Source organism: Doryrhamphus excisus, chromosome 4 (assembly GCF_030265055.1).
Source record: "Doryrhamphus excisus isolate RoL2022-K1 chromosome 4, RoL_Dexc_1.0, whole genome shotgun sequence".
In the NCBI taxonomy this organism is placed as follows: domain Eukaryota; kingdom Metazoa; phylum Chordata; class Actinopteri; order Syngnathiformes; family Syngnathidae; genus Doryrhamphus; species Doryrhamphus excisus.
The window spans coordinates 5,236,994-5,750,672 of NC_080469.1; the positions used below are offsets into that span (position 1 = coordinate 5,236,994).

Consider the following 513,679-nt stretch of genomic DNA (forward strand, 5'->3'; position numbering starts at 1 on the left):
TCCTCCGTGTTCCCAATGACAACAGGGTGATGAAGAACAAAATCCAAGACCCACAGGCACCTTACAACCAAGAAAGCAAGCCTGTGCCACAGTGACCATCCTGACAAAGAAGGCATCATCCACCGAGACTAAACAAGCCATCGATGAGCTGTACTGGCGGGGCTACAAGGGTTTCAAAACCAGTTACAAGAGCAAACAAAAGTCTGAGATTACTGACACACAAGTCTGGTCCAACAGAAAATTGACACCCGATCCACTTCCATCCTTGTCGCTTGACCTTTGCAAAACGAGCCACCACAGCAAGTGCAAGAGTTCCTGGAAGCAGGAGTTCCTATCAACCACAACCTTGACTACATTGCCTATAACAGGGATATTGACAAGTGGAGCTATTTCCGGAAGTGCACACAAAACTCGTATTTTCCCTGTGTAGAGCTGTGGTAGTTCGAAGTAATGCCATTTTGAATTTTCTTGCCACCTTTGAACGCTTGATAAAGAGAGTCCTTTCCGCCACCACCACTGCATCATCTACCTTGACAACCTCCTGGTCAGCAAGCAGCAAGATTCTAGAATATTTTCGACAACCTACAGGAGGTCTTAAATGCCATCCAACAAGCTGCGCTTCGTTTCCACACTAAGGCAAGAGATATCATTTTTGGGGCATGTCATCAAGGATCAGTGGGTGGCATTGATGCAGCAAAAACAGCACCATAAGGGACTGGGCAGTGCCAAACAACATCAGCAAAGACCTGCAGATTCTTGGCCCTTGCCATGACTTTGCTATGAAAGGTCATATATTATATATTATATATATCACAACTAAGAGACCAGGGTTCAATTCCACCCTCGGCCATCTCTGCGCACAGTGTTCTTCTTCAACCGAGTGCTTCTCAAATAGTTGGGCAGGTCCCCCTGGGGGAGACAGTGAACTGTGAAGGGTTGCGCGAAATGCTTTCAATGTGAGTGTATACCTGCCAACATGTACATATTTATAGTACTCAACATGCAATTTGACTCTTGAATACGCTTGCATGCTCTCTATTTTGTTGCATTTTCCCAGTTTCAGTTTCAAGTAAAGAACAGATAAATAAATATATACTATAAGATGAAGGGCGGCACAGCGATCAAGTGGAGACCAGGGTTCAATTCCACCCTCTGCCATCTCTGTGTGGAGTTTGCATCTTGTCCCCGTGCATGCGTGGGTTTTCTCCGGGTACTCCGGTTTTCTCCCACATTCCAAAAACACGCTAGGTTAATTGGCGACTCCAAATTGTCCATAGGTATGAATGTGAGTGTGAATGGTTGTTTGTCTATATGTGCCCTGTGATTGGCTGGCGACCAGTCCAGGGTGTACTGTAAAGACAGCTGGGATAGGCTCCAGCACCCCATGACCCTCGTGAGGAAAAGCGGTAGAAAATGAATGAATGAATGGTCATATATTAGCATGCTAATGGTAAAAATAACATGATGTGTTTAGTATATAACAAACAACAATTAATGAAAGTGACGTCACTTAATTACAGCGTCACATAACAGAGAGCAAAGCCAGCTTGTGCATTACATTGTCAGTATCCACAGCTTATCAGCATTGTCAGTAAAGCCTGTGGGCAGAATATGGCATGTAAAAGACTCCTTTTCTCTCCTGCTTTCCTTTGATGGATATACAACATCAGATGCACATTTCCCCCTCTTTATCTCCCACCCAGCATTGTGACACACACTAAGAGGTGGCTCATGATGCAAACCATATTTACCGCAAGACAGTCCCCTTCTTACATTGACATGGCTGCTTGGGACTGGACATTGTGTTGCAACCTAAAATCAAGTCCCGAATTTAGGCTTCCGGGATTTTCAAGTATTTGCAAGCCACTCTGCCCTAAATATCCATACATCAGGCCACTAATCCTCGCTTAAATATGAAAGAAAAGGAAGGATTATGATTATGTTGAATATGCTAACCATTTTGACAGAAATGCCCATGGTAAGATGAAATACATTCTTGTGTCAAATTTGAAGGAGTTACAATAATTGTCGATACATACGAAAAGCCCCTCTTAAAGAGGACCTATGATGCTTTTTCCACTTTTCTGACCTATAAATGTAGTTAGAATGTTGTATTCTCATGTTAAACGATACCAAAGTTTCAGATAATGAGGTTTGTGCATTTGGAAGTGAGCCCTAAAAAAGGTTTGGGATGACTCTGAACGCTTGGCTTCAGCGAGTTTTTTCTAACACTGGCTCATTGTGAGGTCACAGGTAGTTGGACTTCCTTATATGGGCATGCCGGGGTATGCCTGCCCTCCTCCCCGCTCTGCTGAACTCTTTTGTGGAAGATTTCACTGTGTTAGCATTGTGTTTATTTTGTGTAAGTAAGCGATTGTCATGTAGCATTGTAGAGCGTGCATAAGGGACGTCTTACCTGTATGTATGCAAATTAGCTCACCGATGTCTGGAACATTGGTAGTCCCACAAAAGGTGTAATGACCACATTTCCGCTACCAATGTTGTGCCAAGATTGTCTGCAACCTCACGTCCAGCTTCTGAACTCTACAAAGTGTGTCCGAAAATGAGTGCTCCTCCTCGGGCAGGCATGGTGAATGCAGCGCCCTTACGTCCCAGTTCTCCTGAGCTCCACCGCACCAGCAGTGCCTACGTTACCTACGTCGATCTTGAGCTACCAGTAGCTCCTAACTACTTTTCATGCATTCATTTATTATCAACTCCTATACCGACAAAATTAGAAAGTGGGGTTCAACAGTAGTCCAGAAGTAGTCGCAAGAAGTAGCTTGGGAGAGTGACCAAGTGGAGTGGGCGTGCCCGGAGGCACAAATTAAAACAAATTAAAACAGACAGTTTTGGAAAAACAAGGTAATACAGCTGAATAGGTGCAGATTCTGAAAGATCTAGAAAGTTTTCTGTGTGTGTTATTGTGTGTAGCTGCTCTATGGGAGTACATAACTCAATAAAAAGGGCTGAAAATGAGCATAATAGGTCCCCTTTAATATTATTTCATCAAATTATTGGGCACTGATTGTGTAAATTAACAGTAATTACAGGTGAATCAATTATTTTTTGCAGTTTCAATGTACTGTATAACAGTAGAACCCTCCCCTTCTCTCTTCAACTGCCATTGTTCACTCGCTGCTCATTCTAAATGTAAGCCTAACACACTTACAAAAACATTTAAAGTATTAAATATATAGGTACTCACCAGTATTGAACGATGATGTAAGATGATCGATTTGGATTCACTGTGTTGTTTTTAACCCCGATCGTCAGGCTAGCAATAGAGCCCAGCAGGCGAGACAAGGTGTTTGTTCGAGCCCATTCATCCATCCCTCCACAACCAAGGTTGAGTCACTGGGGCAGCATTCTAAGCATGGCATTCCAGATTTTCTTCTCCCGGCTCCTCCCGGAGGATCCCATGGCCGGATATGACCTGAAAAATCTCAGTAGGGTACACATATTATAAATGAAAGGACATTTAATGTTGCTGCATATATTGTTTTTCACACCACACAGAGAACTGGGGGGCCCGCAAAAAGTGCTTGGTTTTGGGAGATTTTGTACTTGCACAATATTGAGATTTAAACCCTGCCTCTCTGGCTCCAAATGTTTGTTGACGATATATTGTACTGTTTTGATGCTACACACATTTGTTAGTAAACCAACAAAGAATGGTGTCATTACTATCAACTCAGGATGCAGACAATTGAATTTCTCTCAAAATAAATCTGCAGTCCTCTTTTGCTTCACCGGTTCCTCCATGTGATTCCTTTCATTATCTTTTCTCTGAGCATGTACGAGTCAAGTAGGATTACACCTTCCTGCTGCACTGACGGCATTTATTGAGGTCAAGTAAGTTTTCTCCTCTTGTCAGAGGTTTTGAAATGCACTCCTGCACAGTTGAAAGTGCAACGAAGATCATACGTCCTCCTTCTTCCTCTTAATGTCTGTGCACTGCAGTGCAGTTTCATCAAGAAACCAGCAGATAGCTGTCCCCCAGACTATGAATCAAATATTCAGCTGCAAACAAACAAAAGAATATGAGTGTTTCTTTGGGTAAACAGTCTGTAAAGGCTTTAAATAAGGCTTCAAGTGTGTTTTTGTCAGAATGATGACAAACTTTTTAAGAAAATACTAATCTTAACCAAATGAATGCAGGACTGGATTGATAGTGGAAATGTGGTCATTACACCTTTTGTGGGACTACCAGTGTTCCAGACATCGGTGAGCTAATTTGCATACATACAGGTAAGACGTCCCTTATGCACGCTCTACAATGCTACGCCGCGCACCCACGCCTCTGTCCCTCCCACCGGCGCAAGTGGCAAAGAGGCGAGAGAAGCTGAGTGTAATCTTAACCAAATGAACGCAGGACTGGCCTCAGGAGCTCAGGAGAACTGAGACGTAAGGGCGCTGCATTCACCACGCCTGCCAGAGGAGCAGCACTCATTGTCGGAGACACTTTGTAGAGTTCAGAAGCTGGACGTGAGGTTGTAGACAAACTTGGCCCAACATTGGTAGTGGAAATGTGGTCATTACACCTTTTGTGGGACTACCAATGTTCCAGACATCGGTGAGCTAATTTGCATACATACAGGTAAGACGTCCCTTATGCACGCTCTACAATGCTACATGACAACCGCTTACTTACACAAAATAAACACAATGCTAACACGGTGAAATCACTATGTCCACTAAGTCCTCAATTACGGTCCACTAATTTATTATTATCATTATTATTATTTTAAAAGGGATTGTTTAAGTAGATGTCGACATACGTATATGGTCGACCACTTTTCCACGCCAGCGGGGTGTGGCCAACGCACTCTGCAATTTTTGTGAGCAGCGCAATCAAGTGCAACGCCGCGCACCCACGCCTCTGTCCCTCCCACCGGCGCAAGTGGCAAAGAGGTGAGAGAAGCCGAGTGTAATCTTAACCAAATGAACGCAGGACTGGCCTGCGCATTAAATGCCAGCGTCATGCACCACGTACACCACCTCGTGGGACACGTCATCTGTTCCTGACAGTTACATTAAACACAGCATCACGCTATTCCAGGCATATTGCTTGTTTTCCACCAGCACTCCTGCATGTTGCCACTTTGGGAACATGGGTTCCAGTACAGGGGTACTCACACTTTTTCAGCCTGCGAGATACCTTCACAGTTTCACAGGTAATCAAATTATCATTCACATATAATTCACAATTGAATTCAATATGGCAATAATGATAATTACACATAATAGCTACGTAGCGTTCATTAGATATAAATTTCATGTATTATGTCGTTAGCGAACTGCAAATGCTCGCATTCATCAACCATTAGATGAGAAAATGAAAATGACAATGCATCTGAACATATTAAATGTTTCTGCAATAGGCACATTTTGTAATTATTCATCAAATAATAGGATGAAATGTTGAAAACACATTGGCAGCATGGATCAGATGGGATGAGTTGTTATCTCCCAACCTGGAGGTTGCGGGTTCCATCCTCCAGCTTCCCTTGATCATGTCCAAGTATCCAAGAGCGAATCAGGAGAGGAGTTTAATGTCAGCTGACTAGTCATATGACTACAAAGATCTACAAAGTGAAGTTCAGGGGACCCAAACTATGTTTGCTATCCACCGGTAGCTCCCGATTCACGTAATGGGCACCCCTACTCTAGTAGAGTATAAAGAGAGAAGAGTATAAAATATTGTATTGTTAGCGCTGTGACATTGTGTCAGGATGACAAATCGGGCCTTTTATTGGGGTCTAAAAAAAGCGCTGTGTACCATACAGCAAGACGTGGCTCGGCAACCCTTCTCTCTTGACCTGCCTCTAACTAACAGGCTCCACTGTCCTTTATTACCTAACCACTGAATCACAGCTCAGGACCATTCACAATACACACAACATAGCTTATGAACACGGACGAATTAAAATAAAAATACAAAGACAAATTCTAAATCATTTTCTCATTACGGCTCTGGCATAAATGAGCAAGCAATGGTTAGTTTCAGTTTTGATTTCAGCTACTGCCTATGGCAGGGGTCTCAAACACGCGGCCCGCGGGCCAAATGTGGCCCGCAGGACACTAGTTTGAGGCCCCCGCCTTGATATGAAAGTTTAAGTTTGATATGGATGCTGTATGGTATCATGTACCCGGAAAAAATTATTACGTTTGATTAATGTTCATGTTAAAGGTTAAATAACTGTTAATAGTTATCCTCCCTATCCGTGTGGAAGTGGTAAGTTTTTGGCTATTTAAGTATAAAGGAAATAACTTGAAGGCTACCGTTTAGGTCGCTAGCTCTCTAGTTTGCGAGTTAGCATGTGTCTCAAGACCCTGCAGTTGCGCAATATGTTGTAAATAAAAAGAGTATAAATGTGACTATAGTCGTGTTTTGTCATGTCTACAGGGCTCTAATAATGCTTTGTTAATTTTAATCTGAAAATAATAATTTGTCTACCCACCAACTATATGTGGTTTCTTAAGTTTTTATTATTTGCCGTTTTATTATTATTATTATATTTATGTATTTATTACTGATTGATTGATTTTCTTTATTCTTAATTTGTTTATTTTTCATCTTATTTTGTGTAGAAAAATAAAAAGTAAGATATTTAGTGGAATGTTTTATCAGAGCTTTTCTTGTAGAAAATTGGAACCAAAGTGAAGTTTTTTAAATTTTTTTGTTTTTAATAAATGCATTTTTTTTTTTTGGAAAACCTGATGCGGCCCAGTCTCACCCAGACGCAAGCTCCAGTGGCCCCCAAGTAAATTGAGTTTGAGACCCCTGGCCCTAGGGGGTGTTGAAATTAGGTTCCACTATATAAACAAATCTGGTTTAAGATAAATACAAGCCCATATAAGGTTAATTCATATCAAAAAAGGATGCAGCCTTGATGGATTTTCTGCAGTTTGAATATGAGAAAAAAAATGTGAGGATTTACCATTATGAGCATGTGTGTCTTTATTTACAAAAGTAATAGATGTAATTCCACTGAGTATTTAAACAGGCCAATCACAGAGCAGTTGTATATACACTTGACAAAGCTTGAAAAAGAGCTGCTGATTACAAAAAGATAGAGTCACATATGTTTCGGAGGAAATGTGCAGTAAGTAAAGTCGAGGTAGAATCAGCACACACTGTTTGATTGGCAGCCTGTGACACACATTTTTGCACAAGCCGTCAAAGAGTTGTAACGGTTGATCACTTCTCATCTCAAAAGAACGATAGAGATACTTGTTGACTACCAGTGTGAAGCAGCCTCTGGAACACATTATCCTTTAAAGTGTTTTTAAAGTTTTCTTGCTGTATCATCAAGGTTAGCAAGCCGGCTGCAGTGTGAATAAACAACAGTCGTGAAAATAACTCATTCAAGTGCATGACTGTGTGAAACATGGAACACTTATGGTAATAGCTACGGTACCGTTCACTATTCAGAGTCTAAAAATATCTGTTTCAGGCAACATATCGTTTTCTTTATAAGAATAAAAACTGAGGTTTTCACGAGAATAATATCTTCAACCCAAGTTGTCACCTGTCAATTATTTATCCCCACATTGTGAACATTTGTTTTGTTTCGGTGACAGGACTACTTTAAAACTATGACTTGTGTGTGATCTGATGCAAATGATACGTAAGTGTACAGCAAAATACAACATTAATATGCAGTGAGGTTCAAATTCTGACTCAAATTCTTCTTAACCCCATTTATTAATTTTTTTCATGAAAACTATATTATTTATTTAATGTATTTATTTGGATTTTCTTGTTTATTTACTTCATTATGACTTTTGGAGACCTGCTGGAAATGTGTATTTAGCTGTACTACTATGATGTAAAAGTGCTCCTTATTTTCTCTTCGCTGATCGGCCGCCCTTGTAAAAAGGTGGCAGCGACAAGCACCAGGTCATGTATACTCCTTCCATGGTTAGGCAGTGCACCTCACAGTCCACCTGTCTGTTTCACAAAAATAGTGTTGTAAGACGTACAATACAGTCAAAACACAAGAATGCATGGTGTATAATAAAAGGGTAGGCTAAGCTAACATAGCCTACTCCGTATATCGGAAAATGTTAAAATTCTGACTCAAATTCTTCTTAATCCCATTTATTTTTTTTTTTAATGAAAACCATGTTATTTATTTAATGTATTTATTTGGATTTTATTATCTTCTCTTCTTATTCCGGCTGTCTCGCCTTGTTTGTTTACTTTATTATGACTTTTGGAGACCTGCTGGAAATGTGTATTTAGCTGTACTACTATGATGTAAAAGTGCTCCTTATTTTCTCTTAGCTGATCGGCCTCCCTTGTAAAAAGATGGCAGCGACAAGCACCAGCTCACGTATACTCCTTCCACGGCGAGGCAGTGCACCTCACCAGTCTGTTTCACAAAAATAGTGACGTACAATACAGTCAAAACACAAGAATGCATGGTGTATAATAAAAGGGTAGGCTAAGCTAACATAGCCTACTCCGTGTATCAGAAAATGTTCAAATTGAGCGCTTTTTACTTAAGAAAATGTAAAAAAAAAAAAAAAGTGATTGGACAGCTCATACAGAATCACATTCATATACAGAATCAATACATACATTTAAAAATAAATAAATTTTTAACGATGGTGTCACCTCCCCTGCCTCCCCTGATATGGTTAGCATAAGATGCTAAAATGCATTGTCCTCGAGGGCAATCGCTCTTTTTTTGTAGTATACACAAATTGTCTGGCTTCCATTGTCTTTATCTGGATGTGTCCATGATATATGGTGTGATAACCCAACAACAAATGCACAAAAGCAGTGTCAACTTGGATATTTCAGTTCTCTACCATTTTGTTTCTAAAAATAGCTAACAACTGAGTCCCTCTCTCTCTCACACACACACACACACACACACTAAAGTGATCAGAGAGCTTCCAACAGTGACCCCCATTCTGTCAGAATGTTTCTTATCTACATGCCCGCTGCGTTCACACCACAATCCACGAGGTACACGAGAACAAGTGCGAGGCCACCATGTTGCACTCTGTGAGTCAGTATATGCTGGCAAAACCTTCCTTAAACCCTGAGGGCTTCGTGCACACCCACCGCTGACAGACGGCGGTTGATGTTGCGATATCGACAACGAAGAAGGTCGCGATAAGTGGAGCGCAGGTCTCGGTTGAAGAAGGCATAGATGAAGGGGTTCATTAGGGAGTTGGCGTAACCTAACCACAGCAGCGTGCGCTCCAGCCAGATGGGCACGCAGCTGCACTCGACCCCACAGATAAAGGGCCTGGCGGTGGACAGGATGAAAAACGGCAGCCAGCACACAGCAAAGACCCCCACGATAACCCCCAATGTCGTGGCTGCTTTCTGCTCTCGTTTGAAAATGGAGATGTTTCTGCGTTCACGGTTCAGCAGTCGGGACAATGCGGCGCACTCCTCCGCCACACCAGGAGGCTTTAGGCCCTGCATTCGTAGCGCCTCATTAGCCACTGTTTCGAGGCGCTCACGGCGGGAAAGGTCAGTGAAGCGGTGCTTGGCCCCACTCTTGCGGGCCGCCCGGAAGATTTTGTAGTACATGACCAGCATGACCAGCATAGGGATGTAGAAGGCTACGGCTGTGGAATAGATGGTGTAGCCAAAGTCTTGGCTGATGAGGCACACGCCGGCTGTGTGGACATTTTTGGCCCAGCCGCAGAATGGGGGCAAAGTGATGGAGGCAGACACCAGCCACACGCCCAAGATCATCTTTGCCATCAGCTGACCATTCTGTCGGGCCGGGTAGGTAAGAGGCCGTGTGATCCCGAGATACCTATGGGTGGGACACAAAAACAGCATTAAAAATTGGTGACTCTCAAAGCTACTGTTTTGTACCCTTGACCAGTGGAAACGACACCAGGGTCCGTTTTCTATACCGCTTGTTAGGGAATGACAATGTTAGGCCAATTGCATAATAAGTCATTATTACTATTAACTGTAACGTTAATGGTGTCCATTCATTCATTTTCTACCGCTTTTCCTCACGAGGGTCGCGGGGATGCTGGAGCCTATCCCAGCTGTCTTCGGGCGTGAGGCGGGGTACATCCTGGACTGGTGGCCAGCCAATCACAGGGCACATATAGACAAACAACCATTCACACTCACATTCATAACTATGGACAATTTGGAGTCGCCAATTAACCTAGCATGTTTTTGGAATGTGGGAGGAAACCGGAGTACCCGGAGAAAGCCCACGCATGCACGGGGAGAACATGCAAACTCCACACAGAGATAGCCGAGAGTGGAATTGAACCCTGGTCTCCTAGCTGTGAGGTCTGCACGCTAACCACTAGATCGCCGTGCCGCCCCGTTAATGGCGTTTTCATTCATTCTTTCATTTTCTACCGCTTTTCCTCACGAGGGTCGCGGGGATGCTGTAGCCTATCCCAGCTGTCTTCAGGCGTGAGGCGGGGTACACCCTGGACTGGTCGCCAGCCAATCACGGGGCACATATAGACAAACAACCATTCACACTCACATTCATACCTATGGACAATTTGGAGTCGCCAATTAACCTAGCATGTTTTTGGAATGTGGGAGGAAACCGGAGTACCCGGAGAAAACCCACGCATGCACGGGGAGAACATGCAAACTCCACACAGAGATAGCCGAGAGTGGAATTGAACCCTGGTCTCCTAGCTGTGAGGTCTGCGCGCTAACCACTAGACCGCCGTGCCGCCCCGTTAATGGTGTTTTCATTCATTCTTTCATTTTCTACCGCTTTTCCTCACGAGGGTCGCGGGGGTGCTGGAGCCTATCCCAGCTGTCTTCGGGCGTGAGGCGGGGTACACCCTGGACTGGTCGCCAGCCAATCACGGGGCACATACAGACAAACAACCATTCACACTCACATTCATACCTATGGACAATTTGGAGTCGCCAATTAACCTAGCATGTTTTTGGAATGTGGGAGGAAACCGGAGTACCTGGAGAAAACCCATGCATGCACGGGGAGAACATGCAAACTCCACACAGAGATAGCCGAGGGTGGAATTGAACCCTGGTCTCCTAGCTGTTAGGTCTGCGCGCTAACCACTAGACCACCGTGCCGCCCCGTTAATGGTGTTTTAATGATTGAAATTGTAATTTTATTAGATTACGCTGTTATTTCTAATGCCATTATTCCCAACACTAATCGCGGGTGAGCTATACTAGGGGCGGGAGGCGGGGTACACCATAGATTAGTAAACAGGCCAGTAGTGGAGCCTTAGTTATAGACTCATTGATTCATTCCACAATGTCCAACTCTAACCAAAATGGACGCTAACCAAATCATTCATTTATTCATTCATTTTCTATAGCTTATCCTCACGAGGGTCGCGGGGCGGTGCTGGAGCCTATCCCAGCTGTCTTCGGGCGAGAGGCGGCGTTTGGTCCAGGGCGGCACAGCGGTCTAGTGGTTAGCGCGCAGACCTCACAGCTAGGAGACCAGGGTTCAATTCCACCCTCGGCCATCTCTGTGTGGAGTTTGCATGTTCTCCCCGTGCATGCGTGGGTTTTCTCCGGGTACTCCGGTTTCCTCCCACATTCCAAAAACATGCTAGGTTAATGGTGACTCCAAATTGTCCATAGGTATGAATGTGAGTGTGAATGGTTGTTTGTCTATATGTGCCCTGTGATTGGCTGGCGACCAGTCCAGGGTGTACCCCGCCTTTCACCCAAAGACAGCTGGGATAGGCTCCAGCACCTCCTGCGACCCTCGTGAGGAAAAAGCGGTAGAAAATTAATGAATGAATGTTTGGTCCAGAGACTGGAACTGGAGGTAGCAGAGATGAGGATGCTGAGGTTCTCATTGGGTGTGACCAGGATGGATAGGATCAGGAACGAGTTCATCGGAGGTACATTACATATGAGAGGCCAGACTGACATGGTTTGTCATGTCCAGAGGAGAGTGATGGAACAAGTTGTATTAATTTATTTAAACAGTTTTGTACCTTCATGTAGTAGTGTTTCTCTTAGTTGTACTGCTTCCAGTAGTGTATGTTTATGTTTATTTTATTATTCATATCATATTTCAGCTTCTATGTGTGGCCATTTTTGATCTGTGCAGGGCCTTCAGAATCAAGAGTGCTGGCCCATTTCATTTCAAAACTATTATCAATGGGGATGTTTTTGCCTCATGAAGCCAACTAGCCGGCCCACAATAGCGCCACAATTTTTCCATCTTCTGATTTGTTGATGAAGGCAAAACTGAACAAGAAGCCAAGTGAGGCCCCCAAAGGCTGATGGCGAGGCAGAAATGGACAGCTCTGCTGAGTTTGTATTATTTTAAGTCAGGGTGATTGGCAGTATACATTAAGGTTATCATTATTTTTCAAACGATACTTAACCTCACAAAAAAAAAATTACGGCCAGCAAAGTCGCCACTGAAGGCCCAGGTACACATGGTACATTCAGGTAGAGCATCTGTCTATGACTATGTATCTATGGTTATTCTGACAGTGTAGTACTTTATCTAGAACACTCTCACTTTGCCCTAAGCTCCTTGATAGCTAACTTGCTCACTACATTAGTGTCAACATCAAGTGGGTCAAATCAATCTGCCACATTTTGTTCTTTAAAAAGCTGAAATTTCAGGTGATGTCAAACATGTGTCATGTCCCTTCAAAGAAAGACATTACAATAAGAGGTCGTATAAACCATAATTGCCAGGAGGTGACTGACTTTAAAGGAACGTTGCAGCAAAAGAGGGAGCCATCAATCAAACAAAGCAGCAAGAGTGCAAAAAATAAAGAAAATGTGGTGTTGGAAAGAAGAGCTGTTTTTCTCACAAAATGCAAAGGTTGTGTATGTTGCAGTGTAGTATTTTGGCAGTATGCCGTAAGCGTTCTGCATTCAGCATCAAATGCGTCATTAATTAAAGCTGTATATTTCAGTCTCTAGGCTGTTTTGTCTGGTTTCTGCTCTGGTTTATCAGAAGATAAAACGCTTTAAGGAGCACAAGCCAATCCTCGCCCATGTCCACAAGAGATGCTATCGGCAGTGTGGAAATCAAATTTAGCTCGGTCAGCCTGGTCAGCTTCACCACTTGCAAAATTGCAGACACTTTAAAAAAGGAGGTATTGAATATATTACATATACCTGCCAATGCACCCTTATGGAAAAAAATATATTGCAGTATATTGGCAAATATAATGCAATGTATTAGGAAATATATGTCCATATATGGGATCTTATGTTTATATTTTCCAATATAGTGCAATATATGCATAGATCATATATGTGTATATATTGATACATATAAAAAATATCCAAAAATGGACTATATTTTTACATATATAAAATTGCATATAATTTGGGATATATAAACTCATATATTATATATTTGGATTTAATATATTTCAATATATTGAAAGCGGCAATCATTTGTATATTCTGCAATATATTGCCATATATTACATGAATATATAATATATTGTATAATATATGTACAAAAATATATTATTCCATGTATTTATAATATATAATGTATTGGAAAATATAATGGAAAAATAATATATGATAATATAATACAATATATTTAAAGTAATATATTGATAAATATATTTTCTTTTCGTAAGGGCAACTACATTTGATCTAACTGTAAATTATTTCAGAGTTTTTTTAGGATGATGCAAGTTGTAAAATGTGCTAAGTAATTCAAATAAACTGAACAATGGCAATTTTATTGGATTATGGAAAACAGCACTAATCCATCTTGTCTGTTTAATATGCCAGCCTTAAAACATTAGATGCAGTCCAGCACATTAAATATATGACAGCTGAAAGCACCCAATTTAATTTACCCATGCATGTCTCACAGCTGATGTAAAATGATCACTTTAAAAAAAAATGCACCAAAAACGGCAAAGTAACTTAACCACAACTTAACCAGCATGCCTTGCAGCAGGAATATACCGTGTGTTTTTTTTTTACATAGGTATTCAGCATAGATATTTATTTGTATGTAGGCACTTCATGTGTCTTCACGTGTTGTGTTGTTTAGATGGCTTTTTAGATAACTATTTTAGTGACTAGGTGCTAGCTACACTTATTTTATTTGTAAATGTCCTGTGGGCCGTATTAAGACGCTTGGCAGGCCTGATGTGGCCCGCAGGCCGCAGTTTGCCCACCCTTGGTATAGACAGATTCTGGACAGAGAATCCTTTATTATCTATATTATATATTTTATTATGTGTGTGGGTGGATTATTTGTCCAAAGAACACACAGAACGATGAACAACTTGTATCGGTCTCCTTTGTTCACCGAATAAGCACAGTGGGCCGTAAGCTAGGTCATGATCTGTACTCTGTTTTGGTCTGCAGCCCTTTGCTGGACTCCGCCCCACTTGCCTGGACTTCACACCTGCAACTAATCAGTCATTAGATCTTCTTAAGCCAAGCCACCTTGATATATGCATATATATATATGCACGGTTTGTTTGCTCCTGACATTTTTGCTTTGTGGTTTTGTATTCCTTGCTGCGTACTTTTCCTGTAAGTAACTGAGATATCTAGTATTTCCTTGTTTGTTACTTTGCACCTTTTGTTTGTAATTGTAGCTTCCCAGTGACCTTCTGTCACCGCCGTATGTTGTTGTACTTTGTTTTTCCTGCTTTCCGCCTTTTGTTATCATTAAATACTATTTTCACCATTTTTGCCTTTGTCTCTGCTGCAGTGTTCACAAAACCTGGCACACGTGCCAGCCACTGTAACATGCTAACAAGTATCAAGAGCATAGGCATCCCGTCAGCCACCAGTTCCAGCCGCAACGAAATCACCATCGCTCACTTGTGAGGAAGACACCAAGCCAAATAGAGTTTGCTCAAAGAGTTGACACTAGACACCAGACCCTAATGAAGATCCAGAAGTATGGGTGCCCAAAGGGTGGCCCAGGGGCTATGCGTAGCCTATGGCTCATTTTTCATTCACCCTAGGCACATTGCAGAAACAAAATTAAACAACAAAACCCAATAAAAATGGTACAAACAGAGCAAAAGGTTGAATTGGAGAAAGCTGAAAAGCTACCAATAACAATTAATAACAAAAAGCTTTAGCTTAAGACTTGTCTAGCTAAGTTAAACACGTATAGCTTTTTAAATTCTAAAAACAAAAAATATATAAATTTTTACTGTACAGTGTTACCTCGCCCTCACTTACCTCACCTTTTGCTGACTTGTTGATCTTAGTGCAAATTTAGTGCTTTTTGCAGCATATGAATGCTGAGTCTAGCCCTATGAGAAGAACTGCATTGTGGGACAAAACAACACAATGTTGACGAAACATTCCGTGCCCAAAAGTCAGAGGTGGATGCTAACCATCGCACAAAAGGACTTCTGGACAACTTCTGCAACAAGAGGAGTTCTGCAACAATATGTTATAACCAGGATACAAAAATGCTACAGTACAGCGGCACCATGATGGAAAGGAACTGTGAAATACGAGTGAGTTACTTAATAATTTCTTGTGTCCAACCTGATCATTAAAAATCAAACAAACAAAGGAAGAAATGTGAGAAAATATTAATGCATGTCTGAAAAAAGCGTATAAAGTGTAGGGTGAGGGGTTTTGCAGCCGTGTAATAAACTCTGTATATCCAAATATCACAGGAGGTGAGTGTGTCAGGGGGAGGGGTTATTTCTTAGGTAGGTTCATGGCCGAGACCAAGGATTATGGGCTCAAAAAGGTTGGTGGCCATTGCAATAAACACACAATTACCTTCCATCCATCCATTTTCTATGCTCCTTATTAAGCTACCTATGGACAATTTGGAGTCACCGATTAACCTAGCATGCATGTTTTTGGAATGTGGGAGGAAATCTAATTACCCGGAGAAAACCCACGCACGCACAGGGAGAACATGCAAACTCCACACAGAGATGCCAAGCGGAGAATCGAACACAATTAACTTGTCCTCTAAAAAGATTTCTCTCTTCACAGGAAAGAGCAAGATGGCTCAGCTCATCTCACCTAACATTCAATGCACTTCCAAGTCTCCTTTGAAGACTACTTAAACTTATCAGAGGGATCAGTGAGCAATGTCAAATAGAAACATGACAGATCCCAAGATGGGAAGATCTTATGCAGTGGGAATTCCTGGAGATTTATAATGGATTCCAAGTAAATCAATATTTCTCTTTGCATGCATTATTCAGTAATGATGGTGGTTATTTAGTGTTTGTGTGTCTGTGGGCATCTCTAAGACCATCTATGACTCATCTTTACCCAACTGTTTTCAGAAGCACCGAAAATGTCAAACATTTGTTTTGTTTATGAAGGCATACAATCAGCAGTGACTTGTATGGTTTCCATATAAATGCTAAAGATGTTGTCAAACAACTTAATGTGCTGTGTTATGTGTTTATACTGTAATGACTATAAAAGAGGAGGAAATGATAATGTAGTCATCATCCTCACCAAACCGAGTGTCCCAAGGTGAACCCACAGTGCTTGGAAAAATCCTCCTTATATATCACACTGTCCTCCCACAAGGCAAGGGAAAGACGAAGAAAAAGTAACACATAATGAATGTTTATAAATTTTCAACAACAATTTGCAAAAAGGCGGCACGGTGGTTGAGTGGTTAGTGCGCAGACCTCACAGCTAGGAGACCAGGGTTCAATTCCACCCTCGGGCGTCTTTGTGTGGAGTTTGCATGTTCTCCCCGTGCATGCGTGGGTTTTCTCCGGGTACTCCGGTTTCCTCCCACATTCCAAAAACATGCTAGGTTAATTGGAGACTCCAAATTGTCCATAGGTATGAATGTGAGTGTGAATGGTTGTTTGTCTATATGTGCCCTGTGATTGGCTGGCGACCAGTCCAGGGTGTACCCCGCCTCTCGCCCAAAGACAACTGGGATAGGCTTCAGCACCCCCTGCGACCCTCGTGAGGAAAAAGCGGTAGAAAATGAATGAATGAATTTGCAGAAAGGCGGCACGGCGGTCGAGTGGTTAGCGCGCAGACCTCACAGCTGGGAGACCAGGGTTCAAGTCCACCCTCGGCCATCTCTGTGTGGAGTTTGCATGTTCTCCCCGTGCATGCGTGGGTTTTCTCCGGGTACTCCGGTTTCCTCCCACATTCCAAAAACATGCTAGGTTAATTGGCGTTAATTGGCGACTCCAAATGAATGTGAGTGTGAATGGTTGTTTGTCTATATGTGCCCTGTGGTTGGCTGGTGATGTGCTCGTTGGTCATACCACAATTTCTGTTTCTTCTGGGCCTCCTAGGTTCTCTCTGTCTTCCCCTTGATACCTGGCCAAGCTGTCCCTCATGTGGAGCATGTATTGCACTCCCAGCTCACTTGTCTGGGTTGTTGCGGCTTCCGAGGTCTGAGTAGATCTCGTGGGCCTTGAACATCCCAGCCATACAAAGTTCAAAAGGCCAAAATCCTGTTGAGGATTGGGGGAACTTCACGGGAAGTCTCAACCAAACTTTTGTACCATTCTTTGGTTCAATGTTTCCAACCGTCCATTCATTTGAGGAGGTAATGGTGTGGTCTTGATGGAGGTGATTCCTAGCTGTTTATGGAACAACTGCATCAGTTAAGAAGGGAAATTGGTCCCCTGGTTAGTCCGCATCGCATCCGGGAAGTGGTGCATGCAGAAAGTGGGAAGTCTTCGGGAAATCTGGTGTCATAATCGCACACAACCAATGGACCCACAATGTTATCATATCATATCCTATCATATCCATACAAACAGATTTTAGTACATGTTTTGATTGTGCTGCGTGCTTTGAATGTGGTGGCAAAAAAAATATTATTTCAAATACAGCAGCTTGCAATTTAAAAAGCTGTTAACAATGTCATAGAATGATTAATGGATTATTTTGTTGAGGAAGTGAGTGAGTCTGATGACATGGTACATATATTGCTCAAGGGCATGACAACAAGGATGGAACATCTGCAGTGTTTCCCATACTTCAATTTATTTCTGACGGCCTGTCACAAATAAATTTGGACTGCCACAGATACATTTTATGCTATCTTTTCTTTCTTTTTATTAAGATTGTTGTGAGTGATCGTATCCCAACTTGACGTTTTCTGATTCGAACCTCTGTACGGTTGATGGCATCATAATTTAACGCTACACAACTGACTTGGATGCGCATTATAACACATCTGTTGATCAGTATAGTGAGATATTAGATATACAATGACGTGTACATTATTTTCAAAATCAGCACCTATCTGAATGGAACCCAGGAAACAACATGAATGCTTTTTTTTCATGGCACGCAAATTCGACAAAATAAAATCAACTTCAACGTTCTGTTGTCAAATAAGGTAAAAATAAATGAGAGAATAATATCCACAAACCAAAAACCTGTTTCACCCGTTTACATACAAACACTGAGTCGGTCTATTTGAAAATCCCAAATGCAAATGAGATGATGTCATCATATACCCACATGTCAATAATACACAATGCTGCAACCAGTTAAAAAAGTACATGATTTTTTTAATATATATCATATTCATTGCTGCACCCTGTCACAGACTAACAGTGTGGTCAAACTAATGGAGAATTCCATTACTTCCACTGGGCTACCAGCTAGGTCACTGTGAACGGTATTATTTTTTGAAACACTGTAACCGGCCATAGTGGGCAACAGCCGTCTGTCTCCTGGGCTATCTCTCAAACCTTTTATGTCTGAGAGGGAATACACGGTGAAATATTTACCGAGCTGTGGTTGGGTTTGGGTGGCAGAGTGGTAAATTTAGAATACTAAAAAGAGGAACAGGACAGTGGGGAAGTCAATTTACTTTTTGCCACAGAAACTTTCCACTCATTCACTCATCCTTTCATTTTTTCCGACTTCCAAGGCCATTGACGGAGTTCTAAGGAGGTAAGGTTGTGAAAAAAAGTGAAGTGGGACACATTTTAGAGCGAGAGCTCACGCTTAGTTTTTTTTTTAAATATTATTTGAGACTGCTGAAAAGGAAATAATACAAAAACTCCCCATTGTTCGCAGAATGCTGATTTCTGTCACATATTTTTTTGTTAGAAGATTCTTATGATAGCTGTGTTCAAAGTTTTATTCGATGCTTGACTAAGTCCCAATGTAATATTGCCCTTAAAATAAATTTGTCAACTTCCTGTACTGTGCATATATTGTAAACTTAAGAGCCCTTGGGTATCACCGCAGCTCTTCTGTTCAGTCTAATAATGAAATACACCACATCCATATCACATGTAACTATCTACCCAATAACAAATCATATAAATTTTAAGAATGGGAGAAAAAAAAAACGTCAATGACAACCACTTGTTTACTGGAAAGAAGAAGTGCAGATTTTTTATGGCCGTTGCTGTGCAGCTCACCACCTGTCCTGTCAACTATCCTATCAGCCTTTTTACTGGCTCCCACAGCAATAGAGATGATAGGCAACTATTAGTGTCACAGTGATAAATACGTTCTAAGCGCCTGTGTGCCCATCGCTGTCAGAGCAGGGTGTCCTTGGAAAACAAAGCAAACACTTTCGCATCTCAGCCTGCACAGAATAGCGTCAAATGCAAAAAATAATGTACAGGGAAAACTGAAATGCTATAAATGAACACAAAGTGGTTGAAGTTAAGAAGGTCAGGATGATAAAGGTATGCCTCCATTTAAGCCAACTGTTCCATATTTTGAGTCAAAAATTCCAGAAACAGTGACAGGTGATATCATGCGGCATCAGTTTGAAACAAGAAACAATTGTTAAAACAAAGTTATTCCTGTATGAGCAAAGATCCAACACAGCAACAAGTCATAGTATTTTTGGGCGTTTTGGATGCATTCCTGATAAAAATTTTAAAGGGGATCTATTATGCTTTTTTCCTCTTTTCTGACCAATAAATGTTCTTAAACGATGCCAACATGTCACATAATGTGTATGTGCATTTAGAAATCAGTCTTGAATGGCTCTGCGTACTGTTTTAGATTTTTTTTTTAACACTGAGTTCTACTGACGGGCGGCACGGTGGTCGAGTGGTTAGCGCGCAGACCTCACAGCTAAGAGACCAGGGTTCAATTGCACCCTCGGCCATCTCTGTGTGGAGTTTGCATGTTCTCCCCGTGCATGCGTGGGTTTTCTCCGGGTACTCCGGTTTCCTCCCACATTCCAAAAACATGCTAGGTTAATTGGCGACTCTAAATTGTCCATGGGTATGAATGTGAGTGTGAATGGTTGTTTGTCTATATGTGCCCTGTGGTTGGCTGGCCACCAATCCAGTGTGTACCCCGCCTCTCGCCCGAAGACAGCTGGGATAGGCTCCATCACCCCCCGCGACCCTCATGAGGAAAAAGCGGTAGAAAATGAATGAATGAATGAGTTCTACTGACATCACTGCAACCCAGACGTCCATATATGGACATGCACAGTTGAGTAATGGCTACCATGAAATTGTTTTTATCTGGTGTGAGGCAAAGCTAATTTTGTTTAGCTTAGGCAAGCATCAGGCAGAAGTGACTGGAGTTTCTGATTCCTGGCTAGCAAAAGTCAAAATATGGAATTGCGACAAAAAAAAAAATAGTAAGCAATTTATTCCAAACCATTTAATTTGTTTAAGAACCCGACCTTGAAAAGCCAAAAAAAATGTATTTCAATGTCATTTTCAAGGTATGTCATGATCTCTTGATGGCAAAGGCAAAAAAACTTTCTCTCTTTAAATGCAGTCAGATTGTTGAGCTGCATAAGCAAGGCCTCTTGTAGTGTGTAGGTTGACTGCTCCTATTAAACTTCTTAAAAGATGCTGAGGGTTGTGGGGCAAAAAAGTCAAGGGTTAGACCCAAAAAATCTCCCAATAGAAAGTTATCAAATCCAACCCGATTCCAATATTGCAGCTTTGAATATTGGTCAATATGTTATACATTTGTTTGCATGAAATGTTAGGAAAGGCTTGATCAAGTGATATTACTCAATTAGAGAATAATAGTCAGCAACAGTAGCTATGACAAAACGTCTACAATGTATAGTTTTTATCAAAAATAGCCACGTGTAGCAAGGCTCAATGAACCTGTTACAGCCAATGACTTGCAAAAATCCTTCTTCAAATGTGCGTCGAGGTTGGTCAGATTAGATCAGACTGTGCAACCACCGGAAACTTGTGCATGACAAGTTCTGAGGTTTTTTTCAGACTTTAACGAAAAACAAAGCCACACACTGACCATGTACCGTTCTGAATGCTGAAGTGCTTTTTCCTTTAGTGAAACAATGGAGCATTTTGATGCTCTACTTAGAACAGCGTTAATAACCAACAATGTAAAATTCTAATGTCTTGCTGTTTTTCAACTCAGGAGTGTCAATGCAAATTGTGATAAATAATGGACCTTTAAAAGCAGAGTGTTAAAGGTAGGACAAAATGCTAAATGTTCAGTTGGTGGTTTCAAAATGTTGATTGTCTCATCTAATTTGTAGAAAAAAAAATTAGCATTAACTGAGTTGCGTGCATTTATTCACATTTCCCTTTTCAGGTCCCACTTTGCATGCCCTGGGTCTAATTTGAATAAGTCTTGCAGTGGACAAGGTTTTACAAGTGATTCAGATTTTCCAAAATAAAACCAAGTGAAACGTTTTTTTATGAGATTTCATATTGTATCTACAGTATATAGTACATTTCAGACGAATGTTGAGATCCTTCCGTTTTAATGTAGGCTGTAAAGCCTTACTTTTTTTGACTATTACAGCGATAAAACCCTAAAATAAAACTAAAAAAATGCCAACAGTGTTCAATGTACATAACTGACCAGTCTATTAGCCAAGCTACAGCAATTCTTGTATCAGCTCTCATGAGAAAGTATATTTATCTGGCAGAGTAACGATGCTATGCTCGTCTCTATATCTCAATCACAATGACTCAAGCCACTCCCACGGGACATACGGAAGAGTGCATACTGCTAGTTTTCAATTTCGCTATGAAGACTCAACAACATGCTGTTTTGCTGTCAGCATTTTTTAAGTCATGTGCTGGAAGACACAGCCATCCCAATGAGGGCGAACATTGTAAGTGTTGTTGCTGTTTCTATGCTGCTGGTGTTAAGGGAAGTAATGTTATCTAATTTTTCCTGTGTGAAATCAATGTACTTTCGAAATACATTCCGGTAATGTTTTAAATCATCAAAATAAAGATAAAAGATAAAACATTGTTAGATTGGTTTTATAGTTGAAATAGGTGCCTCCTATAATGTGCCCCGGTTTCTCTTATTAGAACACAGAAAAATGAAAGAATTGTGTTAATGACTGACATGAGGATTGGGATTGAAGGGCAAAATTCCCGAAAAAGTGCACAGTATGCATGTAAATTTTATACCAATTTGAAAAGGAAAGTTTAATAAAATAAGGTAGAAGTATAAAAATACTGTATATGTACATCTGTGTAATACTTCCTTTTATAGTCAGTATAGTTACTCCAGACTCCATTCACTGTGCAATATCTGATCAACCTCCATGTGCAATATTAAGGGCTTTAAATGCAATATATATATATAAGTTCTATGTGAAGTATTTCCATAATGCCTCATATTAACTCTCTAACAGGATCTCAGTGTATAGACTGGTTATATATCTCATCTCGTTTCATATTATCTACATACTGTATTGTATATAACTGTTGATTTTTGTTAATACTTGGGTTGTTTATATTGTTTATTTTTCTATATTGTGTATTTTGTACTGCTTAACTGATTCTGTACTCTTGCTGCTGTGCAATACAAATTTCCCCACTGAGGGACGAATAAAGGCATATCTTAATCTTAATCTTAATCTCTTAATACAACCAGTGATAAAGCCTAATTTTTAAGGCAATTCCCACTCTCTTGACACTGTTTTTGTGTAACAAAAAAAACACTCAAATAACATGTTGAAACACACATTAATGTACAGTACCAAATAAAAATAACCCATCCATGCATTTTACTACGCTGCTTTTGCAGAAAAAGAACTGAAAAACAACTATCACACACATTGTGCTCTTCCCTTTTTGGTCAGTCGTCACAATTCCTATCCCGGAGGACTCAGACAACATCATCTGGCCTTGATACTTCACTGGAGTCTTGATGCCTTCAGTCTCATGATGGCAGCCTGAGAGAGCATCTCTGAACTCTTCCAGGCATTTTGATATTTTGAATGCACTCGTACAAATCTCATGATCAGTGATCCATGGAATATTGGTCAAGCTACCCTACATCTGAAGTATGTATGAAATATGAACTGCTCTGGGTTTGATTATATCCATTCTATAACCAGAGGCTGTAATGTGAAAGTTCACAACACAGTTAATAATCTGGTAATCTTGGCGGCTTCATTCACTGATATTGGACATGTCTAAGTTCCATGTATGGGCTGTGTGTTGAGCGCCGTATCTCATAGAATCGTTTTTTTAGTCAGTAAATCTGTGATTTCGCCTTTCAGGTCTTCAGCACTGTCTGTTGAATCTGGGTCAGAATGTATTTTAGTGCATTTGAAACGAGCAAGAGGGCGTGTTTTCTGCTTCACTGAAGTCTGCATTAAGAAAGCAATCTACCTCATCACATTCACTTTAACTTTCTGAAGGACTGTTATGCCTTCAGACATCTAGTGCAGCAATTCAATTCTATACTGGACATAAAAACAGGCCCCCATAGAGATCGAGAGCTACAGATGTAGCCAAAGCCCTGTTTCCAAAGAACAGTATGGTTCTGATTGTTGTCAAAATATTCGTTGTTAAAAGTCGTCCTTTTGTGGCAGTAGCGGCACATGGTATGGTCATGTAGCTTGGAGCTAGACCCGTGGTTCTCAATTATTTTCAGTCATGCCCCCACTCCCCCCCGATAATATCTATCTATGTATTTATCTGTACTGTACAGACTGAACTTGACTGAAACTGAAACCAGGTAAAAGGACGCAAAATGGAGAGCATATAAGCATATTCATTCATATTCTACTGCTTTTTCCTCACAAGGGTCGCAGGGGGTGCTGGAGCCTACCCCAGCTGTCTTCGGGTGAGAGGCGGGGTACACCCTGGACTGGTCGCCAGCCAATCACTGGGCACATATAGACAAACAACCATTCACACTCACATTCATACCTATGGACAATTTGGAGTCGCCAATTAACCTAGCATGTTTTTGGAATGTGGGAGGAAACTGGAGTACCCGGAGAAAAGTCATGCATGCACGAACATGCAAACTCCACACAGAGATGGCCGAGGGTGGAATTGAACCCTGTTTTTTTAGCATATAAGCATATTCAAGAGTAAAATTGCACATTGAGTACCATAAATTTGTATATGTTGGCAGGTCTGCACAAACATTGAAAGTACTACCAGCCTCAAGTTGCCTCAAGCCCCCCCCAAAAAAAAACATATTTTGAAGGTCGTGAATAGGGTTTCTATTTCATTTAAGAATAAGGAATCCTACTTTATAAAAATGTACTTATCATGGTCACGTCTAGAACCTATGATGATGATGGCTTTTTTTCCGTACAGATTCATTGGTGGATTAATGAAAAAAACATTGGTAAATTTCATCGTAATTATTATTATTTTATTTTCATTTTATTTCATTAAAAAACTTGTGGGTGGGGGAATTTTACTCAAATACAAATACGTTTCCAACTTCAACAAATACAAATGTGAATACCGGCTGGGTTGCACAACCCTGGTGTTACGCTATTAGTTGTTTCTTGAATTCAATAGTGTTTATCACCGCTTGTTTCTGCTTATTTTTTTATTATCATACCCGCAAAATAACGAAAAAAATGACTTCAAGGAAGCCGCTAGTGGCAGCATTTTGATGAAGAACATTAGAAACACTCATTGCAAAAGGTGATGTCCGTGTTGATTTCCTGCCATATTGTGTTTTTGTCTCTTCTTGAAGGTAAAATAACCTTAAATGTTCATTTATCATCCATATGTTACATTCATTCATTCATTCATTTTCTACCGCTTTTCCTCACAAGGGTCGCGGGGATGCTGGAGCCTATCCCAGCTGTCTTCAGGCGAGAGGCGGAGAGGGGTCCATATGTTACATATTTTATGTTATTTATATGTTTTATGCATTTAAAAATAATAATTTAATGTACATTTTCAAGACTTATGGAGTAACTGCACTAGTTAGCAAAGAACTACAGAGTCAACCAGCTGATGACATCATAGGCAGGCAATGAAGCTCTCTTCCGAGTCCTGTTTCCATGTACTGCCAAGCAGCCAACAAGGATGTTTTGTGCTAAAAATACACAATAATTAATAAATAAATACTATAATTAATAAATACCTATTATACGATGAGCCAATGTAGGAAAAAAACTCAGTGAAAACGAGAATTCAGAGTTTGTTTCAGGGCGTATAATCTGAAATTTTGGTTTCGTTTAACACGAGAATACAACATTCTATAACTACATTTATAGGTCATAAAAGTGGAAAAAGCAGAATAGGCCCTCTTTAGGAAAACATCTGAACTCTGGTAGTGTATTAATATAGTGACAATATGCGTGGAATATATATATATATATATATATATATACCAAGGCAAAATTTTGGTGTGAATTTTTGACTAAAAATTAATCGTAAAACAGAAACACTTTATCTGTATATTTTAATGTGTACCATGTGGGAATTTGGTGCCGAGTTATGATGCATACCACCACCTACCAGGTATCACCAAATCTATCTGTGGCGGTCCGAATGTATTTGTTGCGGGCCGCCACAAAGCAGCAGGGGATAAGCAAACACACACGGCCTCTAAATGGTATTCAGCTTACCATCTTCATGTCCTTTCTGCTTATCCAGTGTGTCAGGGACAAGCAGGCGAAAATATTTTGCGAAGTTCTTCTCTGGAGAGACAGTGCAGCTGGGGAATATGTACCCGCAGCAACACACACACACACATGACCTGACACAGCTGACGCATCCTCAGGTAATGTGATGTGACGCCTAAGCTCTGCTCTCTCAGGCACTTTTCCCTTCTAACTTCCACCTTGACGAAATGTGAAGGATTGGACATTTCCAGAAAGGCCAGCACGATTGGATCAAAGTCACGTCATGCTTGTAAATGAATTCTTAGCAAACAGAAAGTGTGTTCTGGTAGGAAATATACAGTAATATTACCGGGAATTCCCAAATCCAAGATCACAAGCATGGTTAATGCGACAAACCTTTACAGCTATTTCATGCTGAGTACAAACACTTTTCATCTTCAAAGAAAAAGACGACATAAAAATCCAGCATGTGAGCTGGCGGCAATGACTGTTAAAACTTCTGTCAGTGAATATATTTTAGAATATCATGAAATAAAATGCTGGGAGGTTGCATTTGGCTGGTTAATCATTGATAAGTGCAGCTTGTTCTGCCAACTGCAGCTGTTTCTGTCCTGTTTGACTACCGGTTTGACTTTTATTATAACACAACCTCAAGTCAATTGTCCATGCATCATGTGCTTGGTTAGGGCGTGTGTGGGAATTGGTTTCAAAATAGAGAAGGAAAATGGTGCAACATAGTCAAATCTTTCCAGGATTCTGTTTGACCCATTATTTGTGGAAAGGAATATTGAAATATTAAAAAGGAATTTAATGAAATATTAATGGAAATAGAAATAACCTGTTCAAGGGCCAAATTCTCACCATAATAAAATCTTTTGTCAACTGTCTATTGAAAAAGTGTAAAAATAAGTTAAACTATTAATACAATATTAATATACATATATATATAACTTGTAAGACAACTACTGTAAAATATGAAAATAAAAAAAAACAATAAACCAGGTCCTCCGGTTTCCTCCCACATTCCAAAAACATGCTAGGTTAATTGGCGACTCCAAATTGTCCATAGGTATGAATGTGAGTGTGAATGGTTGTTTGTCTATATGTGCCCTGTGATTGGCTGGCGACCATTCCAGGGTGTACCCCGCCTCTCGCCGGAAGACAGCTGGGATAGGCTCCAGCACCCCCCGCGAACCTCGTGAGGAAAAAGCAGTAGAAAATGAATGAATGAATAAACTTATGGACTGCATGGCGGTTGAGTGGTTAGCACGCAGGCCTCATAGCTCGGAGACTTGAGTTCAATTCCACCCTCGGCCATCTCTGTGTGGAGTTTGCATGTTCTCCCCATGCATGCGTTTGTTTTCTCCGGGTACTCCGGTTTCCTCCCACATTCCAAAAACATGCTAGGTTTAATTGGCGACTCCAAATTGTCCATAGGTATGAATGTGAGTGTGAATGGTTGTTTGTCTATATGTGCCCTGTGATTGGCTGGCCACCAGTCCAGGGTGTACCCCACCTCTTGTCCGAAGACAGCTGGGATAGGCTCTAGCACCCCCGCGACCTTCGTGGGATAAGCGGTAGAAAATGAATGAATGAATAAACTTATGACTGTCACTTCTTTGTTCACCTACTTGTGTTGTCCTCGGATTTTGGATCAACATTTGCAATAAAAATGACTGATGTTCTAGCTGCACTCACTTCTCTCTGTAATTACTAGGGATGAGCCGGATACTCGTTATAAACGAGTATCCTAGTATAAACTGTGCGGGATATAGGAGCCCAACAACTCAATACAAAGGGTTGAAACATGAGCATAATAGGTCCCCTTTAAGAGCAGTGCAATGCTCCGACTTAAGGAACAAGCATGCTGGCTGAACTCAAGATAAGAAACAAAAATTAGCGGCATGAGCATGAGAACATCAAATTAGAGCATGCAGCAAACAGAGCAGGTCAAAACTGAAAATAATACAAAAATACGAGCAAAACAAATGAACTAAGGCATGAAAGTGAACATAAACAAAACTGTCACACGGGCTGAACTCACAGCATGACATCATAGTCAACCACAAAGCAGTGATCACTTATTCATTTTTGAAAAACCACGTTAGTGAGGGTGAGATATTTAAACCACAAAGTGGAAAGAGATGACTGTATCACTTTTCCAAAAAACATCACAATGACCCACCCAGTCTTTAATTTTTCAAGTTGGCGAGAGTGGGGGAGTAAACTTCTTCAAGGTTGACAAGTCTGGGAGCCTGAATGTGAATGGTTCAGTAGGAGAATATGAATGATTATACTTCATATTTCCCTGTACTAGTCATATACTTACAGAGTCGCATCAGGATTTCTAATCTCACAGAACACTATGATTGCTATGAAATGAATCTTGCACTGTGGCCACTATGATTTGCCTCATATTAATTCATCCCTCATTTATTGGGCAGGTAGGTTGCAATTCATTCAAATCCAATGAAGAAAATGATTTATCACTAACAGATGGCAAAGAACACGGTGAACTGCAAAATGTCCCCTCACTTAGATGTGCTGATGGTGTGTTCCTTCTCGTTTATTGTTCATGTGACCGTTCAAATTTAACGCTCACTCAACATCAGATGTGTAAAAAATGCGGATGTGAAGCAGCTCTACATCCTTATGTTACATTAGCCACGTATACATGGACCCAAATATTCCGACTCCATTCGGGTTATTTGCTCAAACGGAAAGAATGTAGCCTTTGTATACATCTCATTCCGAAAGAAAAGGGCCAATCCGAATAAATATACAGTAAACCTCGGATATATCGGACTCGGATATATTGGAAATTTGCTCACAACGGACAGATAAAAAAGAACCGATTTTTCTGTAATGCATTTCCAATAAAAATTCATTGCATATATCAGATTTTTTATAACGGATTTCGCCTATTTCGGACAAAATCTCCAGTCCCATTCCAATGCATTTCCATTAAATTTCCCTCGGATATATCACTCCGATTCGCCGAATCGTGACAGGCCGCTATACGACGTCATTTGCAGCGTTTGCGCGTCCAGGTACATTGGAAACATAGTCAAGAAAGTGCCTTTTTATAACGGATAAAATCCGATTTACGCATATACCGGATATAAATCTCCAGACGTTCTTCCATTTTAAAAATATGGAGGCGAGCAATCGGCACTGGACTGCTGCAGAAAGTTTGTTTTTGATTCAAACTAAATTTCAAGACTGGACGAAGGAAAAACTGGCAATACGGAGTTATTCCAACAAATGAAAGAAAAACTCCAGGAAGTCGGTATCACGTGATGTTGGTGTTTACGCTTTACTGCGAATGCCCCATTGACTATTCTGGTTGATTATAGCGGCGCATGTAGACACGCCATTGGAATATTCCTTTCCATGTATACCATTGCTTTCGGCACATATAGGGCACATATAGACAAACAACCATTCACACTCACATTCATACCTATGGACAATTTGGAGTCACCAATTATTTCTAAGAAAATAAAAATATAAAAGAAGCTGAACCAAAGCACATCAGCAAAAATTGGAATGTTAGTGAACTCGACATGAGGATGACGGACTATTAATAACCAGACAGCTGATAGTGAAGTGTACTATTGTTTGCTTGTCATCCTATTTATTCAACAATCTCCGGGGCCAGGAAGAAGAAAAGGGCAAAGTAGAGAGTGACTTTAATGTGGCATAAATCAAACTTCAAGTTTGGCATAACAATGACGGGGCCCATTATTCATCGACGGCAAACAAGAAGCCAACGAACAGATACAAATCATAGAGATAATAGGTTTCTTCTTGCTCTTGTGAGACTCAAAATGCCAGCATACATGATTGGATTTTACTTTGACGTGGTGCACTTGTCATATGTATTTGAATTTAATATGCTTTCTATATATAAGAGGGTGTTATGATTACAGATTTGGTGTATGGTGTAATTTAAATTTCAACATTTTTCTAATATGACAAATGCAGTGGGCATGTTTTTTTTCTGCGTGGGTCCTGAGAAGTCAGTGATTCACCATTTGGCATTGAACATATTTTTTTTCTTTTGGGACAATAGAAAATTGAGTTATGTTGTCTGCATCTTTGGTGAACAGCCCTTGTCTATCTCAAAAATGGTAATATTTCAATGCATCACATAATCAGTTCCCAGTTCCACATGTCCAAAAGGAGTAGGAAGAAGCAAAGCTTATTAAATCCTACCCCTCCATCTGGTACTTTTACAATCAGTAACTGTTACATTTGTTCACTTCCTGCTTTCCTAATATAGTTTGTTTGGTTTTTTGGGTTGTTTTTTTTTGTCACGTACCAAAGTACGAGGTGATATGACCATACAATGACATAATGGGTACCATACCCATTGGTTTGTCTTGGACAGGATTGTTCAAAGTGGCCATTTGCAGCCCACAGCTCATATTTTGTATTGGTTTGCAGAACATTGTAAAAATTAAAATGGAAAAAATAAAGCAAAAAGCCATAATGTGAAGACAATAAGCTGAAATATTGACAATAACTACTAATTACTAATAATGACCAGGTCTGTCAAATTATTCTGTGATTACAGAATAATCAGAGCAAAGCACTCTTGGAAGTAGGAGTGTGTATTGGTCAGAATCTGGCGATACGATACGTATCACGATACTAGGCTCACAATACGATATATCACGATACTTTTAACAAGGCGATATTTTTTTGTTTTTCTTGTAGTTTTGTTTTTCTTGTAGTATTCAGAAAAACTGAATTACACCAGCAATATGCACTTACTAAACACATTTTTATTCGATTAGAACAGTATGTTATGCTGTATCACAAACTTTCCTCTGTAAAAACTTTTGGATAAGCATTTGGATAAATAAAGCTTTAACATCCAGCTTTAAATTTCCCCCCCAAAAAAACATAAAAAACAAATAAATTAAATTATTCCTCAGGATCCTGCTCAAATGTTCACATTCTATTAGCTGTGAGTATACAGTCCCTGACTTATCCACCATCAGAAGAGTATTTTTGTGGAACAAAGTAACTAACATCAGTAAAAAGTCCTTTTAGGATGCTTGAAATAACCATTATTTAATAAAAAGGTGATATCATTTTGAAAAGCAAAATACCTGCAATATCACAGTACTACTTTTGTAGTATACAAACGGACCTTTGCATTGCTTGCTAGCAGCAGGTCCTCATGGTGTCTCGCTAAGTGGACTCGCAGATTTGTCGTGTTTCCCAAATACTTTATTTGGGCACGACACATTTTACAAACGGCATCCAAAATGTGTCCACACTTCAGCCTTGTACGCCGCAGGGGCCGCTGTTATGTGCTGGCATTCTGCCATGTTGAACTGTGTTTATGTGTGAGGACGTTTCACTCGTCAATCTCGTTCAACGTTCTTGCCTAATCGACTACGTAAGTGCTGCCACCTAACGATCGGAGGTTTAAATTAAAATTGCCATGTCTGCACTTGAATAAATACCATATACAGTCTATGATAAATGCCTAAAAATATCCATATCATGCTTTTTAATATCGATACAGTATCGTGGAACGAAGTATCACGATATATCGCCGAAACGATATTTTCTTACACCCCTACTTGGAAGTACTCCAGGAAGTACTCCCAGGGATGCTCCATTATAAAGAAAAAAAAACACTTCAATAAAAGTTATGTAGTGTGCTGTCATACAACTTCATGTCAAAATATCCAAACTGTCCCTTGAATAACACATTTGGATTCATGCAGTGTACTAATAAGTCAATATGATTTATATTGTACATATATGTATATGGTGCCCTGTGATTGGCTGGCAACCAGTCCAGGGTGTACCCCGCCTCTCGCCCAAAGACAGCTGGGATAGGCTCCAGCACCCCCGTGACCCTCATGAGGAAAAAGCGGTAGAAAATGAATTAATGAATATATGTATATGAACCAAGGCAAAATTTTGACAAAATTTCTACAATAACTATAAAACATGTTAACGTTCCATTGTATTTGGATCTATTAAAAGCTCCAAATGAACTGAAAATTTAAATCAAGCTAAAAGTTACCACACGTCTGAACATTTGCCTAACTCTATTTGCCTCTCTAACAGGAGAACATTTGAATCATATTTTTTTAACCATGTTATTCTGATCCATGGCTGCACGGTGAGGGCGTGTTTAGCATGCAGGCCACACAGCCACCGAGTTCGATTCCCTGCTAATAAAACTTTGTATTCAAATAAAAAAACAATAACATTTGTGTAAAGGTTTTTTTTCATCTTTTTATGAATTGTAAATTGCATCCTTTGATTTTTCAGTGCAGCATTTAATAGAGGAGTTTGGACACCCCTGGTGTCACAATGTAAGTAAAAATAAATAATTCAGTGTGGTATGCATTCACTGGACAGTTGTGCAATCGCATTTTCACAAACTGGGGCAACTGGAGAAAACCCACACTGTGAGGCAACAGTGCTAACTTCCACCATGCAACATGCATTTCATAAACACTACTTGAAGATAAGGATATGTCAATAAAAATATGCTTCATCTTGAATTATACTATTTGATGTGAACAAAAGTGTGCATAATATGCTCATTGTATGATTATAATCTGCTTACCAATCATTATGTGCACTGCCTGGGCCGGATGACCTTTATTTCCCTGGATCGGTATCATCAGTGTTCTTGCACTGTTGTCACAGCTGTGTTTATTTATCTGTAATGCTATGCTATTTTGTTAGTCTTTTCAAACCGGTGTACTTTACATGGAGATTGATCTGTGGATGGTACAAATATGATTTGTAATATGATTAAATGTGTGTTGCAAGCTGAGTAACTGAGGGTTTATTTCTCATTGTTCATAGCGGTGTACCAGCAATAAAACACATCTCTCGTAATGAATAATCGTGTCATCAGTCATAGTTTGTTTAGTGTGAGCGCATTGTGCTCAGACTGGAACATAGATTACACTTCCACATTTAATGTACTGATTTATGACATGTGGTGCAAAATCAAAGTATGTTTAATTAAATTTGTGTCTCAAAGTATTTTCTTTGTGTCTTGATTAACTTCATCAATTCCTTTCAATGTTTTTTCCCAGCATCCAACTGATTATAGGACGTATTGTAATTGATGATGCAGGGCAGCTCTGTGCCACAGCAGTACAAATAACACAAGACGACACTTCGGTTAATACCTCTCAACAGTGTATCAAAACTCGACATTATGACCAAAACAAATCAGAACTATATACGCTGTTAGACCTGACAGTTCTTCAAGGTTGGTGAGAAACTGTGATATATTTTTCCATTTTGTAAAAGGGCTAAAAAAAAAAAAAAGTTATGTATATATGTTTAAAGACAAAGGTTTGTGTCATGATTTGTTATGTTAACATTTCATCTTTTTCTCATTCAAGTATGCCTTGTGCCCTATTCTTCCCATTTTGGTGGGTTTTATTCTTTAATTGTATTTCTACAAGCGTGCAGACCTCACAGCTAGGAGACCAGGGTTCAATTCCACCCTCGGCCATCTCTGTGTGCCGTTTGCATGTTCTCCCCGTGCATGCGTGGGTTTTTTCCGGGTACTCCGGCTTCCTCCCACATTCCAAAAACATGCTAGGTTAATTGGTGACTCCAAATTGTCCATAGGTATGAATGTGAGTGTGAATGGTTGTTTGACTATATGTGCCCTGTGATTGGCTGGCCACCAGTTCAGGGTGTACCCCGCCTCTCGCCCGAAGACAGCTGGGATAGGCTCCAGCACCCCCCGCGACCCTCGTGAGGAAAAGTGGTAGAAAATGAATGAATGTATTTCTACAAGCGTGCAGACCTCACAGCTAGGAGACCAGGGTTCAATTCCACCCTCGGCCATCTCTGTGTGGAGTTTGCATGTTCTCCCCGTGCATGCGTGGGTTTTCTCCGGGTACTCCGGTTTCCTCCCACATTCCAAAAACATGCTAGGTTAATTGGTGACTCCAAATTGTCCATAGGTATGAATGTGAGTGTGAATGGTTGTTTGACTATATGTGCCCTGTGATTGGCTGGCCACCAGTCCAGGGTGTACCCCGCCTCTCACCCGAAGACAGCTGGGATAGGCTCCAGCACCCGTGACCCTCGTGAGGAAAAGCGGTAGAAAGTGAATGAATGAATGAATGAATGTATTTCTACAATGCGCCACAAGCCACAAATAACAAACGATTTAGAGGCTGCAATAGGCTCTTTGTCAGGGGGATTGAGTGCATTATGAACATCAACTTTGGGAGCAACCACAACACTTAATGACGAATGACCGAACTATGGTAATTAAAAAGAGAAGCAAAGAGGGCGGAGGCTAGAACTAATCAATGTGTTACTACAGCCATTGTGAATGGTTGTTTGTCTATATGTGCCCTGTAATTGGATGGTGACCAGTCCAGGGTGTACAGCTGGGATAGGCTCCAGCATGCCCGTGACCCTCGTGAGGATAAACGGTAGAAAATGAATGAATGAACAACCCTTCTCAAACAGAGTCTGATGGTTATTAGACTGTTCTCTGCACCAGTAACAACCTTCAAAGGTCTTTGCGTGTCAGTCGGATGCTCTGCTTCAGGGCCGGTGAAATTTGTTTGGGTCTCCTACTTGGCTTATTTGTTCCATAACCCTCAGGATCTTGTAAGAAGTTTAAAATGTCTTACTGTGTCCAGCCTGCGAGACGCCTTGCCTATGCAGTTCAAAGAGAGACAGCTTTTTTTACTTTGCCATCAAAAGATTATGACAGTGTGAATAGAAAAAAACAGAAAATTACACTGAATCCACATTTAAAGGCTGTGGTTTGATCAGCTGATGAATAGCCTATTTCAGTTTAGTGGTTGTTTGTTTAGTGAATTGCTTATTCATTTTTTTTTGTCTCACTCTCATTTCTTCTTTTTGCATTTAGATGCTCTACTTAGAACTTCTGTAAGATCCAACAGTGCAAAATGCAAATTCTTTTGATCAGGAGTGTATATGCACATCTATTTCATTAGTTCAGTCTTTTGCAGGACATGGATTTCCAGCCTGTATCATCCACAGTCCTGTGATTTAAAAAAAAAAGGTCCGTGAAACAATAGGACACAAAAACAACCGACCTCTGTATTTGCTGTTATTTCTTGACAGACTCACTGTTCCAATCCTCTGTGTCCTTTTCCATTTGAGGTGCCACCAAGTGATGACTTGTAAAAGGCTATACAACTCTTTCCTGGCCAGCTGCCTCTCCCATCTTTTCTTCAACGTTTTTTTTCTTAAAGGTCAGGAGTAAATTGGGTAGACATGAAGAGTTCCTTTAAGCTTATTTATTTAAAGTTTTTTTCTTTGAGAAACTGTGTGACAGAACCAAAGGCAAGGTGACAAAGATGGAGGGCTTCTTCATACACCCACTTTCACATCATCATGACAGGGAAACAGAGGAGATGGACTTGCTGGCTCCTGCTTTATTTGCCTGTGGCACAAATACTTTATTCAAAGGCGAGTCACTGTTCTGCAATAATGTGACCGTCCTTAATGTATTTGGGGTTTTAGTGTCAGTTTCCAATTTGGTGCTGTAGAGGGATTCTGCCCCTTGCAGGAAAATGAATGCAGAATTAATGGATGAATCAACATTTACATTTAGTCTTTGCATTTTCAACTAAGGCAGTGTCATGAACATGCATATTTAAATTTAATTTAGGCTCTGTTCAGGCACATTTCCATCAAGTGTTGCAAACAAGTGACAATAGTACAATTTGCATTATTTGACCATTATCCGACATGTGTTTGCACTGTGTAGACATGCTTTATTTATTATTTATTTGCTTTGGACATGCTGATCAAGCTACGTTAAGAAATATCATGTTTGTATTTGCACAATTCAATATTACTAGCTTATTTAATCCTACACTTTCATATCGACTCATAATTAATTCACAATATGTGGTGAGGGGAACTGCACTTTTTTTGCCCATCTTTCCCTTTTCTGCGAAAAATAGTTAATATGAGCTAGCCAACAACGGATGTCATGGGATATACGTATATTGACGCTATAGCCCTCACAAAAAAAACTCAAAAAAACAGTAAACCCAGATAAACAAGGGGCGACAGTAATTGTATTTTACTTCACTTAGTCACTTTTATGCTTGAAAATGCTTAATTTAGGCCAAAAATTTATGAGCCAAAAAGATTTGGGGCAAATAATAAGCCGTCAACAATGAAACAATCCATCCATTTTCTATATCCAGTGGTATGCTGGAGCCTATCCCAGCTGTCTTCAGGCGAGAGGCGGGGTACACCCTGGACTGGTCGCCAGCCAATCACAGGGCACATATAGACAAACAACCATTCACACTCACATTCATACCTATGGACAATTTAGAATCGCCAATTTAGTCGTCGATTAATCTAATGTCGAGTACCCAGTTAAAACCCACGCATGCATGGGGAGAACGTGCAAACTCCACACAGAGATGCCCAATTAAGTGGAGATACAAACCCATGCCATCCCGATCTCCCGAATGCACATGCTCCAAGGACAATTATGCAAATTAGTAAATGACGTCATCTAGACCCCCCCCACCCCAACCCTCATCCTTCTATGTTACTTTTCTTAGATTTCCAAGGAACTACAAAAAAAGGACCCTCACTCCCAACCGTTTTGAATAAATCATTCATGTTGAACTTTTGAATTATTGAATATGTAACATATTACTCACAAGGAAGGTAAAAGTGACTCAAGCCAAAACAGATTTTAACTTTTTAAAGGAGATTTGCCCATCATCCTCAATCCTTATGTGAGGCATGAACACATACAGTATGTCTTTCTCTTTTCTGTGTGTTGTAAAGATATAAAAACAGCTAAAAAAAAACATTCAGAAAGAAAAAGACGAAGTGCATGATTGACACACATTATTTCCACTATTTTGTGGGTCACATCTAGACCCCAGGCCTTGAGTATGACACATGTGCTCTAAACAGTCTTACTATGGGGTCCATTAGTAAGCTGTCATATCACACAACTGTCCTGACCTGGGAAACTCCTAGACACTCGATACTATTGTGCTGTTTGTTGCAGTTTGGAAAATAGCTGTATGCAAAACATGATGATAAAGATTTTTTTTAATTTTCTACAAATTTTCTACAAATGTTTTATAATTATTATACTTTTTTTTTACAATTTTTTACACCTTTTTATATTTTCTTTACAGATTTTTTTACAGATTTTGTTACAGATTTTTTTACAGATTTTTAGATATTTTTACAGATTTTTTACAGATTTTTTACAGATTTTTTACAGATTTTTTACAGATTTCTTTACTTTTTTACAATTCTTTTTTTTTACAATTTTTTTACGTGACTGTATATGGTTCTTACTGATTATTCTTTCTCGAGAATGGACAACAGGCTTTTGGAGTTGCGTCACAAACAAACACTGCCATTTTACACAAGGATCCACACCACACTGCTTTTAGCATGGCAGCCAACACTTCCTCCTCACTCTCCCCATCCCCCGTTGCGCCTCGCCGGCCAGGGCGACTTGGCTCCACTGCCCTGGCTTGGCTGTCATTCATCAGCTCACAGGAGAAAGCGTATTAATTAATAGACTTTTCTTTATTACATTGCATGAATGTATTGTGGCGTGAGTGTGCGTGCCATGGATTTGACTTGATGGATTATTTAGCAACTCGGTGAACTATCCTTCTGGGTTCTCCTATGAAAACGAACTTGTCATCTTGTAGGAATTAGTGACCAGTTCATCATGCGTTACTGTTAATAATGCATGCTTAGGGATGTGGGAGAAAGTACTGGAAACAACTCAAGCAAAACATGCAAACAATCCCAACGAAAATTCGAACCTGAGATCTCCTGACTGTGAAGCTCACCTGCTAACCACATGATGACTGGTAATAAAGTCAAAAGATTTGATTTTTGTGAATTACCTGAAACCCTTTAAGAACTTCATTTCTCATTCTTTTACTTTGATATGCTAACAAAGTGTTTTAAAATGTCAGGCAATTCTTGAAATATATGAGTCACCGCAACATTGCTGGTAAAAAACAAGAGGACATGAACATTACAAGGCCTACAGCAGGCTCTTCTCTCAAGACATCAGTGGTGATATCTGTATACTGCACAGGTTAGAGATGCTGAATTCCATCAGAGTGGTCTCTCAAAGGAACATCCTTGGAAGTCTGTGAGATCAAAAATTCATTGGTCCTATACACAAGGGGGGGTCACTCTCCTGGCCGCGTGATGTCCATAGTGTTACTTACTAGATTCTGAGAGACACTCAACTTACATCTCTCGAATCCGTACCAACCCATTTGTCCAATCCCGAGTCACATAGTGCATACACATTCCCATCACAGCAACAGCTCATCTTGTAATCGGCACAATCCATCCCAGTGATTTTGACTTTCCCAAGTTAGAATTTAGGACTTTATTGACTTTCCATACTTTACACTGGAATAAGCTCACTACACACCAACAAGCGTTTTTTTTTTTTGTTTGTTTGTTTCGGCTTTTTTCCTGATTTCTGAGTCACCATAGCAAATCCGCATACTGGTTTTGGCTTAAGCACTTCATATTCCGGATGCCCTTCCTGATGAATACCAGTGGAGATTCAAACCCAGGGCGTTTGCGTCAAAGTCCAGAATGCTAACACTAACACGACTTAATCTGTTGTATGAATGGCAACAGGTGGCTACACAAGTTAATTATGCATATTCCGCAATCTAGTGGAGGAGAACTGAATTTGTCCGCCTCCCATTCCTGTGCGTTCCCGCATACAGTCATCCCTCGCCACATCGTAGACGTGATATGTAATGTAATTTAAGGAGCGGGGCCTAGGATGTGATGTGTGATATAGAATAGCGAGATGGACTTGAAGGTGTTTGGATGAGTGGAGCAAGCAGTGATTGGCGTGATGCGGCCTACAGCAGCTCTTTCTCTGCTTATTATAAAGTGAATGAATGAAGCCCATCATTAGTCTCTCCTTAACTACAAACAGCAGTATTAGCATGTCAGTAATATTACATTGATGAGACAATAGCCACCACAGGAAGTATGCTGTCAGTATGAAAACATGTGAGTCTAGTTTATGTCTTATTGTTATGTCTACTACATTGGATAATAATAATACAAGGTAAACATAGTTATAGGGGTGTTAATTAATGTCGAACAATGCTAAAAAAAAAAAAAAACCTATTGAGTTCGTAAACCGGTTTTTAATGCTGTAACTATGAAAATATTCAATTTATGAAGAAGAAATCGTACAGTGCAGTCAGTTCTGGGACCAATCAAGTTGTGATTTTCCCCTTCATCTCTGTTCCATTCAGTTTGAATGGGAAAAGTACTATAAATTCCTTAACAACTGATTAGTCTTCATAGAACATGCACCACAACAGATTAAATATGTTTGGGTTGTTCATTATGAATTACATTGGGGCGGGGGGGCATCCTCCTCGTTCGTTAAAAGCAGAGGCTTTCATTCTGAGCAAGTGAATTTAAAGCTTGAGGAAGCTGCATTTACAAATAATGTAGGTCAGGGGTGTCAAACACGCGGCCCACGGGCCAAATGTGGCCCGCAGGACACTAGTTTGAGGCCCCCGCCTTGATATGAAAGTTTAATGTTAGTGCGGCCCGCGCAAGTTTGATATGGATGCTGTATGGTATCATGTACCCGGAAAAAATTATTACGTTTGATTAATGTTCATGTTAAAGGTTAAATAACTGTTAATAGTTATCCTCCCTATCCGTGTGGAAGTGGTAAGTTTTTGGCTATTTAAGTTTAAAGGAAATAACTTGAAGGCTACCGTTTAGGTCGCTAGCTCTCTAGTTTGCGAGTTAGCATGTGTCTCAAGACCCTGCAGTTGCGCAATATGTTGTAAATAAAAAGAGTATAAATGTGACTATAGTCGTGTTTTGTCATGTCTACAGGGCTCTAATAATGCTTTGTTCATTTTAATCTGAAAAAAAAAATTGTCTACCCACCAACTATATGTGGTTTCTTAAGTTTTTATTATTTGCCGTTTTATTATTATTATTATAATATTCATTTATTACTAATTGATTGATTTATTTTTCATCTTATTTTGTGCAGAGAAAATAAAAATTAAGATATTTGAGAACAGTGGAATGTTTTATCAGAGCTTTTCTTGTAGAAAATCGGAACCAAAGCACTGAAAAAGTTTGTATATTTTTCTGTTTTTAATAAATGCGTTTTTTTGTTTTTTTTTTGAAAACCTGATGCGGCCCAGCCTTGCCCAGACCCTAGCTCCAGTGGCCCCCAGGTAAATTGAGTTTGAGAGCCCTGATGTAGGTCTTTTTTGGAGGAAGGTTGTGCTGACATATGTGTATGAGGGGAAATAGTTTTATCAACTTTGCGGCACTATTACAAATCTAAAAGGCAAACTCCACTCTATGAATGTAAAAAGGCATGCAGGGTATATGCCCAGAGTTCAAATATAGGACAGTGATAAAACACGTCTTGGCATCTGATCCCAAATGCCTGATTGAACATTTTCCTTGATCTGGTCGAGCAGATTAATTAACTGTGCCGTAAATTAATCACAGTCTGCGTGCGCATTTGCTGCTCCAGTGACTGCAACCACAAGTACAATATCAGCTGATCTGGAATTAGGCATTCCCTGGAGTAAAAATGCCCTGCTATTTGATTCGTTTCACCCACGGCTCATTATCTGATATGGCAGCGCATGCAGCGCACTGAGGTCATCTATTTGTCTCTTTATGCGTGATTTTGGGTTCCACTGTGAACAAATAAGCTTTAGGTGTTTCATTTAAGGACATACCTGTCCACGCTGATGACACACAGGGTCATTATGGAGGCAGTGCAGCACATTACATCCATGCCGATGAATATGTTGCAAAAGACTTCTCCAAAAAGCCACTTGCCGCCGGTGAGGTCCGTCACGATCACAAACGGCATCACCGCTATGGCCACAGACAGGTCAGCCACAGCTAAAGACACCAAAAGGTAGTTTGAAGGCTGCCTTAATTTCTTCACCACGCACACAGCGATCACGACCAGCGTATTTCCCATGACGGTGACTGCCGTGATGATGGCCAGCATCACCCCGATTATGATCTTCTCCGGGCGTCCAAAATCCTGTAGCTGCTCCCCGCACGACTCGTTCCACATGGTTGTAGGAGCGATGGTGACAGGAGCGTTGTAAAGAAGCTGCAAAGTGCCATTGATAACTTCGGAAATATCCTCCTTCTTGTTCAAAGGGAGCGCAATGCCGGACGTGTTGAACATCACGACAACGCTACCCTGGAATGAAGAAAAGGGACGCCTCGCCAGCGCACTCCAACGCGCATATTTGGATGTGTGTGCCCTGCTTTCCAGTCCGGTTCGCTGCTTTCACTTTGATGATCGCTTCTTGGTTTAAAGATGGTCCAGCTGCTGGAAGGCGAGACTTTTCTAAACAGGGCCACTTAAGCTCCAAACGCAAGAAAAAAAAAGAGAATGAGCGCGTCACTTCGATTGGCGCACCAAAGCGCACGTCTCTCTCTCTCTCTCTCTCTCTCTCTCTCTCTCTCTCTCATGATGACGGTCCATCTACTGAGGGATTTTCATTTTCATGCATAAAATGTTTATAACTTTACTCAGTTATTGATTCATGAATTTATTTAGTCCTACAACAACTTTACCATCACAGTCATTATGTTTTTTTTCTTTTATTCAGAAACAAATTACTACACACTGAACACAGAAAGTGAACAAACTTCAAAGTTCATCCCAGGGGTCATCTACTGCCTGATTATCTTTTTTTTTTATTGGCCCGCAGCACATTTTTAGAAATTACAAAGGTGTAAAGAAAAAATGCAAGAATGCATAATGGCATAAGAAAAGGGTTGAAAGTTGGTCCTCAGTTTAAGGGGTTTTGCGGTTGGGAACGAGGTCCACAGTTATACAGTTGGCCCTCGGTTAAGGCGTCTTACATTCATTCATTTTCTACCGCTTATCCTCACGAGGGTCGCGGGGGTGCTGGAGCCTATCCCAGCTGTCTTCGTTCCACATGGAAATACTTACATTGTAAGTATGTTCTCTGTCAGTTGGCTTCCAAGTCGCCACCGAGGGGAAAATTTAAGGTGGAACGGACATATGAGCAGTGCATGTGTCCTGACAGTCTGTTTTTGTGACACATCTTAAAGCAGACCTATTATGCTTATTTTTCGTCCCTTTGTATTGAGTTGTTTTTATTTTATACTTTTTTTTGTCCCGTACTGAAGTACGTGGTGATATGACCATCCAATGACATAATGGGTACCATAGTAAGTGTCAATATAGTGATATATATAGCACATCATGACTGGTTCAAGACTCTTCATCCTTGTATTTAGCAAACAACAACTGCTATTCAGACCCCAAAGCATGATAAAAACTTTGTGAAACTTTTATTAGATTTGTGAAAAATATGGGACTGTTTTGTAAGCATGTGTGAAGCATGAATGAAATCCGCTGAAATCCAATGCCTTTCCAGCGTTGGCCATGTTTAAGAGTCAGAAGCTGTATGTAACAATTTGTCCTAACTGTAGCAATGACAACGTTGTCACAAAGTTCCATTCTTGGTCTGTGAAGGTAGTTCTTCTTTCATTATTGAAATAATTTTAATCCCTCTGCTTGTGGGAGAGGGCTGCACTCCGACTGAGTGGTTAACGTGCAGGCCTCACGGCTAGGAGACCCGAGTTCAATTTCACCCTCGGCCATCTCTGTGTGAAGTTTGCATGTTCTCCTCGTACATGCATGGGTTTTCTCCGGGTACTCCCGTTTCCTCCCACATTCCAAAAACATGCTAGGTTAATTGGTGACTCCAAATTATCCATAGGTATGAATGTGAGTGTGAATGGTTGTTTGCGTATATGTGCCCTGTGATTGTATATAACAGTATAGTGTATAAAAATATTGTATATAACAATATAGCAGTCACTAAAGTCATCATACAGCAACTTCATACTCAAATATAACATGTACCAATATGAGTATAAAAAAAACCAACTCCTTAAAAGTTTTCCCATACTGTATTGCATCTGAGCAATGCATCCATTGGGGTGCTGCAATGACGTTAGCCCCTCTCTGGGCTCCTCAAATAAAAACACACATCATCAAAAGTATAAGATGCAGATGTATTTACTACACTAAAATGGTCTGAAAGTTTAATGAATATTAAGGAATGTTTAATTTTAAATTTTAATTAGGTTAATTGGTGAATCCAAATTGTCAATAGGTATGAATGTGAGTGTGAATGGTTGTTTGTGTAAGCAAGAAGTTGTCTGTGTAGCATTTACAGAGTGTGTTTGCAGGGAATGGGGTGAAAATTGCAAGCTCACCGCTTTTAAAACTAGAAAACTAGCTAATCAAAAGTTTAAGACTAAAGCCTTTCAAAAATGTATATTCAATATAATTTTCTGTCACACTGTCATGATCGCTTGATGGCAAAGGCAAAAAAGCTTTGTCTGGCAGTTGGATTGATCCAATTGAAGCCTTTTGAGCCTTGGTGGTTCCTGGGTTATTCCTGAGCATCCAAATCAATATCCAGTGTTTCTCAATTATTTTCTGTCATTCCCCCTAAAGGACAGATTTATTTCCTCAACCCCCGATTATATTTAGTCATTTATCTGTACTGAACAGACTGAGCTTGAAACTAAAACCGGGAAAATGTAACAAAACGGAGCACATATAAGCATATTCAAGAGTCAAATTGAATGTTGAGTACTATAAATTTGTACATGTTGGCAGGTCTGTATTGAAATGAAAGCCTCTGATATGATGCAGCATGATGAGAGCAGTCTACCGAGTAATCACTCAACTGATGACAAATGCTAAAGCTAGGGGACATTAAGGCCAGATGGGAAAGCTTGGGAATTTGGCTGTTTGCATCATCATTATCATCCAGGCAGAAACAGTAGTGTATTTTGCCTCCCGGCTCTGGGAAAGTTTTTCTTCCACAATCCACCACAGCTTGTCATCCCTGTTCAACCATCTAAAGATGCAGGCCACCACATCCTCGGTTTGCTGACTCCAAATTATCTACTGTGCAGTCTGACAGGCAGGTCTGTAATGAATGTCACATCAGATGAATGCCACTTTTTCCCAGGCCTCCTGCTGTCAAGAAAATTTGGTTCATTTTCACTAGGACGATTACTAATCTGTATATGTAAGGAAGAAGGAGGGGTCAGATTTCCACAGTGAAAAGCCTCTCACTGCTTAAGCACAGCAACCATTCTGTATGTGATTCTTCCAGTGCTTTACGTAGATGATCCCAGAATCATCAATCCATCTATTTTCTCTGCCGCTTATCTTCTCTAGGGGGTCGAGGGTATGCTGCCTGTGATGCCAACATGCTAACCACTCGTCCACTGTGTAGCGTCCCACAAGCATTCATTCATTCATTCTCTATGGCTTATCCTCACAAGGGTGCTGTAGTCTATTCCAGCTGTTTTTGGAGCGAGAGGCGGGGTACACCCTGGACTTGTCACCAGCCAATCACAGGGCACATATAGACAAACAACCATTCACACTCACATTCATACCTATGGACAATTTGGAGTCGCCAATTAACCTAGCATGTTTTTGGAATGTGGGAGGAAACCGGAGTCTCACACAGAGATAACTCCACACAGAGATAGCCGAGGGTGGGATTGAACTCGGGTCTCCTTGCTGTGTGGCCTGCGCACTAACCACTCAGTCGGACTGCAGCCCTCTCCCACAAGGGCTTAAAATTATTTCAATAATGAAAGAAGAACTACAGGCGGCACGGCGGATGAGTGGTTAGAGCGCAGACCTCACAGCTAGGAGACCAGGGTTCAATTCCACCCTCGGCCATCTCTGTGTGGAGTTTGCATGTTCTCCCCGTGCATGCGTGGGTTTTCTCCGGGTACTCCGGTTTCCTCCCACATTCCAAAAACACACTCACATTCATACCTATGGATGTGAGTGTGAATGGTTGTTTGTCTATATGTGCCCTGTGATTGGCTGGCCACCAGTCCACGGTGTAACCCGCCTCTTGCTCAAAGACAGCTGGGTTAGGCTCCAGCACCCCCCGCAACCCTCGTGAGGAAAAAGCGGTAGAAAATGAATGAATGAAGAAGAACTACCTTCACAGACCAAGAATGGAATCCGTGCACCTTTTGTGACAACGTTGTCATTGCTGCATGTCTGTTCTCAAGTCTATGCCAAAATACTGGTGGTGGATCAGATTTGTACTTGTAGCTTGTTGTTCTTGTCAAGTATTAACATTTTTTATTTTACTGTATAGCTTTAATAATGCATTAGATTTCAGTGTAACTTAGCAAAAACATGTGTAAGGAATTATTGATGATGACATTCTAAAATAGGGGTGTCAAACGTAATGGAGGGGCCGAGACACTTTACACTTTACTTATCTTTACAGCCGATAGCTAACACCTCCTTCAATTTGAGGGAAGGTCCTCATTGATTAAATCACCTACTGGACAAACCAGTTGGAGAGAAAACCCGCAGTGTCTCTGGTCTCCATTGATACATATTCTAAGTAGTGCAATTTGCAACATAATGTGTGTATGTGTGTGATTTGTGATAACAGGATACATAACGTGTGGGAAATGTACACTAAACGCCTTGAGTGTGTGTTTGTTTTCCGCCTCAATTGACGTTGCAGTTATTTTTATGTGTCAGTAGATGGCAACACATACCCAGCCAGAGTTTGTATGGTAGAACAATGCCATTTAATTTAATACGTCATTATCAATCATGTATCAAATGTATTTGCGTTTGAAAGCATTGATAACATCAGCAATGTTGATAGTCATTAAATGTGTGTCTATATGTGGAAGAGGAATGTATATACTTTATATATATCATGTAGATTAGATGTGACGCATTCAATTGAATGTGGCCACTAATTAAGACTTAATTTGTTACTACTTGTGTCCGCTAGAGAGCGACCAATGCCCATACTCCACTTTAAATTTAAATTTACAAGAACGTGATTGACAGGTTGAGTAAACCAATGACCGACCGACCTGTTGATTGTCTAACACAAAGGGCGGATACAACCAGAAGAGCATTGACGTGGTAGGTTGGTGAACCTTGGCGCATATTTTCCTACACGTCAGGAACCTGTTTGGAGCATCTAAATCTGAGTATGTATACGTGTGTGTGTTTTATTCGGGTTCGTATCGTTATTTTTACTTTACTGACCGGGGAGAAATTACATTGCTGTGTGTATTAACTTCACTAATTGCCTGACCTTGTCATCAGCAGCAGCACCTAGCTATCTTAAGTGTTCGTTTTAGTTCATGCTAATGCCGAAACGTGCCAGTTGTCTTTATTAATTATCTAATTCAACTAATTAAACGTATCAGAAACTAATTGTCTATGTACTTGGCATAATTGAGACTGTACATGTGGGTTTTGTCACGTTTTACATTAAAAGAAATCCCGCAAAATGGCGCCATCTAGCCTTTCTGACATTACATTAAAAAGGAAGCTAGTAGATTGATGAAAGAAAAAGATGTCTACTTCTGGCTATAAAGACTAACTCCAATTTTACTGGAGAAGATTTTACATGGGAAAATAGTGCCTTTGGTCCCCATTGAGTCAAGACAAAAGCTGTGATCTAGTTGTGTGTCGGCCATGAACGAACGAGTCAAAAGAACTAGTTCTTTTTTGTGAACAGAATGAACGAGGTCACCGCCCCTAAAATACCCGTTCAGTCCGTTTGTTTGCAAATGCTTTTTTTGGCTGGAGAGTCAGTTCACAGTTCCTTTTGCAGGGCGGGACTCTGCGTGCTTGATTGTCTTATCCTATCGTCGAAATGAACGGATCTTTTTGACTGAATTAACCGGAATTATCCGGTTCACTGAAATGAACGGTTTTGCCCACCACTACTTTGATTGACCCATGGACCTTGGCGATTACAACCGTCCAAGATCAAGACCTGACCAAGGAGGTGCATAACGCTGGTAAAGAGAAAGTTCAGAGTTTACTGTTTGGACGGTGAAAGTAAACACGAAACAAGTGACAACAACTTTCCTTTTAGTAAGAAAGCCAAAGGAATATCATTATGAACACAGATGCCTATATTTATACGGACAGGCAGGAGCATGAATTGATACGAGAAAATAATAGTAATATTGCTCCTTTCCCCCCCACCTCCCAGGTGTTGCAGTTAACTAGAATTATTGAGTTGACAAAATGGATCCAAACAGGCCACCTGACTTGAGTGATATGGCAGGCATTCCTTTGCGTGGACGCAGTAGAGGACTTGGTGCAGGACGAGCTTTAGGTTTTATCGCTCCTTGGGGTACCCAACAAAGTCAAGCACCCACTACTCTAGCTGGACGGGGTAGAGGGCTGCACCCTGATGATGGAGGACGCGGTCGGGCCAGAGGGTGGCTCTTTTCCACAACAGAGCCAAACAAAGGTGCATCAAGAGGAACAACCCTCCCTAGCAGGGAGCTACACTATGCAGAAACACCCAGTCATGAAACTATGCTGCAAGACCTTACGCAAAATGTCCCGACCATGAAAGAGGTAATTGGAGCCTGAATGCATCTCTGTTCAGTGCAAGTGTTTTTTTGTTTTTAAAGTTTTTACTTTGTTTACAGGATAATTTCCCGACACACGGTCAAGGATCTACACTGGTTTCCATGTTCAGGGGAATGGGCTTGGAGCCAGCACAGGGAAGAGTAACGTTACCCATAGGTGTGTGTCTAAAAAAAAAAAACCCTACCTCTCCTTTTTTTAGTGTGTAGTTACTGTGAAAATGTTTCAACACATGTCAATTTATCTTCAGACTTGATAATCCAACCACTGACTATTTTGTAGAAAAATGATTTTGTCTGCAACGTAGCAACTGTGAATTGAATTATGTTATGGGAAAAGTGGTGGTCCAAGAGGAGGCAAGAATGCCCCACCAATTCTGAAAGAGATGGGTTGGCTATGATCATATTATCAAACAGACTTGCATCAACGCTTTCTACTTTTAATGTGGTGTGTTGTGGTAAGCATGCTGTAAACACCAAACACTGCCCCCATATCGTTTGGGGAAAATGGGGGGGGCTAACAGCGGCAACATGACACACTGACTATAAATGCTGTTGTCTCTGACTGATACATGCGTCAAGCATAACCCAAGCTTAAATCTAAAATTTCACATGACCGAAAACAATAAGGAGCCATAGCAATTGCCCTATGGTGTTGCATATTGATACAGACTTGATCAAAGTCTTTCCAGAATATGCATTTTGCACATTTAAGGTTTTAAGTAGTGCGACTCAAAATGCAAAAGCACAAAGAGAGAGTGAGACAAAACTTGTAATTTAAAATAATAAACTGAAAAGGGTTGTTTTTCACCTGATTAAAAGTATAAGACAACAGGCTACAAAAGCCCAAATCTGCTCAAAATTCTTTGTCATGCAATCACACAGTCATGCCTTCCTGATGGCCAAACCTAAGACGCTTTCTCTTCTTGAACGTGATCAGATCATCGAGCTGCATAAGCAAAGCCTCTGGCAGCGTGCCATTGCTGCTGAGGTTGGAGGCAGTAAGATAAGACATTTTACATTTTTTGAAAGGGCTTGAGCATTACGGAACAAAAAAGTCAAGTGACCTGCGCTGAGCCGGAGGATCCGATTGGCTTTCCGCAAGGACACAGGGTCACATATGAAGGCCCTTACTGGTGCCGACTGCAGTGCAATAACCGTCAGATCACAACTGCGGGAAAAGGCTTTCAAAAACAAATTCAAAGACCTCGTCTCCTTCAATGCCACAAAACTGCCCGTCCATGTGTAGCACTGTTTAAAAATATAGAATAACATATAAAATCTAAAACAAAAATAGGCACATTAGGTTACTTATGACAAGAAGATTCCACTTGATGTTTTCTACCTGGCTCTGTGGGGGGTCCATCATGACCCTTCAGGTGGTGCAGGGTTGTCAAATGACAGCTGGTTACATGGAGATTACCGTGGGCATCCCTTATGACTGAGGGCCCTCGTCCGTATGGTAACAGCTGGGTTTTTCTACAGACATCTCTGCAGCTCACAATGCAAAGGACATAAAATGGTTTGTAGGTCAATCAGAATGACATGCTGTTGCTGACTTACAGTATTGTTCAACCTGTGGAGTTGTTAGTCATTTGTCAGTAAGAAATGCTGTGTAATGCGATGTCAGATGTCTGGTATGAAAACATCATCCTGCCAATACAGTATCGCTATTCTCATGTCAACTGTGAAGCTGAGTTGCCATTTTTGCAGGAAGAGGAGCAGTTGGAGAAACAGAGGAGTTGAAGAAGCCAAGTACAGATGTATGTGTGGCAGCCAGTAGGCTACAGATGAGGGGTGCCACGCAAGACGTGATGGGCAGAGGAAGCAGGTAGGACTGGCAAGATCACATGCTCACTTCTAATAAGATTTGTAATTTCTAATTTTTGTATATACAGTATTTCTCATCAGTTTACACCATTTACGCCAATTGCAAACAAACATTTTAAAACCTTAATATCACATGAATGAATATGATTGGAACTAGTAAAATTACTTTTGATGTTTTAGTCCTGAATGTGCTACGTAAATGGGCTCCTGTCATTAATTGGGAGAGGTTATTGTGATATGTCCACACATGTAGTAGACTAGCATGTTCTTTGTTTGACTTTTGGATTATTTTGTCCAAAGTCTTAGTAGTTTTCTATGGTAAAATGTGTCATGAATTCTATTGTGCATTTCTGAGTCTGTTGAGTAGACCCTGACTAATATATCGGTGGCCCGATATGACGTGACTGATTAATCAATATATGTGAAAAATATACCCAATATTATCGATATATAGCTTTTTTCAGTGCGTCTCTCAGTCCCCCTTGGAGATGAGGCAAAATAAACTTTTTTTTTTTACACCATGTATAGCTGTGACTTTGTAAAACAATATAACACCACAGTTTAGTGCCACGCTGTCAAGAATTTACGTTTACGTTTTAGAGAGCGTTTTAAAGTGAAGATACTGCATATGCAGCTATACACAGCCTACCTGTGAATCAGTTCACACATCCACGCATTAGTTTTGTTTAATTCCCTTTTGTATTAAGTCTGGTTATGTGATACAGCTTTTATTTTTATTTTTTTTTCACTGTTGTTTTCATCACCATTTGTTATCAGCAGCTGTTTGCAAATAGTGGCTTCAGATGGAACTTTTCACTAGCTCGTAAATATATCAATGATATTGGTAACGGGATGAGTAAAGTGTGGGGGTGTTACGTTAGATGCAGTGGTTAGCCAGGGCCAGGGAACACTACAATTTATGGCAACGCCTAAAAGTAAATGGCAGAGGCATGTTTTCATGCCTTATTTTCATTTGGTAGTCTTCTGCTTATTTGCGTTGAAATAGTATTTTGGGTATTATAAGAATTTATCTTCATGTACAGTATATCAATGCTCTTTTCACATACAGTATATTGGCCAATATACCGTCTGTATTGGCTTTTTTCAGCCCTCAATATCAGCTCCAAAAGTTCCATATCGGTCGGGCTCCAGTTGAGACTACAGGTTGTGACATCAGTGGTGTCAGAAAAAATCAGTTTAAAAAGTAAAAATTGTGAAAACACTGTTGATGAACTGTAATTTTTACACTGAACTGTAGTTTTTAAAATCATGAATCAAAAGTAATTTGCACTCAGAACTGAATGAATATGGTCTGTCTTTTACAGCTTTCTTGGTCAAGAAATCCCCCCAAAAATGATGGGGCTCGGAATAGCAGCAATGCCCCTGCTTGGAATGGCACGAGGAAGTCCTTTACGTTCTTCTCCGTTTCCTCTTGATACTGGTTCTACTAGCTCTGACCCTGCAGTACATGCTCGCTGTCAGATTGCTGACACAGGTAATCTGCCTCAAAGTGTGTGCACGTCTGTCACACATTGTCTAGTCTTCATGTGTACTGGATGAGAGAACATCAGAATTGATTCCCTGCTGATTTTTTTTTGACATGAAGTCAGTTTTTGTTAGCCTTATTTTAACAGAGAGCGATAACATTTTTTTAAATGCCAATTTTGTTTAGGAATTGGGCCCCCACTGTCCACTGCGCAGGTAGTACCAGACCCCACTGAACCAGGAAAGAAAGAGTTTAAAATAGAGACACTCCGGTAAGAGGATTTGTTATATTTTTTTGGTTGTTGCCTTCTTAATGTTAAACTACAACTATGTTTTACCGCATTATATAGTCTGAGTTATTTAATTAGCAATATTACAGTACTGTATTGTTTACATAGCAATATCAAAGTTGCTAGCCTACGGTTGTGGGCACCATCACTTTATGTTGGCTTGTAGATCAGTTTATTTTCAATTAAGGCAGTAGAATGAAATGGTTTGTAATGTTATGGCTGAAATTGAATGCCAATATTCATGTACTGCTGTGCCAAAATATGTTGGTTTGTGTGTTTTAATGGTCAGTGCACCGCTCAACAAGGCTGGATCCAAAGGAACTCCGATAACTATTGGCTCCAATCACATTTCAATCCACTGCAAGAACAAAGCTGTTTATCAGTACCATGTGACATTTATGTAAGTATCACTCACTATGGCCTTTGTTTTTCAGCAGACTTTTAAACACAAGTGCAACAAAGTTATTTGTGTACTGTGTTTAGATGTACTTTGCTGTATTGTGCATATTAAAATTATGCCAACAATTAAGGTTACCAGATACGGTGCAGATCGTATGACAATACGGTGTGTGTCTTTGAAGTTTCTTTTCAGTGCTTCACCTTCTGCATGCTACATGCCATGCTTTTCCACTCTCTGCTGTGGAGCCATTTAACACATGGGAACGATGCAGGCCGAGCGCTGATCAAATGCACCTCTGCCACCTTGTGGCCATTTTTACAGCTTAAAACTCCACTAAACATGATCTATTCTATTTACTTGCGTCATCACCTCTGCTTGCCTCTTGTGCAACAACACAAAGACATATTTATATGTATTTTGGTAGCAAATGAAAAGATTTGAGAATTTTATTTTTAAAGCTTGTGTTTTAAAGTTTGTCATTGAAGGGTAATTGTGGGTCCCACAGCCAAACCATTTCAGAACTGTTTTAAAGTATAAAAGTGTGTATATACATAAAGCATATCTCCTGCATTTATTTCTACATGGAGGAATTAACAGAGTAAAGAATCAAAATCATCCACACACTTAACCTGTATGGTTGTCATAGGACACTTTATATATTTTACTGAATATTTGAAAATGTCCAATTTCAGACCAAATATTGAATCCATGTCAATGCGATTTGGCATGATGAAGGATCACTCTTCAACCACTGGGGAGGTCATGGCATTTGATGGCTCTATACTCTACCTTCCTCTACAACTGAAGAATGTAAGTATACAAAAGGTTTCACACCTGTGGCCATACATTTATATGCACGCACAATTCTGTGGCCCCAAGCATGTACAGCATAACCCACAAATCCATGTTATGGTAGAGAAGTACATTATTATTTTAATAATCGAGTTTAGTAATGAAGTATTCCACCCAAAATGTTTGTTGATTAATCGGATAAAACAAAGACAAATAATAAGAAAAAATAAAACATTTGACTAAGTAATGAAAGGCCAATTGGTTGAATTATTTAGTGTTTTATTTCTTAAGTTGACATAGTACATAGTGTAAGTGGTGGTTATGTTTAGAGCTATATATACGATATGCAATTTGCACACAGAAGAAAGAGATGTCTAACTGGTGTGAATGAAGCAGGCAAACCGATTAAGTAAATGCTATAAAATGCTAGATTTTAAATGTTTTTTTTTACCTTGTTCCGAACTCACAAGAGACTGTTGCATTGAACTGAGTCGTGTCCAAGTTCCTTTTTATTGCGTGATCTAGACTTCTTTAGTTGAAAAGGTTGTTTCTCGGTTCAGTGGCAGTGTACCTACATATTCATGTTCAATATTGGGCTTCCAAGATGGTCACCTGTGGCTCATACTATGTGCAGTGTGGTGTCTTGCCCTAACGTCTTGGGTAGCGTCCTCCGTCCACTTACCTTCATACTGCGCAGGAGTACAGCGGCAGCATAAATCCCTGATGCTCTGTATCCCTACAACCAACCATTCTATCGGTCCACTCCTGTGTGTTAAAGTGATATAAAATATTCAAATATTAATTCTATTTTTGAATGGATTTAATCTAAAATAATAGCCTTATAGCCTTTGATGTGGCTTTGACACAGGGATGCTCATGTTTTATAGTTTTTTTGTTCTGTTAGAAACTCTGTGGTAATGTCCTAAAGGTAGCATGTGGTTAATGCACAGGAGGTGGTTCTCAAGAGTTTCAGAAGAACTGACAATGAGGAAATCCAAATAAAAATTCAGCTGACAAAGATTTTGCCACCCAGCTCTGATCTATGCATCCCTCTCTACAATGTTGTACTCAGGAGGTAAGCTTTTTAATTATCATTTTAGAAAAAACTATTTTTTTTAAGTACATTTACTTTGAACGTCCGCCCCCCTCCCCTTCTCACAAGGATCATGAAAATACTTGGACTGAAGCTGGTAGGGAGGAATCATTATGATCCAGAAAGTGCAATAGTTCTTGGAAAACATCGGTAAGTAACATGTTAAATTGTTGTCATAGGGGAATCATTCAAATTATCCTGTGTCATTTGTTTTCGTAGCCTGCAGGTGTGGCCAGGCTATTCAACCAGTATCAAACATACAGACGGCGGTCTGTACTTGTGTGTGGATGTCTCTCACAAAGTCTTGCGTAATGACTCTGTACTGGATGTCATGTGAGTTAATGCTACAACAACCATTCACACCCACATTCATACAAATGGACAATTTAGAGTCTCCGATTAACCCTGTGATTCCCAAACCTTTTTTTTGCAGCACCTCCCTTTTTGGAGATGAAAAGCTTTCAATAAATACGCTTAGCTTGCAAACATTATTCCTCTGAATCAACATGAACAACAAAGATGATGTCAATCACTTTCACAGTTCAAAATTAACAATGGCGAGTTTAACAAGAATAAACAAAAACCCTAAGTTTTTGTTTTTTAAAGGAGAAATTGTCACAGCTGCGGGAGAATGCGGTATGCACTTGTACACGCTTATACGCAGAATACACTTCTAATAGTAAAAAAAAAGCAATAGTAATGGTGGTCAATATACCGCTGTAGATGATGATGATGATGATGGCCGTGTGTAAGAGTCAAGTTTATTTATATAGACTTAATCACAATAGTGTCTCAAAGGGCTTTAACAAGCTGGCAAGTAACGACATTCCCTGATCTGGACCCCCAACCAGGCAACGAATAACTCATAACTAATTTGAGGGGTCACGTGTCATGACCCCATTAGACCTTACCGATGCTATAGAACACTAAAATGCTAACCCTGCTTATGAGAGACATCTTGAAGTAACCTCTTTTCGGACTTTGGACTGTCCAGTCTCTAATCCTCGGATTTGGGATCCAACACATGGCTGTATGTTAAAAGCGGACTTTTTAAAAACATAAACTACAGTTTATTATCAACTCCTTTAAAGTTGAGTTTGCAGCTTGCTGCACAACACCGAAAGTCTTTCTAAGCACTGGTAATGTGGCCAACCACAGTGGAGTAGCCGTGCCTGGAGGCAGCTGTGGGTGGAATACATTTAAATAAACCGTTTTCACTGGAAGCATGAAATCTAAAGAAATAAAGCTGGAATAGGTTCTGATTCTGGAAGAACTAGAAAGCTTTCTGTGCTGGTTATGTGTAGGTGCTTTAAAGGAGTCCACATCTAAAAATAAAATGAGCAAAATACGTCTCCTTTTAAAGTAATTTTGAACCGTGAAACACAAAAGCATTAACTTTTATACATTTCCTTGATATTTTAGCTTGACTTCAGAATTGTTTGACTGCTGAACTGTTCAAGTTCTGAGGTTATACTGCATATTTTGAATGCCATAGTATGTGTGTAGTAGGGATCGACCGATGTGGGTTTTTTTTTCAGGCTGATGCTAATACCGATTTTTTTTTCCAATGTGTAGCAAACTACAAAGTGGTAGTTTATCCACTTGATGGATCTTCTGGACTCTTTGTATTGACACAACGTCCCATGCAAACACATTCTGATACCTGACTTTTTTTTGTATTGAAATCTTACCCCATATACACAAAGGAAATATTTGGTATGTAAATTTAAAAGGATTTCCATTGAATTGTTTTCTTTTTGCCAGGAACATTCTCTACCAGCAAAGCAAAGAGAAATTCAGAGATGAATGTACCAAGGAACTAGTTGGTAGTATTATCATCACCCGATACAATAACCATACCTATCGCGTCGATGCCATTGAATGGGACAAATCACCCAAAGACACCTTCACGCTGATGGATGGTACAAAAACTACATTTGTGGACTACTACAGGTACTTTTGAGGTTATCAAAAGGAGTGTCAGTTTTTTTAAGTTTCAAATAAGACCTTTTTTCAACATTTATTGTGGAATGCACTACAGCAAGAACTATGGGATTACCATCAAAGAGATGGACCAACCTCTTCTCATGCACCAACCAAAGCAGCGGTCCAAGCCAGGAGGAAAGGTTATTTTTTCAGTCTATTTTATGTACAACATAATCTACAACATGGAATATCATAATATAATCATATGGATTACCTTTTATCCATACTTTAATTGTCTTTTTAACCGGAATAAGATCCTTAACACATTGCCATATTGTTGCCACATGTAGTAATTTAATAACACTTACTAATTGCAGCAAGTCATTACTGGAGAGATCCTCATAGTACCTGAGCTTTCTTACATGACTGGAATCCCAGAAAATATGAGGAAGGATTTCAGAGCAATGAAGGTAAATTTGATCAGCATGTTTAGAATTGTTTTTTAAGAATGAACAAATTGATAAATGAATGCACAAGTATGTGTATCAATGCGCCCTAGGAAAGATACTGTTTTAAACCATCAAAATACGGCAAGATACTGCAACTATTACGTATTATCACTATACGTGTTAATGCATTATCACAGCATGTATATCAATATTTTATTTATTTATCAATAATTTTTTTTAGGTCTTCATAGTTTGAAATAGGTGTATCCCAATGACGTCATTGTTAGCTAGCTCATATTAACTCGTTTTCATGTGTTATAATGTACAGAAAAGGGAAAGAAATGTACGTTCATGTTTCACAAAAGCATTGTGAATGATGGGCAAAATTCCAAATTTGATGAGAATGTTCTAGATTACATACCTGTATTTTTCCATGTTTGTTATGCATAATATCTTTGTGTTTGATTTATGTACATGTTTTAGGACCTGACAATGCACATCAATGTAAATGGTGAGCAGCACACACATTCAATAAAGCAACTTCTGAAGAACATAAGCACCAACCCTGACAGTCTGAAGGAAGTCACCCAATGGGGCTTGGAGTTTGTCTCAGAAATTCTTCTGGTAAGGCCATACTATTGGCAGATGATATTCAGCTTATTTTGCACTAAAACGTGTAAACGGTGAAGGCCAGCTTGGTTAAGTTGAATTTCATTACGTTTCAGGTGAGGGGTAGAACACTGCCTATTGAAACCATTTGCGTTCAGACTTCATCATTTACCACTGGTGCTGATGGGTCTTGGTCCAGAGAGGTTGTCAGGCTTTCTTCAATCAGCTCTGTAAGTGACAGGCATGAGTAAAGAAATGAAACCTCGAACAGATAAATATCTCCTGTGGAAGTTTGACTCTGCTGTCTCATTAGCAATATGCTCACCTGCAAAACAGCGGCATGTGTTACTTAACGTGTTGTTAATTGATTGGCAGGGTAAGGTGGGTAAGTCAGTTGATGCACTAGACTGCTTTTGGGGATGTCATACAACATGTAAAAAAAAAACACAACTATCCCTTTTAAAGGGCACCTATTATGCTCAGTTTTGGTTTTCGGAATAGGTGCATATTCTGGAAGTATCTAGAGCTGATTATTTTGTGTGGCTGCTCTATAGGAGTCCACAACTTAATATAAAGGGTTGAAAAAAGAGCATAAAAGGTTCCCTTTAAGTATAACAACATAGTAGTGGGTATTCCACAGGTGGCTAATAGATCTAATGTCTGCTACATCTTTTCACAGTTTCATCTTGGTGTTTGTCTTGTATTTATTTTTTCACTTATTGACAAATTATTCTTTAAGATCCCCCTAAAAATGTGGGCCATCTTCTACCCTCGTCGCTGTGCAGACCAGGCTGAAGAGTTGATTTTGACCTTCAACAAGGTGGGTGGCCCTCTTGGTGTGCAAGTGGATCGTCCTATGTGTGTGGAGCTGAGGGATGATCGCACAGAAACATATGTCAAGAGCATCCACTCTCGGCTCACTAGTGAGGTAAGATGTTATACAAGAAATGTTTAAAAAAAAAGAACTGCTTAATGTATAATTCAACCCAACCCATTCATGTTTTAACAGCCTAATTTGCAGCTTATAGTGTGCATCTTAGTCGGGAACAGAAATGATCTCTACAGTGCCATCAAGAAGCTTTGCTGTGTTACAAGTCCCATCCCATCACAGGTAAAAGGAAAAAATTAGAAGCAAAAAATTGACTTTGCCTGTCACGTTATAAAAGTTTGCTGCAAAGTATCATCCATTTTGGCTCCATTTTTCATTCAGTTTGAACCACTAGTGTATCTGTGTGAGACATTAGCTCAAAACAGAAGTTACCTGTATGTGTGTATGTTTTTGCAATGTACCCAGCGACACACAGTCACCTCTGGGTGCACAGAATTTCATTTATATATGCTGACCAAAAGCTTCATTAAGCACGGACTGTCGGGAAGGCATATATAAAGCTTTCACACATGTTATTGTAGTCAGCCATTTTCATCTATTTATTCTTCCTATAACTTCTTATTCCGTCGAAGTTTTTGACTAGTCCATTTCTTAACCAATTCAAACAAATCCAAACCACAACTGAGCTACGTTTTCAGACTTTTGAAAATATTCCCATATTGTGTAATTTCATATTTTCTGTGAAAATGTTCCAATTGAAAATGAATGGGCATAATCATAGTGATGGTGTCAGATTAACAAATTATACACCACCAACACCAAGGAAATGAATACAGGACATCTACTGATACTAATAATAATTAATCACCATCAGCAACTATCTCAAATATGCCCATTTATACTGTATTTTAATGAATAGAAAGGTCATATGTATTTGTATGTATTAAGAGCTCCAAATGAACTGAATGTCAGTCAAGCTGAAATACACCACAAAGAAAATTGTACATCTGAATTACCTCTTTAGGCGCCAGTTTTTTCAAGAAAATATTAAGTTTTGATATTAACATTTCACTGTACATTATCTTTTGGGAGAAACACAAATCCTCTGGGATTCCCATTCCCACTGAGAATGTGAAAGACAGAAAGGAATTATAAAACAGTGTCAGGCTCTGTGGGACTGTGAGAACGCTCCACTGTGTTCCACTGTGCTATGACCACAGAACCGTCGGACCCGAGGTGTTCTTACTCCAGTGCGCATGTGTTAATAATGCTTAAAAATGTTAACGTAATTCATGAAATAAATTAGTTAACACATTTTTACAGCCCTAGTGTATATATATATATATATATATATATATATATATATATATATATATATATATATATATATATATATATATATTCTTGACTAATTTGTGTTTTCTGGTTAGGCCATCAACGTCCGTACAATTTCCCAGCAGCAGAAGTTGAAGAGCATTGCTCAAAAAATACTCCTGCAGATGAACAGCAAATTAGGAGGAGAACTTTGGACTGTCAATGTCCCCCTGGTGAGTCCCATGCTTTGCACCAACACCTCTTTACAGTAATTTCAGTACAGCGCTGAAATTAGTAGAATTACCTTGTTTTTCAAAGAATACTGTGAGGTTTCAGCATTTTATTGCATGTTATTAGAAACAGAATGTTGGTTACCTGTGACCTAATGATTTGGGAAGACAATTTTGTCCCTCCTATATTGTCATTGCAATTTAAATTATTCCATTTAAGATTATCCTGTTGTTTTTTATGAACACAAAGCATGGGGGGGGGGGGGGGGTTACTTTTTGAGTTATTCCCCTCCTCCTCGGCGTCACTCTTCACAATGCCTTCAGCTCCTACTGCTGCTGGTATGTTTCACATGAGGATTCGGAATGATGGGCAAAATTAAAAGAAAAAAATGCAGTTGCCCTTAAACTTTGACAGCCCTACTTATAATGTACAAAGCTGTAATAACAAGCCTCACAGACAAATTGTCTTTTGTGCAGTTAATGGTTGTGCCGTAGTGAAACATGCTTTTCACTTCCAATAGAAAAATTTGATGGTGGTGGGAGTTGATGTCCACCATGACACCAGCAAGGCTCACCAATCTGTCATGGGCTTTGTCGCAAGCATGAACAGGTAAATAATTTGCCCCTTTGTTCGGTTTTGCATGTTCTGTATATTCTGTCCTTCTGTGTATGATTGGTATTGTTTATGAATAGTAGTTACTTGGGTATCTTGAAGGTCTAAGTTTTTTTTTTCGTTTGTTTGTTTTTTATAGCGCACTGACTCGTTGGTACTCCAGAGTAACCTTTCAGAGACCCAGTGAGGAACTCATCAATGGCTTCACTGTTTGCTTATTGGCTGCACTGCACAAGTACCATGAGGTATACATCAATATTGATTGATGATTTTTTTTTCTAATCTAATGTAAGTTACGTCGCAATGACAATGGCCTCTCCTTGTCACTTGTATGGAGGTACAAACAAAATTGTACAATCCGCACATATAGAATATATACTGGACGATAAAAGGGGTATTGGAAAGGGAAGAACAAGAGTAGAGCGGAGGAGGAAAAAACTAGGCTTTGCCTGCAGAGGGGTTCCAACTCTCTTCCATCTTGAGCTGGACTCAACTGCTGTAGCTTTCTTCAGCTGTTTGGGTTCCAGCCCAACCCGCTGGAGGAAGTAACGCAATAATTTTGCCAGGAACCCACAGCAGCCCACTTCAACAGTGGTGGTTGCGTGCCACCCTTTTGAAACCACTTCATCGCTTAGGTCTTGGTACTTGACTTTCTTCAGTTTGTGGAACTTGGCTGGCCTGTCTTCCCAGGGCACCGTATTCTCAGCGACCTATAATGGTTTTCGTGCTCCTCGATATCAGGACCATGTCTGGTCGGAGCAGGGTCACTGCCACGTCCTGTGTGAAGACAAGCTTCCTTTTCGGGTCCACGGTCGGCTCCCAATTAGAGGCAAGGGAAAAGGGCAGGTTCTTGGCCGAGGTAATGGTCCATGATTCAAGGTCATTAAATATGGACGCCACATTCATAAGCAACTTAGCATTGACCATTCATGGTGAAGTGGAGAGAGCATGGTATGGGGTGTTGTTGCATATGCATGTTTAGAGAGCAGATTAAGCACAAAAGGTGTGAATGTGTGGGTATGTCACTTTTTATAGGTCAGTATATTTTTGGTCTGTACGCACAGTTTGGGTTTCTGGCGTTCAAAGACTTTTAGTCAAATTCCCATGCAGTTTTTTGTCAGGTTTGGGCCCAGGGCAATGCCTAATCCCAATCAGCAAAAGACTTGTTATGATTCCGAATAGGTAGGTGTTTTCGATGTCTTCAAAGGAAAGAATCGCCATAACCCTTCACTTCCCCCGACTGCCCATCATGTAACTATCAGTGAATATTCCGTCAAGGCAAACAGTTTCCCCGAACCTTAGGTTCTCGTTGAGAAGATTTTGTCAATTGCATGAAGAGACCACTTAATCAATTTAATGATTTAGAGAACAATGTATTGTAGTAACAATTTGTATTCTATTAATATTTTTCTCTATAGATGAACCACAATTTGCCAGAAAGGATTGTGGTATATCGGGATGGAGTGTCTGACGGACAGCTTAAGATGGTTGAGCAATACGAGATTCCACAGCTGATCAAATGCTTTGAGACATTCCCCAGCTATGAGCCGAAGCTTGTCTTTATTGTTGTCCAAAAGCGAATCAGCACCACCCTTTATTCCTGGGTTGGAAACAGCTTTGGCACACCTTCACCTGGAACTGTTCTGGATCACACACTCACTCAGAAAGACTGGTCAGTAATTAAGTCTTTTACATAAAAGTCTAAAATTGCAGCAAGATTGTTTTAAAAATATGGCTGCCATCAACAACGCATGGGGCTTGAATCTATACACATTGCAGTGAATAATTTTTTTCATTCTTTTTTTTTTTTTTTTAGACCTTTTTATTTTTCTTTTTAGTTTTGCCAACACCGGGGCAGCTAATGTCCACCAAAGTAGAAAAGAAACTGCATGTCATAATAGTGACATCCCAACAGAAAAGTACTTCACAAGCCATTAAAGTGGCTGAGTAATGGAATTCCTTTCTTTAATTTTTTTTACACTTATTTTATAAGCATAGTCTGTGCTTTTTGGGTTAGTAAATAAAATGACCATTAAATGCCATTAAATTTCTGAAATTAAATTTTGTCTACTAATTGAGAAAGTGATGTAGCCTGGCTTACTTTTCAAATGGGATGTCAACATCTGCACACATTGCTACAAAATCTTCAACAAACAATGCCCATGCTTGTAATTTAAGAAAGATGTCACCAATGTAATTTAATTCAGTCAGTCATGTCAGTATAATATATTATTTACACCCTTATAGTTTGTTTAGAGAACGTGGAATGAAGTGTCCTTTTAACAGAACCTGCATGCATGTTAGCGGCTTACATTAAAGCGGTAAACAGTCACACACACAGTCGCACTAGTATGCTCTGCTATACTCATGTAATCCCACTAGGTTGCATTCACGCTCCCTAGGAGGACCTTTTTGCCGTCATTTTGACATGTTTATTTCAGTAGAGCATTCCTTCGACAAAATACTTCTCTATACAAAACGTTTCTTCTTGGCGCTCCTGTTGATGCGAAAGTCATAGGTTCCTATTTCAAACCATTAAACTAAAGTGCAGCTGTTAAAAGTTTGTCTTCCTTTTCCCCACACAGGGTGGACTTCTATCTTCTGGCACATCAAATTCGTCAGGGTTGTGGACTTCCTACCCACTACATTACCCTATACAACACAGCAAACCTCATGCCAGACCATTTGCAAAGGTATCTGGAACCTGTTTACCCTAATATGATTCAAAATACTTTTAAAATTTGTTGATTTTGAGTGTGTGTGTGTATGTATGCATGCAGAAAACAAGAGGAAAGGCTATGTACACGTATGTGTCTGTGAAAAAAAATGTTACCAAAATGAGTAGCTCTTGGCCATTTCCATTTTGTAGCTCTCACAAGAAAAAAACTTTGTGAACGCTAATAAAGACAGTAGTACATTTACACTGCATGTATGTGATCGGTATTGGTATCGGCCGATTTCACACATTAATTATCGGGATCGTTATTAGCAGCATAAAATCCTGATCGGAACATCCCCAGTACATACTGTCCCAAAATGCAAAATGATTTCAAAATTGTGCACCCAAGTCATACACATTCCTGGATGTTTGACAGCCATTGTGGCCAGTGATGCATATTTTGTTGCTTTAATTAAACAACCAAAGGTCGGCATACATTTTTGTCAATATACCAGTATCTAAGCATTCTTTATTAACTGACTTTTTTTTTTTTTTTTACCACCGCAGGTTGACATTCAAGATGTGCCATTTGTACTGGAACTGGCCAGGCACTATTCGTGTTCCAGCACCGTGCAAATACGCACACAAACTAGCATACCTCTCAGGCGAGTACCTGCACTCTGAACCAGCCATCCAGCTGGCAGACAAGTTGTTTTTTCTTTGAATATTATACTCTGACTGTTATACTTGTTCTACTGTTTTAAAAGAAATACTTCTGTTAAATTGTGTTGTATGTTTAAAAGAAAAGTTAACTACTAAGGTTAAATACTAAAGTTAGTGCTATTGTACTTTGTTGTTTTATTATGTATGTTTAATAAAAAATTGTTAAAGGGACTTGGTCTTTTTTTTTTTTTACTATGTTGGATAAAAAATATTAAATTTTTCAAAAAAAGACCAATCCATACACATCTTAGTCAAACAACAACTATGGTGAAGCTGCATTGAGATACAGTGGGGGGAATAATTATTTGATCTCTTTTACCAAAACATAAGTAAACAACTCTTCATTTTGTAACATTCCCATTTGAGTATGCCTTACAGGATACCGCAGTATAAATGTACTGTATAAACCAAGTATAATATAGCAAGATTAACTGTCTCATCTGCACCGTAGGTATTGAAAAACCAAGGTTCCACTGTAGTCACCAGAAGGAATTTTGATCCATTGATCTTTTTTTGGTGCATATAAAGTTTTAGTGGAGAAACTCTTGTTGGCAAGCACAGAGGTAAGATGTCTCTTTAGTTAGTTACCAGTATTGCACATGAATCAGGAGGCATTTTGGCCCACTCTGACAGCTTTTAAGAGATCTCTGGTGCTTTGGATGTGCTCTCTGGACTTTTTCTGTAGTGACATAACATAATAGGAAAATTCAACAAAAATAGCTCAAGTTGAGACAGAGTTGATCAAGGTAAAAGTAATGGTTACATTGGAACATATCACATAGTAACACCCCCACCCATACGTTTCATATCAATTGCAATACATTTGTGTCTCCCAACAGCGTCAATGTTGTGTACTACACTAAGGCGCTCTGTGTTGCTAAACCTCTAATTAACCAGAAGCCAAGGAAAGGAGTGTTCCCACCTTCAGCAAGAACTATTGTCAAACCACATTGATTAGTTAAGAGACAGACTATCTGAACAAAACAATCTAATCCTCATCCCTTGCAAGAACACAATTAAACTCAGCTAATCTTAAACGTGCTGTACTCCATGTCTTGTTAGACATGGCTTGACAAAAACACAGCCAATGCTGTCCTGATTGAGTCTAGTCCTCATTTCATCTTTGAAACATGACAAAACCAGAGGGGTGGGTGTACCATATTCGGGGACAACATACTCATCCATAAATTGACATTTGGGCTTTTTTCTTTTGAGTATATGTTACTCAAAATGGTGTTACAACAGACTTTCATATTTTATATTACCAGTTACCTCCACCACAGCACTGAGACAGATCTGGTCAAGGTGAGAAATGATATCTGTCTGAATAAAGATGAAGGCAAAGTCTCACTAAGTTGTGGTAGATCTGAGCGCTGCCTTTGACGCAGTTGACCATGTGATCTTATTACGGAAGTTAGAAAACTGGGTGGAAATTTGTAATACTGCTCTACACTGGTTCAAGTCCTATCTGGAGGACAGGAAGTACTTTGTTGGAATTGGTAACTATGTCTCAGTTGCCAGGCTATGACCTGTGGGGTTCCCCATGGGTCAATCCTCGGACCCGTATTGTTCGTTCTGTACATGCTTCCTCTAGGACAGCTAATACGCAGCGACAAGACTATGCAGACAAAACTCAGATCTAAGTGTAACTAATGGCTGGTGAACATTGTCCTGCAGATTTACTTTGTCACTGCAAAAAGCAGATCGGCGGGTGGATGCAAAACAACTTTCTCCAGCTAAACTCGGGTAAAACTGAAATCATTGCCCATAGAAACAAAAGAAGTTGGAGTCTTATTGCAGACTGACAGATGAGGCAAATGCACTTCGAAAATGACATTGTAAAAATCAGCATGGTAGTGGTAGGTCTTCGGCTTTTTACTTGGTCCGGCTTTTCCACTCATTTTTATCCCTCTTACTCTTACTCTCCTGTTTAGTTTAAAATGTCCATACTTTCCGCATAATATGACAGTAATTTTATCTTAATACTTGATTTAACAAAATTCTATCCAGTAGGCCTACCGCATACGATGGTTATGTAGCCTTTGTGTATTCACTGTAAATGCGTTTCACCTGATTCGACTGGCTAGCTACACAAAATTAATTGTTTGGATTTTATCCATTTGTATGTGAAGAAGCTACTTGAACGTCACGAGAAAAAAACATTGCTGTACCATATGACCAACAATTATTTTAACTATGCCGGCTATTTGGACGTATAAAAAACAACTGGACAATTACAAAACGATGTTTCTAGCATTGACTTTTTTACTAACTGCAACGTCTGTGAAAAAAATCTTCCATCCGGGTATTAGGCAAGGCCAACAGGAAGTACGACCACTTTCACCGGAAAGGCGGAGCAGCGTTTATTGTTGCTCGTGAGCTGCTGTAATGGCGGTGTCTCGTCGCTCCGCGCAGCAGCAACAGCAACAGACTAGCATACAGTCACCGCCAAGGAACAGCTCGCTTTCAGGTGGTCCTTCGGCAATTGCGCCGATGGCGTTGGTCAACTCACCGCCAGAAACCGAACGGGAATGCAGCGGAGGAATCGAAGCGTCTGCGGCATCCCCAGACTTCCCTGCCCCAGCAGTACTAGCGAGCAGTGCCAGCTCAAGTACGACAACCTCCGGGGGCAGCAGCGGCTCAAGCCCCGGATCTGGGGCCACAAGCCCCACGGACGGAATGAGCGGAATCGGCGGCGCGTTCAGGGAGTTGTTCGAGGCCTGTCGCAATGGGGATGTGTCGAGAGTAAAGAGGCTCGTCGACTCTGTGAACGTGAACGCTAAAGACATGGCTGGTCGAAAATCGACTCCTCTCCATTTCGCTGCGGGTAATGTCAAGCTAAGCTATGCTAATTTGGAAACGCTACATCAGCTGTTTGCTAACTAGCCAATTGATGGTATTGGACCAACGTTTATGTGCTGTCACTTGTCTATGTGACACAATATGAAGCGATTTTTTGAGTAATTGTTAAATAGCTAACGTGACGTTTCGTTAGAGCAGCTGTCAACAAAGTTATATAGGTCGTTTTCTTAACAGTCATCTATTTAAAAACAACAAATTGGCTAGCTTTACCGTCAGTAACATTGATTTTCAATTTATGGTTAGTTGTGGCATAACCCCCTGACTATGATGTCAAATTAATAATTGTCATCCCTTCAGGTTTTGGCAGGAAAGATGTTGTGGAGCATCTCCTGCAGACGGGAGCCAATGTCCACGCCAGGGATGACGGAGGACTAATCCCCCTGCACAATGCATGCTCTTTCGGCCATGCTGAGGTTGTGGGCCTCCTCCTGTGTCAGGGCGCAGACCCCAATGCCAGAGATAACTGGAACTACACCCCTCTGCATGAGGCCGCCATCAAGGGAAAGATTGATGTGTGCATAGGTAAAGATGACATTTTAATTTGTGTCCACTGTTTGGGATTGAAATACATGAGTTGGTTGCTGTGTAGGCCAACACTAACTGTTTCACCAACTTTGAAAATATTTTGAAAAAAAATAATAATAACTTCACAGAGTTCTTGGTTTCTCTGCTAGTGTTACTCCAGCATGGTGCCGATCCTAACATACGCAACACTGATGGAAAATCAGCTCTGGATCTTGCCGACCCTTCTGCCAAGGCCGTACTAACTGGTCAGTCTACCTTCAATTGTTATTATTGCTGCATTTGGAAATATTTTAATAATTACTTACGCACTAATTATTACTCCTAATCGTTATGATAAATATTGATTGTAATTAATTAAGTGAATTCATTTCTTGTCTACACCTGACATAGTCCTGTAAAATTTGCTATGTAGTATTAACACAGCCATTTTTCAAAACACAACCCCTTCAGTACCATCGGCCATTTTAGACGGTTTTGACTGATCTTTCATGTAATCAGCAGTAGAACAGGTAAGTGTCAGGAAAATAGCAGTTCCCGATTAGAAAAGGAGAAAAGATACATTTCACTTGGACAGAAATATTTTTGGATTTTGTGACGGCTCATTTTGTGTCAGCACAAAAATGAGTTGTTTTACATCACAATAACAATTTATATTAATTTAATTTATAGTGACTTCATAAAAAAGAGTCGCTGAGAGGCTGAAGCGGGGCCTTTACTTTGTCTGACGCGCCGCACATAAAAAATCTCTGAGATACTTATACTTATTGAAGAAAATTAATGATCAACTTATGATACCGTGCACAAACTCATAATCAAAGTAATCACAGAGATTAAAGGAATTAGCGGTCAACAAAAAATACGGCAACCCTGCTCACCCTCTCTCTTTCTCTCTCTCTGGCTACACAGGTGAACAGGTGCCTATATTAACGAAACGTCACCGCTCATAACCATTTGACCTACTTCCCTTGTCCATGTGATCACAACGAATCTAAATAATATCATAAACAATAACAAACACCACTATTCAAATTTAAACTATCATGCACCTACAAAATCAATCCAAATTCATTCATGGCTCCTACATAATTAATATAACGCCATGAAGTATTTACAATTTTGACATTTGCAACTGAACTATGTGTGCGTGCATGTGTATGAATGCCTTAAAATTTCTCTACAATGCCTAACCTTCTGCAGGCTACACTCCTCCAGCTTTCTGGAATGTAGTTTTTCTGTTCACGTGATCTCTGCATCACCACGTGGCCATTTTATGGATTACAATTGCTTTGATGTAAAATCATTAGTAAAGAGTTGTCTCATCACCTGTGTTTTGCGTCTCATGCTCTTTGTTATTGAACAAGTTGACGAGTAACATTTTTGTCTGAATAAGTAGCTCATTTATTTTGAACACCATCTAACAAATGTTGCAAGATCAAATACGTATTGCTGTGTCAAGTCTTAGTCATGTGATTCATTATAATGAATTATGGAATTTCTTCATTGTAGTTGATTTTTTTATCTAGTTCTTCAGTTCTCTCATTGCAATGTCCTTGCAGAGTCAGAACACCTGCTGAAATTTAGCAAGGATTACATCATGCCAGCACCTAATCTGTTCATGTGTCCCAAACAGGTGAATACAAGAAAGATGAACTCCTAGAAGCAGCGAGGTGAGTATCTTCTCCCCTTTCATCAATTCTTTTTTGTGAAACAGTGTGTGATTGGGCCGCATGGTAGAGGAGTGGGTAGCATGTTGGCCACACAGTCAGGGGATAGGGAAGACCTGGGTCTCTGATTCTGTGTTTGCATGTTCTCCCCTTGCGTGCATGGGTTTTCTCCGGATACTCCGGTTTCCTCCCACATTCCAAAAACATGCATGACCCAAGCGGGGTACACCCTGAACTGGTTGCCAGCCAATCACAGGGCACATATAGACAAGCAACCATTCACACTCACATTCATGCCTATGGACAATTTGGAGTCACCAATTAAACTAACATGAATGTTAGTTTGACATGCAATGTGGGAGGAAGCCGGAGTACTCGGAGAAAACCCACACAGTGAGAACATGCAAACTCCACAGAGCGATGGCTGGAATTGAACTAGGGTCTCCTAGCTCTGTGGCCTGCACGCCAACTTTTCGGTCATATTTATTATTATTGCGCTATATATGTATGTGTGTAAATGTAATAATTTCTTTCATGATCTGTGTAAAGTTGGTAATTGACCTTTCCTGGTGAGAGACAAGCTGTGATCCAGCCTGTAATGTCTTTAGTGTCCCTCTTGAGCTGCCATACCTTGTGCAGTGACGTTACGCAGTGTTGTATTCAAGCACATGTTGTGGCGTAAAAGGATGGCTACCATCTAAACTCATGCAAGTCATGCAGTTTGTCATATCCATTTTACACAGCTTTACCTCCCTACAATACCAATAAACTACATGACTAGGTTTTAATGACGTGTTTTTTATTAACAGAGACTATTTATATAGAGTTTTGCTGGTTTTTGTTTCTTTTTTTAATGGCTGGAAAGCACATAGTTAGAGCTCACATATGTAGTATTTGGTTAATATTCTGTATTATACGTTGGTAGTGTCTAGTCTGCTTTATATCCTCCTCTTGTGTTGCTGTTTTGACACCACGAGTTGGAAGGTTGTGTGAGCTGGTGACACCCCTCAATACACTACTAAACTTGAATACCATGTAGTGACTCAAATGTGACATGACACAATGATCCTTGAATTATAATCTCAATGATAACTTTTTTTGATTTAAAAAAAAATGTCAAAATTATTGACGGTCGATAACAATTCTTGACCAGCAAAATTTATCGTGATAAACCTCCTTAAGGGGAAAAATGCATTCGCTGAGTGTTTGTTTACGAATGAATGACTATTAATGAAATTGATATTTTGTTTATAATTTCAGGAGTGGAAATGAAGAAAAACTGATGGCTTTACTGACTCCATTAAATGTCAACTGTCATGCCAGTGATGGGCGAAAGGTAAATCAAATCTCGAACAAGCCTAAAAAGAGATCTCATGACACTCTGATACAATATGGTGTTGGGGTTGCAGCTTTTTATTCAACTTGTTGGGGGGGGGAGTAGGAAAAGGCTTGTGACACATTAGGGGTTTACAGGTATACTCATAATGTAAGCTGGTTAGTTTTATATTTATTGAAAATGTTTAATACTTTGCAAGTGATCTTCTCATATACGATTTTCTCATGCAATAACTTTTGTCCTTTTAGCTGTTCAGACTTTTCTCGTTTCATCCGTCCTCTGTGTTGTTGCATCGGTTGAATTTTGTTCACATTGTGGACAACAGTTTTTAAGTGGTTCTCATGATGTTTCATCCCCATACCACATGTCTCAACAGAGATATTATAATCTCCATGATGATCTTTCCATACTATTGGCACATCAAACCGTTTAGCATACCGTATGCTTGCCGTTTTTTCCCTTAAATGTTCTTTCTCCCTCTGAAAATGTAGTGAAAGATCAAAAAAGCATAATACATGGCTTATGTTGTCTTTTCATTTTCTTTTCATTGCCAGAACGTTTTACTTCTTGGAGCTCCACTGTAGAAGGACAATTTTATTGTGCGTTCATGTGCATACTCACAAAATGCAGTACAGTGTTCCCTTTTCCATTGCAAGGGTTATGTTCCAAAAGCACCAGCAATAGGTGAAAATCCACAAAATAGCTACCACCCACTTTAAACACTAGTTTAAGCCTTTAGAATCCCTCCCAAACTATTCAAATGCATTTAAACCATTAAAAAATGTTTTAAGCATATTTCAAATTCACAATAGCATATGCAAAAATTAAAATACATACATACAACAATATGGGTTCTCGTCGGTAAAGATATGGTAGTGTCATGATAGACACAGTGTAATGCTTTTTTTAAATAACTGCATTGGCAACGTTAACACACCAACAACGCTGCTGACTTCCATCACAATAATCTCACAAGCTCACACATGCACGTTTCTCCGTCACTTTTCACACTAATAGCAACTTCCTCATTATCCGACCATTACACTCACACCAAGGTGCGTTCACAAACATCTGGATTCTGAATACCTATATTACCACACAGGTACTGAGTGTTTTCCACAAAACTGCAATCAATAGTTGGTGTAATTGCGCAATCGTCATGACACATTAGCAAAAAGAAAACAAACAACATTGATAGCAAAACAAAAGAAAATGTTTCAAACTACAAATTAACTTTAAGACAGACTTGCCTGTGTTTTTAGATGAGTATGTGTATTAATGGAGATGGGTCCACAGCAGCCCTTGCTGCTCAGTGCAGTGACAAGCGCTTCCATGTTAGTCGGTAGAACTCTCTTCACAAGACGAGTCACTTTTTTGGAAAAACCCTGTCTAGAGGGGTCTGATTACTCACTGAATATTTCGACAAGGTCGCTATATTGGCAACACTTCCTGCTTTGTCTTATTCTCAGGCACACCAATGCATTATAATGTTTTTATGAGGAGGACAAACAGCTAGCACAAAATCCTATTTGTGGCTGGCGAACACAAATAAATGAATGTTTGGGAAAACCACGCTAACTCGTCTGTGAAATGTACAAGAGGTGGAAAAGTCTTGTGAACTAGTGAATTATTTCGTGATATTAGAAAATCTTCCACTCAGCCAGTCTGCGGTCATTGAAGCTGCGATGGAAGAGGTAACACTATATACTAAATCATCACAAGCTTGTTTCATTCACTTATACTTTTCCTCTGCTTCTCTTTACTCTGACTTTTGCTGTAGTTTATTTTTATGATCGCATGAATTAAATCCAACCTAGATTTGCTCTGGGATTTAAGCACCGTGTACCACTGGAATGCTGAATACTATGGTGGACTCGCTCACCCTCAAGCTGTTTAGACCGAATTTAACACTCCGTTTGACAAATCAAACAATGATTATGCCCAGGCCTTGTGTTTAGTACTTCTCTAGAGGGGAGAATAGAGTTATCTGTGACTCCGATGCTGTCATTCTGTAATTTATTTTTTCGTTTTGTTTTCCGTGTGACTCTGGCAACATTTGTCGATCAGTCAACATCTCAAAAAATGCTGGTAAGTTGACCTTGATAACAGCCACTTGATTGATGCACTGTTGTGATCTTTTTTTTTTTTTTCCTTTTTAATCCATTGTTTTATTTGACCAATAAGCTGGCTGTCACTTGTTAAATTGCACATCATGGGTGTGTGGGTCACTCATGTATCCCACCCTGATGCTCCTCTGTATGTGTGGGCGTGCGGGTTTGTGTGCGTGTGTGGCATGTGAGTGAGTTTTGTTTGTGTTAATGATGACAACTCCATCTTTTGGATTTGGAGAGGAGCTCAGTTTGTTTCACTGCCTGCTTTCTCCAGCGTCCGTCTTCTCCTCTTTACACTCACCCACACTTTCATTCACTTAGCCTTCACACAGTAGCTGATCTTTTTTTTGTAATTGTATTGACATGATTTTTGATGATTACTCATGCATGCCCAAAGGCTCACCCCTCTCTGCATTTTGTCAAGCAATTATGTCTGGTGAATTTTGTGTCTATTTCTCACCTCCTGATGAATTGGTTGGTATGCAGGAATGACTTTTACTTGTCCTTGAGTCTGTTCTTCACTTCATCTCAAGGACTTTTGATTGCTTAATGCCATTGCACCGCTGATTTTCACCTAGGATATGCAGTTTCATTTATTTTCTTTCTTTCCTCCCTCTTAATATCCCTGCATGGAAATTGGATTGAGAATGCTAATATATTTGATTGCAGGCTTCATCTTTGCAACATTTTTTAAATGACAGCAATGTCTCTTGCTTTGAATAACATTTTATTTTCTTGGCTGAAAATTTTAATTCTTTAGCTCGCAGAAATGCTATCTGAAACACTTAAAACCTTGCATGCTTTTACGGTTGGGATTTGATAGCATTTGATCAAATCCAAATTAGAATTGGCCAATTGATTGCTTGATCTGTTTTTTTTTAATTTTGAAAAGATGAGAATATAGTGATATAATTGATCAATTTCTTTTATTCATGGTTTCTGGGTAGCAGAAAGGAAACGGCCATCGTGCCCCAACCGTAACATCTACCAATACATTTTTGATTTCATACTGGTATTGTCTTTCCTGTCAGCACACTACTAAATTTTCAGCTTCATATATCACTTACATTTACAATTAAGACAAATGAATGAGATTATTGTCACTAATTTCTGACAAAATATTGACGGCATATCAAGATTGTTTTGCCCACCCCTCTGACTTTTTCGCCGTTAAATTCACCATTCATCTGCAGCTCGCCTAGCATAGCCGGTAGGGGTGTCCCGATGCATCTTTTTCACTTCCGATCCGATACCGATATCAGCATGAATCATGCGTACTTGTATTATTTCAAAGTGCGGAATGTTATAAATTGCTTGATCAAGTGATATTACTGAAGAATAACAATTAACCATAATAAGCAACAGTATGTATGAGCATCGGGGTATAGTTTTATCCACAATGATGTGCCGTCCAGGCATAAAACAGCAAGCTTCAAGGTGCTCAATTAAGTGTATAAATCACCGACAGGGGCTGATCATCTTTTCTCTTAATAGCTTACGACTTCAGGTCGTCCCATGGGAGTATCCTCTGTAACGCTGTTTCGAATGAGTGATGAGTTAGGTTGTATTAAACTTCCCCCTTTCTCTTCGACCACGGGAAACTTGTGCATGACAAGTGTTCCACTCAGCTGCAACATCTTTTTCGGACTTAAACGAAAAATTCACATAACTGACCTCACCCCTACTCCATGCTGAACTGCTGCGATCACGTGAGCTCTATCCGGCTGTTGGTATTGACTGCTTATATTGGAGATTGTAGATACAGGCAGATATCATTTGAAACTCGTTTTTTTGCTGATATCGGCCCGATATCACTATCTGATCGAGACACCCCTAACAGTCGGCCCAATCACACTGGCTCTGGCCCTAATCAGCCGCTTGCTCTTTTGGCCATCGAAGGCAGCACACAGTCAAGCAGCTAACCAGCCATGTTTTCCTTCCCATGTGTGTTAATGAGTTGTGCTCTCTTCCAGTCAACTCCACTCCACTTGGCTGCCGGCTACAACCGAGTCCGCATTGTTCAACTTCTCCTCCAGCATGGAGCTGATGTTCATGCTAAGGACAAGGGGTGAGAGTTACAATGCAGACCTTTTTGAACACTTGAACATTTGTATTCAAATCTAACCTCTAATTTTACTACTTCAGCGGCCTGGTTCCTCTTCACAATGCTTGTTCCTACGGTCACTTTGAGGTTACTGAGCTTCTGCTTAAGGTACATTTTATTTTATGAGCCAATGTGCATTTAAAATGTGTAAATATATGTAAATTTTGGCCTCTGTGCTTCTATTTTGTCCACTCTTCCTTCCCCTTAGCATGGCGCCTGTGTCAATGCTATGGACTTGTGGCAGTTCACTCCTCTCCACGAGGCAGCATCCAAGAACCGTGTCGAGGTTTGCTCTTTGCTCCTGAGCCATGGGGCTGATCCCACTCTGCTCAACTGTCACAGCAAGAGTGCTGTGGACATGGCCCCCACTCCAGAGTTGAAAGAGAGGCTGACATGTGAGTCCTATTAAGCAGTCTCCAAAACCAGAAAGACCATTGTCTGTTGTTGATCACTTAACACTGTCTTTCTCGTCCGTGTAGATGAGTTCAAAGGTCATTCACTGCTGCAAGCGGCACGTGAGGCAGACATGGCCAAAGTGAAGAAGACCCTGGCTTTGGAAATCATCAGCTTTAAGCATCCTCAAACCAATGAGACAGCCCTGGTCAGAACCAATGAAGCTCCGCATTTCCAACCATAATGCTGATTTTCCTTTTCAGTAGACATACTAAAATAATCTGTCAGTTAAATTATACCAACAAATTACCCAAATCAGCACTAAAACTTGGGCTGACATGTATGCTTGTAACATATAGACTTATTTCTTTTTTTTGTTGTTCATTTTAGCATTGTGCTGTGGCGTCCCCCCACCCCAAAAGGAAACAAGTGACTGAGTTGCTGCTGCGTAAAGGTGCCAACATTAATGAGAAGAACAAGGAGTAAGTCTATACAATTTTTTTTATTTTATCTTTTTTTAACAGCTATGCCATATATGACATTACAAAGTACTCGCAACCACAGATGTAAAATGTCTTCAATTCCCGTCTGTTTTATCTCGTAGCTTTATGACTCCTTTGCATGTTGCTGCTGAGAGAGCTCATAATGATATTCTGGAGGTGTTGCAGAAACACGCAGCAAAGGTTTGAGTTGGACCACCTTCAGTCTTTTTCTCTAAACCTTTCAGACTCTTGAAAGCATGTTTTCATTCTTTCACCTCCTCCCACGTTAGATAAACGCTGTGGACACACTCGGACAGACAGCTCTGCATCGGGCTGCACTGGCTGGTCACATTCAAACCTGCAAGCTGTTGCTAAGCTATGGGGCCGATCCATCCATCGTGTCCCTGCAGGGTTTCACTGCTGCCCAGATGGGTAATGAAGCTGTTCAACAGATTCTCAATGGTAATCATGCTTTTTATCTTTTATGTCAATATGGTTGCCTTTCGACAAATGTAGTTTTGGATATTAAAAGCAGCATTTGAATCAATTTTGATTTTTTTCAGACAATGTGCCCACACGTAACTCTGACGTGGACTACAGGTTTCTTGAGGCAGCCAAAGCAGGAGATCTTGACACAGTGCAGGTGAGTTGGTACATCATTGCTTTTTTTCCCTGCAGAATAAAGTCATCTTGGACTCTGAATATAAGACCTATTTGAAGTCTCGCTTAACCCAGCAGCCACAACTTATTGTCTCCTTCAAATTATCACATAGATTATATTATCAGATTTTAATTGTATGTTGTCTCTTTGTGGTAGCAACTGTGCACCCCTCAAAATGTAAACTGTCGGGATTTGGAGGGCCGCCACTCAACTCCACTCCACTTTGCTGCTGGTTACAACCGAGTGGCTGTAGTCGAATATCTACTTCACCACGGAGCTGATGTCCATGCCAAGGACAAGGGGTGTGTTTTTTTGCACCTGTCTTGAAAAATACCCAATACACCGTTTTTCTAGTAAGCCGGTGCTTACTGCTGTTTCTTCTCCCATCAGCGGCCTGGTTCCACTGCACAATGCATGCTCGTACGGCCACTATGAAGTTGCTGAGTTGTTGGTCAGACACGGAGCTTCAGTCAATGTTGCTGACTTGTGGAAGTTTACACCGCTTCACGAAGCAGCAGCCAAGGGCAAATATGAGATCTGCAAGCTGCTGCTCAAAGTGAGAATCCTTCTGTTCTGTTGTTAGAATTAGGAGAATTGATCATGGTTTTCTTGCTGAACTTAAATGTAAAAAAAAATGTTTTTAATCTTAACGCAGCATGGAGCGGATCCCTCCAAGAAGAACCGTGACGGCAACATGCCACTGGACATGGTGAAAGATGGAGACACTGACATCCAGGATCTCCTTAGGGGTGATGCGGCCCTGCTGGATGCAGCGAAAAAAGGTTGCCTGGCCCGTGTCCAGAAACTTTGCTCCCCAGAGAACATCAACTGCAGAGACACTCAGGGCCGCAACTCCACACCCCTCCACCTTGCAGGTATATAAACTGCTTTGTTGTTGCCGCACTTTATTCAGCATTTTTACAGTTTTTGCTGGATAGTTATCCTACAATTATCGAGAATCAATATTGACATTTGTGAAGACCGTTTTTCATTAATTATATGGCATCATTATGTGAGTACAGCATATCAAAAGCAATAAACTTTAATTTCTTGAATATTTAACATTGTAATTGGAATGCCAAGCACTTTTAACTCTAACAAAAAAAAAACACTCCGATAAAGAGCACACACAACAATAAATAAATTGGACTTTCAAGTTTCTGTAAATAAAATTGCACTTGTATCAATAATGAACATTGGGAAAGACAGCATATAGCGAACGACACTGTGAGTGTGCACCATTTTGCGCAGATTTGTACGCATTTGCTTTTCCGACCAAACGCCTCAGTAAGCTGTTTTTTTTTTCACATTTGAGAAAACTGGACACAGGATGGTTGACGTGTGCAAACAAATTGGTCTCCTTTTGAATAATGCAACATATCGGTTCGTCTCGGTTAATGCACTAATCTTTTTCATTCTGCTTAAAACCAAAATATTCCCACACAGGGAAACCCTTGCTTTTGTGTCTTTATTTATGTTGGCATATGGTTGCTCATGAGGCTAACTTGCTGCTAGGACTCTATGTAGCCATTCATTAGTAGCCCTGCCTCCACGTACTGGACAAAGCGGCGGAATGGCTGAGAGGAAAGTTCACTCTGTCCGTTCATTCCACTATAGCACCAACGCGCTGTAGCACAAACTGTGAGCTAATTTAGCTACACTTGTGATGGTGTCAATCAAAATGATTATCTTTGTAAAAGCAGGATATTTAGCTCATGCTACCAATTTATGTTCTTGATCGGTCGGTCTTCTTGTTGTGAATGTTCACTGAATTCCCATGTCTTCTCTTCAGCGGGTTACAACAATCTTGAAGTGGCTGAGTACCTGCTGGAGCATGGGGCTGACGTCAATGCACAGGACAAGGGAGGCCTTATTCCTCTCCATAATGCTGCCTCCTATGGCGTGAGTGTCACTCCCAAATCCCAAAAGACACAACACCAAATAAGTGCCTCCTTTCATTCATTTTAAAATCTGACTTTGGTTGTTTTTCCTTCCTTTCTTCCCTCCCTGACAGCATGTTGACATTGCAGCTCTGCTTATCAAGTACAACACATGTGTGAATGCCACAGACAAATGGGCATTCACACCCCTCCACGAGGCAGCCCAGAAGGGTCGCACACAGCTCTGTGCGCTCCTGCTAGCTCATGGGGCTGATCCAACCATGAAGAACCAAGAGGGCCAAACAGCCCTGGATCTGGCCACGGTAACATTAACATATGACCACTTTCTCTCTTCCATGTAATTTTATGAAGGGTTATTGATGTACCTAACAGCCATATATAATCACAAAAAAAAAGATTTTGTTTTACTGATCAGATGTTTCATGTTATAAGTAGGGCTGGGAATCTCAGGGCACCTCACTATATGATTTGCGATACATGGCTGATGATAATGATAATATCTTGACTCAGTGATAGGGTGAAACAACAAAAAATATTTAATAGTCCATATTTTGCAGCCTTCGACTGGGACAGGCTCCAGCTTACCTGTGACTCTGAGGACAAGTTGTATAGAAAATATTTTGCAACATATTTTAACCAGAATACACCTTGCAATGGTGCAAAAACAAAGACTGTTTTAATGCAACATAACTGTAAAACAGTTTATTTAAAACTAAGTTTAAGTTTATTAATATTTATTATAAGTTTATTTTAAACTTATTCAGAAAACCCAACCTGACTAGAACACCTTCTGTTGCTTCCCTAATAGGCTGATGACATCCGAGCCCTCCTCATGGACGCCATGCCCCCAGACTCTCTCCCCAGTTGCTTCAAGCCACAGGCCACAGTGGTCAGCGCCGCTGTCATCTCCCCGGCCTCCACACCATCCTGCTTATCTGCTGCCAGCAGCATAGACAACCTGGCTGGACCTCTGACAGAGCTGGCCAGTGGTGCTGCTGCTGGGAATTCCGGAGTAGCAGATGGAGCAACAGGCACTGACCGCAAGGAAGGAGAGAGTAAGAGTTTACAAACTTATATTTGGTCCTTTGGTACAAAATGTTGTAAAATGTAAAAAGAAAGGGTTGTAAACATTCAACATGTTTCCTTCAATAGTGACAATGGTGGACATGAACATCAGTCAATTCTTGAAGAGTCTTGGTCTGGAGCACTTGAGGGACATTTTTGAAAGAGAGCAGGTGAGTAATGCGCGATGCATTATTGAACCGAGACAATTATATGTATCACACAATTTTGTCATTACATAATTAATCATCTTCCTTAAGGGATGTTGTGTTTATTATATAGCACCATTTTGTTATGGTCATAATAGTACTACGGTCATTATTGTTATGGTTGACATCACCATTATGTCACAATATGGTTACATTGCCTTGTACTTCTGTATGTGTAAAAAAAAAAAAAAAAATCATAATTTCAATTCAATTAATTTCACAATTTCATGTGATGCATTCCATTGTGATCTGATGTTCAAATAAAATGAAACCATTACCATTGTTCACCAGCTGTTGCATTCGACACACTTGAGTTTTGGAGAAACCTTACTTAAACTCTTGTTAAACTCATCAAGTCATTAATAAGAAAAGATTTAGCTGATTTTACTTGCCGTTTCTTTTCATTGTAGATCACTTTGGATGTCCTTGTTGACATGGGCCATGAGGAGCTGAAAGAGATTGGCATCAATGCTTACGGTCACAGACACAAACTTATCAAGGGTGTAGAGAGACTGCTGGGTGGCCAGCAAGGTTGGAACGCATCTTCAAGGTCATGGCCACTTGTGAATTCTTCTCTTCAGCAACTTTCTTGTTGTTTTTCCTCAGGTGCAAATCCATATCTGACATTCCACTGTGCCAACCAGGGCACTATCCTCATAGACCTCGCTCCAGATGACAAGGAGTATCAGTCTGTGGAGGAGGAGGTAAGTCGCTGTTGGATGGCGTGCCACAGTTTGATATACTCATTTGACACCTGCATGGTCAAAGAGCTGTATCCAATATTCCACCTTTACACAAAGTTAATTTCAGTGACACATTGCTGACCAATATTATTTTGGATCGGCACCAAATAATACACCTGGACACTCATGTCTTGCATATGTATTAACTTTATCATCTTTTTGTGTTTCGGTAAAAAGGTGCCTTTAAATTTTTTCATGGTTGTTCAAACCAATTAAACATTTTGTCTTTTTCCCAGATGCAAAGCACCATCAGAGAGCACAGAGATGGAGGCAATGCAGGCGGTGTCTTCAGCCGATACAACATCATCAAGGTGTGGATTGTTGAACTGTACACATATTTTTTATTAACGGTTGTGTTGTTCTGCAGACAGGAGCTTAATTTAATTGTGATTTGAATCTCACCATCACATGATATAAATTGAGTTTTTAACTGTTAATTCAGATCCAAAAAGTGGTGAACAAGAAGTTGAGGGAACGTTACACACACAGGCAGAAGGAGATCGCAGATGAGAATCACAACCACCACAATGAGCGCATGTTGTTTCACGGTACGCACACCTGCTTTTATTCCTTTCTTTTTTCCCCTCTCTGGGCCATTAAATACTTGATTGTTTTATTACTTAATGACAGTTTCTTTTTTTAGAGCCCTCTATGAAGACATAATGTTCTCACTCGTCTATGGGTTATCAGCTAGAAATGTGTCTTCTCTCAGGTTCCCCATTTATCAACGCCATCATCCACAAAGGCTTTGATGAACGTCACGCCTACATCGGTGGAATGTTCGGAGCAGGTATTTACTTTGCTGAGAACTCCTCCAAGAGCAATCAGTACGTTTACGGCATCGGCGGAGGCACAGGTTGTCCGACACACAAAGATCGGTCCTGCTACCTGTGCCACAGGTGAGTTTGGCTAATCTTGAAGGGGATTTAAAAAATGTTTTGGTTACACTCTTCTTTTAGTGGACCGTTATCTAACTCTTGCTTTTGCTTGCTACTTGCAGGCAGATGTTGTTCTGCAGGGTGACCCTAGGAAAGTCCTTCTTACAGTTCAGTGCTATGAAAATGGCCCATGCTCCACCGGGACACCACTCTGTGATTGGGAGGCCCAGCGTAAATGGCTTGGCTTATGCAGAATATGTTATCTACAGAGGAGAGCAGGTACATTTGGAATTCAAAAATTTGAATCACAGAAAATGTATGCTATCCCAATTCATGTTTTTTCTCTCTCTGTAATTCCCTCAGGCTTACCCCGAGTACCTCATAACCTACCAGATCTTAAAACCAGAGAGTGCGGCCCAGTCTGCTGCAGGAGCTGAACAGAAGTCATAGTTGCACACTCACACACCCAGACTGAATGCTTTTTTCCCCCCCGTTTGTACTGACAATGCATAAAAGGTGTTTTTTTTTTCAGTTTTCCCCCCAGTGGGCTCCATGGTGACCAGTGCTTTGTGAGCAGATATGCTGTATAATTATCTTCTATTTGTCTCTTTTCACTTTGTGTGCATTAGCTGCATGTTAACACATGAGCATGTGTGGCCCAGTAGTGTGTGTGGGTTACTTATCTCGGTAGTTTGCCACCCTTTTAGCCTCATGCCTAATGATGGTGGAGAATTACCAATGTCTCATATCTCTTTACACACACACACACACACTCTTTGAAATATGACGATGAATACAGCCATATCTGGGTTCATGCTGTATAGGTAGGATTCAAGGTGAACACTACAAAAGGTCATTGACAGTTATCCTGGAATGTTGACTGTGAACTTTCAGGACAACTGCTGACTGTTTTCAGTGCTTTTTAGTTAGGTTGCACACGCTGTGTGGAAGGTTGAGATACATTTATTGGTCTGTGAGAGTACGCTCAGTAACGCAGCTTGTTTGCAATATAAAACCTCCTAATAGGTTGAGGTATATGCTACACATATGGATGCTCTACATTCAAAGCATTATGTATGACAGAATATCTTTAGTGTTGAAACATGCTTGTGATGTTTTAAAAACCGATAGCCAGTGAACTCATCGAAGCATCTTGCTCTCACCGTCTTTGCAAAGACATCCCAGGATTTGCACTTTTACATAGATATCTATTTAAGTTATTTTGAATTTAAATACATTTTCAGGAAAAATAATATTTGTACAGGTTGTGTAAATGGTTGTTTATAACAGTTGCTGTTTAACAGTGTCTTAAGTTGAACATGAAATGTGGATTTTTTTTTCCTTTCATGTCTTGATTTCCTTTTTTTTTTTAATAAATGTCACATGAAAAGCTTCTTGTATTTGTCATTTAATGTTTTTATTCCATTCCGTGAAGTTTGATTTTAAATCATTAGTTGGACTCGAGTGTAAATTGTCCGTAGGTGAGAATGTGAATGTCTGGGATAGGCGCCAGTTTGCACGTGACCTTGATGAGGCCGCGAGGTAGATGGATGGTAAGTCAATAAATCTGAAAAGGAATTGCTTTTGGATCTGCCACTAGTTGAAACTGTTCTGAAATAACTTTCACCGACGTTTTTAATAGTCCGCAGTCTGTGTATTAATGTTTTGTATTAATATAATAAAACATTTTTTTTACAAAATAAAAAATTGAAGAGTTAAAAAAAAAAAACAAGCGCGTCGCGGGCAATATACGTCATCACTTTCAGCTGACTCCAACTGCTTCGCATTACACTGCAATGAAGTTTTGTTTGGGTCCTTTGTTAAAACCTACAAACTTTTTATTTATTTACAAACTTTAGTAACACTCTTCGAGTGGACTATTGAAAGGCTCTTAAAATGTATTTTTAATTTGGGCGTTTGATAGAGCTTTCAATGCTCCTTCCCAGAAATGCAGCGGAAAACACTGCTTGTCTGTGCTTTTCTAATATGCATCACGGATTACTCTTCCGCGTCCTTTGTCATCACCGTTGACCTCGGAAGACCGATAGCACAACTGAAACACTTCTGGAGAAGCACAGGTTTCTGGTAAACATATATTTATATATGTATAAATATCTTAGTATTCATCCCAGCAACACCAATATTGGAAAAAAAGAATTGTCTGAGTCATTCTAACAGAGGTGTTATTATATTGTATATTGATTTTTTTACTTGACTACAAATATGAAAATTTGTATTATGATGTATTGTAGTGTAATTATTGTTTAAAGATAATTTAACTCTAAAATATCAGAAACTAATCAAGTGCTATGTTGTTAATTAAACGTCATGTGTTGTGTGCAGTCCTCCTCTCCCTCACACTCAGGCTCACCAATATGACCTGAGCATTGACCAGCAACAGAACCTGGCCTACGTGGGCTCTGTCCCCCATGGAGGGATCCAGCAGATTCGAATACATTGGATGTTGGAACTGGTCACTGGACAGTAAGTGAAACAGCAGCTGCTAATCCATGCTTGCTTATTATGAGTTGTTAGTGTCAGTGTCTACTTTGTCCTTTCAGAGATATTGGAGGACAACCCCATTACAATTTTACAAAACTGGACCAGCTGATTAGTCTCTTATGGATTAATGGACTCCAACCAGGTACTGTATGTACTCAGCAGGCTGAAGAACTTACTGTCACATCTGTAATTTATCTCTAGGAAAAGCCTAGAGATGAATTACAGATGAGACATTTGTTTTGTATGTACAGTAGATCCCACCTATTTGTGATTCTGAATTCACAACCTCGTATAATCACATATTTCCATCCGGGTTGCAGACGTTGTTTATGGGTGTGTTCATTATTTAGGTTCTTTTGCTATTTGTGGGGGGTCTTGTAACGTAACCACTGCCAATAGCGGGGATCTACTTTATTATGTCTTTGTTCCTTTTACTTGCATGTTCAACACACAACTAGAGGTGACTAATGTTGGTAAAAACTGATGAGCATAAACACAATTTGTGACCCCCCCCCCCCCCCCCACCGCTTTCAGGATTTGAACTGATGGGCAGCGTCTCAAACTACTTCAACAACTTTGAAGACAAAGCTCAAGTATTCAAATGGAAAAATCTGGTTTATCTCATAGCCAAGAGGTACATTGGTGAGTGAGTGATTATTATTATTGTGTACTGCACAAAATTTAGCATTGGATAGCCCATCACTTTGTGGAAATGTTGACTGTGATTTGCAGACAGATACGGTCTCGGAAGTGTTTCTCAGTGGAACTTTGAAACATGGAACGAGCCCAACAACCACGACTTTGATAATGTCAGTATGTCAATTCAAGGTAAGTACATTTTTTAATTACATTATATTGTCATCATTCATAAAATATCCATATACAGTATGTGAATGTGAGTGTTAATAGGTGTTTGTGTATAAGTCCAGTATGTACACTGCCTCTCACTCACCCGTAACCTTAATTAGGACAAACAGTGTTGAAAATTGATACCAAAATATGGTAAATAATTGTCAGTATGATGTATCACTAATCTACACCACTTACCTAAGGATTCCTAAATTACTACGATGCCTGTTCGGAGGGTCTGTGGGCTGCCAGCAACCTACTGAGGCTTGGAGGTCCAGGAGACTCCTGTCACTCGCCCCCACACTCACCTTACTGTTGGGCAATGCTTCAACACTGCTACAATGGCACCAACTACTTCACTGGAGAGACAGGGGTCCGGATTGATTACATAGCTCTGCATAAGAAGGTGCGCTTCTCTTTTCTGTAATAAAAATATTGTGCACTCAAGAATTTTGTATTCTTCTGTCCTCCAGGGAGGAGGTTACTCCATGCCCATTCTTCAGCAGGAGATTCAGACAATGGAGGAGATAAATCAGCGTTTTCCTCTATTCTCCAACCTGCCTGTGTACAATGATGAGGCTGATCCACTGGTGGGCTGGTCCAGGCCTCAGGAATGGAGAGCAGATGTGACCTACGCTGCTATGGCGGTCAAGGTGAGGCGTAAAGTGGGCCCAGGGTAACAATCATTTAACTAAGAAGATGTTAACTTATCATTATCATCATAAATCATCATAAATTCTGCCTGAGCTCTACATTGTTATTAGAGTTTGGGACTATTTGATGCTTTTTCAGACCACAAATGTTGGCCTAATTATAAAAACAGATGGATAAAGTATTAGACAAGAATAAAAATAACATTAGGACAACATGGGGCACATACACATGGGATGGAAATGGCTATATATCAAATGGCTATATATACACGCAATATTGTATAGATGAAAATAATGAATGCCTTGTTTATTGTGGTTAATTGGTTCTATACTCAGTTGTGATAAAGGAATTTTTGGGAGTAGGATTTCTTCTTAATAAGTGGAATATATTTGTTGCATAGAAAACCTGTTTATTCATTCATTCATTTTCTACCGCTTTTTTCTCACGAGGGTCGGGGGGGTGCTGGAGCCTATCCCAGCTGTCTTCGGGCGAGAGGCGGGGTACACCCTGAACTGGTCGCCAGCCAATCACAGGGCACATATAGACAAACAACCATTCACACTCACATAGAAAACCTGTTTATCATCTTTTAAATATGTTTTTAACATTATTAGAGCCCTCCGGAATTCAAATAACTCACCTGTGGTCACCTCTACACCGATTTCACCCAATATAGTACATATAATCAGAGAAAATAAGCCATTTAAGAATTTAAATTAAAAAAAAAAATTGTGTTGCAGTAAATGTGTTCCAGATGTGTGGAGAACAGGAAGTCACATAGAGGATTCAGAGTTGAGTTTTAGCTTGACGTGGGTTACAGACACAACAGGGGCCTTTGTTATTATTATTATTATAATTATGCTACTGTTATTGTGCCTGTTGTGAGATAATTTTTATAAAAGTAAGTTGTTACTCTGATCTCAGCATACGTAAGTGTATGTTGTGGAAGTGCATCATGACTCTTCCTTTCAACAGGTGATCAGCCAGCACCAGAATCTGAAAATAGCAAACAGCACCATGAACTACACCCTTCTGAGCAATGACAACGCCTTTCTCAGCTATCACCCACACCCCTTCACTCAGCGTACACTGACCGCTCGCTTTCAAGTGAACAACACCCAGCCTCCTCACGTTCAGCTCATCAGGAAGCCCATCCTCACTGTCATGGGCCTCCTGGCTCTTCTAGGTGACCGGCCGGGCTTAATTATTGCATAGCTCTGGTTCTTCCAGGTTTTCACAGTAAAGTATATCATGTTCCTGTTGTGATTCCTCCTCTAGGTGAGACACAGGTCCTGACACAGGTTTTGAACTCCTTAGGAGCCAATGACAGCACAGTGGGAGTTCTTGCAAGCAGTCACCAGCCCCAATTTCCATGGGGCCCAGACAGCTGGCAAGCGACTGTGCTGGTTTACAACAGTGACGACAACCGCACCTCCACCAACACTGATGATGTCACTGTGTCACTGAGAGGACTGGAGCCATACACAGGTTTGTTTGCGTGCACTTTTTGTTTATACATCACCACTTCACTAGAATATATCCTTAGGCGAGGATAATAAGACGCTTTACACATGGAGCCAGCCTTGGACTACTCTAATCACTCATTAAAGAACACCAACTCAACCCCACATGAGCTGAAGGATGAAGGCAGAACCTTCAAATAGAACCACTACACTGCTACAACGGAGTACTTTTACATGATGCATATATCTCTTTTTTTTGGTGCTCAGGTCTTGTGTATGTCACCTATCTTATGGACAATAATGTCAGCAACCCATATCATCAATGGCAGAGCATGGGAAGTCCCAGCTACCCCACAGTAGACCAGTTCAGACAGCTCAGGAACACCCAGGTTTGTACATTTCCTGTACATTATGTAACACACACACACACAAAAAAAGTTTTTTTTCTATTTTTACAAAACAATTGATGTACTGTATGTGTTTGTGTTTTTAATAGCAACACGACTATTACTTTGAGACATTGCATTAGAACACTGACCTCTGCCTTTGCCAAACAATCCTAATTTGGATGACACACACACTGTACGATTAAATTGATATTTATAGCTCCATCAACCTGAACCACTATCTCATTCAAGGCGTTATCAACATAAACACAGCAAGGTAAACTCAACTGTGAATCACTGATGTCACTTCATGTGTTGCCCACCACTCAGTTCCCCTTGGGAACACATGTAGCAACACACATAAGTCTTATTTATGTCTTAAATGGTTTATTTTCTCTTATTATGTCCACTATATTGAGTAACCCGAGTGTAGTAAACGTGTGGGATGTGTTCATGTGAATATCGAATACAGTACTTGTATTATAATGTTAAAACGGCCACAAACTATGAAAATATTCCATTTATAAATAAGAACTCCTACTTTATGGTAATTCACTTACCATCGTTGAGTCTAGACTCAATTAACCGCAAGACAAGGGATTACTGCACATGCGTTTTTTTGTCATTCACCTGTGGTCTCGGAATAGTAGGGATATTGTAACTCGATGTTATCATAAATATAGTAATTAGGTAGTAATTAAGGTTATATGTGTGTTGCTAACATGTCAGGACCCTCTTGTTGACGGACCCTGGCTAGTGCCTGCAGGCGACACTCTGACTTTAAAGGCAAGACTGTGTGTTCCCTCCGTGCTCCTGATACACATATGTGCACGTCCGAAAGCAGTTCCAAACCAGGTTAGTAGTACTGAAAGATAACAGTGATGCTGTGACATGTTCTGTAATACTTACAAAATGTTCCCTTCCAGGTCAATGGCTTACGCTTCATCAAGATCACCAAAGGTCAAGTCCTCATTATCTGGTCTGATGGCTGTGTAGATTCCAAGTAGGCGCACAGACTGAATGCTTAATTCATCCATGGAGGATTTGTTGTGCAATTCTTAAAATGTTCAATCTTGTGCAGGTGCATTCTGACGTTTGAAGTGGAGTTCTCTGCAGGTCAAAATGAGTTCAGCAGGATTAATAGCCACAACACAATTTTTACATCCTATGTCTATTCACCTGGTAAGATGTTTTTTTTTTATATTTTCAAGTACCAATATGTTGTCATTTGAGTTGCCAATAGCAAATGTGGGGTGGTAGGTGCCAGAAGACTTCAGAGGAGGTGCAGTGGCTTGAGAAAAATACATTTTTTGTTTGAAAACATTTTTCAAACATACTAAGCTACTTTAATCTATTCTAATGGCAATATAATTTACCTACGCTGTCTGTTAGAGAGTTCAGTGCTTTTGAAAAAGTTTGACAAAAACTATATGAATTAGAGTCCAGTGTTTCCCACAGGACTGTAATCTATTTGTGATGGAGGTGCTCTTGATGACTTCATTGCCTAATTTGCATAAATGGCCATGACTGGTGCGTGCAATTTTTATGCTTTATTCCATGGGAGACAAAAATGAAGCAGAAAAACTTGAACACAAAACAATTATATTCAGAAATACAAATTAACTTTTTTCTGTCACTTCTTTTGTTACGTATGTATTTGTGGTAGGGTGCAACAAATATACATTTATAGATATAGATCGTTCTGCAATGTTTGAAGTTGTTTTTATTTTTACAGTTGCTTCTTCCTTCCATAAAAGGATCAAATGAAGACTTTTCAATCAAATAATGAATGAATTAGCCCTATTAATACTGACCTACTTGTTGTGCTCCATAGTGGACCAGGAAGTGTGCGGCTGGTACAGAGTTCGAGCTGTGGACTACTGGGGCAGGCCTGGCATGTACTCGCTGCCTGAGAGGTACTCGGGGGAGATTTAGACATGGCTCACTTTTTGGAGACGTACATAAAACATCAATTTTATAATGAATTACGAAAATATTAAGAACCCTCAGTTCTTTTCTTGTCATTGAATGGACATGGCTCACTTTTTGGAGACGTACATTAAACATCAATTTTATAATGAATAATGAAAATATTAAGAACCTTTAGTTCTTTTCTTGTCATTGAATTGATTTTGTGTTTTAATAAACTAAAAAGCTTCTTTCAAGTAGAATTCCAGACGCCATTTTAAACATACACAAGGACAACTGCATGTTTCCTTACAAAATTTATTGCCACTTGTCCAGAATGAATAAACAATACAGATGTTGCCCATCAACGTGACAATGATAATGCTGTTTAGAAGGGGATTTTTCTACATTTAAAACATTCATTCTAGTCAGAGTAGATAAATAACTGGTAGTAGTAGAATTGGCCTTGAAATGCTGTAGCATTTACACCTTGGCAAACATGAAATTAATGCATGGTCTGTCATAAAACAGAATTTTAGGTGTTACAGTTGAATCTGGAGTGTTGACTTCCTCCCTGCTATGAGCCTGGTTGGAGTTTAGCAAGCTCCTGATAAAATTGAAGAAGAGAAGCAAAATTAATTGTTATATTACAACATGTAAAATGGAACAACAAAAAAGGGAACACATACCGGACTGCAGCACAGGCTGGAACTGTCCTGCCATGCAGATTTCCTCCTGTTTTTGGCGCACGATTCTCTGAATAGGAGGTGACAGGCCACGGGGGTTACGTGAGAAGACCAGGGCATAGCCGTCTTCGCAGCTTCCGTCCTCCTTCAGGGTGCGGCAGGCATAAGTGATGGCGTAGTTGTCGTAGTCTGTGTCGATGACCCAGTAGTTGTCACCTGGGAGACCACAGAGTAGAAAGAGCAGCCTGCATTCATTGATTACATTGAAAAATGTGAACATATGTGTAAACACTATAGGACTGGGGTGTCCAAACTTTTCCACCAACAGCCACATACTGAAAAATCAAGGATGCAGTGGGCACTTTGATATATTTGTATATGTTTTTTTATTCTGTAAAACAGCTAACAAATCATTAAACATACTAGTGTATAAACATTTAAATACAAAGCACTATTCTGTTATTAATATCAACATTTCAGCCTTTTCTGTTTACATTGTGACTTTGTGCCACTATTTTTATTCTCCACCCTGCTGCTTACTAGTTTGATTATTTCATTCATTTTTGATACAGTAAAACAGTACAAAATGGGGACACATGCCTTAAGTAATGACATGAATTAGGGTTCAATTCCATTTAGATTTTAGATAGATTACAAATTCTTACAACTGTATACTGTGGTGCAGTGTTGCCTGAATTTTGATGTATTTTAGATTTATTTAAGTTGACGCTGTCATGTACAGTCTGAGCTGCATGCTAAATAAGTATGGAAGAGTAGTGCAGTTGATATAGGCTTTTTGCAGGGGTTGCATTCAAAAAAATGAGTAATAATAGTCACTAAAGTAAAAATAAATGTGTGTTTTTGACACACAGCTAGCTTTATGTTGATGTTAATCAATAAAATCAACAATAAATGTGAGTATTGCAATTATATATTATAATTTATATATTGATATAATATATATTATTACGGACTCCGGATAAATGAGATGTTTCAACAGAAAACATGGCTTTTTTTTTTTATCTTTGTTTTTTTTGCCTTAAAATCAGTGAATTGCAGGGCGGTAAATGTTGAATTGTTACTGTGAAGTGATTCACGCTTTTAGAGGAGGTCACACTTAACACAGTAGTTTTTCTTTATACTTTTTTACATCAATATATCTACTTTGTGGTAATATTGTCATAAAAATATTCAGCGAAAAATGGCCAACAATAACAATCTAGTGATGGAGTAAAACATTTGCACATATTGCAGATGAAGTAGAACTATAGGTTATAGTGGAACTATTGACCTTACCTCCACTGGACAGATAGCTGGCCAGTCCCTGGTAGTTCATGAACATCTTTCCTGGGTTTCCGGGGTCAGGCACTGTGTACTGAGCTGCCATGTCAGCACACACCACCCAGAAACTGGTACAGAAGGAAAGAAAAAGTTCCCATTTCCATGTAGGAATCTCTCAGTGCTTTAAACCCATGCAACAACAACAACAATCAGTGCTCACCCAAACAGAGTGACTCTGCCCCTGGATGAAGCCACCATAGCGCCATCATCTCCAACAGTGTACTCAGCAGAGATGTTGTCCTGCAGGAACAAGCCCTCAGGATCCTTCTTCTGCAGGGCGTACCACTTCCCTGCATACTGTTGAGAGGAAAATAAAGAATGCTGTTTTCTGATGCAGTAGAAGTGGGAATCGAACTAGAACAAGTTGTATTTATCCATGACCATCAATTGCTGAATGTGTCTTTCCCTGAAAGAAAGAATGTGGACTTACTCTTTGGGGGTCAAAGTCTTGCTTGACCGTGAAGCTGTCCACCACACAGTCGGCCAGGCTCTGCTCCACACTAGCGAGGAGCAACATTACCAGGGCAAACATTTGGAAGTCCATTCTAGACGAGAATGAAGTGAACACATTAATTTAGTTTGCTCTTTGTTGTCATTATAAGATTAATATCTACTCCATATTTGCTTGTCTGCCTCTCCCCCCCCCAGGCCCCAAACCCCATCATCCTACCTTAGGTATAAAGTGAAGCTGAAGCAGGAAGGTCCGGTTCAGAGTTGTGATCGACAAAGAAACATTGCAGCTTTTTATACCCGACGCAGACTGTGACGCATAGTTTATTTTCATGTCTTCAACCTAAATACAGAGTGTAAATCTACCGTTAATCCATTTAACAAAATCCCCCGACATAAGCTGGTGAACCCTCACATTCAGCAGTGTATACATAGGCTTTATGTAATTGTTTGCAGGGCTACATAAGAACATACAGTACATAATGACAGATGCGCTGGAGGGAAGAATCAGTCTGAGCCTCAAGGCACATGGGCAATCTGTTTTTCCACGTGGTGTGGTGTTTTCTTATGCCTCCATGTAATGAAGTCATATCAGTGTTGGCAATGGTTTAATTTACATTGAATTACATCACAATTGTACATGTCCATAAAGGAGTGGGAAGAAGCTAAGTTTATTTAATACTACATTTGTTGACTTCCTATGTTCCAAATGTATTCTTTGTCAGTTTCACATACATAGGAAAACAATGAGGTGGTATAACAATAGGAGTCATAGTTGTAGTCATTGTAAATAAATTATCTAGCAGTCATGATAAATGATAATATTGTGACTATCAGTGACTAAATCCAAAGAGACAAAACCATCACATGTTAATTATAGTTAATTGTTGGTGTACTTAGATACATTAATGCCCTCATCACCGCAACTGCAACACTTCCCCAACAGGAAGTTACTCAGCATGCCTTGTGGGTTGTAAATTAAGTATAAAGTATTTATTGTTTTATAAGTACATTAGTGGGTAAGCATCTATGTATATACCTGCATAGTCTGTGTGGTACAATTACATTGTGTGTTTTTCAACCAATCTTGCTCAAATTGTACATAGATGCTGGTCCGCCTCCCAAAAATATGTACCAAATTTTATGGCAATCTGGCATGATACTATTTTCAGGAAGCATATGTTTGAAATATTCAAGGATTTTTTTAAAGTATTAATATTATGAGAAACAAACAAAACAACAAATAAAATTGTATTTTTTTGAAGATTACTTTGCAGAAAAAAGGGAATATTTTGGGAATAAAGTCAAAATATTTAAGGGGACTTAATATGTTCATTTTTCGACCCTTTGTATTGAGCTCCTGTTGGTTTGTGATGTGTGAGTAAAGGTCTAAAAATCAAGCTGATTCGCTGCATACAAAGTTCGCCTCCTCAAGCAAGTTGAAATTTGCGTCTTGACTACTTTCCGTGCAAAACAAGTGTTACCATCATTGTCACGTTTTTCATCAAGGTAGTGAATTCTGAATTGTGAATATGTGAAAATCCATTGTATATTCTTCCAGAATTTGAGTATTATCACTGGTTTAAATCTCTCACTTCGTAAAGCCGTATTGATATACCACACTGATACATATGTATTTACGATCAAAGGCAGCAAACACGCTTTGTCGAGATATGGACACGTTTTTAAGGTGATGAAGCAGAGGCTCAGGCGTACCTGTTGGCTATGGCTTGTTCTGTTAAGTAATTTGTCTATAAATACCGAGGGACTTGATGTGCGGTTACATGAATAACCCTTTGACTGTGTTGATTATAATAGTTTTATAGTGCAGGTGTACCTCATGGTGTGGTTAGGAATCAAGGTTATCCTACTGTACATAACTTATTTAAAAAATGAATCCCATTGTAAAAAAATGTTCTCATAAGCTATTTTTGACGACAGTAGGTACAGGTGCTAAATGTAGACAGCTTGGCGTGTGTGCAAAGCTATTATTAACTTGGGACAGGTTCATGTGAGGTAAGATTAGTCTGCCGTTTGGGTCTGTGAGAAACAGACATGTGATGTTAAGCAGTATTAACTCATCTTTGTCACTATGAGCACTAGTTATGCTTACCTAGCATGTTGTCATCCACAGACCAAATGTCTAGTAGCTCACCAGCAACATATCTACTGTATATACAAAAGGCATACACCATCTAAACCACTTTAAATGACTATATCAAATATATATACAGAATAATTGGAACAAGTTTCTAACCAACCATTGTTGGTCAGAACATTTCTCAAGCAACTCTTACTCAGTGGGATGTTATTTTATTAAAATGCTATACCCATCCATCCTACATCTATCAAATGTCACTATGAGCACTAGTTATGCTTACCTAGCATGTTGTCATCCACAGACCAAATGTCTAGTACAGGGGTCAGCAACCCGCGGCTCCAGAGCCGCATGTGGCTCTCCAGCCTCTTTGTTGCGGCTCCCTTTGCAATGCTTGAATATTTTTTAGCACCCGTGTGGTGAAAATGCACGTCTTTGTTATGAGTTTACAAAAATCCAACTTTGTGTGAGACCATGAATGCATCCTGACTGAGTTCTGACTGGTGACTGAATGAGCAGACAGGATGCTATCCAGTTCTCTCTGACAGGTTAACATGAAGGGAAATGAGTGATACTTTGAGTTATTTGAGTTATTAATTATTATTAATGAGTTATTTGACGATTCTAAAAAATAAATTAGAGCTCATTTAAAAACAAAAGTTTATCTCCAGTACTAGCAAGAGTACTCCAACTCGTCTTTTTTTTTCCCTCCAATGTTGTTTTAAACATACAACGTTTTGCGGCTCCAGGCTATTTTTCTTTAGTGGTCAAGTGGGTGAAATGGCTCTTTTCATAGTAAAGGTTGCCGACCCCTGGTCTAGTAGCTCACCAGCAACATATCTACTGTATATACAAAAGGCATACACCATCTAAACCACTTTAAATGACTATATCAAATATATATACAGAATAATTGGAACAAGTTTCTAACCAACCATTGTTGGTCAGAACATTTCTCAAGCAACTCTTACTCAGTGGGATGTTATTTTATTAAAATGCTATACCCATCCATCCTACATCTATCAAATTTATTTTTATTTGCAAATTCAGGAGATATTAGGCTGCTATACTTCCATCCGTCTTCTTAAATGAAATCTATATGTTCCAATATTTTCACCAAACATTTGTGAATAGCATTCTTAGTTGAATAATTATGCTACACATGCAGAAAGTGGTTGGGTGAGTAGTTAGCATGCATATTAAAAAGACTACAATGAGTGTTTGTGACATGGTTTATTAACAAATCTGAACTTAATATTTAGAGGGTGCAGCTTCCGTTGCAATCAGTTTGGAGTTCAGGAGCCATTAACTAACAGAGGGTTTTCCTAATTAGAATGAAAGGGAGTACAGAAAATTGTCCAGGGAAGTAAGTGAAGGTCTACTTCAGAATGGTGTCTTCATTCGCTGCGGAGAGAGAAAATTGTACATTAGTGCCCATGTGAAAACAAACATGTTTAATAATGAAAACGGTACCTTCTGCTATTTGCTTGGCAATGCGCTCCTGCTCCTCACGGACCTTCTTCTCCTCCTCTTCGATCCTCCTCTCCTCAGCTGCAATAGGCTTCAGGTTTTCTGAGCAGAGCAACATATATTAATGAACAATTCCATGAAAATTAAGTATTGCAGTGGCTTCCTTTAGGACAACTTACCATATCTCCTTTTGCCATAGAAGATACCAACAATCAAAGCCGAATACCTGGCAGTCTGGAATAGAAAGGTGAATGACACAGGTGACAACACTGACAGATTATGAGGACTTATCCGCAATTTGGTGGTCATATTAAAATGTAATTCATAAAGTTGCAGTGAGCACCAACGAGGACAGGTGTCATCTCAAGCATTAGGTCTGGAGCCGCTTGCAGCTCTTCAGTCTGTTATACTTTTTAATATACCAAGTGGGGAAAATGCACATGATTTAGTTTTTGTTTTTTAAGGAGACTTTTTGAGATTGTGACTACATCCTGGCTGAGCACGAAAAATGGAGAGGGAAGTGGGTGTTTGGCTGCCCGCTTCAATTGAGACGTGACAGACACGTCTTCTCCCCCAACATTGTAAAGTAACCATCAATATATCCCCCCAATAAGAAATAGAGTTGATAATTCTGCACAGACACATGCCTTTCTTTGTCTTCTCTGCTCCACTGACTTACATTTGTGCCTCATACGTGGCGAGAAACAAACCATTGAAAGACATTTTCAATACATTCTGAAAATTTGTCATTTCAACGTACATCTACATATGTTAACAGTGGTTCAGCCCTGCGCACAACTAGCGACCACATCTCACTGATGTGCGCCACAAACGGACGGTGACGTCGCCTCTCGTCCATTTATTTTCGAATGGGAACTACGTGACAGGACGATTATTGAAAGTCTCTGCAAACAACACGCGAAATATGTGCGTGTTCAATTATATGCTTGTGTACGTCGTCATGCACACGTTGGCTTGCGAATCACGACGCGATCCCAGAAATGTGAGAAATGTTGCGCCCAGAAAGGACCAATCAGCAGGAGTTTTATTGACACATCAATGAGCGGACAGGATGCTAGGTTCTCCCAGGTAAACATGGAGACAGAGAAAATAATACTTATATTTGTTGTTTTCTGTCGTTACAACTGGTTCAATTCACAAAAGGTACACACTTTTAAATGTTTATAGATGTTTGAGCTGTTTGAAAATGGCTCTTTTGATAGTAAAGGTTGCCGACCCCTGTACTAGGTTAAGCTACTATACATTCACACACGCTAGTTAACTGCAATGACAACTGAGTCTTATCCAGCATCTTCATTGAAACAAGTCGAGATTAAATCATAGCATTTACACAAGTGGTCAAGCTTTAACATTGCCACCGTTTCAGGGGGAAGCAACACAAATGTTACTATGTGACTTTGATAGTCATTGTGCTGGAATACCTTGCTCAGTGACAGCTAACGTTAGCTACTGACTCTGTGCGACTGCTGAACAACGGAAAAATATAATATATATATCAACAAAATACAAATAGTATACTGTACAAAATGTTAAAGAACACTAACCTTAATCAATGGAGACACGGCAACCGGGGGAGCCATTGCTTAATCGGGCTAGCAGCAGAGGTCACTTTACCACCGCAGAGGATTGTGGGAAGAAGGTCTGCTACTGCTTCTTCTTGTTGTGTTTATGGCAGTTGGCATCTATTACTTTGGTGAATTAGCGCCCCCCTTCAGGTGTGTCTTAGCTCTGCAGGCACGAGCTCACCAGTGCCACAGGGGAAACATACGAATAGTTCCTAATATGATACCTTGATTCTTCATCCTAAATACACATTTATATATGTGTATATTTTTTTTAAATGTATATATATATATATATATATATATATATATATATATTCCTTATATTATTCCTATATATAAATAAATCCGATTCTCATCAGTTCCCTTCTCATCACAACTTGTCTGCCCTTTCATTTCCTTGCACCCTAACCCTCACTGACTTGCCCCCCCCCCCCCATGTTGTTTATCTATGATATAGGATGTCCGGTTTGCTGTCTGAGTGAAATGATGAGATACCTTCAAGAACTGATGCTGAATGTGAGCATCAAGTGTGTGGGAAGAATGTGACTTCTTCTTGAGCTCTTCTGTCATTGTTGTAATGCTGCCCTCGTGTGGACATTAAGAAGAATGTTTGCACAACCTTTCACTCAAAGTCAACGGCGGTTTGTTTACCATTGAACTGGTTAAAAAAAACAGCTGAATGTACACATATTAAAAACAAACAGGTTTATTACACTGGACATTTACATGCTGCTTAGGATCATAGAATGCTCTTTTCTTGTGATCATCCATCAAAACCCAGGACATATACCTGTATGTTCTTATTCTCTTGTCATGCCGTGTCATCCTAATTGAAACCAGACTATTTATGCTGCAAGAAAGAAACCCAGGATGCTACAATTGTTGACTGCTACCGCTGTAGTAATGTAGTAACACAATAACATTGGGCTCCCATACTGTAGTCTCTGCCATGTGTATATTTGATTAAGAAGTCATGATGGATTCAGTGGTCCAGGGTAATATAAGACTAAGCTCATTAATGTAAATCTATTGTACTGAGAACAATATAAAAATATAACTTCTGGTTGCAAAAGTTCAGTCTTTAATATAATGAAGTTTCTTTTCCAGCCTGCCTTGTCAGGTTCATTCAGGCAGCCTAGTAGAGGATCTCACTGTACCTCCACACAGTTCTCCAAGCCAATTCCAGTTTAGTTTGCATGACAGTGGCCGTTTCCAAAGCAGTGGTTGAGTTTCTGTGCGGTCCGCTTAGCAAACCTTATTTTCCCTCGATTCTTCAAGGAGGCCGTGTACTGATTGGACTTGAGTTTGGAGTAGTAGTCTGAGAACTTGTTGAAGAGGATGGATATGGGCAAACCGTTGAGGATGATTCCAAAAGCGATGCAGATGAAAGCGAAAAGGCGGCCCAGGATGGTTTCTGGGTAGATGTCGCCGTATCCCACCGTGGAAATGCTGACCTGTGAGAAGCATCAGAAGCATCTTCATGTCAGGCAGAAATGCTAAATGTTTAGTTTTTTAGCAACTGGCTTTTCATTATTTTAAATGGGAACTATTATGCTAATTTTGTGATTCTTTGTATTGAGTTGTAGTGTCCTATAGAGCAGCTACACACAATAACCCGCACAGAAAACTTTTTAGATTTTCCAGAATCTGCACCTATTCCAGCTGTTTCCTTTGATGTGCTTCTTGCCAAAACGATTTTAATTTATGGCCCGCCTCCAAGCATGCCCACTCCACTGTGATTGGTCACATGCCCAAAGTGCTTCCTAACTATGAAGCATATTCATAAGGTAGTTTGCCCCTCTGTGATGGCAAAAGTAACTTCTACATTGTGACTCTGATTCCATATGTTATCAATCATCTTACATTATCATTAATACGTAAACCTATACATTTTATATTTAAAATGCATTTAATAAGTGTGTGAGGCCCCTCGGCAATCTCTGTGTGGAGTTTGCATGTTCTCCCGTGCATGCGTGGGTTTTCTCCGGGTACTCCGGTTTCCTCCCACATTCCAAAAACATGCTAGGTTAATTGGTGACTCCAAATTGTCCATAGGTATGAATGTGAGTGTGAATGGTTGTTTGTTTATATGTGCCCTGTGATTGGCTGGCGACCAGTCCAGGGTGTACCCCGCCTCTCGACCGAAGACAGCTGGGATAGGCTCCAGCACCCCCTGCAACCCTCATGAGAATAAGTGGTAGAAAATGAATGAATGAAGTGTGTGAGGCATATTGAAGAGAGAAGAGGAGAGTTCTAGAGTCACTTTTATAGCAAATGTTGATCTGAATTCAGTTTGAAGAAGGTGGAGGAGTCATCCATGTGTCAAAAATAGACATATAAATTTGACTTTTGATCTTTTGTTGGTGGTCCCGGACGATAACCCCTACAAAAAGCTTAGTTGGACTGTAAAAAAAACCTTGACTCTCAATCATCAGGGAAGAGAAGGAAGAAACAAGTCGCACAATATTTTGTGCATTAGGGTAAATAGCCAGGCGTATGTGTGTGTTATTTCACCAATGTACACTGTGATTGACTGGTAACCAGTCCAGGCTGTATAGGTTGTGATGGGTGACCCTGAACAGGATAAGCGGCATCGAAAACGGACAAATTTGTGCACTTCCAGTGGAACATTCATTCATTCATTTTCTACCGCTTTTTCTCACGAGGGTCGCGGGGGGTGCTGGAGCCTATCCCAGCTGTCTTTGGGCGAGAGGCGGGGTACACCCTGGACTGGTCGCCAGCCAATCACAGGGCACATATAGACAAACAACCATTCACACTCACATTCATACCTATGGACAATTTGGAGTGGCCAATTAACCTAGCATGTTTTTGGAATGTGGGAGGAAACATTCCTTAACATTCATTAAACTTTCAGACCGTTTTAGTGTAGTAAATACATCTGCATCTTATACTTTTGATGATGTGTGTTTTTATTTGAGGAGCCCAGAGAGGGGCTAACGTCATTGCAGCACCCCAATGAATACATTGCTCAGATGCAATACAGTATGGGAAAACTTTTAAGAGTTGTTTTTTTATACTCATATTGGTACATGTTTATATATTTGAGTATGAAGTTGCTGTATGATGACTTTAGTGACTGTTATATTGTTATATACAATATTTTTATACTGTTATATACAATCACTGGGCACATATAGACAAACAACCATTCACACTCACATTCATACCTATGGACAATTTGGAGTCGTCAATTAACCTAGCATGTTTTTGGAATGTGAAACCGGAGTACCCGGAGAAAACCCACTCATGCACGGGGAGAACATGCAAACTCCACACAGAGATGGCAGAGTGTGGAGTTGAACCCTGGTCTCCCCGCTGTGAGGTCGTCGCGCTAACCCCAGTGGAACATTACATTTGATGAAGACATCCAGTACTCACAGATGCCCACCACCATGCGTGAGGAATGCTGGTGAAGTTGGTATGAGGCATGTCGTGCTCCACGGTATAAACCATGGCAGAGAAGCTGAAGATCCCCATGGCAATGAAAAGGAACAGGCAGCCCACTTGTTGATAACACTGGCGCAGAGTGAAACCGAACGCCCGCAGGCCCGTGGAGTGTCGTGCCAGCTTCAAGATGCGAAAGATCCGCATCAGTCTCATGATCCGCAGGACTTGACCAAGCTTTCCCACCTGCCCCACCGCTTGCATGTCGGCCTCGTGCTTCATATAGTTTTCTTCGTTGTCAAAGAACTCCAGAATGCCCTGCAGGTACTGAGGCAGGATGGCGATCAGGTCCACGGTGTTGAGAACGCTTCTGCTGAAGGCTCTGAGGTCAGGGGTGGACATCAGGCGTAGGAGATACTCCATAGTGAAGAAAGCAATGCACATTGACTCCACGTACTCCCAGTAGGTCTTTCCACTGAGCTGCCCCATTGGAGTCCTGTACTGCATCTCCTCCACCGTGTTCAATGTCATGGCCACCAAGGAGATAAGCACAAAGAGACTGGACGCCACCGCCATCAGCTTGGCTTTAATTGAAGAAAATGGCTTCTCCATCAAGTTCCAAATGGCTCGTCGCTTCTGGCCCATGAACATATCTTGAAAGAGCTCCTCGTTCTCCTCAATCTCCACTTCAGCCTCCAGCTCCCTTTGGATCTTCAGTTGCTCGTTAAGCTCGTCCTGACGTTCCTCGAAGGAGATGCGGCAGCAGCGGTGAGTGTTCTTTATCCTCACCCCCCAGTAGTTGATCTCCTCCAGAAAGTTTCGGGGGCAAAGCTCATCCTTGATCCACAGCACGCCTGTCCGGTAGAAATTGAAGATGCTGTGAAAGACGTCGGGATCTCTGTCGAAGAAGAATTCATTGTTGTTGACGATGTAGTCATCGCACAGATCCAGCTTCATGTTGTGGTCGGTGTAGGTTGCCAGACGCCCTATTCTGGTTTTAGGGTACCGGGCCGCCATCTTGTAGGCAATCTGAAAAGGTTTCCCACCTACATTGATGTTGATCATGTAATTCTTGGATGGGCATATTTGTCTGGAAGAAACAGGCTGAGCATCATCATCTTCATCTTCATACTCAGTGTAGATGTCGTAGATGTCTTTGCTCAGTTCTTGCATGGAGTTCCATGTCCGCACGCACTTCTCCGTTGATGACGGATAAACAGTCTCGGATGATCTTCGATTGATGTCGGAATTTGTGACTTTGTAGTTTGGGAAAAGACTCTGTCTTCTGTTGAAGAACTGGACCACCTTGCTGGTGCTCCCCATGTCAGTTTCCAGGCAGGAGAGCAGACAGAGGACTCAAACCTGCCACCATTACTTCAGTCTAATACCCTTTTACCTAAGCATGGAGGACATGAGCAGGATGCCTCATGCCCCCATTAATGTTGCTGACTGAGAGGATCCATGTGCTTACAGGACATCTAAATACCATTATCCCCTGCTGATCCCCAAGGCTGACATCACGTTGGTTAGGTGGCATATCTCAATAAATGCACATCAGACCCCATTTTTTTTTCATAAAAAAACATAATTTATGACCGAATGCTAGCGACCGGTGTTCATAAAAATGGGTGATTTAAGCACAATGTTGCTGATGTGTTTACATTTGTTAAAGTGTGTTATGTATTATATAATCTGTTTGAAATCCTCTCAGATTACTCAAAGGAATCATATTGAAAAGCTAGTATTGGAACATTCCACAGTTGTTTCATGTGTAGGAGTAAGCGATACTGCGAATTTTGGTATTAATCTGATACCAAGTGAATACAGAACCAGTGTTGCCTATATTGATACTTTTTACTTGAAATTCACAAATATCACAATTTTATGGGACTATAGCGACAGTGCTAAAATTTGTTATTTTGATATATTTTGATTGGAAAAAAGAAAAAAAAGTGATAATTTTAAAACCATATGCAGTGTGTGTGTTTGCCCACTTCCTGATTATTTTTTTGCACACTTAAATGTTGCAGATCATCTAACAAATGTAAATATTAGTCAATGACAACACAACTGAATACAAAAAAAATTATTCTATTAAGGGAGAAAAAAAATCCAAACCCCACCCTCGGCCATCTCTGTGTGGAGTTTGCATGTTCTCCCCGTGCATGCGTGGGTTTTCTCCGGGTACTCCGGCTCCCTCCCACATTCCAAAAACATGCTAGGTTAATTGGCGACTCCAAATTGTCCATAGGTATGAATGTGAGTGTGAATGGTTGTTTGTCTATATGTGCCCTGTGATTGTATATAACAGTATAGTGTATAAAAAATATTGTATATAACAATATAGCAGTCACTAAAGTCATCATACAGCAACTTCATATTCAAATATATAAACATGTACCAATATGAGTATAAAAAACCAACTCCTTAAAAGCTGTTTGTCTATATGTGCCCTGTGATTGGCTGGCGACCAGTCCAGGGTATACCCCGCCTCTCGCCCGAAGAGAGCTGGGATAGGCTCCAGCATCCCCAGTGACCCTTGTGAGGAAAAAGCGGTTGAAAATGAATGAAAAAAATCCAAACCGACATGGCTCTGTATAAAAAAAGTGATTTTCATGACTTAACTGAGATGAATTGAGATCTGGAATGTCTAGAAAAGTTTTAAAAGCCATTTCTAGAGTTGGGGACTCCAGAGAAACACAATGGCAGCCCTTATCCACAAATAGTGGAAAAAATTGAACAGTGATGAACCGTCCCAAGAATGGCCAGCCAACCAAAATGACCCAGAAAGTGCATCAACGACTCATCCAAGAGGTCACAAAAGACCCCACAACGACATCCAAAGAACTACAGGTCTCACTTGCATCGGTTTATGACTCCACCATAAGAAAGATATTGGACAAAAACGTCTTGCATGGCAGACTTCCAAGACCAAAACGACTTCTGAACAAAAAGAACATTAAGGGTTGTGTGAATTTTGCTAGAAAACATGTTGACCTTTGTGAAAATACTTGGTCGGACACACAACAAACTAAGTAAGCGTGTGTCATCTGGCGTTGAAGTAATGCCACATTCCAGGAAAAGAACCTCATACCAACAGAAAAGTATGGTAGTGGTGGTAGTGTGATGGTCTGGGGATGTTTTGCTGCTTCAGGACCTGGAACACTTGCTGTGATAAACAGAACCATGAATTCTGAATGTTCGGCCATCCCGTTTGTGACCTCAAACTGAAACCACCTTGGGACAATGATCCAAAACACAAGTCCACCTCTGAAAGGCTGAAGAAAAACAAAACAAAAACTTTGGACTTAGTCAAAGTCCTGACCTCCATACTGTTGTGGCATGACATTAATAAGTCGGTTCATTCTTAAAAACCCTCCAATGTGGCTGAATTACAACAATTCTGTAGAGATGATCCAAAATTCATCCATTGCAAGTTATAGCAAAAGCTTGCTTGCAGTTGTTGCTGCTAAGAGTGACCCAACCAGTTATTCAGTTTGGGGGAAATCACTTCTTCAAACAGAGCCATGTAGGTTTGCATTTTTCTCCCTTAATAATAAAAAACTTTCATTTAAAAACAATATTTTGTGTTGTCATTGATTGACTAATATTGAAATGTATTTGATCATCTGAAACATTTAAATAAAGGAGAAATCACATCACTCTATACTTGGATGGATCGTCCGACCCATGGTGTTAAGTACGTACCCTTGTCTTGAGCGAGGAAAGACGGTGGATGCATAAAAGAGGATCAAGGCATTAAGCCAAAGTCTTCACTTCCTAATTGGGGATGCGGGTGCTGCATTGTTACCGCTAAGGTGGGCAAAGGTCACACAGTCTCTCAGACGTGATGTATCGTTTTTTTTGTCTGTAATGCTTCAAAGTAACAACGTGTCTGAGCTCTTTTACTTAACTTGCGCCTGTTTTTACCTAATTAGATGTCAAGCATCAAATGTAATTTTACAACCTAACAAATCCTCTTATTGGACACCAGATTATTGTCCTGCTGTTTACTAGAGTGTGGTACTCTCCAAATGAAAACCAACAACTTTATTCACCATGTCGGTGCCGGAGTACACTAACCATGTAAAACAATGAAGGATTTGTTCAAGCTGTGATACCAGACTTAAAAAGGGATAGTTTGGATTTTTGACATGAAGTAGTGAAGTCCATCAACAGAGACTGACTCCCCACTTTTCAGTGCTGAGGAAAGTAGTTCCAGCTCGTTGCTGGGAACAGCTAAGTCAAGAGTTTGGCTTCTCAAAACAAAATATGCGTTCAAAATCATAATACATTTGCATCACAAAAATACCTACTAGAAAAAAATCTGTCCAAAAGTCCATTGTGATTCCACCTGTCCATTGTTACGCACTTTTCACCTGCTGGGATAAGTGAAAGTAAACATGTCTGACTGCAAAGTAGTCTTGTAGGCATTTTTGTGATGCAAATGTACTATGCTTTATTGTTTGAGAACTCAAACTAGAGCTGGGTGTCATCAGCAAAGCAGTGAAACTGGATATTGAATCTTCTAAAGGAGATGGAAGTGGAAGGAGGTAAATTATGAAAAGTAGGGGACCGAGGATAGAGCCCTGAGGCACACCTGTCATGACTGTGGAGAGATTGAAGGACATGAGCTGTATGAACTGAGTGCGGCCTGTGAAATATGAGTGGAACCAGTCTATTACAGTATAAAAAACTGTAAATATGTAATACCATCACTGTAATACTTCCATTGTTGTAGTATTAATGAAGTGATGGCTTTCTTCACTTGTGTTCTATTAGGATTCATATCATCTGCTCGAGATTCCTGGCTGTCATTAAGTCTGAAAGACTTACGGATCAAATGGTAGTCCTTTTAAAGCTGCTTAGAAACACAAGAATGTGGATTATAATCCTTCCTTTGTCATATACCAACCAGTCGTGTTTATTTACTGCAGGAGACCGCAAACAGCAACATCCCATAATATAACAATTGTTCTTTGACTACATCCTTAAATTGAACCACTCAAAATACTATAGAATCTCTGTGGCTTTTCTTGTAATTATGTTGTTTAAATCATTTTTCATCATATTGTGTAGCATACAGTCAATTATGTGTCAATAATTCTCATTTTTGCCTGAGGGAGAAATCAAATTACATTTTACATACCTTATAATGATATTATACATGCTTTTACATACTTTTGTTCCATCGGTTAAGTTATACTAACCAGCATTTATTAAGTTTTTGAAAATAAAAGTTGAATGTTTGGCATGTTCTAAGATAGAATGAATACAGTAACATTAAAGGTTAAATGGATCTATATATATATATATATATATATATATATATATATATATATATATATATATATATATATATATATATATATATATATATATATATATATATATATATATATATATATATATATATATATATATATATATATATATATATATTACAAGAGTATCAAATACTATATGTGCCATTATGTTTTGTATTGTGTTGAATACAAACTACTACAAAACAACTACAAGCTCGTGAAGAGGTACTTTCCTAAATGCATCATTCATCATTTTTTTTCTTCAAATTAGAAAAAAAGTCAACAAACTCATGTCTTATTTTGAAAGGACAAAAGCGGAAGCTACTTATTGCCAACTTGATTAGCAAAGAAAGCGCTATTTTGTGAAGGGAAACCAAGGTTGTTGGTGCGCGGTGAGGGTCTTGCCAGCTGGAGGTAGGTCCAAATGAATCGGTAAACAACGAATCCCACGCTCTTCTCGTTTGCCTCGATGAGAAGCTTATCACAAAGGTTAAACGGAAATCGAAATGTGAGCGTTCGTCATGAACAGCCGGTAAAGTGCACGCTAACTAGCAACGTCGAGGCTAACGCTGCTAGCGGTTCCGTTACGCGGTTCATTCGAGCAATGGATTGGAAAATTCGTTCAAATTGTTCAGTGGCTTTATTTATGTTTGAGCGCTATTAAGTTGTGTCTTGTCAGTGTATTGTCGGAAATATTTAGCCGAGTTGTACTGTTGTGTTTAATGATGGCCCCAATAGAAACAGGAAGAGATCCGGTGGTGGTGCGTTCATGTTCACCTCTTCTGCAGAGACCATCATGTAACGGTTGTCATCCAGAAGCAGTAACTAGATAATTTAAAATCCTAAAAAGTGGCTAATAAAACGCTATATACTATTTACAGCCATGCTATTTGTAGACATCATCTTTGGTTTGTTGTGTAGAGCTATATTGTATTATGAGAAGTGTGTTTTCTCGTAAATTAAAATCCTAAATCAGTCTGACAGCTGTCTGTCATAAACTTTGGTGCTAAGTGTTTTATTGCAGCTTTTGATTGATCCTGTTTAGACTGTACAAGTGAATGTAATGTAAGGTGGCCCACAATGTCACCATAATGTCACCATTGTTTATTAACACCATAAAAAAACCCAATGGAACAGGGAAATGATGCAAATTAAAAATACTACAATTACAAAAACACTCAAAAGAAAAATGCTACAAATGCCAAAAATGCACAAACCACAAAAGCAACTGCATGAGAGAAATTCTGCAATTTAGCAGTGGGCTGTAATGTTTTACAGTATTGTAGAGCTGTCAAATTTGCCGAATAGGCCGTAACTACGGGGGGCGGGGGTATATAACGCCGCAAAACAAATGTGGTTAAAAGTACTTGTAAACTTGCTTTTATCGCTTTTTTGTCATTTTCTTTTTGTCGTTTTCACAATGTTGGTCTCCAGAAGTGTCCAATAGCACCAGAGATGTCTCTAGAGTTGTAACTATTAGCTTTATTTTTATTTTTTTGGGAGGGGGGGGGGGGGGGGTTGACTAGAGTAACAACAAGCTGCACAGTCCCATCATAATGTGTGAGGGTGAACAAGTAGTGCCAAATATGTGTTGCGGCCCACCGTATATAAATGAATGTATGGGAAATTGACACTGACACTAAATTAAGAGGAAATTGTCAAAGCAAAGCGAGGATAAACGTCTCCAGAAAAGGATATTAAAGGGGACGTATTATGCTTTTTCCACTTTTCTGACCTATAAATGTAGTTAGAATGTTGTATTCTTGTGTTAAATGATGCAAAAGTTTCAGATAATGAAGTTTGTGCATTTGGAAGTGAGCACTGAAAGAAGTTTGGGATGGCTGAAAGCGCTCTGTTTCAAAAGGCGTGGTAAAACTGCCGCTTTGTGATGTCACAGAGGGATGGACTTCCTTATATGGTTCATAGGTAGGAAACACTTTGGACATGTAACCAATCAGAGTGAAGTGGGTATGCCCGGAAGTGGGCCGTGGGTGGAATAAATTAAAACAGGCAGGAAGCACAAATCAAAGCAAAATCTGAAATGTTTTCTGTGCAGGTTATTGTGTGTAGCTGCTCTATAGAGACCACAACTCAATACAAATGGTTGAAAAAATGAGCACAATAGGTCCCCTTTAAAGATTATTCATTATATAGGATTAGTCTTATCTGTCAGTGAAACATTTCCTTAGGAACGAAAGGCCCATTCTCCATGGATATGGTCAAGACAAATTGCACCAAATCCCCTTTCGGCAAAGGTCCGTCATACGTGTTAGTGTATACTGTGTAAAATGAGACATCCTGTGTGATCCCCTACGCAACATGACTGACCTTGTCTCAGTCCTCATCCTCACCAAGTTATCATGGCTGTAGTGAGGCTTGCTGGCTTTCATTCAGCTCACAGGAGAAGTGATCACATGAATTCAGTTTTTTTTTACGTTATTACATGCATTAATATATTGTGGATCAATGTAAACAAAACAATTACAAAAAAAATCCCTTTATTGTTTCTTCAACCAGGTTGTGGCTGGTTGCAGGGTTTCTGGAGCAGAAGAGTCGTGTCATTCCCCCTTCTGTCCTCTCGTACCCCCCCTCCCCCTCCTTGTGTGTTCCCCTGTGTGTTAGTGACCCCGCAACCCCACCCGCTCCCATCTGAACCCCAGTGTCGTGTCGCTACTCCAATCCGAAGCCGCCCTCTCACCCCATGCTTGGGACAAAGCCAGCTCACTGCCAGCCCAATGACTGCCTGGATCGTCCTGCCTGTCAGCCTGTCTGCCTTCTCCATCACAGGAATATGGATAGTGTGAGTGGTGCACTCTTTTATATTGAAACATCACATGTCTTGTGATATGGCTTTTTATATACTGTTTCATATTAGCAATGATTTCTGTTTGAGGTTAACTGGTCTCAGAAACCTACTATAGAAACGCTATATACACCAAAGATACACATCTTAAAGGGGAACTGCACTTTTTGGGGGGAAGCGATATGTAAAGCTAGGAGAACACACATCTGCAAGTTTAAATACTACATGTGGAGTACCCCTGGGGTCAATACTGGGACCAAAACTGTTCAACTTCAATGACACCAGACATCATTAAAAAGGTCAGAGATGAAATGTTAATATTAAAATGATGGTTTGATCATCATCATTGAACTTAAGTAAAACTAAAATCATGCTATTTGGTAATAGTAGAAAGGACATGTACGAGCAAATACAAATAGATGTTGTCGGGGTGAAGGAAAATATATTTCTGGGGATTATAATAGATGAACAGGCATTACAGTTTGTCGAAGATTTAGTAGCAATGTGTACTGACGCATCTGATTAGAAAAGTTAGCCATTTTGTTGCCAATAAATAAATGTGATTTACAATCTGTCCTAATTTACTGGCTTGCCTTGCTCCTCAAAAGGCTTTGCTGTGTGTATGTATGCTAGCAGCCCCGCCTCCTCCACAGAGACAAAGCGACTATATGGCTGACGAGAGGTTTCATTCTGTTCATCATTGTAATATGACGCGTGTAGGTGCTGAACAGAGTGAACTCTCTTCCTGTCTGTTTTGGATGCGAGAGATAATGAAAACAGACACGCATGCACATGGCAAGATATGGAGACCGGCAAAACTATTTTGTTCATTTTCATTTATCATGTAATTTATTTTATTAACGAGAAATCTTTATTCTAAGTTACAGGATCTACATTGCTGTGATGCGTGACGTACTACCACTACTGTGTCATGATATATGAATGTTTCTGTAGATACGCAATGGCTGTGATGAATCACCATGTTTGTCCAGTGGAGAACTGGTGAGCATTTCACATCTCTTTCTTTTCCCCTAACACGAGACAGTGATGCAGAATGATCTGCCCTGACCTTGTTGTTTCATGGTTGCAGGTCTTACAACGTAACGTGCACAGAGGAGCTGCTCCGACCAGGGTTTCCCAAGACCTGTTGCACCATCCAGGACATCCCCCTCATCAGGTCTCTTGTCTAACCTTCCTTCCATTCTTCAATGCACAAGTACATTATTCACCATAAGGCCCACAGGCATTGATTAGCATGCTATGGTTCTGTGGTCCTTTATACAGGCAGTTCTCCTATAATGCAGTGAGAGCTGTTATAGTAAAAAAACAAAAAGTGTATGTGATGAAACTGTGTTGTTAATTCTCTGTTTTGTTTTCATCTATTCCAGTAAATGTGGTTCTTACCCTCCTGAAAGCTGCCTGTTCAGCCTCATTGGCAACGTTGGAGCCTTCATGGGTAAGACCTTCACATTTTGTCCTGAAAATGTGTGATGGTGATAAGCCATTGTGTGTATGTAAATGTGGTGCTGACCAGTTTCAATTTTATATTCTAGTGAATAAGCTACTACTTTTTTTTTCTTGTATAAAGTTGCGGCTAATATGTGGTGAAAAACGAAATTTCTCACGATGCTTGGAGTGGTCATGTTCTAATCACCTGACATCGCTTACACTTCAGAACTACTAATCGTTTGAATATGTAATTCGGATAACGCTACTACCAAGATAGACAATCATAAGTGCAGCAGACTACCAAAACATGCCGCAAAGCCATCATTCTCTGCGTCTGTTAACTCTGTTGCTAGCGTTGCAAACAATTGAATGAGCAACATCAATCATATTTTATATGATAACCAAATGTAAACATTAGCTGGACTTGGAACACCACAAATATACCACAAAGATTGCAGAGTCTGTTATGACCACTCATCTTCCGTGCAGCCCACATAAAATCTGTCTGTCCATGGACGCACAGTGGTATAGAGTCCGACATTAATGCACCTTTCTCGGTCCTCCATGGACGCAGGGCAGCATAGGCTATGACATTTATGCACCTTGCATGGCCGCACTGGGCAACTTGTTTGGGGAAAAAACATTGAAGTTTATGAAGTTATTAATCTTTATGTGTAACATCTTTGTGTACTAAATATCACTTTTTGATGACATAACATCGGTTAGCTTATATGAGAACAAATCCGGACAGGCTGCAGTATGTCCAAACGTTGCATCACAGCACTCCCACCTTAATGCACCTTCACAGGCTCCCAGTCAAGTTCGGTATAGCATACAGATGTTGCAAATCCCTCCATGCCTTGCCCTCAGCATACATTACCAACTTTCCCGAAAGATGTGGTCTGATGCTGGTGCGTAATACTGTCATCACACGGTGACGCAACTTTCAGAGTCACAGCCCCCTTTTTACATCGCCTACATATGATGTCATCAGTGGTGGACTCTCAAAAGTGTTTGAGTTAGTTTTGTGTGCATAAAACAAACACATAAGGAACACACTTAGGTTAGATAGAAGTTGCCCTCCCAAGGCGCTTGTATTTTGGGGAAACTTCTTCCCTCACATCCCCTTTGAAAAGATATGGAATGAACACAATCGTTTTTTTATTCCAAACAAAGTGAAAGAACTTCACATTGAAACAATCCACAATTTTTACCCTTGCATGTCACGTCTTGCCAAATTCATGGAGGGGTCTAGTCACAATGCTCATTTTGCAAAATAGAAGAGGAATCGATAAGGCATTTATTCTATGAATGTCCCATTTGGACCGAAATTTCTATTTTAGTTTTTATGTCTTTTCAATACACTCATTGACATCAAAATGGAAATGGTCTTATTTCTACAATGTAACCTTCATAAAGATTTGCGGAATGCTGTGAAATTTCTTTGTGTATTGGGAAAATTCCATATTCATAAATGCAGCCAAATATTAAATAAGCCAAATATTCACCAGTTTTCTTCTGAACTGAAAATATTATAGCTGATAATCAAAAACAGAAAAGCAGTGAAAACCTTTCATACATTGGAGAACGTTCTAAAAACAATTCATATGAAGAACAACCTTAAGTGACATGTTTTCTATTGTTTTTATTTTGTTGTTCTTATTTTCAAGCAATATTTTACTGTTTTGTACAATTGCAGTTTATCATAAAATATAAATAAATACATAAAATGAAAAATGTTGTGTGCATAAAACAATTGTAAATGCATATAAATGACAAATTAAAGGCCTAAATGAGCATTCAAGGTTATTCAAGGTACCATGTGGTATTTCTGGAGTTATTTCTTATCTTCTTTGAATTGAAGAAACAGGGTCCGTTTCAGTTAGTCTGACCTTCTGGGAACAAATGAATGACACTAACCAAAGTTCCATTGTCTATTCCACCCCTGGTATGCTGGTATGCTGGTATACACATGCCCACAAACACCAATGCCGTGTGGTGTCCATGTCAGCCTTCAGAGCCATGGAGGGGCTTGAAATAGCCTGAGCGCTCTTAAATCAATAATTAATGCGGTTTCCTTCCACCCTCCCACCCCCAGCCCCCCGGCCCTCTCCCCTACATGATCCCTCCATGGCCTTCCTCCATTCCTCCTCTTCTTCCTGTCAGGTTGAATCACTACTCATTTTTGCCCCATTTTCCCAGTGCTGCCTTTCATTTTGGTGCTTTGCTTCAGTGTTCACCTTTTCAGCAAATTTCTTCTGGAATGATTTACTCACTTCCTGTTTGTATGTTTTGGGGAAAAATGACATTTATTGTATGCTGTAAAACTCTCTTAGCATCTCCAGTGATCTTGTGTTGTCGTCCACAGTGGTGATGGTGTGCCTTCTGCGCTACGCCCAGGTGATCGAACACAGCCACAGATGTTGGGTGAACACCAGTGCTCTGGTGTCAGGCTGCACCAACGCAGTGGGTCTGGTCATGGTGGGCAACTTCCAGGTAAAGTCCCTGCCTCCTGATCCTGATATTTAGAGCCACAATAGAGCACACAGGACTGTTTGTGTTTATCGGCTTGACAGGTTGACCACGCCAAATCTCTTCACTATGTCGGCGCCGGCGTGGCCTTTCCAGCAGGGCTTCTCTTTGTGTGCTTACAGTGTGTGCTCACCTATCGGGTGGCAGTAACCGCCCTCGACTACTGGATGGCTCACTTCCGTGTGGCTCTGGCACTCGGCGCCATGGTCTCCCTCGTTCTCAGTATCCTTTAATACATAAGAACTTTACTAGCGTTATCCACCCATGGCCAGATGTTTGGGAATGGCCTTAACCACTCCTTCCTAGGCGGCATCTTCTTTGTACACGAGAGCTTCACGCTCCAGCACGCCGCCGCCATCTGTGAGTGGGTCTTCACCGTGGACATCTTGGTCTTCTACGGCACCTTCACGTACGAGTTCGGCACCGTCACGGGCGAGACCATGATGGCGGGCCTGCAGCAATGCCTCCACCACGGCTCAGGGGTGATCTTGGGCCCCAGGGCTCGGGACTCCACGCTGGGAAGCGGCGCTACCACCAAGGGCCTCAAGTCGCCCGGTGGAAGCAGCACATCCACACATCTCAACTGTACCCCCGAGAGTATAGCCATGTTGTAGCTCTGGCGCTGCTGAGGAGCTTCCTGGACGGTCAGCACATGCAAAGATGATGAAAAGCGGCATGCGAAGGAAGAGACTAAGTCCTGTTTTCATAACCAATCCAAGCAACTCCTGTCTGTAATGCTGTAATATCCTCTTTTATCCCCATGAGGTGCAAGACGGCTTGTTTGGAGCTTCGGTCTGCCGTCGTCATGGGACGTGTTCTCACAACATATAAGCAGGAAATCATATGGAAAGTTAACTACAGGTGAGGTTCCAACTCCAAAGGTTCTGCTGCAATACCGCCATTATTACTTTCACGAGTCATTCATTCAAAAGCTATACGCCCTTTTCTACCAATTGCTTGTGTTAAGTTTTTCTTACTAAGTTGTAGTCGAGACTGATTTGTGTAGTGATGCTAAAGGAATGTGTCGTTTGAGCACTGAATGTTTCCAAATGGATGCGCACTACCTCTTAACATGGAGGTCATGTGTTTTTTTTTTAAGTGTGCTTGTGTCTGTTAGCAGGATGATGCTAAACTAAAAGATGGAAGGTATGTAGATCTTCAGAGAACTAGGATGCCTTGGTGGAGGTTTTCTTCTCCCACATTGTCTTTTGTTGGCTGATGTGGCCTTTTCCACTTTTCATCACCGATTCATGGATCTGACGTTTGCTTATCTCTGCACGGACGGCACTTTCTGAATGACGAGAATATTCCGGTAGTTTGTGTCGTAGGCTAGAGGATTTCAAATGCCTTTTTTTTTATTCCTTCAAAAATTGTCTTTGTAATTTCTGACGAAGATCCCGACGTCGGTTTTGATTCTTTGAATTTTAAACACATTGAAACACTGCATCCATGTATCTTCTAGGCGCCGGGGGCATGCTGGAGCCTATCCCAGTTGATAATGTAGAGGCACCAATTATTTGGAATGTTATATTTAAAAGTGTTTAGGATAAGGCTGGTCCCTGGGTCCCCCCGTATGCCAGTTTGAGGAGCTGAATGGTGTTTTGAGTCAGACAACGGACAAAGCTGCGGAGTACATCGGTCCTTTCATGGCGTCACAGTGCCAATTCCTCTATCATGATTTCCCTATATCCCACACTCCAGGCAAGCACTCACATGTTAATTGTTCACATGTATGTGTCCCAATAACAGGCTAGACCCTCACAGTATTCTGCATGAAGCCATCAGTTTTCCCACATTTTTTTCTGGTCTTGAACAGCAGGCCGCAGATGAAAGTGCTTGTTTCTGTTGTTTTGCACCTCATGCCAAAAAACTTGTTTCAACTTGCTGTATGGATTTGTATGCATTAATGATTTTTAGCCTTATCCCTCATTATGTGCCAGGGGAAATCCATGTCGTTTATTTGACTCGTTTGTGTTCCGCCTTAGCCCACCTCTCACCCTTCTGAAAACAAAAGGTGTGATACTTCTACTGGCAGCTTGTATGAGCCATCATGTCAGGTTGGACTTCTTATTCTGCATCAATACAATCTGCCATGTGGCCAAATTCAACACTGGATTTTTTCAATCTTTTATGTATTTTTCAGTAGAAAATGTGCACATCAGTACAAAAGGTCCTGATGGAGAACTTTTCATGTTGTCAACTCGGACCAATTTTTTTTTTCCCCCTCTACATTCTGTAAATATGTAGGATCTGTTTGTCATCTAGGTATTTTGATTTGACAGAGATTTATATTCAAATATGAAATAAAAACTTAAATTATGACTGTGTTTGTAGGCAAAGGAGTTGGAAGTAGAAGTCAGCTGCACAACTGGTGCATTGCAGTATGGGAATCAAGGAAATCATCCATTTTCTATACCGCTTATCCTCATTTGGGTTGGGGTGTATGCTGGAGCCTATCCCAGCTGACTTTCGGCAGGAGGTGGGGTCACCCTGGACTGATAGCCAGCCAATCACAGGGCACATATAGACACATGTGGTGGGAAACTGCAGTACCTGTAGAAAAGCCAAGCGGAGATTCTAACACAATCTCTGGACTGTATGGCTAGCATGCTAACCACGCGGCCACCGTGTGGCACTCAAAGGAACTCACGGCAGGAAAGTATTTTTTTTTTTTATTAAAAAACAAAAAACGAATGGTCCTCATTTTGGCTTTACACACACACACATATTGACTTAGTTCATCGAGATCAGCGGTGGGCAAACTTTGGTGGCAGAGCCATCCTTATAAAAGGTGGCATCAAACAGAATGACACTTGCTCACGGTGCAACAAAATGCAAACTCATCCACAGCAAGTTAACACATCACATAAATAAACTAAGCATGTCATTTAAAACCTATGTCCACAAGGCATGCTGGGTAATCCAGCTGCGACAACAATATAAACTATGAACGATAAACATGAACTTTGAATCTCAAGAGTATGTTAACTCCTTGTTTACTTCCAACATTTTACCGTCTTAGCAATGGCGGGATTTGGCCCGATGGCTGCAGTTTGCTCACCCCTGATCTAGATCGTACAAACACTAAAGCACCAGCCCTGTGATTAAACCCCTCGTGAGGCTTATAAAAGGTATTTTAAAATGGAGTTCCACATCTAACAGCATACACTTCACACGAGCCATTAAGAAAAAACTACACATTAAATACTAAACCTGGAAATAAACAACAAAAGACTAAAAGGTTTCCACAGGTATGAATCTTTTTCGAAATGACAAACCTTTAACTACTTCAGTGTGTCATTTCCAGCTAAAAGAGACACATTCGCCTAATAAAAGTTAACTCAAAATACAACCAGAGTACGATTATATAGATTTTTTGGCTTAAGTGTATATTTTCGTAAAATTGTGGGTTATATTGGACATTAAATCCAGCATGGTCTCCACTGATGGAACTATAGCCTGTCGTTTATAAAAGAAAATATATATTTCTGTAGGAAAGTATAGAAACATGACTTGAGGTGAGTCGTTACTGCATATCGAAAGCGGTCAAGGATGTCTTTTTCCAGCATTCAGGTGTGAAATGTCACTGACCGTTTTGAAGTACCTGAATGTTTCATGGTGGTGAAACATCACCGTCATGTGTACATGGCTCCATGGAGGTCCTCCAGTCTGTGCTCCCTCTGTTTCCGTCTCTCCTGTTAACACACATGCACATTAGCCATTTTAACATCCTTGTCAATCAAGAGAATGCTGTGGTGTGTTCAGGGCACTCACTTTGTCTTTCTTGAACTCTTCATACTCTTGATTGTCGGTGGGTAGTTCAAGTCGACACAGCGGGCAAGAGTTGGTCTACGTGGGAGGAAGAAACTTATGTTAAAGAATGAATCTTAGCAACTCATTCGTCACCGAGGTGTGTGTTTTTACCTTGCCCAACCACGGCAGTATACAACCAGCGTGGAAAAGATGCTTACAAGGCATTTCTCGAACAGTTTCCTGCTCTTCAAACTCCAGCAAACACACAGGACACTTCATGCATTTGTCTGAAACAACAATATAGTATAGCAGACACTGGTAAGTAAGACATTGGTTTTGTAAGAATTGGAGATATTTATTATTAGATATTTACCTGCTTGCTGTGGAGAAATAACCACCACACTAAGAGTCTGTACGGCTACTTTGGCAGCTGGCGGAGGAAGACGCTGGTCCCAGTCTGACGAATCAAAATGTCCTGAGTCCATTAAGTCCAAACCCTGCATTAGAGACCTTCAAATACAAATACACATTAACATAACATAATATTAACAACAATAAACACACAATTAGCAATGTCTGACAACCTGGCCAGTTCAAGGAGTGCATTCTGGCGGTACTGTTCTTCGGGGTTGGTCGGCTCACAGTCGTGTTCGTCAAAGTAGGATGCCATGTTGCTCTTTAGTGGAAACATCAAAGATAAACATGCTAACAAGCTAACGCTCACGAGCTGTCAATAAAATCCAAATACCAAACTAGATTTACTACTGGCGACTATGACACTTTAGCTACCGTTATTACCCCTTTTATTTGTACGAATAAACAAACAATATTCAATAATGAGCCAGAAGTATTATTATATGTAGTTCGTTTCTACTTGCCTTAAAATCTAGACGGCTGGCGACAATAAGCAACTTGTCATTCTTCCGGGTAGGTCCTCAATCACGTGGTATGGCACGTGGTTCGGAAGTGACTGTCAGGTGGTATCTTTCTGTCCAATCATCGCCTCGCCTTTTTTTCTCACACCGAGCAGTTCAACAATATCTAAAGGAAATGGGGTTATATTGTAAAATGTAGATTGCTTTTAAATTAAAATTGTATTACTTTTTAAATTGCTAATGTGGGTTCCACAGTTAATATACATACATACTCCGATACGGTGGGTGGCGGTATGCACTTTTAAGTCATTGGTTCAAACCGCCATTATACGGGTTAAGAAGAGTTTTTTTCTTCCTGTTCTTCTTAATTAATAGTGCTATTTATTCATGTGAAGATCCAGGGAAGGGTTCCTAATATTTGGTTACGTGTGGCTATATGTGGAAAACAATACATGTTTACTTTTAGGCTCCCCTAACTTTTTCAGATAAGGGAAAAGTAATGCGGCCCTCAAAGGAAAAAGCCACCCCTGATTTACAGTACAGGAAGAAATAAAACCATAGGCAATGATTTTGATACCAAAAGGGAATTTATTCCTGTACTCGGCCTATAGGTGAGGGATCTTACTAAAGACACACTTTTAACGTTCAAAAACAAGACAGAGAAATGATATATATGAAACACAAACATATGAAGGGTACATGGTTTTGGTTAAATAACTTAAAATCGTTTGACAGCTAGTGCATTAACTCCTATGAGACAGAAAAAGACTTTCAAGAACTCCGTGCACATTCAGCCTGGTGGTTATCTTATTTTTGGTCTTTAAATACCACCAGGTATCAACGCCAACGTACATGCTGACTGACAGCCATACCACAGATTGACAACACACACAAGCCAACTAGTATTAAATATCTCTGTCATATTCATACCAAGTATTTCAGCTGCAGATGTACAAAAAGGCACCTCTGATTCATTGCAGTACAGTGTATCAGTAGGAGATATATCAATATCAATATCTGTGAAAAGTTACACTTGTTTGAATGAAGAATGAATAAACAATGACTGTTTATTCTCTGTGAAAATAAGGAATGATATTGCAGTGGAATAGAAAAAACAAGATTGTTGCTTGGAACAGCTCAAACAATTGTGTAATTTCTGACAGACATACAAGTACTTGAATGATACGCATTGTTGTGTTGTTCTTCTCGCTGATATTTATGATTGGCGTACATCAAATGACGGTATTAACAAATGTGTCCACAAAGATAAAAACGCACAAATCAAATTTCCATTCAAACCACGATTCAGGTTAATTAATGCACTTTGTCAAACGTTCGATACAATGAACACTAATTTTGTAATAATGTAACAGGTCACCTGCTCCCTGCTAATGCTGTGATTTGCACTTGTTTTCATTCCTAAAAAGGACACACTCAACCAGTGAGAATGTTAAATAGGCACATTTCAGGATTGCTTCAGTCGTCGTAACACTTTCCCCATCTGAAATACAACAAACTCATTAAAGAAAGTAAAAAATAAAGAAACGAGGGTTGCGTGACAACGCTGATATGGAGTACAAACACGCAACCTCGATGATTTTGGGTGTTCTTAAATGTAACTATATCTGTATCTACACCACAGTCTAAAGTTTAGACACTGCATAAAGTAAATCCGTACATCTTCTCTGATACAAATGAACAGGTTTACACCTTACTTTGCTTTTTCTAGACCCAAAAGTAAGAAGTGTGCAATACCACAAGTATAGTTGGTGCTGCCCTCCTTAACTAAACAGCTTGACAAAGCAGCCATGGCAGTAGGGTTTGTCGTTTTGTTCCTTAAAGGTGCCTTTGTTGAGTTGCTTGAGGCAGAAAGCACAGACAAAGTGTTCAGGGTGGAACTTCTTGGCCATGGCTGTGATACAACGACCTGTGATGGGTTTCTGACAGCCGGAGCACAGCGAACCGCGGCGCTCGTGGTAGTGGACTTCACAGTAGGGCTGGCCGTCGTGTTCGAAGAAACTTCCATTCACAAACGGCGTGAAACACTCCTGTAGAGATACCATAGATAACAGATGGAGATATAGTGTATAGTCAATAGTCACAATGTTGTTATTGTGATACTATATATTGCGTGCACATTCGCGATTCTGCGTTGCAGCCCTGCAAATTTGCAGATTTTTGGTCAAAATATATTTTTATTTAAACCAAATCTTCTGCAGAAAACTATAAATTGGCAACTATTTATAAATACATGACATATATAAAATATACAGCATACTGTACACCGTTAGAAGGCCCACCGTTTTGACATGTTTGTCTTTATGCTTCACTGACCGTGTTTTTTTTCCTCAAGTATTGAGATTTCACACATTGTTTGGCAGTCCTTGAACACACCACAGTTGTGAGATGCAAAAGTCTGAAGCGACGTGAACATAAGTTAATAAATGATCGCAAGTCATCACCGGAATTACAACAGGCAAGCGGTGTTGATTATGTAGACATGGCATGGAGAAACGCCTTCTCTAGCGCCCTAAGCTAACTTTGTGCTATAGCCTGATGACCACGATAGAGCCTCCAATTCCAATCATCTTACATTATCATTCATTCGTTGAAATGCAAACTCATCCACAGCAAGTTAACGCATCACATAAATAAACTAAGCATGTCCTTTAAAACTTATGTCCACAAGGCATGCTGGGTAATCCAGCTGCAACAACGATATAAACTTTGAACAATAAACATGAGTATGTTAACTCCTTGTTTACTTCCAACATATTTTGCCGTCTAGCAATGGCGGGATTAATATGTTTGGCGGCCCTGATTTTGCCCGATGGCTGCAGTTTGCTCACCCCTGATCTAGATCGTACAAACACTAAAGCACCAGCCCTGCTTTTATAAGCCCCTCGTGAGGCTTATAAAAGATATTTTAAAACAGCATACACTTCACATAAGCCATTAAGAAAAAACTACACATTAAATACTAAACCTGGAAATAAACAAGAAAAGACTAAAAGGTTTCCACAGGTATGAATCTTTTTAGAAATGACAAACCTTTAACTACTTCAGTGTGTCATTTCCAGCTAAAAGAGACACATTTGCCTAATAAAAGTTAACTCAAAATACAACCACAGTATGATTATATAGATTTTTGGCTTAAGTGTATATTTTAGTAAAATCGTGGGTTATATTGGACATTAAATCCAGCATGGTCTCCACTGATGGAACTATAGCCTGTCGTTTATAAAAGAAAATATATATTTCTGTAGGAAAGTATAGAAACCAAATATAATGCCAAATAAGCCCCTCTACCTGCCCACACGCACACGCAAAACATTAAATTATTATTATTTATTCAAAATGATTTAAATTATTTGTGCAATTTACTGTTTTTCGCTGTACATTGTTGATCATATTTGATGTCATCTATTTATTCTCCACATTATTATTATTTATTATTATATGGGAGCCAGGCAACAACATTTCGTTGGCAATTTCACTGCTGTGTTATTGTGCAATGACAATAAAGGAAGTCTAAGTCTAAGTCTAAACATGACTTGAGGTGAGTCGTTACTGAGTACTTATACATTTTATACTATATATATTATTATAATGTCTTTAATAAGTGTGTGAGGCATATTTAGGGCTTAAACCTGGATTGTGTCACGAGTGAACAATGGCAATTGAAGAGAGAATGTGGATTTTTCCTTGCTAAGAAATTAGATCTACTGTAGTCTGACATTGCTAATATAACTCGTATCACCATAAGGTACATACCCTGCAAACAAAACACTCTGGATGCCAAAGGGAGTTGAGCGCTGAGATGTAGTTCTCCACAATGGCTCTGGCACAACCACCGCACTTTGGCGCAAACATGTCAAAGTAGTCCTTCCTGCAGTAGGCCTTTCCATCTTTCTCATGAAAACCTTCACAGGGAGGACAAGACCACAAGTCACAGACCAGCTCTCCAAGTAAGGGAGACACATTTGAAGAAAATACCGTCTGGGTCGAAGAAGCATCCACACTGAGCGCAGAAGAAGTGTTCAGGGTGCCATGTTTTATCCAGTGCAGTTACAACTTGCTGTAAAGACATGACAACACATTGTGTCAGTGTCGTATAAAGAAACAGAGGATTAAAAAAAAGATGGATTCACATTGAGTATGGGCCCGTTGCAGTAGTGGCATCGTGGGGAGCATAGGTTATGGTAATCTCTTTCACAGTACGGCTGTCCTTCTCGCTCAAAGAAGTTTCTGGAGCCGATCTCCTCTTGACAGTGCGTGCACACAAAGTGTTCAGGGTGCCATGTGCGTCCCATGGCGATCACCACCTACACAAACGAGCAAATAGACAAGCCGCTGTTGACGTTACCTTCCTCGGGATGCTGCTGGCTGCTACCGGCATCTCACCTGTCCCACGATTGGCTTCAAGCAGGCGCCACACACTCCTTTAGCGACCGTCTGCACACCCAGTTTGTTGAGGTCCGACTGCAGGCTGCCAAGCATGTTGTCCAGCTTATTGACCTGAGTCTTGGCACCGCCGGGAGCACCACCTTTGCCTTGAGTCATCTGAAGGAGGGGTTATTTTGAAAGTGTTGAAAATAGCTTATTATGTCACAGACAACACTCACTGCAAGTATTTGAAAGGTAGAAGAGATGGGAAAAAGAGACGAGGGTTCATGCCTGCACTGGGAAGAATAGTGGGTCATAGTCAGTTTGGCAGCCTACAGACACTAGGACTTTGGGTGCAACTGGTGGAACACTTTCCACTGGTGGCTGTGTTGGGATTTTACGAACAGAAGGAGCGGGCTCTGGTTTGGGGGTAGGTGCTTCCTGAACGGGTGTTGGTGGTGGTGGTGGTTGCAGTGCTCTTATCTGCTGAGGAGGAGCTGTGACTTGTTCCTGGCTGTGTGGAGGCTGAGAAAGGGGAGCCGAGGGTAAAGGTGGTGGAGGCATAGGAGCAGGAGCCTGCTGCACTGGCAGCATGTGCTTAGGTTCTTCTGTGATTGGTGTGTTACGAGGAGTGGGAGGTGACGGAGGCGGGAGAACCTTCCTCTCGGGAACGGGGTTAATTTTGAGCTAAAGTAGAGGAGACACACAAAAGGGAGCAAACAACAAGACACAGTGTAGACAGTGAAGGCGAATAAACTGAAAAATCTGAAGCCAACCTTGTCAACCTCACTGCCGGCTCCATCAGCACGGAAGCGCTGAGGCTTGGATGTGACAATGACCCCATCGGTCAGCCAATCATCTGCCTGCTTACGGCGCCGCTCTGAGCGGCTGATACCAAACTTGCCCTGAAGCTCTTCGATGAGACGATCCTGGGAAGTGTTCTTGTTGACAATGATGGGTCCCATTTTCCTGCGCAGGAGACCGTCTCGATACATAGGATGCACGTTGGGGGTCTCCTTAGTGCGCCTAATTACGGATTTGATCTAGATGGGAATGTTGAGCAGTTTCATCAGCAATCCACAGAACTCATCCTTCAGTGTTATCAATGGGAACAGCACTCCAAGCAGGTGAGTCACACCATGAGTATTCCCAATCACAAAGCAGGGATGCAATGGTTGGACGAGGGGTCATGTACGCCTCACTCTGTAGTGACTAATATCTTTCTAGTAGTAAATAAAACGACAAAAGGAATAACTGTTAACAACCAGACCTTCAGAACTCAGCTTTAGTGGGTTTAGTCAAATTTAGGGGTCTCAAACTCGCAGCCAGCTCAATCCTCAATGACATTGTCACATCGTGAAAGCAATGGAGGGGGTGGTGGTTACGAGACAGACCGCTTACTATAATCACGATGCAAGTACAAAAATAATACCACAACATGTAACAGGTACGTAAACACACAGGGCCGCTACTACAACAGGGAATAATAAAAAAAAACACAGTAATACACCTAACTTTAACAAGCTTTTAAACAACCAACCAACCAACGACGACGCTGTGTAAGAGCAAGTAAACAGACTAGGCAAGAGAACTGAAGAACCTGTTCATGTTCTGAACTGTTATTACTGGAGATTGAAAAGACAATTTGCCTTGTTCTAATGAGAACATGGTACCATGTTAAAATGAATTATATGAAAAAATATGTTATGTTACGTAAACAACCGCAGCAGCTGATTCATGACAGAAAGACATCAATGTCTTTTTTGAAAGGGGTTTTCATTTGTTGTGTTTCAGTCTCAAGTCAAGCAGGCACTAGATGAAGCACTCCGATTAGCAAACACACGTTATCTGTGAGGAACACAAGGACAACCTGCATCGAGCAAGAGAGGAAATGCCTACGTGACCCGATGCAGAGACTCTGTCCATATTGGGCGGCTGGAACAAAGGCAAGTCCAGGGCAACGTCAGGTGTCCCGGGGCAAGTGGACGGCGTCATAGACTCGTCCATCCAGCTAGCTTCCGTCAGTGGTGTCATGCTGCCATCTGTGTATAGTCTCTCGGTATAAGGCGTCATTGTGCCGTCATGGAAGGACATGGACAGCTCTTCATCAGCCCAGTCCAGCTCTCCATTGGCATCGGTGCCTCCATCCACTGACTCATCCGTGATGGTGTTGGTGGTGCAAGTGAACGTGTCAGGGTGCGCACAGTTTCTGTCCATGGGCAGGAGGAGGTCCTCCTGCACCTCTGGGGCATCGCTTCCAAGACAATGTGCCTCCATTTTCAGCTGCAGGTCAGCTGAGTGATTTGGTGAAAAACTCATAGCTAGCAGCTTGTCCAGCGCTTCATCCAGGGAAGCTTCTTCTAAAGGGAGTTGGGGCATGGCTGTTGGCTCCAGCAGATGTCCGCTGGGGATTGAAGAGGCCAGGAAGGTCACAGGGGAGGAGACGTTTGCCACAGAGACTGGGGAGGAGGTCAGGCGGGAAAAACTGGTGCGGGGTGGGGTTACAGAGGAAGTAGCAGGGAGAGGTGAAGGTGAAGAGATAGGAGGGCTGAGCAGGTTATGGGGTGGAGCGAAGAGATTCAGACTAGGATCATGAATGACAAAAGAGCCATTGGTCATTATGTCTGGTGAACAGGATTGTTTACAAGCAACAGCCGAGTGTGAAACACACTCTACTGATGGACTAGGTGATTTGGAGGTCTTGTCCAGGACCGTGTTTACCGAGGTCAGTGAGGGAGTAGTGGATGGGCTTAAACTGTTTCTCTGTGGGTTGGAGATAAAAGAGGCAGACTGTGAGATGACTCGCAGTGAATTGTTTGGGGAGGAGGGCACGGGGGCAAACACATCAGCTACAGAGTCATGGTTGCTGGCTGAAGAAAGGGAGGATATAGGACTGTAACAAGGGAAAGGATTCAGATGAGGCACTGATAAGCCTCTGTCTCCTCCATCCTCGTCTATGTGCAGCTCTAGACCAGCAGGCAAGGAAAACATGGGAGAGGCACAGGCAGATGAGTGGGACAGACTGAGGAAAGGGGAATCCACTGGGGTGACGAAAGTGACTGGAGAGACTGGAAGATGAGAAGAGGCGGAAGTTGCTCCTGCTGGGTCCAGCAAAGAGCCTAAAGAGCTGGGCTAGAAACACAGAAATGAGAGTAAGCCAGAACACAAGAAGGGAGGATCCATCAAGAATATGACAGAAAGAAAGCTTGAAAAGAGCCTTGAGTTAGTTTGTGAAGCAGTCTGACAATTAATTACTCTTCATTTGTACCTTGAAGTCAGACAAGGAGGCCATCAGTTCATCTAACTCTCTTGTGGCACATGAAGCTGAAATCCGTGCTTGCTGCTGAGAGGAGCTATCCAAATCGCTGTGGCGAGGGGAGGGGCTGGAAAATACAATATACCAATTACTAGGGGTGAAACGATCCATCGGGTACCGATCACTATTGACAGATTTCCATTTAAAAAAAAAATGTGCAAATACCTTGAAAGGTGACACTGAAAACAACTACTGTCCTAAATGGTTTCCTTGCCTTAGCATGTAGCTCATACCAACCTGGTGGAAGGCACTGAACCCTCTAGCTCATCCAAAAGACTCTCCACTGTAGACCGAGCTTCATCCGGCTTCGTTCCATTTCTATTGGGCTCCTCCTGAGGAGGTGGACTCACTCTGATTTCAGGGGCATTGCCGTTTTCATAGTGGGTGATGCTGGTGGATGGCAAGGGGGGTGCCCTCTCCTCTGTGGAAGCACGAACGCTACTCATCTGCAGCTCATCAGCATTGACAGGCCTGACAAAGAAGGTCTTGATTCTACCTGTAGTGGGGAATGAAGGGGAGCTCTGTTGAACCGCATTGAGCTCCAGCAGTAGCCTGTCAAGCTCTGACAAGTTGCTGCCCAGGGCAGAGGTCATGGCTGCTGTCGATGAGTCAGATGATTTCTGTTTGTTGGGAAAGCTGAGAAAGGGAAACGCGTGTTAATAACAGCCACAAGGACAAACAGTGACGACAGAGTGTAAGTCGCATGTAAACCTGTAGACGTGGTCTTCTTCGATGTGAGAATTTGGAGAGCTGCTACTGTCCCGTGACCATGAGTTCTTTTGGCCTGAACCTAGAGACTGCGTCCATTTAACAGTCAGTCACTTTGAAAACACTCACTGTTTTTCATCTCATGACAAGCATTAGTAGAATGGGGCACAAATTAAAGAGAACCAAATACAACACAAGTTCAGGTTCCAAATTTCACATGACTGATTTTATCCATCTTAGTTTATTCATTAAGTCAGTTAGTTTCAATAAGCATGTCTAGCATTGGAGGTGCATTCATGTTGTTATGCTTAGCAACAATACTCCCAATGAGTGATGTTAAAAGAATAGAAGAGGACCGAAGAAATATCACAAAGGGCAAGTGGCAAGCGTTTGCATAAAAAAAAACTACATATCATACGTGTTACTCATTTATTAGTGTCTAAAAGTTCCACATTTCCAGTTGTTAAATTGTCACACTTGTCACATGTGTACCTGCTGAGAGGAGTGGCAAGAATCTTTGTGGTCTTGCAGTGAACCGTTGAGAGCTTCTGTTGTTGGTGGAGGTGGGACTGGAGGTGGAACTGATACATCCTGGTAGTAGTGTCCGCTGGTGGGGATGGAGTAGGGGGTCTCATCTGGCAAAAACACTGGTCGCTTTGAAATGTGGGATGTCGTCGATTCCAGGTCAGCTAGTAAGGCATCTGAAATGTAAAGTTTGACGTCAGCGTCAGCACAGGAAGACACTCATGGATGCGTTCATATTTGGTTTTAAGGGTCTGCTGGGATTTTGTTAGCAGCTGATCTGTCTCGGTCTCTGATTCCATCCGCACACCAAAAAGCAATCCGCCTTTTAATACATCATGATGACATCATAATGTTTGAGCCTTTGTGAAACATCTCCTTTACTATAAACGCAACCCTATTGCTGATCAGTTGCTATCAATCCTCCAGTTTCCTGGTTTTTATTCTGAACAAAGAAGCCGAAGTATATCTGAACACTGTCTAAGACAGGAGGTATGCTACAAAGCTGAGTGGCCAGTGGAACGCAAGAGTAAAATACACTCTTACATCACACAAGCCTGGCAGGAATAGGTCACAATCACTGGCTGCATACTTTAACACTGCAGACACTTGGAACACAGTGGCTCATAATCCTAATATGAAATGAAATACAGGAATAGAGAATAATTGATGTATGGATTGGAATACTATGTTCATACAAAGTGTGCAGTGTTTCCCACAAAACACATTCACAGGCTGGCAAGCGCATTTTGGCCAATCAGAAGCCTGATAAAACATGTTTGTTTATCAATATAGTTAGACATTAATAGTACATGACATGCTAATTGGCATGTGTGTGTTATAAACGCATACGTACTATCTGCATCCGGTGCATGAAATTAAAGTAAACTTTGTATTCTGCTGCTAAAAACAAGATCTAAGAGTCATGGCCAATTATGCAAATCAAACTATGACATCACACCACATCTCACTGCCCAAATGCCACAGATAGATTATAGTCCTTTGGGAAACATTGGTGTGAAATTTGGGATCTGTGTAAAGATGCAATGGCTTTGTTTCGCCAAGAAAAATTGTAAATGTATATGTTTTTTAATGCTATTCTCATGTCATCTCAGTCCATACAATGTGTAAAAATGACAAAACTTTAGCAATTCAGAAAGACAACAACAGAAACTGTAAGTAAATGATGGACACAAAGCTATTTTAAACTAAAGAGGCAAGATTACAGGCAAGTATCCATACATTTATTTAAAAAAAAAAAACAACCCAAAATTTCCCAGATTCAATTAAAGGCCAGTATCTGTACTCACATTCTTGCCGCACCTGTTGTATGTGTTCAGCCACAGTAATGTGTGCTGTGAAGCAGACGGACAAAGATAGTCAGGGAACAAGAGCATGATTTACTGCTACTGGGGGAGTGGTCTGCTTGGCACAATCGCTTCACTTGCCAAAGTGCCCCAAATAGTTACCAATATCACTGAATTTCTTACAAACTAACAGTCAATGTGATTATACAGTAATCTTATATTTGATTTCAACATGTGTAACAGACTAGATGTATATGAGTCTTCTCTCATCTTCTAATGAATGTATCCAGCTTCTACATATGAGACATTATGCCCAAAGGTTACATGTTGTGTTGGTCAAGTTTACCATAAACCACATGGGACACGCTGCCTATTTAAAGCAGTAAGCTCAGCGAGTAGCTCATGTCTGTGCAAATGAGCTGAAATATCACGGCCTTCTCAAAATAATCTGCACCTGGTGCTGACGTGCTGAACAAGTCTTACTGAAGTTGACTTTGTCACTCATAAAACAAAGCCTGAAGGAAGGAAAAAAATTCCAGCGCTGGCTTTCGGTATGCAATTCATACATAAACTCATGCCTCTCATATATCCATTTTTGGCACTTTGGAAATAAACAATGAAATAGTCCTGTTCCTAGAAAGCCTTATACTGCATTGGCAAACAAAGCCTACTGCCTGCGGTCTTTCAAAGTACTTGGAGGCAATGCCAATTCTTGAAACCACATTCATCCCCAAAATGGGGAGTAGCAGTGACTGCCACCAAACCAAAATACAATATACCAAAGTCGTTTTGAAACTGTATCACAGTTTCATAATGATCGTTTGAAATGTTACTAAAATTAAACGTGTCAAAGTGTTCTTTATAAGACTCCATGGAAGATAATACTGAACTTTTAAAAATCATCCTTTTACGTGTGTCTGGAAAAGTGTTAAGAGGAAGTAAAATATGGAATTATCCCTGTGGAGGGCAGCATTGAGTGTTACACGGTGATGACGGAGGGCGTTTGCATGTCTCACACCAATGTGGCTCACAAAGAGTCAGAAGCAGACAGATTGCAAACATGCACTGTAAGTTGAGCAACAGGCTAATCTTTTCCATTCCAAAGAGGGGCTAAGAGCCAGAAGACAAAGTCCAATTCTACTCCACATACTGTGTACTGACTCAATCGTGCAATTGTGTAGTCTCCGGAGGAAACGTGTCATCCAAAGATTTATGACTGATGCTGATCATTTCAGTTGAACACATCAGTCAAACATCTAATAAAAAGCTGATCCCCAGTTAGTTATATGAAGCATCTGCGTCTCATTTGGTTAACCAATGTCAGTCCGCAACAGCTCATATGGATACAGTACACATTCTTGTGGCAGTGGGTACTTGTCCAGTCTTGTCACTGCGCCCACAACAGGCTCCACCACGGCCTTTATCAGATGGATGTGAAGGTGGATGTGGAATTCCACACATTCCTCTGTCTAATGTGCCAAAGCAAAGACATCGGGCTTGGAAGGCAATGTATTATTGCCCTTGCCCGTCGTTTAAAATGTAAAATTTAAAAAAAAAAGCTGATTGAAAAAAATGAAAAGACAATGACAAATATGTTGACAATGACAGGGCCAAATCCACTAACTGGTACATGCTTTGAATTCCAAAATAAAGTTGATACTGACACTGTGCATTTCCGACAGAGAGCAGTGTGCAATACAGGCGGGCAACTGCGGCTGTTTAATCTTTTCTATTAACAGGCATGCAATGGTGTTGATTCGCCAGGGTGCATCAAATGGTGAGATGTCTGGGGGGGGGGGGGGGGGGGGGGGGGGGGGGGGGAGGCAGCCTGGGCCATAAGCCTTAGTTTAGTGCAGCCAGACACTTAAACTGGAACAGCTAGTGAAAAAGTTGAAAATAAAATCTTCATACAACATAAAGTCACATACACAATGAGTGTCACTACATACTGATATAATGTAAATAAATACACCTAATAATACTATGCAAATACCATGTCTGAAACAAGACACCCCCTTTGTGAGTGTAGAGCTAACATAAATGCACTTCTCTGCAGAGCATTGATTACAAAGGTCTGTCATGTCTGTTAGAGGTTTTTTTTAGATCACAAACAGGGGCCACATGAAAACACTGACAGTTCCATGAAAATGATTCATCCGTAGTAATGTATTTGTCTGTATGGAATTAATTTGCCAACTGCTCAGTCCTACAATGTCATATTTAAAAAGCTGATGCAACTATACCCCCCCCCCAAAAAAAAAAAAAAAACTGTCCAAAACATACCATGCAAATCAAATGGAACTGGACCACCTGGTGGAAATGTGGTTTATTTAACATTCCCAGAGAGGATAGGCAATCTGAAAAGGATTTGTCTATGTGTTTTCAACCATATTTGCCAATTATTTATTCTGTTGGCTCACTGGAACATAATGCTGTCATTGGCTGGCCCTGGCCTGGCATTAGTTGCTCAGTTGAACTGAAACAGCCACAACTATTTCTTGACGGGTTCAGTGATTTCAGTCCTCAGCTTTTTACCGCCTCACAATTAAAGTAAAATACTCCCAAATATTTGAGTCCTTATCAGGATTTAAAAACGTGGATGATCTGAATAGGCTGAGAAAGGATTTGGCAATGTAATTTTATTTATTGTTGGACATGTTTGAGTCCTCTTTAAATGTGACAACACTGCCCCCCCCCAAAAAAAAAATCAATATATCAAATCTAAATCCACAAAGTTAAAAAAGGCTCTTTGAAGCAATATCATTAAAAATCATAAAGGTTCTGACAAAAAAAAAAACTTTAAAATGTCAGGCAAGTCAACCACTAAACCATCAGTGACCCATCACCCAGACACAGTGCCACCCAATAAAACTGACCTGTATCCACGCCGGCACGCAGTCATCATCTCAGCTTGTATACGTTTTATCATCTATACCGGTATAAGTCATTTTCTTCATTCATTCATTCATTCATTTTCTACCACTTATCCTCACGAGGGTCGCGGGGGGTGCTGGAGCCTATCCCAGCTGTCTGTGGGTGTGAGGCGGGGTACACCCGGATCTGGTCGCCAGCCAATCACAGGGCACATACGTATAGTCAAACAACCATTCACACTCACATTCATACCGATGGACAATTTGGAGTTATCATTGGAAAAATCTAAACCTGTTCTTGGAAAAATATGTTGAAAATGTTGACTGTTTTTTTTACAGGATGATATGATCGAATATCTTTGATAATAAAAAAGCATAATTATGAATCAGCAAAATTTGTTATTGTTCCAGGCTTTAACACAATGGACCAATCCCATCATAATAATGCTTTGTGTGAGGACTACAAACTCATCAAAGAACCAAAGAACTAGGAAGATGCATGAATGAGTAAAGAAAGAAAATGGTAACTATATAGTGAGTAAGATGTCCTCAATAACAATAATACTAGACTATACTAGGCCAAGAGCAATTACCACCTACAAGCAGTGTTTCTAACAGTGGCCTTCAGTGCTGACTCTGCTTGTTGTTTTTCTGCTGTTTCCTCAGGATGTAGGGCAGGGTCTGTTGCCTAAGCGATTAAGTCAGCCATGCGGCTCTCTGTTCCCCAGATCCAGAACAGGATGGGTGGGGAGTTCGGTAACAAAAATGATTTACAGCCAGGAGACTTCCCACTTGCATAGAAAGCAAGCCCCCTGGTTTGGACCCGCGGTGCACAAACCCTGCAGCCATCATGGGGTGATGATAGCTAGTTGGGTTACACTAACTGTGCTGTTGAATAACCGGGTCACAGAAACCGCTTGAAGACCTTTTGGTATGCTGTTTGAACACACAACATTTAAGAGTGTGTTGGCCTTACCTCAGCGCTCTCTCAGGAAAACCCTGAGTGCTACAAGATGAGTAGTGCTGCAGGTTGCAAAGGGCATCTAGCTGATGTTTTCTATGTGCAATCACAATAACAGTAAATACTATAACAGAGGTGGGAGAAAGTCAATGTTTTGCCATTCTCGAGAAAGTCTCAAGTCTTCAGTCAAATCTCAAGTAAAAACATGCAAGTCCAATTGAGGTCCTGAGTCAAGTCCCAAGTCACAGGCTTGAAATTTGTGAGTCATAAGCACTGTTTAGTGTTGTGCATGTACGTCTCTATCATACTCCAGCAGTCTGGTGCAACAATACATGTATCGGAAACAATATGCAGTTATGTTTATTTATTTTATCAACCTCTGATGGCGCTCTGTGCTGAAAGCTCAGTGTATCTGCAATCGACTCCTGTGGCTTAGATTGCAAGAGATAAGAAACATGCAAACATAGATCAGGATCTTCACAGCCCTGTGAGATCAGTCTGTCACACAATCCTGAGGAATTCAAAAGACAGATGTACGGTGGCTTCCATCCCCAACAGACGCAAAGTGAGAATAGCCTGAAGGCCCACTGGACAGTTTTATGTCTAAGTTAAATAACATCTGTAGAAGCGGCTACCGTATCTGGTATACAGTAAGATGCACCCAGGAACGTGTCACCGGAGTTACTGATTCATTCAGTATGGCTGCCATCTGATCTAGACTCTGACGGACTGTTCAGAAAAAAAGCTCTGTCTAATTCCTGGAGGGCTCGCTTTCAGAGGGAATTCCCTTCATTGAGAGGTGAGCACTATCGAGACTGATCCGATTTCCAAACAACTCCATTGATACCAGACACTCATCGCTGATCCTTGGAGCTAAAGATGTGGTTGTTGGCCATGAAATACTGCATGTACATGTTAAATACAGAGTTTGTCTTTGCAGATTTAGTGTGAACAACTGACATAAGTGAAGAGTACTGCAGTTAAATAAATACTATATATATTCTATATGCAATTTCAAAGCAAATGCAATTATCAAGGGATGCATATGTGAGAGGATAATCCCTCTTGGGGCTACATGCATGTAGCTCAGAGTAGAGATAGAGAGCGGGGTCATGACCCAGAGAGTATTTGGCCTTGGAGCGTTCATCTGAGCGATGTTTGACATTCTTCTGTTGCCTCACCCCGCCTTCAGCCTTTGGCTACGGCTTCTTCAGTGAGAATCCAGGCTTCCTCTCAAACAACAATCATCCCTTTCACTGCCGCAAAGCGGCTACCACTCCAAATGTATCCTGGAGGTATTCGCACAACAGGGGACACTAAAAACACGCCTCTGTGTCTTGACACGTAAACCCCCTGAAAAACGTTAAACTGCTATGGGATACTAAGGACTGTGGAAAGAGACCTACATCAAGTTAAAAAACACAGGCGAATACAGCAGACAGACCAGCTCGCGAAAATAGATCACAACTAAATTAGAAGTTCAGGGGTTCAGTGCAAAAGGTCAAGGGGTTACAGATTGATTTAGTGAATAGTGAATACTCAGGACTACATCCTCACATACATTTGGACATATTTAATTGATAACACAAGTTTACTTCAGTAACAAGTGGTTGACCCATTAGAAATATAAGCCAAAAATGTATTGTTTTTTTTTTAATTGAAGGAAATTATATTCTTGTCTCAAATTTCCATATAAATTAAAGATAGAGTCAATATTGGGTTCCGATACCAGTCTAATTTGATTATCTGAAATTTCCGATACCACCTGTAAAGATTGCTAATAATTGAGCCATGTCTGTGCTTTAATTTCGTCAGTGAATTTTTTAGAAGAATATCAGCAAACATATCGTCATGCTCCTCACTCGAGCTCGAGCACACGCATGCACACAAGCCGTCTGTTCACATCACAAACTTCACTGCACAAAACGTCTGTGTTGCTATGTTACAACAACATACTTGAATGTAGAGATAAGCTTATTACAGTTTCATATAGAATCATCAATGATGATAATGTAGCAACCTGGAAGTTATGCCAGGCTGGGCGCTTGTGTGTGTGTGTGTGTGTGTGTGTGTGTGTGTGTGTGGAGACACTGGCGTTTGCTGATATTCTTTTACAATGGTTGCAACAAAATTTTTTTTATTAAATTAAATTATGTTTGTTTGGGCCACCTGTACTGTATTTCCGCTTCTCGGCTTACATTTATCTCGTATTTTGATTATTTTTTATCAGTTTTAAACTCTTTTTTTGTTGGATTTTGCTAACCAACGCCTGGTTTTGCTTATATTTACTGACATCATATCCTGTATTTTGGTGCTGCTGGTGTTCACTTTTGCCTCACTCAGGACTAGACTCCACCAGGCACATCTCTCAGGCGGTCTCGGGCCACCTGTTTGGCCCGGTCCTGGGTTCAGTGGACTTCAGTTGACAGAGAAAACAGATGACGCTTCGTTTAAACCTGACCAAAAACACACCCCAAATTGTCCATAGGTGTAATAGAATGTGAGCGGGAATGGTTGCCTACAGTATATGTGCTCTGTTATTGACTGGTGACCAGTCCATGGTGTAGCCTGCTTCTTGCCCAAAGTCAGCTGGGATCGACTCCAGCTCACCTGTGACCCAAATGAGTATAAGACGTATTAAAAATGGATGGGTAGATACTAATTTTGTAATTTCATTAACATATGGTCTCTGTGCCTCATCCCACTGTGTTGAAGCTCATCAATAATAAAATGCATTTTGGCTCACTTACTGTGTGTTACATTTGACTAATTAATGATTTAGATATTGACCGTCTTTTATTCAATATACATAAAGCGATGTTATTGAGGTATTGGTGTGTGTGTGTGTGTGTGTGTGTGTGTGTGTGTGTGTGTGTGTGTGTGTGTGTGTATGTTTATGTATGTCCAGTCAGGCCCGCTGGCAGCAGTTTGGGGGCAAAAGTTGAGGGGGCAAAGTTGAAACTCGAAGAGAGTAAATTAACTATAATATCTCACCGTCACACTGCAGTTCAATTTAAATGCTCATATTTAAATGTAAAGTATAGACGGTGTTCAAATCCTGACGTGAGGCGTTAAAGGGGGGTTGAAGGTAAAATGCTAGCGAGGTCCAGCCTTCAGGCTACCACTAGTTCTTGCTGAAAAAACGAGACTAAACTAAGCTAATATGAGATAAGATGAAATGTAAAAAAAAAAACAACACACATTTTGGGTGAATTTCAACACGGGAATGCGCCTCAAGTGAACGAGAAACCCCACGAAGAAATGTTCACGTTACGTTGCCTCCTCCACCCTGCTACCACCCGTTACTTTCGCAACGGCAACATTACTGTAGTACTCACCCAGGTCGTCCATGGTGCTTGGTTGTTTTAGCGTCACTGAACGTTCCACAGTCCCCCCCAACACAGTGAACCAAGTGCGGCTTTCCTTGTCCAAACTTCACCGTGGATTCTCCTGGAAGTTTAGTCAGGGTCGTTCACGTGAACGCGCAATCTGTGCACCGTGTACTTCACCAGAGCGCGCGACTAAGTACCCAGCTGTCAGGCGTCTTTAAGTGACATCTAGTGGCCAAAATAGGATACTACTAGATGGATAGACTTGGGAGGAGGTCAATGAAACTCTAGTACAGGGGTGGGCAAACTACGGCCCGGGGGCCACATGCGGCCCACCAAGCGTCTGAATCCGGCCCGCCAGTTGCTTTCTAAGTATTTCAACTTTTAACATACAAGCTGGCAACATGACTTGCAATGTCGGATTAAAAAAAAAAAAAACACACAAAAAATGTAAAATTCAATTTTGTAATTTTTGTAATGTGGTCTGATGTTTAAAGTGCTCCTGAAAAAAGGGGCACAAGAACATACAGCTGATAGTATGACACTTTTACAAATAAATTAGACAACTAATTCAATGCAGAATGTTAGAATAGAATTATAAACGTAAAATATTGTGTGTGTTAAATATAATTTCCGGCCCCCCGGACAGTTTTGTAAACTCAACGCGGCCCACATGTCAAAAAGTTTGCCCACCCCTGCTCTAGTAGTACTGTACAAATATTTTGGGTTATGTGGTATGCTGCCAAAACTCAGTATGGTTCAAAAAGAACATTGAAAATAACTCCAGATAGGGTTTCTTTCATAAAAGATTGGATTTATTGAATTATAGTTTGAAAAAAAAATATTTGAGAACCAATTGTACTCACTGCTACAATGTGTACTGCAAATGCAAAAATATTTGTGGCATGGTTCAAATAGCATACAATAACTTAAAATAGGTTTATTTCATAAAATACTGGATTTATTGAATTATAGTTTTAAAAAAAAAGCAGCAAAGGCAAATGAAGAAATAGGCTGTTTCTCAATGCACGCAAATCCATTTCATATTTTCAGTACATTTCATTAAAAAGTACATCAAAATGAAGCACTGTCAGTACCATGATGTTGCACTCATCATACCCCACATGGTGAGTGTGCAGGGACGGGACCCTGACCACCCAAAATCATAGCCATCTTGGCTGCAAAAAGAGAAAGCAGATAAATATTGTGTACATGAAGTGTGGAAGTGCACAATTTGAAACAACCATAATCATGTACTACATCAAATTGTTTCAATAAAAGAATATTAAGTTTAATTACTCATTTATCAAATGTCAACCACTTTTAACTTTCTCTCCTCCTTCTCAGTAAGGGGCTGATTGGAGACAATCTTCTCATGCAAACGGTGGTGTTTTCCAATGCCAAGCTTCGGCAAGCCTCTATTCAGGCCCTCCAGCAGCACACATGACTTACACAACGTTTGACTGGAGATATAGCCACACTTGATACAGGTCCCCTGCACGGGCATCTTCACCCCCTCTCGTATGGAGAGGTTCTCCCCTGAATGGATGATATCAATGATGGAGCTGGGCCTTATGCTCTCCAGATCTTTTAAAAAGGTTCTCGCGTAGCCGCGATAAGCATTGGGAGAGTAGATGCACTCTGTGGAAAAGTAGTCCAACTTCTTGAAATAGGCATACATCACAATCTCCTTTTCGTATGCATATTTGAGAGGTTTGCAGCGTGGTACGACCCCATCGCCTTCGCTGGATGTGGAGATAGCAGTGCAACGCCGCAGACGGGCTATGTCACCTCGCAAGACGTTCATCAGTACCGTTTCCGCTATATCGTCAGCATTATGACCTGCAGCAAAACACACGGTGAAAAAACAATTACTTTGGTCCTAAAAAATGCAAATTAGTACACCCCTAATTGACAGATTGTTTTGTTCCTCATTCAAATCATGTAAAATGATTGTATTGTGATCACAGTACCAACCTAATCCAATGGATTTAATTAGACCAGAGGTCTCAAACTCATGGCCCGCGGGCCAAATGCAGCCCGTGAGACGCTAGTTTGAGGCCCCCACCTTGATACCAAAGTTTAATGTTGAAATGACAGCTTAAAGCTGTGTGCACACTGGACACAATTAACATGATTTTGCCCCGCTCATACCGTTACCCTACCCTGTTTTGCTTTGGATTAGCAATGAAGCTAAAGGCATATGACACTGGGTACAAATAAATGCAGGAAATGATTTGGAATAAAACGGAAAATACACGTCAAGATAAAGCATCTCATCAAACATGTTGTTAAAGTTACGATGCTGCTCCCAGATGGAACTGAGTACGATGCTAACTTGCTAATTGGGTCAAATTATTAAGTTTCATTAATGTTCATGTTAAAGGTTAAATGATTGTTAATACTGTACATTTGAATCTGAAAAAAATAATATCTCTACCAACTGTATGTGGTTTCTTATGTTTTTCTTATTTGCTGTTATATTATTGTTTTACTTATTTATTACTGATTGATTGATTTATTGACTTTATTCTTAATTTTGAGAATAAAGTGTGTATAGAAAAATAAAAATTAAGATATTTGAGAACAGTGGAATGTTTTATCAGATATTTTGGTGTGGAAAACCGGAACCAAAGTACTGAAAAAGTGTAGGGTATAGCAGAAGCAAAAGCATTGAAGAGTTTTTTTTATTGATTTTTTTCCAGTTTTTAATAAATGCATTTTAGTTTTTTTTTGAAAACCTGATGCGGCCCGCCTTCACCCAGAACCTAGCTCCGGTGGCCCCCAGGTAAATTGAGTTTGAGACCCCTGCATTAGACAGTGAAGTTATCTAATGTTGTGCTTGCTGGGTGTTCACGTAGATACAGTTGGTTAGTTACCTGTGCAGATCCTGTCCACTTTCAGCATGACAGCTCCTCTATCTAGCGCCTGCCGTCTGAACACGCCACAGAAGGTGCAGTTATTTTTCAGTCCCACTTGCTTCACGATGGCATCCATTGTCCATCCGTAGAGCTCCTCATATGACACAATTTTCAAAGGCAGTTCATACTGTTGCTGGTTCCTCTTCACCGTCTCCAAAGAGTCATCTCGATAACCAGTGATACCCTCATCCACAGAGAGAAGCATCAGCTCCAGACCGTAGCTGTACCGCTCATTGAGGAGCTTCATGACATGTGCAAGCACCGTGGAGTCTTTTCCACCTGAAGCAGCAATGCCAACGGTCTCGCCATGTTTGAATAGGTTTGCTGCCACAATGGTCTGATGCACCTCCTCCTCAAAAGCCCAGAAGAAGCACTCCTTACATATAGAGTGGCCTGTTTTTGGACGTTTTAGCACAGCTCGATTCACAGTGCATGTGCTGCACAGGACAGGCATATTTGCTGTTGGAAAAAAGATTATTATTAATTGGATGCAATACTCAAAACATCTTTACACTTATGACACGTTACCCCTCATTTCTAAGATTTTTGGCAATACATTAATTTACCATATTTGTCAGTCTGCTACCTGTTTGCCCTCTCTCATAAACACATTATAATGGGACTATTTATGGCCGTTGCTTGCTGTTACAACTCTGTATAGTAGGTAGAGTAGGCATCGTAACTCTGCTTCTTAACACACCACATTCTCACATGGTCAAGATGTAGGAGGGAAAATCAAGGTTGCAAACTTAGTCGCCACAATTAACAGAAATTCAGACTCCTATAGATTATAGATTTTTTGTTTTCAAAAAGCAACTACCGTTAAATCCAGCAACTTTTGGAGACGGAAACATGAAAGCACATATTGCTCCTCTCAATCAGCAGCTAAAAGTGCTGTGTTTCACCCATAAAGAAGCAGCACAGGTGGCTCCATCTTGCTTGTGACATTTCTAAACACATTTCATTTGCTTTTCATGTGTTCTGCTCACTTTCAAAAATCACAAATACTTAAACTTGCTGATATAGTTAATCTTCAAACAGCTAAAATAATGCATAAGGCTAAAAATAACCAACTAGCTAAAAATGTCATCCAATACTTCTCTACAAGAGAGGAGAAATATGATCTCAGGGAAGAACTACATTTGAAACACGTATATGCTAGGACTACGTTAAAAAGCCATAGCATTTCAGTATCTGGAATCAAACTATGGAATGGAGTAAGGAACTCAAACAATGCACAACGATGAGCCAATTCAAGAAACAATACAAGCAGTTAATGTTTGCACTTTGTGTTGATTTGTACTTAGGGGAGATGTTTTTAATTAAATCAAAAACATCTTGCTAGCAACAACAGCCTAACGGCGAAAGTGTCGTTTGAAGAAAAGTTTACATACCGAATGCGTGATGTCAAACCTTGAGGATGAACGACAGAAAATACTAAAAAGAAAATAATAAAATATGTGAGTTAAAATATGTATTTAATCTAAACAATATCTTAGAAAACTGCTACATTTGTAGTCGCATGCTATGTCGCTGTGCCTTCATCTCTTCTTCGGCTACAAATAGGAAGTGACGTCTGCAAATGTCCCCACTGAGGGACGAATAAAGGCATATCATTCATAATAGCGTCCCCTGTCGGTGCCGCCGGGAAAGACCCAACTAATCGTTGAAAAACATGACAATGTACAGTATTTAGACATTAAATTTCATTTTCAGTGGTACAACAATTACATTCTCTTACAGAACAGACTCACATGGCTTGGAGACATGTAAGCAAGAAAGATTTATTTAATTGCTTTAAGGATATCACGTCTGCAACAGTTGCAATATGTTGGCCTATCGCTGCAGATTGCAACTAATGAGGGAAAACTGTATGAGAGTGAGTCGGCAGGGGTTAAGTATCATACTAGGAAAGAATCACAAGCTTAGTTGACAGGGTGAAAAGCACCCCTCTGATGCCACTGCATGTCTCTGATGCGCCGAACTGACTGGATCTGCGGGATCTGGGCCCCAAACTCCATGTTGTCCTTATATTCACCCTTTTCAAACAGGTATTGGTAGCCTCTGTAGCCTGGGTACTGATAGCCCACCCAGCTGGTGTGGCAGGGGCACCGAGAAGGGAAATAGATGAGGATTAGTCATGAATCTATGAGGTGGGACTCACTGAATCGACAGGATGGACTCACGTGCCACTTTGAACCCGAACGGAAGAAACCCTTTCTTGGTAACCATGTGCATGGAAGCTTGGGACGTCATCATCAATGATTTCTATCTTCTTTCCTGCAAAGCTGGGATTTTCGTAAAGGACAATCTTGTGCTCCTGGCTGTCCTGGGGATGGACACAAAGCACAAATACAGTGACAGAATTCTTTGTTTTAAAAAGTGTTAAAAGTCTGCTTTCTCACCACTTTAATTGGTCGAAATGCAACAATGGTGTCACTGCGCCTGCTGTTGGTCCAGGAATCCCAGCGAGGATACTCCCCCTTCTCAAACACATACTGCTCGCCCTTGCAGTCTGCCTGCTCGTATCCCACCCATCTGAGATCAAGATTGAGAGGAGATACATGGGTTGGAGTTGGTGTAGAAAATATAACAAATATTTAAACACCCTTGTGCTAAGAAGCTACCTGCACAAAACATCCATATCTTAGCTTTGTATTATACCTAAAAATCAAAATAATATTGCTCCAAATAAATAAAACTCCATAAACCATAAACCTGAATGTTCAAAGTACTTAAATAAATAAAGTTATGCATACTCAAAGTTCTTAAAAAAAGTTCTAATAACTTAATTATGTCAAGTTCATTTAACATGTTGTACCATTTTTGAGTACTTTTAACTAATATGTTTTGATTAAATTGAACTATGGCTATATTAAATTAGATTAACTTAAAAATATAGTTCACATACAACTTAAGACACTGTATATCTGAATGATCAAAATAATTAATTGGTATAAGTATAGTTAACGGGCTGCACAGCGGTCTAGTGGTTAGCGCGCAGACCTCACAGCTAGGAGACCAGGGTTCAATTCCACCATCGGCCATCTCTGTGTGGAGTTTGCATGTTCTCCCCGGGTTTTCTCCGGGTACTCCGGTTTCCTCCCACATTCCAAAAACATGCTAGGTTAATTGGCGACTCCAAATTGTCCATAGGTATGAATGTGAGTGTGAATGGTTGTTTGTCTATATGTGCCCTGTGAATGGCTGGCGACCAGTCCAGGGTGTATCCCGCCTCTCGCCTGAAGACAACTGGAATAGGCTCCAGCACCCCCGTGACCCTCGTGAGGATAAGCAGGAAGGAATGAATGTATAGTTAACTTAAAATTTTCTTAAAAGTTCTACCTAAATGTTGATTGCCAGTTGCATTATCTGTCTTTTCAGTTTATTTAACTTGCCATTTTTGATTAATATGAACTTTTTGCAGATTTGTGTAACCTACTTAAAATAATTAACTTGTAGTTAATTAAAAAGTAAAAAAAAAAGTATTTATTCAACACAAATAAATCAAACCAAGAATCAATTAAGAATAAATCCATTGCATCAGATAGATTTGTACTGTGTAGGTTACACATGCACATGCTTCTTCCTAAAAAAAAATGTAATTAAATTTTTTTTATTAAAAACTAAATTAAATATGAAAGCTATTTCTCTTTTCACCCCAAAATTAAAAAAAATATATCTAATATCAACTCCAAATATTTAAGCACTGATATACCCAAATGTTTGAGTTTATGAACTCAAAAAAAAATGTGGCAACTGATTGCCTTACTTTTTTTGAGTTCTGCTATCTTATTGGGGTTTACAGTATGTTGGCCGTTATAAATGTAACTAATAAATCTGTATTCCGATTACTTTTTCAAGGTGGCAACAAGCTTTTAGGGTGTAAACCACAACTTTGAATCACTTCCATGCTCACTTTTCCTTTTAATTTTTAAAATATGTACCCCGCCTCTCATTCAAAGTCAGCTGAGATAGACTCCAGCATACCTGTGACCCTATAGTGAGGACAAGCGGCATAGAAAATAGATGGATTTTAGAATTAGCCTAAAAACCCACACTCACGGTCCACAAAGCACCAATATGGAGCCCACTTTCTCCACGCCTGCTTCCTCAAGGTTGTTGCAGGGACCAGTCAGCTCATGGCAGCGTCCCTGGAAGTTTTCCTGCTCATAGATAACCAGCTGTGTGGAAACAGACCAAAATTGTTGGTTCTCAATTGTAAGAAAGTTCATCTTTGATAAAAAAAAAAATGTCACCTTAAGTGCACTGGAGCCTGGCTGCTGCTGCTTGGATGCAGGGTTCTGGTGGTCTGTGGCCATAATAAATAGATAGGCAAAGATGAAACTGAAAAGAAACATGAAATATTTGATTACTGCAGGATGACACATTGAAAACATGAGTTTATATAACTATTATATTGATGAAACATAATATTATTTTACATTACTTTCACATTGCACGAAGGCATCCATGTCATGTTAAAAAAACAGTGAAAAAAAATTCTCCCCCCATTCAGTGTGGAAGTGGTATTTTTAAACTTTCTTAAGTTTTAAAAAAAATCAATTGGAGGCTAAACAATAGCTTGCTAGCATGCTATGTTTAAAGCTGTAGCCATTTCTTATGTTCCTGCAGCAATCCCATCGCCTGCATATTAGCAATGTGGTGTAAACAAAGAATAATAGGATTGTACAGGTGACTATAGAGGTGTTATTCATGTCTACAGGACACTAATAATGTCAAAAAAAATATTTAGAAACTCATAAACAGGTTTGCTATACTCTAAACACAAAAAATATGAAAACATTAATGCGTCTGATTTAGGACCAATTAACGAGAAATATTAACGAGCAATGACTGCATAAGGTATACAGTGGACACATACATTTGCAATTCAACATGCACAACCCTGCTTTGGCACAGATTTTTCATCAAAAGTATTTTGCCAAAATTGGCTGTTTTCTCTCTGTTCACCATAAGTCCATAAGAATTTATAAATACTTCATATCACAGATAAATTCTGAATTTCAAATTTCTCTTCATCTATCTATCCATCTATAAAATGTACAGCACACACATGTATGTACCACTGTATGAAAGCCCATCATTTGTACATGTTTAGATGTCTTTGAATGCACCATAGTTGTGTGGGGCCTGCTGTGTGTTAAAAAAATAGACATTTTTTGGGTGTATCAAATAATTACAGCTTTTCACGGTGGTCCCAGAAAGTAACCCTGGGTAAAAGCATGGATCTACTATATATAAATACTGTAAAGAGAATGTATTTGAACAAAATATTTAAAAACAAATATTTGTCAGAAAAAAGTAAAAAAAATAAAATTTTAATGTGTGATAGCGTGATGAGAACTTGTAATATTTTTTGTAGTATTGCTACAACATCCCAGCTACCCTAGTATCAATAATACCCAATTAATCAACCTAATTGATTTATCTCAATCAGGGGTATCCCATGTGCATCCAGGGGACTGTTTATGGCCCACGGTTTGTTTTTATTGGCAAGAGACACCAATAGCTTAATATTTTGTGAAAATTAAAAAATACTAATACAGCAAACTAGTAGATAATCTGATTTCGGATCAACATTTGCAATAAAAGTAACAATGTAATTTAACTGATTGATGTAATCCAAGCCCTAAATATGCCTCACAAAATATAAAATGTATAGGTACAAGGCGGCATGGCGGTCGAGTGGTTAGCGCTCAGACCTCACAGCTAGGAGACCAGGGTTCAATTCCACCCTCGGCCATCTTTGTGTGGAGTTTGCATGTTCTCCCCGTGCATGTGTGGGTTTTCTCCGGTTTCCTCCCACATTCCAAAAACAGGCTAGGTTAATTGGCGACTCTAAATTGTCCATAGGTATGAATGTGAGTGTGAATGGTTGTTTGTCTATATGTGCCCTGTGATTGGCTGGCGACCAGTCCAGGGTGTACACCGCCTCTCGCCCGAAGACAGCTGGGATAGGCTCCAGCACCCCCGCAACCCTTGTGAGGAAAAGCGGTAGAAAATGAATGAATGAATGTATAGGTACTCACCACTCATGAATGATAATGTAAGATGATCAATAAACGGATGGAATCAGCGTCACACAACAATGGTGCCTTCAAGGAGTGCAAAATCTTAACGCTTGACATAAAGACATAATCATGTAAAAATTGTGGGCTTTCTAGGAGTGGTACATGTATGCTGTACATTACATTTTGTTAATTTCAACTGATTTTTTTTAGTCTGATAACAAAATAAAAAATATAAATTAATTTTTCCCTATTTCTGCTCGAGAGAAACCAGTTTTACCAAGTCATGTTTATATAAAGCCAAACGTTTTGCAACAGCTATTACCAGAAACAAATCAGAACATTAAAAAAAATCACATAAAAGTTATAAATGTGAAGTGCTTACCAGTGCCAGTCTGTGCCAGTCTGGTAGCGACGGCGTTGTGCGTTCAATATATACGGAAAACCCAGGGGTGGTAACTCTGCCAACAGTACCCGCTGTGACCATGCCAGCCTGCACAGCGGCCTGCCATAGGCCAGGCAGACTGAAATGAGGGGTCACGGCGTAGCTTCCCTCCCACACACACCCACGCAGTTATTTCATTAGTTGTCACTTTTATCCAGCCTGTCATTGTTCGATATCCCCATGATTCAGCACAAACAGTGCCAAGAGTACCCCCACCCACAATGAGAGAGGGAGTCGAGTGAGCATTCCTGTGTTGGAGCTCAATATATATTGACTTTGTCAAAAGTTATTTTTCATAACTAAATAATGCCAGATTGACTCTGTGTTGTGATTGGCTGGTTAATTTTTTGGTGATTTTTCTGATGCTGTTAACCGTTATTTTGTACCTTGTGTCTCAAATGGGTGCAGGAGTTAAGTAGCAAGACATTCATCTACAAATTGCACTCCTTCTGAATGCAGTAGTATTGTAGTAGTGTTCCGTATGCAGGACTAAAGAGTGTTTTCAGATGATGGGGTGAGCGGACTTGTCAGATACACCCTGGACTGGTCACCTGTCAATCACAAGGTACATACTGTACAGTCAAATATTCAAGTAAGCTAAGCATGGCATGGCTCGGCTTGGATTGGCCATAATTCATAATTCTTATTCTGCATCCTTAAGGTGGCTTCTTGGAACCAGCCAATCACAACAATAGCTATAAACTTCATTCATTGATTATTATCAATAGGTTATTATTATTGTTTAATTTCCTTATTTCATTTTCTTTTATTTTTTCATGTAATTTTTTTGACACCGTTTTTCTTTATTGTGTTTGTGTATACTCCCATTTGATTATTTTGTATTTTCATTCATTCATTTTCCATAGAGCCCACGCCAACTGACTGTGATCATTTTTATTCCAATACCGTCTTCCCTCGTGCTTCCTTTTCTTTCCTTCATCACCGCATAAAATACCAATCTATCGCTACACAAGCTCTATTTTGTTAAATGAAAATAGAATGACATTTAAAAACAGGAAGTGTATGCAAAACAAAATGTAAACACATGAATCGGACTGTGCAAATTGAATATAGCGACAACTGATTGAAATAAAAATGTACATTGAGCTTAAAAAAATGTCTGATTTCATCTTGTTCTTGGGTTGTAGTTTTTTTTAATGTAGTATTTCTCGCCCCTAAATACCTCTTAATATGCTAGTGTTACATTTGACTGTATTCTGTGCTGCTGCGATGAAGAAGATGAACGGCAAAAGAGAGCCAATGGAAATGTGGAGAATGTGGTGCATTTAGTTTTAATAGAAAGCTCACATTACAATTGACTTGAACTCATCACACATGAACAAAAGACAGTCAAAGAGGAAGAATATAGCGCACAGTAGATGTTTGATTTCTAAGGAGTGTTTAGCTACACTTTGGTTTATTACATAATCAATAAACACCAATTCCATGTCAAATAGGTTTTATTGGCGACTGAAACGTACATGGCACTCCTTTGTGGGCACAAGCGGCATCTGTCATGGTTAGTGAAGGCAGCGGGTCGGCTCTGCATGGAGCAAGGGAGAGGATGAATAGGAAGCTGGTTGGGATTCTGCTCAGCTGGCTTTGGCAGTCGGAGCAGGGGGCACCGGAGCGGGGTCTGGGTCCGGAGCGGGAGCCGGAGCTGGAGTCGGGTCCGCAGCGGAGAAGCAGCCCCTCTTGTGCCACTGCATATCCCGCACACGTCGAACAGACTGGATCTGCGGTACGGGGGCGTCCCAGTCATTCCAGTGCTTGAAATCCCCTTGTTCAAATATAAACTGGCGCCCCCTATAGCCGGGGTACATGTATCCGACCCACCTGGTGGAGTGGAGCACATACAGAATGTGATTTACATTTACTGCGATCTGATTATTCGGGTTGGGCTTACGTTCCGTTAAGAGCTTTGACGCTTGCGACACGATCCTGAAAACCGTGGCCCCACAAACTGGGGACGTCATCATCGATAATCTCCATTTTTTTTCCGGTAAATCCAGGATTCTCAAAGAGGTGCAGCTTGTGGTCTGTTCCATCCTATAGATGGGAGATAGACACTGTGATGCTCAGGTGTTGACATGCAAAAAAAAAAACAGATCAAGAGTTGATACTTTGGTGGTCAAAGGGTCCTGCGTTGTCTTGTCTTGAGACGGGTTCACAACCACCTTGAGTGGTCTGAGAGACAAAAGGGAGTAGCTGTTCTGACTGTTGGTCCACGTATCCCAGCGAGGGTACTGGCCTTTCTCCAGGATGAATTGTTCCCCTGTGAAGCCATGGCGATCATAACCCACCCAACTGCCAACAAAGACGAAGATGATGAGCTCCACATATTTCCACACCTTTTTGTCCAATTTGTTTTAATTTTCGATGACTTACGGTCCAGATTCAACGATCACCGAGCCAACTTTCTTGAGGCCTTTGTCTAGTACATCTTTACATTCTGCCGAAAATTCAGCCTTGCTTCCTTGGAAGTTCTCAAATTCAAAAAGCACCACCTGGACCACAGAGAAAGGTCATGTAAAATGTTTACAGCCCCCCCCCGCGTCCCCTTCGCTCCTCAGACTCAAACCTCCTGGTACTCCCCTGTAAGACCAAGCTCCGAACCTGGGGAGACAGAGCCTTCTCCATCGCTGCCCCCCACCCACTGGAACTCTTTGCCCCATTCACTCCGTGCTTGTCCTGACTTTCCCACCTTCAAAAAACAACTAAAAAACCACCTCTTTAAATCTGTTTTTAATGTCTAACTTTTTATATGTGACTGCTGTGCCCCGCCCCTCCCCGCTTTTACTCATGTTTTAACTGTGTATTAACCAATCAATGTTGTATTTTGGTGTGTCTTCTACTCTGTTTACTTGCTTTATTCAACTTCATTCTTCTGTAAAGTGTCTTTGAGTATTTTGAAAAGCGCTATACAAATAAAATGTATTATTATTATTATTACTAAAGTTTACAAAAAGAATACATTCAAGTACTGCTGATACCTTATATGTGGCTCCAGCTCCACCTTGGCTCTTCCCAGCAGCCAGCTGCTCTGGAGCACTTTGTTGGTCTGACATCCTCCCAAACGCTCCTCTATTTTAAACATGTTAAAATGTCATATTTGCATTTAAATTAAACATTAAATGAGTAGAATTTAACATAAAAGTAGTGAACTTTATGCTTCTCATCAATTCCTATCATTTATCGTGCATCCCGATAAGAGACGTTACCTGGGGTACGCCTGCTAAGAAGTGGTGGCGTCCTTCGTTTTCAGTACCACTTGGTGTTTTGATGGGGTTGAGCCATTGGAGGGCAGGGACAAGGGGGGTATTTATGGTTTATTTCTGACCACAACAGCAGAAAAGGTTGGAGCTGTTGATACAGCAAGTCTGTCACTCACATTGTGTCTGTAACGCTGCTTCTCAATAGGCAGCTGTGTTGGCACGGGGCTGTGCTGCCTGTCCGCCTGTCTGCCAACCAACACTGTGTGCAGGCACAGGGGGGGAGAGTGCCAAGAGGATTGCACAAACAGCCTCACTCAGCATAAACACACGAGGATGTGACCGCACTTAACTGGATCATAGTTCCTCCTTAAATTAGACATTTTCTATATTTAGTTTTTGCATATCATTATTGCATAGTATAAATGTAGTGTCATATATTGGTCACTCGATATCCATTGCAGCCTGATATTCCTGGAATCTGCAGTCCCTTCTCAAGGTCCCCCCCCCCCCAAATGGGAATTTGAGTTTTTACTTGCCTGGACCAAATCCGGGGATGTCATCGATTGTTGCACGGTGAGCAAGTGGTTAGCACAGAGGCCTCACAGCTAGAAGACCCGAGTTCAATTCCACCTTTAGCCATCTCTGTGTGGAGTTTGCATGTTCTCCCTGTGTTCTCCGGGTACTCCGGTTTCCTCCCACATTCCAAAAACATGCTAGGTTAATTGGCGACTCCAAATTGTCCATAGGTATGAATGTGAGTGTGAATGGTTGTTTGTCTATATGTGCCCTGTGATTGGCTGGAGACCAGTCCAGGGTGTACCCTGCCTCTTGCCTGAAGACAGCTGGGATAGGCTCCAGCTGCCCTCGTGAGGATAAGCAGTAGAAAATAAATGAATTAATGTTATTTTTATTATTTATTCACAAGCTTTTAATTTTGAGGTAGAGATATTTATATTGTATAGCTGCAACAATACTGTAAATCAATCATTCATTCATTCATTCATTTTCTACCGCTTTTTCCTCACGAGGGTCGCGGGGGTGCTGGAGCCTATCCCAGCAGTCTTCGGGCGAGAGGCGGGGTACACCTTGGACTGGTCGCCAGCCAATCACAGGGCACATATAGACAAACAACCATTCACACTCATATTCATACCTATGGACAATTTGGAGGTCTGCGCACTAACCACTCGACCACCGTGCCGCCCTCAAGGATTAATTGATTATCCAATTAATTGAATAAGGGTATTAGAATTAAAAATGAAATTATCATCTGATTCCAGACCCTCAAATGTGAATATTTATTTCCTTAGTCATCCATGAAAGCAGACCTATTATATTTGCGTTTTTAGTAAAAAAAAGATATTGACACACATCTGCGATATATCAATGCAAGATGACACATCAGGGCAAGTCAAATAGATTTTTTATTAAGAATTGATTCACTTTAGGACACAGGCCAGAACAACACCAAAAAATGAACAAAAGAAATTACAAAAATGAAACCCTCAAATGTATTTTACACATGTACAAAAAAAAAAACAGGGATAATCCACACAGTCATTCTTTCTTTGTATGAATATTCTAATTCTCACCCGCATACAGGAGACCAAAACGAGGGTCAGTGCTGTTGTGCATCAAGTGACAAAGTGCTTTAGAGAAGCTCAGGTGGGGGATGGGTCAATGGCAAACATGATGAGGCAGACACACATGTATTATGGAGTCATTTAACAATCGAGGCGATAAAGTTGTGTGAGTCAAAATCATCCCCTTGACTCTGGGCAGCGAAGATTGTGCATCATGCACTTGTTGCACATGAGGGGAGGGTGGCACATTGCCAGAGCACGATGGGAGTGTGTGACAACAGTAAGGTGCTGTATGGCTTTTATGGTGCGAAAAGAGGGAGAAGACATGATTAATGCCGCATTTGTGCTGTTAAGGAGTGTTCAAGATGCAAAGTCACTTAGCCAAAAGTCCCCATCCATCTACCATAAAGGAAAAATACATATTTAAAAAAAAAAAAAGACCCTCAATATTGAGAAATAAAAACTCCCCAAAACTCGTTATCATTGTGAAAGCATACAAAATATAACATCTCATGATTACTTACATGATATACATCCCAACTAATGATGTGGTCAGCAGCTTTCAAAGTTCAACAAGGAACCATTACTGTCTGAAATGTTGTCCTATGGCAATGCTTGTGTGACTCCCATCAATGACTGAGAACATGAAGACAACACACATACCACCACTGACGTGTACATATTAGTCTAGTAAGGAAACTCAGTATAAACATTCTGTATTGTATTGTACTAGCTGGCTATCCAGCATGCTGTGAATTGTGCAGTGGTCCCTCAAGTTAACCATTTCCTGACAGGAAATGAATCCCCTTCACTACTACCCCCCAATTCTTCTGGTCCCGATCAAAGTGTTCTCAAGAGGTCACTCCCCTATAAGCAGAGCAGCTGGGTGTGTTTGCTTTTTTTTGCTGTTGTTGTTTTATAGATCCTCTAAAAAAAGGCACCATGCATGATCAACCCAGACAGTAAGAGAACCAAAAGGAATGAGAAAAAAAAAATCTATACATCAGCAGCAGATTCCACCCTCCTACTCTCTGAGTCGAACATTAAGGCCTCAGTTTCTTATGGATCCATCTCAGAAGGCAACCTTGAAGAGAGAATCACTTGTCAAAATGGACGCCAAAATACATTTGGGTTGTTAAATGAGCAAAATAACAGTCTCTCATCTCAGCTTACTTAGTTCTCGTTCTCGTGCTGACTGAAGCGCTTCTTAGACTTGAGCTCTTTCAACCAGGTGGGTGATTCCTCCTCACTAAAACACGTGATAGAAAGACGTAAACAGTCGTGCATGCTATTCTAAATATAAAATAGTATATAACTCTTTTCCCCCGCCAAGCATGCTGGCATGTTTGTCGCATTTTTGGTCTGTTTTGTGCTTGATTGAAAAACATGTCAAGGAGGTTGAATGTTGCTGCTGGGGTAGCTAGCACTTGTAAACAACAGCTAAAAATTATTGCTTGTTTCAATTACTGTATATAGCACATTCCTTGTGCCTGTGCCTGTGATCATTTCCTAAAACCACACATCCTTTATTCTTGCACACATTATTGCTGTCTAATTCAGTAAAAACCTGGAAAAGTAAATTCCGTTTTTTGAGGTGGTCTGTCATAACATTTTAAAAACTATATACAGTCATGAAAAAAATAATTAGACCACTTTGTTGCTTCAGTTTCTTGTTTGTTTTAATGCCTGGTACAACTAGAGGTACAGTTGTTTGGACAAATACAACAATGACAACAAAAATAGCTCAGGAGAGTAATTTTTGGGGGAATATAATGTTTTGTTACATATAATGTATAAGAATATAAGCACTTTTGGCAAAAAACAAGAAAACCATGGAAGTTGTTAGATATCAAACAAATGTACCTTTAGTTGTATCAGGCAAGTAAACAAATACAGTAAAGAAACAGGTGTGGTCTACTAATGTTTGACATGACATTACATACACGATGTATGTAAGAAAATGTTTTGTTTCACATACCCATTTTCTTTGCCACCAGCTGGGGGCAGTACCCGAGCAGCCCGAGGCAGGAAGGGTGACTTGGGGGAGCGGGAGGGCAACAAAGGAGAAGGTGCGTCTGTTTGATTGTCGGAGTCACTCCTCTTCTTTAACTGGACCTAGCAGCATATTTAGAAGGAGCCATTGTGGGTCAGAGAAGGCTGACTGAGGTGTGAGTTCAAACAGTGGAAATTCTCTCTGACCTTTAAAGCAACGGGGTCAACCCCAGGGAACAAGGCAATCCTCTGGGATTGAGAAGCAACAGCAGCACCAGCTTCTGCTGCTCTTCCCTGCTCCTTTGGGTCTGCTTCGTCCATCTTATTCTCAACCTTCTCCTCTGTCAGGGAAACACAATAACATCCTGTATGTGAGGAGAATGCTCTTAACATTGAGACCAATGAGAGAGAATTGAGAATTGACAGCATTAATAATAGATATTATGATATGTGTTGTATTAGAAAGTGTAACCACAAAACACCCCATGGACTCCTTGAAATATGTCCTAAAAGTAGGGACTATCAAGACAGGAGACAATACATCACGATGATCATCACGAGATGATATACAAGATTGAGTCTGACGACGAATTAGATTATCAGCACCGTACACGTAACAGCAATGGCGGGACACAAGTTACAAAGCTGCATCTGCGGCTGGGAAAAAAAAACATCTGAAAAAGGAATCCATCAGGGGAGAAGAAAGTGTCTAAAGGAGCACATCAAGGGACCTCGCATTGACCACGACTTCCTGAGAAGCAAGAAATCAATCGAGTGAAGCCCAGTGGCAGGATGCTCACCACAAGCCCTCAGGGTATCAGAACCCCAGATGAAGCACACCCAGGATCAGATCTTTCAATGGAATTAAGTCCTGAGTCAGTGGAAAGTGATGACTTTATCTTTTTTATTACCGTTTCATTTAAGTTTTTTGTTTCATGTTTTTAATTACTGTTAAATATGTCATTCATGTGTTGTGTGTACAGTGTGAGTGTAGGTTTTGACTTACACTAAACTGATGTGTCGTATAGGAATGGAACTGGTTTGTATACCTCCTGTGCATTGTAGGTTACATATTTAAATCATAAAGACTCCAGTAATCATTGTTTTTGTTATCTTCAGCCTTAAGCATTAAAGTTAAGATTAAAGTGTTTGTTTTTTTAATTTTAATATTAAAAGTGATTAATTAATTTCACACAGTTAATCCCGTTGAAATGTTACCTAAAATTGCCTGCAGGCGTAATAAAAGTTTTATTATGACAACAGTTACGAGGTTCAACTGTACTCTGACTTTATCCATCTCTTCAACAAACACAAACCTGTGGAGTCTTGGTAGATCCAGTTGTCAGAAGCTTCTCCCTCTCCCGCAACGTGGGTAGTGCTCTGACGAGCAGCTCTGGAAGGCCGCGTCCTGGGAGCACGTTTTTTCCCCAGCTGGACTCTGGAGCGGAGGGCGCTGTTGTCTAACAGGGTGGTTGGGGCCTTGGATAGATACATCAGAGAATTAGCAAAAGTGTTCCATTTTGTGGACCTTGTTGAAAAACATATGGCTAATGCACATGGTACTAACATCAGGGAATGAGAGTGGCTGGCTCTCAGAGGAAGGGGAAGGATGCAGGCCGTCAAAGACGTCTGCATCCAACTGCGAGACGTGTTGACTTTGCAGGAGCGAAGAATGAGTTGCATTCCTTGGAGAAGGGCTGAGGTTGCTTTCCGAGTTGGGAGTGGCGGAGGTTTGGCTGGAAAAGGATAAGAAGAAGAAGAAAACAAACATACTTGAAGCTGATTCTTGGCAGTATGAATTATTTTATCATGTCGATGAGATCTATTTGTCAACTCATTCAGATGGAATGTAGGTGTGTCCAAGCACAGTAGTGATATTCTTCTCTGACCACAGGAGGTCAGTAATGATTAGAATACCAAGAAGCACTTTATCCTCCATTACAACCCCTCTCTAAATATGCTTTTCCTGTTTATCGGCTGTCTTGCATGCTGTCATTGTCACACTTTAGTTTGGATCTCACCATGCTGTGCTTTTTAGTGTTCTCTACAATTTATTTCATTAATGCATTGTTTTGTTTTTTACTTCCTGGCCTCTACATGCACAAGCACAGTAAAACAAATGATAAATTCCTTGTTTGTGTCAAATCAGGACATTGGATTTGAATTATTTAATCAATGTTTCATGCGTGCCTATAAGAAGTGTCATTGGTGTTTACCTGTCATCAGTATGTAGTCCTGTCTCCCAGGTCCCATATTGACTATCAGTCTCACCGACTGGAGTTTCAGAGTCCTTCACCTCCTCCTCCTCACCACTGACACTTGGTTTCTGTTGCACCTGGAGGCAAAAGAGTTAGACATTGCATTAGTCAAAGTGGCGATCGTTAAACGATTTAACAGCAAAAAAAAGTACAATGTGGTCTCAATGACATCTTACCACTTCAACTTTGTTAAGATAGGATGATGCCAAGGTGAAGTGCTAGTGAGGGTCGTGTAGACGTATGATAGTTCTTGTTTATCATCATTAACATGTACCTACTGAAGAGCCTATGATGCAAATAAAAGGCAGATACAACACATGGACTGGTTTATGGAGGCAGAACTGGACAGGGGGAAAAGATGGGTGCCGATGGGTGGCTTGGTAGGCCGCTAAAGTGTGTGTTTGCTGGCTACTGAACCATGTCTCTTTTAATGAGGCTGGTACAGAGGACATACTGTCTCAAAACCACACAGAGCCCAAAGAGGCGTGCCTGTGCATGAACTGATAAACCTGCCCTATATAGCAAAACACAATAGGAAATCCTTCTGTCCTCACATTTTGCCTCAGGGCTGGACAGGGAAACATGATATACCTGCCTCTTAATTACCACCATGCTTGTACCATGAAAGCAGTACTATTGAACAGGAACTGTACAGTGCATACTTATTCTAAGGACATTTTAAGAGGAAAAAGGGAACAGTAGCGGGACAGTAACTGAGTGAGTAGGAAAACAGAAACAAAAAAAAACAAGGTCAAATTTGTATCATGCACAAATGCAATTACAATAAACAGGAAGTACAAAGTAACAGGAAGACAACAACAATAAGCTAGAGGTCACTTTGAAAAAGTTGACTCCAAGGATTGATATTAAAGTTTCCTCAAAACAAAGAGTTTTTTTTTTCACTCAGGATGTGAAGAACCCTTCCTTTAACTTGGCACGTTCTGAGAGAAGACAGATTTCTCTTGTGTCGTCTTCACTGTCCCACTTTAAAGAGCAGCAACATGTTTACCTTTAGATTTGGTTTAACAACAAAGTGCAACATTTAAAACATTCCAAGACTTTGCCAAGTTTCATGAGTGAGTCAAGAGGCCCAGTATAGGGCATCATTGCAAGTGTTCCATATAATTGCTATCCTCAGTTCCAGATGGAGACCTTGGTATTACATCATCACCCTCTTGCCTTTCTTACACTGCTATCACCGTTGTCAAAGCGCCAATAACAAAAAAAAATTAAAAGCAGACCTTGTTTATTATGCATTCCTGTCCTACACGTATGTCTGCCACTAAATTAAAGGAACACCCAGATAGGAGTATCCATAAGAGGTCCATAACATCTACTGATGTGTCAGTGCATCATCTATTATGCATTAATGGAAAAAATGTGAACTATGAAGCCAAACTGAAAAGCCGTATATGTGTTCATAATACATTAATGTAAAAAAAAAAGAAAAAAAAGGGTTGAACGGTGCTCTGTGGTTAGCGCGCAGGCCACACAGACCCAAGTTCGATTCCACCCTTGGGCATCTGTGTGTGGAGTCTCCACATGCATGCATGGGTTTTCTCCAGGCACTCCGGCTTCCTCCCACATTCCAAAAACATGCTAGGTTAATTGGCGACTCCAAATTGTCCATAGGTATGAATGTGAGTGTGAATAGTTGTTTGTCTATATGTGCCCTATGATTGGCTGGCAACCGATCTCAGTGTGTACCCCGCCTGTCGCCCAAAGACAGCTGGGATAGGCTTCAGCACGCCCATGACCCTTGTGAGGATAAGCGGTAGAAAATGAGTGAATGGGAAAAAAAAGACTAAAGTGACTAAAATTTAATTTACTAGGTTCAGGATGGCCTGTTTTAGAGTAATATGAATGTGAATATGAATTGTTCAGTAATGTATTTTTATTTCAAAATAACACAATTCATTCATTCAATTTTTAACATTATGCTCACGAGGGTCGTGGGCATGCTGGAGCCTATCCCAGCTGTCTGGCGAGAGACGGGGTACACCCTGGACTGGTTGCCAGCCAATCACAAGGCACATGTAGACAAACAACTATTCACACCACACTCACATTCAATTTGGACAATTTGGAGTCGTCAATTAACCTAGCAATAGGTAACCTAGAAATAGGAAATCCTTAACTCACTGAACTGAGCTCTTGTGAGGCTATATGTTGACATCTTGTGTGACGTGAAAATTTAACAATGAATTCTGGAGAGCTAACAAGTGTTTCTGCATTGTTGGATTTGTGACATTTTGGTTGAAGTGCCCATTAAACAGTCATTAAAAAAAAATATATATATATATAGTGTTTCAGGTTGATAACCCCCCATCAAATGTGAGGCCTTCTGCAATGGTTGTTGCATGTATCTTTTTATGATTGAGACTGTTAGAATGTCTATCGCACACGGTTGAACATGCATGGAAAAGTAAGCAAGCCCACAGGTCTGCAAGTGTCGATTTATAGCCGTCGGAAGGCTTTTTCTTAATAACATTAGCAATAGCCAACTTCCCCTTGACGACGGGAAGGGTGTGTCGGGGGAAACAACATAACAAAGAGCGGATGAATAGAATGTTGAAGGAGAGCGGGCTGATCATTGAACAGTCTTGACTGACAGTCTGCAGAGGAAGCGGTTGGAATAAAACGTTGGAAACTTCAACTTGGTAATGCACTGATTAATGTGTGATACTCATGCAGGGCCCCATGACACCAGACAATTGCTCCCTCCAGTATAAAGGCCAATTGGGAACACCCATTGTATCCGTATATTATGTGCTTATTAAAAGAAAAAACAACAGTCTTGAAATTAATCATCAATTCAATCAAAATACCACAACTAATGTCTGCATACACATACTGTATGGTGACAAATATTGTATATACAATATGTATGGTTTGTGTGTGTGTGGTTGGGGGTGGGGGGGGGGGGGGGGGGGGTTCGCCAGGGCTGCTAATGTAGCCATATAAAATAAGCAAAAGATTATTCACAACAACAGACTCATAGAATGGCACTACTGCTCAAATAGAGTAGGAATGCTCCGCTTGAACTTGTGAAAAATCATAAATAAATATGACTTAATGTCTACATATAATAATATACCATATAAATAAATAATAAATATTAACTCAGTTGAAAACAACTGAATTATATAATGTCATGACCCTTGCTACATGCGGATTTTCATTATATTAATGTACATTCAAAAATCCATCCATTCATCTTCTATACCGCTTATCCTCACAGCCTATCCCAGCTGTCTTGTACACCATCACAGCCAATCACAGGGCACATATAGACAAACAACCGTTCACACCCATGTCTAGTAAAAAAAATAAGCATAAAAGAATGTAAAAATCTGACTTGGCTTAAGAATTTAGCTTAGAAAGGTTCGGATTTGCAATCAGCTGAATGCTAAGGGGGCTCAGTAAAGAAAGATTTAAAGGATTATTCACATTACTCATAGTCTGGGGTTTATTTTTTTTTACATTTAAACTGTTGTGCTACATGTTCTAACTATAAAGATTTGGCTTTATATATATATATATATATATATATATATATGATTCACAGCCCCCATTACAAGAGTGTAATGTCAAGGAAAGACATACACGATACTTTGAAAGGTCAATTTGGATAGTACACTAGTTAGGAATTACTAGATTACAAAAACAAATATCAGTTACAAAACGGCTTGTGCTTTGTGACAAAAATGGCCCAAAAGAAGGAGCAGACATATAAGGCTTTCTGATATATTTTCTTCAAGAGAGTTTCATACGGAAATAGAAACTAGTTTGCTGAGGCCGAACAAGGTTAAACATGTTCGTCTTACTCATTCACTAAATCAGGAGAATCACACACCACACATTTTATACTACAGCTGGTGAGCAGCCAGACCCAACTGGCCACAATGCAAGTTGACTGTAGTAGCAAAAAGGTAGGAAATATCCTTGATTCGGCACACAAATTAATAGATTCTTCCTGGGCTTTGGGGTAATAGGTTATCTAAATCTGGCAAATAAGTAACCAATCATAACCTCTCACCTCCCTCTCGCAACTGTTTGCACCATATACTGACTTCCTGGGCACCGTTCCATCTCTTTAAGCTATCCTGAAAGCCATACAAGGAACAAAGACCACTGGTCCCCAGACAACTACAAGCACATCTACGAGACTAAAAGATCTGTTGACATGACTTAGAGCCAAAAAGACGTCATGAAAACATTGCTTATCTTTAGCACTTCTGACTCAACAAGGGCTGTACAGCAAACAGGTGTTACCTAAAGATAGGAGGATCACTACTGCAATGTGTCCATACATGGAAATCTAAATCTGTATTTTCCAACGAGCACAGATGAGGTTTGACCTCCAGGAAATGAAACTATCAGAAAATGTGGAGTAGCCACCCCTTGCAGGCACTTTTCTGTACAGATTTTAGCCACACTTTCTTGGAACAGAAAAGGGCCTTCCCCAAACAGTTCCCACATAGTTGGAAGCGTAGAATTGTCTTGGTAAGGTACACAACTAAGATAAAGGGGAACCTAGTAGGCATTTTGGCATGCTGTATATATCATTTTTAAAAGCATAACTCAAGAAAAAGGGAAAACACAGAAACATTTACGCACAATATATAGAAAGGGAATAGTGATAAAAGGAAACAGAGGTTAAGAGGCAGCATGATCAGTGCAAAGGGTGAAATTCCTGCATAAACATTAGAAAACACATATACATTTGAGTAAAATAATCACAATTCAGGCTGCTTTCTTACAGATGTGGGGGTGTTGGGTGCGGTGCGCCGGCGTAAGGACAGACGTTGCTGGCTGCGCAGTGAAAATCTACGAATGGACTCCCTGCTCCGGGATGCTAACGAGCGCAAAGAGTTTGTTCTATTGAAGTGTCCGGTCCTGTCGTCTTCCCGGCCTCCTCTCTCCACTGAACTGGAAAATAAGCCGAGTGCCCCATGAAAGGAGCGACGAACATTTCCTACCCATCCTGACACTTGAGAGTGCGCCACTGATAGCTTGTCCCCTAGATACTCCATCTCAGCTCAGTCCTCGCAAAAACCAGCTGTGTCACAAACGTCTCCGAGCTGAGCTAAGACATTTCAAAGCAGCAAGGAATCATTAAGAGTGTGGCATATGATTGATATGCTCCAATCCAGGCACGTTGTCCTTTTCACTAGGCTGCAGGGTCAATACTGCAGCAGTGCAGAAGGTGAGGGAGAAAAACTGCCCATCCGGTCCTATGGTGCTCTCTGATGCTTAAAGTACTGCATTAAGTTTAACACCAGTCAGTCTGACTGGAACAGGATCGAGACTCTGGTTGTTTTCACTTGTTAAGGTCTTCTCTGGAGTGCCGTCCCAGAGGAGCCACAAGGACTATGTTTCATCTCATCTCTGTCAAGGCTCCTGGCTGTCAGCCAGTAAATTGTGACATTTATAATGTCTATTTCGATGCACACAAGATATGTGTGCTATGGTATGGCTATAAAACCACTGTCTGGACATGTAAAGGTTATGTAATGCGGCTGTACAGCTAACGCTTACTTTTAGTACAGCACTAAATGCTATGCTGTTTACCAACAAACTCTGCGATATTCATTTGCCTTTAAATGCTACTACTACTGCTCAAGTGTATGTGATGAAAAAGTTTTCTATTCTCGCAATATGCTGACTGAGCTAACACATACTGAGTGTAATAGATTTTTAACAGCTCTCTTGCCAAATAAGCAGGTGTATTCCCCTCTGTCTAAACCCCAGCCTTAATTGGAGCCAAACAGACACTTCTTCCAGGAGTGATGTGCTTGGCCTTCTTCCTGAACAAGTCCAAAGGGTAAAAGTTAAAAGGGTAAAAAGAAAAAAAAACAAAAGGTTAATGTCCCAAGCAAGCTGACTATACAAGGCTGTCTTCTGTCAAAAAGGAGAAATGGTGCAAGAAGAAAAGCTGTAGTGATGATTTGTATTCCATCAAGAAATCAGGAGAGTATCCACTGGCTGGAACAAGGGACGCATTGGGAAAGTCAAATCCACAGTCGGTGAGGGGAAAAAAGAGAAAATGTCTCCTTGCTTAAATCTGCAGGTACAGACAGGTAGGGGAAAAAATGCGTCAGCTGTGCTGCTTCCGCTATCCAGCAGTATAGGACTCACCGTCAAGGAGAAACTGGGTGGAGAGAGGGAGTCGGAGAGAGCGAGAGCAAGAATGGGAGGGCCCTGATTTCCAACAGGAGGGAGTGGGGAGGGGAACATATGTTCTGCGGTGCTGTTGCTCAGGCCCGTTTTGATTGCAGAGCAAGAACACTTAAGTGTCACAGCCGCAGAAGAAGGGATATGGAACAAATATAGATACTTGGCAAAGAGGTGGTCGTGTTAACCAGCGCAGAATCCAAAGTCATGATGATACAGTACTGTATGTGACCAACCCACAGATTGTGTGATCACGCTAAGCAAAAGAAACATAGCGTGATGAAACATGCAAGAGAATGAAAAGTAGCTATTACAAGTGATTGTGTCAACCGATTAGGTATGACAGTGTTGCCAAGAAACGCTCACTTGTTTTTACACATGCTGTGGAAAAGAAACACTAAAATAAATCCACTCCATAAGCACTTTACAGAGTTCATATTACAGTAAACTGAGACAGAGGAGCTAAAATGCTGTATCACTGTGCAAATAGTATGCCCTCATTCAGGGAAACAGCAGAGTAAAATTACCTGTTCTGTACAGCTAAAAAGCACAACTACCTCACATGAAGTATTTTCTCATGAAAATGACTGTCACATCCATAGACTCACAGTGATGGATGATGACATTAATGTTGCAGATTGTAAAACGTGGTCATGATGTTGTATTTAAAAAGGTCCTATAGTACAATATGAATAAGCATGACAAAATATATGCTTATTATTCCCTTGTTTAGGTCTTGTCTAAACAATGAGAGAGCGCCATCATGATGACTTCTACTCCTAATATTAGTGGAGCAGCATTTATTAGAGCGGCAACAACTAATTGATGATTAATTAATTGATTATTAATGATTTAATTGACAAGTCTGTTGGTATTCTATTAAAAAAATGTAAATATCATCTGATTTCAGCCTCTCAAATGTGAATATTTTTACATTTTACTTAGTCATCAATGAAAGCAGACCTAATATCTTTGTGTCTTTTACACAAAACAATTTTATCACACCCAGTCAGATTTGACCTTGACTTTTTAATATGTTGCGGATGTTGGCCTAACCAATACCGGATTCATTGACAAAACAACCTTCACATTAAGAGAGAAAATAATCGTTACTTGCAGCCATAGTATTTATAAACCTGCAGCAGTTCCAGTAAAGTAACAGAAGTACTGACAACTGAGTAGAAGGTAACTCAATCTTACTGTATAGCACACAGTTAACATTTCAAATGCGAAGAAAAGATATCAGCGTCAGCAATAGTACAGTATTCTTTTCTGTTGCAAATAGCAGAAAACAAAGTTAACCTGTATATTATTTTTATATTTGCTTTGTTTTTGAAATACTCAAATATACATATCCATAGGGAATGTTGCTAGAGTAAGCTACTTTGCATTGTCCATACCAGTTGTGGCTCAGAGATGTTCATCAATTCCTCTCGAGAGGATATCATTCGCTGTGCAGTAGTCGCGAGGCGGACACTCAACCAGAGACCAAAAACAAAGGACATGATGAGTCGCTGAAGAACATAATTGATCATATACACAATTATTGAGTGCAGCTCTCATAGAAAAATAGAAAGCGTTGTTACTTACCCAGACATAGTGTGGGCTTAAGCAACATGACCATAAATACAACACAGCTCTCAGCCCTGTGCCCATCTTTGCTCTGCTCATCTCAGTCTTACTCACCAGCTTCCTTTCAACATCATGATGTCAGCACACAACCATGACATCATCTGTGTGACTCGGAGGACACTCCCCCTAAGTAGCTTTATTTCCCTTTCAGTATTTTGCCTGGATATGCAATAGTCCAACACAGCGCAGTACCACTAGATGGTGGTAGCGGTCTTATGCTCAGTGAGTTTGTGTGAGTTCTGCCAATAATACATTTAAAGTAGGTGGGTATTTGCAAATGAAGGAAAGGCAAATGTCACCATATTATGAATGTAATAAAATTTTATTATAGTGGGGTTAGTATTGACTGGAAGGACTACTGAACGGAAACCATCTTTTCAGCAGGGCACACGAGCATTAAGCCCTCTCGTGTCACTGCTTTCCCTGATCCATACTCTCAGGCTTCTCACGGCATGCTAACAATTAGTGGATTTCAGGCCCTATGAAAGTTTTTGGCCACCACTTCCTGACGGCACGATGTAAGCTGGGCAAAGGTAATGAGAAAGATTGTGCTATTTGGCCATAATAACAAGATGCTTGGAGGGGACCATGTGAGTCTTTCAAGCCTAAAAGCACTGTACCCACTGCCAAGCAACAGCTCGGCGGCTGGAATATGGACACAATCGGGTGTTCCAACAGGCTAATGATGCCAAACACACAACAAATTGAACAGCTTTCCCTAAGACTCCACCTCAACCCTATTGAACATTTGTGGACAATAATTAAAAGCCGGGTCAGTGCCAGGAAACCAACCAACAGCAAACAACAGTAAAATATTTCGACCAATTCTGCCAAGATGACGTGTCAAACATCCAGAAGCTCTGATGATAGTGAAACTTCCAAAGAGACATTTAAGTAAATATGAGTGGGGGTGTATAGACACATTATATTTGCGCCTGTATAAATAATCTGACCTTGTGTAAATTAGAGCAAATTCCAAATAATTCCAATTTGTGCAGCCAATTCCTGTATGTTGTATAACCATTCACCCCAAGAATAAGAATGATTCAAATAAATCATTAAGTGCCTAAAAGATGAGTATATGGAAACATCTGATCAGACCTGTATTTTTGCATTATTTCTTTCCTGGAAAATACTTACAGCTATTAATATCAAACTTTAGTGAGCTTTACGTACCCAGCTGGGATGGTCCTGTTCTCTGTGAGCACTACGACTCCTTATCCTGTAGATACTACCCTCTAGTGCACCACTAGAAGGGGCAGATCGGCGTGACATACTGCGTGAACGCTTCCGATTCAGTTCCTATAACGGGAAACGTGTTAGAAGTCATTATGTATTCACACCATTATACCCCTGTATCACATGTAAAAGATTATTTATCCTATACAGGTGTCACCCCGGGCTCACACCGAATCCGTTGCGGCCGCCGGAAGCGTTCCGCAAGACCGAAATGCCTGTTGCAGCCTCACACTAGCTCTGTACGGTGCAGCTCCATTTTCAGCGGCCGTACGACACAACAGGGGGCCCTCTCTGGTCAAACTGGGGTTTTCCTCAGCCGGAGCAGAGCTTGTCGCTTGCGTCTAATGGAGTCAGTGTGAGTGGCACTTGCGGCAAGCCGGACTGGATCATGACCGGGGCCGTGACGGATTCAGTGTGAGCCCGGGGTCACTCAGTCGATGACCCTTTCAAGGCTTCTACTGTATGTACAGTGGTATGACAGAAAATAAGAGTTGCTAGCACATGTGGCTCAGGAACAATAAGTAGGAAGACCGCATGCTTACACAGTAACTTTGTATTTGCTCAAACAGGCAAAAGAATTCTGCATAATGCAATTTTTTTTTCCATGAAATGAATCACTACAGATCCCTTCCATTTACCTGTGATCCCTGTGATCTCCTGTGGTTCCAGACCTTTTCCCTGTTGTCTTGGGATTTCAGTTCTCTGGGCAACCAGACCTGATCAACATGAGCACTGCTTGAGACTCCACCAGTTGTTGCCTCTCTTTGGGCAAAAGGGTCCATGTAAAGTGGTTGGCCTTGCCTATGGGGCCATTGGTTCTGTGAGGCAAGAAACTGTTGCTCCTTCCTATTAGGTCCATGATCTGGGCTGACTTTGGTGGGGTGAGACATCTGGCTAGGCTGTAGTTCCCAGGGGTCTTGTGTGGATACTGTCCACACTGGGCTTGTAAAATCAGACATCCGTGGTGGTACCTTCCAGGTGATATCTCTTTCAGGCGCAGGCCGTAGTAAGTTGGAATCAACTTCCTGAATACTGGCAACAGGCAGTAGATCTTGACTGGAGCAGTCTATGTCAAAAACAGCAGGTTTATGTGTTTGGGGTCTGGGAGAGGGCTCCTTCCATCGTAATGCTGGGTCAGTGTGATGAGAGGTGGGAGTTCTGAGCACAGCGTCCAAATCCACCACTTTGGGCCTTAGCGGGGTTTGTTCCAACCTCATCTTCTCTTGTTCTTCTTTCCTTTGCTTCTCCTTGAGTCTCTGTCTCTCTGCTTCTTGAAGTTTAACAACTTGTCTCATTTTCTCCGCCTCAGCCTTTTCCATAGCCTCCCTTAGTTTGTGTTCTTCAATGTCTGGATGCCAGCTGTCCATCTCTGTTCGATTTAGCATTTCAAACTCCATTAATTGTATTCGCTCTATCTCTTTAATTCGCTCCGCTTCCCTCCGAAGCTTCTCCTTTCTCAAGTCTTTTTGTCTTTCCAGCTCTTTAATCTTTTCCCTCTCAATGTCTTCCTCGTGCTCCCTCTCAATTTGTTGTTTTTCCCTTTCTTTATCAATCTCTTTCAGTCTCAATATTTCCTGTTCTAAAGCCATTTGTTTGATTTTATCTTTCTCTCTGTCCATCTTCTCTTTGAGTCGCTGCTTTTCAAGTTGCTGTCGTTCCTTTTCTTTTTGCTTCTGTTTTTCAAAGTCTGAGAGCTTTTCTGCCTCTATCTCTTTCATTTTCTCCAGGTCCTCCATTCTCTGCTTATTCCTTTGCATTTCCATTAGACGCGTCTCCTTATCGAGCTCTCTTTGCATCTCTTCCTCCCATTGTCTCTGTCGCTCCCATTCACGGCTCCTCTCCTGTTCCAGTTCGAGCTGCCTCTGTTTTTCCTGCTCTCGCTGTCTGTCAAGCTCTCGCCATCTCTCCTTTTCCAGTTCTCTCTGCCTCATCAGTTCTCGCTGTCTCTCCATTTCATGCTCCCTTTGCCTCAGTTGTTCTTGCTGTCTCTGAAGTTCTACCTGTTTCTCTTGCTCCTTCAGCCGGATCAGTTCTCGCTGTCTCTCAAGTTCTCGCTGTCTCTCAAGTTCTCTCTGTCTAACAGTCTCCTGCTCTCTCAACCACATCAGCTCTTGCTGCCGAGCCAGTTCTTGCTGTCTCTCCTTTTCTTGCTCCCTAAACCTCATCAGTTCTTGCTGCCTCTCAAGTTGTCGCTGTCTCTCCACTTCCTGCTCCCTTAGCCTCATCTGTTCTTGCTGCCTCTCCATTTCTCTTTGTCTCTCAGCTTCTTTTTGCCTCTCCTTTTCCAGTTGCTTGAGCTTCATTAGTTCTTGCTGCCTCTCAAGTTCTCGCTGTCGCTCCTTTTCCTGCTCCTTCAGCCTCATTTGTTCACGTTGTCTCTCTAGTTCTTGCTCTCTCTGCCTTTCAATTTCTTGTTGTTTCTGCTTTTCTAGCTCTCTTTGCCTCTCCTGATCCTGCCGTCTCGATTTTTCTTTCTCAAGCTGCAGTTGTCTCTGTTTTTCAAACTCCAATTCTCTGAGCTGTTTAAGCTGTCTCTGTTGTGCCAGGGCACTTTGTTTCTCCCTTTCTAACGCTTTCTGTCTTTCAAATTCTCTTTGTATCTCCCTTTCCTTCATTTGTGAAAATTGTAAAATGGCTTGATTTTCAATTTCTATCTGTCTCTGTTTTTCCCTCTCAAGCTCGTTTATCTTATCATTTTTTGGTCCTCTTTTTACTTCTGGCATTTTCTCGGCTGTTTGCACATCCATTGCTGGTGCTATCTGCCTGGGTGAAATGTGACTTATCATCCCTGCGTCCACATTTTTGTCCTGATGCTTTTTTCCAAATGTTTCATTTAATGACAGATTCCTCTTAATGGCAGAAACCTTACCTTGAGAGCTTCCCTGTCCAGAACCTATTGAAAAATCATCATAAAGTATTGCTGAACTTGTAATGTCAGTGCCTACCTCTAAAGGAGACATAGATCCCTGTATTTGTCCTGTCAAAGCAAAATAAGTTGCCTTGGGTTTTGACTTTTCATCTCCCTGCAGTGTTTTCAAGCGTTTAGGAGCTGCAGCTGTTTCCTCTTGCTCTGCTTCTCTTTGTCTGTCTTTACTCAAATCAATTTCTTTCTCCTTAGGTGACTGCTTTAGTGTCTCATTCTCCACACCTGGCTCTGGGCTTGCCCATTTCTGCAAGGACCTTATTCGCAAGTATCGAGGCTGCTGCTCTAATGCCATTGTCGAAGCGGGCTCTCCTTGAATTAAACCAGTTTTCGCCGTCATCATCCTGTTTCCCTCAGAGCGTCTGGAGTGTAAGGTCATGGCCTTGTCCTCGCGCTGACCAGATGGGATGCTCTCACTGACTGCTCTGCTCTCTCCTACTGCTTTCACAGTGGCCATGGCGTGGTTCACTCGCAGGGAACTTGGAAATAGAGAATCTTTATACGTGGCAGTCACTAGAGTACCTCCATCTTCACTGCTTCCTCTCCTCAAAGATGGGCTATTGAGTGAGTCAGGGTCCTTGGCCAATTGTTTATCTTTATCCACCATCAGCACACTGGATCGCTCAACAATATTATCAAATATGGACGCTCGCACTGTTTGCACTTCAACACTGGGACTGCTTTGTTTGATGGTAGGACTAAATGGCTCTTCTGTCGCTGGACTTTCTGTCATTGAGCTGTTCCGTTTGAGCTGATCCTGGAAATCCAACAAATCCTTTTTGTAACTGGTGTTGACTGTTGCAGCTTCAATCTAAATCAAATCAGAATCATATCATCAGGGATATAGTGACAATTGGCAAGCCTGCAACTAACTGTATACAGTAGTGCAGGGGTCTCAAACTTGCAGCCCGCGGGCCAAATGCGGCCCGTGAGACACTAGTTTGAGGCCCCTACCTTGATACCAAAGTTTAATGTTGAAATGACAGCTTAAAGCTGTGTGCACACCGGACACAATTAACATGATTTTGCCCCGCCCATACTGTTACCCTACCCTGTTAACCCGCCCTGTTTTGCTTTGGATTAGCAATGAAGCTAAAGGCTTATGACGCTGGGTACAAATAAATGCAGAAAATGATTTGGAATAAAACGCAAAATACACGTCAAGATAAAGCATCTCATCAAACATGTTGTTAAAGTTACGATGCTGCTCCCAGATGGAACTGAGTACAATGCTAACTTGCTAATTGGGTAAAATTATTAAGTTTCATTAATGTGCATGTTAAAGGTTAAATAACTGTTAATACTGTACATTTGAATCTGAAAAAAAAATTTCTCTACCAACTGTATGTGGTTTCTTATGTTTTTCTTATTTGCTGTTTTATTATTATTTTACTTATTTATTACTGATTGATTGATTTATTGCCTTTATTCTTAATTTGTTTATTTCTTTTTTTATCTTATTTTGTGTATAGAAATATAAAAATTAAGATATTTGACAACAGTGGAATGTTTTATCAGATATTTTGGTGTGGAAAACTGGAACCAAAGTACTGAAAAAGTCTAGGGTATAGCAGAAGCAAAAGCATTGAAGATGTTTTTTTTATTGATTTTTTTTTCCAGTTTTTAATAAATGCGTTTTGGGTTTTTTTTTTTTTAAACCTGATGCGGCCCGGCTTCACCCAGAACCTAGCTCCGGTGGCCCCCAGGTAAATTGAGTTTGAGACCCCTACAATAGTGCCTTGGTTTTCATTATTAATCTGTTAATCATTGTCTTTTTCTGTGCTTTATCTTTTGCCAGCTATCAAGGCTTTCTTCACTGCAACTGTTGACAAAGACCAACTGAAACAAATGTAAAAAAAAAGAGATCCGTACCGCTCTTACCTTCCTTTGAGGATCTTTTCTGATGTCATGATATTCTGTTTCCTCAATGAGGGAAACACCGCCAAAGTCAGATAACTTCTCAGACGAAAACCTGATGAACACAGATTACACAACAAAAGCCATGGATGACAATGGAACTCATGGACAAAGACATGCATCAAAAGCAAACCAAGGCAATACTAGCAGTTCTTACTTTTTGGTGAGGTCCGAGGGCAGGGTGCGGAACTTCAGTGCTGGTTTCAAAACAGGACTCTGAGTTGGCATATCATCTGTTAGCTGCTTGATGCGCTGTTTAACACCCACTTGTGGTTCAGAAACAGGGACTCTCTGCACTTGAGAAGGAATATCCGATGTTTGTCCGGCAGAGACTGTCTCAGGAGTGGAAGATGATTCAATAAGGAGATTAATCCGTGACTTGACGCTAACCCCTCGATGATCCTCTTCAGTCACTTTTACATTTATTTTGTCTTCATTTTTGTTGGTCTTCTCGTCTGAGGCCACTAGGCTTTCTTCAACATCACTATTATGCCTCAAGGTAGTGTTTGTCTGCTGCTGTGGCCTTTGTGGAAATGCTTCCTCTTTCGTAGGGCTTTCCTGATTGTTGGGTTTGATCAGTTTACGATGTAATGGCAGACCCACTGTCTCAAACTTGGGTGTCTGATCAGATGAAACCAAGCGAGGAGCAGGAAGTGGTGTCTCAAGATTGTGAAGGAAAACAGCTGACACAGGTCTAGGCTTGGAACCACGGGGTTTGGGTCGTGGTGGGACAACTGCCTCTAATGGACTTTTTTCCTCCTCTTTGTCAATGTGATTAAGAAACCCCAATGACTTGGCTCTTGCAATGGATGCCCCACTCTGCATCGGTGTTTTCTGGTTCTTAGGTTTCGGTCTCTCTGGCGGCAACGGAGGAGTGAGTTTAATGTTGTCTACAATGTCAAGAGGAGGGGCTGGTTTAAATGGGGGGGCAACCGGCTTGGTTGTTTGCCCAGTATTCACCTTAGTGGATGTTTTAAATGAGGTTGAGGTAGGATGACCAGGGCTGGTTGACACAGAACTTGGCTTGACGATGGCAACTGGGTGCTGTGGTTTTGGACTGCATGGAATGTCTGGTTTGTATCCAACAAGGTGAGTGGATACTGGCCTTGGTTTGGGGTGAGGCTTTGGGGCAGGTACAGGCTTCATAGTGGGTTGCTTCTCCAGGGTGAACGGCTTTGGGTTAAGACGCGGTTTGGGGCCAGGGACAGGTTTTTTAGCTTCTGGAGTGATTATATGAGACTGACTGATTGATGAACTTGTATTACTTGAGTCAGTCAGAGGACTCAAGTGAAGTGTTCCTCCTGTCACTGTCCTCCCAACGTCCCCGCTCTGTACCTCCACCTGTGCAGCCATTCTGCTCAACAGCACCTAAAGAAAAACATTGCTCTTAGTGAAATATTAAAACTACCATAATATGTGCAGTATGCCAACATGAAATATAAGCCTTACAACCAGACTCTATCAAGCCATTACTGTGGACTTTGTATTGGGAGTGCCATGAGAGTGAGAAATGCAATGTACAGCATTTACTCAAGGTAATTGATCACTCTACAACAATAAAACAGACGTGTGCACGAATGAGTAAGCACAGGTGCTATTATTCAATCGGAGACAATGATATTTGTCTTACTTTTGAGATAATTTTCATGGTAAGAAAATTGTACAGGCTCTTTGTATTGATGCACCTGTGGCTAAAACAAAATATAATATATAATGTTATTCATATATATGTATATAATATTCAAGTTTTAAATAAATGCATTTACTTGTAATACAGATATTGACTTTACATGAACTCATTAAGAATTTTTTTTTTAATTGAGTTGACAATATTTACAATGACAATTAAACCGCTTCATGGGTCCTAAACTTAACTTTCAATGAGCAGACTCTACAAATGCTATCATAGTCATTTTCCATTCATAGTGATCAGAGTGATCGCATTTAGGACCACTTTATACTCAAAAAATTAAGTACTGATTTTCTTTTGTTATATAACATATTAACATTCGTATGCAGTTGTCCCTTGATTATCGCGGGTGATTGGTTACAGACATGGCCGCGATGTGTGAATTACGGTGGAGCTAACGGGCAAAGAATGTTTTTCTAATGGAGTGGGGAAGAAGGAACACTTCCAGACAGAATGTGGGGAGAACTTTTTCCCCCACCAAATCATGCAGAACATGCCATGGCCTAATACATGCAGTGTAAAGGTAATCTAATGTATTGTCATATCTCAGCAATGTAACTTTACTGACGCATAAGGACCACAATACTGAGCTTGCCTATTTCAACCTATTTTGTGTGACTAGTAATAGGCCATAGTCAACCATGAAACAGCAATCGTGTGTCAGTTAATTCATTTTTTTTTTAAAACATGATAAAATGATGGAGTGATGCTCGAACCGTAATGTAGCAAGGGACGATGGTAAAGTAAAAAAAAAAAGGAAGTAGCTTTCCTAATGTGGCAAACATCAGGCAGAAGTGGGTGGAGTTTCTGATTCCCGGCCAACAGTTTTGTGAACATGGGCCAATACAAACTGGACTATCCGCTCAACTGGGCAGGAAAAGGTGCAGAGTCTGGAAGCTCTAGAACGCTTTCAGTGCAGGTTATCATGCGTAGCTGCTCTAGGAGTCCAGAAAATTGAACAAAATAAGCATAATAGGTCCCCTTTAACAACAAAATTAAGTGTCAAAGGACAGTTAATTTGTATTTTGAAACATATTTACTTACTTTTCATGTTTTGTTTTTTTTATGGGTTTTTCATGGGATTTTTTTTACTCACTTTTGGTCTTCAACAGTGTCAATTACAATTACATGCACATGCATCATGCTCAATTATGCAAAGTATACAATTATGTCATCTACACTGATTTCTATTAAGAAAGTCAGAAGAAAGACAATTGGAAGTTTCTTTAAAGCAGAACATGACAATTACGTCTCCAACACTACAATAATAAACTGTGCTATACAACATAGCAAGGTGTGTTTGTGTGTGAGAAAAAAAAAAGTACAATCAAAGATAACCCAAGCCCTTCCCTGTTTGACCTTTGAGAGTATTGGATGACGTATTCAATGTTTCTGTGCAGAAAAAACTCACAACAAAGTTTGATCTGGGAAAAGCCCAACAGCAAAATATTACAAGAAAGATATTTTACCTGATCAGATATCAACCGTTTTCTGTAGAAGTCTGACTTATGTAATGAGCAAGCAGCGATGTCATATCACACAGGAGGAAGGTGTTGAAGTAGCCTAAGAGAAGCACACCTACCGGTAAGTCAGAAAGTAACACAGAGGTTTTATCTGAGTAAGACAAACATTTCCGACTGCTGTGATTTGGGCTGTAGCGACTCCAATCCATGAATTTGATGACAATGTCTGGTTTGTTATCTTATGACAGCTTTCACGCCAATGCAGTTGTGTTGACACTGGCGCAGACTTCGGCAATCAGGCACAACCTTACATCTAAGCTAATGGCACACATCCAGACATAAAAAAAATACACAAGAAAACTAATGAGCCGAATGCTGATTTTATACAAGCTCATCTGCCCAATCGTCTGTTCTCCATTTTCAGTCTTTAAAAATAAATTAATGTACGACACAAAATCAAAACAGGAAACATTTTAGCCACAGTGGAATGCAAAACATTTGCTTGTGTGAGTCTAACATGGGGGGGTTTGTGCAACATTCAAATCATTACACTCTCAAGCAAGTGCTGGCAAATGCTTATAAAAATTTCAGCTTCAAAGTAGTTTTGTTGTAATCACAAGTCACACCTTTTTTTGTGTTTTGCAGACATGTTAATTCCCATTACAAAAACCAGCAAACGATAGTAATTATTTTATGGTCCCTTATTTTCCGCAATTGCAACCACACAAATCAATAAAAAATTATGTAAATAAAACATTTATTACAGTATATCATGCGCTTTTGCTTTAACACAGATTTAAACAGCATTCGATCCATTCTAGCAATTTGCATTCTTTTTAAATCGATAAATTTCTTTAATGGTCTTGAAAATCAACAAGTGCTAAATCTCCCCCGTACTGCTCGTCTAAACACGATGGTGGACCAGAACCTGGTCCGGATTAGCAAAAGTCCGTTAGCCTGTTCTGAAGTAGGAGTCCGTTTAAAGTAACATAGATACAGTGTGCGCACGTTTTAAAAGGAGGATGCAAAGACTAAATATTCAGGTTGGATTAGTTGGCCAAGTAAACGCATATTGAGCTCGCTTGTTAGCAACCGACCGCTAACAACTCAAGACAAGGCAAACTAATCAAAATGGAAACACTGACTCAACCTGTCTTTCGCTTTTGGATGCGAACCACAAGGCAACTTACCTAACTCAAGTCCGTCCTTCCTTTGGCCCAATCCAAACTTTATAGAGTAGTTACATGATAGTACTAGATAGTATAATAAATTGTAACAGTAGGTGTTTAGCAGAGCAGCTTACTTAGCAGGTTGACTTAGCTAGCCAAGAGGCTGCTATCCTGTCTCAGGTTGCAGTGTTGTTGACAGGCAGGACGACACACACCGACTGGCTGCTGATTAGTTAGCGGCATTACATTACACGTTCCGGTTTTCAAAATAATATGACGGGTAATATTTTCAAAACAAAAGTATAGCAAACGTACTTGAAGGTGCGTAACTTAAATGTATCCAAATTGTCTGCTGAACAGTGGCGTCGTTTAGGGTTGAAGCTGAATTATTGTGCAAATTCAACAAAGTAGATAGAATGTGAGTTTAAATGAATAAATAAATATGACATGTCTCTAAAATATTATTTTTTAAAGTTTCTTTTCACTATAATGAACGATAGAGAGAGAACATTGGTTATTCAATATTTTACTCTTCACATAAAATCCAGTACACGTTTTCCCTGCGACTTTGTTTGCACCGGTGCCCGCAGAGCGTATGCACCTTTGACTCACACAGAGCCAACTAGAACAGCATGAATAGACACACTGCTGATGAAAATGTTGAGACCAATTGAAAAATTGCAAGAATCGACATTTTGTGTTGTTGGATCAAAGGAGGTCCTAAGTAGAGCTTCAAAATACAAAATAATAAATTGGAGTGAGACAATGTTTGAAATAAGCAAACAACCATTTAACTGAAACAGTTTAAAAGCCTTGTCAAATATGGGCAGAAATATGGATTTCATGTCATTTTAATTGATGGATTGTTGAGCTGCATAAGCAAGGCCTCTCGCAGCATGCCATTGTTGCTGAAGTTGGACACAGTAAAAACAGTTTAAACTAAGATTTAAGGTTATGCAACAAAAAGCCATGTCACAAATGATCTGATTGGCTGCCCATATAGACATGACACGATCCATGCCCAAAGTATACAAAAAAAAAACCTTCAAAGGTCTCGTTTCCTTCAATGCCACAAAATTAACATTGGAAAGTAACAGTGGAGGAGGCGCCATCATTATCTGGAGTGCTTCTTCCTTCAACGGTAGAATGGAGCATCAGTTTGTGCAGGGGTGTCAATGTCAGATGGCCATATGGAGATTTTTGCCGGGGTCATTCTTTGTGACTACCGGTCCGCATTCCGTGTGGTAATGATAAAGGACATCTTCCAGAGGAATAACGTCACTCTTTTGGACCATCCTGTATGTATCCCTGAACTAAACTCAACTGAGAACATTTGAGTTGTACATTAAGTTGTCAACAATGGACATCACTTTCACTTTCACCCTCTTCACCTCCTGGAAACACTGGCGTCAAGTATGCCAAACCCAATTTTTGAGGTGATAAATAAGAATGGTGCAACTATTGAGTCCCTTTTTTTTGAACATTTTACTAGTATTTTGGGATTTCTGTTTTTTTTTTTAGTTATGGTGTTAAACCTCGAATTTGCAATTGCACACATTTGTCGGATTCCCTTTTTTTGGATTTAGAAGCTGATTCAGAACCTCCTTAAGATCCAACAGTGCAAAATGTACATTTATATTTTTCAACTGCTGTTAAAATGTTTAAGCAGGAGTGTACACAAACTCAACCCGCAATTTTAACCATGTTTTTTTATGGTGTACAGTATTTGCCTTACTTTGTGAAAAACAAGTGTTTTTTTTATTTAACAGTTACAGTACATATGGACCTGGTATGAAAAAATGGTATAACAGCACTATAACAATATGTGAATTTATGTTAATACTGTAAACATGCTGGTATTTGATTGAGAAAACTGACTGAAATAACTTCATTAGCTATCCTGGGGGTAAGCCTGCCCTCTCCTTAAAACCTGGTGATACTTGGAAAAACATTAGAAGGTGTGAAGGACCACTAAACAAAGACTACGGATACAGTGCATCGATGCAATTCACTGAACTAAACCACTACTTCCAGCTAGTATTTTAATTAAAAAAATAGAAAAAAAGCAATTTGATTGTGCATAATTGTTTATTCATTTTAGCAGACTTATTTTCAATAGTCTATACATTGAATTAAACAACCTTGATCCATATATTCCTCTTCAAATTGCAGCAGTTTTCCCACTCGACACAACTGCAACACTGAAATAAAAGGGCTATATAGTGGCCAAAAGTGAAAGATGAGAAAACGTAATGGGATAAGGGCAGTAATTGTGGTTTAACACAAAATATGATGAAGCATTGCTCAATGGCTGCTGAAAAGGAGTTTTTATTGCAATACTGTTGTCATTTCACAAAATGGTCTTTGCTTCAAATTGCGGCAAACCAAAACAAGATCTGGTAAATCTGAGCACTGAGGATGCTGGAAAGAGTCAAAAAAGTGCAATGTACCTGCAGCTGGCTGACTGCAACTTTCTAAGCACAACGGTTTAAATAGATCTCATCCATAATCATACCCTCAATGCCACAGACCACCAAGTATTACCCACTAGAATAAGAAGATAAGTCTAGAATGGAAATTAAAGTGGAACAGGAACCTTTGCATGGGCTGCAAACCAAAGTCCAAAACATAAGCTCAGCAAATGCAACCAACACTGCATGAAGCATGAAACGTGGCTACATTTGAAATAATTTGAAGTCTAAAGCTCCCAGAGGTTTGCAACATAAACTGAAGCAGTATAATGATTAACAAAACGACCATATCATTCAATTTATTTCAGTGTTGTCTACTTTGTGTGAACCATGGATGTGCTGAACAGAAGTTTTTGTTTTTTCTTTTTCTTCTTTCCTCCCTTCTCCTCTGTAAGAGAAAAAAGGACGGACAAGTGATTTTCCCATTTACTTTGATTATTTACCAAAATACAATTTGACACTCACCTGTGACAACCACGGGCTGTGGAGCAGATGCAGGACTATCAAGCTGCAGAAGTGCCTTCTCAAATGCTTGGCTGAAAGAGTTCTGAAAGCTAGGCACTGGGACACGGTCCGACCCGTCACTCTCTCCGTCGCTGTCTGCTGCGGGGGGAGCTAACAGCTTATCTGCATGATAATAGAAACACGCCGGACTGTAAGGAGTCAATAGTCACGAAAACTGGTTTTACAGGAAGTGAAATACAATACAGCAAAAGTATTATTTCACCCTGGACACACCCATCAGGCAGCATTGTATCTACTACTCAGTATATTAGCTGTATACAGAACAATCTATAACTTTGCAGTATTTACTTTTAACAATTACAGCTGCACGTCAGTTCTGCAAGTGACAATCATTAGACAAGATGATTTTAGATAACACTGGCAGGGCTCACAACAATCAATATTCAATGACATTCATAATTTAACATTCGTATGGAGTTTGTTGACATTTTAAAGTGTGGATATTTCAGTACCGTTCTTAGAGGTGATTCTGACCCCAGCTTCAGCTTTGGCTTTCCCATCTCTCAGCATCTGTGTGGAAATGTAATATGCATAATATGCAACAATAGAAATTATTCTCAGTGTGATGATTCCGCCACGGCTGTTTGTTTACACACCTGTGCAAAGGACATGCAGTGAGAGTCGTCCTCCACACTTCCCACAATAGGAGTTGAGCTTTGTCCATTCAGACTTGGGAATGTGATCCCATCTGAAATATTAAAGACAAAACTTGCTATAAATAATATAAAAAAATGAACATGAACATGTAACATCATAGAGCTACACTTACCAGAGGAAGGACTGCTGCTTAAGGGTGAAGGAGGAACTAAAGTAAAATCAGGGTGGACTGGGAGGCTGCTGTTGTGAGGTGGTGACCCGAATGCTGGGAAATGCTGAAGGTTCTCTAGTCCTATATGGACTTCAGGATCTAAAAGAGGAAAGACATAAATCAATCTGTGAAAGATGGCAATGTGACATTTCAGAGCGGCCGGTATACTTACATTTACCCTGCTTCTTGTTTTCTTCCATTTCAATTCGCTTCTCCCTGCGCTTCTCATCTCTTGCTTTCTTCTGTCTCAGTCGCTTTCTTTTCTCCAGTTCATCTTCAATTAAAAAGTCACACACTCCTCAATCCCTGAGCAACTAAAGCACACTTGACATTCAAAAGTGTTTTCCAAACCTGCAAATGTGTCCATGGTTTCCTTGGAGAGGACCGGTGGCTGCAAGGCTAACTCACAGATGCTGAACTCACACGTGAGTGGCAGATGAGACAGGTAGCGATGACGACGGCGGATCTCCTGAAAGAAGGCAAACGTAACTCTTGTCAAGGGATGAATAAAAGCATTCAACAAATTGATGAAACTTTTTCACCTTTGTTTGACAGTATGTGTGATTATGGAGGAATACACATTTCTTTTTTTATTTTGTGGTAGGAAACACAACTACAATAACATAACTACAGACTAAACCCAAATTCACACCAGGCTTGTATCGATTATGGCATGTCCACGTGGCGTTTTATGCACATAGATTTAAAAAGCTCAATTCACATCACCCAGCTCTATAGATCATTTTACATTTCGGTTCCAAATCAGTAATACAACAAAACAAGATAGACGTAGCATTGGGCACTTGTGGTGCGAAAAAAAAAACCATGTGATGTGTACTTAATTAACTTCCTGTAAATATCTAAAGTTGTTGATATTGAGCACCATGCCTTTGGGTCATATAAAAAGGTGATATTTTTGACACCAGGAGCTGTTTTCCAGCATTTCTCCTACTAGTATGGTGCTGAATTTGCGTGTAAACGCATCAAGAATATATTTGTAGTCTATTTTTTGCGTTGTGTAAAAACATGATGTGTATCAGACACGTGTGTCGGCTGCCGTGTCGTTTCCTGCGAAATTTGGTCTCTTTTAACGCCTCCAAGCACACCCAATCTGTTGTGGTTGGTCACACTGCCAGTGTATACAAAAGAGTTCCGGTTTGTGCCACTAACCTTATATTGAAGTTGATAAACAGTATAGGAGTTGATAATAAACGTCAAACATACCGCCATATCTGTTGGAAGTACAGACTGGAGAGTCCGAAGTTTCTTGAGAAAGGAGGTTACTTCAGGGCGTGTCTCAATGGTAAGTAGCTTTAGCATTTTAGCATGAGATTTTCGACAGCATCGGTAACATGTAATCTGTTTTGCAGGACTACCAGTGCGAACTCCAACCACTTGTGCCTGATGGTGGCGTCTTTAGGAATTGTAAACAAATGTGGCTTTCTTTTTAGGCATTGCTAGCAAATAAACAGCGGCGTAGCACTTGGGAGAGGGCAGAGTGTTTATATGTAAGGAAGTCTGCCCCTCTGTGACATCACAAAGGGGCAGATTTACCACGCCTTTTGAAACAGAGCATTTTGAGCCATCCCAAACCTCATTATCTGAACCTTTGACATTGTTCAACATGGGCATAGTACATTCTAACTAAATTCATATTTCAGAAAAGTGGAAAAAGCATTAATAGGTCCCATTTGAAAAGACATAACGAATACACGACACCTTTTTTTTTTAACAGTGTGTGATTCATGTCATTCTGACCTCAGTGACCGTGTGTCCTTCAATTTCCACCACTGTGGCAGTGATAGAGTCTGGGCTGGCCTCTAAGCTGCCATATTCACGCAGCAGACAACGCACATTCACAGGATGCAAGAACATCTGCTGGCAGTCCTCAGCTAGAGGATGAGAAATATGAGGAATCATGAAATATGAGAGATACAGTAAAGGTGGAAGGCAAAAGGTTTTAAGTCAACAGTTATTTGATTTTGACTTTGGTATAACTTAAAGGGGAACACATGTTTCACACAAGGATTGTGAATGATGGGCAAAATAAATTAAAAACCTGCAGTTTTTTATGTCGAACATAATTACAAACAATATGTAAAGTTTATGTTTAAAAGTTGATAACATACTTAAGGAAAGTTAATAAATCATGTCAAGTGACCCTTAAATTAGCTGATTTCTCTACAATTTAGTTTATCACTCAGCACATGAAATTGCAATCAATCGCAACATGAAATCTCATTACTAAATGACAATTATTCTTTCAATTTACTTAAGCAGGCACATTTCATCAAAATATGTCATAATCACAACAATAGACGCTGTTGCTTTTTTTACTCCATAAATAAAATATGGAGTACGAAACAACACCGGTCTTGAAACTCAAAACAGCTCATCTATCAGTCATTAAAATAGCTGATTAAAGTGATCCTATTTGAGTTTATATTTTTTGTTGTATATTGCACCTCATACACCAACAAAAGCTATGGGTAACAGGTGAGGAACATGGCTACATGTTCATGGCTTTGAATTTGGTCCTGCAAAATACAAACCTTGGTAGAAGTAATAGAACGGTCCATGCACGAGGCTGGTTGAAGTGCGATCGGTTTCTGCCTCTCTGGCAGGATTTTCCTCATCAGAAAGGTGCTCTGGGGCTAACGGCAACACAGCATCTACAGGCTCTTCAAGCACACACTCCAAATCATCTTCAGGACACCCGGGCAATTCCTCGTCAGCCTCTTCTGGGGGTTCTTCCACCTCATCATCAAAAGCAGAAGAGTACTGCAGCACAGGCTAAAATGAGACAAGTATTCATGCTGATGATGACTAACTCCGGGAAAGAGAGAATAAGAAGCAATGCTAGATAAATGTTCCTTCAGCCCTACCTTGGTAACGCTGCTGTTGGTAATGAATTCATCTACAGGCGAAGCAGTTTCCTCAAGAGCCAGAGAGGACAAGTCAAAGTTGTCAACAGCACTTGACTTCTGTTGCTTAAGGAGAATTTCCTCTCTTTCCTAAATCAAAAGGAGACAAATGTTTGCTATATGGTGATTCCTCTGTGTACACTGCACAAATATGGCAAAGGAAGAGCAAAGTAAAGTGCATGCTGCAGCGCTGTTACAAGTGGTTCGTAATCTGAAGCATCCTTTCTCAACCTCATGGAGTCACCAGACCATGTACAGCCAAGTACAATCATTTGTTGTTTGTCTGAGTTAAAGGGGACCTATTATGCACATTGTTGGCCCTTTGCTAACATAGGCACTGCTGGTGCGGTGTAGCTCAGGAGAAGTGGGATGTAAGGGCGCTGCATCCACCTCGCCTGCCCGAGGAGGAGCACACATTGTCGGACACACTTTGGACCCTTTTCCGCTGTAACTAGTTTGTAGCTTTTGTGGAGCTGGTTGTTTGGGGATTTACTTTTCCATTGTCATGGTTCCACAATTGGTTCGAATATCGGGGCCTTTTTGGTTAAACATAGGCTCCAAAAGCTTACTGTGATGGCCAGTGTTTGAAAAAAACTTTCTGAAAACGAGCGCTCAAGAGCCATCCCAAACTTCTTTCAGGGCTCACTTCCAAATGCGCAAACCTCATTTTCTGAAACTTTGGTATTGTTTAACACAAGAACACAACATTCTAAAAAAAGCCCAACAGGGCCCCTTTAATGGTTCCAGACCAGACTGCAATAACGGAATTTCTGCTAAGTAGGATTACATATTAATTACAGGTGATACACAAAATTCACGTTTTTTTGTTACAGTTCGATACAAAAAAAGTAACCCCAGGTATGTTGGCTCTCTTTACCTGCAAATGGCAAAGTGCGCTCTGGATAAAGCAGCCTTGTGCATCTTCTTCCTGGCATAGCTGTGCCTGCAGGACCGCCTTCTCCTCTGCCACCAAGCTGAGGACCTGCGCAAAGGTGGTGAGCAGCAGCTTGGAATATGGGCTCAGAGAACCATCTACAGAACAAAAAGAAGTGTATTTGAATATTTCAGAAATAAAACTGAACTATTACAACAACCATGATCAACCATAGTAAAGCATGTAATTACTTACCTCCAAACCGTATAGGCTCCTCCACCTTCACCCACTGAGAGCTAGGCATGGCTACTACAGCCCCCTTTTCCCTCCGCATGAGGCGCATGGTGATGACGTCGCCAACCACATACTGCTTGGTCTCCATAGCAACCACACTAAAACAACAAACAGAGGTTTAAGCTTAACTGTGACAATGTAACAGCAATTCATGTAACCATACAAATGCTTTTTCATCACCATGTAATGAATCGTGATACACTACATTAAAATAAAAGCCGCCCTGCCTTGGAAATTTGGGGGGTTTTGCAGAGAAATGATTAAGTAGTAAGTAATACACTGTATGAATGGACATACTGTATATGCTATATCTGGAATGCCCATTATGGTGATTGTGAAGGTAATGTGAGTCGCATGTTACCCACAACATATCCATCACTTTGTAGCTGATATTAAGACTTCTGATTGTGTACATACTACATATATACACACAGAATTTTTATAGCAGGTGTGAAGCATACATGTGCTACACGTACATGTATAGTCTATTTATATATTGACTACCATTAACTTTTAAGAGGACCTATAATTTTTCAGCCCTTGTCACCTCTTCAGATCCAGCGCGTGGACAGCTTCATAGCATATGGGACACTTGGACCAAGTCTTGTCACTTAGAGATAGGTAGTGCAGTATGCATGGCCAGCAGAAGATGTGTCCACAGCGGGTGATGCGGGCTGCCACTGGTGGGTAGAGGCAGATGGGGCAAGACGGCACCTCATGACTGTAGATTCGCTGGATGAAACCAACAGGTGGATATTCTTTAAGGGAAATGGTGTTAAAGATCATATCAGATAATTGAGAAAAGGAACTCACCACTTGTTGCACACAGTCCCAGTTGACAAGAGTGTCAGGATCAGTGAAGTGAGCCTTGTAGTCCTGATCATCAGTCACCAGAAACTGGCAACTGAAAGGCAAAGAGAATGGTCAATGTCCACCTGATTGTTGTGAATGTAACATTTAAGGTTTGCTTACTTGGCCTGCAGGAAAAGCTCCTTGTTAAAGGGCTTGTGCTTGTGACCCCATTTATTTCGACGTCCCCAACAGGAGTGCCCTCCTTCCCCCGCAGCACCATGACCTCCACGAGGTTCAAAAGTGAAGTTCAACAAATGGTTCAGACTGATTTTTTTCGGTCCAGCAAACTGAGCCGGGCTAAACTCTGCCCGGCGTGTCTCTGCTACCTGGACAAGCAGGGGTGAATAAAATTGAGCAGTTATTACTGCAATTATACTGCAATAAAAAAACTTGCCAACACCTGACAAATTACACAAGATAATAAAAGGTCATCTCTTAAAATACCAACCTCCTCCCGTCGTCCTCCACCTGTAACCCCAAACTGCCGTCCTCCACCTCTCTGGGGGGGTCTCTTGTCAAAATTCTTGCTTTTCTGTGGATTGGTGCGACGCGGGCCAGGAAAGTTTTCTGCTTTAGGAAAGGAGGGCTCCCGTTTGCGATTATAACGCTTGGACCCTCCATTATTCTTACTTTCTGAAAAATAAAATAAGACTTTATGAGCTGCACATTCATTCCAGTACTTTCAACTGACAACCCGGTGTAGGCTGTCTGATTTCTACATAATGGGTGTGTTTCAGTTGGTAAAGGCGACAACAACAGGTAATTATATTTCAAAGAAACTTATTTGAAAGAAGTATATCCTACTTTATTACATGCTCCAACTTCACAATGGTTTTATAGCTATGTCAGACATGTCAAATGAAGCTGTGCAATACTGTAGAGCAAATTTTGGTATTGATCAGACACCAAGTAAATACACGATCAGTACTGCATATACAGATACTGTTTACTTAAAATCTTTAAAAGGTCCGTGAATTATTTCATCCTAACTAATTGATCACGATTATAAAAATAAAACGGCTTTAACATAAAAAATATAAAAATTTTAAAATGTTAATACTACCAGTGAAGAATATTTCACAAAAATAGAACAATCAGACTAGTTTTACACAATTGTTTGAGCAAAATAACAAAATCTTGTTTTATTGCCCTCAAAAGCCTTGATCTGTCCAATAATTTATTCCCTGAGTATTGGTATTATTGATATGTGGAATATTCGGCTCACCCCTACGACTAGGCCTCAACGGGCCTCTTGGTTCAACAGGAGACAATTATGTTTTCCAAACTCGAATGACATTGGTGGGATTAAATTGTGTTCGTTCTTATACCTGCTTTGGGTTTAGATTCCCCCGGCGTTGGCCCAGAAGAGTTGGAACGAGGTGGAACCTTGGCATTGCTGTTCGGGTTTTTCTCCATGTTTATATCCGTGCAGTGAACGGCGCTGAGGCCGAAATCCGGGCAGAGAGCCGTTGAGCTCTCTAGCATCAAACAAAAACACCGGCAAAAGGGGGCTGCAAAGAGTGCGAGTCAGGCGGCAAATGCCCTGATTCATATCTACCAAACACGGAGACCCCATTACGGCGACATCTTTACAACAAAATAACCAGGAGAAGAAAGAAGAGACGATATCGGCGTCTCAAGTTATGGAGGCTTAGCAAGAGAGGACGAAAGCTCGCCACGCGGGGACAGGGCCCCAAAAAAGAAGCTGCTTCTAGGTAGAGCAAGCAGTTTGCTAAGACAATGTATTAAAATGTTTCCAATAGCCAGAAATTATCAGTATTTGGCTTTTAGGCCCAAACTATATATTGTTTTTTTATGCGCTCGCACTAATGGCGACGGGTCGCCTGGTAGAAACCTGAGGGACCCGGATGTTTCTCGTCTCTGCTGCAAAGCTGTTGAGCCTGGGCTTATTGTTGCATTTTGGGAAATGTAGTCTCTATCGCTTGCCTGACCATTACGGCGAAGGTAACTAAATGACAGGAGAACTACACCCTGTTTCAACGAATCAACGCTGTCATAGAGGACAACCCGGAACTACGCATCAGAGCCAATCGGTACAACGAACGTGCTTGACTTTATTCGTCATCAGACCGAATTACATCAGTTTTTCATTACAAAATGAAGAAAAAAAACTGTGAATACAGTTAATGATTTAGTGGACGAGCTGATTCACGGTCATAGTTTCGCACGAAGCATAATTATTGCATATTGCAACGACACACCATCAGTTGGGTAAAATTAACTTGACTGAGGGGTCTAATCCCAGCTCACGTTCCCTATTAGTGGGTGAATAATCCAACACCAAGTGAATACCCTTTAATTATGGGCAAAATGTTCATCTGTCTACTTTGGCCAAATTAGTGAATAAAGTGAAACTGATACCATAGGCAGTTTATTTTTCAAGTGTGACACTTTTAAAGACAGACATATATGTCAACAAAACTCCATAACCCCAGACAGCAAGTCACTTAAATGCACGTTTACATGAGCCTGGCTTAATAGTGATGTTTATCGATTGACTACATGGCAGCAAATCCGGCCTAATGCGGGGTGAAAGCGACCTGGCCCACAGAGCAGAGAAGCCTTGCCCTGCATGTCGACAAAACCAGGGAGGAGTCAGTCCAGTCACACACCACTCTTCAATGACAGTAGTGAAGATAGACAGCAGCTCCAGTTCCTGGGGGTGCAGATAAAGAAATGAAGTTCTGACGTACGCAGTACAGTTTGTACTAAGCGTGACAGACCTTCAAACACTTCTGGGATTAACTTTGAGATACTGTATGTGTGAGAAGGAATCACCGTGTCCTGTATTTGGTGCGGTTACTGTTCATCTTCTTCACTCTCTGGGTTTTCTTCAAATGCTCCTCGTATTAACGAACAACTTAAAATGGCTTTGCGAATCTGTTTCCTTTCTCCTGTAAATGGAAAATATGGAAAAATTCTAATCACTATTTCCTTTCTTATTGTTTACTGAAGTCATATTTACAACCTAAATACATCTCATGAGAATAAGGATAAGCATGTGAAGATAGAGTTACTTTGTATGCTTATTCTATATCAAAGGCTTAAATAACATAGTTTACCTTCATTATCGCAGTTAGGAAGCATCCGTTGGAGCTGTCGTGTGTTGTAACGCACCAGAAACTTCTGACATGTTCTAATGGTTCCTTAGGAAACATATTACATTGAATTCATGTTTATTGTTTGAATGAGTTACAAAGTGAAATGCAGATGCCATAAATATATATATATATAGACAAACAACCATTCACACCCACATTCATACCTATGGACAATTTGGAGTCAACCAATTAACCTAGCAAGTTTTTGGAATGTGGGAGGAAACCGGAGTACCCGGAGAAAAGCCATGTACGCACAGGGAGAACATGCAAACTCCACATAGAGATGGCCGAGGCTGGGATTGAGCTCGGGTCTCCTAGCTGTGAGGTCTGCACGCTCGACCGCCGTGCATCCCGCTAAAAATATTGTCATTTATATATTCATATGGATATGCTAACCAAGGTTCCACTGTACCTGAATTCTACAAGAGGAATTTAAATGTACAGTAAATTAACTCATGCTTTTACAAATACAACACACAGTGATATAAATGTAAAATATAATCTACTCTTACCTCCGATGTGGAGACAGTTGAGAAAACATGGTATTTTCTGCCCACGTGTTTCTATACTGGTGATAAAGGGCAATGCTGACCAAAGGAGTCTGTAGAATCTTTTAGGGAAACGCAGGAAGACCATTCCAGTGTGAGTATTCAGGTATTTGACTGAAGAGAATATGAAACAATACACATCATCAACATCAGAGGTGTCCAAACTTTTTCCACCAAGGGCCACATACAGATAAATTCAAGGATGCGGATGCGATGATCCAGAATACAATCCGAAGTGGAAACTGTACAGTCTGAAGCTACTCAAGAAAAGAGGTTACTTCAATACTTATCTCAATGGTAAGTAGCTTTAGCAATTTAGGGTAAGGTTTTCTACAGCATCTGTAACATGTCATGTGTTTTTGCGGGACTACCAGTGAGTAAAAAATCTCGGGTAGAGCCATTAGCCACCCCACTCCTTTATACTATATACTTTATACTATAACTCCAACCACTTGTGCCTGATGTGCCATTAGGAATTGTAAACAAATGTAGCTTTCCCTTACACCTGAAGAAACACTTTCTGTGAGTCACTGCTAACATCATAAACACAGAAGCAGAGCTTCGGGGAGGGCAGAGAGTTCATATATAAGGAAGTCTGTCCCTTCGTGACGTCACTAAGGAAAGGTTTTACCACGCCTTTTGAAACTGAGAGTTTTGAGCCATCCCAAACTTCTTTTAGGGCTCACTTCCAAATGTACAAAACCTCATTATATGAAATGTTACTACAATGTTACAAGAAGTGCAAGCTGTACAAGTGTCCTAACTGTTTATTTTGTGTAGTAAGCGGCTGTCTGTGTAGCATTATAGAGTAATGCGATAGCTGGGGTGGCTAACAGCCTTTTCACCACAATCGGTGGATTCTTCTCGAGTGTTAGTCCCGCAAAAACCGTGTAATAACCACATTTCCGGATGCATGTATCAACTAGAATTGTGACATATCAATAAGAATTCAAGGCATTTTACTAGTAAGAAAACGGGACAACAATGTTTACCGGAGAACCTGATGCTGCACAGTGCCGCTCCATAGTCGCCGTGAATGCGGGCCACTGCTTCCTTCACTGCCGAAGTGATGGCTCGGTCATCGAGGAGCAAGAGGCGGTTCCTCTCTGACACGTTAATCTCACACAATAAATATCTGTCATGACAAAAACACACAATCAGACACAATGATATGAAAAGACAACTTATTAGTTCCACAAAGTTTACCTTGACTTTACTCTCACCATCGTTGCTCATTTCTTCTTCTTGGGTGAAATGTGGGGGTGCAACCATGGTTTTTGAACATACCGCCACCTACTGTATCAGAGTATATAACAGATCGTATTTGCAATTAAATACTGTACATAAAGTATATTATATTCTATTTCCCACAATATGTTCTACAGTCTGTATAATTTTAGATTGCATGCATTAATCTGATGGACATTTACCTACCAGAACCAATGTTAAAACCAAGGTTGAAACTTTCTTAATGTTTCTGTCGTTCCACTTCATAATCTCTGAATTGACATAGACCAGCTACCCGCATACTTTGTGTTACTTTGTTGTACGGATGTCCCTGAATCGATCACAGTCGCTCACACTCAATGTTAAAACAATAGGGACCAAAGGCACTATTTTCCGGTATATAATTATAGATAATTTAATAAGGTATCAAATTAAAGTTAAAGTCATGATCTATCCGATAGTATTGATCACAAAACCCTGACAAATTTCAAAATTTTGTAACATTGCTAATTTCTGTACACTGTGATATTTTGATGGCCATTACTCCATGATTTCTTTTCTGAAAGATTTTTCTTTCTTGGTCATAACGCAAAATTGCAATGAAAAGACTATATGACAAACTTTACGTCAATTTTTGAGACACTCTTGAGCGAGTTCACTCAAGTAATACCCACCCCGTGGAAATAAAACGGTACTACGCAGACAACAAATGAAGCACACCCCTTTGGTAACCATGACAATTCTCACCGTACTCAGCCAACCAGTGTCGTACTTTTCCGTCACCCGTGCGCGCATTACGCCATCTTGAAATTACAGCCGCAATTTGTCACAAATAAAAAGCACAACTCTTTTTTTGCCGTTACCACCACGGTGTCTAATATGCACGGATCTCGGAACAAAACAGCGCCATCGGTTGGCAAGGGACACTCAGACACAGACACCGGATCGGAGTCAAACCACAGGGACAGGAAAGCCGGCGGAGGGATGTTAAAGAAGCTGAAGTCGAGGCGCAGTCAGACGGATAAGTGGCCTGTGGTCACCGAGGATGAACTCAGGGCACTAGGAGGAGATATTTCTCCCGATCATGTATTGGGACTCCGGGCTGTTACGGAAGGTACGTAAATGTTAGCTTTAATGGCCTCAATTTTGGCGACTGTATATATTATATGCTAACTGCTTTGTATGCTGAAGGGTCTCCCCCACAGGTGCACAATGGGATGAGGATGAACACAGAACTTTACATGCTGATGTAATTTTGCATTAAAAACTATTAATATCCACACCAGGAGGAGTAAAGAGGGTTATAGTTCAAGTTCGAGGAGACCATGCACACGATGTTTTAATCAGGGGACACACACACCAATCAATCAAAGGTTTAGACGCATTGACTAATTTGTATTCCAACTAAAGTGTGTCTCCAACGCCTCAGCCTATGCGTAATGCCTCTCATTGTTTTGTCCTTTTCCTGCACCAAACAACAATGACATGACTTCCCTCCCCAATCGCGTCACTTGGTTGAAAAGCTGGGAGATGGTGCTATAGTATCCAATCCAATCCACTTTATTTATATGGCACATTTTATAAACAGTTTCCAAAGTGCTGCATAGTATTGCTCAATGCACTGACACACAGGGGTATAATGCAAATTTATAATAGCTACCATAGGAGAAATGTGTTAAATGGATGTATGTCATGTGACAAATAATTTTCTTCTTTTCACAAACGTCTTGTTTCAGACTATCTCTGCAAACCTGAAGACAATATCTACAACATTGACTTCACCCGCTTCAAGATCAGAGATCTTGAGACCGGAACAGTACTATTTGAGATCGCAAAACCTCCCAATACTGGTAATTCATGTGTGAAGTTATTGTCTACAAGTGTAAAAATAAGTTAACTGTTACTATTATGTGCTCATCATGAACTTGCACCGATTCAGATTGATTCAAAACACCAGATGACTTTGTTCATCTAAACTTATGCTTTATTTATCCATATCGTATTGAGCAGCCAGGGCCAGAAAAATGTTTTTTTTGTTGCTAAATTAAATTTCTGGCTTTATGGTCATCACACAGGAAAATAGGAAAATTGTCACGATGATGATGATGAAAATAGACAAGGTAATCTTATGGATGCTCACTAAACAAAAGTTTCTTGAGCAGTTATGTCTTGTGTGATGTCACACAGAATGGCCACCAATGTTTTGAGTATTTTTCTCCCAAATTACTCCAGTTGTAACTCCACATTGTACTACATTGGTGTCGTTTGACTTTGGAGATGGTAGTTATGGAATGGCCTTTATTGTCATTATACAAGATGTACAACAAGATTGGAGAGGTTCTCCTTTCAGTGCAATAGTCAAGTTAAAAAAATAGTATATAAAAGTAGAGTAAAAAAGACAATTTAACAAGATATATTAATTTTAGTGCAATGATAAATGGTTCATAGTGCAAATAATGACTGGTGTATACAGTCATATACAGTGTATACAGATGAGTAAAGTCACATATGAGTGTATTGTATTTTGAAGTAGCAGGAATATGCTTTTATGCTCGTGTTTACAACAGGACTATAGTATAGGATATACGTGGTGATGGGTTGAAGGGGTGTATAACTAGCAGAAATCATTACAAGGATCTTCATTTGTATGCATATTTTGAAATTCCTAGTCACTCGTGGGTGAAATGGAAATTCCATGGTTTTGTTCTGAAGATCCTTTTTAGTGTTAAATATATTGATTATTGCATGTTATTAAATCAGGCTGTTTTGTGATGTATGTATTGTAAACATGCATTCTAGAGTGACACACTGCTTCTGTGTGAAATTTGAATGCCTAGCAACTAAACTGCTTTTGTCTATCAGGTCCTGCAGAGGCTGAGGAAGGGAGTGGAGATGTTGACGTCAGTGCCGGCCGTTTTGTAAGATATCAGTTCACAGCAGCGTTTTTGAAACTACAAACTGTAGGTGCAACGTAAGTACACACAACATAACTGTCTGGTTGCAGTAACAGTACTCTTACACTGAGTACTGTATGTGCATGACTGAAGTGGAAACTGTTTTTTTTTTATGTATCAGGGTGGAGTTCACAGTAGGCGACCGACCCATTAACAGCTTTCGTATGATTGAGAGGCATTACTTCCAGGGTCGTCTACTCAAGAACTTTGACTTTGACTTCGGGTTTTGTATCCCCAACAGCCGCAACACATGTGAACACATTTATGAGTTTCCGCAACTTCCAGATGACCTCAGTAAGTCACGTGTTATATTTGCACGACACTGTGAAACACACTTAATTATAACAATTTATCTAGTCCGAGACCACTATGTTGTTGTTACTTAAAAAGTGAACACTGAAAGGAAAACTGCTCTTAAAAATTGACTATTATCCACAATCCTTATGTGAAACATAACCACACATGTCTTTCCCTTTTCTGTGCATTATAAAGAGGGGGAAAAAATGCATGTAACGCATTATTTTCTGTCATGCACCCCCAAGTGACTGAAATATTTTCACCCCTCCCCAATTTGAAATACTAGATAAACTGATAATATTTCATATTATAATATTTATTAATTTATCTGTACTGTACAGACTTAACTTGTCTCTAAATGCTACAAACTGGAGAGCATGCAAGTGTATTCAAGAGTCAAATTTCATGTTGAGTACTATAAATTTGTACAATTTGGTAGGACTGCATTGAAATGAAAGCCTCTTGTGTCCCTATTTGAGAATCACTGGTGTAACGACGGAACACACCTATTTGACTATAAAGCCCCAAAAAATGCCAACAAAATTATATTTAAATAACTAACCTGTATATAAACAAAGCTACAGCAACCTTGTTATTGTAGCAGCTAAAAACGAAGAACTACTGACGCAGTGCATCATCTCTATGAGAGTGATAAGCAAGGGATTACTGTATAAAATGTTCTACTATGTCAAATTTTCAAGAGGTGCACGTCAAGCTCTGCTGGAAAGTTTCAAGGGATGGAGTGAAACAGCCTGTCTTACACAGGTGCTGTAGCATAATGAAGGCTTTAGAGCAGGGGTGCTCATTAAGTCGATCGCGAGCTACCGGTCGATCGCGGAGGTGGTACTGGTCGATCGCTGGTCGATCACGACGTGACATTACAAAAATATCATCCCAGCATCAATGCCGTCACTTGATTGATATACAGGGCAGCCATTCAGATGACAACTGAATGTTGCCCTTCGGGTGACCAATCAAATCAAACAACGTCTCTAAGTGCAGCAGAACTTACGATGTCAGCCTATCATCAGTCCCCGTTACTTGATTGACATACAGGACAACCAGTCAGATGACAACTGAATTTTGACCTTTAGGTCACCGCTCATGCGTAAACAACGATGCAAAGTACTAAGCTAGTCGGCGAATTGCGAGATTTTAAGCCCTCGCTAAAGTTTATGGTCACTAAAATGAGTGAAGGAGCTGGACCAAGTAAAAAGGCAAAAAACATATCACTTCCATACGGATATGGAATATTATACGGATATTATGATACGGATATTATCCATGACTGATAAACATTTGGAAGTGTGCTTAAGGCTGGCTATCAGCAGCTACTGTCTGGACTATGCATCCCTGGCTGGTTCAATTCAGTGCAAGTCATCAAAGTAAACTCAGGTAATTACAAAAAATGTTAATAGTTAATTATGTGTGTTTTGCAATATTGGCTCATTTGGTTATGTAAGGTACATCAACATACATTGTACGTACAAATAATCCTCAATACATTTGAAAATAAATAGATGTTTTGCATTTTTGTAGTGGATAGATCATTTTGACTCGGTCATTTTAAAAGTAGCTCGCATGCTGAAAAAGTGTGAGCACCCCTACTTTAGAGTCTCCAACTGACCAAACATGCATGTTTTTGGAACACGGGCGATAGCTGGAGTACTATGGGAGAACATGCAACTGTGAGGCCAACATAAAACTATGCATAGATGCATAGATGGAGGAAATTCCATTCTTATTATATTGCTGGCCAAAGTCCCAATTAAATGTGCAATCAATGATTAGTTTAGACTTCCACGGTACCTAAATTGTCACATTTTCATTCATCTTGTTCTCTCTCTTTCTCTCAAAACCAGTTCGACAAATGGTGGAGCACCCTTATGAGACCAGATCAGACAGTTTCTACTTTGTGGACAACAAACTCATCATGCACAACAAGGCAGACTATGCCTATAATGGTGGTCAGTGATACCTGATGGAGGACAGCTTTGCAATACCCCCCAGAAGAGGGATTTTTTTTCTCTCCATTAAACTTTTCAGTTAGTTTTTTTTTTAATGACACAAAAAAAAACATTTTTTTCATCAGCAGACTCAACATCCCACAGCTAATCAATCTGTTAGGAATTTTGGCACTATGTGGAAATTGTGGGTAGAGTGTGTCCCACAAGTGACAAACTCTGGTTTGTGCACTGTTTCCCTTTTCGTTTGCGTCTCTGCTGGAAAGGGACGATCACAGACCTCTTGGCTCTGTTACAACTTAATTTGCTGTAGAGAAGTCATGTTAAAATGCTTTAAAGGGGACCTATTATGCTTTTTCCACTTTTCTGGCCTATAAATGTAGTTAGAATGTTGTAGTGTTAAAATATGCCAAAGTTTCAGATAATGAGGTTTGCGCAAGTGAGCCCTGAAAGATGTTTGGGATGGCCCAAAACGCTCAGTTTCAAAAGGCGTGGTTAAACAGTTCCTTTGTGATGTCACAGAGGGGCGACTTCCCTATATGGTTCGTAGTTAGGAAGCACTTTGGGAGTGTGACCAATCACAGCGGAGTGAGCATACCCAGAGGCGGGCTGTGAATGGAATAAATTAAAACAGGCTGCTTTGGCAGGAAGCACAAAGCAAAGGAAATAGAGCTGGAATGGGTGTATATTCTGGAAGATCAAGAACGTTTTCTGTGCAGGTTATTGTGTGTCGCTGCTCTATAGGAGACCACACAAAAGGTCAAAAAATGAGCACAATAGGTCCCCTTTAAACTACCTTCTCAAGTGACAATTGCTTCCCTTAAGGAATAAGAAGCAGTTAGTAGAACTTGTAAAGTATTGTTCTTTTTAAATATTCATTTATATCAGTTTGGCTGGTACTATTGTGTCACTTATTTAAGATGGGTGTGCTTCATATAACCTTGTTTAAAAGACTTTCTTGTCCTGAAAAAAAATAACACATTTGGTTGGATAGCTGAAACCAATGGACATAGTCATTTCTGGTTTGATTGTATTCATGATTATTTTTGCAAGATTCATTTTATTTTCCTATTTAAATAATATAAATACACTTTCTCTTATTCCCACCCTGGCAATGATTAGTATAACAACAAGAGCTGCAAAATAATAAGTATAATTTTGACGAACAACAAATTATTTTATGATTTGGACTTCTTTTTAGCATCTGTTACAACATCAACTTCATGTGCCTTTTAGCCCGTTGCTGGGAAACAACGACATTCACATACGAGAGAAGACTGCAGAGAGGTGCTGCTTACATCCAGTCTGATAGGAATATATTTTATATATGCTCTCTTATGCAGGACCTCTGTGTGGGGAAAGGAAAATGAATTAAATATGTTTCATAAACTCACTGACTGATGTAAAGATGTGCTGCTGTAATAACATGTGCTAGTTCAGAAACAGTAGTATGTAGTTGACTTTTTTTGTTTTAGCTGAATGAAAATTAGTGGATGTATAATGTGAGGGTGTTGATGATTGCAGTTGAATTGCTCTTGTATTGTAGTTTGGAGGAAATGGTTTTGCCAATCATTCAGTTGTGCGCCATATGATTATCTCAATGCTTAAAAGTGGTGATTGTTTTCTTTGTATATATGGAAAAACACCACAACAGCTGACAAAAAAAATGGTCCCATTTTGGTTCCGTTTGCATTGACTCTCTCTAATGAATAATAAACTACTTTTGCAAATAAAATGACTTTTGTCTTAAGACCTTTATAAATAACACACAATGGGTATAATGTAAGTATTTTTCAGTCCTTTGTTGGTATGCAGTACTTGCGATGATAAGGGTTAGGATCGACAGCCTAGTTATTTGATTTGCAAATCAAAATCTAGAGAGTTGTTCATGCAACATTCCACGATTTGATGCAAGCGAACATAAATGTGCCAAAGTCAATTTTTGCAGTCTCAATCTAATTTTAATTGCAAAAATTCCAAAATGTTTTTAACATTTACACTATTAAATACTGTATTTGTATTAAATAGTGAAATAAGTATTAAATAATTATATAAGTGTTCAAATTATATGTTTACATTAAATGAACTGGTATTTTAATTATTTAATGATGCATATCAAGACACACTTAATTGTGTGTTTATTTAATTCATTACACATTTAATAAATCATTTAAAGATCGATGTATTGCTTTCATTAAGTAATGCCACTTTCAAATAATTATTTAAAGAGTTTTTAATTTACTTAATTCTGTCCCATTTGGTCCTCCATACCCGACCTGTGCACTACACTAAAGTATTATGGTTAAATGCTGTGGTTACAGAAGATGGACTACGTTACCCACAATCCTCAGCTACAAACAGGAAACATTTGCAGCACGTGTGCTGTCATGGCGGGCAAAGCAGTGAAGACGGTAATTGTTGAGAGGGACTCCAGTTGCAGTGACGACGAAGACCTTAAAAGATTTCAGGAGGCAGTATGGGATGCGAAGAAAAGTGGTACAACTGGTACGTTTTCTTCTGTTATTCTTCAACCTGTATTCGTCAACCTAAACGGTAAATAAATAACCGTATGCTAAAGTTGTTTTAGACAACACCAATGTTGAAACGGTCGCTACTTCATTTGGGTGCCGTGCTTTACGGTTAAGAGCTTAAAATATCTTAATTCCTCTGTCTGTGTTTATTTGTAGGTAATGGAAATGCGAAACAATCCAAACGGTAAGTTCATTATATATTTTGCACAGCTAGCATACAGTTGTACCAGTTATAGTAGTAAATGTAATCAAATTTGAACCTGTATGTTTGGATGTTGGTTTTATTGCTACGTCATCTAATTACATTATATGGCAGCAAGGATCTGAAAATTCACACAAAAGCTGAATATTCTCAACCTTTTGTGGGTGGGTTATGTATGTCATGACTATTTTGTTGCTATGAAACAGAGTTGTCGTTGCTGACCACGAACATGATGGTAACGAGCTCCAGGTCACCCATGGATTTCAAACTCATGTCGCCAAAAAGCTCGGACAATTTCTTGACAGGTAACCAATCTAATACAGTAGACTCACTAGGTTATACTTTCTACTGTATACTTGTTGTTTTGACCTGTATATTCACAATATGTATTTGACTCAGTCACTTATCAGACGTCCCGACTGAGATATCAATTTGTAAGACTGCAGATTCTGGCGATAATGACGAAGGTAAAGTTAATGTTCTCTTTCAGTGTTTGCTGGTTTTCTACATTGTTCTATGTTGATGGTGGTCAAATGTGTTGCTGCTCTTGTAGGGTTTCGTTTATTCTCTACCTCAATCCCAGGACAGCCAGCAGATGATCCCCCTCCTCCTGTAAAACGTCGACCTATTCCCAGCTCAAGGTTTGTTTACACACATTTTTGTATACATGGAGAACTCCCATAAGGTCCTCTGAATTCACAAATGAATAGGAATAATTAATCAAAATGTACTCTTCAGGAGAAGTTGAACAACTGCAATCTAGTACAAAGTAGACTGAAATCACATTTTGAGGGAAAACCATTCATCTGTTTTTTAGACTATGCTGGAACCTATGCCAGCCGTCTTCAGATAAGAGGTGTGGCACACTCTGGACTGGTCGCCAGCCAAAAGCAGAGCACATATAAACAACCATATTTTGAGGGAAAACTAGTCCTGCTAAAATAGTTGTAACATTTATTTTCATAGGTTATTTCAACCAAAACAAAGCCAATATGCTTGTCAGAACATTAACAAAATGCTGGTATCTACAACTCATGTTTTGTATTTCACATATTTAGTTAATAGTTTATAGTTTCATTTCACATTGAAACTATAACATTTTTTGGGGGAAAAAACATATTTGACCCCCTTTTTCAAAATTACTGGTAAAACTTAGAGAAACAGGCGCCTTCTTTAAAGAGGATTTGGATTCTGGAGAGGAGACAAAATGCAGAGATTCGTCCGTTAGCTTTGCACCACTGTTGAAATCTAAAATCTTTGATAAAAAAATTGATATTGGCCCTCCAATATAAGCAGTTCATTCTTGAATTACTCACTCCATTCTAGTTCATCACAACTCGTGTGTGAAAACGTGTTTAGCAAAGAGTAGGAGTGATGTCAGCTGTTAAAGGGGCCCTCTTATGCTCATTTTTCAACACTTTGTATTGAGTTTTGGACTCCTAAAGAGCAACTACACACAATAACCAGCACAGAAAACGTTCTAGATCTTCCAGAATCTGATCCTATTCCAGCTGTATTTCTGACTACTTTCAGAGTACCGCGAACAACACTTCCTAATTTAGTGGGTGTAGGAGTTGATAATAAATGAATAAAGTCTTTGGAGTGCTAATTGAAAATTGTTTAGGAAACTACTACTACTAAACTTTCAAACTCCAACCTCGCCTGCTCAAGGAGGAGCACTCATTGTCGGACACACTTTGTTAGAGGCACTGCTGGCACCGTGGAGCTCAGAAGCCGGATGTGAGGTCACCGCATTTACGGACTGCAGATAATCTTGGCAGAACATCAGTAGTGGAAATGTGGTCATTACACGTTCACAGGAGAACTTGAGATTGTTTTTTCTGGACAATTGTAAGACAAGGTTGAGTTTGTAAAGAGAAGCTGCGATAAGGGAAGAAAAAGGTCTACTGAGGGAGGACATGATGCTGAGGGAAGTGAGGAAGGTTGTTTTTTGAGAGAATGTTGTCTTGAGAAAGGTGGTCAAGATGTATGCGTCTTAATGCAACAATATACATTTTCTTTGGGTCCAGTGACAGCGACAGTGAGATGGAAATGAGGCTGAAGGAGGCAGCGGTGTCATTCAACCATCTTTTGCCCTCCTCGCCGGCAGCTCAAACTCCACACTCAGAAAAGATCAAGAAGTCGGATGATGAAGAGGACACTCTTGCTAAGAAGAAGAAAAAGAAGAAGAAGAAGCGGCAGCTAGATGATGCAGGAAGAACGCATGCGGACTGCGATGGACCTTCTGGTGCTCAAAGCAACACAGAGCTTGCAGTCTCACAACAGGAACACCACAAAGTCAAACGGAAAAAGAAAAAGCAACAGAATGGCGACACAAAAGATTTAAACTGAGACATTAAGTTTCTAGCTCTGATTTATTTTTCTACAAACCTCAAACGAAGGTGGCCATATACCTTTACTCTTAGTAAATAGTCATGTTGACAGTAAATTTTTGTAAAATATAAAAAAAAACCTAAGCCCTTTTTAATACTATTTCGCAAAAACAGTGTTCAAAAATAGTTTTAAAACACATGATGTTGAGTTAACACCATTTGCCAAGGTTATAAAAAAATATTTAAATAAAAATAAATTTTGGTGTAATTTTTCATTTTCTGTTTGTGTACAAAGCAAATCATCTCCAACAGTGATCCTTATTCGTGTAATGACCATGTTACACTTTTTGAAACCTAAAATTATAATCATCAGAATTTGCGGATGTATCAAGTCAGAGGGCTCCAAAACAAAAACAACAACATTCCTACTGTGCAGTCGAGACCATCTGTGTAGGAATGTAGGAACTAATGTCTGTTGGTGAAGGTGACATGAGGTGAGACTGGTGGCTCTCTGCTTGGGAGGCAGGATACAGATCTGGGCTCTGGCTGGATGCTGTTGAAGAGCAAGGACATGCGTCATTTATCTGGGCATTTGCACAACTGTACTCTACGGACAACACGGTTAAGCTTCAGGAACTATTCATGATCGTACACCAGAAATGTGGCAATAATACATCTAATGTACAAGTAAAAGAAGTACAAAACCAGGATATGTTGCTGAGCAAAATCAATTAAATAGTCATGCATGGTATTATTACATGGCATGTATTTTGGTTGAGATAAAGCTAATTAAATAATCCCAAAATACACATTTTGCTCTTCATGTCTGCTGAGCAATGGCTATGATATTTGTGTAAAACAAGCAACACAACAATAATGTCTTAAAAAGATCCTAAATTCATAATTTGCCCTGAAGTCCATTTTTTTATAGGAACTAAAAATGTTATGAATTTCACCTTTTAAACATAACTTTTTCTCAAGCTGCTGCACCTCTACTGAAATTTTCTGATGCCCCCCAATTTCAACACTGCACTTTATCTTACATGTTGATGATTTATTTATAAGACATCATTTTTAGGTCAGGTTTCCTTATTAATAGCCATCGGTAAATTAGTGCCAAAGATGCATAACTAAAATAAGTTATTAAAGATGAAAAGGTATGAGTTCATTGCCCTTATTGACAACGGGACATGCTGTTGAGAAAGACAATTGCCGCTGGGATAAAACTGTCCCTGAATCACTTAGTTCTGCATTTTGGGACCACCACTCTGTCCCGATGGCAGATACTGGAACAGCCGGTTCAAGAGTTGCAGAAGGTCCTGCCTAATACTAGAGCTCAATATCTGCAGCTGCTTGGTGTAAAACAGGGGTCTCAAACTCAATTTACTTGGGGCCACTGGAGTTTGGGTCTGGGTGAGACTGGGCTGCATCAGGTTTTCCAAAAAAAACAACAAAAAAACGCATTTATTAAAAACCAAAAAAATTTAAAAAACTTCGCTTTGGTTCTAATTTTCTACAAGAAAATCTCTGATAAAACATTCCACTGTTCTCAAATATGTTACTTTTTATTTTTCTACACAAAATAAGATGAAAAATAAATAAATCAAGAATCAAGAAAATAAACCAATAATAAATAAATAAATATAATAATAATAAAATGGCAAATAACAAAAATTTAAGAAACCACATATAGTTGGTGGGTAGACAAATTATTTTTTTCAGATTAAAATGAACAAAGCATTATTAGAGCCCTGTAGACATGACAAAACACGACTATAGTCACATTTATACTCTTTTTTTATTTACAACATATTGCGTAACTGCAGGGTCTTGAGACACATGCTCACTCGCAAACTAGAGAGCTAGCAACCTTAACGGTAGCCTTCAAGTTATTTCCTTTAAACTTAATAGCCAAAAACTTACCACTTCCACACAAATAGGGAGGATAACTATTAACAGTTATTTAACATTTAACATGAACATTAATCAAACGTAATAATTTTTTCTGGGTACATGATACCATACAGCATCCATATCAAACTTGCGCGGGCAAACTTTTCATATCAAGGCGGGGCCTCAAACTAGTGTCCTGCGGGCCACAGTTGGCCCGCGGGACACATGTTTGAGACCCCTGGTGTAAAGTGACTCCAAGCTTGCCTGTGACTGGGTGTGATATGCTGCAGCCTATCCCAGCTGAATTCGGGCAAATTACACCAATCATCTTTGTTAACTGCAATGCCAAGAATCTGCTTCCATTACAACAGAAACCAGACCAGAGGTTCCATATCATTGTCTAACCCGCACTAGCTACTGTCTACCTGGTACAGGTGTGTGGGGCTGCAGGTGCAGAGAACTTTCTTGCATTGAAGGGTCTGTGTGCTCTTCAGGATCTGTTGATAGAATCTGAAAAAATAGAAAAAGGAATTTCAGAAATTTCAACACAATGTGATCATTCTTTGTGATGATTTTGTATCTTGTATCACTCACCTGTCGAACAGATGCGAGGCTGGTCAGTGTGCCCAAACTGTTGCTGTCAGCGATGACCATGGCCTGAGACAGCAGACTGGATGAAGGGTACTGAGGCGATTCAGTCTTGTTATACACTATCATGAAAAGCACGCACATTAAACGTCACTCTCTAGTACTTTCCAGTACTTGATACTGCACCCTTACTGTGACTCGGTAGCATAAAAGGACTGGCACCCATGTGACTCTGGAGCTGCTGTGGCATCGGCTGCTGCGCTGAGGCGTGAAGCTGCTGCTGGAAAGAAATCGGCTGGAGGGTCGTGAACCCACCTCCCATGTTGTTTATGACAGGTATGGTTTGAGGTTGTGTTGAGGCCAGACCTGATCGGCGAAATGAATATTACTTGTAGTACTTCAAGTGAGGAATTCATCTTTAAAAGCTCCGGTGGTTACCGATAAGAAGTGAGGATTCTCCTAAGCTCATAACGCTGGGCAAGGACGCCATGATGAGGCCTTGTGAAGATGCAGGGGAGGAAGACATATTGTGCAGTGAGGTCAGAGTGCTTACGGGGGGAAGTGGGCCTCCGCTGGATACCTAAGACCAGATGACAACTTGGTCATGATGGCACTCGTTTGGCAGATTGTCAGCCAAGTGGACGGGCATACTGTAACATGCTGTACACCCTTACTGTACCAGTTTGGCAGGGTGGCTCTCGAGGAGTGTGTGGCTCGGCTCCAGTTGGACAGGACTAGCGACAAGGCGGCCCACAATTTCCCCTCCATTACCTCTGGTTGAGCTCAGCGTGTCACATGGGATTTGATGGCTGTATTTGACATCTGGGAAAAAGATTGACAGGCAAAGGGTCCTTTTGTCACACTGTTTGTTACACTGCTTTGTTTCCCTGAAAATGTTTTTTTTTCACTCACTATAAATCGTTAATCATTTACTGTATAAATACTGGATGTGACAATGAAGGTTTATGTACAACATACATACATGTTTATGTCTTTATGCTTCACTGATAATGTTTTTTCGTCAAGGGTGCATGGCGATTTTGCATTTTGTTTAGCAAACGTTTGTTTGCTAAACAAGAAGCACTAGCTAGCGCTAGCCTGATGACTGAGTTGACCCTAATTCCATTCATTCATTCATTTTCTTTTGCGGGGGTGCTGGAGCCTATCCCAGCTGTCTTCGGGTGAGAGGCCGGGTACACCCTGGACTGGTTGCCAGCCAATCACAGGGCACATATAGACAAACAACCATTCACACTCACATTCATACCTATGGACAATTTGGAGTCGCCAATTAACCTAGCATGTTTTTGGAATGTGGGAGGAAACCGGAGTACCCGGAGAAACTCCACACATGCAAACTCCACACAGAGATGGCCGAGGGTGGAATTGAACACTGGTCTCCTAGCTGTGAGGTCTGCGCGCTAACCACTAGAGCGCCGTGCAGCCTATCCTAATTCCATCTGTTCACTAATCTTCTTCTTTTTAGGGCTTAAAGTGAAGTTTGAAGTGAATAATGGTAATTGAAGAGAGAAGAGGAGGGGTGATCTGGAGCAAAATGTAATCACTAATCTAGTCACTTTTATTGCAAATGTTGACCTGAAATTGCAAGAGTTTTAGGTAGCAGGAGAGTTTTTGACTAGCTAACCGTGTGTCACATAAAAAGACATGTTTTTGTGGGCAAATCAATTACTTGTGTTTTTATACTGCATACTGTAGTAGACCTAAGCCACCATAGAAATAGTCTTTTACTATTTTTAAAGGTAAAAAAAACATCTTTGCCATTTGATAAGTTAAGATTATTACTGAGCTCTGGACTTGAAGGAAGGTTGGCGTTTGATGAAGAAGCAGGTTGGCCAGTGAAAGGCGTGTCGAGAGCCAGCTTGTGCCGGAAGGCTTCCTCTTTTCGGCGGTTGGCAAACCAGTTGTACACCCTGACTTCGGTGACCAGGTTGGAGCCCAAACCAGCAAGCTGGGAAGGGGACACCCCCCTCTGCAGACATTCTGCCCTGGGGAAGGCAGAGGCATAGTGATTTCCTTTTTAAATGAACAGTCCAGAGTTTAACTTTGAAAAACCTGACTCACACTGAAACCAAAATATGATCACTTCATCAGTAAATGCACTGTTTTAATTCCTCTAAAACTAAAGCAGCTGTTTTTATACACCAACTTTTATCTTGAAGTGAAATGGTCACACTAAAAAGATGGTTTGATGATAATAGATTGTCCTTGAACCTAAGTAAAACTAAAATGATGCTGTTTGGTAAAAACAGAAAGGACAACAGCAAATACAAATAGACGGTGTAGACATTGAACGGGTGAAGGAAAATACATTTCTGGGGATCACAATAGATGAAAATATGAGCTGGAAACCTCATATTACAAATATACAACATAAAGTGGCCAGAAATATTTCAATATTGAATAAAGCAAAATTTGTTCTCAATCAGAAATCACTCCACACTCTTTATTGCTCTCTGGTTCTACCATATCTTACTTATTGTGTGGAAATATGGGGTAATAACTATAAAAGCAATCTTCACTCACTAAATGTACTGCAAAAAAAAGGTCAGTAAGGATAATTCATAATGCCGCCTACAGAGAACATACTAACTCCTTATTTCTAAAATCAAAAATACTTCAACTTAACTGATATAGTTAATCTTCAAACAGCTAAAATAATGCATAAGGCTAAAAATAACCAATTAGCTAAAAATGTCATCCAATACTTCTCTACAAGAGAGGAGAAATATGATCTCAGGGAAGAACTAAATTTGAAACACTTATATGCTAGGACTACGTTAAAAAATACAAAGTACAAAAAAACAAAAAACTAAACTATATTAGGAAAGCAGGAAGTGAACAAATGTAACAGTTACTGATTGTAAAAGTACCAGATGGAGGGGTAGGATTTAATAAGCTTTGCTTCTTCCTACTCCTTTTGGACATGTGGAACTGTGAACTGATTATGTGATGCATTCAATTGTAATCTGATGCATGTTCAAATGAAATAAAACCATTACCATTACTTTTGTACTTCCTGTGTGTCCCACCTGTTACACTCCTCCACCAAGCCTTCTCTTTCCTCCTTGCTGGGGTTTTTCTGTCGTTCATAGGCATGGAAAAGAATCTGGAGGGATGCTGGTCCCCATTTGAACCTGTTCCTCCGACCTTTCCTGCTATCTTCACTTGGGTCCTCTGCAGACGTGAAGCCGTGTTTGGCATTGGTGAATTCTATAGCAGGTAACAAGAAAGATGCTCTTATATTTCCAGCCTCCCACGACACAAAAGAAAAAGCAGATATTATACTCACGCTGGCTGATTTCACACTGCTTCTTGACATACCAGCTGTACAGTGCAGCTCTCTTCTGGTTCTTCATAGGCGTGCCTTTGTTGAGATGCTGAGAGAGGTGCGACTGGTTGAGTCCCGTGGATTCTACCACTTCTCTCTGCGGCAGATTGTGTTGCTGCATGTAGCTTTTCACCATTTTTGCAACATGCCAGGGGTCCTCTCTATTTGAAGTAAATACATATGAAAAAGTCATCTTTATCTTCCAAAAGGACAGCTGAGAAAAAGTCTTTAAAGGGGACCGATTATGCTTTTTCCACTTTTCCGACCTATAGTTGAGAATGAGTTGAGAAGGTCTATAGTTACACTTGTTGTTAGTATATCGTATTGTTGTGTTAAACGATGCCAAAGTTTCAGATGATGAGGTTTGTGCATTTGGAAGTGAGCCCTGAAAGAAGTCTCAAAACCCTTGGTTTCAAAAGGCGTGGTAAAACTGCCCCTTTGTGATGTCACAGAGGGGTGGACTTCCTTATATGGTTCATAGTAAGGAAGGGGAGTGCCCAGAGGCGGGCTGTGGGTGGAATAAATTAAAACAGACCGTTTTGGAAATACAAAAAAAATAATAATAATACAAAAAAAGGAAATACAGATGGAATAGGTGCAGATTCTGTAAAATCTAAAAAGTTTTCTGTGCGGGTTATTGTGTGTAGCTGCTCTATAGGTGACCACAACTCAATACCATAAAGGGTCGAAAAAGGTCCCCTTTAAAACAACAAAGATACAGGTACCCTAAGACTTTTGGATAATATTGTAGCTAAATAACTCAAATTTCACTCTGACTCTCACTTTCTTACAGTATATTACCATAATTGTAAATAGATCGCTGCTTTTTGCTGTGTTACATTCTGGCCCCACCAGTGAATATCGGAAAACAAAAAAGTTGATATGCCTATGAAAATGTCAGTTTTTGACACACATCACCTCCAAATCCTTATTTTAGCTTGACATTGATGTTCTCCGATTTCAAATAAATATTTGCAACATCAGTTACAGAACCCTCATCTTCACACATTTAAAGTATACAATGTGTAGGTGCTCACCACTAATGAATGATAATTTAAGATGATTGTTGAATAGATGGAATTGGCATCGTGGTCACCGGGCCGTCAGGCGAGAGCTATAGCAGGCAAGAGGAGCCATTTCTCCATGCTGCATCATGCTGCCTGTTGTCCATATATCCATTTTCTAGAAATGCTTTTCTGATTTAAAAAAATTTTTTTTTTACAAAAAATCTGCGAATTTCGAAAATTAGGGAATGAATGCTGAATAGAATCTGTGCATATTCACTGTGTTATTTGTGATATTGGATCTCATTAGATTGGGTTTATATAATGTTGAGGCTGGAACCTGTGAATGACATTTCCCTTGTATTGAAGCATTCATTCATTCATTTTCTACCGCTTATCCTCACAAGGGTCGCGGGGGGGTGCTGGAGCCTATCCCAGCTGTTTTCGGGCGAGAGGCGGGGTACACTCTGGACTGGTCGCCAGCCAATCACAAGGCACATATAGACAAACAACCATTCACACTCACATTCATACCTATGGACAATTTGGAGTCGCCAATTAACCTAGCATGTTTTTGGAATGTGGGAGGAAACCGGAGTACCCGGAGAAAACCCACGTATGCACGGGGAGAACATGCAAACCCAACACAGAGATGATCCAGGGTGGAATTGAACCCTGGTCTCCTAGCTGTGAGGTCTGCGTGCTAACCACTCGACCGCCGTGCAGCCTGTATTGAAGCATTCATTCATTCATTCATTTTTTACCGCTTATCCTCACAAGGGTCGCGGGGGGTGCTGGAGCCTATCCCAGCTGTCTTACACCCTGGACTGGTGGCCAGCCAATCACAGGGCACATATAGACAAACAACCATTCACACTCACATTCATACCTATGGACAATTTGGAGTTGCCAATTAACCTAGCATGTTTTTGGAATGTGGGAGGAACCCGTGGGAAACATGCAAACTCAACACAGAGATGGCCGAGGGTGGAATTGAACCCTGGTCTCCTAGCTGTGAGATCTGCACACTAACCACTTGACCGCCGTGCAGCCTGTATTGAAGCAAAAAAAGCCAAAATGACTTATTTATAAATGTCTCTCATGAACATTATATGTAATTTTTTTTATTTTCTCGACATAAAGACCAAGGTGAGGGATAACCTCCCAACAGATGCCAGACGTGATCACTTGGAGAGCAGCATGGAGGGGACTATTGACATAGCGAGATAAGAGTAAGCACACAGGAGCAAAGTCCAGTGTAGAAAAGAACATACATAACATTTACTGTGGAAAGCCCTATGTTTCTAATAGTAAGTCACCAATAGACGAAAAAATAAACAATCCCACTGAGGACGTCAACCACAATATTTGATTTACAGTAAAATTATATTCTGTACATTTCAATATATAAGTTATTAAAAAAAAGAGAGATAGTGTTGGAAATCAGTTGTTAAAATAGAATATAGGGATAGCTCACTAATGCAAACATTGGCTCTCAGGACCAGCCTTTCTCCATTAATCTTCACCTATGCATGCATGTACTGTAGCCTGTAGCTTATTTATTAAGAATTGAGCACAGAATAATGATGGGGTGGGTAATTAGTAACTAGAAAAGGAGGAACCCTCTTTAAATTGGACCCAGGCGCTAGAGTGAGACAGACAGAGCAGGAGAAGGAGGGAGGAATTGGGTAGAGAGGGGAACTGTGCTTGGAACCATCAGATAACTTTCACTTCTTGGGTTCTAAAGGCTCTTCAAGGAGAAGGTAAAAGCGATTCAGAGGGGAAATAAACACAGCATCATTTTTTTTTAGATATTTTCCAAATTCTTCATTCATGGACTCTACTTACAGCAGAAGCCGTTCCACTTCGGCCCTCAGTTTGGACGCCTCCTCTGGAGGAAGTTTGTCCAAATCTCGGAATATCGGCGGTGGGTAGTCCATTTCTCCCTCCTCGGAGCTCTCCCCGTCCCCCCGGTCTCCTTTTTCAGTGCCATTGCCCCTGTCACGTTCCAGCTCTCCCACGGCGTGGACCAAGACCTCCCTGGAGAGGCCCGATTCCAGCAGGGCCCAAACTAGCTGCTCCTGAAGGGCAGTCAAACGGCTTGGCTTCGCCTTCTCCTCACCTTCCATTACTCTTGACGCTTTACCTGCTGCCGCTTTGCAAACAAACTCTCATGTGCCGTTTACACTCAGAGCTGAGACAGATGGGCCATTTTTGTAGAAAAAAGATATACTTTCATTTTTTTTTCTTATGTTGACTTTCCTCACGAGGAGTCCCGAGGCTGCCTTGGTTTTGGCTCTCCACCTGCTGTTTAGCTTTCAAAGGTCACTTATTTTTTCAACCTTCTTCCTCTTCTCCCCTCCTCCTCCCCCCCCCCGCCTTGAACTTTGTCCTCTCTCCCTCGGTCCCCAACAGTGACCAAAGTGCAGTTTAACAAACAATTAGTTCAAAAAAAAAATTGCAAAAACAGGGCAGTCTGTAGAAAAGTTTAAAGGTCTGATCTCCCCTCTCATTGGACAAAGTGTACTAATTCCAAGTCTAAGTCATCTCCCGTTGTTAAATACCAACATTCAAAATGGAATCAGGTCATGTGGCAATTTTTAAATTAGTCTCTTGTACTATACTACATTAACTGCAGACTTCACCTGTTCTGTTATACACTAGAGGGCGCTATTTATCCATCCACAAAGCTACACTAGTTAGAGCTTTAGTTTGTGTACTGCATTGGCGGTAGATGTTGCAATTAATGGTTTTTCTTATATGTAAATTGAGCTTTTTAAATTTGTCTTATTTTTTGTGGGTCAATTTAAAACTCATGAATTTAATTTGGGTAGTTATACACAAAATATACATATATTTATACTACTTTTATTGATGCAGCAGTTTGCTGTTTTTCCCAGGGGTCAAATGGCAAATGGCAAAAATCTATGAGTGATTGATATTATAATAATAATAATACCATAAATAAATAAATAAAAATCTAATGTGTTTATTGCACGCCCTCCCAACCCACAAAATTTTGAATAAATGTGACGATTGTCATTACTAGATTAGATTCTCTCTTGTTACTACTGTTCGTCAAATGTTCTTCTTAACATAAAAAGGCATAATAAGCAAAGTCGCCGGATTTCTCCTTTTTTTTTTTTTAGACCAGGGGTCTCAAACACGCGGGGCCCCCGCCTTGATATGAAAGTTTAATGTTAGTGCGGCCCGCGCAAGTTTGATATGGATGCTGTATGGTATCATGTACCCAGAAAAAATTATTACGTTTGATTAATGTTCATGTTAAAGGTTAAATAACTGTTAATAGTTATCCTCCCTCTCCGTGTGGAAGTGGTAAGTTTTTGGCTATTTAAGTTTAAAGGAAATAACTTGAAGGCTACCGTTTAGGTCGCTAGCGCTCTAGTTTGCGAGTTAGCATGTGTCTCAAGACCCTGCAGTTGCGCAATATGTTGTAAATAAAAAGAGTTATAAATGTGACTATAGTCGTGTTTTGTCATGTCTACAGGGCTCTAATAATGCTTTGTTCATTTTAATGTGAAAAAAATAATTTGTCTACCCACCAACTATATGTGGTTTCTTAAGTTTTTATTATTTGCCATTTTATTATTATTATTATTATTATATTTATTTATTACTGATTGATTGATTTTCTTTATTCTTGATTTGTTTATTTATTTTTCATCTTATTTTGTGCAGAAAATAAAAATTAAGATATTTTAGAACAGTGGAATGTTTTATCAGAGCTTTTATTGTAGAAAATCGGAACCAAAGCACTGAAAAAATTTGTATATTTTTCTGTTTTTAATAAATGCGTTTTTTGTTTTTTTTTGGAAAACCTGATGCGGCCCCCAGGTAAATTGTTGTTTTAGACTATTTTTAGTTAATAAAAATCTTGCAAACACAAGATTCCTCCATCGTGGACACTTAAGTCTCACAAAGAAAGTACAGGAAGGAAAAAGGCAGAACGCAAAGGGAGAAAACCCTTTTTTTTGCATGAACAAATCTTTCTTGTTCTTTCATGTGAAACACTCGCTTTCCTGGCCTGGCTCACCTTATACCATTCTCAGGTTCAGCCTATCAGCACCTTTTTTTGTGCAGAGCTCCTGTTACGCCACCCCACCCTTGGGAAGATGGCATTATACTGTATTTGGACTGGTAACAGAGCTGGCTCTATCTCTCCGAGACATGCCACTGACCTGTAATTAAGTCTCATTGTTGCTTTTCACAGGAAAGTCTTCACTAAAGCATACAGAGGGCAGTGTGGGTGTGTGCATTCCCAGCGGTTCAGTCGCTGCTGTGACTAATGCTCCATCGCTCCTTTTGCTTGGGTTTATCAAAATGGGGCCACATGTAGCACACATTGCAGAGAGCTGCAAGCACTACTGATTGGTAATGAGATACAATCCACGCTGTCCCGTCTCTCCTTGAAGTGAGACTTTCTTCCCTGTGCTCACTGCTAGTTCTCCACCCTCCTTCCTAGTGCACCCCCCACCCGCTATACCGCCACCATTCAACCCCATTGATCATGCATGCAGAAATTTAACACATCCACATCCATTCCTGTCCAAATAGCCCTTGTCCCACTTCCAGAGCTTCATCTGCTGTGAAGGGCAGGCACGTTAGCGCTATCATAAAACAAATGATCTGCTCGCACTTCCTAAACGATAAACTTAATAGCTGAGAAGATGAACCCACGTAGTGTAGAGCTCTTTTTTACTCTTCAATACAGTGGAACACGTTTATGTCAACAACCCAACTCATCAAGTACTGTGTTTTTTTTATTACTATATGTCGCCATCGACATAAACGTTCAGTTTATGTTGACATGTGTTGCAGTATTGTCAACTTCGTCATTATGAAATGACAACTTAACTAATGTCTAGTTACACCACATTAAAATGTGCACACAGTGACTTCCTGTTCAGTGCAAAAGTAAACTTCAAAATAAAAGCATGGTAGTATTAATCTGTTGGAAACTGGATAACAAAATGCTATGTTAATGTAGTCAACCCGTTAATATCCACCAACTGAAGTACTGTGTTTTTTTTATTACTGTATGTTGCCATCGACATAAACGTTCAGTTTATGTCGACATGTGTTGTAGTATTGTCAACTTCGTCATTATGAAATGACAACAATTTAACTACTGTCTGGTTACACCACATTAAAATGTGCACACAGTGACGTCCTGTTCAGTGCAAAAGTAAACTTCAAAATAAAAGCATGGTAGTATTAATCTGTTGGAACCTGGATAACAAAATGCTATGTTACTGTAGTCATCCCGTTAATATCCACCAACTGAAGTACTGTGTTTTTTTATTACTGTATGTTGCCATCGACATAAACATTCAGTTTATGTTGACATGTGTTGTAGTATTGTCAACTTCGTCATTATGAAATGACAACAATTTAACTACTGTCTGGTTACACCACATTAAAATGTGCACACAGTGACGTCCTGTTCAGTGCAAAAGTAAACTTCAAAATAAAAGCATGGTAGTATTAATCTGTTGGAAACTGGATAACAAAATGCTATGTTACTGTAGTCAAGACATACAATGAAGTCACCGCAGCCACACTTAAATAAGAGTACAGTAGATTATGACTTTTTTGCTGACCAATAGTGGAAAACGCAATCCTTTGGTACACCTATTAAAATGTCTATTTTTGACATACAGTCTGCTCCTCCAAACCCCCCCTCATATTGCCTCATATTGCATATGCCTCATGAATGATAATGTAAGCTGATTGATGAACAGATGGAATGGAGTCACAGTGTGGCCAGTCACTGCACACAACTATGGTGCCTTCGAGGACCACGGAACAAAATGCACATGACCAAAGAACATTATCAGCGAAGCATAAAGACATGAACATATATATATCAGGGGTCTCAAACTCAATTTACCTGGGGGCCACTGTAGCTAGGGTCTGGGCGAGGCTGGGCCGCATCAGGTTTTCAAAAAAAAACAAAAACGCATTTATTAAAAACAGAAAAATATACAAACTTTTTCAGTGCTTTGGTTCCGATTTTCTACAAGAAAAGCTCTGATAAAACATTCCACTGTTCTCAAATATCTTAATTTGTATTTTTCTGCACAAAATAAGATGAAAAATAAATAAACAAATCAAGAATAAAGAAAATCAATCAATCAGTAATAAATAAATAAATATAATAATAATAATAAAATGGCAAATAATAAAAACTTAAGAAACCACATATAGTTGGTGGGTAGACAAATTATTTTTTTCAGATTAAAATTAACAAAGCATTATTAGAGCCCTGTAGACATGACAAAACATGACTATAGTCACATTTATACTCTTTTTATTTACAACATATTGCGCAACTGCAGGGTCATGGGTCAGGGAAACAAGGGACATGTGTTCATATCATAAATAACGATTGTGAATGATGGGCAAAATTCCAAAAAAGGTGCAGTTTTAATTAGCTAGCTAATTAGCTTGCTATGTTTATCTCTTGTGTCCCTGCAGTGATCCTATTTCCTGCGCATTACTGTCGAGCAATGTGGCGTTCTATGTCTTATGCTGTATTTTTACCCTTTATGGACACTTTTTTGTATTAAAAACGTATTTCATTTTTGTGTCTTTCTATGCATTGGGATCCAGACCCGGCCTAACCAAACCGTAACAGTAAACATGACTATAGGGGTGTTATTTCATGTTTATAGGACTCTACTAATGTTCTAAAACGTGACTATAGGGGTGTTATTTCTTTTTTATAGGACTCTACTAATGTTCTAAAACGTGACTATAGGGGTGTTATTTCATGTTTATAGGACTCTACTAATGTTCCAAAACGTGACTATAAGGGTGTTATTTCATGTTTATAGGACTCTACTAATGTTCTAAAACGTGACTATAGGGGTGTTATTTCATGTTCACAGGACTCTACTAATGTTCCAAAACGTGACTATAGGGGTGTTATTTCATGTTCACAGGACTCTACTAATGTTCCAAAACGTGACTATAGGGGTGTTATTTCATGTTCACAGGACTCTACTAATGTTCCAAAACGTGACTATAGGGGTGTTATTTCATGTTTATAGGACTCTACTAATGTTCTAAAACGTGACTATAGGGGTGTTATTTCATGTTTATAGGACTCTACTAATGTTCTAAAACGTGACTATAGGGGTGTTATTTCATGTTTATAGGACTCTACTAATGTTCCAAAACGTGACTATAGGGGTGTTATTTCATGTTTATAGGACTCTACTAATGTTCCAAAACGTGACTATAGGGGTGTTATTTCATGTTTATAGGACTCTACTAATGTTCTAAAACGTGACTATAGGGGTGTTATTTCATGTTTATAGGACTCTACTAATGTTCCAAAACGTGACTATAGGGGTGTTATTTCATGTTTATAGGACTCTACTAATGTTCCAAAACGTGACTATAGGGGTGTTATTTCATGTTTATAGGACTCTACTAATGTTCTAAAACGTGACTATAGGGGTGTTATTTAATGTTTATAGGACTCTACTAATGTTCTAAAACGTGACTATAGGGGTGTTATTTAATGTTTATAGGACTCTACTAATGTTCTATGTGGAAATTCACTTATCACATTTAACTGCGGTAGATGAGGGACAAGTGCATATGCAAACTGTACTCCAGCACTTGAGGTTTTGTGGAGATGCATGCATGCATCTCACATGAAGCAATATGGTCAAAGCTGGCATTGTCTTTGGTGAATTACCGTACTGAGGCCACTGATTGGTCTTAACATTGGTTACCAGGTCACATGTTGAAGGAGCGTTGAGAAGATTAGCTGGAGCTGGCTTTGGAAGTAATTGCATTCTTAAAACTTAGCAGTGAATGAGCGCAGCACACAAGCCTCCTGTTATAGGACACTGCATCAGCAGGTTGGCAGTATGGGGGAGTATTAAAACTTGAAGCAAACTAAAACCTTTAAAATACTGATTTGCCCAAGGGATTTGAACCCTTTTAGTGTTTCACACACATCTACAAAGCCATTACTTTAGAAAATTGCAAACTTAAAAATCAATCCAGTATGCTATTTTTTGTCCCTTTGTATTCAGTTGTGGACTCAAGCACCTACATACAATAACCTGCACAGAAAGCTTTGTAGATCTTCCAGAATCTGCACCTATTCCAGCTGTATTACTTGGCTTTCCAAAACTTCATTCATTCATTTTCTACCGCTTTTCCTCACGAGGGTCGCGGGGGGTGCTGGAGCCTATCCCAGCTGTCTTCAGGCGAGAGGCGGGGTACACCCTGGACTGGTGGCCAGCCAATCACAGGGCACATATAGACAAACAACCATTCACACTCACATTCATACCTAGGGACAATTTGGAGTCGCCAATTAACCTAGCATGTTTTTGGAATGTGGGAAGAAACCGGAGTACCCGGAGAAAACCCACGCATGCACGGAACTCCACACAGAGATGGCCGAGGGTGGAATTGAACCCTGGTCTCCTAGCTGTGAGGTCTGCGCGCTAACCACTAGACCGCCGTGCCGCCCGCTTTTCAAAACTTAAAAATATTTGTATTTATTTTCTCCCATGGTCTGCCTCAGGGCACACCCACTCCGCTGTGATTGGCCACACTCCCAAATGGACTCGAGGACTTACTAGGGTGGAATTGAACTCCTGTCTCCTTGCTGTGTGGCCTGCACGCTAACCACTAACCTTGCCTCTTGCAAAACTAGTTACACAATATCACACCTTGTTTACGTATCTTCCTGCTGGAAAATGTTGAATGAAAAGGCTTGGATTGCACACCTTTTCCCCTGACGATAGCACCATCAAACCACTTTATATTAAAGTTAGAATTTAAGTAAAATTAAAGCAGACAAAAAATACTCAAATATACGGGGGAGTGAATGCCGAACTTTAAACTGTCAACTATTCCCATTCATCAAAGCACGTACATACAATAACCTACACAGAAAGCTTTGTAGATCTTCCAGAATCTGCACCTATTCCAGCTGAATTTCCTTGGCTTTTCAAAACAGTGAATTTTATTTATTTTCTCACAAGGCCTGCCTCAGGGCACACCCACTCCGCTGTGATTGGCCACACTGTCAAATGGACTTGAGGACTTACTAGGGTGGAATTGAACTCCAGTCTTGTTGCTGTGTGGTCTGCACGCTAACCACTAACCATGCTTCTTAGTTACTAGTTAGTTACTAGTTACACAATATCATGCCTTGTTTACGTATCTTCCTGCTGGAAAATGTTGAATGAAAATGCTTGGATTGCACACCTTTTCCCCTGATGATAACACCATCAAACCACTTTATATTAAAGTTAGAATTAAAAATTAAAGCAGACAAAAAATACTCAAATATACGGGGGTGTGGATGCCGAACTTTAAACTGTCATCAAATCAAGTTCATTTTGCATCTTAAAGTCCTCTGTTGCGAAAACAATCATCACAACAATCAAAATCATCAGTATCACAGAAGTGAATGCTCTTATTTTGAAGGTTCACACCGGAAGTAGCACACACTCTCTCTGACAGGCGCTTTACGCTGCGTCCCTTGGTGGTGGGATGGAGGGAAGACAGCAGTGTGGACGGAGTGGAGGAGGAGGAGGAGAAGGAGGAGGTGGAGGTGGAGTCTGTCCCAGCTCGCATCTGGCCCGCTCCCCTCTGTGACACCCCAGGCCAAACCCACCCTGAGCCTCTCACTCAGTGTCCGCCTGTTCACAGAGCAGCACACACACACACACACACACACATACACACACACGCAGAGGGCCAGGACACGGAATGGATACGGAAGGGAGCCAGAGCAGCCTGTCCACTACGGACTCCCCTCACGACCCCTGGTAAGTCCGAAACTTTTTCCTCTCCAGTTTGAGGAACAAGCCTGGCATTCTTTGCCTCGTTCACACTGGGAGCCTTCATGTCACTGATCATACACCTCCAGTTTCATCAACAACTTTTGTTTGTTTGTGCTATGTGAGCACACGTAAATGTTCAACTTGCATGCAAATATGAATATTCTCTTTTCACATTTCACATTCTCTTTTCATATTTCTTTTCACAGCAAAATGTTCATAGGTGGACTCAGCTGGCAAACAACACAAGGTATAAATAAATCATTTTAGAATAATGTTCCCATTCAGAACTTCTACTGAAAAAGTATGATGAAAAGTATCTGGAGCTACTTTGAATACTTTAGTTTGACAGACAAATACAATCCAGTGTAAGATTTTAGTTATTCTCCCCTAACGTGTCCCCTATTTTGCATCCTAGAGGGTCTGAAGGAGTACTTTTGCAAGTACGGCGAAGTGAAGGAGTGTATGGTGATGCGAGATCCGGTTACTAAGCGCTCGAGGTGAGCTTGAAAGTATATCTGTACTCCGTGATTCCTCCCTGCTCATAACGTATCATTATGTGTCAACATAGTTTTCGCTGTCATTAATACCTCCCCCCCCCCCTTCCTGATGTCCACAGAGGCTTTGGATTTGTCACCTTTGTGGATCAGGCTGGTGTGGATAAAGTTTTGGCCCAAACCCGGCATGAGTTGGACTCCAAAACAGTGAGTTCTCTGTTTCTACTTCCAACCACTGGCTAATCTCATTGCACGGTGTATGATTAGTGTGTTTTCTAATAATCTGCAGGAATGGGTGATACATTTTTTTGATGTTCTCAAACCAGATTTGGGTGTTTTGTATGATAAAGTGACAGCGCAGACACTCTTTGCTTTTAAACCAGGGGTCTCAAACTCAATTTACCTGGGGGGCAACTGGAGCTAGGGTCTAGGCAAGGCTGGGCCGCATCAGGTTTTCCAAAAAAAAACCCCCAAAAAAACGCATTTATTAAAAACAGAAAAATATACAAACTTTTTCAGTGCTTTGGTTCCGATTTCCTACAATAAAAGCTCTGATAAAACATTCCACTATTCTCAAATATCTTAATTTTTATTTTTCAGCACAAAATAAGATGAAAAATAAATAAATCAAGAACAAAGAAAATCAATCAATCAGTAATAAATAAATATAATAATAATAATAAAACGGCAAATAATAAAAACTTAAGAAACCACATATAGTTGGTGGGTAGACAAATTATTTTTTTCAGATTAAAATTAACAAAGCATTATTAGAGCCCTGTAGACATGACAAAACACGACTATAGTCACATTTATACTCTTTTTATTTACAACATATTGCGCAACTGCAGGGTCTTGAGACACATGCTAACTCGCAAACTAGAGAGCTAGCGACCTAAACGGTAGCCTTCAAGTTATTTCCTTTAAACTTAAATAGCCAAAAACTTACCACTTCCACACGGAGAGGGAGGATAACTATTAACAGTTATTTAACCTTTAACATGAACATTAATCAAACGTAATAATTTTTTCTGGGGACATGATACCATACAGCATCCATATCAAACTTAAACTTCCATATCAAGGCGGGGGCCTCAAACTAGTGTCCTGCGGGCCACATTTGGCCCGCGGGCCGCGTGTTTGAGACTCCTGTTTTAAACATTCAAAAAATGTCAGCCACAGTGAATTTCCATAGAAACAAAGATGACTTCCCTTCTAGTTAAGCTTGGATTTGCCTTCTCCAAAGAGGCAACCGAAACTTTTTTTTTTGTCCGTGTGCCTTTTCTTCTTCACTGTCCCAAGAGGTGGAAATGACCTTCAGAATGAACATTTCCCAGCAGACTAAGTGAATGCAACCTGAGACCATGAAGGTGTGACGGCAGCACCAAATAAACTCCTTGAAGAACTTTCAGAGGGATAAAGTCACACGTTTGTGCTCTTGAACCTGCACAAATGCCAACTTGCGATGTTTTAAACAAGCATGTGTGCGTCAGTGATGAATACGGGGCCAGTCCGGGAACAATGTGGCCCCGCTGGTCGTCATAGGGACCGATGCCCCCGCCTCCCTCGTCAGTGGGAGTGGTGATGGCGGTGGGTTAGTCACTGTGTTGAAATAAGGAGAGCGTACTTTCTTTCTTTTTTTCTTTTCCCCCCGCTTTTGTGCACTGAGCGATGCACCTTCTAAAGTGCCTGCAAGATACTTAACGGCAGTTTTACCGGAATCGTAAAGAATACACATGCGGAATTGGATAGAAATTGGATGTTTTTGACAAGGCAATTCTTTATTGCAGTATTTCCCAACCTTCACTGAGCCAAGGTACATATTTTACCAAACAAAAATGTCCCAAAAAGTATAAGATATTGAATATTAGGCATTCACGACCTTGAAATGTGTGGATTTTTTATCCAAAAAAGTACATTTAGATTTTTTTTTTCCATAAATTGACTGCTTTGTTCACAGAAAGCATATCTAATTCACCCTAAGTCAGTAATAATTTATATCTATGTGATAGTAAACCATAAGATGTACAAAATAGCAACATAGAATTACAACAGGAAGGCAGTATAGATTATGTAGACGCGGTTTGGCCTTCTAATAATCCAGCAGCTCACTTCAACTGAATCGCTTAAGTGAGTGATGACAATCAGGCCGAAGTCCGATTCCATGTTTTGTATTGATTATTTTTCATTATCATTCATCAGTGTTGCATACTTATTATACATTTTAATTAGCATAAAGTGACATCTTGAGTGTCAAAAATTAATTAATTACTCACGTTTATATGCGACTGGCAAATAAACCGCCATAAATATCTGTGATATGGTGTATACTGAAATAATAATTAGGTGAATTATTATACCATCTGCTATCTAGTGGAAGAGCATTTTTTTTTTTTTTTGCCTGTTACGATATTTTGTCGTTTTTTGTGCTAAATAAATACTAAATACTTGTAGGACCAATCAGGTACATTTGTATAGTTTATGTTCTGTGAGAAATGATCCACAGTGGTTAGGAATCATGACTTTACTGGTTGTCCCATCAGCTCTATAGTGTCACTTTGCAAGCATTAGGCCTATGACACTTTGTACCATCATGCTTGGACGCCATTAAATCGCCATGGGGGTTTTGTTTCCATAGTGACCCCCCCCCTTTCCTCGCTTCTCTGCAGTTGAAGAATGGCTCCGTCACAAAAGAAAAAAAACAGCAGATAACAATGCACATCAATTATAATTATTTCTTGGATACCACAAGACAGCATTAACAGTCGAGTGAAGGTCATTCAGTTTTAACGCCGCAAGATAAAAACACAACATTGATGGAAAGTTTTTTTTTTTTCTTTAAATATATACATTCTCTGTTGCCTGTCGGAAAGGGTACTCATGTCATGAGGTAGTATGGAGGACTTTTTGGAGACACGACCTCAACCCCCCCTCCCTAATTCATACAGGTTATCCTGTTAGAGACAGGAAGAGAAAAGCTTCTCCAGTGGCAACGCAAAGAATGTGCCATGCTGTGACCGGCTGAATTGCTGCCGGAATGAGCGGACCTTTGCACAGCAGTGAGGCTGCAGAGTAAAAACACAATTTATTGCCACTCCCAGTGTCGGGTGGGGGGGCACAGATGCAAGCAGCAAGTGTATCACTGATATTGTGTAAGCGCTATACCCTCTTTAAAACTGTGTTTCTGGTACAAAAATGCACATTTGTTGAGAAAAAGTTTCCGGTCACTCTGAACAGTCGTTGACTGTTTTGAGTGCCGGTGTGGAAAGACGACAATGGGGGCAACCAGGATCACCCCATCTGTGATTAGTGTGGCTCTCCTGCTTAATAGGATTGAGTCAACAGGCTTGTCCTCCAGAGATGTTGAGAGCCGTCCAATCGAATGTGTTCCTGTCTCTAACTGTTGTATAGCTGGGATGATTGAAAAGTAACACCCAATTTTAAAGTACTTGTAATTAGCTTACCTTTCTTACAAACATCAGCTCTTCCCCTAAACTATTGTCAGATCACAATTTTGAATTTTGCTGTCATGCCAATCAATGCGTTTCACACATAAACTCCATGCAAAATAAAACCAGTCCTGCAATATGCAGTACAAGTTACAGAAAGTGACATATTTATTTTAAATCAAAAAGTGTAGCCGGCGGCTTTTTATTGGCCCCCTGCACTTTTGAAAAATATAATTCAGAAAAAAACAACAGCAGCAGCAGCAAACATGAAAAATCAGCAGCATTTACAGGAATTAAATCGAAATATTAAGAGAAAAAAATGTGTAATCCAATAAAAAAAAAGTCAGAATTTGATGAGAATAATGAGGAAAACTTTTAGAAGCATAAAGTTGACATATTAAAGGAAAAACCTAAAGTTGGAATATGAAAAACAAACAAAACAAATAATAAGGGAATTCTTTTTTGAAAAGTTGGTTGCAGAAAAAGTTATCATATTCAATAAAGTCAGAGAAAAAAATGTGTAATCCAATTAAAAAAAAAGTCAGAATTTGAGAATAACATCATTATATTATGAGGAAAACTTTTAGAAGCATAAAGTTGACATACTAAAGGAAAAACCTAAAGTTGGAATATGAAAAACAAACAAAACAAATAATAAGGGAATTATTTTTTGAAAAGTTGGTTGCAGAAAAAGTTATCATATTCAATAAAGTCGAAATGTTAAACGAAAAACTTGTATCCAAACAAGAAAAAAAAAACAATTTTATGAGGATTTTTTTTTTTGTAGAATAGAATTGAAATATAAAAATACGTTTGTTTTGTTCTAAGTGGTGATATTATGAGAAACAAATTTGGTGGTCAAATTTGGAAAAAGTTTTAATATTATAGGAATACCATCCATCTATCTGTTTTCTATGCCGCTTATCCTCACTGGGGTTGTGGGAGTATGCTGGAGCCTAACACGGCAAACCAGCCAATCACAGGGCACATATAGACAAACAACCATTCACACTCACATTCATACCTATGGACAATTTGGAGTCGCCAATTAACCTAGCATGTTTTTGGAATGTGGGAGGAAACCGGAGTACCCGGAGAACACCCACACACCAAATGGAAGAACATGCAAACTCCAAGCATAGATTCAAATCAAGTCTACTCGATCTCCTAACTGTGTGGCCAACATGCTAACCACTCGGACACAGTGCTGGCCTGTTATGGGAATGGTGGTTGCCCTCAGACAATCATAATCATGACCAATAGTCAACTAAAGTATCATGTTCTCCTACGATCAACAAGTAAGACAGGTTACTTTGAATGAATTCACAAATAAGAATCAAATGAAGTAATACCGTCGGCAACTATGCAATTTGGAAACTTGCACATTTCGACATTTGTATATACACAACATTTGTATAAGAATAAAATAAAATGCAAAGTATGAAACTCTGGATGAATACTATCAGTTGATGTGGGCTCACTCAGCACATCACGCATGAACGCAGCATGAAGGAAACATATTAGATAAGAATTATTAAAAGGAGGACACCTTACCCCCCCCCTTCCGTAACTAGCAGTTTCATTGCAAATTGCCAATATATGTATACGTACCAACACCCCTACTTCTGATGTACTTCTAAATACCTCTGTTAAAGTCCGCCATGGTTAACACTTTTTCGGTTCACATCCCAAATTTTGACTCAGATTTTGCCTTGGCTTGCGTTTGCCCGTTACGTGTCCAACGTACCGTCCGGTTTGTTTCCACTGCCACACGCCAAAGAGCAACGGTGTTTGTTTGCATCAGATTTGCTGAGCTAGAGAGATACATGATGTAACAAATTACAAAGTGCGAGGCATCAGGATTTTCTGACTTCAAGAAAAGACAGTCGTCATTTGAAATGTATGGCTCAGAAGTGGCTTTTCATTGGCTGCCATGCACACACACACACATACATACATGCAAATACAGTACATCTCTGGTTCTCGTACAACAGTCTGTGTATATAGTGGATATATTGTGTGGATATATTTTTGCAAATTATGTTTGCAGCAATGAATGGTTGTTTGTTTATATGTGCCCTGTGATTGGCTGGCGACCAGTCCAGGGTGTACCCCGCCTCTTGCCCGAAGACAGTTGGGATAGGCTCCAGCACCCTCCGCGACCCTCGTGAGGAAAAGCGGTAGAAAATGAATGAATGAATGAATGAATGTTTGCAGCAATGAATGTGAGTGTGAATGGTTGTTTGCCTATATGTGCCCTGTGATTGGCTGGCCACCAGTCCAGGGTATACCCCGCCTCTCGCCCGAAGACAGCTGAGATAGGCTCCAGCATCCCCCGCGACCCTCGTGAGGATAAGCGGCATAGAAAATGAATGAATGAATGAATGTTTGCAGCAGAATAATGTGTATATTTTGTGTTAATTTGTGTTTTTTTTTTCCCATCAAAACAAGATAAAAGTAATGTTAAATGTTCAGTTTTTGTAATAATTTTTCAGCAGAAAAACCTTATACAATGAGTATGATAACATTTTTGTGTGACTGGACGGATTAATTGGATTTACATTATTTTCTATGGGAAAATTTGCTTTGGTTAGAGTCCATTTTGGTTTGAGTCGTACCTTCTGGAAAGGATTAAAGACCTTAACCAAAATACCACTGTAAAAGAAATGGATGTGATAGGAAAGCATTCAGTACATTTGGGACTGGAATCAACTATCAGGGAAGGCGTGTGGAAGACGATGGAAGACATACTAAATTCAAGTCTTTGGTTTGGGACTGTAGATTTGCTCCCTTAATCAACTCCAAAGAACAACGTCTCAGGGTGTTAAGTTGGGAGTCCTAGCTGGCCATCCATCTCTCGGGGAAGTGGGCATTCATCCATTCACAAATGTGGAGGGGCGCCATGTTGCATGAAAATCAAAATGTCAGCATTATCCCAAACCTTGATAACTGCCCATTAAAGATGATTATTATGAAAAACAATCACTTTGCTCTAATTTCCTCAACCTCTCTTGCTCATTTTGTGTATGTTTTTGCATGCCCGCATTATATGGCATGAAATTGAGCTTTTTTTCCCCCACAAAATGTTGCATCACACCTCCACCACACAAGTCACTGTCATTGTTTAATGCCCACTATTTCCTTCCCGCTCATTTGGGACTGGAATCAATGATTTTGTTTGCTTGTGTGTGTCTGTTTGTTTTTGAATGTGCACAGGAGTGTTGGCCACCAGGAGAGGTTTGGTAACCAGAGGTGACTATCAGTGTAGCGTAGCCACTATAGAAACTAAACAGTAGACTCTGCATCTGATCCTCCAGTCTTAGCCTCTAGTCTTCTCACTCTTTAGACGAGAAAAAAAAATAAAAATAAAAAAAAATCTGGAGTCGTGTTCGAGTAGAAACACACGCTGTCGTCTTCATTCCGGTAAACGCATGTGATTTACTATAGAGGCCCTAGAGCTCAACTGTACTGTAGTTTAACTTTACCCTGTCGTGGCTGCAAACTAATCATAGCGTCTGTTAGTGTAAAGGCAGCACAGTGTGGTAGTCTAGTTGATCTCTACCTCTATTAGATCAGTAATGCCAATTACAGCCTGTCTATATTTGCATTCTCATGGCGTGGTGTGCTGCTCTCTCTCTAACCAACCTTGGTACGACTTAAAAGGTCACATGACGCATCAATTAGCTTTTTTTTTTGTAGTTAGGAAAAGTACATAAGGAAGTACAGAACAAGAGAACCGCACAGGGACCGGTAGTTGTGTTCACAAGCTGAAACAAACTAACACAAACAAACAAAATGTGGCGGATCTTCTGTCGGTGTGATGTGATTGACAGCTCCCTCTCCCTCTGTCCTGTCTTCCTCAACCTGGTTCCGCCTCTCGCTCTCTGTCTGACACACTTCCCCCCCTCCCCCCAGACTCCTCTCAGGCTCTCCTCACAGAGGTGAGGTGTGTTTGTGATTGTGGTACCCGTGTGAGATTCCAGCAGATCACATGTCACAGGGTGGTGACGAGAGCAGGCATTCAGGCATTCCACCTGAGCGCGGCAACACACACACACACACACACACACAAACACACAAACACACACTCACACATGTGCGTGCATAGGAATAAAATCACAATCAAGTTGTATTGCCCTTTCTAATTATTGTATCCTAATTAAGCATCATGCACGGCGGTCTAGTGGTTAGCGCACAGACCTCACACCTAGGAGGACCAGGGTTCAATTCCACCCTCGGCCATCTCTGTGTGGAGTTTGCATGTTCTCCCCGTGCATGCGTGGTTTTTCTCCGGGTACTCCGGTTTCCTCCCACATTCCAAAAACATGCTAGGTTAATTGGCGACTCCAAATTGTCCATAGGTATGAATGTGAGTGTGAATGGTTGTTTGTCTATATGTGCCCTGTGATTGGCTGGCGACCAGTCCAGGGTGTACCCCGCCTCACGCCCGAAGACAGCTGGGATAGGCTCCAGCACCCCCCGCGACCCCCCCGTGAGAAAAAGCGGTAGAAAATGAATGAATGAATGAATGAATTAAGCATCACTTGTCTGTATTTAAATGAGCAATATATTCTACTAAAATAATGGAGCCTATTTAAGTCCATCTCGTTTATTAAGACACTGTTTAGCAATCTGACATTGACATACATACTAAATCGCTTTTTGTGCCAAAATCTGACCTCCAAAAGGGGTAAGTTCTTGGAAAAATGTGACTGTTTATGTCGACATGGGTTTTGTATTACTGTTAACTTTATCATTATCGCTCGTGTGTTTTTTGCAAAAGCATCATTTGTGGTTATATCCAAATCAATAAAAATAAACTGCAAAGTTGCTTTTCACTTTCTCGGCTTATATTTAATCCTCCTTTCCTCAACTTAATGCACCCATTTGCACAATGGAGAAAAACAATTCCTACAAAATTCTTTATTATTTCCTATTCTCCTTATGCCTATATGGCCAAAGTCACAAGTACATGTGCAAGCAATGTCTGATTTTGGTTATGTCGGCAAACGCTTATGACGATGTGAGCGATGTCGACTTCAGCGGGTCCTACTATACTTTTTCCTCACTTAAGTGCAACCTTGTCCGTCAGGGAGCTGACCCAGATTGGATATTTTGTAAGAACAATTGGACTTACAGTATTTAAAACTCAAAAGTTAAATGTGAGCATCGATAGACTGTGTGTCTGTGAAATTAGCTCTGAGATTGTAAGTCTGTTATTGATGTTTTTTGGACTGCCCCGCACCGAAACACAAACTTGTAACAAAACAGAAAGGATGTTTGCCTCTGGAAATGTATTTTTGGCTCAGGTTTCAGGGGTGTCCACATGCTTTGATATTTATAATGTGGGTGAAATTCATAGTAAAGTTAATGAAAGGTTGATATAGTTAAAGATTCAAGGAGAAGTTCATTTGTCTGACTTTTCATTTAAACCAGTCAAACGTTTATGACCTCCTATGCCTCCTAAAAGCATCGGAATCAAGTATCCTTGGGAGCCAGAATCGACACCAGGAGTCTAAATCCGAACTGGAATCGTTCAAATTCAAACGATGCCCAACTCTACACAGACCACATCACTAAACGGACCTTTATGTATTCTCCTCCATAGATTGATCCGAAGGTGGCATTCCCTCGGAGGGCTCAACCGAAGGTGAGTCCTTATTGAATGCAAACAATTATCTCTCCATCTGCCTTCATGCAACTATACATAATTAACACACAAATTAATTAGTAGCAATCAAAAGCTTGTATTTGTAAGTGAAGAATAGCTTAATGAGTCTACTAGCATCAGGCGATGTGCATTCAGATGACTTCACGGAGGGCATCCACTGCTTGGAACTGATGCCAATTTTTTCCCTTGCCATCCACCCCCAAATGACATCAACTGGATTTAGATCAGGAGAAAACGCATGATGGTCAAAAATAAATGAGTGAGGTTATTCCTCTAGAACAGGGGTCTCAAACTCAATTTACTTGGGGGCCACTGGAGCTCGGTTCTGGGTGAGACTGGGCCGCATCAGGTTTTCCCAAAGAAAAACCAAAAAAACGCATTTATTAAAAACAAAAAAAATTAAAAAACTTTGCTTTGGTTCCAATTTTCTACAAGAAAAGCTGTGATAAAACATTCCACTGTTCTCAAATATCTTAATTTTTATTTTTCTACACAAAATAAGATGAAAAATAAATAAACAAATCAAGAATAAAGAAAATCATTCAATCAGTAATAAATAAATAAATATAATAATAATAAAACGGCAAATAATAAAAACTTCAGAAACCACATATAGTTGGTGGGTAGACAAATTATTTTTTTCAGATTAAAATTAACAGAGCATTATTAGAGCCCTGTAGACATGACAAAACACGACTATAGTCACATTTATACTCTTTTTATTTACAACATATTGCGCAACTGCAGGGTCTCGAGACACATGCTAACTCGCAAACTAGAGAGCTAGCGACCTAAACGGTAGCCTTCAAGTTAAATGGCCAAAAACTTACCACTTCCACACGGGTAGGGAGGATACTATTAACAGTTATTTAACCTTTAACATGAACATTGCCTTTGCCATCAAGAGATCATGATAGTGTGAATAACTGACAGAAAATGACATTAAGGGCCACATTCTTACCAAGATTTTGGCTTTTAAAGACAGTTGATCAACTGATGAACAGTCTTTAGCTGAATAGATAAGATAAGATAAAATAAGATATGCCTTTATTCGTCCCTCAGTGGGGGAAATTGCATTGCACAGCAGCAAAGAGGACAGAACAGTTAAACAGTAAAAAAATAAACAATCTAAAAAACAATATAAACAACCTAAAGGTATTAACAAATTAACAAATTTCCGAGGATTATATACCAATACACTTTACAAGATATTATAAAATATGAAATGTATGACATATATGACCAGTTGACCATATGAATAGTTGTTAGCATTAAATTGCTTACTCAACATTTTTTCTTTCTTAAAATCCAACAGTTACAAAATGTAAATTCTTGCAATTTTTCAACTTATAATTTTGATCAGGAGTGTCTATATAACATGGGTAAAAGTATATATGATTTAAATGTATTTTAAATATGTACAATATATTTACATTCTATATTTATACAAGATATAAGCAGTAGTTCTGATGCAGACTGTGTGACACTTTATATTATGGGTGGCTTGTAATGGAGCTCAGACGTGAGAACATGTTGTCCGGTGTCATAGCTGTAAATCTGGCTGATCTCTTTTGGCCACCGAGTACCAACAGAAATGCATCCAGGCAACCAAAAAAGCTGTAACAATCTGCCTAATTTATTTCATTAAGCACAACCAAAAATCATTGGTGACATGCTGCTTGTTCTGCTGCTGGGTGACTGAGTAAATACTTTCAGAAAAACCCAAATAATTATAGGTGTTACATGCCTGTGAAGGGTTTTCTCAATGAATTCAGCTTACGTATAGAACAAATGTAACACAGTGTGTTTGAATTTCACATGTAATATTAAACATAAATGGTGTGGTGTGTAAGAAAATACATTAATGGTAGTTTTTATTCATGAAAAGTGCCCTCTTAAGTTGACGTTGACATAGTGTACTTATGTCGACATAAAAGCTGAGACTCAAATGGAGTAATTTCTATGAAAAATTGGTCTTTTTATGTGGATATGTGTTGCAGGATTATTAGCGTCATTATTATTGCGACTTCTCTACCGGTACTTACTACACTACTACTAAAATAGACATAACAAAAAAATACAGGTGCTTCTCAATAAATTGGAATATAAAATTGTTATTTGATTGCAGGGGTTCAATTTCGATGTTTGCCGTCCAGTTGCTATTTAAAGCGCAAAACAGTAATTTCAAATATTCTACTTTTGGAAATTTTTCACATATTCTGAGTTACAGTCATCATTCAGTTGTCATTCATACTGTTTTGTTGTTGAATACGGCCTATTATTAATCCCAGAATATGCATATTGAAGTAAATAGTACACATTTTTTGCCGAAACTAAGCAATTTTGAGCATAAAAATTATCCTCACGAGGGTCGCGGTGGTGCTGGAGCCTATCCCAGCTGTCTTTGGGCGAGAGGCAGGGTACACCCTGGACTGGTTTCCAGCCAATCACAGGGCACATATAGACAAACAACCATTCACACTCACATTCATACCTATGGACAATTTGGAGTCACCAATTAACCTAGCATGTTTTTGGAATGTGGGAGGAAACCGGAGTACACACAGAGATGGCTGAGGGTGGAATTGAACTCCTAGCTGTGTGGCCTGCGCGCTAACCACTCGCACGCCGTGCAGCCCATATTGAAGAAATACATTGTTGAAATTGTTGAATATATGTAATAATTTAACTTTTTCTATTGAAGTGCTGGTTTTGAAATTAAGAAACTTTTGAAAACATATTGTTATCATTTGAATACACAGAAACACCAAAAAATACTAATAGTAGTAAGAATCATTTTAGCACAGTGGAAAAAAAGCCACATCAGAAAAGACAATAATTGTACTGCTTTTCAGTTTCTATTGTAGAATTTTTTTTCTCAATTTTTCACACATGTGCTGAAACAAACATGGCAATTGTTCATTGAAACAACATAAAATAAATAGAAACCTTCTGAGAAAACACATGATAAATATGTATTTTTTCTATTGCAACAGTTAGTGACTCGCACCAAGAAGATCTTTGTGGGAGGCCTGTCCGTAAACACCACTATAGAAGACGTCAAGCAATACTTCGACCAGTTTGGAAAGGTGAGTATTTTGCATTGTTTTTCTATGATGAGGCCCACCAAGCACTCATCCTAATACTGATGACAATCTGGGCTAGTTATCACAAACAGCCGAGCGCTTAGAAGTGAGTGAGGAAGGTGAGAGGGTAGCTAACGAGGCTGAGAGGCTCCTCGGGGGCCTGAGCAGCAGGCGAAGTCGGGGGGGCAGTGGACAAGTGGGGTGAGGGGGGGGGGGGGGGCGAAAAGTTTTGTGGCGAGTGTTTGGTGACGGTGAAGAAGGAGGAGGGATTACCAGAATCTGAATTAATCTGATGTAACAGCTGCTCCTGCCCACAACCCCCTCCTGACCCGTTACCGTGGTGACCTGGCTTGCCCATTGTCCCCAAGTAATTCTGTGGGTAAGGGGGTTTTGTTCTGAAGGAGGAGGGACGAGGCGGTGTTTTGGGGGTGTTTTCTTGTGTGTGTGTGTGTGGGGTGAGGGGGGTCAACTTGAGTTTAGAAACAATAAATAAAGTTGACTAACCTGCTGAAAGCTCTGTAAGTATACCATAAATATTTAATATTTCCTAAATGTGTTGGTAGGTTTTGATAGATTTCAAGACAAAGTGGTGTATTTTTTTTTTTTTTTTGAGAGAGCATAGTGCAGAGAATAGATGATGGGTCCACAAAGGCACCAACGAGGGAGGGAGGGCTTGATTGAGAGGGAAGTGGGGCAAAGATGGGGTGTGGGGGAGATTTACGACAACTCGTTTTGCCTCCGTGCAGGATATTTTCTTGGTTTCTTCCACCAACATACTTGCAGTTTCTGGATTCTTCACCGACTTAATGCGCCAAGTAACAGGTGCACAAAAACTTTTCCAAAGTCAAAGCTGTGAAGATAATACGCCATCCATCCTATCTCCAACAGGGTGGCACATTATTTTCGCTGCCAAAGGTGTGGCCTCCTGGTTCCCTGTGCTCCCATCTCAATCATAGCGGCTAGATGAATTTTTGCCCAGAGAGATATCGAGGGATGGCCGGTGAAATGTGGGCTCCAGCCATCCATGGAAGTTCCTGATTAGACTGCCTCACTGGACCTTTTGTGTCCCGTCATGGCGAGGACAAAGGAGTGCGGAGAGGGATGGGCAGGGGATAACAGGGAAGATGAGAAGTGGAAAAAAAGGGATAAGGGGGAATATTGTCCAGCACCAAACCATTAAAGAGCTCACAGTTTGAAATATCCAGCCATGATGTGCAATTAACACACTTTGAATCTTAAAAAGAGCTATTACATCTTCCTGCTGTCCCAATGGAGTTTATGGAGTTTTTTTTTTTTTGTGTGTGGGAATGTCTTGACGTAGATGTGACCCACCTTTTTTCCCTTAAGGTTTTCATACATTCATTAAATACTTCATTCATTCATGCTAAAACCAATCCAATGTAGGTCAATATATGCTAAGCTATCTGAACAAAACATTCATGTTGGAGTTTTTGTGTTATTGCTGATTAGTGTAATCTCATTAAAAACAAATGAAAGGCCGATAAAAACGATATGCGTGCCAAAAAAAATCCCAGAGGCCGCAGTTTGGGCAACCCTGCAGTATGTGATATCTCAGCTTTTGGACGCACTGTAGACCGTGATTTGAGGTCCACTTTCACACTGACACCCTCACTCACCTTTGACCTTTCTGGAGGCAAACTTGTCTTGGGGGTCTACACACACACACACACACACACACACACATAGACTTGCAGTGTGTTGGCATACACATATATGAGTATGGATGATATCCACTGCAGCCTATTATAGACCAAGAGCACCAATTCATTTAGCAAATGTTTATTTGTGTGTAGTGAGGGAAATAGAACGCAAACAGGTCGACTTTGACATAAGAAACTGTGTGTGTGTGTGTGAATAGAGTAGACACCTGTGTGTATGCTTTTTAAAAAGGAGGCTGGGCCGGTGGGAGAGGTCAAAGGAAGAAGAGGAGAAGGAATTATGGCTGAGTGTGCCAACAAACAAAGCCTCTCGGGCTCTTTGTTCTCCCTCTCCCTTTGTCTTTTCTTTCTCCTCCCTTTCCACTTTGACCCAATGTTTTTTTTTTTCTCTTACCGGTCTCTCTGTACTCTCTTTCACTGTATCTCCACCTGTTATTCCTCCCTCCCCCTTCCATCCACCTGCCTGCAAGATTCACCTTTCTACACAGCTGTGTGGTGTTCTCCTTCTATTCATGTATTTCATGCCGGTTCCACTGCTCTCATGAGGACTTGTTGTACAGTTGCCATGGAAATGTCAAACTTTGGACGGGAGAAAAGGGGGCAGATTATGTGAACAGGCGCTTTGCATGCCACCCATTATGTGCACAGGGCACATACCCAGCCGGGCCTTGTTTTGGAGTCGTCCTTCATATTTTTCCTCTCTTTGCTTCCTCTTTCATAACCTGTCACCTCCCTCCTCCCTCTTCGCGTCTGTCCATCTGTTGCCAAGCCTCCCTGCAGAACTTGAGAAGGGCTTGAGGTCAGGCAATATGTCGTGTGGCCAGAGAGAGAGCTTGTGTGGTGTAAAACTGTCTTGTTTGTCCCCTCCAGGTGGACGACGCCATGCTCATGTTCGACAAGACCACCAACAGACACCGAGGTGAGACGGCCCTGACCTCATCTCTCTGTACCTTTCCTCTCGAATGCTTCATCAAGTTACTACTTTTCCTGCAGTGTGCTTCCTGGGTATCTATTGATCCCCCTTCCCCCTGCAGGCCTTCTTCCTGTGGGCCAGAGCTAGAGGAGACAAACAGGGCTAGTCTAATTAGCCAGTCCGTTAATCAGGATCAGGATAAAGCCTCCTTAAGCACCTCCTCCCCACCCCGGGACTGATCGATTATGACAGCCTACCAGCTTTGCCCTGGCCTTCTGGTCAGGAGGGGAGGGAGGAATGGTTAAGAGTGTGTGTGTGTGTGTGTGTGTGTGCGCATGGGGGAATGGGTTAAGCGGCTATTACAACTGATTACTCAGGACTATTAGCTATAGCAGTGCACATAAAGGCCTACTGTCTAAATGTTCTCCTCACGCACATGTCTCGTCCTCATCAGGGTTTGGCTTTGTGACCTTCGAGAACGAGGATGTGGTGGAGAAAGTCTGCGAGATCCATTTCCACGAGATTAACAACAAAATGGTGAGAAGCTCAACTTGTCAAAATGCCCTGCCAAAATTTGCATTCAACAAGTTGTGTCGTGTTTCGGTGTCAAACAGGTGGAATGCAAGAAAGCTCAACCCAAGGAGGTGATGTCCCCAACTGGCTCGGCCAGGGGGCGCTCTCGGGTGATGCCCTATGGAATGGATGCGTTCATGCTGGGGATTGGAATGCTGGGTAAGTTCCTATTGATCAGGACAGGAAGGATGTTGCGCTAACAACTGTAGCTACACTCAGCGGATTTGAAGGTCACCTGATGCTTCATCGTTTGATAGCCTGAACCATCAAACTGGCTTCTTCGCTTGGTTGTTGTGCTGACATGTTTTCATTTTGGAGCGGCCTTTTTATGCTCTCTGAGTGTGCACCAATCAGAACTCTTAAAAAAAAACATATAACCCTGACATATGTACCTCAAGTCAATGCCCAAGTAAGGATCAGGGTATTTCTTTTAGGTTAGAAGGGTCCAAGGAGAGCCACTGGTGATATTTACAACTGTTTACAAACAGAATGGGTCAAATGGTTGTTTTAACATATCTGATCTCCACTCTACCTTAAGCATTAGTCCTTTATACATGGGACATGGCTTAAGTCATCTTCTTAATTCATTTGCCAATGCTGCTACCTACTGTACAGTGTAGAAACTGCACCCTTGTCACTGCTGGGATTTGAAGACGTAGTGTTTAGTGAAGAAGAACACATTCAGTCATTCATTCATTTTGTACCGTTTATACTCACGAGGATCGCGGGGGTGCTGGAGCCTATCCCAGCTGTCTTCGGGCAAGAGGCGGGGTACATCCTGGAATGGTCGCCAGCCAATCACAGGGCACATATAGACAAACAACCATTCACACTCACATTCATACCCATGGACAATCTGGAGTTGCCAATTAACCTAGAAAACCCACACATACACGGGGAGAACATGCAAACTCCACACAGAGATGGCCGAGGGTGGAATTGAACCCTGGTCTCCTAGCTGTGAAGTCTGCGTGCTAACCACACGCCCACCGTGCAGCCAAGAAGAACACAATTGTTTTTAAATATCTTACTTAGTTTGTTGACTATATAGAACAGGTACGTATGTCCTGGGTAGTTAGTTTATGCCGGTTCTATTTTATTTCTATTTGGGCAAAAAAAGAAGCCATTATTAAATAAAGATGTGGGTCTGCATACTGTGGCATATTTTCTAACACTGTCCTTGTCTTTTTACTCGCTAATAATGCTTCATGAAAAACAATGATGACTATGTAAAAGGTTCTATTTTAACCATTTTATTATAAAATTGGGATTGTTTCACATTGGTACTTTTTATTTGGTTTGTAAAAAGTCATTGTTGCATTGTTATCTGACACTGTCACTCTTTGTGACCACAGGTTATCCAAGCTTCCAGACTGCCACCTACACCAGTCGGAGCTATGCAGGCATCACCCCCGGATATACCTACCAGTTCCCTGGTAAAAACAGTAGCCAATATCCCTATAATGCATGCTTTGTTGTTTTATTTGCTTAAGAGGTAGGAAAGAAAGAACATTTTTCTGACTGAACACACTAGTCATTATTATTATTCAATTATTTTATTCATTTCGTTGAGACGATTACTAACACAGGGGTGGCAATAATTTGATATCTGAAATGTAGGGTGGCCGAAGTGTTTTGCTGCGGGACCCACCATCACCCTTCAATGTCAAGCGGTGACCCAAATTGCCCAAATATTTTTATGCAAACTTCTCAAATATGTTATTTATTTAATAAATCACATTTCTTTATTCAAATGATCGATTTCAAAAAGGATTGTTTGCAACTGCAGCTGGCTGGAGAGATGTTGCAAGCATTATATCATGCCCTTTTTCTGCTCCGAACATGTAAGCTGCGCCCCGGGTAACACACACATGCAATGGGTCACATGCAAATGTTGAACTCCATTTTCATAGGTTTCCTCCAGTGCATCAATGCTCTGTCTGTAATGAAGCAATCATTTCAGTTCTTAGGCCTTGTTATTTATTAGGTGTAATAGTTGTATGTTGAACTGTAGTGAATGCACAAATACAAACATGTCAATGTTAATGTCAATGACACTGTGAGTGTAATTTGCTGCTTGTAAATAACAGGGAGTGGATTTGCATTATTATGTGTGTACGTGTGTTTGAGCACTGAGTGTGTGTGTGTGTGAAGGTGATGTACTCATCCGCCAAAAGGACATACCGAGATGCATGAATGCTGTTTGACTGAATTGTGAGATTTGCTGCATTATTATATTCAATGATATTTCCTCCAACAACTCCTGCTTCCTTTCCTGAAATCCGATATGTGCTCCTGCTTGACTGCTCCTTCCTGTTTTTACCATCATAGTGTTTTGTAGCTCACATGTGTGTGTGTTGTCCTTGTTTACCTATCCAAGGTGGTGGTGTGTAACTCAACAGCACACTGATGTTTCTCTTTTAGAGTTCCACTTAGAGAGGACTCCCCTTCTGACTTCACCCCACCCCCCTGAGCTCACAGGTCAGTCGGTCCCTCCTTTGGACTTTACAAGCAGCATGTTGTCGTCTGCGACACACCCCATTAGGAGAGACACATCAGTATATATGTTTTGCATGTTTGTGTTTGTGGGTCGGGGTTGCTGACCGTTTGGACTTTTGGGTGACGTTTGTTATTGCTCTGCTGTCACTTCTAATAGTCTCACCAGTTTCTGTCTGCTTCAACTTGTCATGTCTATTCTGTTCTGTCTCATCAGCCATTCCCCTCACAGCGTATGGACCAATGGCGGCGGCAGCGGCGGCAGCAGCAGTAGTCAGAGGTATGAATTGTGATGTTGGGAATTTTGTGTTTCCCGTCCTTTTTCCCCTTACTGTACCTTATATGACCTATAGGGAAACATTAAACTTAAAACACTTAAATCTTGAATCCTATTGCATCACATTGTTATGCTGCCTTATCATTTTCCTATATTGATGGATCGATTCCAATGTACTGTAACTTGTACGGGCTGCATGGCGACCGAGTGGCTAGCGCACAGACCTCACAGCTAGGAGACAAGGGTTCAATTCCACCCTCGGCCATCTCTGTGTGGATTCCAAAAACATGCTAGGTTAATTGGTGACTCCAAAATTCTCCATAGGTATGAATGTGAGTGTGAATTCAACTATTATCATTACCATTGTTTACGTCACATTGCGCAACACTGATGTGCATACTCAGGGACCACTGCAGGGGCATCAGAGACATAGCATGTAGAAAGTTACAAAGCTAACTAGTTAACCTCCAGTTTATTTGTTCTAAACTTAAGAAAGTATTTCAAATGAAGTGGGGATGAAGAACATGTAAGACGTCAGAATGTACCACTTCCACATGGAATGAGAGGAGAAGTTTTTGTTTACTCTATCACTTTGGACACGCCATGGCTGACTCCATGTAGTGTTAAGGTCATGTAATCTAACGTAATGTCAAATTAATGTAACATTACTGACTCCTAGTGAGCACAGTACTGCATATGGTTTGTCTTTCAATATTTTTTGACTAATAAAATAACATTAGAAAAAAAACACAGTAGAGTAATGGAGTGATGTTCGAACTGCAATGTAGTGAGGGACGAGTATGTGGACAATGACAAAGGCTTCAGGATTTTGTAACCACAATGGATTTGAAACTGCATGATGATGAAGTGGCCCGCCCCATACAGCGTATACATTTGCCGCTACCTGTTCAACATGCAACATATTAACTCTTCTCTTCCTGATGTGACTTAACATGACTTTTCATCATCATCATTCCCAAAAAGTAACTCTGACCCGGTTGTTGTTATGTCAACTTTAGGCTCTACCCCATCTCGCTCAGCTGGATTTTTGGGAACCAGTAGCCCGGGTCCCATGGCAGAACTTTATGGAACAGCTGGTCAGGAGTCAGCGGTCAGCAGTTACCTCAGTGCTGCAAGTCCTGCCCCGAGCACTGGATTCAGCCACAGTCTTGGGGTGAGATACTATCAATATGATGCTGTCATCATGAGAGGGCTGTGTTGGATGAATAATAACCATGTAGCTGAATAGTTTTCAGGTGACGACAATCTATATGAAGGTATTCACAGTGGTTACCATCTAAGACTCTGAAAAAATATGATACTACCCTGCAATAAAAGACTGTTGTTCTGGTGATCAAGTCTGGTGCTTGTCTCACCGAACAATTACTAACTCTTAGTGACCAATCTTCTTGATTACTTGTACTTGTATTTTAGTTCATTTAGCCATTTTTATGCTTGACGATGCTAAATTTAGGAAAAAAAATACATAACATTTGCTTCAATATGTCCAGGGTTCAATTCCACCTTCGGCCATCTCTGTGTGGAGTTCGCATGTTCTCCCCGTGCATGCGTGGGTTTTCTCCGGGTACTCCGGTTTCCTCCAACATTCCAAAAACATGCTAGGTTAATTGGCCACTCCAAATTGTCCATAGGTATGAATGTGAGTGTGAATGGTTGTTTGTCTATATGTGCCCTGTGATTGGCTGGCCACCAGTCCAGGGTGTACCCCGCCTCTCGCCCGAAGACAGCTGGGATAGGCTCCAGCATACCCGTGACCCTCGTGAGGATAAGCGGTAGAAAATGAATGAATGAATGAATGCTTCAATATGTAGAGTATAATGATTGATTAATAATAGGCTGTATTTAATCAAGAAATAGCCTGACTTATTAATATTTTTTTTGAAAAACCATGATAGAGTGAAGCTGCAAATATGTGCGACTGTAGTTAGAATTTAAAGCAGAGATAAATAAGTGAACTTTAACCTTTTATGTTTCCTCCTATAGGGTCCTTTGATCGCCACAGCCTTCACTAATGGCTATCACTGAGAAAGTGAGTGACTTGATGTATGTTTCTGTATGTTCCAGTATCAATTTGTTGCATGCTAAACTAACATAGCTTGTTTGTGTGTCAGTGCAGATGTGTTGATGCGGAGCTGGAGGGAGTTGGCGCTATTTTGCAGGTGATCTGGCCTGTTTGTGTCCACTTTGCCTCTCAAGGTGGGGGCAGCTGAAAAGCCCCATCACACACACACACACACACACACACACACACGCGCACCCACACTGACGTCAACCTCAGCATAATCTCTTTTTAAAAAAAGATTTTTTTAAAAAGCCAGCAAAAAGAACAAAACACATACAAATGCTGTATTTTTGTGTTATTTTTTTCCTGTTCTGTTCACTTTGCCGTATGAGCGATGGCTGCATTTTGTGCTATCAGGTTACCTGACCTCTTATTTCTCTCATAAAGAGCTGAATCTCCAAGCAAAGGTCAGGAGCTGTACTAAAAAAAAAAAGTTCATAATGAATTTTAACACATGATTTGTGATCAATTCCGTTTCTTGAAAAGGTGTCACAAAGTGTATATTGTTGTAGGTTTTTAACAAAATCGCATTACCTTTAAAATGAAGAGGAGGGTCATTGGTCACAGTTACATGATCGGCCTACATGAGCTGTACAATGTTGTAAAATACTGTAAATATGACTTTTCTTTGGGGGTTAAGGAAGAAGGATGGGTGTGGGGAGTGCAGCTACAGGATATTTAGGCTCTGGAAGGCTTTAGAGAAGTGATACATTTACTTCTTTTCAACAATCCTACACTTTGTCACATATCATAGATCTCAGTATGTGTCTGTCACTGTTAGACCAGCCATACTTTTGCATAGGCATTTCTATTTCTGTGTCACTTCATTGAAAAGCTGCTCTGAGTTCAGCGAAGGGAGGAGTTGTCTTTATTATTGTATTGTTTTTGAGGGTGGGTGGGAGGGTATACGTTCACGGAAAAATGCTCCTTACACGCCAGAGGGGGGGAAAAGCATGCTGTTTTCCTATTTTGTCATATTGTTTTTACTGTGATTTTCAAGATGTGAATATTGTTTATGGAGGAACATGAAGGACTAGTCTGTTACACACACACAAACACTAATAGCCACTTTCTTCTCTGTGCTGATTGTGTGTTTGTGTGTTACATGGTTTCCTAAACATGTACCATGTTGTTTATGGTTGAGGAGGGAGGTACCTCTGTGCAAATGTGAAATTTTAATTAGACTTTTTAATAATACATTAACATTCTTATTGAAAATGTGTAAATGCTACATCCATCAGTGCATATCCACTTCAGGGCATAGTTTTACAGCAAAATAACTGCATTGGAAGTGAATAGGATGTTGCACTGGCTGACCAATATAAGAAAACTTTGGCAAAATAACAAACACTCCCAATCTACAATATACCTAAAAGATTTTCAGATTTTCATTGACCTTCTCACTCACCGGCACAACTGCAGGTAGTTCATATACTTTGACGCTGGAAAACAACAATCTTGTCAACACTGTAACCTGAATTTCACTTTTCTTTTGTGGAAAAAAAAAAGCTTTTTAAAATTCCTAATAAATTATTTAAAAACACTCCACTTGTGTGTTCATACTGACTCTTCTTTCACACAATGACCCTCAAGTTTTTCGCAGGCAGTATATGAGGAAAATCCAGGGGCAATGCCAGGAATTTTGGGCTCCATGAAAAAAAAAACTATTCACCAAAGGAATTTTGTAGGATCATGTAAATCTTTGTGAAATGCATAATTAATGTAACTGAGCTTTGAAATAATACCATGTAACATTGGTACAGTATAGTAGGATTTATCTGTCCATTGATTCCTTATCATCATTACAGAAAGAAATTAAATGTAAATATCCTAAATGTTGTCCATTAATGTGCCTGCAGATTTTCCTCCCAATGAGATTACACTTGCTGACTTGGCGATAGGAAAAGGCTGACCTTTACCACAACTGGGATACTGATGACTTTGCTTTTTTTTATTATGAGTGTCCGGTAACAGGTTTCACTGGAAAGCTGTGAGAACTCAAAGAAATGACACACAAGGACTTACACCACAAGCCGTGATGGTCTGTAAAGTGTTTGTCATTGCATGCATGACCGACAAACGCCAAGGACTAAGTCAGGTAAAATGGATGAAATATTTTGACAATGGGACAAACACAAAACACATCACTGCAGGGGTACAGGGCTACAGGGGTAACTACTGCTACTTTAAAGTCTACTATGTACTCACAGCCAGCTGACTTGCTTCCCATCATGGCGGACTTTCTTCTCCAAGGCATAAAACCCTCGGTTACATAAAGTTGATTTGCGGCAGAGTGGACAGTCGTCTTTTATCGTCTTTAATCGTCTTTTATCGGAAATAGATATAGATATAGGCTCAGACAACCGTGCTGATTCCGACATTGACATATCCCGCCTTTTCAGAGTGCCCGCCAAGGAGCGTCACACGGTTATGACGTCACAGTGTATAGTCACGTGATTTCAGGCAAGTTGAAGAACCGCTTGCTTGACTTCCGCTTCATATGGTCCAAACCGACTCGAGTAGACTAGCGAGAGCATAACATCACCGCAAAGAGTCTTGAAGACCGTGAACGGGTCATAAGAACTACACAAAGTCACTTTTTAATGTGACTTTACACCAACGGTGTCCGGTTTTGTCCGACTAGCGAGGAAACTGCTGAGACGGAAACAGCAGCGAACAAAACCGGACGTCTCCATCTCTTCTCCAAGACCAAATGGTATCATATTCACAAGTCTGAAGACAGCCACGCATCTTCTGGCGAGCATTAGGTGGGTAAAATACTGCTTAAAATGCACAAGTTCACCATTGTTGCGTGCGTGCGGGAGGGTTGGGCGATACAGCTCATTTTGGTATCGATGCAACACCAACTAAACACAGCATTGCCGATACTGATACTTTTTAACTTTAATTTAAATTAAAGATTGTGATCAGCACCAAGAAAACCGCTAAATATATCAACAACGTTATGTCTGAACAATTGACTAATGGATTAATAAATGCAGCACCACAGTGGAATGGTGGGCATACTATTGTACGCAAACTGAGGCACAACAGTGCCATACATTTTTGACATGAACCAACGAACATGCTAACCGAGGTTGTGCAATATACAGTAAATAATCAGTGTTGCAGTATTCACAAAATAATGTTATTTACTTTTATTAGATGAGGAACCTTTTCATAACTACTACTTTATATTAATAAGTTAAGTGAATACACTTTATACAACATCAATTGAAACTTGGCATAATTTTTCTTTGGTTGACATTTTGCTCCATCTGCTGTTGGACGTGTGCACCTTAGGTGTACCTAATGATGTGGCTGTGTGTGTGTGTCTTGCAGTGTTTCACCTTATCAGAATGGGGAACAGCAACAGTGACAGAGCCAGCGGGGGTCAAGGTGAAAGGTCATACAGAGATGGATCGCAAGGAGGGAAAGAGGCGCGTCCCAACATTTTGATGGACAGCACGGAGGATGCAGACATTTTCCAAAGGGACGATCCAAAGGTAAGTTTAGATCTAGCATCTAGTTATCTGGTTGATGTCATATAACGATAGAAATTGATAATCTAGGTAGAATAATAGCCCATCAATCTCGTGTCCAGGCTCCCCAGGAAGAGCAGGAGTTTCTAGCCTGGCAGCAGGATCTGGAGAGTGACAGCAAAAGTCCAACCCCGGAGAAGCAAACGGTATTCCGCTGGGCTGGAAACGCCAAAGAGGTCTTTGTGTCAGGATCTTTTAACAACTGGACGACCAAGATCCCTCTCAATAAAAGGTACTGTGTGTTGTGCAGCTTTTTTTTTTTCAACATTCCATAGACTTTACTGTGACTCTTGCATCCAGTCAGAACAGTTTTGTGGCAATCATGCACCTGCCAGAAGGAGAACACCAGTACAAGTTCTGTGTAGATGGGCAGTGGACTTTGGATCCGGCAGGGGTGAGCACAGAGCTATCTGACCATAACATCTGCTTCATATTATAATGGAGGTGACAAAGCAAATTAGTGTAATTTTTAATAATATATCTCATTAATTAATTAATATCTCAATATTTTATTAGAATAACAATATTAATTATTATTGTTATTCATTCATGCATTTTCTACCGCTTATCCTCACGAGGGTCGCGGGGGTGCTGGAGCCTATCCCAACAGTCCCAGGCGGGGACTGGTGGCCAGCCAATCACAGGGCACATATAGACAAACAACCATTCACACTCACATTCATACCTATGGACAATTTGGAGTCGCCAATTAACCTAGCATGTTTTTGGAATGTGGGAGAAAACCCACGCATGCACGGGGAGAACATGCAAACTCCACACAGAGATGGCCGAGGGTGGAATTGAACCCTCATCTCCTAGCTGTGAGGTCTCCGCGCTAACCACTTGACCGCTAACCCCCTATTATAATTATTAATTCATTCATTTTCTACCGCTTTTTCCTCATGAGGGTCGCGGGGGTGCTGGAGCCTGGTCTGGTCGCCAGCCAATCACAGGGTACATATAGACAAACAACCATTCACACTCACATTCATACCTATGGACAATTTGGAGTCGCCAATTAACCTAGCATGTTTTTGGAATGTGGGAGGAAACCGGAGTACCCACGCATGCACGGGGAGAACATGCAAACTCCACACAGAAATGGCAGAGGGTGGGATTGATATTATTATTATTATTATATAGAATTTTATTTTTATAATATGCTCAGGGCTAATAAAAAACAATGAGATGAAGATAGCCCCTTCTCCACACTATGAGGTGTATATTTATATTTTATTTTGTCCATGTTCTTTCAGGCTGTTATCACGACCAAAACTGGGACCGTTAATAACGTTATCCAGGTGAAGAGGACAGACTTTGAGGTCTTTGACGCCCTCAAGCTTGATTCCCAAGACTCCGCTGACATCTCAGGTATGACATACTCAGTATTTAAAGGTTTGTTTGTGCATGATCTGTGTCCTGTTTCTCTGCACGATCTGCTAATCCTCAAACATTCTATATGGCCACCTCGTTTCCGCAGACTTGTCCAGTTCCCCCCCCGGGCCCTACCAGCAGGACGCATACGTCATTAAGTCAGAAGACAAACTCAAACATCCTCCTATCTTACCTCCACACCTGCTGCAAGTACTTCTCAACAAGGACACAGGGATCTCAGTATGTTGCGTCTTTTCCCATTTAAAGTCGTTGTCCAACAGTTCTTAGCTCACCTTGTGTTGGTTTTCCCCAGTGTGACCCGACACTACTTCCTGAGCCCAACCATGTGATGTTAAATCACCTGTACGCCCTCTCCATCAAGGTAACACAAACACCTGCATCATGTCTGCTTTATCATGCATGTTGACACACAAACACGCATCCATCATGTGCAGTTTTCCCACAGGAGTGCAATTTATTTGTGGTGGTGGTGGGTTGTCCAGGGTGAGGGGCAATATTGTGTAATTTGCATAACTGCCTGTGACACATTTGCCAAAAAGTGACAAGTGAAACACATATAACTACAAGTTAACTTTATTTTTGGGTATTTTTTATGTCGCAAACAAAACACAGCATCCTGTGAGTGCTTTTAAACTGTGGATGAGTAAAACTGATCTTTTAGTTTTTTGTCCTAAGGGATGTCCAACATTATCTCATGTTTTAAAACTGTTGTGTTTTTTTTTCCACTTTTCTGACCTATAAAAGTAGTTAGAATGTTGTATTCTCGTGTTAAACGATGCCAAAGTTTCAGATAATGAGGTTTGCATATTTGGAAGTGATCCCTGAAAGAAGTTTGGGATGGCTCAAAACACTCAAAGGCGTGGTAAAACTGACATTTTGTGATGTCACATAGGGGCGGACTTCCTTATATTTCATTTTCCTTGCCCTATGTTGTCTTGCCACTTTTTCTATCCGCTTCAATTTTCCCGCATCTTCGTCCTCCGTGTGGGTGAAGTAGGCACTTCGCTGACATAAGTGATTGATTTGAAACATGACTACTTTATTTATAAGTCAAACTTTATCAGAAATCCTCACATCTGAATGTCTAATTTTTCTGTGTTCCAGGATGGAGTGATGGTTCTGAGTGCAACACACAGGTACAAAAAAAAGTATGTGACCACTCTCCTCTACAAGCCAATATAGAGACTTCATTCTTATGCTGCTGGAAGATGCCTTTCATGCCCTTCTGATGTGGACTCGTACCTTTCTAGTATCATGCTTAAGCCAGGGATGTCCAAACTTTTTCCCAGTGCGGGGCTGCTTTTATACGTTTTCTACATTAACGACACAAAACCCAATATGAGTTAAGCTATCTGACAAAACGTTCACAATCTTAATTTTGTGTTATAGGTGACAAAGCAAAATGGTGGATTATCTAATAATAATAATAATAATATATATAATTCATCATTAATTGATTTTATTTTTACAATATGCAGAGGACCAATAAAAATGCACTTTGGACACTCCTGGTTTAAGCAATAAGTGACCAGCACATTATGTTGATTTTACCTGGACATGTACTGTTGTTTCCTCTTAATGAGCCCAAAATAAATCCAAGAAGTAGTTTGCTATCATCAACCAAAGCTGTAAAAGTGCAGTGCCTTTCTTTTCCAAGCTGCAGACATATACGTAGACGTAGACCAATAATTGTAACCATCCCGTGTTTCTTCAAATGGTGTTGCCAAAAGATGAACAAATGTACGTCTTCATATAAAAGGTGGTAAATCAAAGATTCTCTGGTGTTTTTTTTTTCACTTTTATTCAAATTCATTGTGCAGTTTAGTTGACACAGTGGATTTTAGGATCCAGGTTCTTGTTGTCAGGGTTGTATTTGGCCCGAGCAAAGCAGTGAGCTGCTATTCGGTCACATTCGCACACCGCAGTCTGGCACTTATCATTGGTGGCTGTTGAGACACATGAAACTTCAAATTACTATCTACAATAAATGCTACACAACCAAGTAAACAGTAATTTTATGTTTTATACAAATTATTAGGATTGCTGCTGTAATACACTAAAGTGGATGCAGAACTACAATGAATCTGTACCAGAGTCAATTGTTCAATTTGCATTACTGGCCATGATGCAAAACTGTATAACTGATTTTTTTTGGTTTTTGTCCTAAGAGATGTGCAACATTATGTTATGTTTTAAAACTTGGTCGAAGAGGACATATTATGCTTTTTAAAATTTTTCTGACCTATAAATGTAGTTAGAATGTTGTATTCTCATGTTAAAAGCAGTGAGCTGCTTTAACTACAATATATTCAGAACTCCACTGCCCGCCTCCTCACCTCCACCCGCTCCCGTCAACACATTACCCCTGTCCTCCAAAACCTCCACTGGCTTCCTGTCCCCCAACGCATTCACTTCAAAATTCTTCTCATCACCTACAAAGCCCTCCACGATCTGACCCCCCCATATCTCACAGACCTCCTCCATCCACATAATCCCCCGCATCCCCTTCGCTCCTCAGACTCAAACCTCCTGGCACACCCCTGTAAGACCAAGCTCCGAACCTGGGGAGACAGAGCCTTCGCCATCGCTGCCCCCACTCTCTGGAACTCTTTGCGCCACTCACTCCGTGCTTGCCCTGACCTTCCCACCTTCAAAAAACAACTAAAAACCCACCTCTTTAAATCTGTTTTTAATGTCTAACCTTCTATATCTGACTGCTGTGCCCCGCCCCGCTTTTTTAACTGTGTACTAACCAATGAATGTTGTATTTTGGTGTGTCTTTTATTCTGTTTACTTGCTCTATTCAACTTCATTCTTTTGTAAAGTGTCTTTGAGTATCTTGAAAAGCGCTATACAAATAAAATGTATTATTATTATTATTAAACAATACCAACGTTTTGAAAGAAGTTTGGGATGGCTCAAAACGCTCTGTTTCAAAAGGCGTGGTAAAACTGTGCCTTTGTGATGTCACAGAGGGATGGACTTCCTTCGTAGGTAGTACGCACTTTGGGCGTGTGACCCATCACTGTGGAGTGGACATGCGCATAGGCGTGCCGTGGGTGGAATAAATTAAAACAGACCGTTTTGGCAGGAAGCACGAATCAAAGGAAATACAGTTGGAATAGGTGCAGATTCTATAAAGTTTACTGTGCGGGTTATTGTGTGTAGCTGCTCTATAGGAGTCAACAACTTGATACATTCATTCATTTTCTACCGCTTTTTCCTCACGAGGGTCGCGGGGGTGCTGGAGCCTATCCCAGCTGTCTTTGGGCGAGAGGCGGGGTACACCCTGGACTGGTCGCCAGCCAATCACAGGGCACATATAGACAAACAACTCGATACAAATGGTTGAAAAATTAGCATAATAGGTCCCCTTTAACAACAGAATGGATGTTTGTTTCATTCATTTGAGCTTATAATACCCAAATGTGAGCTGGAGGAAACGCAACATTCATCGTTATTCCTGTACGCCATGTACGTTATACATCATACTGATCAACAGATGCATTATAATGAACAAAAAGGACTGTTTTGTCAGTAAATAACAAGCTTTGAAAATGCATTACCATTCTAAAGTCACAATTATTTTTGATACAACTCTGTGATATATTGTGTAGGTACCTGATGGAGTGTCTCCCCAAATTTTACAGTAATAATGATAATGTGTGTATATACAGGCTCTCACCTGAGCAGGTGACCTGGTTATCTGAGCAGGTGTAATCGTAAACCAGGACATACGGCAGGTCAGCAATGCCACGGCATCCTGGAATCTTCCTGCTTCTTTCGTAGCATTTGTCATGAACGTAACAGCACCTAAAACCAGAGGCGGGTTTTTTTGTTTTTGAATATGAATGTTTTTTTCTATCATCATGACTTCGAAGCATCCCACTCGTTTCTCACATGTCCAGGTCGTCAAGTGGACTTCCTGTGCCCCCGAAGCCACACCAACATCCGTAATCGTTGTACTTCATGGGGTTAACTCCTGGTTGGGCACAGCTGATCATGTTCCCAAACTGCCATAAGGCTTTGGGCATGACTGCACTGTTGACGACGCAAGATGCTAAATGGAGCAGATAAATCGAGTCAAATGTGTGCTTGTTTTTTTTTTAAGTGTGGTTTTTTAAAAATATCTCACCTGTGACCAGCAGCAGCAGAGGAGCTGTCAAGTTCATGGTTACCTGCTCAGAAACGGACAGCTCGGTCAGCGCCTGTTCTTATAAGCCAGGAGGAAAGACAGATAAGGAGAACACTGCGGTGGGTGGAATCTTATTTCTTTTCCATTTGGGGAATTTTACAGAACTATTTTCAGCATTCAGACATGAGAACACATAGAAATAAAAATATTGCTTTTAAATGTTAAGCTTCAAGAGGAAGCTTGTGTGTTGAAGAGTTCGCCTCTGGGTTCCAAATACATTCAAATATAATTAGTCAAATCAGTAAATGAACTATTGAATAACTAATAGCTAATTGTTAGATTTGATTGGTTTTTTTTCACTCAGTAAAAGTAAGTAACCAAGATAAAACATAGAGATCTTTGTCTTGATGCGATGCTTTTTTAAATCACTATGCAGTCTATTTTACTTCTGCATTTCTTCTTGCGTGACACACAGCTGTGTAAATAGCAAACATTTGCTAAAATTCCCAGAACGTTCCGTTGCACATTTCTGATAATATCCAACCTCATACTGAACACGAGACAAAATTCTGTCAATTTAAGTAGATTCAAGTCATTAGCAGAGGTGGGCATTTTTTTTTAACTCATTGAGTTAACTAAATTGGCCAGGGGGGGCAGACTATATATTTGATACACGCACACTAATTCAGTCCATCTGGAATTATTTGTCTTATTTGATCTGTTAAAGTGTCATACAACCTGCTATATGTGCTATTTTTCAGAAGCAATTAAAACATCAGACCACATCAAATACCAAAATATTAATTTTACAGTTTTTACACCTGGAATGAACATACACTGTACATGAATAAAGAATGTGTGATATACAATATGAACTATGAATAAGAAAACATTAACGTTCCTCATTAACTACTGCAACTAATAATAATTTTATGTACTTTATTGTAATGTTGTATTGTTATTGTATAGCTGTTATTAAACCCCAAAGTTTGACCCCATGAGTTGTATTGTTTCTCCTGGGCCGCCCCTCTGTACATGCAGAGCACCGCCCCCTTTTGCGTACGGAGGCCACATTCTCCTCAAATGCACAAACAATTCGTATCGATGCTGTGAGGCATAGAGCACCAGGTAAGTCCGAGACAGAAGAGAAACCATGCTACCCATTTACTTGTCATTCTATGGTGGTGTAATGGTACAGCTGCTACATACTGTACTAAAGCAATGTTTGGGAGTTCAGGCCCAAACCTGGAAATTTTTTCTGTAATTTTTGCAATGAATATTGTTTATTGAACAATTAGTTTTGCGGGGTTTCACATTTCTGTGTTCTCACATTTGGTAGTTCGGCCCCGCCTTAAAAAGATGGGGCGGGAAACAAGAATATTCGTAAAGAAGCAGAAATGCTGCATTTGTGTGCCACTGTCACATGTGGAAACTGTTCAAATACTGTATATATTTCAGAAAATGTTACTAAGCTAGTCCATCATAATGGGAAAAAGACGAACTAAACAGGGTTCAAGGGTTCTTCAGGTTGAAGTCAATTGCCCATACGTGACTGACCATTTGTTTACCGATTATAAAACTTTTGAGGATCTTTGTATGCATTTTAATCACATGCATTTTGCAGCCCTCCTTACTAACGTCTGAATCAACATACCAATTCAGCCTATGCTTGGATGGGTATGTTGTGTAAATATCCAATGACCCCCGCCTTGACCCACGCCTTTGGGATGAACTACAACTTCGAGCCAGGTCCAACGTTAAATGTTCCTCTGACGGACATCTTGTAGAAGAAGAAACGGTTAAAGCTGCAAAAACACAGTTTTGTGTTGCATGCATTACACCACACAGAGAACCAGAATCACATGCATGAAGGCAACACTGCAACTTCCAGCTGCTTTTGAGTGTTTTATTTGCTTATGTAGTAAAAGTCCAGACTATGACATCATTTTTTATCTTATCTGTGTGGCCTACTTAGAGAGTCAGTGTTTGTCTGAGACAATAAAAAAGGAGGCTGTCATGTCTTAATTTCACAAATATAGTTGTACGACACATTGCAGTCAGCATCATTCCACCTCCTCCTGATGCGTATATCGGTAGCATGGAGTTGGCCACAGTCCTCTCCATTTCTTCTGAAGGCCCAGTTGTCAGGTTGAGCTACATCCCAGAACCTCAGAACACACAGAAAAAAAAGCATTATTAGATTTATGTAAATATGTTAAGCTTATAATGAGCGGAGTCTTACTTTGGGGTTATGTTGTAATCAGTGCCATCCACCCAACTCCACTCCCCCTCGTGTGTTCTCTCCACTAGTCCAATCCAGTATTTATAGGTGATTTCAGAAATTCCCGAAATAAAGTCCTAGAAAGACAATACACAGGTTAACCTCATCATCAGTTTAGAACAGGGGTCTCAAACATGCGGCCGGCGGGCCACATGTAGCCCGCAGGACACTACTTTGAGGCCCCCGCCTTGATATGAAAGTTTAATGTTAGTGCGGCCCGCGCAAGTTTGATATGGATGCTGTATGGTTTCATGTACCCAGAAAAATTATTACGTTTGATTCATGTTCATGTTAAAGGTTAAATAACTGTTAATAGTTATCCTCCCTATCCGTGTGGAAGTGGTAAGTTTTTGGCTATTTAAGTTTAAAGGAAATAACTTGAAGGCTACCGTTTAGGTCGCTAGCTCTCTAGTTTGCGAGTTAGCATGTGTCTCAAGACCCTGCAGTTGTGCAATATGTTGCAAATAAAAAGAGTATAAATGTGACTATAGTCGTGTTTTGTCATGTCTACAGGGCTCTAATAATGCTTTGTTAATTTTAATGTGAAAAAAATAATTTGTCTACCCACCAACTATATGTGGTTTCTTAAGTTTTTATTATTTGCCGTTTTATTATTATTATTATTATATTTATTTATTTATTACTGGTTGATTGATTTTCTTTATTCTTGATTTGTTTATTTATTTTTCATGTTATTTTGTGTTTTATCAGAGCTTTTATTGTAGAAAATCGGAACCAAAGCACTGAAAAAGTTTGTATATTTTTCTGTTTTTAATAAATGCGTTTTTTTTTTTTTTTTGGAAAACCTGATGCGGCCCAGCCTTGCCCAGACCCTAGCTCCAGTGGCCCCCAGGTAAATTGAGTTTGAGACCCCTGGTTTAGAAGGAGGTGCACCTGAACCTTACCAGTTCCTCCACACCATTCAGAACCACCAGGTGTCCTCCATGAGAGTGACACTGCTCTTCAGCTTTGCTCCATGTGGCTGTGGTGGTGGACAGCAGGTAGCAACTCCTTTGGAAAGACACCCAGCCTTCCTTACATGTTCCTAGAGAATAATATTGTCAAATATTGCAACTAACAAGAGAAATATTATGAAAATATTGCGTGTTTACCTCTAACTGGGACAAGTCTTTCTATATGAACATCTTCTATAGGGGTCCCACTTCCTTTAAATTGGAAGTAACAAAAGAGTCATTCATAGCATCTTTTTATAACATCCACATCTTTTCTCACCTGAACTGGAAATTTGATGGCTGAGTTTATCAAGAAGCAGCTTGACATCACTGACTTCCATGTTTAATTGGGAGACTTTATTGGGGAGGGGAGAGTAACATAAGAAAAATAATATACATTCACATGGATTTTCGGAAAAAGACATACATTTTATCCCGGTTACCATCAGCTGAATGAAAAGCAGGGCAACTATGATGCCATAGATGACATACACCAATATCCTGTTCATACCTAGAGATGACACATGACATGTTGATTCAAGTTTAAAAGCAGGGGTGGCCAAACATTTTCCGCTGAGGGTTTCATATTTCATACTTTTTTGTACAAAGGCTAAAAATTAATTCAGTGGATCCCCACACATTTGTGATTCAGCAAATTGGTGGGGAAATACAGGAAGAGAATTCACTCAATGTATTCGTTTCAGCACATTCAGCATTTGTCCCATAGAACAACAGCATGAACGGAGTGAGCTTTAAGGTTAGTCATATAGTCTACTCACAAAGGAGCATACAGATATAGCTCCATTTTTTAATTTTTGCAGTTCTTTGGGGGTTTCATTTTTTTTTCTACAATGTGGAGCACGCCAACACAACATACGCCCCTGGGCCGCACTTTGGACACCCCTGATTTAAAGAGGGACATTTGAATTGATTACATGACATATGTATGTATGGATTGTACCTTTCTGCAAATTCATGTTCTGCTCTGCAAGCTGAAATCTCTCACTGGGTGGTGACCCAAACTGGTGGTACTGTGATTCCATCACTTGGAAAACATGTTTTGACACATTTATTCATAATAATGAGGATGTGCACATTTAATTAATATAGCAAGAAAAGTAATGTCAAAAGCAAAAAATTCACAATATAATATTATTGACAGATGACTGATATGCTATGGATGATAACATTAGTGTTTGAAATGCTTTACATATTTACACATTGACTAAGCAGTTTTAAATAAATGGATCGTATTTCAAGCAATAAACACAAGGCTACTTTACACATAAGATTATATATCCATGATGACAATGAAAAGTCTCAATATATTTCCAAAACAAATACACTTACCCATTAATTTTGGAGGGTTTTTCCCCCCCTCACCTATCCAGATGAACTAGAACATGCACTATTGCCTGGTCGGACTCTGAACCCACACACAGTCCTCCCCTTTAGTAGAGACAGCAGTGACGAGTGTTGAGGTTGATGGCTGGTGAGGCACTGACTCCGTTGGAATGTTTTTATGTTAATACAGGTTGCTCATAACCAAAGAAAAAAACAGTCAGTTTGGTTTAAAACAGGTTTTCAGATACTTCTTGGACCCATTTATTCAGTTTATGAACTGAAAAACATTTGTACTCTTACCTATTATCTGTATATGAGGCGCATGCAGCCTTTCCTTTCCCATCCATCCATCAATTTTTTATGCCGCTTATCCTCATTAGGGTCGCGGGGGGTATGCTGGAGCCTATCCCAGTTGACTTTGCGCGAGAGGTGATGTACACCCTGGACCGGTCCTTTCCTCTCCCCTGCAGGAAAAAGGTCTTATCCTTTGTAAACCTCTGATCACCTCCTGATGAGTTTGGGTAGATAATCCTCCATCTTGGCGGTTAAATTCGTTCATTCATTCAGCAGAGAATAATAAAATATTCTAGTTCACACACGCCAGACCCCTTCAGGATGAAGCAGTACTGCAAGTGCCTCCAATAACATTTATATGTAGTCGTCCCTTGCTAATTGGTTCAAGACAATAAATGAATTGCCATGACATAGGATTTAATGTTCATACATGGAATATTTACATAGTTAGAGCATCTCTTTCACTTTAAAACTGTAGACATGAATTATCACCTTTACATAACTATTATTCATTGTTTATATAACATTGCACAACTCTTATGCTGCAGGGACTCGAGCTAGCAGGTTAGCCTCAAATTGTCTAAACTTAAGAAGCCAAAAGTTTACCACTTCCACACAGAATAGGCGGACAACTTTATTACAGGGGTGCTCACACTTTTTCAACCTGCGAGCTACTTATAATATGACCAAGTCTCAAAGATCTACCTTCTACTTTATAGAAAAAATATATATATTTACTCTGTTTACTCTTCTTTCTATAACACATACAGTATAACATAAACATAAAATATAACCAATAAACTTTGACAGGAGCAATGATGGCAAAAGACAATGTATGTATTGTATTTTTTTGTCTGATTGGCAATAATAATGACATTCACTTACATTAATACATTATGTAGACTGTAGAAAGTCAGCAACATTACAGTACATTATTGGTGACATGGTGACAAATGGAAACTGGCAGATTTTTTTTTATTCTGGGGCTAGAGAAATATTAACACTCAACACAAAATAGAGTATTGTGGCATATGAACCTCCCTGTATTTACTTAGTTGTAGAAAAAAAGATAACAAATATAGACATCTAACATGTATCTATTTGCATGCATTTAAGCAAGTTTTATATATAGATTGCTCTATTATTAGATGTTACTTGTATTCATTGTATATCGTACAAAATAAACCACATTTTTAGACAAATTCATTTCATGATTTTTTTTCACTTGAAAAAAATCCACTCAAACTCAGCCCCATAGTCTTCAAGCATATAAGACCACACACAACTGAGCAAGTTTAGTATTTTGAAAAAGACATGGGTCAATATTAATGACCACACGCATGTCAGGGCCACAAAATTAGGCGGCAAAGTCCACGTTGTCAAAGTCACTAACCTCTCAAGTTTGCAATACAAGTCACAGAGTGTGTGGAAATGTTCATACAGTGCACATTATAAGTGCCGGTGACATTATTTGTCTTTGAGCTTCGGTGCTTTGATAAGTTAGTTCAATGCACAATTCTTTAAATGGCTGTCTCAGGTGAGAATACAATTTTTTAATGCACAAAATACTTACAAACAATGCCCTATATTCTCTCTTGTCTCTGGCCTTCATTTGCCTGAACTCTGAAGGGAAGCCGGAAGCGATGTCATTTGACTGCGAAATTGCTCCAAATATCGTTTAACAGTCGACTATTCTAAGACACTCTTTACTTCATAAATGTTTATTCGCTATACTCGTCTATTATTTAAATAAAAATGACTACGGATAAGACCTGTAAGTAAAAATGTAAATAAAAAACTGAAAAATCTGACTCAGACTGTGTTTCCTGTCACGTGGGGTGTCCATATTACGTACTTCCGTTCTGTCCATCGTCATCTGAAACGAAGATGGCTGCTTTCGGACGCTTCACACAATCGTTGGTGAGGTCTTCTCTGACCCAGACCCGCCGCCAGCTCTCTGCCGCTGCTGAGCACGGCGAGCACTCAAGTAAGTCTGTAGCTGGAAGTAGTTTAAATGTTATTTTAGCTGTCATTGATCTTTGACGAGAACGTTTGAGGTTTCTCAGTGACCTTGTTGCTCTAACGTTAGCTCTGTTAGCACTGGCACGACTAGCAGACATCATTGACGTGACAAGGTGACGGAAACTCAAAACCCTTTCAATAGCCACACAAATATGCTTAACCCAGTAACGAAGAGGTTCGAACATATGCGCAGAAAACATACAACTGTTTCAATGAAATGACATTCAAAAGGATACACAACACAATGAGTGGTGAATTAGAATGATCTTAGATGTATTAGTGTGGGAAGAGACATGTTTTAATATACAGAATTGTGACTATGAGCTGAAAATATACAAGTTAATGTACCATTTAAATATCAATTAAAGCAAACACCTTCTGGACCAAAAAGTCACTACAAACAAACACACGACTGTTTTTTGATGACAAGACATGCATGTGTCTGTGTACATTGGCTATATATGAAATGAACACAGAAGAGAGTGAGCATCTTCTCAGATATTAAGCCTCTTTGTGCCAGTATGGCTTCTGCCCCACCCTTTCCCCCCTATATGCAGGCATGAGGGAGATACAGTGCAAATCCAGTCTATATTGATATCAACAATATGGTTGATTTTGATATTGTGCTTAAAGTAAATACTGATATAGCAACCAATTCTATTTGACTCCCTACGACAACTTTAACAATACACTACTACATTTCATTGAAGTGTTTTTATTCTTAACGGATACGATCTTTATAATTTAGTGTTGCTTGTAGTACTTTGTTGTATAGTTTTTTTGTAAAAAATAGTCTGAAAAGCACATGGTTAGAGTTCACATGGTAGTAGGTTAATATTTTGCAGTATACGTTGGTAGTATTGTCTGTTTTTATCCATTTGTGTTGCACTGTGTGTGTGATGTGATTTGTCGTGAATGTGGTATGCCTCACACAGGTACACTACACTTGAGTACCATCTAGTGGCTCAAATGTGACATGACACAATGACCTTTGAATGGTAATCTTAGTCATTGTTTTTTTCTGGAAGGCCATCTTATCTTCAACTGTAAATAAATGTATTCTGAACACTTAGTTGATCCATCTTGGTAAAATTCTACTGTCTCACCCTATTTATTATTATTATTGTGCCTTGTTTCTATCTAAAATGATCCTATCCTTGATGTTATTCCTCAACAGCCAAGACATGGAAGATACTTACCTTTGTGGTTGCCCTGCCTGGTGTTGGGGTGTGCATGTTGAACACCTTCCTGAAAGAGCAACAACACAGCCATGAACAACCAGAGTTCATCCCTTACTCACACCTCCGCATTCGCAGCAAGGTTGGACACTTGAACAGCTGCATTGCAAAATGTACTCGACTTTTGTAAAGTGAAGTTACTGTGACTTAATTGTGTGTGTTTTTTTTTATTCATTCATACAGCGTTTTCCCTGGGGAGATGGCAACAAATCCCTCTTCCACAACCCCCACGTGAATGCCCTTCCTGACGGCTATGAGGGCCACGATGAGTAAATTGTCCTTCCAGACCTCATAACTGGTACAGGGACCAGTTTCCTCTTTGTTTCCAGGACCACACTCGTTTGCAGTTTACTCTTCTATCGTTACCTCTCAACATAACATGACCATTACAACGAAATGACGTCTCAAGTATCTGAAATAAAGTAACTAAATTACCTCTTTGTTCTGTTGCGTCTCCTGTCAATGGTGCCCATATTTTCTACAGTTGGTTATGCCTTCAGACATTTGACTTGTAGCCATGTACACGCTACTCCTGCACACGGAAAAACACAAACCTTTATCTTAATTAACTTGCAATTTTCAACACATTGAATTGTTTAATTTTATACTAATTCTGTGTCAGAAATTTATTTTGCATGGTCACAATTGATAAAGTGGGCACTGAAAAATATGTAAGTAATCTGGACTCCTCTTCCTATTCTCATCAGTACACAAAAAGACAAGACTTGTACTGGACTACAATCACCTCATAAAAGATGATGCCTTTATTTTGCTTCTAGACTTTTTTTTAAGCCTTTGACACGATTGAGTACAAGGTGATGAGCTATTTGGCTTTGATAAGTAAGTTGTAAATATAATAAAATTGATTTATAAGGATACTAACAGTATAGTTGTACTACCACATGGTACATTCCAAGGTTTTCCATTGATAAGGGATGCCAATCTCTCCCTTAATCATTGTAGTGGCAGAGATGCTCTATTCTCAATATAATTATAAAAAACCAACAGTATTGGGAAACACATTAATAATCAGCCAGCTAGCAGATGACACAGCGATATTTATGAAAAAAAATGTGATTAACTCCCTAAAATTCTTGATACAGTAGTTATTTTTCTCTAAAGAATCTGGGCTAAATCTCAATAAATGTGAACCACTACCAATTAATCGTTTCGAACAACCTACAGAAAAGCAGAACTCATCTGAATTATTCGTCTCAGAGAGACATTTCCCTTTCCAAATGTAATTGAAATGATGACAATGTACAGAAAATAGCAATGGTGATGACGTCATTAGCAACTTTTAGGGCAACCAATGGCTACGTTCCTTACTGAGGAGTTGGCACTTAGCAACACAGAGGAAGCGTCAGTTTGGTAAGAGGTTAGCTACCTAGCTATACATTACTTTTTTGTGTTTTCATCGATCAAACTAGCCCACCCATCATGGCTAAAGGCAAGAATAAACCCAGTGGTGACAGAGACAGAGCTCGGAAGCGGCAAGCAATCTCAATGGAAACGAAGGTTGCCATAATTAGGAAGTTGGACCGTGGTGAAAAGGTCGCGAATGTGGCTCGTTCGTACAACATGAATCATTCAACGATATGGACAATTTACAAGAACAAGGACCGGATTATGGAGCATATTAAAAGTTCGGTGCTCATGCAGTCGACTGTTATTACCAAGCAAAGGGGGAAGCTGATGGAGGAGATGGAACAACTTCTGAGCAATTGGATTGAACACCAGAGTCAGAGAGAGGCACCGCTTAGCCTCATGCTAATACAGGAGAAGGCTAGAAGCCTGTTAAAAGACTTAAAGATGAAGGCAGGGGAAGACGCTGATGATGACACGTTTGCTGCGAGTTCTGGCTGGTTTCATCGCTTCAAGAAACGTGCCAATTTGCAAGTGTCAGGTTCTGCCCTCACCAGACTCCGATTCTCCTCCCCTCCATCACCTCAGGGTAAAACTGGCTAAATGAGTATTTACCAGTAAATATATATTTTAGTGTTTTCAACACCACCGTGACTGTGTTGACTCGGACAACCCTACACAGCGATCCAAATATCGGTAGGTCGATATCAATGTTAGTATTGGAGTACAATATTAGTGTAGGAGCTATACTAGCGCGATGAGGTTGACATTTGTCATTGTTGTTTACATACAGTAATGGGTCCAAAATATTAGACCACCATTGTTTCTTCAGTTTAGCCTGGTACAACTAAAGGTACCTTTGATAATGATAATACTGTAATGACCCTTAGGGGTATTATGTGTTATATATTGTATTTGCGCATCTGTTGCAATGGAGAGATATGTTCCGGGTTTGGGAAGGAAAAGGGGTGACGGACAGGAAGTGAGGCAGAACTCGCATGTTGTTGTAGAGTTGTAGGCGTGGGTTACGGCTGCGACAGTAGCCCTTGTTAGGGATCAATGGTCTTGGACCTTAATACAAAAACCGGCTGGTCTGGTGTTTGGCTGAGCGTAGAGTGTTTACAATATCAAAAATAGCTCATAAGAGTTGAATTTAAAAGTTGATATGTAACAACATTCATGGTTTTCTCGATAATAACCAAAATCACTTACACATCAATAGCTATAGTATTGTACTGCCAAAATTTGCAGTACCGTTAATAGTGTAGCGCCTAGACTTAAACATATACTTGTCAACTTGACTTGAAAGAGTGTATTCTTAAAAGTTTTTAATGTGTTTATCATTGTTTTAAACGGAAATAGGCCAGTGACAATTTACATTGTCTTGGTTTGCTCAGCAGTTTGATGCAGAATTGTATCATTTTACACTCAGGAGAGGAAGGACCAAGAAAATAAAAGCCATGGTGGAAGAAGCACCATCTTGAAATAACCATGTTTGGTCTGTCAAAGAGGCTGAATTCACTCTATAGTAGCTGAAAAACATCAACACATTAAATTACTTCAGCGACAGAACAAAGCACAATGGTGAACTATTCCAAAGAGTAGCGGTGCAACTTCAGGGAGCTGATTTTAAACGGGTGACCGAGCAAATAAAAAGAAAGAAAACAGTCATCATTGTTTTTTGTCCGTATAGATGAGCTGCTCGAAGGACAAGAGTCGTCTCAAGACCGAAAACACAGTGTTGGCAACGACGAGGAGGCTTCTAGTACAGGTTAGTTGCTTGTCATTTTACTTCTAAGCTAATATTTATGAGAAACAGTGTTGGTACTTTTGCACTACCATGTCCCATGTTGCCCTGATGAAACACCCATGGAACGTTTAGAAGTAGTGGCAAAAGAAGAGGGAAACATGGCGTTAAAAAGAGAAATTATTCTGCAATTTGGTCATTATCTTCATCTTTTGCGGGACTACCGGTGTAAAAACACTGATTGTGGTGGGTAAATGGCAATTAGCAACTCCAATGCTACACAAACAACTGTTTTTGTTCCATGACTTACACAAAATAAACACTGATAAATTGTCACTTACTACTTGCTCTTCTGACTCTTTGACACAACCAAGTAACGTTGGAAAGGTGTAGGGCTTCAGCAACAGTTTGTCGGCTCGTCCAGCTGCATACTCGCCCATGTTCACAAAACAGTCCAGTGGGAAATGCTGTTGACAGATAAAAATATTTTTCAATTGCTGGTAGGGAATCAGGTACTCCAACCACTTGTGCCTGATGTTTGCCTCGTTAGGAATTGTAAACAAATGTTCCTGGGAGACATTGATAACACCACAAACAAAGAAGCAGAGCTTGGGGGAGGGCAGAGAGCGTATCTGGGCTACAGCACATGCCCATATAAGGAGTCCCGGCACTCTGTGATGTCACAGACAGCCAGTGTTTGATAAACCTCCCTGAAACTGAACATTCAGAGCCATCCCAAACTCACTTCTAAATGTGCTAACTACATTGATAGGTCGTTTGGTTGTTTTCATCCAAAACAGGTCGTTTGGTTGTTTTTTGTTAATTTAATTTATTTTATTTAAAACCTGATGACATGCAAATTACAATATTGTATACTCTTGAGGAATTAAAGTTTCTTGATTTTGATACGGGCTGCACAGCAGGCGAGTGGTTAGCGCACAGGCCACACAGCTAGGAGATCTGAGTTCGATTCCACCCCTGGCCATCTCTGTGTGGAGTTTACATGTTCTCCCTGTGCATGCATGGGTTTTCTCCGGGGACTCTGGTTTCCTCCCACATTCCAAAAACATGCTAGGCTAATTGGCGACTTCAAATTGTCCATAGGTATGAATGAGAGTGTGAATGGTTTGAAAATGATTTTGATATGGGGTATTTGCATTATTATTCCATGTATTGTCATTACATCAATGAAAACATTGACTCAAAATAAAGTTGGTGACAATATCTTTTATCTGCGATAATTTGTAGGACAATTAGCCAGCAAAATGTGTTATTGGGACAGGCTAATACTATGTCATGCCCACTATCCAGAGAAAACAAGCCCGTTATCGTTTGAGTAACAAATTAAATGGAGGGCATGCAATGGCTGTCCACGTTGTGATTTATTGATTGTGTTGCTAAAATTAAATGGTTTGATGAGTGCACTGAGTCAGAGGTTATAAACACAAACATTAAGGTATCTTTATATACCGTATCATCCTTCAGATGATGGTCCAAAACCACTGCTGGGGGAGGCCTTACCAGGAGGACCACATATTGAGAAAGTGAAAAGTCCTAACAGTTCATTTATGAGTGGTATGTCTGATTGTGTCGACTAATCAAACATTTTTAGTCATTTTTCAAGTCGATTTATTAAGTGTACCATTTCTGCAGTGCCCTGCCACCCCGTCCTCTTCCTGCCCATGACCAAGACCGAACCAGATAGCTTCAGTGGTGATGAGACAGACGTTAGTGATGTTCAATTAGAAAGGGTAAGTCAACATTATCATTATAAACATTATCCATCACCTTTTAATTTACTTTAAAAACATTTCTACAAAATCAATATATACATGATAAATAAATAAAGCACTCTATCTGGTATTTATGGGCTACTATGACATTTGTTTGATAGAAGGTGCGGAGTTCAGGTTTCCAGGCGGTGGCGCCCTCGTGTGTTTCACCTGAAAGAGGTCCTGAGGTGAGGTGGAGGTGTCAACTGGTAATGATCATAAAGGTTGAGATGGATGATGGATGCATGTTGTTGTCTTTACAGGCTGAAGATTTAAGGGCACTTTACTGCTCCTACCTCAGGAAGGAGATCGAAAACCGCGATCAGGAAATGGCTTACCGAGCTCTCAAAATGAAGAAGTTAGAAAAGGAAATTGCACTATTAGATAAGGAGCTTATGTGAATCTTAATGCTTGCATGGTGAATTCATACATGTCCTTGCAAAGTCTGGGTTTTCAAAAATGTGTACATCCATACATTTTTGGCTGACTTTTTCTGGACTTTTTTTTTTACTGCCCAAAGCTTATTGAATCCAATCTCTTATAAGTTAAACCTCATGATGGGGTTTCAGTTTTGCAGTGGAACCTCAGTCTTCAATTTTTCATGTCATCTCCTGTCAAAGAGCTACATTGCTTCCACTGGCTCCACATCCACACAGACGTCAGTACTGATTTCATAAACACTGCTCCACAAAACATTTGATTAAAAATGTTGCTCGCCCTTTGTAGCTTTAAAGTTTTCCTTTTTTTTGTTGTGCTACATTTGATGCTGTGTTTTGTCTTCTTTTGTGCATGTGTCTCCAGTTTATGGTTGTGGGAAAGCAAGCAGGTCCATTGTGCTTCTTCCTGCAGCTTCAAAGTGTGAATGTAAAATGTAAAAAAATGCTTAAGACCAAAACCTAGGTCATCATGTACCAGGGATGTAAATACAATCACAATCTATTAGATTTTTTATATATTTTATCTATTGTTGGAATAAAGTTATTCAATCTGAAACGTGTGTATTGTATTACTTTTTAAAAAATAATTCTTGATGGGGTCTGATGGTATTGTAGTAATTCATAGCACTCACAGGTGCACACAGTTCAGTTCAATCAGTTCAATTCGGTGGAAATGTCAATATGTGAATATGAACTGAACTTTTTACACTTTATCATTTTTGCCTGCGTTAGGAATGTAACAAAAATGCAGTTTTTCCCAACAAAACTATCCAATGTCTTGTGTTTCCTTTCCAAAAGTACCCTGTGTGATTTTTTTAATTCTCCCTGAATTTATCATTCATTCATTTTCTACCGCTTATCCTCACGAGGGTCGCAGGGGGTGTGCTGGAGCCTATCCCAGCTGTCTTTGGGCAAGAGGCGGGGTACACCCTGGACTGGTCGCCAGCCAATCACAGGGCACATACAGACAAACAACCATTCACACTCACATTCATACCTATGGACAATTTGGAGTCGCCAATTAACCTAGCATGTTTTTGGAATGTGGGAGGAAACCGGAGTACCCGGAGAAACATGCACAGAGAGAACATGCAAACTCCACACAGAGATGGCCGAGGGTGGAATTGAACTCGGGTCTCCTAGCTTTGTGGCCTGCGTGCTAAGTGCTAACTACTAACCACCGTGCAAGCCTGAATTTATCATTAGTATATAAAATTGCCTTACTTTTTAATTTGTTTTACAGACACAATACAATTACAAAAATAGAAATATAATAATGCTCACTTTTGATTGACGATATTTAAAACAATCTGCTAAATATTGCAGATTAGATTGCATGAAGCAGCACCACAACCAAAATGAGAGCATATTGTTACTGTTATGTTCGGTTAAATCAACAGGACATTATATTTGGGGGAAAAAAGCAGTATATTACATGTAGTTTAGTGACTTGAAAAACGAAAAAAATGCAAAGGTGACCCACCTCTGTTCCAAATTCCGTTTTGTTGAATGGAGCACTAGTTTGTCCTTCTTGGCTCGCCATCCTTTCACATGACTCCGCTTTACGTGACTGTCCTGCATTCCTCCACTGGATGCTCCCTCTTGGTCGATACCGAATACTTTTATCAGCGGATTAACACAAACTAAACGCAGACGCACAAATGGCGTGACATTTTTTTTGTCGAACGCGTTTTTGTGTGGATATAAGTCGCAGCCGTGACATCACCATCGTGTTGTGTTTAGTTGGCGGAGAACTGATGACTGCAAAATAAACAAGTTAGGACTATGGCGGAACTTATTCCGTCTGACTCAAAAGGGTAAGACTGAAAATTTTCTTTTTCTATCTTTGTCACAGATACTACTTTACTCTTGTACGCTTTTGAGATACTTGCACAAACACACCTGCATCTTCTGCCAGTGTTGCCCATGAGCGAGGTCCATGTTTCTAAATATGAACGTCAGCGCCATTGTTTAGGCCCAGTTATTACCAAATACGAGATGTATTTACACTCCAACAGGATGTTATTGTCACTGTCCGTATTTTATCAGCGGGCGGCGCGAAACACGAAGTACACGACTTCCTTCACACTGCATTTACCCACGAAGCATTGCGCACACTCACTAGCAATCCAGAAATTCTTAAATGGGACTTAGTATGCTCATTTTGAGCAGAGAAAGTGTAATATTCCGTACACATTTACTACTTTATGATACCTCCTAGTGTCTACCTACTGTGTAGTACTTGTGATTGGTAGATACAACCCAACGGGGCGGGTCTTCCGTTACAAGTTTAGTTGAGTGGAGTTCGCCTTCCTGTTAGCAAGTGTGAATAAATAAGCATCTACTTACACACGTCGTCGTCCTGCATTTGCTTGTACATATTGTGCAATTGTGCAACACGAGACAGAAAAAGCTTTCTCGGTCTTACAAATTCTGTCCATAGACTTCCTGCTTCCCAAACAAACGTCTGTTTAATTTACTCCACTTCCGCCCTTCCTATATACGCCCACTCTGCTCTGATTGGTCACACCTGAAAGCGCTCTGAGGACTTCCGGATTTTAGCTCAGTGTGTATTAATTCATTTAATTAGCACACTTGTGCTAACAAATAAAGAAAAACACGTTATGTTCGACACTTCCCAGCCCTCCTTCTCCCCCACTCAATAAACAGAAAAGTGCTTATTTCACAAGCTCAAGCACCTCTTAAATTGCATTTGACTTAATTCCACATATACACAATTAAAACTCTCATTTAAGAGAAGAAATGAGCAGCAGTTACTCTATAGCCACCAGGTAACGTTAGCTTATTAGCTTATTATATACATTTCATCATGTGATGAATGTCATGCTCTTTTCCATATTTCCATGTTTTGTTGACACAAATGAACAGGATTATTATCATCTTCTCCGACTGTCACCCAAATAGCAACAAAGATGAAACCAACTCATATCGACTCACAATTCTTTTTATTTCACTGCAGGTGTCATTATTTTTTCCTGTATGATGGCTCCAAGGTAAGAGGAGAGGGTGACCCGACTAAAGAGGGCATCTGCTACTTCTATCCTGAAGAGGTTTGCATGTTACCTAATTAGTGGATGGGATGGTAACGACTACCTGTTTGCCATGCCCTGTAACTTGTCCCTGTATATGTTATGTCTTTGTGGCAGACCCCAGTGGATAAACAGGAGCTGCTGTGCGGACAGCTCGCTGGCGTGAGTCGTTGCATTTCCGAGCTTTCTTGCTCTCCTGTGCGGCTAGTGAGGCTGCGTCGCAATAAGTTCGCCATCCACATGCAAGATGACTTTTTTTGGGTTAGTGAGCTGCTGCTTCTGTAAAAAAAAAAAAAATAAATAAAAATTCCGGTTGTCAGGCTTTGACAGATAACGTTCCTCTTCCAGGCTCTCGGCTGCTCCATGGACATTCCCACTGTCAGCGTCTGGCAGCTATTACATAAGCTCATAAATCTCTTTTGTTTCTACAACGGTTCTGTACGCCAGAGCTACCAGGTACTTTTATTTGTAGTCCATTTCCTTCACCACATTTATGCCCCACAAGCAATGCAAGGCTGCTGCATGTACAGTAGCTCAAATATGGAGGCACCCATAAAAATGCTTATATATGATTCTTATTCTTATGATTCCTTATTAAACTCATTGGACTACTAAATCACCACTTTTCGCAGAGCTTAAGTTCAGGGTCCAGCAACATTCGCGGGGGTGCTGGAGCCTATCCCAGCTGTCTTCGGGCGAGAGGCGGGGTACACCCTGGACTGGTCGCCAGCCAATCACAGGGCACATATAGACAAACAACCATTCACACTCACATTCATACCTATGGACAATTTGGAGTCGGCAATTAACCTAGCATGTTTTTGAAATGTGGGAGGCAACCGGAGTACCCGGAGAAAACCCACGCATGCACGGCGAGAACATGCAAACTCCACACAGAGATGGCCGACGATGGAATTGAACTCAGGTCTCCTAGCTGTGAAGCCTGTGTGCTAACCACCCGGCCGCTGTGCAGCCCTGGTTCAGTATATTTTTCATCAAAATAGTAGTCATGCCAAAATGTTGTGTTGCTGCTGGATGTTCACAGTATCCAAGTGATACTGTTGTGGGGGTGCTGGAGCCTATCCCAGCTGTCTTTGGGCGAGAGGCGGGGTACACCCTGGACTGGTTGCCAGCCAATCACAGGGCACATATAGACAAACAACCATTCACACTCATATTCATACCTATGGACAATTTGGAGTGGCCAATTAACCTAGCATGTTTTTGGAATGTGGGAGGAAACCGGAGTACCCGGAAAAAACCCACGCATGCACGGGGAGAACATGCAAACTCCACACAGAGATGGCCGAGGGTGGGGTCCAGCAACAAATGGCCAAAAAATGCAAGTCATTGAAATGTCTATTTTTGACACATGGCTCACTCTCCCGGATGTGTAAGACTTGGGTTTGATTCTCCATTGGGCATGTGTGGGTTCTCTCCGGGTACTCCGGTTTCCTCCCACATTCCAAATCCTGATCATAAAATCTCTACCTATTAAAAATGCGTCTCTACTGTTTTTGTTCTTAAGCTTCACAGTCATGAAACCTTGGCTGCTCAGTGGTCCCAGTACCTGTCACACGTGCTAACAGGACCATCTGACCTTCACCATGTCTTCAGCTCCTTGACCACAATCGACTCCACAAACGTACGTGCAAATCAGTCAATCAACTTTGATGCGTTTGGTATGTGCGGATGCATGAATAGAAAGATATGAATGTTGTGTTGTGCAATGTCGAGACAAAAGTGTGCAAAGTGGCAAATTTATGCAGCCAAAACCACAATTGTTCTGATGATGTAATTGATGACATCATTCCACAACATTACGCACATCTTCTCATGATTATGTTATAATCTGTAACTTGAATTCATGTCATTATGTACAGTCATTTTCAAGCAGCATTTCTGCCCCTCAGGTGGACCCACTTCTTCTGCTCAAGGCTGCACTTATTCTTCAGGCCTGCCAGCGCTGCCCTCTAGTGTTAGCGGGCTGTATTCTTTTCAGAGGAAGGTAACCTGATCGACATTAGTCGCATTAGTCGCTTGATATTGACATGACCATCTTATGCTTCCTGCCCGCAAACAGAGTGGTGAGCACACAGATGTCTCCAGATCTAACAATGAAGGTCATGGTTCATGAGAATCTAACCTACAAGGTGAGGAACTGACCTGAAACGGAAATAATAGCCATATGCATGCATGTCTTTTTGCATCATCTCCAGCTTCCAAACAGGCAGGAAGAGGGTTCACTCTGTGCATTGGTTTCAGCGCCTTAGCTGAGGTTTTTTCTCAGTCATACATACAGTCTTTATGTGTCAATGGGTGGAGGCGGGGCCGGTAGCATACACACAGTGCACACAAGTGTAACCTTGGGAGATGCAATGCATGGTAACGTAGCAGAAATTTAATTAATGTGCCCCATATTGCCACCGCATGGTGGCCTAGTGGTTAGCATGTTTGAATCTCCGCTTGGGCTTTTCTTTGACGGGTTTGCATGTTCTCCCCATGCGTGGGTTTTTCTAACAATAAATCATAATATAACACAATAAAGCCATATTTTCTTTTGATATGTCATCTTTTAGTCTGTAAAGTTTGGGAGTTGGCATTTGTGACATGTAGTTTAACAAACAGCAAAAATAATGCACAAGGCTAAAAATAACCAATTACATAAAAATATCAATACAAGAGAGGAGAAATATGATCTCAGGGAAGAACTACATTTAAAACACTTATATGCTAGGACTACGTTATGCTAGCCATAGCATTTCAGTATGTGGAATCAAACTATGGAATGGATTGAGTAAGGAACTCAAACAATGCACAACGATGAGCCAATTCAAGAAACAATACAAGCAGTTGATGTTTGCTAAATACAAGGATGAAGAGTCTTGAACCAGTCATGATGTGCTATATATATCACTATATTGACACTTACTATGGTAACCATTATGTCATTGGATGGTCATATCACCTCGTACTTCGGTATGTGACAAAAAATGAAATAAAAGTAAAATAAAGTAAAAAAAAAAAAAACAACAACTTATATTAGGATAGCAGGAAGTGAACAAATATAACAGTTACTGATTGTAAAAGTACCAGATGGAGGGGTAGGATTTAATAAGCTTTGCTTCTTCCTACTCCTTTTGGACATGTGGAACTGTGAACTGATTATGTGATGCATTCAATTGTAATCTGGCTTTTCAATATTGGTTTCAGCATTATTAGTTCCAGCTTGCAGCTAAACAACTCACTGATTTTGTCATAGTTCACAGTCTGATTGGCTTCTGTCCTCTCGAGACAGCTTTTCTCCAAGGAAGACATCTTCATATATAGTTCAATAGTTCATCGTTATCTTGTGACACCCTCGAGTATCGTCAATTGAGGATGTTAAACATGTTTTAGCAGATAAATGAGGAAGTTTTCTTTTCCATTCAGACGCAGTCCCCCAAAAGCCAGAGTCCATTCAACTCATTTGGTGATGTGGTCACCTCCAGGACTGTCTTCCTCACCATCTTTGAACTTCAGTACCTGCAGTCTGGTTCTGTTGACGAACATTTACGGTAGTACTCAAACTAGAGGAGAAACTAAAATCTTAAATGCTCCATAATCCAACAAATCTGTCTTTGTCATCCACAGGTTGTCCTCGACTTCAATCAAAGATCTTCCTCCTCATAAGAGCTGTGTGTCACAGACCTTATTGGATCCAGCTTCTTCAGACACAACGTTCTCCCAGAAAGCATCCTTGAGTCCTCGCTCGTCCGCATCGGATGACTCCACGCACAGCACAGCTGATCCACAAGGGCCCAGACCTCCTCTTTCAAATGGAGAAGCCTCCAATGAAGCTGAGGAGGAAGTTGTAGAGACTTTACAGAGCAGCCGGGTCCAACCAGGAGGTTCAGACCTCAACACAACCACCCGACTCATTGGAGTCGACGGAGGCGAGGTGGAAAATAACATGGCGGACGGGGCACAACCTCACAACCCCCTGATCCCCATGACGCTGTACCTGCACCGCGTTGAAGGCCTGGTGCTGGCACTGCTGGTGGAGCCTCACTTCTTATGTGACAAAGCCGCTATGGAGGAAGTGGTGAGAACCCGCTGATTTCGTCTTGTTAGAATATTTATCGTTCTCCATCTTGTGTGAATTTAAATATGAAAAAAAGGCCTCAGGCAGTTTTTAAAGTAGACGAGTGCACTAACTGACCTTTGTGATGCTAACGTACGAGCTTTGTCAGCCAGTCAAGTGCTGCCTTTCTGGTTTGTATGCAGTATCACAGCTGCTTAGCTTCCCTGAATGGACTGGAGGCCCATCTCAGAAGCATCGCACCCGAGGCGCCGGGCGGAACGGCACCCTACATTTTTGCCCACTTTGACTGTTCTCAGAGCACGCTGACAAGTGAGGCCTGTTTGTTTTGCTTTCTTTCTCCCGGAGTCCGAGTAGCAGGTCTGGGATCAGCAGAACCCGTGCAGGTTCACGTCGCACTGACGCCGTTATTGTGTGTCTCTGTAGCCAACCTGTCTGGTCGACCGGGGGGAGGCCCTGAGCGTTCTTTTGTCAAAGCCACATCACTTCTTCACTCGCATTTCTGTAACACTGAAACTCTGCAGGAGGCTATTATCAGGTCAGTATGCCAGGGACTAGAGTGGTGGGGGTGGGGGCTGGGGGCGTTCCGTGGCTCCTCTCCTTCTCTCTCTGAGGCTGGGGGGCAGGGTAGGGATCTGTCATTAAATCTATCACTGCATCTTATTTCTTTTTTTGTCACCGCAGGAACGCCACCACTGCCGTGTACGGGACCCGTAGCGTGGCCCAGGAGACATACTTCCTGCAGCATGGTGCAGCATTGAGGAACTCGGGTATCCCGAACCACCAGGACAGCGCTTTCTCCTTGCCTGGGAAGGCCCGACACAGACTACTCAAACATGGTGTCAACCTGCTCTGACAGGACAAGGCAGCCATACGTTGCAGACATTGTTTTCAAGCATATTAGCTTAGTTACATTTACAGTACAGTAAATACCAGGGGTGTCAAAAAATTATTTTATTTCTGATGTTTTCATTTTTACTGTTTTTAACATAAAAAAACATGACTTTGGACACCCATCGTTTATACCTTCTTATATTAAATTATATCAATATTTATTTGCAACACCTTTTTCCTTCATTCATCACAGCATAAGCGATCTGTGCATTGCTATGAATTCTCTATTGTTTACTCTTTCATTAGGAAATTCAAACACTGGAAATAAACAAGCTTGAGGTGACAAAATGCAAAACAAAACGAATCATAATTCAAAATGTTGGTATGTAAATAAGAGATATGGAGATCCCGACTTCTTTTTAGATATACTACATTGTTTGTGATGTTCTTTAATGTAACTTATTAAGCACGGCAAGTCAATCAAAGGAACGTGGGAGCCATTCTTATGGAATTTTCTACAAAGACTAATCTGACTTGGATATGCTAAGAAGAAGAAGAAGAAGATTTGTGTGGTGACCAAACCTTGGATTTGTCTTATTGATGTCACCTGTTTGCTTTTTTCTAATTTTTTTGGTAGCTTTTTGTTTCATAGTATTTTAGAAGCAGTGGGCCTCAAATGGCCCCTGAACCGCAGTTTGGAGACACTTTACAGCCTCAGATTTGTGTTGTAGGTGACAAAGTATATTAATAGTAATATATTAGTTCCTTTCCACTTTTGCTGTTGGGGTTTTATTGTATGTTTGACAATGTGCCCCTGGGCCACATTTTGGACACCATTGCAATCCAGTCCCACCTGCATTAATCTATCCATCCATTTTCTATACCACTTATCCTCACTAGGGTATGCTGGAGCCTATCCCAGCTGTCTTTGGGCGAGTGGCGGAGTACACCCTGGACTGGTGGCCAGCCAATCACAGGGCACATCTAGACAAACAACCATTCACACTCACATTCATACCTATGGACACATCCTGTAAACATTAGTCAGGCCTTCCAAATAAAAGCACAGCAGTAAACAAGAGAGTAGCACCACAGTAGGCAGCCTGGTTTTTACACCACCATGGAAAATGTTTGATGCATTGGGCAAAATCCTGGTGGAAAAGACAAGAATTTGCCCTCTTTTGCTATTTTCTGATGCAAATGGGTCATAATGTGAAGACATGCTGTTTTCTTAATCCTTTTAAATTGTTCTCATTTTTTTTCAAACACTGTATTTCTTTCTTGTTTCATCTCATCAATGCATTGAAAACCCATCTGCTATGATAGTACACTGATTAGGTTACACAGCTTTAAAGAAATAAAAGTACTTTATTTGGTTAAGTGTCTTAAGTGTTTTATTCAGCAGCCATACAGATGACACAATGCATGTTCATTATTGCTTATTATTTTTTTTTATTTATGCTTTGGTGACAAATCTTTCAAAAGCTTTAACAACTCACGTCATATATATACTGTGGATGAAGAGTAAATCAAATTTAAAATAAAAAAATATATTGGGAAAGCAGGAAGTGAACAAATGTAACAGTTACTGATTGTAAAAGTACCAGATGGAGGGTAGGATTTAATAAGCTTTGCTTCTTCCTACTCCTTTTGGACATGTGAAACTGTGAACTGATTATGTGATGCATTCAAGTGTAATCTGATGCATGTTCAAATGAAATAAAACCATTACCATTACTGTATGTATGAATAATACATATATACTGTATAAAGAAGCATCATTCGTGTGTGTGTGTGTGTGTGTGTGCCATGCAAACTGGCCTTGTGGTTGTGTTGATGCTCCAAATATGGAGTAATTAGGAGTCATTAGTTGAGTTGTGAATGTGAATGGTTGGTTGGCCGCTCTTTGGGGCGCCTCATTATGCAAGCACGTTAAAAGAACGCAGCGGGGATCCAACAAAAAGAGGGGCAGGATTCGAATTCTTTGTGCAAACTTTGTTCCCATTGTGAGTGAGGATATAAAGCAAGGCGTAGACAAACCTGACTGTCCGGATACAGAAACACCACCATGGCCTCTTCACGCTCCTCCTGGACTGCTTTATTATGTCTCATCTCGGTGCTTTCAAGCTCCATTGGAGTACTGGGCCGCGCACTAGACGCGCATGGATCCGTGGAAGCGTCTTTACGCACGGACGTGCTGCGGCACAGGGAACGCTGCGCGGAGTTGACGGCTTCTTGGCTGCAAAATTCACAAGTCAACCCTCTGGATAAGTCAACCGTGTTGCGGCTCAGCGTCCGGCCGTTGTCGGCTGGAATTTCTAGGGGCTCGGTGTTCCCAGAAAAGCCGCTTTTCAGCTTCGTGCGGCGGGTCTATCGCTGCTGTCAAGACGGGCTGGACTGCAGGAGCGTCAAAGGCCTGCAGGGCGGATTAGGATTTAGAGGTAAAACTCAACAACTCAAAACTGGTATAATCATAGTTAAAAATAATAATAATAATAATAATAACAGTTTCTGTGGTTGTAGAATTACCATAAAACTACTTAAAATACTCAACTGTTTGGTTGGGGTTGGTGTTTGTATGGGCCAAGTAAAAAGTTAAACTTTATTGAATTTTTGAATTTTATGTATTGAATATTTAATTTTGTAAAAATATAAAAAAATACAAATAAAAACTAACAAATAATTTTTTTTGCACATTTAGCAAAAACAGTGCACATATTAAAACAATAACCAAAAGCAGCATGCATTCTAGAAAATACAATTAAACAACAAAATGAACAAAAACAGCATGCTAACATTAAAAAAACATACAATTTCATAACAAAACAAAAAAAGAGAAACTAGTGCAATGCAACACACTGTAACACACTATTATTATTATTATTATTATTTTCCGTGCTCATTTATTGTTACTAAAAACAGCAACATAAATATTGTCTTGAGTAGAAAGGTGCTGGGTAAGGTACGTCCGTATAAGCCGTGCAGCTGTTTGAAAGAATGACACAGCGGGAAGTACCCTCGCTTAGCATTTTATTGTCGGTTTGAAAAGCCGCCGTGCTTGAAAAGCACATTAATGGCTTGATGAATTGAGTTGTGCAGAAGAGCCAACGTTATCTGCATACAAATGACTCTTAGCAGGCTTAATGTCTTCTCCGAGACAAGCGGAGGGAGTCCTGCTGACAGATTAACACGGCATTTAGGAGTGAAAACAGCAAGTGGAGTGAATGAAAAGCATGTACTGCAGTATTTCATTAAAAATCGGTGCTTTTTTCCATTCAGGTTCAGATGTGGAGTTTCTCCTCAGTAGGGAGATATTGGCTTTGACCATAAGGAGAGCAGAGCTTCACTTGCAGCTTTTCAACCCACAACATGCGGACATCCATCCTGTGCTTCCATCCATGGCAAAGAGCGACCTTCCCACCAGGTATAGCAATCTAAACCTTCATTTGCAGTGTCATTACAATGAAAAGTCTTTATTTATAATAGTCTCCACGCCTCCGTTAGGTATATCTCAAGGTCACACGGGGACACGGTGGAGCTGAGAGTGGATCTGCTGTTCTTCTTCCAGAACATCCAAGAAGCAATAGGCGGACCAGGAGGTGGCGGTGGCTTGGTGAACATTCGGAAGGTGTCGCTGTCTTCGTTACATGAGAAGCTGGGTGCATTTGAGCTACAGGACAATGGCGGAGACGCGTGGGGGGAGCTGGGCTTGGCCTTAGGCTGCAGCCAGGGTGGAGTCGCCGTGTCTTGTGAAAGCAGCGGGGTTCATCTCCTGCACACGCCTTTCCTGGCCCTGTACTACCTGTGACGTCTCCGCTGACGGACGCTAAAGACTATTATGACGCAGAACTCCGAGAAAGAAATGATGCACTTCTAAATCAAATATATTAACTTATAAATGTTATGACTTGTAGAAATTATATAAATATATATGCATATTGATCTTTTCACTCATATTCTCTGTCTTCTTCTTTGGAAATGAAAGCATTATTTGCACTAAATTTGTGTATAGTGTATACATACAGTATATACAGACCTGATCTAAATCTACTTTGAATTTACTTTTTGAACTTAATGAAGTTTTAAATAGAGCTACAGTAAAAGCAAAAAGGGGGAGTGTGACGAAAAACAATTTAACAAACAGGAAATAGGCTGTTGTTGACGACCCTGCACCACCTGAATGAAAAAGCACCCCAGATCATGACACCCCCCCCCCCCCCATCTCAGGTGGGATCTCCTTGTCACGCCAGTAACATTGGAAGCCATTTCTTTCTCATTGGAAATACAACTTTTTTCCACCTTTCAATGTCCCATGTTTGATGCTCCATGGCAAAGTCCAAACAGGCAGTTTTGTTTCATTGAAGGAGATGAGGTCTTTGAATTTGGGTCGAGGACCGATCTGTGTCTAAACGGATCAGTGGAAGTGTAATTTTTGGGCTCTACCACTTGACTTTTCTGTTCCGTAATGCTCAGGATCTTTTCAAAAATGTAAAATGACTATCTTACTAAGGCTGCACGGCGGTCGAGTGGTTAGCGCGCAGACCTCACAGCTAGGAGACCAGGTTTCAATTCCACCCTCGGGTCATCTCTGTGTGGAGTTTGCATGTTCTCCCCGTGCATGCGTGGGTTTTCTCCGGGTACTCCGGTTTCCTCCCACATTCCAAAAACATGCTAGGTTAATTGGTGACTCCAAATTATCCATAGGTATGAATGTGAGTGTGAATGGTTGTTTGTCTATATATGTGCCCTGTGATTGACAGGTGACCAGTCCAGTGTGTACCCCACCTCTCGCCCGAAGACAGCTGGGATAGACTCCAGCAACCCCTGTGACCCTCGTGATTAGAGGCCTTGCTCAATGATCCGACCATGTTCAGGAACAGATAGCTTCTTAGCTTTAGCCATCAGGAGGGCATGACCGTGTCATTGCCTGACTGAAAATGAGAATTTTTAAAAGTTACAGTTTTTCAGATGTATGAACAGTAGATCCCCACCCATTCATGGCCCCACAAATTTGCAAAGATTTCTTTTCAAGAAAAGTTCATCTGAATCCTTTGTTGGTAATGTCAAAGGTCAAATGTTTTCTGTAAGTCTTCATAAGGTTTTCACACAGTTGCTGGTATTTTGGCCCATTCCTTCATGCAGATCTCCTCTAGAACAGTGAAGTTTTGGGGCTGTTGCTGGGCAACAAGGACTTTCAACTCCCTCCAAAGACGCAGCGAAGTTTCATCTTTTGTTTACTGTATGTAGAACTTCTACACTGGGACTATGATGCTATCTATTCGTTGGTTGTCTTACATTAGCATTCATTCATTAGCGGTCACGTTGATGAGAGGAAGGGAGGATTCTGGAGCTGAATGAATTAATGGAATTAAATTTTATGGCAAATGTTGATCAGAAATCAGGAGACCAGGGTTCAATTCCACCCTCGGCCATCTCTGTGTGGAGTTTGCATGTTCTCCCCGTGCATGCGTGGGTTTTCTCCGGGTACTCCGGTTTCCTCCCACATTCCAAAAACATGCTAGGTTAATTGGTGACTCCAAATTGTCCATAGGTATGAATGTGAGTGTGAATGGTTGTTTGTCTATATGTGACTGTGATTGGCTGGCGACCAGTCCAGGATAAGCCCCAGCAACCCTTGTGAGGAAAAGCGGTAGAAAATGAATGAATGAATGAATGAATGAATGAAAATCGATCTGAAATCAGCAGAGAACGTCAACATCACATCAAGCTAGCAGGTTTAGTTTTGGCCTAAATTAACCATTCTCAAGTATAAAGAGAGCTAAATGAATGAAATTAATAATTTCAAATGAGGTAATATAAGGCATTATGAAGACACAGTAAACGGCATTGTGAGATGTAGTATTCAAACTGGTTCCTATAGGTGTCAGTCACTGGTGTGTGAATATGAATGAATGCTTGTGGTGGTCTGAGAGACCGTAGGTGCAACTTTGGCAGCCATGTTTCCATAGCAACAACCACAAGTCTTATTTATATTTTCAATGCTTATTTACTCTGTGTACTATATTGGGTAACGCGAGTGTACAGGTGACTATGGGGGTGTTATTTCATGTCTAGAGGGCTCTAATAATGTTAAAAGCACATTTAGAAGATCATAAACAGGTTTTCTATATCTAAATCAATATTCCATTTACAAGTAAGGTGGTACTTCATGGAAATTCACTCATTACAGCGGGTATGGAACCAGTTAACCTCAATAAAAAAGGGACTTTTGTTCTAAATAATGTTTAAGTGCCTTATAATGCCATCCCAAACTTCTTTCAGGGCTCACTTTTAAATGTTTAAACGTCATTATCGGAATCTGTGGTAGAATTTAACACGAGAATACAACATTCTAACTACATGTATAGGTCAGAAAGGTGGAAAAAGCACAATAGGTCCCCTTTAACAGGTAACTGTTTGCAGCTCTGACTGGGATAGGGGACTGGAGCCAAGCCTCAAACACTGACCAATCACAACAGGGTAGGTGTGGTCGTGGAGGCTGTAGAATCCAAGAGCCAAGAGTCTGCCTACACACAATTTAAGGAGTATTTTATTAAAATAAACTGACTCTAATGCCCCACTGGGGCTTAATCTCATTTAAAAAGCCTTTTTTAAAAAAATAGTCAGCTTTTGAATTTAAAATAAGAGCAGCGACAGTGTGATAAAATAGCACATTTATTAAAAAGAGACAGCATTTTATCAGCATTTTGCCACTTTTGCTGCTGCCTTCAGGCCTCAAAGGAACAGTTTGCTAATCCGATACATGTACAGTACATGTTACTCAGTAGGATCATACACAAGCCATCCCACACACTCGCACTGAGGTTCTGTGCCGCCTGGACGGTGGAGACGTTGGCTGAGGGTTTGCCGAGTCTCTTGTTTGAAATTCAACTCACATATACAGTTGCTTGAAAATGACAAGACAAGGCGGGGGGCGCAGCTAATTAGATAATATATTACAAAATCAATCAGATGACATGAGTGATAAGCATTGCTGGGGAACTTCCCTGATTTATTCACCGCGTTAGCAGGTTAGCAAAAGACGCAGAAAGACGTCATGTTGGGACGCCATGTTTAATACAGGTGGAGTGGACAGCAAGTCTTTGGTTCTCACATGAAAAGACAAAGAGCAGATCTTCATTCCACTCCGGTACACTTTTATGAATAAAACAACATGGCAAAAAAAAAATTATCTCACTTTCCACATAAAGATGAAGCTTCCGGAATGATAAATTGGCACAACGGAGGGGAGGAGTTGGAAGGCTGATGACGGTAAAGCACAATAATAATAATAATAATAATCAAGGCAATAACAATGACACACCAGGCAGTGCAAAATATCACACCAATAAAATATATTCAACAATTCTAAACAAACATCCTGAGGCAAAAATTCAACACAAAAGTGTATCATAACATATCTCCAGGTTAGATTAGCCCCACTCTGATTTAAATTACACAATAAAATGGAAGAGCCCAAATTTTTCAGACATATGCTAATTTATTTGCTTTTGTGACAGTCGGTTCACTCTTCCGTCTATTTCTTTTCTTTGTTTTTTTTTTTTTTTACAACTGTTCCTCTCCTTAAGAGAAAATATTGAACTCAAAATAAATCAAAGAATAAACCCCCTTGCTAACACAAACATGTGGGGTATCATTTCAAATTAAAAGTGCGATCTTGTACCTTTATATATACACACACACACACACACATACGTGACAGTGGAGATCAGCAGAGAGCAAACGTGATAATTATGGTGCTGAATTCATTCATGTTCTTGCATCCTTTCAGAAGTGAAATTAAACAAAATGACATCATCCCAAAAAAATGAGGTGAAACAAACAAGGAAGGATCCACAACATGATTTGTGGCGTCTTTTGTCACCTCTGTGAAACACTTTCAGGTCGTTAACCGGATCAGAGATTTAAAAAAAAAAGGCAGCTGAACTAAAAAAGGGGTAAAAAGATCACACACAAGCTTTAAGACAACAGGTTTTTAAAAAGGCTGCTGGGAATTGAACAAGATGAAGAGTAAACATTAGTTTTTCAAGCAACAGTGATGTTGTGCTTCTTCTTTCGTCGTAAATACATGAGAGCCACTTTAAGGGATGTAAGACTGGCACAGATGCTCGTGGTTCATTCTATTAAAACAGCCGTCAGTCCACAAATCAAAGTCAAAAATGCGATAAAAGGAAAAAAAAAAGTGACATGAGCCTAAAACGTTGGAACATCTTTTTCGATGAGCTTAAATGAAATCAGGCAACATAAGCTGGATTAACATTCTTTGGTGAAACAAAAGGAGCATAGTCTTGCTTCATGGATTTTTGAAGTGGATCCAACCTTAATATTATTATTATGATAATAATGAAGACATGCTGTAATTACTGTTCAGCACTCATTAGATGACGGCACGTTAAGTAAGATAATGGCACATGGACGTAGGAGTCAAAAAAACAGAAGATGGTGGCCGCGTTTCCTTACTTCATCTCTTGGTTTATTTCATATGGACCCTGTTGCTGTGCCTTGATAATGAGGAGTGTTACGGAAATAATGCTCGATCCCGTGTTTGCTGAGCCCCCACCTTTGAAGACTTCATCAAATGAAATGAAAATGACAAAGGTTGTTCCAAAAAGGTCATCAGAAGGTGGACAGCAAACATTCACGTTCTCTGTGGCTCATCGCCATACCATGTGGCAACACTTCATGGCTCCTCGTCTTATTGTCCTCCGTGGTTGCTATTTCCTACACGTTGTGTGTACGCTTTTACCCCCCGCCCCCCTCACCTGTCACAGTCTCCATGTCCGTATTCTGGTCTCTCACAGCCGACAGAGGCAGAACAACGTAGGGATGAAGACGCCAAACGCCACCAAGATGGGGAACATTAAGCTGCTGTTGTCAGCTGCGTACGGGTTCGGTGTTCTGGGTCCCGACTGGACCCTGGGCTTGGAATCCGGGGGCAGTTTCTTCTTCCCGATATCGTCTCCTACCTCGCTATCTTCGTCCTCTTCTTCGTGTTTCTCCAAGCCAGGGTGCGGCTGAAGTTTTGGTACATCTATTTACATGAAATGGAGTGTGAGAGGAAAGAAAAAACACCTCGTTTCCACCAAGCAGTAATGTTGCCATGTGTACCACACACATGGCAACATTACAAAGGGTAAAGGGTTCTAAAATACCCAACCAAATTAAATATTGGGGATGACAGAAAGGAAGGACATTACACCACATGTGTGGTTTGGATGAGGGAAACCACTTTTTCATGTTTGATACTGATACTGTAAAGACACCAACCTTCTTTCCTTTCTACAGTCAGTGCTTCCTTTAGATTAATTTGGGGCAGCCGGCCAAAAATATACCATTATAATATTTGGATGAATATGCTGGAGATGCTTTGCTGCCTTCACTTGTGCTCGTTTTAACTTGAGAGCAAGCGACCAAACTGGTACAAACAACTGGTAACAAAGTTATATACTAGTATACTGTAGAATTACAGGTATAAGTGTCAGTTTTTTTTCCCTCATGCCTTACTTTATTTTTCTCATTTGCACTGTTTACTCTTTTTAGCTTAATTTTATTTCTACAAATAAAATTTGTAGAGAGAAATTTGTGAGACAGAGCCTTCTCCATCACTGCCCCCACTCTCTGGAACTCTTTGCCCCACTCACTCCGTGCTTGCCCTGACCTTCCCACCTTCAAAAAACAACTCAAAACCCACCTCTTTAAATCTGTTTTTAATGTCTAACCTTTTATATCTGACTGCTGTGCCCCGCCCCGCTTTTTTAACTGTGTATTAACCAATGAATATTGTATTTTGGTGTGTCTTTAATTCTGTTTACTTGCTCTATTCAACTTCATTCTTTTGTAAAGTGTCTTTGAGTATCTTGAAAAGCGCTATACAAATAAAATGTATTATTATTATTATTATTATTACAATGGCCTGTGTGTTGAAAATATGCTGCACTTTGGACACCTATGCTGGCAACCACGACTCTCCTTGACTATTTAGCTTGTTCACTTCCTTCATAGTGAGCAGACATGGAAATAAAAAGACAAGGGAAGTGTTATTGCAGTAATATTTGTTGTAAATGTTGACCTGAAATTGGAGGAGAAAGCCTTCACAGAGGTGGGCTGTACACAAACAGGAAGTAATGTACTACAAGCCAACCAATCACAGCCTTTACGGTCAGTGAGGTTAGATTTTTTTTCCCAGAGGTGCATGTCATGCAAAGGCGGAGTAAACTGGTGCATTTTAAGCGCATTGGTGTCTTGACACGAGAGCATAATCCAGGTTTTAAAACCTGAAACTGGCGAAATGCGTGCATATCTGGCGAGCAGCAAAGCACACGAGTGTCGGGGAACGAAATGTGTTCACACATGCTGGCAAACTCTTTACTTAAAGGTGAAAGTCTACACTTGAATCACATAGCGATTGTTTTTCCATGTCCACTGTGGTGGAAAAAATAGATATATACACAGCAGTAATCCCTTGATCAGAACATTAACATTCTGTCAAACCTTGGTGGAAAGAGCTAAGTGGCACAGCTCCAGTTAAGATCTAACCTACAAATGATTTGACATCTTAACAGACCTACCTTCTGGTGTTCCCTTCATCACATAGAGAGCGCAGACCTTGGGGTTATCATAATAGCCCTGAAATACAGAAAAGACCAGCGGCATAAAGCAGACAGTATAACTACATACTGTAGAAGAGGTACTTTAGGTACAGGCTGCATGGCGGGGGGTGGTTAGCTCGCAGGCCACACAGCTAGGAGACCCGAGTTCAATTCCACCCTCGGCCATCTCTGTGTGCAGTTTGCATGTTCTCCCCGTGCATGCGTGGGTTTTCTCCGGGTACTCCGGTTTCTTCCCACATTCCAAAAACATGCTAGGTTAATTGGCGACTCCAAATTGTCCATAGGTATGAATCTGAGTGTGAATGGTTGTTTGTCTATATGTGCCCTGTGATTGGCCACCAGTCCAGGGTGTACCCCGCCTCTTGCATGAAGACAGCTGGGATAAACTCACTTTTTGCAAATGAGTCACGGCCTCTTTACAAATAGGCAATTACGTGATTACAACACCCCCACCAACGCAAATATATTGCAGTCCGGTGGGAAACACAGGACTGCAATTTATTCATTATTACATATAAGCTCTTCATTATATGACCGTGGAACGTCTTAAGTTAAATTGTGCAAATTGGAAGCCAATCAACATTTTGGAATGGATTGTGTTTGACCTTAAAGCTATGGTATCTTTTGTTATTGGCACACACAAAAAAAAAAAAGAAATAAACATATATAAAGTTTTTTGTTAATCTATTTCACAAACCAAAGACATTCCCTACCAAAGACATATTTATATGTCTTTTATGTTTTTTGATGATGCAACTCTACAATTGAAGAGAACATGTTTTAAATGGGATCTATAATGCTCATTCTTGGTTCTTTGTACTAACTTGTGGACTCCTATTAAGCAGCTACACACAATGACCCACGCAGAAAGCTTTCTAGATCTTCCAGAATCTGCACCTAATCCAGCTGTATTTCCTTGGCTTTCCAAAACCGTCTGTTTTAATTTATTCCACCCACAGCCTGACTCTGAGCACAGCCACTCCGCTGTGATTGGTCCCTCTCCCAAGTGCTCCAGAGGACTTCTGGACTACTACCGAACCCCAATTACTAATTTTGTCGGAGTAGGACTTGATAATAAATGAATAAACCTTTGTGGTTTGGAGCTACTGGTAGCTGGTTGGAGACCCCTGACTTACCGTGTATGAACTCAAGAGTGGTAACGTAGGTCTGTGGTTATTGAGTCCCAACAATCTTGGCACAACATTGGTAGCTTTTTTTTTTAATGTCATTTGTTTTTTGATTTTTCAGTATGCTGCTCTCGGTGGAAAAGTTTTTTTCCCAAATTTTACCCATCATCCATAATCCCTTTTGACACAAGAACACACTTCTTTCCCTTTTCTGTGTGTAGTATCGTGTAAACTGATACTTTTAGTGTAGCGGTTAGTGTTTAACTCACCTTTACAAATTCAACTGTGAGCTTGCCGTTGAAAGTTGACACCTCTCCTTGTACACTCAGCTTACCCCGTCGAATGGAGAAGGGCACTATTTCATCATGTGCAGTACTGTGACCCACACGCTCAAAGATATCTAGGTCCTTCACAACCACATGGCCGTTTAGCCGGACGTCAAATACCTGCAAAACCACAATGTCTGTGTTAATCTCCACATCAAAACTATATATAGCTTGTTTCACTTTAGCGCAATTACATTTTGTAATACCATACCTTTTGCTGTGACTGCGCAAAGTAAACTTCTGCGTACTTCATTACGAGTATATAGTCGCCTTCATCCCGAATTGGTATGTCATATCCAAAAGTGTCTTCGTTGTAGCGTTCTGTCTGGTAGAGTACTTGGTCCTCGGGACTGGAGCGAAGGATCGGCAGACGCATTCCGTAATCAGATGCTACAAGGAGGAATTAAATCACATTTAAGCTCGGGGAAAAACTGTTTTGACTCTACTGAAACACCACATTACACTTGTGCAAACCCTGACCTTTTCCTGCACTCACTGAAACAGAACCCTTCTGTCTCAAATGGCAAGCTACGACATAGTTTGCACTGCAGCTTGTTCTGGCCATGGAGCAGACAATTTGATGATATCATCACCTGCTTCTCTGCAAGCATGCATGTATGCATGCATGCTTGAGAAGTGGGCGGCGCTCTACTCTTGCCATGCACTGTATTGCTGACTCGTCATTATTTTATCATTTGCAGAAGCTAGACCATGCAGATACTTCTTCGGGAAAATGCTACTACGCCTGGCTTTGTTCTCAACTGCCTGTCTGTCTATACTCACCTTTACCGACTTTTCCTTCTAAAGGGTCCTTTTTGAAGTGAATGCCGTGCACATCAACATGCGATTCCCCTCCGGCATTGACAGCCCAGATAACCCTTTCGGCGAGGTTGGGGCCGCCGCCGTCTGCCCAACACTGCACGACCAGCACCGACATCACCATTGCAACCAGCCCGGTGAACAGCTGCGCCGCGAGCCGCTGCATAGTCACACGCAGCCCGGTCCTTGAAACGGAGACAAGCATCGTCAGCATCAAACAGTAGTTTTACTTTGCATGGGAGCAGCCTCACCACAAGTAACTTAGTAACACCATGATTTAGCATGATTTCCACATGAGCTAGCAGGCTGGACGTGATGACATGCAATATGATATGAGGGACTCCGGCAATGTGCTAGCATTGCCACTACCCGGTAGCACGAAAAGCACACGACAACAAAGGCAACAATTACATATTATAAAGTAAACATCTAAGGAATCTATATGAGAATACATGTGGAAGTATTCCAATTGAAATAGTAATTAAGTCACAGTAACATTCGCCAGTTATGCTAGCTAGCTAACATACCTGTCTAACCAGAAATACGTGGTCAACTGGAGTGCGGCTAACAATTCAAATGACTTACCTTCTCGTTTTGCGAGGGAATAAATTTTGTGAAAGTGTAAGCCAAGCAATGGTGATAAAGTCCTCCTAAATACACATAAACCGAACAGTAATTTCGGCTTTCATATGCTGTCAGATGGTAGAGGTTTCTGCATGCCACACTTGACGACTTTCATTCAAAATGTGTGCATCCACACAGGCTGCTAGCTGCAGTGCTACCAAACTCGGCGAATGAGTGACTGCTTTTCTGACCAATGACATTATCCAGTATTCCCGGATATGAACCAATCAGGTGCTTCTCAGTCATTCAGCATGACATTTCACCACTAGAGTTAACTGCACGTATTAGGCAGCATATTCTTCTAGAACACGTTAATTCCCCAAAAGATGCTGATTTCATCAATATTAAACTGTCAAAATGCACAGTAAATACTGTATTAATGATATATTTATTATTGTATTGTATAAGTATTCACCACGCCCCCGTTTTCTGGTTCAATACCCTGTATGGTTGAGCACTTGTCCAATCAGGAGAGTCCAACGCAGCTCGCATACGGTACACTACCGGGTTGGACACACTATAGTGATGAAATCGGTTACTATGGTGACACTTGATAAGCTCCATGGATGGCAGATTTCTCACGATGTTGCTTTATTAAACACAGAGCCGGTCAACATATTTGGCGATACCCTCTATCCTTATAATTCAGCAAACATAGGGACGTGTAATAGAAGTGTTTGGTTTATGAACCTGTAAATTTACAGCCAACTGCCACACAGGGATAATGTTTGAACAAAGTATTATATTGTGTAAACAATTCTTACACTTTCTTTATACAGTACAAAGTCTCTCCGAATGACATGTTGCAGTGCCTCGCTCATGTGTTCCTCAAATAATAACATAATTTTATTTGAAGTATTCCAAGTTGGAGTCATTCTAACTTGCATGATTGTATGGATATCGCATATGTCTTGTAATATGCTTAATTACAGCCTAGAATCTATCTATCTATTTTGGAATATCGCTGTATCTTCCACAATTTTTCATAGATGGAGAGGATGTTACCATTAAATTGTGGGGAGAATACAACAACACATACATGCATTTTCTATAGCACATATCATGTTCATGGTTTTATGTAGGGTTACATTCTGGGACCTCGAGCACATGGCGAAAATCCACCCATGAGAGAGACGGCCATAAAAATGTCTACCTTGCTCCCTATCCCATTGCAAATACTCCTGTTAGTTTGATGTTGACTTTTTCCTCCAAATTTCTGATCAACATTTGCAATATAAGTGAATTATTACCTTAGATTCAGCTGCAATCCCCGTCTCTCGACAATATGCCTCACACACAGATTATTACAATATCAATTATAAAACTATGGTGCATTAAAGGACCGCCAAACAAAGTGCAAAATCTTGAGACTTGATGAGAAAGCAGTATCAGAGAAGCATGAAGACATAAACATGTAAAAAAAAATGTGGGCTTTCTAACAATGGTACATGTATGCTGCAGTGTAAGCAAAACCGGCTGGCTCCGTCCCCTTGATACCCTCTGGCAAATCTTGACGTGAATTTCCAAAAACTTTGTGTCAACATGGATCGCAGTGCTATGATTGGCCAAAAAGAGTTGTGGTTACTCATGCTGCTGGAAAACACTGCTGCCGTCCGGAGAGCTACTGTATATATGGATGAAGAATTCGGTCTTTCTAGTGAATGAAATGGGTTTTCTGTGGAATAAAGTTACTATTTTATGAGACTAACAGGACTGTCAAAAATAGTGCACTAACTGATTAATTTCATTAATGACTTACAGGCTTTAGCATAATTAAAGCATGCACACCCTGTCTTTGGTATGATGACAGACCAGGGCAGAGTCGTGTACCCACTGAGTCTATTACTCTTTTATAACTTTATTCTGACCTGAACACAACAACGGTTTAATTCCAACACCATATATGTATCTCCAACTCACAAACACGTCTCCAGTCCGAGCAACACAAGACTACTGTGAGGTGCATTTAGGGTTCAAAACAACGACTTCATTATGTGCGTATGTGTGATCTAAATAAACAGATAAACAAAGAAAAATAGTAAGAGGATATTTTTATCACTCACTAGCATAACTCTTATTAAGTATGCTGGGAAATGCCCAAAATACTATTTGGATTTAACTTATGTGGTGTCTTTGAACGCAACACTTCATGGCTCATGTTCTGCCACTATTAAAAAGACTGGTGTTTTATGTACATATTCAGACATTTTCAGTCCTGTCATTTATGTTTTTGTTCATAAAATGCCGTAAATAAGGGCATATTTAATACATATTAATCATGATTAATTCATTTTAAAAGTGATCAATTTGAGTAAAATTTGTAACCATTTGACAGCCCTACATTTTTACAAAATGTAAAGTGGCTCCCCATGTCCATTGATTCAGTATGCAGACCTCGGTGGAAGAGGTTTGGACATCACTGATCTGACGAAATAAAGTCAAAAGTGATTTTTTTCTGTTAAAGAAAAGTCATTTACACCAGTATGATAACTCACAATCTGAAATTGAATCAACTTTATTGTGTAGACTGCACTAGGCAAGGTATGTTGTTGACTATGTAAGACAAAATGTGCATACTGAATTGAATCCACTTCTCTCTTTGGCATGCATAGAATTTGCTTCAACAACACAGACTTGAGAGACTTTTGCACAAGTACAATCATGTTGACACTGACATTCACTGTAAAGACTGCTCACACATGTCATTCCGACATTACATGACACCACGGCTCGACTGATAACTATGTGACTTCTAGCCATGTGCTGACAACAACCACAAGAACTTCGGTCCACTAAATTTCAGCTTTAAAGGAAGTGCATTGGTCTTAGCCAGGGATGTCTAAAATGTGGCCCGGGGGCCTTTTTTTTATCAAGCAACCTGCTTTGTATTAGCTCTTGGCATATTGTAAAAATAAAACCAATACATTTTTAATTAGATATGTCATCCATCCATACAGGTTGTTTGTGATTGGCTGGCGACCAGTCCAGAGTGTACCCCGCCTCTCCCCCAAAGACAACTGGGATAGGCTCCAGCATGCCTGTGACCCTCTTGAGGATAAGCGGTAGAAAATGAATGAATGAATCCATCCATTTTCTATGCCGCTTACTGTATGCTGGAGCCTATCCCAGCTGTCCATCCATCCATCCATCCATTTTCCTCCGCTTATCCGGGTCCGGGTCGCGGGGGCAGCAGTCTTAATAGGGAAGCCCAGACTTCCCGATCCCCGGCCACCTCCTCCAGCTCCACCGGGAGGACACCAAGGCGTTCCCAGGCCAGCTGTGAGACATAATCCCTCCAGCGTGTCCTAGGTCTGCCCCGGGGCCTTTTCCCGGCTGGGCATGCCGAAGACAGCTGGGATAGGCTCCAGCATGCCCGCGACCCTCTTGAGGATAAGCAATAAAAAATGAATGAATGAATCCATCCATTTTCTATGCCGCTTACTGTATGCTGGAGCCTATCCCAGCTGTCTTTGGGTGATATCATTATATACTAATATTGCTTTGCTTTGGTTTGGACACCCCTGGTCTTAGAATGGCCCTATGATTGGCTGGCGACCAGTCCAGGGTGTACCCTGCCTCTCGCCCGAATACAGCTGGGATAGGCTCCAGCACCCCCGCGACCCTCGTGAGGAAAAAGCGGTAGAAAATGAATGGTCTTAGAATGAAATTAACTGCCTATGATGTCAGACTTGAAGGGATAACACAATTATTGGCATCAGTATTGCACTTGTATTGTCTTGGTGATGCTTACTGGCACAGTGACAGATCACAGATGGTTGTATTGCTACATGGGCTCCCAGGTGGAGCACCAGTGTGACACAGAAGACATCCCACAAACACATTTGGATCAACACACATCAAGCAGACATTTAACAATGTGTACAATGTGAGAACCTGTATCGACTACTGTATTTTTCTCTCATTCCGACATTGTCTAACATAGAAGGCAACATTTTAGACATTTCATGTCACCATGTAGAAGAAGTGACAAGACACCAGGAAGTTACTGAGTGAGAGTTAAAGTGCAAGAAAAACAAATTTACAATCATCAGCTAGGCTACAGCAAGTTCTGCCTCAGTTGGACTGGAGACTTTTCAGGAAGAACACTTATTGACTGAAAGTCCAAAACATTCAAGGGGCTGAAATTCCAGTGTCAGTCAATTTTTGAATGGCTCAGAGATCGTAGCTGTACTTGATCAAGCACAGCAAGCGACAACGCTTCACATTCAAGATTGATCTTTCTATGGTCCTAACGAGACATCATGCGTACAAACTCTGTGAAAAAAAGAGGAGAAGGGTCACATGGGCAGCTGCAGTACACTACACCAATGTTTTCTAACTTTTGGTGAGCCAAGGCACATCATTTACATGTGAAACATTTTGTGGCAATACAATTCATTTGTACCTGTTGCTATCTAGTGAAAGAGCCTTTAATGTGGCCCGCAGGACACTAGTTTGAGGCCCCCGCCTTGATATGAAAGTTTAATGTTAGTGCGGCCCGCGCAAGTTTGATATGGATGCTGTATGGTATCATGTACCCAGAAAAAAATATTACGTTTGATTAATGTTCATGTTAAAGGTTAAATAACTGTTAATAGTTATCCTCCCTATCCGTGTGGAAGTGGTAAGTTTTTGGCTATTTAAGTTTAAAGGAAATGACTTGAAGGCTACCCTAGCTCCAGTGGCTCCCAGGTAAATTGAGTTTGAGACCCCTGCTTTAATCGCTCTGCCCGACACTACATCGCTGGCATAGATAGACAAACAAATATACAGTATATGTACTATTTGTAGTAAATAAATAATAACTTTCGGACCGAAATTAGATCCATTCCAGTGGCACACCTGATGATCTCCTGCAGCCAATTTTGTAAATGTAGGGGAATGAAAAACCTGCCTAGGGCACCACTTTGGGTAGCTCATAGCACAACATTAATGTGCTGTAGCACAGTGTTTGAGAATCACTGCACAATACAGTACACACACTAATTGTTTGTTTTACCTTCAAAGTCAACAAGGCCGTCCCCGTTCAAATCAACCTCCCGTAGAATGTCCTCCACTTCATTTAAACCCACCTAGAAACAGGCTGCAGAGGTTAGTGGAGCAAACCTGCACAGAAAACGACTCCAAGATATTGTAGACTTGAAAGAAATCTTACCTGATGGCCGAGAAGCTTACGCATTGCATCCCGTAGCTCAGATGTACTTATGGCACCATCTCCATTTGTGTCAAACTAGCAGAACATAAATATATCCTTGAACTTAAGTATATCCTTGAACATATGTATATCCTTCAACATAATTATATCCTTGAACATATGCATATCCTTGAACATAAGTATATCCTTGAACATATGTATATCCTTGAACATATGTATATCCTTGAACATAAGTACATCCTTGAACATATGTATATCCTTGAATATAAGTATATCCTTGAACATAAGTATATCCTTGAAAATATGTATATCCTTGAACGTAAGTATATCCTTGAACATAAGTATATCCTTGAACATAAGTATATCCTTGAACATAAATATATCCATGAACATAAGTATATCCTTGAGCAGACAAAAACAAACAAACTGAAAAATTCTTACCTCCCTGAAGGCATCTTTTAATTCTTTTATTCCTATCATGTCTGCTGTTTCGGCAAGGAGTTTTGGACCCATCAACTCTACAAAATCTTCAAAATCCACATGGCCTCCCACTGAAGACAAATCCCAACATATCATCACCACAACTATAATGCACCCACGACAAAGCAATTATAGAACACAAGGTTGATTCTTACGGTTCATATTTATCTGCTGGCTCAGTTCGATCAGCTCCATTTCAGTGGGCATGTATCCCATAGTTCTCATGCAGTTTCCAAGATCTTTACAGCTGATAAATCCATCCTTGTCCTTATCAAACTCTTTAAACGCATCCCGCAACTCTGAAAAGCAAAGACTGAAGTGTTCAAATTCAGTAAAACTTTGGATTTCATATAAACTTTATATATAACATATATAAATATACATATATAACATATATATCTTTTCATAAAATTTGGTTTTCACCAACAATTTTCATCAAATTTGGTCCCAATACACCATTCTAATTTTCATGTTTTTGGAATGTGTGAGGAAAACGGAATCTTTGAATCTTCCTGATCTCCTGACTGTATGGCATATGAGCTAACCACTCATTCACCAATTTCATTAGTCATTTGTAATTATTTGTCATTGTTTCTGTATGAAAACTATGATTATATTCTACAAAATGTACTTTTTTGTATTTTTGGGTGACCCTCGTGAGGATAAGCGGTATAGAAAAAATGAATGAATGCAACAGATGACCATAAATTCCTGTCTCAACCACGCCAGTGTGTAAACTGCACGAGGTAATTACTCAATAATTACTATTACTGTCTGACTCACAATTTCATCTTACAAATAACATTATATTCATCACACAGCAACTAACACTGAGATATACCTCAGAAATATAGAAACATGTACCAATATGTGTTTAAAATGAAAAAAAAAATCCCCCAACATTTTAATTTTTTTCCATCATGAATTTCGTTTGAGAAAACCTTTTAATTGGAGGAGCATCGAAAGCATAGAAAATAGTGGGTGCCTCTGCCCACCGAGCCAGAGGACCTGGAGTCCAAAGCCCAGAGGGAGGCTGACATCATTGCAGCATCCCAAATATACTCTGTGCTGCTCAGAAGCAATGCCTGATAGGAAAACTTTAAACATTTTAAAGTCGTTTTGGAACATATATTTGCACAAGCACATTTTGGGTGTTAAGTTGTTGAGTGACTAATTTAGTGCTGTTAGTTAACTGTTGTTGAAACTGTTGTGATCGCCAATGGGTTGACAAGCTATATATGTATTGCGTGTACTGACAGCTTGTGAGTGGCTCCTGCCAAAGAAAAAGCTCACTGCCTCGCAAGCAGCACAATATTTAAACAATTAGTGCTAGTTTTGAAGTAAAGGAGATGTAATGGGATTAGATAACCACAGGGTTCAAAGTTTAAGAAAAAAAGTAGCGGCTCATAGACAGGAATTTCCGGCAATTGGATTTATATAATTTATGTTCTTTTCATCTGCCTTTTTGGAACAGATCTCAAGAAACCATTTTGTCTTTGATAAGTGTTCTTGGCGAGTGATTGTTCAGGAAGTAAACTTACCATCCATTTCCTCAGGACGTAGCTCTCTGTCCTAGTGAGAAAACACAATAAATCAATGGTCAAGGTATAAAATGATAATAAATACATCATAATATGACGTGAGGAAATTGGCATTGTTGTCCATAAAACGTCAAATTACAAATGGAAGACAGTAGGTAATCCGCATCCAATACCATAACTACAATGTTCACAAAAGAACACAAATGTGAGTTTCTATTTTTTTCCATCAGTTGCTTACAATAAAGGCAACCTTTAAAGGGCAGAGACAAGAGGCAGACATATCCCAGAAGCCTCAGGGGTTAACAGCAGGAAGAGCGAGGAGTCTAAACACAACATTGTGTGTTGACGTCAGATCCAATGACATGACGACTGAAGGAGCTGAAAACAACAAAGACACCACGGACCCAAGGAACATTCGAAAATGCATCATCAGCACTTACTGTGACCATGACGATCAGGCCATAAAGCATCAGCACATTCAGTGACAGATAAAATGTGGGAAATGTGAAGCGCTGTTAGCACATCCACTGTGGATACATATTTTTGTTATTAGTGATACAGAAGTGGAACGGATGAGCAAAACATTGCTTTGTGTTTCTGTAGGCACTGTATTTGCAAGTTATAAGATATCCAATAATTGTTGACAAGTATAAGACAAAATTGTGTCTTAGTATTTACTGTATTATTATATAATATACATTGTGCATGTTGTGTAGTTGTTCATTGTTCCTTATATATGTGTTGATGCAGTGCACATCATTTAAGCCAGGGGTCTCAAACTCAATTTACTTGGGGGCCACTGGGGCTCGGGTCTGGGTGAGACAAAAAAAAACAAAACGCATTTATTAAAAACAAAAAAAATAAAAAAACTTCGCTTTGGTTCCAATTTTCTACAAGAAAAGCTCTGATAAAACATTCCACTGTTCAAGAATAAAGAAAATCAATCAATCAGTAATAAATAAATAAATATAATAATAATAATACATAAAAAATTAAATAATAATAATAATAAATAAATAAATAATAATATAATTATAAAACGGCAAATAATAAAAACTTAAGAAACCACATAGTTGGTGGGTAGACAAATTATTTTTTTCAAATTAAAATTAACAAAGCATTATTAGAGCCCTGTAGACATGACAAAACACGACTATAGTCACATTTATCCTTTTTTTATTTACAACATATTGCGCAACAGCAGGGTTTTGAGACACATGCTAACTCGCAAACTAGAGAGCTAGCGACCTAAACGGTAGCCTTCAAGTTATTTCCTTTAAACTTAAATAGCCAAAAACTTACCACTTCCACACGGATAGGGAGGATAACTATTAACAGTTATTTAACCTTTAACATGAACATTAATCAAACGTAATAATTTTTTCTGGGTACATGATACCATACAGCATCCATATCAAACTTGCGCGGGCCGCGCTAACATTAAACTTTCATATCAAGGCAGGGGCCTCAAAGTAGTGTCCTGCGGGCCACATTTGGCCCGCGGGCCGGGTGTTTGAGACCCCTAATTTAAGCTGTTCACTTTTCTACTTTTAAGGTCACTCTCTTAAAGCAAAGGTAGTGGATTGTAAGTCATGGTTCAAATCTACAAATAGCTTTGGATTGCTGCCAATCAAACAGGAGAAAGAAAGAAAAAGTAGGTCATCGTAAAGAGTTATTGTAAACAGGTAGAGCCTGTGTCTGAAATACAATACCATATCCATGTTTGATTTCTATGTGTTCCGCCTGCCCGTTCTTGGCCACACAGTTCCCACAGGACTGTAGTCTATCTGTGGTGTTGGGTTTGGAGGCTGCACAGTTGACATAATTTCCAAATGTTGATATTTTAAGCAAGCTGAAGTGTCTCTGACCACTTCTTGTGTGCCATTGTCACAATATTGATGATCAAATGTGTTATAATTCTGATTTTAATTCTGTAAAGCACATTGTGTTGCATGTCTTTGTAGGAAAAGTGCTATACAAATAAAGTTGATTTGATTATAATGTGCAATGTGTGGTGCTTGTGCTGTGTGTTAAGAAGAAATACTATCTACTTATGGGATTGTAACGACAAGATACACAAACAGTCCCATTATAATGAGTTTATGAGGGGGGAACTAAAAAAATACATACTGTATATCATGAGCTACTGGGAATTATTATTTGTTTGTGCAAGCATGTTGCTCACAAAGAACATTATGTGCCACTGTTAATAACAGAACACCTTCCATAAGCATCTTTTCACGGTGGGGTTGGGGGGGGTTGGCGCACAATGGAATTATTATAAAAGATGATTGTATCCATCGGACTCTGTTGTCGGAAGTGTGAGTGGGTTGTGCAAGCGTGTATGACGGAGAGAATGTACAATATAAAAAGCTAAAAAACCATCAATAAAAAAAGCATGCTGCCAAGTTTCCACTCATCATTCATAACAGTTTACTTGACACGTAGTACGGACTGGCATCGTATGACTGCACACTGTCACAGGAACAGTAAACATGCTCAGAACCAAATAAAGCAAGGCTGTGTGTGCTCGACAAAAAAAAAAAACAAGACGCTCCTAACACAATAAGGTCAGCTAGCAGTCAACAAGAAAATGTACACCACTATGTACATCTGTGTAATACTTGCTTTATAGTCAGTATAGTTACTCCAGACCCCATTCACTGTGCAATATCTAATCAACCTCCATGTGCAATATTAAGGGCTTTAAATGCAATATACTAAGTTCTATGTGAAGTATTTCCATAATACCTCATATTAACTCTCTAACAAGATCTCAGTGTATAGACTGGTCATATATTTCATCTCGTTTCATATTATCTACATACTGTATTGTATATAACTCTGGGTAAAATTGTTGATTTTGTTAATACTTGGGTTGTTTATATTGTTTATTTTTCTATATTGTGTATTTTGTACTGCTTAACTGATTCTGTACTCTTGCTGCTGTGCAATACAAATTTCCCCACTGAGGGACGAATAAAGGCATATCTTAATCTTAATCTCTTAGCTACAGTACATGGAAGTCTGTGAAGTTTTAGGTATACTTCAAATTTTCAATAAACAAGCGAGAAAGGCGGGATAGGATGCAATAATATGAGGTTGAAACATAATCTTACCATTGTGAGGTCTGAATCTAAGCAGTTGCCTATTCCAAGGGAAAAAATCGGCATTAAAAACGACCAAGAAGACCTTTTCTCTGCAAGGTTTGCAGCTTGGCTTTTGAGAGGAGTGCAAATTCTAGTTTCAGTAAGACCCATGAGGACTGAAAAACTGGTTCCTATATAGAAACTGTTCCTAGCACTGTACGACTGAATTACTATGACTATTGAGAATGCGATGCCAGAAGTAAGCCAGAGAAACTATAAAAGAGGAAAGTAGAGAGGAAGGACACAGGAATACGCCCTATTAAAGGGGCGGTGATCCAATACTTGCAAGCGTTTTCATTCACCTGTCACACAGACCGAGCTGTAGACAACTTGGTACTGATTCACATGGAAACAAAAATTGCTTGATTACTAGATTCTGACTTGTCAACAATGCTACAATTGACAGATCGTCTTTGCTTGCATTGACAGTTGATCCCAATTTTTCAAGGGTGTTACGGCGCATCCACATGTAATTGTGACAACTATAAAAATGTCTATTTTGACACGCTAATGTAAAACCAACAGGAGGTAATCTATAACACCTCACTCACGGTGCAACCAAAATGAGCACACACCTAAAATAGCACACAATACGTGGTATACACAATAACCACGTTTACATGGACCTAAATATTCCAATTCCATTCGGGTTATTTGCTCAAAGGGAAAGAATCTAACATTCCGAAAGAAAAGTGCCAATCCAAATAAATATATAATCAGATTCCAAGGGGTGGAATATTCCTTTCCCCAAGCCGATTCAGGTATCTTGTTCCCGCTCAAACGGAAAGTTGTCAGACTGCGTTCTTCTTTGTGGTGTTTTTCTTCTTCTGTAGTTTATTGGCGGTTGGCAAGCAGCTTTCGTGTGCATTAGCGCCATCTGTGGAACAGAATCTAAACCCTTCTATACGCCATTCACAAGTCCACTTTTATTCAAAAAGAAAATACATATCTAAATAAAACATGTGCCGAGCTTAATTATAAAATATTAGCAAGATTGAACTTTAACAAGTTTGTTTGTGTTTGTGAAGTTTGTTTTTGATTCAAACTAAATTTCAAGACTGGATGACGGAAAAACTGGCAATATGGAGTTATTCCAACAAGTGAAAGAAAAACTCCAGGAAGTCGGTATCACGTGATGTTGGTGTTTACGCTTTACTGCGCATGCCCCATTGACTATTCTGGTTGATTATAGCGGCGCATGTAGACACGCCATTGGAATATTCCTTTCCATGTATACCATTGCTTTCGGAAAGGTCATTCGGAAAGAGAAAAACTCCTCAAGTAAACGTGGCTAATGTAACTGCATGGGCAATGCAAGTATTAACATAAATGGTTACACACAATAAAATACTATTCTATACTCATTTATAACATGCAAGGCATACTGGGTAACTTCAAGTTGGTTAAGGGTGCGTGTGGGCTTTCCAGCATGGCTTGTGGGTTATAAATTTGTATAATTGGACACCACTGGTCCATGTGGTACAGTTACATTGTGTGTTACTTAGGAAGGTACCAATGAATGGTGTGAATATGATCATTATAAGCACAGGTTACAAACATACAAATATTTTTGATTAAAAATACAGGAATATACTGTTTACCTGACTCTCCCAATCTAATTTTGGTGCAGTCGTCTGTTGCATTGTGCAATATTTAATATATTTAACACTGGTTGGCTAACCCACCTCCATGTCATCCTCTGCCCTTCGCAGAGACAAGGTCACTCTGACCTACAGCACAAACACATCACTGTATAGGAGCACATTCAGACCAGTGTGACAACAGTACTTGTATCTGTTTAAATAATAGTGCTTTATCATTGAAAAACATATGGAGTGCATTTGTGTCTCCTTTTGACCTCCTTACCATCTTGCTGTTTCAACAAAGACCCTTTTCCAGGTCACATAAAGCCTCACTCTTTGAATGGTGCTTTTATTCGTGGAATGCTTTCTTCCTATGAATACCGAGGCATCAATCACTTGAATCCCAATGAATAAAATGTGTCTTTTTTCAAATAACCGTATTTCATCACTAATTTTGTCCAGATTTTATGGTGCATTTAGCTTCATACGACCCAACATGAAATCACACTATAATATCTTTATATGCCCAAAACAATGACTTGAATGTATGCAGGATATATATAAAGTATATATATATACATATATGTCGCAAAACCAGACAGAAGTACCGTGAGCATGAATGTGTCCAAATAAATATGGAGCTCAAAATGGAGCCAGTTGTCTGCAATCACAGCCGTAGCGCCCAATAAATGATGCAGCGAGTTAAATTTGGCCACATTAGCACATCAGAGAATTGCACCTCAACTGGAATATTTCATGTGCATCAGCACAATCCTACTTCACTAAAAAGGACTGTCTTGCTGACAATGTCTGTAGGAGGATATATTATATAAGAAACACATTTCTAGGAGAAGTATTTCCTATACTCTGTTCAACAATGGGAACAAATGGCAAACAGAATATGTACTCTGTATCTGTGTATCTGTATATAATTACATAAAAAAACGTGTACTTGTTGTAGTGGTCATTCCAGGATTTCTCCTGTGGACACACATCACTACCAACAGAGGCTCAAGCGTGTTAGGGAGTTGGTGAAAAGCCAAGGATCTCAACCAGCAGCTCTTAAGGTGTAGGGGAGTAATGTACTACTACTTTGGCACAGCTATATATCTAGCTGGCATCCCTTGGAGATGAATGAAGTACACATACCCTGCAATGTATAGACTAATGCAACTAATTGGCAACCAATTAGTGTATTGTCTGACACTGGAAATGATCAGATTGTTTATCTATTAAAAATAATGTAGACGTACTTCGGCATAGTACGCACCAGGGGTCTCAAACCTCGCTAGTTTGAAGCCCCCACCTTGATACCAAAGTTTAATGTTGAAATGACAGCTTAAAGCTGTGTGCACACCGGACACAATGAACATGATTTTGCCCCGCCCATACTGTTACCCCGCTCTGTTTTGCTTTGGATTAGCAATGAAGCTAAAGGTTTATGACGCTGGGTACAAATAAATGCAGGAAATGATTTGGAATAAAAACGGAAAATACACGTCAAGATAAAGCATCTCATAAAACATGTTGTTAAAGTTACGACGCTGCTCCCAGATGGAACTGAGTACGATGCTAACTTGCTAATTGGGTAAAATTATTAAGTTTCATTAATGTTCATGTTAAAGGTCAAATAACTGTTAATACTGTACATTTGAATCTAAAAAAAATAATTTCTCTACCAACTGTTTCTTATGTTTTTCTTATTTGCTGTTTTATTATTATTTTACTTATTTATTACTGGTTGATTGATTTATTGTCTTTATTCTTAATTTGTTTATTTATTTTTTTTAATCTTATTTTGTGAAAAGAAAAAGAAAAATTAAGATATTTGAGAACAGTGGAATGTTTTATCAGATATTTTGGTGTGGAAATCCGGAACCAAAGTACTGAAAAAGTGTAGGGTATAGCAGAAGCAAAAGCATTGAAGATAGTTTTATTGATTTTTTTTAATAAATGTGTTTTGGTTTTTTTTGAAAACCTGATGCGGCCCGGCTTCACCCAGAACCTAGCTCCGGTGACCCCCAGGTAAATTGAGTTTGAGACCCCTGGTATACACTGTATATACTAACAGTAAATCACCCTTGCTTCTTGTTTGTTATCAGATTCTAAAAATGTTGTTTAGTTGAGTGGGTACAAGATTTAGGTGTCATTCATTCATTTTCTACCACTTCCACACTACCACATCCTCACAAGGGTCGCGGGAGTGCTGGAGCCTATCCCAGCTTTCTTGGGGCGACAGGTGGGTTAAACCCCGGACTGGTCGCCAGCCAATCACAGGGCACATATAGACAAACAACCATTCACACTCACATAAGATTTAGGTGTTTTAGAATGAATTCTTCTATGTACAACAAATCTTACCTGGCCAAATAGTGAATTAAGGATAGTACGTAAGTTTACATCCGATGCAGAAGAAGCAGCGCTGGACCTCCGGGAGCGCCGAGAGGAGGTGCTGGACAGCGGCACAGGAGAGCATGCGGACGGAGGGGAAGTACTGGCCTGGTCGCCTCGTTTAGCCACACCGGCCCGCTTCTGGTCCCGCGGCTCGCAAAGTGGAGTCCTGTCGTCGTGGCTGTCCGAAAGAGAAGACGCTCTGGGAAAAGGGCGAGCTCGGCAACGGCGTGGAGGCTCAGGTTCGGCGGGACCAGCTGCCGGTTGTCGCTCCTCGCGGGTGTGCTTCCTGCGGTGGTGGTGTCGGTGTGTGCCACGCTCCCGCACACCACGGCCGGCCTCACCGTGAAGCTCGGAGGTGTCCCGACTGTCAGATGCGTGTGATCGGCGTTTGATCCGCGTGGATTCACCTCCGTCCTGGTTGCCGATGAGCGCGGGGTGGCATAGAGGTCTACGAGCACTCACGTCACTGTCCGCCGTCAGGCAAGCCTCCTCGGCCGTACCGTTGCTGTGGACAGCGGGACGGTGGTGATGATGCTGGTGGTGACTTCTCCGGCTCTCTGCCGTACGTTCGTGGACGTGCGTGGATCTTCTCGAGGAAGATTTCAGCAATGAGGTTGTGGAGTCGGATTTCGGAAAAGAGGAGCTCATTGCTGCGGATCTGGGTTGATCGTCGACATCATTTCGTTTTCTCCTGCTCGGGATAAGTTGAGCAGCACCTGCTGTGTGAGTGCGCGTGTGTGGTGCACGTGTATGGCAAGCGAATGGGGCAAGAGGAAGCTTCCAGTCGATTGGCTACAAAACACAACGCACATGCTTGGATATGCACCACAGCATCTATTCACATCCAATCAACAACTGGATACAAAAATCATAAGAAATGCATATGACTATATTTCATGCAAACACGCTCCAAGTGAAACCAAAATAGTCTCATTTATAAAGGGAATTGATTATGCTATTTCCACTTCATTCATTCATTCATTTTCTACCGCTTTTTCCTCACGAGGGTCGCGGGGGTGCTGGAGCCTATCCCAGCTGTCTTCGGGCGAGAGGCGGGGTACACCCTGGACTGGTCACCAGCCAATCACAGGGCACATATAGACAAACAACCATTCACACTCACATTCATACCTATGGACAATTTGGAGTGGCCAATTAACCTAGCATGTTTTTGGAATGTGGGAGGAAACCGGAGTACCCGGAGAAAACCCACGCATGCACGGGGAGAACATACAAAGGGTGGAATTGAACCCTGGTCTCCTAGCTGTGAGGTCTGCGCGCTAACCACTCGACCGCCGTGCCGCACCCAAGTGAAACCTAAATAGTCTAATTCATAAAGGGAATTGATTATGCTATTTCCACTTTTCTAACCTATTAATGTTACAATGTTCATTATCGTGTTAAATGTTAGCAAACTTTCAGATAATGAGGTTTGCACATTTGGAAGTGAGCCCAGAAAGAAGTTTATAGGATGGCTCTGACCTTGGCTCACTGTGACATCACAACAAGCCGGACTTGCTTATATTGACTTGCTTATAAGCTGTTAGCTGTACAAGCTTAGTGGACCAATCGCAGCGAGCTGTACAAGCTCATTGGGCGACTTACAGTAGAGTGGGTGTGCCCACTGGAATATATCAAAACAGACTTTTTGGAAATCCAAGAATATACAGCTGGAATAGGTGCAGATTCTGGAAGATCTAAAAAGCTTTCTGTGCGGGTTATGGTGTGTAGACTGGTGTGTACAATGCACCAAAGTGAGCAGAATAGGACCCTGGAATCCTTAGTTTCTGGGGATGGTGTCATTTTTCCGTGTTAGTGGTTTTTCACGCAGCAACAAAACCGGTAAAATCATAATAATAATTTAATAATATTTCTATATTCTATATCTTTTTCCTCATGTTTTAACTGTGTATTAACGAATGAATGTTGTATTTTGGTGTGTCTTCTACTCTGTTTACTTGCTTTTATTCAACTCCATTCTTCTGTAAAGTGTCTTTGAGTATTTTGAAAAGCGCTATACAAATAAAATGTATTATTATATTTCTTACTGTATTCAAATGAGTTTGATGAGGAAGAACATTAGCATGCTGACCTCCACCAAATCACCAAATGTGGTAAACGATTAACACTATGTTTCAGCCATGAAGGACTCAATTATCAGTAGTGATAAAAGTTACTTTTTAATTACAGTACAATACAATAACAAAAAATAATCTCAAGGAGCAAATTGCTCCCGTGTATAGACATGCAGTAATGCGACCTCTGACCCCACCTACCTTGAACATCTCTGGAAGAGGAAAGGAAGAAAAAAAGACGACAGCCAGCCTCAGTCCAAATGGAGTTGCTTATGACAAAAATTTCACATCTTAAACTGTTCCTGTAAATGTAAAACTCTCCACTTTAAACAAACACTAAATTATTTCAAGAGACAGCAGCCGTTGAAATGATACCAGGACAGAGAACATCCATAAAAGCATCCTGTCAAAGTCAGATGACTTTATATATACATATTTACATTTGCGCTGACAGAGTCCACTTTTAAATCAGCTTGCTGTGAGATGAATCGGAATCGGAGGAGTGGAAATGCGTCATCAAACATTTGATAAAAGTCACAGTTTTCATATTTGGAGAGCTATGCATGGAAAAAGGAGAAAGTGAAACACTCTTAAAGGAACACTCTTGAAGTATAAAGGAAGTATACTGCATGAACGGTCTCATTATTTGGGTGACGTTTGGCGGGCCAAAGAAAAAGATTTGGTGAGCAGGATGTGGCCTGCGGGGTGCTGATTGAGGACCACTGATATATTGTACTTCAAAAATATGCAGTTGCTGGAAAATCTTGTGTGAAAGACCTGGCCGTCTGCCTGGTAGTGCTATCAAATATCACCCCCCCAAATATGGTATTTAGATAATATGCATTTGGCAACAACTAAAACTGAACCTTTATAATCATTTTGTGTAAAGGCATTGTCAAAATCCATGAGCTCTATAAAAGCAGATTGCATTGATAAGTCAAAACTCATCATGACCTAAAAACGATTGGAGAATATAACAAAATCAATTGAAACAAATCTTATCAATGAACTAAACAGAAAATAGTCAATACATATTTGAAAATGTATATGTCGAAGCATCTTCCTGCTGGAAAATGTTGAGTAAAGTGACGTGAGACAGCACCCTCTGTTGGATTCACAGGTGCAGCTCTTTTTGTCCTACAAAACTAAACAAATTGTTTACTATCATTGCCGCGGGACAGGCCTAGATCTGCAATCAAATTGATGAAATTTAAATTTAATATTGAAATACCCACAACAAAAAATTGTATTTCATTCACTAATAATATTGTTCCAAAAATGTGCATTAACTTCTGATTTGAAACAGAAGAGTCTTTGGAAAACAAGGTTGGCTTTACGGTCTGTTATTTGTGTTTTCACTCTGTTGTGACGCAGGGTGTCCCGTACAAGTGACACTTCTGGCAACATCTGGTTAAATGTTCTCCACCCATTTATTAAATACGGTTCAAAAATCCACACAAGGAAGCAACATAATATAAATATTTTCAGTAAGACAGCATTAAGAAAAAATGTGGATATGGTTCACGCATGGTTTATATTCCCACTCTGTGCACCAAAACCTTTATTAGCTAAAACAATGGCACCTCTGAAGACACACTGGATTTTCAAAAGTAGCTTGTAAAAGACTTTTGAAGGCACTGTCACTTATGTCACACATGCATTCCCCAGCACAGTTCGATGCGACAACACATTATCCATCAGTAAACTACGACTGCTGCACTACAGCATGGTGAGAAACATTAAGACCAAAACGTCATTTCATTATGTCAAAGTAGTTTCTCTCTAAGTTCCCCTCCATTAGGCACGTATCCTGTAATGACCAATTTAGACAGTAGAGGCCACTATTGCCTCTTCACAAACAAAGTGTCTTTTTTTGCCATCAAGGACAAATCCCCTACCCAAATGTAAACAAACGTCTCATAATCAAGTGTAAAAAACAAACATCCTTATAACATTGGTTACTGAGAGTCATAAATAAAAATTCTAATATATGCAACGCAACATGAGTGCCAGTGTTTTGAGATTTTGTAAACATCAGTGTTGATAGGTATTTTATAAAGATGCTTTGATTTCCTTCATGAGCAACAAAATGGGCACACACACACTGTATACTGTATCAATGACGAATGGGTTAGATGTATAATGGCTGTTTTGAGGCCATGCATATCAGACAAGAATGTGTATTTCATAAGTATTTTGCAGGATCTATAGATTTTATCCAACAGTGATTGGATCGGCAAATTAAACGTATTCACTGTAACTCAAGACAACACAATAGTTATTTGAATTCAAAACACATCAGACCATAGTTTTTTTTTCCCCGTTTAACATTAACCCTCACATATTTACAGGTGTACAAATGTAATATCAAATACAAATTACACAAAATTAGCAAATTGAACACAAATGTTTCATCTCCATTGTTTCTGCACAGGGGAACTCATATGATCCGACAACAAATGTGCTTATTCAACCAGGAGCACAGCAGGGAGGGAAGCGGAATGAAATCACCACACTAGCTGCTGCAGAAGCTCTGTAAACATTCATGTCACGACTGCCACGGAACCCCAATTATCACATGTACATGATAATAGAAATAAAACTGGTCAAATGCAATATCATCCCAAATGTGCTTTCAATGACTCAAACCAAAGCCAAATGGAGTTGAATTGGTTGGGTTCCGACAAAGAAAGTCACTGTGTAGTAATTTGACATTTCAAAATAAGCATGACCGATCGTGCACTCAAATATTAGCTTGTGCTCTTACAGTAAGTGTGGTTTTGATTCACAAAGATATGGCTAACAAAAAAAAGGCCAATATTTGTGCAGCTTTTCAGTCGAGTTCTGAGAGAGGGGAAAAAAAGCAAGCACACAGTGAATGTGAGAGCTGGCTGTCTAATCCTAAATATTCCTCACGTATGCGCACCTATTTCCCTTCCTTCTCCTCTAAGCGGCCTGGGGTGAAAATGTAGTCTAAGGCTTGTCTCTCGGCTGCAGCCACATTCGGATGCCAGAGGTCCACCATGAAGACCACCCTGGGGCCGTCCTCTGCAACCCCTACACACAGAGAACATGTTTAGATCTCTACTGTTCCCTTTACAGCTATTTTCAATCCAGGATCATTTTCTTTTAGGCCTTCTTCAATATATGAAATACTGAATTACAAGTCTTTCTTACCCTCGTGGAAGGCCCTGTGGAGGAAAGAGTCATCAAAGAGCAGACAGCTGCCCTCAGACCAGCACTGAGGCTCTCCACCAACCACAAGCTCACAGGAGGGGGGCACTCTCAGACCTTTCAACAAAAATAAACATAATCAAGTCTTTAAATTCATACAATGTGATCATTTCCACCACAGGACATTTGATGCTTTTTATCTTTTCCTGTCTCCACAAATCCCTAATATTAGAGCGAGTCATGTGGTATCCATGGAATCATGACCTGAGAGGATTCGCAACTAAACACACAATTTCACTCATTTCATACTTCCTTCTTGTTTAACAACTGTGGTAAATTAGGGGAAGGAGGAAACCAGTGTTCCAAGCAGATTTGATCCATATACATGTACCTGTAATATACCCATTTCGGACAACCTTCAATTTGCCAATTTTCAGCCCTACAGACATGCAATAACACCTCTATAGACAACAAAACCCATACTGTTACATGTTTGTATATATCTCAGCTACACATTGTGTGTGTCAAGTTGCTGTGTGATGAGTTTAGTATTAATGTAAGATGACACAGTGGTCAGACTGTTGTACTGTTATATATATACGTATATACTGATCACATTCTGATTGGTTGAGAAGCGTGTTGTGAGTGCACCTACACCATTTCCTCACTGACTTGAAAGCAGCACAGTATTTAAATATTTAATAGTAGTTCTGAAGTAAAGCAGGTGTCACAAGATTAGAATTTAGCTATAAATTAGCCTCACCAGTCCATTAGCCATCGGGTTCAAAGTAGTGGTTTATACACCAGAATTTATGGTAATTCATTAATTGGTTCCAGACCAGACTCCAGACTGTGATAAGTGAATTTAGTAAGATTCATTAATAAAAGGAATATATTTGTAGAGGTGGGGTACACCCTGGAGTGGTCGCCAGCCAATCACAGGGCAGCAATAGAACATAGGGTGGTGAAAAAGAAAAGAACTATTGGCCTCTGCAAGACCAGAAATACATTGCCGAAAAGTTTGGAATTCGTACAAATATTCATACAACTTTGATCTGTTACTACCGCAAAAAAAAGCAAATCACGATCAATTTTACTCTTTGAAAAGACGTCTACAGACGGCAGTGAATGAGTTAAGAAGCGGAGAGCACATGCAGTGAACATTCACACAGGAGCTGCTGTCAGCCACTCTCTACATTGCTAACTGGGCTGCTTACTCTCAGCCAACAGTCAACTCTAGCTAGCTGACGTAACTTCCCAGGCCCAAGCTTCTTAAAAGGCGCACACAACACAGGATACTACATTACACTTCACATCATGTCTTTTGCCTTACATTTTTATTTTAATTCATTTAGTGATTTTTATACTTGAAAATGTTTAAATTAGGCCAATATGGCCAATATTAAATATACATTTTTTTAAATAATAGGCCATATGTATGATTTTTTTTTTTACCAATAGACTATATTCAACCACAAAACAGTGGTCACATTTTAATGAATAAAAAAAAAATAGAGTGAGAGCACATTGTTCGCAACACACACAAGGGACGATTGTATTTTAATTTTTTTTTTCATTTTCAATTTATGTACATTGAAGCCTAATGGGTATGATGGAAGAAGCCAATTTTATTTTTACACATTGCACATCTGACGTCACATGACTCAATGTGATGGCTCACTCTATTCACTCGCTTACCCAGGTGGCAGCGCAGCCGCACGTTTGTTGGACCGTAATGTTCAGTGATGAGAGCTCCCGGTGACAGCACGGAGAAACAGGCATTTCCAAACACGTTGTTGGAGATGAACGTGCGCAGCTGGCCCAGCACTCTCCAGGCCCGTGGACACCTCCTGACATTGAGAACCAGAGGAGTGCCTTGGTTGACCAGGTAGTAGGTCCACCATTGGCCACGAGGTGTGCTGTTGACTTTCCACCCTGGTGGCAAGGAAGAGCCGCTGCGGGCTGGAGGTTGGTTGTAGATACTCTCAAACTCAGCCAGAAGGACAGGGAAACTTTGCTCCAGGAGCTCCACGTCATGTCTCTGGACCTCTCTAGAGAAGAAAGGAGCTGACGGAAGGTCAGGGAGGAAAAAGACCTCTGGCCGCTGGATGGTCGGGCGGCTGTTAAGGTATCGGCCTTGGTCACGAACTCCTTTGTGCACCCTGCCCATGCCTGACCAGGTGTAGCGCTTAGCATACTCCTGTAGGCTGTGATAGAGCCTCTGGTTCAGACTTTCTCCTGCACTGGTGCAGCGAAAACATTCAGACGACTGGCAGAAAGCGAAACCATTCTGCTCCTCAAACATTGAACCATGCTTCCCTTTTCTGTTGCGACAGTCTGAGCCAATGAAGCCCCCTACTACTCCTCCAATCCTGCCAGGCCCGGTTAGATACCTTCCTCGCAGAGGGCTAGAGCCGTGCTCCCGGCCCACCCTGTAGCAGTACCACAAAAACAGCAGCAACACGCACGCCACTGTTGCAAAAGCACAAATCTCACACTCTCTGACCGACTGCATCCCTCCAGCCACCATCTCCCTCACACTTTCTAGTGACCACTCCATCTGGGCTCTGCTGCACAAAGCTGAATCTCACAGAGTGAGGCGTGGGGATGTTGATAAAAAATAATTATCAAACCACACACGGGGGTCTTGTGTCAAGCAGCTCTTACTGCCCTCCCTCGAATGTAAACAGCCTGCTGATTCTCGGTCTCCAGTCCTAACATTTCAGCACTTGGCAAGGGATGGCCTCTCCATGCATGCTGTCTGGCTGTGGGATGTTTGCACTGCTCCTTCTCTCACACAAATGAAGACGGGCGCCACGCCTCGGGGTTATCCGCTCTCTGAAAAACAAGGACAGAAGGAGAGAAGCAGTGAGAAAAGAGGAGGAGATTGCAAGGGACCTCCAACGGCTGCTGCTGCTGCTGCGATTCTCATGAATGACACTGATTACTTTTCTGATGCATGTCATTTCCTGTGTAGATGACACATTCACTCAAGTGAGATGTCTGTCTATTTGGCTGACTTTTTATTTATCCATCCATCAATGGACTTGATTCTTTATTGGCAGATTGATAAAGGTCAAAAGTGTGCATTTTATATGGTGACACATGACAAATTATCATGACATGATAAATAGATAAGTAATCATCGTACATATATTTTATTCCAGTCTAATGTTGGCATCCTTCCCTTTGAATGGTTTGCATTTCAGCTTCACTTTTTTTTTGTCCATTTACGATGTCATGGCTCTTTAATTCTGCATTTTCATTTCATACCAAAATGGAGGGTACAGTTTAACAATCATGGTAAAGCAGCATCTGTCCGAGGGTCTATTGGTTTCACATTAATGTCTTAATAAGTGGAACATTTTGTAACATACTGTTGTGAGCAACAAGTGGTTGTTTTAGTAAATATTATGTGATTTGGGGCTGCACGGCGGTGGAGTGGTTAGCGCGCAGACCTCACAGCTAGGAGACCCGAGTTCAATCCCACCGAGTTCTGTGTGGAGTTTGCATATTCTCCCCGTGCATGCGTGGGTTTTCTCCGGGGACTCCGTTTATTTCCCACATTCCAAAAACATGCTAGGTTAATTGCCGACTCCAAATTGTCCATAGGTATGAATGTGAGTGTGAATGGTTGTTTGTCTAGTATATGTGCCCTGTGATTGGCTGGCAACCAGTCCAGGGTATACCCCGCCTTTTGCCCGAAGACAGCTGGGACAGGCTACAGCAGCGATGGGCTGTGATTTGGGCTGTACATGCATGTTTTGGTGCGTTTCCTGTGATTTCCAAGTGTATGTGAATGCAACAGCAACTTGTGCCCGTGGAGTTATGTGATGCTCAACAACACCACACAAACACAACCCCTTGGACAAAATCTCTCCTTTGGACAAACCCACGCTCCTTTGGACACACATATAGTATTGCTAAAAGAGCCTATCCACTTGCATTCTGGAAACAATTAAATGATTATCCAACCGGAATCTTTCCATGGTGTCCCAACTCTAGAAGACCTACAACATAAAGCCTCTTTTTCGGATAAATTCCCTCTCATTGTGCCAGGTGCACCGCTGTGCCATGAGGGAATTAATTGGAACACCGATATAAATGAAATCTTCAAAATGAAACACTCTTAGTCAGGGGTCCCCCGCTTCTGACAGGGTGCAGTTTCTGTCATAGAACCGGAAATGGTAACTAACGATAACCTATTGTGAGCAACATTACTACAACCTGACTTTGCCCCGGTCATAGACCAAACAAACAAACTGTTTACTTTCATCCATCAGAGGAGGGAAATGTTATGTGTGTTTAATGCACAAAATAATCATCCAACTTATTTCTTCATATGATGCACACAGAGCAACGGACAACTTAACACAGTCTCTTTCCTGCTCCGGTCTCCTCGCACCGTGAGGCATTCAGGCACACTGGTAATTGTGAGTCGGGTGCTAATTGTTTTTCATTTTTATTCACGTACCCCCTATGGCAATTGATGTACCCGTGGGGCTACTTGGGCCATAGAGGAGAGAGCCCATTAGCCACCTAAACTGTGCATGTGTGTATATGCTGTATGTGTGTACGTGAATAGACAGACACACAACATGATATGATCGATATGATACGATATGGTCGTACCTTTGATAGAAATGAATAGAATGTTGAACCACATCTGCTCAAAGTCACCCACAAACTGTGGACTTGTGTTCTTTGTTACAGCAGTGAATAAACCCATGAGTCACTAGCACATTGCTGCATTTAACCCAAATCTGTCCCAGGGTATTCCCTCCCTTGGTGTACACACACACACACACACACACACACACCAAACAACGCATTACATAAGCAGTGTAGATGCCCACACACGTATAATTGGAATTCAGTAGGAGCTACTGAGCTACAGAGTGTTACAGATAAAACATATTTTGATGACATAATGGTAATAAACTATAAAGCATCCCCGAGGAGTGCATTGCGTCAACTGGGATGAGAACACCATGAAGATACCTCACCAAAAATGGTGGAGTAATCCTACTGTGATAAATCCACCCCCACGCATCCTGTCTGACGCCCCCACATCCACCCTCCCACTCACACCCACTGCGTTTAGGAAGGACTGGCTACAAGCATCCAACACAACCATCAATTACGCACCCCTTTCCTCCACATAGATGATCATCTCACACATCATCATAAAAGCACAACAATACAGACACAATCGTTTACCGCCGAGCTTTCTTTGTTTTCTCCCTCTTTTTTTTTTTTAATCGTGAATGTTTGTCAAGTTGAATTGCGCTCGCATACCTGCTCAACATGCATGATGTGACCACAGGAAAGGCGCACAGGTGTCCCCGCTAGCCAAGCTAAGAGCCACTGCAGTGCACAAAGCAGACGGATATTGCTCGTCAACAATATAGCACATTTCTGCCCGAAGTACAAAGGAAGTCCAACCGGGAAAAGAACACCACTACATAAATCCTACCAGAACAATGTGACACGTCGTCTGTGTTTCTGTCTGTCGTGGCGACCGACGACTGAAAGACTTTCGGTAATTTTGTTGTAAATACAAATAAAAAAATAAAAAAAAGGCTCGGCGCTCCACCAAAAAAAAAAAGCACCCAGTGTTAAAACAGCACGTGTAAAAACTACATCCGGCTTTAATTTTCATCATAAACTTCAGTACTAGTGTTACGTTGTGTTAAATGTGTTCAGAAAAAGATTAATTAATCCTAATCTTCAGTATGGGTGCATTTGTAATAACCTCTATATTAGCTTGAACAAATGAGGCGTCAGTGTGAGCAATTTCTATTATTATGATAATGCTGAGTTTGATTATGATTACTAACAAACACATGAATATTACTATTATTATTTTATCAATACAATTTACCTGACTGTACCATTATTGCTAGAACCTCATTGATCATACTTTATCGTTTGGTTTAAATTATATTTTATTTTGAAACCACGACATTACAATATCCGGATTCCATTTGCTTTGACAACCTCTGGCCTGTCGTTTTTTTGAACGGCAGAAAACTTCACTACCAACAATGCACTGCGAGCCTTGGCGGAAAACAAGTCACATATTGATCGTGTCTAGTAAGGTGATGCTGCAAATAATACAATATTGTCGATACCAACACTTGAAAATTTATCATTGAATACGTTTTTTTGCCTTAGATTTCTTCATTACGATGATAAACAGAATGTGTTTAAAAACAATATAACAACCTATACTGTAAATAGAACCATTTCAACAATGTAAACAATATAAAGCACAACAAAAATAAGACAATATTCGTGAAAGTAAACATAGAAGGAACTGAAAAATATAAATATTATCACGCTAGTATCAATCTGATGAAAAGACACTAGCGTTGCTATTGCCACTATCAATATTTGTATCAAAAGTGTTCAACAATGCCTCACAAATCCAGAAATGGCTCAACTTAATTGTTCTTCTTGGAATGTTTCGGACAAGATAGTTCTGCCTGAAATGCAAGTCAAGTTGAAATAACACCTTAATAATGTGGTCAACATAATTTCGAGGTGCACAATTAGTGCTTCAATCGTGTACTTTTCCCCAACATAATGAGCCACATGATTAATAAATACTGTATATTTGGAATCAAGCTTTATGTGTGAAACTGCTGATTAAAATTAGATGGCAATATTTGATGTCCATGTGTGTCATCCAAGGACAGATATGACTACATGGCATATGGAATATAGCAACAGTGATGTCAATGTAAACAGGCCTTAGCAGAGCACACATTTTCTTTTTAAAAACCACTTCAAGTTTTGTCTTCAAGTCCTTGCCTGCAACTATTATACAGGTATCTTAAAACATGTGCATAAAGATTTTGTGGCCTTCATAAATTCTTTCCAGGCCATAAACACTTTTACAGTGAAGGTCAAACAAGTGTTTGATTTTCACTGGCAGGAAGTCTCGACTCCTCATCCACCGCTCACGTAACACAAAGACATCAATAAAGTAGACAATATTTTCAGTTTGAGAAAATATTCATTTAAAATCTTGAGAAGTAGAACTCCACACAATAACTTTTACCATGTCTTTGGGTTCTCCTTGACATTATGGTTATTTGGTTATTATCAATAAAAACCATGGAAGTTGCTGGATATCAGCTCTTAAATTAAACTCTTAGGAGCCATTTTGGTTATCATCATTATATCTGTCCAAAAAAGTACCTTTAGTTATATCAGTCATAAAAATGATGGCCAACTTGAGGAAACAAGGGTGGTCCAATCGTTTCTTCCATGACTGTAAGTTGGAGGGTGTCGTCGGTTATCCGGTCTTGGCAAAAGCACTGCACCCGTCTTGTGGGGGCTATTAAAAACAATATACAGAACATTAGAATGTAAATTTGTGTAATAATATATCTCATTAATAATGAATTAATAGAATTTTCAGGATATGCCGAAACTTGAACTTTGGACATTTTTGGTCCAGTGACAAAAGGTGTCCATTTGACCAAAGGTTTGTCCAGCAGAAACATAAAAAAACATTGAAACAAACACTCTGGTTTGTCACAAAGGTCAAACATGAAGTGCTCTGTGGATGAAGGAGGACAGATGCAGTCAGATTTTAATGTAAATCACTTGATATCAAACACTGGATGTCCTGTAACTTTTTACTCTTGAACCCTGATAAAACTGAGATGTTGATCATTGGCCCTGCTAAACAGAGTCGCCAGTTTAAGGACACCAGCCTGAGCTTTGATAAAAGCATCATTACCCAAAAGTGACTCTGTGAAAAATCTGGGTGTGATATTTGACCCGACTCTATCTTTTCATAAGCACATTAAGAATGTTACTAAAACAGCATTTTTTCATTTTTTGACCACATCTCTCCAATACTAGCCAACCTGCACAGGCTCCCAGTTCATTTAAGATGTGACTTTAAGGTTGTGCTTCTTGTTTACAAAATATTACATGGGATGGCACCTTCTTATCTGGTTGACCTAATTGTACCCTATGCTCAGTCTAGAAACCTATGCTCACAACACGCCGGTCTTTTGACAATCCCGAGAGCCAGAAAGAAGTATGGGGGCTCTGGAGCCTTTTCTATTCGGGCCCCAATGCCTGTTAAAATTAGAGCTGCAACCTAAGTAGAAATGTTTAAGTCCAGACTTAAGACAAATTTCTACACTTTTTAGTTAAGTTTAGTTAAAAATATTCCCTGCCTGTTTTGACTGCCGCACTCTCTCTCTCTCTCTCTCTCTCTGTACCCCCTCCGGTGGACGGGGGGTCCAGGAGAGGCTGTTTGGAAGTTGCCCTGACTCAACTGGACAACGTCATCCCAAGACCTGCGGCTGCCCAACTCTCCTAATGGCATTATATCTTGGACCTGGGCCTGTTTTTTTTTTTTTTTTTTACTGATATCGACCGATACAGATCAGTTGGAGCACCCCAAAAAAATGAGCATGCTTAAAAAACGACTCACACTAATATATGTATGTATGTATATGTAACTTTAATGACTAATAATGAATGAATCATAAAATTGTAAGACTGCAAAAATAATATAGTATAAATGAAATATAGGCGGCAAGGCGGTTGAGTGGTTAGCGCGCAGACCTCATAGCTAGGAGGACCAGGGTTCGATTCCACAATAGGCCATCTCTGTGTGGAGTTCGCATGTTCTCCCCGTGCATGCGTGGGTTTTCTCCGGGTACTCCGGTTTCCTCCCACATTCCAAAAACATGCTAGGTTAATTGGCGACTCCAAATTTTCCATAGGTATGAATGTGAGTGTGAATGGTTGTTTGTCTATATGTGCCCTGTAATTGGCTGGCGACCAGTCCAGGGTGTACCCCGCCTCTCGCCCAAAGACAGCTGGGATAGGCTCCAGCACCCTCCGCGACCCTCGTGAGGAAAAAGCGGTAGAAAATGAATGAATGAATGACAAACAAATAAAATAAAATAGACAAATATGCAGTGCATAAAATGAATAAAATCAAGAGTAACAAAGTATAAACTAGTGTGTGTTGTGTGTGCTTTGTAGCCTGAAACAGGTTAATGTCAAAAACATTGAACAAAGGAATCAACAAACCATTTTGGACACTGTTTACAGTAACAATGCTTAGTAAGTGCGAAGGCAGGCAGCCATTAAAAAGATCACCGTTTTTGCCATTTAGCTTCAAAGCTAACACCAATGCAACACATGAAATTGAACAAGTGAGAGTACTACTTTAGCTTATGGAAGTGAAACAATTTGATCTAAAACACTATGGACACTGTACAAAAAATATTTGTGATGAAAACTTTTACTTTCTCACCTGAAAATTCGTTTTTAACCACATTAGAGGCATGACGCTTTACCGGTGTGTTCAATTTGTGGCCATAGACTGTATTGATGACGTCACCACAGCTCGTTTCTGATTGGTCAAACTGAGAGTGTTACACTATACCTTTAAAGGGCTATACAAATGAATCGAGTTAAGCCTATATATACACGGTGGATTATTTGATATAGCTTATATTAATTAGTTTTACAAAAGGGAATGCCAAACTTCCAACTCCAAAGTAGGGGTGGGACGTAACTTGCAGTGCACTCCCCCTTTTGGGGGAGTTTACTAAGCTCCAGACTTTCCTGTTGGTCATTGAACGCACACCCGCACTCACACACGAACGGATACATTTCACCTAGCCAGGTAAATTAAGCTTTTCATGACAGTTGAATGATTCCCATGAAGAGACGCGACCATGGCGAGGTCAAAGGCAAGGATGTACACATGTTGCGCACTCATGCTGCTGTGCGTCATCGTCCTGTCTGTGTGCGTCAGTCTACTTGCGAGGCGCAATTGTCCACAAGGTTCTTTCTCCCACGCTGCAGTGGCCGCAGACACTTGGACATGTTCTCAAATTGGACGGTGAAACAATTTTGCATTTAATTGCAAACATACTGATTTAGTATTGACAAACAATATGATTGTTGTGAAACAACCAGATGTGAAGTGATGAAAAACGTGTTCTCTTGCAGGGAGATGCTGCAAAAAGGAGGATCAGCGGTAGATGGCGCCATTGCTGCTTTGCTTTGCACTTCACTCATGAACCCACAGAGTATGGGCGTGGGAGGTGGAGCCATATTCACAGTGATGGACAGCACAGGTCACAGCCACTCTATTCTTCACTTATACATGCTTCTAAAGGAGCCGAAAGCAGGAGTGGCAATACTCTTTTCTCTCTTCAGGGAAAGTCAAAATCATCAACTCCAGAGAGCGTGTCCCTGGCATGTTTAAACCTGACACACTGAAGTCATGTCCCAACACGTTCCGCTTTCTCTCAGGTAATATTTTGACTTCAACTATCTGTATCTATTTAACATTCTTATGTAGGGAGCCATGGATTGCGTGAACACATGACATGCAGTGTTGGGAATAATGGAATTATTAACGGCGTGCATGGGTTTTCTCCGGGTACTCCGGTTTCCTCCCACATTCCAATAACATGCATGTTAGGTTAATTGCAGACTCCAAATTGTCCATAGGTATTTGATTTGGCTGGTCGCTGGATCCAGGGTACACCCTGGACTGGTCGCTGGGATAGACTCCAGCATACCGGTGACCCTAGTGAGGATAAGCGACATACGTAGAAAATTGGAAAATTATTTCATATATGAGCTGTGTGAAGCTATGTGATTAATGCAAACATGGCAATAAACGGGGCACGGCGGTCAAGTGGTTAGCGCGCAGACCTCACAGCTAGGAGACCAGGGTTTAATTCCACCCTCGGCCATCTCTGTGTGGAGGGAGTGAGTGTGAATGGTTGTTTGTTTATATGTGCCCTGTGATTGGCTGGCGACCAGTCCAGGGTGTACCCCGCCTCTCGCCCTAAGACAGCTGGGATCGGCTTCAGCACCCCCGCGACCCTCGTGAGGAAAAAGCGGTAGAAAATGAATGAATGAATGAATATTTCAATATTTCAATATTTCAATATTTCAATATTTCAATATTTCAATATTTCAATATTTCAATATTTCAATATTTCAATATTGGAGCCTACGTCATGTAATGTAAAGTCTCTATTGTTGTCACAATCTGATATATTGTCAAGACCAAACTTTATAATTCCCCTCAGAACTCATTCATTCATTCATTCATTCATTTTCTATCGCTTATCCTCACAAGGGTCGCGGACCCCTCAGAACTGTATAAATATAAAACACAATCTAAGGTACTGTGAGAAGCTCATTTCATCACTGATTGTACTTTCCAATCTGTCAATCTAGGTGGCCAGTGGATAGGAATTCCAGGAGAACTCCGAGGTTATGAACAAGCACACAAGCTTTATGGCAAGCTGCCATGGGCCAGCCTCTTCCAGCCAAGCATCCAGCTGGCCAGACAAGGGATCCCAATTTCACAAATCCTTGATCAATACATTCCTCATATTGATAGCAATGACTCCCGACTACTGCGGTGAGAAATGCTTTCCCAACAAAAAAACCTACCGATAATCCTTTAAATGTTTCATGATTGTCATTGTATTTTTAAAACATGCTAGGTTAATTGGCGACTCCAAATTGTCCATAGGTATGAATGTGAGTGTGAATGGTTGTTTGTTTATATGTGATCTGTGATTGGCTGGCGACCAGTCCAGGGTGTACCCTGCCTCTCACCCGAAGACAGCTGGGATAGGCTCCAGCACCCCCGCTACCCTTGTGAGGATAAGCGGTAGAAAATGAATGAATGAATAATTGTTTCTAAAGGTATTCAAATCAATAAAACAAGGGTGCCCAAATTTATGCACGTCCGTACTTTTGTTTAAATAATTAATGCACACTTTCTGTAAATCCTATAAACTGATTTATAAAGGAAAATCTTGAGAATAATCAGGGGTGTCCAAACGTTTTCATACCACTGCGTCTTTGTTTATTGTTCTCTTGTCCTTCAGTGAGCTGTTCTCAGATAAAAATGGAAACCTCCTGCAAACGGGTGATATCGTGAAATTCGAGACACTGGCCGACACATTGGAGACGATAGCAAATCTCGGAGCAGACGCTTTCTACACCGGAAAAATAGCAGAAGATTTGATCCGTGACATTCAGGAGGCAGGTATTGTCAGATGAATTCAATCATGCTCCATTTTCTAACCATTTAATATCTCTGCCAGGCACAATGATCTCATTACAAATGAGCAAATCCATTTTCCTGTAAAGCAGTACGGCCATCCTTCACAAATGGCGGCATTAGCTGTCGTGATCCATTCTAAGTCTTGATTATGTGTGGCGTAGAAATTGTTTTGGGCAGTTTTGCTGAGCAGATGCATTTACTCTTGTCTTATTTCAGGAGGAACACTGACATTGCATGACATGGCGTCTTACAAAGCCACAGTGAGTGATGCATGGAATATTACATTGGGAGAGTACCAGATGTACATCCCTCCTCCTCCTGCAGGGGGCATCCTCCTGGGTCTGGTCCTCAACATCATGGAAGGTTCCTGCTACACAAAGGCACACATCTGCAGCACAGATACACTTTGATGTCAAATACTGACACTATTGTAAATATTTGTGGAACATACTTAATACTTTCTGTGCATTTCCTTTCATTTGTTGTAGGATATGACCTGAACCCAGAATCCTTGACAGGTGAACAAAAAACATTGTTTTACCATCGCTATCTTGAAGCTCTCAAGTTTGCTAATGGATTAAAAAGACATCTCCGTGATCCTCAGTTCAGCTTGGGAGAAGTAAGTTCCTACTCTGAATTTTTAAAGAAGGAGAAGCGGGGCTACACGGTGGTCTAGTGGTTAGCGCGCAGACCTCACAGCTATGAGACCAGGGTTCAATTCCACCCTCGGCCATCTCTGTGTGGCGTTTGCATGTTCTCCCCGTGCATGCGTGGGTTTTTTCCGGTTTCCTCCCATATTCCAAAAACATGCTAGGTTAATTGGCGACTCCAAATTGTCCATAGGTATGAATGTGAGTGTGAATGGTTGTTTGTCTATATGTGCCCTGTGATTGGTTGGCAACCAGTCCAGGGTGTACCCCGCTTCTCGCCTGAAGACAGCTGGCTCCAGCACCCCTGTGACCCTCGTGAGGAAAAGCGGTAGAAAATGAATGAATGAAGAAGCGGAGCTGCACGGCGGTCGAGTGGCTAGCGCGCAGACCTCACAGCTAGGAGACAAGGGTTCAATTCCACCCTTGGCCATCTCTGTGTGGAGTTTGCGTGTTCCCCCTGTGGGTTTTCTCTGGGTACTCCGGTTTCCTCCCGCATTCCAAAAACATGCTAGGCGACTCCAAATTGCCCATAGGTATGAATGTGAGTGTGAATGGTTGTTTGTCTATATGTGCCCTGTGATTGGCTGGCGACCGGACGCTAAACATGAAACCCAAGGAAAATATGAAATGATAAAAACATTCATTCATTCATTTTCTACCACTTATCCTCACGAGGGTCACGGATGATGCTGGAGCCTATCCCAGCTGTCTTCGGGCGAGAGGCGGGGTACACCCTGGACTGGTCGCCAGCCAATCACAGGGCACATATAGACAAACAACCATTCACACTCACATTCATACCTATGGACAATTTGGAGTCACCAATTAACCTAGCATGTTTTTGGAATGTGGGAGGAAACCGGAGTACCCAGAGAAAACCCACAGATGCATGGGGAGAACATGCCGAGGGTGGAATCGAACCCTGGTCCTCCTAGCTGTGAGGTCTACGCTCTAACCACTCGCCCGCCGTGCCGCCCAACTTTAATACTCCAATACAAAAAACAACTACTACAGTAGCATACAGATTAAATGTGGTCCAAAACAGGTTGGCATACCAAAGCTGATTATTATTTTTTTTGTTATTCAGGTGATAATACTCACATTTTCTAATGTTTGTTTGCGATGCTTCTAAATCAGTTTGTCCTTCTTACAGCTGCCAAAGAAATTAACAGAGGACAGCTTTGCCGATCACATTCGCAGTTTGATCACTGATGACACGTCGCACGAACCCCAGTATTACAACATGACGCCGTATTTGGACACTGTGGGTACCACACATGTCTCTGTGTTGGCCCCGGATGGTTCTGCTGTGTCTGTCACCAGCAGCATCAACCACATGTCAGTATACTCACCTTTAAAATGTTCACGTACATTTCAGTTGTGTCTCCAAGATTACTTTAAGTTTCATTTTTCACAGATTTGGTGCAAAAATATTTTCTCCACGCACCGGAGTCATCCTCAATAATCAGTTGTCTGACTTCTGTGGGAAAGTTGATCGTTTCTTTCCAGGTAGGACCAACTGGATTTATGTATTTGTATTTTAGGCAATTTAGCCATTTATTTGAAAATGCTTAATATAGACAAAAGATTATGTACAATTTGTATGTAAGTATGCATTTAAAAAAACTGCCAATTTGTCCAAGTATGCATCAGAAAAAATACTACTACAAATAATAATAATAGGCCATGTACGTACAACCACAAAACAGCAAGATTTATTAATGTGATGTCATGTTGCAGCCATGGCTGCCTGGCTGCCATTGTATATTTATTAGCTACCTTTCAGTGTTAAGTTGCTGTGTGATGATATTAGCCTTCTATTTAAAAATAATTAAAATAATGTAGAATTGAACTGTGAATGATTTATTTTATGATTATTTTTGCAAGGCGCTGTTTTCTATGAGGTTAGCGTGTAGACCTCACAGCTAGGAGACCAGGGGTTCAATTCCACCCTTGGCCATCTCTGTGTGGAGTTTGCATGTTCTCCCCGTGCATGCGTAGGTTTTCTCCGGGTACTCCGGTTTCCTCCCACATTCCAAAAACATGCTAGGTTAATTGGTGACTTCAAATTGCCCATAGGTACAAATGTGAGTGTGAATGGTTGTTTGTCTATATGTGCCCTGTGATTGGCTGGCGACCAGTCCAGGGTGTACCCCGCCTCTTGCCCGAAGACAGCTGGGATAGGCTCCAGCACCCCTGCGACCCTCGTGAGGAAAAAAGCGGTAGAAAATGAATGAATGAATGAATGAACCGTGAATGATTTATTTTATGATTATTTTTGCAAGGCGCTGTTTTCTATGAGGTTAGCGTGCAGACCTCACAGCCAGGAGACCAGGGTTCAATTCCACCCTCGGCCATCTCTGTGTGGAGTTTGCATGTTCTCCCCGTGCATGCGTGGGTTTTCTCCGGGTACTCCGGTTTCCTCCCACAATTCCAAAAACATGCTAGGTTAATTGCCGACTCCAAATTGTCCATAGGTATGAATGTGAGTGTGAATGGTTGTTTGTCTATATGTGCCCTGTGATTGGCTGGCGACTAAGTCCAGTGTGTACCCCGCCTCTCACCCAAAGACAGCTGGGATAGGCTCCAGCACATCCTGCGACCCTCGTGAGGAAAAGCGGTAGAAAATGAATGTTTTCCATGATTGTAACGTTTAAGTATGCAGAGTAAGAAATGAGGCAGGTATGCATCAGATACATTAAACTTAAGAATTGTACTTTTGAGTTGAAACAATTATTGGTAATTTCAATAAAATACAAGTAAAAAAAAAAATGGAAATGTCATTTTTGTATCGAAAAAAAAGCAAAACCTGACACAAAAGAATCATATTGAATTGTGAATCTTTTGTAGCTGCGATTCACATACTACAAAATACCTGTTTATTGTGTTATGATTGTTTTTTGCATATTGTCACATTGATTTGTATGAATAGACCTCATTCTCTTTCTTCTGTTTTCAGGGGAGCAGCCACCTTCTTCCATGTCTCCCGCTGTGCTGAGGTCTAAGTCAAAGCTGCTGGTGATTGGCTCAACTGGTGGGCCTATGATCACGACCGCAGTGGCCTCAGTACGTGCCCTTGGCTGTCACCCCAAGTGCCATTAAGATAAATTACTGCACTAATGTGTATGATGTGTCCCTCTGTTGCCATTGCAAATACACTTCATCATCTGGCAGGTGTATTATTGTGTCTTCCTTCCAGGCAATCATGAACCACGTTTGGTTTGGAAAGAACCTCGAGGAGGCGATTGCCACTCCAGTTGTTTTTGTCGACTCTGAAAATGCAGTGAAATTTGAACCCAACTTTGATACGGTAACTTAGTAATTGCACTCTTTTGGCTAAACACAACAAACTGCACACCATTTACAGTGAATATTCATGTTGTCTTGCAGCATTTAATAGAGGAGCTGAAAGCTCTGGGACACATGTCGAAAACTGCCAAGAAATTCTACAACGTGGTCAATGCTGTTGCGAAGGAGGACGGCGGCTGTATCTGGGCTGTGTCTGATGCAAGGAAACTGGGGAAAGCTGCAGGTTACTGACATGTGGTGTTTGTGAAAATGGATGTGGCATAAAGGTCAATTGTGTGGCTAAACAAATACGCAACATGTAATTCATTCATTCATTTTCTACCGCTTTTTCCTCACGAGGGTCACGTCGTCGGGCGAGAGGCGGGGTACACCCTGGACTGGTCGCCAGCCAATCACAGGGCACATATAGACAAACAACCATTCACACTCACATTCATACCTATGGACAATTTGGAGTCGACAATCACATTTTTGGAATGTGGGAGGAAACCGGAGAACCTGGAGAAAACCCACGCATGCACGGGGAGAACATGCAAACTCCACACAGAGATGGCCGAGGGTGGGATTGGACCCTGGTCTCCTAGCTGTGAGGTCTGTGCGCTAACCACTTGACCGCCGTGCCGCCCGCAACATGTAATATTGGATTTTAATCCTAAAGAAAGCTAATACAGAAACAGTGATACCTCGATTTATGTCATTAATTTGTTCGAAAAAGTCCACCGAAAACCAAAATGTACAAAAAAAGCAAATATTTCCATAGGAAATCCAGTATATCTGTTTACAGGAAATTTACAGCAAACAATAGAAATGGGAGGCCATGAAAAAGAAGGAATACTGGCAATTCCTGGAAAAAACCGTGAGGGTTGACATGTATGGCTGAGTTCTGCTGACCCACCAAATGGTATTTGGACCTCAGGGGGTGTGACAGTCACACTGTGCTCTGACCTTATGGGAGCCACCTGTTGCAAATGCCACATTACCATGTCTGCTAGCAGGAACAAAAGATTGCCAGAGGAGGATCATGGGTAGGGCCTCAGCCTGTGACAAACCATGCCTTTTTTCCCCCAGTGGTGAACGTGGACAGTGGCCCGGGCGACCGTGCAAAAGGCACACAGATGATCCACAGCCGCTGGCTCGGAAAGACGTTTAGAATCTTGGCAACCAATCCAAAGCGGCAGGGCTTTTATAATCACTGGCCTATTTGCTGAGTAATCTCCATAAATAAATCCTTTGAGCTGAAGATGGAAACAAATTTCAGACATTCCTTACTAAGTGGATCAATTGTTTTATTGGCAGAATTTTGCTTTGGAAAACACAAAACTACAACAAGGAAATGTAGACACATGAAACAGACGCTACAAACAAAGTGGATAGTGTTTTGACTAAACAGTCACCAGAAAAGATGCTTGCTGAGTGTAATCACAATATTACATTATTTTGGCCTTTGGTGTACTAATTGTTTCAGTATACACTAAATGCTCACTGCTTCGTTTCATGTCTTTAGAGCCCATATAGTCACAGTATTGGACAAAAGACAACATAACACAAATAGTTACACCAATAATCAGATGTTTTACTCGTAACAAGACAATGTATAAATACACATTTAAACATTTAGTGTATATTCTGATGAAGCAGGTACTTTGAATAGAATCTTAAAACAATCATAAGCCATTTGGATCAGATGACAATATGGAGTAGATCCCCGCTTTTACGCTATGATTACGATCTGGAACCACCAGCAAATGATGATATGTTCTTAACATCTATTTCAGACAAAATCCAAACTGTTAACTTGACATTGACTACAGCGTATTTGTCCAAAAAATTTCAAAGAAAAGTTACAAGGTGTTACAAGTAATGTTACATTGAAGAGACATTACATAGTGAAAAGGTCTGTGGTAGGTTTTTGGTTATCTTTGTTCTTCCCTACTTCGCTTGAAACACTTTAGAATAAATAAGTGGCGGCTGTCTCGTGTCCCTGCAGTGATACCATAAGTCAAACAGGTTTTCTATGTTCTTAACTTTGAAAATATCTTATTAACATCCATCCATTCATTTTCTAGCGGGGTGCACACTGGACTGGTCGCCAGCCAATCACAGGGCACATATAGACAAACAACCATTCACACTCACATTCATACCTATGGACAATTTGGAGTCGCCAATTAACCTAGCATGTTTTTGGAATGTGGGAGGAAACCGGAGTACCCGGAGAAAAACCCACACACGCAACATGCAAACTCCACACATAAGTTTGCACTGAATTAATTTTGCTATTCTATCGGTCCTGTTTTTACAAAGCGCCATTCTTACATTTTCTGAATCATTTCCTTTTGATATTTGAATTGAGAATTGAAAATAGATATTTTCTCTCCCCGTCCTTACGATCACACGTGCAGTCACAACACTAGCGGCTTTAGTTTTTGGAGCACTCATCCACTTCTTCAAAGTTTGTTTGGTCTGCTCAACACTCCGTAGTAGGAGTTATTTTCTATAGAAATCCCAACTATGGTGATTTCAAGGACCTGAATAAAATCCAAAATCAGAGCTTTTGACAAAAAATATAATTCACCAAGTTTAACTTCTCTTTCCGGGTTGTTGCCACTTTGCCATTGATAAGAGCTCATTGGAAATCACATTTCAATCATAAAGACATAAAATGTTAAAATTATGGGCTTTCTAACAGTGGTACATGTATAGTGTACATTTTATCTGTATTATCATGTATTTATACATTTGACTTCTCATGAACGAGATCAAATCAGTTCAATAAATCAAATCAGTTCATTTGCGCGACTGTGAGTAATTAATCGGAATGTGCGGGGATCCACTGTGTACACTATTATGGATTAATACAAACAGAAAAGTGCATTGGTGTGCATTGCAGTTATTAAGTGACTTTTATGTGCTACTGCAAAAGACATGTCTAATCTCAAGGTAACAGTCATGGTTTTCTAAAAAGAAACTGCCACTGAAGATGGGTAGGTATACAACAAATACTTTGACACATAGAGACAACAGTAAGTTTCAATGACAGTTTGTGGTACTGTTTGGATCCAGAAGCCCATATTAGAGATTGTATTAAACTACTGAAACATCGGTAAGGATTACATCACAGAGGTGAACACCAGCATTGAAGCAAGAATGAAAGCCGTTAATCACAGCTACCCGTCGCTTCTTATCTGTTGTCTTCTGAGATTGCTTTGCTCACCAAAAGGGCACAAAAACAGTGAACGGTAACATGTTTTGTCTCGTCATTTACACGTACACAAGAGCAGCATGGGTATTCGTTCACAAGTCGACATTAGGAAAGGGGGCGGAAAAAAAAGTCTTGACCTAGCAGTTTTGCCAGGATCACGTGACGGGCCGTCGGCTGTATAGTCTGTTGAACTTGTGTCATAGCTTTTGTTGAGAGCTTAACAGAACACACAATGTGGAGTGAGGCTCTGCCTGCCGGAGATTGTCTCAGTCCTCGTCGAGAACCCAGAGGGACCCGCTGCTTCCGAAGCACTTGAACTACTACCGGAATGCTGCCTCTGCGGTCAGACAACTGATCGAAATTGGTATTGGCTCATTAGCTGCTACAATTGGGCAGAGATAGGAGTAAAGGGGAGCGACAGTGAGACCCCTTCGCCAATGAATCCAGTCCTCCAATGAAAACGCACCTTGCTGCCAAGAGCACCATTCGCCAACACAGTAAGTCCACCACCGTGACTGACATCTGTCATCTGGTGCGGATTCATTCCGTGACATCTTTCAATTGCTTGGTGTCTGGTTGATTCTGGTTCACAAAGTGGTCTCCCTCCTGACTAAAAGGGTGACTGGGCCGGCTGGTGTGAGGGCGGTTGAGCTAAGGTAGTTTAGGGGCTTCGCCGTGTCACCGCACACTCCCATCACCTCTCGCAGTAGTGAAGGGTGAATTCTTTGGAGAGATGCTTCTCACCTAAGCTCCACGGCTCCAGGTCAAACTTGTTCTCCAAGTCGTCCACACCGTCCTGTGCGTCTTCTTCCTCCTCTTCTTCATAGTGACTAGGCTCCTCGATAGAAGTCTCCAGGTGGTAGCTGTATGGCTGGCCCTCTGTGTACTCATAAATCGTGGGTAGACTGCTCTTCAGGCTACAGCGCCGACGTAAAGCCACCAGCAGTGGCTGAGGCATGGTAAAAATATCAACATTGTTGCCTAGGTCTATCCACGCCAAGCTGGAGAACTTCTTGGGGTCTTTCAGCATCTCAGTGAGGTCTTTGAGTACAGCCAAGGTGAGACGGTTGCCATTCAGGGCCAGGTTATTTAGTTTGGGCAGTGAGGCAAGAAGAGGAAGAAGAAACCTCAGATTTTCATCTTGGAGCTCTGTAAAGCTGATGTCTACAGCCACCACGCTGTCTCTGTTGTTCTGGAGGTAGAAAGCCACTTGACGGACATCCCGGGTGGACAGAGGGATGCCTGACAAGTCCACAGTGTCACTGGACAGTTTTCTCTGCAGGGTTGTCTTGAGACTGTATGATCAAAGGAGCAAGCACAGTGAGATTAGGTAAAGAATTCTTTAACTTTAAAAGCACAAACAACGAGGTTTTGTTTGGGTCACTGATCTGGAAACATAAGCATGGCTTCATGTTGTGTTTTCTGTGTTGTATAACAGAGGGGGTGAATGGGTCGAGTAAAATGGGCTGGGGGTAAAAGGCTGACTAAGACTGCTTCATGGCCGCTGACTAAACAGCAGAGCCAAAACATCCGGGCCAGCCAAGATAATAGAGTGCACAGAGCTATACCGCATTAGTCAAGCATACAATAGACAATATGGACAAATATACTCCTGATCAAAATTAGACTATCAGTTAAAAAAAATCTAAACATTGCAACCAGTTAAAAAATTGCAAAAAATTTGCACTGATGGATCTTAGAGAGCTTAAAATGCAAAACAATATGAAAGAGAATTTGTTTTCAAAAAGCATTTTACGCTCTTTATTGCTCTCTGATTCAACCATATCTTACTTATTGTATGGAAATATAGGGTAATAACGATAAAAGTAATCTTCACTCGCTAAATGTACTGCAAAAAAGGTCAGTAAGGATAATTCATAATGCCGCCTACAGAGAACATATTATTTCTAAAATCACAAATACTTAAACTTGCTGATATAGTTAATCTTCAAACAGCTAAAATAATGCATAAGGCTAAAAATAACCAATTACCTAAAAATGTCATCCAATACTTCTCTACAAGAGAGGAGAAATATGATCTCAGGGAAGAACTACATTTGAAACACTTATATGCTAGGACTACGTTAAAAAGCCATAGCATTTCAGTATGTGGAATCAAACTATGGAATGGATTGAGTAAGGAACTCAAACAATGCACAACGATGAGCCAATTCAAGAAACAATACAAGCAGTTGATGTTTGCTAAATACAAGGATGAAGAGTCTTGAACCAGTCATGATGTGCTACGTATATATATCACTATATTGACACTTACTATGGTACCCATTATGTCATTGGATGGTCATATCACCTCGTACTTAGGTACGGGACAAAAAATTACAAAATTTAAAAATTCAAAAAAAAAAACAAAAAAAAACCCTTAAACTGTATTATGGAAAGCAGGAAGTGAACAAATGTAACAGTTACTGATTGTAAAAGTACCAGATGGAGGGATATGATTTAATAAGATTTGCTTCTTCCTACTCCTTTTGGACATGTGGAACTGTGAACTGATTATGGGATGCATTCAATTGTAATCTGATGCATGGTCAAATGAAATAAAACCATTACCATTACTTTAAGCAACCATTAAGCTGAACTAGGCTATTCTTCATCTGATCAAAAGTCTTTAAAAGCCAAAGTATTTGCAAAAATGTATTCAATTCCATTTTCTGTGAGGTATTCATACTGTTGTCATCTTTTGATGACAAGGGCTCTTTGAACGCAGTTGGATTGTTGAACTGCATGAACACAGCGTGCCATTGCTGCTGAGGTTGAGCGCAGTAAGACGGTCATTTTAAACCTCTTCTTGAGGGTTATGCAACAAAAAAAAAGGCAAATGGCAGACCCAAAAAATCTCACCAGCCGTGAGCTGGAAGATCTGATGGCTGTCGGTCAAGACACAAGACCATCCTGGACCCAAATGAAGGTTGTTACTGGTGCAGTCCATCAAACATTACAGCATTTGGGCTAGATGGCATGTGTTCACTTCCAATGTATTATTCTTGACTGTATGACCAACATAGTCGAGGAAAAACTGATTGACTGGCACAGAAATCCTACGATGACTTTTGCAGGTATGAAGTAGTTTTGATCATGTGGGTGCCATATTTTCCCACAATGTCATTCTTTTGAGCTAAGGAAGCATGAAAAATGGATGTCATCCTTTCAGGAAGCCATTTTCAACTTTTTGGCTAAGCTGCACTTACACAATCATATCATAAAAGATAATTTTGACACATTTTTGGAATCTATAGACAGCAACACCACCGCAGAGTTAATTCACAATGATCAAAACAAAAACTCTTAAAAGATATTACATGACTGTATTGAGCAAGATTAGTCATTTATTGTGTTACATAATCATGTTTAATTAAATTGACATTGTGTAATGAAATTATGCAACAGTGTCTTGTATCTACATGAAATATGTGGTTGCAATTTAGTCTGTGTTGAGGCTTATCCATCTTTTAGAATACATAAAAAGCATTTAATGCTCACAGGCCACACTTTGGTTATTTCTTGACAGCACAATTGAAGTTAATATTTGCCATAACTGTTTTGTTTCTCATATTTCACATGTTTTGAGTGTCATGCACATGAGATGGACATTCAGTCGAACCGGATCTGCTTGAATGCCAATACTAATACTTGACCATACCATACCATACTCTTGCATACTTCTGCATTTCGAGCTCTTAGTAGATTGGACTCATTCGCACAATGACCCTCACATCCCTGAATTGTCCTTCACGGTGCAGAAATCCACCCCCACAGTCCAATTTCAAGACAATCAGATCCTGCACACACACCATACCGCCATACCCCTTAGCAGTTTTCCAAGCTTTAAAGCCAATTTTAGAAATGATGAATGAGTCTTTCCAAAGCTTTGTCTGCTATGCTACTATGCACAATAGGGAATCTGCTGTTTATTTCTGTTTTTACCATTATTTTCTGTTTTGTGCTTTTATTTTATTCCCTACATTTCCTGTTTGAGGCTAAATGCTGTCCCTTTACTGCAGTTCAGGCAACTGTAAGTTGCAGTTATGTTGCATTGGTAAGAAGTACTTTAAAATAGGAGGGTCGTGGCGAGAATGACATTAGTTGACACAAATCTCATCTTCAGAAAACGAATGCATTATTTGCAGCATCAAGTTGTTGCATACAACAAACATAATTCAACGTTTATCTCTTGACAGATACACCTGAGTAACACTAAAGTGAAGCATAGGCAAATCTAATTTTGCATTTATCGGATTTCAACCTTGGAAGTATATTTAGTTCCCCTGCATCACACAGATGGAATATGTGCTCCCACAATGCCACTTCTGAAGAGAGGGTGCGATGGAAAGCGAGAGAGCGGCCAGCAGCAATGGACAAGCATCGCAAGTACATAAGCACTTAAAATGAAGGATGATTGACAGCTGTGGTTACCATGGCGTTCCCATCAGGTCGGCCCGTGGCCAGCTCTGTCCTAATTCAATGTCAGCTCCAGAGATGGAAATCTCAACAACTCTACATGGAGCTGCAGATTTATGTTATTATTAGTGGATGTCTGGACAGAAGGGCTTACCATGCCTGGGATTTCCGTCTGGACATGCTCTGCCTCAGCCACTTTGAATGTGGAGTCAGGTGGTAGATCAGCTGTCTGCAAATTTTATCCGATGACTTTATGGTGTCTGCATCCTGTGGAAGACATTGTTGTTGTTGTTTATTTACATTCATCCGACATGCCTAATAACATAATGGTTCTACCATATTTACTTATTGTGTGGAAATATGGGGTAATAACTATAAAAGAAATCTTCATTCGCTAAATGTACTGCAAAAAAGGGTAGTAGGGATAATTCATAATGCCACCTACAGAGAACATACTAACTCCTTATTTCTTAAATCACAAATACTTAAACTTGCTGATATAGTTCATCTTCAAACAGCTAAAATAATGCATAAGGCTAAAAATAACCAATTACCTAAAAATGTCATCCAATACTTCTCTACAAGAACTAAATTTGATACACTTATATGCTAGGACTACGTTAAAAAGCCATAGCATTTCAGTATGTGGAATCAAACTATGGAATGGATTGAGTAAGGAACTCAAACAATGCACAACGATGAGCCAATTCAAGAAACAATACAAGCAGTTGCTGTTTGCTAAATACAAGGATGAAGAGTCTTGAACCAGTCATGATGTGCTATATATATCACTATATTGGCAGATACTATGGTACCCATTATGTCATTGGATGGTCATATCCCCTCGTACTTTGGTACGTGACAAAAAAACAAAACAAAAAAAAACTTAAACCATATTAGGAAAGCAGGAAGTGAACAAATGTAACAGTTACTGATTGTAAAAGTACCAGATGGAGGGGTAGGATTTAATAAGCTTTGCTTCTTCCTACTCCTTTTGGACATGTGGAACTGTGAACTGATTATGTGATGCATTCAATTGTAATCTGATGCACGTTCAAATGAAATAAAACCATTACCATAACTTGGCACTAAGCATTCACCTTTTCCCCCAATAAATTGCACTAAATGAGCAAAATGTGTTCTTGCAGTTTTGGGTATGAAACACAATACCCAAAGATCTCCATACCCAGAAAAAATCAGCAAAGAGAATGCTCTGATTTATACCGTATATTGGGGAACGGGTTCAATGCTTCAGCTCAACACTACGAGAAATAGTACTGTTAGGAACAAATATATATACATATTCTGGACAGAGAGGACTGACTTTTTCAAAGAGGAGTGACGAAGGCTATCTAGGTCAAGTTTGAACACTATTGAATTCTTGCCAGGATGTACCGCAAGTCTCCATCAATAATTACATAATTATTTTCCATTGTTTTCAGTTTCTAAAGCTATAATCTTTCTCTATATAATGTATCGTTTCTATTTTGGTGGGATGTTTAGAATCTCCAGGTCGACTATGTTTAAAAAGAGTGAGCTCGTATCACTAAATTCCCAAGCTCACAATCAGATTCTTTTAAATTCCTATATTCCAACATGCAAGATTCATGTGCTACCATTTCACTGCTCTCCACATTACTTCTCCTGGACCTGAAAACCACTGAGCGCTACGAGATTAAATTCAACATCTATTCATAGCAGAAGCTTGAGGTGGAAATAATTCCCTGCATCTTTTCTCTTCTGTGGTACAGTGCAAATAATTTGCCACAAGCTGTGCAGCACAGGTCCAAGATAGACAGGGAATACTGCAAGCACTGGTCAGGAATGGGAAATGTCCCTTGAATGAATATCTTTTACCGCTTATCCTGAGGCAATAGTCTCAGAAGGGAAGTCCAGACTTTCCGGTCCCCAGGTACTTGTTCCAGTTCCACAAGTAGGACTCCGAGGCATTCCCAAGCCAGCTGTGAGATTAACTCCCTCCAGCGTGTTCTAGGTCTGCCCTGCAGGGCCTTCTCCCGACTGGGAATGCCTGGAATACCTCACCTGGGAGGCGTTTGGGAGGCATTCAGACTAGAATCAAACTGGCGCAGGGGCTCTACGCTGACCTTCTCCCAGATGACTTAGCTCCTCAGTCAGTATCAGCAGATTTTTGCCAACAATGTTCAGTTTTGCCTGGGCTGGAGACTTCCAACAAGACAATGACCCTAAACACTGCTCAGATTCTACTAAGACATGCAGAGGAACAAGTACAACGTTCTGGAATGGCCGTCTCAGTCCCCAGACTTAATTTTTATTGAAAATCTGTGGTGTGATTTAAAGTGGGCTGTCCATGCTTGGAAACTACCAAACCTGACTCAACTGGAGATGTTTTGGAAATATGAATGCTCAAAAATAACTTCAACCAGAATCTAGAACCTCATTGGAAGCAATAGGAAGCCTTTATTTCTGCAAAAGGAGGATCTACTAAATAGTGATGTCATTTTTCTGTTGGGATGCCCAAATTTAGGCATCGGCCTACTTTTGTTTAAATAATTATTGCACACTTTCTATAAATCCTATAAACTTCATTTCACTTCTCATTTATCACTGTGTTCGTCTACTATATGATATATTGAACTGGAATGGCTGATCCCAACAACCAGCGATTTATAAAGGAAAATCAGGGGTGGTGCCCAAACTTGTTCATACCACTCTATATTTACACATTATAGGGCTGCTGCGATCGATCGGTAAAAATGTGAAAAAGCATGACGGTATCATGATGTGTACCGTCTTCCTGTCATTGTGAGAGTGATATAAGTTTTGCACCCCGCAAAAGATGCCTAAAAAATTTCTGGTTGGCACTTCGAAAATGTTTAGATTGTGCAGCACCAAGGCAGGACGTCCCACACACGGAATGCATGGTTGTTCTGAATGCTGCATTAGGGGTCGAGCTGATCGGCTGATATCGATTCCGCCCTTTGTCACTGATATCGGCCGATACTGATCGATGGCAGATAGAGTGTAGCACCCCATCCATCTAGTTTGTCATGTTAATTTTATGCTAATTCAGACACTGAATACTAATGATTTCACCCAAATGAGGTCTCCTGCTAGGCTTAAAGACTAAATAGGACATCTTTAATCACACTAGATAGAACATCCTCTCGTCTTTGAGCATGAGCCTATGAAGGCTGCTTGGATGAGAGGCAAAATGTCATCTAAAACAACCTCATCAGTCCAGTTACAATTGATTATTATAACAAAGAATAAAGTGACTGCAGGACAAAGGATGGTGTATTAGGGCTTCTCACAAACCAAACATTTAATACATTTGCTCTGCTTGTATTCCTGTCAAAGTCACATCTGCATCAAGTACCTTAATTCCTTCTCTTAGAGGTCAGAAAACAACAAGGCTTCAAGCTGGAGTATGATCATAGGCAATTAGCATCTATGGTTGCCTGTACCCTGTGCACTTGAAGGACTGAAGTAGTCATTGTCCTTGATTGTTTTCTATTCATATCACTTTTGTGGCCTTTTTTAAAAAAAAACAAAACACATGTATTATGAAACAATATTTGTCTGGTGTAATATACAGCATATTTAACCATTAGTTAACTTAAAGATGGAAGTGGCTAGGAAATGTCACCGTAAAAAGCTAAAGTTGACAGCTTGACAGTTATGACCACAGGTCAATTATTATGACATGCAATACTGTCCTGACACTTCTACTTTGTATCATCACCATAATTCAACTTGAATTGTGTGTGGCTTTGCTCAGAAGGTGCGGCTGTACTGTTAGTACTATAAATCTGTCAAATAGAAACAATATGGCTATGTTCACACTGCAGGTCAATCCCATTTTTTTTCCTCATATGCGACATGTATCTGATTTTTTCATGTTAAGTGTGAAGAGCACAATTCTCATTTTTTAAAATGCGACTCAGGCATCATTCGTATGTGGATATAAATGTGATATGCATGTGATGTAACTGCAGTATAAACAATTATGTTGCATATATCTGACCTATACGTCATCGGATGGCGTGTAATGCCGTGCTTGCTGAGATGTTGATAAAGGTACTCACAGATGTAGACAAAATCTCTTATTTTTAAAAAGTGAAGGGGCTCATGGTTCCTGCCACATACACGCTCCACAGAACAGACGTCACAGGAAGTTCTCCACCAACAAAACCATCAAAATTATTGTCCTTTGTTCTGAATCTGCTGCTAAAAATCATTTTTTTGAGAAAATATTGACAAAATCCTTAATTAATCACAGACGCACCAAGCAAGCAACTTCTGTAAACACACGGAAATGTGTGTGATGTTGTGCTTTTGCACATGCAAATCCCATCACATAAATAATCGGATTTCAACAAAACAATCTGAATTGGGCATCACACCCTGCAGTGTGAACGTAACCAATTGGAAACCATTATGGGAACTGGAACTAGGTTTCGCATCGTGTGTCTTGTGTTATGGACAGGAAAAAGCCAACCTTTTTGGGATTCTGCATCTCTCGAGCCAAGCTCAACAGCAGCTCATGTGAAATGGGATCCACCAGATTGAGGAAGGCAGCGTTCTTGTATAAGATGTCATTGAGTGAGGTACCTTCCAGTCCTAGATCCTAAACATGAAGAGAAACAAACATAACCAGTCACATATGCTGTGTCAAAAAACCACAAAGCATCCAGCAATTGAGTATTTTATAATGTAGCCAAGATTCATAGTGTAGTAATCCCCTTGTTTGTTGCAGTTCATTGGTTCTAGACTCTTTCTTTTCTTTCTTGTTTTAGCATAACAGGCAATGGACCAGTAAGCTAAGCAGTGTACAAACTGCCCTCATCAACAAGTCCACCCTTGTGTTTCTAATGAAGCAGACCAAGATGGCAAGCACTTGTGCAGCACATGCAACTTTAATGAGAAGCGAGCTTTGGAGACACAGATACAAGACTGCACTCTGATGCAGACCCACAAACAAGTTTGCTTCTTTTCCGCAACACAATAGGCATTGATTGCAATAGACAGTTGGGAGTAGAATGCTGGAAGGTCCATATGAATTTGACTATGACTTTCCTTTTAACAAGGACAACAGTAAAAGACTGAAGCTACAATGTAGGACACGTATGAACAAGATGCAAGCCTTATATAAACCAATCTGGAGCAAAGTGGGTTTACAAGAAATGGCATCGGTCTTTTGGCTGGAGTTTGCATGTTCTCCCCGTGCGTCGGTTTTTCCTCCAACATTCCAAAAACATGCTAGGTTAACTGGCGACTCCAAATTGTCCATAGGTATGAATGTGAGTGTGAATGGTTGTTTGTCTATATGTGCCCTGTGATTGGCTGGTAACCAGTCCAGGGTGTACCCCGCCTCTTCTTTTAAGTGTGCAATTGGTGGCTGACTAAATACTCTTTTGTAAGTTGTTCCAATGTTGATAGTTTAAGAGATTCATAGCTTAAAGGGGACCTATTATGCTTATTTTGCGGTCCTTTGAATTGACTTGTGAACTCCTATAGACTAGCTACACACCATAACCATTCATTCATTCATTCATTTTCTACCGCTCACAAGGGTTGCGGGGGTGCTGGAGCCTATCCCAGCTGTCTTCGGGAGTGAGGCGGGGACTGGTCGGCAGCCAATCACAGGGCACATATAGACAAACAACCATTCACACTCACATTCATACCTATGGACAATTTGGAGTCGCCAATTAACCTAGCATGTTTTTGGAATGTGGGAGGAAACCGGAGTACCCGGAGAAAACCCACGCATGCACGGGGAGAACATGCAAACATGCAAACTCCACACAGAGAATCGAACCCTGGTCTCCTAGCTGTGAGGTTTGCGCGCTAACCACTCGACCGCCATGTCGCCACACCATAACCAGTACAGAAAAATTTCTAGTTCTTCCAGAATATGCACCTATTCACCCATATTTCTTTGGATTTTGTGCATCCGGATGTAGAGACTGGTCAGTCTGAAGTTTCTCAGCATTATAGCATTTTTCTACAGCATCGGTAACGTCTAATGTGGCCACTAATTGTGGTGGACTATTAGAAACCCTGTTCCCGAGTGTGCAAGCGCTTTTGCTCCCTGACTTACACAAAAACAGGACACTGATTATTATTTTTTTTGTATTTGTAGTGTTATTATTTTATGTTGTCCATATTAGCAGCATTTTTTTCTTTTATTATACTAGCAGTGCTCAAACATGTCCCATAGTTGACCCATATGGCTGAAAGCCTTTATGATCACATGCCAAATAGGCCAGCCAAAAATGTAAAATAAAGTAAGCATAACCTCTGGCAGCAACACTATGATCTTACACACTAATTCACTACAAACACCCTCATTAAATGTTCACAGTGTAATCTCAGTCATGCATCAGCCTGTGTTGAAATTAAACATCATATATAATGATTCAGCTTTACAGGACAATGGTGCTGCTTTCCCTGTATATAGTATATCTCTTTGGCTTCATTAAAGAGGTTTTGCTGTCTGAGGCGCCAAGGCTTCAGTGTAATTAACACAGGATTGTCTCACAGCTAAGAGACAAAAGGGGAGTCTGGATGTAAAGCAAATGATCTTACGATGGCTGCTTTGTCCCGATGAAAAGCTCACCAACTGACTTTGAGTGGCTCCGAAAGAGTCAAAGGATATTTGCTTCAACTCTTTTATTGCTGCTCAATTCAGACATGAACGTTCTAATGACAAATTCAGAAAAAAATTGCATAAAGACAACACACTGCAGGTAATGAGTAAATGTATCACACAAAGAAGACCTGTCAATTATTTTTACTCATCTCTGTACTTTTTTGGTCAATTCATGTTTGGCCTTTTAACTCTTGTGTTGCCACTTATAATATGAACAGTTGATAGTGACACCTTCACTGTCACTTTCTGCAGGTTGTTGCTGATGTTGTTGATGTTGGGGTCCCAATGTTTTTATCATGCTGCACGGCAGTCGAGTGGTTAGCGCGCAGACCTCACAGCTAGGAGACCTGGGTTCAACCCCACCCTCGGCCATCTCTGTGTGGAGTTTGCATGTTCTCCCCGTGCATGCGTGGGTTTTCTCCGGGTACTCCGGTTTCCTCCCACATTCCAAAAACATGCTAGGTTAATTGGCGACTCCAAATTGTCCATAGGTATGAATGTGAGTGTGAATGGTTGTTTGTCTATATGTGCCCTGTGATTGGCTGGCGACCAGTCCAGGGTGTACCCCGCCTCTCGCCTGAAGACAGCTGGGATAGGCTCCAGCATCATCCACAACCCTCGTGAGGATAAGCGGTACAAATGAATGAATGAATGAATGTTTTTATCATATTGCATATTTTCCTTGGGCTTCATGTTTAGCGTCTGTTACTTAGTACACTAGTGGTTTATTCCTTCTTCAGGACATTCAAAATGGTTTCGGTGTCTTACGCCTGTCAATTCTTTGGAGGTGATGCAAAATTGAAGATTTTCCCCAAATTTACCCTTTTCCTTAAAATAAAGTACCTGCAACTACTGCCACATTTCTCAATTGCAACATCAAACTGTTCAACACATTCAGGACAAAAAAAAAATCCTGCTGGCATGATAACATGAGCACAGTAGCATTTTAGCCATTTTTATGGCTAGACAAAAATTCATAGTACTACTATGTTCAACTATCGTAACAGCATTTCTAGCTGTTTTCATAGGTAGACACATATATAACCACTTAGCACTGACATGCTAGGTGTTAGCATACTAAAATTAGAAATGCATGGTGCTTGGTGGAGGTCTCCGCTCTGAGTGATTTTCTAGTTCATCTTGTTTTCACCTCTTCAATGCAGTCTACACAGGCCCATCCTAAAACCTATCCCACCAAAGCTGAAACTGAGCCTAGACATTCAGTGTGATGTTGAATCAGCCATTTAATAGGACACACCTGGTACCTAAACACACCTGGGAGGCACACATACAAACCGTTGTAATTCCCTACACCGTTTATTGGATTTTAATGTGAATAGTGCCAAATTAAAGCTGAAAATATGCAGTTTAAGCACGTTTTTTTTAATTTCAAATCCACTGTGGTGGTGGTGTTTAGAGCCAAAACAATTAGTATTGAGAGCTGACTGTACTTCTGCAGGGCACTGTAAATAAAACACATAGCTCACCTCTCCTTATTTTTTGTCAAAGTAGCTATAATAGTGGTGAAAAACCCCTGTATGAGAAATAAATGAATGCTGAAATACAAGATGTCTATGAACAAAAATATTTTGGGGATGTTTTATTAAAAAAATGTTATGGATCCCGACATTTTCTTGATGTGGTGATCAGCTTAATGATCAGCTCTTGGCCAATTTCATTTTGTAAAAGCAGCTCACAGAAGAAAAAAGGCCTCTCCTGCAAACACTAATGCAACAGCTCTTTGTACATTGACATATTGCCTTCATTTGTTATTAATCTGCAATCTAGGCATTTTGTCAGTACTTGTATACTTCAATCAAAAAATGTAAACACTTTATAACTGCAATGCCTGCAGACTAGAATTTGGAAACAAACCGACTGTTGAACAGCCTGTGCTTCCTGAGCACAATCAAGGTGTCCTAAATCCCATGAGCATGACATTGTTTTGCCGCCCGCTGCTCTGCCACACTCCTTCGACTGAATCCAATAATGCACGTGTGTGAATTGAATCTGTGTATCTAACGCCTGGACCAAATAAAGCCAACACTGAGATGAATGCATAATGAATGCAAATATTACTGATAAAAACTATGCAGGAGTTGGGTACAATATGTTACAATTCCAAATCAGGGTTGTTTGCCTTGATAGTGTCCTGTGCTCGACTATGCATTGTCATACTCCATTCGAGTTTGAGCTGCTAATGTTGCAAGAAGCTGCTAATATATATAAGTCACAACAAAGTACAACCATTTCACATCAGTACATCAATCTGGACAGCAATAAAAAGGGCATACTAGAGTATTTCCTTTTCAGTGACCTTCTTTTCAAAGAGAGGCCATTACCAAGAGTGTCATGCTGAAACATGCTTTAATGGCCATGTCTGAACAGCCGGAGGAGAGCTCAAGTCTGTAAAGTGGAAGAAACAAAAGGAAAAGAGGGATAATGAAGGGATGATGGTATGAGAAATGGTATGATATACTCTATATGATGCATTTCTTCATTTTGGTTGATCTTATATTTTGGAAATACACATGGGACCCTTGAATAAGAATGAATGCGAGGACTGCACTGAGTCACATGCTGTGCCTGCTACTCAGACAATGTTGTCCACCCACTGTCAGTGGCCTACTTTCGATAAAAATAAATACGTCAGGTAAAAGTGGCTGAGTGTGCACATTGTGATGTCAAGGTTTATTAGAGGGTGAGTGCAGCTGGGGTCAAAGATCAGAGGATGAGGTTGTGTAGTGAAGTTTGGATGGTGACATGTGGAACCAAGTTGGTCTTATAGATTCAATCCAAACCAAAAAACAAACCCAAACAACTCAGTACCATTTTCCAAACAATTATGCGGCCAAATTTGGCCCTAGGGCCCGAGTATCTGAAAGGAACGTCCCATTATATATATATTTATATGCATAGACATTACGAGCATCAGTGTTCAGCAAGTTGCAATAACACATGACATCGTTTAAAAGGTCATCAATCGATTGCATTGATACTAGGAAATAAAACATTGGATTTGAGCATGACTTATATGGCTTAAATGTAGGTTATTTTTTTTTAGCACTCTTAATGATAAAGACGTTCAACATGATTTGACTCCATCTGCTTGTCTGTGACGTCATCGCCACCCGCCAGCAGACAACAAAACGTAGCACGGCGGATGGCAGAGGAGTGAGAAATAGGCAACCATTGCGGTCCACACTTAAGCGTTTGTTCTAAATATATAATAAAAGATAAAATATAAATAAGCAGGAAGCAGCAGGTCAACTTACTGTTAGTTCAACCTCGATATTAATGTTGTATTTGTATTTTTACCCTGAAAAACAACAGCAAAAGTAGCAGGTAAACCTACTGTTAATGTCGGTTGCACTTTATTTTGATATTGACATTGTGTTATTTTTACTTTGAAAAACAAAAGCAGAATTAGCAGGTACATCTACTGTTGAAATGTCAGTTGCACTCGCTGTACTTTTTTTTAAGAAAATGTATTGAATATTGAAAATGAGAGCAGTTAATGTTGGTTGCATTTAATTCAAATAAAATGTGAATGCACTTGCTATTAATTGTTGTTGCTTTGTTTGTTTATTTTCATAATTTATACCTGATTCCCTTACAAAGTTACAGAATCGTATCATCATTATTCAAATCATTTGTGCCATGCATCACTATAGCAGTACCAAAACAACAAATAATACTCCAAGTGGTGTCCAAAGTACAGCCTGGGGGCCATTTGCGGTTCACAATTTGCTTTTTATTGGACTGCAACACAGTCTAAAAGTGCATGTAAACTGAGTGCAATGTAATGAAAAGTGGACATTTTGATAGGAACAACACAAATACGCTTTGTCATCTACAACACAAAACTGAGTGGCTGTGTTTTCGTAAGCACGGTGACCTCGGTGGAAAAAGTTAGGACACCTCTGCTCTGCATGGAGATCTCCATGTCTGGTGGCCATCTGTTGCTTTTGGACTGCATCAACAACACAGCAGGCCTACAATGTCATGCTTCAGCTTGTGTGCATCACTCACCTTCCTCAGCAATTTCAGCACGTCGGTTGCTTGTTCCATCTTGCCATCACGAAGCAGCTTCTGAATCTCCTTTATCCAGGCCACTCTTCTCATGTATGGGCTGTGGTTGGTCCTGCGCAGCATCCCGGGCAGTTTGTCTGTTCTCAGCATCAGGGCAAAGAGGAAGTCTCCACCGGCCCGTCTGTCGCCCTCCGCCGCGCCATCGAGGAGCTTGCGTCGCTTCTTGGAGAAGCTGTCATTGTCCAAGCTGTTCTGTCTGCTCAGTCTGGAGCCCATGCCGGAAGAGTGGTGCTGGTGCGGACGGTGTTTTGTTCCAAAATAGAATTACCACCAGTACTGACCCATGATCAGCGTCCTGTCAACACCGCGTCGCGCTGTCTGCCTCTGCAGCACACACAGACACACACACACACACAAACACACAAATTGAATCCAATTTGCACAACCACTATTTATCTTGCGTTTAGACCTGTCATGCATTTCTCCCACCTTCTTTGAGCTTTCGATGCCGCTAATGACGACGATGACGACGCAGCGTCTGCTGTTTTTACGCTGCTGTTTAGGTTTGTGCAGCGTGGAGCGTCTGACCAATCACAGAGCTTGTAGCCGCTGCTGTCTCTTTAATTCTCCTTTGTGCTACGCAACTTCAAAGCACACGGCAAGAATAACGAGTCACCGTCACGGTTGTTTTGGTTCGACGTCCTCGAAATAACTGTAATAAATAACTGTACTGTAGTACATTGTTATTGCTTACAAAATGTGTGTTTGTTCTGCTTTGAGCTTGACTGTATTTTAAGTAGTGCTGGTACTGAGAGTTGTATAGGGATGATGCCGGAGAAATATTGATTCCATGTACAAAAGTACTTTCTTTATGTTGAAAACTGAACAGACACATCCATCGTGTTAATTATGACTCATAGAAGATACTAATTAATAAACTAATACTAAACTGATACTAATAAAACGGAATGCAGTGAAACAAATGCGCTAACTCAATGCTAATTTACATCTCGCAATTAGCATTAGTGATTTGTATGGTGATTTCAAACACATCCAAATATAACAACTAATTTTACATTTAAATGTATATTCCACTTTAAAGAGATGCTCCAGAATAAGCACAACTTACTTTCCATTTGTCAGAATTTCTATGGCTCACCAAGAGAGAGGGTCGGTACATTGCACAGCCCAACGACAGAAGCTACTTCCTGAGGTATCAAACCCTAACGTTAAAAGAAATAAGCTGTTGAAGCGGACAAGCGACCAATGTTTAGTTATTAAAAGTTTTGAATGCTACTGTGTTAAGCAGTGGCATTAGGTGGTGCATTTGATAACCGGGCCTTCCTAAAGGAGAACTGCTAATTTCAGCTAGCTTACAATGTTGTCATTGGGATACACCTTTTTCCCACTATGAAGCCCTCTAAAAATAAACCTCTACATGCTGTGATCGTACATTAACATGTACACTGATAATGTGTAATAGTTGTAGTATCTTGCTGTATTTTGATGATTTAAAACACTACAGAGTGCATTGATACTAGCTAGCTAACACGACGCCTTGCTAATCGCCTCTCGAATCTGCTACAAAGACTCATTAGGATGCTTGTTTGCGGACTAGACCGAGAGCGGACATAGCAAGTGTTGGTCTTCTTCTGACCAATGAATGTTGTCAAAATGTTGTATCGTGGTAAACGATGCCAAAGTTTCAGATACTGAGGTTTGTCCATTTGGAAGTGAGCCCTGAAAGAAGTTTGGGTTGGCTCCGAATGCTCTGTTTCAGAGAGTTTTTTCTAACGCTGGCTTTAGAAACATCACAGGGAGTCAGGCTTCCTTATATGGACGTGCACTGTAGTCCAGATATGCTCTACAACTGCCCTCCCCACAGCTCTGTTTTGCTCTGTTTACGGTTGTTAGCTATGGCTCGCAGGAAATCTTTCCACGAGGAAAGCACAGGCAGAAGTGGTTGGGGTTGGTGATTCCCAGCAAGAGAAAAACATTTTCATCTTTCAACAGCATTTCACACGGGACTGTTTTTGTGAAGTTAGGGAGAACCACAATGTTGGAAGCTGCCCACTCTTGCTGCGAGAGGTGTATTATTGTAAATACAAGAATTTAAATTGTAAATGTAGGTCAGTGCTTTGGTAGTGTTTTGGCCAGCAGAGAAGGCCTTGCTGGCCCTGACGGCACACTATTGCATTTTAGTAAGCCCCACGATAATAATGGTGACACAATAACAATAACATACCTATGCTCACAATAAAGTTCAATACTTTTCCTCCGATAAGCTTTCATGCAGTGTTGGGAATGACAGTGTTAAAAAATAATGTCTCTAAGAATGCCGTTATTGTTTTCCAGTAAGAGGTAATTATTTCAAACATTCCAACACAGTTAGAGACAAGGAAATGTGTGTAACTAGTAACTAAGTAATTGCTGCTGCTATGGTTGATTATTATTATACACCAGGTTGATCTATTTTAAAGACTAAATAATTTCCACGTTTGGTTGTTAGTATATAATAAAATTAGACTTGTGCTCTTAGTTTTAATGTCAGATCACCGCGGTGCTATGAGTTTGTTTTATCAGCGCTGTCACACTTCAAGCTATCACAGCTTCAATAACAAATCATCACATCTGCAGAGGAACATAACCTTTTTCTATTTTGGTATGTCATTAGATTTGTGAATAAAAAAACATAGTGGAAAATGCAGTTATTTTCCAAAAATATTCACCCCTCCATATTTACACACCCAGAGGCATAACAGTGATGCCAAGTAAATAACAGAGCCTGACAGCACGAGTGACAAGTCAGTCAACAAGGAACAGTTAGGGCTGCCTTGGGACAAATTGAAGCACTGCATGGGCCTTCCCCAACCCACATTACAAAATGGCTGTATCACAAAATGCCACTGAGGTTTACAAACAGAACAAACCAAATGAACTGTCCCTTCCAAAAATGGTACAGCATCTTTGACAGATACACGTTCGCATTTTCTGGACGCTAAGTCATCAATTAGGTCATCACATGACAGCATCTGAGTTGATGCTTAGGTCAGCCAGGTCGCTCAAGTGTTCACTGGTATGTTTTGATGAGCTTCAGTTTTGAAAAACCTTTATTGATAGCGTACAGCAGAATCAGGAGAAGGCTGGTGTTTTGCAAGACTCAAGTAAAGATGTGCTAGTCAAAGTCAAGTCTCAAGTCAAGACAAGTCGGTCACAAATCATACACTAATATTGTCATGCTAAAATCTATTCAGAACCACAGTTATGCTAAAGTCTACTTCTAGATGTTCTCAAATTTGTAACACCATTATGCTTAAATCTACTGGTCTTTGCCATTTGATTCATGAAACATCAGTAAAAACAGTTTCTTATCTGAAAGATGTGAGCAGAAAAAGTGAAATTGAATGTGACGTCGCTACTAAGCAAGGTGATAGCTGAGGCAATAGAGCCGGGGTCGTGGGCTGAACTCCAAAATGCAGAGCAAAAGACAAGAATGTGTTGATACTCAAAATAAATGATCTTATTCTAACGTCAAAGACAGCCGGTGTTGCCACAAGTGTTGATAAGTCTGGTCATGTTTCCCTCTACAGGATGGTCTTTACAGGATTTGTCACCAAAGATGATGCGGTGATGATTCCACATCAAGGTCATCCGAATGCCTGCGAATATTGTCATTCATCCAGGTCATTGTATTCTCTGTGCATTCAATCAATCGCAACCGGATTGTTTAGGTTGTCAGAGAATATGTTTCACCTCTCATCCAAGCAGGCTTCATCACATCATACTCAAAGACTAGGTGGGACACACACCAGTCAGGCTGAATAGGATAACTAGTCTGAGAGGCTGGGGTAAGATCCAATCTAGTTATTCTCCAAAGGGGGAGGCAGGTCCAGACATGAATAATTGGCTCTTTAGTCAAATGCTGATTGTTAGGATACAATGGAGTGGGGCCTATTTCACTCACAAGAGACCATCCCTTGTCTTTCAAAAATACACAAAGAAGGGGCTCCCTTCAGACTTATTATCAGCAGCATTAACCCTCTGGGGTCCATTTAATTTCCAATCCTTTGAGGTCCTTCAATGACAAAAACGTTAAGTCAAAAAACTGCTGTAGAATTATAATAGGCTAATATTTTTTTCTACTTCCTTTTGCTTTGAACACTCAATAAACTTGAGGTATAATACAAAATATAAACTGTACATATTTTTGGTATTTTAACCCACCAAATGCCCATTTAATTCAATTATGTCACTGTTTTTGCTTAGGAAAATACAAACAAAATGAGTTATTTTCCATATAATAAATGTTAGAGGCCTGTCACTATATGTCAAATGTCAGGCTTAACTATATATAATATCAGTAGTTGATGCTTTGTTTTTTTTTTTTGCAGAGTCAGATTACAAATTTCCCACCCTTTCGGGGGCCCTATAATGGTCCATGGCAACCAAGATAACACATGAACCATTTGCAATAAGCCATTGCCTCTCAGTAGGCGAATGGCACAACAGAAATTGTGCATAGGTATGAATGTGAGTGTGAATGGTTGTTTGTCTGTATGTGCCCTGTGATTGGCTGGCAACCAGTCAGACCCGAAGACAACTGGGTTAGGCTGGAGGTTGTTTTGGAGGTGTGTTTAGGATCATTATCATATTGCTCAGTTTACAAAGGGAGGGCATCATGCTCTGCTTCAGTCCATCACAATCCATACATGTTTGCATTTATGTTTATGAACTGTAGCTCCCCAGTGTAAGTAGCACTCATTCAGCCCCATACCATGACAGTCCGACCATCATGTTTGACTGTAGACAAGGCACAGTGGTCTTGTCTACTCTTAATCTGGACACGATTCCAGGAATCCATGTCCTTAGTCTGATTTTCCTCAGCAAACTGTAGGCTTTTTGTACAGGCCCATGTTTAGAAAATCCTATGGAAACCAATTTGGTGCAGTATACGGCTTATGGTCTTAGCGGCATATGGTCTTAGCCACGGCCCTTTCGACCTCTGCACCAATGCTGACAGCACTCATTACATTATATTTCACAAACACAGCCTCTGGATTTGCCCTGAGGATGTGGACTTTGGCGAGGCCTGTAACAGAAACATTATTTTCCACACCTTTAGCCATCAAGTGCCATGTTAACCTTCCAGTGACCACTATGACAGTGTGAGAAGAATAACACCAAATTGAATTCACCTGCTCCCATTCACAACTAAGCTCCATGACCCCAGGGGGAAAATGGCTACTTTGTACAGTTAACTTAAAGGTGTAGTCTTTTTTTGTTGACAGCGGTTTAGACACTAATGGTTGCGTGTTGAGTTATTTGAAGCTGCTTACTGACTACACTGTATCAAAGTGTCACTTTTAGTGTGGTCCCATGAAAAGATCTAAAATATTTACAGAAATGTGAGACGTGTACTCACTTTTGTGTACTCACATTAGTGTATGTATGCTGTATATTTGACCTGTATTATCATGTAAATATAAATGATGACTGACTTAAGGTGAATGAGATGTTATCGTGTAGTACCAGAGGTTGGTAAGTGGGCCTTCAGTGGGCACTTTGAGGACCAGTGTTGTAAAAAAAAAAAAAATTATGATAATAATATATATACTGGATTTTCTGGACTATAAGTTCCTCCGGAGTATAAGTAGCACAAAACGAAAATGCATAATTAGGTAGAAAAAAGCATACCTAAGTTGCATTTTTTGCGGGTAATTTATTTTACAAACTACTTGACCAAAACAGACATTACGTCCTCTTGGAAGGCAAGTTCTAACAGTAATAAAAGGTGTCCAGTGTTTATGTAACATGAACAGTTTTCTCATTCGTAAGTCGCTCTGGAGTATAAGTCGCAGGAACAGCCAACCTTTGAAAAACAGTGCAACTTATAGTCCGATTGATAAGTGGGTATTTTCCTGAAAATGGTACCAAAATTATGACATAGCAAAGTTATTTTCTAACCAAATTGCATATTAAAATAAAAGAATAATGTTCTGTTTCACTTTATGAAGAACAACTTACAAAAAAAAATATGGCAACAAGGTACTGTTTACTGATTTGTAACATTTACAGTACATGAAAAAAAGTAAATAGCAGAACGGCTAGACGATAAAAGTTTCAGACAACTCCAAGCTTCTTTTTAGTCTTCAGGTTTACTATTATTTGTGTAAATACACCACTTTAAATTTGAACAAATGTTTTGCTATAACTTGCGTTGCTTTTTCTCCAACACACTGAATGAATAGGGCTGTCTGCTCATGAATCCAGTCTCATTATCTTCTATGTGGAATTCTCATTCCAGGAACATGGTTGCAAAGCCCCTGATTGCTGGTCTGGTGGTACTTATTGTGGCTGTTGTGAGCCTGTTCCTGGGGATGTTTATGGGCTTGGGGAAGAAAAGCATGCCTCCCCCTGCAGGATACTGTTTCTCAAGGGCTGCTGTTGCTGCTGATGCTGGAAAATGCTCAGAAGTTGGAAGGTAAGAAGACATAGACGTTTGTTATACCGTTATGGGGAGACCGGGCATTTTCTGTAGTTGGCCCCAAGCTTGAATGCTATAGTAGAACACCAGTTTTATTATAGATATATAAAAAACTAAATACTAAAATGTGCTATATACTGTAAGTAAAATGGACCGAGTTCGACAGGAAGTCATCTGTACTATTTATGTTGTGTTTGTGCATAGGGACATTCTGAAGAAAAATGGTTCAGCGGTGGATGCTTCTATTGCTGCCTTGCTATGTGTCGGCCTTTTTAATGCTCACAGCATGGGCATCGGAGGCGGGGTTTTCTTTGTAATCTACAACGCTTCCTCAGGTGACTACATTATTTTGAATATGTTAGATAAGAGCAAAATTCACCCTCGCTCACATGTTCTGCTCGACAGGGAAGGTAGAAACTATTGATGCAAGGGAGACAGCACCCAAGAATGCCACAGAAGACATGTTTGGCAACAACACACAACTTTCTCGTGCAGGTGCAATCACACTTTCAATGCTCTTCAACCTCTTTCTTATGTCTTCTGCAAAGAGGCGTTTTGATCTTATATGTAACATCAGTTTACCATGGTACCATTTTCAATAGGAAACCCTGATCTGACAGATCTGCCAGAAATACTGTAGCCGCATAATTTACATAAATAATGTGACATCATGAAAGCGCATCACCTGACTATCAAAGCAAAACAGCAGAATTTGACACAGTAAAATAATGATAGAGAATTGCTTGCGTTTTGTGTTCTTTTGTGTTCACAATGGGAATGCATACAAACTTGGGATGCTCCAATTAGGGTTTAATGCTGCCAATTCTGATACTGATCAACCACGTGTGAGATCGGCCGATACCGATCACAGGGATTAACTGTGCATTTTTCTATTTACAGTATATATGAGTGCTATTGTCCGGGGGCCGCCAAGGGACCCTGGCCGATAAGTAATGTTTATTCAATAACACACAAATAGTGTCTGGAGGACAAGACATATGTAGTATGATGACACCAATTGACACTTGAAAAGTGTATTTGTGTATCATAAAGTATCATTGTGGTAAAAAGTTGCATTTGAAGTCCGAAGACAAGAAGCGAGGCTGATAATTCTAGCTTCGGACAGCTAAGCAAGATGCAAGAGAAGGCGATCACCAAAAGGTTTGACAAGGGAGTGATCAAACTGGCATCGATTGGCAATGCCTGTGTCAAGCTGTCAAACTGAAACCATCGGAGGTTTTAAAGATTTGGGACAAAGCGCGTTCCTTGTTGACTCAGTATTGGCATCATCGGCTCTACGTGACACAGCACACTCATGTATATTCATGTCATGTCTGTGTTGTCATGACATGAATTGCAATGTCGCCACTGCACAGTGATCGGTTTTTGTGATCAGCTTTTTCAACGCAGTAATCGGTAGCCGATCCCCAATAGAAACTGAGTAAACTGTTACATGACATCCTAAAAAATGATATTCCATGAAAAACTAGACAGGAGGCGCTTCAAAGCACGATGTAATGTTGTTTCAACCTGACAGGTGGATTGTCCATAGCCATCCCCGGGGAGATCCGCGGCTATGAAATGGCCCACAAGAGACATGGCAGACTGCCATGGAGAGAGCTGTTTAAGCCAAGCATTGCCTTGGCTCGTGATGGATTTCCTATTGGGAAAGCCTTGGCTAGTGCCATCTTTAAAAGCAAGGATTCCATTCAAGGAAACGCCAACCTGTGGTGAGGAGGAAGCATTGCCGTCATGGTTGGCGGATGTGCGCTGTAATTCTGCTTTCATGTTTTAACTTAAAGATTTAAAGGATTTACGTGAAAATATGACTAGTCACAAATATGGCCTGTTAAGCTTTTCCAATTCTGTCAGATATTTTTGCTCTGTTTTGATTTCATACACAGGCGTTCATATACTTTTGCTGTTCCATGTTTAGTTCCATTTAGTTCATCTTGTAAATCTCAAACTTTTTCATGGAAAACCTGTAAAAAATCCATTTAACATGGTTTTTCAAAATATGTTAATGAAGAAATTATGCTATTCATGGTTAAATACGGCCTATTATTATTCCAAAATATATGCATATTCAAAGCAAATTCTACATATTTTAAACATTTTCAAGCATGGGCTGCACGGCGAAAGAGTGGTTAGCGCGCAGGCCTCACAGTTAGGAGACCGGAGTTCAATTCCACCCTCGGCCATCTCTGTGTGGAGTTTGCATGTTCTCCCCGTACATGCGTGGGTTTTCTCCGGGTACTCCGGTTTCCTTCCACATTCCAAAAAAACAGGCTAGGTTAATTGGCGACTCCAAATTGTCCATAGGTATGAATGTGAGTGTGAATGGTTGTTTGTCTATATGTGCCCTGTGATTGGCTGGCGACCAGTCCAGGGTGTACCCTGCCTCTTGCCCAAAGACGGCTGGGATAGGCTCCAGCATCCCCCACGACCCTCGTGAGGATAAGCGGTAGAAAATGAATGAATTAATGAATTTTTAAGCATAAAAAATCCTGAATTGATATGCAGTATTGTACACTGGTCACCAGGTGTCACTAATGTTCCTATAATGATTGACTTGGTGGCCAGAACAATAGGCTTTTATTGCAGGATTGAATTATCTCACAGCAGGCACAATAATCCTTAATAAAAATTACTAATAAAAAATGGTTAAAAGGGAACATACAGAATGGAGCAAGAGTCTTAAATTACATTACCCTTCCAGTTTGCGTGTTTGTCATTCGTTTTTAATTATGCTAACGTATTGCCTGCAATGTTAATTTCTTTTGACATTGGTTAAGTCATGCTCTGAAATCTTTTTCTCTTCCATTTCCCCCCTTCTCTGCCTTATTGAACTTCTACATACTAAACATTTGTTCTCTTCTTATCTTCCAGTGAAGTGTTTTGCGACACTCAAAAAAACATTCTGAAGGAAAACGACATAATACGATTTCCAAAGCTGGCTGACACGTACCAGAAAATAGCAGACGAGGGTCCTGACGTATTCTATAATGGCTTGGTAGCGTACAACATCGTGGAGGACATCCAGGCAGCAGGTCTCATTTTTATTATCGATTACTTGTGACAAAAATCAAATTAACCTTAAACAACTATGAACACAAAAGAAAGTGCCGGTTGATACCACAAGAATGATTACTCCTAATAAACTCTGACACCTTCTCTCAATGCTCTAGGTGGGATTATCACCTTGGATGATTTATTGGAGTACCAACCAGTTCTGAATGAAAATCCATTGAAGCTGCAGGTTGGGGAATATACCATGTATGTCCCTGACGCCCCCTCCAGTGGCCCTGTCTTGGCACTCATTCTTAACACGGTGAATGGTAAGCAGCCTGGCCAAGCCAACCACTTTTTGAACACAGAACTGTTATGGAGAAAAGTAGAATTTGTTGAATTTTCCCACCACGTTCATGTTGTTGTGTGTGTGTGTGTGTTTAAATTTGTCTTTTAGCACAATGATGGAGAAGGCTCATTAACTGATTAGGCCAAGCAAATGTGATTGTTCATTCCTCCCTGTGGATATTTTTGCAGGGTACAATTTCACAGACACAAGTGTTTCGACAGCCGAGAAGAAGACTCTCACATATCATCGCATCATAGAGGCTTTCCGTTTTGCATATGCGAAGAGGAGCAAACTCGGGGATCCACGTTATCTTAATATTACAGATGTAAGCCTCCAAGTTATCATTAGCTTTAAAAGCGATATTTTAAATATCATTGTAGGATGACGTTATACTCACAGTCCTCTCCCGGAGGAGAAATGTTTGCATTATATTGGACATTTCCAAAATGATACAAACTCATTTTGTGTTCTGATGGTCTTAATCTCCAACATGTTCCACTTTTCTCAGCTCATCCAAAACATGACATCGGACTTCTTTGCAGAAGGCATAAGGAAGAAAATCACAGATGACACCACTCACCCAGACATTTACTACGAGCCAGATTATTTTGTTCCTGACAACCATGGAACGGCTCATCTGTCAGTCATGGCCGAAGATGGCAGTGCAGTGGCAGCCACCAGCACCATTAATTTATAGTAAGATCCTCATATGGCTTGTCAGAACAAATCCGACATTCAGTTCTACTAACCTGACATCGGGGTGTCCAAACTGTGGGCCAAGTATTAAAAAAAATGGGCCAGTTTGGCAATATACAATTTTTTTTACTTAATTATATGTGAAAAGCAATGCATATATCCTTCCTCTGTGGACTTATCTAGTCACCCCATTTTGGACATAAAACATTCATTCATTCATTTTCTACCGCTTATCCTCCCGAGGGTAGCGGGGGTGCTGGAGCCTATCCCAGCTGTCTTCAGGCAAGAGGACATCCTGGAATGGTTGCCAGCCAATCACAGGGCACATATAGACAAACAAACATCCACACTCACATTCATACCTATGGACAATTTGGAGTCACCAATTAACCTAGCATGTTTTTGGAATGTGGGAGGAAACCGGAGTACCCGGAGAAAACCCACGCATGCACGGGGAGAACATGCAAACTCCACACAGAGATGGCCGAGGGTGGGATTGAACTCGTCTGGTCTGCGCGCTAACCACTCAACTGCCGTGCAGCCCGACATAAAACATCTTAATCTTAAAATATCCTTATATATATCTTAAAATATCTAAAATATCCCCCAATGAGGGCCTTTAGAATGGTCATCAGTCTTGTCTCAGAATTATTATTAATTCATGTTTTTTTATGCAACCAGCTTTGGATCCAAAGTCAGGTCTCGATCGACAGGAATAATCTTCAATGATGAAATGGATGACTTCAGCTCGCCACACATGACCAACGGCTTTGGAATCCCTCCCTCACCTAACAACTTCATCCAACCAGGTGAGACTCAATTTTTACACAGACGAAGTCATGTGTTGTTACGAACACTGAGTGATTCCCACCTTCTGCTTGTTCCTGCATTTGTCTTTATTACAAACTAAGCTCAAATCAAACTGCTTTTTACAAGGGTTACCCATTATGTTCCTCTGTTACAGGCAAGAGGCCCCTGTCCTCCATGTCTCCAACGATCATCTTTGACAAAGACAAAAGAGTTAAAATGGTCGTAGGAGCATCAGGAGGCACCAAAATCACCACCGCTACTGCCTTGGTTAAATTGGTTCATGACTACTTCACTCATTCTGTGCTGCAGTTTCATTCACTCTTGAAGGTTACATTTTCCCTTTTGTTTGACTGACAGGTCATCCTGAACTCCTTATTTTTCAACTATGACCTAAGGAAAGCAGTAACTGAGCCGCGAGTGCACAATCAACTCAATCCAAATATGACAGTCGTGGAGCAAGACTTTGAGAAGGTATGTGGAGAAATGGAGTACAAAAAAGTATGTTTATTAATTAATTCTTCACATTTTGTAAGAAAAACAAGTGTCGGTATCGGCGATACTGGTCCTGTATTTACTTGGTATCGGATCGATAATAAATCTAGAAGAATGGCACCCCACTACAGATAAAACTGCGACCTCTGGTGGTCTGGAGGAACACTTTATACAGCAGTTTCAATTACAAACATTTGTGCTAACTTGCAATGAGTCGTTTACAGCACTGTGGAGGAATTTTGGCCCATTCATCTTTGCAGAATTGTTGTCATTCAGTCACATTGGAGGGTTTTCGAGCATCAACCGTTTTTTTAAGGTCATGCCACAGCATCTCAATAGGATTCAGGTCAGGACTTTGACTAGGCCAGTCCTAAGTCTTCATTGTGGATTCACTGGTGTGTTTTGGATCAGAATCTAAGTTCGTTTCAGCTTGAGGTCACAAACAGATGGCCGGACATTTTTTTTTTTATAGGAAGCAGAATTCATGGTTCCATTTGTTACAGCAAGTCTTCCAGTACAGGAAGCAGGAAAATATCCCCAAAACATCACACTACCACCACCATATTTTACCATTGTATGATGTTCTTTCTCTGAAATGCGGCATTACTTTTATGCCCGATGTAATTGGACACACACCTTCCAAAATTTCAACTTTTGTCTCATCAGTATTTCCCCACAGGTATTAGATTACTAAGTAAAAAGTATTAAGTACTAAGCATTATTAAACTCTGTCCAAATATTTGCAGAAATTCATGTATTGTATCTGTGTGTGCTTCTACCAGAGCGTCCTTGAAGGCCTGATCCAAAAGAACCATGTAACCCATCTGTTGAAGACCCCGGATTCTGTAGTCCAGGTGGTGATGCAGCAGGGAGAGCATATCTGTGCAGAGTCAGACCCCAGGAAGGGAGGATATCCGGTTGGATACTAAACGTGGTTCCAAACTCCCCTCAGACAGAACGACTCCTTGAGCCATTTGACTCCATGTACGTGTGTGCATGTACAGCATGAACGACACAGCCGTCAATGGCAGCCATGAACACCGGTCATCGTATTTCCGTACATATTTTTTGGTTTAAAAAAAAATATTCGGAGTCCCATTCATTAAAATATGCATATTTTAAAAATACATGTTTTTAAGTCCAAATTTGAGTGGTGTACATTGACGATGTTTTCCACATTTTTATATGGTCAAGCAGTTATGCTAAATAAAATACACACACCTCAGGTTTTTTTACCTGTTAAGCACAGTTTGTCAGCCATTCTAGTGTAATTTAACACTAATTGTATTTAGAAGTTCAATGCACATTCACAATTCAGCATTCACAGCCCCAGAAATTTGTAGATTTTTGGTCAAAATGTTTTTCTTTCAACAACAACAACAAAAAAATAAGTAATATTAACAGCATTCATGTGTGGCTAATGTGGACCCGACGACCAGGCTAAAAGCTCCACCGTGACTCCGATTACATCTGTTCAACAATCATCTTACATTATCATTCATTAGTGGTGAGCACTGATGTACAATCTAGGAAGGCAGGTGAGGCAGAGCCTGATGAAAACTGATAAAACTTATTATAAATGTATTTTCCTTATGATACCAATCATTTTTTTAAACACATCAGCTGAGGAGCAGCAAGTCAAACACATTAAAAATATTTTTATGCTCCTGCTGAATGAGTGAATGAATGAGCCAAGCTCACCAGAAGGTGATGACACTTTTTCAACAAAGTTTCACAACTTTTCCTGCAGAAGGATAAGAATGATAAATAAATTAATGAAATAGTAATTTTCAGTGTATAAGCTATTTTTTCTCATGTTTTGAACCCTGTCATTACGCAATCCGTACCAAAAATTAGGGATGAAGTGGATAGTCGTTATGAGTATTTGTTACAGATAATGCATTTTTGCCAGATACAAGAATGAAACAATATTTTGTCATTATTAACATATTTGTGTTTAAAGAAAATGCTCATTATGTATTCACACTTAATGCTCTGTGATTGGCCAGTCACACGTAGCGACCGCCTCACCTGAAACAGCGGTGTGCTTCATTCACGTACACGGTGAAATTGGCGAGTTAAAAACGTCTCGTGTTGCGTTGGTCACACTGCCTCCACGTTATTAGGTTTTCTACAGATCACCTCTATTTCGGTTTGTATCTAAAGTTACTTGGTAAACTTTCAGTTGGCAGTACACAGACAGTGGTAACAGTAACCCATTGACTGGCCACAACATTAGGTACACCTGCACAGTAGCTGCATCAAACAAATGGTGTTTCTTTTTTTTCTGCTCTCGTTTAATTTGGCTGTTGGGATAAAGTCACTTGGAAAACTTTGCTTGAAGAACTGAACACTGTTTTTTTTTTTTAAATTTCATTTAGAAAAATACAGTGACCAAAGCTGATTATTTCCTGTTTAGTTCCCTGTGTCATCACTGCATGTTTGCATGAACCACGGACTTCCCACAGATCATTAAAAGGAATAAAGTCTTACAGATCACTTATACACATACACACTACATATATAGCAAAATAATTATAAAGCAACTTCTGATCAATCCATGTCAATTACTGACTTAAAATAATGTACAGATGTAAGCCCCACCCATTTCTGGTTACACCACACCCACTTTCGGTTTATGTCCAGTATACACAACATTTTTTTTCTCCTTAATTTTAGATACATACCGACAATACATGTTTTTTTTTACAAAATTTTTAAAATTATTACAAAAGTTACTTTGTTTTTAATTTAATTTTAATATTAAAAAAAAAAATTCAGTACCTCATCAGCCATGAACGTCTCTGCCCTGTCCCTGGTGGGGAGCACCGGTACATATTATAATGTAATGCATTTAATAAGTGTGAGGCATACGTATTTGAGACTGGATTGTGTCATGAGTGAACAATGGCAATCAAAGAGAAAAGAAGAGGGTAATGGTGCTGATTCTAATCCCATAATTACAACAGTCTTTTAATTGTTGATCCAAAATTGGAGAACGATGACATCAAATCAGCAGTAGAGTTTGGAGGAGCGGGACTGAGCAGTGTGTCGAAAATGTAAATTTTTATGGGTGTATCAATTACTTGTGGTTCTGTTGTTTTTTTTTCTTTAACTACAACTCTAGAATGATTAAATTATTCCTCTGCGTTGAATTGTAAATGTTTTATACAGTAGAGTAGAAGTTCATGTATTGTCTGTGAAAATATTTGCAAATATATTTTTTTCTAAAACATGCAATGTTCTCATGCCATGTTTGTCATTAAAATCTTACAAGCAACGACGGTGAGCATCAATTACTTTACAGGAAATCCTGACAAAGCAACTGCAAGTTGTGTTCAATGCAGAAAGAACTGCAATATGTTAAAAAATACATTTTGTCTATGTCATCAAATGGATACACTATACTGGATTGTTGCAGTAAATACTCTAGTTAGTATGCATCAAACTTCTAATGTGTGACACATTAATCTATTAGATTAAGTATTTCTTTCATCATGCAAACTGTAATCCTCACCAGATGAATCCTGCACAAGCGCATCTCAACTCCAGGATGTCCAGAGTGTGGCTCGCGAGCCATTTGCGGACAGCATTTTTTATGTGCCTGTGAACATAAAAAAGTAACAACTTAGAAGAGATAATAAAAACTACAGTATTAAACCTACACAGTACATATATAGCTGATTAATAAACAATACATATAGCAACTTCTCATCAATCCATATTAATTTCAGACTTAAAATAATGTTCCTTGAGGAAAGCTAGCAAATGCTTTCTCTCCTCAGAAGATGGGATTTATGTCCACCAACTACACCAAGTACTGTATGTGTTCAATATAAAAAGCAATAGGATATCATTATAACTTCTTTCTGAGAAGAATAGTACGAATATTATATATTTTTTAATTTTTAAATAATAATAAAAAATATTTTTTAATAATATATTATTTCTAAATAATATATTTATATTTCAGCCCATGATATATGTTCTAGCGAACAAATTTTCTTAATAGCTGAGAGACTCTTACTACCACTAAACACACTGTGTACGTATGAGAATATAAACAAAAAAACATGATTACTTTTACCAGTAAAGTAACATTAGCAAAGGTATGGTGGCCATAATTGAAGAGGGACAAGATACGACATCAGATTTCCACTGGAACACGGAAGGCCTTGGAGGGGGGAATCGTTCATCATCTCCCCATCTGCTGTGATCACCACCAACTGGTGTGGGCCTTTGCCAATGTGGGACTCCAGGGCACTGTTGCCAACCCCTCAGTAAGAATAGTATTGGCTGTCCTAGAAGTCGCCAGATGATGTCAACAACTAATTTACATATTATGTTACCCCCAGTAAGGGTTGCGAGGGGTATACTGGAACCCATTCAGGCTCATGTAAAAGTAGGTCAGTGCTTCTGGTCATGGTTAGGCCAGCAGAGTAGACTTTGCTGGCCCTGACTGTACACCATTAATGAATAGTAAACTTTGATCAGTGGGTTACTGCTGATAGTCAAACCGAAGTGCTCTACTGCACTAAAAACATACTGAGAAAATATTGATATGTGAATTATTATGTTCACTGTTCTTACTTGTGCCTGTGATTGACAGTCAAACCAGTCCAGGGATTCAGCTGGCATCCACGAAGGCTTGGATGAGTTTGATGTGGAGGAACCTGTGATTCTTGACCTCATCCCTATTAAAAAAAACAAAACTCTGGGATGAACAACAGCAAAGATTTACCTTAATGAATAGACAAAAGTGTTTACCATTGGCGTCCTAATGCATTTGTTCATGGTGAAGACAAACAACGACTCGCTCGCTAAAATTCTTTACCCTCCGTTTGATTAAAAACAGACCTTCATTTACAACCAACCTCTGTTATCTGTCTGTTTATGCAGAAACCGACACCAAGTCAAACAAGGCACAAAGTTAGAAAGATGACGACTAAGCAAAGCCAGCAACCTGCAAGCAGAGCAGAGACCACACAGCTTACTATGATTCTTGTGTATGAAGGCATACTAATACAAAACATGTTTGATCTGATGTAATACTGTATTATGTCCATACGACATAATGTAAACTGAAACCAAAAATGCAGCAGCTTTCACCCGTTTTTTGATGTCCCAGTGCTTCAAATGGGGGTCACTCATTTCAGTTATATATGTATATATAATATAGCAGACGAACACAGTGATAGATGAAAAGTGAAATGAAGTTTATAGAATTTATAGAAAGTGTGCAATAATTATTTAAACAAAAGTAGGCCAACAGAAAAATGACATCAATATTTTGCAGAAATAAAGCTTCCAATGAGGTTCTAGATTCTGGTTGAAGGTATTTTTGACCATCCTTCTAAAACAGGGGTCTCAAACACGTGGCCAAATGTGGCCCACAGCACACGAGTTTGAGGCCCCCGCCTTGATATGAAAGTTTAATGTTAGTGCGATATGGATGCTGTATGGTATCATGTACCCAGAAAAAATTATTACGTTTGATTAATGTTCATGTTAAAGGTTAAATAACTGTTAATAGTTATCCTCCCTATCCGTGTGGAAGTGGTAAGTTTTTGGCTATTTAAGTTTAAAGGAAATAACTTGAAGGCTACCGTTTAGGTCGCTAGCTCTCTAGTTTGCGAGTTAGCATGTGTCTCAAGACCCTGCAGTTGCGCAATATGTTGTTATTAAAAAGAGTATAAATGTGACTATAGTCGTGTTTTGTCATGTCTACAGGGCTCTAATAATGCTTTGTTAATTTTAATCTGAAAAAAATAATTTGTCTACCCACCAACTATATGTGGTTTCTTAAGTTTTTATTATTTGCCGTTTTTTTTACTATTATTATTATATTTATTACTGATTTTCTTTATTCTTGATTTGTTTATTTTTTTTTCATCTTATTTTGTGTAGAAAAATAAAAATTAAGATATTTGAGAACAGTGGAATTTTTTATCAGAGCTTTTCTTGTAGAAAATCGGAACCAAAGCACTGAAAAAGTTTGTATATTTTTCTGTTTTTAATAAATGCGTTTTTTTTTATGCGGCCCAGCCTCGCCCAGACCCTAGCTCCAGTGGCCCCCAGGTAAATTGAGTTTGAGACCCCTGTTCTAAAACATCTCCAGTTGAGTCAGGTTTGATGCTTTTTGAGCATGGACAGCCCTCTTTAAATCACACCACAGATTTTCAATAATATTAAGGTGTGGGAACAGAGATGGTAATTTCGGAACGTTGTACTTGTTCCTCTGCATGAATACCTTAGTAGAATTAATCCCTGAGCCCCTGGAGGACAAGTGGCATAGAGAATGGATGGCTGACTGTAAGTGATGTCAATATTTTTAATGCAAAAAGCTGCCATGTTCCCCACACTCATACTTGCACGGCCAATTAAAACAAACATGCATTTTAAAAAGAAACAAACATAGACTACAGTTCTGAAATAAAATATAAAGGTTATCAGCCCAAATCGTACTGACACATCATGTCAAAGCTAAGTGCAATCCAGACAGTGTCTGCTGTTATGTCATGGCAGGTCTTCTACATTATAAATGTGATCACAATTTCCTTCTGTGAATGCATCATCAGTATTCTCCAGGCGAACCATGAATCATCCAGGCCAGTGAAACTGCAAGATTACCTCCATTTATCAAAAAGCTGCAGCTTAAACAGCTGCAATGTGACAACTGCTGATAAACTTTCACAATTTCTTGCAGAACAAAGCCATGCTGCTGTTGTGCAAGCTATTATTATTTATCAACATGCCATCATTTACAAGTGTAGTTGGACCACCATTACACAGGAAGTGGACCTTGTCTTGTATTTAAACGGACCACTGATATTGTCCTATACTGAGTCACCCCAGAAGACACAAGTTTCACATTCACCTTTGGTGCAAATTAAGTACTGTACACAAAAGAGGCTTTGATGCTGAACAGAGTCTCGCTGCCATCTAGTGGTGCCATAATTCAGACTTGTTTAAGCACAACAAGAGTTAGAGGCGCATAGAAATTGATGGTGCTGGTGAACGTAGCTCCTGGTCCAGCAAGCGAAAGAGCATGGCACTTTTGTTGCGTTGTGAGATTTGTCCAAGAGAATGGTAAAGATGACCCTGCAGGAAGTAGACGTCTAAGAGGCGCTCCTTGCAGTTGATCTTGGAAAAATATCCTGCAGCCTCACTTAGCATGTCCACTGCCGAAACAGCCACATGTAAATCTGCTAGAAAGAACACGGCACACGCAGTGTGGGAGGCTGAGCTACACAAAACACTCAAAAGGAGGAAAAAGACGAGGTTTTGTTACCTGCTTGCCCTTGTCTCTTTGGCCTGAATCCAGCAACAGCCATCTGACAGCGGGCTGCCAGCAGCAGGGCACGCCCTTTGTCCACAAGTGCACCGTGTGCCAAAACAGGCTCAATTGCTTCATGCAGCACAAGAAGAGCCTGCTCGGGGACCCCCAGCATCAACTGTGGAGAGGAGGGGATAAAAATGATGATGGTAGTGGTTACTAGAACTGAAGGCAAAAAAAAGTGCTTGGACTGACCTGAGTGAAGGCCAAGTGTAGGAGGGTCTCTGAAGCCAACGACTGTAGGTGGTGCTGTCGAGCCAGAGCCAAGGCCTGGAAAAGGAGAGGAAGAGCTGTGGAGAAGCCTGATGACTCCCAGTGGAGCTCAGCTGTAGAAAGCAAAACTCTGTGGGAGATAAAAACACATGAAGACATACAATCAGTATTTATTTCTATATACGGACATAAGAGAGATCACTGTTAGTTCAATGACAGGAAGATGTCAAAAATAACAGTGTCTACCTGATGACTGTCTCCGTGCATTTATTCTTCTCGCAGTGCACTTGCAGTCGCTGCAAGACGCTGTAAGCCTCAGTGGTACGATTGAGAACCTTCAAAACACACACTTCCCTGGCAAAAACCAATAGACAGTTTGAGCTCCAAGGCAAAAAGGGTGATTAAGATTTAAAGATGCATGTCCTCCTATTACCTGTAGAGACCCTCTGTTTTGTTTAAAGCAGAAATTGATGGCACCAGTTGTTCTGCCAAGTTGTATTTTCCTTCAATCATGTGCCTCTCAAATTGGATTTTTAGATCACTCAGCATCCAGAGCTGCATTGGAGAAGAATGGATGCAAGGTCTTGTGTGTGTATATAAATAAATATATTCCATCATAGTAGATGAGCTAGTCGTGTCCAAAGTGCAGCCCGTGGCAAATTGTACAAATAAAGTTAGACAAAAAGAAAGAAAATGGGGAAAATTGAGCAAAATGCACAACAGTAAAATGTTGAAAATAATAAATAACACAAATATTCTGTCTTTAAATATATACATAATGGTTTTAAAGTTGTTTTAAAGTAAAATGAGCCAATCCAAACAACACAAGATGAGATTTGAACATTATTTTTAATTATTAATTCATAATATTATTTTTTTTTTCCAGGCGAGAGGCGGTGTACACCCTGGACTGGTCGCCAGCCAATCACAGGGCACATTTTGACAAACAACCATTCACACTCACATTTATACCGATGGACAATTTGGAGTCGCCAATTAACCTAGCATGTTTTTGGAATGTGGGAGGAAACCGGAGTACCCGGAGAAAACCCACACATGCACAGGGAGAACACGCAAACTCCACACAGAGATGGCCGAATGTGGAATTGAACCCTGGTCTCCTAGCTGTGAGGCCAGCGCGCTAACCACCCGATGCCGTGCAGCTCAAGAAATGTTTTTAAAAAAATATTATTTAAAAGTGACAATATATTGTAACCTACTTATTTAATTTCTACTAAATTACCTTGCATTACTCCTCATGAGGCTATACAGTCTTCTGCACTCTGTGTGTAAGCTACCGGTCATCCACTGAGACAGACTGTATGGATAACAAAAAGGCTCACTACATTCACTACATTCATTGTTCTATACAACAAACACGCCAAGGTGCTGAGTGGCGGAGAGAGACCAGAAAAACAGACATGCATGCATATGGAAATATATTGAGGCCAGCAAAATTATCCAGTTCATTTTTAGAAGGAAAAAAGCAGAACGAAACCAAACAAACAAATTCTCATTTATTGTATTAATTAATTAATTTATTATCGCCCACATTTTTGTCATGTGTTAATCTTGTCCTGAGACATTATCCTTTAATTTTTCAGTGCGTGACCCTCGGTGTAAAACGTTTGAACACCCCTGAAGTAGAACATACCTTGGCATGTTGTGTATGAGCAGGAAACTGATCTTTAAGATGCTGTAGGATATCTGCAACCGCACCATAAAGTCCCTGTAAACACAAGCAAAGCTATATCAATACAAGAACCTTTGAGGGTTGCTCATGTGTGTTATTACCTTCTCTTCATGCATATCTGTGATATAACAGCAGGGCATAAATCAGGCACAGAAAATTAAATCCAAAGTGTTACCTGCTCAGCATGCAACTCTGCCAGATGGCATAGAGCCACAGCGAAGGCCTCTGTGTTGTTCTGCTGGACCCCGTAATTGACCGGCTCTAGGCTGCTCATGTGGAGAAGCAGCTGGGCCTGCTGCAGAGCCATGGTGCTGCATACGGATGACACACAAAAACATTGGGAGGGGAATAATTAATTTTTATAAATAGAGTATACAATTTCTATGTACTCACCTTCTACCTAGTTACATTAAATGTAACTTCTGAGTGTATGAGAGATCATTTCATGTATGTATGTGTGTGTTGGTGGCGTGTTTGCATGTCATGTACATCAGTACACATAAGGATTTAACCTATGAATAATTAGTTTGTATTAGAGTTTCAAATTAAAATGCTCATATACCATGACTTATAACGGTATTTTGATAAAATCACAAACCAGTGATACTGCTCATGTCTTGGGGAAGCAGCCATTAGTTAAGTGCATCTTTCTCTCTCAAAGCTCCAACTCCGATGTTAACAAGAATGGTGCCTGCGCCCCACAATGCATTGCGTTATCACATACCCTTTCGAGCCATGTAAGCGGTAAGCACTCAGAAGAGGGTGCGCATACGCAGTTTGCAATATTGGACTTGGCCAGTGAAAGTATACTTTGGGTGTTATTGTGTTTTTTTTTTATTAATAAAATACTTTGGTGTATATCAGTGCTTTTTAAACAGTTTGAGCACATTCAACAATACCATTATAATAACGATACTGTGATCATTTTGGGAATCGTGAAATGAAATCGTCATTTTGTTACACCTGTAGTACAGTCAGGTGAGTTGAAGAGACTGACCTCTTGCCATACATCTTCCATATGGACGTCGTCTGAGCCAAGCTGATCTCAATCAGCTCCGACAAGCTATGCTTCCAATGCAGGATGTCCGCGTCCTTTAGCGCATCCATCACATCCATTGCAGCTTGACCCTGTGTCGTCCTCAGCTGGACCAAAGACTGGAAGCGCAGAGAAGCCAGGTACTAAAGCAGAGAGAGGAGCCAATCAGTCACACAGTAGACAGAAGAAGGCAAATGAAAGCCACTGTCTCTGCAATAAAAACAGAGTGGCATCGCGGGATTCTACCACAGATCCGCATTCTTGGAGCCATGAATCGAAGGAAGCCATGTAACTGGCTTAACCATGCTGATTTAGAAAAGCGTCAACATGGCAGGTACCGAGTGCATTGAACTTAACGCTCATATAACTAAAAATTAAAAATTATTAATGACAACATTTATGACAAACACACAGGAGAATGATGCATTACACACTCAATTACCTTGTAGGGACTAAAGTAATAGTGAGAAAACTACTTCAATAAATGATATCCAATACAGCAGTGGCACCCCACCACAAACAAATTTGGATGGTTATAAATAGATTTGATTATACCTGTTCTTTCTCGCTCATTAAACACATGATCAAGGGACTGTCTGGAAATGTAGCACTGCTACAACTCCGTACAGTAAGTGGTGGAATGGATGATAACTGCTTATTAACATGCCTCAGGCTGTAAAGCAGCTTCATGGCCCATTCTGAAAATTGGTGATGATGTCACATTATCTAACCGCCCTACACAAATAAATTGCTATGCGGGAGACACTGTACAGTAATACAAAAACACTATCATGACTCATTTCAGTCATAAAATATTGCGATGACCATATTCAAATCTATTTTGACCGCGTTAATTAAAACCAACAGTAAAACAAGACCCTTGCCACTAACTTTTCATTATCATGCCCTTGTTATTTCAGGTCATGTTGCACTCACCGGCAGGCAGAAATGGGCAGCCATCGTGACAGAATCCAACGTTAACACAGTGGTGTCTGATCCTTTCATCTGTTCCAGTGTGTAGAGCCAACTCTGATGCAGGATAAAAGAAGATCATGAGAGGGAAATGCTCAAGATCTCTAGAGATTTAAACAGACGTGAGGTTGGACAAATTGTTTTTTACCAAACAATGCTGCAAACAGACATGGTCAATGGACTCCTGGGCGATGCGGATCGCTTCCTGCAGTGCTAGATCAGCCTGCAGGCTACAATACAGAAAAGAGAAAGTAGTTGGGAGAGGTGAAGCCATCATTACGCCAAGTTCTGTCTAGTTCATCTGCTGCTGTACTCACTAGTGTCCGAAGCGACAATGAAGGCTGGCTAAGTTGAGAGCAGCATAGCGGAGACTTCTGCCGTAACCTTCATCTCCGTTGCTCTTCCCCTCATTCCCAGATAAAATGAGGCGATCAAAATAATGTAACAGACTATGGGCAGAGAGGAAGATGTCCTGCACTCTGATGCTGTTCAGATAGTTCAGGTAATGCTGAGGAAAGAGAACGCACCACATGTGAAATTTTCCAAGATCTGGATGAAGTTTAAGAGGTCTTACCGCTTCAGTAAAGTCGGGGTTAAACTTTAGCATGTTGTTAAGTTCCTCCTGCAGCACATCCGGCTTTAGGGATTTGTTTTCATCATTCTTCAGAAGGTACGCCTAAGGACATACAGTACATGCCATTTGTGCATCTTGCTATCAAACACAATGCTGTTGAATTTACAACTCACCTGTCTTGCAAGAAAGTACTCTGCTTGCTTTTGTGACAGTGGACCTTTACTTTGAGTGTTTTCTTCCCTTAAAAGAATTTCAGTGGCATAAAGGTTAGCGATCATTATGAATGATTAGGACAATTTTTTATTCCATTCCAGTAGTATATTCTGCTAAATCATTTTACAAATTAAAAGGCCAAAACAGCACATAGCTACAAAAATGATTCCAAAAGAAACCAAAGTCATTAAAAGTACTGTGTATTATACACAGGCTTGTCTGTTGATAGAACGATGGCAAAACAAACCGAATTTCTGATTCGTCCAACGGGGCATCCTCCTCCCCTCTGTCAGTTCGGTCACCAACAGTATCCTCGGTGCTGGTGAGGTCCATATCACAGTCATCTGCAGCCACTGCCATCAAACCCACTTGGCCCTCAGTGGGCTTGGAATAGTGGCTGTGGTAATAATGCTGCAAGGACTTGTACAGCTTGTACACCTGACTGAAGGAAAGCTTGTTGTAAGCCAGGAGCATGTGTCTCATAAAGAGACCTGAAAAACAAGAGGAGCACAGACATAAGCTTGATGGGTTCAACTATAACATTTTAAAACTCAGTCAAGATTTTTTTTCCGAAGGCTTTGTACTGCTACCTACCCACAACACTGGTTTTATATGCCTCTGAATCAAAAGCTGTGAAAGGAGTGGGAAGCGTCGAAAAGAAGTATTCCATGTCTTTAAGCTCTCCGTCTACCATTTCATGGAGCCTTTTTAAAGAAACAAAAATACAAGAATAGCAGTAATAGCTTTAGGAGGAATACATTTGTGTAAGAGTATTTTTTTTCCTGTTATACCAATAAGATGTAGCAATGCAATTTTTAGATACAAATGGAAAAAATCTGAAAACAGCTCACAGGTCAGTCAATAACATACACCTACACTGTAGGAGACAGGTTGTAGATGGAGGAGCACTGTGTGTATTATCTGCAGAGGTGTAGGGGGTCACAGGTCACGTGGGCATAGGGGATGTGAAAGTACTAAATAGCATTCAATTCGCTGGTGTCTTGCTTCCACACTGTGTCTTTGGGAACAGCAGTCTTCAATGAGGGTAAAAGTAACCTTCAACATTTGACATTTATCTGCATTTAAAATTGATTTCTGGACGTACAACACAATTATAAAACTCTAAACATGTGTTTTGTGCTAATATTTTCAACCACAATCATAGAACGGTTTAGTAGCTAATAAGATGCTAAAAAAAGGAAGGCCGTATTTTGATTACAAATATATATTAATAATACAGATGGACTCACTGCGCTAAAGGATACTTGAACAAATGTATTAGTGATTGATGGGTAGGATTACATAAGATTTGCTTCTAATATGTGTTGTATTCCAATGTAACATGTATGCATGTTCAACATAAAGTAAGCCGTTACCATTACCATACACATTCAATCTAGGAGATAGCACTTTATTTTGTCCCATGACAATGATACCAGTGTGGATGCATACAACATACAAGAGTAACAATAGCTCAATATTTATTCAAAACTATTTGTGCTTATCAGATTGTACGAGTATAGTGAGAGTGCAGTGCTTTCCTGTACATTAAGCTGACTTAGTCGAGCATTGTCAAGCATCTATTCATCAGAGGCGATATGAAATGTACGATATGTACTTTAGCTTTAAAATCAGCGTACACTTACATGGAGACCAGGAAACATCACAGTGAGTGTTGTAAGGCGCACGCATGCGCGTCTACCTCAACACAAAATGAAACCCACACCTTTTAGTCAATAACTTTATGTGCGGTTGTTTCTTCCAAAGCAGTTGCATTCAAATTGGGCGTTAAAGGTTTTTTTTTAATTTTTTTAAATCAAACCTGATTTTGACGGCATATGCGGTCTCAGGGCAACATCCCTCCACAGTCTTGAGGAACTGGCCAAGAGACAGGTCTGAGCTCTGGAAAAAAAAACATTACACAAGACAAATCCTATGAGACATGCACTTCCATTTGTGCACATAGCTAAGTGTCGACATAAAAAGACAACCTGCTGCAAAGGCAAGATGAGCTTATTCAGTCGTCTCCTTTCCGGTAGCGTTATCTTCGACGACGTCATCTCGTACAGCAACGCCAATACTGATATTTTATACGGAGTCACCCAGTCTTTGATGCCGAACACATTAGCGTGAACAACACCGTTTGTCATCATCGGGTTAAAGTACAAACTTTCATGTACGCTCGCCATCCTTCAGCAGTCTGGTAGCAGCGGGTAGCTGACTACTAGCAAGCTATCACGCTACGTCTTTAACGTTCGCTTGTGCAGAAGGTATTATGCGTCCACAATTTACTTCTTAGCTCGCAGATAAGGCGCGTATTTAAACAGATCATTCACTTCTATCGTTTCATAATTTTATAGTTTCAAGTATTAACATCCGCACAAAAGTTCCAAGCTTTCAAACAACCCTCCTCTTGGCCACTAAAAATTGCGTCACTATGACGCGTCGAGACGTTTTTTTTCACAAAACTTTATTGTCAAGCTATTTTTAGTTGCCGCAAAGTAAAATACACTCATGCTGCTTGAACCGCGATACAATGCAGCCTCACTTTTAAGTTGTTAAATTATTATTCATTATGTATTATTATTATTATTATTATTATTGCGACTTGACAGCAACAAGTCATTGATAATAGATTTTAGATAATTAGTAGACAGAAAATAAAGACAGTGGGTGAGTCTAACATACATTATTTACGTTGACGTAAATAATGACAGCCTACCATCCTCCTTCACTCCACTATTAGATGCAAATGATTCTCCCAGGTAGTGGATGAACCTTATCTACTTGATCTCACATATGTCATTGATGTTAAACATTTAACAATATTTCCACAAAATCCTGTTTTGTCTGAACATTTTCACATAATCACATTTGAATTACAAATAGCTAACTACACACCAGTAGACATCCTATCAGATAATAGTGCTAATAAATAAATAAAAAAATGATATTGCCCTCTCCCTTTTCCTGCCCTTCATTAACCTAATAAACAATACTAATACTAGTCAAACAAAAATCAATGAGCATGTGTCAAATGCCAGAACACCTCAATACTCATCTTTAACTGAACAAAACAAAATAAACACTATGGCAAGGTTAAAGTGTCATAGCAGCATCATCTCAGCTATCCCCACCACTCTTAGCATTGATGATTTCATGTTATTTTTGAAGCCAAAAATAAGTGTGCAGATCAAAAAGATCCGCTGTAGTGACTCGGTAATCAGGAAAAAGACGAAAGCAAACAAAGACACCAAATAAACCACCTCCCCCATTAAAAGATGCTGTACATTCCTCCAACACTGTGACTATACAGAAAATGGCAATGACTCACACATAATCAAACATTCCATCTAGCCTCTATAATTTTCTCCTCAAATTCCTCAACTTGCGAGTTAGATCCCATCCCTACGCACTTGTTTAAAGATACTACTCCACTAGTCAACACAGCTCTTTTCAAGATCATCAATATGGCACTAGTGACAGACGATGTACCACAGTCATTCGTAGTGGCTGTTATCAAACCCTTATATATAACCTTCCATTTTTCTCCAAGGTCCGATGGAAAGAAAGTTACACTATTTCCTTCAAAACAGCCATTTGTTTGAGGTCTTTCAGTGTGGATTTAGAACACATCACAGTACCGAAACAGTACTCGGGAAAATTATGAAGGACCTCCTCACCACATCAGATAAAGGCCTTGTTTCAGTATTCGTTTTATTAGATCTTACAGCAGAACTCAACACAATTAATCATACAAAACATACCTTTGACATTAAAGGAATTGGTTTCAGTCGTGTTTGTCTGCAGACTGTAACCATTAGAAATAAAGAATCCAGATGTTTGAAGGGCAGTCATGGCATCCCACAGTGTTCTGTGCTAGGACCTGTACTGTTCAACCTTTCTATGTCCCCTTTAGAAAAAAACAAAGAAAATGAAAATAATCCTGCCACTACCAGATGCAGGTTGTGACCTCCAGGTTGAATTATTATAACTCTCTGTTAATAGGTTGCCCTAAGAAATCTTTAAAGACCCTTTATTTAGTCCAAAAATCTTAATCAAAACCAGAAAAAGAGATCATATCTCACCCATATTAGCCGCACTGCACTGGTTACTTGTAAAATGTAGAATTGAGTCGGAGGAGAACACTGTACTGCCAGAATCGACAATTACTTGCCACTCATGGAATTTTTAGAAGTAGAATGGGAGGCATTTGAACCCACTGGCCGGAATCAGTGCTCTAGCAGTCATAATATTAGTTCTTCAACTGTTACTGCACTTGCTGAGCTACTGCCTTCTGCAATTGCCTCCTTTTCTTCTTATACAGGTTCTATTGATTATCTCACAAATTATTTTAATGAGGCCTTTCTCTAATGCTCTTGGTATCGTAGCACCATTAAGATATAAGACTCGTCCCAAAGGACTTACTCATTGGTTCACAGATGAAACCCAAAAGCTGAAACAGTTATATCGGAGGATGGAGCGTAAATGGAAAATGTTGCATTCCTTCCAATAGTCCCCCCTTCTCAGCTGATGATTTTATACATTTTTTTACAAATAAAAGTGACATCATTAAGAACAAAATTAAGGACAACCTGCCAGCAGGTTGATTAAATTTGTCGGCCGCTGAAACCAAAGTGGGCATTACTTCTATTCTTCGTCCTACCAGCTTCACCTATTTTAAGGACATATCCCTTGACCCGCTTCCTGGGAAAGTCGTTACAGATCTGTTCCCAATTTTAGGTCCTTCAATGTTAAATATTATAAATCTATCACTTTCCTCCGGCACTGTGCCTATAGCTTTCAAGACTGTGGTGATTCTTTTCTACTTAAAAAAACAAACCTCGACCCTATTTCTAATTATAGACTGGTGTTTAACCTCCCATTTATTTTGAAAATCCTTGAAAACAGCATAATGATCACATGCCTCTAGAAATGTATTTGAACCTCTTCAATTGGGTTTTAGGGTGAACCACTCTACTCAATCAGCCCTTGCTAAAGTGACAAACACTCTTATTTTATCTATGAATAAAATCAATATTATCCTCAATATTCTTATTACTAGATCACAGTGTTGCCTTTGCTAAAGTTGATCACACTATTTACTAGAACATCTTAAAAAGTATATTGGTGCTAATGGTCCAGTACTTTCTCGTGAATCGGACGTATCAAGTAGATTATGATAATGCGACCTCTGAGTACTGGGGTGTCACTTGCAGAATTCCACAAGGATCAGTACTTGGCCCTCTTCTGGTCAATATTTACATGCTGCCGCTTGCCGACATCATTCGCTAACATAAGATCAACTTTAATGCATAATGGAAACACAACCTGACGCAGCTGAAAGTATGATGCCAACCGAGGCCGGTTCTACACAAGGGCAGGGGCGAGCAATGCCCCGTAAATAAATGGCTTGCCTCTCTAAATCAACGTTTTAGAAGTGAAAACTCCAGCAGAAAAAGCACAAGACAGATTCACTCATGGCACTGCTGCAATAAACGCTACCTCCGTCCCTCCCATCTTTTCCTACCCCTCATCCAATCGCAAACATCCAATAACTGTTAGTATGCAAATGAGCCAACACGAAGTGCGAATTTGTGGAAACAGAAAAAGTGACCCATTAGACAACTAATAACTAACAACAACTAAAAACAAAGATTAAAATAAAGTTGGTAGTTGAAATCTGACTGTAGGATATATTTTTTTACCGTTATTTTTTTCTCAAGGAGGATGAGGAGGGAATACCGAGAATATACCATCAAAGGTTCTCCTATTTGGCGATGTAGAGCAGGAATGCTGGTGAATGACAAGCACAATGCCTGAATAGCCTGCTGCTGTGTTTAATATAACTGTCAGAAACAGATGACGTGTCTCATGAGGTGCTCTATGGCCCAGCTGGAATATGTGCAGATTCTGGAAGATCTAGGAAGCTTTCTGTGCGGGTTAGTGTAGGCAGCGGCGGCACATCTCAATACAAAGGGCCAAAAATGAACATGATAGGTCCCCTTTAAATATAAACCCAAAACTTACCACTTTGCTAAAGCGTGTATAGTATAGAACCGACCCCTGTTCCATGCATTAAGACGAAGTCTTGGCTTGATCTACCATCTAACCCAGGGGTCTCAAACATGCGGCCTGCGGGCCAAATGTGGCCCACAGGATACTAGTTTGAGGCCGCCGCCTTGATATGAAAGTTTAATGTTAGTGCGGCCCGCGCAAGTTTGATATGGATGCTGTATGATATCATGTACCCAGAAAAAATTATTACGTTTGATTAATGTTCATGTTAAAGGTTAAATAACTGTTAATAGTTATCCTCCCTATCCGTGTGGAAGTGGTAAGTTTTTGGCTATTTAAGTTTTAAGGAAATAACTTGAAGGCTACCGTTTAGGTCGCTCGCTCTCTAGTTTGCGAGTTAGCATGTGTCTCAAGACCCTGCAGTTGCGCAATATGTTGTAAATAAAAAAAAGTATAAATGTGACTATAGTCGTGTTTTGTCATGTCTACAGGGCTCTAATAATGCTTTGTTAATTTTAATCTGAAAAAAATAATTTGTCTACCTACCAACTATATATGGTTTCTTAAGTTTTTATTATTTGGTGTTTTATTATTATTATTATTATATTTATTTATTACTGATTGATTTTCTTTATTCTTGATTTGTTTATTTATTCATCATCTTATTTTGTGTAGAAAAATAAGATATTTGACAACAGTGGAATGTTTTATCAGAGCTTTTCTTGTAGAAAATCGGAACCAAAGCAAAGTTTATTAATTTTTCCGTTTTTTGTTGTTTTTTTTGGAAAACCTGATGCGGCCCAGTCTCACCCAGTTGAGTTTGAGACCCCTTTGGCTCTATATAAATATATATATTGATTGAGTGTTGCGTCCCAATCCTAGGCGCAATATGAACGTTGGCCGGGAGGTGGCAGTATTACACTAGTAACTCTGTCTAGGTTTTAATTTGGTCTAATGAGGATATAGCTGGTCTCTCTCTCTCTCTCGCTCTCTCTCTCTCACACACACACGAATGCACTGCGCACTCATCCTTTCCTCGTTTTTCTGTTGCTTTGGAGCCCACAGTTGACGTACGCTGGCACCTGTCAGGGTTGATATTTTTGTAAAGCTTAAACTGACTGTAAAATGCGTGTGTCAATATATGAGTCACTGTGAGCTAACATTACCAACTGCAGTTTGTAGGGGTTGATATATGAAGCATTAGTAGAAATACAATTCTGGTTTTATGAAAATGAAAAAGTCTTTTAAGTGCATGAGTGGGACAACACTACAGTGTCACAGAGAGAAACTGGCATTTTTTTTGTTCTATGAATTGACCATCTACTGTTGTAGACTCCTCAGTGTGAAAAATAGCTATTGGCTGTCCTAGATCGCCAGAAGTCGATAGATGACATCATTTGATAATTTGCATATTATTTGCATATCATGCTATGAGATGGAGGGCCACACAGTCAGGAGATCAGAAAGACCTGGGGTCGAATCTTTGTGTGAAGTTTGCAAGTTAATGAAGTTAATGAAGTTAATGAAGTTAATGAAGTTTGTGAAGTTTATTGGTGACTCCAAATTGTCCGTAGGTATGAATGTGATTGGTTGATTGTCTATATGTGCCCTGTCATTGGCTCGCAACCAGTTCAGGGTAAGCTGGAATAGGCTCCAGCATACCCCGCAACCCTTGTGAGTATAAGCAGCATACAAAATGGTGAATGGACGCTATAAGATGCCACAGGAAAAAAGCATAACCTCCTAAGGGAGACAAAAAAGTGAGTGAAAACACCTGAATTACGTTTAAATTACAAATAAACGCAATTCTTGGTTTGTAATTTCAAGTATTCATTCATTCATTTTCTACCGCTTTTCATCACGAGGGTCGCGGGGGGTGCTGGAGCCTATCCCAACTGTCTTCGGGCGAGAGGCGGGGTACACCATGGATTGGTGGCCAGCCAATCACAGGGCACATATAGACAATTTGAAGTATATTCAACATATATATATATATATATATATATTAAACAAAATAAAATAATCTCGGCCAGCACTTATTACCTTTTATCTTCATTTATCACACATCATTCTTCCATCACACATTCTGACACACCGACAGGTAAAAGTGGCTGAGTCTGAATGAGGCTTGAGTGTCATGAGTAGTAATTTAGTGAAGATTAATATACATTTACTTTTTAGATCCCACGCGGGGATCTATGAATCACGCATGCACTCAGTGTGCTGCGGGAGCTGACAGTGCACTGACAGCTTGTGACTGCCATGGGGCCGGGCAGACCTCTCAGCAGCAACCCCTGCCGCTCACTGAGAACAGAAACTGGACAATAAAGCTTTCACTTGGGATAATTTGGATTTTTTTTTATACCTGGAATTGTATGACACCCCTTGCTTTATTTTCTTTGCTGTCAAAATCACTTCCTGGTTTTGTATGAACCACATTGAGGTCTTTCAGTGTGGATTGAGAACATAGTACAGAAAACAGTACAGACCGACCACATAACAACCTCATCACCACATCAGATAAAGGCCTCGTTTCAGTATTAGTTTTATTTTTTTTAGATTTTTCAGCAGAATTGGACACAATTAATCATCAAATGCTAATACAGAGATTAGAACATTAAAATTGCATTAAAATGGTTTCAGTCACGGCTGCACGGTGATCGAGTGGTTAGCGCGCAGACCTCACAGCTAGGAGACCAGGGTTCAATTCCACCCTCGGCCATCTCTGTGTGGAGTTTGCATGTTCTCCCCGTGCATGCGTGGGTTTTCTCTGTGTACTCCGGTTTCCTCCAACATTCCAAAAACATACTAGGTTAATTGGCCATTGGTATGAATGTGAGTGTGAATGGTTGTTTGTCTATATGTGCCCTGTGATTGGCTGGCGACCAATCCAGGGTGTACCCCGCCTCTTGCCTGAAGACAGCTGGGATAGGCTCCAGCACCCCCGCGACCCTCGTGAGGATAAGCGGTAGAAAATGAATGAATGAATGAATGAATGAATGGTTTCAGTCATATTTGTCAGATCGTCTGCATATTGTATCCATTAGTAATAAAGAATCCAGACACGTATAGATCAGTCATGGCATCCCACAGGGTTCTGTGCTAGGACCTGTACTGTTCAACCGTCATATGTCCCCTTAGAAAGCACATCACTAGAAACCATTCCATTAACCTGCACTGCTATGCAGATGACACACAACTGTACTTACCAATGAAATCTAACCAAACCAGTCAGCTTTCCAAACTCCAGGCGTATCTCATTGACATAAAGAGCAAGATGACCTCAAACAATTTTATTATTAAACTCAGATAAAACTGAAATCATATTCCTTGGTTCCCAGCACCTCAGGATTATGGCATTTATATCATTTGACTCCACTGTACCCTGTTCATTAATGGACTTGTAGTGGCTGTTGATGTGAATGGCTGCCACTAGAACACATGATGGCTGTGGTTGTACCTGAACAGCCAGGACAATTCACCTTCAATTATATTTGTCAAGCCTGCGTCTGTCATGTTGACTTATTGAGTGATCTGAGCAAAACAATGTGGTTTACCGAGTAAAGCCAGAGACTTTCAAATGCAGCCACATATGAATTTGTATTATTTTCATTGCAAGGATTGCCCGTGGCCAGTCTCATGTTTGCAGATATTGGAATCAGACTTATAGTGATGGTAAGACCTCTTGAGTATAGGCTACATTATTTATACAATTCAATGCTCTTTTCCCAAGTGCTCCTTATTTCCAGATAAATTTGGTCAGAAATCATAATGCGTACAGCTGCACCCCCTATGGGTAAGTTAACAGTTGCCAATCAAATCACATTTTGTTGCAAACTGATTTTGTTTGTTTTTGTATACTTCCGATTCATGCCAAGCTCGACTGATAAGTTGTGACTTGGTTTTATTTTGACTTTTACTGACTTGCAGAAGAATTTCCCAGAAAGAAGCAGAGTTTGAGGAGTTAATCTGGCAAACAACCAAGTATGCCCCTTAGAGACGGTAAATGAAAATCCTTCTATTTATCTCGGTTGGTGAATGTTCAAAATAATGACATTAAAAATGACAATATATTCATCCATTTATATTACCAAGATAATTGTTTTAAAGGTTGTGAGGGATTGCCAATACAACCAAAAGCTAAACAAAAAGCACAACCAACACAAAACGTTTACACAACATACCTAAAACTGGCCACTGCAACCTTGGGGTAACCAGCAGGTACCCAAAAAACAACAGACATCCATTATTAGGGTGCCTGTGGAGGGAACATTAGGAGAACATTGAGGGAACATCTATGTAAGCACCATGTAATGCTCAAAAAACGTAAGAAAAACTTGCCAATGAGATGCTCAAAACCAAACAAAAAACATTTGTGCAACAGAAATGAAGTTTCAAAAATGACTGGTTATTCCCAAAGTAAAGGTTCGGCTAATTTTATAGGGGATCTATTATACTGTTTCCATGGAATGATATGGACCTGCTCAAAATTTGGTTACAAGCAGAAGCGATACAGAAGAGGGAGAATTTTAAGTACATGGGGTCAACAGTCCAGAACGTTGGAGATTGTGAAAAGGAGGTGAAGAAATGTGTGCAGGCAGGACGGAACGGGTGGAGAAAAGTGTCAGGTGTGATGTGTGATAGAAAAGAAAGGTATAAAAAACTGTGGTGAGACCAGTGATGTTGTTTGGTCTAGAGCAGGGGTCTCAAACACGCGGCCCACGGGCCAAATGTGGCCCGCAGGACACTAGTTTGAGGCCCCCGCCTTGATATGAAAGTTTAATGTTAGTGCGGCCTGCGCAATTTTGATATGGATGCTGTATGGTATCATGTACCCAGAAAAAAATATTACGTTTGATTAATGTTCATGTTAAAGGTTAAATAACTGTTAATAGTTATCCTCCCTATCCGTGTGGAAGTGGTAGGTTTTTGGCTATTTAAGTTTAAAGGAAATAACTTGAAGGCTACCGTTTAGGTCGCTAGCTCCCCTAGTAGGCCCCCAAGTAAATTGAGTTTGAGACCCCTGGTCTAGAGACAGTGCCACTGAGGAAAAGACAGGAAGCAGAACTGGAGGTAGCAGAGATGAGGATGCTGAGGTTCTCATTGGGAGTGACCAGGATGGATAGGATCAGGACTGAGTACATCAGAGGGACATTACATGATAGAGGCCTTGGAGATTAAGTCAGAAATGGGCCAGACTGAGATGGTTGGTTCATGTACAGGTAGAAGGATGCTGCATTTAGAGCTGCCAGGTAGGAGGCGTAGAGGAAGACCAAAGAGGACGTTTATGGATCTATTGAAGGAGGACATGAGGGTAGTTGGTGTGAGAGAGACAGATGCAGAAGACAGGGTTGAATGGAAGCGATTGATTTGCTGTGGCGACCCCTGAAGGGAAAAGCCCAAAGAGAAAGAAGAAGAAGCCGTATTGGAAGATACCAAATTTGCATACCAATAAGATGTTTAGCATCACACTCACTAGGTTCAGTCATTGTCAAGTACCATCACGTTTCTCCCTTCAATAACACAAAAGGTTCTTTTTTTGGCATTTATATACCAAAACTGTATTCTGAAAATATATTCCAAATGTCGCCTTCCATTCTCTTTGAGGTGATTATTAGAAAGTCAGAGAGACCACTGTACCCAATGCTGATTTTTTTTTGCTTCTTTGAAACGTGGCCTTTTTAATTAACATATTGAACTGCACCTTTTTTAAAAGGTCATCTTATCTACCTTATGCACTTGAAGGATTTTGCATAATACATATAGTCTATGAATGTCCAAGGTCCGGCATTTTTTTCCAATATCCAATGTGCCGATATAGTCTAACTCAGTTTATGATTCTGATATCAACTGATACTTATAGGTTATCACATGGTTTGTCTGGTATCAGGCCAGGTATCATGCCCCCACGTGCCAGTATTAGCCCGAGACCGAAGGCCTGATACCAGACTAACCATGTGATGATCTTATTATCACATGCTATTTAATCATGAGCTTATTATCACGTACTATTTAATCAAAAGACCATTTTGTTTCCAGAAAATTTTCAGTTTATTACATGTATTATATCTACTATATATATAATATATATATATAACAGTGTAAACACAATAATTGCAAAAATATTTCAACAATAATATTTTATCAATGTCAGCAAAACAAACGCTGTGTGTTCACGCTCGTCAGCTGTTCTCTGATTGGTTGTTTCACGGGCACGATACCAGAGCAGCGCGCTCTGAGTGGACAGCTACGGGGGCTGATACTGGACATGGTTAAACGCTATATTTTATTAGTATCACTGCCCTGGGCTTTGACACAGTATCATTTCGGCCTTTTCCCGTATCATTCATGGGCGGTTTCTAGGGTACAGGGCCAATTAATACTGTAGTATGTGATAAAGATATGTAACAGCACTCATTTTTTCTTGAGTAAAATAGTGCTAATGTAACAATGCTCTTAAATGAGTACAGCTGTTATGTTGTTTACTCCAGCCATCTCTGAGTTATTTCATATATATGAGCTGTGTTAAGTTGGTGATTGATGAAAACATGGCAATAAACAATAAACATAACAATAATGTGTCAACCTTGCTGACTGTATTTAAAAAGAAAAAAAAAACACAGTCAGTGACTGATGCACGATCGTGCCCCCCAAAAATGTGTTGTTATATGGCAACATATTGAGAGTGGAGGAGAGTGGGGGGGGGGGGGGGGGTGGTAGGAGGTTTTCATTTCAATGCAGACCTACCAACACGTACAAATAAAAGTACTCAACATGCAATTTAATTTGGTTTCCTCCCACATTCCAAAAACATGCTAGGTTAATTGGTGACTCCAAATTGTCCATAGGTATGAATGTGAGTGTGAATGGTTGTTTGTCTATATGTGCCCTGTGATTGGCTGGCGACCAGTCCAGGGTGTACCCCGCCTCTCGCCCTGAAGTCAGCTGGGATAGGCTCCAGCACCCCCGCGACCCTCGTGAGTATAAGCAGTAGAAAATGAATGAATGAATGATTTTTAAGTTGAGTCTGTACAGTACAGATACATGAATAAATATCAGTTACTCTAGTATTTAAAATCGGGGGGACGGCAAAATACATTCTGTCCCTTGGGGGATCATGACAGAAAATAATTGATAAGCGCTGACACTCAGCGTACACTCAGCGCAAAGTATATGGTTTTGACAATAGTATTTCCTCTTTCCCAGCCTGCTTTGCTGTACTGTTTATTTCATGTTTAGAGCTCACATAGTTGATGGTTATAATGAATTAATTGTTGGTTATGTCGTGTCTGTTATGATCTACCTATTACGTTTACTTTGCAGGGTTTTTCTTTCTTTCGAGACTAAGAGTAAGTAGGTGGAATGTCAACCCCCGCCTATGATTTCTATGGCGCTAGTAAGTTCTATAGGAGCGCTATATTACATTGCTTGCTGCTTTATATATATATATATATATACATACATATAGACACACACAAAATGCCTCACCTTACAACTTTTCTCTCCAGTTTATTGTCAGATCAGCAAGAATAATTATGTCACACACTTACTTAAAGACATTACACGGGTTGTAGAAAGTTATGGTGATATAATAAACGTCTCACGGCCTGCAAAACCAGTGAAGCTCAGCTTGCCGCTGCTTCACGTCTTGTTTCTATTCTGTACCATTTTCACAGTACAGTATATATATTCTAAATTAAAGTGGGCCGATACTAAAGGTTGGCCGATCAATGTGTACATCCCTTCAGTTTTTCCGTCTTCTATATTGACATTTTTTATTTGAGAATAGTACTTATTGGAGAAGGTTAGCGCGCAGACCTCACAGCTAGATGTTCTCCCCGTGCATGCGTGGGTTTTCTCCAGGTACTCCGGTTTCCTCCCACATTCCAAAAACATGCTAGGTTAATTGGCGACTCCAAATTGTCCATAGGTATGAATGTGAGTGTGAATGGTTGTTTGTCTATATGTGCCCTGTGATTGGCTGGCAACCAGTCCAGGGTGTACCCCGCCTCTCGCTCAAAAAGACAGCTGGGATAGGCTCCAGCACCCTCGTGAGGAAAAGCGGTAGAAAATGAATGAATGAATGAGTAGTTATTGGAGAAGGTTAGCGCGCAGACCTCACAGCTAGGAGGACCAGGGTTCAATTCCACACTCGGCCATTTCTGTGTGGAGTTTGCATGTTCTCCCCGTGCATGCGTGGGTTTTCTCCGGGTACTCCGGTTTCCTCCCACATTCTAAAAACATGCTAGGTTAATTGGCAACTCCAAATTGTCCACAGGTATGAATGTGAGTGTGAATGGTTGTTTGTCTGTATGTGCCCTGTGATTGGCTCCAGCACCCCCGCGACCCTCGTGAGGAAAAGTGGTAGAAAATGAATGAATGAATGAGTTATTAGAGAAATACCTGCCAGCAAGCTGTTTTCATGAAGTTAATTGCATTTCATTCTCTTACTATACTGATAATGAACGGAACCCCTTAAAAGCAAGATTCATACATGATTATAGAGTACTGTCACATCCCTAATATTACATAGTGTAATAGTGCATCTTTTTTACTGCTCAATAATGAGCAACATGAGCCGTTTTGTCCAAGTTTTCGTTGTATGACCTCCATCTGTAGGTTGCAGGTGCCTTTTAATCATCACGATACCAACGGGATGATTGCATTCTCTCCTCCTGCTGCCTCTGTGCTGTTTGTGTCTCAAGTGTGTGTTAGAGATGATCAGAGATAAACTTGTTGTGCCTTGTGTGAGAAATGACAGACCTCTATGTACGCTGACCCTGACTCAGCTTCCTGCTGCTTACTCAGAGACTCTAAATGGATTAAGTTGTCAGTTGGACAGCCCATCTGAGATTTTTAATATCCAGCCTGAGGTATATCAAGCAAGCGTCTGCCAAGTGGTATCAGAGGGATTTACTTTGCTTTTATTGCAACTTTCTTTTTCTCGCTTTTCTCATCGAAGATATGACCATGCCCTCCGTGATTCCTTGAGGGTGTTTCACTTGTGCATTCATAACACCTTGAAGAGCGTGAGTAAAAATAGATTCTATGGACTCCGCAGCGAATATTACATTTTATAACAGCAATTTATAACATATGTGAGATTGGCCAATTAAGACTAATACTACAGGCCCAGTTTAATGTCTTGGCAGGTTTCCATTATTATCTCTAGTAGCTCCCTCCACAACTAAAAGATAGATAAAGAAGAATAAAATACAAATACTGGATTCAAGAAGAGACAAAAAGGCCACAAGCTTATTGACTTTAAGCACATGAGTGACATGCCATGATCCCCCCATGTTTTCAATAACTGCCCACTCTTTGCAAAGATCCAAGTCTCTTCCAATTGACCTTGAACTCAATCGCCTCTTTTCCACATTGCTGCTCTCGGAAAATCACTACAGGCAAGAGGAGCACAGAGAAGCCTGACAGTGCAATGGCACCAATTTCCTCACCAGCAAGTATTCACCAAAAAAAACATGTCAAATATTTCTGTGTTCCTTTTCTGGGGAGAATGTTTGCTTCTGTAGAGCTTGTTTATTTGTGCTTGTTTGTGTATGTGTATGCGTAACTCGAGTGATGGGAAGTGGGGATTTTTATACTGTGAGGATAGATTGGAACTCTTATGGTTATAAATCACAGAAAAACATATATAAGAAAAGAAAAACAAATCCAAGTTAAATATCCATCCTGAGTTCACGTGGGTCATTCTGGTAGGCGATACAGTCACAGTTAATTTTTGTTAGAGTGGTATGAAAAAGTATCTGAACCTTTTGGAATTTCTCACATTTCTGCATAAAATCACCATCAAATATGATCTGATCTTTTATATTATTGGAGTCACACCTGACTTAAATTGTTTGGTAAAAAATGGTTTCAATTGCTCTTTAAGTCTCCTTAGGCAGAGGGTTCAGTTACTTATAGGAAGTGAATTAACAATTCCATAGTAAAAACTATTTGGTTCGATACAGTTGGATTTGATGCAATTCAATGGTTGCATTTGTTGATGTAGCCATTAATCCTACATTATACCATAAAGACACCAGTTCTGTAAATGGGGCATTCATTCAAAAACTGTAAATTACAACAGTAATTGCTCGAAAATGAAACATGTTGTTGTGATTATTATAGTAGATTAATTACACCACAGGCTGCACAGCGGTCGAGTGGTGAGCGCGCAGACCTCACAGCTCACAGAACAGGGTTCAATTCGGCCATCTCTGTGTGGAGTTTGCATGTTCTCCTCGTGCATGCGTGGGTTTTCTCCGGGTACTCCGGTTTCCTCCCACATTCCAAAAACATGCTAGGTTAATTGGTGACTCCAAATTGTCCATAGGTATGAATGTGAGTGTGAATGGTTGTTTGTCTATATGTGCCCTGTGATTGGCTAGCGACTAGTCCAGGGTGTACCCTGCCTCTCGCCCGAAGAGAGCTGGGATAGGCTCCCATAACATAACAATAATACGTATGTCAACCTTCCTGACTGTATTTAAAAAGAAAAAAAAAACACAGTCAGTGACTGATGCACGATCGTGCCCCCCCCACAAATGCACTGTGTTGTTATGAAAGACGTTTCAGATCGTAGGGTGCATATTGCAACATATTGAGAGTGGAGGGGAGTGGGGGGGTGGCAGGAGGTTTTCATTTCAATGCAGACCTACCAACACATACAAATAAAAGTTCTCAACATGCAATTTAATTCGGTTTCCTCCCACATTCCAAAAACATGCTAGGTTAATTAGCGACTCCAAATTGTCCATAGGTATGAATGTGAGTGTGAATGGTTGTTTGTCTATATGTGCCCTGTGATTGGCTGGCGATCCAGTCCAGGGTGTACCCCGCCTCTCGCCTGAAGTCAGCTGGGATAGGCTCCAGCACCCCCTGCAACCCTCGTGAAGATAAGCGGTAGAAAATGAATGAATGAATGAATGAATTAAACCGCAGACAAATAGTCTAAAAACATGTTATTTCACTAATAAACCATTATGGCCATTTATGCAACAGTGGTCCGCGAGTTTAAACCCCTGAGTTTAACAAATATAAAATGTTTTACCACATTTCTCAGCTTCTATAAACACTTATGACAAGATTCTTATGAAATTAGAACGTGGTGTGTCTTTACCGACAATGACTAAACAACCCATAAAATGTATTGATATTTTCAGGTATGTCATAGCAGCAGCGTCACATCATTCATATTTCTTGGTGATTTTGGAAAAAAAAAAACATCACCAGAATAACAGAAGGCGAGGTCAATGTTGAACAACAATGATCTCTCCTATCATCAACAGGAAAGCTCCTGCCACATTCCATCTGTCTTTTTCACTGACATATGTTTTACCATGCTGCCTGTATTCATTTGAATTTGTTATATTCATTCATCTGGCTAATTACTTTTAAGGCCGCATTCTGTGGTGAAGTATTTGTTGATTATTTCAATATTTGCTTCTTTTTCCACAGTGATACTCTCTTTTTCTCGCTATTCCATCTGCCCATTCTCAAAGATCAATAGACCGTTTTAGCATTTGCTTTTGTATTCAATCAGATTCCATACAAAAATGAAACAAGTTTTTACCTTTTTCAATGTACAACGTGTACATCTACACAGTCGCATTGATTGTCACATCACTCAGTAGAATGTAAGGCATGCCAGCAATTAAATTTTATTCATTGGAAGCAAACCAATGCAACACCAGTGCCAGTTTAATCAATACGTTCATTAAAGCTAAATAGGAGATAATAATTTGTTGCCACATTTTAAATTACATCTTCAACAGTTTATGAGAAGTGTGAAGTGTTCCTTCCATGGATATATTGGTAACGACTCAAGAGACAGAATGAGACGGTAACTAAAGAGTCTGTGAGAATTCCACTGTTTAATATACTATGATATTATTTCTGAATGGCGTATCCGAAATGTGTTACTTACACATTTTTTTTGCTAAAAAAGGAGTGATATAAATGAGGCAGCAGAAAATACTTGCTGCCACAAACGAACCATTGTGAAAAAAATATGATTATTTGATTCATGTGTCATTATAATAGGGGAAATTAACAAGATTTCGAACATCTAGTCCTGCTTGAGTTAGAGCCACTAAGTCTGAAAATCTGCTGTCCTTTACCTGAAAAATCAAATGGAATCTGTATGGAAATGTAAGAAAAGCTCAGTTGTCATTTCTTACTGTTATTATTATTCATGGCCATATCCCTTATTTATATATCTATTTACACAGACAGATAGAAATCGGTAGAGGTGTGGACTCGAATCACACAGGTTGGGCTAGGTTCAAACTGCAGAGTGTGATGCCTAATTTTTATTTTCCTGTTAAAAGACTTTAATGTGGTACCAAAAAAATGCGACTCGTGAATATGAATGCAATGAGCCTGGGAAGTGACATACAACCAGCTGCACGGATTGGGAAAAGGAACACATCCAGGTCGAGAGGAGATCTATTCCAGAGGCCTTGTCCGACCGGCCAGAAAGATTTTGTGGCACACATCATTTTTTTTTTTAAATGTCTTTATTTCGAACATCATCCAAAGCACAACAAACCAAACATAAATCAACACAAATAAAAATACCTATGTATATATAAACGTACACATGTTCGAAAGTGAATGGGAAGAAGTCAAGACTTATCTAGTCCCACCCCCCCAACCACCCACATTCCAACCTCATCCCAACAAAACATATATTATTCCTTGTCTACAAGAATGAAAACCCCACATCCAAGAGCAACCAGTTCGTTACTAGTTTTTAATTGCCATGAACATGTAGTGAATGCAGATTCAAATTTGACTTACTTGTAAATAAGTTCATAATGTGCACAAATTTCGATCAACAAGTATGTAAACGGTGGGCAAGCAGTGCGTAAACCTGCCTTCAACCTTTTCAGTCTGGCCTCTCTGACTTTATCTCCAAGGCCTCTAACATGTAATGTCCCGATGATGGATTTTTTCCTGATCCTATCCATCCTGGTCACTCCCAGTGTTCACACCACTTTAGAGTGTAAATGTCACGTTCAAGCAAATTGATATTATATACACCATTCTTGGGTGAGGGCGGCACGGCGGTCTAGTGGTTAGCGCGCAGACCTCACAGCTAGGAGACCAGGGTTCAATTCCACACTCAGCCATCTCTGTGTGGAGTTTGCATGTTCTCCCCGTGTATGCGTGGGTTTTCTCCGGGTACTCCGGTTTCCTCCCACATTCCAAAAACATGCTAGGTTAATTGTCCATAGATATGAATGTGAGTGTGAATGGTTGTTTGTCTATATGTGCCCTGTGATTGGCTGGCGACCAGTCCAGAAGACAGCTGGGATAGGCTCCAGCACCCCCCGCGACCCTCGTGAGGAAAAAGCGGTAGAAAATGAATGAATGAATGAATTCTTGGGTGATCTCGAAGAGACCCCTGTGAAAAGCAGGGATCTATGGTATATGGGGAAGTAGAAGGAGCTAACATATACAACATATCAGTGCGTTAGATCAAACACATCAGGGTTTTATTGTCATCATAATGCTACTTCCTGTCTGCTAAAACTGGTGCGCCTGAATCCAATTTTTCTTCCTATGAATGCTCATCCTGTTCCCATTGTCCTTATGTCAGGATGACATACTGTTTCACCTGTCCAATTTCAAGTTGACCCATCGGATATCATTATGGGTGGCCCGACAAGCGTGAACCTGTCAGAGGATATTGATGTCATGGGATAGGTGTATCACTGCAGCTATACATCATTTCATCTCAAACAACTTGGGTTTTTATGCATCATAAATGCAAAAAAACAGTGCATCTTACCAAAAGTTTTGTTCATGAATGTTTGCTGTAAGTTATGCTACTGAATATCAAATTAATTTGATTTCATGAGAAATATGATCTTTGTGAAAAAATAAAATTGAAACACTTTTATATGCAAGAATGTTAAAAACTCAAATTATGGAAGGGATTGAATAAGGAACTCAAACAATGCACTAAGATGATTGAATTCAAGAAACAATACAAGCATTATTATTGTTTATTACTACATGGGTGACTGTCAAGAATATCAACAATTACATCATCATCACTTTTCTATTTATTAAAAATCACATATGCAATACAGGAAGTTAATTAATTCACTGCAAAAGATGTAGATTGGTAAGGGGTAGGATTAAATAATAATAATAATGTGCAGAATTGTGATTTGAATCACGTGATTTATTCACTTTGTATGCATGTGAAAAATAAAATCAAACCATATTTCACTTCATCACGTTTTCACTGACCAAAATAGCACAATTACGGCAACATGAAGTGATTGCGGACCTCTTGTAGGCTCATCGTTCATGTTTTCCATATGAAAATGACATTTTAGCTAAGTATTGCATGCACAATGTATGCGAAGTGCATTGGCTTTTCAGGTCAATTGCACACACAATCACATGTTATGAACACTGTAGCTTAGTTTGAAGTGTCATCCACCTGATATGGGGTGTTTTTCCTGCTGTGTTATTAAACAGAGCTCGGCCATTGGAAAACATCTTTTTTTAGATGAACTAATTACATCTCGCATCTTTCTCAATGGAGTGCAAGAATTTGTGTTTTCTCTACTATTTTGGATATATTTATCCATGGCTGCAGTAAATGATCTGATGGGAAAAAAAGTCTGCAGAGGAGCATAAAAATAAAAAGATATAAAAATAAAAAGACTAAAAAAAAAGATTGCTAGAGTCATTTTAAACATTAATTCATTCATTTTCTACCGCTTTTTCCTCATGAGGGTCGCGGGGGTGCTGGAGCCTATCCCAGCTGTCTTTGGGCGGGAGGCGGGGTACACCCTGGACTGGTCGCCAGCCAATCACAGGGCACATATAGACAAACAACCATTCACACTCACATTCATACCTATGGACAATTTGGAGTCGCCAATTAACCTAGCATGTTTTTGGAATGTGGGAGGAAACCGGAGTACCCAGAGAAAACCCACGCATGCACGGGGAGAACATGCAAACTCCACACAGAGATGCCCGAGGGTGGAATTGAACCCTGGTCTCCTAGCTGTGAGGTCTGCGCACTAACCACTCTTTCGCTGTGCCGCCCCATTTTAAACATTTGATAAAAAATATATTTTATTTCCGGGCCTTTAATTTGAATTTGCAAGTTCATTTAAATTGTGTTTAGTGAAGTATTTACAGTAAATGTACATGTATTGTACAGGTATTTCTCTCCCAAAATGTACACTTGCTGGGGGAACCAGAGTGGTTCCAGTTTAAAAAGAGCCACTTCCAACAAAAGATAAAAAAAAAACGTAATCTTCATTATTTTTGGGGCTTTTAATGGTGTAGCAGAGGGGAAGGGTACCTGCCAAACCTAATGAATTCAGATGTGAAAACACTCCGGTTTGGACTTCACATAATTAGACTAGATGCAGTAACACAGCGACCTTGGAGCAACGCACCTGGATAACAAGCGATCAAACAGCACCATCCATCCCCACTTAGAGAGCCTGTACCCGCTGCAGCTCTCTGCTCAAACAGTCAGCTTCCTTGAAGCACAAGCTCATTAACTCTTCGATACATGGTTATGTGCTGACTCTTTGATAACAGACAAGGGTGTATGCAAGGCTGCATGCACATTGGAACACCATGCAATCAATTTTGTTCTCCCTTAGATGATTCAAACTCCGGGTATCTAAGAATGTAGTTGGCAGAAAATCAAACCAACGAGCCGCTCATTAATGTGGCTGCAATGTTCAGTTATTCATCAATAAGGTAATGCCTTTAATGCAATATTAGGAGATGAGCTGGCTTGGAGATTTTACCTCTATGTTGTTCTGCAGTTTGCCGCGGCAATGCATGTCATTCTAGATCAGGGGACTCAAACTCAATTTACTTGGGGGCCACTGGAGCTAGGGTCTGGGCCACATCAGCCCCCCCCAAAAAAAAAGAAAACACATTTATTAAAAACATAAAAATATACAAACTTTTTCAGTGCTTTGGTTCCAATTTTCTACAATAAAAGCTCTGATAAAACATTCCACTGTTCAAATATCTTGATTTTTATTTTTCTGCACAAAATAAGATGAAAAATAAATAAACAAATCAAGAATAAAGAAAATCAATCAATCAGTAATAAATAAATATAATAATAATAATAATAAAACAGCAAATAATAAAAACTTAAGAAACCACATATAGTTGGTGGGTAGACAAATTATTTTTTTCAGATTAAAATGAACAAAGCATTATTAGAGCCCTGTAGACATGACAAAACACGACTATAGTCACATTTATACTTTTTTATTTACAACATATTGCACAACTGCAGGGTCTTGAGACACATGCTAACTCGCAAACTAGAGAGCTAGCGACCTAAACGGTAGCCTTCAAGTTATTTCCTTTAAACTTGAAAAAGACAAAAACTTACCACTTCCACACGGATAGGGAGGATAACTATTAACAGTTATTTAACCTTTAACATGAATATTAATCAAACGTAATAATTTTTTCTGGGTACATGATACCATACAGCATCCATATCAAACTTGCGCGAGCTGCACTAACATTAAATTTTCATATTTGGCCCGCGGGCCGCGTGTTTGAGACATCTGTTCTAGATGGTATGCCAGACTAATTTGCGCACCGTTCGCATTCTGATTCTATTGCAATTATGCACCTGGCACAGAATTTATAACCAAAAATGGTTATAAATTACTTGGCCAGCCACAGGTGTTTCCCATCACCACCTCTCCTATTTAGGCACACCTGTTGCAGCAGGAGGGCGTCGTTCAATTGTTCCTCATGGACGCACGCCACATGCCAGTTCATCCTTGCCTTTTGCTTGCCGCCCGTTTCGCTACTGTGCTGTGTGTTAATGTTTCGCTCGATGCCTTCCTGCCAGCTAGGGAGCTGCTCCCAATCCCTAGCAAGCTTTAGTCTCACCTGAGTTGTTTTTTTCTTTTAGTGGTGCCTTTTGTGGCTGCACGGCCTCACAGCTAGGAGACCAGGGTTCAATTCCACCCTCGGCCATCTCTGTGTGGAGTTTGCATGTTCTCCCCTAGCATGCGTGGGTTTTCCGGGTACTCCGGTTTCCTCCCAAATTCCAAAAACATGCTAGGTTAATTGGCGACTCCAAATTGTCCATAGGTATGAATGTGAGTGTGAATGGTTGTTTGTCTATATGTGCCCTGTGATTGGCTGGCGACCAGTCCAGGGTGTACCCCGCCTCTCGCCCAAAGACATCTGGGATAGGCTCCAGCACTCCCTGCGACCCTCGTGAGGATAAGCGGTAGAAAATGAATGAATGAATGAATTACACTGCAGACTAAGAGTCTCAAACATGTTATTTCACTAATAAAATGAGAACTAAAAAGGATGGATAGAATCATTATGGGCATTTATGCTACAGTGGTCCGCAAATGGACAGTGGTCCGCGAGTTTCAAACCCCTGAACTAGACAAATTTTACCAATTTTTTGGTCTTTTTGTGTGTGTGTGTGTGGGGGGGTTGACTGCTGCACCATAGCTTTTTGTTGTTTTCTTTTTGGCTTGTTTGGCCATCAATAGCCTACATGCATCTTTTGTGGTCCAACCTATCCTGAGGCGTGCACAAGTTGGTCCCACGTGATGCCACGCTATTGCAGGCTTCAGTAATTAATCTTTTTCCGAAAGACCTGCAAGATGTTGAACTCTAGAGAAGAAGCTCTCATTGCATAAAACCACTGCTGAGTGCATAAAATCAATGCATGTAGGTTTGGAAAGTGATGTTTTGATACACCGCCCCCGCTGTTTGCAAAATGGCAGAAATTTAGAAAAATTTTGCCATGCAGCCCTGCACAGTCTATGCAAACTTTGAACCGGTTTATGACAAATTTACTCATTGATCAGGACCAATAACAGTACAGTCCATTGACCAGTAAGAGATCACAGCCTATAAAAGCCATGCCCACAATCACTTGTTGCCGAAAAATTTCATACAATTCTGTGGATAGTAAAAGTGACAAGCCAAGCAAGGATTTGCAGAGCCTTTTGATTTCCTCCATGATTTTTACATGGCAAGTTCTAGATTGTTGTCATGCAGAATAGCCACGTTTACATGAGGAGTTTTTCTCTTTCCGAAAGCAATGGTATACATGGAAAGGAATATTCCAATAATCAATCCAATATTCCAATAATCAACTACAATAGTCAATGGGTCATGCGCAGTAAAACGTAAACACCAACATCACGTGATACCGACTTCCTGGAGTTTTTCTTTCACTTGTTGGAATAACTCCGTATTGCCAGTTTTTCCTTCGTCCGGTCTTGAAATTTAGTTTGAATCAAAAACAAACTTTCCACAGCAGTCCAGTGCCGATTGCTCTCGTCCATTTTTTAAAATGGAAGAACGTCTCGAGCTGCGTGTTACGTCATATCTCAGCATTCGCTGAAAGAACGCACCCGGGAACAGGAAAAGATAAAGTTCAATCTTGCTAATATTTTATAATTAAGCTCGGCACATGTTTTATATAGATATGTATTTTCTTTTTGAATAAAAGTGGACTTGTGAATGGCGTATAGAAGGGTTTAGATTCTGTTCCACAGATGGCGCTAATGCACATCAAAGCTGCTTGCCAACCGCCAATAAACAACAGAAGAAGAAAAACACCACGAAGAAGAACGCAGTCTGACAACTTTCCGATTGAGCGGGTACAAGATACCTCAATCGGAAAGGGAAAAGGAATATTCCACCCCTGGGAATCCGATTATATATTCATTCGGATTGGCACTTTTCTTTCGGAACGAGGTGTATACAAAGGTTACATTCTTTCCGTTTGAGCAAATAACCCAAATGGAATTGGAATATTTGGGTCCATGTATACGTGGCTAATGACTGGCTTGACTAGCATATTTCTTGGCTGTACTGCTAACAGTACATGTACTGTATGTGTTGCATTTAAAAAAAAAAATTTCAGCTTCTTTGTGTTGCCTTCAGAAACATTACTGCTGTGTACAAGGTGTTGGAAGGTGTTGGTATAGTGGAAAGAGGGTTATGTTTTGATATACGTTACCATGGGGACTTTTACCTCCTCCAGGAGGATTTCCGCTTCCATCAAGGGCAAGTACGCCACTCTAGTTTCCATGGTGAATCAGTAACTTTGTGATCTACAGCAGCGTCTATTCAAGGAAGCTGTGTGCACGCACTGATCCGGAAATGACATCACCTGGTTTGATGAATCTGTATCTGCTCATCCTGATTTGGTGCAACCAATTAAGCACAGACACACCTGGTTTTGATTGGTTGAACTCAGCTTAGTCATTTATCCTGGATGTCTAAATCCTAGCCACGGACCCCTGCAGTCCAATCAATGAAACAAGATTGGTAGTGTGCTGCTCTGGCCACTGGAATACATATATGTACGTACACCAGTTTAGCATAGTGTCTTGTACAGAAGCTTTGCCTGGTGTGGATCATGCCTTGCTCAAAATGACTCTCAGAAGACCAGAAAAATGATAAAGAATTGTTGAATGCTCAAAGAGTGTCAACTTAAAATGTAAAGAAATATGTGACAAATGCCAACATATCAACAAATCTACCATAAATAAAGCATGAAACAAGAATGGGGTTCATGGGAGAACACCAAGAAGGAAGCAGTTGCTGTGTAAAAAAAAAAAAAAAGATGGCAAACATATTCTGTGGACAGATGAAACCAAAGTTGAATTGTTTGGAAGGAACACACAACACCATGTGTGGAGAAAAAATGTCACAACACAGCATATCAACATCAAAACTTTTTCCCAACTGTGAAGCATGGAAGAGGGAGCATCATGGAATGGCTGTGCTTTGCTGCTTCAAGTCCTGGACAGCTTGCTATTATCAGTGGAAAAATTATGGAATAATTCACTCATTTTCTACCGTTTTTTCCTCACAAGGGTCACGGGGTGCTGGAGCCTATCCCAGCTGTCTTTGGGCGAGAGGCGGGGTACACCCTGGACTGGTCGCCAGCCAATCACAGGGTACATATAGACAAACAACCATTCACACTCACATTCATACCTATGGACAATTTGGAGTCACCAATTAACCTAGCATGTTTTTGGAATGTGGGAGGAAACCGGAGTACCCGGAGAAAACCCACGCATGCACGGGGAGAACATGCAAACTCCACACAGAGATGGCCGAGGGTGGAATTGAACCCTGGTCTCCTAGCTGTGAGGACCACTCGACCGCCGTGCCGCCCCAGAAATAGTATGTGAAATCAAATTCCCATCCATTTTCCTCCCACTGTATACATTAGATTTAGATTTGCGATTGGAGTGGTTAGCATGTAGGCCACACAGTCAGGAGATCGGGAAGACCTTGGTTCCATTCTCTGCTTGGGCACCCCCGTTCATGCGTGGGTGTTCTCCGGGTACTCCGGTTTCCTCCCACATTCCAAAAACATGCTAGGTTAATCGGCGACTCCAAATTGTCCATAGGTATGAATGAGAGTGTGAATGGTTGTTTGTCTATATGTGCCCTATGATTGGTTGGCGACCAGTCCATGGTGTACCCCGCCTCTCGCCCGAAGACAGCTGGGATAGGTTCCAGCATACCCATGACCCTCGTGAGGATAAGTGGAAAATGGATAGATTTAGATTTGCCCACAATAACATCAGCATTTTTCCATCCTGCCATTGATTGATGACAGTCAAACTGTTCAAAAAAATAGTAGGTTGTGATCCGGATAGAGAACACACAAACCCTCTATTCCTAAAATCAGATTTATGCATAGCCTAACAGCTAAAATCATGCGCAAACAACCTGCTCCCCAATAATGTACAACATTTTTTCAACAAGAGAAAAGAAATTCCCTCAGGGGAAAAATTAATTTCAAACCTCTCTGTGCATGCATAGCAGTAAAAACTTTGAGCATATCAGTATGCAGAGTGAAATTATGCAAAGGCTTGAGCAAGGAACACAAACAATGTACCAATATAAGCAGTTATGATTCTAGCTATGGTGCAGGGTGGGATTCACTGGGGATTCATATGGGGACAATAAAAAATACTATTAAATTATTGAATTACCTTTATTGCCACACAAACACACACAAAAATACCCGAAAATTGGTACAGTTGAGTTCCGATACTGATTCACTGGTAGCAGTCTTGGCTCAAGCCATTACATTCCAGTGGATTCCAATAAGTGGATTGTTTGCACCAATACATTCCAGTTGATTCCAATAGGTGGATTGTTTATGATATGTGGTTCAAGAAGATTTTAAACATTTTGAAATTTTCTTGCGGGGCGGCACGGTGGTCGAGTGGTTAGCGCACAGACCTCACAGCTCGGAGACCAGGGTTCAATTCCACCCTCGGCCATCTCTGTGTGGAGTTTGCATGTTCTCCCCGTGCATGCGTGGGTTTTCTCCGGGTACTCCGGTTTCCTCCCACATTCCAAAAACATGCTAGGTTAATTAGCCACTCCAAATTGTCCATAGGTATGAATGTGAGTGTGAATGGTTGTTTGTCTATATGTGCCCTGTGATTGGCTGGTGACCAGTCCAGGGTGTACCCTGCCTCTCGCCCGAAGACAGCTGGGATAGGCTCCAGCACCCCCGCGACCCTCGTGAGGAAAAGCAGTAGAAAATGAATGAATGAATGAAATTTTATTGCCACCAAACTCAAATTTTGCCGCCGTTACGGGCCACCACTACGAGCCAATTGGGAGGCAGTTTAAGCCACTGCACGCCACAAGGCACCTTATTGGCGACACTAGGTGCCATAGCAAATTGCATTGCCGCGAATTGGCAGCAACTGGCGCCGGCCCAGTGGACTCTTAGCATAAGCAAATAATGCTTTCTCAGCAGTGGAAGACACCGGGTTAGCCGATTACTCTCTCACTTGGAGCCCACCTACTGTATGTGCTGCTTGAATGTCCTGCTATAGCTCCACCAGACAATCTCCCATCACATATAGGAAACACGTTCAAAAACAGTTTTCAAGAAGTTTTCAAAGTTTTGGAAATGGAACTGATAGTTTTGGGAAAAATATGCCCTCTGATGTCACAAGAACATGGAAAATGAACTGCAATTGTGCTCGACATCCCCAGTTTAAAGAGACATCAGAGGATTAACTTCATGCATATGATTTGCTTTTTCTTTGGTTTGTTTTCAACACTACCATATTTTCCGCATTTGGAGTCGCACTTAAGAGGCTTAAATGTTATCAAAAATCGTCGGTACGCCTTATAATCCGCTTCCAAAATCCGTTCCAAATCTGTAAAAATCTTGTGCTACTTAGGTAAGCCCTCCACTTGATTGAGTGGACCATTTGCCACTGACACACGGATGTAATAGGTACACTGGCAGAGATAAACCAATGATAGAACATTACGTAATCCGTACAGTAGGTACCGCCACCACGCCTCCAGTAGGTACTGTATACTACCGATGTGCTGCAAAACAACATTGCAGCCGTCTTTCCACTACTGTGAAAAAACAAGCAAAAACAAAAGAACAAAATAAACAAAAATAATAAACTTCCTGTTCAAATTGAAGTTGCGAGTAATCAAGAGCACAATGGATGAAGGAACACACAAGGCGAGTTAAGCCACCATCTGTAAATGGTGGATGCTTGGGCTAAGATGCTTTGGAGAAAGCCGTCATCATTGCTGAACAGTCACCTGACAACGACACTGACTCCGACAATGATTAGAGGGAACCTTGCATGTTTGATGGTGAAATTGCCCAGTTGTTCAATTCAGATACAGAAGATGAGGACTTTGATGGATTTGTGGGAGAAGATTAATTCAAAAATATGGTGTTTTTGTTGTTTGTTTTTTTATGCGCCTTATAATATGGTGCGCGCCTTATAATTTGGTGCGCCTTATGGTATGGAAAATACGGTAAATAAAAAAATGCAGCCCATATGACAGCCTTTCAGAGTCCCCTTGCCAGCCAATTTAATGGCTCGATGGAAACCACATTTTCATCAAATAAGAAAAACAAAACCAAGACACCCAACCAAACCCAACTTTAGGGACACTTGTATATCTGATAAGAACCATTACGTATGTAATATAATAATAGTTCATTCGTTCATTCATTTTCTACCGCTTTTTCCTCACGAGGGGGTGCTGGAGCCTATCCCAGCCGTCTTTGGGCGAGAGGCGGGGTACACCCTGGACTGGTCACCAGCCAATCACAGGGCACATATAGACAAACAACCATTCACACTCACATTCATACCTATGGACAATTTGGAGTCACCAATTAACCTAGCATGTTTTCGGAATGTGGGAGGAAACCCACGCATGCACGGGGAGAACATGCAAACTCCACACAGAGATGGCCGAGGGTGGAATCGAACCCTGGTCCTCCTAGCTGTGAGGTCTGTGCGCTAACCACTCGACCACCGTGCCGCCCCGCAAGAAAATTTCAAAATGTTTAAAATCTTCTTGATGTCCACCAAGTGGAACCAAATATCATAAACAATCCACCTATTGGAATCAACTGGAATGTAATGGTGCAAACAATCCACCTATTGGAATCCACTGGATTCCACTGTGAGGTCTGCGCGCTAACCACTCGGCCGCTGTGCCGCCCGTGGAAAATACACTAAATTAAAAATGCAAAAAACCAAAACCAAGACACCCAACCAAACCCAAATTTAGGGACACTTGATATATATCTGATGAGAACCATTACGTATTTAATATAATAATTGGTTTATATTTAATTTGTTAACACCATTATTTATTCATTGCTGTAATTTACAAAATAATACATTCTTCAAGCATCATCTAAGGCACCAAACGGTCTGAAATGAATTCAGTTACAATTTATTCTGAGCGCTTTATTAGTAGAATTATGCAGTTTTTCTGCTCCGGGAAACCAGGTGCAATCACGGAAGGAGGTGGAAGTCAATCTGTTTCTTAATTTATTTATGTCAACTTGGTCACCTTCCAGGTGTAGCAGATGATTTCATTTATTACCGTAGAGTGCCTGATATAACAGGATTACAATCTCAAATCTGCTGCCTTGAGCCAGTTTGTTAACCCTTCAGGGTGTCTTTATCTGTATTACAACTCCCTTTGTATAAGTGTGATGTTTACTTGCAAACAATGGCCTTTAGATAAATGTATTCGGACAAAACACAGTTCGATAATATATTCATTCTTGTAACCATTTGGGTTGCAGTATTGGCATGCTTGTTGTAATGTTTTATTTATTTTACGACTACTTGAGGTTATTTGTCCTTTGAGCTCTAATTTGGACTGCACCACCTCTTGAAAGAATTATGTCCACCAGCAAGGTGAATCACAGCCGGTTGTTCTTTGCTGGTAATGTGGAATATTTTTTCGAAAATAAAACTGCAGCAAACAATGTGGATGGGAGCAGAGGGAGTGAAGAAGCCGGAGTAAACCAAAAACAATAAAATGGTCTATAAAGATGAAATACTGGAATCTATCTTTGTTTCTCTTTTCACCATTCCATGTGATCCACGATGGCATAAAACTTGTTGAGTGCAGCTTTCAAAAGTTAAGTGTGAAAATAATTCATGAAATTATACAGCTATTTCATAAAAGTGTTAGTGTCGTCCCAATGTGTGGTTCCAATATCAGGATTCTGCCTTTTTGTTGAGCCTCTTCGGTCATAAATTGCTCTTATACATCAAAAGATGAACTCAGTTTGTTTCAAATTTTGGGTAAATATCATGAAAAAACACAGTATTTTATGACAGCATACAGTGCCATATTATAATTTCAGAAAATCCACACATCAGATATTATCTCCACGGATCTGACATATACCTTTCTGTTCAAATTAACCACTGTTGTCATCCTACAAGCGCACATTGCACGGATCTCCGCATGAGTGAGTGGACAGGGTACTAAAGGAGACAGGAATCTGCATTTTATTCCCCAGGCTATTTGGAATCACAAGCCCACATACTCAAAGAGGGTGAGACCTGAGGAGGAAGTGGAAAGTATCTTGCAGGCGGACGATGGAGCGTGATAGATTTGTCACAAACAGATATGTTGTGCAACTGGAATTTTTTTCATGAAACATTTCAACACGACTGAGCCCACTACAGTATATACAATGCATAATATAACCAAACATATAAATGATATCGTTCATAGTGTGATCTAAGACATGAATTGTGACTGATAATAGTTTTTGTTGCAATGGAACAGTGTTGTTTTTTTCTATTTTTAAAAGAAACACATGGGCAAGTACCTCATTAGGAAATATATGACAAATCTCTTTCTGTTTGATGTGCTTTGTGAAATAAAATAAATAAAAATCTTCCAAGGACAACTGCACAGACAACAAGAATTGCTCTGATACTGAGCATTTTAAACTGTAGTGGAGCAGTACATGTTTCATTGGGGTGGCCAAGGTGAGACCATTACTCAGATAGGGGTGGCAATAAGTTGATATCTGAAATGTTAAGATGACCGGTGGTGTTAAAACTTAAATAAAATGAACATTGACTTCCAATTTTAGATATTTAGACACTTTAGATCACAACTTGGCCAGCCTTTGTGCACCTTATGAAACAAAAATTCACAACAGTTCTTAATAATACTGTTATAGTCAGACCAAAAGTCTAAATATTTGAACTGTACATGACTAAAAATTGCAGCACTTTAACTATTACACTGTATGTACAAAATAACACCTTGAAGAGGCATAGTCATTTTAACGATAGCAAAGCATGCTGGGAAATGCGTAGTCTGCTATTCCACAGCTCATTCATTCATTTTCTACTGCTTATCCTCACGAGGGTCGCGGGGGTGCTGGAGCCTATCCCAGCTATCCCAGTCTTCAGGCGAGAGGCGGGGTACACCCTGGACTGGTTGTCAGCCAATCACAGGGCACATATAGACAAACAACCATTCACACTCACATTCATACCTATGGACAATTTGGAGTCGCCAATTAACCTAGCATGTTTTTGGAATGTGGGAGGAAACCGGAGAAAACCCACGCATGCACGGGGAGAACATGCAAACTCCACACAGAAATGGCCGAGGGTGGAATTGAACCTTGGTCTACTAGCTGTGAGGTCTGCGCACTAACCACTCGACCGCCGTGCAGCCTCCATACCACAGCTCTACCGAGTTAAACATCTAATTGATTGTGTTGCTATAAAATAGTGTAGCTTTTGCCCGGACATTAAAAGAATCAACAATAACTTTATTGACATCAACAACTAACCCAAAAATGTGGGTTGCTTCCTCTGCTTGATACCCCTACTTTAGATGCTGACTAGGATAGAGTCTCATGAATATGCTGAAGTATTGTAATTAGGTCTTGTATAATCATGGTTCTGTATCTTTAAATTGTTTTTTCCTGTTCGAATTCCAGACTCTATGATTACTTATTGATTAGTGTAATTGCATGGTGACAAAACCATGTAGTCATGGTCAGGACACAAACTATAAACTCTATTTAACCCTGGAAATGTTTTGGTTCTTGATGTCCTGGAGAGTGGGTGAGTGAGCGGCAGTGATATTTCTTACCAGGCTTTTTGAACTGTTTGCTGTTGTTTGTCCTTGTCCGGTGTGGCAGCTCTAAACCAGACTGATGAATTTGCACCGGATGGATTCACTGCACATGATAGAGCTGCTTGGAAATCCCCTGTGGCATATCATACACTTGTTGACATAGAAGGAGTAGAAGCTGCTTACCCACTTCAGGTCTTGGAAAGAGCAGTCCCCCATATCGCTAATACAGGGCTGGTACCATCTTGTGAAAGGAGACTTGATTAGATTTGGGACCATTTGTGCCAACTGTTTTTATAAGCCAAGTGCACGTGGTTAGGTTATCCTTTGCAGTTTGATTCCACCTTTTGAAAAAAAAACAAAAAAACACAGTAGGGGTGTGAATCTCAGCACTGAGGACGTTTCGATACACATCTCGATGCGCTGCCAGCGATACTATATTTTAACAATACATGGAATTTTCTGGCGATACATTGTGATAATCATTTAGTTCAAATCAATGCAATCCCATATGATATGGTGCAATTTCTTGCGATATGATGCAATTCAACATGTTCCAAATAAGCAAAGGGAAAAAATTGAATTCAGTATGGTCCTACAAAAACACTTGTTTCAGGGACGGACAAATAGCTCATGGACAATTTTGAAAGCAGTGGAAAAAATCCACGCTTGCACAGGGAGAACATGCTAACTACACACACAGATGCCAGAGGAATCGAATCAAATCGAATCGAACATGGGTCTCCCAGCTGTGTGGCCTGCGCATTAACCACTCATGCACCGTGCCACCCAGTTTACTCTGTACCATACTGCAAAACATACCTTATCCTTGAGCATCAGTCATAGTTTTTAGGTGTAAATAAACAAAGGATGTGCTAGAATTACAGGGCAGCAATTTAGAATTGACCAGAATTGTAAATGATAAAATATGACAGTAAAGCCAATGAACTTGCTACATTGACAATTGTTGATACTTTTTTCACAGAAAAGGAAAAAAAAATGTTATACTGAACAGATCATATTTACTGCCAAAAATATACACTGGAATCTCAGTTTTTGTATGCACCGGTTTTTATTAAAAAAAGTATCGGTAAAAACATACCTTTGTTTTCACACAAGGCCAAACAGTGCACTGAAGTTGTGTCTCATTCTGGAGAACCGAGTGCCCAAACAAAGCATCCACTCATTGGTGACTCAGCCACTGTGTAAAAAAATACAGTGCTTCTTTCATAATCCCGGCCAGGGAATCCTTTAATAATCTTTATTAAATAAAAGTGTGCATTGTTTATTTGTTTACATATCAGTTTTCTTTCTTACTCCTAAAAAGCACTGTGCGCACTGGTGAGGTGTTGAAGTGCACTAGTTATTTCTGAGTGTTTTTTTCATTGAGCACGGCTGCAAAATAAATCACCATGGTGCCAAAAAATGTTGACTTTGATAAAGAAGGCGAGAAAAGAACTTATAGCAAAGGTATGATTACAGCTTATGTTACACTAGGGTTGTAATGTTAAGTTTCCTAGTTAATAGAAGTTGCGGGTAGGAACGATTTAAAGCACATTCCGGAAAGTGATCCAGGAGAGTGTGTATGATGATTGTATATGCTCCTGAATGTTTTCTGTAAGTGTGAAGAACAGATTAGTTTTTATTATTATTTCCCATGTATGTTTTGGATTTTGTTCCTTTTGGAACGGATTCATGACCAAAGCCAAGAGTCATTTGAGTGTGAAGCTTATGAACTTGAGTCATTAAAGTTGTATTTTTTTAATACATATATAACAGCAGAATGGCTTTGATTCACCTAATCAAATAAAGAAAATTGAGTTCTGCCCCAATTTATGTACCATCACCTTTTTACAGTCCAAAAGGAGACGCTTCTCCAATAAAGCTCTCTAAAGTCAATGTGATGGCTGTGACTGAACACTGTAAGTTTTTTGTAATTTGGCTCAGAGGTACAGACGGACAGATTGAGGCAGTCTGTGCGGCAGCCCCTATACTTTGATTTGATGCTTTTCATATGTGAAATAGCCAGTTCACAGAGATAAGATCCAAAGTAGGCAGCCAGTTTTAGTGCCCATGCAGTGAAAGTCACAAAGCACTGACCTGGCTTTTAGCTCTATGTCATTTATCAATGATCTCCATGTTAACAGAAGTTTAGAAAGCAAATACATGTTAGAATTTTACATAAACTGGGTTGGAGACAAATGCAGCAGGCTGCACGGCGGTCGAGTGGTTAGTGCGCAGACCTCACAGCTAGGAGACCCGCGTTCAATCCCACCCTTGGCCATTTCTGTGTGGAGTTTGCATGTTCTCCCCGTGCATGCGTTAATTGGCGACTCCAAACTGTCCATAGGTATGAATGTGAGTGTGAATGGTTGTTTGTCTATATGTGCCCTGTGATTGGCTGGCCACGAATCCAGGGTGTAATCCTTTGCATCTTGCCTGTAGACAACTAGGATAGGCTCCAGCATACACCCGCAACCCTAGTGAGGATAAGCGGTAGAAAATGAATAAATGAATGAACAAATGCAGCAATGTCCTCTACGACATTAAACTCACCAAAACGCCAACTGAAGCCGTCCAGCGGAATAAAATAAATAATTATATTTAATAATTATATTTTTGAGCTTTCCATTTCAGCTGCCTGTTCGTGTCATGCGTATTATATGATTGACACGGAACAGTCATGAAGTACCAAGATGCTGTGCTTTTTCATTAATCACTCTGCAGGAGGTGAAGGCACACAAACCGATACACTACGTGATAATGCAAGTCCCAAAGATCTGCTGGTCGATTGCGACCGGTTTGCAACCCCTGCACTAGGCCATTTGTATCAAGCTGGGTTCCTCCTCCCTCCCCCTCTCTTGTGATTCAGCCCATTTGCTTATCTGATTGCTTCTATCCTGCTGTATTACTGCATTTCCCTTCCCTTGTGGATTACTTCCAGTCTTATTTACAGTGGATCTAATGGTGGCTGTCATTAATTAAATGACATTGGATGGATTATGGGCGGCATGGCGGTCTAGTGGTTAGCGCGCAGACCTCACAGCTAGGAGACCTGAGTTCAATTCCACCCATGGCCGTCTCTGCGTGGAGTTTGCATGTTCTCCCTGTGCATGCGTGGGTTTTCTCCGGGTACTCTGGCTTTCCTCCCACATTCCAAAAACATGCTAGGTATGAATGTGAGTGTCTATATGTGCCCTGTGATTGGCTGGCGACCAGTCCAGGGTGTACCCCGCCTCTCGCCCGAAGACAGCTGGGATAGGCTCCAGCAACTAGTGATGTTAAGCGGCATAGAAAATTGATAGACGTTATTCCATCATATTTTGAGTTTATTCCATAAATATTATTATGAACGTACAACTGGGATAGGCTCCAGCACTCCCGTGACCCTCGTGAGGATAAGCGGTACAAAAAAAAGGATAGATGGAAGTGTGAAGCAGTCCCAAACACAGTACGACTGGCCTCGTGTGAGTTTGCCCGCAGTAGGATTTAGTACACAAAGTCAATTTTGAATAGTAAACAGTCGTTTTGGGGCTTATTTGGAAAAAAACCTTATTTACGTGCCATTATGGAGATAATATACCCTAACCCTAATTGCTTTGAAATGACTGCAAAATGTAGAAGTTTCCAGCAGCATGCCCAGAGCATTTTTTCAAAGACATTGCCGTAGGATTCTATTCCATTTTTGTATGCTAATGATACCGACAACATGTTTCTACTTAATTTATGTCTGTCATATAGCGCTTCACTTTCCTTACTAAATTGATGTAAAAACACACCGCACTATGTGTGTTACCATCCCAGATGTGTTGGTTTATATTGTTTGATTTAATTTGGATATGTTGTTGACAAAGATTTACAAGTTGCTCAGAGGTCGGTCGGTGTACACTTTGTGTTTATTTATCTTTTATGACACCTCTTTCTCAAACTTAGCAGATATTAAAACTAATTTTTGTGCCTTTTTGTCATAGCATCATTAGAGGCACTCACTGGAGATGAAAGCCTGGCAGGGCTAGAATACTGAGGCTAGTTTTAAGTAAACACAGAAAGATCGGAAAGTGCAAAGTCCTTGTTTTATCTCATTGAAAGGAAGCTACTCATTCATTTTGTAGATTAAGGGGGATTGATGATAGAGAAACTTGAAGTACCGGTACTTCCTTTCCTGCAGGAACTTCTTCTTTGTCTCCTCCATGTCCTTCCTCCTAACATGGGTACACAAAAATATTTTCAGATTGTAATTGTTTTTGGATTGCTCCATGGTGTACCTTTTTGCCACATTGCTTTGTGTTTAACCTTTTTTGGACTACATTAAAGAACATATATACATGCAGAGTGGGCATTCCCGGAGGCGGGCCATGGTGGAATACATTAAAACAAAATTCAAAGAAATACAGCCGAATAGGTGCAGATTCTGGAAGAGCTAGAAATGCTTCATGTGCTGGTTATTGTGTGTAGCTGCTCTGTAGGAATCCACACAACAAACCTGATAAGACACCTCAAAAATGGGTGTAGAGCATCACAGTCAAGGTAGCATAAATGATAGCAATGAGTGCCATTATTTTTAGTGATTTGAGCATTCATCAAAGGGTATTTAATGTGCTGTGTACAGTGCTAACGAGAAATGCTAGTGCTTGATCACAATTTTTCCCACCTATGATTGAATGATGACCAGTCCAGGACCTCGCCTCTTGCTGGTGTAGCGTCGTAGAATGACGGCAGTCAGGATGGCTCTATCGTTGCATGGTTTTTTATTTCCAATCAGCATGAGAAAAAACAACTTACTGGCCTGTTGCAGACTTAACTCACTAACTTCGGCGCCCGGCAACCGAACTTCCCCCTTTTCGCTCACGTTCTTCCTCCTTGGTCCCAAAACGCCCGCTCCAAAACCGCGAGCTGAACATGACTGCCCCCCAGCGTCCATGCATGAAACTACAGCCCGGAATACAACACACACGCAACGCTACACTACCCCCGCCCCACAAAGGCCCTCGCCCCGAGGGCACAGAGAATCAGCAACAATCAATGAACATTAGCAACAGCGTAACACAATTTCAAGTGCTCCCCCCAACATTGTGACCCACATAGTCTCTGAGATACCGTGGCGGCCTTCTCCTCCTCGGGCGCCTCGCTATGGGGGGAGTTCCAGCGGATGGTGAAACCGGCTGTCCCACCTCTGGCGCTGCCAGCCCGGGCGGCTCTCCATCCTGAGCTGGGAGTGGTGAACGTCTCCCGTCCGCCTCTGGTGGAGCAGGGGCCCTATGGCCCACTCCCTGCACTCCCCGGTATGGCGCCAGCCGGTCCCGATGAAGAACCACTTTCCTTCCTCGGTCTGGCAGCTGCACTCGGTACACGACTTCCCCGACTCTCTCCAGAACTCTGCACGGCCCCGTCCAAGGGCTGTCCAGTTTGGGGCACCGCCCCTTCTTGCGCTGTGGGAGGTAGACCCACACCTGTTCGTCCTGTTGGAAATGCCTCCCTCTTGCTTTCAGGTCATAGTTCCTCTTCTGTCGCCTGCCTGCCCTCTGTTGCTGCTGCCGGGCGAACTCGTGAGAGGCCTCCAGCCGGTCCTGGAGTTTCCTGGAATACTCTGGACCAGGGACTGGCTCTGTGGTCTCTGGGGGGCGGCCAAAGGACAACTCGGCTGGCGTACGGAGCTCCCTCCCCAGCATGAGCAGGGATGGCGTGCAGGCTGTAGACTGTACAGCAGAGCGACAGGCCATGAGCACCAGGGGAAGATGATCATCCCAGTCCTTCTGGTGCCGTGATGTCAAAATGGCCAGCCGCTCACCCAGAGTGCGATGAAATCTTTCCACCAACCCGTCACTCTGGGGCCGCAGAGGGGTTGTGCGTGTCTTTCTGATGCCCAGCCGCCCACACATTTCTGCAAACACTCGTGACTCAAAATTTCTTCCGTCACTATGCAGCGTCTCTGGAACTCCAAAGCGGCTAAACATTCCCTCTATCAAGGCGCTAGCGACTGTCTCGGCTTCCTGGTCGGGTAGCGGGTACGCCTCTGGCCACCGTGTGAAGTAGTCGATGGCTGACAGGACATAACGATTCCCGCGATCGGAGCGCGGCAGCGGTCCCACAATGTCGACTGCCACTCTTTCCATGGGCGCTCCCATGAGGGCCTGCTGCAGTGGGGCACAGGAGCGGCCAGGGGGGCCCTTCCTCGCTGTGCACAAGTCGCAGTGGCGGCAAAAATCCTCCACATCTCTCCTGCAGCGGCCCCAGTAGAAGCTTTGGCGAAGGCGGCGCAGGGTCTTAGCCACACCAAAGTGTCCAGAACCAGCCGCTCCGTGCATGGCAGCCAACACAGGCTCTTGTAGACACCTTGGGACAACCACCTGCCACCTCTCTTCCCCTGTCGCTGGCTCCCTCCACGCCCGCTGCAGCACCCCTTGGCTCAGCCGCAGTGTGTCAAACTTGGACCACAAGCCTTTAGTCCCTGCTGACGTGTGGGCTATCTCCTCCCATGCTGGAGGTCGCTGAGACTCCACCCACCTCCGGACTGGTTGCAGGTCTCCATCCTCCTCTTGCTTCTGCTCCCACTCAGCGACTCCCACAGCCTGAAGTTCCCTGGCCATCACTCCTGCAACCCGGCACTCCGACAGGCCGCCACCCGCTTCCTCCAACAACTCCTCCTCGCGGGCCTCTCTCCTGTCACAATAGCGGCAGCCCTCTGCAGCACACGGGCGGCGGGACAGCGCGTCTGCGTTGGAGTGACGTGTCCCGGCTCTGTGCTCCACCTTGAAGCTGTAAGCCTGTAATTCTTCGAGCCACCGTGCCACTTGCCCTTCTGGCTCCTTGAAGGTCATCAGCCAGCTGAGAGCTGAGTGGTCTGTCCTCACAGTAAAAGGCTGGCCACATAAGTAATATTTAAAGTGTCTGATGGACAGCACCACAGCCAGCAGCTCTCTGCGGGTGACACAGTAGCGCCTTTCAGCCTTGCCCAGCACTCTGCTGAAGTAGGCCACGACCCTCTCGCCTTCGGGTGTGGGCTGCGCCAGCACCGCTCCTACTCCCTCTCCGCTAGCATCTGTGTCGAGGATGAAGGGCAAGTCCGGATTCGCGGATGTTAGCACTGGGGACTCACTCAGGGCTTGCTGAAGGCTGTTGAATGCTTTTTGGCAGGGGTCAGACCACTCAAAGTCTCGGCCCTTCTGGAGTAGCTGGAAGAGGGGTGCCGCTGTGCCAGCAAAACCTCGCACGAACCTCCTGTAGTACGAGGCTAGCCCCAGGAAACTTTTCAGCTGCTTCGGGTTGGTGGGCACTGGCCATTCCACCACCGCCTTCACTTTATCAGCCAGGGTGCTGACTCCTTCACCTCCCACGCGGTGACCCAGGAATGTCACTTCTCTCTGCATGAAGTGGCACTTTCCTGGGTGTAACTTCAGGCCAGCTGCTCTGATGCTCTCCAATACCACCCTCAGGGACTTTAGCGCTGTCTCGAACGAGCTTCCATGGGCCAGGATGTCATCCAAATACACGAGGCACTGCTGGCGAGGGACCCCGGCCAGCACTCTGTCCATCAACCTCGAAAAGGTTGCTGGTGCATTGCACAGTCCAAAAGGGAGGACCTTAAACTGCCAAAGGCCCCTCCCGGTGGAAAACGCTGTTTTGGGTCGGGCCTCCTGGGAAAGGGGCACCTGATAATAGCCACTGCGGAGGTCCAAGGACGAGAACCAGGATGAGCCCGAGACCAGGTCTAAGGACTCGTCAATGCGTGGCAGTGGGTAAGCATCCTTCTTGGTCACCCCATTGACAGTCCGGTAGTCAACACAGAGACGCCATTCCCCCGACTTCTTTGGCACCATGACAACTGCCGATGTCCATGGACTGTCGGAAGGTTCGATAATACCCGCTCGCAGCAGCTTAGCTACAGCCTCCTCACAAGCTGCGTGTCGGGCCAAGGGAAGGCGACGGGGGCGGCATTTAATTGGCCTGGCCTCCCCCGTGTCAATCTCATGCTGTGACAAATGAGTGAGACCCCCTTCATCGTCGTTCTTGGCGAAGGTATCACTGAAGTCCGTCAGCAGGCTTAGCAGCCGTTCCTCTTGCTTGGGGGTCAGGCCACTGCAGTTCCTTTTCCACAACTCCCACAGCGTCCTGTCCACAGCTCCCTCTTTCACAGAGTCTCTGCCTGCTGTCTCTGGTTGTCGGCGGGGCTCCCTCGAAGGCGGAGGTGGGCCTGCGGCCTCCAGTGTACATGCCATGTGCTTGGCCCGGGGATCGAGGGAATCCAGGGAGGTCATAGGAATGGCAGGACCCCCCTGAAAGCTGATCCACCCACTTCCGATGTTCATCACACAGTCAGCCGCCTTCAAAAAATCCAGACCCAGGATGCACGGGTCTTGTATGGCTGCTTTCCATACCGGGTGCTGGAGTGACATGCCCCCCACCGACAGTGCCAGTCGTCCTTTCCCTTGGAGAGGGGACCACTCTCCTGTGACTGAGCGTAGAGCTACCGCTGTCATTTCAAGATGGGCGTTCTTCGGCCACACGTCAGACCTTATCAGCGTCACCGTTGCCCCCGTGTCTATGAGGGCCGGACAGAACACGCCCTCCACTTGGATCATCACGTAGCGGGAGCCTTTGTCCGACGTGCGCCCCACAGCTCCAATCGCCTCCACGCCCATGCTCACTTGGGACCCCCTGGAGGTGGTAGACACAGCAGCTTGTGGGGTGTTAGCCTCTCGGGTCCGCACATCCCCCACTATGCGGGCCCGTGGTCGTTTCCCGACGACTGGGGCGAGCGAGGGCATTCTCTGATCAAGTGACCGGGCTGGCCACACCCCCAGCATACCCTCACTCCAGGGCGTGGGCGTTGTGGCGACTGTAGCGACACGGACCTGATCAGTTCTGTGATTTCGGCCACCCAAGGGGGTTTATAGTCAGCCTCTTGACTCCCTGCTGCTGACCTCGCTGTGGGCGGCAGGACCCTCCCCTCTGCCACGCTGGAGCTCTCCACCATTTCTCTCTCCACAGCCAATTCTAGGGCTTCTTGCAGGGTGCGGGGGTGTAACAGATGAACTTGAGCTCTTAGTTCTGGGGGCCGAAGAGCTCTGACAAATTGGTCGCGTGCCAGCTCACTTTGTACCTCTGGCGACATGTGGGAATATGCCCGCCTTGACAGGCTCTCAATGGCATAAGCCAGAGTTCGCAGCGGTTCTCCAGCAGTGCGACACCTGTAGCTCAGTTCATTTCTCAGGAGCCCCGGTTGTGCGCACTGTCCAAAACGCCTCTTTAGCGCCCCCACTAGAGCTTTATAATCATGGCGACTCTCTGGGTCAAGGAGCAAAAGGCAAGATAAGGCGTCCTCCGTGAGACACACTGCCAACTGTAAAGCTTTGTCTTTATTGGACCACTGCTGTGCATTTGCAATCAGCTCAAATTGGGCGTGAAAAGCCTCCCAGTCAGCCTTCCCAGAATATTTGGGCGTTTTCAGACACATGGCCGCAACTGCACGTGGTGCGCCGTCCACCGCGTTGTTCTCTGTGCACGCTGCAAGGCCGCCATTCTTGGCCGCCGGTGACAGCTTCGACATGCCGACAGCTTCTCTCCACGCCTCCCGACAAGCTCTCACCATCTCTCGGCGCTCCCTCCCTTCCCAACTGGCAGCGCCCACCTCGCTGTCGCTCTCCACCTCCTCCTTCACACGCGGCTCCCCTCGGTGGCTCATACTCGACGCCGCCGAAGACTCGGGCAAAACAGTACAGTAGGCTCACGTTCGAAGTCACTTCTGACACCAGTGTAGCGTCGTAGAATGACGGCAGTCAGGATGGCTCTATCGTTGCATGGTTTTTTATTTCCAATCAGCATGAGAAAAAACAACTTACTGGCCTGTTGCAGACTTAACTCACTAACTTCGGCGCCCGGCAACCGAACTTCCCCCTTTTCGCTCACGTTCTTCCTCCTTGGTCCCAAAACGCCCGCTCCAAAACCGCGAGCTGAACATGACTGCCCCCCAGCGTCCATGCATGAAACTACAGCCCGGAATACAACACACACGCAACGCTACACTGGGATCAGCTCCAGCCTACGTGTAACTCTGAAAAATATTTTGAAATCTCTAAAACTGTTAAAAAAAATTATCTCTGAAAAGAGACAGTTTTGTAAACGTGAATTGTGCAGCATCATAAAAATACAAAAAAAGATACAAAAATAATCTGTCTTGTAAAATCAGGTGGCAAATCCGTCAGTTCTGTTGTTGGACTTTAGACCACGTGCACAAGCTTGGTACTTGAGTCCACTGAGAGGTCCTGAAGTACGAGTCTTGACATCCGGAAGGATGGGAAACATAATGTTTATATTTAATGTGGATATTTGGTGCATGTCTGCAAATGATGGCTTTTCAATTAATACAGCTCACAAGGTAAAACGCTCAGTTAACTTTAATGTATTCTACTCCTCCATGTACCCTGTTAAGTGGATGAGTGGGGAAAAAAGCAATTTATCTGCTGCATATTACCTTTAATGACCCAAAGTTGCAATGTTCAGCACTGCAACAAAAGCTAGTTTTGTATTTCCATTTTGTGCAAGAACAAGCCTCGTACTTACAGATAAAGTTTATTACACTGAAGAATTTGTTTACGTCTGCAGAAAAAAAAAAATTGGAAGGCGATCTAACAAATGTTCTGTGATATTATTAAGCGAATAAGATTGACACGCCGATGTGAAGGTGCATTGGTGCATGTGGTTAGCACATCTGCATCACTGCCAGGTGCTTCTGGTTTGAACCTCAACTCTGACCTCTGGGTGTGGTGTTTAAATGTTCTCCCCATGCTTACTTGGCTTTACGCCTTGTACTCCAGTTTTTATTTCCACAGTACAAAAGCATGCATGTTAGGTTAATTAGAGACTAAAGACTAAGTTTGGGTGTCCAAAGTGCAGCCTGGGAATCATTTGTGGACACCGCCTGTTTTTTTATTGGTCCGTGGCACATTCACTTATAATATTACGAGGAAAAATAATATCATTTTATCAGTATAGAGTATAGAGTTGAAATATGAAAAAAGCATTTTATGAAGGTATAACATTATGAGAAACAAACAAAACAAAATATATAGTTTATAAATTAGGTGGTGGAAAACGTTAATAATAATATTTATGGAATAAACTCAAAATATGATGGAATAAAGTCTATCAATTTTCTATGCCGCTTAACATCACTACTTGCTGGAGCCTATCCCAGCTGTCTTTAGGCGAGAGGCGGGGTACACCCTGGACTGGTCGCCAGCTAATCACAGGGCACATATAGACAAACAACCATTCACACTCACATGCATACCTATGGACAATTTGGAGTCGTCAATTAACCTAGCATGTTTTTGGAAACCGGAATATCCGGAGAAAACCCATGCATGCACGGGAGAACATGCAAACTCCACACAGAGATGCCTGGGCGGGGAATGGAACCAAGGTGCCGTGCAGCCCTTCAAACTCTTTCAATTTTTTCAAATAAAATAAATGTACGTATATAAACAATATAACACGTGGTGTGAAGCTAAGCTCATTATTTTATTAGCATTTTTGCCACACTTCAATATTTCAGATCTTCAAACAAATTTAATTTGTCAATGACAACACAACTGAACACTAAATGCAGTTTTTAAAAGAAACTTTTTATTATTAAGGGAGAAAACAAATACATACCGACATGGCCCTGTGTGAAAAAGTGATTACCTTGGATATTTTTGTGGGGTCTTGTTTTTACTTCTTGGTTGCTGCACTCTCCGAGTCATTTTGGTTGGCCGGCCACTCCTGGGAAGGTTCACCACTTTTCCATGTTTTCGCCATTTGTGGATAATGGCTCTCACTGTGGTTTGCTGGAGTCCCAAAGCTTTAGAAATGGCTTTATAGATCAAAATTAGAGGGCCATGTAGGTTTGGATTTTTTTTTATCCCTTAATAATAAAAAAGGTTTATTTAAAAGCTGCATTTTATATTCAGTTGTGATTGATTGACAGCCAGGTTTACTAACATTGTTTTTTTTTAATTCTCAGCCCTAAACACATACTGAGCACAATGAACAGGTCAGGTCAGACCACAGGCTTTCGCTTCCATTCCGATGGACATGTTTCTCTGCAGTCCCCAGCCAAAACAGACAAATATTGTGTCTGTAAAATAGAAATTGAGTAATCCCCCAATTTGCCTCTGAGGCCAGTCTTCAAGTCTGTCAATCTGAGCTGGATTAGATGTTGCTAACAGGATTGCCTTGAAAACATGATTTTAATTTTAGGCCTCTGAAGCAGAACAGGCATATGATGAGTAGAGGCACCCCTCCCTCTCTTTAAACTAATAAATAGTTATTTTATGGATGGGGAATAATTCAATAAAAATAGAGAGGCTCTCAGTGAACATTAGTACCAGATGTTTGGATTCACGCTGACATTTCATGTACGTGCAAGTGTCTGTATGAGGACATCAGTGCGCCACTCAGTGATAATTATCTCGCACTGCAACGGAGTGAATGCCAACAGCAAGTGTGAGATTATCATTCCCACGTATTTCAAGGTGAGCAGATGTATGGTGAATGGAGCCTTACGAGACTCAATGTGTCAAACTCAATCGCAGAGCGGGCCAAAACTCAAATCCAACTTCCCTTTCCCTCCAACGTTGTATCTTTCTTGTCATTTATCCTGAAAATGTCAAAACTTAAAAACCTTAAAAGCTTTTAACCAATATAATTGGTGAAGGGAACATACTCATATGCATCATGCGTGTAAACACAGATGCTCATTTGACGTTGCCAACATGACAGATCATTCCACAGTAATCCAGATTTAAAAATAGTAGTTAGTATGGGCAAATGTCTCATTAGCACCAAAAACTAAATAAATAAGCAGCCTACACACCTTTCATCTCCCTTGCCTACGCATGCGGTGCCGGGATCGGAATGTACAATGTAATGCACCCCTGTGGTTGCGTTTTCTGGTTGGGACAAAATGCGCATGACAGCTGGCGAAAGTGTTTTTATATTGTCCTTGAACCTAAATAAAAATAAAATCATGCTGTTTGGTAACAGCAGAAAGGACACATACCAGCAAATACAAATACGATGTGGACATTGAAAGGGTGAACGAAAATAAATTTCTCAATCAGAAATCATTCCACATTCTTTGTTGCTCTCTGGTTCTACCATATCTTACTTATTGTGTTGAAATATGGGGTAATAACTATAAAAGCAATCTTCATTCACTAAAAGTACTGCAAAAAAGGTCAGTAAGGATAATTCATAATGCCGCCTACAGAGAACATACTAACTCCTTATTTCTAAAATCACAAATACTTAAACTTGCTGATATAGTTCATCTTCAAACAGCTAAAATAATGCATAAGGCTAAAAACAACCAATTACCTAAAAATGTCATCCAATACTTCTCTACAAGAGAGGAGAAATATGATCTCAGGGAAGAACTACATTTGAAACACTTATATGCTAGGACTACGTTAAAAAGCCATAGCATTTCAGTATGTGGAATCAAACTATGGAATGGATTGAGTAAGGAACTCAAACAATGCACAACGATGAGCCAATTCAAGAAACAATACAAGCAGTTGATGTTTGCTAAATACAAGGATGAAGAGTCTTGAACCAGTCATGATGTGCTATATATATCACTATATTGACACTTACTATGGTACCCATTATGTCGTTGGATGATCATATTACCTCGTACTTTGATACGTGACAAAAAATTAAATAAAAGTAAAATAAAGCAAAAAAAAAAAACAACTTAAATTATATTAGGAAAGCAGGAAGTGAACAAATGTAACAGTTACTGATTGTAAAAGTACCAGATGGAGGGGTAGGATTTAATAAGCTTTGCTTCTTCCTACTCCTTTTGGACATGTGGAACTGTGAACTGATTATGTGATGCATTCAATTGTAATCTGATGCATGTTCAAATGAAATAAAACCATTAACATTATATAGGAAAAAAAAAACATCGGATCACAATCTGTGAGATTTGTAACATGTAAGAGTTAGCAGCTGCTCCAGGGGAAGATTATACATTTCCCAGCATGCTTTGCTGTAGCTAAAATGAGGTCTTATGTATCTTTAAGGTATTGCTTTGTACAGACGGGGTAATAATAAGTAAGTGATGCTGTTTTTAGTCGTATACAGTAAAATTATTTTGACTTTTAGTCTGAATCTGACACCCTTATTAAGAATGGGTGTCAATTTTATGCTGTAAAATTATTATTATTATATTATATTATTGTTTCCACACCAGGTTATTAAAGAGGAGTCGCTGAATTACACAGATCACTATAATCAATTTCTTTGATATTCTGCTATTTTCTAAGCAGTTCCACAAGCTGGATTTGAACCATGGGCCTCGGTTTGACATGTATGACTTTATAGATTCTGCTGCTCTTTTATGTGAATTTTTTCAGTTTAATGTGTCGACCCTTTACACCGTGTCCGATAACTCACATAGCTATTACTGTGGGAGGCATTTGAGCTCTCACATTCTCGGAATTTCAAGAATCTTAAAACCTATTTTCTAATTATGTACTCATATGCACTTGGGATTTTGTTTTTATGGTCTGCCTCTATGATAGTCGTTGGACGAGCGAGATGTTAGCAGTTGTCACTCTAAAGCATCTACATAGCCGAGGCATCTGGAGTGCTAAAAATGATGGTGGCTCAGATGAACGATCCATTCATGTGTAAATCATAATCCCTGTTTCTATTCTGGTGTCTTCAATTTATTGGACTTTATTTGCATAATGTTCAGTCTTGTTTGTCATCAATCATTTTTGTTCCAGAAGACTATAATGGGGTCTTTTTGCTATTAAAATTAGACCCTCTCTCCTTTTGTGTTTTAGTATTGTTTCTTGTATCTTAATACATTCGGTCAATAAGGGCCATAAGTAGGGATGTCCATAAAGAAGGAGGTCCACATGTATAATATTGGCAGGTATGCAGATATTATCGGCTGATATTGACATAAAAATCAGCTCATATTGGCATTTTTTTTATTTTTATTGATATCGGCAAGCGGATGAGACCTCATCACACTGCAACATGCTCCACAGAGCAACAAAGCTCACTAGCTCAGAATGCCAGTGGTGTGGAATTATTGTGAAATTGTTATGTTCTCCTGCTGTCCCTATTATTTTCATTAATTCATTCATTTTCTACCGCTTTTTCCTCACAAGGGTCGCGGGGGTGCTGGAGCCTATCCCAGCTGTCTTCGGGCGAGAGGCAGGGTACACCCTGGACTGGTCGCCAGACAATCACAGGACACATATAGACAAACAACCATTCACACTCACATTCATACCTATGGACAATTTGGAGTGGCCAATTAACCTAGCATGTTTTTGGAATGTGGGAGGAAACCGGAGTACCCGGAGAAAACCCACACATGCACGGGGAGAACATGCAAACTCCACACAGAGATGGCCGAGGGTGGAATCGAACCCTGGTCCTCCTAGCTGTGAGGTCTGCGCGCTAACCACTCATCCGCCGTGCCACCCCCTTACTATTTTGTCCCTGCCTTTTCCTGCTTTTTCCTTTTTGTCCACAGAGTTCCCTTCTCTGCCAGGAGGCGGTTCCACTGGGCCCACCTGCCATTGATTGCTGCAGCAACGTAGGTTCAATGCTGGATGCTGAATATTGCTGGATTATTCCTTTGTCTTTCATGGCATTGAGACAACCTGTCATTTTTGCTACGGTCACCTTACACATCATTTCATTCTACTGTTTTTTTCTTATAGTTGCGCACTACATGTTTTTGGAATCAAATGACTACTGCCTCCCACCCTCGGCCATCTCTGTGTGGAGTTTGCATGTTCTCCCCGTGCATGCGTGGGTTTTCTACGAATTGTCCATAGGTATGAATGTGAGTGTGTATGGTTGTTTGTCTATATGTGCCCTGTGATTGGTTGCCGACTAGTCCAGGGTGTATCCAGCCTCTCGCCCGAAGACAGCTGGGATAGGCTCCAGCACGCACCGCACCCCTCGTGAGGATAAGCAGTAGAAAATGATTGACTACCGTGGCCTCCTCCTGCCATATGTGGGGATTGTAATTGTTTTTGGATTGCTCCATGGTGTACCTTTTTGCCATATCTCTTTCTGTTTAACTTTTTTTGGACTACATTAAAGAATATATATACATGCAGAGTGTGCATGCCTGGGGACGGGCCATGGTGGAATACATTAAAACAGACCGTTTTAGTGGGAACCACAAAATTCAAAGAAATACAGCCGAATAGGTGCAGATTCTGGAAGAACTAGAATGCTTCATGTGCTGGTTATTGTGTGTAGCTGCTCTGTAGGAATCCACACAACAAACCTGATAAGACACCTCCAAAACAAATGGGTGTAGAGCATCACAGTCAAGGTAGCATAAATGATAGCAATGAGTGACATTATTTCTAGTGATTTGAGCATTCATCAAAGGGTATTTAATGTGCTGTGTACAGTGTTAACGAGAAATGCTAGTACCTGATCACAATTTTTCCCACCTATGATTGAATGGCGACGAGTCCAGGACCTCGCCTCTTGCTGGGATCGGCTCCAGCCTACGTGTAACTTTGAAAAATATTTTGAACTCTCTAAAACTGTTAAAAACATATGAAATGTGAAAAGGTTTGCTAATATGTACAACTTTCTGCACACACAAACACAAATTCTCTCTGAACAGAGACAGTTTTGTAAACATGAATTGTGTAGCATCATAAAAATACAAAAAAAAAAAAGTGTCTCAATCATAATGCTGTCCACGTCTGGACTCTGGACTGGTCATTAGTTCACCACCACTGACTTGATGGTAAATCTCACCTGGGAATCCAACATGTCGTATATCCACATCCATTGTAACACATCACTCTAGACCAGAGGTAGGGAACCTATGGCTCGGGAGCCAGGTAGGGCTCTTTTGATGACACTATCTGGCTCTCAAGCATTTCTTACCACAATAAAAATGCATTTTTGCTAACATTTTAAAGTAAACCATCACAGAAATGACTGTTAAAAATAATATTCAAAATCAACAACTTTCTTATGCATTTTAATTCGTCCATCTATTTTCTACTGCAATACGGCCAACCATATCTATCTTTCCTGATGATATTTTCCAGGTCAAACACCAAAACTTGATTATTACTGGGTAATGCTGTAGTCTACCTCAGTCATCGAGATGTCAAAAAAAACATGTAAATGTAAACTTTCCTCCTTTAGTCAAATAGCTAAAGCTGCAAAACCAAGCCTTCTGGTGAAGATGGCCAAAAGAATGAAATACGTGTACTGAATACGGTTCAAAACCATGCAGCAGCAGAAGTTGCATTAATGGCAGCAAGTATTTGATTTATTATTAGACACTGCGCTGCTCACGAAAGTACGTATGCTGGCCACACCCCATTGGCGTGGGGTAGTGTGCCTGGTCTACATAATTAGAGCCCATTATATCTAAAACTGTTGGTCTTACATAAGCATGCACACATTTTATTGCATTCAAAATGTATATGGCTCTCACAGATACACATTTTAAAATATCTGGCCTTCATGGCTCTCTTAGCCAAAAAGGTTCCCGACCCCTGCTCTAGACGTTTGAAAGAATATAATTTTTTTTTAAATATGTTGTTATCCTTTGGAATAGGCATCTTTCTTTTCCGTTTATTCAATCAATGCTGTCAAGCATTTATGCATTTCTATTGGACTCCAATCTGAACGTTCCACATTTTGTTTGTCTCCTTATCAATACTCAGCTCGTCCTAACATGAAGCACCTTTGTATGCAATGTTTGTGTTTGCTTGTGCTTGGGTGAAGTTGTGATTTAATCTACTGAAGCTATTTGCACAACTCACAGCTCTGCTTGTGTGTTCTGTTTCAACATATGTGGGATCTTGCTGTCAAAAACATTTGCAGAAGGTTGTAAGCATATCAGTAAATGGCTATATCAAATATTTACAGTTTCACCAAAAATGACTTGCTTGTACATATGATGTGTAAGGGTGTGTTCACGCTTGTCATGCTTAGCTGGTGTAAAATGAATTCTGCTGTCAGTTGATCTTCTTATACGGTTTGTTTGGTCAAGTGTATGCAACTTACCAAATCCCGGACCGGACCATACAAGTGGAGCGAGAGGAAATGTGAATACCAACTCAATCAAAGCCACCTCAGCAATAACGAGTATCCAGATCATCACTAATTAAGCATGCAGGGCTCATTTGAACAAACAGGACTTTTGATAATTATAGTTTGGTGACCTTGTTGAAAAGGCTCTCCACCATCTACGTATAGAACAGAGGAGAAAGAGGAACCAGTGAGAAAGACACTGGGCAAAAACGGCCTGCATGGCAGAGGTCCAAGATGAAAATCAATGATTAGCAAAAAGAACATTAATGTTCATCTCAATTTTGCCAGAAAACATCTTAATAATTCCCAAGACTTTTGGGAAAATACTCTGTGGCACCATTAAATCTGGTGTAAAAGTAATGCTGAATTTCAAAACAAGAACATCATACCAACAGTAAAATATGGTGGTGGTAGTGCGACGGTCTGGTGATGTTTTGCTGCTTCAGGACTTGGACTTCTGCTGTCTGTAAAAAAAAAATCCTGAAGGAGAATGTCTGGCCATCTGTTTGTGACCTCAAGCTGAAACAAACTTTGGTTCCTCTGAATTGAATAGAAAGAACGCTAAAATTATTACACTCAAAGGTCGGTAAGAAATATACAAAACCAATATGAGTTTGAATAAAAAAAGACAATTTTTACTTCTTCTTATCACTCATTTCTTCCCAGCAAAGCAATTCATTGGTCATGTCTGCCAAAGTGCTGCAATGGTTATGTATGATGACTCCCTCTGTAGCGGTCTCTGGTGGACACAGGCAGCTAAATGAATCATTGCGGTGCCCCAGCAGCCATGCCCAATGAGCTGCTTTGACAGGAAGCAATGAATTATGGTAAGAAGTTAAAGTAGTTTATACTAAACCTGTATATACCTTTTAAGTGTTAAGTTGCTGTGTGATGATTTTAGCATTCTCTTTCAGATGACACAGTGAGCCAGACTCTTATACTGAGTAGTGACCTCCTGTGATTTATGATCGGATGATAAGCTTGTTGGGATTTTTTTGCAAATAAAAGAACGACCTGGTCCTCAGAATTGTGGGCACCACAAAATTCCACATTGTGATATGAACCTGTGCGGCTTATATATGTACAAATGTGTTTTTCTCTCAAAATTACCGGTGTATCTTATAGAGCAGGGGTCTCAAACACGCGGCCCGCGGGCCAAATGTGGCCCGCAGGATACTAGTTTGAGGCCCCCGCCTTGATATGAAAGTTTAATGTTAGTGTGGCCCGCGCAAGTTTGATATGGATGCTGTATGGTATCATGTACCCAGAAAAAATTATTACGTTTGATTAATGTTCATGTTAAAGGTTAAATAACTGTTAATAGTTATCCTCCCTATCTGTGTGGAAGTGGTAAGTTTTTGGCTATTTAAGTTTAAAGGAAATAACTTGAAGGCTACCGTTTAGGTCGCTAGCTCTCTAGTTTGCGAGTTAGCATGTGTCTCAAGACCCTGCAGTTGCGCAATATGTTGTAAATAAAAAAAGTATAAATGTGACTATAGTCGTGTTTTGTCATGTCTACAGGGCTCTAATAATGCTTTGTTCATTTTAATCTGAAAAAAATAATTTGTCTACCCACCAACTATATGTGGTTTTTATTATTTGCCGTTTTATTATTATTATTATATTTATTTATTTATTACTGATTGATTGATTTTCTTTATTCTTGATTTGTTTATTTATTTTTCATCTTATTTTGTGTAGAAAAATAAAAAGTAAGATATTTGAGAACAGTGGAATGTTTTATCAGAGCTTTTCTTGTAGAAAATTGGAACCAAAGCGAAGTTTTTTAAATTTTTTTGTTTTTAATAAATGCGTTTTTTTTTGGAAAACCTGATGCGGCCCAGTCTCACCCAGACCCGAGCTCCAGTGGCCCCCAAGTAAATTGCGTTTGAGACCCCTGTTATAGAGACTGGGATTTACTGTAATGTCTTCTTTTCATGTGAAATGTTATGAAATGTATAAAAAATTCTCCTAACAAATTAGAAGACACCTACAGCAGGACAGGGATATTTTACAAGTGTTGTTTTCCAGAGAGCACTTTGAGGTCACATCGTGTGATAAAGGAAATGAGAGTGAGTCTTGGCTGCAGATACAACAAAAAAAATTAAATTAAACAAAAGGACAAGCAATCTGTCTTGTCTCTTGCAACAGGAACAAAAAAGAACATTCCATTTCCACTTGAGAAGTGTTTCAGGTCTTACACCAACTACTGCCGGGAGATTAAGGAAGATTAAATGCGTTAGAGTTTTATAAATGCTTGATTGGAATATTTATAGACTCAGGAGCCAGAATTTAGAAAGAAAGGTTAATATTCCTGATATAAACTCCATGACATTGAATGCGCGGCCTTTTAAATCTAACCTCCCCATTACCTCTTCGACAAGGCAGGGCACATTTTTCCACCGTGAGTGCACCTTTAAAGTTCACCTTCAGCGCCCTATATCTCTCCCCTTTCAGATGGAATATTTCGGATCTGATTGATTCCCAACTTGATCCTACTCTCTGCACTTGTAGTCGCCCGCCTCCATCAAGTTGGCAGAAATGCCGGCAGAGAGCTATTGATTTTTGCACCCCTGAAATCGCTTAGAAGAGGGTGTACACTTTGCTCTCTCTGTACCAAATATAATTCCATCACGCCAAAATGGTTTCTTATATTCTCAATTTCACAAGCCCGTTCTGTTCAAGGGAACATTATCGAGGAGGAAATTGAACATACACAAGTCAATGAAACTTAAACATATAGAGCGTATATTTATACATTTATAGTAATACTTCACAGACAACCCCTACAAAATACAACCAGTGGTTTATTGAGATGTATAGAACTCATTCAATGATGAATGAGCCTGAAGAAATGTAATCAACAAACATATGATGGTGTGCAAAGGAACTGGACCTGAGGGGATTAGTATACTACTGTTTTTAATTTAGGTTATGTATTTAGGGATCTGTGGCGCAGCTTCTTTGCTGAATTAATTATGTTATTTGAGAAAGATTTATCTCTCCTGACTATAGGAACCATTGTGGAGTAAGTGTGATTAATAGTATGGCAAAACGATGTGATTAGATTTTAAATAACAGTCTTATGTTGTGGCACAAAGGCCCGTGTAAACAGGCAGTGAAAATCTGTACTACACAATACACTCATGAAGTGTTCTTATATCTTATGTTATGTTTACCTTTGCTGTCATGGTCTCTGTAGAACCACTTAAATATACCCATGAATATTACAATGTTGCAGGTAAAAATGTATTTATTGTAGATGCTATGCAGCAGAACAACTCACTAGCATGACTGACATAAAAACGATAATGATCCAACAATCAAAGGAGCACGCACCTGAAGTAAATAGGCATCACAAATAATGGGAAACAGGTGCAGGAGATAATGGAAAGCAACTGAAAACAGAGCAGAGCAACACAGGAAGTTAATACAAAATAAGAGCATTAACCAGGAACTGTGGAAAAGAGGAAAACTAAGAGCTGTCATGAAGGGGTGAAGCCTAATCGTGACATATTGACCAATATGAAATCAGATCAGACGGCTGCACGGCAGACGAGTGGTTAGCGCGCAGGCCTCAATTCCAACCTCGGCCATCTCTGTGTGGAGTTTGCATGTTCTCCCCGTGCATGCGTGGGTTTTCTCCGGGTACTCTGGAGAAAAACATGCAAGGTTAATTGGCGACTCCTAATTATCCATAGGTATGAATGTGAGTGTGAATGGTTGTTTGTCTATATGTGCCCTGTGATTGGCTGGCAACCAGTCTAGGGTGTACCCCGCCTCTCGCCCGAAGACAGCTGGGATAGGCTCCAGCACCTCCGCAACTCTCGTGAGGATAAGCGTAGAAAATGAATGATTGAATGAAATTAAAGACAAAGGAGAGGGAGAAAGACAAAAGAAGGAGATTGAACAGGTGTATTAGGGTTGCCAACCATCCCTTGAATGATGATGGGTCATGTGAGGGAACATCGGGTTGACAAAATTAAGTTTTAAGACCACGTTTTACTATCTAAGTTCATGTTTCACATCATTCCAATTATGAATTATTATATTATTCTTTAGGTTTTATAGTAGAAGGGAAGTTCATCTTCAAACAGCTAAAATAATGCATAAGGCTAAAAATAACCAATTAGCTAAAAATGTCATCCAATACTTCTCTACAAGAGAGGAGAAATATGATCTCAGGGAAGAACTACATTTGAAAAACTTATATGCTAGGACTACGTTAAAAAGCCATAGCATTTCAGTATGTGGAATCAAACTATGGAATGGATTGAGTAAGGAACTCAAACAATGCACAACGATGAGCCAATTCAAGAAACAATACAAGCAGTTGATGTTTGCTAAATACAAGGATGAAGAGTCTTGAACCAGTCATGATGTGCTATATATATCACTATATTGACACTTACTATGGTACCCATTATGTCATTGGATGGTCATATCACCTCGTACTTTGGTACGGGGTACATTATTAAAAAAAAAAAATCCTTGAACTGTATTATGGAAAGCAGGAAGTGAACAAATGTAACAGTTACTGATTGTAAAAGTACCAGATGGAGGGGTAGGATTTAATAAGCTTTGCTTCTTCCTACTCCTTTTGGACATGTGGAACTGTGAACTGATTATGTGATGCATTCAATTGTAATCTGATGCATGTTCAAATGAAATAAAACCATTACCATTAACATTACCAATTTCCCTCCAAATCTGCCAGCCAATCAAAACCAAGGCAGACTCATAATTCTCTGTGGATGTGAACGCGTCACTCAGTGGTGGAGCTGCCCACCGTCGCTTCTCGTCTCCCGTGTGCAGGCTTTGCTATGAGTTGGCGATGGGTTTTCACAATCGCAGTCATTTGTCGCCTCCCATGTGTGGAACCCATCAGGCTGTTTATGTGGGGACTTTGGTGAAGGTGACTATGCTGTCTTCAAGTTACTCTTGCCTCAGGATGAAATATCCATCACATGCCGCAGCACAAAATAGCCTATAATTATTTTCCCCGTGAAAATGTGATTATTCTCTACTTAAATTTCATTTTATCCATTTTCATACATTTACAAGGGAGATGCCAGGTGTAGCATGAGACCCAATTCTGAGACATGTGTCCGTGGTGGTTTTTGCGTCTTCCAAGACAATGTACATGAGGTTACCTTGAGGCAAATATCCGATAAGGAAGAAACTGGAATGGAAAAGAAGATGGGAATCCTAACCATAAATCATAAAAGTTTTAACTCCTTGAAAGTAGAAGGCTGGATGAAACTCAGGGGAGATTAAGTGAGATTAAGAATTCTTAATACCTGGCAGCTCATCATTGGGCAGCTTTCCATGAAGCAGTGACACTAAAGGTGACTTTGATACAAAGCTACGGATGACACCCTGTCGTGCAGGAGCAGGGCTTTTCCGCCCCATTCGGCAAGAAACACTCCAGTAAAAAAAAAAAAAAAAACATTTAAACTGGAGAGCCGGTGAATAAACATGAATCTAAAATAACTGTGTTTGCCTTGTGGCAAATTGTTTCAGTGTATACTTTGTACTGCCTTGCATTTCCACTTTCACTGTCTTTGCCAACACTGGTAAAAACCAAAGTAAGTGCAAAGCTCACTCTGACATCAGAGCCACAGGAAGGAAGTCATGCACAATCGACGAATGGATAACAATCTGCATTTGTCTGTAAGTAACCTGCTTCGCTTGTCCTCTGTGGCTCTGCCTGCTTTGCTGATTTCAATTACCACGTTCAAGCCCGGCACCCGGAGTTCCCAGCTTGTCCTTGTTTGTGTAGTATTGCTGGTGGAGGTCGTGACCTCCCTGTGGATCAGTGCCCACACTCCTTGTCACCATCTCTTTTATCGGTTAGTTAGTTAGTTAAATTCATGTGAACTTACCTGATATACAGTATTTACTCGGCACCAACAAGTTCCCATGCCACTGTTTTTTTCTTTATCTCTCAATATTCCAATATAATGTAATCTGACACAGTAAGTATTTTTTTTTTCATGTTTACCTTCGAAAAGAGTCCTCAATAGCATCCTGTCAGCTCATTGGTCAATCAATGAAAATCCCGTTATCTGGGCGACAATAATGGAGGTTTTCAACTGTTTGGGATCTTTAAAATTTAAATTTCACTTGTCACTCGGGTGGACGGTGACTCACAATAATCGCTCGGTTGTTCAGGTTCCACTGAAAATTAATGGACTTGAACCAAACATGACGCGCATTAGGTTCAAAATGAGTGCGGAGCTTTCCTTTTTGTCGCCCGTTTCTTATTTTTGTCTGAATGTCCTCCTTTCTTTTTCTCTCTCAGCCTTTAAGGTCCTTTAACATACACACCCCATGAGACCCCTGTGAGAGGCCATGAGATTTATGTGTGTAGGCTGCCTGTCGGTTAACTGAGTCTCAGATGTAATTGAGAAAGTGGATAGGGTGCTGGCAGAAAAGCCCGGCTTGAAATCCCTCTGAAAATGAGTGAAAAATGTCAGGGGAAAGGTGACCTCTCCTACACAGATTACAGCCGAAACATGGGTCACATGAGCATTGTACAGCTTAAACGTATTCCAAATGCACGGTGTGGTAACTGTGGAATAATATTGAGGATGAGTGCGGCAACGTTCCTGTGCTCTTGAAGAACGAGGAGCTGCTATTTCAGTCGCTGCAGTGCATAATTATGATGGATGTGCATAGGTCTGTGTGGCCATGGAGGCACAGCCACAGTCTGCCACGTAGCCGATGAGCTGTTACTCAGGGCAGACAGACAAATGTACAGATTGTGTGGGTGATCTCTGAGGCTGGCAGGTGTGAGAGTGCAGCTTGTGTGGGAACATCTTAATAGATTATACAATGGAACAGACAAAAGATGTTCTTCCTTTTGCGGAGCGGAGCGCCTTTTACTTTCATCTTGCCTCTGGATTTATTTTACGGGTGAAAATACATAGTGTTCTTGAGATTATAAAAGATTGGTGATCCATACTAAAGTCAAAATGCCATCATAATACCGCTTAACTCAGGGGTCTCAAACACGCGGCCCGCGGGCCAAATGTGGCCCGCAGGACACTAGTTTGAGGCCCCCGCCCTGATATGAAGGTTTAATGTTAGTGCGGCCCGCGCAAGTTTGACAGGAAGCAATGAATTATGGGAAGAAGTTAAAGTAGTTTATACTAAACCTGTATATACCTTTTGAGTGTTAACTTGCTGTGTGATGATTTTAGCATTCTCTCTCAGATGACACAGTGAGCCAGACTCTTATACTGAGTAGTGACCTCTTGGGATCTCTTATGATTGGATGATAAGCTTGATGGGATTTTTTTGCAAATAAAAGAACGACCTGGTCCTCAGAATCGTGGACACTACAAAATTCCACATTGTGATATGAACCTGTGCGGCTTATATATGTACAAATGTGTTTTTCTCTCAAAATTACTGGTGCTTCTTATAGAGCAGGGGTCTCAAACACGCGGCACTAGTTTGAGGCCCCCACCTTGATATGAAAGTTTAATGTTAGTGCGGCCCGCACAAGTTTGATATGGATGCTGTATGGTATCATGTACCCAGAAAAAAATATTACGTTTGATTAATGTTCATGTTAAAGGTTAAATAACTGTTAATAGTTATCCTCCCTATCCGTGTGGAAGTGGTAAGTTTTTGGCTATTTAAGTTTAAAGGAAGTAACTTGAAGGCTACCGTTGAAAAAGGTTGTATATTTTTCTGTTTTTAATAAATGCGGGTGTTTTTTTTTGAAAACCTGATGCGGCCCAGCTTTGCCCAGACCCTAGCTCCAGTGGCCCCCAGGTAAATTAGGTTGAGACCCCTGTCTTAACTGGGGGTTAGCAGATCAATACTAGCGCAATAACATAAATATATGTTATGTTGTTTATATATATATGTTATATTGTTTATAAACTAAGAGAATAGGTTCTTTTGGGACAGAAACGCCAAAGGATTTGAATGAGCCAAAAAACTTATTTTGCACTCTTTGTCATGATGTGGGAATTAGCCTATGTGACACTTCATTTAGTTTCTTCTCATGCCTTAGTTCCTGGTTCATGCCCTTATTTTGTATTAACTTCCTGTGTTGCATCTGTTTTGTTTTCCATTGCTTTGCATTAATTCCTCGCACCTGTTTCCCATTTCAGTGATGTCTATTTAGTTCAGGTGCGTGCTCCTCACGTCGTTGGCTCATTGTCGTCTTTGTGTTCATGCATGCATGCATGCTAGTCATTTTTGCTGCATTGCGCTAACTGTTAAATACACTTTTACCTGCATTTGGGTCCTGCTCTCTGCATCCTGGGGTCGCATCCACAGAACTACATTACGTAGAAAATTCATGAGCCGTACGTTTTTGTCTCCATCTTGTGTAGGACAACCTTTCGACGTTTTTACTGATGGTTTCTGAAATTCTGGACGTAATAAGGCATTAAAATTCCGGCTGTAAGCTACCTATGTATGATTATACACTGCTCCCAAGTTGTGCTACACAAGATGGTGGCGTGTGCACTGAACTGCGCAGTGCGGGTGTGAGCTTTGTACGTCTTTCTATTTCTGTGGTCGCATCGCTATGCCGACAAGCCGGCAACCATGGTCCAGTGCATTTCAAAATAAAATCAGCCTGAAAACACTGTAATATGACTTTTTATTGCCTGTACACTGGTGATATATTCGAAATGTAAACATGACATGATTATCAAAGTGTGTGGCATGCCATCACGTCACATATTCCCCAATGGACGATGAAAGGTTCATCTTGGAAGTGGAAAAACGACGCAGAAATCTACAACACTGTGGCCGTGCAGGAAGATACGGCTGTTGTTTACAACAACTTCCTGTATACAAGGCTAGTTATTGAGTGAAGATCTTCTCGATGATTTCTCGCTGCAGAACACAGACAAAAAAAACAGATTAACGACAGCAAAAACAGAACCTCCATGCAACTCTTGCGCTGCTTAAAAAAACTATTAAGAGTTGAAGCAAATATTTCACCCTTTGTGAGCTACTCAATATGAGCTGGTGAGCTAGGAGACCCCTGTAATAGTGTCACCATTATGAGGGTGGATACTCTATGATTTTATGTTCATTAATAATCCGTAGTGATGAAAGTTGGAGGACAATTTTGTTATCTTGAGTTATAGTTTTTACAGTGCACGAGAATCTGTGACCAGACAGACAACAGCATGTGGATGGCCAAGAGGGCGAGGAGGACAGCCAAGAGGGCGAGGATGGTTGCCAGGAAAGGCGGGGTCATGACAGCAACCAGTGGACCCTTACAATTGTGCACATCTGACCAATACCACTCGTCATGAATAAATTGAATGATGTACAGTTAATCCATGTGATTGTTAACGAAAAATCTCATTCATGCACAATCACTATTTGATTCGGTAGCATAAAACCCTGATCGGAGCATCCCTAGTATCAACAATACTGGCCCTCTATTTGCCCTGGTATCCATCAATAGCAACATTTTCATAATTACCCAACCCTACTATTAATTTTGCAGGATTCTTTTTTAATTTTCCACTTTTCTGACTTATAAATGTTGTTTGAATATTGTATTATTGTGTTAAACTGTGCCAAAGTTGCAGATAATGAGGTTTACACATGTGGAAGTGAGCCCTGAAATAAGTTTGGTTTCAGACCCGGACTTCCTTATATGGGTGTTCCCGAATACAAGCTGCAGACCCTCCCTCCCCCTACCCTGTGACGACTTCTCCGTGACGTGCCTGGAGGCGGGCCATGGGTAGAATAAATTAAAACGGACAGTTTTGGAAAGCCAAGGAAGTACAGCTGTAAAAAGGTGCAGATTCTGGAAGATCTAGAAAGCTTTCTGTGCACGTCATTGTGTGTAGCAGCTGTATAGGAGTCCCTAACCCAATACAAAGGGCTAAAAAATTAGCATAATAGGTCCCCTTTAACTAATATTTGAACAACTTAATAAGCTTTAAAAGAAGCCAACTGTGGTCATAGTAAAACTTCAAAGCAATACTTCCTGAAGAGTCATAAGTGTCTGTGTGTATGTACAGTGAGAAATCAAAGTCAAAGTCCTTGTTTATATAAGCATACTTGGCCCATTAACCTTATTGTAAAATTAATAATAAAGTTTGTTGCCGTTTCTGGTCCAGGATTTTTACTTTGACATTAGAATTATAGTTTATATAATGTTTTGTCACGCTCTTGCTACTCTGTATGAGTTGGACATTTGTGAGAAAAACTATGTAATAAATCAGTTTAAAGTAGTACACAGACTGGCCCAAGGCCTTAAACACACAAACAACACACGCCAGCAAAGAAAGATGAGAAAGCAAATATTTAACAGTCTTAAAGGAAAGTATCTGCTCAGGAATAGTTCTAAAAAAAATGCAGAAAACGTCAATTCAAAGCACTTCTTTTGAAAAAAAAATCATTTTGCAGCTCATGTGAATACTACAGAAGTATGGGGATTCATTTAGTGAGCCTATAATTTATTTTTATTTTATTATAGGTGAAACAATAGCATTTAAGCAGGAAATTACACCTTTTTGCTTTTGTGTAAAAAAATCTAAAAGCAAATTTTAAAAGGGGACCTATTATGCTTTTTCCACTTTTCGACCCTATAAATGTTTTTAGAATGTTGTACTCATGGTAAAATATGCCCACGTTTCAGATAATGAGGCTTGCACATTTGAAAGTGAAAGAAGTGAACGCAGAGAGTTTTTTGTAACACTGGCTACCTGTGACGTCACAGTGAACCACACTTCCTTATATGGGCGTTCCTGAATACAAGCTGTATGCTTACCCTCGCTCAGCTCTGCTGCACTTTTTCACTGCTCTGATTTCACAATGTTAGCATGGAACTAGCGCTAATGGCTCCAGGAAATATTTTTTCAAGTTTGAAGGACAGCTAAATTACGTAAAGAGATAATATACTATTTACACTAATATACATGATATATACAATATATAAATGGGAACAGGGAAGGGGAGAAAGGAAATCTCGGTACATAATGGGAGACCAATGGAGGTCTCTTTTTATCAACAATATTGCCAGTGTTACTCCACTGAATAAAACAGATAAATGAAGTAGCAAGAAAAGGGTAATATTTTCAAGGATTTTTACGCCAGTATAATGAATTCATATTCACTTGAATGACCTAATACACAACACTGTAAATTGAGTCTTTTTATGAAAGCAACAGAAGCATTAAAATATTACAAATAATAGTGATCATGCAGACATAAGTGTTGTGCACTAAGGCTGAATTGCAATTCTACCCCTTCCTTTTCGTATTACCACCACTACCACACAAAACAGTGTAGTGGAAACAAATAAAGAGTCATAGTAAAAATATAGATAGACAAGGTTAGATTAAAAAATAGGAAAATATTATGAAAGGTTTCATAATGTGGTGTGTTGTCCACATATGGCCATTTTGTTTCTTTTTTTAACCCTAACTCCAGATGCAGCTTCAGATAGTGGTGTACTGGCTCATCCCTAGCTTAGCACTTACCCTCGGTTTAAGGAGAATTGGGAAACTACTTGATTCTTGTGAGCGTGCAAAACCAAGGGGCAAGGGGTAAGACCAGGGCCAAGGAGTGGAATCGGGATTCAATCTTAGACTGACGTCTGTAATGGATTTGTACCTCATAATCGGTATACTATACTGTGTTGCACAAAAATGCCGACCTTCATGTGACCTTCAGTCATCAATTTCTCTTCTAATAGTGGAGAATCCCTTTTTAATCATTCTTGATTTTAATCCATTCTTGATTAAATGTAAACACCCGACTGATTAAACTTGATCAAACGGGATTCTTCTATTAGCTTTAAGGTTCTTGATTAGATTTTCCTTGATGGATTCCCTGTCGCATGGAGAAGTGGTTGGAAAATACAACAATTTTCCTGATGCTTTACACCTGACCCCAGAGCCCCTCCCTTATTGGTCGTGTTCGCCAACTGACTGACAGATACTAAAGATGTCAAGCAAAGAAAGACATTCAGCATCAAAGATATTAATCTCATTGATCACGTTCTGCTTTGTATCTGAGTGACATTGAGTTTGTTATATAAAGTGTAATTATGGCCACAGCTGAATAAGAGGTCTCTATCTCTTTTGATCCTCATTGGCGGTCCTTATGTTGGCTTAATTGAACACATCTCCCAGGATACAGGACAAGAGCCTGCAACATTAGCCATCTCTTGCATGCAGCTCATTGGGATGCATGGGCAGTGCTGACAGAGTAAACTGCGCCTTGGCAGAGATGTGGTGGGTCTGCCGCTGCAGGGACATAACGGCAAGTCCCCTTCCTCCTTTTCTAACACACACACACACACATACACACACACGCACACTCCTCAGGGCACGCAACCACACCTGTGAATTCAGCTGAAAGATGGCAAAATTCAATCGGCCCCGTTGGTGCCATGTTGGTGGGGGTCCGCGGTCAAGTGAGAGACATTTATACTGTTACATCAACATCCCATCATTAAACTGGGATGCTTCAGACAGAGGAAGGAGGGAGTCACTCTGCCTCGGCGTGAGTGAGAAGCCAATCATGCCGCCTCCTTCACATGTCCTGCACAAAAATCAGAAAAGATAGATCATATCCACATTATGTGATTTTTTTTGACAGTCACAGATGCTAGAAAAGCATTTCATATCTCTAGAATTATTGGCGACAAAAAAAAAATCAATCACCGGCTAACATATAGAGTGGGATTAAATGTCACCTGTTTGCAGCTATGTATGACGGCAGATTGCAGAGCTTTGGTGAGATTCTCTCATTCTGCTTCTCAGCTCAGCGTGATTTGACTTTGACTGTGAAATTGCAATTTACCCAGCAACTGCCAGTTCTCCGTCCACCACATCTCATGCGGACCTTTTCTTAGATCTCACTGGATTGCCTAGCAACCTTTTTTCTTCTGTCCAAACACCTGCATGGTAGTTTCATGTATTACTGTGTTTTTATTGTATATTTTCAGTGCAAGTCAGACTAATCATAACAATTACTCGTATTTGGGAAGGGGGGGGGGGGTTAAACCTCAAATTATTGGTACTAGGTTACATTTATGCAAGTCATTATGGGAAATTAAAAAAAAAAACTCCATGCAGCTAGAAGCAATCAACAATCGATACAGTAGCAACAACACTACAATAATAACAGATGATGCCACTTTCAATAATATTGAATCTCACCTGACATGATTTATCAGCTTTGTTTCAAAATATTACATATTGTTTGTAATTATGTTTAAAATTGTTGAAGTTGTTGAAAACAAATGGGAAATTACCATAAATGACATTTATAGTACATTGCGCTCGCTATGACAAATAAGGTCATGTCTTTCCGTCATTTCCGCAAGTGAAGTACTGCAAGTACTTTTCGAGGTAGTTTCACTTCAGTATATTTTAAAAATAAAAATAACTGCCCTGCCAAAATGTTTTTTTACATTTGAAGCTCTACTTAGAACCTTGTAAACATCAAACTGTGCTATATATATATATAATTCTTGTAATATTTAAACTGGTCTTAAAGTTTTGTTAAGACCATCACACTTGTCTGTTAGCCACACACTTTATTTACACAGAAAGACACACTTAATGCACAACGTTTATGTGCACTTAATGCACATAAACCTTGCAATGCTACTTGCACTTGACACTCGCTCTGGTAATTTGCCAAATCAAAAGACTTCTAAATGTGCCATCGCATTAACGACCAAAAAAAAAAAAACTGTAGCTAGCCATAAATTAGCCGCATCCTTGTTGAAGCTGCAGGGTTAAAAGCGTGGGGGGAAAAAAAGGAATAGCTTATAGTGCGGAATTTACAGTAAGCTATTTGCCATCATTGATATAGTACATTTGAATGCTAGCGCTCCCATTGCAGACAGCACCTATAACTCTGGCTGTATTTGTCAGGATTTCAACAATGAATGTGTTGCTGAGAGAGACGAAGATTATCACTTCCTGGCCATGACAACAGGCTGAAACCGCTGTGGCTACAACCAACAAACACTTTTCTTGATAGGACTTTTTAAAACGGCTGTAGATTTCATGAAAATATCAGTTTGCATTTTGGTTTTAAATATTAAACCCAGATCATGGGTCTCAAACACGCGGCCCGCGGGCCAAATGTGGCCTGCAGGACACTAGTTTGAGGCCCCCGCCTTGATATGAAAGTTTAATGTTAGTGGGGCCCGTGCAAGTTTGATGTGGATGCTGTATGGTATCATGTATCCAGAAAAAATTATTCTGTTTGATTAATGTTCATGTTAAAGGTTAAATAACTGTTAATAGTTATCCTCCCTATCCGTATGGAAGTGGTAAGTTTTTGACTATTTAAGTTTAAAGGAAATAACTTGAAGGCTACCGTTTAGGTCGCTAGCTCTCTAGTTTGTGAGTTAGCATGTGTCTCAAGACCCTGCAGTTGCGCAATATGTTGTAAATAAAAAGAGTATAAATGTGACTTTAATCGAGTTTTGTCATGTCTACAGGGCTCTAATAATGCTTTGTTAATTTTAATCTGAAAAAAATAATTTGTCTAATCACCAACTATATGTGGTTTCTTAAGTTTTTATTATTTGCCGTTTTATTATTATTATTATATTTATTTATTACTGATGATTGATTTTCTTTATTCTTGATTTGTTTATTTATTTTTCATCTTATTTTGTGTAGAAAAATAAAAATTAAGATATTTGAGAAAAGTGGAATGTTTTATCAGAGCTTTTATTGTAGAAAATCGGAACAAAAGCAAAGTTTATTCATTTTTCTGTTTTTAATAAATGCGTTTTGTTTTTTTTGGAAAAGCTGATACGGCCCAGCCTCGCCCAGACCCTAGCTCCAGTGGCCCCCAAGTAAATTGAGTTTGAGACCCCTGACCTAGATCCTTTGTGCATAGTATTCTCTAGCTGAACATGTATTTTTATGAGTATTTTGATTCTGCTTAATGAGAGCACATTACATAAATAACCGTTGACAGAGATGCTGCGTTGAATGAATTGAAATTGAATTGAGACCAATAAGGAGTCTCCTTTTTTCAAGAACTCAACTCTATTGAGACAAAATGTAAACAAGGTAGTGAATGCTAAGATATGTCCCTTCAATGCTAATTGGACATTCAGGTCGTCTACATTTATTGACCTTTTGAGGACAGTCTATTTCTATAGCGGCATCTAATGAGACAATCAGAGGTCTGATTCATTGATACAATTAAAACTCTGACAATAGCGTTGATCCAAACAGACATCAAGAAATAGGTCAGTTGCCTTGAGAGTGATTTGAGAGACAGTTAAGAAATATAGTATAGTTGAAGCATTGGGCCAGTGAGATGCTAAAGGTAGCTCTCTGGGGAAATCAAAACTTTCACAGTTGCCTTGCATACTGGCTGCAGCATCACAACTTTGGAATGAGAGCACAACTTTATTTCAGCCCGAAGTCCAGGCTCACACCGATGCAGCTCCAGTCCTGATCCACTCTGGCTTGCTGCAAAGTGCCACTCACATTGACTCCGGTAGCGACTACAGTGAGCGTCCGCTGTGGGTGCAGAAACCACACTAACGAAAGCAAATGTTGGCGCGATAACTAGCCTTGTATACAGGAAGTTTTTGTAAACAATAGCCTGCGAAGCCGTGGTGCCGTACATTTTTGTGGGGGGCTTTGGTGCCTTTTTATTGCATACAAGGAGTAAGTACAAAAATGTATCTTTTTTCATGTTTATTATTATTAATTAATTCATATTCATATTATTAAGTTGTGGCCGCATGTTGTACAAGTGGTTAGCATGTTGGCCACACAGTCAGGAAGACCTGGGTTCAATTCTCCGCTTCGACATTTTTGTGTGGAGTTTGCATGTTCTGCGTGTATGGGTTACTCTGGTTTCCTCCCACATTCCAAAAACATGCTAGGTTAATTGGTCCATAGGTATGAATGTGAGTGTGAATGGTTGTTTGCCCTACGATTGGCTGGCGACCAGTCCAGGGTGAACCCCGTGGCTCGCCCGAAGACCATAATGAGGATAAGTGGCATAGAAAATTGATGGACAGATCATATTATTGTTGGCTCTATGTGGGTACAATGTCGATAGATATTGTCCAAATCGTCACTGTAACTATTATCGATTTATTCTATTGATATGAGGCTGCACGGCGGTTGTGTGGTTAGCGTGCAGACCTCACAGCTATAGGAGACCGGGGTTCAATTCCACCCTCGGCCATCTCTGTGTGGAGTTTGAGTGTTCTCCCTGTGCATGCGTGGGTTTTCTCTGGGTACTCCGGTTTCCTCCCACATTCCAAAAACATGCTAGGTTAATTGGTGACTCCAAATTGTCCATAGGTATGAATGTGAGTGTGAATGGTTGTTTGTCTATATGTGCCCTGTGATTGGCTGCGACCAGTCCAGGGTGACAGGGTGACAGCTGGGATAGGCTCCATCACCCCCGCAACCCTCGTGAGGATAAGCGGTAGAAAATGAATGAATGAATGAATGAATGAATGTATTGATATGATGATGATAGCATGCTCGGCGTGTTTAAAAAGTAACCCTACGCTCACACTGAATCCGTCGGGGTTCTGTTACGGCCGATGTTCCGCAAGATTGAAATCCCTGTTGTAGGCTCACACTAGCTCTGTGCGGTGATGAAGAAGTCATGGGGCCAAATTAAGTAAAATGTGAATCTAAAAATCATGTGGTGTCCAAACAATTGTGATTTTTTATCACTGAGATGTTAAAATTATATGGAATTGTTTCTGTGTTAAATTAGATATCTATACTGTATATACTACCAGTTAAAAGTTCGGACACAAATTCTCATGCTATTCAATGGAAAAGTGTGTCCAAATCTTCGCCGGCAAAAGGACAGACTAAACTGAATTGAATTTGACAGGTTTTTACTGAATAAGACACCCAAAACGTACAGGATTTGTTGTATGCAATATGAACTATAAAACACTGAGGAGCAAGAGTAAGAACGTACAATAAATGGAATAGTTTGACCTTGGTGGAGTTTCCACTCTAATGGTGCTTTTAATGTGCTTTTATTATTTAGTCTTGAACTTGTAGAGTGTTCTCATGATTAGAACCCAAATTTGAGCACAATGAGTTGATTAGATGAAATCAATGGAACACAATGAGAAAACATTCCCTACATTTTAGGCCGACTGACTGATTGCTTCGACAGCTCCGGTAAGGAAGAAAATCGATTGTGTTTTGCATTCCAACAATGTGCTGACCGATTGTCAGAAGAACCGATACAGATTTAAAACAAACATATCTCTTGATTTAACCAGTATATTTTTATGGGGCTCGAGTGTCTGAAAAAAGTGGACTGACCTAATAAGATCCCAGATAATTGCATCAGCAAAAAAAATAAATATTGTATAATTAGTGGGTGAATTGCGGGTGATGTACTATTATTGCTTGTGCAAAAGCCCTTGGAAGAATCTCTCTTGTCGTTACATGCCTCTTTCTTGCTACAATGACCAGCCATGCATAAGATGCCAGTTTGCACCTGCCTTTCAAATGTGCTAAAAGAAGACGACAAATCACTAACCGGCAACAGGTTTCAGGTTTGATAAAACTCATTGCATGCGCTAAATAATTATGCAATGATTATATTTACATATCATATATAAAAAAAATAAACTATATTGAACAAATGTAACAGTTACTGATTGTAAAAGTACCAGATGGAAGGGTAGGATTTAATAAGCTTTGCTTCTTCCTACTCCTTTTGGACATGTGGAACTGTGAACTGATTGTGTGATGCATTCAATTGTAATCTGATGCATGTTCAAATGAAATAAAACCATTACCATTACATTACTGCATATCATCCTCCCAATATTGTGTGCTTTCTGATAGTCTGCATATATTCTACATATCCATGAAGGCAAACACATACAATTGTATACATGGACAAAGCATTGATCCGTTATCTGTAAAAATAATAGTCTCTCAACATAACCTTTTTTATGTAAACTCCTGGAAGAAAGTAGCTTTTCTATGAGTCACAAAGTTCATTAAAGAATGACCCGTCTGAGATGATTGCGTCTTATTTTTCCGGTGAAGTTAAAATGGCACCAGGAGTACTTATTGACTGAGATATTATGAGTCACCAGACTCTTGGCATAAATGCATTTAAACACATAAGTCTCAATGCAGCACCTGCTGCTTCTCCTTGTCCCGATTCTCTCAGCCAACACTATTTTCAACACTTGAACCGAGAGCAGCATGCAATCTATCAGTGTCGTTAAACTGTTCAAAGTGGTGTGTATGGATATAGCTCTGGCCCAAGAGCACTAAATCCTCAAGCAACATGAATCTATCATGTATAAGAACATTTCACACCAAGCAGAAATGGCTTCTGTGAGGCCTATTTTTGCCTTTGTACCAAGCTATACTACTACTAATACTACATAGTATGTATGTTCACTACATGCACCAAGGATAATTATAGATCATATAGATCATTATAGTTCAACATTTCAACAAATTAACTACTTGTGTGTAGTATCTGGTTACAATATAGTCCTTGGCTGTGTTCGAAACCGCATACTTACTACTACATGCTTCCATGCCCATACTATACATACTCCATACTGCACACCCAATCCATCAGACATTACAACCTACTACATGATAACCCACAATGCATTGCGCTCCTACCCAAGCCAAAATCGACAGGCTGAAACTGATTTCACTTTAGCTCTAAACTCTTTAAATACATCACTTTATTGAGATTTTTTTAATCACACGAGAAAGTGGCTGTTTAGATCCCGAGTGTGCCACTTATTTGTCCAAATGCCAACCGTTTACAATTTCGTTTGGACGACTTCGGCAAAATTTAAGCTAGCCGAAGTGAGCAATGTACTTCCGGTTATTTTCACCAAATAAAACACCCATTACTTTTGTCATACAAAAAAAACATAGTGATAAATCACTGCTTTTACTTTGAAAACAAGAAGCGAACCAACTTACAATATATCCGCTGTTTGGTCCATTCTGCTGCTCAGTGTTCAGCCAAAGTTTTTCTTTTTTCGCGGTGACGTCACTTCGCGTTGCATCCTGGGTAATTTGAGCGTGAGTCGCAAGCTAATGATACATACTCAACATTTCTTGCGAATGCAGTATGCACTTCATACTCGCATACTGCCAATGTAGATACACTGCATACTCAAAGAGTTAGTATGAGTAGTAGTAGTATGCGGTTTCAAACACAACCCGTGTCTTGTAGTCCAATTGTGTTCTTAATGTATTAAAAACGTCTTTGCTTGTTAGCATTCTATTAGCTAGCTAACAAAATGGGAATCGGAACTGTTCTGTCATCCGTCTATGATGTTTTCAGCAGTGACTCTCAAAAATGTTAGCATAAAACACGTTTTTGTAGTTTTACAATTATGGTTAATTATGCATAGAAATGCATATTTTTCCTGTTTTCAGTCAAGAATCACATGTTTAATGAAGGTAAAAGTAACCTTCAATCTTGATGTATTCCTTTCATTTATCATTTATATGTAGTTATTTGCATTTCTATTTGTTGACTGAATATAAAAGTATAATTGTAAAACTATAAAAATGTGTTTTGTGGCTTTCTGGAACACATTAACTGGATTTACATTATTATTGTAAATTTGATATGGTACTGTAAATTCTGTACTGTAATTCATGAGGCTAACCAAGGTTGAACTATTGAACTTGCTTAATTTTGTTGTGGAACGTCAATAGGAAAGTTCAATGATTCTAATGGGGTTGGAAGTATAGCGAAGTATAACTATATTGTTGGGTATGTTAACAGTATGTTAATTACATACTCGATAATACACTTCCTGATCTTGTGCTTGTCAAAGCTAAATGAAATCACACAATGCTTCTCATTTCTTAAATGAACAGTATTTTAAAACACACACCACAATCTTAGTGTACCTGCTTGTAACCCCGACATTTACTATGTAGAATTGAGGTTTGAGCACTGACAAAAAAAAAAAATTCCAATTATGTTTCATCAAACTCTACAATCCATTATTGTATTGCACCGGGGGAACCTGTGGGACATATTGGATTCAAGTCCACTGCTGCCTCAGATATTTGTTTTTGTTTCCAGAACACAGTCAGAATTTTGATTGGATCACGTTCATATGTTGTGTGTTTGTAACACGACTTGATGAGATGTGAAATCATCATTGTATTGATTGTTTTGTTACTTTGTTATTGTGGTGGTACCAAGTAAATGGAAACTGACAGATGTGACTGCATTTCTGAGTTTAAAGAAAATTACACATTGATACCAAAGATATAAATTTAACATTTGTGGTTGACACGGGGGGATAGGTTTCTATCAGATAAATTAAATCCGCAAAGTAGCCAACTTTACTTTTTAAATATTATTAGATATGTTTTAAGGCGGCAAAGCCTCTCACCATACACTTTATACACTTTTCTCAGACAGGCATTAGCATTTTCTCACATTTAAACATTCAGTTCAAACCTTCAATTGAATTTATTGATCAACCTATGAGGTTGGGCCCAAGAAATTATTTCTAATTCTGGTAGAAATGTGCCAAGGACAAAAAAAACATGAACACTGAACATCATAAATACCCGCCAATATTGCCCACACCCTTCAATCCAATTTCTATGCTGCATATCCTTACTGGGAATACCATGGTATGCTTAGCATATCCCAACTGACTTTGGCAGAGAGGCTGGTACACTCTGGACTGGTCACCAGCCAATACCAGATTGCGACACGTTTGTTCTTAACTGATCATCATTAAGGATATAGATCATACCCTTGAGCATGCTAAAGCTACGCTGACGAAGAATAAAATTGTTTGTTAGTTAACTTTTAACTTTTTTACATTTCATCAAGTCCCCCAAGTGGCAGTGGTCCATGGAAAAGGAAAGCCATCATGGAAATGAATGCTAATGGATGGTAGAGGGGTCATGGATTCGCGAAAGAGAGGACGTCATCTATTCAGACTAGCTTGTGACAACATTTTAAGAAGATAGGATAACTACAGAGCTTAAAGTAAGGAGTTGTTTCCTTTGGTTCTTTTTTTAAATATTGTTGTTACTTCATTTTATGTGTCCATCTTGTCTTCTGTGCACAATATGTCGCTATAATTTAAGTTCTAAATCACAATAATACTCAACTTACAGCAAAGGTACAGTAAAGGAATGCAAATCGTTTGACCACTTGTACCACATTGCCGGAACTTAGGGCCCCTAAATGCAGAGACGGAGGCGACGTGCAAATAAAAGTGTACTTGTACTCCGTTATGCAGACAAGAAGCAAACAAAAGGTGAGAAAAAAAGATATCTGTGAAACATAACTGGCAAGTCAGCAAAATCTGACAGTCTTGACTGAAGAAATGCAATGAACCAGCAAAGTCAAGATAGACTGGGATTAATAAAGCCACTGCTTGTTAATTGCCACAATCTGTGGCACTGTGCCACACCGGTTTCAAGTAACTGCACCTCACACCCAGCAGGAAGTACAATAAAACGGTAGAAAAGGAAGAAATATTTCCTGCCCTGTGGAGCAGGACAGTACCCCTACCAAGGCAAGGAACGGATACCAGACATTAAACAGTCTCCAAATAAGGAATGACGGAACGTCACGGGTCGCCATGGAGGGATGAATGCTGAAAACTGGGCCAGCATCATCTGGTTGTGCAACAGTTCAGCCAGGTTTGCGGGACCAGCATTGGAGATGGCTGCTGTGGCCAAGTCTGGACCAGAACTGGAGGCTGTCTGAGCGGAATTGCAGAGCAGGTCTAGGAGACAACCTGATGGCGCAGGAGCAGGTGGAGATTTACCCACAACCGTGCGTGGCAACTTCACCTCGGTCCAGGTGGATCTGGAGCCAGACTTGATCCAACTTTGGCCCTGCATGGGGGAAGTAGCAGGTGCTGGAGGTGACCTGACTTCAATCTGGTGAGGTGTTGTTTGTGCAGCCGGAACAAGAAGGTACTGTGCAGCTGGGGACGCACGGTTGACCCGTGCCCCCACCCTCAAGGGATGGACTCCAGATGTCCGAAGATAAACCAGATAGGTGGCCAAGGGGCTGGAGGAGAGCCTTGGTACCATAAGACTTGGCCCTTAAGCTTCCAAAGGCCCCCAATGAGACCTCCAGGTGCCTCATAGTCATACCACATCCGCTCATTGTGAGCTGCCATTAAAAAAAAAATGTTTCTGAGGGGATCAGTTTAGGTTGGTTCATTCTGTCTGGATCCTGTGATGGGATGTCAAATGCTAGACCCTTGGTATGCAGACACAGACAAATAAAAGCCCTCCATTAGGCATGAGCAGGTGCAGGTACTCACAGTTGTGCAGGCAAAAGGCAAACAAACAAAGCAAAAACGTCTAGGTAGTGATGTTACAAGAGGTGCCGGGGCTTCAAAGCGTGTGTCGAGTAATCGAGTGGGCACTTCCGCGAAGCGTGTACCGAGGTGTGATTCATTGGGGGGGTGGGGCCTGAATTGATGACGTCCGAAGCCTCGCTGCCCGGCTGTACCACGTGACAGATTCGGGAAAAGCCACACTAAGAGATGTTATGTTTGCATTTCAAAACCTGTATTTTCACTGTTTGTCATTGTTATTGAGAGGTGAAGTGCTTATTGTGTTTCAAGGAGTTCATTCATTCATTCATTCATTCATTTTCTACCGCTTTTCCTCACGAGGGTCGCGGAGGGTGCTGGAGCCTATCCCAGCTGTCTTTGGGCGAGAGGCGGGGTACACCCTGGACTGGTCACCAGCCAATCACAGGGCACATATAGACAAACAACCATTCACACTCACATTCATACCTATGGACAATTTGGAGTCGCCAATTAACCTAGCATGTTTTTGGAATGTGGGAGGAAACCGGAGTACCCGGAGAAAACCCACGCATGCACGGGGAGAACATGCAAACTCCACACAGAGATGGCCGAGGGAGGAATTGAACCCTGGTCTCCTAGCTGTGAGGTCTGCACGCTAACCACCAGACCGCCGTGCCACCCGTTTCAAGGAGTTGGGGTACAATAATAACACCTCAATCATGTTCAGGCATTAACGTGCCTTTCATGAACATAAAGATGAAACTGGACCTTCACCCGTCCATGGTAAGGTTAATAGTACTACATTATAATATTAATATATTACAGTATTACTAACACAAGAAAACATTCAGTATTCAATATATACTGTATATTTTATCGTACACTTTGTACATTTATCATTTTGTTATATAATTTTTTGTAGTACATAACCATTTCCAAGAGCCAAAACAGATCAGCGTTCAATGCATCACACATGAAGATACATCCGCATGTAATTGTATCCAAGGCCAGCAGGTGGTTTCGAGTCCACATGAAGCTTCAAGAAATGAATCCATTCTCGAACCAGTTGACTGAAATGGTTCAAAGCCTCATGGGGCTTCATCTCGGTGAAATATATAACTGGAAAGTACAAAAAGAGTAAGCAAAATCCGACAGAGTGGATGACAACATGGAGAAGAATGGAACAAAGGCAATGAACCAGCTGACTTTGTTGGATCCACTTTGCTGGGCTAATAAATCCGCTAATTGTTAATTGGCAACAGATGTGACACACTGTCACACCGGTGTCAAGTAACTGCACCTCAAACACAGCAGAAGTACAACAAAATAAAAGCGCAAAAAAAGGAAGTAAAGGAAGTAAACAGAATGACAATTTGGACACCATTGCAAATTACCACTAATAATAAGCAGATACTTGAATTCAGGTCAGTCCAAACAAAGAGCTTTAATGAAGCTCTTGTATTTGACGTCATTAGATTCCAATGACGGCATCTTGTTATTTATATAAACTCCAGAAGCATAGCAAGTGCCCTCTAAATTAGGGGTCTCAAACTCAATTTACCTGGGGGCCACTGGAGCTAGGGTCTGGGTGAGACTGGACATCAGGTTTTCCAAAAAAACAACAAAAAAACGGAAAAATGAATAAACTTTGCTTTGGTTCCGATTTTCTACAAGAAAAGCTCTGATAAAACATTCCACTGTTGTCAAATATCTTATTTTTCTACACAAAATAAGATGATAAATAAATAAACAAATCAAGAATAAAGAAAATCAATCAATCAGTAATAATTAAATATAATAATAATAAAACAGCAAATAATAGAAACTTAAGAAACCATATATAGTTGGTGGGTAGACAAATTATTTTTTCAGATTAAAATTAACAGTTAACTGCAGGGTCTTGTGACACATGCTAACTCGCAAACTAGAAAGCTAGCGACCTAAACAGTAGCCTCCAAGTTATTTCCTTTAAACTTAAAAAGCCCCAAACTTACCACTTCCACACGGATAGGGAGGATAACTATTAACAGTTATTTAACCTTTAACATGAACATTAATCAAACGTAATAATTTTTTCTGAGTACATGATACCATGATACCATACAGCATCCATATCAAATTTTCATATCAAGGCGGGGGCCTCAAACTAGTGTCCTGCGGGCCACATTTGGCCCGCGGGCCGCGTGTTTGAGACCCCTGCTCTAAATGTTCAATGCTGCTCTTTAGTGTCAAATTCAATCATCACACTCCTATGGGTGATTTACCACACTTTATTTGCCATATATTATGTCACATCCCGTAAAAAGTACGCACGTGTAGATACTGTATGTGAGTGCACGATAAGATAACTGGTTGAAGAACACATTTGGGGAGAAGAAAAAAAAATGATACAATGATTTCAATGAATGATCAAAAGCTGTCTAAATATAAGTGTGTTTTGTTGATTCTTGATGTATATTTGATGAAGAAAATCAAAATTCCACATACTGCAGTATATTGTGGCATGGTGTGTGGCTGTACATGTGACACTTTTTGTTTGTGTCATTGAACGCTGTACAGTGTCTTCTGGCTGGCATCTTCATAATGACAATAACATCTAAATAAAAAAGCAGCAGAAAAATTGCAGTACTTCTTACACCGCATCCCTTCTGTATTTATATCAGTTTGAATTTTATTACTTTACCGGACACAGCAGAGGTACCCAGACGTGGAAAAGTGGCAAAAAACACAGAATGTTTAATAGGATTAACAAATCATTGAAGTGTTATCCTTAACTCCTCAACAAGGAAAGCGGGAGCAAGAGCGGAACATTGAACGTCAAGCTGCTGTTCAGCCTCCTTGGCTAATTGAGGATATTGAAGGTTTGATGGGTCAGAAGCTCATCAGTCAATACAGATGCACGCTTATATTTCCGCTCAGAAATATTTCATCCTCATTACTTTGTGGTCCTGGATGCTTTTCAGTAGATTAACTGTCTCTGTTGCATCATTACCAGTACCACTTCCCATCATCAACAGCTTGTTTTATTTGCAATGTCTGCTGATTATTTACTTCACTGACGGCGGGAATAGGTCTGGGGGTAAGACGACACAGGCGCGGAAGGGAGCACAGTCATCGGGCCTCGCTGGTACCTGCTTGGCCTTAAACTGTCCGTCTCCTGAATGTGGGGCTCCATGTTAAAGTGCAGGTGAGCATGGCAGTAATCCAGCACTGACTGCTCACACCCGTACGTCACGGCTCTCAGCTGCAGCGGTATCTAGAAAAGCACAGAAAGGAGGGAAACAAACATAAGCTCTCTAAATCATCCATTTCAACATTTTATCCACTTGAGAGTATTTGAAATTGGTATAATTTGCTCATTAACGCAGTCTTGCCTGGTGATACAGAGCACGCCCTAAGACCTGAAATATGTGGTGCTCAAACACCAACTTCCAGCGAGAATGAGAATGATTTATATGCAAGATGAAAGCCTTGAGCAGGAGTCCACACATACGTTCTGCCCTCCTTTAAATGGAATCAAAGTTCCATTTTGAAGAGAGTGCTTATTACATTACTAGCACTGCGCTGATTCTGATACCCCATTCAGGTCACTTGCGAGTGAGGTCGGAATTGTGTCAATTAAATGCGATGGAGGTGTAATGTATCTGGAGATGTAATGCATAGAAATGACACATAGCCCAGAGAACATGCAAAATAGGCACTAAAGTGTGTTTACCTCTAATGACGTTTTTTACAGCAGTCATTTTACATAATAAACAATAAGCAGTCGGACACATATAGCCATTAGCAATGACATTCATTCCATTTAGGTTTCAGAGAGGCATTTACCTGCCCTAGTTACAGAAAATACACTTTGTTTTTTAATCAATTCTTAGACTTGATACTCCATTTCACTGCATGCTATACACAGTTGGGTAAATCATTATTGGATCCAATGTTAATGTTATATGTTTATACTCTTTCAAAGACACCAACAATCCAGGAGTTTAATAAGTGCTTCAATGAATGAACAGTTCATTTTAACAGATTATAAACAGAGCTAGACGATGAACAAAAATAACTATTAACTGAATAACTATTTGATCCCCTAATAACCAGCAATAATTCTGACCCCCATAGCCCAGCTTTGTGCCCATGAAGCACTAATTAGTCCTGTTCCTTTAGCAATCTAAGTCAAAAGGGTGCTATAATTAAAAAAAACAGTCAGTCGTTCTCTCTCCATGCAAGGTCTTGTGGGGTGAGGATAATTCTGAAAAACGGGAGAGATCAGCCCATAATTATGGCTTTGCCACTAAGTTTCAAACGTATTTTTAAGTTTGTAAGAAATAAATTGGAGGCCAACGAGTTAGCTCGGTAGCTTGCTTGTGTTAAAGCGGCGGCTGTCTCTTGTGTTACATTAAAGATCCTGTAGCCTGCGCACAAGTGGTGTGCAATGTGGTATAAACCAAGCTGTATGTAAACACTACAACAGTATTGTTGGCGTGAATGATGATGGATGGATGGATGGATGGATGGTCTTCCTTTATTGTCATTGCACAATAACACAGCAGTGAAATTGCCAACGAAATGTCGTTGCCTTGCTCCCGTATAATAATAATAATATGATGATGTGCTGAGGTTGATCATTTTCCTAAATGCCATGCGATTAACCCACATTTCCTTTGAGATACTACAACAAGCAAATTTCCCAATCCTTATAGTAATTGCTTATCATGTCTACTATATTGGGTAATACCAGTATAATAACAAAGGGGTGTTATTTCATGTTAACAGGGCTTTAACAATGTTAAAAAAACATAATTAACACCACCTTTAAACAGGTTTTTCTTGCTCTAACTAACTGTAGCTAACTAGGTTAGCTGATTGGTGACTGCCAACTGGGTGTGGCCAGCACACTTTGCAATTTTTGTGAGCAGTGCAGTCCGGCGCAGCGGCGCGCACCCACGCCTCCGTCCCTCCCAAAGGTGCAAGCGGCAAAGAGGGAGAAGAGAAGGCATGAGAGGGTTTAACAGAGCCAGGTGTAATCTTAACCAATCAAATGAACGCTTATCTTTGCCTTTAAATGTACCACATACGTCACCATGTCGGACACTTGGATCCAGACCCGGTTGGCATCATTCTTTCAACTGCTGTCAGGTTGAGTTCCCATTATGTGTGACGTATTTGATCTGACATCAAATGTGATGGGACAATTAATACAAAAATGAACATGCTGGTTCAGACGGTTACATTCAATAATGGTTGCTGGTTGCATTGAAATGTGCCTGACACTCTGAAAAACATGCTGTCACACATGGAGCTTTGGGGCAAATACATATTTCACTCGATCAGATACAAATTATTGTATAACATCTATTTCATGTTTCTATTCTGGATTGTAGTTCTATACAGACTCTTTTTGATACCAACCTATCATAAAATTGTATACACTTTAAAAATCAGCAGGGAATACTTATTTTCCCCCACTGTAATTATGTATTCTTTGTTAAAAAAATACAAATATAAAAGTATGACAATCATATTGCATTTGTTATTATATTGGAAATAATTACATATGCTAAAACAAATCTAACCATGCATTGGTCTTGCATCATGCGTTATACATTGTATTCAACATCACACTATAGGCAACACATAATATAAAGAGTGAACCACAAAGAAAAGGAAGCAGGGGGTCGGTATGAGAACAATGACGGATATACACAATAACAGAACATCATATAATTTTAAGTATGATGTATAAGCAATGCATCATCTTGTTTGTCAGTTATTAAATAGCATTGTTTCCTTTAATGGGGAACGATTAATGACGACATCCATCATATTATTTTTTGTATGTCTAAAATATTATACCAGGACAAGAAGCTTCTCAGAGCCTCCGCATGGAAAATCACTGCTCACATCTATTATTCAATATTCTGCCTAGGATTATTTGCTGGAATCACAAAAGGATTTACTTGAAACTGATTTGATTCCACAATATATCTGTATCTGGTTTGGTTTCTGGTAATATTCACTGTGCCGACTGTATTCCAATCTGGCTTTGTTTGCTCATTGCTTAAATAGAAGGATTAGTTGGAAACACCTTTTTTTACCATTGTCTGAACTTTGCACAACCCCTGAGAAGGCCTTATAAAGAAGTAATGAAAGACAAATATACAGATGTATAATAAGTGAAGTGTGTATGTGCAGGTCTTTATCTGGGTCCTCTGTTTGCAAATTGTTGAGAAAAGAGGGCGTTGTGGGCTTGTTTTCTCCAATTAATGGAATCGTAAAAGTCAAGGCTGTAAGTGGAGGTTGTAGTGGAGTCAATAGAAATGTGTTTGGTTCAAGCAATCACCCTTCCCGTCTGCTCTACAACTGTAGTTGGCAAAATACTTCTAACCTTTATCTCTTCAACATTTCTTGCCTGTTTGGATTCCACACAGCAAGGCTGTACTCCAAAGATGTCATAAAATAAACTGAGCTGCAGTTACTAAGACAATAAAAGAGTGTTTTTTTATCCATCACTGTTAACCTCTAGTGACTACACCCTCAACGCATCTGTAAATACACAAATAAATGCACCCCTTTGGTAGGTTAAGTTCTCTTATTATACTGGTTTAATCATGAAACATTTTGATGAGACTAGATACAACACAAAATAACTTCAATTACACAGCCTCTTATGTCGTCTAAAAACATTTATTCTATCCTCTTTGTTGGATAAAATAGCTGTTATCGATTTGATGGTTGAGTGCCAATTGGAATTATTCACTGAGAACTTGAAAAACATGACTTTTTTGTTGCATTTTCTACTGCTAATCGGTATTCTGCATTGCAGAGAGCTGGAACCTATCCCAGTTGACTTAAAGGGATAGTTTAGTTTAGGTTTTTTTACATTAGGTTATATGACATCTCAATCAGCAGTATAGCGCATCACCCCCCAATTTCATTCATTCATTCATTTTCTACTGCTTATCCTCACGAGGGTCGCGGGGGTGCTGGAGCCTATCCCAGTTGGCTTCGGGCGAGAGGTGGGGTACACCCTGGACTGGTGGCCAGTCAATTACAGGGCACATATAGACAAAACACCATTCACACTCACATTCATACCTATGGACAATTTGGAGTCACCAATTAACCTAGCATGTTTTTGGAATGTGGGAGGAAACCGGAGTACCCACGCATGGGCGTGGAGAACATGCAAACTCCACACAGAGATGGCCGAGGGTGGAATTGAACCCTGGTCTTCAAGCTGTGAGCTTTGCGTGCTCACCAATTGACTGCCGTGCAGCTGCACCCCCAATTTGTATCACAAAAATGCCTCCTCTAAATAATCGGATCTCACATTCCAAAGTGTTTACATGCGCAAAGGAAGACACAAGACTCTTGTTTCGCAGCGGTCTTCATCCACCGTGGAACACAAACACACAACACACAACAATAGACAGGTGACGGCATGCAGTAATATTACGTTACTCATCACTGAAATCCGACCAGAACTCAGCTCATGGAACAAAGTGGCCATTAAGTCACTGTTGATGCACTACACTGCTGATGGGAATGTCATATAAGTTCATGTCAAAAAAATCTGAACTATCTCTTTAAGATGAGAAGCGGGATACACCCAGCAATGGCCACCAGTCAATCACATCCAAACAAGCATCAACACTCACATTCACACCAACAATTAATAGGTACTCTAGTAACTCTAGTTGTGCTATGTGGGTGTGGATAAGAAGGCTTTCTGTGAGAAGCAATTAGACTGGAAATGCACTGAGCTAAATGTGTAATAATACTATTCTATTATATACTACTATATACTACTATTCTAACAATTATCATTGAAAACATTGCATCATGTAGCAAATGCAAATATTTCTTCTTTTACACACCATTATGGCAATACACATATAAATAAAAATGAAAATAAATAAATAAATAGAATGGAGTGGAATTAGTATTACAAATGGCTTGATATGCAGTGCATTATTTTAACTATGAATGGCAAAATGACTCTTCGACCTGAAATCCGATTCTGATTCTGTGCATGTGCAAGGTCTACATAACTTCCTTCACTCACAAATTTTTACAAAGGATCTTCTGCGACATCATGTGCAATAATAATTGAGTGTAAACAACTTCAAAGTGTAACTGCAATTTTTGAGGATTGTCATTCACAATCCTGATGTGAAACATATTTTTTTCCCTTTCCTGTGCATGAAAAACAAGTTAATATGAGCTAGCTAACAATGCACAGCATTGGGATACACCTATTTCGACTATGAAGCCCTCTGATCATGCATTAATATGTACACTGATGTTAATATTTTGATGATTCAAAACACTTCTTTACTAAGCACATTGATGTATATACTTATGCTAGTTCCACTGCCGCTCACCCTGTCCCTGCCCAGATGCTTGTAGCACATACTTGAGGGTTTGCACAGGGGACAAGAATGAAAAAGTAGCAAGAGTAGTCAAGCAGCCAAATGCTATTAGAGTGTGGGAGTACTCTATATTCAATGATCTCTTGACACTTGATTTCATAGAGCACCACTAACTGCCAAACATGCCGAACTTGCACTTACTGTTCACATCTTTACCTGATCCCGTTGCACTGTCTCTGAATGAGTACTTAATATTACAGGGTCTTCTCCTGAGACTGAGGATGCTAACTCAGAGTTTTGTGCTGCCAACACTTGAAAAAAACCCATGAACGTGATATCCACTTCTGGCGTCCCCGTGGGACAAACACAAGCTCCAAACTAACCTCATTGCGTGTTTGTTTAAAAAAAAAAAAGCAATGTGTTAAAAGTCACATTTGGAGTCCGAAAACCAGATAACACTAGCCAGCTAGCTAGCTACAGCCAATGCTAAGTCCAGCCAAGTGAGGTTAATTTGAGACGCATCATTTTGTTGGTAACCCTACATGACACATGTAGGGTTTACCGCCATGCAGCAATCGTTTTTTGTGAATAAGGTGTACCGACATATGGGGATCACACCGATATTTTCACCGATATTGATCAGCGGCCGATCGATCAAAGCATCCATAGGTGAGACCTGATTGATTTCACTTGTAAATCACCTCGGTTACAAATGCTTACCAAATGAGACCATGTAAATCAAGGGTCTCAAACTCAATTTACTTGGGGGCCACTGGAGCTATGGTCTGGGCGAGACTGGGCCGCATCAGGTTTTCCCAAAAAAACAAACAAACAGAAAACGCATTTATTAAAAACAGAAAAATGAATAAACTTTGCTTTGGTTTTGATTTTCTACAATAAAAAGCTCTGATAAAACATTCCGCTGTTCTCAAATATCTTACTTTTTATTTTTCTACACAAAATAAGATGAAAAATAAATAAACAAATCAAGAATAAAGAAAATCAATCAATCAGTAATAAATAAATAAATATAATAATAATAAAACGGCAAATAATAAAAACTTAAGAAACCACATATAGTTGGTGGGTAGACAAATTATTTTTTTCATATTATAATTAACAAAGCATTATTAGAGCCCTGTAGACATGACAAAACACGACTATAGTCACATTTATACTTTTTTTATTTACAACATATTGCGCAACTGCAAGGTCTTGAGACACATGCTAACTCACAAACTAGAGAGCTAGCGACCTAAACGGTAGCCTTCAAGTTATGTCCTTTAAACTTAAATAGCCAAAAACTTACCACTTCCACACGGATAGGGAGGATAACTATTAACAGTTATTTAACCTTTAACATGAACATTAATCAAACGTAATATTTTTTTCTGGGTACATGATACCATACAGCATCCATATCAACTAACATTAAACTTTCATATCAAGGCGGGGGCCTCAAACTAGTGTCCTGTGGGCCACATTTGGCCCATGGGCCGCATGTTTGAGACCACTGATGTAAATGCAGCAAGCTGTCGGACATCTTTTACCAGTCTGTGGTTTGCCAGTGCCGTGTAATTTGCTGTGGTTTGTTGGGGCAGCAGCACCAACAAAATGGACATAAATACGAGGCGAACAAGCCATCGGCGCTCAGTTGGGGGCATTTGTAACAGTGAGAGACAGGCGGATACTGGACAAACTGCTCTCCATGGTGAACACCCCCACCCACCAACTTTATCGGACAATAGTCCTGCAGTTCCGTTGGCACAGTAAACATGACTTCATTAAATCCACATGCCATCCAGCTCTACAATAACTCACCTGTCTGTAAAAGATAATCCCCCACATTATTGCACTTTACTGCCTTCCCTCCCTTATATAAAGTGTTTATTTTTCTTGTATTTACCACATTTCCACATACTAAATATGTAAATATTGTTTGTTATATTCTTTTTATTCCTTTTATTTATTCATTCATTCATTTTCTACTGCTTTTTCCTCACGAGGGTCGCGGGGGGTGCTGGAGCCTATCCCAGCTGTCTTCGGGCGAGAGGCGGGGTACACCCTGGACTGGTGGCCAGCCAATCACAGGGCACATATAGACAAACAACCATTCACACTCACATTCATACCTATGGACAATTTGGAGTGGCCAATTAACCTAGCATGTTTTTGGAATGTGGGAGGAAACCGGAGTACCAGGAAAAAACCCACGCATGCACGGGGAGAACATGCAAACTCCACACAGAGATGGCCGAGGGTGGAATTGAACTCCTTTTATTTATTTTTTTACAATTCATATTGCATTGAATTTCACTTAGTATGTTTTTTTTCTGCTGTGGATCAATAAAGTCTGTCTAATTCTGCATAATTCCTGCATGTAAAACAGTTAATGATTTTCAAGATGGCCAAGTAATACAGTGTTCAACATTTAACTGTCAATACCGACTTCCTCCAGTGAGACCAGCTTCAAAGAGAGCATCCGCCAATAAACAAAACACCTCAATGTATATCTCTTCATATGGAATAAAGTCTAATCAAGATTACTGAATTAAAGTGGTATTGTTTGAGGGAATTGAAGAGGACTAGGTGTAAATATCTGCAAGACTCTTAGCCCAAAATAAAAGCATTTTTGGCCAAGCCAGCAGAGTGTGCATTCAGCTTTAATTAGGAATATAGGAGGATGTTGGCTATTATGGGAGGAGCTCTTAGAGAGGTGAATCATTGGCTTGCACATGTTGGATAGCGGCCAACAGCTGCATGGTGGGGCTTAAGGCTGCATACATTCAATTTAGCCTGAAGCATAATCGCCATATCCACGTTTTAATATCCACGGAAGGTCCTACACAGTGTAGGTGTTTGCTTCTTAACTAGAAAGACATCAAATGAAATCAAATCTAAAGATTGCAATAGTTTTCTTTTTTTTCATTAGTCTTTCCTCTTGAAAATTAAGTCATTCTTTAGAGACTCACTGGCAACTGACCAAGGTAGTAAAACAAGCATCTGGCATCAGATCCATTTTTCTTGATGCTGCTAAAGATCTTTTATATATATTCAATGCTATTATCGTCCTTTTAAAATTTTATGAGGCATGTTTTTTTCTCCTTCATACGCTTCTGCATACAGTATATCACCCAGCTAAAAATGACACATTTTTGTCCATCACTGGACGTCAACTCCAGAGAGTTAAACAATCATCATCTCAATTAGACTGGGATTACTATTATTATTATTTTTTATTTAGTCCAGCTTATAAACACAATTCATGTTATATTTTGTTAAAATCAAAAGTGACACCACTTCAAAAGACAATCAACAATTGATAAGTGATGCATAAAAGGAAAAACACGTAGGCACACCAACAACTCATTTTAGTGTCACTTTTTGTGTGCAGAACACATTTCCCTTAGCGCACATAACGTTAGTTAATATTTATGGTCATACTGATGGTGTTGCTATCTCTCACCAGACCCAATGGTGTCCTAAATCACTGGGGGCTGCAAGCATACGTTCGGTATGGAACATAAGTGTACTGTCAATTTATTGTGACCACACGGACCTAGTGTCGCACAAGGGTAACAACTGTATTAAATATCAAAGTTGAATGTTTTGTTGGCCTCCTTCAGGCAATTGTAGTATCTATATATCTATATGGCTCTCGCTACATCACTACATATCAATAGTGGAAGTAAATGTGTATTAGTAACAGCACTATTACAGATATTGTTTATAATATTATAAAATTTATATAATTGTAACCTGTAAAAGCTGCAACTAAATATATTTTCCAATATGTTGTGTTGTGCGTGGTGCTTTGGTTTTGTATTTGCTTTTTGGCAGAGCACCTGGAGCTGATGGGTATTCAGTAGGGATGTTCTAATCAGGGTTTTATGTTGCCGAAACCGATCCTAATTATCCATGAATGACATCGGCCAATACAAATGACCGATAAATGTTTAACTGGCTATATTAGGGGTCACCAAGGTTTTTTCTTGTGACATCTACTTTTACAAAATGAAAACAGCCAAGAGCTACTCATTGTTGTAACATTCATTTTCACAGCTTATTTCAAGCCAAACAAAGCCAATAAGCTTGTTTTACCAGAACATGAACAAAATGCTGGTATCCACAATTCACCTTTTGTGAGGGTCGCGGGGGTGTTGGAGCCAATCCCAGCTGTCTTCGGGCGAGAGGCGGGGTACACCCTGGACTGGTCGTCAGCCAATCACAGGCCAGTCACAGGGCACATACAGACAAACAACCGTTCACACTCACATTCATATCTATGGACAATTTGGAGTCGCCAATTAACCAAGGAGTACCCAGATGTGGGAGTACCCGGAGAAAACCCACGCATGCACGTGGAGAACATGCAAACTCCACACAGAGATGTCCGAGGGTGGGATTGAACTCGTGTCTCTTAGCTGTGAGGTCTGCCCGCTAACCACTCCACCGCCGTGCTGCTCTTCTCACAATGTTAACTGAAAACCTGAATGAAAAGCAGGTTTGTCCACGTCTGCTGGTCCCCTCCAGCCGCATCCGTTGTCTTCTGAACCGGAGATGCAGCTGGCCACATTTTGTGTGCCCTCAGCATCCCAGAGAGGAGAAAAAATGCTAGCACTCGTCCGTCAGCTTTGCGCTACTACTAAAATTGGTGCTCACAATTTATTTATTTAAGATTGGGACAGTAAATATTAATGAACATATACTCAATATGTAAATATGTCAGATTGTAGCCAAAGGCTAATTTCCATCAATTGTCCAGAGACAATGAGAGTGTTAAACACACAATTAAAACTGTACACACACTATACACATAATAAAACACTTAAAACTAACACATTGTCACGTTCTTGTTTCCACCTTCCATGGTGACTTTTATGTTAGACCTGAGCTGTGCCTCTTGGACTTTCTTCATTATTTTGCTGCTTTGTGTCTTAGAATTTTTGTGTCTTGCCCCTCTGTGTGAGCTAATCGTTTGTTGAATAAAAATGATTTATTGCTGATGCAAGGCACCATGTTTTCACGTCCTGGGGTGATGCCAAATGCAAGCTTAGTGAAATATAACATGCTGTGATGCACTGACTCATGTTGTAGTCCTTCTTTTTGTTTTCTTTCAGCTGCAATTTATAGTATATAGTATATAGTAGTAGTATATAATATATAGTATATATAGTATATAGTATATAGCAACTTATAGTAGTAACAATCAGTATATAAAATAATATCATAATTACGTAAAAAGATTGTTATATAACAAACACTGCATTGCTTGCTTTTAGCCATTGGATGTCAATGACTTTGGCCACTGGCACAAAATGGGCTCCGAATAAAACAACGTACACAAAATCTCTGTATTGACGCAGGTAGACTGATTGTCACTGAAATTGTACCGTATTTTCCGGACTATAAGTCACACTTTTTTTTATAGGTTGGCTGTTCCTGCAGTTTATACTCCAGAGTGACTTATAAATGAAAAAACTGTTTATGTTACATAAACAATGGACACCTTTTCTGTTCATGTTTATTTTTCGTGTAGCTGAATAACTGTTGTGTTAGCATATCTTACACCTATTTAGCCTGTTCTCTATTATTTTATTTATGTTAGAACTTCATTCATTTTCTATCCTCACGAGGGTCGCGGGGGGTGCTGGTGCAGGTCCCAGCTGTCTTCGTGCTTCGCGCTAACCGCCGTGCTAACCGCCGTGCTAACCGCCGTGCTAACCGCCGTGCTAACCGCCGCGCTAACCGCCGCGCTAACCGCCGCGCTAACCGCCGCGCTAACCGCCGCGGTCAAGTATTTTGTGAAATAAATTACCCGCAAAACATGCGACTTATGCGACAGTGCAACTTATGTATGTTTTTTCTACCAAATAATGCATTTTTGGCCTTGTGCGACTTATACTCTGGAGCGACTTATAGTCCAGAAAATACGGTAATTTTCAGACAATTAATCTTAGATTGTTAAATAAATTCATACATTGTAGATGTTTCCTCCTCGCACTTACCCTAAATTGAGTCAAGCGGCCACAAAATAAATGATTCTCAATTTGGTGATAGGCAGCTACACCATGCCAGCACGAGGGTACAAGCCCATTTTGGCATATTAACACCCTCTACGAGCTCTCAGCTGGATAATTCAGTCAGTGGGATACGCTGCTGCTAGAGAGCACAAACAAGCCCCTATTATCACCACTGTCTAGTGGGCTACATGCCCATGGATACTGAATGGCATGTCAATGACCACAGAAACCTCTTTGCTGATTGCTGCTGCATGCATTCTACAATATTTTCTGATAAATATCTAATAAATATTATTAGAAATTAGTAAGAAATATTATTAGTACTACCCATTTATTGTCTGAGAAAATTGTATCATTTTCTTTTTAAAGTTTAGCCCATTGTAGCACAATATTGTATGGCATGGTGTTGGGAATGTGTGCCTTTTCAGCCAAAAATGAATGTCAACAGGCTGCACGGTGTTCGAGTGGTTAGCGCGCAGACCTCGCAGCAAGGAGACCAGGGTTCAATTCCACCCTCGGCCATCTCTGTGTGGAGTGTGCATGTTCTCCCCGTGCATGCGTGGGTTTTCTCCGGGTACTCCGGTTTCCTCCCACATTCCAAAAACATGCTAGGTTAATTGCATTAATTGTCCATAGGTATGAATGTGAGTGTGAATGGTTCTTTGTCTATATCCTATATATATATATGTCTATATATATTGTCTATATCCAGATGAGGGGGGGGGGGGAGAATCTAACCCAGGTCTCCTAGCTGTGTGGCTAACCACTCCAATACCATGCAGCCCCAACAGCTTGTGTTGCTATTGTTATTTTTTTAAATAACATATTTTGCTGACTTCAATATTCACTGTGTAATTACATCTTCTTTGTGGAGCATTTGTCAAAATAACCGTAATCCGTCAGATGTGGGAATTTATCATCTCCTAATGCCGCTCATCCCATTTTCTGCTCATCAATGTTAGCAATGCAGGCTGAGCTTTATTGTTATTTACTGGATGGACAATTTACCCACGCCGTTTTTTTTTTTTTTCTTTCTTTTTTTTTTTTTTGGTCAAGCAGGCAGAGGCAACCTGAATATATGTGTCAGAAAAGGTGTATGGATTAATCCATACTCACTATAAGACATACAATGTGTAGATATGTTCTTCACACACATCCACAATGGTCTAAACATGCTTCCTGTTCGATCAGACTGAATAAATTAAAAGAATGAAACTGTGGGAAGGTTGCTAGTACAAAATTGATTAGTAATACACACACGCTTGTAAGAAGGAGCTCTGCTTTCATTCTCTAACATACAATGTATAAAAACACACACCAGAAATTGCACACTATGTCCTCAACATACAATGTGGGGACTAAGTAGAGCTGTCCTCAATGACATCCTACTAATCTTTATGACAAGAAAAAATACATCTGCAGCATAGGCTTTTTCCATTTGTATGTGAGCAGTAATCCAATTTGATAGTGTGCCAGACGCTGTTATCGCATGTACATAAATATATGTATAACACCATCTTACATGAAATGAGTAAAGCATTTTTGTGTCCTGTAAATGCAACAATCCTGCTTGAATTGTGATCATCAAAAAAAAAAAAAAAATCAGCATCCCCATTGCTGCATTTCTTTGGCTCCATATATTAAACATTCGCCATCAACATGTTAAAACGAATGTGAAAAGAAATACCATAAACATTACTTTCACTCACTGCACGGCGGTCGAGTGATTAGAGCACAGGCCTCACAGCTAGGAGACCCAAGTTCAGTTCCACCCTTGGCCATCTCTGTGTGGAGTTTGCATCTCCGGTTACTACAGTTTCCTCCAACATTCCAAAAACATGCTAGGTTAATTGGTGACTCCAAATTGTCCATAGGTATGAATGTGAGTGTGAATGGTTGTTTGTCTATATGTGCCCTGTGATTGGCTGGCGACCAGTCCAGGGTGTACCCCGAAGGAATGAAGGAATTACTTTCACTCACTGGCCAATACTGTGAAATCATACAGGTTTTGTATTATTGATATTATTAATATTGATGTAAGGAGATTAAAAACATGGGCAATCAATTGCTTTAATTAATTAATCTGGAATTAATATTTTTTAATCACCTACAAATTGCTGAGAAAAGCCCTCAATTTGAGGTGTTTTCATTTAAAGGGGACTTACTATGCTTTTCCCTCTTTTCTGACCTATAAATGTAGTTAGAATGCTGTTTTCTCGTGTTAAACAATGCCAATATTTCAGATAATAAGGTTGCGCATTTGGAAGTGACCCTGAAAGAAGTTAGGGATGGCGCCGAATGTTTCGTTTCAGAGAGTTTATTTCTAACACAGACTTCCCTCTATGGGTGAGCCTGGGTACAAGCTGTACAAGCTGAATGGGACCAATCACAGAGGAGTGGGTGTGCCAGGAGACGGGCCGTGAGTGGAATATATTAAAACAAACCGTTTTGGAAATCAAAGTAAATAAAGCTGGAATAAGTGCAGATTCTGGAAGATCTAAAAATCTTTCTGTGCTGGTTATTGCGTGCAGTTGCTCTATAGGAATGTTATTGGTCACATCCCTGACTAAGGCCATTCTCCCTCGATCACTCAGTTTAGAGGGCCGACCGACGTGAGGAAGAATCCTGGTGGATCCAAACGTCTTCCACTTATGGATGATGGAGCCTTGCTGTGCTCATTGGAACCTTCAAAGCAGCAGAAATGTTTCTTTAACCTTCCCCAGCCATGTCCTGTCTTGGAAGTCTACAGACAATTCCTTTTGTTCATGCTTGGTTTGTGCTTAGACATACACTGTCAACCCTTGGACCTTATACAGACAGGTGTGTGCCTTTCCACATCATGTCCAATCAACTGAATTTACCGCAGGTGGACTCCGATTAAGGTACTGTAACATCTCAAGGATGATCGGTGGAAACTCATGCACATGTGATTTTTCTTGTTAATGAATTTTCATTTTCCCCCAGGCTGGGACTTCTATTATTACTTATAATGACCACGGCCATCTTAATATGCTGGAATTCCGTCCTCTTTAAGCGCCTGTATGGTGCACCGTAAGCAAAGCGCTTGGTCTATATGGGCTACAAGCAAACAAGTAGTCAACATGGAACCAGGTGAGGTCCAGTGATTTCTGGTTATAGTTGGGTTTTTTTTTTTTCACAATCGTGCATCTTGCTGTTTTTGGTCATCCCTATGAACCTGCATGGTGGATTGTATGATGAGTCATAAGATGCAGTTAGTAACACCTCAGTTAACCCCTCATCTTCCACTATGTTTACTGGCTTGCACTTCATCTCTACCCACTTGGCAAGAACATGTGTCAGCCTGCCGACTTGCTCATTTGTGAGGTTTTCTTTTCCAGTTTAATTTGGTGAATTAAATTGTCTAAACAACTTCATTGCTAACATAAGCACAAAATTTGAGCTTTTCTGGTAAGCAAATTCCTTGTTAAAGAACTGTAGCGTGCATAATGTTACGCAGTTTTGGGACATTTGCACATACTTGCACAGACATAGTTCAGTTCCAAATGTGAAAATTGGAAATAATTCATGGTGTTATATTTTCGTAAATATATTTTGATGGAAAACAACAAACAAGTTGTTGTCACAAAAGCAAAAAATATTTGTGTCAAAGTGAAAGTTATGCTTGAAATGTATCTTTTCACAACAAGCTGTTTTCTCCCCTTTTTTAGTTGGGAACTGATATTTTCCTGAAACTTACCTACACCATGCTCTACTGTTGATGACTAAAGAACGGGGAAAAGGTAGGGACAATTTTTTCTTCTGATGAAAGACGGGGGTCTAATCTTTCTTTTGGTAGGTTCCATGTTTATATAAACATCGATACAATATTGTTTTTGCTTTGAAAGATCAGTAAAAAATGTCGAAAGCCGGTGCTAGACGGATGTGAGTGAATGAGTTAACGTCATGAGTTAGCGTCACTGGCGTGCTGGAGCCTATCCCAGCTGCCTTCCAGCTGCAGTGCCTGAGGAACATTAATGTTACACAAATATAAGCACAATAAACACAAAGCAAATCAAATGCAGAGTACATCCTTTGTTACTGACCAGAGCTTTTCTAATAGCATGCATGATTGCGGTTCAAGTTCCTGAAGTTGCATATCTTTCATGAACTTTTTGATCCAATTGTGTATGACCTAAGCTTTAGAAGTTCAATTTTTCCAATGTGATATTCTTACGACTGAGAGGCCCTTTTTGAGTTGGACCGCATAAAAGAGAAGTCAAGGTAGATGTCAATGTGTCTTTTCAGCAAACAAATGGTCTCTACTCTACCTTGGGCGGAGATTCATAATACATGTCCTAATTATTAAACTATTTAGTTTCACATGGGAGCAATTCAAAGAGCTCCGGGAGCAACACAATAAATACAAGCTCATAAAATGGAAAAATCCAACCATAAATTTACCCATTCTGGACACCAAATCAAACATAGATTAGTGTTCACCGTTTTTTGAGCTCTGGTCAGCACTTCACTAAATCATTAAAGGAATTTTTGCCTCCAAAATGGATGATGATGATTGTCGCGTTTGGGCTTGGGTTGATCTTGTTAGGAGCTTTTTTTAAATCGGTTATCGGAACTGTTTTTTTAATGTTATCTGATTGACATCATAATTCCTTAAATCAGCCCAATAACCATTGTCATGATAATTATCATGCATCGGTAATTATCAGTGAAGCATAAAGACGTAAACATGTCAATATGGTGTCAATCATATATTTATAAATTGTAACTAACTTTGGATAAATGAGATGTGTTTAGGTGGAAAAAAAACATTTTTTCCTCCACAGTGTTGGGGTCGTGGATGCTGAATCAATGTGCAGGGATTCCCTGTGTACTCACAATAATTGACTACATTTACATGAGTTTATTTGAAACAGGGTCACACGGTACAAATGTTCCCTAGTTTAGGACAAGGGATGTTGTGGAGCCACTGCTCCCACCGCCATAGTGCAGGCTTTTCACTCCTGTCCAGTTTCCATGGTGATAACTGAAAAGAATGGGCTGTCTCTTCCTGCTGTGGAAGACTGTTGAATGTGTGTCTGTGAGTGTGTGTGCGCATTTTATTTTTTGTACTCCATCATAATGTGGAAATTGCATTTACTTTTGTACTCTGACATTAAATGTTTAGTATTGACCAGACATCACACACTCGGATACATGCTCATACACACACACACACACACACACATGATTGTCAAGCTCTTGATTTGATCTGCTTTCAAACATCGGATTAGCTGAAGAACCAACATCCAGGCAAACATTTGGTCACACAAAACATCCGATACAATGAACTACAGTGCATGGAAGACAAAATCTGATTTGGTTGATCCCTTTTAGATATGCCTGCTACCTGGAAAAGGCCAAAAGGTCAGCCATCTGTTAAGTGCAAACAGTATGAAATAGCCTCTGAACCTTGACAGATTTGCCTGATATTGTATTGACGTGACTAAAAACGTGTAGCCACAGGAGAAGGACTGCTGCCAGATGTGGGAGCATTTCCATGGCAATAAGCTCATCAGTGGAGATAAGATGTAAATCTAGCAGCAGAACAGTTTAACGCAACAAAATAGTATGAGGCTGTTGTTTGATGAAGCCATATATGAAACAGCAACTTTAAAAATCTGCTGTCAGTCAGTTGCACTGTATTTGTTTAACTTTCTCAGGGTTTTCTACAACAGTGATTTGGAAGTTTTGGCTTTTTTTTTATCTGTAAGTAATTGTAATGGTAATGGTTTTATTTCATTTGAACATGCATCAGATTACAATTGAATGCATCACATAATCAGTTCACAGTTCCACATGTCCAAAAGAAGTAGGAAGAAGCAAAGCTTATTAAATCCTACCCCTCCATCTGGTACTTTTACAATCAGTAACTGTTACATTTGTTCACTTCCTGCTTTCCTAATATAGTTTAATAGCATATAAGTGTTTCAAATGTAGTTCTTCCCTGAGATCATATTTCTCCTCTCTTGTAGAGAAGTATTGGATGATGATTTTAAGGTAATTGTTTATTTTTTGCCTTATGCATTATTTTAGCTGTTTGAAGAACTATATCAGCAAGTTTAAGTATTTGGGATTTTAGAAATAAGGGGTTACGGAAATAAGGAATAAGTAAGTCAAAGTAGTGTTAGTGCCACCACCACATTATTTATTACCATAGGATGTTTTTTTTTTTTCACAAAAAACACATGTCATTCACTGTAGGCCGGTAATGATTTATAAATACGCGATAATACTGTTAAAATGTATTGCATACACGTGCTACTGTTAAACAATTTTTATATGTGTACATCTTTATGCTTTACTGATAATGTTAGATTTTGCAGATTTTGGGTCTTCTTGAACGCAACACAGTTTTGCTCCGAGACAAAAAAGTAATCCCTTGCTTATCACATTTCATTGGTTCCCAACCCAAGCTGACCCAAATTCAGTAAGAATTCCTTATTTATAAATTTAATGTTTTTGTAGTTAGAGCGAAGAAAACTTGTTTATGACCTTGTAAATATGGGTTTTGATATTATTACAGCCCTCTGGACATGAAATAACATTTGTATAGAAGACTTGGGCATCACTGTGTGGAGTTTGCATGTTCTCCCCTTGCATGCGTGGGTTTTCTCCGGGTACTCCGGTTTCCTCCCACATTCCAAAAACATGCTAGGTTAATTGGCGACTCCATAATTGTCCATAGGTATGAATGTGAGTGTGAATGGTTGTTTGTCTATATGTGCCCTGTGATTGGCTGGTGACCAGTCCAGGGTCTAACCCTTGCCTCTTGCCCAAAGACAGCTGGGATAGGCTCCAGCATGCTCGCAACCCTAATGAGCCAGTACAGCAATTAGCAGTCAACTGACAATTTAAAGGTAAAATGAGTCCGTATTGTGGCCATGCTAGTTATGCCCACATCAATTATGCTAATTACAATCACGTCAGCTTTATAGCTTGCAATTAATGGCAAACAGTCGAAGGGATTTTATTGTGAAGCAGCTGCAGTAGAAGCGCTAACAGGAAAAACCATTGTGCCCCCACTTAGGGGAATATTTGGCACTGAATTGACAGGGCTGTCTTAGATATTAAAGGAGATGAAGCAGCTGGTAGCATGAAGAGCCACAGGTAACACCCGGTACATCTTTCTCTCCGTGCATCACTCATCACTCACTCAGTATTCTAATCATAGTGGCTTTCATCCAGACGTTGTGATTTTGCATGGCACTTGCAAGAGATTAGTTGTTAACTGTATTTTCCCCTTGGAATTCCTCATCACAATGAATTGTTAGCCTCTGTGGGCGACACTATTGTCCTTGTTTGTTCACTGCTGTGCCAACTACATGGTGTTTCTAATGGACAAACTGCTGAAATGCATCATTCCTTGTACGGCTGTTGATATGATGATGATGGTATTTTCCTTCAGAAAGTCACTGTATGATGAACTAGATGGAGGTAATTGTGTAGAAAATATAGGTCTCAGTAGAGCATTTCAGTGAAAAGATGTACTACCTTTGTACAAAAGGAGCTTTTCTTTCAAGATGTTGCCAACAGGTAGACACGTTGTCTATTCAGAGAACATTTTGTTTACAGTCAAGAGGCTTTCCCATGGCACCGTGCACTCCTCTCCTCTCAATGCCTAGCTAGTTACTCTGCAGCCACATCACTTTGATGGTGCACTTTATTAAGATAAATGACTTTCAGTCAGCCTGTGTGCTTGTCATATACAGTACGTAGGTGCTCAAATATCACCTTGAGAAACTTGGCAGCATGTCTCTGGAGGTCACCTTGGAGAATAGTCTCCCTTGTCCCTGTGCAAATATTTGGTGAACCTGACAAAACAGGATGGCTCACTTACTCTTTTTAGGACAAAAGTCAGATGTGTTCTGTACTATTGAGACACAAAATAAACATTACACATAAACATAGACACTGACTAAATGACAAGTTCCAGTGCTGGTGGTAGTACACTGGTAAGAAGATTAAGGGTTGACTATTAATCTAGTGCCTTCAACAATCACATTAGCTGCACAGGTCTTGCTTGTAAGTAACCACCTCTTAATTTTTTCTTTTTTAGCACACATGGTTATGTGACTGTAAAAGGATGTAAAGCAATCAGTGTTTTAGTCAGACAAAGTTCCTGCACCACTTTAATTCTTACAGGTTCACCGGTCTTCCTTTCACTAGATCCCCATTTTTACAGAAGTTACGTTCTAAGGCTAACGGTGAATGATGACAAATGCAATGTAATGTGTATAATAGTAATAACAAAGATGTCAGTTTTGACACTCCTATCAAGACTGGGCTCTGCTGTTATGTGTGGCACTGCCTGAAGCTTCACATGTACACGCAAATCAACCGAAATGCCTACCTCACCCATGATGCAACCACTAACTCATGTGGAACACATAATGTAAATGCATCACATGGGGATACGTGGGTGTCAAAAGAACGATTTCACATACTACACAAGAGTATACATGCAAAACAATACAAGCGTGAATTGTATGCATGGGGTTTCCAGGTTTGCCTTCCAATGTAGTTAAAGGCACATGATATGCTGGCATTCTGCAATTTCATTCATTCATTCATTTTCTAAACCGCTTATCCTCATGAGGGTCGTGGGCGTGCTGGAGCCTATCCCTGCTCACACCGTGCGAGAGGCGGGGTACACCCTGGACTGGTCGCCAGCCAATCACAGGGCACATATAGACAAACAACCATTCACACTCACATTCATACCTATGGACAATTTGGAGTCCATAGCCAGATCTAATAGGAGTTCTGCAACCATGTCAAAAGTGCAGCCTGGGGACCATTTGCGAACTAGGATTGTTGTTTTGTTTTTTTTTAAATTGGCCCACAGAATACTCTTGAAATAAAGTAACATTTAAAAACAACAAAACCAAAACTGAAAAATAAGTCAAAATATTAAAAGAAAAAGGATGAGCAGCATAGAAAATGGATGGATGGATGGATAGTTTTGACTGCATAACTATTATATGGATCGACGATACCATACCACATTCATTTACTGAGGAATTTGCATGTCCCTCACCTTTGTATAATACATACTGTAATATAATACATATAATTTAATAGTTCATGCCTGTATATATGTATATATATATATATTCATTCATTCATTTTCCACCACTTATCCTCACGAGGGTTGCGGGGGTGCTGGAGCCTATCCCAGCTGTCTTCGGGCGAGAGGCGGGGTACACCCTGGACTGGTCGCCAGCCAATCACAGGGCACATATAGACAAACAACCATTCACACTCACATTCATACCTATGGACAATTTGGAGTCACCAATTAACCTAGCATGTTTTTGGAATGTGGGAGGAAACCGGAGTACCCGGAGAAAACCCACACATGCACGGGGAGAACATGCAAACTCCACACAGAGATGACCGAGCGGGGAATCGAACCCGGGTGTCCTAGCTGTGTGGTCTGCGAGCTAACCACTGGCCCCAATTTTTTACTTCATATGTATAATTTATTACCAAGTGAATTTATTACCAATATTTTGTCATTATGAACATGCACCCATAAGGAAATAAAAAACATAATTTTAGCTCATGTGAGAACTAGAACGTGCACACATGGTATGCTTGATTGCTCGTGAACATTTTGGACTTCCATATGTCTCCCTAGCAACAGTGAGCCAAAGAAAAGGAAAGCTATAGACATGGAATTGAAAATGAGCATCATAAAAAGGTCAGAAGCAGAGAGAGGAGAAACACCCACCAATAATGGCCGCTCTTTTGGTCAACCATCATTAAGGATAACGATTATTGAATGATAATGAATGCGAGAGGGGTTGTAGATTCTGCGTGCTGTCACAAAGAGACTGGTACATTTTAAGAAGTACATTTAATTCTTGTATATATTCTTTTTATATTTTTGTATTTTCTATGTCCTTCATGTGTTGTGTGGACAGAGTGAGTGTCTCAGCAGTTAATTTCGGTATACAGTAGTTCCAACTTATACTAAAATGTGGCTTACATCAAAGTCTGAGAACCAAACCATCTTTAAAAAAATAAGTCATCCAAGTGTGCATCATCCATGTGATTTTTACGTTTTAATATTGTACAAAATCACTGCTATTTTTTTTGTTCTCTCAGCTTTCACAAAGACACAAATGGAGCAGTGTCCAGTGCATACAATCTAATTCATCATTTATTACTCTATGTCAATTGAAGTAAGTGAACCTCATACCAGAGGAAGAGATCTGCCTATTGGCTCGTCTCTCCTCACGGTGCTGGAGAACCTCGGTTCAAATTAGGCCACTGATCTCATTTCATGGGGCAATGAGATGTTTAGTATGGACACAAGCCACAGGAGCCTCTGGAATGTTTAATGGCTTCCTCAGAATGCCAGGCCAACCGGACTTCAAATGAACAGGGGTAAGTGGAGGGTAAGAGTATTCTTAAAATGAGAAAAAGAAAAATAACAGCTTAATTTGGACACGATGTGACTATTTGGGCAGAAGGAAATGTTTGTCCAAGTGTCTACTGTATCTTTAAATAACATATTTGATTGTGCGTGCTAACTGTGAGGCAAATTTTGTGGGTTTATGATTGGTCGCCTACTGTCTGCACCAGAAACACCTTACAATGGCAAGTTGTGATTATTATGCATAATTTAAAAAGTAAACATGCAGGTTTCGTGTTCTGCCATTTCTATTCAGTCTTTACTTTACTTAGTGTTCTCATGCATCCTACGGAATGAGGTCATAGTTAGGTAGAAATGAAGGCTTCTGATGTAAGAGCATGCAGGTAGTCAAAGCAAGATGCATTCATCGTAACAATGATGTTGAGAGGACATCTGTCCCCCACAATCTGTGTTCTTGTTCTTATCTTCAAAACCAGATCTAATAGGAGTTCTGGAATCAAAGTCAAAAGTGCAGCCTGAGGACCATTTGTTGATTGTTGTTTTTTTGTTTTTTTTTAAATTGGCCCACAGAATACTCTGGAAATAAAGTAACATTTAAAAACAATAAAACCAAAACTGAAAAATAAGTCAAAATATTAAAAGAAAAAGGATGAGCAGCATAGAAAATGGATGGATGGATAGTTTTGCCTGCATAACTGTTATGATGTCACAGCTTCTTTAGTTTCCTTTTTTGCCTCTCTTCCGGTGTCCATGCCCTTATTTTGTAACTACTTCCTTTCTTGTTCCCTTCCGTTTTCCTTATCCCTGCTTATTTCACGCACCTGCCTCTAATTTCATACTCCCTATTTAGTTCAGGTGTGTGCTCTTTCTGTTGTGCTGTCTGTTATCTTGCGGCTGACATTAGTTCATTAAATTCAACGTTTTACCTGCATTTTGGTCCTGTTCTCTGCACTCTGGGGTTGGAACCGTAAAGCAATCAAGCCCGAACGTGACACATAACTATTATATAAATTGACGATACCATACCATGTTCATTTGCTGAGGAATTTGCATGTCCCTCACCTTTGTATAATACATACTGTAATATGATATATAGAATTTAATAGTTCATGCCTGTATATATGTATATATTTATATAATTATACATAATTTAATGTTCAATACATTTAATGTTTAATACAGAACTCCTCCCTCCTGGAAGCATGGAAAGAGAAAAAGCCATTCCATCCATCAATCCATCCATTTTCTGTACCGCTTATCCTCACGAGGGTCACAGGTATGCTGGAGCCTATCCCAGCTGTCTTCAGGCGAGAGGCGGGGTACACCCTAGACTGGTGGCCAGCCAATCACAGGGCACATATAGACAAACAACCATTCACACTCACATTCATACCTATGGACAATTTGGAGTCACCAATTAAGCTAGCATGTTTTTGGAATGTGGGAGGAAACCCGGCACATATTGATAATTATGCCTACCTAAGGCAATTGATTTTCTCCTGGAAAGGTTCTCTGTGTATATCACTCTCATTCAAATTGTTTTATTGTGTTGTAGTTTCCAGGTTAAAAAAGCTATCCGTGTATGAACTCTAAAACATGTGCATTACAACTCCACTTACATGCAACTTTGCATTTAATCAAGCACCTACCAGCAATAATCCTACAAGATCCCATCCTGCTGAATCCTGGCTCTAGAGTCATCATTTGGAACGTTGCTAAATCCTTCATATCAGTCATTTCCATAAGACTAATTAGAAATAGCCTGTAGTCTTGGCTCCAACCAACTCAAGTGAAAATGACAAAAATATCAGCTCAACCAATTCTTGCTTACGTACACCAAAAACATGTTGGTTACTTGGAACATTCTATATTTGAGAATTCATCTTTTGAAACATATATAACTTAAGTATATACTTATAGGTTATAACATGGTTTGTCTGGTATCAGGCCAGGTATCATGCCCCCAACTGTCAGTCTCGGGCTGATACTGGCACACGTGATCTTATTATCACATACTATTTAATCATGAGCTTATTATCACATACTATTTAATATTTACTATTATACTAATATTTACTATACTATTCACTATTTACTATTTAACCGCTGACATGTTGACAGAGGGGTGGCACGGCGGTCTGGTGGTTAGCGCACAGACCTCACAGCTAGGAGACCAGGGTTTAATTCCACCCTCGGGCATCTCTGTGTGGAGTTTGCATGTTCTCCCTGTGCATGTGTGAGTTTTCTCCTGGTACTCCGGTTTCCTCCCACATTCCAAAAACAGGTTAACAGGTTAATTAGCCACTCCATATTGTCCATAGGTATGAATGTGAGTGTGAATGGTTGTTTGTCTATATGTGCCCTGTGATTGGCTGGCGACCAGTCCAGGGTGTACCCCGCCTCTCGCCCGAAGACAGCTGGGATAGGCTCCAGCACCCCCGCGACCCTCGTGAGGAAAAAGCGGTAGAAAATGAATGAATGTATGTTGACAGAGCACAGACGGCAGCAAAACAAACGCTGTGTGTTCACGCTGTTCTCTGATTGGTTGTTTCACGGGCACGATACCAGAGCAGTGCGCTCTGAGTGGACAGCTACGGGGGCTGATATTGGACATGGTTTGTCCAATATCAATGCCCTGGGCTTTGACACAGTATCATTTCGGCCTTTTCCCGTATCATTCATGGGCGGTTTCTAGGGTACAGGACCAATTAATACTGTTGAATATTGTAATAGTATAATAATACTATTAATAATGTGATAAAGTAAGGTATGCATGTGCAATTTTATTTTAAGGTACAGAAATGTGACTTGCACTTTCTGCAAAGACACTCGTGTCCCTGTGACCTTGTACTAAAAAGCGGGACATATAACTAATGTCTGAGGTTGTCCACCAGACTTGAGCCAACTCCCCGGTGAGACCCTCAAACGGGAAGTCAAGGGTGTGAAATAGAGTCTGCTTCAGTGCCAAGCTAAAGTCCGCTAAGGAACAGGAGTTGACACAACAGTATTTGAAGAAGGCCTTTCATTTCATTCATGGCTAGAAGTCTTGCACACTTCCCTTTGGACCTCACATGAGAGCTAATTGCAAAAAGGCCTGAGGGAAATTCATGAGTGATTCAAAAAGTCAGCGAGAATACAACCTGCACGTCTACAGATGTTACGTGAGGCTAACAAGGTGAAGGCCTGGAGCTGCTTCATTTACAACCATTGCGGCTGTTTTGATCGACTAGTTCGTGTTGGAGTACAAATACAGTTTTTTTTCGACAAATTGCCAAGCATTTTCTCACATTGCGGTGCAAGGAATATAATGTTAATAGTCCAATGGCTCAGATCGTAAAGTCATTACAGTCTTTTGTAACTGTCTCCACAATGTACTTCCATATGCTTCATATTGTGGTTTCGCACGGGTTGCAACCACACTGCTCCCATTTTCTTGTGCTTGACTGCATAACAAGCAAACACACTTGTCTTAGTCTCACACAATGACAATAAACATCTGTTCTCATTGTGCTGCACTGTAAATCTCATCCATGCCCAATGGCTGGAGCCAATCCCAGTGTGCACTACAAGGAAAGCAGGGAATCATTGCGGACAGGCCTTCAGCACACACATGCATGCGGAGTCATTACTACATATTGCCTACCGCTTTATGTGGGTGTTCTGTTTGTGTTGAAATTGTTGTTTTCCCATACCATGTTTAATATCAACAGGGTATTTACCGCATGTGTGGGTGGAAACACGGTCAGGAAAACAAGGGGTACCATTTGTTATATGTCCATTGTGCGAGCTATTTACATAACAAGGTACTCTTGGAATTTTGAGCAGCTGCGTGGAAAGAGGTTGCTGTGAAGCTATTACATCGAGGTGAACTTTCAACAATGTTTGTTTCATTGCAATATTCTCTAAAGCAAAACAGTGTAAAAATCCAAGCAAGGTGGTAATCTGGTACACGACTTTAATGCTGATACCCCCATTAAACAGTCGGTAATACTGTAGCTGCTTTATTCAATTAAAGGTGTTGTTAAAATGCATCAAACTGTAAGGCGCAGAAGTTGAGTAAAGATGACTCAAATGTGTCCGTGTGTGTGTGTGTGTGTGTGTGTGTGTGTGTGTGTGTGTGTGTGGGCAGCTGTGAGATGTAACAACCCCTTGTCATTACCAAACAACTATGTGGGCCGTGTCTGTGATGTGTCACATTTTCTAGGTGCAACAATACACCAACCCAATGATGACAATGATGTGTGTGTATGTATTGTGTTAATGAGTCACACGTGTCAGATGGCTAAATCAGTTGCCCCTCAGTGAGCAGCCCACGTGCCCTCCAAATCTTTACATTTGGCCCAAATCATGTGAACCATGGTGTTAATGGTGTTCATTTATGCAGTACTTTCTCCGCTCTGCAGGGGGCAACAGCAAAATGTTTGCATCACAATGAAGCAGAAGTAGAAGAAACACTGTTAATTCTGTTGTATAAGCTGTATATAAACCACGCAAATGCACAAGCTGCACGTGTCCACATCATGAAATTTCATATTTTGGTGCGTACATGTCTGGCAGCTCTTTATTTTACAAGAGCCAATCATAAGCTACAACAAAACACCACAACAAGCTTGTCAACCCTCTGGAAATTGCAGGAGGTCATCACTCAATATAACAGTCTAACTCAGGGGCGGGCAAACAACAGCCTCAGGGCCACATCCGGCCTGCCAAGTGTTCGAATCTTGCCCGGCAGTGGCTTCCAAAGTATTTACTATAAATGTTAACATAAAAGCTGGAAAACATGATTTGCAGGTAGTCAAGAGTCAATCCGACACAACCTTTTAAGTAGCTTTTCATATGTAGCAATCCAGACAACTACCTCACCCATGGTGCCAAACAAACGGTCCACAAATATGTGACACACAACTTAACCTACAAACTGTCTGGGAAGTTAAAAATGAGGGACGTTCACAGCCTCTTCAATAATCAATGTTCTATACTTCATATTCATATTGTCTTAAATCATTTATCCATGTACATTGAAAAAAAAGAAAAACTGTTAAATTAAATTTCATCTGTTGAAAGTGCTTCTGAAAAGAGGGTCACAATCACTTACAGCCGATGTCATGACACTTTTACAGTTAAAATAAGACAAATAATTCTAGTGTAAACGTAAAATTGTGTGCATGTATCAAATGTATAATTTGGCCCCCATGGTCAATTTTTTTAACTCAGTGTGGCCAGCCAGTCAAAAAGTTTGCCCACCCGTGGTCTAACTCAGGATGTCATGTTACAAATAACATTAAACTTATCACATAGCAACTTAACACCTCAGACATACAGGACACAAACATTGACACAAATTAAAAAAGAAAAAAAAACTTTTTCCCATAATGCATTTCATTTGAGAAAAACATGGAGGACAAGGACAAGTAGCATAGAAAATGATGGATGCTGCTGCAATGCTGCATCTCCTTTGGGGAGCCTGAGTACAGGGAATCCAGAGCCCAGAGGGAGGCTGACGTCATCGCAGTGCCCCTTTGAGTGTGGTGTCAACGCAGTGCAATATGGGAAAAATAATTTGTGATTGGCTCCTGTCAAAGAAAGAGCTAAAATTTCCTCACTGTCTCACGAGCGCCATAGTATACGAACAATTATTAGTAGTTCTGATGTAAAGGAGATGTCACAAGATTAGAATTTAGTAATAGGTCTGTGTTTGTTTTCACTTCTAATGTAATGTTAATTTTAAGATCAGCTTCAAGATGTAAAAATGTTTCAACAACAATAACAAACACATTGTTTATTTAAAATCTAAATAAAGCAGAATATTTATTTGGATGTCATTTGACTGTGTAGGTAGTCCCAGTGAAATGTGTTTACCTTCTATATACGCTACTTGTTGTGGGCCTGGTAAAATTTCAGGCAACATTAACTTAATGAAAGCGCTCAGTCTCAAAGATGAAGATTCAGTGCCTGATCCTCCCTGTAATCTTCAACTATAAGGTACCAATCAGCCCCATTACTCGCACCAGCAACCAAATGAGATCCCTTTGCAGAGCAGAAAGGTTCACTTTGCATAATTGGGTCAAAAATTGTAAGTGTTGCACCTGGCTGCTATCATAGCATGTTTCGAACATTGCATTTTGCAAAAAGGGATAATTATTTCTGGCCTTTATAAAATTAATTATTTCACTTTTTTTTTATTTTGATTTATTTTTATATTGTAACATAGTTGAGAACATTCAACAAGAAACTCTTTGGCTTGGTGTCAGGGTTCCATCAGCTATCTGTATCTGCATTTGCCACTGAACTGGCTTATACGCAGTATTGGGGTACTTTTAGTTCCTCACTGCAAAAAGAAACTAGTTACACTACTAGTTACATTACTTTCTGGACCACAACACAATGTCACCTGAAATGCACCATATCAGCCATTCACATTATTTTGCCTTGTAGGTGGTTTGAGAGATTGAATGTAGTGTTACCAGCCACGGAGAGTCGTTTCTCCCCGGGGCACAATGTACACTTGACACTGACTTTTCCACAAGTTTAAAATAGCAGGCAAACATCCACCTCTGGACGGGTGGATGGTGCTGCAATGCTGCCTCTGTTCACCAGAGGGAGCCGGAGGAGCCCAGAGGGAAGCTGACGTCATTGCAGCACCCCAGCAAACACCAAAGAATGCTTTGCTTGGACGCAATAGTATTCATTCATTCATTTTCTACCGCTTTTTCCTCACGAGGGTCGCGGGGGGTGCTGGAGCCTATCCCAGCTGTCTTCGGGCGAGAGGCGGGGTACACCCTGGACTGGTCGCCAGCCAATCACAGGGCACATATAGACAAACAACCATTCACACTCGCATTCATACCTATGGACAATTTGGAGTGGCCAATTAACCTAGCATGTTTTTGGAATGTGGGAGGAAACCGGAGTACCCGGAGAAAACCCACGCATGCACGGGGAGAACATGCAAACTCCACACAGAGATGGCCGAGGGCGGGGACCGAACCCTGGTCTCCTAGCTGTGAGGTCTGCGCACTAACCACCAGACCGCCGTGCCGCCCCGGACGCAATAGCAAAACATTAAAATAGTTCATTCATTAATTTTCTACTGCTTTTCCGAACGAGGGTTACGGGCGTGCATGCTGGAGCCTATCCTAGCTGTCTTCATGCGAGAGACGGGGTACATCCTGGACTGGTCGCCAGCCAATCACAGGGCACATATAGACAAACAACCATTCACACTCACATTCATACCGTATGGACAATTTGGAGTCGCCAATTAACCTAGCATGTTTTTGGAATGTGGGAGGAAACCGGAGTACCCGTGGAAAACCCACGCATGCACGGGGAGAACATGCAAACTCCACACAGAGATGGCCTGGTAGCTGGCCTGGTCGCTAACCACTCGACCGCCGTGCCGCCTCATTAAAATAGTTGTTTCTTTTAATTTTAAACTTGTCATGGTACTATAGTATTGTAGATTTCCTGGGTACCTTTTGAAAGTCAAGTTGCTGTGTGATAAATTTAGAGTTCTAAGATGACACCGTGAGTCAGACTGCTATATTGAGTAATGACCTCCTGCGATATCCAATGTGTGGACAAGGTCGCTGTGAATTCCCAGATAGCTCGTAATCGGCTCCAGCCAAGGAAAAAGCTACCGTTTCCTCAACTGACTCATGAGTGGCACAATATTTAAATGACTAGTAGTAGCTCTGAAGTAAAGGAGATGTCACAGGATTAGAACTTGAACTGACTCACGGTTGCTCCGACTCACGGGTACTTGACGAAGACTCGAGTTTCACAGACTCACTGGTGCTCTTCCAGCATCTACAGCTCAGCTGCTGAACTTGATGTTGCTGTGCATGCGCTTTGTGACAGGTGACCCGAATGAATTGAGCACCCGATTCACTGAGACGGTGCTTGTTTGTGACGAGTGACTATATGAAATTGGGTCGGTAAAGTGAATCGAGTTTCCCTTCATTAATGCAATCACATGTTGAAGTGCTGAATCATGAAAGAAAAAAGAAACACTGAACAGACTAAATAGAGTTAAGACAAAAAGCTTTTCTATTACAAAAGTCAGTGTGTAACAAAATGCTCTGCAGCGGAACAAATACCACGACTATTACAGTCGTAACAAATAATGTACAATAATTGTCTTCTTAAAGACCTCCTACATTTCAGTGGATCAATAATAAATGAAATATATTTGAAATGATTGCAAAAGGAAATAGGGATACTACGCCATTGCAAGCACATGGACTCCCTGGCCCTCCAGATTGGTAAGCACACACCTATGGGCTCTATGGAAATTGGGATTGACTGAGCTCCACAAAACCACAGAGGTCTCACTCCTGTCAAACATGCATGGGTTGCAAGATCAATAAAACGTACTGATCTCAAATTGATGAGATGTCTGCGCTCCTCGCTCTGAGGCTAATCTCAGCCATCCTGGTTTGTTTCCCCAAGGAATGCTCTCCAGAATCCCTGCACTTTTCTTCAGGCACATTTTCATTGGATTCATGTAATGTATGTGTCTGTTTCATACAGATGAATGTGACACCTAAGTGACAGAAAGGGATCCACAATGCAAAATTAGATGCATTCTTTCATTGCCTCCAGGGTAGGATGGGGTTCATTGGATAAAAACATAAACAACAAAATGCAGTACAGCGGAACCTGGTGTACCCATGTAAGGATGTCACGGGCAGCCAGTATTTGAAAAAACTCAATGAAACTGAGCATTCAGAGCCGTTCCGGCTCACTTGCAAACCTCATTATTTGAAACAATGAAACTATGGCATTGTTTAACAACAATTATAGGCCAAAAAAGGGGAAAAAGCCCAATAGGTCCCCTTTAAGGGGTCTCAAACATGCGGCCCGCGGGCCAAATGTGGCCCGCAGGACACTAGTTTGAGGCCCCCGCCTTGATATGAAAGTTTAAGTTTGATATGGATGCTGTATGGTATCATGTACCCAGAAAAAAATTATTACGTTTGATTAATGTTCATGTTAAAAGTTAAATAACTGTTAATAGTTATCCTCCCTATCCGTGTGGAAGTGGTAAGTTTTTGGCTTTTTAAGTTTAAAGGAAATAACTTGAAGGCTACCATTTAGGTCGCTAGCTCTCTAGTTTGCGAGTTAGCATGTGTCTCAAGACCCTGCAGTTGCGCAATATGTTGTAAATAAAAAGAGTATAAATGTGACTATAGTCGTGTTTTGTCATGTCTACAGGGCTCTAATAATGCTTTGTTCATTTTAATCTGAAAAAAATAATGTCTACCCACCAACTATATGTGGTTTAAGTTTTTATTATTTGCCGTTTTATTATTATTATATTTATTTATTTATTACTGATTGATTGATTTTCTTTATTCTTGATTTGTTTATTTATTTTTCATCTTATTTTGTGTAGAAAAATAAAAAGTAATATATTTGAGAACAGTGGAATGTTTTATCAGAGCTTTTCTTGTAGAAAATCAGAACCAAAGCATAGTTTATTCATTTTTCTGTTTTTAATAAATGCGTTTTTTTTTTTTGTTTTTTTTTTTGGAAAACCTGATGCGGCCCACCCTTACCCAGACCCTAGCTCCAGTGGCCCCCAGGTAAATTAAGTTTGAGACCCCTGCCGTAAGTGCTATGGATGGATCGACGGATTTACTCTATAGTTTCAATTTCAACTCCAGTTACTATTTATATTTTTGATATATATAAAATTTCCAGTACTGGAATAAAATTAGCTTTTTCATTTTGCACCTTTGTTCTGATTTGCATTCAACTGTCCATTTGCTTTACTTTGGTATTGTGTTTCTGTCAAAAACAACACAACCAACACATCTGACCCCTACCTATAATACTCAATGCAAACTGATTTTTGTTGTTGTTGTTTATTTTCTACTCAGGAAAAAAATGTCTAGAAGCGATTGTTATTGAAGAAGAAAAAAAACACACACAAACCTCTACGCTGAAACAGAGTGGGAGTATGAAGAGAATGGAGAGTTGAAGAGACAAAAGCCTGAAATCTGAGGTCTGTTTAAATTCCGCTCAGTCATAGCACATCTAATTCTGCCTGGATGAGCTGCCTCACATTCTGTAAACACTATTGTTTTTCTTCTGTGATAGACCAAATTTATTCTCATTTCTTGGCCAGCAAAACGAGCTAAGGCTTCTTATTTGCGTGATGTCTGCTCAGTCAAATGTGGTACATTCTACATGCTTATTGGCGAAACACTTCAATGATCAGAGTGTATTACACGCCTCTCAGATAGGTTTGGTGAGGCAAAAATTGTCCTTCAACAAAACGGCTGATGCATTTCTTTGGGTTGAAATGAGCGCACTGGAATCCTGATTGAAACCACACAAATGAAGTCCTCCTTTGCCTCCACCTGTGACTATACGCATCACACACAAATTAGGTGAGGTCAGATGCGGTCGCTATAAGGCTCAAAGACAGGGGTGTCCAAACCCTTCCACTGAGGGCAGCATACTCAAAATCAAAAGATGCAGATTTGCCTGGTTTTAAGGCTTATTTACTTATTGACCTTATCGTACAGTCTTAATTTTGGAATCCAGTTTAGTTCATAAATGTTCAAATTGTGCAAATAACTCTCAAGTTATTTCTGATTTCCCAACAAATAAAATGTTATAAGATTCTACAACAGGGGTGGGCAAACTTTTTGACTCGCGGGCCGCATTGATTTAACAAAATTGACGGGGGGGATTATGTATTATTTTACACGTAACAGTCCATTTTTACACCTATATTCTACATATATTTTACATGTAAAAGTGTCATGGAATCTGCTATATGTGCACTTTGAAATCATTTATTTGATGTAAAGTGTGTTATAAATGTATTATTATTATTATTATTGTTATTTTATTAGAATTATTATTATTATTAGTTATAGTAATGTTATTATATTATTATTACTATTATTTTGTTAATAATAATAATATTACTACCATTATTATATTAATATTATTAACAACAATATTAATATAATAGTAGTATTATTATCATTATTGACAACAACATTATTATTTTTTATTATTATTATTATTTGTATTACTATTATTGTGCTTGTGCTCCTTTTTCCAGGAGTATTTTGTAATATTACTACCATTATTATATTAATATTATTAACAACAATATTAATATAATAGTAGTATTATTATCATTATTGACAACATTATTATTATTATTATTATTATTATTATTATTATTATTATTATTATTATTATTATTATTATTATTATTATTATTATTATTATTATTATTATTATTATTATTATTATTATTATTATTATTATTATTATTATTATTATTATTGTGCTTGTGCTCCTTTTTCCAGGAGCATTTTGTAAACAACAGACCACATCAAATAACGAAATTGATAAAAGTTGGCTCAAGCCACGATGCCAGGTTGTATGTTGAGTTTAAATGAAATACTTTGGAAAAAACAGGCGGGCCATATTGAAACACTTGGCGGGCCGGATGTGGCCCCCGGGCCGTAGTTTGCCCACCCCTGTTCTACAACATCCACAGGATGCGTCATATAAGAAGTACTAAAGGACAATGTTTAAACAGCATACTGTGAATGACATACTGTACCCCCGGGCTCACACTCAATCCGTCGCGGCTTTGTTGCGATTGAGGTTGAAATCCCTATTGTAGGCTCCCACTATAGCTCCGTGCGGTGCAGCACCGTCTCCGGCACTTTGTAGCTAACCGGACTGCATCAGGACCGGAGTCAAGCCTGGGGTAAACCATTTTTGTTGACTAATACTAATAATACTAATACTATTTTTTCTAAAGCAACTGCTTCAAGAAAAAAAACATATTGATGATGGGGTGGCATGGTTCAGACGGTAAAGTGGTTATTCCCCCCCGCCCCCCAACCTGAATGTTGTGGGTTTGATCCTCCTGTGATCATGTGAAAGTATAGTATCTTTGGGCAAGATAGTGAATCCCCAGTTGGTCCTGATGCTGCGTCATCAGGAGGTAAATGTGCTAACAGTGTCAAAACGCTTTGAGTGCCTTGGAGGTGGAACAGCATTATACAAGCGAAACACAATTTACCATCTTATCAAATGAGCACTTCTGATCGGGATTTTAATAGCACGAGTTAAGATATACGTACGTGTATATTCCTGGAACCAGTACACTTTTTATCTAAAGACTTTTTGGCCTACTTGTAAGATGAATTTGATTTTTTATTAAAAGTAAGTCGATGCATAAACAGATCATTTCACTAGTTTTAAGTATTTTTCCTAATATCTAGTCTGTTTATTTAATTCATCGGATTTAGACAGACCGCAAGATGCATTCACGGGCACTCCAAACATCACAATGTCTTTATACGTGCATGTGTGGACTGGATAAACAATAAGTGGATATTCTTATCACTCACTTTGTAACTCTTAATGTGGAAGTATATACAGTATATAACGCTGCCCAGTCATTCATCTTACTTTCATTAAAATACAATAAAAATGGCCGTATTTCATGGTGATTAATCATGATTAATTCATTTTAAAAACTGCGTTTATTATAATTATATATTTATTATATATTATATTGTTTATATTATACAGCTTCTTCCCTTTACTGTTTTCCTTCTTGTTCTATTTTTATTTTTTGTGGTTCAATATTATTTCTAGGGCTGCACGACGGATGAGTGGTTAATTCGCAGACCTCACAGCTAGGAGACCAAGGTTCAATCCCACCCTCGGCCATCTCTGTGTGGAGTTTGCATGTTTTCACCGTGCATGCGTGGGTTTCCTCCCACATTCCAAAAACATGCTAGGTTAATTAGCGACTCCAAATTGTCCATAGGTATGAATGTGAGTGTGAATGGTTGTTTGTGTATATGTGCCCTGTGATTGGCTGGCCACCAGTCCAGGGTGTACCCCGCCTCTCGCCTGAAGACAGCTGGGATAGGCTCCAGCACGCCCCGCGACCCTTGTGAGGAAAAGCGGTAGAAAATGAATGAATATTATTTCTACAATGGATGCTGTAGGCCAATAAAAAAACTAGCTACGCACTGCAATTGACTCATGGGCCACACTTTGGACACCATCAAAGAGAATACTACAATACTGATATCCACCTTCCACCCTTTCCAGAACACACACTGTGCATAGGACTCCTTGAGCCATAGGGAGCCAAAAGTTTTGTGCAAGGGGGCATATTCTCAGCAAATGAGTATTGCTGCCGTGAGGCATGAAGCAGCAAGTCAGCCTGAGGCAGGAGAGAAAAAAGAGAGAGATGAGTAATCTGACACTGCCTTTTTTTTGTCAGGCTGATTGACAGCACGGAGCACAATAAGAATTATAAATTCACCGACTTACCAATAATGAATGAGGGAAAAAAAAAACATTTTTGTCGGTGTAATGGTACAGCTGCTGCCTTTTTAAGTTAGCAGGTGCAGGTTTGACGAAAGCCCTCAACAGTTTTTTATTCTTTTTGTTATTTGTAATTTTTTTTAACAATTTAAAAGTAAAATAATATGAAAATTGCTTTTAATGTGTCAGTTGGGTGCTAAAGATGATGATTTTTTTTGTCATGGGGCAAAAAATGAAGGGTTAAATGACCAAAAGTCATTAGCCAAAAATTCACACACACATAAAAACACACACACATAGGTATTAATTGCCGTGAATGACCACCATCTAATACACATTTTTATTTGATATTCAAAAACAATATATTTATTATTCTGGTTGTAGTTTGCAGTGTCTTAGGATTACACTGCATCATACTCAGAGCTGTGTCTAATATTTTGACATGTTGCTAAAATAGCTAATCTCCGCCCTGTTTCCATTAACAAAATTGTACTTGAACTACTGAACAAAGCAATGTTTTATTCATGTTGAGAGTTGCAAACATGAAAAATGTGAACGTGATACATTTAAAGCTTTTCCTTGTGTTCTATGAACAACAAACGCAGTGGACATGATGGACGGGCGCCCATAAATCCATTATACCCCATGAAATTGCGAATCTATTGTGTATGCAAGGTCGGAGGTTGTCATAGCAAATAAAGATTCATCTGAATCTGATGCAGAAGAATTTGACAGCAATTTAACTAGCACGCAAAATCCAATTTCACACATTCAGACAAAATCTAATCAGATTCATGTTCTATGTTGTGCTTATGTAAGATTGGTTAGTTTTTCTCATTTTACCTATTAAAATCATAAATGTTCACTCACCACTGTTGGCAGAGGCCTCTGCTCTTGTGCTCTATGTTCCATGCCAGGGAACACATTTGAACCCAACACAATAGCAGCTATTATTAACACAGGGGTGCTTACATTAACATTAAGTAGAAAGCACTGGTGAGCAAATGTAATACTTGATGTACTTGCAATGGGGATATTTTATAAGGATTTATAGCCATTTTGGGTTAACCTTTAAAATCATTCAGTTCTAATTTTGTAGAAGTGAATCATAACACTAGTTATCTTCTGACATTTTTCATATAGAGCAACTTCAGGGCATAATTGTAACACATTTAAACCGTCTGAAATCGCATGTGAAAAAGCACTTTTGAGCGTACAAAACTCCTATGGAGAGTAAGCAGTTTTGACCAAAGAAAATAATGAATGTTTATAAAAAGTTATGAAGTGTGTATTTTAATGTATCCTTAGTTGAAAAAAAATAAGAGTAGGATTGGGATTTTTCCCTCCTGGCAGACAGCTGCATTATCCTCTGGACTTCTCATTTATTCTACAACTTGGAATTTGTTTTTTAATACCTCAGAGCTCATACTAATATTATTTCCAACAACCCCAACAGCCTTACTAACAACACACTGACTCGAACTTCCACCTGTTTGACTCCTCTGGGTCTTGCTCCACCAAGCACAAATTGAGCAACACAAGTTCTTGCACGGTGGTAGAGTGGTTAGCGCACAGACCTCACAGGTAGGAGGCCCCAGTTCAATCCCACCCTGAGCCATCTCTGTGTGGAGTTTGCATGTTCTCCCCGTGCATGCGTGGGTTTTCTCCGGGTACTCCGTTTTCCTCCCACATTCCAAAATCATGCTAGGTTAATTGGTGACTCCAAATTGTCCATCCGAAGACAGCTGGGATAGGCTCCAGCACCCTCGGTAAAAAATGAATGAATGAAAGTTCTCGTGAGTAACAGCAGTACATACAGTAGTTGTGCAGAGTCATGATCACATGAATACGTGCTGTCGAATTATTAAAAATCTTAATCTTAAAATTTTTTTATTTGAAACTACATGTCAGCAGACATTGCATCATCATTGTGGAATGCTGAAACGAAACTGAAATGCTATGAAAATCCAAATTCAGGATAAACACAGGAGCCATTCAAAGGCTGAAGCTTGACTGAAATGCTGTGGAAATATGCAAAAATGTAGAATGAAAGTAAGAGTAAATTGGTAGTTTGAGCTCAAATCGGGAATTGAACCAACCACCTCTGGGTGTGGATACAACTTTCTCTAATTTGCCACAATTGGGCAAGCAGAAGGTAATGCTAACTAAAGCGCAGAGCGCACCCTGATGTGTTTATGATTGGATTATGCATACAGTATATGGTGTTACAATTCAACTGCTATTTATGTGTTCAGGCCATTAATAAAGTTCTAAGAGAGCATCAGATTTTGGGGATGCTATTGTGGCTCCATCTGCCATCATAACAGAGAGGTGTGGCTTCACATGATACACATGTTAATTAGGCATTATAAATAAACCTCTTACAAACATCTGTACAATCACATACACACATAATATAAACATCTGCCCATTCACATAAACTGTGCATTATATAAAAATATGCCTGTATGTATTGGTAAACACATAATATAGTAATATAGGTGTGCTCGTTTACATACACACATTATCTACAACTGTCCATCCACATATACAGTACATAAAGTAAACACAAATTTGTCCATTCTCATACACTGTATATAAATAGATATCTATAGACAATTACAATTTTAGTCTGTCCACTAGCAAACACATATAAACATATGTTTGTCCATTCACAAACCCTCATGTTACCATGTGTCCATTAATATTCATACACCATGTAATTTATGTCCGTTCACATTCACTCACAATGAACAACTGTCTATCCACATATACATAATGTAAACATACATTTGTCCATTCACATACACTATAAATATATGTGGATGCACATAAAAATAGTTTCAATCTCTGTCTGTCCGTTAACACACAAATAAATATACATATGTTTGTCCATTCACAACATATGCCAATTAATACCAATTCACTATTATACGTCAATCCATTCACATATACATTATATAGACATCTGTATACTTTATACAGAATGTAAACATTGGTATGGCCATTAACATGCACACCTAATGAGCAACTGCCATTCTCCATATATATAATGCAAACATGTTTGTCCATTCACATACACACATTAACAAGGCTGTCCATTCACGTACAAAAAATGGTTGAATGGAAATGGAATCTGTTTGTTTATTCATATGCACACAAGCACATACAATTTGGTTTGTTTATTCACATACATGTAATATACAAATCTGTCTGTCCTTTCACATATGCGTCATGTAAACATCTGATTCACAAGTAGTAATTCGAGTTAATCATAATCTAGGAATATTAATACGATTACAGGTATTATAATATTATTAATAATAATAATACATCATATGTTATTGATTTAACTGTTAATAAGTGCAACATATTTTCTTCATTAATCCAAATAAGGCACTTTTCCAACAGAGCAGCATTATAAAAGGTTAATAATTGCATAATAATGACTTTATTAATCTATTAATCTAACTAATTAGGCAGTGTTCCCATTTTAGACAGGTAGCTGCAGAGCAGCATTGTTAACTGTTAATATATACATAATACCAGGATTTGTTATCATTTATAAAGCATTATTAATCAGAATAAAATACATTCTTTAATAGGAGCTTATTAATGCTAATACACATTTAATATATAATCTTATTAATATAATAAGAGGCTTACTAAATGTGATTGCTGCCTATTACAAGCACCTTCATATAAAGTGTTAGCCTGTATGGAAGAGCTCAGTCGTATTAACCTAATAATCCTAATTAAATCAATCATCGGCAAATGAAGTCATAAACACACAGGAACTGCTTCCAGCTGAGTTAAAAAATGAATGTCTACTCTGAAGAAAAACAACAACAACATGTTAGGCAGACTTTTTTTTTTTACGGTAAGTTACATTATTAATTCTTGTCTGTGAAGCCAGAATGTTCACAAAGTGGTAGATAAGCTGTCAAATCCCATTAAAGCAGTAGAATCACTGACTGAGTGAACGGGAACTTCATCCGAGGGAATCCAGGTCATGTGATTGCTGACTGATATGTGTGCTGTGACGGTATGACACTCTGGATGGGATTCAGATTTTTGGAAAGAATTTGATATATACATATTTCAGCAAAAATACCATGTTCAGTGAAAAGAGAACAAATTGTCTTCAACGTCCTGGAAAAATCTACCTTTGAATATAACGGTATAATATGAGTCTGTGATGCCAGGTGTGATTACCCGATGTCCTTAAAATCACCACATCTGCTCGGACTGCAGTTAGTGATTCCTTCCATTTTGCCCCAATGCCTTTCAACAGCTGCCAGAAGGAGAAGTGAGCCGGGTGCGTTCTGTTCTGCAATGCTGGCAGAGCGAGTGAACGCAACAGCAGTGTGTGAGCGGGTGAGAGCCACACATACCCTCGCGCACTTCGCCACGTATCACGGCGGCGAATTGCATTACACTCGATTGAGGCCCCTGTCAGTGGACACATTGGTTTCGCTGCCTCTTCTATAATACATTTCTCTCCGTAGATGGATTGTTGAATTGTGCTGTAAAGCTGTGAGCCAATCTTTCAGCTTGCCTGACACCAAAACTCGATGTGCTTCCCTGAAGTTATTGCACACTGGAAATGTTTCAGTGGATGAGACATTACAAACTTCAAATAGCAAAGTCAAGTCTTTCGTATAGGGCAAATATATTAACTCATTGTTGGCTCCCACGGTTGTTGGCTGCTGCTTTTGAGGGAATGCGAGGAGAACATCGAAAGACATCACACTGCCAAGTCTACGCTAGTAGGAGGAATGAGCTGGGTTGTTTGAGTACAAATAAAACCTTTACTCATTTGACCTTTGATGATATCCTATGATATATTAGAGTATGTTTTCTGTGAGAGATGTACGATAATATCATCCGACTGATGTTGGCATAAGGATGAGATATCGGATCATATTGGATAGAGATCAATCGATGTGGGTTTTTCAGGACTGACACTGATTATTAGTAGTTAAGGAAGGCGATAATCAATATTCACAATGTTAAGGCTGGCGTAAAGATATTGAATAATACAAACACTTAATTTGGTTTAACTGCCTAAAGCATGTTTATCTAACTAAACCAATAGAAAATAGTTCCTAGACTCAGAAGCATCTCATAGAATTTGAATGAAAACTTAAGTAAATACTGAAATGTTTCCACAGTATATAATGTAACATGCAGTAACAGCAAGCAAGCCAATGTTATGCTAAAAGCTTGTCAGCCTTCAACTTAGCGTACTTTCCTGCAACAAAACAAGACTGAATTGAATTTCTTACTTTTCTTACTTCGCTCTGCTGGCGATAGCAGTGGAAGGAGAGAGAGAGAGGCGTGGCTGTATCTGAGCCAAAATAATCCAGTTTTAAATTGCTTTATTGATATCAGCCCCTCAGATTTCAATAAATGCATATACCGATATACGTCGACTGCTAATATTGGATTGTTTTTTTTTTCTGCGAGTCTGCAATTATTTCCAACTTTTGTATTCAGATTGCAAATATTGAATTTGTAATGACTGCAAAATGTTGCGCCTTTTGCTCTCTCTGCTTAAATTTCAGCTCCGACTACTAATGAGAAACAAGTACCGCTGCATTACCTTTCCAGCCACCACGAAGCAGCTACACATCATGCTAAACAGGAAACAGAAAACCAAAATAAGAGCAGAAAATACAAATGTGAAAACTAAGGAAGCCAAAAATAAAGTAAAAGCAGACATGTGGAATAAGTGCCTCAGAAAGAATGAATTTTCAGTCGGATTCCTTATTTATAAATTGAGTATTTGTGTAGTTATAGCATAGAAAACCTTCTTACAACCTTCTAAATACAGTTTAGAGTCCTCAAGACATAAGGTAACAACCCTATAGTCACCTTTACACTCGTAATGCCCTCGTAGACATAATAACAAAAAATAAGCCATTTAAAACATATTACAGGCTGGTATTACGGTGGTGAGTAGTTAGCGCACAGGCCACACAGCTAGGAGACTCAAGTTCGATTCCACTCTCTCTGGGTGGCGTTTACATGTTCCCCCCGTGCATGGTACTCCACTTTCCTCCCACATTATGTGGGAGGAATGATGGTTGCCATGTGATTGGCCGGCAACCAGTCCAGGGTGTACCCTGCCTCTCGTCCGAAGACAGCTGGGATAGGCTCCAGCACGCCCATGACCCTTGTGAGGATAAGTGGTAGAAAATTAATGAATGAATGAAAACATATTACAACTCATGGTCATGTGTTTAACTATAAATGTGTTTCCTAGGGTACCTGAAAGACAGGCAGACAGGAAATTACGTCAACGGTTCAGATTTGAGTTTCAGCTTTGCATGGGTAACAACCGCAAAAGTAGCCTCTGTTTGTATTAAGGATTTTTCTTATGGATTACTGTGCCTGTTGTGATATATGGAATTCAAACCTGCAATAAAAGCTTGTTCCAGCATTCTAACATTACAGTAACATCAATGTTTTTTTTATTTGCCATTTGTTTGTATTGTATTTAATTTAGGTAAATAAATACATACAATTTTCTTATGTATGTTTTTTAACTCATATGTGGCCACATTCAACCACAAAACTGAAATTCACTCATTCATTCATTTTCTACCGCTTTTTCCTCACAAGGGTCACAAGGGTGGGGTGGAACCTATCCAAGCTGCCTTCGAGCAAGAGGCGGAGTACACCCTGGACTGGTCGCCAGCCAATCACAGGGCACATATAGACAAACAACCATTCACACTCACATTCATACCTATGGACAATTTGGAGTCGCCAATTAACCTAGCATGTTTTTGGAATGTGGGAGGAAACCGGAGTACCAGGAGAAAACCCACGCATGCACGGGGAGAACATGCAAACACCACACAGAGATGGCCGAGGGTGGAATTGAACCCTGGTTTCCTAGCTGTGAGGTCTGCGTGCTAACCACTACACAACCGTGCCGCCCCAAAACTGAAATAATTATTATTATTATTATTATTTTTTTAAATCAAATTAATCGAGTTATCCCTATTATTCCCTAACATGGGACTGAAATTTTGACAGTTGGTTAGGAATCATTGAGTCTTGACCTCTAGTTGTATATATTAGAATATATATTTGTATGCACTGCAAGAAGCAACTTTAAGTCAACAAAGGTAACCAAGGCATAATCCTGTCTGTGTAAATCTGATTTACTGTTTAGTTACTGCAGATTATTATAGTTTTTTTTTCCTGCACAAACATGTTCTATGTATAAATTACAACATTCCAAGCATCATGTTTAATTTCAAGGTTGTTGTTGTTTTTGGGTTTTTTTTAACAGCATCCATCTGATTACTAAAATCATCTCTTTTCACAGCCTGGAGTGTCAGATTTTCATTATCAGAAAATTGGTGTCAGCTGATTCACCGGTGCCTTTGCAACATGGCCTTGAAAAGTTTGCCCCAACATAGACGGACTCACATGATTTGTTTATAACAGACAGCTTAATTTGATCTTGGCTTTAAGTGAAGGACTACGTAATCGTCTAATATCAATTGCTTTGCGGAGTTAATGATGTTGTCAATCAGTGCTGACCTCAATTTAAAACAGAGGTGCGGAGGTTAACAAAGCAATGACTTTGATTTCTTTTTCCTTTGCAGCAAAATGCGTCCTTAGTGATCTATAGGCGACAATCACTCGCCTGATGAAATGAGCAACAATCATTCAGGGCCACAAAGAGCATCACGTTGTACGTATTGTGCAAACAAGCACATCTACCTCGGGGTGAAATGCAACTCTCACTTTACTGGACAGTTTCATCCAAGTGCTAGAAGTAGCATTAATCAGCCTCCTTAGCGCGTCATCATGAGACAACCAGCAGAAAACCTGAGTTGCGTGTGGGAAGCAACCTTATTATGAAACACCCAAGTCCCACATTGATTTTACCACATACTTTTTAACTGCAGTCTTTCAGTCCTGAGATCCTTGTAGGTTAGTTTGCTAAACGTATTCCTCCTCCTCAGCCAAGCAGACATCACACCTCCACAAGAAACGTCTGTCATTAGTCTGAATCATCCCGGCGTGGGTTTGTTTTGGGGGAAATCTCACTTCACACACAGCTGTGTGTGCGTGAGATGTGCTTTGGTCTCAGGTATGATTACCGCTGATGACTCTCACTGCAATATTTTTAATCAAAATCTCTGCAGGAATAACAATAAATGTACTTTATTCCTATACAGCTGATACATATATTTATATTGTATATCTCTATTAAATATCCCATACCTTTTATCAGTCCATAAACACCAGATGGCTTGATTAGAAGATGACTTAAAAGTAGGAATAAACAGTAAACAAGCTAAATGTGGCTTTCATAACATTGGACCTGCTGCCACAATGAGCTGTAAGCTATTTTTCATGCAAATGTATTCAAATCTGCATGGAAGGGGAAAAAAAGCACATTGCTGTACAAGAAAAGAAATGTAACTAAACATCTTTTCAAATGAAGGTCTTTTATGGTGAATAGAAGTATAATAACTATAACAAAGAGTCCAGGCATTAGTTAGGAGCCCTATACTGCACATTTCAAGGGCTTTTAAAGTTATATTGGCTCCCAATGGGGCACTACAGTACATTTCTTTTCATAAAACCTTCCATACATCTTAAGTTGTGTACAGGGTGAATTCTTGGCCCAAACTCTCAGATTGGGCAAACTCCTCCCCGACCATGCCTACTTTGTGGCGACCAACCAGTGCTAACACCTTCTTTGAGATGGTACAAATACACCTTTTGTGCCTAATCTTGTGTCCAATGAGTGTTACCTCAAGTTAACCTTCCAAGTCCTGTTCCAATTCCAAGCCACTTCCAACAAACTTTTATGTAAACAAGCTAAATCAACTTGAATTTCCCAAGTCATGATGGAAGCCTGCCTTCTGTGCATTTTTGCAGGGATGAAGTACAAGCTGCCGTCTTGGCAAGTCAAAGCAGAATTCTTGCGAATGTTGATCTTTATTTCTTATCCCTAACACTTTAAAACAGCTATGGCTCGCATCGGCTGTCTAAAATCAAACAAACATTTGGCCAATAATATGTACACACAACTGCACCATGTGTTCCACACATACAAATTCCACCCGAGACATTAATGTTTAATATACCCAGAGGGTGCGTCTGGGGTACCACCATGATGCACCGTGTTTATTGGGAGGGCTGAAATAGCCAACCTCAGAGATGGGGACAAACTAAAGTATTAGAATTATATTACATTTAGCTCCCTCTTCATTATAAGAGCCACGATTCACACACACACACACACACACACAAACTGCTTGAGATGCCTGCAAAACTGTAATGACAAAGTTTCATTTGCATAAGCAGGCTTGGTGCCAGAATGAAACGATTGACTACATGTGACAACTGTCCATGGTGCTGAAACTAGAACCCTCATTTTTAAAGAGTTTTGTGAAACTCACAGCAGTACATGCAACATTCATTCATTCATTCATTTTCTACTGCTTATCCACACAAGGGTCGCGGGCCTGCTGGAGCCTATCCCAGCTGTCTTCTGGCAAGACTGGTCTCCAGCCAATCACAGGGCACATATAGACAAACAACCATTCACACTCACATTCATACCTATGGACAATTTGGAGTCGCCAATTAACCTAGCATGTTTTTAGAATGTGGGAGGTAAACGGAGTCCAGAACATGCAAACTCCACATAGAGATGCCCGACGGGGGAATCGAACCCAGGTCTCCTAGCTGTGTGGCCCCTACATGCAACATCGTCATTTGAATTTAGTTGTAAATATGACTATTATGAACACAACAATGAGCTTCTCATGTCAGCTTATAACTACATGGTAATGGTATAATAAAGTTTAAGGCCTTTCAACCTGTAAATTGTGCTGACCACTTAATGTAAACATTTGCTTTGCAGTCATCAATATCTGTACAGAATCTAAACAAGACTGAAACACATCTTGAGGTATTAGTATTACAATTTATCAACACCTAAGTGGGAAAAATGCACCTTTTTAAAAAAGATTATACTGTATACAGTACATATCCAACTTTATTGAAAGCTGTGAATGCATCCTGGCTGAGCTCTGACTGGTGATTGCATGAGCGCAATGAAGGAAAGGGGAGCCGGTGTTTGCCTGCCTGCATTCACCGAGGACATGACAGAGACGTCTTTTCCCCTTGTGGAAAGTTAACCATGAATATACCCCATTCTGCACAGACAAATAACCTTGTCTTTGCTGTCTGGATAGATCTTTTAGATCAGACACTAAATGTTGTGGAAAACCATGCCTCAAATTTGATGAATTCCCCTACAGTTTACATTTTTCTTGTTCTTAGTTTTTGTGATACTTTTCTTGAAGTAAGTGATGGCAAAAAGAAGAAATACAATAAGCAGTACTTGGATGCTTCGTACAATATTCTATGTTGACAGTAACAATACCTCGACATCATTAATAAAGAGAAGAAGAGCTGAATATAACTTCCAATATCAGCTCTGTTTGCGGGGGTGATAGGTTCATGTGAAGAAAATCAATAATTATCAAAGTGTCTACCTCTCTTCAACAAAATTAATGGTACATGTTGTTGTTATAAGGCTGCACGGTGTTTAAGTGTTTAGCGTGAGGGGCACACAGCTAGGACACCCGAGTTCGATTCCACCCCCAGGCATCTCTATGTGGAGTTTGCATGTTCTCACTGGGTACTGGGTACGTTTTCCTCCCATATTCCAAGAACATGCTAGGTTAATAGGTGACTCCAAATTATCCATAGGTATGAATGTGAGTGTGAATGGTTGTTTGACTATATGTGCCCTGTGATTGGCTGGCGACCAGTCCAGGGTGTACCGGACAGCTGGGATAGGCTCCAGCACCCCTGCGACCCTCGTGAGGATAAGCGGTAGAAAATGAATGAGCGAATGAATAAATCCAGCAGACTTACTCTCCTCACTCTGCCCCCTCCCTTAACACTCACTAGGGATGCGTACCAAAATTCGGTACTTTAACAGGTGCCAACGTAAACAGAAGTAACCAGACCCAAACACGAAGTAGGCGCATTGCTATTCATTGTTATTAATGAAGACTTAGCAAGGTGCATTCACAAACACCAGAAACAACATTACAACACGTGTTTTTGCTCAAATAACATTGCATGTAAGAATAATTTATTTGTAACAGTAGTCTAACGTTAGTACACCAACATGGTGTAGCATGTGTGTACTTCAAAGTACTGTAAAATGCCACATTCCCTGTTCTCTGTATTTCTGATGGTTGTACTGTGATAATTATGACAAATTTACTTCGTATTAGTGAATCATTTAGTGTGAATGGTTGTTTGTCTATATGTGCCCTGTGATTGGCTGGCAACCAGTCCAGGATGTACCCCGCCTCCCGCCCAAAGACAGCTGGGATAGGCTCCAGTGAAGATAAGCGGTAGAAAATTAATTAATGAATGAATAGTGAATAATTTTATTTCTGTTAATTAACCTATTTAAATTCCTATTCTGTACAACTTGCATGTCATAAAATGTTGTTAAAATGAAAAAGTTTTTGGACAAAATTTCCTGTTTTTACGTACCGGATGCAAGAATAAATGATTCTTAGTGGAAAGGTTGTTTTTAAATTAGAACAAATGGATTTGAGCAGCACAGTAAAGAGTGTGGTTTGCACATCTGCTTGGTTCCTCTCACATCCCAAAAACATGCATTTTTAGTTTAATTGGATACTCTAAATTGTCTACAGGTGTGAATATGAATGAGTGTGTCTGTAAATGTCCTTGTGATTGGCTGGTGATCAGTCCAGGGCGTACCCCGCCTCTTGACCAAAGTCAGCTGGTCTAGTGGACTCATGAGCCTGAACAGGATACATAAGTGGTAGAAATCAATTATGGTGGATATTGCACTGTTTCGCTTTCCATATTCACTTGCTTTTCTTTGATTTGTGAGCGTGCCAATAGTTTCATTCATAGGCTGAACCAGAAACGACACCTTCCTCTTCACATCATTCATTATTTTGGAGCAGGTTGTGCTCATCTTGTTAATGCTTGCAATTCCATCCTGAGTACAAAAAAAAATCCTCCTTGCTGAGACAAAGGCATTTTATCTGTAAAATTATCTGGGCCACCTTAGCAGGGGTTGATCTGTGGGCGGACATCAACTTGACTGTGGCTGCCACGTGAGTGCAGGAGTGGATGTTCCACAGTGAGACTATAGATCTCCACTGTTCAACGTGCTGATCAGATTGACAATGTTCAGGTCGAGCATATAAAAAAAAACCCTCCTATATAGCGATGAAAGGTAGCAGGCTGCAATTATACAACCATTTTGAAAGTATAGTTCTATAGAAAAAATATCAGAGCCAAGATTGTGAGTTTGGTGCGTTTACTTTCATGCAATTTGACACTTCCTCTATATGTGCCATTCAGTCCCAGTGAACGCCACCTTTATGTGCTGGTTTTATTGTGACACAAACAGCGCTTTAATGTAGCACGTCACATCCTGCCATGCAACACTGATGCAACTCAGTGGGATCAAAAGGTTTAGATAAAACTGAATCATGCAGCAGTATATGGTGATTGTGTAATCACAGCACATAAAAACCTGACCATGGTCTATATGTTCCTGCATGCATTTGCAATGTTTAGTGCCAAACGTGACGCTGGCAGAAAAGAAAAATCCCATTACATCTTTAACAGCTCGGGTTGCTCCCCTGAGCTGTAGAGGGCAAGGAATAACAAAGCCGAGGGAAGTCGCGGCTCCTTACCTCTGATGGGCTATTAGTTATTCTAGTGAGCACAAGCCCCATTAGGTCTGTCATTTAATGCTCCCATGCCACAGTCACACATGAAAGCTGCAAGATTGAGAAACTGGCCATTTTACCTCAAGCATCCGTTGTATTTGAGAAATGTTCTGCCAAAGATAATCTGACAAGGAGTTGATTTAGCTGCTTGTGTACCTCACTTTACGTCATATTCATGGAAACAAAGATTCTGCTGCTGACATCAGCAAAAGATATGGCACAACTTTCAATGCCCGGTCCTGATTTAGTGCCTAAGTCTGTTTAAGTGACCCATAGTTAATAATATTGTCTCACTCACAGCCAATAATATTTGCTTCCGATTCAAATTAGACCCCAAAGTTTGACACCACAACATTTGATACAAACCAATTGGACTGGTTGTTTGACAAGGTTTTCCAATTAGGGAAATTAAGTGAAATTATGTTGTTCTGATGTATAGATCAATGTTTTCTCTAAGCTGCGTGCGCAATCGCGTACTGCTCCAATGTTCTCATGACAGACTCTGTGCAACGAACAAAATAAAATCCATTTATTCTGTACCGTTTTTAAATGCAACTCTGTGAGTGATAGGAGACAACAAGCGGTAACAATATATAACAATGATAAAGACTATGCACTAAAAAGATACTTTTAGTGCATACTTGGTTACGCAGCCAATCAATTTATTAATAACGCATCATTACCGTATAGCTAATGGGGCTTCGGAGTTAACAGAACTAAATGCTGCTTGCTAACCCATATTATGGTGAGACAAACGGGCAGTGCAATATATTTTCAGGTGGACTAGCTATGTGTGAATGAGCTAAAACGTTCTCTGAGTGAAAAGTGTGGACGTCACATGGTATGTTTTTATTTGGATGCTTTTGTTTTGATGGCCGGGCATACCAGATACAAGAAGTGCTGCCGGAGGGCGGCTGTTTTTTCAGTATATATATATATATATATATATATATTTTTTTTTTTTATTTTATTTTTTTTTTTTTACACAAACGTTTATTTTCAGTTGAGATTTTTTGTATACATTATATATATATATAATTTTAAAAAATGTAAAAATTATATATATATATATATGTATATTTTTTTTCAAAATTTTTAAATATATAATTTATCAGGGCCAAGATTAATATTTATTCATTCATTCATTCATTTTCAACCGCTTTTTCCTCACGAGGGTCGCGGGGATGCTGGAGCCTATCCCAGCTGTCTTCGGGCGAGAGGCAGGGTACACCCTGGACTGGTCTGCTAATCACAGGGCACATATAGACAAACAACCATTCACACTCACATTCATACCTATGGACAATTTGGAGTCGCCAATTAACCTAGCATGTTTTTGGAATGTGGGAGGAATTGAACCCTGGTCTCTTAGCTGTGAGGTCTGCGCGCTAACCACTCGCCCGCCGTGCCACCAAGATTAATATATAATATATAATTTTTTATTTTTTTTTACACTAAAGTAAATATGTACCACAAATTTCAAGTCAATTTCTGGGATGAACTAACGCCAGAACAGGCTGCAGACAGGAAACAAGGAAATTAAAGTATACATAATCAAACAAGAAAATAAATGGAAAATCCTACAAGATTCAGATGGTCAATTCTATGAGACCATGGCTTGTTTTCAAATACTTGCTATCTATTTGAAAATACATCAGAATTGTAGCTGGACTATCTCAGGGTCTTGGGTTTGGACAGATGTGATACTACAATCTGATAGAACTCACATCAGTCATCTTATGGGATGGAATTCTCAGATTGTGTGTGTGTGTGTGTGTGTGTGTGTATGGTCAGTGACTTGAAAAAAATAGACACAGCATTGATGAAGACCCAACTGCCGACTGAGGTGCATGAGTGTTATTTGTTTTTACTGGCATGCTGCTTTTATTTGGAAGGTATGACGTTACCAGCTGCAGGATGTGTTACATTGAATGTTGAGTGACTGGTGACTGTGAGGAGAGGAGAAGAGTTTTTTTTCTTTCATGAACATTAAAATACAGTTTTTGTAACCTGAATGCCACACACAGCCTTCCTCCCTACAGCCGCTGTGGTTGTAATGCACGGTGTTGTATTCAAGCACAGGGTGGATGGCTACCATATAAACTGACATAAGTCGGGCAGTCTGTCATATCCATTATTTTACACGGCTCAACTATGACTCCCTGCGATAGTGTGTGAAGGTTTTATTGAAGTGATGATCTTTATAATGTAGCATCGCTGGGAGTACTTCCTGTTTCCCAGAGTGCTTTGAAACACTGGAAAGCACATGGTTACAGCTCATATATAGTAGTTGGTTAATATTCTGCATTATACATTGGTAGTGTATTGTCTGTTTTTACCCGCCTGTCCACCTGCTAATATGGTATGCCTCACACAGGTGCACTCCACTTGGGTACCATCTAGTGGTTTTTATTGTGACAGGCCTATTCCTGATTATTGTGCTTGTTGTTCCGGTGATCAAGTATGGTGCTTGTGTGTCTCACCCAACGTTACAGTAACATTACTGACACTGAGTGATGTGTAGAATACCACAACTCATCGCAACGTCTTTGAATGCATCTTCTGAATGCCTTATGTTTGTGTTTTTATTAATTTTGATATTTTTATTGCTTGAAAAATGCATAAAATGTGCTTAAATATGCATAATTTTTGATTCAATCATGAAACAACATGATTATTTTTTTTACTCCGCTGTAATCGAGTGAGTCTGTGAAGTTGCGAGGGACAACTGTACTATGGCAAATATTTTGATGTCACAGCAGATATCCATGTCTGTTTTTTTTCCACATATGACAGATTTGGATCTGAGAGGATCCAATCCCATGCATATTATTTTCTGCATATCCATGCTGGGCTACAAGTGAGGAAGAAAATTTGAATTGTATTGAATTTCTGTGCAGCTACATCCACTATAAGGCTTATTGCATCATGGTTTGGATATATATACTATAGAAGAGTTAGAGATGAGACGTTGAAGTGACTAGTCCAGCAAAAAGTTTCAGCCAAGATCCCCGTGACAACTACAGTACATCATCCCTAGCACAGTAGTTATAAATCACACTCAACTCAATGATAAAAAGCAGCAGGACAAAAGAAGACAGATGTGTAGTACATGCGGAAAAAGGCTGCACATGCAAAAAAAAAGTGCCTAATTAAGCATGAGCAAATTGATTGGTGCTTCCCGCCAAGGCTTTCAGTCTCAATCTCTGGATGCCAGACAGTGTTTTAGAGTCACTCACATAAAAAGCCAAGCTTTAGCACACACACGTCAAGTCTCTGACTAAAAACTAAAAAAGTTTGTGTGGTCTACACGAGTCCATTCGTCAGGCAAGTAAGAAAGTATCGGATTAGTATGCAAGGACACATATTGAGTCCTGAAAATGTAAACGAGTCATCATCATTTGGCTGCGGCCCTTATAGTTATTACAGCTGAACTTTTTGGATCCGACTAATGAGCAATATAATATGTACCTGATTGCTATAGGCATTACTGGAAAATGGAAGCTATAATGACAATAAATGTGGTTATATTTCCCGTGGATGCTGACTGGGCTGGTTTCCATATTGGACACAACAGACAACATACACAGGAGTCACATGACAGGTGTGTTTGCCACCACAGTAGCAAACACACAGGATAGCAGAGGACCACCTGCACAGTGACTTGATCTCATACATTTTTATTATTCCTTTGGGGACATCAGCCATTTGAGGATAAATAAGACGCTGGCTGGCAAGATAGAGATATTACATCAAAAGCCTCTTTTGTGTCAAGAGTGAAATATTATGCTACTTTGTGTATAATTTACTTTATGCGTGGCCCAGGAAGTGGAGCTGCTATTGTGATTTCAACTAATGGGAATTACATTGTTGCAATAAAAGTGCAGGACTTCAAAAGAACTTCAAACATTGCCAAGCAAATCACAGTGCACTGACCTTTACTTCCTTATCCCAAAACAGACAAGGGCAGAGGAGGGGGGGGGAATGGTGTTTGTCTCCACAGATTGTTAGAAAATTTACCTCTCATGCCTCGCAGTGGAAAAGGATTTTTGGAGGGCAACGGTCATACCTCGCATTCCCTGGAGCCTGAGATGGTGTATGTGTAAGGTCCTGTCCCATTAACCAGCACATCCATTGTCTCTGAGTGTGTAGGCTTGTAGTCCACGAAATACTCTTGCAGTGGCGAATTAAGGGTGCGCTCGGTCTCCCGAGCCTTTTTCTGCCGCTTTTTAACAGAGGAACGCTGTTGAAGTTGCTTGATGCTGCTGGGATAGCGCTTCCATGAGACGTAAATAACAAGTAGGATTATAGCCACAGAGAGCAGGAGCGCCACGCTTCCGGCTATGATCTTATGGAAGGACACGTACTCGGAATCTGGTAAAGGGATAGAAGGGGAGGCCTGGGGAGGGGTAGGAGAGGATGTCCTGTTCTCTGCAAGCTTCTTATCCACTTCAGGCTGTGTGGGAAGAGGGAGCAGTTCAGTTTGAAACGCAGACGTGAGCGGTGCCCTTGTTGAGGTAATGGGGCTCGGCGTTACTGTGCAGATGTTATAAGTCTCCACCACATCGCTCACTTTCTCTCCCTGTGCCTCCTTAGGGCCTGTACAGATCATAGTGGTCTCCTTGTTCCCTTTGAAGGCCTTGAGCCAGTCCACTAGCGGACATATGTTAGGATTACAATACCACAGATTACCCGCCAGACTTATGGTGGTGAGAGAGATCCAAGTCTCCACTGTCTGCTGAGACACATTGTTCAGTTTGTTGGAGTCCAGGTTAAGCGTCTGGAGGTTGGGCAGGCATTGGAATGTACTCGGATCCAAGGTCTGAAGTTCGTTTCCAGACAGGTCCAGTTTTTGCAGGGAAGTCCACATCCACGGCAGACCCTGCATCAGCATTTTAATGCGGTTCCATTGCAAGTACAACGCCCGCAGGTTGGTCAGGCGAGGGAAATGAGCAAAGTTGATCTTGGAAAACTGGTTATGCTCCAAATGCAGCTCAATGAGCTTAAAGAGTCCGGCGAAGGCGTTACGGGTCAGACTCCGTAGCCTGTTGTAACCGATATCTAGGAATTCCAGATTGCGACAGTCAAGAAAAACCCGCATGGGGACAGTTTTTAATGAATTTGACCTCAAGTGTAAACTGAGCAACTTCCTTAAACCCACAAATTGATTCGGCTGGAGTACCTGGAGTTTATTGTAGGAAAGGTCGAGATTGCGCAAGTTGGGAACATCATGGAAAGTGTTGTTTTTAAGCAAAGTGATCTTATTGGAGCTTAGGATCAGTTCTTTGAGCCTGCGTATGCCGTGAAGTGCTTGACCATCCACGGAACCGATGTAATTGTGGTCGAGGTACAGCCAAACCAGTTGACTGAGGCCTGCAAACTGGTGAGCCCTTAGGCTCATCAGACTGTTGTAACGCAGCGAGAGTCCCTGTGTTCCCACGGAAACATTGCTTGGCACGTCACGGAAAGCATTGGATTCACAGTAGATTATTTTGCCATCGCATCTACAGCTCTGAGGGCAGGGACGCTCACGGATGGTGTTTGGAGCCGCCAGCAGCCAGGCAGGCACCGCCGCTATGAATACAAGCCATCTGCAAAGCACAGGAAGTCCTGTACACAACACACACACACACAAGTGACTGATTAAGGAGCAGAAAACATATATAAAAAAAAGTGCAAAGACACACAAAAGTGAATTGGAATGAATGCTAAGATTTTAACTCAATTAATTAATCTACTTGCACACACAAAATAAAATGATATTCAGGTAATCTGTCAAATTACTGATGAGAGGAAATCTCCCCACCACCCCCACTCCCCCGCAGGCTGCAGTCATCTTTTAGAAGCTAAGATGGGGGGGGGGGGGGGGGGGCAAAGAAGACACCTGCACCAGGATAAAATAAAGCAAATAAATACATGCAATAAGTATCTCTGCAGGACAGTGCACATACCCATACTTGCGTGGGGTCGGCTCCTCCTCATGTTACAGCTTTCTGTTTCATGCGTCCCAGCTCCACATGTTCCACAAATAGTGTCCAAATAGTGGAAAGTACCCGGAACGCTTATTTGCGCATATAAATGCGCGCACTTTTGCGCACAAAAAAAGAACACCTGTCAGAGATGGGAGCAGCTCCAAATGATGTGAATCTCCAGAGAATGTGGACGCTGCACACTTGTGACGGCCACCTTGCAGAGCCCTTGGAGAGATGAAGCCTGAAGCCGCGCCACCGGCAGGAGGAGAAAACGTTTACACATCCAGCGGCCAATTGTTGAATCTCTGGGTTAATTAAAGAAAAAAGTGATGACTAATTAAGAGAAATGAAACATAATAGAATAGACAGTCATCTAAACTGGATAAGTTTTCAGCGACAAGACGCAGCCTGGCGTGGATCACAGCCGATGACCGTGTCATCAAGAATGAATCAGTTGAGTAGCAACAGGAATTGTGTTGGCGGAGATCCCCACGGAGCAAACTGCTACTCGTTTTTTAGCCCAAAACCGCCCCCTGCTGGACATAGAGGGACACTGCACAGGCAACATTCCACTTAAAGCTTGTCTTCTCATTCACTGTCTGCTGCATTAAACCCGTCACTGACCATTTTAACCCTTTTGAGTTCAGGAAGGGATTTAGCTTTTTATCTTAATATCTCGACTCTCACTTATCTCATCTTCTTGCCTCAGTTTGTTTTCCTTTTTTGTTTTTTTGGTGTTATTTTGACTTAGTGTATTAGTTTTTTTCGGTTGCTAAAACACTCTAAAGGCTGCACGGCGGTCAAGTGACCTCACAACTAGGAGACCAGGGTTCAATTCCACCCTCGGCCATCTGTGTGGAGTTTGCATGTTCTCCCTGTGCATGCGTGGGTTTTCTCCCGGTTTCCTCCCACATTCCAAAAACATGCTAGGTTAATTGGCGACTCCAAATTGTCCATAGGTATGAATGTGAGTGTGAATGGTTGTTTGTCTATATGTGCCCTGTGATTGGCTGGCGACCAGTCCAGGGTGTACCCCGAAGACAGCTCACCCGAAGACAGCTGGGATAGGCTCCAGCACCCCCGCGACCCTCGTGAGGATTTTATGCTGCTGATTCCAATTCTGATAATCCATGCGTGAAATGGTCCAATACCAATACCGATCTCATACATGCAGTGTAAATGTTTAAATGTACTACTGGCTTTATTAGGGGTCACCGGCTGTTTTCATGTGACAGCTACTTTTACAAAATGAAAAAGAGTTACAAATTTTTGTAACATTTATTTTCTATGCCGCTTATCCTCACTAGGGTCGCAGGTGCCAAACAAAAGCCAATATGCTTGTTTTACCAGAACATGAACAAACTGCTGGTATCCACAACTCACCTAGTATTCCTAGTATTCTCACATTATTAACTGAAAACCTGAATGAAAAGCAGGTTTTCCCGCCTCTGCTGGGCCCCTCCAGCCACATCCGCTGCCTTCTGAACCGGAGATGGAGCTGGCCACCTTTTCTGTGCCCTCGGCATCCCGGAGAGGAGACAAAATGCTCACACTTGTCCGTCAGCTTTGCGCTACTACTAAAATTTTCAAGTGTGGTGCACATGGTCACTCATCATGGTCCACATGAGGTTTGTTTATTTATTTAAGATAGGGACCGTACATATTAATGAACATATACTCGATATGTAAATATGTCAGATTGTAGCCAAAGGCTAATATCCATCTATTGTCCAGAGATGGTGTTAAACACACAATTTAAATTGTACACATACTATACACCGCCTCTGCTGGGCCCCTCCAGCCACATCCGCTGCCTTCTGAACCGGAGATGCAGCCGTCTCCCTCTTCTGTGCCCAGAGAGGAGACAAAATGTCGGCATTAGTCCGTCAGCTTGGCACCATTGCTGAAAACCTCTTGCAGTTCCTCTTGAACAAAAAGTGCTACGCAGTGTCTGCAGGCTCCGTACTGAGGCAGTACTCGAGTATTACCCACACTTCAAATACACACTTCAAGGTTGGGAAGCTCAAACTCATCCTGCCAATTGCTCGCCCCCAAATGCTGCACCAATCTAAACATTTTCAGGAAGCCCCACACACATGGTTGTTCTGATTGCTAATATTAGCACTTGGTTGCTCCATACTTGTGTAAAATATTACAGCCAAGTGTTTCACAAAGATACAATAAAAATGTACCTTTTCAAAAGCTAGCAACTTTCTTCTGGGTCTCCACCCATGTCTTTCAAGACGGCATCCCTTAGATCTGGTTCCTCTTTTATTTCTGCAACTTGAAATATTTCTCTCATGCAGATGTTTTGGGGGGTTATGTATTTTTTGGTTTGGGATCATTTCTGTTTTTGGAGCATTTGGGCATTGCTGCACATTTGCATCTGTCGCCCACTGCAAGGCCCCAGGCAGTGAAAATTTACTAATTATGTAAACAACAAATAATGTGTCCCATTCCAAAAATGTTTTTGTCCACCCCCAAAAAGCTGAATGTAACATCATAGCATATCCATTGAGGAAAGTCAGGCTGGTGTAAGCATGCACGTCTCCCACTCCCTCTGCCACCAAACTGCCTGTAAGGCTTTGAATGATTGATGACAGGCTTTTTTTCCCACCAATACAAAGATGCTCTCATGTCTCATTGTTGGCTTTACTTTTGTTTTCAAAGCTGGTTTTATAACATTCAACGATTTATATGCAGTGTGAAGTTTGCACTTTTAATGTAAGTTGAAACAGAGCAACAGTGCGGCTGCTTCATTATACCACGCCACCAGTCATGCTATGTTGGACCACATGTACAAGGTCGTGGAATCCCGAGAGTTACTATCATAAATACTTGAGCAGTAATTATCATCGTATGTTAAATACATACAATGAAACCTCCAGTCATGGCCCAACGTTTACTGAGCTTATTCTTTGTTGTGCAACACTAATCTGCAAGCTACGGCATCACAATAGAGATAAGAGATGGCCGCCACTCACAGCATATAACAAGCTACCGAGCTAATTCTCAAAAAATCTCAACTTAAAGGGTTTCAAATGGTGTGGGGAAGAAACCAAAAAAGTACCACTTCCACACAAAATAGGAGGAGAATTTTTTTTTCACTCTGCCATGTCGGACATGTAATAAAATATAATCTATGTCTCATCAGTGCAACATTACTAATGTCTAGTGATCACAATACTGCATAGTACATACAATATGAATTTTGTTTTTTCATGTCTTTCAATATTTTTTGACTAATAATAGGCCATAGTCAACCACAAAACAGCGATCATTTATTCCAGTTCTTGCCAACTGTTTACAGCCAAAAGCGTATGCTCAGACCAAAGCTTCAAAACTAAAACAATGTTTACAATGGACCAGTGGTTAGCATGACTCGAGAGACCGGAGTTCGATTCCACCCATCTCTGTATGGAGTTTGCATGTTCTCCCCATGCATGCATTGGTTTTCTCCTGGTACTCCAGTTTCCTCCCACATTCCAAAAACATGCTAGGTTAATTGATGACTCCAAATTGTCCATAGGTATGAATGTGAGTGTGAATGGTTGTTTGTCTATATTTGCCCTGTGATTGGCTGGCAACCAGTCCAGTGTATACACCGCCTCTCGCCCAAAAACAGCTGTGATAGGCTCCAGCATACCCGCGACCCTTGTGAAGGTATTGCTGTTTTTGGATTGTAGAGTTTCATTTTGACAGAGCTGATAGGTATTTTACAAAGTGTTGTGTCTTATCTTGCTTGCGTGTAGAATTTTGACACAGTGATCCCAATCTTGCAAAATGTGTGTAAGCAAAGACTGTAAATAGTTTCCTGTACATTCCCTCATTTGAACTGTCATCAAAAAAGAAGATGCTATCAGGTGTTTCCATTCACCTCAACTCTTGGCTGCAGAATTTTTCTTGTGTCTGAAGAAATTTACCTCTTTTTTCCTTATTTTCTCAGGAAAAAAATCCCTTATTTTAAAATGCAAACGTTGCCAGTTATGCTCAAATTGTTCCCCTCACAACATCATGTGGTCATTTGTTACCGGGCAGAGTTTATAAGACTCAATCATGATAGCGCCACAGGCTAGTGAAAGAAATGCCGTATAGTGTTCATTTATTTTGCTACTCAGTCAACTCTTGGGGGGGAGGGGATAATCCTTTCAATTCAAAGCTTCCTTAGTCTGGAATAGATCGATTTACTCATATGGTGGAAATTCCTTTTATTTATTTTTTTAGGAATTTAAATTCCTTTGGAATGGGGCCTGTTCGAAAAATGTTGCTTTATTCTGTTGCTATTGTCAGTTTTCTGTTTCAGTGTTTCTATACAAGCTGCACGGTGAGAGAGTGGTCAGCACGCAGGCCACACAGCTAGGAGACCAGAGTTTGATTCGTCCCTCGGCTATCTCTGTGTGGAGTTTGCATGTTCTCCCCGTGAATGCGTGGGTCCCAAAACCCCCAAAACCAAAAACATGCTAGGTTAATTGGCGACTCCAAATTGTCCATAGGTATGAATGTGAGTGTGAATGGTTCTTTGTCGATATGTGCCCTGTGATTGGCTGGCGACCAGTCCAGGGTGTAATCCGCCTCTCGCCCGAAGACAGCTGGGATAGGCTCCAGCATACCCACGACCCGGTATAGAAAATGAATGAATGACTGTCTTATGCCGATTCAAGGTGTTATTTTGTACAGACAGTAATAGTTCTGCCGTTTTTGTCGTTTTTATAAATATGTTTTTCACTTTTGGTGTGAATGTAGCACCCTTATTGTAAATGGTTGTGAAGTTTGTGCTATATACAATATTGTTTCCACTTTTAAAATTACAATGCCAGAGGGTGAGTTTATATCGGAGGAGTTGCTTAATTACACAGATCGCTGTAAGCACTTTGTTTGATAAGGTCCGTAAGGTGGGCCAACTCAATGATATTTTCCCGGATCCGCGGGCCGGATGAAATTGCAGCGCAGGCCGGATTTGTCCACCACATTTGAATTTTACACATGTGCTCTAAAATGACCACTTTTTTAGTCAAAAGTCAATGTGCTACTACTTCCAAATCAGAGTTCAAGTTTTTTAAACAAATATATTGTTAAAAAGGTACTGTTGGCGCAGTGAGGGGTGTTGAATGTAACTAATAGAGATGTTTTAAACTCAATAAAGTAACTAAATTACTTTGACCAAATGACTAATCAGTAATGATATTATTTTTTCATGGTAAATGTGGCAACACTGCTTACAAATCTCTGTACACTACCCTATCTGTCTTGTATAAACAAAGGCTGCATTGAATGCCTCATAAAGAGTATTTGAGTTGGGGTCAAAGTCATCGCTTTTAATGGTTCCCTTCACCGCCACACTTAATGACTTACATACTGTAATAACCAGTAATGGATATTAATGAGCATCCACACTCAAACTGCCTGTAATAAGCAGTCACTGGAAACGAAAATAAAAGTGATGTATGTTCAAAATAAGCAACAGCCACTGATTTACTATTCATTGTTGTATCAAATATGAAACTGGAGATGAAGGCCCAGAAAAATTCGGGTGAGGCAAAGCCTCACTTGGAATGACTTAAGAACAATAATAAATCATATAATAATAATAATAATATTAAACGTGCTAACTTGGACAGGCCCCAACTTAGGCCTGTCACTATAGCACATTTTGCTGAATTATAATTGTCCTACAAATTATTGCAAATAAACAACATTATTATCAAACATTATTTGGAGACCATTTTTTTTCTTTATTGTAATGATAATATATGGCATAATAACGTAAGTACATTGTCTCAAAAGCAAGAAACTCATTACTCAAGAGTGTTTAAGGATTATACTGCACTACAAGCTAGTACAAGCAAGTACGGACATAAATCCATGATTCCAAATTTTATGTATATAATATCATCCCTTATGTATAAATGCATGTATATATATTTATTCATTAATTTTCTACCGCTTATCCTCACTAGGGTCGCGAGGGGTGCTGGAGCCTATCCCAGCTGTCTTCGGGCAAGAGGCGGGGTACACCCTGGACTGGTCGCCAGCCAATCACAGGGCACATATAGACAAATATGTATAGATATACCATGTAGAAAATATTATGGGTTCCATCTAATATGTTTATTTGAATATCTATTGACACTAGCAATGGCTCAAAACAACATGACTCCACTGCAAATACTACCTCTGTGGCAGCAGAACTAAAGCATACACATTTTTGATGTGTAGTAATAATTATAGTATGTGTAGTAATAATAATTATACTATACACAAGCTAGCTAGCCTTTTTGTCAAAGCAGTTACGTATTTTGGTCTGTATATTGTCCCATCTTTGAATGATGCATGGAAGTGAGTACTTCAAGATTCCAGTATCTGCTGCAGTAATACCACGCTTGTGGATTGTGGCATGTTGCTGCTGTGCAGTCATTACACTAAATTCTTTTAATTTCCCTCTGCATCACGACTCATTTATGTTGTGGAACAAATTTGCCATGACCTATTTTCACGTTGGAGGTTCTTAGGCTGTGATAGGCAAATGTGGACAAGTCAGAAACGTCTATATCAGACATGAGCAAACTACGGCCCGCGGGCCATATACGGTCTGTTAAGCTTTCTAATCCGGCCCGCCAGACATTTCCAAATAATTTTTTTAAACCTTTAACATTGAAGCTGTATTCAACAATAGGATTTGCAATCCCATATTTAAATTACCTAACGTCTTCAACTGGTGATATTTTTCGAGTAGTTTCTGATGCAAGAGACTGTGATATATGAGTCATTATTCATATAAGCTACATTCACACTGCAGCAAAATAACCTTTGCCTACATCCGTGTGTACCTTTTAAGTCTCAGTAAACACGACAAATCATGCATTTCAATGACGTATAGGTCAGATATATGTAACTTCAGCATTCAGACTGCAGTAGCGTGGATGCTTATCATATTTATTTATAGACTTATTGTAAACTTCAGCAGTAGGTGCAATCGTCATAACACACTCTGGCCTGGCTCAGTATCTGTTATGTGTCTCTGTTAAACCATACTCCCTGCAACTTATGTTGACTATAAACCTTTACATTACAATCCAATTGAAACAGTGGCTACTTGTTATAAACGAGTATTAATGTATTTTTCCCAGATACAAGTATGAAACAAGTACATTTCCGTATCCATATTCATGTTTAAAGAAAATGCTCATTATGTATTCACTCTTCACGCTCTGTGATTGGCCAGTCGCACACAGTGACCGCCTCTTTCGAGATGGCTGTAGCCACAGACGAGTTCAGCGGTGCTTCACACGGCTTTATTAGGTATTCTTCAGCTTCGCACTATTTTGGTTTATATCTAAAGTTACTTGGTAAATGTGTTCCGTAACATGCGCAGTTGAGCGGTGCTCCCAACAAACAGGCACTGAACAACTCAATACAAAGGGTCAAAAAATGAGTATAATAGGTCCCCTTTAAACTTGTTTCATAACTACATGATGCATTTTTTTGCAGACAGCAGACACGATTGCGCATCAGTCACTGACAGTATTTTATAGAAAGCTTTCTGTGCTGGTTATTGTGTGTAGCTGCTCTATAGGAGACCACAACTCAATACAAAGGGTCAAAAAATAAGTATAATAGGTCCCCTTTAAACTTGTTTCATAACTACATGGTGCATTTTTTTTCCACGATTGCGCATCAGTCACTGACAGTGTTTTGTTTTTTTTTTGTCTGATTGTTTCAGGTGGTTTGGCTGTTGATATAAAGTCAGTTGGAAAACTGCTTGTAGTACTGGCCGCCGGTGTGTTTGAGAAAAATCCAGTCAGCAAGACTATTATTGTTATGTTTATTGCCATGTTTGCATGAATCACCAACTTCACACAGCTCATATACATAAAATAATTATAATATATATAAATGATTAAAGGATAAAGTCTCAAGGATCACTTCCACCACCCATACACATATAGCTGAATGATAAACAATACAGATAGCAACTTATGGCCAACTTTACCAGACCCATAGTAACAGTATAGGATCTGAATTTGACTTTTAAAAAATTATATTTATATTATTTTATTTATTATGTATATATATATATATATATATATATATATATATATATATATATATATATATATATATATATATATATATATATATATATATATATATATATATATATATATATATATATATATATATATATATATATATAATATTATTATACTATTTATTCATCATATTATATTGTTTATATTATATAAATATTTATATTTATGAATTTATATTTTAAAAAATCATGAAAAGCTATTTTTTTGGACACTTATTCATTCATTCATTCATTTTTCATGGCACTTGTCCTCATTAGAGTCACAGGTAAGCTGGAGCCAATCCCAGCTGGCACCCTGGGCAGATAACCAGTAAATAAAATGACACATTCTAACACTCATTGAGAAAATCCTTTGCTATAAATGAAATTAAACTCTTTGCTGACTTCTCTCATATTTGATTATTCTGCTTCAGGGTTCATTAGGGAGAAGTTCTCCTAGCTGACTCCTCAAAGCAGAAAAGGAGCTTCCACCAGAACAAACAAAGGTGTAGTGCACTCACCTCACTTTGCAAATAACTCAGCCACTAAATTGCATCCCATGAAACTTTAATGACTGTCTGTGACTGACTGAGCTCTGAATAATAGAGCAAACAGACGACTTGCTTTTCTACAACATAATGACTCCCACAGAAAGAGGGCACAGGAATGTATAAATAGTCTAATAATTACAGAAAAAAAATGACTATGGCCCTGACTTCTAAATATGTAAACTAATTATCTGCCGAATTACACATACAAAATATGTGAGCAGCAGGTTTGGATGACACAAAGGGTGTCATCCAAACATCTGTCACATTATCCCTTCATGCTTCCTTGACAAGAAACGGCTGCACGCAGTTTCTTTTCACTTTGGTAACAACTTGCCTGAAGTCTTCTCAAACTTGATCTCAATCTGTGAACAACTTCTTTTGCTTCTCCAACCGTCAAGAGATCTGATGAGAAAGATTCTTGTGGCTCTCTGATGATTGGAAACCATACGTTCAGTTTGTCTTGGGTGCATATTCTGTTTTATTTTAGGACGTTTATGATTAGCATTTAATCATCAAGTAAAGGCGTATGCGGAGGCGCTTTAACATTTATTGAACTATCTGACTCAGATACTTTTAAAATACAGTTTTTTTCCCAGTTGTTCTGATGCCATGCAACAACTGTTGAGTATCTTTAAAATGTTTCACGTTACTAGTTACTGACTAGTTAGTCCTAGTGTAACTTTTTGAAAGAACTTCATTCATTCATTTTCTACTGCTTATCCTCAAGAGGGTCGCAGGGGTGCTGGAGCCTATCCCAGCTGCACCCTGGACTGGTGGCCAGCCAATCACAGGGCACATATAGACAAACAACCATTCACACTCACATTCATACCTATGGACAATTTGGAGTCGCCAATTAACCTAGCATGTTTTTGGAATGTGGGAGGAAATCGGAATACCCGGAGAAAGCCCACGCATGCACGGGAAGAACATGCAAACTCCACACAGAGATGGCCGAGGGTGGAATTGAACCCTGGTCTCCTAGCTGTGAGGTCTGCGCGCTAACCACTCGCCCACCGTGCAGCCTAATAAATTCATTAGGAATAAAATATCGGATAATGGATGTTGTGTTCAGATAGCTTAGCATATCTTGCTTTACACTGAACTGCTTCTAGTACCTTTAATGTACAAACTGAGTCAAAGTGGACCCCCTGCATGTTTTAATGCTTGATGTTTTTATGCGGACCTCGTTGGAAAAAGTTTGGACACCCCTTTTGTCTGCTGTATATTACATGGCAGCATTGCCAGCTCCACTGCCAAATAAGTGCATATAAACGTGTACAAAATGAACTTTTGGAGACTGTCTACTGTCTATCCACTGGGTGACATTGGGATGATCTACATTAACATCATTTAGCAAAGGTGAATTCACCTCCTGATCTTGCTTAATGAGGTTGGAACAGGTTAATTGTGCTACATATCAAAGAAGTGTGATGTATCGTCTGTGTCTTTGCTCTTGCAGCCTTCTGTTACCAGCAGTTATAGATAGCCGTTATCACCCCTCTGAAGATGATTGCATTGTAAATTCCCCGCAGCAGCCACTGATGTGTTAATTTTGGATGTTTTCGCACAAAAGAGGCGATGCTGGCGATAAAGTGATCATGAAAGTCTGCTTGAGCAGTCATACAAAGGAACACCTTTGTGGGTAGATTGGACTTAGATTGACTACTGTTCTGGTTTGCATCAAGAAATGGACATAAATATCGGGACACCTTGCATTACACTTAAAATAGGGAGTTTGTCCGATCAGTCCAAAGTCAGCTGAGATAGGCTCCAGCATTACCCCGTGACCTTAATGATGGAGTTATTATAATACAGCTTCTACAATATGTTTGAGTTTGATTATTTATCCAGAAGAACATGGAAGGATGTATCTGATGGGTATTTAGTTCTTTGACGGTTCTTCTACACCACACTTTATGGAACATGCTTTGAGTCATGCTGGAATAGAGAGCATGTTTTTTTTCAAAAATGTTCCCACAAAGTTGGAATTATCCAAAATATATTTTGATACAATAATAATAGTTCAGAGTGGTGGTCGAGTGGTTAGCGTGCAGACCTCAAAGCTATGAGACCAGTGTTCAATTCCACCCTCTGCCATCTCCGTGTGGAGTTTGCATGTTCTCCCCATGCATGCGTGGGTTTTCTCCGGGTACTCCGGTTTCCTCCCACATTCCAAAAACATGCTAGGTTAATTGGCGACTCCAAATTGTCCATAGGTATGAACTTGAGTGTGAATGGTTGTTTGTCTATATGTGCCCTGTGATTGGCTGGCGACCAGTCCAGGGTATACCCCGCCTCTCGGCCGAAGACAGCTGGAATAGGCTCCAGCACCCACCGCCACCCTTGTGAGGGTAATCAGTAGAAAATGAATGAATGAATAATAGTTCATGTTCATCCTATGTCTGATGCATGATTGTTTGCTGATTTTGTATTTCAGGAGAAGTTCTCTTTGTGGACACAAGGGGTCACTAATACCACACAGTTGTATTCCATGTCAGGTCAAAGCAGAAAGAAACATTTGGAAGAACAAACAAGATATTAGCTAAAAATTCACCCCCCCCCCCCCCCCCCCCCATCTCTTAAAATGTATTCCTTCAGGCTGGAAGATGATTTAAATGTTTGCGCATGTCATCCTCTCCTGATGTCCGAGAGTATCAGCATCACACTTAAGTGGAACTAGTCATCAGAATATCTAAAAGGATGACTGCATTCTCCATCATCCCTTCAACTTTATCATCAATAATAAATGGGAGAACCAGATAATTAGCAGACTAGTGAAGTTGATGTTGCTCTCTCCTTTTTGCATGTTGTCCCATTAAAATATTTGATTTGAAAAAAAGTGTGTTGCCATCACCACCACTTCTCATTAACTGAACTGAACTGTGTTACTGTAGTAAATACGTGATACGGCAAACCATCAAAGTGTATGTGTGACAGACGGATAGAGAGCAAAAGCGAGAGATCTTGACCTTTAACGAATGGAAGTTAAGAAACTGGTCCTTTTTGATGAAAGAATCACTGAACCATCCTGAGCTGCATAGTTGAGTTCAGTGGTTCTCAACCTTATTTTCAGTCAAGTACCCCCTATGGAATATTTAATTTCAGCCAAGTACGCCCTGACCAAAAGCATTTTTGTTTGGGAAAAAAAGCTGATTTATTTGTCAAAAACAGTGCTCAGGGGTCTTGTAAATAAAAACACATATCCAAATATACAGTACATACCCTCTTTGTGTGGAGGGTGTATACTTCAATGCATTGTGTCTCTCTTAGTTGCAATAGACATACTATAGTCGTACTGTAAAGTATATATCTTTGGAAAGAACTATTAAATTACTTATTTTACCCACTCTATATATTTCTGAAGCATTCCACGGAGTGTGTGTACTAATACCCCCATTTGAGAACCAGTGCAATAAGTGCAGTTGTGCTCTATTGTTGTGCAGGTCTGCAGTAATGTAATCTACATGTAGAGGGGGCAGGCCCATTAGGCAATATAGACAAATGTTAAGGGGGTTGTGGCCTCCAGGGGGTGACAAAGGTATCCGTCCATCCATTTTCAGTACTGCTTATCCTTACAAGGGTAGCTGGAGCCTATCCCAGCTGTCTTCGGGTACATCCTGGACTGGTCACCAGCAGTGAAGGGAGTAACAGCGTTTAAATAAACAGTGTTACTAAAGCCGTTACTTTTTCAGTAACAGGTAATCTAACTAATTACTCTTAATGTCAGCATAATGCCGTTACCATTTTCGACACCTAGTTAATGCACGTTACCGAAGCTGACTAAAATATATCACCGACTTCATAACTAATCTGCAGTGCTGTGAGAGTGTGAGAGCGTTGCAAAGTGACAAGGGAGGGGGTGAGATAACCACATAAGCAATGAGGATTGTCTAAGGTTTAATAAGATTGCGTCTTCAGCCAATCAGAGAACCTTGTTGAGTTTAAAGGTAAAAATGTACACTCGAATGTACATTATGTCACCAAAGTAACTAGTAACTATGACTAATTACTTTTTTAAAGTAATGTGCCCAACACTGGTCGCCAGCCAATCACAGGGCGCATATAGACAAACAACCATTCACACTCACATTCATACCTATGGACAATTTGGAGTCGCCAATTAACCTAGCATGTTTTTGGAATGTGGGAGGAAACCGGAGTACCTGAAGAAAAGTCATTCACGCACAGGGAATCGAACCCGGGTCTCCTAGGTGTGTGTCTTGCGTGCTAACCACTTGATCATCCCTTCTAATATAATTACTGTAAATTGAAACTAGTTAAGACCAGTTATGACTTTGCCCATCATACACAATCTGAGACATCAACACACGCCTTTCCCCTTTCTGTGCGTTCTAAAGATAGAAAACAGATAAAAACAGACTAACACGTTTTTATGGTTTTATATCAACGCTGTAAACATGTAACAGGTACATTCATAAAAATATTTAATACAGTATTTTGCGTATTTTGTTCTTAAGCATTACCGGAACTTCTTTCCTGGGCGCATTGATTTCACATAGCAATGTAGAAAACAAATGCCAACACCTAGCGCTAACTTTTCCCAACTTAAAAATAAAAACACAGTAGCATTGACAGCAGCGCCATTATGTAGCCTTACCTTTTTGGTTGTGGTCTGAAGTTTGTGAGCGTGGCACTGACACACTGTGAACTAATGTGAAGTGAAGCTAGTCGTGAGGCGGCTAGTAGCTATAGCTACTAGCCGCCTCACGACTAGCTAATCAAGCTATCAATACACCAGTAATGTAGTTTCATCAACATAACAATGTTAATGTCAATGTAACTTTGTTAAGCACATTTGAAATAAACAAAGAAATGTTTTTTTTAAGTACAAGGATGATTTGTCACAGAAAATGCCTTTTGTTCATGGTTGTATTCATAAATGAAACAGGTGATTTTGAAACGATTGAATCATGGCGCACACATTTACCTGAATGGAAAAAAAACAATCAGGGTGTTTTGCATGTGTGTGTGTGTGTGTGTTAGAGGGAAAGAAAGAGAGAGAGCGAGAGCCAGAGAGAGAGAGTTACTTGCGTATGCCTCCATCTGTGCGCCACACGACCATTGCGCACAGTGAAGGTTGAACAAGCCGTAACTCCAACGCGCACCGAGAGTCCAAGAGTAAAAGGCGTCGTTTTTCTTGATTACCGACGCTGGGGGAGGATAAAAAACTTCCCGCGACGTGTTGTTTTTCTCTTCCAAGTCAAGACACCAGTGTGCAGGTCGACTCCCATCCTGCAAGAGCTGCGTTTTTCCCCCCACATTTGAGCGCAGATTAATATGCTCTTCATCCATTTAATTCACAGCATTACTCCTTCCCTCAGAAACCATGGGTAAGTCAACCAGATTTTTTTTTGTTCACACATTCTTTCAAACTATTTCACTGGGATTTATGTCCATATTCAGCAAGGCTGTTATTTATTTCATGATGTTGTACTCCATCTTTCCCATAAGCCACCCCAAAATAGTTAATGCTGTAAATTCTTCATGAAGCAGCACATCTTGCACATAACACGCTTTTCTCACTTCAGGACTTAAGAAATTGACCTCTTTACTAATTTAAATGTCAAATTTTCCAAAAGCCATGCAGTGTTTTGATTGTTTGTGCTCCACTTTACCCCCAAACAGGTTCTGTGATGTTGGACCGGAGGTTTTCATGCGTTCTGGTGCAGGCAGCTGTTTGGCTGCTGCTCAGCAAGGGGGAGAGGACGTGTCCTGTGAGTTGTCGCTGCGAAGGCAAGCTCGTCTACTGCGAATCTGGCATTTTCCGAGACATCCCAGAAAACATCACAGCGGGATGTCAAGGGCTCTCTTTGCGTTATAACAACCTGCTGCTTCTCACGCCGTACCAGTTTGCACATCTCAATCAGCTTGTGTGGCTCTACCTGGACCACAATTCCATCAGCGCTGTGGATGTTTTAGCCTTCCATGGCGTGAGGAGGCTCAAAGAACTCATTCTCAGCTCCAACAAGATAACAGACCTGCATAACAACACATTCAGCGCCATTCCAAACCTGAGAAATCTGGATTTATCCTACAATAAGCTCCAGTCTCTGCAACCAGGACATTTATTTGGCCTGCGAAAGCTCCAGAATCTACACCTTCGATCTAACGGACTGAAGCAAATATTTGTCCGTACCTTTCTGGAATGCCGTAGCCTGGAGTTCCTGGATTTGGGTTACAACCGTCTACGGAGCCTCACCCGGACAACCTTTTTAGGACTCTTTCGACTGAAAGAGCTTCATTTGGAGCACAATCAATTTTCAAGGATTAATTTCTACATTTTCCCACGCCTGACCAACCTTCAGGCTCTTTATTTGCAATGGAACCGCATCCGAGCCATCAGTCAAGGCGTACCGTGGACCTGGTTGAAATTGCAGAAACTGGACCTTTCAGGGAATGACATCCAAATGTTGGATCCGATGGTTTTCCAGTCCATGCCAAACTTACAAACGCTCAATTTAGAATCCAACAAGCTGAGGAGTGTGTCTGTGGAAGCCGTGGCAGCATGGTCTTCAGTGTCCACCATCAGCTTGGCTGGGAACTCCTGGGACTGTAGACCGAGCATCTGCCCGCTTATGGGATGGCTCCGAACCTTGAAGGACGCCAAGGACATCAGTATGATATGCAGCAGTCCCAAATCTGTGCAGGGAGAGAAGGTCGTGGATGCAGTCGCCAACCACTCCACTTGTGTGGACATGTCTCATGTGTTTTCCACCACTGCTCTTGTTATATTGACTTCCATCCCCTTTGAGAAGAACAGACCCCACCTTCCTCTCCCAGGTGTCACCCAACTGGCTCATAGTGAGTCACCTGTGCAGACATCATCACCTTCAGCCATTTTGCCTAATATGACATTCATACAGACAGTAATGCCCACAACCACAGGCTCCTCATTGCCACCCTCTCCGGAACCTTCTACCTCGTCCTTCCCCGAGATACCATTCGAGCATATGGCTTTCCATAAAATCATTGCAGGCAGCGTAGCCCTGTTTTTGTCAGTATCATTGATCCTCCTGGTTATTTATGTCTCATGGAGGCACTACCCTAACACCATGAAGCAGTTGCAGGAGCACTCAGTCAAACATAAGCGCAGGAAAAAAGGCCGCAAGCAGGAGCAGGACCTTAATTCTCAGTTGCAAGAGTATTATCTGAGCTACCATTCAAACTCAGAAACCATGAATTCGCTGGTGAACGAGACAAGGCCGTGCACATGCACTATATCAGGATCAATAGAATGTGAAGTATGAGAGCTCCTCTCCTCTTTAAGAGACGAGATGTGACAGCTTTTTCATTAGATAAGTGATTTTATAAGAAACGGCTTCATGGGATGGTTCACTGCACTGCCGGAAGTGTTTGCATCAAATGTATTCTAACTGTGTGGACAGAGCAGAGCACGGAGATATTTTAGGAAAGAGCTCATTATCGCTATGACTGACATGAGCGCAGTGGCAGTGGCGATGGCAGCCAGGTTACCTGTGGATGACCCGAAAGGACCAGAGGTCAGCTCTGTACATAGCTTGACCCTTTGTTAATCACCTAATATAAACCAACAGAGACATTTTTTTTACTACTCACATTGTGTTACTTAACCTGTAAAGTATTTACTATGGTGGATCATTGAGAATAGAAATATGTACGTTGTGTGTGTGTGTGTGTGTATGTGTATGGTAAAAGAGGGGAAAGAATGCGTAATTAGAAGAGTTCCTGGCTGATAATTACTGGCACGGTTATTCTTTTAAATATATCTATCATTTTTTTTGCATGGTCTCATCCTCTTTATGAATGATTCCCATTCTCTCTTACTTAGATTGTCTATTTTAAATCTGCATTGTCAATCACCCTGAGTTTGATTAAAAGCTCAGTTTTTATGTTTAAAAAAAATGTACGTGTGGTTGTTAACTGGACAAAACAAAACATGATGACCACTTGCACAATCTCATGAGATCCAATACAAGAGCTGTCTCTTTAAAATGATAATAATATATAGTATTTTAATTAACAATATGTGTAATATTGTTGTTGCTACAGTGGAGTCATAATGTGAGAAAAAGCAAATTATAACTACATTAATGCACATATTGTGAAATTAATAGTGAAATTCCATCCATCCATTTACTATACCGCTGATCTTCACGAGGGCATGCTGGAGCCTATCCCAGCTGTCTTTGGGTGAGAAGCGGGGGCACACCACCCTGGACTGGTTTCCAGCCAATCACAGGGCACACATAGACAAACAACCATTCACACTCATACCTATGGACAATTTGGAGTCCATTAGCCAATCAACCTAGCATGTTTTTGGAATGTGGGAGGAAACCGGAGTACCCGGAGAAAACCCACAATTGCACGAGGAGAACATGCAAACTCCACACAGAGATGCCCGAGCAGGGAATCGAACACTGATCTCTGCGCTCTAACCACTCTACCATGCAGCCCAATAGCGAAATTAATAGTGTTTAATAGGGAGAAAAAAAGTGATCCAAAACATGAAAAGCAGAACAAAGGTGTAGAAATACCAATTCCCTTTTTTTCACTTTTTTTGTGTTTTATTTATTTTTTATTTTTAATGTCACAAGCAAGACTGAGCCGCCTGTTAGTGCTTTAGTGCTTGTTAGGTGGGGGGTGGTGGGGGGAATACTATATGTATAGGTGAATAGCTATATGGACACTGATCACTCCTGCTACATCTTCGTCTTACCTGGCAGACCATGTACTACGTATGAGGTGTGGTAGGAAGCACAGTAACCACAAGCTACACAGACTTTTTTCCATTATAATGTGTTTTTGAGGGAGAACAAACAGGCCACATTAGATCCATAAATACTAGGACAACCACATAAAGATACAGTTCTTGTATTCATGTGCAAGTGATCCGAATGCTTTTGTATATTTGTCATACTATTGAGCTTCCTTTTCTTATGCTGATGCATCGTTTGTGTAAAGACATACTAAATGTGGTTACTAGGCATTGTGTGTGATGATAACTTTGAAATTAAAAAAAAGTGCTGATGATGAAAATGTGTGCTGTGACAATATTGATTTTTTGGGGGGGGAGGCCATTGTAAAAGAAAGGAAATAGCCTAAAATTTTGCACTTGTGCAGCATTTTACATTTAATGGGACGGCTACATCTGTTCTCTTTTGGCTGCAATATCTTTAATGATAGTATCAATTAAATAGCGTTATTATCTATAGGGTGTAGAAATGAATAGGTGTGTATAGACTGGAGTCCACCTAGACAATGTAATACATGAGAAAAAAAGTCAAAGTGGAGACAAATATATCTGAGTTTGCTCAGGGTCAAGTCCGAAGATATTATCTACCTTTATCTGTCATGTTGCTGTGCTTTCCTTCCATCTCCCTTCACGCTTATTGTTTCCTTGAGCGCTGACGATAACCTGCGCCAGGGGATGTGTGGGCATGTGTTGAGTCAGGCAGGATTAACTGATGCTGTAGCTTATAAAATATATTAAAAAGGTTCTTTGATTATTTTTTTTTGGCTCACTGTCATTTTTTCACTTTATTCCTTATTTTTGCTCCCTGTAGTTTAAATATGAATCCAAATTAAGATATACATTTTCTGACCTGTCCAAATGTTTGATTTATGATGCCGTGTAATTCAATATCTGCTGCATTATTGTTTTTTGTTTATTCATGACGAATTTCTTTCAAGGACCAAAGGGGGAAAAAGGACAAAACAGAACAGTACAAATGATTTGTTGATCCAAGTTTGACAGATATTGTAATTGCTGATTGATTTGTCATATAATGACTGATGAAAAGTAATTCCCCATATTTTTGAAATGTTTTGGTGCTGCATGTAGCAAAGAGAAGAATTCTAATGAGAGCGTTGTGGTCTTGCAGATCATTATCGGGGTATTTGTTTGGGTGAAATATTACAGCAGTGCATGGTATTGACTTAGAAAACAGCAACGAACAAACGTTACATGAATACAACCACACTCCACCTGCTGAATCAGAAAACAACTCTATAGGCTTCCATATTCCTGAAATTGAGTTGATGAAGGTATCTTAGTGCAGACAGGATAAAAAAAACAGAATTGCAAATATCCTGCCGGCAAACATCCAGCAATATGATTGTTTTTCTTCATGTTCCTGTAAAGTCAGACTGTGAAGGGCCAGCTCTCTGTTGCCAGGCGTGAAATTCTGATTTACATCTGTCACTGCACGCTCTTTTTCTAACATAACATGCGTGCAATGTTCTCATGTTTGCCAAAGGTTGCAGCCTAATTTAGAAGGTGGACAGGAATATGAGTAACATTGATGGCACTTTTAATGCTTTTGTATTTGTGCTGGGTTTTTTTCAGCACATTTTTCATTACGTGAGGTTAAAGAAATCAATAGATGGCCATTTAAGATTTTTTTTTATCAGCAACTTTGTAGGAGTGTGTTTCATGGTAATGTGGTATTATTATCCAAAAGATTGTCCCTAGCTTACACTAAAATAAAACTGCGAGTGCATGGTGGTAGATGACTACAATGTAACCCCTCGACCTCAAATTGTTGTAAAAGTAAAATTTTCATCAGCTTTCCACAATAAAGTCAGCTTTGCTGCTTAATGTTTTGGTTTTTTGTTCATTGCATATATCATGTCAAATTAGGACTACATGGAGTATAACATCTCACATTTCAGCAACCATTTTTATTACAGTATATCTTCTCATGGGACAATGGCAATGGTAATGGTAATGGTTTTATTTCATTTGAACATGCATCAGATTACAATTGAGTGCATCACATAATCAGTTCACAGTTCCACATGTCCAAAAGGAGTAGGAAGAAGCAAAGCTTATTAAATCCTCCATCTGTGAGTAACTGTTACATTTGTTCACTTCCTGCTTTCCTAATATAGTTTAAGTTTTTTAATCATGACTCGTTCAAGACTCTTCATCCTTGTATTTAGCAAACATCAACTGCTTGTATTGTTTCTATAATAATATAGAAATAATATAGAATAATATAGAAATGATACATTGATATACTTTCGAGTAGTCAGTGTTCAACTTGTATAGCAGTATACATTTACTTTCCACTGAAAATGAAAACAGACATTTTTGTTTAAATCTTGTGATTCTAAGCTGGTGGGTTGTTTTCAGTGGGTGGCAAAAATAAATGACAATGACTCCAATTCTGTGAACGTCTGTGCTATTTACTTATGATGTGGCCATTTATGGCTGATTTTGCCAAGTTGAGCGTAAGAGGAAGGACATTGAGTGGGAACTTAATGTTCCATCCGTCCAGCACACAGCTGCAGATAGCTGCTGCATAAGAGCACACCATAAAGAGAGACAGTGTCACACTGCTGTAGCTCATGTTGTGTTGCAAACAGTCCCTCTAAATCGAAGATATATGAGGACTTGAAACATTTCCGCAATTTGGGTCTCAACTTGTCATGGACGGGTGATGATAGAACCACCGGTCTAATTAACTGCCAATACAAACGAGCAGCAGAATAATTGAGTCATCATGGTCTGGAGCTGCATGAGTGCTTCCAGCACTGGGGAGCTGTGGTTTATTTATTATCACTATACTTGTCAACCAGAAGCATTGAAGTTGGGGCAGTTTTTTTTTTTACACCTACCTTGCAAAAATGCAAAATGATTGATTCCACCTGGTCAGTGCAACACACTCAACACAGACGTCATAACGTCATCAAATATCACCTTTATGTATTCACACACAGCATCATCATGTTGAGGTGTTGAGGGAAAACAATGCAATTACAAAATAAACTCCTAAAATGAAGGAGCACAACATGAGACTGTTAAAAAAAAACCTCAGCATAAACACAATTTTTACAAAAAGGAAAGGTTGTAAAGGTGGCCAGCAGCCAGCCACAGATACCTGCAGCCAATTGAGGCGCAAACTGTGGTCCCCATGCACGCACCGAGGTGGGGGGGGGGGGGGTAGATCTTATATAGCGAAGAAGGCGTTGGATGAGGAAGGATGTGTCTTTCTTCGATGCATGAGTGTGTGGCCTCCGGACGTCCCCCCCGCCAGGTGCCCAATCTTGGAGCACAGTTCACAGGGTGTCACTGCAATAAAACAACAGTTGCCATGGAGATGTTCGTGGGTGAGCCCAGACAGGAGAAACAAACAACAGGTGTCCGTGAAGAAATAATGGAGGGTCAGCGCGTCCCGCTGCATCAACTAAAAACCCACCTCTGTTTTTAATGTCTAACTTTTTATATCTGACTGCTGTGCCCCGCCCCACCTTTTTTTCATGTTTTAACTGTGTATTAACCAATGAATGTTGTATTTTGGTGTGTCTTATATTCTGTTTACTTGCTTTATTCAACTCACATATACAAATAAAATGTATTATTATTATTATTATTATTATTATCAATCTCTTGGGAGAAGTTGTTGGGGGGGGGGGGGGGGGATCCGAAATTCAGATTAAGTACCGTATTTTTCATAGGTATACTTTACTTTTACTTTTTTTCATAGGTTGGCTGTTCTTGCGACTTATACTCCAGAGCGACTTATAAATGAAAAAACAAATAATAATAATAATTTAAAAAAAAAAAAATATATATATATATACATATATTCTTTTATTGTTAGAACTTCCCTTCCAAGATGACGTAATGTCTGTTTTGGTCAAGTAGTTTGTAAAATAAATTACCAGCAAAAATGCGACTTATACACCAGTGTGACTTATGTATGTTTTTTTTCTACCTAATTATGCATTTTTGGCCTTGTGTGACTTATACGACGGAGCGACTCATACTCCAGAAAATATGGTATATTGTTTGGGTTAGTGCGAGCCGCTACATTCCAATAGACCAGGCTGTTCTTAGTGTCTATTTTGGTCTCCCAATCGAATTCTGCGACACAACAGGGCAGTCCAATCAGCAATCGACCTGTTATCATGGTTCTGAATAGGTCGACGTCTTCGATGTCCTCCACAGAAAGAATCACCAGTCACATTTTGAAGCGTGTGTGGTTTTCAAATTTTCACATTTTTGACAAACTGAGTGTATGCGGTGTGTCAGACAAGTTCCAGGACTACTGACGTTGATCGTATTCTTTGATATGATGGCTGTTAACTAGCACGTCTTCCAAGAGATGCTGCAGTGTTTGCTTCATTTGGTGTGCAAGAATAGGCAAGAGTTGTAGTAGGCCAACGTGTGGCTGCTAACTATGCCCCTCTACATCCCATAGTTCCTGGCCAGGAAGAACATTATTATGCTGGAGAAACCTCCCGACTCACCTGAACTGACTTTGTGTGTTTTATTTTTTCCAAGCTTTTCCAAGCTTAAGGTCTTCAAGGGACCCTTTTTGAAGACATGGATGACATCAAGATAGTCACGACAACCAAGCTACAGAAGATTCCTGAAGAATCCTTCCAGGAGTGCATGAAGGCTTGGTAGAGAAGGCTGGGAAGGTGCAGTAGCGTCCAGGGGGATTTACATTGAACATATCTTTTGTGACATGGAAGTCATGGAAGTTTTCTAAAACACATTCTATGTTCATACTGTAGTCTTCCTGCTTTCAAAATGAGCTTATAATAATAATAATAATAATATAATAATATATTACTATGAAAATACTAATATATATATATTTTTTTTATTTTATTTTATTAATTTTTTTCACAAGTTCTTGACTTTACCCTCTGTGTGGAAGCTGGTAGCTCTTTTAATTAGCAATAACAATAATAATTGCTTAAAGCATAATTTAATAATAATAATAATAATAATAATAATAATAATAATAATAATAATAATAATAATAATAATAATAATAATAATAATAATAATATATTATAATATTTTTTTTTTCCACAAGTTCTTGACTTTACCCTCTGTGTGGAAGCTGGTAGCTCTTTTAATTAGCAATAATAGTAATAATTGCTTAAAGCATCATTTTATAACAATAATAATAATAATAATAATAATAATAATAATAATAATAATAATATATATTATAACTTTTTTTCACAAGTTCTTGACTTTACCCTCTGTGTGGAAGCTGGTAGCTCTTTTAATTAGCAATAATTGTAATAATTGCTTAAAGCATACTTTTATAATAATAATATATAATAATAATAATACATATATTATAATATTATATATATATATTTATTTATTTATTTTCACAAGTTCTTGACTTTACCCTCTGTGTGGAAGCTGGTAGCTCTTTGCTCTTTTAATTAGCAATAATAGTAATAATTGCTTAAAGCATCATTTTATAAGGCATTATTGTGTCTTGAAAACTCTTGGGAGAGAGTGAAGTAAAGTTTTTTTTTCATTTTTTCCAGTAATGGCTACCACTACCACAATAAGAGGGACATTAGTCCAAGGTTGTCAATCATGAGTTATAAGGTGGCCAGCATGCTGAACAGCTCAAGTGGTGACTCTCGGATTTGAATGGTTTTTCCTGGAAAGCAGATGACATGCTGGCGACATAATGCATTTTACTACCAGATATGACAATTTATACCTAATTTATGACAAACATAGCCAATTGACGGAGGAAATTGGTGTATTTTTTGGCCTCTGTTGCGATCCTAAGTGTTGTTATCATCCAGAAAATGGGAACATGCGCTAAATGAACGTACAGCTGTCAGTGCACACAAATCTCCCTGTTGGAATGCAATTATTATTTTTAGGAATGTGTCAACTCTCCTCAGGAGGGAAGGTCACTTATAATGTCATGGCTTTGACTCGAGCAAAAAAACTGCTTAAAGGTTTGTTGGGGAACAGCATCAGTTCCAAATGGGAAACTCATTGCTGCTAGTAATGTCAGGGAAGCATCTTCATATAGTTGGAGATCAACACATGCAGGTACGACGTTGCTGACATGGTTATTATACCTTAATAAAACATTTTTCCGGGTTACTGCAATTGGCTTACTGTGTGACTGGGTCACAATGTACTTCCATACTTCCACTCAGGGAATACAGGTAAGTGCACTAAGAAGTCAATGCAGTGTGCTGTCAGTACTCGGCTATTTTACTCAACATTGTGTAGGTTCCCACTCAACAGTTTATGTTTCTTCTTTGGGCTTTAGTTTCTGTTTGGATGCTCTTATTTTGTATTAACATCCTACTTTGCTCTGTTTCCCTGTGTTGTGCTTATCACCGACACTTGTTCCTTATTTCTGCTGTGTCTATTTAGTTCAGGTTGTGCCATTGTCATTTGTTGGTTTGCTGTACTTAGTTGCTGTTTTCCTGCTGCCGCCATTATTATTAAAATAAATTTTACGTCTGCATCCTGGGGTTGTACCGCAACGCCTACAAGCCTGATCTTGACAAACATGTCCCAAATCAATTTTTTGAAATAATTTCTTAAGCAGAAATCACCGAATTTGTACATTCCCTGATCTAATACAGGTTTTTCAATGTCTTCTGAATGTCTTGTATTTGTATTTTAGTAAATGTAGACATTTTTATGTTTGAAAATGCTTAATTTAGGCAAAAATACACAAATGATATATACAATTTGCTTAAAAATGCATATTTTTGTTTACTACTAATAGGCCGTATTCAACCATGAAACCACATTCATATATTTTGAAAAACTGTGATGGAGTGAAACCACAAAATTAAAACAACAATGTGGCGAGGGATGACTGTAATCATAATAATAATAATAATACCAATCATTTTTTAATTACATACAATTGCAAAAATAAAGCAGAATAAAGTCAATAGTGCAAAATAAGTGAACAACTATGACAAAATGTTTTTTGTCCTCAAAGCAATTAATTATTCCCTGAGTTTGTAAACAATATAACAATACATTATCAATACGATCAATAATTGCATTGATCCATCCACATCTTAGTATTTGATTTGAGACACAGCTTCTTTCTCTTTCGGGTTTTGCCTTCAGGGGTCGCCACAGCAAACCACATCCATAAACCTCCTCTTTGGTCTTCCTCTACGCCTCCTACCTGGCAACTCTAAACGCAGCATCCTTCTACCAATATATTCTGGACTTGTCCGAACCATCTCAGTCTGGCCTCTCTGACTTCATCTCCAAGGCCTCTAACATGTAATGTCCCTCTGATGTACTCCTTCCTGATCCTATCCATCCTGGTCACTCCCAATGAGAACCTCAGCATCCTCATCTCTGCTACCTCCAGTTCTGCTTCCTGTTTTTTTCTCCATGGCAATGTCTCTAAACCAAACAACATGGCTGCTCTGATTTGAGACAGTGTTTGTCTTAAATCTGGAGACTGAAGTATTTTACTCCACAGTCTCCACTTTTCTGGAAAGGCCCTCAGTGTCCTCTTGGATACAATTCTTTCACTTTACCATGGCAAAAAGCCACTTGTAACAAATTAATTACCCTCACACTCCTCACTTGTTCAATAGATCTCCTTCCACCTGGTGCATTCAGTGGGGTACGTTTTTTGCAGTTTCCCATGACTAATGAAACAGTACTATTTTATTCAACCTATAAAAAAGCAAGGCAAGTCATGTAGTACAGATTGTGTACTGTGGAATAAAACTACAAGGTCATAGCAAAGGAATGAGAATGTACAATGCCTCTTTAAAGTATCAGCCACCAGCATGGAATGGGTGACTACAAAAATAATATTACTGTTTGTTTCATCTGCGGAAGAATTTATATTTGAACATCAGAGGACAGTTAGGTTCAGTTCAGCTATTTCTTATTTCTTTAAAGGGTCACTGCTTTCATTATTGCTGCTTTTATACTTTGCAGCCTCCCATCCACTGGAGGGGATTTCTTCAAGGATGACTGAGTCCTAAATTGGACAAAATTAGTTCACAAGATAGACAAGATGTCCTTTTCTTCCTCTCTGTCACACTAGTGGAATCGCAGCCGCTCGTGGATGAATTTAAACATTCAAACATTGACTTCCTTCCAGCTACCTGGACAAAATAATGAGTTCCCGGCTGTGAAATTAAAATGATTAAAGTCAGTTGAAAATAGAGTCAGTGAAGTATGAAAGTGTATAGTTTCCTGTGTCTTGCTTCAACCAAACAGGAGTTCTTTGTTATGTCACCTTTTGTGTAGCCCTTGTCACCTGTAAAATCCATTTGAAAACTTATACTTGGCCACCATTGTTACAAGTGGCAGTAAAAACTTTCCTCTTTACAGTTCATATCAAAGTATTCACGATACAGTGGATTGTAACTGTAGTACTTCATCAACCCATTGTTTGATGCTTTTTAGCATAATGTCCAGTCTGTCACTGCTTTATATCCATAATACAGATTTATAAACATTCATATTGAGCAAGGGTCCCAAATTCTATTTACCCGAGTCTGGGTCACATCAATTATGCCAAAAAAAAGTACTGATCCAGTTTCCTCAATGTTTATTAACAGTTCAGCACTCTTACACAGCATCACTTGGAGTGTTTCTGGCTTCCCAGCATGCCTTGCAGCATTTTTCTTTGTAAAAAAGTTATTTTGCATAGTGTAGTACTAGTTGCCCTGTATGTGTGCTTACACTTCATGTTTGTAGTAGCCACTTGCCTGTGAGTTTAAAACCCAATACCTATACAGGCTACACAGCTAGGAGACCTGAGTTCGATTCCACCCTCCATCTCTGTGTGGAGTTTGCGTGCTCTCCCCGAGCGTGCATGGGTTTTCTCCACGTACTCCGGTTTCCTCCCACATTCCAAAAACATGCTAGGTTAATTGGCGACTCCAAATTGTCCATAGGTATGAATGTGAGTGTGAATGGTTGTTTGTCTCTATGTGCCCTGTGATTGGCTGGTGACCAGTCCAGGGTGTACCCCGCCTCTCATCCGAAGACAGCTGGGATAGGCTCCAGCACCCCTTGTGAGGATAAGCGGTAGAAATTTAATGAATGACTTGGCTTTATTATTAAAACAATGAAGATATGACTAATGTGCAGACCTTCTGCATGTATTAGGAGGGTCCATAAAACATATTCATCACTAATACACACACACAGATGGCGGTTGCGTTTTCGGACTATGGCAAAATGAAATGACAGAAAGTCTTTTTATGCGGATAAACATTTTCTGTTTTGTTTTACATTGGTATGGAAGACATTCATGGCGTTCATGTCCGTTTATACTTGATCTACAGGGTACAGTTTGATGTTGTGGGACAGACTTAAGCTCACGGTGAACCTGAACAGGATAGGATTTAGAAATCGGATGGTAAATATAACCTTAATGTTTACTACAAATTCTTATTTTTCTCCTTAGAAAATGCTTTGTCTGCTTTTTCCTCGGCTGCTTGTTTGTAGCTGCTGTCACTTTTGTTTTCAGCAGGTAAAAAAATATGCTCCACTGGCTTAAGATCAGACCACTGAATGACTGACAGCATTGAAGAATATAACATTTCTTTGCAGTCTTGAGTTGTTTCTTCTACTGAACTGTAATAAGACAACTGTGTATTAAGGCAGAATCCTTTCTTTCACATAAGTGAAGAATACCAATGGATGCAATACAACATGGTATCAGCAACTAGTAACATTCATTGCCATTTTGCCATAGCAACTTTGGTTCAGAGCGTATGTCGCATACAGTGCACACCCATATAAGGAAGTCCACCTATGTGTGACATCACAAAGGGGGCAGTTTTACAACGCCCTCTGAAACGGAGCGTTTTGAGCCATCCCAAACTTCTTTCAGGGCTCACTTCCAAATGCGGAAACCTCATTATCCACTCTTCAGTCTGTAAAAAGTTTTGGTAGTGCTTTCATGGCATGAAATTACTGCAAGATACTGCAACTTTGGTTCAGAGCATATCTCGCATACAGTGCACACCCATATAAGGAAGTCCACCTATGTGCGACGTTTTGCAGAATTTGCACTTATTCCAGCTGTATTTCCTATGCCTGAGCTTGTTTCGTAAACAGAGTAGCAGAGCTTGTGGGAGAGCCTAGCCTATATAAGGAATTGCAGCCCTCTGTGACATCACAAAGGGGGTAGTTTTACAACGCCCTCTGAAACAGAGCATTTTGAGTCATCCCAAACTTCTTTAAGGGCTCACTTCCAAATGCGGAAACCTCATTATCTGAAACATTGTTCAACACGAGAATACAACATTCTAACTACATTCATAGGTCAGAAAAGTGGAAAAAGGATAAAAAATGACATTTTTTTAACATACTCATCATCCACAATCCTTTCTATGCATTATAAAGACATAAAAACAGATAAAAGAGGGACATCTCATTACTGCACGTAATGGGAAACACTTATTCTGCTTATAAAGTCCCAAATGCACCAACAACACTCCATTTACATATATGTGACGTGCATATTAATTAAGCTGCGCCGACATTGCCACTTTCACAATACCTCACACAAATACCAAAAAGGTAAGGCTACGAATTGCAGCTGACATCACCACTGCTGTGTTTTTGGAAAAGTCAATGCTAGGTGTAGGCGCTCGTTCCTTCTAGCTATGTGAAATCAATATGCAGAGAAAAGAAGCTTAAAAGGACCAAAATAGGACAAAAATACTACCAAAAAAGTATTGCACGTTATCATGAATGTAACTGTTACATATAAACCATACCTTTGTAAGCCATAAGGATTTGGGATGAGGACAAATTCCCCCTTTAAATTGCAGTTTTCCTTTAACATGGGCAATTATGTACAACATGATCATAGTTAAAAATGGAATAGATGGGAGTTCATGCCCCATGACATTACTGAGTACGCAGACTGTGTGAGGTAACAGCAATATATTGCTTTTCCTAAGAATTGCTACCTCTTTGTGTGATTTATTTCCCATGATTCTTCACAAGTTTCACTGCCAACACCTGGGAAATCAAACAAGCATGACAATTAATAAGCACACCATTCATATTGGTGCTTCCTGTGCAATAATACTTTTACCTTTAATAAAAAAATATATCAATATAAACAGTATATAGTGGCATTTTTCACAGAGCATTAACTGTACAAGTGATAACATATTTTAAACATTTCTGTGGTAAGTACACACAATATATAAAATATACAGTCTACTGTGTCCTGCAGGGGTGTCCAAACTTTTTTTTCCCAGCGAGGGCCACAAACAGAAAAACTGAAGGAGGCAGGGGCCGCTTTGATATATTTTGTACAACAATCGCTCCAGGACTTTGTGCACTTGTTTGTGATTGTTGCAGCCGAACATTCCTGATTTTGCAGCACCTTTTTTAAAAAAAAAAAACATTGAAACAATTTGTGACAGTTTATCAATATTGTAACATTTGTAACCCCAAACCATTAACACGCATTAACACACATACTTATGCTAGTTCTGTCAACGACAGCAGCAACAACATTTGTCCGCTGACGTGTGCTCCAGTCCTCAGGTATAAAAAAAAAAAGAAGATGCTGACAGAAAACAAGCATCTTGTTGAGTCTTTGTAGCAAAATAGAGAGCTAGGTATCCACTCTTCAGTCTGTAAAAAGTTTTGGTAGTGCTTTCATGGCATGAAATTACTGCAAGATACTGCAACTATTACATGTTATTATCAGTGTACGTGTTAATGCATGATCACAGCATGTATATCAAATAATGCAACATTCTTAGAGTTTTTTTTACTATAGGTAAATAGGTATATCCCAACGTCATCATAGTAATCTACCCCAAATTAACTTGTTTTCCTGTATTCCACTGCACAGAAAAAGAAAATAAAATAATAATGTGTGAAGGATTGTGAATCTCTGGGGTCGCCACAGCAAATCAATCTCCTCCATCCAACCCTGTCATGTCCTCGTTCACTACACCCATAAGCCTCCTCTTTGGTGCAAAAGGATTGTGAATAATGGGCAAAATTCCAAAAAAAAGTGCATTTCCCCTTTAAGGTTCAGGTTGGAATGTATTGTGTGTGCTGCATGGATTTGCAGTGTGCTGTCAACGTGAGATTAGCGTGAAATCGTGGAAACGCACAGCTTAGAGGGAACATTGATTTATGCACATATAAGCTCATTTTCAATATAGTCTTTATTGATGAAATGTATTTTGAGGAATCATGTATTTACCTACATTGTGTTCCATCGGCTGGCATGTGACCAATTCACACAAATGCGTGCAAAGTTTGGAAAACATATTATTGGGAAAGCCAGAAATGTGCTGTTTTGTTTTCAAGCTCTTAGTGGCTTTGTGTTGTTACAGTGAGACAAAAAAGTGTCTCTCGAGCTTCAAAGCTGTTGTCCTTTTCCATGTGTTGAGCTTGCACAACATCAGTGGATATTAAAGGGGACCTATTATCTTTTTTCCATTTTTCTGACCTATAAATGTACTTATATTGTTGTATTCTCGTGCTAAACAATGCCAACGTTTCAGATAATGAGGTTTGCGTATTTGTAAGTGAGCCGCAAAATAAGTTTGGAATGGCTCAAAATGCTTGGTTTTAAAAGGTGTGGTAAATCTGTTCGTTTGTGATGTCACAGAGGGCTGCAATTCCTTATATAGGCTTGTCTCTCCCCCAAGCTCTGCTACTCTGTTTACGAAACAAGCTCAGGCACAGGAAATACAGCTGGAATAAGTGCAAATTCTGCAAAACGTTTTCTGTGCCGGTTATTGCATGTAGCTGCTCTATATGAGTCTACAACACAGGGTCGGCCCAAGCCTCAAAAAATTTATTTTGGGGCCCTTTGTTACAAATTCATCGTGCTTAGGGGCCCCTCTAGTGGTCATGTGGTCAGTCCCTAACATTCCCTAACCAGTTCCTAACAGCATCCGTAAGGTTCAAATTTTTGGTAGAAAAATTTTCTCTTTATGAAACAAGCTCAGGCAAAAGTTATTTGATGATTCCCAGCAAGAGAAAAATATTTTCATCTGTCATCTGCATTTCACACAGGACTATTGTTGTTGTGGCGGAAGCACAAATCAAAGGAAATACAGCTGAGATAAGTGCAAATTCTGCAAAACATTTTCTGCGCGGGTTATTGCATGTAGCTGCTCTGTAGGAGTCTACAACACAGGGCCAGCCCAAGCCTCCAAAATTTGATTTTGGGGCCCTTTATTACAAATTAATTGCGCTTAGGGGGCCCCCTAGTGGTCATGTGGTCCAAGCAGGTGCTTAGTTTTCTTATGCCTTGGGGCGGCTTTGTCACAACTCAATACAAAGAGTGGAAAAATTTGCATAATAGGTCCCCTTTAAGACCTACACTATCCAAAGGCCAAACTTGGAGATAATTCCAAACTGTGGATATACCAACTAAGCTAGCGGGCTTGTGACTTTGTGGAGCATGCGCCAATATCATTTTTGGTAGAAAAAAAACAATTCTGATATGAACCGTTATCTCATTCTCATGCCCACATTGACAGCCTTAGCAAAGACAGTTGTAAAAATCTTTTTGAAATGCAGCATCCTTATTTTCTGGGCCATATATTTCTAGAAATTATAAACTGTTCAGCCACCAAGTCTTCCAATAAGATGGTAGACATCTGTGTGGTGAAACAACTATTATTTGTATTTATTTATGAAAGGTTGTTGTTTATTATTGATGCCTTCCTAGGCACATTATTTCCAAACCAAAACATGAACATAAAAGATTGTCCCTATGACAAACATTCGTAAAAGGTCGTTGCTGGGGGTTTCATTGCTTCCACATGAATGATGGCAGCCTTAGAGAAGCTGTGGCATCTGATCTTTATTACTACACCATAGGGTGTTCAAGAGCAGGAAATAAACAAGAAGTAATGGGTGATGAGTGGCTTGGTCACTAATCTTTGACAATATTTCAAAATTTGAACCTTTACGGATGCTGGGAGTCCCTTTAGGTCGCCCTCGGACTGCTATGAAAAAGATTTGTGAAGAACTAAAATATTTATCAACTTTTAAGGCCTCCCTGACATTTCACAATGATGATTAAATCATGTTTGTTTGGTAATTAAATACAATATTATTCCAGGAAATAGTATACCTTATTTTCTGGACTATAAGTCGCTCCGGAGTATAAGTTGCACAAGGCCAAAAATGCATAATTTGGTATAAAAAAAAACATACATGGAGTATAAGTCGCATTTTTTGTGGGTAATTTATTTTACAAACTATTTGACCAAAACAGACATTGCATCAGTTTACATTAGTTTTCTTCATGGCAGGAAGAGTAGCATCCGCTTTATGCTTTATGCTTTATGCTTTATGCTTTATGCTTTATGCTTTATGCTTTATGCTTTATGCTTTATGCTTTATGCTTTATGCTTTATGCTTTATGCTTTATGCTAAAGGACAAACTGTTGGATATTTCTGACAGTCCATCAAAAATCATTACAAAAGTTTGCTCAACA

General features: G+C 40.3%; 36 protein-coding genes across 63 annotated transcripts; 15 read left to right on the forward strand and 21 right to left on the reverse strand.

Moving 5' to 3' along the window:
• Positions 1-6,963: 6,963 nt before the first annotated feature.
• Positions 6,964-41,158, reverse strand: htr7c (5-hydroxytryptamine (serotonin) receptor 7c). The gene is made up of 2 exons (XM_058071399.1): positions 40,493-41,158; positions 6,964-9,791 (listed from the first exon to the last, which is right to left on the reverse strand). The coding sequence occupies exons 1-2, from the start codon at positions 40,957-40,959 to the stop codon at positions 9,053-9,055; spliced, it is 1,206 nt and encodes a 401-aa protein (XP_057927382.1). The 5' UTR covers positions 40,960-41,158; the 3' UTR covers positions 6,964-9,052.
• Positions 41,159-45,635: 4,477 nt separating this feature from the next.
• Positions 45,636-62,638, forward strand: piwil2 (piwi-like RNA-mediated gene silencing 2). 2 transcript variants are annotated; one of them, XM_058070157.1, is made up of 24 exons: positions 45,636-45,759; positions 46,847-47,220; positions 47,295-47,391; positions 48,945-49,062; positions 50,387-50,556; positions 50,734-50,818; positions 51,126-51,236; positions 51,929-52,046; positions 52,979-53,103; positions 53,191-53,271; positions 53,341-53,454; positions 54,886-55,074; positions 55,163-55,247; positions 55,425-55,517; positions 55,980-56,120; positions 56,222-56,335; positions 56,845-57,033; positions 57,115-57,216; positions 58,365-58,481; positions 59,000-59,088; positions 59,231-59,336; positions 60,510-60,763; positions 61,677-61,784; positions 62,318-62,638. In XM_058070157.1, exons 2-24 carry the CDS (start codon positions 46,882-46,884, stop codon positions 62,472-62,474), a joined length of 3,102 nt encoding a protein of 1,033 aa, XP_057926140.1. In that variant the 5' UTR covers positions 45,636-45,759; positions 46,847-46,881; the 3' UTR covers positions 62,475-62,638. The 2 variants fall into 2 exon arrangements, with proteins under 2 accessions (XP_057926140.1, XP_057926139.1); XM_058070156.1 differs by having other exon boundaries at positions 45,689-45,827.
• A 2,171-nt stretch (positions 62,639-64,809) lies between these two features.
• LOC131127861 (poly [ADP-ribose] polymerase tankyrase-1-like) lies at positions 64,810-80,790 on the forward strand. Of its 2 annotated transcripts, XM_058070154.1 has the most exons (28): positions 64,810-65,300; positions 65,633-65,857; positions 66,010-66,105; positions 67,491-67,527; positions 68,785-68,860; positions 70,928-70,948; positions 72,945-73,039; positions 73,117-73,183; positions 73,284-73,470; positions 73,555-73,676; positions 73,859-73,950; positions 74,073-74,151; positions 74,241-74,412; positions 74,514-74,593; positions 74,768-74,913; positions 75,002-75,167; positions 75,267-75,486; positions 76,404-76,513; positions 76,626-76,814; positions 77,321-77,567; positions 77,665-77,747; positions 78,194-78,314; positions 78,390-78,487; positions 78,763-78,837; positions 78,969-79,074; positions 79,239-79,425; positions 79,527-79,683; positions 79,768-80,790. In XM_058070154.1, the coding sequence occupies exons 1-28, from the start codon at positions 64,862-64,864 to the stop codon at positions 79,852-79,854; spliced, it is 3,780 nt and encodes a 1,259-aa protein (XP_057926137.1). In that variant the 5' UTR covers positions 64,810-64,861; the 3' UTR covers positions 79,855-80,790. The 2 variants fall into 2 exon arrangements, with proteins under 2 accessions (XP_057926137.1, XP_057926138.1); XM_058070155.1 differs by lacking the exon at positions 70,928-70,948.
• Positions 80,791-81,183: 393 nt separating this feature from the next.
• Positions 81,184-87,801, forward strand: idua (alpha-L-iduronidase). 2 transcript variants are annotated; one of them, XM_058070158.1, is made up of 14 exons: positions 81,184-81,489; positions 81,748-81,888; positions 81,966-82,048; positions 82,441-82,548; positions 82,639-82,734; positions 82,959-83,161; positions 83,229-83,408; positions 84,385-84,595; positions 84,688-84,897; positions 85,140-85,261; positions 85,988-86,113; positions 86,185-86,261; positions 86,340-86,440; positions 87,093-87,801. In XM_058070158.1, exons 1-14 carry the CDS (start codon positions 81,353-81,355, stop codon positions 87,191-87,193), a joined length of 1,896 nt encoding a protein of 631 aa, XP_057926141.1. In that variant the 5' UTR covers positions 81,184-81,352; the 3' UTR covers positions 87,194-87,801. The 2 variants fall into 2 exon arrangements, with proteins under 2 accessions (XP_057926141.1, XP_057926142.1); XM_058070159.1 differs by having other exon boundaries at positions 81,345-81,489; positions 81,770-81,888.
• On the reverse strand, positions 87,471-90,009 carry LOC131127866 (purpurin-like). The gene is made up of 6 exons (XM_058070160.1): positions 89,864-90,009; positions 89,624-89,738; positions 89,354-89,490; positions 89,149-89,261; positions 87,856-88,068; positions 87,471-87,773 (listed from the first exon to the last, which is right to left on the reverse strand). The coding sequence occupies exons 2-6, from the start codon at positions 89,735-89,737 to the stop codon at positions 87,763-87,765; spliced, it is 588 nt and encodes a 195-aa protein (XP_057926143.1). The 5' UTR covers position 89,738; positions 89,864-90,009; the 3' UTR covers positions 87,471-87,762.
• A 2,950-nt stretch (positions 90,010-92,959) lies between these two features.
• atp5meb (ATP synthase membrane subunit eb) lies at positions 92,960-94,921 on the reverse strand. The gene is made up of 4 exons (XM_058071823.1): positions 94,777-94,921; positions 93,391-93,445; positions 93,215-93,313; positions 92,960-93,145 (listed from the first exon to the last, which is right to left on the reverse strand). The coding sequence occupies exons 1-4, from the start codon at positions 94,810-94,812 to the stop codon at positions 93,120-93,122; spliced, it is 216 nt and encodes a 71-aa protein (XP_057927806.1). The 5' UTR covers positions 94,813-94,921; the 3' UTR covers positions 92,960-93,119.
• Positions 94,922-95,479: 558 nt separating this feature from the next.
• On the reverse strand, positions 95,480-99,645 carry LOC131128717 (potassium voltage-gated channel subfamily V member 2-like). The gene is made up of 2 exons (XM_058071822.1): positions 98,200-99,645; positions 95,480-96,251 (listed from the first exon to the last, which is right to left on the reverse strand). The coding sequence occupies exons 1-2, from the start codon at positions 99,526-99,528 to the stop codon at positions 95,985-95,987; spliced, it is 1,596 nt and encodes a 531-aa protein (XP_057927805.1). The 5' UTR covers positions 99,529-99,645; the 3' UTR covers positions 95,480-95,984.
• Positions 99,646-103,823: 4,178 nt separating this feature from the next.
• Positions 103,824-112,626, forward strand: tmem150aa (transmembrane protein 150Aa). 2 transcript variants are annotated; one of them, XM_058071287.1, is made up of 8 exons: positions 103,824-103,925; positions 106,029-106,311; positions 107,269-107,316; positions 107,405-107,491; positions 107,703-107,770; positions 110,132-110,259; positions 110,340-110,517; positions 110,602-112,626. In XM_058071287.1, exons 2-8 carry the CDS (start codon positions 106,247-106,249, stop codon positions 110,907-110,909), a joined length of 882 nt encoding a protein of 293 aa, XP_057927270.1. In that variant the 5' UTR covers positions 103,824-103,925; positions 106,029-106,246; the 3' UTR covers positions 110,910-112,626. The 2 variants fall into 2 exon arrangements, with proteins under 2 accessions (XP_057927270.1, XP_057927271.1); XM_058071288.1 differs by lacking the exon at positions 103,824-103,925 and adding an exon at positions 103,935-104,043.
• Positions 112,627-113,680: 1,054 nt separating this feature from the next.
• On the reverse strand, positions 113,681-115,043 carry rnf181 (ring finger protein 181). Of its 2 annotated transcripts, XM_058071290.1 has the most exons (6): positions 114,927-115,043; positions 114,633-114,724; positions 114,422-114,558; positions 114,220-114,335; positions 114,070-114,144; positions 113,681-113,990 (listed from the first exon to the last, which is right to left on the reverse strand). In XM_058071290.1, the coding sequence occupies exons 2-6, from the start codon at positions 114,716-114,718 to the stop codon at positions 113,931-113,933; spliced, it is 474 nt and encodes a 157-aa protein (XP_057927273.1). In that variant the 5' UTR covers positions 114,719-114,724; positions 114,927-115,043; the 3' UTR covers positions 113,681-113,930. The 2 variants fall into 2 exon arrangements, with proteins under 2 accessions (XP_057927273.1, XP_057927272.1); XM_058071289.1 differs by lacking the exon at positions 114,927-115,043 and having other exon boundaries at positions 114,633-114,899.
• Positions 115,044-115,503: 460 nt separating this feature from the next.
• On the reverse strand, positions 115,504-132,500 carry LOC131128424 (paxillin-like). 4 transcript variants are annotated; one of them, XM_058071267.1, is made up of 11 exons: positions 132,335-132,499; positions 123,826-124,034; positions 123,337-123,422; positions 123,122-123,261; positions 122,863-123,046; positions 122,578-122,692; positions 119,328-119,486; positions 119,075-119,248; positions 118,920-119,001; positions 118,698-118,846; positions 115,504-116,971 (listed from the first exon to the last, which is right to left on the reverse strand). In XM_058071267.1, the coding sequence occupies exons 1-11, from the start codon at positions 132,345-132,347 to the stop codon at positions 116,705-116,707; spliced, it is 1,578 nt and encodes a 525-aa protein (XP_057927250.1). In that variant the 5' UTR covers positions 132,348-132,499; the 3' UTR covers positions 115,504-116,704. The 4 variants fall into 4 exon arrangements, with proteins under 4 accessions (XP_057927250.1, XP_057927248.1, XP_057927247.1 ...); XM_058071265.1 differs by lacking the exons at positions 115,504-116,971; positions 118,698-118,846; positions 118,920-119,001; positions 119,075-119,248; positions 119,328-119,486 and adding exons at positions 119,493-119,996; positions 120,095-120,352; positions 121,209-122,441 and having other exon boundaries at positions 132,335-132,500; XM_058071264.1 differs by lacking the exons at positions 115,504-116,971; positions 118,698-118,846; positions 118,920-119,001; positions 119,075-119,248; positions 119,328-119,486 and adding exons at positions 119,493-119,996; positions 120,086-120,352; positions 121,209-122,441 and having other exon boundaries at positions 132,335-132,500.
• A 734-nt stretch (positions 132,501-133,234) lies between these two features.
• On the reverse strand, positions 133,235-136,850 carry ctu1 (cytosolic thiouridylase subunit 1 homolog (S. pombe)). Its single transcript, XM_058070405.1, has 3 exons — positions 136,641-136,850; positions 135,205-135,705; positions 133,235-134,167 (listed from the first exon to the last, which is right to left on the reverse strand). Exons 2-3 carry the CDS (start codon positions 135,698-135,700, stop codon positions 133,632-133,634), a joined length of 1,032 nt encoding a protein of 343 aa, XP_057926388.1. The 5' UTR covers positions 135,701-135,705; positions 136,641-136,850; the 3' UTR covers positions 133,235-133,631.
• A 160-nt stretch (positions 136,851-137,010) lies between these two features.
• Positions 137,011-141,737, reverse strand: crybb2 (crystallin, beta B2). The gene is made up of 6 exons (XM_058071792.1): positions 141,664-141,737; positions 139,506-139,593; positions 139,312-139,430; positions 137,652-137,784; positions 137,433-137,575; positions 137,011-137,340 (listed from the first exon to the last, which is right to left on the reverse strand). The coding sequence occupies exons 2-6, from the start codon at positions 139,566-139,568 to the stop codon at positions 137,172-137,174; spliced, it is 627 nt and encodes a 208-aa protein (XP_057927775.1). The 5' UTR covers positions 139,569-139,593; positions 141,664-141,737; the 3' UTR covers positions 137,011-137,171.
• A 1,428-nt stretch (positions 141,738-143,165) lies between these two features.
• crybb3 (crystallin, beta B3) lies at positions 143,166-145,028 on the reverse strand. The gene is made up of 6 exons (XM_058070646.1): positions 144,945-145,028; positions 144,717-144,807; positions 144,112-144,230; positions 143,847-144,030; positions 143,630-143,772; positions 143,166-143,559 (listed from the first exon to the last, which is right to left on the reverse strand). Exons 2-6 carry the CDS (start codon positions 144,789-144,791, stop codon positions 143,316-143,318), a joined length of 765 nt encoding a protein of 254 aa, XP_057926629.1. The 5' UTR covers positions 144,792-144,807; positions 144,945-145,028; the 3' UTR covers positions 143,166-143,315.
• Positions 145,029-146,344: 1,316 nt separating this feature from the next.
• Positions 146,345-169,234, reverse strand: si:ch73-138n13.1 (calponin homology domain-containing protein DDB_G0272472). 5 transcript variants are annotated; one of them, XM_058070982.1, is made up of 13 exons: positions 169,116-169,234; positions 167,819-167,912; positions 164,817-166,013; positions 164,615-164,714; positions 160,458-163,553; positions 159,757-159,882; positions 150,730-150,848; positions 150,081-150,249; positions 149,830-149,992; positions 148,721-148,854; positions 148,500-148,636; positions 147,695-147,770; positions 146,345-147,605 (listed from the first exon to the last, which is right to left on the reverse strand). In XM_058070982.1, the coding sequence occupies exons 3-12, from the start codon at positions 166,010-166,012 to the stop codon at positions 147,695-147,697; spliced, it is 5,316 nt and encodes a 1,771-aa protein (XP_057926965.1). In that variant the 5' UTR covers position 166,013; positions 167,819-167,912; positions 169,116-169,234; the 3' UTR covers positions 146,345-147,605. The 5 variants fall into 5 exon arrangements, with proteins under 5 accessions (XP_057926965.1, XP_057926964.1, XP_057926962.1 ...); XM_058070981.1 differs by having other exon boundaries at positions 164,817-166,027; XM_058070979.1 differs by having other exon boundaries at positions 169,003-169,190.
• Positions 169,235-171,050: 1,816 nt separating this feature from the next.
• rnf10 (ring finger protein 10) lies at positions 171,051-179,622 on the reverse strand. The gene is made up of 17 exons (XM_058071165.1): positions 179,058-179,622; positions 178,178-178,362; positions 177,850-178,055; positions 177,691-177,781; positions 177,425-177,609; positions 176,839-176,975; positions 176,587-176,741; positions 175,671-175,799; positions 175,338-175,578; positions 174,544-174,677; positions 173,137-173,254; positions 172,958-173,059; positions 172,747-172,884; positions 172,574-172,665; positions 172,430-172,487; positions 171,918-172,079; positions 171,051-171,840 (listed from the first exon to the last, which is right to left on the reverse strand). Exons 1-17 carry the CDS (start codon positions 179,212-179,214, stop codon positions 171,767-171,769), a joined length of 2,364 nt encoding a protein of 787 aa, XP_057927148.1. The 5' UTR covers positions 179,215-179,622; the 3' UTR covers positions 171,051-171,766.
• A 477-nt stretch (positions 179,623-180,099) lies between these two features.
• pop5 (POP5 homolog, ribonuclease P/MRP subunit) lies at positions 180,100-182,961 on the reverse strand. The gene is made up of 7 exons (XM_058071168.1): positions 182,834-182,961; positions 182,606-182,695; positions 182,392-182,534; positions 181,364-181,513; positions 180,813-180,896; positions 180,529-180,644; positions 180,100-180,406 (listed from the first exon to the last, which is right to left on the reverse strand). Exons 2-6 carry the CDS (start codon positions 182,623-182,625, stop codon positions 180,550-180,552), a joined length of 492 nt encoding a protein of 163 aa, XP_057927151.1. The 5' UTR covers positions 182,626-182,695; positions 182,834-182,961; the 3' UTR covers positions 180,100-180,406; positions 180,529-180,549.
• Positions 182,962-183,398: 437 nt separating this feature from the next.
• Positions 183,399-189,553, forward strand: unc119.1 (unc-119 homolog 1). The gene is made up of 5 exons (XM_058071167.1): positions 183,399-183,740; positions 184,363-184,476; positions 185,489-185,597; positions 185,702-185,874; positions 187,740-189,553. Exons 1-5 carry the CDS (start codon positions 183,506-183,508, stop codon positions 187,850-187,852), a joined length of 744 nt encoding a protein of 247 aa, XP_057927150.1. The 5' UTR covers positions 183,399-183,505; the 3' UTR covers positions 187,853-189,553.
• A 597-nt stretch (positions 189,554-190,150) lies between these two features.
• On the forward strand, positions 190,151-193,776 carry c4h12orf43 (chromosome 4 C12orf43 homolog). Its single transcript, XM_058071187.1, has 6 exons — positions 190,151-190,346; positions 190,529-190,556; positions 190,781-190,879; positions 190,974-191,041; positions 191,128-191,215; positions 192,605-193,776. The coding sequence occupies exons 1-6, from the start codon at positions 190,166-190,168 to the stop codon at positions 192,924-192,926; spliced, it is 786 nt and encodes a 261-aa protein (XP_057927170.1). The 5' UTR covers positions 190,151-190,165; the 3' UTR covers positions 192,927-193,776.
• On the reverse strand, positions 192,730-202,084 carry hnf1a (HNF1 homeobox a). The gene is made up of 10 exons (XM_058071185.1): positions 201,590-202,084; positions 198,699-198,898; positions 198,439-198,619; positions 197,192-197,394; positions 196,068-196,210; positions 195,827-195,968; positions 195,581-195,754; positions 195,395-195,510; positions 195,226-195,310; positions 192,730-193,460 (listed from the first exon to the last, which is right to left on the reverse strand). Exons 1-10 carry the CDS (start codon positions 201,868-201,870, stop codon positions 193,333-193,335), a joined length of 1,653 nt encoding a protein of 550 aa, XP_057927168.1. The 5' UTR covers positions 201,871-202,084; the 3' UTR covers positions 192,730-193,332.
• Positions 202,085-209,336: 7,252 nt separating this feature from the next.
• On the forward strand, positions 209,337-231,852 carry msi1b (musashi RNA binding protein 1b). 3 transcript variants are annotated; one of them, XM_058070416.1, is made up of 15 exons: positions 209,337-209,568; positions 209,790-209,830; positions 209,999-210,080; positions 210,200-210,284; positions 219,135-219,176; positions 222,194-222,286; positions 224,833-224,881; positions 225,330-225,412; positions 225,490-225,607; positions 226,804-226,884; positions 227,873-227,929; positions 228,162-228,224; positions 229,241-229,395; positions 230,226-230,271; positions 230,359-231,852. In XM_058070416.1, the coding sequence occupies exons 1-14, from the start codon at positions 209,510-209,512 to the stop codon at positions 230,265-230,267; spliced, it is 1,050 nt and encodes a 349-aa protein (XP_057926399.1). In that variant the 5' UTR covers positions 209,337-209,509; the 3' UTR covers positions 230,268-230,271; positions 230,359-231,852. The 3 variants fall into 3 exon arrangements, with proteins under 3 accessions (XP_057926399.1, XP_057926400.1, XP_057926398.1); XM_058070415.1 differs by having other exon boundaries at positions 209,338-209,568; positions 230,354-231,852; XM_058070417.1 differs by lacking the exon at positions 227,873-227,929 and having other exon boundaries at positions 230,354-231,852.
• Positions 231,853-232,750: 898 nt separating this feature from the next.
• On the forward strand, positions 232,751-237,013 carry prkab1b (protein kinase, AMP-activated, beta 1 non-catalytic subunit, b). 2 transcript variants are annotated; one of them, XM_058070419.1, is made up of 8 exons: positions 232,751-233,061; positions 233,647-233,810; positions 233,909-234,078; positions 234,147-234,240; positions 235,103-235,217; positions 235,327-235,460; positions 235,534-235,602; positions 236,346-237,013. In XM_058070419.1, exons 2-8 carry the CDS (start codon positions 233,664-233,666, stop codon positions 236,421-236,423), a joined length of 807 nt encoding a protein of 268 aa, XP_057926402.1. In that variant the 5' UTR covers positions 232,751-233,061; positions 233,647-233,663; the 3' UTR covers positions 236,424-237,013. The 2 variants fall into 2 exon arrangements, with proteins under 2 accessions (XP_057926402.1, XP_057926401.1); XM_058070418.1 differs by having other exon boundaries at positions 232,753-233,072.
• Positions 237,014-237,016: 3 nt separating this feature from the next.
• On the reverse strand, positions 237,017-239,467 carry pla2g1b (phospholipase A2, group IB (pancreas)). The gene is made up of 4 exons (XM_058070421.1): positions 239,377-239,467; positions 239,142-239,301; positions 238,927-239,054; positions 237,017-237,187 (listed from the first exon to the last, which is right to left on the reverse strand). The coding sequence occupies exons 1-4, from the start codon at positions 239,411-239,413 to the stop codon at positions 237,063-237,065; spliced, it is 450 nt and encodes a 149-aa protein (XP_057926404.1). The 5' UTR covers positions 239,414-239,467; the 3' UTR covers positions 237,017-237,062.
• Positions 239,468-241,232: 1,765 nt separating this feature from the next.
• Positions 241,233-246,561, reverse strand: asgrl1 (asialoglycoprotein receptor-like 1). The gene is made up of 10 exons (XM_058071202.1): positions 245,822-246,561; positions 244,255-244,418; positions 243,961-244,148; positions 243,572-243,655; positions 243,038-243,121; positions 242,891-242,965; positions 242,770-242,823; positions 242,563-242,702; positions 241,619-241,734; positions 241,233-241,544 (listed from the first exon to the last, which is right to left on the reverse strand). The coding sequence occupies exons 3-10, from the start codon at positions 243,962-243,964 to the stop codon at positions 241,391-241,393; spliced, it is 711 nt and encodes a 236-aa protein (XP_057927185.1). The 5' UTR covers positions 243,965-244,148; positions 244,255-244,418; positions 245,822-246,561; the 3' UTR covers positions 241,233-241,390.
• LOC131128401 (cytochrome c oxidase subunit 6A, mitochondrial) lies at positions 246,082-247,942 on the forward strand. Its single transcript, XM_058071203.1, has 3 exons — positions 246,082-246,235; positions 247,448-247,590; positions 247,692-247,942. The coding sequence occupies exons 1-3, from the start codon at positions 246,136-246,138 to the stop codon at positions 247,779-247,781; spliced, it is 333 nt and encodes a 110-aa protein (XP_057927186.1). The 5' UTR covers positions 246,082-246,135; the 3' UTR covers positions 247,782-247,942.
• Positions 247,943-248,854: 912 nt separating this feature from the next.
• Positions 248,855-253,356, forward strand: LOC131128399 (uncharacterized). 3 transcript variants are annotated; one of them, XM_058071199.1, is made up of 6 exons: positions 248,855-249,462; positions 250,567-250,644; positions 252,106-252,195; positions 252,274-252,371; positions 252,515-252,580; positions 252,656-253,356. In XM_058071199.1, exons 1-6 carry the CDS (start codon positions 248,949-248,951, stop codon positions 252,791-252,793), a joined length of 984 nt encoding a protein of 327 aa, XP_057927182.1. In that variant the 5' UTR covers positions 248,855-248,948; the 3' UTR covers positions 252,794-253,356. The 3 variants fall into 3 exon arrangements, with proteins under 3 accessions (XP_057927182.1, XP_057927183.1, XP_057927184.1); XM_058071200.1 differs by having other exon boundaries at positions 252,518-252,580; XM_058071201.1 differs by lacking the exon at positions 252,106-252,195.
• Positions 253,357-254,376: 1,020 nt separating this feature from the next.
• hps4 (HPS4 biogenesis of lysosomal organelles complex 3 subunit 2) lies at positions 254,377-262,514 on the forward strand. The gene is made up of 12 exons (XM_058071198.1): positions 254,377-254,646; positions 255,810-255,900; positions 255,997-256,140; positions 256,228-256,335; positions 257,408-257,524; positions 257,793-257,887; positions 257,963-258,032; positions 259,312-259,436; positions 259,513-259,963; positions 260,146-260,272; positions 260,387-260,498; positions 260,645-262,514. Exons 1-12 carry the CDS (start codon positions 254,615-254,617, stop codon positions 260,814-260,816), a joined length of 1,644 nt encoding a protein of 547 aa, XP_057927181.1. The 5' UTR covers positions 254,377-254,614; the 3' UTR covers positions 260,817-262,514.
• A 347-nt stretch (positions 262,515-262,861) lies between these two features.
• On the forward strand, positions 262,862-264,652 carry si:ch211-170d8.2 (uncharacterized protein LOC571755 homolog). The gene is made up of 3 exons (XM_058071350.1): positions 262,862-263,235; positions 264,074-264,218; positions 264,299-264,652. The coding sequence occupies exons 1-3, from the start codon at positions 262,863-262,865 to the stop codon at positions 264,600-264,602; spliced, it is 822 nt and encodes a 273-aa protein (XP_057927333.1). The 5' UTR covers position 262,862; the 3' UTR covers positions 264,603-264,652.
• Positions 264,653-268,334: 3,682 nt separating this feature from the next.
• On the reverse strand, positions 268,335-274,468 carry mlec (malectin). Its single transcript, XM_058070475.1, has 6 exons — positions 274,283-274,468; positions 273,662-273,882; positions 273,090-273,268; positions 272,822-272,998; positions 271,384-271,441; positions 268,335-269,846 (listed from the first exon to the last, which is right to left on the reverse strand). The coding sequence occupies exons 2-6, from the start codon at positions 273,861-273,863 to the stop codon at positions 269,611-269,613; spliced, it is 852 nt and encodes a 283-aa protein (XP_057926458.1). The 5' UTR covers positions 273,864-273,882; positions 274,283-274,468; the 3' UTR covers positions 268,335-269,610.
• A 2,220-nt stretch (positions 274,469-276,688) lies between these two features.
• Positions 276,689-289,410, reverse strand: cabp1a (calcium binding protein 1a). Of its 2 annotated transcripts, none has more exons than XM_058071796.1 (7): positions 288,591-289,410; positions 281,498-281,528; positions 280,112-280,255; positions 279,918-280,027; positions 279,477-279,551; positions 279,321-279,393; positions 276,689-278,596 (listed from the first exon to the last, which is right to left on the reverse strand). In XM_058071796.1, exons 1-7 carry the CDS (start codon positions 289,269-289,271, stop codon positions 278,571-278,573), a joined length of 1,140 nt encoding a protein of 379 aa, XP_057927779.1. In that variant the 5' UTR covers positions 289,272-289,410; the 3' UTR covers positions 276,689-278,570. The 2 variants fall into 2 exon arrangements, with proteins under 2 accessions (XP_057927779.1, XP_057927781.1); XM_058071798.1 differs by lacking the exon at positions 288,591-289,410 and adding an exon at positions 284,617-285,058.
• Positions 289,411-290,907: 1,497 nt separating this feature from the next.
• asphd2 (aspartate beta-hydroxylase domain containing 2) lies at positions 290,908-303,268 on the reverse strand. Of its 3 annotated transcripts, XM_058071711.1 has the most exons (6): positions 299,349-299,507; positions 299,171-299,239; positions 295,571-296,710; positions 293,876-293,989; positions 293,625-293,755; positions 290,909-293,542 (listed from the first exon to the last, which is right to left on the reverse strand). In XM_058071711.1, exons 3-5 carry the CDS (start codon positions 296,430-296,432, stop codon positions 293,625-293,627), a joined length of 1,107 nt encoding a protein of 368 aa, XP_057927694.1. In that variant the 5' UTR covers positions 296,433-296,710; positions 299,171-299,239; positions 299,349-299,507; the 3' UTR covers positions 290,909-293,542. The 3 variants fall into 3 exon arrangements, with proteins under 3 accessions (XP_057927696.1, XP_057927695.1, XP_057927694.1); XM_058071713.1 differs by lacking the exons at positions 299,171-299,239; positions 299,349-299,507 and adding an exon at positions 303,168-303,268 and having other exon boundaries at positions 290,908-293,755; XM_058071712.1 differs by lacking the exon at positions 299,171-299,239 and having other exon boundaries at positions 290,908-293,755.
• A 240-nt stretch (positions 303,269-303,508) lies between these two features.
• On the forward strand, positions 303,509-310,199 carry ggt5a (gamma-glutamyltransferase 5a). The gene is made up of 12 exons (XM_058070782.1): positions 303,509-303,761; positions 303,872-303,999; positions 304,082-304,177; positions 305,120-305,306; positions 305,782-305,942; positions 306,177-306,323; positions 306,449-306,579; positions 307,764-307,948; positions 308,028-308,119; positions 309,570-309,676; positions 309,810-309,920; positions 310,001-310,199. The coding sequence occupies exons 1-12, from the start codon at positions 303,595-303,597 to the stop codon at positions 310,148-310,150; spliced, it is 1,662 nt and encodes a 553-aa protein (XP_057926765.1). The 5' UTR covers positions 303,509-303,594; the 3' UTR covers positions 310,151-310,199.
• A 989-nt stretch (positions 310,200-311,188) lies between these two features.
• lrrc75ba (leucine rich repeat containing 75Ba) lies at positions 311,189-328,869 on the reverse strand. 2 transcript variants are annotated; one of them, XM_058071347.1, is made up of 5 exons: positions 328,699-328,869; positions 328,210-328,593; positions 322,021-322,149; positions 317,695-317,807; positions 311,189-314,416 (listed from the first exon to the last, which is right to left on the reverse strand). In XM_058071347.1, the coding sequence occupies exons 2-5, from the start codon at positions 328,483-328,485 to the stop codon at positions 313,816-313,818; spliced, it is 1,119 nt and encodes a 372-aa protein (XP_057927330.1). In that variant the 5' UTR covers positions 328,486-328,593; positions 328,699-328,869; the 3' UTR covers positions 311,189-313,815. The 2 variants fall into 2 exon arrangements, with proteins under 2 accessions (XP_057927330.1, XP_057927331.1); XM_058071348.1 differs by lacking the exon at positions 328,699-328,869 and having other exon boundaries at positions 328,210-328,692.
• Positions 328,870-329,367: 498 nt separating this feature from the next.
• On the forward strand, positions 329,368-343,233 carry ggt1a (gamma-glutamyltransferase 1a). 2 transcript variants are annotated; one of them, XM_058071344.1, is made up of 13 exons: positions 329,368-329,422; positions 334,514-334,690; positions 334,898-335,028; positions 335,099-335,188; positions 336,231-336,423; positions 337,583-337,743; positions 337,882-338,031; positions 338,240-338,376; positions 338,560-338,747; positions 339,429-339,556; positions 339,712-339,824; positions 339,915-340,028; positions 340,832-343,233. In XM_058071344.1, exons 2-13 carry the CDS (start codon positions 334,518-334,520, stop codon positions 340,976-340,978), a joined length of 1,725 nt encoding a protein of 574 aa, XP_057927327.1. In that variant the 5' UTR covers positions 329,368-329,422; positions 334,514-334,517; the 3' UTR covers positions 340,979-343,233. The 2 variants fall into 2 exon arrangements, with proteins under 2 accessions (XP_057927327.1, XP_057927328.1); XM_058071345.1 differs by having other exon boundaries at positions 335,108-335,188.
• A 2,873-nt stretch (positions 343,234-346,106) lies between these two features.
• Positions 346,107-354,528, reverse strand: anapc5 (anaphase promoting complex subunit 5). Of its 2 annotated transcripts, none has more exons than XM_058070472.1 (17): positions 354,078-354,528; positions 353,909-353,988; positions 352,681-352,790; positions 352,334-352,577; positions 352,047-352,113; positions 351,874-351,975; positions 351,617-351,807; positions 351,448-351,529; positions 351,264-351,356; positions 350,289-350,470; positions 349,467-349,602; positions 349,253-349,327; positions 348,032-348,153; positions 347,845-347,952; positions 347,581-347,728; positions 347,341-347,503; positions 346,107-347,254 (listed from the first exon to the last, which is right to left on the reverse strand). In XM_058070472.1, exons 1-17 carry the CDS (start codon positions 354,273-354,275, stop codon positions 347,034-347,036), a joined length of 2,322 nt encoding a protein of 773 aa, XP_057926455.1. In that variant the 5' UTR covers positions 354,276-354,528; the 3' UTR covers positions 346,107-347,033. The 2 variants fall into 2 exon arrangements, with proteins under 2 accessions (XP_057926455.1, XP_057926454.1); XM_058070471.1 differs by having other exon boundaries at positions 346,108-347,257.
• Positions 354,529-411,358: 56,830 nt separating this feature from the next.
• On the reverse strand, positions 411,359-495,090 carry LOC131128202 (leucine-rich repeat transmembrane neuronal protein 4). Of its 5 annotated transcripts, XM_058070829.1 has the most exons (4): positions 495,060-495,090; positions 481,799-482,124; positions 479,917-481,457; positions 427,141-428,195 (listed from the first exon to the last, which is right to left on the reverse strand). In XM_058070829.1, exons 2-4 carry the CDS (start codon positions 481,827-481,829, stop codon positions 427,992-427,994), a joined length of 1,776 nt encoding a protein of 591 aa, XP_057926812.1. In that variant the 5' UTR covers positions 481,830-482,124; positions 495,060-495,090; the 3' UTR covers positions 427,141-427,991. The 5 variants fall into 5 exon arrangements, 4 of the variants coding, with proteins under 4 accessions (XP_057926814.1, XP_057926812.1, XP_057926810.1 ...); XM_058070831.1 differs by lacking the exons at positions 427,141-428,195; positions 495,060-495,090 and adding an exon at positions 411,359-411,516 and having other exon boundaries at positions 479,868-481,457; positions 481,799-482,271; XM_058070827.1 differs by lacking the exon at positions 495,060-495,090 and having other exon boundaries at positions 481,799-482,271.
• A 378-nt stretch (positions 495,091-495,468) lies between these two features.
• Positions 495,469-499,480, forward strand: lrrtm4l2 (leucine rich repeat transmembrane neuronal 4 like 2). The gene is made up of 2 exons (XM_058071821.1): positions 495,469-495,792; positions 496,088-499,480. Exons 1-2 carry the CDS (start codon positions 495,789-495,791, stop codon positions 497,707-497,709), a joined length of 1,626 nt encoding a protein of 541 aa, XP_057927804.1. The 5' UTR covers positions 495,469-495,788; the 3' UTR covers positions 497,710-499,480.
• The last annotated feature ends 14,199 nt before the right edge of the window (positions 499,481-513,679 follow it).

Coding starts and splice junctions, on each gene's coding strand:
- htr7c (XM_058071399.1), bottom strand. CDS start 40,959: ATGTTCAACACGTCCGGCATTGCGCTCCCTTTGAACAAGAAGGAGGAT. Junction 9,792..40,492: donor TGTGTCATCAGCGTGGACAG/GTATGTCCTTAA, acceptor TCCCACCCATAG/GTATCTCGGGATCACACGGC.
- piwil2 (XM_058070157.1), top strand. CDS start 46,882: ATGGATCCAAACAGGCCACCTGACTTGAGTGATATGGCAGGCATTCCT. Junction 53,272..53,340: donor ATAGTTCTTGGAAAACATCG/GTAAGTAACATG, acceptor TTGTTTTCGTAG/CCTGCAGGTGTGGCCAGGCT. Junction 56,336..56,844: donor GGCTTTCTTCAATCAGCTCT/GTAAGTGACAGG, acceptor TTATTCTTTAAG/ATCCCCCTAAAAATGTGGGC.
- LOC131127861 (XM_058070154.1), top strand. CDS start 64,862: ATGGCGGTGTCTCGTCGCTCCGCGCAGCAGCAACAGCAACAGACTAGC. Junction 68,861..70,927: donor ATGCCAGTGATGGGCGAAAG/GTAAATCAAATC, acceptor TTTGTCGATCAG/TCAACATCTCAAAAAATGCT. Junction 73,677..73,858: donor AAACCAATGAGACAGCCCTG/GTCAGAACCAAT, acceptor TGTTCATTTTAG/CATTGTGCTGTGGCGTCCCC.
- idua (XM_058070158.1), top strand. CDS start 81,353: ATGCAGCGGAAAACACTGCTTGTCTGTGCTTTTCTAATATGCATCACG. Junction 82,735..82,958: donor TGTCAGTATGTCAATTCAAG/GTAAGTACATTT, acceptor CACTTACCTAAG/GATTCCTAAATTACTACGAT. Junction 86,441..87,092: donor ATCCTATGTCTATTCACCTG/GTAAGATGTTTT, acceptor TGTGCTCCATAG/TGGACCAGGAAGTGTGCGGC.
- LOC131127866 (XM_058070160.1), bottom strand. CDS start 89,737: ATGGACTTCCAAATGTTTGCCCTGGTAATGTTGCTCCTCGCTAGTGTG. Junction 89,262..89,353: donor GGCAGAGTCACTCTGTTTGG/GTGAGCACTGAT, acceptor CTTCTGTACCAG/TTTCTGGGTGGTGTGTGCTG. Junction 88,069..89,148: donor CAGCTATCTGTCCAGTGGAG/GTAAGGTCAATA, acceptor GTGGTCTCCCAG/GTGACAACTACTGGGTCATC.
- atp5meb (XM_058071823.1), bottom strand. CDS start 94,812: ATGGCTCCCCCGGTTGCCGTGTCTCCATTGATTAAG. Junction 93,446..94,776: donor CCGTGTCTCCATTGATTAAG/GTTAGTGTTCTT, acceptor TTTCTATTCCAG/ACTGCCAGGTATTCGGCTTT. Junction 93,146..93,214: donor TGCCAAGCAAATAGCAGAAG/GTACCGTTTTCA, acceptor CTCTCTCCGCAG/CGAATGAAGACACCATTCTG.
- LOC131128717 (XM_058071822.1), bottom strand. CDS start 99,528: ATGGGGAGCACCAGCAAGGTGGTCCAGTTCTTCAACAGAAGACAGAGT. Junction 96,252..98,199: donor ACGCATGGTGGTGGGCATCT/GTGAGTACTGGA, acceptor TGCTTCTCACAG/GTCAGCATTTCCACGGTGGG.
- tmem150aa (XM_058071287.1), top strand. CDS start 106,247: ATGACTGCCTGGATCGTCCTGCCTGTCAGCCTGTCTGCCTTCTCCATC. Junction 107,317..107,404: donor GTTTGTCCAGTGGAGAACTG/GTGAGCATTTCA, acceptor TCATGGTTGCAG/GTCTTACAACGTAACGTGCA. Junction 107,492..107,702: donor CAGGACATCCCCCTCATCAG/GTCTCTTGTCTA, acceptor CATCTATTCCAG/TAAATGTGGTTCTTACCCTC.
- rnf181 (XM_058071289.1), bottom strand. CDS start 114,739: ATGTTTCCACTAAAGAGCAACATGGCATCCTACTTTGACGAACACGAC. Junction 114,559..114,632: donor GCACTCCTTGAACTGGCCAG/GTTGTCAGACAT, acceptor TTGTATTTGAAG/GTCTCTAATGCAGGGTTTGG. Junction 114,336..114,421: donor TATTTCTCCACAGCAAGCAG/GTAAATATCTAA, acceptor TTGTTGTTTCAG/ACAAATGCATGAAGTGTCCT.
- LOC131128424 (XM_058071264.1), bottom strand. Junction 123,262..123,336: donor GAAGAAGACCACGTCTACAG/GTTTACATGCGA, acceptor TCCCTTTCTCAG/CTTTCCCAACAAACAGAAAT. Junction 120,353..121,208: donor GAGTCTCTGCATCGGGTCAC/GTAGGCATTTCC, acceptor ATTCCCATCTAG/ATCAAATCCGTAATTAGGCG.
- ctu1 (XM_058070405.1), bottom strand. CDS start 135,700: ATGCCTGTCCTGTGCAGCACATGCACTGTGAATCGAGCTGTGCTAAAA. Junction 134,168..135,204: donor AGTGGACAGGATCTGCACAG/GTAACTAACCAA, acceptor GTTTTGCTGCAG/GTCATAATGCTGACGATATA.
- crybb2 (XM_058071792.1), bottom strand. CDS start 139,568: ATGGCCACAGACCACCAGAACCCTGCATCCAAGCAGCAGCAGCCAGGC. Junction 137,785..139,311: donor ATATTGGTGCTTTGTGGACC/GTGAGTGTGGGT, acceptor TCTTGATCTCAG/ATGGGTGGGATACGAGCAGG. Junction 137,576..137,651: donor CATTTCGACCAATTAAAGTG/GTGAGAAAGCAG, acceptor GTCCATCCCCAG/GACAGCCAGGAGCACAAGAT.
- crybb3 (XM_058070646.1), bottom strand. CDS start 144,791: ATGTCAGACCAACAAAGTGCTCCAGAGCAGCTGGCTGCTGGGAAGAGC. Junction 143,773..143,846: donor AGGACCCTTTGACCACCAAA/GTATCAACTCTT, acceptor TCCCATCTATAG/GATGGAACAGACCACAAGCT. Junction 143,560..143,629: donor GTCAAAGCTCTTAACGGAAC/GTAAGCCCAACC, acceptor CCACTCCACCAG/GTGGGTCGGATACATGTACC.
- si:ch73-138n13.1 (XM_058070982.1), bottom strand. CDS start 166,012: ATGGCTGCACAGGTGGAGGTACAGAGCGGGGACGTTGGGAGGACAGTG. Junction 150,250..150,729: donor GGACTACATACTGATGACAG/GTAAACACCAAT, acceptor ATCCTTTTCCAG/CCAAACCTCCGCCACTCCCA. Junction 147,771..148,499: donor GCTGGTGGCAAAGAAAATGG/GTATGTGAAACA, acceptor CACGTGTTTTAG/TGAGGAGGAATCACCCACCT.
- rnf10 (XM_058071165.1), bottom strand. CDS start 179,214: ATGCTAGAGAGCTCAACGGCTCTCTGCCCGGATTTCGGCCTCAGCGCC. Junction 177,610..177,690: donor GGGACTGTGTGCAACAAGTG/GTGAGTTCCTTT, acceptor GGTTTCATCCAG/CGAATCTACAGTCATGAGGT. Junction 172,488..172,573: donor ACTGCATGTCCTTTGCACAG/GTGTGTAAACAA, acceptor ATTTCCACACAG/ATGCTGAGAGATGGGAAAGC.
- pop5 (XM_058071168.1), bottom strand. CDS start 182,625: ATGGTGAGAGTAAAGTCAAG. Junction 180,897..181,363: donor CAACTGTCTCCACATCGGAG/GTAAGAGTAGAT, acceptor ATGTTTCCTAAG/GAACCATTAGAACATGTCAG. Junction 180,645..180,812: donor TCCTAACTGCGATAATGAAG/GTAAACTATGTT, acceptor TTCCATTTACAG/GAGAAAGGAAACAGATTCGC.
- unc119.1 (XM_058071167.1), top strand. CDS start 183,506: ATGCACGGATCTCGGAACAAAACAGCGCCATCGGTTGGCAAGGGACAC. Junction 183,741..184,362: donor ACTCCGGGCTGTTACGGAAG/GTACGTAAATGT, acceptor GTCTTGTTTCAG/ACTATCTCTGCAAACCTGAA. Junction 184,477..185,488: donor CGCAAAACCTCCCAATACTG/GTAATTCATGTG, acceptor TTTGTCTATCAG/GTCCTGCAGAGGCTGAGGAA.
- c4h12orf43 (XM_058071187.1), top strand. CDS start 190,166: ATGGACTACGTTACCCACAATCCTCAGCTACAAACAGGAAACATTTGC. Junction 191,042..191,127: donor TTCTGGCGATAATGACGAAG/GTAAAGTTAATG, acceptor CTGCTCTTGTAG/GGTTTCGTTTATTCTCTACC. Junction 191,216..192,604: donor CGACCTATTCCCAGCTCAAG/GTTTGTTTACAC, acceptor CTTTGGGTCCAG/TGACAGCGACAGTGAGATGG.
- hnf1a (XM_058071185.1), bottom strand. CDS start 201,870: ATGGAAGGTGAGGAGAAGGCGAAGCCAAGCCGTTTGACTGCCCTTCAG. Junction 198,620..198,698: donor GCAGTGTGAAATCAGCCAGC/GTGAGTATAATA, acceptor TACCTGCTATAG/AATTCACCAATGCCAAACAC. Junction 193,461..195,225: donor GCCCCACACACCTGTACCAG/GTAGACAGTAGC, acceptor GCTCTTCAACAG/CATCCAGCCAGAGCCCAGAT.
- msi1b (XM_058070416.1), top strand. CDS start 209,510: ATGGATACGGAAGGGAGCCAGAGCAGCCTGTCCACTACGGACTCCCCT. Junction 209,831..209,998: donor CAGCTGGCAAACAACACAAG/GTATAAATAAAT, acceptor TTTGCATCCTAG/AGGGTCTGAAGGAGTACTTT. Junction 225,413..225,489: donor ACGAGATTAACAACAAAATG/GTGAGAAGCTCA, acceptor GGTGTCAAACAG/GTGGAATGCAAGAAAGCTCA.
- prkab1b (XM_058070419.1), top strand. CDS start 233,664: ATGGGGAACAGCAACAGTGACAGAGCCAGCGGGGGTCAAGGTGAAAGG. Junction 233,811..233,908: donor TCCAAAGGGACGATCCAAAG/GTAAGTTTAGAT, acceptor TCTCGTGTCCAG/GCTCCCCAGGAAGAGCAGGA. Junction 234,079..234,146: donor AAGATCCCTCTCAATAAAAG/GTACTGTGTGTT, acceptor TCTTGCATCCAG/TCAGAACAGTTTTGTGGCAA.
- pla2g1b (XM_058070421.1), bottom strand. CDS start 239,413: ATGAACTTGACAGCTCCTCTGCTGCTGCTGGTCACAG. Junction 239,055..239,141: donor CCACTTGACGACCTGGACAT/GTGAGAAACGAG, acceptor CTCTGGTTTTAG/GTGCTGTTACGTTCATGACA. Junction 237,188..238,926: donor TAACCAGGTCACCTGCTCAG/GTGAGAGCCTGT, acceptor GTGTCTCAACAG/CCACCAATGATAAGTGCCAG.
- asgrl1 (XM_058071202.1), bottom strand. Junction 243,122..243,571: donor GAACATGAATTTGCAGAAAG/GTACAATCCATA, acceptor TGTCATCTCTAG/GTATGAACAGGATATTGGTG. Junction 242,966..243,037: donor GATGGTAACCGGGATAAAAT/GTATGTCTTTTT, acceptor TCCCCAATAAAG/TCTCCCAATTAAACATGGAA.
- LOC131128401 (XM_058071203.1), top strand. CDS start 246,136: ATGGCTGCTTTCGGACGCTTCACACAATCGTTGGTGAGGTCTTCTCTG. Junction 246,236..247,447: donor TGAGCACGGCGAGCACTCAA/GTAAGTCTGTAG, acceptor ATTCCTCAACAG/CCAAGACATGGAAGATACTT. Junction 247,591..247,691: donor ACCTCCGCATTCGCAGCAAG/GTTGGACACTTG, acceptor TCATTCATACAG/CGTTTTCCCTGGGGAGATGG.
- LOC131128399 (XM_058071199.1), top strand. CDS start 248,949: ATGGCTAAAGGCAAGAATAAACCCAGTGGTGACAGAGACAGAGCTCGG. Junction 249,463..250,566: donor CTCCCCTCCATCACCTCAGG/GTAAAACTGGCT, acceptor TTGTCCGTATAG/ATGAGCTGCTCGAAGGACAA. Junction 252,372..252,514: donor GTGATGTTCAATTAGAAAGG/GTAAGTCAACAT, acceptor TTTGTTTGATAG/AAGGTGCGGAGTTCAGGTTT.
- hps4 (XM_058071198.1), top strand. CDS start 254,615: ATGGCGGAACTTATTCCGTCTGACTCAAAAGG. Junction 257,525..257,792: donor CCACAATCGACTCCACAAAC/GTACGTGCAAAT, acceptor TCTGCCCCTCAG/GTGGACCCACTTCTTCTGCT. Junction 260,499..260,644: donor CTGCAGGAGGCTATTATCAG/GTCAGTATGCCA, acceptor TTGTCACCGCAG/GAACGCCACCACTGCCGTGT.
- si:ch211-170d8.2 (XM_058071350.1), top strand. CDS start 262,863: ATGGCCTCTTCACGCTCCTCCTGGACTGCTTTATTATGTCTCATCTCG. Junction 263,236..264,073: donor GGGCGGATTAGGATTTAGAG/GTAAAACTCAAC, acceptor TTTTCCATTCAG/GTTCAGATGTGGAGTTTCTC. Junction 264,219..264,298: donor AAGAGCGACCTTCCCACCAG/GTATAGCAATCT, acceptor CGCCTCCGTTAG/GTATATCTCAAGGTCACACG.
- mlec (XM_058070475.1), bottom strand. CDS start 273,863: ATGCAGCGGCTCGCGGCGCAGCTGTTCACCGGGCTGGTTGCAATGGTG. Junction 273,269..273,661: donor AGAAGGAAAAGTCGGTAAAG/GTGAGTATAGAC, acceptor TCCTCCTTGTAG/CATCTGATTACGGAATGCGT. Junction 271,442..272,821: donor TCACAGTTGAATTTGTAAAG/GTGAGTTAAACA, acceptor TCTGTATTTCAG/GGCTATTATGATAACCCCAA.
- cabp1a (XM_058071796.1), bottom strand. CDS start 289,271: ATGAGCTCCTCTTTTCCGAAATCCGACTCCACAACCTCATTGCTGAAA. Junction 279,394..279,476: donor GTAAGCTTCTCGGCCATCAG/GTAAGATTTCTT, acceptor GCCTGTTTCTAG/GTGGGTTTAAATGAAGTGGA. Junction 278,597..279,320: donor CGGCCTTGTTGACTTTGAAG/GTAAAACAAACA, acceptor TTTTTTTCACAG/AGTTTGTACGCATGATGTCT.
- asphd2 (XM_058071713.1), bottom strand. CDS start 296,432: ATGGAGTGGTCACTAGAAAGTGTGAGGGAGATGGTGGCTGGAGGGATG. Junction 293,990..295,570: donor GCGGCTGCGCTGCCACCTGG/GTAAGCGAGTGA, acceptor TTTTGTTGAAAG/GTCTGAGAGTGCCCCCCTCC. Junction 293,756..293,875: donor CCACAGGGCCTTCCACGAGG/GTAAGAAAGACT, acceptor CTCTGTGTGTAG/GGGTTGCAGAGGACGGCCCC.
- ggt5a (XM_058070782.1), top strand. CDS start 303,595: ATGGCGAGGTCAAAGGCAAGGATGTACACATGTTGCGCACTCATGCTG. Junction 304,178..305,119: donor CACGTTCCGCTTTCTCTCAG/GTAATATTTTGA, acceptor CTGTCAATCTAG/GTGGCCAGTGGATAGGAATT. Junction 309,677..309,809: donor TCACGACCGCAGTGGCCTCA/GTACGTGCCCTT, acceptor TCTTCCTTCCAG/GCAATCATGAACCACGTTTG.
- lrrc75ba (XM_058071347.1), bottom strand. CDS start 328,485: ATGGGCTCCAGACTGAGCAGACAGAACAGCTTGGACAATGACAGCTTC. Junction 322,150..328,209: donor TGCTGAAATTGCTGAGGAAG/GTGAGTGATGCA, acceptor CTTCATGTTTAG/GATCTAGGACTGGAAGGTAC. Junction 317,808..322,020: donor AGATGCAGAATCCCAAAAAG/GTTGGCTTTTTC, acceptor TGTCTTCCACAG/GATGCAGACACCATAAAGTC.
- ggt1a (XM_058071344.1), top strand. CDS start 334,518: ATGGTTGCAAAGCCCCTGATTGCTGGTCTGGTGGTACTTATTGTGGCT. Junction 334,691..334,897: donor AAATGCTCAGAAGTTGGAAG/GTAAGAAGACAT, acceptor GTTTGTGCATAG/GGACATTCTGAAGAAAAATG. Junction 338,377..338,559: donor GTTATCTTAATATTACAGAT/GTAAGCCTCCAA, acceptor CACTTTTCTCAG/CTCATCCAAAACATGACATC.
- anapc5 (XM_058070471.1), bottom strand. CDS start 354,275: ATGGCGAGCGTACATGAAAGTTTGTACTTTAACCCGATGATGACAAAC. Junction 352,114..352,333: donor TTGGACGAATCAGAAATTCG/GTTTGTTTTGCC, acceptor AATTCTTTTAAG/GGAAGAAAACACTCAAAGTA. Junction 351,976..352,046: donor AGTACTTTCTTGCAAGACAG/GTGAGTTGTAAA, acceptor GTATGTCCTTAG/GCGTACCTTCTGAAGAATGA.
- LOC131128202 (XM_058070829.1), bottom strand. CDS start 481,829: ATGAGGAGGAGCCGACCCCACGCAAGTATGG. Junction 481,458..481,798: donor CCGACCCCACGCAAGTATGG/GTATGTGCACTG, acceptor TGTTGTGTACAG/GACTTCCTGTGCTTTGCAGA. Junction 428,196..479,916: donor CAGGCTCCAGGGAATGCGAG/GTATGACCGTTG, acceptor GTGCTTTTCTAG/ATACCGCTGCAGCTGAGAGC.